The sequence below is a fragment of the Pieris napi genome, chromosome 21 (assembly GCF_905475465.1).
Source record: "Pieris napi chromosome 21, ilPieNapi1.2, whole genome shotgun sequence".
Lineage (NCBI taxonomy): Eukaryota > Metazoa > Arthropoda > Insecta > Lepidoptera > Pieridae > Pieris > Pieris napi.
In genome coordinates, this window is record NC_062254.1 from 2,927,424 (window position 1) to 3,504,139 (window position 576,716).

Below are 576,716 nucleotides of genomic sequence, written 5' to 3' on the forward strand. Positions count from 1 at the left end.
CAATTTATTAATGCTAACAAAAAAATTATACATGAAAGTTACGATATTTCAAACCTATATTTTTATTACTCGATTTTCAGCTGCGAAGTGTTTGAACCCCGACTAGAGAGCATCTTCTCTGGGAATTTAAACTTGTACCTACCTGAGGAGATCTGCATGCACCAAAAAACTACGACCTGTAAAAAAAAAATTTAAAAAATTTAAGTTACTTGCAATTCTTTTGCAAGTAACTTAAATTTTATATATTAAAGAAACATAAATCTGAAATAGCGTAATTTTTTAAATAATTAAGGACAATCGCAGCGATCGAATAAGTTACATTTCAAAACATATTCCCATTTGAAATATTGCTTTGGATTTACAAAAAGTTTCTTATTTAATTTTTCGGCGGATATTAGATTAAGATAAATATAGCAAGCAATTATTACCTTTCGTGAATAATGAGAACAAAACATCTTGTTCCTGGTGAATACGGAATCGAGGATGTGGTGGCCCTCATCTAACTATGTTACATCTTAGACTTAAAGGTTGTGTATATAGTAAGATATACTATCGAATGCTAGTACAAAATAGAGATAAAGACGTATAGACCACAAGCCCATGAACAAAAAATACCTGTGAAATGACCCAACCTGAATTACGCTTAGAAGGCTGTTACTATATTTGAAAATAGCTCTGAGCACTATGCCGTCATTTCTGAGCGGTACATGTGAGTACGTGAGTGAATGGACTTTCTCAGGTACAATGGGGGAATTTCGACTAATTATTAATGTACGGCTTTGTTATAAGTGTATAGATGATTAAAAATAAATGTCGAAAAACCTAGTGCCGTACAAAAGTGATGGTGCCGGAAGTCGGTGCAAATTTTTAATTCGACGACAGTTGCAGAAGCAATATAGGTCATTTATTACTGTACGGCATTTGTGTGATTCCTTTTGGACACATATACAGATACTTTACCCGTAAACGCCGTACATATTCCCAGCGGAGCGGTCGAAAGCCAAGGGTCGCAACATATGTCGGAGTAGCATAAAGGTGATGATGATATGAAACAACATAAAATTAAATGATCTTGAGAGTACTTCACAAATAGATAACATTTTCCAGCATGCCGTACATTTTTTGTGGACACTTAGGTGTATGGGGTAAATTACTTTCCTCAGAAAAGAGTCATTTTCCGGTGACTTTTATCTGTACGGCAATAACACAGGTTATTAATACTTTAGACAATCTTCAATAAAAGATAAATGCCGTACACTTTCGATAGTCCGCTACCACCGCCTACCAATACAGGGCGTCCCAAAGTTATGGGAAATGAAGGGAAAGTACCTTAAATATCGTTGATAGGGTATTTTACTAAAAGAAGACTTTATGTTATTTTTAAAAGTTATTAATTCAGCATTCAAAGATTTTTTAAAAATTACTTGCCTCGTCTGGGAATCGAACCGACTTAAATGTAAAAAAAACACCCCTACTTTTATGATGCCAATCGAAAGAATGGCCAAAAACTAATAACTCTTCTTAAGTAACATAGTATTTTAAAAGAAAGTAACAGCGTGAATATATCTTTTTAATCAAATTAAAAACATTATCTATCGTATTCGGCCTAAAAAAATCCCCTACGAGTCTGTTACTTTAGAAAAGTTATTAGGTTTTGGCCATTCTTTCGATTGGCATCATAAAAGTAGGGGTGTTTTTTTTTAAATTTAAGCCGGTTCGATTTCCAGACGAGGCAAGTAGTTTTTAAAAAATCTTTGAATGCAGAATTACTAACTTTTAAAATTAACATAAAGTCTTCTTTTAGTAAAATACCCTATCTGCGATATTTAAGGTACTTTCCCTTCATGTCTCATAACTTTGGGACGCCCTGTATTATATTTTTATTTTTGTTAAAAATAATTTTTCTTTACCTCTCTCTGCTGGTACGATAAGGCTGTAAATATACTTTACAGCCTTATGGTAGTATACTCAGATATGTACAGTTATTAATGACCTTAAGGGACACCTCAAACGTCGTCGAAGTTTTTATCAGCTGTAAAGAATAATCTGGAGTAAAATGTACGGCATCTAGTTTTTTTTGTTTATTTATATTTGTTACATATAAAATAACAATAATCTTTGAAAATATTACTCCCCATATTACTCTAGGAGCATTTGAAAAGTCATCTAAATTTCGGCAAATTTCATATATTTTTTATCATAATATTTTTATTTGTTACCATTTATAATGAACGGCTATAATGTACAACGGTAATATTTAGTAACATTATGTAAAAAAACAAGTTGCCGTACATTATTCTCTGATCTTACAGCAGTAAGAACTTGGTAAATCCTGAAATTTCGATAAATATTTAATTACACAAATATTAACTATAATATTTGGACGGCATAATTATAAAACATTATTGTCCGTGTTAAATAATATTTTGAACATGTTGCCGTACATTTTACAATGACCTTAGGGTATATGGGTGTAGGGGTAGGGTACCGACCCTTGGCTTTCGACCGCTCCGCTGGAAATATGTACGGCGTTTACGGGTAAAGTATCTGTATATGTGTCCAAAAGGAATCACACAAATGCCGTACAGTAATAAATGACCTATATTGCTTCTGCAACTATCGTCGAATTAAAAATTTGCACCGACTTCCGGTACCATCACTTTAGTACGGCATTAGGTTTTTCGACATTTATTTTTAATCATCTATACACTTATAACAAAGCCGTACATTAATAATTAGTCGAAATTCCCCCATTGTACCTGAGAAAGTCCATTCACTCACGTACTCACATGTACCGCTCAGAAATGACGGCATAGTGCTCAGAGCTATTTTCAGATATAGTAACAGCCTTCTAAGCGTAATTCAGGTTGGGTCATTTCACAGGTATTTTTTGTTCATGGGCTTGTGGTCTAGTAGGGTGTAAATGGGTGGTCTTACTTCTATGAATGGAAGACCGAAGGAAGAGTGAAGAAGATGGAAGACTTCTTAAGGCCACGTTGAGTTTTTGCGCACAAGCAACCTGTGATTGCGGAAACTGAGTTTATCACCACCATGATGAGTTAAAATTTAGTTTTCAATAATGAGGCCAGGTTAATCCGAATAAGCAGATGAACTGTTTCTTTACTAAATAGTCACGACACGGTCAGTTTAGTTTAATATGCTTCTTTTCTGATTTTGTAAAACAGCAATGTAACAAATAAAAGAATGACGTCAGAACCCACAAACCTGTAGCTGTTGTGGCGTTCAGAGTTACTAATAAATTCAACACTGGCAGGCAATAGGGGCACACGATTTTAAGTTAAGAAGAATAAAAGAATTAGTACCGTCATATAAATCAATATTTTCCTCGAAAAACTTACTGTATAGCTTTAACAGGAACAGGAACCTTATATTAATAACAATGATGTCCGGCCATTTTCACGGAGTATAACTTTGTACGTTAGCTATATCTATATAAGACGAATTTGATTTTCAACTTCATAGTTCACAGCGAACCAGGCACCTGAAGTGATTATGTGTTGTTGATTCATAGTGAAAATCAGTGAACATGTCTTGGATTTTGTGTGTTAGTGTTTTGTGTGTATGTGCGTTAGCCAGGACTCAAATTATACCTTCGAAGGCTAGAGCTAGCGATGGAGAGTTTAATAATGTTAATACGGATGGATCCTTTGATTTTGGGTATGTTCTGCTTTGATACAGATATCAGACCACGATTCGAAAATCTATTATTATTTTATCTATCCATATTATTATTAAAAATCTAGTATTATTATTTCACCAGTCTATTATTATTGCGACTCGTTTAAAAATACTTAACGCAAAATTTAATTTGATTCAAGTTGTCTGATGTCTACGCAAACGATTTTCGCTTAATTTTGAATATAAAATGAATAATTAAAGCAGACTATCCTTACTGAAGTAAATTTCGCTTCTATCTTTTAGTTAAATATAAATATTTATATAGAGTCAAAGATATTACAGTCTATTGTCGTTAATATTAGATTAACAGTTATGCGTATTTTACTCATAAATTTTGAATGTATATTCATCAGATACGTAAACAAAGACCGAGGGTCCAGCTATCATTTAGCGAAAGGCAACGCCAATGGTGTCGTGGGAGGAAGATTTGGTGCCAGAGAACCGGGCACTGAAGAGGTTAAAGAAACAATCTATACCGCTGGGCCAAGAGGGTAAGTGTCACACACACACACTTTAGCTCTATTTTAACCTTTTCTGTCGTTATCACTCTTGAATTAACTATGACTACTTATTTAAAAAACGAACATGTATGTAATTGTAATTTTAGCGATATTCTCAAAAGCATACAATCTGCTACAAGCCAAGAGGCTGATTGCAGATTGGTGAAGATGAAAAAAAATAGTGATATTCTCAATATCACATTTTCAAAAATTTTGGACCACTGTAGGACTTTTAACTCATGAATTGAATTAAGTTAAATAAATGATGTAATAACATCGTGTTTGAATACGATAAGGACGTTATTTTAATACTATAAGGTTGATTTAAGGAAATAAGTAATAATTTATTTTATAATACTTTAGTTTTCGAGCAAAAGGACCGAATGTACATCGTAAAATAGACCTGGACCAACGCCCCAGAGGTCCTATTGGGAACAAAGATGACCCTTATTTTGACCCAAATGAAGATCCAAGTTATTCATTTAAAATTGACACCAGAACATACACTAAGAATGAAAATGCTGATAGCAGAGGCGATGTTAAAGGTAAATTCTTTATTGTATTATAAGCAACTGAAAGATACATCAAAACAATAATAATAATTAATTCCAATTAAACAACACAGATCTATTTTAGATAGTAAGTACAACTTAAAGATTAATTTTAGTACAACAGCAAAACATAATAAATTAAAAATGATTAACAACCCACGCGAACACTTGTTGCAAAAGCAAACAATGTACGCACAAAATATAGGTAAATTGTATTTAAATGTTTACGAAGACACAAAAATCAAACACACTAAAGGCAGCTCTGTATTTATCGATTAAAGAAACAGATGCAATCTGAGGTCATTATTTTGCAGCGCCTGTATTATTATTTCCATTTATTCGACAAACAGATCGCACAATATTATGTACTCGGCGGGTGCTAGTTGCAAGTTATTTTACAAACCCTTGTTATCAATAAGAAATGTAAATTTATAAATTATCTTTGCAGGGCATTATTCATTCGTTGACGACATTGGAGAACGTCACGACGTCTCATACATAGCTGGTAGAGACACTGGTTTTCATGTTTCCTCAGCATTTCCCGATTCTCCTAGAGGCATCGGTGCCCCCTTCCATAGGGCTCCATTGGTTCGTAATGAGAAAAATCCTAGAGGCAAGACTGCTGTCCAACGGGGCTTAGATGGTTCTTACAGGTACGGTAAAAATATACACGTTTATTATGTTATAATTTGGTATAAATATTATAGTAGTTTTGTTAATGTACCAGGGAATACTTGTCAGTTATGACTTACTTGACTTAATGTCCACCGTGAGTCTCCATCGCGGTCGGTCTTGAGGCTCGTATTTTACCTCGCTCCAAGTCTTTCCGGCTCTCTTTGCCTCGTCAGCGACTGTACGGCGCCAGGTTTGCTTGGGAGGCCACGCTTCCGCTTTCCTTGCGGGTTCCAATCAAGCGCCTGCTTGGGAATATGATTGGGATCGCTTCATCACTTGTCAGTTATGACCCACAAAATATATTAAACTCGCGGCCCCGACACCCGACAGACATTGTCCTTCATGACTTTTCAAGCGATTTGGATATTAAACAAAGTATGAAAGTACCTGCTGCAGCTCCATCTGCCGGGATGATTTCTGAATCTAAACCATCCAAGGCTCCACACAAATGCTTAAACGCAGTCCGTTTATATATTACATTAAGATATCTACTTAATATTATATCTCATGTTGACAAATAAATAAACGAGTTCATAAAATTCTAGATTCATTTCCGCTGGACCAGACCAGAGACGAACAGAAACCAGTGACTCCCGTGGTAACGTTCGAGGGTCGTACACATTTTTGGATGATAAAGGAGTTCAAAGGTATTTATTGTTCCTAATAATATTTATAGTGCTGTTTACACTCATATTTTATTAATCTATAGAACCTATTGTGAAAATTCTTTTACCAAGGATTTGAGAACCAGATTTGATTTTGACTAACTTAAATGAAATTGTCGCGTGAGCGACTACTACATTGTTATATTAATTTGTTCGTTGTGATATGTTGGAATAATATGAGGAGGGGGCTCTGCTGAAAAATCTTCAACAAAAATCAAATTTTCGTCACATTTATAAGTAAAATACATGTAGTAACGCAACAATAATCCCACGAAATCTAGTTTTTAATCCGCCCAAAAATATTGAGTCATCTATTTCTTTCCAATTATTCTTATTTTTCATTTTTTTATTTACTTTTTCATACACAAATCTTAACTACACTGTTAACTTTTACTATTATAATTACACTCTTTTTGTTTTTTGCGTCTGCGGCGCAAACTTTTGTGGTCTCTGGCAGAATGGCCAGCGCTGTGAAACACGTCTGCTCGACAGCATAATGCTGAGCCAGGGCCAGTTAGAACCACAACGCTCACACATTACACACTTAAAATGTACCTTGTAATGTGTGTAATGTGTTCTTTAAAAATCTTTAATGTGTTCCTATGTGTGTGTTTCGTTAGTAATAAATGTTATGTCTATGTCTATGTCTAATATCTAGTCGTAAACTAGGAAAAAGGTACTTCAAATCTCAATTTATAAAACCAGCTTACTATTTAATTGCGTTAACAGGACAGTCCACTACATAGCTGGCCCCGGTATAGGATACCGGATTGTGAAGAACAGCAATGACCCATTTATTCCATCGTACTTCCCAACGTTACCAAGCCAATACGATCCGGATTTTAATGACGTCACTTCTGTTGGAGCCTCCGTAGCACCAGCAGGATTTGTACCGAACGATGAAGGAACTGATGATGTCTTTAAAGGTGAGGGGTTAAGAGATACAGTTATTCATGTCCGGTATTTAAAGGTCTCCAAACCTTTTTTCGATTTTGATGAAGTAAACAAAAAAACGGCAATAAAACTATTTACTTGAACTTTAACTGTTTTAAGTGTTATGAACTATAATTCTAAATAACCCTAGCTGAATTCAATGTTCTACGTATTTTGATAGATAAAAGAGAAAAAATCTTATAAATAACTTGAAAAATGTTATAAATTTCAGGCCCTGATGGTACAGCTGCTTCTGGTCACGTGAAACCTCCACCATTTCCAACATCAGATGATAGACCAGATCCATCCACTTCTGACATCAGTAGTTCTGAAAATACTGACAGTGGCACAAATAGTTTCGGCCAGGCCCCACCATTTAACCCAGAAACTGATAACCAAGACTTAAGCTACGTGGATGAAGAATCAACGAGTTTTGCAGGCCCTAAACCAACCAAAGGAACAGGTGATGCATAGCACGGATAGCAAATGGTTGACGTTGATGATCTTGCTAGAAATAATGCATCAGTCTTATAAGCGAGCGTTCTTTTAGTAAGGAAAGAACTTTTATATCTAAGCAAGATCACAATTTTCAATCGAATTGCACTGGAGAAAGCTTGGAATTACTTTTTTTGCTTGCAATAAATTATTGTTCACAACCAAACTGGTTTTTATTACACCACCAAACGGCACAGCACAGTGTAAGCGCACAAAGAACTTAGTAACAATTACCACTTGCAGGCAAACCTTGGCGTCCAAGCAGCAAACCTTTTAGGCCGACGAAGAAGCCTTACGTACCTCTAAAACCTTCTCAAGTGCCATTTAATAATGAAGATGAAATCAACAGTGGTGAAAAAAGTAAACCACAGTTTGCTGTAGGATTCAATATTCATAGTAAGCCTGGTACAACGATTATTAGGAATACTGGGCAGGATTATTTTGGTATTCCACCCGGTGTTTCAGTTCGTGCTCACGTTCAAAGTATCGATCTTTACCCGTTCGGTTCAAAGCCTTTATCGCCTTCAGAAGCTTTAGAACATGATACATTAGTATGAGCCTTGATTGTTCGTTGTAGTTAATAAAACCTTTTTGGAGAGTTTTCTGAAAAATTTATTTGAACTCGACTGTTAACAAAATGCAAAATAGTAACAAGGAGTTTGGATGTTTATCTATTGTGTTATCATATTTTTACAGCCCTATAGTCTATCTAATAAATTTGAATTATTTAGCTAAGTTTACAGAATAACAGCTTTATGCTAGGTTCTTATTTTCTATAACAAATGGGTAACAATATTGCCAAGTTTATTAGATAGACATTTATTTATAACAGTTTTATAAGAATATTTATAAATAGGAAGGATAATTTGGCAATTTTAGTGAATAAACAGGAAAGTTAGTACTAATTACCATTAGGCCTACAATATGAAATTATGCAAGAATGAACAGTGTCTAAATATAAGAGTAAAATATAGTTTAAAATTTATAAACAAGTTTCATTTCACTTAGGCTAACGTGCTAAAATAAACGCGTTTTAAAACAGCATTAAAACGATTATCCATAAATATATTTTAAAAAATTGCCGTAAAAGTATGCCGTCGTTGCAAAAATACACGTAACAAGTTTTAAATTTGCGATACACATAAATTTTTGGTGACGTGACAAAATATTTTTTTTTATAATTACAAGGTTTTCAACCAGTCTATGGTGTACTAAAGTAGGTCAATATCTAAGGCGTCAGTGCGATAGATAACTAAAACTATGCCTATAACTGTCGTAATAGAAAAATTTCATAACGTTCTGTATGTAACTCTTAATAAACTTTATGGATGTATTCGGAACTAAACGGTAGCACGAACAGGCCTCGTTTGAATATAATACGTATACTGTATTTTATGCTGACTGTATACGTACGCCCGCAGCTGTCAACAACGTATGACGTTTAGGTAAACTCATTCTAAAGTTTGTGCTAAGTAATGCTTCTCTCCATACAACTAACGATTAAATGTTACGGACCAAATTACCGCGTTTTAGTAATTATTTTTGATTAACAATCAACCCTTAAGACCTTTATAACAAAGGCCCGTTGTTTGCGTATATTTAAACGTATACGTCAAGTGCCAATGGATTCTGTTTGAGAATAAACATCTTATTTTTTTTTTAAACTATGTCACCATAGACTATAGTAGAACAACGATGTTTTCAAAGTTCATTCTGTTGTGCACTCGTTTGTGATTTCGCGCGATTTTAATAATTAAACTAATTGTAATAAAATCAGAAGCTTTGCTCTGCCTTAACAATATCTAATATAAAGTGTATATTTGAAAATATGAAGCAATTCTTAATATAGAAAGATCTAAAAGGCCAAAGAGCAAATCACAATATAAAGCTTATTTAGAATATGAAAGTGCTGGTACTAGTATGTAATATTTACAAATTTAGATATATTACTTATAGTTTTCTTACATAATAATATAGTAATAGGACAGAATACTTAAAATATAACAAAATTTTCCTTCATAGATTAATTTCAAAGCTTTGTAAAGAGAAAAATCACAACGATTGAATTTGAATATAAAGTTTTTAATAATACATATTTTATGAAACAAACAACCGTACAGAGTCGTTCATTAAAATCACCGTCACCATTACCCCGTACCTATTCATAAATGTCAAATATCATTTACTCACAAAAATTGGAATATATTTAAATTCTTCATATTAAGTTTCAAGACGATAACTGTCAAACTATTGTGACGTAAGTGCTGTCAATACAACAAAATGTAATAATTTAGGACTGCAGCGACCCACGACGCGACGGTTATATTTCCGCACTCTTAGTAATAATTTAATGAACAACTCTGAGTAGAACTCGGTCTTAAATAATCTCTTTAAAAAGTTTTAATAATAGAATTGATAGTAAATATTACAATAGTGCTTCTAAAGTTACTTGATATATACTTAGTATACCTATCTATTTAACCTAACCATTTTAGCAAATAAGGTATAAATATTGAAGCAATATGAATTAAGCCTGAAAATCTATTATTCACATTAATTTTCACAGCCTTCATTAAATCCTACGGCTTTAACTCTATACTAATATTATAAGCCAATATACACGAGTAAAATACGCTAAGAATTAGAGAACAGATAACAGGGTTAAGAATAGAATGTGTTAAAATTACTTGTATCATGTCCTATAGGCACATCTATGGTCTAGAAAGTGAGAGCCATTTTTGACTATCCAAACCATAAATTCAAATTTGGAATCTGTGGTGTCAAAGAGTGGGCTAAAGACAAGCGTTTCCGCTTGTTCCGCTAGATTAGGCGCATGACAGATGACATCTCATTCCGAACTTGGAATTCTGTGGTCTTTATATAGATATAAAAGCAAATGATTATACGTTCGTCTCGCGTTAACTAAGTTTAAATTATCATTAAAGGTAAGTACCGAAGTCTTTTATTATATGAAGCTAAAAATAAGGCATTAGAACTTAAGACAAAAAAAATGAAATAAAGTTGAATATGCAAAAAACTAGTGAAATAAAAAATAAAAAACTTATAAAACTTTAATAAAACCAAAAATCAGTACACAATCTTCAATAGGATACCCATACACAATATAAAATTTAAATAATCATAAGCACCATACATTTGTGCGAATTTGTCTTTTAAATATAGCCACAAACTCATCTGACCATGTCGTTGAAATCAAATTAATTCCATAGAGAAATGACAACGCCATCTAGTCAGAAAAGTTGGCAGTTCTATATTAAAAACGTTGTCTATGTTAAAATGTTGTTTAAAAATTACATTTAAAAGAAACTTAACAACATTTTAATGATTTATAACGTGTTTTTTTAAACAAATGATTGAAAGATTAGTTTTTAATAAAATAATAAAATCGAAAAATGGGCAAGTAATCATAGGAACAGTCTATTTAAAAGTTCATTATATTTGAGTTTTTATGTTTAGGACCTCGATTCTTGTAATTTAACTTCGATAGGATTGCGGTTGTCAAAGTCCGGTCAATGAAATTTGATACGTATATCATCCAAATAAAGTTCGTTTTCGCTAACAATGTACGAGTTTTACACACACAAGTACACTTAAGTCACACGGACATATAAACCTTATTCCCTATGTGATTAAGATCAAAATCTTCTATCCTTCACATCCGTTTACAGTTAAATTACAAGAATCTAGGCACAGAATGACTTCTTTTTAAGACTAGATTATAACTTAAATGATTAATAGTAACTTATTCTGAGCTTTTTTCTTTAACTAATAAATTATTTAAAAAATAACATTTATTTTAATAATAATAATAATGTGAATAAATTTTGGCGCGGATTAAAGTATCAGATCTGTTAAAACAAATATAGAAAAAATATGAGCACACTTATTAATACTAGTTAATACGTATTTTGTAAATATAATATTCTGTGACATAAGTTAATATAAGACTCAGTTTAGTTAAGGGGTAAAATAGCGATTTTATTTATTAACTTAGGCGCAACGTACTGTGGCGCGCATTGCGCTAACTCAAAATGATAATACACTTGACAGCTGACATTGGCAGATGACTTGCTTTGCTTACTTGACAAATGTCAATTAGTTACTTGATATTTTTATCGAATTCGTAGAAATTTATTGTTTATGATCATCTCAAAGATATTTTCTTCCTTTCTTAACAACCTCTTTCGGTAAAATTTTAATGAACAATGCTATTACTTGAAATGTGACATGACACAGAGAGTTAGCGAAATGGCGCCGAGCAGATATCAAATTTAATTAACAATTAAATATACTTTTTAATAATATATTATAAATTAACCACAATATAATGGTACTTTTGTGCAAGATTATTATAGGTACAGCGTATAAGGGATTATATAATGTTTTAAGCATTTTTTAATATTATTAGGCTGTCAATAACTAAAATTGTAACAACCATTTTGTTATTTTTTAAAGTCAAATAACCTAAAGCTAAAATTCACAGTAGCATCTCTATGATGTCATCATGTAATTACATTAGTATTTCCTGATTGAGATTTTAATAACTTAGGTCCGTATTCTAATTCAAATCCCCAGCCACTACTATCTCGTCTCATTAGAATACGAGCCTAAGACTGATATTTTGCTTATTCTGTGCGAATTAAAGTTAATCACATGTTAGTTACATAATTTGTTAGAATTTCACTACAAAACTTAGCTCGTCAATTAAATTTTTAAGACAGTTCAGTAGGCAAGATTTTTATATTATTTTATACATAGGAGCTTTCAAAACGTTTCTATCTCTGTCTGTGCCATATATAAATGAAAGAGACAGCTATATTTTTTACATCGAGCCTCTGTTTATAAAACTAAATTGTTAATGGCGAGCCTCTTTCAAAAACTATTTCAACAATGTATTAACAGCAAAAATTATCTAAAATGTCGTCGAAATGTTTACTGAGTCATACAGTTAAAGACAAATGCACGCCATGTTGGCAATGGACTATAGGAGTTTAATATAATTAGATCTTAATGTGATTTTTATTTATAAATGATTCGTTCGTTTTAATCGTGACAAATTAAAAATGTTTATTTTCAATATATCGCGATAACTATATAATATTCACTATCTATACACATATTTAAAAAAAATATTTTTATATTTCGCACTAAGGATATTCAATAATAATATTTAACAACTGGTTTGAATTGAATTTTCTTATCGGATGGTCCATTTATCGAGACACAGTAAACATTTCGAATAACAAACACTTAATCTATACGCATCAATGGACGCGTTGTACGCTTTTATTACGTCATTTTGATTTTCTTTGAGGTCTCCTCTATCATGTCTTTGATTTTGGTGAGAGGCGATCGTTTGGCTCCCTCCACTTTTAAGTGTTCCGGTAAGTGGATGTTTAAGGGGTCACGTAGCTTGGCTAGGTCCTTTTGGAGTTTGTCAATCTGAAGTAAAAAATACTTTGTTAGTTTCGCGTATGAAAATGTGAATCAAAGACCTATAAGACTTAATGTTTTTACACGCTATTTGCAACGGTTTAATTGACTGTCCTGACTTATTGTCGCTTTTACTATTTCACACCCCTTTTTCATACAACACAAGGCAAAATTCCTCGGTCTAATACAAACTATTTACGTACGTAGATATACCTTCAGATTATAACACAAATTACCAGCACATAGATATATTAAATGTAACTAAAAAATTTTTGAAAAAATAATTTAAAAAACTCTGGTATCTTTTATTAATAATGGCTTTGTTATTCTACCGTTATATTAAATATATATTATAATTATCAATGAATCTTAGAACTTAGATTTTATTATAAATATATACTTTTTTATATTTTTTGTATAAATAGGTTTATGTTTGAATGTGTATTCCGTTTATGACTTTTGTCTATAACGTAATTATTTAAATAACTTGAAGGTTATCTTTGTTCCAAAATATTAAACAGAATCAATCCTGAAAAGAATTGTACCGCAACAGCTTCATCATCGGACGTCGAGGCAGAATAGGAAGTTCCATCCGTATCACCTCAACGTCCGTCGTTCCACAACTGAGCGTTTTAAGTCAATTTGCGCACCACCACTATGTGAAACTAGAACTGAAGTTTTTCTAAACCAATTCGACTTTCAAGAGTTTACAAATTCTGAAAAGGCTGCCAACGCACAGAAACAGCATTGCGAGTGTCCATGGCCTACCCGTTTGCCCTTTATTCTATAAAAATACACAAATCCAAAAGCATTAAGGGAACTATAATGCGCACGCATTTAGAGTTGAACAACACGGACTATACGTTCATGATTTAAGGAATGGCGCACACGGCTGTCAGGCTAAAAGGCGCAGGGTGAGTGCGACCGTCCAAAGAAAAGATTCAAGCCTAAACTGCTTAAAAAAGTAACAGAGAAAGAGACAGAACACAAACCTTGTTACTACACATTTAAATATAAACGCAATTTATTGCACATTAATTGAAATTGAATAATAGAAAAGTAATAAAAACTACTGCGAGCTGTCGAAAGAAAATCTTACCTCATCCTTAAGATGATTATATTGGTTAATATCGAGACCAATCTTTTTCGCCTTCTTGTGCAGAGTAATGAGGTGCTGTCTGTCTTTTACATCTGGCAAGACATATTCCTGTAAAAACATTTTATTATTTTGTGTAGTATTCAGTAGTATCTGTAAAATATAGTTGGCAATTTAAAGGAGTGGTGGAGTTTCTTGCCGGTTCTTATCCGTTCTACGACCTTGATTTGGGACCTGTCATTAATGTAAATTTTAAATCATATGCCTGTTACGCGTACTAAAATCGGGTTCCTATAACACTTACTATTTCAAAATTGATATGTAGATCCCCTATCCTACCCGATACGATCCCCTACTGCTTTCAAGCGCCTTTTAAAATCGTTGTAACTGTTTTGTCTTTTGTGTATGGACTATAAATTGCTGTGTTAACTTTTAGTTAATTAAATCATTAAATAAATGATTTTGTTTGTTTGTTTGCTATACGTAGGCTTAGATTTCCTTTGATTCCCAGCGTCATATTTCTCGGTCTAGAATCTACGTTAAAGTTAACAATTAGCGGCCCAAGAATTTTAAGGTAACGAGACCTCAAACAAAATTTAATAATTAAGCTGACTTACCTGTTTAGTTAGCACGAAGTATGCATAGGCAGCCATTGCAGTGCCATAAGTTACGAAGTAGGTCACAGGTTCCATGATGTCCCAAGAGTATTCCCACCAGGTCAATCGGGCTAGGACTCCAAACTGAACTCCCATAAGACCTAGGCCTACCCATGTTAGTAAGGAAGTCTTTCGTGTCGTCTCTACTTCTAGGGACATCCGTTTCTGTAATAGATTATATAGATAGATAGATTTTAAAGAACATGGCGCTCATGAATTTTTCAATGAAGACTTCAGAACTCGTCAAAGGCTTAAAAAAACGACGGTGTGTATCAAGCACAGAAAGGAAATACCTAATTGCACAATGTAGATAAAATAGTTTCAGAATTATGAAATAATAACTTATGTAAAAATATCAAAAACGAACACTTCATTTACATTACAGGAAAACCTGTGAATAGCGAAAACACTCAAATGTTGGATAAATAAAACTTCTTCATCTTATCAGATTAAAATTCATGCATTCGTATCATAAAATTTATCATCTAATTACCAACGGAATGAATACTTTATAACACGTGCTGATGAATATCATGGAAACTGCGCGCGGCTGTAAAGCAGTCGGAAAATAATGAAATATAAGTCTTTCTACCAACTTTGATTTTGTTCCCTTTGGAGTAGAGACTCTTTGGCCGTGGGGTCAAGTGCACAGGCGCTAATTAAAGATTAAGGTTGGCGCCTGGTAGATAGTTCCGGTGAACCCAGAGCTGGTGCTTTCCTTGCTCAACGAATAAATATCGCAATACAGCGAGGAAATGTTGCCAGCATGAACGGTACTGCCACATGGACCAAACTTTTTAAATTTGTTTTAAATTTCTAATTATTATTACTATGTATGTTAAGAATATTGAATGTTCTGTATATTTATGTGATGAAAATAAATACCTTAGTTAAGATATTCTTAAAAATATATACGACGTACGTAAGACGTAATACTTGAACGCTCCCTTGGGACTAAATTTGGGTGAGGGAATATTTACGTACTTCACAGACTATATAGCGCTATATAACAAGAGACTAGATATTTTTAAACAAACCTCTTCTAGCGGTTGCAATTCCATGGACAGCTTCTCAAGTTGCGATCTTAACTCTCTCTCTTTCTTAATCTGGTGCTCACGAACGTTTAATGCTTCGTATAATTGGTTCACGAGATTCCTGACGTCACTTAAACGTGTTATCTCCTCAGCACTAAGTCGTTCCTGGAAAATTATTCAATAAAATGAATAACTTATTTATTATTTTAATTATAAATCAATTTTATTACCTTATATACTGAATATAAAAATATATAAGTTTTTGTATGTCTACAGACTTGAGCCAAATGACATGACAACATACTTTATTTGAAATTTCAAATCTTCTGAACCATATACAACAAAACCCCGGTTCAAGATGAAAGGAGTTTTCTGTGGTTGAAATTTAACTACTGTTCGCTTTAAATTAAGCCTTGCCAAATTTTAACAGCTACTGTGGGAAACGACTCAAATAATCTCTAAAGAACCAACTTAAGCAGCGATAGGATTTCAAAAAACCATTTTCAAATTGTATGACCGCTATTGCATCGCTCTCGAAGGCAACTATATTTAATAACCTAATCAAATTATATATTTTCTATATTAGCTACGAACTTTTCAGCCCACCTATTAGCCTATTATTACACAACACAAGTCCCTTTATCCATACGAGTACATTAATTATAACTATAGTTCTAGCATTGTCTACTAAGAGCAGTATTGGCATGTTGCCAATCATAAATAACGAACCAAGTTGGGAAACTATTTTATTAGAACAATAGCTTTTTGAGTGCAAGTGCTATTGACTTTCATTAAAAAAGAAAATTCGTAAAATACGGCTTTACCGCCTCCATGACATATGGGAAGTTTTTCAATTCCATTTGCAGCAATTAGTTTGAGTAACATAGCGGATCTAGAATTCCAATTAAAGTAAAAACTTGTCAACCAACTACGTAACTAAGTAGAGAGACAATAACTTGTGTATACGGTACTTTATACATTATCTAAAAATCATAGCTATTCACTAATAATATAAATAAAAATTTTGTGATAGTCCAAGACTCCCGTGACCCATAGAGGATCTCTGGATTACAAAACTATTAAAATGGCCTTAGGTGCTATTGTTGACTATAAAATCTATAATTTAAAACCAATGTAAATGATAATTTAACTAAGCATAATAATAATTACACTTTATTTACATAAGCGGTCTTACTGATAAAAGCGATATCTTCCAGACGTAAAAAAATCAATCATAAAAAGACAGATTTATCAAACTGTGACACTCATTGTCGGACGGAACGAGGCGTTTACTGAGACATATTTTTTTATTAAATTCTTGTGTACCCTCAAAAAACATTCCTGTATACATAATTGTTGGTTATTATTAAAGTCTCGATTCAATATAAAATCCAAATGAATGAATTCCAGAGCGTGATCCCGTGTGAAACGCGACTTAATAAAATTTTACGAGATTTTTCACGTTCCACACGCGCCTTTACTAACAAAATTTTAATTAAGGTGCCTGGTTAAGCTGTATGCCTTTATTGAAATTCAAACCAAATATTCTTTTCGAATTTCTATAAAGCGTACAAATACGAATTTATTAAAATAAAAACTGGAGTGCTTTTCATCATGTGTAGTCAAGGAGATAATCAGTTAACAGATAACTATTTGATATTATAATTAGGGTGATATTATAATATCATATAAAAAAAAAATTCACTTAAGAAACATAAATGATAGGTTTTAGGAAGAAATCACTAAGAAATTGTTTACCGTAACAATTTCTTAGTGATTTCTTAAGTAAGTAAATTTGTAAAACATATAATGAAAAACGTCGAGTCCATTTTCGAATTGCAAATCATTGAAACACTGATCTAGAGCAATGTTACCAAACTAACGCCATCTATTGTCGCGAACTATATATCGCAAATATGTTCTAGTACATAGCCACAAAATATTATAAGATCATTTTAAAGCGTCTAGGACCCAAAAATTGCTGGCGTATTTAGCGGCCTGGAAACGTGAAAAGTAATACCGTGCTAATGTTACCATGGTTAGGTTATATCCATAAAGAATGGTAACCATGGCAACAAATCCTGTTCTAACTTTAACCCTCTTATAATCTACTAGTAAGACACACTACACTTTATAAGATTCAGGGTCTGTTTCACAATGTATGGATAAAGTACCAAATAGCTATGCAACACATAAATTATTTGGAAGATAATTTGTGCTATTTGACATTCATCGAACTCATAGCTTATGATGGACTTTATGTGACGAATAGCGCTATCTGACAGTCGTGAAACGCAACAATAGTGTTTGTCCTACCAATAAGTAATAAATAGCTAATTTGGAACTTATGTAGAACTTATCCGTACATTGTGAAACAGACCCTCAGTCTGCTAGACAGTCTGCGATATTTGTTTTAAAATAAGTGTTGTTCGATGATTTGCTATTTTAAAAGAGTACCTAGACTTTTTTACGCCGCCTTTTTCTCTCGGCCTACACCCTCTATTTCTTTAATGACGTGGAATAATTGATACCGGTTTCTTATATTCCATAATAAACATATTTTATTATTTTATAAGATCTATACAATTCACCATTATACATGTTAAGAATGAAGTTACTGAAGTGCCACGAAATTTTCAGTATGCTTCATTCACCGTTATTTGCAAAACGCTAACACTGCTCATTGACTGTTAGACCTTAATAAATCCCGTTTAATAAAGGAACCCACGGTCTTTTCAACTGAAACAATTATTCTGCCTTCCATAATACCTCATTAAACAACCGAGCCCATTAAAACGCCTAACGAACAGTTTCACGCTTTACAAAAGATTCTAACACATTTCTTTTAAAACATTCACGCGAGGTTTCGCTTTGCCATATCTTCATTTCAACTGAATAAACCTTACTGATTTCATTTGACATTTATGTTTTTTGTTGGTTAGATATGTTATATTGCATATTACGATTTTTTATAAAAAAAAACTTGTTCGAAAGCCAAAATTCTTGTTCAAATCACAATAACGAAATCCCGTGTAGCATTTTACATCATATCACTAATAAAGGAAATTTAACGAATTTTTCCAACTTTGATAATTTAGAATAACAAAATATCCTTCAGTAATTTCGCTCAGAAACATAACATTTTTTTTTGTACATACATACAGTATCAAGGATGATTTATTTATTAATAATGTTTTTGTATAATGTAACAACGACTGCCATCAAGTCCATTTTATTGTTATTGATGCCCTTAAGAATTTCAATAACATGTATCATAATACTAATTTTAAGCATAATTCTAGGTGCTTAAATACTATATGGATATATTAGCTCTGTGATCCAAAACCGGCACTTATCCAAATGACTAATTTAATTTGTATTATCAATTGGCATTGAGTAGGTAAAGCAACTATAATATAGTTTACACAATGATATAGAATTTTTTTTTTTTTTTCAGAAATATGCCGACACTCAACTTGTACTAATTTACTCACATACTAAAACAAAGTTAAATTATGCCATTACCATAAACTTAAACAAATGAATAAACATACATCTAAATCCTTTTATAATGATGAATATATCTTTTGAATATTCAAGCGAAATTAATGAATACGCTTAATTAACTAAAAGGATCGAAAAATTCCCGTAACCTAATTACGTAATTAGCTCATTTACTCAAATACTTGCGTCACGAAATCTACGTTAACTACCAAAGAAAAATTACGTTAATATTTCATACTCATTTACATGCATTTGAGTTCGAAAAATATAATTTCTTTGGTAATTAGGTCAAATTTTGTAATAATCATTATATTGATATACCTACAAGCAACTAATGCAGCTATGAATCTAACCTCATAATATATAGTTACTAGATGACGCGGCAGTTACACAGTTACAAGGTTAATAATATCGTGTTAACTTTAGTTAAACTTAATTTAGGATTTCATTAAGGTAATAACTTTAAACCACCTTTTTTTGCAAATACAGAAATGTTTTATTTCGTTGGTATTAGAGGTTTGGATGCCAAAAACCGCCATATAGCTCCCTTTCGTGACATATTATATTATATATTATATAATATTATATATTTGATGGACTTTGACTTTCTTATTTCGTCAACGTCAACATGCTGTTTTCATTCATAAAATTAATTACTGTTATTCGATAACTTATCCGATATTTTATTACTTATTCTGCTATTCGCAGGGGAGAAGAATCCACCAAAAAAGAGATAACTAACATCGGTCCAGCCGATCTTGAGTTATAAATTTATAAGTGTTATAAATTTAGATGTCTTTATTTGGGATCTGGTTTAAGCTCCTTTACATAAAAATTACAATATGACAATCACTGACAGTAACTCATATTATAGTATCGTATTATACTTTGCAACTAACGATTATATATTATTTTTTAATTTAGTATGTAACATAAATTAGTGAGATTCTTATAAGTATAATACAATCGAAAAGATTTTTGTTAATAATTGAAAAATTCAATCATAAAAAAATTCAGTTGCTCGTCCACATCTTTCGGTGACCACTTGACATGTCCAGTTATTATAATTGGGATTAGGAAAGAAGCACCAAGAGACAGACAGTCTGAGAGAACAATAACTTAAATAAATAATAATAAATTCGCGTTTATATGCGTTGAAGTTGCTTAACATGTATTCACGAAATCAAAGACAATATTCGTTTGATTTATGAAAGGCCGGCCGCCCATGGCCAGTAACACATCAATTAACACCAGAAGAGACAGTCCCAGTTTTGTATTAAAGTATGTTTTAATTAAACTCGTGAACATATAGAAAAGCAAAGTACCAAGAGTCTATCAGCTCAATATGTAAATCTTGAGCGAAGATCAATTGAGGATCGTCGTTAATTTCCGGCACGACTGGAGTAGACAAACTTTTGATTAGAATCGAAACTAGTTTCCGTTCCATAAACAATAGACTCTTTAATACTCTCCACCAACATAATAGGTTAAACGCTAACGAACATAGAATTTATGTTATTTTTTTTTTTGAAATTCGAATGTGATAAATTCAATTCAAATTCAAAAATCATTTATTCACGTAGGCAACACAATGTACACTTGTGATTCGTCATTAAAGAAATACATATTAATGCTTCTAATTTTACATTTACTGCCAGTTCTCAAATCAAGGGCGTAGAACGGAAGAGAAGAACTGGCAATAAACTCTCCGCCACTCTTTTTAATCGCCATGTTTTTTGTTTTTTACACAACGAATACGATAATAAGTAATAACGTAGTTAAATAACGATAGTAAGCTATTAAAGTAAAAATTTCGATGGAACGGAGTATCCTAACAATTCAAGTGTTTAAATAAACGAAAACACTAAAGTAGCGTAAATGACAATGGCCATACAGCCAAAAACACCGTGTGTTAACAAAAATAATTAAGAAAACAGAAATCTGAGGATAGAACCAAGGCTTGTAGCCACTGTTTTTAAATATAGAATAAAACAAAATATATTTAAACAACCTATACTAATATTATAAAGACATAATATAAGTAATAAGTAGTTCTAGGGGGTAATCTCTGAGAATTATTTTACCAATAGAACCACATTTGAGCCAACCAAAAATGAAAATACTTTCACGTCAACGTTTACGGGTCACGATTGCACGCTACTAAATAAAATATAACCCAAGGAAGTTGAAAGAAAACAAATACAAATGTTTCATAACATACTATCCCGGCCTCTTATATTTCTGTCGATTACGATCGTTAAGACTTCGTTAATGAACTATGCGACACAAATAGGAATTTGAACCCTGAGATTAAAGCTTTAGCATATTAGCATTAAGCTTCTCACTTCGGAGGCCAAGGCGGAGTGAGTGAATATGTTTTTTTAGAGTGTAGGGACTCGCAAATCAGCGGGCCCCCCCCTTAATGGAAATACTGTTGAAGAAGTGGCTACGCCAGTTCCTCTCTCGAATTCCGTAAACAACGAGATAAGTACGCAAAGCATGTAAGCATAAAGTTTAGCAACACTAGCGTCGAAGAGTTTTGTAGAATATTGAAATACTGGGACATAATAAAATAATATTTAATATTTCGTATATTATTCAATTATTAATTAATATTAATAATAATAATTATTATTATTTATTATTTTATTCATTCAATTTAATAACTAGGTATGTTTGATAACCTTTTAACTAAGTAACAATAAGTCTTTGTGAAAAAGTATTGCTAAATTTCTTTGAAAAAAATAATTAAAACTTCTTTATTTGTTTAAAAGGTACTACAAAGGTCTTATGGTCATTCAAAATTCTTGGCATAGCTGCTAACTTCACGCATATTCTATTTCTTTTTTCTTGTAGATTGTCTTATTCCCATCTCGCTCGGGCACGCTCAGCGCCCGGCTATAATCACACTGATAATTTTGTGTCACGGGTGCGCGCGCATCGTAAAATTATATCATAACGCGCCTAAAGAAGTATAACTTCAAAAACCGTTTATAACGAATAATCTTACCTGAGGTGGGCTCTTGACATAATACTCGGTATCGTTGATGACTATTCTAAAGTCGTTCTCCAATAGAGCCTCCACCGTGTCGCTTGATGCGATGCGCACACGTTCATCAGCTGCTATCGCTACAGCCCGCTCGACACCACGATCTTCTGCCTTTAACTGTAAAATAAATAAATTAAACAGTCTTAGTTTAAAGGGATTGTTTATATCAAAACTCGACATTTGTTGTGATTTTTTTGTATTTGTGGAACTAAGAATAACTTCATGCTACTTATTAGCAGAAAGTCTTGTTTTCTACAAATTAAGGCATCGATTTTGATGATACTTAGACTATTTCCTATATTAGACCAGTGCCGATAATTTTTGAAACCAAAAAAAAATTACAGTAGGATGAAACCCATTAAAAAAGCAGGGGAATATGATCAAAATGAAAGGAAAAATAAATTACGGTCGATCTGAGGTCGGGAAGGGGTAGGGGGGGGGGGGGGAGGTTTAAGGGTAAAAAACGGTTTATCTCGATTTCCGGCAAAACTAAAAGTCCTATCGAAGAAAGTTAAATGGCAAAGTTGTAGGTAATAAAAAGATCTAAAACTTTTGCATTCACACATTTTTCACATAACCTCAAAATTGGTGTGAAAAATTCAAAAAACCAAGTTTTTGGTTTTTTATTTTTATCTTTTACAAAAATTTATTTTTTTAAACGAAATTTGGTGAAAACTTACCTATATATGTCCCAAATATACTGTAATTTATTTGATTAAAAATATTTATTTTTTCACCTTATTTGGAATTAAAATCGAAAAAACACCCTAATTTTCAATCGAAAATTCTCACGTATAAATATAAATATATTATATAACACGTATTCAATTAAGAGAAATATAGCGCATACAAAAATTCTTATATGAACCGCCAATTTAGCATCAGAAATACTGAATTGAACTGATACTGAACGAAATGAAGTACAAATACAAATTTCAAATGCATTATATTAAGTTCTCGTTCCTATGAATGCCATTTAGCTTTATTATATGATAAAGCAAACGTTAATTAAAATGTATGAAATGATATGACAAAGGCATTTCCGTAAACCTAAAGGTTAAATAAATGGATTTACAATATTTAAGTGAACTGAAATTGTTGAAAAGTGAAAAAAAATTGTTTCTCGCAAACAATAATTTTAAAATACTAACATGTGTGCATACATATAAATAATAATCGAAAAGTATCTACATAGATCTAAACAGGATACAATCTCGACGGAACTGATTTGAAGTTATAAATATAAAAAATTTAAAACGGATAGATAATCTTATGTTACACGCGATTATATTTTTATAATAAAACAGTTTACGTTAACATAAAAAAAAAAAACATTTTATTTGAATAAAGTTTTGGTTCCAATATTTAATAATAATAATAAGTAATTTAATGATTATTATATTTAAGTTTAAATATATTTTAAACATTATCCAACACGAATGTGGAAATGCAAGATTAATTCTGGTTACTTCATAACGCTTTCGGTTCGCGGTTTAAGATGAAACGTTAAATTGAAACAAATTTAGTTTGGTTATCCGCAAATAGACGTACTATGCGGGTAAGGTAAATACTACTAAGCCACCCTTTAGCACCACAGAAATAAGACTTACAAATATTCCGTCAACATTGAACAATTAAAGCCTGTGAAAGCGATGACACGTAATTAAATTCGGTAATGTGACTCGTACAATCCGATAATTTTTGTTTATCAAATTCCATGATAAATTCCCCGTACTCAATATAATTTCGATCCAAATAATGCAGAGAATTTGATAAAGTATCGCTGTTTAATGAAATTGTTATCCATATTTGAGGAATACACTGGCATATACAGGTTGGACAAAAAGTCGTGGATCAAACGCAAATAGGGTATAGATGAGGTCATCAGCAAAAAATTGTTCTACGGGAGGTCAGAAAGATATTAGAGCGACTCATGGCCATGTGTCGTCAGGCCAGGGCCCTTTTCAGAATCCCTATTAAATGTGCCAAAACTTGTAATACAGGGTCACTTTTCCGTAGATTTTTTTTTCACAGTGGGGTCCGAAGTAAAGAAAAAATTATGATTTGAAAAAAAATTATATCGTATAACTTAATATTATCTTCAATACACTCAATAAACAACTAAAAATAGTATATCTAACGCAAGTACTCTTCAGTGCCAATCTAGTGGATATTATGAAAAATATACAGGTGTAGATATTTTCGAATTTGAATAAGAATTAGTAAAAAAAGTCAATTTTTGACTTTATTTTGACTATTTTAAAAGAGTAAGTGTGGAGTTTCTTGCCCATTCTTCTCCACACGAAACTACCTTTTGGAAGGGGCAACTAGAATCATCTTTATATTTTATTTGACCTTCAAATGTGCCATTTTAGGTGGTCTAATTGAAACAAATTATTTGACTTGACTTGCATTTAATGTCTATCTATTTATTGTCTAGGTATCGTGTTATATGACCAGCACATTGCCATTATTGTTTCAAAGCTTGTGATAGGGCATCTATTGCTTTAATTTTTTTATAATATATTAACTTTTGACTTTACTGTACTTAGTTAAATAACCCATAATCACCACAGCCACTGTTGGTTATTTCAAAAGTGTTTCTCAATTCATCCAAGTTTTCTTACCGAAGTGTAAAACATTGACCAACCGGCATATTCAAGACCCAAATCAACGTGTGTCAGAGACAAGCTGATCATTCATTTTTCTTAAGATATAATCAATAGCCTTCTATTTGACAGAAGTATAGTTTATACAGGGTTTGTTCAACTCACCTGTTCCAATAAATCTCCAACGGTTTGTGACACCGGCCGCAACGTGAAGCGGCATTTCTCACGACGCGACGGCAGAGGAACAGTAATTACTGGCAAACCACGACGATACGTCACCGACACCTCTGCAAAATAAGGTTTAATATTATTAATTAAAACAAAACTAGGTGTCATCTATAAACAGTAGATATTTACGACGCTTGATCCTTTTGAAGTTATACTTCTTTAGGCGCGTTATGAAAAATTGATGAGTGTGAAATTTTACGATGCGCGCGCACCGTGACACAAAATTAACAGAATGAAGTTGCCCACGGAAGATGCTACGGCATTGGACATAATTTTAAAACAACATTCGAATAATAATAGAATTTATGTCACACTTAATGTAAGAGAATAATAATAAATATTTAATTTTTCAAATGTAAACTGAACTTTATTGACTATAATGACTCCTTTTCCAGTCTTTGATTATTTAATTGTAATTAATTATAAGCATGCAAAAACTATTTTTAATAATGCCAAAAATAATGCTTTTTTTTAAGGCATGACTAAGGACCTATGTCCTCCAGGTGGGGTAGAGTGCAACCGGCGTAGAAAGCCAGCCTGGTCGGATTTTTTTAATACAACAGATGGGAAATTGGCAGGAGTCCGGCCGGTAGTATTGCGAAAAAGGTGTCCTATTTATATATAGCGAATGTTTCTTGTACAAATTCAACCAAATTTATATATACCGTGGTAAAAGTGAATTAAGAAAATTGCTTTTTACAATTTTGTTTATGTAACAGGAGGCAAACAGCCAGGAGGCTCAATTGATGTTAAGTGATACCGCCGCCCATGGACAATCTCAAAGCCAGCGGCTTTTGAAGAATTAGAACGCTCTTTTCTTGATGGGCTCTAAGTCGAATTGGTACTTTAGATATTGGTCTCCCAGTTGCCCCCAAAACACGAATGGAGCAGGTCTGTGCGAATGGTGCGCTGGTGTACCCTAAGTGAGCCTTGGCTTTCGAAATATAAGTATAATAATAAATGAATAAAACTGTATGTAGTCAATAAAATTATCTCGATGGTTCGTGCTGCAGGGTACGATAACATTCAAATGTCTCGTACCACTCACGAATACTTAAAATACAATATATAGTACTTGTTAACGGGTCGTCCTATTGATCGCAAGTTCATATAAAGCTGAAGAATTTATTTACATCCTAAATTCTTAGGATGTACCGATTCGAATTGAACTTGTATTCCACAGTCTATTTATTGAATTTTAAAACAAAAGAATAAACGCAGGTAAAATTGAAATGACAACATACTATAATTATTCAAACATTAAATTTTTGAAGATATACTTCAAAAATTTAATGTTTGGCGCGTTAGGGAAAAATGATGAGAGTAAATTTTTACAATGCGCGCGCACACCGTCACAAAAAACCGACACCCTGAAGTTAGCTATAGTCAACATTTAAGTTTTTTCTACAAACGTAGAATAATTTTTTTTTATCTTGTTACGTCAAAGAAGTATAACTTCTAACGCGTGTACATAAGTACACACACTTTTTTTTTAAGATTAAAAAACGTAACGTAGAACTTTTTAATCTTCTTGTTCTTATTTATTACAGTCAATAGTCTTTCATACGAGCTAGCACAAGCTAGTCAATTAACATTATGGCAAAGAAATGATTCTATTAGCGAGGTGGTCGTGGACTGATTGCTCTCACCTACTTAACTAGTCGACTGTTCAGTGCTAAGCAAAGTATCACTCATGTTACCTATAAAGGGCTTATCGAGTATATAACACTTCTTTTATATAATTGTAACTCCAAATAATAAGGGTCATTGACCTGCATGTACAATTGGAATTGTATAATCTATTAATGCTCCCAAGGGCGTTTGCTAAGTTGCGTATGTGTTCACAAATTTATCGGAAAGTAAAACTCATCTAATAATTTGTTTTATTTTAATCAGGAATAAATTCTTAGCAAAGAGTCTAAGTCCAAGTTTCAGCAAAATTGATATATCGTCGCATTTTGGAGTGGACATATTGTGTAGGTACATAGATAATAAATAATATCTTAAATTTTTTATTTTAGTTGAAAAGTATTAGAGTCCGTTTAATTTATTTTTTAATTAACACGTGAAAAGTGGACTAATTCACGGTCTGGCTTAGATTAAAAAATGTAATCTAAAGCTTTGAATTAAAAAATACTTTCTTTAAAATATTGTGAAACTTATTAAAATAAAGACAATATAATTATGAGTTAAACTATTTACACTTTGTTCACATCCTTCAAAACAAAATTAAATGACAAAATTACAAATAATAATTTGTACGTTAAACCTGTTTCTACCGTGATCGTTTGATTTCGTCCGTGTTCGAGTTCCATGTTTACGGAGGGCAAATCAAGAGGGCTCGCAAATGCGTTGCCGGCCTTTAAAAACTAATTAAATTTTTCTTATTTTAATGTCTATTTCTTTTTTGACGTTCATAAGTGTACATTGTGTTACCTACATGAATAAATGATTTTTGACGTTGACTTTTGGAACTTGAATTTCAGTTTTTCATAATGTTTTGACAATTTACTTAGTGTGTTTCGTTAACAATTTCCTAGTGATTCCTTCTTAAAATGAATGATTTAAGTTTCTTTAGTGAACAATTAAATGTTTTTGATATTAAAAAATTATGTTATGGCATAAGAACTTTAGAAGGGGCAAGACACAAAAAAGGTTGGGAAACACTAATGTAGCGCAACTAATTCTAAGATTATCTTGAAAACCTATTTGTCTCTCAAATTATTTCATTCTCTTTGATTACAAAGCACAAAAGGGATTTTCTACAGCTTACTTCAAACGACGTTCTTAGACGTCTCGCTTCAAATCTCACTACAAAGAAACAGAGCGTTCGTTAAAAAGGCTCCACTGGTGGTTGCTTTGCAAATGTAAGCCTCTGCTTAAAGATGAAACGCAGAAATTCTTTGAATACGTTTATTATTATATTTATGACGCTTAAATAAAAAAAAATCAGTGGCACTACAACCTTTTTAGGCCTCAGATTTCTGAATCTGTTTCATGATCATTTGTAAATCGAATAGGCATAGATCAGCCTTTTTTGGTTCTAAAGCAAGCCGGTTTCCTGACGATGTTTTCCTTCATCGTTCGAGCGAATGTTAAATGCGCACATAAAAAGAAAGTACATTGGTTTACAGCCGGAGATCGAAACTACGACCTCAGGGATGAGAGCATCATATTTTCTCTCTTTAATTGCTTTTAAATAGGCAAGTAGTGCACCGCTCATCTTTGATTTCTATACTATAGTATAGTATTTCGACTCTGAATCCTACACTAAGACTACCGATAATCTCAAGATGTTTTCCATCACCATTGTACGAACACATTTCATTGTACGATTGTATTGTACTAAGGTTGACAATCACACGGCCTACCACATTATTTATCATTAATTGTTTATCAATATAGAATTTTTGTTAGCAGTAGGATTACGAAATAAATAAATATAAAATTGCGTGACATGACGGCAATTCCAACTTAATCACAATAATCACACCGTTATCTCCTACGCATACTTCACTTTCAAGTAATTTCACGAATTCTTCGACTGATATCAATATAGCTTGCATCTAAATAATAAATTTATGCTAATAACATCAATTATCTTGTTTGTTGCGTGAAAGTGTAGATGTTTGGCACTTTCCCGTAAAAAAATTATGATGTAAGAAGAAAGTTCATGCGCCTGCGACGATGCGTGGATGCGTTTAAGTATTGATAGTAGCCCTCCTACTCCATCATAAACAATAAAAAAATCAGTAACGTCAAAACTTTTTTTACACGCTTTATATTAGCTTCACCTGTATGTATGTATGTATGTATGTATGTATGTAACCGACTCCTTCGGACTCGATTTTGACCCACTTTTAACGGACAGATTTAATTCAAACTTTGCGCACCTGTCAAAGATAGATGACAATGCAATAATCCGAAAAAAAAATTAAAAAAAAAAATTTAACTAAAAAATAAATAATAGTTAAAAAACACGCTTAAGCTTAAGTTAAATACTGTGCTTTAAGCACAGTATTTTTTGTTCATTACCATTTTCAGCCTAAATTAGGAATTATTTTTCACTTTTTAGTTTGATGTGCTTTAAAACCGTGTTTTTTAGTTTTTTTTAACTATTATTTATTAGGTCTGAGCCTCAGATATCTGTATCATAGTATTTTGTCAATCTAATAGGCAAGTAGATGATCAGCCTCCTATGCTTGACACACGCCTTCGACTTTTTGTGTTTGAGGCAAGCCGGTTTCCTCACGATGTTTTCCTTCACGGTTCGAGCGAATGTTTAACTACTCCGCCTTCTTCATAGCCGACTTAAAAATATACATAACTCCTCCATATATTACTTACTTTTTAAGTGAGTTATTTTTTATTTTAAGCTTCATATATTTGCTATTATTTGTATGGATTCATTTTTTTTTTGTAGACCACTTTCCAAGCAAATTGAATACAGAAATCTGGAAATATATCGTCACTGATTATTAGTTTAAAATAAACGTAGAAACGTTAATGTCAGTAATTTTATCCGGTATTAATATCTAGCTGGATCTGGACAATCACTAATCTTGACTATTATATGGCAAAAGGCTTTAACAATAATTTGAAGAACTGGTTATAATATTGAAAGACATATTCTTGTTTTAGATAGTCCATTTATCGGAACAAAAACTTTATACCAGAAAATTATGCTCATGTTAACATAAATCAAGTTACCATAGTCTAATTTAAAAAAAAAACTAATTATAATACAAAATAATAGGTATTATTCAAAAAAACTCCTCGGGCCAATTCAACCCTCTCCCACTTCTCTCTTCGCTATGATCGCGCACGCCAAACAAAAAATACTAATTAACAAGTACACGTTTCTGTTTAAACAATAAATAATTCTTTATCGACAAATCGTCTTGTAGAAATGTAAATAAATGCATACTTTTCACAATTCATTAGTAAATTTTACATATAACAACGACCATGTTATAAATCGGCAAAACGAATATTTTAAAAGCACGCAAATAAAATGTTCAACGATGACATCGAGTAAATTAACACACACTATCACGCTATTATTCAAATACTTTTTATTTGAAAATCTCTAATATTTACATAATATAAAACATAGTGTTTCTTCGTCTTTTGAACTATGTAACTATTAATCGTTCATCAATAGATATATAGTGATTTGAGAACGTTTATCGGTATAATCAATTAATAAAAGCACTTTTTGGATATTTTTTTTAATAAAGACTAATAAAATTAAACAACTGTATGTTTATAGCACATGCTCAAACTCAAACTCAAAATATTTCTCAAAATTTCGCTTGTTGATAATATATAGGTGTTTATAATCTATGAAACGCAAAAGCTATGTCACATTTTTAAATTAACAAGTCTGGAATGAAACTTTATTAACGCGAGTTTAAACAAAAAGCGCCGTGTAACACGATTATAAAACTTTTCATATTCATGTCACTGCGCTGTGGCACAAATTACATTTTAATGAGACAAAAACGTTTATCGTATAAAATCACAAAGAGCAGGCAGACGTAATTAAAAACATTTTCATATTTCTTTTATTTTCAGATTCCACCTCCTGACTGAAGGTTATCTGTTAATAACTTGAATTCGCTCGCTTCGTTACGCCCATTGTTATTTTTATTAAATCAACTACTAATTGTGACATTGACAATCAAACTCATAAAGAGATGTTCTTTAATAAAAAAATAACATGTCGCAAAGTATTGTTTTCGCGCTTAGTGTTGACAGTTGACAGTTGACACATGACATACCACAACACAAGTGAGTATACGCATTCTGTACCTTAACAAGGAATCTGTTTTTAAACAAAAAAATGTATTCAATAATGCTAATTACTTAAACAATTGACAGTCAAATATATCAACGAATAAAATAAATAAATCAGTGGTAGATTTCCGTCCTATCTGTTTCATGATCATTTGTCAATATAAAATTCTAGTAGGTGATCACCCTTATGTCTCTGATACTCGCCATCGACTTTTTGGGTCTATGGCAAGCCGGTTACCTCACGATGTTTTCGTTCACCGTTCAAGCGAATGTTGCGCACCTAGAAAGAAATTCAATTAGTGCACAGCTGAGGATCGAACCTACGACCTCAGGGATGAGAGTCGCACGCTGAAGCCACTAGGCCAACACTGCTTTTGGTATCAATATCAACGAATAATTACTATAAATATTAATAAATAATAGTAATGTTTTCATAATCAGCTAAACGCTAATTTAACGCTACTATATGACCAACTGAATACACAAATTGTTTAATTACTACTAATTCCCAGAACTACATCGACTTAATTGCAATTTAGGAGCAACAAAGCAATTCCAAGCGTGTATTATGTCAATTAACTGGGGATGTTTTAGCTTTCAAATGTACTTGAAGCATCAAAAAGTTAAAGATAAAAAGGAACCAACTAGAGCAGTGATTCCCAAAGTGGTTTATATCGACCCCTAGGGGTCTATGACAACCTGCAAGACGTCATCGAAAAAAAATTTGGGGGTCCATGAAATAAGAATGGGGGTCCACGATAGTGGATCTCAACACATACACTGATAGTACCTATTTATTTACATCATACTATCTTATATTATCAAAACATATTACATTATATTGACTTATTGGTTATGTTATTTTATTTATAGTTTATTTAATGCTACGTATATTTTACATAACAGATACAAAATTTTATTTTGAGTAGTTTTAATTTAAATTCAATTAATAAATGTATAAATTAACATGTGTTTTTACTTTAAGTTTTTAAAACTAAACTTCACTACAGTTAGAAATTTACAGGAAATTAATATCAGGTAAGTAGGGGTCTACCCAACACTGAAAAACATGGCAAGGGGTCTACGACACAAAAAAGTTTGGGGAACTCTGAACTAGAGTCTGGCTAGTGAAAGAAATACAGGCAAATATAGGCAAATTTCAGTGACCCAGGTAAGGGCAATCCAGCCTTACCGTTTTAGTAAGTGATAGAGGGTTGAGAATCTCGTCTTAATAACCCTTGGCACTAAACTCATGTCGGTCCAAACCTCTCACGACTTACAACGGCTTAGTCGACTTGCTTTGAATATGTTAAGGTATTAGTTGGATTACGTTACTAGAGACAATTAATGATTTAATACGTTTTGGACATAGAAAATAGTTCTTTACGTAATTCTTTGTAAGTAAGATTCGTGTCTCTTTTTATCTCAGGGTTAATATGTTTTTACAGAAAGAGACAAAAAGTAGTTTAAAGATTATACATTAGGAACGTGTATCGCAGTTTGAAAATAAAATAGAAAATTTTCGTATGCTTTCAGTGAATATTATTTTATATATTTTACATTTCAGAAATGTAATATTAGAAACATCTGTCAAGGTCGATAAGAGCGAATAAATATAAATTGGAAAGCAACTCGGCGAATAGAAAATTATTGAAATTTTCCGAGAACCTTATTGTACGGGGATTATGGGGGAATTTCTTCGAAGAAAGATGTAATTATATTCGCTGGAAAATTTCTTAACCAACTACAAAAAAGTCAATGGTTTTTTTTTATATTCATTTTGTATTAAATTGTAATACCATATACCAAAATACTTTTACACGAAAATAGTAATTATATGTAACGTAAAAATTTCTAGTTATAATGAAACTACATATTATTCTTAAACGTGATTTTCTCCTTAACTACTCCTTACAAAAACTTATCCTTTTTTGCCACCGGTGTTAAAAAAAGTAAACTTATATCTTTTTAGTTTGGAAAATAAATTATAATCTCGTGCGAGAAAAATGTCTGTCAAATGACATAACGACGGTCGTACGGTTGGAGTTGAATTAAGTTGATGAATGAGCCTTAGGCCTTACTCAGCGAATTTATGATTACTCTGAATTTAAACGAAGGGGATCGAAAATATAGACGAAGTAATGATAAATAACCAAAACCAAAACCGAAGTAATGATTACAAAGGGTACATTTCTGCATAATAATTTTTAAGTATGTAGAAATTATTTTCAAGTATTATTTATCTACCGGAATGTTAACAAAAGCTCAAGATTAAAAACTATGAATAAACCTGCCTTTCTACGAAGGTATGCCTCTGACAATTCATTCTTTCAATAGTTTTTTTAAGTGCGCCTTCTGCGCCTACTACCCCGGAACAATGATAGTTTCGTCGGTGATCCCACCCTGTGTCTCTAGCTTATACGCTATATGCGATGGCTACTAACAGATGAGTGGTTGAACTTTGTTTTTATAAGAACGGGCAGGAGGCTCATCTGATGTTAAGTGATACCGCCGCCCATGGACACTCAAAGCCAGTGGGCTCGCGAGTGCGTAGCCAGCCTTTTAAAAATTGAAACGCTCTTTTCTTGAAGGACCTTAAGTCGAATTGCTTTGGAATATTGCTTTGGTACTGTAATATTACGAATAAATTCAAATCAAAGGTTCATAAAGTCTATTATATTCCATTTCATATATATTACAGATCTATTTATTTATTTATAATTAACTATACACAACTTAACATTTGATTACCAATCCCAATTTAAAAATAAATAATTCATTAAAAACACTATAGTTTCTTCTTCAACTTCAGAACAACAATTTATTTTCTTTAGACAAAGAGTTTTCTTTGATCACAAAGATTCTTTCCGGCATAGTTTAGTCCATATTGAATTTAACTTGAATTTACAATTCCACCTCTGATTAATTAAAATGCGGACTTTCCGATTGACTGAAAACATTTTTTTATGTTACATGAGGCAGACGGGCAGGAGACTCACCTGATGTTAAGTGATACCACCGCCCATGGACACTCGCACTGCCACAAGGCTCGCAAACGCCGGCATTTAAAGAATTGGTACGCTGTTTTCTTGAAGGACCCTAAGTTGAATTGGTTCGGAAATACTTCAGTGGGCAGCTGGTTCCAAATAGTAGTGGTGCGCGGAAGAAATTGCCTTAAGAATCGCTCAGTTGTGGAACGACGGACGTCAAGGTGATACGGATGGTATTTTGTATTCTGCCTTGATAAAAGACTGTTGCTATGTTCGTTTAGAATTAGTACTGAAATAACCCTTCGTTATCAATTAATACCCTTAAATAATTTTTTGGTGGGATGATTTAAATCTAACTACTTAAATATCTAAAAACCTTTACTTGGTTTTTTTTATCTAGACAAAACAATTTTTTTAATCAACTTACGCTAACAAATTATAAATTATCCTTCGAACGAGACATGATTTTACACAGACAAAGTTGTACCTTTCCGGCCGGCATGTTTTTATTGGAATTGTAATTATTATACAATTAGGAGCTTTTTTCCACAGTTTCTTCAGGGTAATAAGACCTCAGTAACATAAATATTATCAAAACGACGCAGCACGTTTGGGAAAAACTTACCTACATATTTCTGTCACCCGAAAGGGATGATTAAAGTTGGGTGGTTCTCGGGTCTTGTACGATGAGGAATGCTTTTAATATAATGTACTGAATGTGAGAGTAATATAAATAGCAATGGAGGGTAAATTTGTTTACACTAAACCTTTAGGTACTTATACAATTTTTTAAATTAATTTCGATTAGGATTTTCTTAATAGGTCACCCACAACTGACCGTTTAAACATAGAGTATATCTATTATTTAACTTAACAAAAAAATAATCTATGCTTAAAAGGCCGGCAACACACTTGCGTATCTTCTGTCAGTATGTTGATGTATGTTCTATATAAATTGTTATGCTTAATATTAGAACGTTCGAGATTATTAAAGAAATATATTTGTTGAGCTTATAAGCTCCAGTTAACAAGAATGAAAATCCTGCAACAAATCAGTAGAATAACAATGCAGCCATTCAATTTCTGATACCGATTCAATAAAATCAAATGTATTTTATTGACTGAACATTGTTATTTTGCTTCGTTATATAAAGAGCATAGAAAAATATAACGAAAAATTTTATAACTAGAAATACCAGTCAATTTAAACGTAATATTTTTATTACTATTTTAAATAGCCAACTGCTCATCATCATCAAGAAAGCAAAGATGTTTCGATAAACATAAGAAAAGCTAATTTATCACAATCAGCGCGAGCATTATAAAATAAAATCTGTTACCGTTTCTTTCTCTCATTTGCCATTTTCTGTAAGAGCGAAAGTAATGACTATATGGTATCCGGGGCAAATCTACGGTGCGAGACGAAATGCGCAATTCTTTCACTAATTGAGATTTGTAGTGTTAAAGTAATTTGTGCAAAGCGCGCATTGCGGACGAAACTTGTGACATGGTATACTAAATCGATATAGTATTTTTATCATACTGCTACTTGTACTTCGCAATTTTGATTCCTACTAGAAAGTAGTTTTCAAAAATTAGGAATAACATTAGAATTAGAAATCGCATAGTTTTTCTACAAAAATACTAACTGATACGACATACATTTTTAAACAAAACACAACTATAATAACATTTTATGCTTACCAAGCAATTACTGTAACACTAGGAATCATACCCTTTATCCGGTTTAAAGGCGTGGCTAAACCACGAATGCTTGGTAATCAAATTCTAAATGTTTTTCACAATTACAGATAATATTACTTTCACAGATACACGTGCAAACATTTCAAAACATTGTATACGTATCAATTATTTATGCGAAACTTTCAGGCGTTTAATACCTTAAAAGCTCCTCTTATCTTTTGTATTCATTAAGAGGAAATATAAAGCTCTGGGATTGTTTACCAAGCAATTTTATAAACTGAGTGAGTCAATCAAGCGCGGTGGTTTTATTTTTCAAGATATCCTTGTTATTAATATTGTCTTTTATTTCCGCTTATATCAATAAAAATATAACGTTGAAAGTCAATTATGCCGGCATTATATACAGCGTATCATAGTATCATAAGAGGAAGGGAAAAGACGGCTAGTAGAGGAGGCTTGTGCATTTATGCATGCATAAAAATACTAAGTTACAAGTTACTTAACTAATAGCATATCTAATAACTTTTTTATTATTATTAATTATAAGACAGGTTATTAGAAATTTAATTCAGTTTTAAGACATTTAAAGGCAAACCATAACTATTGTATGATAAGGAATTTACAATTTAACCGTAACCCGTACACTTCCCACGAACCCATAGACGATATATACATAGTAATATAAATAAAACGTTTTTTGTAAAAAAGCTGACACAAATTTAGTTGAAAATGAAGTTGGGAAAACCACTTTGTAATAACAAAAAATTGCCGCAGCGTAAAGATTATATATGGATAAGAGATTTACCCAATATTATATGGGGTCGCCGAAAAACAAGATTTTATAAGAAATAAAATGTTATAAGTAATATGTAGATTTAGTGAGTAATTTAATGAGTAGATAAGATTAAGTGAAGTAAGAATACAGTTTAACTGTAAAGCAGATAAGAGTTTTATTTTATGTTATTTTACTATGTGGATAAGCGATTCTATATTGCACCAAAGTCATTTTACAATACAATTATTGTTTTTATACATTAAATATATAACACAGAAATCGTGACGTCAGCGATAGACAGCTACTGCTCAAAGACCACGATGAAAAGCCCCCGAAACGTGGCGCAGTTTTTTTAAGAGTATATCATAGCAAATATTTGAGTAGGCCTCTAAAAATCGAATGTGCCACCAAACATTACGATTAAAAAGGCGGAACATCATTTACTTAACGTAGAAATGGCAAAATATATTCAGAATAATTGTGTAACCTTATTCAAATAGTGTGCCGAGTCAAGTAGTGCCAAGCACTTCATTTGCAATGTTTTCCAGTTGTAATTATCTAGCATGAATAATTTATAATGGCTAGAACAAGTAACTAAAACTTTTAACTGGCGAACTTCCCTAATATGATAAAATCCTGAGAATAATATTAGTACGCAGTATGATCTTGATTTAAATAGAAATAATTAACCAGGTAACAAACGAAAGTGCGTAAAAGTAACGTACTACATTGAATGTTTTTTCACAAAATAAAAGATTAGTTTAATAAAATGCCTTTAAGTATTTTAACTTCTTAGGTACGAGATAGTAATTAACAATTCTTACTCATCCAGAATAGACAAATTCTGATAATCCTGATCTCCAAATAGTTTTAGCATCAATGAAATTGCCCCCAATTAAATCGAACGTCATCGCTATGCTCGCACCAATTAACACAAGTGGGAGTGCGCACGCGACGGTACGCTTCACATAGCCGTCCGGCCGAGTAACGCACAGATGCTTAGCCGTAGTTAGCTGAGATCCGGTAGTGTCAGTGACTGTGTGTGACTTATGGGGTAAGATGGGCGCTGGACATAGTGCTGAAGGGGACGGTGGTCCCTATGCGAGTGACCCGCCCTCTAATGCGAGGAAAAAGGGACACAGCAAACGTAGAAGGTATGTGATGACAAGAGAAATTAATAGAAAAATATTTCAACTAGATTCTTATAGCTATTTAAAAAAAATTGATCTTAAAAATTAATTTTAGAAAACGGTATTAATACCTTGTTAGTTGAAAGTTGAAATTTAAAGGCTTAAAATGCGAAACTTTCTTTTATTTTAAGGCAGCTATTTCACAATGTATGAGATACGGTATGTGAGTAAATTGTTGAAACAAAGTTGAAATAGAGTATTGCTTTTACATTCTCAGTTTAACTTTGCACAGCAATAGCCAATTATTTACTGTACCAAAATGTATTTTGGTGGTTATTACATTATTAAAAATCGCAACTTATTATTATAATTCACTTACTTCATAAAGCTAAGAGAAGTTCATTAAATTTAATGACGGTAGTAAATAGCACAAAATAATAGCGTTATTATGAAAAGGAAAAGGGCGCTACGAATCTCGTAGTGTTTTGTAGGCCGTAGCCACTCGTAGAGCTACACAAGGGCTGTTCACAAAAGGCTTTTGAAAAGATCAAACTAAGCTGTTAAAAACTTAAGTGCAGACTTTTCTGAAATATTTCCACATTTCACAGATTTATATACACAAATAATTATTTAAATGATTATTTTTAAACTAAATCACAGTTAAATTCACATAATATGCAAAGGCGATGAAGCGTAATTTTTCGCGCGTTTTATTACTCATATTTAAAAGTTAAATGGACATTTACACAGAACTTTGTTAGAACTGCTACTTAAGTTGCTCGTGAATCGATTTAGCTGTCTCTTTTTAAGCTGTGTAAACCCAATTTAACTGAAAGAGACAGAACAGACTATATTGGATAAGAAAGATTTATGAATAAGGGGAGATGTATTCTACGGCATGAGTAAAATGACGTACAGTTTATTCCGCGATTTCTTAAAGCGACAATTAAGACCGTTAATTACCAGCAGTGTGGAAGAGCAATTTGTGAAATTGTTAAGTTTTTATAAGATCACTTTTAACGATATAATTCCTGGCTTTCTCCGTCAGTTTGTTTTCACGGTGCGCTATGGTACGAAGAAATGTTAATTACAATATACTGTTATCAATCAAGCATTCATTGAAGAATAATTAAGTGTTCTCGGTTGAATGTTACGGGTATTGAGTGTTGTTAGTTTTTGTGTAGGAATTATAACGAGGCGTCAAAGATTATGTAATCCGATGTTATAAAATTCTAAATTCAAAAATCATTTAATCATATAGGTAACACATTGTACACTTATGATCGTCAAATAAAAAAAATGTATATGAAATGCTTCTACCTTTTCATTTACTGCCAGTGCTCAAATCAAGGGCGTAGAACGGAAGAGAAGAACTGGAAATAAACTCTCTTCCAAGTTTTTGGTTTCACGAAATTTTTGTAAGGAGCTGCAACTATTACACCATGTGCCACCAGTGTATTTCTTTATTGACGTTCATAAGTGTACATTGGGTTATCTAAATGAATAAATGATTTTGAATTTTTGCACTGTCCCATAAGAAATACGTGACAAATACGAAAATTATTGATCAGAAAAAAATCATTAATTTTTATTTTATTTGTCTTTTCTATTTTTCTTCGTGAATAATTTTAATCAAACTTATATACCTATACCTATGTAAGCAGGCAAAATGTCCGACAATTCTATAATTTTAAATTAAAATTAAAATATATAAATTAATAATTAAATAAGTGTATATGAGTAAGAAACTTTACAAAAAAGTTTTTCGTTTATTGACTTGGAAAACATCAACCATATAAAATAACCAAACCTCTAAATCCATTACAAAAAGGTTTTACTATGCCCACGGGAAGCATTCAAATGAAAAACTCTTCAAAATGTTTTTCGATGTGTTCGAAAATAAATTGGACGAGATTTTAACGGACAGGTCAACTTTTAAATTTGGTCATGCCATTTTGACAAACGCTATTGCCTAGTCTTTTGAAAAATACCTCGTGCAGTCTAGCCGATCTCTATTCTGATTGAACCCTTTATTTAAAAATAAAAACCTGATATATATTATTATTTGTTTATATTTTTATAGGGGGCAAACGGGCAGGAGACTCACCTGATATAAGTAATACCCATGGATATTCTCGATGAGGGCTCGCGAATGCTTTGCCGGCTTTTTAAGAAAAATATTGTTCCCGATATTGTTGTTAGTAATTAAAAACAAAATTAAAATAAAGTAGTAGGATTAGACAGACAAAAACAGTATTTACAAAGTTATTGTCGACGCGCCTAATTCGGGACCGATTTTTTGATTATACGAAATTTATTTTACTTTACGCTTCTATATATCGCCATAATTATACATATATATATCTCAAAAACACTTTATAATTCGAACTGTCAAATGGCCAATTGTTAGAAAAAAACCTTAGCACGCAAAGTACTATCTACTGCCCTTTAAAAGTTTATAATAAAATGTGTTCATTATATACTATTAAGGTAGCAGCTATAGTTACAAATATCATCTATAGTCAGAAGTTCCATTAAATAGGATACATTCATCGCATTTTAACGGCAGATTCAATCTTTCTGGGCAAATCCGAAACAATTTCTGATTTGCCCTAAATCGAAAAAGGAACTTAGATAATACGCTGACAGAGTTAAACACTAAGCCACAATGGCCTTCTTTACCAAAGAATACATATCTTATACCAAAATAAATAAAATAAATATTCATATCTATGCTTTACCACTAAGCAATTTCTTGTGAAACGCCGCATTTTAATAACACAAGTTTTATCATAAACCCTGTTACAGCTGTTACCAACTGCACTTATTGCAGTCCTTGGAAGTTTTCGAAAGTATTATACAAAACGTATTTCGGCTAACATCGTCAAAACAGAAAACTTTTCAACGTATAATGTCGCTTGTATGAAGATCTTTTTAACCACTCAACGGATATTTAACTCGTGTTTATAGAGTAACTTTGTTCCGCCTTAGAAGTTATAAATGAGCAGATTTTATATTTTATTAAGTTAATTTTTTTATTAGTATAATAATATAATTAATAAGTAATATAAAAAAAACATGTGTTTTGACACGCGTTAGAAGTTATACTTCTTTGGCGTAAAAAAACTACGTTTATATATAAAACGACACTGACAATAGAAAAAAGGTATTTAATACATTGAAAGTTTGATTATAACGCATTATCTAGTTAAATACAGTTTATTTAAACATCAAAAAAAAAATATTTCTACATAATTAAAGAAATTGATTTTTTTTATTTTAATGTTAACTATGCTAACTTCAGGGTGTCGGCGTTTTGTGACGGCGTGCGCGTATCCGTTTTTTGTGACGGTGTTCGCGCGCATTATAAAAATTTACTCTTATCATTTTTCCCTAACGCGCCAAAAGAAGTTAGCATTGCTGTTCGCGGGCTGCCTCGTTTTGCTCTTCTGATTGAGAAGCACGAAGTCGAGCCATACTAATGAGGCGCTCTTCACGTGCAATTTCTTGATCTCCTTCGGTCCTTTCATTCGCAATGTTTCGTAGCCGTAATCCTAGTTGCATTACGGCTTTGCCGGGAAATCGTTCGGAATGTCGGGAAGGGATTCGATCGTCATTATACTACATTACTAATACGACTTTCTATTATACTTATATATATATATGAATGATGGAGAAATAACGTTACTAACACCTGCAAGTTAAAACACAAAAGAAAACAATTGGCAAATCGAATAAACCACAAGTATTATTGGTTTTAAACTGTTGAGTCTTTGATGTGGTTAATACTACACTTTGACACCATCACACAACACAGCCAAATTAGGTATCACTAATAAGTTAAGTGTTTTGAATAATAATAATTTGTAATCTTTGTTTGCTTTAGAAAAATTTTAACCTTTTTGTAGTTAAATATTATGTAATTCTGGCTATATTTTTAGTGTAACTGTTTGCTATTAAATATAATTTTTGTTATTGTCGAATTACGAAATACATTAATATGAACTCTGCGACATATGACAATGATAGCTGACAGTTATGCCATTACTCATAGAAACGCTATAGAAAACACAAAAGGAACAAACAAATGATCACAGATAAAGAAAACATGAGACATCTAAAAGGTTGTGTGGCCATACACAGTACTAAAAAATCGCTCTCCGCCGGACGCGCACAAAATGCCTAGTTAAATAATACAACTTTAAACTTTTACTGGAGGAATGAAAGTGTTTTTGCATTCTATTATTAGAATACTGTATGAGCAATTTCCGTTTTTATTTAGGTTTAGTTTTAATATTGCAGTTTTATTTTTGTGAGTTATTTTTGTGTTCTAATGTAATTGATGTGTATGTCTAAAGTTTATAATATCATTTCAGCTTGTATATTGTTTAAAAACTTATTTATAAAGAAAATCATATAATCTATGCGTGGAATAATGACGTTTTGTTAAAATGATGTAAATAGTAAATACTATTTGGCGTATTGTATTTTAATAAAAAAAATTATACCGTTATGTAACTGTACTTTATTGAAGTGAAACTTCTTTATCGGGGTTGGAAAAAAATTTTGTGTAACATTTTTTCGTTACGCGTCACATTTTTCCGTTACGCGCCATCTTTTTCTTGTCCCTCCCACGGTTGATCCGAAGAGATTCGAAGCCATTAGTAACAAAAATATATAATAACGATAACAATGATAGTAATACAGTAGAACCTCGATAACGTAAACCTCGGTAACATAAAAACCTCTGTTACTTCAAAAAATACTATGTTCCCTTCCCATCAGAGCCCAAAACCTCTATAACTTAAAAGACGCAACCTCTATAACGTAAATAAATAATCTCTGTATAGGCCCTCAGTAACTAAAAGAAATGTTTCCACAACCTCTATAACATAAAATTGTTTGTGAATGAGTCATTTTATAAGAGTGTCAAAACAAATGGTTTCGGTATTTATTGCTTACACGTGTTTACTAATGTATTGTTAACGTAAACAATACATTACCTATTGTTTGCTTTATCTAAATTCTTCAAAGCTTTGCGGCGGTTAGCTTTGTGACAACGACTTACTTGCATCATAAGTTAATGTGTTAATGTATTCTCCTCTCTATTTGTCATTGAAAATCAAATCGATTTAGAAACAGTGAATTTTTTACAACAAAAGAAAATCACAGATTTTTTAAGTAGACTAAACCTTTAGTTGTTGTTTTATTTTTATGTAATGTAAGTAATGTGAATAAATATGATTACATATTTAATTTTCCATCCTTCTGATGCATTCAAGTAAAAATGGGAGGAAGGGTACATAGAAACGTGTACATACCTCTATATTAACCTTTACCTGACATAGAACCTTGATAACTTAAAACCTCTATAACATAAAATATTTTGTGTTTCCCTTGGACTTTATCTTATCGAGGTTCTACTGTACTAATAATTATATTACAATTAATGAAATTCTGTAATAATCTTAGTACTACATAGTAGTACAGTAATAAGTTAAAATGAAATAATTGTATTTGTATTCATGTCTATGATAATAAAAGCCTTTTGTTAAACTTTATCTAATTTAACTTTATTTAACCAATTTCTGTAAAGTTGCATATAGTAGATCATTTTTCGAAAAATAAGGTCATAAAGAAGTTTCACTTCTTACGTGTCTACACCTAGACGCACACATTTTTGTTTTTGATAGTTACTGTATCGACGATTTTAATTCAAACCATTTTGAGGTTAATCTCGACACAGAGTAACCCGAGACACGGGTTCCATGAAAATATATTTTCAGGAAGTTTTTTCTGTACACGTTTTGCATACTAAATCCTGTATTATGCTTTTAAAAATCTTGGGGAACATTTTAATTTAAAAAGTCAGTTTTTATTATAATGAAACAATGCTTTGGAATTCTTTGAGATTTTTTGTTGTTAAATATTTATGACGCCATCGAACTTAACTTAATGTAAAGAGTTTTAACATGTTAGTGTTCTAATAAGTAACTTTAAAAAAATTCGCTTGATATTTAATCAATGATTATAAAGTAATTTCCTTCTTCAACATGTCTAGGTTTTCTAAGAAGGTTCTAATAGTTATTGTAGGAATTTAAATATTAATATAAAACGATTAAACAATCTTTATTTTAAAAATCTAAATTCATATTTCACTTTTTATAAGTATTAAGATTATTGTTAAAATTCAAATATCATTACTGTGGCCGATTCATTTCAAACCTTATTAACATTACTTTTGGGTGTATTTTGTCTTGTCGATGTAAATATAAATATGTATTGCACACGGTAAAGTGTTGTGCATCTCCAAGTAACTAGAGCGTGGTTTAACTGGACAATACTAGCCGTTATCAAAGAAAATTAGCCAGATACTTACGCTCATGCGCATTATATCTGATCTTAGACTTAGTAAGAAATAATGCCTATCTAAATACGAAATATGAGATAGCTATATAATAATATATATGTATTAGAAGCACACATTAAACAAAACTAACGCATATTTAATAAATACGTAAAACATATCTATAGAATCAATATAAATATGAACTTAGGTCACAAATCCTGATCGAATAAAAAAACAACCTTCAAATATATACCTATTTATTTAACTCGCTGAAATTTAAACCATACACAAAAATTTAACTGTATCTAGCTTTTTAAACAAATCCTATTCTAGCTAATAAAAATTTTTAATCACTTTTCCAAACATCTATCATTGTAACTAACACCTAAATCACGCTAATTCTGATTAAATCTATAAATCACATATCGCTTCACAATCAAATTTTCCAGTGATTACAACGCCCAGCGCACGTGGTCACCCGACCGTGACCGCTAGCGTTTCACCGCACCATTTTTCTACTGAGACACATACGTAGCTAAATCGCTTCATGCTCACTTGACGTTACATTTTTAAAAGAATTCAGACTATTTATTACCTACCTATATACTTTTTAATATCTTAGAAATATAGGATATATTTCTTTATGTATATGAGCTAGGTAGCATAGCATATAATGGTGAAAGGATTATTGAAATCGGCGGCAAGTTTTTGAGTTTATTCATTACCAAACAAAAATACAAATCTTTATAACTTTAGATAGTCTAGTACGGGGAAATTGCAGCCTGCGTTTGTTCCGTGTATTAACATTGTGCGTATGTTCTATTTTAGTAAACTTATCACTATTTTTGTATACATACATAATATTTTCATAAATATATTGCGAGGGAAAGGTAAGTATATTAATTTCCTTGAATTTATCTCTAAGAGATTCCCTACATTTTAAATTATAGATTGCACGAATAGCCCTCTTCTGCAGGATGAAAATAGTTTCGACATCAGCAGCATGACCCCATAATAATAAGCCATAAGTCATTAAGCTATGAAAGTAACTAAAATAAACAAGTCTAGCTGTATCGACATCAGTTAGTGAGCGAATTTTTTTAACCGCGTAGGCTGCAGAACTAAGTCTCTTCGCTAATCCGTTAATATGAGGGGACCACTGAAGTTTTGAATCCATGGTGATTCCGAGAAATACAGTTGTATCATCCTCATTTCCTCACCGTTTATAATTGGTCTAGTATCCATAACCCTTGCATTTTTTGCACAAAATTTAATGCATTTTGTCTTTTTTGCATTAAGTAGAAGGTTATTCATACTAAACCAATGGACAATCGAAGACAGAGCATTGTTCACATCGTCAAAATTTGTCATTTGTCGTTTGATTTTAAAAATCAAGGACGTGTCATCAGCAAAACTATCTGATGTTTTCTTTCTACCATGAAACCGACCGATGGCTGGCCATACGTCATACTCGTGAACGGGTGCTACTTGTGGTGACTGGTCGTACTTGAATTCGTGTATGCGGTGATGTTAGTTATTTCAACTATGTATTGCGTGTTGTTCCCACGAGAATGTAAGTGCGCGCTCCTATTTCACCATACCTCCTGCTGATAGAGAACAAATCTTTGTTTTTAATTTATTTTATAATGATTAGTTACTTAAGATGTCATGTGGAAGATGGTGTAATGGTTGCAGCTCCTTACAAACGTTGTGTAAAACAAAAAAATTGGCGATTAAAAAGAGCGGCAGAGAGTTTATTGCCAGTTCTTCTCTTCCGTTCAACGCCCTTGATTTGAGATCTGGCAGTAAATGTAAAATTAGAAGCATTTCATTTTTTTTTGGACCTTCATAAGTGTACATTGTGTTACCTATATGAATAAATGATTATGAATTTTGAAAGCCACCATCAGGTGATTGACAACTGCTGCCTAAAGTATTCAAAGACCCCCAACCGCAGGTTTTGAGGTACTCGATTCCATAGCTCATTTTCAAAAGTAAATTATAGCTAAATAATACAAGAAATAGAAATACTTAAATAAATTACATTATTATAAAAAGCCATTACAACACATATACGCAAAGAATATTTCCAGTATTCTTTCTAAACATTCGCAATGTACATAATGATTTCAAAAACTATAAAACTGCTCATGTAATCAACAGCAATGAACTTGCAGAACAGAAGATTTCCCTGACCTTCTTAATAATAAGTCTAGACGTCTGGGAAACACTTTATGAAAAATGTAATCTGTCGGCATACAAGTCTCGCTATTCAACTAGACACTTTATCTGTGAATAAACTAGAAACATTATACTGAAATTCTTTTTAGAAAGATAGCAACAAAAGCATTCGTTCTAAATGTAATAAATAAATAAAAATGTGTTTATTAATTATAACAATGCATTATTGTGTAAGATTTGGGAAACCTTTTAAGTAAAAAATACTTGTGTCATGGTTCCCAGCTCTTCCATAACAAACTTAAAAGTTAATTATATAACAATGGAATGGTACATTTGATATATTATATTGTTTGGAATAAATTAAATTTCCACAAATCTACGTTGTTACTATATTTAGTAGTAGGTTTCTAATTTTTTTGACGCTCATAAGTGTACTTGTTTACCTATATGAATAAAGATATTTTGAGTTTGAGTTTGAATCATCAATTAATATTCTATACCTTCAAACCAAAATACGACAACCACAAAATATGTCATAACCAAAATAAGTATTTCACTACAATTAAAAGAATACGGAATAGGGGGGATCCCTATAACGCGGTAGACCCGGACTGCGTTATAGGAAATCGGGTTACAGGAGTATTCTCGTTAAACCGTTTTTCGAACAATTAAAAACTAGGAACCCAAATTAAGTAAAGTTATTTAGTTTAATTTTATAACAACACAATTTAAATAAGACTCTGTCAAGTCATTATAAATTATACTTAAATATAACTTGAGAAATCTCCGCGTTATAGGTAGAGGAATACAGCGTTATATCGGACGCGGCGATCGCGTTATACGAATACGCGTTATATGGGAGATTACTGTACTACTACTTATAAAAGAAAACTTGCTTTATATCTATTTGCAATGCAATCTGAATCATTGTTAGACTCAAAGGAACTACGAGTAAATATAACCGAAAAGAAAGTCCTTTTACGAGAACATCTAAGAGACATTTATGAATGGGTGTTATGTGATAGGGAAAAGCTTTTGTTATAAAAGCCTACTGTGATAATGGAAGGATTTTATACAATGCGTAAGTTATAGTCAAGGTAGTACTTTCGTAGATTTGACATGACAAATTATTTTTAACAATACAAAATAGACGCTCATAATCATAATATGTTTAACAATAAAAATCCAGTGGCAAAATCCTAAATGAATCTTGGCCTCATATTGCACCCGTTTCTTCAATCATTTTCTTTTTATATACCTTCATTACACATGTCACCAATTATTAATTGCGCACATACCTATAAAGAAAATACCATTGATGCACCGAAGTGGTTCAAACGACTTCACACTGACCCGACGCCAACATTGATCTAACAGCAAAATCAATGTTTACTACATAATATGGTTTCACTGTGATTACCTTTAACAAGCTACTAAATAAGTACAGGCCATCGTCGTATTGGTTAGAAGGTATAGGGCGAAGCTACGATTTATCGCTATAATTGGAGGCCAAAGTAAAACACTAAGCTTTTAATCCCCGCCTCACGTACAAAAGAAACAGAATTGTCTGAAGTCGAGAGTCACGTATGTATCGTATAATTGACACTTTCACGTCCTGAACGATATAACGAATACAAGGAATCTTCGTTGAAAGCAGAAACTATTACGTCGGAGTATAAAGCCATCTTTCGCCTTAGTTTTCCTATGTCAAAAATCTTTTTATTTTGTTAGTTTTGCTCATATCAGACTCATAGACGACGCTGGCCAGAATTTACGAGGAAATCTTCGTCCATTTTTGCGACATCTTTAATTTTTCAATAAAATACTATAGATTAAGGTACTATATATATATTTTTTTATATAACATTTGGTTCTGCACTTCTCGCACGCATCCTGTTTCTTTTTTTTTTAGTTTTTCTCATTAACTAGGGTTGCCTGGAAGAGATCGCTTATTAGCGATAAGGCCGCCCATTGCATCCCTTATAATTTTTTTGTATTGTCTTTCATTCTTTTTTTTTGCAACGAAGTGTAAATAAATAAATAAAATAAAAAATATATTATCATAACAAAATACGTAATGTATATGTCACTCGTATATCGTATATTCATTTCTTTTTTAATATTATTACAAACAAGCTAAATACAGAAGTACCAGGCAAACATACTATTTAAGGAGTTATGATAATCTCATATCTATCACAAGTGGACACATTAGGGTCAAGGACGTAGTCACATGAGTTCAATTAGAAAAGCATTAGCACTCAGCTATGAAAACAGCGAACTTTGATTGATTCTATTGTTTAGTTTTAAGGGTTTATTTAGTACGTTATCAAAACGTGTTGGTTTCCAAGTATTAAGGAATAAAGTATTAATTCCGATCACCGCTTTGCAAAAAAAATTGCCTAATGCGGAATTGTCCTCAAAGTAGTAGAGTAGTACAACGAAGGAAACTGGCTATCCTGAAACTAGCTACTGAAGGCACTAAATGTTTAACGTTTTAAAAGGCCGCATAATGCCATTTAGCTGTCAAACCATTTGTCTAAAATTAATAAAAGCAATTTTTGACATAATAATATTAATAATTTGCAAGAATATGGTACAAAAATGTGTAAGGTGGTACCAATCGTAAGTTCGCATATTCTGCCACACATAATGGCGCGCAAATTTTTCTTTAAAGAAATTTTACTTATTAGTCATATGAATTGGTCAATTCTTATATAACTTGTATTGTACGTATCATATCATATGTTAAATTTATATCAACTACAGTATCTCACGCAAATAATAATTTATTTAATAATATATTTGTTATCAAATTACACACCAAGTCGAATTTTTAAAGACTAGTCGGAAGATCTTTTAATTCTTTTGGTAAATTATTGTAAACCTTAATTGCCATACAAAAGCTGTTTTTCCTAAACAATTCCACATTGATTTTTGGCACAGCCAATTTCTCCCCATGTCTACTTCGACAGATATTCATTCCGGTTGACTTTGAATACACGAATAAGGACATTTCTAAAATATACACACATTGATTGGCAGTAGTATCTTGTTATTTATAAAAAATTGGCTAAAGAACTTTTCTATTAAAATGTTCGCTTATTAGCGTTAAAATCGTGACTAAACAAGGAAATTATATCTACTTGTAATTCGTCATGACAACTGCGTCTGCGTGTTAATTTAATCAATTGAATTATGTAAACTTCTGTAATTTTTAAAATACGAACAATATTTATGTTAGAAACTGTATGAGCCTTGTGTTACAGCCTTTATTAATATATGTATAGATGTAGATATCTATATGTATTTTAACACAAAACTATCAATAATTATAGAGGGTTTTTCTACAACCACACTTAAAAGAGTAAAAATTCGATAACAGTTGTTTGGGACTTCAAATCATGAAATCTTATTAATTTCTAATAATAATAATACTTTATTGATATGATATGATATATGATTTTGTTCGCATACTTTACTGGCAGTCTGGCAATGGCGTAGTTTTGTCTTAGAAAATTTGGTGAAATTACTAAGAACTAGTACAAATAAAAATACGCTTGCCCCCCCGCTCGGTCTAATATAATGAGACTATATAGCTTTTAGAGGCCAATGTAACTCTTGAAAAAGTAATTAGATGGTTTCAAAGCCACAAATGGAAAAGTAGTATCCATGATGCAACGTGTACCCATATAACAGGCGATTGTATGTTGTTCATGCCTCAACATAGTCAATTGTTTTCAAGCTAACTTTAACATAGCACTTATGTCTGAATACAAGACATATTATAACATTGGATTTATTGTCTGAAAATTACATTATATTGGTACAATAGTATCTTTAGCACGAAGTTCACGATAGTTTCGTCATGTATTCAACAATTTCAGATATTGACATTTCGAACACTTCGAATTCAAAGTCAAAGTCAAAAATCATTTATTTATATAGCACAATGTATTGTCACACATCACAAATTTCACGAAAACTACAATTCGATGTTCTGCCTCCGTTCAGTTCAATAGAGGAACTTTTCTATACAAAAATCTATCGTTACAATTATAAAATATTAAAGATACATCTTAAAACTAATAACAAGACTACACTAGAAAGACTATATAGAATTGAATTAATTATCATACAAACTTTATCTTTTCAGCTGTTGAAAATTTCTGTTTCCACAACTAGAAACATTTCAATTAACCACAGAAGTTGAGTATGTATACCATTAATATTTACATATGTATGTGAATACTACAGCAGATATTTACAAAGGTGAGCCACAAATACATTTATAATATTTCCAAATAATTTGACTTAAAATTCTTATGAACGAACGTAATTCAAGCGAACTCTTACACAGTACACGTCAAACAACAGAGAAAAATTATTACCAACTTAACGCAACTAACATTGTCAGTTTAGACAACTTGGAAATATAAATGTCTTCACATTTAGTAAAGTTACAACACTTAGAAAACTTACTTAGAGTTTAAGTTTATTTTGAACAGCTACAAACAAAGAGGGAATCTTAAGTTAATGAAACACAGTATGTAAGTTATAGAAGCACACACATGTGCTGTATACTCAATATAAGTGGGTAATTATTTGCCAACGCAATTAGGAAAGATTTTTTTGAATTAAAATAATAATATTTTTTGTTATGGCAGGCAAATAGGTTGCGAAAGAGGCATGATTTCCCCGGAGCATGTTGCTAACTTTTAAGCGTTATCTGGCAACATTGAGTATGACAAACATAAACCGATAAGAAAGGTAGTTTAATATAATTATTTTTAATTAAACGTTCGTGATGTTTTTAGGCAATAGAAAGACGCTCTTTAAGTTGTTGTTTTTATTGATTTATTTGGGATAAAAGTTTGAAGTAGTAGTAATTAGTAAGTAGAAGTTTCTCGTTACGGAAGCTAAGACACATGTTGAGTAGCAGAGCCAGCGGAAGGATTGTGTACGATGAAAGTTATTTATTCTTTAATATTGATAGCCAAGGTGATAACTGTTAATAGGGAGAGCCTCGGCTTGTAGAAACAAACAGACAATACCTTACTTCAATTAATTTATGTTATAAAAAGCTCCTCAATTGGGGTAGGAAAACGGTTAAATGTAGTTATGAATTTAATATTTTTAATTATATAAAATTTGCTCATATGGACTGTCAAAATTATAAAATTTATGTTATACATACATCATGGGGACTATCAGTATCTTTATATAAGTATGAATTTTAACTTAATCACATTATTGCTGTTTTTATTAAATAATAATTTAATATGTAAATAATCTCATTATAAATTTAAAGTCATAGATTACAAACAAGGTTTATGTGACTAAGTTTCATTATGTGCTGTCCTGTAATCCTGTAAGAAAAATAAAGAGAGAGAATAGAATATAAAAATCTAATATTTCAAATTCTCGTGTCACAATGTTCGTTCCCATACTCCTCCGAAACGGCTCGACCGATTTTTAAGAAATTTGTTATGCATATTTAGTAAGTCTGAGAATCGGACAACATCTACTTTTCATACCCCTAAATAAATGTTAAGGGTGGTCCCACCTCTCAATTTTTATTTTTTAGACAAAACTTCTTGTTTTTATTTTTTTATGATACAAAACACAAATACATACAACCCTTAATTGTCACCCCTCTACGATTAACCCTTATTTTTTATTATAGTAGATAGTTATTTTTATTGAACTAAAAAAATGTTTCCTAGAAATAAAATACATTGCCAAACGGCGTTTGCCGGGTCAGCTAGTATTATTATATAATGTTTCCTTCATATGGAATAAGAAAGAAACGGGTATAGCAATGTAGCATTGCTTTAAACATTTTGCTTTCAAGCAGAACCAATCCATCGTAGTACTAAAGTAGTCTATATCACCCACTTCCATACAAATAATAGATAAGGTCCAAACTTTCAAACATTTCTTTATCATCAAAACATACCTTCAAACGTATATAACGCCTTATCAAAAAATATAAAAAGCCACAAAGAGGCAATGCTCGTACGTCAATAAGCGGTAAGTATGTCATTATTGTGATAGCAAAAGGGTGTCGTCGTTAGGTGATAAGGGCAGTCTTTATATCCCAACTGAGACCTAAATCGTATATGAGCACACAAAAGTAGAAGAGAATAAAAGAATGCCAATATCTAGACAAAATATTAACTAAACATTTAGAAACTAAACCTAGGAACCTTAATATGTAACCAATGGCCCAAAAACTCTTCGGCCTCTTCAGATTTCTGTATGTCGACATCTATTTTTGAAGTGAAACTTCTTTGAAAGCTGCATCTTCACTGACATAAGCTTTTAAATTTAAAGAATAGGGTTTCCTAATGAAAATGCAATAATATAATCCAAGGTGTGTAAAAATAATCCATAAAAATCTGTCATCGCGTGCGAAACCGCGGGGCATTGCTAGTCAACTATAAAGTCCTTTTTATAGAAAGTCGAGAGATACTCCATAAATCTATAACTTCGCATAGCAAAAACCATCGCAACTTCAATATTGACTTAGCGGTTCCACGGTTTCAACATCAGTGCTGTGATAAAGAAAACGAAATCCCTTACAAAAACGTCCGGGAGACTATTTGAAATTATATAGTAGGGACATATATTATTCATAGTAACAATTTCATTTGTAGTTATTGGGTACAAGGGCATGTATGTAGATTTAAAGCTCGGTCTGTAGCGACTACAATAGGACTTTAGTACGCATAATATAGAACCCTTCCGTCCTTTTCTCATGCATATCATTGTACATAAAAATTATAGGTTTTGTAAAAAAAGTAAAAAACCCTTAGATTTCTGTATCTGTTTTGAGATCATTTGCTTTTTCTAATGCCGACGACTCTTTGTGTCTAAACCGGTTTGCTGGTGATGTTTTTCTTCACCATTCAAGGGCAGTGTTAACAGCGCACACAGTTTTGCACAGCTGGGGATCGAAGCTACAACCTCACGAATAAGAATAACACTCTGAAGCCAACAGACTAACATTGCAGATTCTCCTTGCTGAATTGCGGTTATATTGACCAAAATCTCTCTTGGAGGGCAAAAGTACTTAATAACAACGTCATCGCCTGTTACGACTATCGGTTTTACGACTAAATATGAGTAGTCCCTTAGATGTCGTTATACAATGCAATACACAATTCTTGTAATTGAATTTTAACAATTCAATTGCTCAGCAAAAACAGCATTCCATTTTTAAAAAAAAATATTGATGCGTCGTCTATCCAAATAAAATAAATATCCTATAGCTCAATTAGGTACAGTAGTACCTAATTTATTTTATAACTTTAAATGGCCTTAAAAGTCCTTTTTTCCGTTTCATGACAAAATTTATTTCAATAAATTATCCAGTGTATATCTCCGCATTCTAAAATAAGGTTGAAAACTCTGTCATAGATTTCTTCGTACAAGCATGAGAGACCTGCTGTGGACAGTTTGATTTCGGTATTGTACTCTTGATTGGATTTCTGGTCACAAAATTCGATTCAATTCTGTGTTCCATCTGCGCAAATGAAGTTTGCGGATTCAATGTCGATTTTCATTCTTATATATGTTACATTTTTCTTTTATTTAGTCGCGTTCTTCATTATTAAAGGTCGTGTTGGTATCTTCCTATATTCCCTCCTGTGTTTGGCAAGCTTTAACGCCTGTTAAGACGTTAAGGAAATTGATTACTGTGAGAGCCTTCTTATCGTTAGCCCAGCGAGTAGGGCGTAGTAGTAGAAATCAGCACGTAAGCAGGTAAACGAAAATGTAATACTTATACACAACGACTTTTAATCCTACTTCAATATAAAATAGGCGGCGGAGTTTTGGACATTTCAAGAGACTTTTCAGTTAATATCCTAAAAATTACCGGTTTTATTACAACCTAATCTATTCGCAAATCCAATTTGACGCCTCGGTCATGCAGATCGGCCAAGGACAGTGGAACTTTGCTAGAACATACACAAAAAATACATATCGAATCAATAACCTCCTCAGGTTTTTGAAGTCTTAGAAGGTGTAATAATGTTTTTCTTAAAAAAATACCAAATTGATAATATGGTAGTTAAATATACAGCCGCTAGTCCCCACACTAAAAATGTGTTGTGGGTAGATACTCTTGCGTGGTCCATATTATAATAAAATGTAAAATTAAATCTGTTCTTATTATTTATTTAATAAAAAACTTATAAACAAAACGTTTTTATGTATACATTCTTTGTTTTTAAACTATGCAAACAACGACAAATATTTTTATTTCACACGAGAAATAACTCGTTACTCTAATTAGAAATTATCTCGGAAGACAATTTTCCTTAACAAGAGTATGAATAATTGAATGAATATTCATAGGATCTTACGCCCGAGTAAAGCTGAAGTGCTATTTAAACGTAAATATTACGGTATTATTTAAAGTGAGCAGTGTTGGCCTAGTGGCTTCAGCATGCGACTCTCATACCTGATGTAGGTTCGATCCTTGGCTGTGCACCAATGTACTTTCTTTCTATGTGCGTATTTAACATTTGCTCGAACGGTGAAGGGAAACAACGTGAGGAAACCGAAATGTCTTAGAACGAAAATGTCGACGGCGTGTGTCAGGCACAGGAGGCTGATTTCTTGCCTATTAGATTCAAAAATAATCATGAAACAGATTCAGAAATCTGAGGCCAAGACCTAAAGAGGTTGTAGCGCCACTGATTTTTTTTATTATTAAAAGTTATAATAGCTGCAGTTTTCCGCTTTCTCAACCCTGAAGTTGTCTGTTCGAACCCCGGCTGTGAACTTAAATTTATTTTTATGACGCAAATAGCCCGCCACAGCTTTGTATGGGAAATAATTGTGTAAACAAATTCTCCATGCTGCTTACATCAATCAAGTCTGCTTTTAACAGTTATATTACGAACTGTAATAGTGAGACATGATATCACTTCTTTATAAATCATTTCATCGTTAAGCAAAAGTTTTTATTTTTTATTGATGAAAGCTTATCAACGCTCGGTACACTGATCCATTGGTAAAAGAACCACAACATGCAAGTTTTAATGTGACAAGCACTTATATACAAACATGACATACACGAAGAGATAATACAAATATTTAACAAAACAAAATTACAAAAATTAAACGAACATCGATTTTAAACTGTGACGGCAGCAACTATGGATATCAAGACCTAGCTCGTTTATCAGAATGTTCAATCTGGTAATCGGTGAGCTTTGACCGTATCGCATTCTTCGAAAAGGAGGGACAAATATAATTGACATATTAAAAAAGAAAATTCAATAAATCGACCCTAATAACAAAAGTCAACTTAAAAAAAAACAGTAAATAACTGCGACTTCTGATCGCCAAAGGCAATTAATATTTGTCATTTCCCGTTTCCACGCGAAATGGGTTGTGAATATTTATTTTCTAAATTTCCTTTTACAACAAACTTATCTATCTAATCAGTAGAAATGAGAATAAATTTGTGATTAAATTAATCGAATCTTTTTCTATCAATTTTTTTATTTATTTTTCTGGGATAGAATCTCATGTCCAATACTTGGGATAACCGTTTCATTTACCAGTTTACGAGTATTGACGCTCGATTAAGTCACTTTCAAGGTATTGAGAATTTGATATTCATAAAAGAATATTCATGTTTCTTTGTAGACTTCCATTAGTCTTCAATGATGCAAATGCGATAATTAAAACCTTTACTGACGAATAACTTACGTTTTGCTCTTGGGATTTCAACAAAATTTGTAGCGGCAAGTTGGAATAGCATTGCATAATTCATTTTTAAGTAATATTTTGCTAAGTTTAAGGTGTTTACGCTATAATTACTAAAATGATAGATAAGAAACAGTTATATAATAGTCATTTAATCTGCTTATATAACAAATGTATTTGTTGTATCTTCTAATACTACGATACTAAATTTAAATACATATAGTACAAAAAATACATTAGACATCGTTATTCAAATATAGATCTTAATTTATATAGATTTTAAGTCGAATTTCGTAACTGTCAAACATAGGCTTATCAGTTAACCCAATTCCGGAAGCACATTTGGCGTTTCCGCAATACGCATTGCAGACGCACAGCATCGCGGGTGTACTCAAGAGTAAAATGTTACGCCAAAGTAATTCTTAAATAACAGTTATTTTCTCTTTTCCTTTGCAGAATTGTATAGCGCTTAAGCCCTTATTGAGGCAGCATTTTATAAAAAATGTTTTAGGATTATAACTCGTTGATCTAATTGCGTATTTATAAAAAACTGTACTAGTTTTTTTTAAGACCTTCTTCAGAGGTCAATCTCTCGCCTAGAAAATCGCTTATAAATGATAAGGCTATTTTTACATTTATAACCGTTGCTATTACATATTTTTTACGTTTATTGTTTACATAAACTTATTTAAATTTATCGTTCCCTATATTTACTATCGAATAAACTAAGTATCCCTGCGTGTAAGTTTAATAAATAAATTAACCCATTATTTTCCTATAATTATATTTTCACTAACAATATCATAATTCACAATGTCCACAACGTATTTGCCAAAAGCTGAACTGTGATTGTAATATGGATGGCCCAACTCATGGATCACGCGATAATAATTTTATTTTTATTATACGGAGGAACTTATGAGCAAAATTACGATCAATTTTGCTCATTGCGTATGAAATAATAACTTTAAGCGGAGAACTGCCGCGGCATAGGGAAGTTCAGTTGTGATAAATAATAGATTGGCACGTAGGTAATAAATAAATAGAATGATGAATTAAACAGACAAAGAAGGACGCTGCACAGAATAAATTAAAAAAAAAATTGTTTTAAAAAATTTGTGTCAACCTCGCGGTCAAATATTTATTTCTTTAACAAATTGGAAATAAATATAGCCTGTTGCTCAGGGATAACGAGTCCAAATAAAATCGGTCCAGTATTTGAGTTTATTCGTAGCAAACATTAGAAGATGCAAGAAAATATTTATAATAGTACTAGCTGACCCGACAAACGTTTTGCCATGTATATTATTTCTAGGAAACATTTTTTTAGTTCAATATAAATAACTATCTTCTATAATAAAAATTGGGGTTGATCGAAGAAGGGTGAAAATTAACGGTTGTATGTATGCTGTACCATAAAAAAAAAACAAAAAAAGTTGTCCCAAAAATAAAAATAAAATTTAGGGGTGGACCACCGGACCACCCTTAACATTTAGGGGGATGAAAATAGATGTTGTCTGATTCGCATAGCTAACCGATATCCACATTAAATTTTACGAAAATTCTTCGACTTATGTATCGCTGCTATAAGTTCTACCCAGAATTGGTAAACTTCATACTCTGTTATTCCGAAACTTTTAATATTGCGAAGGAAACTGGGGCATGACACGTATCGTATGCCATGAAAAATAATTTGGCATTGTAATAACGCATTCAGTTGATACAATATTGCCAAGAGAGGACTAGATTACGAAGTATGTCAACACAAGTTGGAAGCTCATAAATATGAGTTCTATATTTGATCTTTTTAAAAGTCGTAAGGAGAGACGATGTTTAGCAGGCTTTTTTTTTACCTAACACAAAAAATTCACAAAATAATCAAGTTAATATTTCTTACTTGTACTTGTACTTTCGAAAGCTTTCTTGTCCCTTTGTCTCCTTATGTCGTGACCCGTAAACCTTAAATGTAGTTAAAATATATTGTTTTCCATATAATGTCAGTCTTTATCTTATTATAACGAATACGTGTAATTTAGAGAAATCCGTAAAAAACATGGCTTTGAAGCGTCATTGAGTAAAATAACTTGTGAATTGATGGTGCAAAAAATATTGATTGTCATAAGTCAGTCACATGAAACAACAGTCATTAGTTATGTGTCTTAAACTATTTAATGATAATAACAGTTTTATCATAAAAAAATTGAATTTGATTTTGATTAAAATATCAACACGTCAAATCTTGACGTTTGCTTACGTGACATGGGTTATAGTGACCGGTGCTACGCCCTATTGCCTAGAGAAGCGTTTTGCTGGTTGTAATTATATATGTTTATTTTCAAAGCCGTATTAACATAATAAAACTTAACATTTCGTATAGGTTACTAATAAAAAAATCTGAAATTATTTTTAAAATCTTGTTAAATAATCTAATATGAAGTTCATTTGCGCAGTTAGAAACTGACATTATTATTTAAGACAAAACTATCGAAGTTTATACTAAATGTACTGCCTTCCAACCTTCCTGCATTCGAATCCCTTGCGAGAAGAACTTAGAAACCAGCTCAGAACATTTCAAACGTAATGGAATTACCTAATTAGAATTAAGTATCAATACAAATAATCGAAGCAAAACTCTTTAGTCCAACAAAAAGAGCGGAATTTCCGCATTATGTTAATGCGGTGTCAGGTTGCCACCCCGTGATTTATGTAAAGTAAAAGCAATTAAAAGTGAAAACTCAACGTTACGCTAACGGCCCTTTCCAGAAGAGTGACTTCAGTGAAACTGACTTGTTAACTTCACACAAAAAACTAAATTTATACAACCTACAACACTTATTATTTCTTACGAACATAGATACACAAACAACAAAAATATTATTATAAAACTATTACACAAATACATGATTTATATTAAAAAAACAGGAAACCTTTTGCTATCCATTAATCTTTTCTAAGTACATTTTTATATCATAGTAATCATACGCTTCACAAATAGATCTCTCTCCGGTGATAATGTATACTCTCAAATATCAAAAGAACTCCCGGAAATTGCAACCCTTAAAAGGTATTTTGGCCAACCTGTGATGATAACGCGTGGCTCCAAAATTTGAGATAGATGTAATATGTACGAGTATAAGTATCGTATAAGGTATAAAAACGTTTACTTATCTCTGTTTGTAGTAATGTTTTCATTTGTTTTTAGTATTGATTGTATTTTTACTCTTTACTTTATAAGAAATTTAAAGAAATTTGCATTGTGGTGTAGCCCTGTAAATAATTAAAAAACTTAATTACGTCAGCTATTACACTGTTTTAATAAGTCTCTTTTTACAGCTAAACACACAGCTTGATAGAAAGTGACAGTACAAAGAAGATATTAAGATTTTAAAAGATCTTATACAGTAATTGGTACTTAACATGTTTACGAGTCTAGTTTAATTAAAAATTATTTATAATTTTATATTAGCTGGTCTAATACACTTCTGTAATCTCAATTTCTAATTAAAAAATACATGAACTACCTATTAATTAAAATTTCTATATTTTGATAATACCACTTCTTTTTATAGTTACTAGCTCACATACAATATTATTTTCATTCCTTCTGTTAAAGACAAACTGAAGTGTTATAGATTATGAGTACGTTTCTATATATTATTTCAAACTTCTGAATAATTTCCCATTGAGCCAAATGACTTTAAATAATTCGATTAAGTTTATAAGACTACATCCGATACATACGATAAAGCAATTTTAAGATTAAGCTTTTATTAAACAAACGTAACGTTTCAACACACAAAATTCAGAAAAGCAAGTCATTAAAAATAATTATCTTTGTCTTAAAGTTTACCGACTACAATAATGAACTAGACTACAAGTCTACAGAACAAGCAGGAAACTTAGACGAACAAATTCTTTCAAACTAAAGAAATGCTTCATTAAATCACGTACTTGCAACTTGCTAACACTTTTTGAAGGCTATATAGGTATTTAATCCCTATGAGATTTTATTATTCAGCGTGTGACTCTTAGGCTTAGTTCATATGGCCGCGCGGTACAAGATCAATATGTCACCGTAAAATTGTAAAAACCGTTAGATTGTAATCTGTCTCGCGAGATTGTAAACTGTCGAAAGATTGTGAACCTCAACGAACTGCTTACAAATTAACGTATTATTATTCGGTAGTTATATGAAATTGTTGGGAAGTAAAATTAATCTGTAATTGACCAAAGAAGTTTGAATGATAACTAAGTTAGTGTAGGGTAGGGCGGGGCTAGTTGAGCAATTTTTCACTTGCTTGGATATAGCTCCTCAATGATAAGTCTCAATGAGTTGTGTCCTGATGGATTAGTAATTTATCCCTTAACAAAAGTGTCCATAGTATTTTTTTGTAACAAGTCCAATATAATAGCTACAGATGTTTAAATGCAGAAAGTCAAGTATGCTCAATGTACCCCATAGGTGGGGTAAGTTGAGCAAGGGTATGGGGCAAGTTGAGCACTAAGAATGTCTAGGCCAAACCATGGGTTCTATGTTAACTTGAGATGAAGTAAAATATGTGTTAGACAGTCAGCTTTTTATTTATAGACTTTTATTGACAGAACAACAAAACTTAAAGAAATTTTCTTTGTATAATTACCCGAAACTAGAATCAACAAAACATGAGCATCCATATCTATCCATTACTTCCGATAATTTCTAAAAAAGATTACCAAGGCTGGTGGGTTCGGGTTTTTGTATTTTTTTGTTTTATAAACATCATCAACCATTATTTTCCGGCCATCTTATTTGCAATTCAGCTGGGTGGAATTTCAATGCCAAATTTAGCAGCACACTCTTAGGCAAGGCGATGGTCGTCTTTTGGAGAAAAATACCATTTGTAGCAAGTAAATTTTCAAACAATCCTCCTGTGAGGGAGGATATACTTCCCTCGGTGTTGTATAGCCCATAAATGAACCATCACCTTCATTTAATTTATTTAAAAGTCAACCCATACCGAATTCTTTAGCGGCGGTATTCACACTTTTTCCCTCATCGTGGACAGCCTTTGCAGCATTATTTAAGTATTCAGTAGTGTAAGAACATCTCCTCCTCTTGTAAGCATCCAAACAAAAATAAAAGATTCATTACTCATCAGTTGTTTAAGTCGTGGAGTTAGTTGAGCTATAGTTGCTCAACTTACCCCAACCCGGAATTTTAAAAGAATAGTGGGATTGTAAAAAAATGCCTAGAATTAGACCCAAATCCTATTTACAAATCAAAAATACAATAATCTTCTGGAAGATTAACACTGTCCTGATTGAAAACAGAGAACATTAGACAAAGACAGACGAAAACTTGCGATAAACAATGTTTTTACTTTTTGGTCACAAAATAAACAAAACGCCGTGATACTTCACTCACTCGTCGAGCTGCCACTAGCTATCGTGCGATGATTACCCCTCCTACGACTCCTTCTTTTCGCTATTTGATACTTCCGCGTAAGGTGAATAGTTTCCGAGATATTTCGATTGCCCAACTTGCCCCTATGCTCAACTACCCCCGCTCTACCCTAGTACAATCTACCGAATAATAATACGTTAAATTGTAAGCAGTACGCTGAGGTTCACAATCTTTCGACAGTTTATAATCTCGCGAGATAGATTACAATCTAACGGTGTTTACAATTTTACGTTAACAAATATAAACGGTAATTATCGTCTACATTACCGCGCGGTACCGCACGCCAACGCGCGGCACGCTCCGACCCGCGCGCAAGATCTTGAACCGCGCGCTTCCACGCGGCCGCGCGCGGCACAAGTTTTGCAAACCTGTATCGACGAAATCGAGAAAAGAGATGCAATTTGGAATCTCAATTCTAAAGATTATTCAAATAAAACATGATTTACTTTTAAGGAAGAGGCATTAAAAAATAAATATTTCTATTAAAAGAATACAATATTCCCTTCTACTATAATTTAACCAAACAAGAATAAGCTTTAACCCACGCTTATGAATAAATAGTTGAAATGATTTCCAACTTGTTGATAACGTCAAAACTTTTTGCAATATTTCGAGTCGATTCGGGATTTATGAAAATTCCATTTTCATTTGAAATATTCGCTTTAAATGTTTATCTGACCTCGTTCTTTTCAAATAAGAGGAAATGTTAAAAAAACAAACTACAAAAATAAAACATATTTAAAGCTCGGAGTTTTAAAAGTTTGTGTAACCACAAAAGGTTTATTACGAAATAAATATTGTATCGAAACAGGCTTTTTAAATCCCCTTTATTTTAAGTACACTGATAACAATATCTTACTATTAATCAATATATGGAAAAATATTATTTGTTTTACATTTAAATTAAGTTCAAAAGAATGTTAAATTCTGTCAACTGATTGGCTACTCAACGTGCTCTTTGAAGCTCTCAACTTACACTTGCATCAAGATTATATGTACATTGAAACGAGACAACTTAATAGTACATACTTATTTAGGTTTCACCAATAAATTTCAGAGCGAAGATTATGACTAAATAAAGAAAATGTTTCGTTGATGTTTTTATGACTAAATTCATTATTTAAGGTTCAATTTTTAGCAAGAAACATATCTATTAACGCAAGACAGACTTTATTAACGTCACAGTATAATAAAATAGTGCACTTGTAATATGACTTTATAGAAAATACTTCAAGATGTTATTATTATTAGTTAATTTTATTCAAAACCTCAGCTAATCATTCAATCTCATTAATATAAGAAACTAAAGTGAAACTTGGCAAGTGTTATCTTAGTACAAGAATCTGTGGCGCGCCGTGAATCTTCACAAGTTGCAGAGAGCTTTATATAGTTGGAGAACAGATGCAAATTATGTTCTTGTTCAAGATTTATATCTAGTTTATCATTTGATTTACTATTACAGTATATGTATACATATATGACGTAAATTTTACGGAGACTATTTCAAACACGTAAATAAATAATATACTTATAAGATTAAAATGTATACGAATAGAGTTAACTATAATAAAGGATCATCTCATAACATTGCTGTGCCTAAACCAAGGTCCTTATTGTAATAATATTTAATATTGTCTTTGATTGACATAACCTTTACACATTTAAAGAAAAAACTTTTTTTACCGGATTAAAGTTATAGTTTAATAAGTATAAGTTTCCACGGTCACCATGACCCAAACGCTGTAAAGCACGCGAAACGTCGTATAAATTTGAAATTATGTTAAATAATTGTAAAGTTATAATAATACATAAATTTAATCCGGTAAAAAAAGTTTTTTTTTTCTGTAATAATATATTATTGACCTGGAAAATATGAACATAAGGAATGCAAAAAGATTTGGCTTTGACACGTTTTTAAAACCAATTATATTGTTATTATAGATTTATCGACAATCAATAACGCTTTTATAGTAATTATATTTTTTTAATCACTGAAACAGACTAAGTCTCTGGTTTTATGAGAGGGTCAGGATAGGACCTGTTTTGGTCTCTCAAAAAGTTCCAAAACTCGCAATTAATTGTCGTCAGGTGTATCTGTCCGAACAGTTCAGTCATTATGTCGTTTCCACTTTTCCAGTAGACATTTATGAAGAGTTCACTGAATATCATTTATTTATGTAACTCAATGTAACTAAACTACCTAAAAAACATGAATGGTTCTCAATTTAAATTTACTGCCAGTTCTTAAATCAAGGTCGTAGAATGTACAAGAAGAACTATTACTCCGTAACTCTCTCAACTCGCTAAGGTTCTACAAAATGTTTATAAGCACCTTAATTAGATCGTGCTCCTCCTCACATATTTAAACAGTTGATCATGTTTAACCTTTATCAGCAAGACACGGTAAAATAGGAGCATGTAGAATTAAGGTGTAAGGAGCAATCTTAAATTTATAACACGACACCAACTGATAAATATAACTGATAATACATTGCCTATAGGTACTTTGATTTTTCATTCCGTAGAATTCTGACATTTAATGAGTGTTGCTACTAAAAAAAATTGACCCATTGGAGGTCAATAAAATTAAAAAGATACGTATTTTTTTATGTTTTACCTACAAAAAGGAAAATCTAAATATTAACTTACTCAAGTGACCTAATACAAAAATAACAAATATTTCAATATCATAACAATATATCGAATTAACTTTAATTATTTTATTTCATTCGTTAGCTGGCATCACTGCCTACTATTTCCAGGTTTAGTGAACCTTTTAAAAAAAATAAAATGTTATCTTAACTTGTGCGTTTTTTTACTGTTTGTGATGAAAAGGGACGTAATTGTCAACCGCCGTAAAACCACTTTCAATGTGAAGCACGGCACTTAATAAAATGGATATATTCACTAACAAATAAAAGGTCTCTGTTCAGACTCGTATTAAAATTGAAAAATGTGCCCGGCCAAAAAGGTTTGTTATCTCTACCATGTCAAAAAATGATAGCTGTCAGAATTCTACTCTTTATAGTTTATTATTAAAACAAATGAATAGAAACAAACGAACAATCGCAAAGTCAATGTCCGTATGTATCATTCGTCGTTTAGTATAGCATGCTATACTCACACGCGATGTGTTTTATAAAGTTTTAATTTCAGTGATTAGATTATTTATTTTACATTAATATACATATATGACTATACACGTTGTGTTGCTTATTTTCTATTGACATATCCAATCGTTTAATAATTGTCCGGTCAATATAGACATTTGAAATAACGAAATTCCCGTAGAGCCAAATTTTGGTGTAGAGCTGGGATTAACCAACAAATAAAATTTAAAAAATCCACATCTGTCCTATGTCTGCTACAAGTTTTTCGGGGTCAAAGGTCAAAATTTGAGGATTTTTTAATTTTTCCGAAAACGGTAAGTTTTATCAAAGAAAGTTAAGGGCCTGATTATGTGTATATATGGGCATACATGGGCGAATATAGAGATTAATAACATCAAATTTCGAAAATCAATCTGAAATATGGTTTCCACTAGCATTGTGTAATAGCGCCATCTTATATTTAAATTAAATAAAAGTAGAAAATAGAAAATAAAATCTTGATATTTGTGGACCCACTCGTTATGGCCTGTCAGAAGCAGCTACAATTTCGTTGGTAATACCGAATAACCGTATTTCCTCAATAGTTCGGATATCCTTATTTCAAAGCGGTAAAGCGTTTGCTATTCGACATTATTAAAGGGCTTAGTATGCTTATAACACCACAGTAGATTAACTAGATATTATATACTGTCTTATTCATAAGCTTGAATTAACTAGCGACTATGAACAAAACATATTTTCAAAGTATTTATAATTTAATAGTGTTATGTATTAATCATACTAGCAATAATCTGTGGATTCAATTGTCTTTGTAGCATATATAAGTAAATAAAATAAAAATTCCTTTAATTCCCTACTAAAATACACAATAATGAATGATTAATACATACATTTTGTTGTTTATACATATAATGGTACGATATAATAACTTATTACGTTCAATAATTTTATTAGAAACACAGGTATACGCCTCCTATATATACGAGTATACCAATTTCCCTTACACACCCCACCTTTGTTTCCAATTTTGTAGGCGAAACATTGTTTCAATGATTTGACTCGTTTGGTTAATCTTCCACCTTTCGCCTAGGGGAGCGTTCAAGTATTACGTAACGAATTTTGGGGGGAGAGTCCTTTTATAAAACGTTACGGTGCGGGCGGGGATTGAATTACGCGTTATTGTTAATATTATTTTCGACTTTCCAGTACTTTACACCACATAATGGTAACTTTTAGAGTCACAACGTTTTACTATACTTGGGTACAGAAAAACGTCACGGCGCGTTACATGGGGGGGGGGGTCAACAATCTATAAAATTTCGTGACGTAATACTTAAACTCTCCCTAGCACCGTTCCATAGCATTTACAGATTATGGTAAAATTACTTTCGTTAAAGTCTGGTCATATATACAATAAGCTTTTGATAATACTATTTTATTTTATTACTAAAGTAGAATCCTACTGTATTGCAATAATTAATTACTTACTTAGAAGTAAAAAAAACAATAAATATGAGTTACAAGTATAATAAAGAGAGTATAATAAAGTATATAAATAAGACAATATAGACTTCCAAAACATATATAAGTGATATCAGGTCTCGTATCTATAAAGCATGTATCATGACAGTCACGTGCGATATTAAATAAGTTCGAAAACTTATAACTATCAGCAGTATCGGGAAGTCTTAATCTCGCTAAAATGCAGTAAGTTCCAAATTTCCAACTGGATAGCTTGGGATAAAATCTCAGAACATAATATCGTTACCAAGAGACACAGTTTATATAGCTTTTTATAAACAGCGACTTGTTACTTCATAAAAGTTCTTCAAAACAATTATTTTCATCTAATTCCTAATCAAAACTCCGCATAACAAAATTCTCCTTGTAGAGAGATTCAAATGACACGCCAAACCTCGGGTTGTTTTCCACGGACTAACAAACTTTTAATATCACAATTAAATAAATCGTCAGACTTGTCACATGACATGTCTAGAAGAAATATTATTATTTCTTTACATATATATTATATTATATAATACGTAACTTTGATACAGTTTCATGTCCGTAGCACTGAAGTTTGAGATTTTACAGTTTCTAACGTTATGGGTAACTCCTAGATTTGGTTTTGTTTTTGCTTTGAACACTTATTTAATTCCGTTTAGTACTGCAGGACGAAGGGGCGCTGAACCAGAATTTAAGTGTACAAACTGTTCTTTTTTATCGAGCACGATTAGTTCATAACCCGAAACTATATGCACCTGATAGAAAGCGTTTAAAAGAGTGTAGCGTAACGTCACTCTCGCGCTTTTTTATAGTAAACCATTATGAACACTCTATAATTAATGGAGACATTTATGAGACTATAAAGCCCAAAAAAGAAGTAGAAGACGCAAAAGCGAATTGTAATAAATTTAAATTTAATATCGTTCACCGCACTTCTTCTGAAGAAATACTTTTTGCAAATGCAGACATGAAAGATTCATCGAGGTCATTGCAAAGCTTTCCTTAGCAAAGGTTTCCTTATTTAAACTGAAAAGTTACTTTTAGTATGAACAAACAATTCCTGAAAATATTTCTAAAAGCGCTGTAATAGTTGTGAAAATCTTTTACATCTTTTAAATTGTTTTTTTACATAATAATAGGTATAATGTTTTTGATATATTTTTAAAAATAATTATTTTTGATTATTAAAATTATTAAAAAGAAAAACAAAACGAATTTTAAAAAGTTTGGTCCCTGTGGTGTGGCCTTATTTCCTCGCTGTATTGCGATACTTATTCGTTGAGCCAGGAAAGAACCAGCTCTGGGGTCACCATTACTATTTACTTTGTAGGTTAAGAAAATAGTAAATACTGTATACTTGATTGTAAATATGAAATATATATAACAATACATTTATTGATATATTCTTGATTGCCAACACAATTTAATCAAAATGTGGTAGTTTGGAATATGTTTTAAAATTGGTCATTTGTTCTCTCATATTTATCCTAATTATAGTAAACTGATTATGATTGGTAACATAGAAGGCAAAAGATCACGCGGCCGTTCACCAACCAGGTGGACCGATTATGTGAAAGACTCATCGTTCTGAAAACTGTACACTGTAATAAGAGGCGCTGGACAGAAGCCAGTGGAATCAGATATTCCGTTCCAGATGTTTTCTTGTTGGTCATGCTCAGACATGAACTACCGACCCAAAAGGGAGACATCCTAATTATAAATCACGATTTAATCAAATTTTCTTACCGAACAACGTACTCATGTAGTAGGTACCCATGTTAATCAAAAAGAAAAATTATATAGCGATATTTTAAAAAAGGTTCTCCGTTTTTTAGCGTAGGTATTTATACTCGTCGAGTGCTTCGGATATACAAAAAGCTCGCAAATACATTTTCAATATGAAAGCTTGTACAAACTAAAAAAACCTCTTTAAAAAAGCAGTAACCGCAATCATGAATACGGATTTAAAATAATAAATTTATTTATTTCGCTACTCGTTAGAGGAAACATATACGGCCTATCATGCGGCCATCATATCAGCGTACAGCAAGTACTTTTTAAATATAGCTTACACTTTTCTGTCTGAAAAAGTTTCAAATGAATTAGCAATATTCTTCTATTAACAATTTTACGCGTGTTACGGCTAAAGATTAAATTTATCCCATTTTTTGAAAGGTAGAACAGGTGTGTCAAATAAAACCTTCCTGTATCGATGGAATTTACGCCGGAATCTATAAAATCGCGATAGAAAGCCTTTTTATCGCACGTTGTAAAACGGATAACGCTGTAAACTCGCAACATAACACGTCTTTATGTCACTGAGAAAATAAACCTAAATGATTAAAACATTTAACACAAGTAATGTTTGTATTATTACTTCCACTCCTTGTTGCAAATACATTTCTGTGCCCTTACTTCAAACTCAAAATAACTTTATTTATATAGGTAACCAAGTACACTTATGAACGTTATCAGAAAAGATGCTAATCGATTCTAAATTTACTGCCAGTTCGCAAGTAGCGTAGAGCGAGCGAGTAGAGTGGCGGAGAGTTTCTTGTCAGAAACTCTCCGCCACTCATTTTAATCACCAAGTTTTGATTCAAACCAATCGTTTGTAAAGCAGCGCAACCATAAATATTTGAACTGGCGCAAATCAATCCCAAGGATTAAGATCATTTAAATAAATTTCCAACTTTCAGTAACAAATAATAAATGATACCGATCCCAACGTTTTTGATATGCTTCTTTCAATATGAGCGCTGATGTCGCAACCTCGTAATCGCGTGGAACAAGAACTGATTGGAAGTTACTGAGTAAGCGTTTTGATTCTTGGATAACAAGCGCCAAAGTGCCTAGGCGGTTTCCTAGAAACCGTGACGGGTGTCATGTTTGATTTCCGCTCAAGCCGCAGATTAATAATCAAAGTTCTCTCTCGTGTAAGTCCCATGTTAATTCTCTTATATCAGATACAATGAACTTTGTAAGGTGCTACTTGTGCAAGGCTTATGAAGTAGGTACCTAACTATCTGTTTAAGCTAGTCAATACTCTACTAAAAGATGATTTTATTCAAATAATATAATAATAATACTTTCGCTATTTAAAACATCCGGATTTTGGACTCAGGCGAGTTCGACTGGGTCTACCACAACTGTCTTAGTGTCAAGTGGCCCGGAACCGCAGGTCGTGATTGAGCTCTATATCGGATATAAGGCCGGGTTGAACGCCCCGAAAGCCCATCTTAAGTGGGCTGAAGTGTTTTTGTGGGGTCTCGCTACCCATCTGAGTAGCAGAGGGCTTTAAGGGTAGACCCAGCCCCACAGGCACCGCGGCATCAATGGCGCGGTCCTGCATAAGCGCATTTTCCCCTCATTAAAAACAAGGGTCTACACAACTATTTGGCTCTAACTTTAACTATACGTCTGCAATTAATTTGTTTTCCTTAAATTCGAGAAGTTTGATTCGAGGTTTGAAACGCGACAAACTCAAAATCTACTGTACGAATTCTTGTATTTTGACCAATACATAATACAATGCACTCTGCATTATATGCTAATATTATTTAGAAAGGTTAAGGCGAATTACGAAAGCCACAGCCGAAGGTTTAAAAAATTTCAAACACTAATTTAATTAAAATAAAAAACTACAATTAATTAATACACAGCAAACGTCTCCAGATTCCATAATATACGGCTACGTAATGTAGTAATATAACTAATCGTTTATTTTTCAATACTTCACTATTGTTTAATTAAATTTAAGCAGTTGGTTTAAAACAAATTTTCATTTTCATTTTAGTACAAATGAATGGTTGATTGGGTAATGAACGATAACTAACGGGTGCAACGATGGTCCAATCATGCATTTCCACTAATTAACATATCCGTGTTAATTGCTAACTCGACACACTTTACGCATGCACACTTATTACAGGTAAAACATCTTTAGTCCTAGGAATACTTTATAATCTCCGATAAACTCAAATAAGATTGTGTGGAGCTAGTTTTGAGAGACTTTTAAAAGACTTCAATAATACAAATATACAATAATCTTGTATTTTCTTTTATATGGATTTAAAAAAAATCCTGATAATAATAATTATACATTTTCTTATCTATTATTTTTCTTTACAGAAGAGTGGTCTTCTGTAACATCATTCCTTATTTTAATAAGATTGTGTAGGAATTCGGTTAAATTTTGTTAAGTCTCTAATCTCTGTAATCAGATGCCGCTTTGTTGTGAGTCATTTCACATAATATAGTAATAGTATTACCCAATTTCGCAGAGATATATATATTCTGTTATAATTCGTTACTAGTTACTAGTCACTGTAATTATTTATATGTATATTGTATATCTTTATATAATATTAGTTATTCAACACGAGTTAAGACTGTGCAATTAGTATTTAAATTCCTTTTCTTTTGTAGAAACAATGAATCATGAACTGATGTATCATTTTAAAAAAAAGTAAGTGTTTGTTATTAATCCTATCCATTTAAAACTTAGTTCAATTTTGTTTGTATTTCATTCAGCAAATATGTAAAGTAACTCGGTTTATTTCAAATTCGTAAGTTTGTTAACAATATTAACAGAATAATTGATTAAAATATTTAAAGAATTCTTGGAACAACAAAAAGCTTTTGACACAGTTAACTTAAGCTTCGAATGAAAAATAGCATAATGGAAGCGCCAGTTACAATTTGCATATTCAAGTGCTCCTCTATGAAATTAAACGGTTGTTCTATAGAAATGAGAGCTTAATCCTTTATGTACATTAATTAGTAAATAAAATCCGTGTAACGTTTATAAGAGTTAAATTCAGTCTAAGGATCTTAAACTACTCAATGAAGATCGACGTTTTGCCCCAAAATTTGACATATGTTTGTGACAGACATCGGTTGTCCTTAAATTAAACGAAAAATGCGCAGTATAATAATAATTCTTTATTTTCTCCCATATAACATATGAAACAAACAGTACGATTACAATTAAGAAGGTATTGGGAGACTGGTTTCCAAGCTAGGTAAGGATCTGTGATATGGATAACCAGGCTTCCATTCCACGTTCCATAATGACGTTAAAGAGTGTCATTTTCAAGCCTGAAGTTAATAGTTATACCAATAAATTTATCTTTCTCCTTCCACGATTTAGACTTCCTCGTACATAACGAACGTACGAAAGTTGTGAGAAAACCAACATATCTTCTAAATTATCAAGGAAATGTATATTAAAAAGGTACCATATTCATAAAGCGATCGAAATTGAATGAACATATGACACTCTTTCAAAACCAGGCTCCAGAAGATAAACCACTCCTTATATGGAAATTGTATTCGTTTTTACAACAAACTCCCAAGGGAAATTAGAGAATTATCACTAAATAAATTCAAAGCCCTCGTTAAACGTAAATTAATCAATGTTTTTTTTATAAATTTGACGAATCTTAAATGAACCCAATCCTTGGGATTGATTTGCTCCAGTTCAAACAATTTGTATGACTCAATACTTGGCGATTAAAGAGTGGCGGAAAGTTTCTTGCCAGTTCTTCTTACCCGCTCAACGCCCTTGACTTATGATCTGGTAGTAAATGTAAATTTATTATTTTTGACGTTCATAAGTGTACTCGTTTACCTATATGAATAAAGATATTTTGAGTTAAGAGTTTGATTTTGAAAATAAATGCAGGAGGCTCACCTGATGTTAAGTGATGGCCCATGGACATTCTCAATGCCAGAAGTCTCGCGAGTGCGTTGCCGGCCTTTTAAGAATTGGTACGCTCTTTTCTTACAGGACCCTAAGTCGAATTGGTTCAGAAATACAGCAGTGGGCAGCTGGTTCCACAAAGTGGTGGTGCGTGGCAAAAACTGTGTGTTGTGGAACGGCTTAAAAGAGTTTCCAAATCTTACACATTGAAATGAATACAGACATTTTCATTTATTTATGCCATAAAATCACAAAAATACACTAAGTATCTCTGGTATTTCTATTTGTCAAAAGGTTTGATTTAGTGTAACGCGACGGTAACGCATGGCCGACTCATCTTATTTATTGAGCGAGAGTTTTCATTAACGCGTTTTAATCGACTGTTTAATTGAAATATTAATTCAGGCAATTATAAATCCCAAATTTATTCAGTACACGTTCATTAAGAACCACGTTTATAAAACGAAATTATTCCACTAAACGGACTTTATATGGTCCTGGTTTTTTTTATGGAACAGGGGGTAAACGGACAGGAGGCTCACCTGATGGTAAGTGATACCGCCGCCCATGGACACTCTCAATGCCAGAGGGCTCGCGAGTGCGTTGCCGGCCTTTTAAGAATTGGTACGCTCTTTTTTTCTTTTCTCAGTGCTACTAATTTTTCTATTCGCTTAAAAAAATATGTTTATTATGGAATATAAGATACAAGTATCACGTTCCACGTCATTAAATTTGAATCGGTAGACATCCCTACTCATCGGCAAAGAAGACAGAGGGTGTAGGCCGAGAGAAAAAGCAGGAGTAAAAAAACTCTCGGTCAATTTACTCACTCTTAAAGTAGATGAATCTATTCATGTGCGTTTGCATTTCGAATCTACTATAAATTTCTATAAAAGATATGTTTTATTTGTGGAATAGACCGCCCGTTGCCCTCCTTATTATTTAGTTCTTGCATCAAAGAGTAAATATATGTCATACCACGTGTCGTAAATTAATCATGCGTTTTAATAAACAATAAGTTTTTAATATGGGCCTGGAGGATTATATTTATAGTACTTTAACATCATACACCATAAGACGTAGAGGCAAGAGTTTGTCTCTGAAGAGTTAAAGTTAAGAGTTCTTGTGTAAACTCATAAATCGCGACTCACGAAGGGTCCAAAGTACTTTGTAAGAGATAACTACAAAGCCTCGTAAACCTTTATATGACAAATAGAATTTAATAGGACGGAATAAAACAAACAAAAGAGTAATACCTTCCAAAGGACACTCTTAAAAGACTTTGAACAAGCATTCACTGTGATTTAAGAAATTATAAAAAAAACCAATGGCGCTACAACCTTCCAGTTCTGGACCTCAGATATCTGTATCTGTTTCGTAATCATTTGTTTTTCTAATAGGCCAATAAATCAGCCGTTTGAGCCTATTACTACCGACTATTTAGGTGGGACCAGGGATCAAACCTAGGACCTTAGCTGAAGCCACGTGGCTTCAGCTAAGGTCCTGATTTATATATCCTGATATTAATAATCATAAATTTTTCTTTATAGAAGAGTGGTATTTTGTAAACATCGACCGAATTAGAGAAGGCAAATACTCCTTGTTGTATTTAAATTGTTTATCTATTGTTATAATGAAAAGGGGAATGGAACGTCATTTCACTCAAACAAGGTCTCTTTATCCTCGTATGGAAGAGAGAGTCACCCCTCGCTGCACGACCACGGAGCGAAAGGTAGACGTAATCTATTAGGAAAAACTTTCGAAGGCACGCCATGGGACGTGACCTAAACGCACAAAACTGCTATTTACCACCCTGCTATATATATTTAATTCACTGCTTTTGCGTAATTGACAACTAAAACAACAACTGAACTGTTGGACAACAAAACAAACTGTATCTTCAGTTCAAAGCGATTGTGTTTTGTTTCAGGTAATTTGTATAAAACACAAATAAAAGAATTCAACAATAGGTAGATTTACACTTACAAGTGTAAACAGAAGAAGGCTGCCCACATTAACAAATACGAACAAAATACATAAAGAACAAATCAGATACATGCTCAGTATCATGAATTACATCCTGAATACGATTTTTTTCACCCATCTAATGAGATGCTTATTGATTGAACGTAATAATTCAAGAACGTTTTATTGTTGCAGGTACACTTCCGCACCTTGACCTTATATAGCTAAACGGCTCATTACGTTGGCGACGCACGCGATTTTTAAACAACTTGCTGTTTACTATCACGAACCTGATAAAAACGTGTTTTAAATTTACACATCTATAATAAATAAATCGTATTTAAACTCACCAATATAATTCAATATTTGATTATATATATTTTAACTTAGCTATATTAATAGTCGAATTATTATAAAAACAAACCAGCCGGAAGCCGGATCAAGCTGCCAGTAAGTCATACATATATAATTACCAAAGTGTATGAATCCCGAAATATGCAACATACACATGTCCAATACAGTATTATGCCTGCTATCTTTGGGTTTTGTTGATAATATTTCTGGGTAAAATTATTTATATGAGTCATGTCATTATCCGAGACATATTCGCGTGTTACATCTGAGGTGTTGAAGATTTATTAAGAAACTTTATCAATAAAGGTAAGATGGTGACGATGGCTCCAGATATTTATAATACATATCACGGCGTCGTTAAAAATAAATCAGTGGCGCTACAACCTCGTTAGGTCTGGGCCTCAGATTTCTGAATCTGTTTCATGAACATTTATTAAATCTAATCGGAAAGTAGGTGATCAGCCTCCTGTGCCTGACACACGCCGCCGACTTCTTGGGTCTATAAGACTTGTCGGTTTCCTCACGATGTTATGATGACAAGCCTACGACCTCAGGGATGAGTCACACTCTGAAGCCACTAGGCCAACACTGACGGCGTCGTTACTGAAGAATAAATAAGACGACCATATAACTTCTGAATTCATGACTTACGTAAACTAATGCGGTTGCCAAACTTACGCAGTTTTGATGAAAAATTGTAGTTGTACTGAGAAACTTTGAACGTTATAAAGTATTTTCAAAATAGCTTTTATTTATATAGATTTTAATTTGCCTTTAGAAACATATGACCCAATTTGCCTTTAGAAAGCAGTGTTGGTCTAGTGGCTTCAGCAGGCGACTCTCATCTATCAGGTTGTAGGTTCTATCCTCAGCTGTGCACCAATACACTTCCATTCTATGTGCGCATTTAACATTCGCTCCGACGGTGAAGGAAAGAACTACTTGCCAATTAGATTGACAAATAATCATGAAAGAGATACAAAAATCTGAGGCCCAGACCTAAAAAGGTTATAGCGTCACTGATTTTTTTAAAAACATATTGTTCAATTAATAACACAACTTTCTAAGCGGCTACATAATGTCGTTATAATTAAAAATCTAACTGCCTTATTTATATATTTTTGCGTCCAAATCACTTCAGTACAAATGTTTTCAATTTGTACTGAAGTCTTCTTCTTCTTTCTCGTTTATTCAAAACATATAAACTGTGATTATGTTATGTGTATATAGAAATATATATAGACGTGTGTCCATATATTCCCCAACTGAGCACCACCACTATGTTGAACTGGTTGCTTACTAAAGTATTTTCGAACCAATTCGACTAGAAACCTTCAAGAAAAGAGCGTACCAATTCTTAAAATGCCGGCAACGCACTTGCGAGTCTTCTGGCAAAGCTAGTGTTAAGTGATAATTTAACATCAGATGAACCTCCTGTCCATTTGCCTCCTGTTACATTAAAAACAATTATTTTCAATATAACAAACAATAAAAAAAAACTCGTAAAAAATTAAATAATATTTAAAAAGAACGTTATAAAATATTAATGTTATTTAAGTTACAAACAAATAACTATAATGTATGTATTCTATTTCAAATGTTGCAACAAAGACTAATTTCAACTTTATAATGCACTCTGCACTGCAGTGGAGAGAGAAATAAAAAAATATTTTAAGAATTTAATATGTTATACGCGAGTGAAACAAAATTGTAGAAAGCAATTTTCTAAATTTCAGTTTCACCACGGTATATATAAATATGGTTGAATTTGTACAAGGACCATTCGATATTTATGAATAGGACACCTTTTTCGCAATTCTTATGACGGCGTCGCCCTTCTGCCCGCGACGTGTATAGACCATAATTCCTCGAAAAAGTTTCCGATACATTTTCCAACACATGTTCCTGAGATAGACGTGACTCAACAACAAAAGGCCGGCAACACACTCGCAAGCCCTCTGGAATTGAGTGCCTAGGGGCGGCGGTATCACTTAGCATTAGGTAAGCCTCCTGCCCATTTGCCCCCTGTTCTATATAAAAAAAACAACACTTCAGTTTAATATTAGTATAGACTACTAAAAACCTCTTAGCGGTTAGTTGATACTATATTCCCAATGTGAAAACGTACCTATGAAAAATCTATGAAGTATAATTTAATAAGGCACTTACTTGTGTATTGGGAAATACACATGCATTCCACAATTTGCTTATAGACAATTAAAAAAATAATAGGAAATTTATATTGCTATTTAGGTTAAACTGGTTAAATAAATAACGCGGTATAAAATTAAATATAATAATATCCCGTAATTAAATGTTTCAATAATACGAGATACGTGAAATTTCCTCCCTTCTAAAACTGAGTTATAAATGTAGGCCTGAGGGCAAGGACTCAACATTTAATTACGCAGATAAACTCGTATCGATCATGGAAACAACTTAATCGCTCGAGGCAATGTTTGCTGAGTTCCTATATCTCAAAGTAGATTTTACAGAAATTGTGTCCATACAAATTATTCATATATTCCTTAACATGATAGGTAGTATGTTTGTCCAAATATTAATACTTTTAGGTTTCGAACTTTTATTTGGAGTGAGTAAGTAAGTAAATAGTTTATAAGTGAAACAGTTTGATAATTACTTTGATAATTATGTATATCATATCGCAAGGCAGTGTTAATCTGAAAATTGGGACAATTTTATAAAATTTTGGAAATAAACTCTATTCATATAACCACATTGTACTTGTATTGCTATCATGCTTACGATGAAGTCAAACCATTTTTTTAAAGTAAGTTAACGAGTAATGCGTTTATAAGCTAATAACACAGATAGCAGCGCAAGTCATATATTTCATTAGAAGTTTCGTTTGTCACGGCAAAACCTTATCAATTGACACTGCACATTCTGATCGGTCCGATTGAACCAAAACAAATAGCGTTGTAAAATGACAATTAATTTAGACCTCTCGTTTCGGAGGGCAAAACACATATTGAGTCACAGACCCAGATACTACGTTTCATGAATCGGAGGTGCCAAAAACACTTAATCTACTGTTTCTCAAAAAACTTAAACATTTACCACATATGTATGTTGTTTCAAAAATACATATTTCAGCAAAAAATTTAAGTTTAATTCATCATATATTGCAACCAACACAAATCACATGAACAAAATAAAAGAACATACAACGCCATTCATCACGTCCACAGCATAATATATTTAAATTGATCACTCCCAAGAAGAAAAATGATCAGATAAACACACTCGATCTACCCCACATCCCTTGAGATTGAACCTGATGTTTTAGCTATATTTCACTCTGTTCACTAACGTTTTCCACCCTTTAATCAAAACCGAGCTAAATCGTAACAAAACACGGTCATTAAGGAAAAAGATCCCCAAATTTCAGACTAATCGCGCCAATTACTCGGTGTGAATTTTCAAAAGAAATTCTGTCTTTGAGATGTCTACCAGTTGATAATTGCTATAAAAATAATGACTATAAAATTTATCTTAGTAAGGGGACGTTCAAGTATTACGTAAGCACTATAGGTGGGAGGCGTGGGGTCTTTGATTTTCTGATTTGGTGATTACGTCAACAGTAATTATTTACTTTTTTACACATATTACCTACACATTGTCTATGCTTGAAAACCCAATGCATTTTCGAGAGTTTATGTACTATTATTTTTGAGAGCTTTGCTTACTTTTTCTGACGAGAGGAAGGGGGGGGGGATAAATTGCAGTAAATCTGCTTACGTAACACTTCAACGGCCCCTAAGCCCAATTCTAGATATCTACACCCTCTAACGTAATACAACAACATACAACGTTCGTGGCGGATGGAGATTTTTTTTAAGACAATTCACACCCATTGACCTAGTCCCATGCTAAGCTGGTGAAGCTTGTGTTATGGGTAATAGGCAACGGATATACATACATATTATAGATAGATAGACATATAAATACATATTTAAACACCCAAGACGTAAGCACAACACCAAATGCTCATCACATCTATGTTCGTCTCAGCCGCGGATCGAACCCGGGACCCATGGATTCGCAGTCAGGGGTACTAACCACTAGACCAATGAGTCACATTTATGTTTGTGGCTTTTATATAGTCTCTAAATAGGCCTCGTGACGTATAACCACTGATTTAATTAAAATATTAAACATAAATTGCAAAGTTAATATTTGAAAAGATCCTTAACACCTTGCCCATTGCGGAAAAACTCTCGGAAAAACACCTGCAAACAAGACGTAATCATTGCTAATAGACATTTGGCGCCTAAGAAAACTGTCGACCATTTTCACATTTCCCTTAAAAATGGCTGGTATAATTTTATAATAAAGTATGGAGGCTTGGCCGCAATTTGTACGAAGTGAATTTTCAGGAAAATGTTTTAAGCTCGACTGCAACGTCAATTTATGAGCTTCACAAAGCTTATAAATATATCTGCGCATTATGAAAGTTGACGTTTTTCTATAAAAATCGACAAGTCGTAGCAATTACAAATAGTTTTCTGCATATAGAACACGGGGCGTGGAGAGACGGTCTGTTGAAGTTTATATTATCTATACATATAAAAACACAATCGAAATCTCAGAATATAAATAGAATGTCTTTTTTTTTGTATGTTTGTTATGTGTATGTTTGTGAATAAGGTAATAAAGCATAAATAAATAAATGTCGCCATCTCACCCACACAAAAATCTTACAGGATTTCAGCTTTTAACAGAGAAAATCAAAACACAATTGCGCCTTCTACAAACTTAACAGCAAATACGACTCCAATCGCCAAGTTCAAAAATAATCTTCTTTTTCCAACGAAATGTATGTGTACATAATGTATATGTATTATGTGTGTACTTATATTGTCGCCCAGGTACTTTATATACAAAGCTGGAACATCACATACAACTCCAAAGACCTTCAGGAAATAAAAACCCGACTCTTAGACAACATAGCTATGAAGAGATATTTCTCTTCTGTCTTCTCTTACTGTCAAATTATGTTTACGCTGTGATGAAAAGAGACAGAGGAGTAAAAATATGTAAGTTACAAAATTGAACGTAAGCAAATTTAATTTCCTGATATCATATAATCTGAGGTTCCAATTTGGTGTTAGCTGTCGGATTACGGCTTAAAATATTTAATAACGAATCTCTTGACAGGTCTATATCCAATTTAGCCACATATTATATGTAAATGACGACCCAATACCGGGATTTGATAGAAGTCAAATGATTAGCACATACTATGTTATGATTTAAAAATAATTTAAAACAACTATTATTGTCCTAATCCTTGTATCTTTCTTATTTATTATAGCTACCAGTATGTTTGTCGTTTTCCGGATTTATACATTTTTTTCATGTTTTGTTTTGCTTTGTTTTGTATCATATTTTTTAGCAGTGAGACTTTGTGGATACACCCAGTGGGCTTATTTTATGTTTAATTTTGTTTTTTTAATTATTCTATAGAGATATCTGTTTTGTTTCCCAAATAAATAAACAAAGAATGGATAACTATAAATTACTTTTTGTTCCCAATATTTAATCTAAGTAATTCAAATCTATACGAATTTGCTCTATTATTATCTTTGACTAATTAATTCTACATAGACGAACTCTCGCTTCAGTACTCAATATTTTAAACATATTCATGAATTACGTGACGTGTCAAGTAAATTATGTTAATACTAACAACTCGCTTAGAATTGCACATATAACTATAGTTATAATATTTTCCCCTTGGAATAATAACTAAAGTAGTTCCGCACATATTTCATAGTTGTATACCACAGTCAATGCGGACAACCTCAATGAAAGGACCTTTCTCATAAATCAATCCATTCCAATAAATTCTCGCTTGATTTCAGACTCAGCTGTCATATATCGCCATGATTGTAAAAAATACCCTAAAAAAACATTTTAAAGATATATTTAATAAAAATATATCATATTTAAAGTTTAAATTGCACCAAACGAATTTCAATTGTCTTTTAATAAGCGTATTTTAATTAAGAAGATTAAATAAATTCAGGCTCACGTATTTTGTACAAAATGCTTAATAATGTTAAAAATTAATTTTTTTGTCTTAGGTCCATATAAGATCCATCGAACTTAAATCAGGTAACAAGAGTTGTCAAACCTTTTTTTTTTAAGATTGACGTAATATTTCATACCGCTCAATATGACATGGTGACTTCGGTTTCTAAGAGTTACTGACGAGATACGAATTAGAGTTTCAAAATAGATAAAATAGACATACATCATCGCAATCTTTTCCAGATATAAAATATATTTATATTAAAAATATTATATTAAAATTATATTTTAATTAAAAATTTAAATAGAGAAACACTCGCCATTCATTGTTTTCTTAATTAATAACGAGTTTCGCCAGCCCAATGCATGCATGCAATTCTTTCATTAACAAATATATTATTAATGAAATTTTTAATTATTTTATTTAAGCATGTTTTTCTCAACAACTCCGCTTATTCCCTAGTTTTAAATTTAGTCTCCGTTTAAATTAGAAAAATGCGAAACAAAAGTTTTCTACGGCACTTGCAAACTATTGTCTTCTTTTTAAGTAAGCAAGGGTTGTTAGATTAGGTTAGATCTTAAAGTTTCTGCGCTAATAATAGACAACCTCGAAGACGAGACTAGCAATTAAAAGAAGCTGCTATAATTAGCATTCATTAAAGGCCGAACTGAATATAACATACCCATAAACTTTATCCTTCTTAGGCAATTCGTTTAAGAACTCCGCCATTAAGTTGTGGAATAGGCTGCCCGACTCCATACGATAGCCTACATACCTAACATCTTTTAAAACACTTCTACATGAACATTTCTTAACCATATCCTATTCTGCTCTATCGTGACTTACGTCTATTTCTTGTTCTTAAGTTTTTTTTTCAACGCAATTCATGAATCCGTGAGTTTAGCTTTTTAGTTTTTAATTTATTTTATTAATATTATTTTAGATTAAGGTTGATAACTTGCACTTGCACTTTACCCATCATATTTCTTTTTTTTTTTGGTACTAGGGTTGCCTGGAGGAGATGGCTTAGCGATAAGGCCGTTGCCTCCCTTATAATTTTTATTACTATGTATTTTTTATTAATATAAATGTAACGAAGTGTAAATAAATAAATCACCCTCGATTACTCTCATTACTTTCCGTAAATATTAACCACAGTTCACTTCACGCTATAAAACACTAGTTTCCGGTCACGACACGAAATATGACAATTTAATAACATACAATCCCGTTGGCCTTGGCTTAGATTATCGTATCTGTAGAAATTTCAATTCTTAGTACATGGCTTAAGAGATTTATGTACGTACGTATAAGTGATAAAAAATTTGAAACTACCTCCCATCCGGAACTTCCGGATTTTGTGATTGGCAATTTTTTGTTATTTATAAAACAATACTATAATATTTCAGTCAATTTGAAGGCTAAGCGTGCCTCCGGTTTTACATTTTGGGTGAAAACCGTACAAAAACCCGTTTGGTTGTGATCATAGAATTCATACACACACGACCTAAACGATAAGACGTGCCGTATTTTGCGAATGAGATCGTCCGATCGATTGACAATATTCGTATGATTCTATGACTTTAATCCCACTAAACCCGGTCGTTTACCTAGCTAGCAGAAATCGTATGTTATATTGTTACCCATAAAAAATTAATCATATTGCAGTGTAATCTACTCATCTCTGACTTTTAAACATCGTAATTACAATTTGACACAACAAAAGAAGTACTTCAGATATAAGAGTGATTAGACAATTTTTAATAAATTTTTGTAGATAATAAGTAAATTGCAAATATATATACCAGATACTGTTGCATACAACTTACACTCACTAACTCACTCAGTCACTAATTATTTTAGCTGTTTGACCCAAAATATGTATTAGGCGAAAATTTAATTTAAAATACACTATAGGCGTTAACTAAGTACCATTTCCCAGGATATTATACTAATGAAGAACCGGTTTGGTTATTTGAATGTCAAGATGACACAGGTATCTAATTATAAACGTCAATTATTTAAACAATGTTTAAGCTTAACTACGACATTAATAAGAAAAAACGATACCTATTTGAGTACATTTATGAAAATATTTATCTCGAGTAACCGAAAAACTCACATACAAATTATTACTTTCCACAGACCATTTCAATATTGCACGTAAATCCGACTTCTCATACATTTTGATTTAAATATGCGTGAAAAGAAACGCCTGGCACGGCCTAACATTCATTTGCAATGAAAGCCTGAATTCATACGAGCCTCACTGAATTTAAAATTGCGTTTGAGGGAATGCGAATTCAAATTTCTGTGTAATTAAAGTCACTACTTTGTGATACAATTCTATGTGAAATTTTTAGGTTTCCTCTCATTACTAACTTGCTGGTATACGTTCCAGCAATGTCGACATTTTACCAGCTACAGACTTACTACAATATTTCATTGTACACGACTTTTCTGAAAAAAAAATCGTTCTTTGTACAAAAGTTTATTTTATACGTTTATTTTTAAAAACTCATGGAAAATAGTTTTTATGTCCACACGTGCCGCACTGGAGTGATAAAGAACGATCTTGAAAAACTTAACCGTCATCACGAGAGTTAAATATGATGCTGATGCATTTTATGTGTACGCACAGCTTTAAAATATCTCTATAGGTCTCCTTGGTAAACGTTTTCATGTCATATACTCGTATATTTTTTCGTCTAATTACGATGTAAAATATCGAAATCTTATACTTTGTAGTCAAATTTGTGATTTCATTTTTATTCTATACACAAGTTGGTGATTCTTCTGTCTCACATGAGTCGATTCTTGGGTTTGAAACATCCCGGTTTCCGATGTTGGCCATTACTGTGTGCAAAAGCTGATCTACGCTATGCTCCCGCTGCTACTCCTATGAGTTTTAATTTCGCAGATACAATGAAAAGACCAGACTTTACCCTGGTCATGCATTAGAGTCACTACACCTCTAAAAATCTGCATGTCTAATTACCCATCAATAGTTAACTTATCAACAAATTCTCAGAATACGTCCTTTCTAAAACCATAATTATATTTTAGTCTCACAAAGCTTCATTTAAAGTTAAGATCAAGTTATCTTACTTCAAGTCGAGCCGCAATTAAAACGGACTTTATCTCTAAGAAATATGAAACTAGTCTGAAGAGCGAGTTAATTAAATCGAGAACTCATCATCTTCAAATTCTAGACTTAATTATTATCTATATAATTTCAAAATTTCGAATTTCAATGAATATATGATAACTAGCGGCAAACGTTGTTTTGCCATGTAATTTTATTTCTAGGAAAACATTTTTTTATTTCAATAAAATAACTATCTACAAAAAAATAAAACATTTAACATTAAGGAGGATGAAAAATAGATTTTGTAAGATTCGCAGACCTAACCGACATGCACACAAAATTCCACGAAAATCGGTCAAGCCATTTCGAATGAGTATAATTACAAACACCGTGACACGAGAATTTTATATATTAGAGATAAACTAAGGATCAGTAGCCTACTAGACTCGTGGGTCTGAATCACGGCAATGCTCCAATGGAACTTCCCAACTATGTGTTCAATTAATACGTAATGCGGTAAAGAAAAACATAGCGAGGGAATTGGCATGTCAAAGACCCAATCAACGGCGTGTGTCAGCCACAGAAATCTGATCTTGCAAATAAATTATATATGGAGAATATAAGGCAGAAAGTGTAATTAAGAAATAAAATACATCACATACAGTTTGGTTATATTAAAGGAATGTTAATACGATGAACGCTCTTCACTGTATAGAGCAGCCTTGCGATTCAGTAACTTACTTTACGAACTCACACAGCGGTTTTCGCAGCGGCGGTCAGGCGAAAAGTGAGTTACAGAATCGCAAGGCAGTGTTCTATCACTTTTTGAGTTTATCGAGAAATATAGCAAAAAAAAATTATAATGCTAGGTGATCTACTTTAATGGAGAATCTCGTATTTTTTCGTAAACATTAAAATTAACTATTTAGTTTTATTTCTAGTAATTATCTGTCATCAGCTAAAATTTAAAAACCGTGGATTTCACGCTCATCATTCCTTGTTGGGCTTCTCTGATATCTTACCTGAAAATAAAAAAATACACGTATTAAAAAACATCACATTTAACAGCTACTATTTTCTTTTCTTAGGATTATTTAAGACATTTATTTCAAATCACTATCTAAACGGACTACAAAAAAGATCTGAAAATGCTTTCGTCCTAACTTTAATTCTTATATTACTCTTGTTCTTACTAATTGGACATTAAATTCGTCTGAGTTGCTACATTCTTTAGATATTAAGTTAGCTACGATTGTTTTTGAATCTCAAAGGACGCTAGACTGGCCATAATAAGGGGAATGCTTATCCAGACTATAGGACACGGTAGTGAATGTTGCGTGTGGCAGAGAAAGAATGACAGTAGAATAAATTCCATGGAGATGAGAGCTATAAGATGTGGTGTAAAATTGCGTGATAGTGTGAGTTAAAAGAAGATGTAGTGACAAGCATAGGGAAGGGAATGCTTAGGTGGTTTGGTCATGTAGAACAGAGGAATGAGAAGCGGTTAACAAGTAGGAGATACAAGGCAACCGTGGATGGTGAAGAGGGGTTGTTTAGGCCTTGCCGTACATACTTGGATCAAAAGTGGGAGGGTCAAGTTAAATGTACCCATACCCGATAAGCTTTCATGGTTTATTTCATGAAAGTAGATGAAGAGAGCTATAGCAACCAACCGTGGTGACCCTCTCTTTGGGAAAGATTTAAATAAAAGTTGTTGATTCTACAAAAGCTAGTCGATGGAAAATATGTTTAAAAAATTTCAATACTGTAATATACTCGTAAATCCTTTCACGAGATAAGTTTCATCATTTTAGCTTCAGCTTACATTGAAAACTTCAAGCTAGCTTTCGAGAAAAATTGCTACATCAATATTCACATCAACATACGTAAACTTTGACTATACGTCCAACTTATACGTACTTATACGTATATTTTTAATCCAATACCTATATAAAAAAGAATAACAACATCAACGAAAGTCACACGTCACTCGCTAAGTCTCAACTCTCGATCTTACTCAAGCAAAACATGCCGGTTTTTTCACGATCTTATTTCAGTTTTTATAGTAGGCTATAGGAAAACCGCAAGGGTCAAACTATACGAAATACGAAAATTGCTTACCATTTACCGCATTGCTCCTAAAGACTCTTGGGAAACAGAGATAGGCGTGTTAGCCTTTTATTTGACGTAGCAAGACCCCAAAGGACGTTCGTATACAACTAATTTTTACCATTTTAATTAAGCTTAGATTGATAATTATTTAATTCATGTTTTAGGTTTTGTGTGTCACGTGTTATTAGTTGCATTAAAGATGGATATGAAATATGATCGATAACAAGGTTAAGGCATATTTATTCTTTTGTTTTATTTCTTACATAATCAGATATTAGAAAAAAAAAGTAATTTTACGCCATAATGTCCCTCGTACGTCTTTGAGAGATCGTTTCTAGAACTTACTTACTTTTCTTACAACTTTATTTTAAATGATCAATATAAATATTACACGAAATTATTAAATTACTTACATAACTCGACATTACAAATAAAATTAAACTTATAAACATAAACTAATAAAATAATATACATTGAAATAAATAACGAAACTTAACATAAACTAAAATATATTATCATTAAAAGGAGTCCCTTTAGGCAAGGTTCCGAAGATACTGGCAGCGTTCCCCCTTTGAATTGCTAGACTAATTCTTTGTCCGAGGTAGCTGCCAGATCTTACTTTATTTTTATTTATTATCACGTAAAACATTTTCGTTTGAATTTGTATAACCCAAGTTTTAAGTTCATTTGCGCCTTGTTAGCAACGTTGTATGTTGCCAACAAACTAAACCGAGTTGCATTACATCATATTAAATGTCTGACCCGTCTCTATCAAGTACTAAAGTACTAACTTGTATAATTTGGGGACTAAAACCGCAATTAAGACACAAATTAAATTACGCCCGTAGTTATTGGAAACCTCCCAAGCAGGAAAAGTCAAAATCTTAGTTCGTTTCAATCACAGGCCTTTTATCAAACTCAACGCTTATTATCAAACACGCGATTTCGTCACGTACGCACAGAGAAATGTAGAAAACAATACTATTATTTATTTCTTAGTAAATTATAATTAAACATTGGCTAATGGTACGTGTGTTCTATTGTTTTTCGGTTTATTTGTTATCAATAATTTATATGACGCAATAAGAGAATATCTCCTCAACACACATTTTTTTAGAGTAAAATTACAACACAGTATCAATTCAATTTCAAAAATTCTTCATTTTGTTGCACATAAATGTATAGTGCTACATATCCAGTGTAATACATTATTTCTTGGAATGTAACAAACCTTTCACAAGACACGTTTTTAAAACCGTTTTGCTTTTTTGAACTTATAAAATAAATAAAACTGAAGTTATAATGTTTCGAAAGGTTTTAACAAACTAAAATTAACAATCAGGTAAATTACCCGGTAACTATGCAATCTTTAGATGAGATTTGCATTTTTGACAAATAGTTTAATTGTTTTCAGTTTCTATTTTTATGTTTTTTTTATTATTGTTGTTTGTATTACAGTTTTTGTATTTGATTTCGCTAGTCGTGTTCGCATGTTGTAGGTAAGGCACGGCATATTTTTATTTGATCAAACAAATTGTGTTTGTTATATCATGGCGTTTGTGCTTATTTTGTAGTCCAAAAAAAAGATACTTATTTAGCACAAGTAACATGTCAGCCATAAAAATATTTTTTTGTTAAATATGGAGAAGAAATGGGCAGAATCTGAATGAATAGTATCTAAGAATCGTTAAAACACTTTTCTTGAAGAACCCTACATCGTATTGGTTCAGAAATACCGCGTCTGGCTGGTTCCACATACTGGTGGTGCGCGACAGAAAGTGCCTCAGGAATCGCTTGATAGAACATTATTTAAAAAACTTTCATCTTTATATGCAAGACTATACAGGGACATTAAAACCCGTTAACTAAGAAATCTATTATCAATACAAAAATTATTATAACAGGCCAAATATTGTAAATTAAACATAAATTACCATGAAATTAAATAATTTTCGTTAACAAACATTTATGATCTGTGTCAAGATCTATTTCGCACAATAGACACGTAGACGTATTAAATTAAATCCGAAAACCGAATAAACTTAATGAAAGTCGATTAAAAGCGAAATGAATACTCCGTTCGAGCATTTTTAAAGCAACAACAATGAGCGTATTGAAGTCTAATAGAAACGTGACTTGCGAATCATGAAACCTACTTTTTCAATGGAGGACGCGAGACTTTGTATTTTTTATATTACCAACGATTCGAAACGTTCAGAAATAAAAATACATTTCTTTACACACAACTAAGCAACGATATTCCTACATATTACTTGTAAACGCTCAATTTTACTGTTGAACATGATCCTTCTAAGCATATCTTTTGTGCTTCTTTCTGTGTATATATTATATATTCTACCTATGTATTCTGAGACTGGCCATCAAATTGAGAGATCCATAAAGGAGTGCGCAACTCTCTATTATATTACTTTCATAGACGATGGAACGGATGTATCTAACACATGATGTCGGGAAATCATGCGCAGCACATCTTCATCGTAAGCGCCAAGGTGCAAAATTATGACATTTAGACTTTGAAAAAAATCTTTATTTAAAATTCATATGAAACCCAAAAGTACTAGCTATATTATAAAACGAAATATCACTACAAAACAAATTCACGGCCTTGTTCTTGAAGGGCTGCTAAATTAGCTAATTTACTGTCTATTGTCTAAGCTTATTTCTCGCACCGATGGTGTCCTTGTCGTAATTACCACTTTATGTCAACAATCACTTTCCATTATATCTTTCAGACACAGATTTCGTATAGAAATTAAATGGGTCGTATATTTAGCTGGATTTTATTAGTACATACGCAATATATTATGTACATCTTGTGTTACTACATTGTAATATGAACTAACATATACTGAATATACTAGTGCCGTCATGCGATTTCAACTTTTATATATATAGCTAGTATACCTTTTCTCAATAAATCAACGATACACTATTTATTTATTGTCAAGAGAGCAATGTTGGCCTAGTAGTTTGGATGAGACTGTCACATATGAAGTCGTAGGTTCGATGTCCGAATAACTGAGTTATCTTTTTATGTGCGCATTTAACACTCGCTTGTATGGTGAAGTAAAACATCGTGCGGGTGGTGGAGGAGCACGCCATAGACCCAAAAATTATAACGAAACAGATACAGAAATCAAGTTGGCGATAGATGGCTGTAGCTAGATTTTTTTATATTTTGTCATGGTACCTAACAGTTGTCAGTGTTTAGACAGTTTTTTTTTCTCACTCGTTCACTTTTCATACTATGATATTCAAAACCTTTTATTTAATACAACCCTGGTTCTTACAATATCGAACGAAATCCAATTTGGTGCAATCGTTCAAAAGTTATGCGCTAAGATGGCGATAAATTTTTATTTATATGAAAATTTGATAAAGTTCTTTGAAGCCTCGTAAAATGTATGTCATTTATTATAGAGCAAGCAAAGTGTTTGGTAAATGGAGGCACTAGCTAAAATCGATCATTTCATTTAACTGTGTATTTATTTCTGTAACTTAGCTATAACATGAAAAGGAAATCTTTCGGTTTTCCTTATTTACGTAAATTACATACAGCTCAAGGTTTTTCAAAGAAAGGTGAACGAGAAAAGTAAAAAAGCCTCGACTTAACCGCTTTATAATTGAAAAGTCGAAGGTTCTGGTCGATTTATCAATTTGGACATATACAATTATATTTTGCATATCGGACACCGCATTACTAAAAAGAATAACTACTTTTACTTAACTTACTAAAAAGGTAGCAAATGTCACAATAACAATAAATAAATTTAAGTGGAAATAGGCACATATCAAGAGGAACAGAAAAGTGGAAGAAGAAAGTATTAAACTGCTGCCCAAGGTATAAGGTACGCAAAAGAGGAAGACAATTTAGAAGGTGGATAGACCAGATTAAGGAAACAGCAGAGAGCAGACAAAAATGGCGGGATTTAGAAAGAGTGAGATCATAGACCTAATGTATTTAAATGTAAAGTATTTAAAATAAAAGTAAAATATTATATTATTATCACCGCTCCGTGTCAAAAATTTGGCTAACTCCGAGGCTCAATGGTTAACGCACTTCGCGTATTCGATAGACCTTGGAAACGAACATTAGCACTGTATATTACTTTGTTTAGTTAGTCCTTTATATCATACAAAGTAATCAGTATTAGAATGGCTTCACGTAATCTGTTTTTGTCATGTATATAGCATATTGTTCTTAAATCATCATGACATAAGCATTGTATCTCAATACCAATAATATTTGACGAGCGTGTAGCGCGTGACCGAAGCCATCTTTACGTGATATATATATGGACCATAAATTATAAACTATATATTACAACGCCTACAATATTTTATAGTCAATTGCATCTGGTAACAAAACCGCTGTACCAAATCTTAATTAAATTATTCCCTTGTGTGTAACTGTAACGATCGGAGTAATAGATTGACTATAACAAGTCTTCTACAGCCTTTCCTTAAACTAATTAACTACTTTAACTATAATATATATATAGTCAAAATCTGTTATAACGAAATCTATATATTTGGTCGTAAAAACCGATAGTCGTAACAGCCAATGACTTTGTTATTAAGTACCTAATACAATAGAATTCAGCCGGGACCGTTGATTTTGATCAATATAACCGGTATGTTATTCTAAACGATGTCGTTGTAAACGGTTTTGAATGTAATTATTATAATTAATCTAAAATTTAATTTTAAAGGGTTCTTAGTAAGCCGTGTTGGCCTAGTGGCTTCAGCGTGCGACTCTAATACCTGAGGTCGTAGGTTCTATCCCCGGCTGTGCACCAATGGACTTTCTTTCTATGTGCGCATTTAACATTTTCTCGAACGGTGAAGGAAAACATCGTGAGGAAACCGACATGCCTTAGATCCAAAAAGTCGACGGCGTGTATCAGGCACTGGGGGCTGATCTCCTACTTGCCTATTAGATTTAAAAATGATCATGAAACAGATACAGATCTGAGGCCAAGACCTAAAGTTTTTTAAGTCTAGAGAGACCAGTCGTTTAAGTCTGTTTCTCTGATAATAATTTCTAGTGGGGTTTCAGCGTCAGCTAGGTTTCCGATGATAAAATAATGGTTTTTGATTGAAAAGCATAATACTCATCACCTATAAGCCTACATAATTAAGAGCAAAAAATATAAATGTATAACATTTGATATTATTCAGAGAGTCTGATGTTTCGTCAAATCAAACGACTTAATAAAACCAATATACTCTACCTCTCCAACGCCGCCATGAACACGGGACAGTGTCTATATTGACAAAACTCGAAAACCAATTCGATACATCAACTAGAGACACTGTCAACACTGTATTTATTCAACTCGAATCAATAACAAATTGCAATCGAATAACTTGATGATCAATCTCTCATTATTTAACATTTCGAAAATTCTACCTTAAATTATAAACCATTCAATTTAAATGCAAGCTCGTTATCTGCAACGGAAAATGTACGATTTTTAATGAGATATGCAATACTTACGAGCACATATTAAATTAAAAACTATTTAAATTTGGTCTTGTTTGCGGTTAACTATGTGGACTTTAATTAAACATAATGTTCTACCGAATAGCTTTTTACTTCAAGGATTTTTACGCATAATCACGTGCGAAATGTATATAACAATAAAGTAGAAGATGAAGATGGAGCCTTTACGAAATGTAGCCAACCAGAAAGAGCAAGTTCGTTCACGGTTCGATGTAGCCCTGAATATGCGTCAAAGATGCTATGAAGCGGGTAACGGGCAACTCCCGCTCAGATAGATAGATAGATAAACAAACTCCACGAGGAATAGCTAAGAATTTTTATTTTATATTATACTTATTCATATGATGACATCAATGATAACTAAACATACAGTATACATCGCGTTGAATCAATTATCACTATCATTGTAAAAATAATTTTCTCTTCCACACTTCCATACAAGCACTAGAATATGAACAAAAAAATAAAAATATCGTCCGAACAAGTATCTATAGAGCGTGAAAAGCCGTTAGTTCCATTTCCAGCCAAGTGCACGCCAGCGCCAGTCGCACGTGATGCGCCTGCGCATACTCCGCTAACAGACGACAACCTCTCATAACTTATACGATAACCAAACAAAACGCGCGTACAGTGAAGTGTTTGTGAAGTGCTACAGCATCAGGATGTTCGTCAAGGTAACCCTGCACTTGACTTTATAAATTGTGAGATTATCACCATTGTTTTTATAACTATAGTGTTTTTTGTATAGAAAGGGTTATATGGGTTTTAGTTAGGTTAGTACTAAACAATAAAGTTAATCACGAAATTATATAATAACATGTATTTCATAAGGCTGTCCCTGTTAAATTTGAAAAATAACTTCCATAGATAGTTTATAAAAAAAACCTTTTCACATTAACTTAATAAATAACTGTACAAAACAGTTACAATTGAAAAAATTTCAACAAAATGTAATACAATTTATGTTCATGTGCAACTTTCCGACACAGAGTTTGCAAGTGAATTAAGTTAGATAAATTTTAAATGCGCTTGGTCAAAGGGCGTTGACCAAAACCATTTCTATGGATGTTTAAAAGCATATGGGTCCCGCATCGTATTTTACATAGACAACAATGTAGACTCATTCATATGAGTTATAATGTGAACTAGTATTTACGTTTTGGTTTGATAATAGCGTTCTCTTACGAATGTGCCCTTTTACAATTTTAACTAAATAAAATAAACCAATGCCGCTACAATCTTTTTAGGTCTGGGCCTCAGATTTCTGTATCTCTTTCATGAACATTTGTTAATTGCCTTGCCTATAATATAATAGGCAAGTAGGTGATCACAATTTTAACTAAGCTATAATTATACCAAATCTGCTTTGACTTGATCATAGTTGTAACTTCTATTCGTGTCACCTCACATATAGTGTTATTTAGAACCCCCTTAAAAAAATTTAGGCAAACCAAATTGTGTAGACACAGTATAAGGTCGATAGAGCATCCCAAATCTGCATTTAAAATTTAATACTTTACATTTAATTGTTGATAAAAATTTAACCTAAAAAAATAAAATAATTATTTAATTTACATTCATCCCTGTATCTGTTTTATTTCAAATCGATTACATGTAGCAGTCGATATGCAGATTTTCTCAAACACGCAAAACAATTTTCCGTAACAACTTCAGTTGTGTTTGCTCTTTCCGTGACATGATAGAGTTTTTCTCGAACAAAGATATGTTATCAAAACTGATAACACGACCCAAAACAGCTCTGACTTTCTTTTTACGATACATATATTTCAAAATCTCATATTTCTTTTACAAGTATTTCTTTATAGCCATAAATTTCTACCTGGACCTGTCTTTGAAAGGAAAAATAATAAGTAGTATTGTATAATTTAGTTATTAAACAACACAAGAAAGCTTTGAATATTCCAATGGCGTGGTTGTTACTTACTTACTCACGTCTAAACTGAATTAATTATAATAAATGAATATAGGATAACTAATTAATATTTTCTTGTAATACTCTTATTCTCACATGAGATAAATGTCCCACACCTAAAAACATACTTTAAAGTTAACCTTGAATAACAGGAAATCCAAAAAATCACGTACTTATACTTAAACAATACTTAGATGCGCAAAACATAACCAACGATAATCACACGCAAGGTCGCTGTATTGTTAGAAATTGTTCTCACAGTAAGAAGTATGGCTGAATCAAGTAAACAAGTTTTTACATGACCCCAGAATTAATAATTTTACAATTCTAGGACTTTCTAATTGATTAAATTAAAGTCTTTTAACGGTTTTAATCTCCATTAGTAATAATATTGAGTTATAAAGGGATTCTTCAAACCTTTGTTAGCACGTAAGCCTTCTGGAGGACCAGGCTACTAGTATCTGGAACCAAGCAATCTACATCTTGAACTACATTTCCAGTACGAAGGCTTTATAGACAGACATTCTTTTTTTAAAGAAAAAAAGTCCAAACCATTTTTTTTTAGAACAAGCAAACGGACAGGAGGCTCATCTGATGTTAGACACTCTCAAAGCCAGAGGACTCGTGAGTGCGTTGCCGGCCCTTTAGATCGTACAGTTATCGTTTTAATGGTAGTTGGCGAACTGTTTTAAAATGTCCGGGTATCAATACAATACTTAAATGAATTTTAGAATCGGTTTTTCTTGTTACCACGAGAAAGTGATTTTTACTTAAACTCATGAACTACGTTAGCATATTATAAATTCAAAAAATAAGTTTATACCTATTGTCCTAAAGAATATATTATGATAATTACCATTTTACATTTTCTTTAGTCAACTTCAAATGAACTATTACACAAAATATGTACCCTCTTGTTCACTGAACAAATAATTTGTACTGTATTCAGACTACGTACAGTAGGTAATATGAGGTAATTCAAGTATATTACAATTTACAAGCCAAACACGTCCGAAGACATGGAGTGCAGTAAATTTTACAGAACCGATAGAGAAAGTACCATTTATTACGATAAAGAGGCTGGTTTATTGAACTATATTTAATTAAATGGCAACTAATTCGTTCTGACTTTAATGATGCCATGAATATTCAATTTCAAGTAGAATATAAAACAATATTTATTGGAAGACATTTTACAATATCAAGGCCCGAAGCTTAAATAAACGCTAAATATCACTTCTTTGTCATTGTCTTAAATGTTAGTTATTTTATTCTCTAAAACTAATTAATTATTTACGTTGTATATCTCGTGGATGTATTGTTATAAATAAATGAATTCTTCATAAAAACAAAGTATAAGAAAGTTTCATTGATTTTCATTTATAAAGAGATTGTATAAATAACTTTTGAATACAATAAATGATACAAGCATTGTACGTACATGAATTTTAATAATCTATAACTTACTTACAATTAAATATTAAATGTATTAAACCATTTTATTTTATTTTTAAAAAAATGTAAAGAAAATACACAACACTGCATAGTATAGAAACTATTGAAATACCAATATTTAAAATAAGTCTGCAAGTTTTCCTGTCACGACGCTTATATCGCTATTTTTATTTAATATTTCTTTTTAAATGTATATTTATATCCTCATCGGAAGCATTCGGCACTTACATTACTTACTTACTAGTATTTACATACATATAGGTAAGATATAAATAGTTGCATCTGTCGTAGATTAGTTAAAAAAAATTGGCCTTGGAACATAACAAAACTTAGCGCTAAATCACCTGCATCATACACTTTCACATCACACACAGCACAGCCGAATTAAGTATTTCGTATTTAATCATTTTTATCGATTTCTTCCTTTCGTGAATATTTGAATATTTGAAATTTCTTTTAAATGCATAATAAATACAATTACGTATTCCATCTTTGGCTTTATGTTAAGTTTATTTATATAAATAAAACAACATCCTCATTTTGAATTCATTAAACTTTAAATTGTAATTCGAAAATTTTGGCCTTATTATATTAAATACATACATTATCAATATTACTCTGTATTCCGAAATGATTGAAATTCACTGTTTTATTACTATCCTGTTAAAATGCAAATAAAGTTTATCGATACTTTCTTGTCAGACTTCGCGTGGAATTAGGATATAAAGATCCGCATATTTTAGACGGTAACTTTCTTTTCCGATAATTCAGAATATACATCTTTCATTTGTTAACTTATACGTTGTGCTAGTTTACGTTTATCATATCAAAGTAAATAATCTATCGCTTCGTCTATATAGTTCTTATGTTAAACGTAAGTGCATGTATTACATGTATAAAGTAGAAGAAGAGAGAAAGAGATTTGATGCAATACCGTGTAGACATAAACAATCATCATATTAAGCATTTAAAAAAAAAGTAATATCAAGTTTCCGGTCTCTTCTATGAAAAACAAAGAACAGCTTCAAGTTAACATTCATTTGTTTTTGTCTACTCACATGCAGACTGATTTAGTTTTTGTAAATAAGGGGTTGTTTATTTTTTCCAAGATATATTCGAAACGGCAACATTTCAAGATTTGAAAGTGACAACTCCGAGGTAATTGCATTTAATGAACCAGTACGTGACCAACTAGACGATTACAGTACTCACGGCTTTAAAAGTAGGTTAAAATATATTACCCTAAACAAAACACGAGGTAAATAATGCAATGGTCGTTATATCATTTTAATCTACGTACATAAAACTTATAATGGCGTAGGTCAAAAAGGCAAGGCCGATTACGAATGTGTCCTTAATATTACATGTCTGTCGACATATCCGTAAAAGTACCAGGCAACGCACTTGCAAGCCCTCTAGCAATTTTAGTGTCTATGGTCGGTGGTGTCACTTAACATCACGTGAGCGAGCCTCCTGTCCCTTTGCACCCTGTTACATAAAAAAGTACCTATTCAATATAAATAAAAGGACCCTTCAAGTATTACGTAAGCACTATATCTTTGATTTTCTTTTTTACACATATTACCTACACATTGTCTATGCTTGAAAACGCAATGCATTTTCGAAGACTCCTACAAAAAATAAATACGTTTATGTACTATTATGGCCTATGGGGAACGGGGGAGGGGGATAAATTTCAGTAAAACTGCTTACGTAATACTTGAACGGCATTATAATTATTAATTATTATTTAAGATTCTATCGTAGTTATAAACGTTGCATAGAACACAGACGCACGCACAGTACTACCTTCTCCCAGAACCAATATTGTTCCGCGCGCTCTTTACAGAATCTGATTAAACTTGATGCTAACAATGTGTACTCCTCTACTGCTTCATTTAAGAATTAATTAACTTAGAACGTACTTTTCTTAGACCTTTTTGTAATTAGTTAGTATATGTATTATTAGTATTTACATCGTCGTCTTACTTCTTAATAGTGTCAACCTTAAGGATGTGCTGCCATGTTTGTATATAATTATTATTTTATTTATACTCTAACTTTATATCTTATTTCTTCCTTTTGTTTCGATTATTCAGATGTATTTTTGTTTTTTCTTAATAAATAAATAGTTCCAATGAATAACTGATCTAATATATTACTTCCACTAACAGCCTATTCTTCAGATTTTGATTTGTGATATCGTAGCCCCTAATTGAGAAATTCAGGCTTCTATGCCAACCAACCCAATGTGTTCATGTTCATGAATTAGCCAGGTCTTAATCAACTGATGAAGCCAATTAATCCTTAAATACCTCCGACACTGCTTAAACCAAAAACAAAGAAAAGGCGACACACTTTACTTATAACGTTAAAAGGAACGTAGATATATAGCTCTCTTAACATTGAAAATTTAAACCTGCGTGACATCATTAAGGATTCATGATACCGTATCACTTATCAGCGTTATAACATAAACTACGAAACGTGTCGTCAAAATAAACAAGAGCTATAAAACTACGGTATAAAGTTACATCAGCCTTCAAATCAACTCTAGATAATCTATTATTACAACTTTGTGCGAATTTAACAATGTTGTTCATATATCTATGTTTTTCACAATTATTCTTCATATAAACAAATAGTACATTTTTATAGAAGGCCTAAATTCTGCCAAACTTCCCATTAGGGTATTTCCCACCATTTTGCTTTGTCATAAAATTACTACACACTAGCTTATCTCAAAACAAATCAATGTAAGAACAAAGCGACAGGAACTACGGTTCGTACGCCAAAATCCCAACACTAAATCCTAAAGCGCTTCGTAATCCAATACCTATTACGTTAATTGGCAGACATTTTCACAACTAATTAGCATAATTTCATGAATTTACCTTGTTTAGTTAATTACAAATGATGTCATTAATACTTTTATACGCTAGTCACATATATCACTTAAACAGTGAAGATATATGTTTACGCTAATTATCGTAAAGAATGTTTACCGTCTAATGAGGAGCGTGTAGTATCTTTGTCTTAACAAAAAAGTAAACATACTTTCTTTAGAAGCGCGTAAGGTTTATAGTACGTATACATTAGTTAGTTGGTAACACGAAGCGGGACTCACGTAAAGCTGACAGTCCTGCGCCAAATCTGACAATATCCTCGTCGGACTCAGTAGTTCTACGGTATGTTATGTAAGAGCCAGTACATTAGTACACATGTGTACTAAATTAATTCCCGCGTTAACCAGTATAACAATGACCAATCTGGTTTTACATTGATCTGGAGAACTTCTATTTAGATCACAAGTATTCCAAAAAACCTCTAAATTAAACGCTGCATATATATAATCTTTGGTCCACCGATACAGACTCGGAGAGAACGTAAATAGTTAATATGACTCATGGTCCATTGACATGATTTCTTCCTTTCGTAAATGTGAACCTTTTAAATAAATAAATACGACTACGTATTCCATCTTTGGCTATATGCTTAGTGTAATTATTTTTCGTTGTAAATAAATATCTTTTTGAATTCAAAAAATCTTTAAATTGTAATTAGAAAATTTTCGCCTTTATTATATTAAACACCAGCCATAATTTATTAATCTATATTTCGAAATAAGTATGTTCAAAAATATCACTGTTTTATTACTATCCTGTTGAAATGTCCACCGACACAGACTCGGAGAGAACGTAAATAGTTAATATGACTCATGCTCCATTTGCAAAGATCTATTAATTTCAACATCTCAGCAATACTTAAGATTTCATATGTCTAATTAAAATAATCATTTGCAATCGGATATAGCACTTATCCAGTCAAATTACGACAGCAGTGCACGGTGTGAAAGTATGCAATGACCACCTTACAACATTTATCTGTAACATTTCGTTTATATAAGATGTATTTGTGTCATTTTATATAACTGGGCTCATGTGACAAATTGTAATTCAAAACAAATGATATCTTGTGTTGCAAAATATTAATAAAAATAAGACTTCCGTGGTTCGTGGTTTAAATTTACCGTGTAGCCAACGAAAGTTCGGTATTAGCTGCCATTGTCATTTTGATGTAATTTTGTCATTTTTATAAATATTCGCCTTCCCGGCTTGAATCTTTAGACCATCCCGCCATTTTTCGTAAAAATATTTTCTCATTATAAATATCCCGATGTAAATTAAGATTAAAAAACTTGTTTATCGAGAAACAAGAAAATATTTGTTTACATTAGTCAATATGAAGAAATATAAGTGGCTTTATAAATACTATAGACTGCGAAACAGTGAACGGGTATTTAGATCAAACAGTGCATTATCGGTAATTTCTCAACGATTTACGCTTCATTTCTTCGTCTAATACAAGTCTATTACATGGAGACGCTGTCTGAGATTGTGGAAATTTACCAGATAGATAGTATATTTCACTATTTCAATTATATAGTATTTTCATTTGATTATACCATAATACCGAATAACTTGACCATAAAGATACGAATAACAATAACCAATTTATCAACACGTTTGTGAATGAATTATATATGGCTTATATTCATAGTTTTATTTTACAGTTTTATTACACATTTATTTTATGAAAATCTACGGTCAGAATCTGTCGACCTCGTTAGAAAAATCTTGCCTACCCTAGTTTCTTGCCAAAACAATAAGAAGTATTTAAAGTATAGGATTGTATTCAGATACCTAATAGAAATAAATAAGTAAAGAATTATATATAAAGAAGGTTCTCGATAGGACCTTTAAAGCTCAATTATAGTACTGGGCACTGGCAGTTACATTAAGTGGGAAAACTTTTATACCTGAATGAACAGCAGCATGATGATGAATCCTTCATACATTTGATTAAGGAAGCTAATTACTAGCAATACTTAGTCACATCTAAGTACCAATAGCTCATCAATGGCTTTCGTGCTAGTAGACCACCTACCTTGTGACCTTAAATATACTCCGTTACGATAAGAGCAACCTTCACGATCACAAAACTTAATTTAATTACAACTGAAAATCAAGAGTTCGCTGACATAAGTGAGAGCGATACTATCGATTAAATATTCACAACAAAGGCCTTTCATAGCCTGTGAATTAAATTATATCTGCCCTGTCTGAAAATTAATTTATGATATATTAATATAACGACTGTGAAAGTTTTTTAATACAATAAATTTATAGACTTAACTAAATGTTTTAGGTTAAGGGAGCGTTCAAGTATTACGTTACGAATTTTGGGGGGGAGGGGGTCCTTTTGTAAAACGTTACGATGCGGGGCGGGGATTGAATTACGCGTTATTTTTAATATTATTTTCGACTTTCCAGTACTTTACACCACATAATGGTAACTTTTAGGTATTAAGAGTCACTAGGTGGTCATAAAATATTTTACTATACTTGGGTACAGAAAAACGTTACGGCGCGTTACATGGGGGGGGGGTGTCAATAATATTCAAAAATTGCGTGACGTAATACTTGAACGCTCCCTAAGATTCAGAGTCAAGAGCGCAAATTATGACACCACAAGTATGTCAACATTCTATTTGTCTTTGAGAGACTGTAGTCATACAGCTATCTGAATCCTAACCTTAGTTCTCAATGGCTAGACGAGGCCGTGATAATAGCCAGCAAATATTTAGTTTATGTATCAATCTAAGCTATATGCATAAGAGATGAGAAGACACACGACACATTACACTGATTAATAAAAATATTTACATTTATCTCTCATCGTCATCCACAAGACAAGACAGCCCTTAATAAAGCCATTGTAGAATTGAAGGAAGCTATAAAGAATGTTAATGACTTAACAATGCAAGCAAAGTTGGAGTCTCTAACCGCTACTAAGGCCAGCAACTATTCGCTCTGGAAAATCACCCGTTCTTGTAGCCAACCTAACAAATCAAAAGCCCCAATTAAAAAGGAAAACGGCTGGGCCAGAACGAGCCAGGACAAAGCGGACTTGTTTGCGAACTATCTAACAAGCTCCTTTAAACCTAATGTAACACTGGACAACTCATCAGATGAATATGTTGACCAAGTTCTAAATCAAGACCTTCAAATGGATCATCCCCCTAGACCTGTGTCGCCTGCAGAAGTCATAAAAACTATCAAATGCCTGGACAGTAAAAAGGCACCAGGTTACGACCTGATAACTAAAGAAGTATTGATGGAACTACCGAGAAAGGCTATGATCTTCATCACTATACTCTTCAATGCTATGTTACGAATAGGCTACTTCCCAGTTGCGTGGAAAATCTCAGAAATCATCATGATTTATAAGGCTGGCAAACTGATGACCGAAAAAACATCCTACCGACCAATCAGTCTGTTGCCTACTCTTTCCAAGGTATTGGAAAAGACAATACTTCGTAGAATTGTGCCAAGCCTTGTGGAGCGCAAAGTAATACCAGATCATCAATTCGGCTTCAGACAATACCATGGCACAGTGGAACAAGCTCACAGAGTATGTGACGCCATAAGAAAGTCCTTAGAACAAAGGGAATACTGCTCATCAGCATTTCTGGATATCCAACAAGCATTTGACAAGGTCTGGCACAAAGGCCTGCTATGTAAGATCAAGCAGAATATTTCCCACTCTTACTTTCCAATATTCAAATCTTACCTAGAGGATCGCATATTTTATGTAAAAGAAGGTGACGCCACTTCGGAATTTCAAAACATTGATGCCGGGGTACCACAAGGATCTGTTCTCGGCCCCATGCTCTACACGTTGTACACTGCTGACCTGCCGCTATTGCCAGGAATAACCACAGCAACATTTGCAGACGACACCGCTATATTAGCAAGCAATAAAGACCCAGGACTTGCATCAGAGGACTTGCAGAGAGGCCTTGACAAAGTTAACGAATGGCTGCAAAAATGGAAAATAAAAGCTAGTGCCGCGAAGTCAGTACACGTGACCTTCACCCTTAGAAGAGGAGACTGCCCACCTGTAAAGTTGGACCAATGTATTCTGCCCCACAGCGACCATGTAAGATATCTTGGCTTACACATTGATCGTGGATTAACGTGGAGGCACCACATCAAATGTAAAAAGCAGGAGCTACAGCTAAAGTACAACAGCCTTTACTGGATGCTAGGTAGAAACTCAAGACTTTCTCTAGATAACAAACTTCTTATATATAAAGTCATCCTTAAGCCCATTTGGACATATGGCCTCCAACTATGGGGCAGCGCAAGTGATACCAACATAAACATACTCCAGCGACAACAGAACAAGATCCTAAGAGCAGTTGCAAAAGTACCCTGGTACATTACAAACAAAGAAGTTCACGAGCACCTCAACATAAGAACAATCAAAGAAGAAATCCGGAGACTGGCAGCTAAGTACAAAGAGCGGCTAAGCTGTCACCCGAATACACTTGCTCGCCAACTCACCATTAGACAGTATGTGAGTCGACTAAAACGTCACCATATTCTAGAGCTAGAAGACCGGCAGTAGCTCTAGACAGAAGATGAGTAGATGCTTCCAATGGGAAGTCACTCCACATGACAGCACCACAGAAAAAAATTTGCTCATAGCCTTGGGGCTGATTGCAAATAACCGAAAAAAAAAAAAAAAAAAAAAAAAAACATTTATCTCTCTCAATACAGCTAAGTAAAATTTAGGTATAAAGTATAGAATTTTAAATACTATTAAACATTTGAATAAATAAAACTATTAAGTAACCTGACACATTTTTAAAGAATCCTTCTTTCAATACCTATACGATGAAACTATATTTCAAAAGTCATATTATAATATTAGATTGACCTATTTCTATGCTTAGTATTAGAAACGTTTGTGATAAGCGCTAATTGAGATAGGGCATGCTTGCTCTTGCGTTAAATAGGCAGTTTATCGTATGCAGCCGGCGCTGGAAGCCATGAAATGTTATTAGGTACACCTGTATATAGTCACCAAAATTGTATACTATGGTGACTTTATCCGTATGCCGTATGGTATCACACCATAGTATATAGACGGCAAAAAAGCGTATTAAATAAGACTTTGCTTGAGCAAGTTCCATTTGTATATAAATTATATATGATTTGATATAACTCCTAATTAATAAGTTGTTAGAATTATAAGTTTAATTAAATAATTTTTGTTTTGATAAAGATTTCGTTCAAACTAAATAATTATTGTTTGTGACCATTTTATAGGGTATGTGGGAAAATAAAATGAATAACCAGAAACAATTAAACATTGAAACAATTACCATTTTTTATTTCATTCAACTTTTAAATAAGTTTTAATAAAACCTTTGATCGGATAATACAAGCTCAACGAATGTGTTTTAGTCTTTTAAATTTGGTTTCCTCATTCTGTGGTGATAGTTGCAGCAGCCATAAACGTTGGTTTTTCCGTACCGTCAAAACTTGTTTATACTTCTCGATCAACAATTTAAATTAATTTGAACTTTTAGCTAACCAATGAAGCTTCAAAAATAATGCATAGCAAAAGGTAACTCGGCTTGCGATGTGATAATTAACAGTACTTTTAACCAATTACGTGTAACCTTGTATAGATCACGCTTTCGCAAAATATCCATGTAATTTATTTACATACGTGATCTTGGCATTTAATCGTTTAAATATTCTTTATACATATTTCACTTAGCTTAAAAATTTTGCAATTTTGCATGGACACAAATATAAGATTGAATTTAGTTAATTATACCATTTTTTCTGATCATGATGTAAAAACGCACACATATTTTAATACGTAATAGCAACATTTTTGTAGATTTTTAATTTAAAAATTATCAATTTGTATTTAAAGCTATGCATTATCTATTAAATGTTACATTCATAAAATAATCTCATTAAAAATAGTATATACTATGTATATAGAAGAATTGTTTGTTTCTGAAACTGCATAACCTAATCCTAATGGAGTATAAAATCGCTACTCGCGTCTTCTGCCTCGTGATCCTCGTAATTGATTTCCTACGCTTGGACCTATCAATTGCGCCAAGTTGCGTTTCTTCTAAAAAGAGTTTCCTTTACGTCGCCAACGCACTTGTATGAATTCTTCACCCAACATGCTCTTTTGTTTTATTAATTTCAGTCAATTAAACATATGTCCGAGCATGACTAGCATTATTCTAGATCTATCCAGAACATTCCTATGCTAAGATATTTTGGCGGTTTATAAAAACACCTAACCTTCACACTTCAACCTTAACACCGTTGTTAATTTAAGCGACAATCACTTCGAGTTCATTGATGCGGGCGATCAATTTTTACGGTTCAACGCTGTAATTAAATATAAAGATTAAGTTTGTTGTTGTTAAAATTAAATCTAGAAAAAATATTCTTTTAAAGTCCAAAAGTATTTAATTTATATTTATATGTACGCATTCTTTATTAGCCATAGAGTATCAGTGGTTCTACCTCCGTACTAACCTAAGCATTATTTGTAATAATAATAATTTATTTATTGCAAGAATATGGTACAAAATGTTAAGGTGATACAATCGTAAATCGTTCGCATATTCTGCCACAGACGATGGCGCGCAAATTTGTCTTAAGGTAATTTTAGTTATTATATTGTATTTCATTGTACTGTAGTATTGTGTACATAAAGATTCACATTCACATGTCCCATACGAAGCTTATACATTGGGACCTTTCTATAAAAGCAATACCAACTTCCAATTGAAGCAATAACAAAATATCAACTATTGTTGATATATTTAACAAAACCACTCCATTTTGTTCTTTACTACGGTACCTTTGGTGAACTTTTGATTATGTTCCCGCCTTTAAAATTGCGTTTGAACAACGCAATCATATTAGCTTTATATAAGCTAAACAACATAAAACAAGCTAATCGCTCAAACATGAATTAAACCCTTAAAATTGCACATCGCAAAATTGCTAGTTAAATTTTCGTACACCTAGAATTACTACCCATTTCTACTCTGAGTATTAGAAAATACATAGCTATATAATTTTCTGTATAGCGCAAATCATAATATTTAACAAGTACGCTCGATTGCTAAATACACATTTCGTTATTTATCTTATCTGAGTTCTAAACGCAGCACTTGTAATTTTAAATTATTTACTAAAGAGGAGTGTATTCTTGAATTTCAAGTAGGTATCTCAATCCTAAAAACTATTAAATATTTAAACTAATATTAATATCAAAAAGATTAATTAACAAGCAATACGTGTTTGAGAGATATTTTATTTATGGTAGTCAAACACGACAAAATCTTTACGCTTATAAAATAATAATAGTCTTCCATTTGTGAAGTAATTAAGTTTCACATATTTTGCACTTTACAATTTTTGTACTTCTCTTTTTTTTAAAAAAGATCGCTTATCGGAGATAAATCCGCATTTTGTGTAAAAAATAAACGAGTAATCTGCTGCTGTTTCAATATTATACTTTTAATAACTTTCAAAGTATTTAACTTAATTTATATATCGGGGCCATGAAGTCCAATTTATAAAGCTAAAGCATCAAAGAAACATACAATGCCAAAACACATTCAAACTCCAGTGGGAATATATATTTTGAATTTAACTTGAAGCTAATTGCTAGTTAACCAACGATTCATCTATTGGATATTATACAGCCCAGCTCAGGTGATATTGACCAAGCAATAAATCCTCGCATAATGTCCACTTCAAACATGATCATTAATCTACAACGCTCCTGTATTTTGTCAATTAGCCTCACTCAATACGACCGATTATCTGGTGTATGCGGGTAGGAGTTTTTAACATAAGGAATATTGATAGCGGGACCGAATGAAATTAATTACAAACAAATAAATACATATTTTAGTTAAAATTATTTTCGAGTTGACTACTTAAGGTTTAAAATAATAATCTTTCTATTTTTCATAAAATACAATAAAATCTTACTTATCTTAGGACGAGCCATGATATTTCTATATCATAAATTTCTACTTCCAATTGTTTCCTACATTCGTACTAATTAGGTAAATCTTTTGCAAAATACAGCCTAAATTCTCCTTAATTACCTCGGTACTTGTTAGCAATATTAGGATGAAATTCAAATAGAATTCGTGAACAATGTACATACATATAATAATGTCGAAGCTATTAAAGTTGCTTTGAAAGGTGTTTTTGTTGAGAGGGAATAGGCATTTATATATTTTTTTAAGTATTTGTTGTACTGTTTGGCAACTACCTAATAAAACATGTTTTTAATCCGAATCGAATAGAGTCACCTTACTGCGGTCTACCATGGCTTTTTCCTTTTAAAGCGAAATCGTTTACTGTAAAGAAGACAAACTCTTTCTTATATCATTAAACTTATTATCTATTACTTGTTGTTAGGATAAATCTGGTATCTTGCCCAGCCCATAGCGCAGACGTCTCGATTGAATACGGTTATTTCGGCATACAAAGTGCGCTTTATCGATTTATTGAAAGGTCCGCGAGCACAGATGATAACTGGAGTGTCACGGCACAGTAATAGATTAAAGAAGACCGCAAATGCAATGCCGATGAAATCACGTACACGCAGACAATATTTCATTAAATTATGGCCTCATCATCATTACGTTGCTTTCATTTTTAGTTTGTCGGATTGAAATATGAGAAAAACGTTTCGCACCGCCGTGAACGCGTATTTAATATTTATTATTCCTAATAAAGGAGTGTCTTTGCGGGTGATCTCTCTTAGATGTTTGTGATTTCGTTACAAATTCTGTACATGGTAATATAACTTGTAATGGTAATATTACAAGTTATATTACCATGTACAGATTTTGTAAAGAAAGTTTGCGTGTTGTTCCCACAAGTGCTCCTATTTCACCAGGCCTCCGGCTGATAGAGGACAAATCTTTGTATTTAATTTATTTTATTAATATTTATTACTTAAGGTGTCATGTGGAACATGGTGTAATGGTTGCAGCTCCTTACAAACGTTGTGTAAAACAAAAAACTTGGCGATTAAAAAGAGTGGCGGAGAGTTTATTGCCAGTTCCTCTATTCCGTCCTACGCCCTTGATTTGAGAAAATGTAAAATTTGGCAGTAAATGTAAAATTAGAAGCATTTAATGTTTATTTCTTTTTGTGTACAATGTACATTGTTGTTACCTATATGGCTAAATGATTTTTGACTTACTTGACTTGATTAACAAGAAATAATACAATTATATCGATGCAGATCACATAACCGTTGAGAATAAGTAGGTATCTCCATTCTTCATTTTGTAAACCATCGCTGACTGAGGCCTTAAAGAATTGTCGGAAGAAATCGACAGGTAGGTAGAATAAAGAAAATGATCAATCAAATGTGTCTCTTCCATGCTCCAATATTGGGTTACGTGACTTTACGTCTACGTTTTTTCCATAGATCAATTAATGGTAATTGTACTTTGTGACTGTTCAGTGCATATACATGTCCGTATCAAATATATAATTTCATTTATTCCGTTTTTCTCTACATAAAAACCTTCCTCAGAGTTCAAGGAAAAACCGTACTAGAAACCGTCTTCGAGTTTTGCGCTTAGCAACATATTCCATTTTTATTTCGAGAGATGTTTTAAAAAGTTTTACCAAAAAGTTACACGAAGATTTGAACAAATATTTGTCATTTTTTTAAATAAAAAAACTCTATATCTGCCAATTTAAATATACTGTGTGAATATGCTAATTCTATTGATACCGCAGTGAGTCAGGTGGCACGCGGATTGCATTTTTCGCTGTGAAAATGCTCGATAAAAATTCAAATATTTTTACATATTTATTTTGAACAAAATTCATCTCACTTAAGCCTAAATTAAATATAAAAGAAATAAACCATGCTTAGCCTCTCCAGGTAAAATTTATTATTTGTAATGTGTTTTTACCGAAAATTATATTTTTAGTTCTTGGCTTCATTTGTTAAATAATGTATTATTTACATAATCTTCTATTTCTATATCAGCTACTTTATTCTTAGGTATAAATTGACCAACCAATAAATCTTAACACATGTGGTTAACCGCAAACACTATCACTAGTTTTCATCGCCATATGCGTATTGTCTCCCGTAGTTAGAAAGTTACCAAACATTTAAATTTCGAATCTCTGTTTTAATAGGCTTACAAACTACCGAAATCAAAGATAATAAAGTTAGTTGAAAAATACAACATATTTTTAAACACTGACAATAAATTACAGGCAATGTTTAAACAGGTGATCTTTGCGCGTTTCGTTTTTAATAGAATCAGACTGTTCATTTCTGCTATTTCAATTCACGAGTAGTTCATTAAGAGTAAAGATTTAAATATTTCCCCGTATCTAGTCTCAAGCTACAATCATTAGTATAAATAAACAGATATTTAATTTTAGTAGCTGACTTGAACCAATTATGGATTTCACTGTAGATTTGAATTTATTTTTTATTTTGAATAGCCGAATACCGAACACTAAACAAAAATATATTTTTACGTTTAACTTCACTTCAAAAATACTTCGCAAAATTTAGTTAATTAGTTGTTCAAGCCCCACGCGATTTAAAATAGGAACAGATCCAGGTCAAACTATATTTTAAACCAAAACTTACGTTGATCTATTTTAACGTTGCTGTGAAATAATTCGAGCATATTTTTCTTGTAATTTACTTAAACGTAACTTCGTAGGTTTTATGAATAAATCTTTGTAAATATCAATACTTACACGATTACTTTACACTATACTAGTGCGTGTAAGTGTACCGCCTCTGTCTCTTAACACACTAAGATGACAGTTTGGAACTCTTAGATTCCATGTTGAACAATTGTTAGGAGATTCTATGAAGCACATTGACTGCCTTGTTGGATGTGCTTTTATTTAAGATCATCATTCATTAAGATCATTATCATTAAGATCATTATCAGTAAGATTATTATCATAGCACTGATTTCGTATGTATAAGTACAGTACGGCGATACTCGATTAATGATTGATTTAATTGTTAGTTTTCTCAAGAATCTTTAAAACAAAATATAAGACGAAAACGCGATACGGGGGCTATTTTACTTATTTTTAACTCAGTTCTTCCTACACATTTATTCATCTCTTTCTGTATAATTGTGTTATTACATAATTTAGTTCTTTTGTCAAAATAGGCTTTTTATATCCAATTTAATTGATAAGCATAATTATAAAATCACAATTAATATAAACACTAGAATTAATAGAATTTTTAATTAATTAAGTAGCAAACTACTTTTTCAAGACATGAAGAATATAATACATTCATAATTCAGTGGAACCGTTGCTCTGAACATCATGGAATATAGTTCCAAGCTAATGAATTGCAAATTGTCGGTAATAGATGTAATTTGTTTTAAGATACTTTCCTACAATATGGTAAAACCTATTATGTATTTAAAAAAAATGTATGTAATTTCTAAACGGTCATTGTCGTCGAGTTATTTCAGATCGGCGAAAAAATAACCTTGCATCACCTTGAACGTTGTCGTGTTTACGATGTGACTCTAGTACAAAAATAATTTTAAAAATTTCACTGGTCTAACATCAACCAGTTTTATTATACAGACTTTAGAACGATGCCAACATTTTTAATCTTCATTCATCTTAAAAAGATATATTTTTAATTTCGTGGCACGTTGCGGGGGTACTCGAAACAGCGAGGCTGATTTTCAGATTTGTATGTATTGCTAGTAGACCGGGAGATAGTTACACAAAATTTTAGGCTGGTAAAAATCGTTTGGCAAAAAAAAAATGCTGATTTTCGGCGGCATGGCAGCCATTTGGAACTGTCCGAAAAGTATGGCATGGTGATTTTCGTAAATAGCTGCACGACGATGATTAACTGTGCAAAAATTTGCCTGGTACAAAGGGTTGATTTTTTTTTAAATTATCGCATTCGCGTCAGTATCGCGGGCTGTAAGTCACACCGGAGAAGTATGGCATGACACTACCGCCAATTATTTTTTAAGGACTATGGGAAAATATTAGAATTTTTGTGGATCAAATCGTTTGACACTCGTAATTAATCCAACTGACGGCCACGAGATTGGGCCGCCGCGGCCGGTACCAGCGCCATGACCATCATTTTTCTTTTTTTAATTGCGTAATAAGACCGCTGAAAAACGGCCATACTGGTACAAATGCCCAATATTTTGTGTCACTATCTCCCGGTCTATAGGTGAACACGTACAGTATATTTTTTACCGGTAGGTAATTAGGTGTCTATTTCTCCAGGTTTTGGACCTGGGCATTTTTTTTTAGGGGTTAGGAGGTCTGTCAAAGCAAACACGCAATGTGCCTATCCCATTAGTCTCAAACAGTATAGTCATCATCATTTTTATCAGCATCCGTAATATAAACATTTTGAAAATTTTATCCTGTTTGATTCCAATATAGTTATTTCTAGAATGATCAAATATTAAAATATCTTTCCTGTTTCCGGAAGGCTTCTCGTACATTGTGACAAACCTATTAAATATTAAAACGCTTACCCGCATGCGCCTACATTTCTCAGTAATTTATAAGTCCTGCATATAAAAAGCCAGTGCTCAATGATGTGAATGATTTGTCGAAAATAATGTTTAAAAAGGGGAAAAGATATAGGTAAAAGTAGGTACGTATTATTTATATCAGGTTTCTTATGAGTTCTTTGAGTAATACTATTTTGATTATTTCATACTAATATAACATTTTATAACATACAATTATTGTCGTAGACCTCCACTACATTTTAAATCAAGTCCGTTGAAAATAAAAAAAAATACTAGATAAGTCGATGTCTGCCAACTTATCTAGTATTTTTTATTTAATTGTGAGATTTAAAAATCCCGTCACAGTTTAGATTTATCAGTGAAAAAAACATTTTAATACTTATTCAAAGTAAATGGTATAACAGTATACTCGGTAAGGAGGATAATATAAATTGATTACCATTAGGTACATCCCTTTATGGGTCTTGGCGAGAGATCGCATTTGTTTGTTTAATCATATTTCTTGTCTAGACAAGTAGGTGCAGCCTTCAGTGCTTGACACGCGTCGTCGTTTATTTGCTACATAACTGTCAGTGTTGTTTCCGAACCAATTCGAATTAGGGTCCTTGAAGAAAAGAGCGTACCAATTCTTAAAAGGCCGACAATGGACTTGAGAGCCTTCTGGTCTTAGGCGGCGGCGGTATCACTTAACATCAGATAAGCTTTCCCGTTTGTTATATAAAGAGGCTGATAGATAAAAATAAATTTGTTTCGGATGTAAATTATAGACTATTAGAATTGTCTTAATTCTCTTATTTAATTTTAACAGTACCTAACTACATAAAATGAGAACGTTATAAGCAGCTTAATACTTCAATATATTATGGTATTAAATAAATTACATCGTATAAACATAGCCACGTTTATGGCCTCTCTAACATATTGAAGGGCGCTATATTTCATGTAAACGCTTTGAAACTGAAGTATGTGTATTGTGTACGCTCGGGCGAAAGTTGTCAACTAGCATTAATTAGCTCAGCCCGTGCCAATAGTCATTAATTTAAATCGATTGTCATTTGTATTACAAGATGTTATGTTGTGTCAAAAAAAGATTATTATAACATACTTTTCTATTGTTTTTTCTAAAAAACTTGTTTAATTATCTTTCGCTCTCTATATACGGTATTTGCAGTAGTATCTGGAGGAATGTCATACGAATTACTACTACTTACTAAATGCTCTTCTCAAATGTAACATTGAAGTATAATAATATTCTTGTTTTTTTTTTTATTAAATCGGGCGCAAATTTAACGCTTAAATAGATAAACAACACTTGTTCATATCAATGTCGCTCACAAAGCTTTGGCGCAGCGCCAAAGTCGACACTCAAGCGAAAAGCGGCTATAGAAAGCCAATGACGTTGAGAACAGACTTTAACAAAAATGTTGAAAATTGCTTGACAATATTTATCAATATTTACTGAACTCGTTTCATTATAGCCGACTTTAGTTAGAACCAATCTTTTGCAAACAAATTTATCTGTTTACCATAGTTGTACCATAATCTAATCAAACACGTTCTCCATTTCAGACACTCGGTGGACTCGGTCGCGTCGTATTCTAGCCAGAATCACGTTGACCGAATAAGGACTCAGAATTTCTCAGCGGCTTCTTGTCAAGACGATAGCGACTTCGGATCGATAAAGACAAGCCTCTTTAGAAGATCATCTTCCAATTTAGAATATCCGATTAAACGCCCCGACAGCGCCACTTCAAATACAAGCTCCACAAGAAGCCGTCTTCGAGAACTTGTAGAAAGGAAATCGAGTCAGGACGAACACAAATCCGCCGCAAATACAGTCGCTGACATACAATACTTTGAGAATCCTACGGAAACTCTTGAATTTGATAGCCCACGAAACTCCCTAGAGTCGAAGAAAAAGAACGACGAAAGGCCAAAGAAAAGGAGGTTATCTAAATGTAAAGAGAGCGATAAAAATAAAAAACAGGAAAAGTATCAGAGTAAATTGGCCGATTACTATAAGTTACCAGTCCAATTACCTCAAGACGAGTTTTATCAGCACTTGACCCGGTCAAAAGCGGCTGAGGAGTTTTTACACAAGCATTTATCGAATTCCGACACAGAGTTTAGCGGAAGCTACGGCAGATTGTGCAAACATAGAGATCTTGAGGGCTCTAATTTACGTCGCAGTAGAAGTTTAGCTGTTATTAGGGAAGAAACGTTTACGGACCTCCAAATTCAGAATCACGTTAAGAATAAAAGATCTCAGCTAATCCCTCGCGCCCGATTATTTGATAAACCTTGCTTCAAAGACAGGTAAGACATAATAAAGTTTTTTTAAATGAAAATAAGTTTCATACAAAATGTGACCCGGGGATTATTCCCAAAAATAAATTAAAATATGCTATTTTACAAACGTTGATTTTATCATTCTTTTAGACAATAAATTCGGATAAAAAAATATACTAACGCTAGTCTCTTAATTTTCAGATTATCTGGTCGAGCAAAATATCACACTAAGGAAGAGGTATTAGAAGGGATATACATCGATAGCACTGTATCGTGTTTTGCTGATATTAATCGACAACAACAGGAAGAGCCAACTAGTCTTCCAAAGACTAATGATAACCATTCTCAAAAAGAAAACTCACCGTGTAATGAAAGCATTCGTTCTAAATCAGCGAATGGTAGCTGGGCAAACCTAACTGAAGATACGAAACAAATTAATCTTTCAGAAGATAGCATTGGCCACTCTCGAAATCCAAGCGAAATCGACAGCTTAGATTCAAATTACGTCAGAAAACACTACAACTTTGAGGCGCACCGAAAGAGCTATAAAGAAGGATCTCCTGATACCGAAGGTTCTTTGGTTTCTCCATCTTGTAAAGATCTCTACATAGCAACTGATGAACACGATAGTGGTCCTGAGTATAGAGCAAACTCAAAGACACCTAATCTATTAACTGAAGCACAAATATCAACTTCCCACAATAATAAAGAAACAGAAAATTGCAACGTTGAGGACCACGTTACGTACGACATTATATCTGTAAAGAGTAAAACGGGCGAAATAAGTGACAATCACGCTAATGTTTATATAAACTTAAGCGAAGATAAAAATGAAGAGACCCAATCAATAATTTCAGAAAACGACGGCACCGTATCAAGCCCACCAGATAGTATTACGTCGTATATATCTATATCTATAGAGTCGTCTACGGATAAATCACACAAGTTAGAATACTTGACTCACTCTTTAGCCGAAAAAATCGACGAGTATTGTGATTCTCAATACCAAGACCACATTTCTCAGAAATCGCGAACGGTGGACGCCGAAAGTCAACGGCCAGATAGCGATCCCATATATACAGCTGTTCAGAAGAAGAAAACATTCGCTGATATAAGGAAAGAGTCATTTGCAAAAACACAGAAACCATCTCTTGAAAATAATAACAACAACAATTCTACTGAAATCTACGTAAGCCGAACCTATATTGATACAGAAACATACGATAAAAAACAGGCATCTGCATCAAAAAATATTACAACAGAACCATTTGTTACAACTTTATTAGAAAATCAATACTATTCATTACCGGATATTAATATAAGTAAATGTCTAAGAAAATCTGAAAGAATAGATGCCCAACTAAGAGAGGAAGACCCAGAAGACAACACATGTGAAAATACATATGAAGTGGCCCAAACTCATTTTCAACAAATACTAAACTGCAAAAATAGTGAAAACTACGGGCAATTAAATAAAACTCTTGCAGCACCACTCAACAAAAATAATTCTCACAATACTAGCATTTATTTGCCAGAGTATACGGAGCCTCAAATCTTACAAAATTGTACAAAAATTGAAGACGACTTAAAGTCAATAATCACTATAACAAGTTCTAATCCCGATGACTTCTATACAGACAACCAACAAAACGAAAGAGAAATAAACGAAATCGAAGGTACTATAAGGAATACTAAGTTAATATCGAAAAGTGAAAGCTTAAAACTCTCCTCAAACACTGCATGTAGACCAGAAGTTAAGATATTAAAATCTTATTCTAACGATAATATTCATAACGGCAGGCCAAAAGGAAAAACCAACATCAAAAAACATTATTCTCTGAGGCAGCGAGATCCTGTTGATACAGTAAATATACCAAGCCCGGAAACTGTTGTCAAAAGCTTACAAAATACACAAAGGGTATTTTCAAAGCCTTCATTTGCCGAAGAGCTACGTAATCACTCCCTAATATCAAGAGTGCAATCTTTTAAATCATCAAAAGACTCAAATATTGACATCATACCTTTAAGTGGTCACCAAACTCTTATAATTGATCCTCCTTTGCAACAAAACGCTGACGCAAAAGAAGACAATAAATCTCCAAAGCATTTTGAGGGTGAATTTAGCGCTAAAGCTGAAAGCTTAGTTAAACCGATTTGCGTTAAAGAAACCCAAAATACAATCAAAGAAAGTGAGCTAGTGTATAAAGAACCAGACAATATTAATTTAAGAGATTCATTTATAACAATAAAATTAAACAAAGTAGTAAAGAAAAACTTACAAAAACTTAAATCTGACACATGTGATTTAAATTCACTATCGTCAAAAAATAAACCCCCCTCAAAACTTATAATAAAAGATCATAAAAATTATTCCCTTACTCGAAAATTTGATACCAATAAAATCATGACTCGCCCACAAATACTGCAAGTAGTTGATTCAAAAAATACAAAAATAAAAGATCAGATGCAATCAACGTCATGTGAAAGGTTAGATCACAAACCAAATTCAGGCACAAAATGTATTGACAACCAGGATACTATGGATTCCACAAAGGTGGTAAAAGGTGAGACCCAAGTGAAAGAAAGATTGGATGACGCTATTAAAACAGACATTGAATATCAGGAAAAAATTAATTCAGTCAAAAGTTATTGGTCGAAATTAATAGACAAAACTCCAGTAGACAACTTAAATAAACCTGAAAGAGAAGAATATATAAATAATGAACCAGATAATGATGTTGAAGACACAAAGCAACAGGATAAAGATGACAATGTTGTACCAGAAATTTCGGTTGGAAAAATAATACAATCATTAGAAAATGTTAAAATTGTTGACAGTATAAAAAAAATAAGTCAAACAAAGTTACAGCTATGGAAAGATGATACGGAGAAAGTTAAAAGTGATTCAGAAATAGAAGAACCACCAGTTGAGAAAATTGTAAAAGACAATAATTCTCAGCAATTTTATCCAATACCAAAATCAGAACAAAATAATACAAAGAGCGATTTAAGCTCCTATCGCAATACTCCAGAAATCGAAATTGTGGAATTAAGTAGTGAGGATAATCTAAACGAAAAGACACAGGCTACTTTAATAAAAGCTAAAGGATACGAGAAAGGTTGTGACGATTTTGACCATGTTCGTTATAAGGTAATGAAATCTGAACTATTTAAAAATAGTATGATAGCAAATTACAAAAAAGAGGCGCAGTTTGATGGCTTACTTCAGTACTTACAGGACTATAGTTTTCAAGAGTTATTGACCAATAATAATATTGTTATAATTGAACCAGTGCGAACCAAAGTAGAACCAACTCCTCGTAAAGAAAGAAATATTGATACATGTAAAATACACGCCTCATACTTAAAGAAAAGCGACGGTTCATTGCAGGCGGAAAAGTCTAAAAATGCAGTGAGAAGACACTTTTTTTATCACCCTATTAGGGTAAATAAAGAAATTATCGAAGAAGAATTACCTAATCCTGATACTGTAAAAAAAGTAAGGAATCTATTCGAAGATACATTAAAGATGAAAAGTCCGATGACCCATGACCCACCATTGGTAGATGAGAAAATTGGACTGACGCGGCGTTCAACGTCGTATAGAAACTTAAGTGAAGAAATAAAGACGAATAAAAACGTAGGGAGAAAGAAAGTTATACGTCAATTAACCATAGACACTAATTTAGGTCATAAAAAATGGGATAATGCGAGTCTTTCAAGTGGAGTATCTAGCGGCGATTTGAGCTCAAATAATGATTACGATGCTGAAGCACTTAGCCCTTATTCAAATAAAAATATAAAGGACAATATATACAGTTCTAGCGACGAATATTTGTGCGATTCTGCTACCCAAGATTTTTGCTGTGAGAGCCAGTATGTTAGCCCAGACATTCTCAAAAAAATTCGCGAATGTGGGACTTCAGTAACGTACTATGGGGGTAAAGTATTGAATTCTAAGACTGGTTCAAACGTAAGCCCGATGACAAAAGCAATTATGGACGAGATAAAAAGTTTACAACGAAATTGTAGCGCGGATTGTTATTCGTGTCAAACAAAATGTAAAGGAGATAAATGTGCATGCTTAGTTGCAGATAAACACAAGCAAATACCAGAAAAACCGATATCCCAGGCGGCAGATAATAAAAATGTCATATGTCAAGAACAGCCAACACCCACAGACACTTTTCCAGGTTTTAAATTCAAACTGGTTAAATCTAATAGCTGTAGCAGCCGATTAGAACTAACCGGCACCGAAGAAAGCAAAAACTTAAGATTTCGATTTAGAAAACCAAAGTTAATCGGCGATCCCCCACTTTCGCAAGATGAAGAAAACTCGGTTAAAAATAGGATTTGTCGTTTAGAAAGTTACAATAAAGGACAGATAAAGACGCCCATAAAATTTAAACAAGAGAAAAGGATAAGTGACATGGAAAAAACAGAAATTAAAGGTACTATAACCGAAAATTGGTCTAGTATTTGTGAAAGTAAAAAACAAAATATAGAAACAAAATCTGCCATTGAAAACTCAAAGACAGAGCTGCAAGACAAAATTATAAGCGATAACAGTTTTGAAAAGAAGTTTTATTACGTTAATGAACATTTACAACATAATAAGATGGTAAATACTGGAAAATTTGGAGAAATGGTATTTGAGGAGTTTGAGGTATTAGAAAATTGTTACGACAGTTTAAATAGCAATAAATCTTATAAGTAAGCTTATTAGCGCTATGATTATTATTAAGCATTCGCTTTATTATATCAGAATGAAGTTGTGATCTGCTTTCTAAGATTACTATTTATTGCTTGTAAATGTAGATATACGTTACATAAATTGTTATTCCTAACGTAATTTACTCGCTTTGTGTAATTAATAAAATAATTTTATGTTATAAGTATAAAATATACATTAATATATTTCTAACTATAAGTCCATTTCGGTGAAGGTTATAGCCTTATAACATAATTCAAAATAATAAATCGAATTATAAATAAGTTAATGTGTTTATAATTAATTCCTTACCGTCAAGTTTTTCTTCGATCTTTGTGGGTGACGATTTTGATCCATGAACGCAAACGCTTGTAAAGAAAGTGCGTCGAGTGGGCCGCCATCTCCAACACCACGATTCCTTTAACAAAAAAATTAAAATATTTAGGTGGTCTCCCTTGTATGAAAAAACTTAAACGAATTACGACGTGTTCTACTTTATGGTTTTAGTTAAGCTAAAAAATAAGGAACACGGTATTTTACTTTAATCTTTCTAATTCTTAAATCGTGAGCGTGAATATAGTTTTCTTTTTCTTTCAACACGATCGCCGTAGAACCCAGTCATAAATTTGCAACAAATAAATAAGTTGGCCTTACGTAGTTATTATGAATTCTTTCTCGTTTAAGTCATTGTACCCTTTATAAAACTGATGGATGTTCTGAATTTTTAACGAAAAGGCGAGCAAAATTTTAATCACTTATGAGACATGTTCACTGTATCAATAGAGTGATTCATGATCAGACATTCAACTTGTGAATTAGTATTGGCATGAGTTCAACATTGACGCAGAGACTAATATTTTAATAAAACTCGAATTGACAGAGCCATCATAATATGTAATTTATAAATTATAACGCATCATAAATTTTCAACGAAGCCACTGACCGCTCACTCTTCTAGGTTAAACTCAAAATACAAAATTGCTGTCATTGCACTTTGTTTTTCTATTTATAGTAACTGGATTCAAATTATAAAACTTTTAAATATGTAACTTTGCATATAGTAAAACCAATTTTCTTACAAAAACTTTGAAGATTTGTTGTATGTGGTGGTAAATCGGTTCCCCATATTACTCCTAAAACACTAACGCAGTAGCCTTAAACCACCTATTCAAATAATACAAATGCAGAAGTTTACAGTCTTATGGTATCAGTATAGAGTATTGATCAATTAATTCTTGTACTGGAAGAATATTAGTAAACTATAATTTTGAATTCATTTACCATGAAAACTGTTTATATAAGTTTTTAGGAACTTACCAGATTTTCACCTACAATTTTATTTAACATATGAAATATGTTTCTGTTATTTAAAAAAATATTGCTAATAATATTTAAAGATTAATCTATTCACACACAAATCAGAATATATTTTTAGTTTCCATATAATACTCTTGTTGTCTCTAGTTAGAATGCTTCTTATAGGATTTGTTTCTTTAATACTCATTAGTAATTAAATCAAATATATGTATGACAATTAAATTTAAACCGAAACATGATTGATAACTTATCTAAATTAAATTGATGTTTTCTATTAAATTGACAAAAGCATATAGTATATATTTCAGTATTATATACGATATACACGTCTTATTAATATTGTTAACATAAATCACCATTATTTCTAAAAATAAATAAATGTGTTCAATGTAATTTAATCCAAATAATAAATATAATGAAGTGTTAATAAATAATTTGGAGTCAGCTGATAATAATAAAGAATCTTCCTATGAATAAACAAATTATTAAAACTTTTTTCTCAGTCAATACCAAACTCGAGAATTTTGCTTCTTAATTATTATTTTTTTTTACTTTTGTCGCCTACGACTACTTTAAGATAATATTTGACATCAGTTAAAAATAAATTATTTGTTGTTCACGTGCAACTAATAAACGTTTCAAAAATGAAATACCTGTATGAAAATGAACTAATTTACTACACAAAAAGCATGTAACACTTACTTTATTATCCAACAAATCCCTAAATATTGGTGATAAACACAAACCACGATTTATTTCTAATTTTGATAAGAGTCGGCACCTAGAAACACACACCGTCGACGCCATCTTTTACACTACATAAAAACATGACGTATCACGTAGCCGAAGCCGATAGGCGGTTGCCGGTAGGTGAACCCTTGTACTTCGTTACTACTATCACTCCTATGAGCTTGTATTGTAGGTATATTTTCGTATGTAATGCCTACCGTCCAATATCAAAGATTTTAACATTTAAGATATTTTATATGTCATAATTGATAAAGAATGAATAAAATAAATATAGCAATATTTATTTCTTTATATTTTATGTTTTAGTAGCTTTCAATTTATTTTTTCAACATAGTCAGATTTCCTTTGGACTTATTTATGGATAGTTTGTTTATATATTCTAATTAATTAAAACTATTACTAGATACTTTATAGGCAAAGTTGGACTCAATCAGTGACCGTGGACACAAACTAGGAAGACAACCGTGAATTTAAATAACGCGCCTTTTGGCTAGTGCCATAGAGTACAACCCTAAAATAGCTTATATAATATAGATGTTCGTAAAAGACTATACGCGTTCACAGATATTTTAATCAACGTTTAACGTAGATAAACAAATATAAATATACTTACTTTTGAAATAATGATTTGTTTATCTTATGCGACAGTACGTTTTTATTAAATCTACTTTATTGGTTGTTTGTTATAGTTTATAATATCACAGACATATTCTGGTATCAGATAATATAAGAGATTACCTAAAATACCCTCTAGTAAAATATGACATCATACAAACGCTTGTTATTAAAAAACGGGTGCGTGTACTTATGTACGCGCGTAAGAAGTTTCTATAATTTCTTTGGCATTATTAAAAATAGTTTTTCATTGCATGCAAATAATTAATTAAAATTAAATAATCAAAGACTGGAAAAGGAGTCATTATAGTCAATAAAGTTCAGTTTACAGTTAAAAATTAAATAAATAAATATTTATTATTATTCTCTTACATTAAGTGTAACATAAATTCTATTATTATTCGAATGTTGTTTTTAAATTATGTCCAATGCCGAAGCATCTTCCGTGGGCAACTTCATTCTGTTAATTTTGTGTCACGGTGCGCGCGCATCGTAAAATTTCACTCTCATCAATTTTTCATAACGCGCCTAAAGTATAACTTCAAAAAAAAGTGCGTGCGTACAAAGTAGGTACACATGTCAGAAATGAAACTTCTTTGGCAAAGACTTGAATCTTTAAGTCTTGTTCATATTTATACAAATCTAAAACTTTAGATTTCCGATACTTAGAGGGAGGGAAAAAATAGATATGTTAGGAACTTAATTAATTCAATTGTCATTAAAATATTAAGAGTATAGAAAATTAATACAAATTATTAATATATTTTTGTTTTAAACCATTCCAAAATATCAAAAATGCACAACGTTAATATTCAAGTCTCACTTCTGGCGGCACTCCCGGAGTGCAACCCGTCGTTTTTTTTGTTTTTAATTATTATTATTTGCAAAATACACAAAACGCACGAGTTCCGCGCGAAAACGTAGGTAAACGTTATATTTAAATATTCATCACATAGTTTATAATAAGGATAGACTCTTTAAACCATAAATTACTGTCATTTATTTAATAAACTAAATGAGCGGCAAACAGTAAAAAATAGGATTGTATTTGTAAAATAATTTAAGCGATAACAATCAAATTCGCTACTTGTTAGCCAATATCTCAAAATCACCTAGTACACTTATTACTTTATTAGGATGGCCCATAGTTCCCGAAATCTATCTCAAACTTTTGAATCTTAAAACGTCCGAATTAAACAAAAATATAAGTAACCCGAACCCCTTACAAATGTATGCTAACTTCAAGCATTATATTATATTGTTATATTCAATTTTGTAAGTCTGTGTTTTCTCGCCCATACAATCTTAACAACAAAAAAAAAGATCTTTGTGTCAAAAACATATTTTTGACATTGATAATACACTGTTTTACAACTGCTGTAACTTCAAAGACAAAGTTTGTTTTAATTTTTCGTTCCGGATGATATTGCTGTTTCGGCGTAAAAATTAAAACTAATTTGTAGGATATATTTTGTTGTAAGAACAAAAAGATATAATGGCAGTTCCGGATTATAAACTAAGCACAGTCCTTTCCGGGCACTCCATGGACGTACGATGTGTTTCTGCAACTAAAGATTATTGCATATTATCGGCTTCACGGGATAGAACAGCTAAGTTGTGGCATCCAGAAGGGTAAGACTGGTTTCGTACATGATACGGCTGCTTATTTTCATACAACTTATGGAAAATATATTTTTACAGCGTAAAAAGCTATGTCAATGTAGTAACTTACAAGGGGCACAGTAATTTTGTTTCCTGTGTTTGCTGGCTTCCACCGTGTGAAGCGTTTCCTGAAGGATTGGTAATAACTGGAAGCAATGATAACACGATTCTAGGTTATAATCTACTAGATGGAGCAGTTCAGATTAATTTAAAGGGCCATGATAATGCTGTTTGCAGTGTCACACCGGGTCGAGATTCAGGAATTTTATTAAGGTATTTAGTTCACGCTATAATTATTTGTTTTGAAGAATTTTTTTATTTTTTACTTTTAATGTAAAAATTTCATGTCACAGTTCTAGTTGGGATAGTACTGGAAGAGTATGGAACATTAATTCTCCTCAAATGGCTCCCATTGTGTTGAAGGGTCACCAAGCAGCAGTGTGGTCACTTGTGGAACTAGCTAATGGCACATATGCTACAGCATCAGCTGATAAAAGTATCAAGTTATGGAGGAAGGATGGTGGCTTATTAAGCACATTAACAGGTGATATATTACAAATATCAAATATAAATACTACTTCTTATTATGACTAATATCTTTGCCAAAATACAGTGTAAACTCCATGTCATTTAACATGAATCTCTCTAATTAGAGTTGTTCATTAAGAAGATAATTTTCCATCCAACAATATATACAGAACTTTTACACATGTTATTAATATTGTGTTTATCATTTATAGGAAGTTATGTGATTTTGCAGGTCACACTGACTGTGTTCGTAGTTTGGCTGTGTCCAGTAATGAGACTTTTCTCAGCTGCGCAAATGATGCTTCAATAAAATTATGGACAAATAAGGGTGAATGTCTTAACACTTATTATGGCCATACTAACTACATATACAGGTAAAAAACTTTATCATATTTAAAATGTCAAGATTTTTATGTATAAAATAAGTATAGTTTTAGACAATTAATATAAAAGATCATTAAATAATTTGTCTTTTCTGTTAAAGGCAAGGCTTTGAAAAAAATACTATATTAATTATATGATACATACACAACATACTATACTGGTGGTTGTTTGTTTTCATAGCAATATTCAAAGATATGTTTGACTGTCTGAAGAAACCTAGATATAGCACACTAAAATGTACAGCCTTAAAACTCTAATTAAATATCTAAGAAACATAATTTTTTATGTAAAATGTAACTGTTTTCAGCATTAGTATATATCCAGGTGTGGAACATAGTTTTGCTAGTTGTGGTGAGGATGGCAGTGTTCGAATATGGGCCCGAGGTGATTGTATTAGAGAATTAAGACTGCCTGTCCAATCTGTATGGAGTGTAGTTTGTTTGGAAAATGGTGATATTGTTACTGGTAAGTTTAGATAATTACAAGCTTTGCAGTTAAACATGGCTTCTAAACTTAAGGTTTGTTGTCTGAGAATTTTTTTCTGGTGATGCAATTTGCAAAGTCTAATTCTATCTCTAATTTAATTTAACAAATATTTCTTATTTATAATTAGGTCTTCACCTTCTAAAGCTTAATTTTTTTTTATTATCAAATCTTACCTCAAATCCCCTTACTACTATTCCTGTTTAAGCCGTATGAGAAAGCTTTTAAATTTTTTAGGTTCAAGTGATGGTCTTGTAAGGGTGTTCACAAAAGACCCTTCACGGTTTGCTGATGAAGCTACATTAAAACTGTTTGACGAAGAAGTGGAGAAAATGCTCCTTTCCTCCCAACAGGACTTTGGTGGATTTAAACTCTCCGAGTATGTTTATTTCTTGTGTATGATTTAAAAATAAAAAAATGGGTTTAAAAAATAAATACTCTACTTAGAAACTTTATCAGAAAACTAAGCAAAATGGTCTTATATCTGAGATTGAGTAAATAATAGTATTTATTGCAAATAATATATAGAATTGTCTCTGCCTAGTTATATTTAATATTTCTTAGATGAATTAGGTTAAAATTATAGTTACAATATATTGTTAAATAAATATATATATATTTAAAGAGCTATTAAATTCAGACGAGACGAGTATGGAGACAGAAGTATGGAGAAAAAATCTTCTAGTGTTACAGCCTATGCCAATCTTAGGCCAAGACTAAGATCTCTGCGTGGGTTTCATGATCTTTTATTTTTCTTCTTAATAAGTTTGTGATCAACCTTACACTCCATACACTGCTTGCACATGTAGATTTTTGGCCCGAGGCATGAATTTCATTCAACATACTAGCTATTGTTAATTGTGCACATAGAAAATTCTATTTGTGCACAGCCCTAATTCATATGCAGGAGATAAGGGGTGCCTGCTCAAACTACTACGCCAACACTGCATTAAGAATGGGATATCAGACTCAGAAATTGGCATGAAACAATTTTTGTAGATAAACACAAAAATTTCAGATTACCAGGCCCTGAAGCTCTCTTGGATCCCGGTAAATCAGACGGTCAGACAAAATTGGTAAGACGAGGAACCAATGTCAAATGCTACTCTTGGAGTGCTACGGAGAACACTTGGAATGAGATTGGAGATGTCATGGGAGCTAAGCCGGCCAGCGAGGGGAAGACTATGTACCAAGGGAAGGTAGTACTAATTTTCTAGTCTCTATTGTAAGTTCTTCCTGTATGTAGTGGATTATCTTGGCTCAAGAAAGGCAAAGGATCGACGCCTTTGAGATGGAGGCAAATGCTAAGCGCACCAATACATTGATCCTGACCCAACTCCGTATACGGATACCTGTCTACCATATGAAGACAGCAAAATATGTTTTTTCTCCCATACAATGCGCAGAGGCGATGAGAAAATGGAGAAAGTGATCTTGGTTGGGACCGATCAAGTGAAAGACTCATCATCCTTCAAACTATACTGTCATAAGAGAGGCGCTGAAAAGAAATTGGTGGAAATAGATTGTCCGCTCATGATGCTTTCCGCTTGACGCTCAGACAATAGCTGCTGACTAAAGAGAGAGAGTTGAGGAGCAGTGGAGCCTACTTATATAGTCTATAACAACATCCTAAATATACAAATCTAACAGGAGTTAAGATGCATTTATAACATAAAGAAAATAGTATAATTTTAATAAATTTTAATGGAAGTAAGGGAAGCAAAATTGCGGGCATTAATTTATTACTAAATCAAGTGATTCAGTCCAAACATAATTTTGTTAAGTTTTAATGTGGGCTAAAGAAAAAATACTCACAATGTGTTTTAGACTTAGGTTTTATAAATTCAATAAAAAACATGGTTTGTTATATTTAGTTATTTTTATCAATATCATTATTTTTCAGGAATATGACTTTGTATTCAGCGTGGATATTAAAGATGGCGCGCCTGCACTCAAGTTGCCTTTTAACAAGACTGAAGATCCTTGGGTCGCTGCACAAAGTTTCATACATAAGTGAGTTTCTATGAAAAAATTACCGAAATTTAAAAAAGATGGTATAAGTTTCATATATCAAGTGCCTGAGGTGGTAAATTTTTGGGGTTTACATATTCCGGTTTTCTCATGTTATCTCTAGAGTTCAGTTCACAGACGAACATATGAACGCAAGACCTCAGGGTTGATGCTTACCTACTGCTGGATTCAAATAGGAAATATTAAAAGTTTTGTAATTCTCGGACCTTGTTTTTAACTGAAATAGATAATTTTTATTTTCTCTAATTTTTATGTTATAATAATTATGTATATAATATTTTTTAATACTTTCGCTTCATACTTTATGAAAAAAGTATATATTGCCATTAATAATGTGAGCGATATGGAAGCTTTAATTTTTAACTGACTTCATGTTTCAATTGGTAGAATAAGATATGACCTTTTTAAGCTAAGCAGGTGTATTAATTTCGTAAGTATGTATGTTTGTAAGTTCATGTTAAAATAACTGCATTATGAAGCTGAATCAAATTGGTTCAGTAATTTTAGAGATCTATCCATTACATAATATTTTAAAAAAATTGTTTATTATCGAATATAAGATACAGGTATCACTTATATATATTTATATCCATCCATTTCTGGTGGGGTTAAGTTAATCATAGATTTATATTTCCAGAAATGATCTTCCGCAAGTGTACTTAGAGCAAGTAGCAAACTTCATAATATCAAATGCCAAATTAGACTCCATACCGGCTCCTACTAATAATGGGTAAGTTTATTAAAAAAAAAACTTATTTATATTCTGTATCTGACCTTGTCTTCCACGGTCCGCTTCACAAGATATTTTCTTTTGCGAAAAGCGAACTGAGGAATCGACTCCCAGTGGGAGATAAGATCTCCATCTCTTTAAAAAAAGGGTATACTCGTCCTTCAAAGGCCGACAACACACCCACTAAAATGGGTGGCGATGACTGCTATAAAAAATAATCTGTTTCATGATTTTTTTTGTGGGAAAAACATGCCATTAAACGCAGAAATATTAAAGTATGGAAAAATAAATCCAGTGGAGCAACCTACGCTATATATTGGCTACAAATCTAATGTAGCAAGTGATCGGCCTTCTGTGCCTGACATTCTAGAGGTCTAAGGGAATATCTTCCTCACTATGTGTTCCTTCACCGTACGAACGAGCGTTTGATGTACATAAAATACGTCCATGTGTGCACAGCCGTGATTCCAACCGTGACTCTTGAGAGGCTCACGCCAACCACTATACTCTGATTTTTCATTCTGTAGAATTCTGACATTTCATAAGTGTTGCTCCTAAAAAAGTTCTCCGCCGAAAAAGGGACAAATTTGACCCATTTGAGGGCAATAAAAATAAAAATGTGTGCGTGTACTAGGTGTACACACGTAAGAAGTGAAACTTCTTTATGACCTTATTTTTCGAAAAATGATCTACTATATGCAACTTTACAGAAATTGGTTAAATAAAGTTAAATTAGATAAAGTTTAACAAAAGGCTTTTATTATCATAGACATGAATACAAATACAATTATTTCATTTTAACTTATTACTGTACTACTATGTAGTACTAAGATTATTACAGAATTTCATTAATTGTAATAGAATTATTAGTATTACTATCATTGTTATCGTTATTATATATTTTTGTAACTAATGGCTTCGAATCTCTTCGGATCAACCGTAACCTGCTACAAAATTTCTCCCATACGTCGATAAAGAAGTTTCACTTCAAAAGATGGCGCGTAACCGAAAAATGTGACGCGTAACGAAAAAATGTTACACTAAATTTTTTTCCAACCCCGATAAAGAAGTTTCACTTCAAAAATGCTATGCATTTTTGTTTTACCTACAAAATATTTACTTACTCAAGTGACCTAATACAAAAATAACAAATATTTCAACATCACGAACAATATATCGAATTAACTTTAATTACTTTATTTAATTCTTTAGCTGGCATCACTACCTACTCATTCCAGGTTTAGTAAACCTAAAAAAATAAAATGTTATCTTTACTTGTGCGTTTTTTACTGTGTGTAATGAAAAGGGACGTAATTATCAGTCGCCGTAAAATGTGGAGCACCGCACTTAATAATATATGAATACATTTACTAACAAATAAAATATGTTTAGACTCGTATTGAAATTGAAAAACGTGCCCGGCCAAAAAGGTTTGTCATCTCTGACATGTCAAAACATTGTAGCTGTCAGAATTCTACGGAATTAAAAATCAGCACATAGGTCAACTTTAGACTAGGCTTTGATGGTTGGAACGAAATGATGATTCAAAAAAATAAAAAACCCTTTTCAGTTATGCAGACCCATTCACGGGGGAGTCCCGGTACGTCCCAGGGTCCACGGTCCCTGGTCTTCCGCCACCGTCATCATCCGACCCCTTCACCGGATCCGGGGCTTATACGACGGCCAGTGCATCCATAACGTCTACAGACAAACCGCTGATACCACACGACTCTTATATCAGGTAATTAAAAAAAAAAAGAGAAAAGCCTGGAAGAGGTCACTTAAATGATAAGGCTGTTTGTTTGTAAATTAAAAAAAAATTACAATCAAAAACATATGTGTGTACTTATGTACAAGCGTTAGAAGTTATACTTCTCTGGCGTAACATGATAAAAATCTTTTCAAAAAATTTATTCTACGTTTGTAGAAAAAACTACACTAACAATAGAAAAAGCGTATTTAATACATTGAAAGTTTTATTATAACGCATTATCTAGTTTAATAAAGTTTATTTCAATATCACAAAAAACTTATTTCTACATAGTTAAAGAAATGGAAATTTTTTTAAAATGTTGACTATGCACCTCAGGGTGTCGGTTTTTTGTGACGGTGTGCGCGCGCATCGTTAAAATTTACTCTCATCATTTTTCCCTAACGCGCCAAAAGAAATATAACTTCAAAAATCATGAAGGAAATAGTATTTATTAGACACATTAACCATTATTTGTATCTGTGCTGGCTTTGCTCAGCTGAACATTTGTTTTATTATATATATTGTATATATGTTCTTTAGGGATAATTAGTAGTAGAGTTATTTTACTCCATAACGATTTTAAAGTCAAATAGCCTTATTGCAAATGCCAATTTTTGCCTTTTTTCATAAACCCAATTAATTAGTGACTCTGTTAACCTTTTGATTGTATTTAAAATTTTTATTTATTATTATTGTTATTTTTTCTTTAGATTTTTCTTTATTTTAGTTATAGTAACGTGTTATTTTGATTTTTTTCTTTTTTGTTATGAATTTTTGCATTTCTTGTACTCTACCCTCTGTAGGTGTTTTTTTACATTGTGCCACTTTAGGGTTGCCTGGAAGAAATCGCTTGTTAGCGATTAGGCCGCCCGATGCCTTATAACTTTTGTAACCTGCTTTTTTATTTTTGTTATGTGTATGTTTTTGAATGAGGTAATAAAATATTCTCTAACCACGGTTACTGTTAAAATAAAATGTTATTTAAATGTTTAAAAAATTCGCTTATTATTATTTATGATTATTTGATTAAATCAAATAATTATCTCTTTCCAGATTTGACCAAGGCAATTTAAAAGCGATTTACGATAAATTAAAGGAATTCAATAGTAAGGTCGGGGATAGTCTCAGCACATTCTCTGAAGCTCAACTAGAAGACGTCGTCAAGTTAGGAGAAGTGGTAAGGCATGAAGTGACCTATATTCTTTGTGTACAGCTTGCCAGCCAGCAGACTGTGAAATGTGTGTTTAAATTTATATGTGTTATCTATCATGAGTATCTGTATAGTATATGTAGTGTATGTAGCAAGCTACATTAGATATATGGATACTAAATATATGAGAGGGTGAGATGTAAGAACCTAACAACCCTACGGATTCCTTAGCCCTACAAACATACCTTAACACATAAATAGTGAATATGAAAAAAGGTACGGAAAGTATGCACCAAGAGACCTAAGGTCAGACTGAGTCCAAAAGTTCAAGGTGGTGGGATTATCATAAAGCTATCAGATCTGATCTGATCAAGGAGGCTTCACTACATTGAGAGGAAGCGAGAAATGAATGAGACAGAGCAATATTCAAATACACATTCACACATAAATAATATTATTATTGTGAAAAATTCTAGTTCTAATGGGAAACTTACCATGTTTGGAAGCTAATAAAATTAAAAATCAAAAACTTTTTTTTTTAGAATTGTACATACAATCCTGAAACTATAACTTCGTTAAAGAAAATGCTGGAGTGGCCAAAAGGTATAGATGTTTTTTTATTATATTTCATTAAATTGAGCATTGTTGGCGTAGTGGCTGAAAGGCCGGCAACGCGCTTGCGAAGTTTCTGGCAATGTGAGTGTTCATGGGCGGCGGTATCACTTAACATTAGATGAGCATCCTGCCCGTTTACATTAAAAAAACAGTGGCTTCAGAGTGCGTCTCTCATCCCTGAGGTCACGGGTTCGATCCCCGGCTGTGGCTTTCTATGTGTGCATTTAACATTCGCTCGAACGGTAAAGGATAACATCATGAGGAAACCGACATGTCTCCGACCCAAAAAGTCGACGGCGTGTGTCAGGCACAGGAGGCTGATCACCTACTTTCCTATTAGATTGACAAATTATCAGGAAAGAGATTCAGAAATCTGAGGCCCAGACCTAAATGGTTGTAGCGCCACTGGTTTTTGTTATACAAAATGTGTATTATAGTGCTTCATATTCAAAAGAATATCTTGAAATACTAATTTTTTTTTTCAGAAATTCTGTTCCCCGTATTGGATGTGACCAGACTAGCTGTCAGAAACAAAGATATAAACGGGGTCATGTTTGATACTATGTATGGACCAACATTTGTTAAATACCTTTTGTCATTATTATCTCCGGGTAAGTTCATAAACAAATCATTTGAAACTTTTAGTATTTATTTAAAAAGAACAGATAAGAAAACACAAAAACCTATCATGAAATGCAAATTTTTCCTACAAAAAAAAACACCGATAATTTAGAATTTCTTAACTAAAGACCTGTATTTATCTGCTTATAAGTTCTGGAACATTACTCCTATTTTAAAGGACCTAAAGAAAGGAGTTAATATTAGAGTACCTAATGATTTATTAAGTTACGTGTGTTAAATTTTGTAAGTGGATGTTTGTCAACAAAATTCTCGGAAACACGACATATTGAGATGTTTGCTATTAACGATGGCCTGGAAGAAAGACATTTTGGTTACATTGGCTTAAATTTGGTACATGCCCCCCTCTCCCCACACACACTAATTTACAGGCACGCACACATACCGTGTTGACATAGGAAGGGCGTGGTTTTGTTGACTCAAATATCCATTAATTACTTTCTGGGACGTTTCGACTGATCTATAAATATTTGTTGTATCAAATAAATGTTCATTTTTTATATTCCAACGTAAAGAACCTTTTTTATCAAATTCCATCTCATATTTATAAAATTAATAATATTTCAGATAATATAGCAGCGAACCAAATGTTGGCCATGCGTGTACTAGTGAACGCATTCAGTGATCTTCCTGGCGAAATGTTGGTGCTCGCTGCCAGAGAGAGCGTCGTGCATTCGATCATCTGTCTCCCTCAATTGAGTAGCGGCGCCCAGGTGAGGAAGCGAGACGGATATACTTTTGTAACAGCTGCTTCAGTCATTTTATTTCATATATTGACATTAATATTACGAAATGTTGAGAATTATACGCCAGCGAAATTTTTTACACATTTAAAAATCATACCAAATATTCTTAGCATGTTTTTAAAGTGTTTACTAATTACTTAATACAAACTACATATTTACGTAACTCAGTCATATTTCGTACACCTTCAGATTATAACACAAATTACCAGCAAATAGATATTTAATGTAACTAAAAATATTATAAAAAACTCTGGCTCTGTTATTTCTCTTTTATATTAAATATATTATAATGATATATGTATATATATTTATAAGTAGGTAAAAATTGGTAACTATGTTTTATGTTTATCTTTAAATGTGTATTCGGTTTTTGGCTTTTGTGTATTATGTAATTGTTTACATATTGTATAATAAGCAACTAACTATAGGAATACTGATAAACAAATAAACTATTAAGTCTGTTTGACACTAAGGCTATTTAAATTCATACACTATTTAACATAAAAAATATATATTTAGCGTACACGTTTTAGGGTTCATGTGATTAAAAACTGTACTCATCCATATCTTACACAATATATTCTTAGTCGATTTTAAATTCGAATCCCTGTGCAAGAACACGTTAAGTTTAACGCTAGCAACGTGCGTTCGATTATCTGTCTCCCTCAACAGCAGCGTCCATGCGTGGAAGGGAGATGCATATAGTTTTGTTATAGCTGCTTTAGTTTTTCAGACTAATTGAATCTTGTATTGAGAAATAACAATACGCATTATTACAGATCGCGGCAGCATCTTTACTTCTTAACCTATCAGTGGCACTCGGTCAACAAACGGATACTGTAGAACTGGTGGACTGTATAATACATCTGCTTAATAGAATTGCTGATAAGGAGGCTTATTTCAGGTATGTTAACTTTGGTGTCCAATATTTGCTTACTATGGCGCGAAACATACAGAAAAGGCGTAAGGTGAAGGTGCGGCGCAGGCGCAGAGCCGGCGTGGAACAGATAAGGCACGGATGCGACTTAAATTATATCAAAGAGGCGAAGAGACGGCACAAAGAGTCATTACGCAGGCTGACTTTATCGTGATAGCATGTCTTCCTCTTCAGATGACGAAGATGCGCTCGCTTTGCTGCAACTCATTGATGTGCAGAGACACCGAAGATATTGGTGACGTGCCTGTGCCACGCCCCTTGAGTATAAATAACAAAGTGCCGCTTACGTACATTTTGGATTGACCTTACGCCTTTTCTGTGTGTTTCGCGCCTAAGAATGATATGTCCAATCAGATAATTATTAGTCATATAAAAACATTTAAGTTACGATGTTTCTATAGTTTATTAGGGCTTTTACTAATTACTATTTTTATAAACATGAAAACCTTATTTTTCTAATCATTAATATGATTTTTAATTATTTTAAATGTTATATCTCTTAAATTTAATATATAACTTTACTACTCATAATTAAAGAATTGAAGCTTTAACAACACTATAAGGGCATAGGATATTTTAAATACTTGCATAGTTTATTTAGTATTAAAACAAAACACTAAACCTTGTTTCTCTCTTTCTGTCAAATTATGTTGACCCTGCAATGAAAAAGGAGGTATCATACCTTTAATTTTTTCAGAGGTATAGTTGCTCTGGGAACACTTTTGGCTGAATCTCCAAACAAAGTGATGATTCAATCTAAGATCGTCTCAAACTCGACTCTACACAACAGAATGAAAACTGATAGTACGGCAGATCCTAACAATAAAATCAATATTTGCTCACAACAAATGCTGAGAATGTTATGAAAATATATGTAATTCATTAATGGTTTTTTTTTAAATTAGAATCACAGAAATTTTTATTGGTTTTTGTGTTATCCAAATTAACCGTAGCCTTATATTTGAATTGTAACCATGACTTTAGGCAAACAACATAGTTTTAGCAAGACTGTTTCATTATCACTTCCAATTATAATTGTAATGATTATTTTTTGCACAAAAATATTGGTCATGGCAACCCTTAGCTTTTATTTGCCTTAAATAATTTTTAAACGTAATTTGTTAGAATTAAAGGCCGGATTAAGCATCCAAAAGCTTCATTATTGGGTGGATTATGCCATTACAAATATTTCTTTTCTTTTACTTGATACAGAAAATCAGTAAATACATTTTTAGTGATAGATATCTATTTATCATAGAGTAAATTAATGAAAAATATAACAAATATGCATAACTACTAACTATTTATGTTATTACAGTAGCTTCGTAGTATTCATTTTGATTTATTTATTTTAGTACATTTAACATTATAATCTGGTCAACTTCAAGATTTTATTACTACAAAAGTTTGATTATACTTGTTTGTGAACTGATTTGTATTGGTATGTATTTTGAGTCTTGCTTTAAACAGTCTTTAAGTTTCAATTTCTTTATCTGCATATGTTTATGTAAAACTGAATAGTTGTTAAATACTCTACTCGGGTTATAGAAACTGTACACCATTTAAGATCTTTAAATTAAAGTTTAATTGCCTTGCCTTAGTTGATTTAAAATCATACTGTATAATGGTGGAATGGGTCTCATATTTTAACATATTAATATATTAAAAACAATACATTTGGAATGTAAAAAAGCAATATTGAATAATGATTTATTTCATAAATGAATTTTATACATATCGTTTTTTATTTATCACAATTTTATTCAGTATAATATATTCTTAACCTATAAGTAATTAAATAAAAAAATAGAACATATTTACAGTAATCATATGTCTGCTCCATTGTATATAAAACTAAAGGTATACGAAGATACAGAAAGTTAGTTTTGGTTGAAGTATGCCACTTCAATGACATGAGTAATTTATTGATAAACGAGTGTTGTGACAAATTAAATATATAAACGATCAATGAAAAAGCTAATGATTTTACTTTTTCTTTTTCAATTCTTCAAAACGTCTGTTCAGATCTTCGAAATCAATCTCATCCGGTGCATTAGGCTCATTTGAAGCATTGGAGTTAGAACTATGAGGAACCGAGGGTAGAATAAGATCTGACGGAACTGAGGGTAGTTCCGGAAGTTCCGGGAAATAGTTTGCTGGCGGTTTGGTCCTTGGTTGGGGCTGTGGAGGATTACTTGAACTTGGGACGTTTGGAGGCTGCAAAAAATTTATCATTATGAAGAAAAATGTTCTGTTTTATGTTATGAATGTAATACACGAAAACGTTTTATTCTAGTATGTATTGCATATAAAAGATAATTATTAAACTGGTCAGTGAGACAGTGAATCTATTGCGATATCGACCTTATAATTGGGCACTTTATGGCTCTGTTTCATGAAACAACAACATACATGAAACAACATATTGTAATAAATGTTTCACCATAGCCTTAATGAGGATCCAATAGTTTTAAACTTAATTGTTTGAAGTAAAGAAAAAGTCGTTAAAATTATTAATCTGAAACTTGTTTCATTCATATTTAAATACTGCATGACAAGCAACATGGGACTTTAGTAAGTCATACTTTCTAGTACTTTGTCTAAAATAATGATTCTAAAAAATAGCAACACATTGCCTAAATCAAACAATAAAACAAGCACTTAAATCAAAACTGTTATGCATTATAATCAATAATATTGTGTAGTGTATTAAAATGTATTACCAAGGAGTGATCTATGCTGTCATAAGCTGGTGGAAGATTGCTCATTTCCTCCTGAAAGGAAATATAGAGTGAAATCTACAACTCAAAAGTCATAAATGTGTCTTCAAAAGAACTAAAACCAGATTCATTTTTGTTATCACATATAACATTTTTGATGATGTAAATTATTTTAGAATTTTCTAGGAATTATGCTGTGTCAGTTAAAAATACTATTTATAGAAATCATAATACTTTTATGACAGACTTAGTCAAAAACTATTTATTTATACAATATACATATGACTATTGATTTTGGTAAACATTTTAGATAAAATATCTTGTGTTTTAGATGTAAATTATATCAAAATATTATAATAGTTAATTAGCAGTGAGAGTAATTGATTGTTAAAAGGCATTGCTCTGTGTTAGGCATATTATTAAATAAAAACAAGCGATGAATAAAAGTGATTCTCTAGTAACTATAAGTGGTACCCTACTTTACCAAGCAACTAATCATTATAATACAAAATACTACTAAGATAATGTTGTGTATGATTAAACAAAATAAATTTAGATTCATGATAAAAAGTAAACTAATTAGGAAAAAAACTAGAATATTTATCTATAACATCATACCTGTATAAAGGAGTTGTCTAAAGTCTTGGAGTCGACACCAGGGGGGACTTTGTATGACATTGGCTTGCTGGGTCCACCATAATTAGACGGAGTTGCAACAAAACCACCAACCTTTCCACCAGATGGCATCTACAATTATTATGTTTTTATGAAATGTCAAACATCATTTTTCCTAATCATACAGATTAGGAAAAATGATGTTTGACATCATTGCTATACAAGCAGGAAAATGTATCAGATTATAAGCACTCATAGCATGACATTTTTTAAAGATAACCATGAAAATGAAATGTACAGAAATCTTAAATGTATTCAATGTAATTAAAATAAATTTAGATTTGTTTCATCTTTAGGCCAGGACAATTTATTTAAATTTTCAAAGGATCTTTTAACACACCTTTATATGAACACCTTGTATGGCTATAAATACTCATTTCTTAAGCCTACAAGTCCCTAAACACTTGCATTAATTTTAATATATTGCATCGCAGTATAAGACATAAGCTTGCTAATTGAACATTTATTTTAAAAAATACTGCTTCCTTATTTATTAAAAATTATTAAAAAGAGTGGCAGAGTGTTTCTTTCCAGTTATTCTCTATTTAACACTCAATACACTTGTTTTCCCAATATGATTAAATAAATTTTGATTTGATAAAAAACAGCAATTCATTAATCTAGGCTCTTAATGAAAATGTAAATATGAAAGAAGGAAAAAATATATCAGGTTAAACTACAATGTGAAGCTATACAAACTTTTCCAACAATTATTAATACTTACAGATGGATAATTAAAGGGAGTTACAGTAGGTGGTGGAAGATTAGGCATTTGTGGCATTGATGGTGCCTGGGGATATCCAATGAACCCTGGTGGATTAGGGGGTCCATTAATGTCTATCAACATTGCATCTCTAGCTGAAATTATAAAGATTTACAATTATTCTGAGTAGTTCTTAACTAATATCACTCTTTCGAATACTTTTATTACATGACAGTATGACTAATTAAGATGATAAGGTATAATAAAACATTTCAAAACTTTGTTTTAAGTTTCAAAAAAACTGTTTTTCTTTATAATTTATTAATTTGTTTACCACTAGTCCCCCTTATAAAAATTAATAATTGAATGGCTTGTTAGTTTAGATGAGCATAATAAAAAAATAAGCAAACCTTCTTCTTCTCTCATAACTTGCTCGTCAGGTGTGTACTCAACATTAAAATTGTTTGCAATTTCTATAAGATACTTTTCAACAAGTATCTTAGGTGGGCTTTGAACAGACAACTTGTGTCTCAGTTTCTCGCTAATAGAATTCACACTCTCACTACGACAGGCTTCTGCATATACCTTTCCATATTTAGCCGTCAATAAGTCAGATATGACTTTGAGCTCCTGCACATCTGTATGCATTCTTGGTGCAACCCAAATTAGGCTCGATATTGCCTCAGCTAGGCCTTCGTCCAAGTCTTTCATCTGGGTTATAAGACCAAATCTTGCTAGGATCAGATCACAATACATTTCAACTATTTCCATTGCCTCCACCATATAATCTTCCCTGTATTTCAGAAAAATATTACTAAATAAGCAAATAAATGAATTAAAAAAATATATTTTTCTGGTAAGCACACTTGCAGGAAAAATTGTCCTCATAAAATAAATATGTATGTGTATAGAAAACTAACCGAATTATGTGTTCTACGCGAATCTTAGCTCGTTCTGGTTTTCCTGCCGCAATATACTCTGCTATTTCTTTACGTGCCTTCTGAGCTAACTCCGTTTTCTTCTTTTCCAACAATTTCAACCGATTAACTGAGAGTCGTAGATGAGTCTTTAATTTGCTATAGTTTGGGTTTGTTGAAAACATTTTTACAACTAAGAATTGCACAACTTGAGGATAAAATCAGGTACCTACGAAAATGAAGGACGAGGATTAGAAAACTCGATAGGAATACGTTATGTATGTAATAAATAATAGCAAATTAATAATTATTACTCGCCTAATTATTTTTATTTGTTATTATTTTATGAATCACTATTCAAATTTCAAGTCCACAGATAATCGCTATATGAGTTGGCATGACACTTGGCAGTTGGCACTTAGCACACCACAGAACGGAAAACTAATTCTATTACAAACAATAATACCCTACGGTTTGTAGTAGGTTTACTTTTTCGTTCGGTGGTGACTGGCTTTCAGCTATTGTAGTAGGGGTCACAACTGCTGCAAAATTCTTTTGGTCTAACAGAGTTCAAAAAAATTACACGTCAGATGGTAAACCTCATTCGGTGTTTTGAAGTCGGTTAAAAACCAAGTTGAATATTGGTGTTACTTGTGAACTTAGGGTGGATATTTTGTTTAAATTTCCTATTACTTTATGGAAACAAATTTGTTAAATAGCTTATCATTCTAATCTTAGATTTCGAGCGTTACATCCCTGTCTCATCAGCTATCACTTATCTAAATAACTGCTATTCCTGTGTTTAATCCAGCGCAGTTTTTAATTCCGGGAAATGAGTCTGTCTCTACCCAATGTAACAGGAGATTCTAACAGATAGGGATTCACTTTAGCCCTTATATCGCAATGATAAACAAATACAAAGTACAATATAGTACGTAAAAAAAACAAAATAACGTTTATTAATTTTAATACATTTACTTACAATAATTATCTGGTTCTAATTTCGTTTCGTATTCTAAACACTGTACTAGCTATCAAAATATACATTTTAAAGAAAACAACAGTTTTCTAAACAACTAAGAAGACATTTGAACTATTAATTATGGCACAATTTATATTGTATCAAAATATGAAGTTTATTATTCTTTAATTCGTAGTTCATTGAGATTCTACTTACATACATTAAGTGCAACTTTTAATATGCATTAAATAAATATCACATACTTAGGAGCGTTAAAATATTAAACTTCACAACAATTATGAATAATTTTGGTGCTATATGTTATATGAAAGTGAAACACAAACACCTTTAAAAAGGTTACAACATTAGAATAATATATGGAACGATGCGTATACATTATGACTTTTCAGCAAAAATAAGTTTTTCTAGATGTTTACAATTGAGCAAATTATTGGCATATATTGTGATTTCCCGAATAGAATATATTTACATCAAGCCTCCATGAAATATTATTTCTTATGTCTCTGGACGAACGGTCTTAATTCGAGTATAATGTTATAATGAGCGTGAACTGGATCAGCGGTTATTGTCACATTTAAATATTTGATTAATAATACTGCAAGTTCTCAGGTAGAAAATAATACTTCAAAATGTTATTTTTAAATATAAATCTACGTTTCAGTCGTTTAGTAAATTAACTGTTATTTTCCCTGCCTTATTATCATAATCTTCGTGTAAAACCACTGTGGTCGCACTAATATTTGATGGACTGTGGGAGTGTGTAATATTTGTTCGATTACTATCTGCTAGATGCTCCAATTCATGACTTTCTAAATTAGGAACTCCCGAACAAACGGAACTGACCCTAGATACGGAATTTTTCTCATCGGCAACAGCTTCTTTGGAAGACCCGCGCCCAAACACTTGGAGGAGCGAGCAAAGAAAGAATGTTGCATAAATCCAACTGACAGACATTATTAAAGCTAGAAACATCCCAATTTGAGAGTATGGTAGAAGATTTGAGCGTAATAGAAATATACCAGCAAGGCCAGTTGTAAAAGCGGCTGCAGCTGTTGGACCTGACGAAGTACATAATGCATTTTTAACCCTTGCAGATTTAGTACCACTTGTATTAGTATAACTCAGAGCATAATGTAAACTGAAATCAACGGCTAACCCAGCCGAGGTCGATATAGAGACACTTTCCAGAATATTCAATTTCCAACCACTTAGTACTAAAATTGCTATAGTTACTGTGGATGAAAAAATCATTGCCGCAAGGGCACATATACTAACAACAAAACTAAAAGTAGACGGTATTAAGACTATGAACCCCAAAGCGGCCGACAGCATTAACGCCATAATAGTGCCACTTGCCAGCGTCTTCTGTAAATCATAAAACTGTAGATCCGAAACAAACCAACCATTTTTCATACCTGGTGGTGCAGATATTAATTCATATTGCGTCCAATTTTCTACTTGCTCGTAAAAATTATGCATATCGGTATACGACATTGAATATGGTACAACACTTTCAAATTCAACAACAAAAGCGGCAACCACAGGGGGATTGGCACTTCTAAGAAATTTGGGTCCGGCAACACCGGGTATAAAAATTTCACGTGGAGTTTGATATAGAGACTCCATAGCTTTAATAATACAGTAATCAAATACATCTTTTGTGTAAGGAAATGGCGACGATTCACAACAAGGGGTCCGATTCATTTTATCAATAACATCGATACAACGTCTACTCATATACATCTTAAAGCTTTCAATAAAGCAATTTGGTAATAAAGGGCCAGGAGTGGGTTGGTAAAAGGGCTGGGACTTTAAGTTTCTGCAAAATTGAGATAGCCATACTTGAGATTGGGGGTTTGATATACTAAAACTCTCGTCAAAAATTAACTTTCCCTTCGAGGCAGGATCCATATGATTTCCATTGTCTATTGCTTCTATACCCCAAATCCATCGTAGTGGCATTTTCATCCCACTACCTACATCTCTACCAAAATTTTCGAAAATAAATCTATCGCTATACTCAAAGTCATACATTTCAAATGGGTGTGATGATTGGAAAAGTTGAAATGTTTTTGTATCTGGAAGTTGAAGTCCTGGATAATAAAATACAACAACAATACTGCAAACTCCTACAGCCCCAAGAATAAGTGCCAATCCTACATATAATCTCATGATACAAGTTGTGATAAACCTATTCAATATAACTTTGATATCTTCTCCAATGCTAATTAATGCGTTATTAAATGCACCTAAAAAGAAACAACTAGATATACACATTTTAACATCTAATATAAAAACTGAAGCTGGGAGCCATGTCATCATTAAAAAGAAATTTACTAGCACTGTGGTACCAGCAAAAACACTAAAACAATTTATTGCTGGTATGTAACTCACATATGAGGCAAAAAATGCAACAGCTGTTGTTAAAGTTGTTATAAAAATTGCAATAACTGTATGTTTAAGAGTTTCTTCAAGAATTTGTACTAGTATGGTTTCACCAGCACTTGAAACATTTTTAATATCAGTCAGACCATTTTCTTGAATTATTATATTATCCTTAATGAGTCTTTTACTAACCATTGTCCAAACTTTTACATAAATAAATGCATCATCAGCTCCAATTCCTATCACAACTACTATAACTAATAAATTCATAAATGGAAAAAAATCTAAGGAAAATATATAAACATACAAAAAATAAGCAACACCAAGAGAATATCCAATGGCAATGAATAACAATACTGCTAGTAATAATGACTTTGTGTAGATCCAAACACCAATAAGAACAAAGAAGCCACCTAAAGCTATTAACCAAGCATCTTGAATAAGCCAGAGATCAAATAGGGCATTTCTTAGTCCAAAATCCATAGCAGGTATAATGAGACCATCACATGATAAATTTGAACTCTGAAGAAGTTCATAATATGGCAATATTGTACTGCTTGTTGGCAAAGGTAGAAAAAGCATACTATTTTTAACAAAAGAATTTGAAATATTTTGAGGTGCGAATGCATCAAAATCTACAAGATAAAATAATAAATTGTACACTGCATCATACTGAGTGCAATATTTTGGTACTCTACAAATATTCATTTTGCAAGAAGCCATTAAAGTAAAGTTATGAAAGTAACCTGCACATTTCCTAATAATATCTATGGTAGTGTCAACATCTTGTTTAGTTATATTTTCACAAGTGCTTTTACCAGAAATTAAGGCAATGTAATTTGGAATACTCCACATAGGGCAACATAAATCTTCAGATTGCATTGATCTCTGGCAAAGATCAAAATAAACCTTCCCTCCCAGTTGGACTAACTTACTTTGTAATTTGCAAACATTTTGTACATTTTCGAAGGTCAATAATGAAGAACCATCTATGGTTTTAACAACTAAATGGGCATAATCAACTACTGGTGCTCCACAAATGCCAGACGCATAATTATGGTGTCTGTAATCTTTAGGTGTAAATTCCATCTCTTTTAAAGATTTCCATTGCTTCCATGTATGATTTCTAAGAAATGCTGTGTCTTCATCCTCATATGAAATATTTTTCCCAAAACTCCAATGAACATGGTTTACAGAAATATTAGTTTCAGATTTATATGAGGTCTTGGCAAAGGCAGTGTTATTATTGAGCTTTTTCTTATTTTTACGACCTTTCTTATGACCATGGCTTAATTTATATTTTCCTTTAACTTTTAATACTTTACTAAAAGTAAGATTCATTCGTATTTGGTCTTCTATTTCTTTAGGATTTACTGCAAGTCTTCGAGATGGTCTTGTTTCATCAATAAGATTTTCCCACGCTATGAACCGATTTGCTAATCCCGTTCCACGCGTCTCAAAACCAATAATGGGGTCAGAAAACGAAGGTAGATCACGGCAAACCAAGGGTATAATTGTAAGAACGGTTGAAACTGTGGCGACACCAAAAATAATGAAATAAGAGTATCGCACTATAAACCTGGCGTACGCAGACAACATTTTTATTTCTTGATATTCTTGGCTTCATATTTGATTGTTACTTCATCTTCTCCTTCCTGGTGTCACTATTTAATTACATTAATCCTATATTTTAATGTTTGTGTGAGGTACCATTTAAGTTACATTTTTGAGGAAAACATTTAGTTTCGGTAATTCATAGATAAACGTCGCAATATCATTGGATGTCTGTTGAACACAATAAGCTTTCTTCACTTTACTACATTTAACATTTTCACATCTGAACAATAAATTTGTTTTTGAATTAAGCAAATTTTAAATATTTTGGTTTTGTAACTTGTTTTTGGGTGTTGTAACTTGTAACTGGTACAATGTACATTGTGCCCTATGACAATCTTGTCAATGTAAGTAATGACAATTTGTATTTTGTCAGCTGATCCATATCAAATCATAGATTTAGCTGCGTTTGTCGATTTGATAGATTTTGCCATGTGCAAATTCCAATTTCCAAGTGTATTTTAAAAGAAGTGTTTCTGTTTAACAACTACCTTATAGATATGTAGTTCAATATGACCTAATTGATTGATAAAACTTGAAAACGTGTAAGTTGTAACTGTTTGACTGTTGTTTCTAAATTACATAGTCAACGTATTTTAAACAGTCCTCTGTTACTGAGAGTAGGAATGCACCCAATGCATCCCGTTATCGATATTTAGCTAGCTGCTCACGCCTCACGCGGAATCGTTTATCGTGACCTTCATTAGCACTCTTACTCCTGATCAGTCGCAACGAGTAAAGGTTGTTGTTATTCTATAAGTATAAGATTTTTGATGTTATACTTCTCTTAGCGTAATGAAGTATAAATAAATAAGATCTAAGTTAATTTTAACAAAACTCTTTCTTATTGCCTTATTTACGATTGTACTTGACACACTATAAAATAATCCCATAATATATTGTATGGAATAAATCAATCAAAAACTAATAAGTTCTATAGAATGCAGCAGAGACTATAGCTGAATGTATACAAATTTTTGTAGCTGGTAAGTTTAATTTTGTCTATGACATCTTGTGATCACAAGACTCCTTCGTTTTTGAGTTTTCTGTCAAGGCAGGAATTGGAGAAAAAAAGGCCTTCCCATTCGGGATTATTAGGTTCAGTATCTCCAATTGACCAAAAATATATCTCAAAATGAGATACTTCATGACTTACCTGTTTGTGCTGCTGGTGGCGATCATCATACCCATATTTTCTATGTACTATCTTCTCAATGGAAAGGGTGAGCAAATAAGTCTTGGTTGGTTCCTGGAAAACACGTCCCCGTACATGTGGGCGACATTGGGCATTGCCTTTGCAGTGTCTTTCTCCGTGGTTGGCGCTGCGATGGGAATTCACACTACAGGAGTTAGCATAGTGGGTGGTGGTGTCAAAGCCCCCAGGATTAAAACCAAGAACTTGATTTCCGTCATCTTCTGCGAGGCCGTGGCTATCTATGGACTGATTACTGCTATCGTATTGTCGGGAATGTTGGAGAAATACACAGAACCCTTAATTGATATTACCATCAAACAACAAAACTGGATGGCTGGATATGTTATGTTTGGTGCTGGTCTGGCTGTAGGTTTGGTAAACCTCTTCTGTGGTATTGCTGTTGGTATAGTGGGCTCAGGAGCCGCCCTAGCTGATGCAGCAAATGCAGCTCTTTTTGTGAAGATTCTTATTGTTGAAATTTTTGGATCAGCTATTGGTCTATTTGGCCTGATCGTCGGCATATACATGACATCAAAGGTCAAAATGGGTAACCAGTAATTTGGCAGAAAGCAGTAACTTATGTGTGAGTAAAATTTATATTTATTATGTTAAGAAAGTTGTGAGCAGAGTGTAAGCTTAGTGGATAGTGTGCTATACTCAAACCTAAGGTTGTGCTTTGAAACTTTAGCTATGCACCAATGTGCTGTTCTAAAAAAGCAAGGAAATATGTAGTAAGAAAAACTTTAAATTAATAAAGCAAACAGTAAAATTTATTGTGTAGTTGAAAATCTGGTATTGTTTTATAAATAATTAGTGAATTGTAAGTTCAAATTTAATATTTTTTTCAAATTAAATTCACTAAGTGAGTTTAACAATTGTCTTAAATTATTTGGATTTTTAAAACTTTAAAAATATTCTTGTTAGAATGTCTTCTTTTAGATTAAATTTTAACTTGATTTTTTTAATATTATTGCTAATAATTATGAAAAATAAAATATATTTCTTTTTATTTTCAGCAGCCAAGCACTGGACCTAAATGGAGTTTCAGCAAGCGGACACCTTCTCTACAGTGCTTAAAGCTATATTTATTTATATAAGAAGCTACTTAAGCTTGAATTATAAAATAAGTGTTGGACTTCTGATAATGTTTTATTGATGTGAAACTTATAATGTATTTAATTTTAAATAATCTTGGTGACCATTGTTTGTCAAATATTTGGTCTTAGCATATTATGAAATATAGTTTTTCATTATTAGACTTCTAATTCTCACATTATGGAGATTTTTATGAACAATATGTTTAGCTGAGGCCTTATATTTTAGTGAACAGGTCGTAACTGTATTGGAGTGTTTCTAGCCAACTTAATAACATATAGTATTTCTTTATTAAAACCACCAGAGTGCAATGTTGAAATGACTAGATATACAGTAAACTTTCACCATGTATATTACATTTTAATTTAATTTTTTACAATAATTCACATTTTGTAAATTAAAGCACAAATGCTGTTGTATCTAATCATTTTAAAGCTTAAACATTCCATGAAATCTTACTACAATTATGGAAGCTTGGTTCGGTTAATATTTAATCTGTATATAATATTGCTGACTCAATATTTATTAGACTCAAGGCTGGTGGCAATCAAAAAACATATTGCCAATGTCATTATATTATGTTTCTGCAATCCCTCTCAATATATTATTTTACAAATCTGTTCTATATAACTTCCAGACATTGTAAATATTAGTTTGCTTTCTTGTACTTTAAATAAAATCTAATTTATTGTAAAATATTCACAAATAAGAGGTGTCGACATGAATGCCGTGCGATTGAAATAAATCGACTTGCGAGCTCAAAACATTTTGAGTATAAAAACGAAAAAGTATTATGTCAGTTGAAGAACCATTTACTGATGTTTAAGTTACACATATTTGTGCAAATGTAGATATTATGTATGTTGATGAATAAATAGCTAAAAGTTAACCTATTGTGTTATTTTACCTATCTTCAACAAGGTTAGATAAGGCAGTTTAATATTAAAATCACGAGCTTGTTACGAGACAAATATCTTAGCACGATAAAACGTGAAGATGTCGATGTGACAAATATTATCTTAATTTACTTGGTTTGTTGCAAGATCTTTGAAATACATAATTTTTACAGTTAGTAATACTACGAGTGTACATTATTATTGTTAAGAGGTATATTATATGTAAAAGGTATCAGTGTTTCGTTATCTTACATTAAAGTTTATGGTGGGCAATAGGAAAATAACATCTTGTGTCTTGTAGACGCGTGTTTTAAACGCGTCAGGCAAAGAAACGAGCACGACACGTGATCCTTGACCTTAGGCTAGTAACGTTTTCTTGACCAAAGCATCTACGATTTACGAATCAAGTGTTTTGTCCTTCTATATCTATTTTTATTTTTTATTTAATATAGACTTTTTTTTTGAAAAAATAATTTCTGTATATAATGTCTCTGTTGTCTCGATGTCGTTTAAATTTGATCGATTATTGAGATTTACCATCAGGAACCACGTATAGAGCAGTCACGAACACTCTGCGGGTATCGGTGTTACAACGTGGCGTTACCAGTGCACAGACAGCACCAGAACTGGGAAAATGTTCTTGCCGACAATTCTCACCGCTACGTTGCACGCCATGGTGGGATTAAAGTGATGTAAACATCACCATCATCACTATCTTTAACGGCGGCATATGTTTGTTAAATTCAAATTATACCTACTTTGAACAGTTTAGTACTAAATGCAATTTTTGGACTGGCTGACTGGATCAAGAAATTAACACTTAAATTAAGTATGACAAGGTCCTAGGTGCGCTTCTCGGCAAACTAATAATTTTAGGATTAAGAGAGTGAAGGTAAATCACCAATTGGTCTTTTAAAAATTCAATGTATAAAGAGTGTAGTGGACATTATCTCAGTAGGTATGGAGGAATGTTACTGGTTTACACGGGTATCATTTAACTATAAAAGATAGTGTTAGTTCGAACGATAGCTGAAATTGTATAAATCTTGTAATAGAAAGTCATGATTGGAGTGGAGACCTCAAGGAGCGCTCCATGTGCGTATTTGAAACTAAACTCCAACAAACCTGCATTGTTAGGATACAATAAGTATAGTAAACTGTACCAAATTTAATTATATTGTATTTTCTTTTTACAAGGCATTTTGTTTTGTGAACTGTGGAATCGATTCCCGGTGGGGGTCTTCCGTCAGAGAAACGACCTCCAAATGTTTTAAAAGCGAGTGTAATGGGGCGTTCCCACGGAGCGTTAATCACGACAGTCAACTACGATAGTCAACTGTCGTTCGTGACACTCACGAAAGTGTGAATTGATGAAACGTTCACATGGTTGGGGGATTTCGTGCCGTTCACGCTTCGTGTTTCGACTTAGTCATTATCGAAACATCGATATATAAATCTCTATTACGGTATTCCTCCAAACTTGGATCATATAACACCTTTTCCATAGAATATAACTCCAAAAAACGCGTAGTTTCACTGTCGTTAAACTTAATTCCACGTTGTTGTGACGACATCTTGGCTTCACGAACGGTATATCACGACTGAAAATCAAACACGTTTGATCTATCCACGCTTGTGTCGTGCGCCGTTCCTCACGAAAGCAAGTTTAACGCCTATGCGTTCACACAGAAGTGTATTTCACGAAAGCGTGGTTGACTGTCGTGATTAACGCCTCGTGGGAACGCCGCATAATCCTCCCTCAAAAGCCGGCAACGCACCCACTAAGAATGGGTGTCTATGGGCTGCGAAGACTGCCCTTTTTGGTCGTCCCGCAAGCTCTTTGGCCCCCCTATTATTTATAAAAAAAAATTTATAGCGACACCTATAATATATAACCCCCTACAGAAATGTATGCCCGTATCGTATGTATGTCAGTAACCTTGTGGAAAAAATATTTTATTTGTGATTTGACTATATAAATATCGTCTGATTTTGACTTGATTTTCGGCTTCTAACATTATCGGCGATTTAAATGTTTATATAACCAACTTAGTTATAGGGTTATATTATAAAAAAAAGACACCACAATTTTACAATATATTTTTAATTTTATAAAATGGAATGTGTTTACAGTATCACTATTACCTACTATTATTATAACTCCTGATTTAAGTGTACATTAATAATATCCTTTTCATTATGCTATGAAGCTAAAAATGATAAAACGTCGAATGAGCTACATTCATAAATTAAAAGCATATTATAAAAATGTATATTTATCAATTCATTATTTTTATACTTTTTTATTGAGCAATTTAATTGTGAATATAATATTGAATCCATTCCAACTAACCCGAAAAACAACATACATACCCATACATATTTATGGACTTTTACTAAATGCAGGATTATTAAAAAAAATATCTTCAGTCGAAAGTTATTTGACTGCAAGGCCACGTAAAACTTTATATATTTTCGGATTTCAATATTATATATGAACAAAACAAAGATCTACATTTTATATTGTAAAATTAATCTGATTCTTCATCTTTAATAATTTTGTTTAATTTAACTTTCACTTTTAATGATAACATAATTTACAGCAACTTTTAAATCCATAAATTTTAGCATCTCTGAGATAAGTTGGCAATACTGAACCAAAAAAAAACCATAGAGTGCACACTCAATCATTATGGCAAAATATTTATCCTACATAAATAAAGCTTTTCAATAATTGCCTACTTAATTAATTCCTAGAATGCAATGCGTTAACATAAGTATTTACAAAATAGGTGGACTCTTCGTAAAACATTAAAAATGCACACAACACGCTCATCAATAGATATTTACACCAAGAGTATTTTTATTATGTTTGCATATTAATTTTGTCTTACTCTAAACTAGGACAAATTAGCTACAAACTTTATTAACTATGTGAAGTAGCGTTTCAATATTGAATCATAGACAAGGGGCATAGAGTAGATTCTTAATGCACCTTAAATGAACTGTCAGATTGAGAGAATTTAAATATTTAAGAAATTCAAAAAAGCCAAAGATATAATTTTTGATTATAAACTAACTAAAAAAGCTTCGTTGTTTACTTACCACGTTGCTTGCATGCAATTTTGATGTAGTCTCTCATTACCCGCTGACATCACAACCTTAGGATTGCGCGGTACAAAAACTCAACATTAAAGTCGGGATCGCTATCGCTATTGCGAGTTACAGAATACGAGTGCTTGTTTTAGAAAGTTCTAAGTATTTTGCTTTTTACATTTCACTGCGATCTTAAAGTTTGATGTAAGTTGTATGCTTTGTATCTTATCTTTTGGTGTTATACAAAAATATCTTATTTATACATTTTATATTAATATTATTTACACGACACACTGACTTTGGGATTTATATTGAGTTAAACCATCTTCCTATTTCTAAGAGCAGTGGAACTGATAAAACGCACATTTCACTTTTAATTTTCATTTATAAATATAATGAATTTACTTTTGTATTTAAGTTGTCAAGAATACATTTTTACCAGCTCCACAATTCCCTTTGACATTAATTTCTTATACATTAGAATTATTCTCTATTAAAGCATAGACAAAACTAAAATACTCTAGCAATATGGCAGTGCCTGTGGGTATCAGGGACAGTCTTTACAAAAATAAGAGCTATCTTAAATGTTATACACAGTAAAAATAAATTACTAAACTAATTGAGATTCATTGGAAATCTTGTACTATTGTTCTAAACCCTTGTTTCTGTGTCATCTTCAGTAGTAGATTTCCTGTTAAATACAAATGATTTGTTAAATATATCTTCATAGAAATAATTGCCAATAATGGATTAAAATTAGTCTATTAAACCTTTTTTACCTAGCTAGATGTTTATGGTTTGTTAAATTAATTTTCTATAATTTTAAAATTACTTTATCATCTATAAATATTAATGAACAAAATATATACCATAGACATATAGTCTCCATCAAATCTGTTAAGTTAGTCCTGACATTATAAACATCAATAAGTAATATACAGTGCCACATACTTTTTTTGGACGGTAAGAGCGTCGCTATGGATATTAGTATTGCCAGTAAATAATAATTAACCATTATAGGGGAATAATATGAAGTCATGCAGGCATAATTTATTGAAATGTCTTCATAAAACAATGTGTAATAGTATCAAGAAAATACAGTTCTAGTCTTAAATAAATGTGACACAAACTTAGGAACACCTGATATGATAGGTTTTGTTACTTGTACTAAAATCTTTGCCATTGTAATTAATAATGCAAGGAATAAAAATAAATACATTATATGTAGTTGGAATTTTTATTATATGTTGGTAGATAGTAAAATTATTTATTGTTACCAAGAAATTTCAGAAAATAAACAATGTCAGTCTGACATTTCCAAAATGGCGACGGTAGTAACAATTTCAGGCACCGCACCGGTTAAGTAAAGTACGTGGCACTGTAGATATATTTTAAGTAATGTAATCAGATTATTAAATATAAATCTATTAAAACATGCAAGTTGTCTTTTTAACACATGCATACAATAAAATAAATATTACCTCCTCCCTATGTTGATGATTTTGCGTGCAGCAACACCAGTTAGCAAAGCAAAAGATGATTTACAATGAGTGTTTCTCATATAACCGCCACCATCTAATGACAATTTTATTTTACTTGTTTCAAAAACAATAAACTAAAAATAATATGTTTATTGACATCTTTTAAGCTCAACTTTATATAATCTTTTGTGAAAACAAAATTTGATCAATGTGAAATAATTTTTAAAATGTTTGGTGACTAAAGAATATCAATGTTCAAACCAGGTGGATAGTTTTTAATATGATATAGAATTTTTTTAAACAGACTGTGATATAAATATTTGAATATGTCATGTCTAATTTTACATAAGTCAAAAGAAGTATAGATTTCAAAGGTTTCGGGTTCGTTTAATGACTTGTGTTTGGTTAATAGAACCTAGTTTACCTTGAAATTGTTAATAATATAGAAGTTTTATTGATTTGGAAGACGAATATTTAAAAATAAAACTAATTTTTAAATAAAGTTTCGATATTGTAACTCCAGGTAGTGTTAAAAAATTCAAATATAATACATGCATAATATAATTTTTAAAATATCTATAATTACTCACTCGCTGGTTTCACCCATACTTGCTAACGGTGCCCCCATTTGTTGCTGTCCATCTGCTAGAAATGATAAAGAAAATGAAGACACTTATGTATTTAAAAGTTAGGCGTTACTCGTTAGCCTGTAAGCGGAAGGTAAGATACAGATCCTTTCCTGGCTAAAAGATGCTAAACGTTTCAAATAGCTAAATAAATAAAAAAATAAAATGTCTTTACTACAACAAATATTTATAGATCAGCTGTCGGAGCTTTCCAGAGGCTAATCATATTCGTGTTGGGAAACTTCGCTCTTCTTACGTGAACATAATGAACCTCCTATGTGAACGTTTCTGAATGTTCATCAAATGTTTCCTCCTTATAACTGTCCATTATTGAGTATAATACAGAATGTGAAATAAACTATCTGGCTTAAGTTAATAGGGTCGTTATATGAACTGAATTTGAATATTTAAAATAAGACAATGAACTATTTTTGGTCCTTCAGACCGGAATAGTTTTAAAACAATCATGTTCTTATGTTGTTACTCCTGTATTGGAGATTGATATACGAGAATTATAATCTTTTACCTTTTTTGATATAGAACCTGAGGTTATAGAAATACTTCTAAATCTACTTTTATAATTTAAGCGAATTTATATATTACTATAAACACTAAAAATAATAGTTCTACTGAAAAATTGCAAATTATAATGGAAAGCAGTTACCTGCGCTATCACTACTAGGAGCTTGTGATGAGTGGGTGATCCCACGCAACGTTATGTGGTCTTCTTCGGCTAAAGCAAAGCAAAACATTTACTAAATACTCGGATAAGAAAGAAGATTGCCCAAGTTACTGAAATTTTATTACTTTCAGCTAAAAATTTTAAACTATGCTATTTCTTTTGAATTAATATAGCAATTATATTATTATTTTTTTATTAGGGCCATAATAGATTTTTAGGCAATCTCCATTTCTTTTTTGTGATAAAAGTCACACAGTGAACATAAAAATTGTGAATTGACACAAAAAACACTATATACCAAAATTTTGACGCATTTAAAAAAAAAATTGGTTGTCTGTAAAGTCGATACGATAGTTTAACTTGACAACGTCATAACAAAACATTGATAAAATGATTGCATACTTAAGTCTTCGAGTGGAAGAGAGATAGATGCGGCGCAAGCGTACAATGAGCGTAACGGGACAATGAGTCATGCTTTTTCGTTCATCGATTTATTAGACGTTGTCACATCAAAAATAATATTTTAGTAACTTTATAACGCAACAAATACAAACACAAATAGTTACCGAGAATTCAAAGTAAATAACATACCTGTATATGGAAAATGGTATTTATCGTGTGTATGCTTCTCCGAACCGTCGGACATTCGTTCCGTATATTCTCCATAATGCCCCTCTATTTTCCTTTGATAGTCGTTTTTAAGCATCGTGGCTATCCCAGAATCCCGAAAATCCCTTTGGTAGCCATCGTGTTCCCGGGATGTCACCCCCGATTCGCGGAAATCCCGGGAGCCATATGTGTCCGCGTTTAAGTATTTCGTGGGACTGTAACCGTAGTCTGAGGTACGGGAGGAAAGGTAGGTTTTAGAGCCGTAGGGGTTAGTGGGAAGGCGATACATGGTGGGGGATATGGGGTATGTGGGGTCATATGGCATTTGTTTGTCAGTATCGGTCGGTAGAACTCCATACATAAGTTCGTCTTCCATGGTTCCGTATCTGAAAATGTTGATTTATTTATTTATAAAAGCTTTTCAACGCTTGGCACACTGATACATTGGTACAAGAAAAAAAAAATACAAGATTTAATGTGACAAGCACTTATAGGCAAACATAAAAAAACCATGAAGGCAAAAAGAAATACATCGATTCATAATTAATAGAAATTAAAGATTTGATTTCAAACTTGGCTAAAACGCGTTCATCTAAAAGGAAAGACAAATGAAATGATGGGATGTCTGGGGTATCAAGAGGGTACACGGAATTTAAATTTAGTTAATAGGTTGGACCATCAACCTGATTCTTAAATATCTTGAATGGAAGAAAAATATATAAAAACTTCGCTGCTCAAGTTTTTAATGAAAATAAAATCGGTTTACTGACGATAGTTGAACGTGACAACGTCACGAATCGCTCACTCAAGTAGGAGAGAGACAGATGTCGAACGCTGAAGAGTGCGGAGTCCGATTGTGCCTCTCTGTCGCTTCGCGCTCTCGCTTGCACTTCAAGCCTTAAATGGAACGCCTCAGAGCGAGGTAACGCCGCATGAGTCATGTTTTTCGTGCGTGCAGCCGGCTCCATGGAATTATAAGACGTTGTCACGTCAAAAAGCAATTTCACTATTTTGATTCCAACTTGATTAATATGGTCCAAATTATTTTTGAACTGATATGGAGTTTAAATTTACTTTTTAAAATTCATCAACATGGATTGTTTCCAGAATTTTTGGGAAAATTAAACAAAAATCACGCAATTACAGGTATAATTTTCGCATACCTATTATCCAAAGGCAATCTCGAAGCGTCGACGCTGGCAACATATGTGTCGTGTACATTCTCTAGTATTGACGGTTTCATCCGATGCCTGCTTAGGTGATATACGTCAGATGTAAGATCCGGGTTAGGCAACGGGTTCGGAGATGGGGAAGCCTGGTCATCCGACCCCGTTTCTTGGGACCAGCGACCTTCCGGCCGATTTGTTTCTGCAAATTATTAATAGATAACGCGCTAAATATGCTGGAATAAATTGAAAAATTATTTCGTTTTGGTAGCCCGTAGAAGCGAAAACTTTATTAAATGAAGGAGGCATGAAGTTGAAAAGTTCATTTTTAAGGATGTTTAAATCAAGGTTACAAACATATCGTTAGGTAAGTTTTTATATAAGAGACTTACACGTTGTTTTCTGATGCAGCCGCCCATGGGCAATTACGGTATCAGAAGACTTGCAAGCTTAGTTAACATTGTACTATTGTAATATTTTATAATACACTAGCAGATACGGCCAAGCGTTGCTGTGGCTAAGATTTTTGTTATATTACATAGTAGTAAACTATTCAAGGGGTAGGAGAACACCAGTCATGGACCCCACCATGCATTTTTGGTGGTTATGCCATTAAATTGTAGCTTATGTGAAACGTTGGTACTTTCAACACAGCGCCATCTGTTAGAACTGTGACTATCAAATAATAAACAAATATTTTTCAATAAAATAATATTGAGTATAAATTGAGATGTAAGCTATCCTATCTTTTAAGTTGGATTAAACTACACACGGTGTGCAAATTTGATTGATATCGGTTTGGTAGTTTAGGAGTCCATAGCGGACAAACAACGTGACACGTAATTTATATATTTTAAGATTTGAATACTTATTGGGTAACGCGTGGTTAGTTTCTTAGTAAAGTGCGTTTTTTTCTTAACTCTTTTAAAGAAAATCATTGCCCGTCATTTTCTACTTGAGAGGCTGTTTAGTAATGCAACCGCCCATGGGCAATTACGGTATCAGACTTGCGAATGTGTTAGCAATTTTCTAAAATTCGGCTTTTGCTTAGTGGTAAACTTCTCTAAAACATAGGGTAACACTCAAAAGGCCGTACGTACCCTCTCTTATATGCGAAGGCCAACGAGGTGGAACACCTAAAGGAGCGCCCTCTGTGATGTTTGGTAAGTAACTTCCGCCTGTACTGCTGCCTCTGTCCCCTGGACATTTTGAATTTTAAAACACTTTAATATATTAAAAAAAAGCTGTGAGGTGACGTTTTTAGATAATGTTTTTATATCGAAGTTTTCGAGGCGTCATAACTGTCAAATCTGACATCTACCTTTAGGTATTCCCAAAAAGGCGGAACATTATATATACCAACATTAGCGGATTTGTCACTACAATGATACGATTAAAGGTGACCATGCAGGTTGCAAAAAAATACTGACTAGAGCAGTATTGGCTTCAGCGTGCGACTCCCATACCTGACGTCGTAGGTTCGATACCCGGCTGTGCACCAATGGACTTTCTTTCTCTGTGCGCATTTAACATTTGCTCGAACGGTAAAGGAAAACATCATGAGGAAACCTACATGTCTTAGACTCCAAAAGTCGATGGCGTGTGTCAGAAGGCTGATCACTTACTTGCCTATTAGAATCTGAGGCCAAGACCTAAAGAGATTGTAGCGTCACTGGTTTATTTATTATATTTAAAAAAATACTAACTGTTAACAGATGGTGGATGATCCGATCTTCTAGTACTAGTTTCATCATCATCAGAGGAATGACTGGAGGCAAGATCCAGACTCCTGGCACTACCCTCGCTCTCACTGTCCGTGGCTTCCGTGCCATCCCCTGTCTCCCCTGTTGTTTCGTTATCTGTGGTTGGTTTGCGACGCCGGCGACGATCATCTAATTATGATATTTTATGTAAAATTATTAACAATATTATTCTTATTATACTAGCTGACCCGACAAACGTTGTTTTGCCATGTTATTTCTAAGAAACATTTTTTTAGTTCAGTAAAAATAATATGCTATAATAAAAATAGGGGTTGATCGTAGAGGGGTGAAAATTAAGGGTTGTAAGTATTTTTGTATGTTGTATCATAAACAAAAAATACAAAAAATAAAAATAAAACTTTTTGGGGTGGACTTGAGGGTTTGAAATATAGATACTAGCCGATTCTCAGAAATCGGTAAAGCCGTTTCGGAGGAGTATGGAAACAAACATTGTGACACGAGAATTTTATATATTAGATGTTAGGGAATGCTTGGATTATCAGCAAATGTTCTGATCGAAAAAATTTAAAAAATTGAGAGCTCTTACCATCTTTCCTTTTATGTAGCGAGGAGTCGAACCCTCTCAAATAAGCTGGCATGTCACTAGCACTCGTATTGTAGTTGGACGTGGATGTACTGGTATGGCGGAGTTGACCGTCGCTTCTATAAATAATAAAAAAAAACTTTTTGATATGATTATTTTTCAATGTATTTTTTTGTTTGAAAAATTTTTTTTTCATGGACACTCACATTGCCAGAAAGCTTGCAAGTGTGTTGCCGGCCTATTAAGAATTGGTACGCTCTTTTCTAAAATTTACGTAGAATACGGCTAAGTTCTATAAATACATTGACACTTGCTCACACGGTGAACATCATTAGAGAACCAAAAATCTCATATCACCTGTAAGGACTTGAGCTGGTCTTCGTGGTAGACCTTGAGGTGGTGGATGAAGCAGAGATACCAATATTCCGAAGTTGGCGACCTTCCGTTCCGCTGTGGTAGGCCAATGATGACCTGAATATTTATTTAGGAGTAAAAATATGCTAAAAAGTATACACTACTTATAATTAATTAACAACTTAATTTTTTTTACTGTCACAGATTAAACACTACACGGAATTAAACATTTATTATTATAATACTTCAGTGATAGTTTGAATTAATTTTATTATTTTGATAGGAAAATATAACCATTTTTTTTATTATACTAAAAAAAAACTTACTACTTACTTAACTTCTTTTTTACTTTTAGTATATGAAAAATTACCTATTTGTCTGCGATAAATTCTGGGCACTGGTGCTTATTATAACAGAAGTATCGGCTAAGGGCACCTTCTTTCCGAGACATCTTAGAATTGTTCTGAAAAATTTCATTATGTGACCACTTTGTCCTCCTTACAAATAAGTAAGTACATACATATATTTACATTAATTAAGAAAAGCAACAGTCTGTACAATAGTTTCCTATCTATTTTAAGATGCATATGTTAACGTAAAATTGTAAAAACCGTTAGATTGTAATCTATCTCGCGAGATTATAAACTGTCGAAAGATTGTGAACCTCAGCGTACTGCTTACAATTTAACGTATTATTATTCGGTAGATTGTAATCTATCGAAGTGAAACCGTCAAATTGTGAAACGGCCATTTTCTACTTTTCTATTGGTTATAAGAGATGTGACATTCTCGTTTTCTATTGGTTATTAGTAATATGACATTTTTTCTGCTACGTCATAATAGTTCGAAAGTAATCTTGATACTATATTGATTTACTTGACATTTAGCCATAAGTGCATGCTAACAAATACTACTACCAACATTTGAAATGAAAATTTACTATGGAAATAATATAACGATTTATTATTATTATTACATCAAACTACGCGTCATGACATGTGTTCTTGCAGATTTTATTGGAAAATCTGAATAAAATTATAATTAAAAATCTTACCTTTTAAGATTATCCCGTACTCGAATATTAAATGCGATGTATCCGAGGGAAGCAGCAGCCGCGTGCAAAGCCACTGCCCCAGCCAGGATGGAGCTGAGCAGATTCCGCCTGTCACCTGCCTCACTGCCCAGGATGAGCCCACTTGCCCATGCCAGGCAGACTAGTGGCAGGCAGATAATGCTCACGGCTAGTAACATCCTGGAACAATATTGATTCTATAGGTTTTTAACGTTACTGAAATAAGAAGTATATATAAAAAGAATTAGAAAATATAAAGAATAATCTTTAGAAGAACAATTAAAGAATAAAAGGTGATAGGTTTTTTTTAAAGTTCGTATACAAAAGATTGATCCTATCGAGTATGTCATAAAAGTATACTTTTATGACATACTCGATAGGATCAATCTTCAGCATCAAAGCAGCAGCTTTTCTTAATAATATTAAAAAAGAAATTTCAAAGCATTATTCTATCTTTACAAATATTTAAATCGGAGTTGTTATATGTTTGCAATTGATAAATCTAAAATGTTTTGCAATGGTTAAAATGTACGTAGGTATATACGTACATATACGTTAGTAGTGCCACGAACAACATATTGTCATTTGTACTCGTAAATAAGTCGTAAATTTGTTCGAAATGGTGGACAGAAAAACTATATTTAAAATAAATAATAAAAATACCTAATCGAAATAAAAAGAAATGTCAGCAAGTAATAGTATTTAAAAACAAACATTTACTATAATTACGCGATTCCATAGAAAATAGGTTTTAATTATGTGTGACTCTGAAACAACTATTAACCTAATGTTAATTTAGGCAGTTGATTGAATAATTATGATGAATAAGGCTTTCACGTATATTTCGTACGTGTATGTATGTCCATTAATTAGTCGGTAAATAAGTCATATCAGTGATCCTTTTCCATTTAAATGAGGTATAATCCAAATAAAAACACGAGATTGCTTAAAATCGGTTCAGTAGTTTTTCAGATATATAGGTAGAAATCGGTTTAATTTTTATGAATCCTTACCTCAAATTCCCGAATCCAATAACATGGTCCCGCACAGTGAAGGCAGCTCTCGTGGCGCCCGCGAGTAGTACAACGGCCGCTAGTGCGTACGCGCCCGCTGGTATCACCACCCACCACACCACTGCCTCGTGACAACTCACCCAGCAGCTAAACAATTGGAACATATGAATGGTAGCGTCAATGAGCTATTTACCTATTTGACAAGATTTTAAAATCTATTTAAAATTAATTTGTTAATTACTATAGAATCTGTACAAATTGTTACAAATACAAATAAAAAAATCATAATTTTAAAAACCCGCCAAAATGCTTCATTCAAGATGGCGTAACACCAGTCCCTATAACCTACCATACCTGTACAGTGTACACGTAAAATAAAGTAATAAGTAAGTAAAAATAAGTTTTAAAGGAATGTTTTATATATATAGTTAAGTCAAAGGAAATACTTCAGAACTAATACAAAATAATAAAAATATTTTTATAATATCTTAAAGTCTGTACGGTAAGAGAATTGTAGCAGTTATACGAACTATTACAATTCTTATTACGCAACGCGTCATTTAATTTATTAATTAGTTTAAGTAGTCATTAGATACAAATCTTAAACAAAAGACTATTTACTTACAATAGCGAATTCCCATACTGCTGCTGATGATGGGCAGCGGCCAACGCTAAGGCGACGGCGGGTGCTGCGTACGCAACGGCGAGATGGGCCGCGATAGGTCCGTGATTGACGTCCCGTACTTCGCGTACGAGTCTGCGTACTTGCCACGCGTCGCACGCGCTCCACGCGAGCGCGGACACCCACCAATAGTGGAGGGACATTGCTATTACTTTGCATGCGAACTGAAATGTTCGATACAATTATTTAGTATGACTTAGTAAAAGAAATTGCATTATACAGTATAAAGGTTCAGGTAAAGATTGACTCCGTCAGATAGAGCAGTGTTGGCCTAGTGGCTTCAGTATGTGGCTCTCATCCTGAGGTCGTAGCTTCGATCACTGGCTGTGCACCAATGGACTTTCTGTATATGTGCGCATTTAACATTCGCTCGAACGATGAAGGAATCATCGTGAGGAAATCGACATGTCTTAGACCCAAAAAGTCGACCGCGTGTGTCAGGCACTCGAGGCTGATCACCTACTTGTCTATTAGATTTAAAAATGATCATGAAACAGATTCAGAAATCTGAGGCCCAGACCTAAAAGGTTGCCACTGATTTAAAAAAAAAATGGTTTTCGTCGGCGCATAATAGTAAGATTCTTTAGTTCTTAGTCTAACAATTGAGGTTTTAAACAAATTTTGTGTATATTCTGTTCAACCAATGAATTGAAATGAATTATATTGTAATAAATTGGAATTAAAATATTTACTTAAATTATTGTTTTGTTTGTCATGGACGGGTATTTAGAAGCGCTATATCACGTTCGACATATAACTTGCATCATATATGTATATATGTACCAAATATTAATCAATACATTTTGAACTGAAATCAATTAAAAAACTCACCTCATTCTGAACCAAGGAATTCCTTGCTTTCAAAGCGATTAAATACAGAAGCTCCGCCATGAACACACAGAAAATAAGGTGTTTATGAATGGAGTTTGACACGGTCGCCGCACCACCGCGCATGAGCGATAAAGCTGCCCATGTGCAAAGGAGTAATGGGAGGGATATACTGAATCCCGTGTATGAAGTAACCGATTCAAGAAGAGATGGTTCTGGGATAAACTGAAAAAAAAATTGACGATAAAAATGTTTGCTGTCATTTTCTGTCAAAATGTGTTCACGCTGTGATGATAAGAGACAGATGGAGTAATTTTATAAATAGAAACAACATATTTTTAACAATTTTGAAGAAGAAATAAATTGAATACGTAATTTTGTATATGTTTTTGGAGCATTGTATTAATTACTAGCGTTTAGTACACGGCTGGATATTTATTTTGTAAAATATGTATTAAGACGTATGGTACGGTTTTTTTGCAAATATTGATGTCCTTTATAAAACTGCAGTGGATCACTTTGCTCTATTGTCATTGATTTTTGGCATTTTTTCACACCTTGGGTTACATTATCGATCTTTTATGTATCATGTTTATGAGTGATAATGTAGGATTTGGTGAAAGTATTTTTTAATCGGTCCAATCGTTTTGGAGCTCATTCAATGTAAAAAAAAAATTCTTATTGGAATAGATGTTCATTCTTCAAGAGTTTTTAGTACAGTAAGAATAATAAAACCAAAATATTATTCTTTTAAACAAACCTCTATATCCACTTCATCCACCAAAATAGCGAAGGTAGAAAGATGGTTGCAAGTGCAGTTGATGAGAAGAGGGTCATTGGAGTATGGAGACCAGTTATAGTCAATTTCTGTATGACATCCCACGCGGGACCACTCACCTGACCTGTTATAAGCAATAATATTTATCAAAATACCTAAAGAGCCTTCAGTATATTTATCTGTAACCTTCTATTAAAATTAAACATAGATAATTAACTAAAAAGTAAATAGTGTTTTTAAAAATACGTTATTTACTTTGTACAAGCGTTTATCTAAAACAAAATTTCGTTAATTTAAAAATTGTTGTCTATATTTTTCAAAATCTGTATTTAAATTGCTCGAGCCATTTTGGAAGATTGCAGCCAAAAACAGGGTGACACAAGATTTTATATATATAGATATACTATCATTATACACATTCTGCTATAATCAACTATACATTCCTAGACGTTAGGTGCACAGAAATTCAAGCAATCACACGCTTACACAATAAATTAAAACAAACTATTCGAGATATATTTTTTTATACACATTGGCCAAACGGGCAGGAGGCTCACTTGATGTTAAGTGATACCACCGCCTATAGACATACGGCCAGAAGGCTCGCAAATGTGCTGCCGGCCTTTTAAGAATTGGAACGCTCTTTTCTCGAAGAAAGAAAACGAAACTTTTTCATTGATATATTATGGTTGTATCACTCATTGAAGCACCAATCTAACGAACACTACTTATTTCAGTTTGGTTTATGCTATTTCAATATTTTTGGTGATTCCTTTCGTCAGTACTATTTGTAATTTTATTACATCGTACTGTATTCTACTGCTATAATCATAAAATCTCTTCAACAAATCAACGCCTTGAAAACGTACTATTTAAAAACGCAGTTTGAAAATATATAAAGCTAATAAAAAAGAAACATACCCTCTTGCCATAGACCAATGAACGCACTGCGGATTTGTCCTCGAGCCAAACGTCTCTCTGCTGATATCAAGCCACAATTGCAATCGTATCGGCTTCTTCAGTCTTATCCCATTCAAACTTTTATAAACCAACTTTCTTCCCATACTCATATTTCCCGTCTCCACGGTCAAAGCTAAGGCTTTCGGTTGTTCCAGCTTTTCTGCCATAATATTTTCTTCTTGCGTTTCTGCGTAATTATCCTGTTTTTTAAACGCTGGCTGGATGACTATTGGTCCGTGAGTGTCTTGTATGGAGTTATCTGGATTCCATGGGTTTTTGTCGTTTTGATTTTGGGGATTGCCTTTATTTACGTACGCGATACCTAGATGATATTTTAGTTAGAAGACGGATAAAGCTTTTCTGACCTAAACTTTACGTACTAGAGGAGTTAGGATCTTTAAAATATGTAATATGAACGGCAAGTGTTTTGTTTATATGTGTGTCAAATTAAATCTATCTATCTATATCTATATATATAAATGAATTGCTGTTCGTTAGTCTCGCTAAAATTCGAGAACGGCTGGACCGATTTGGCTAATTTTGGTCTTGAATTATTTGTGGAAGTCCAGAGATATAAGTAAAGAATACTAAAAACTACTACAAGTTTCCAATAAAATCTGTGTATTAGGTGCCTTCAGAAATGTGTGTTTCATGGCTGTAGTTTGAGGTTGTCTTTGTTCTGTTTTATAAATGTTGTATTACGTTTTGACACAAATATATGTAGGTGATAAGTTCACGAGCTCATCTAGTACATAATAAAAATTACGTGTATGTTTTAAAAATGGTATTTTTTTTTAAATAAAAACAAATGGTAAATATATTTAGACTTACCATCAAGATCTTCCATAGTATTAGCCGAATCCTCAACATCCTTAGCTTCCTTCATCCAAACATATTCTGGGACGAATAAGGAAACTTGAAGTATGGGAGACCCGACGGTGATGTTAACTCCCCAACGCCGACTCACGGACTCATCCATACGGAGAGGCATCAGCTGAGAGGAGTTCCTCGAGTATTGGAGGTAGGAGAACACTGCGCGAGATTCCATTGTGTCTAAATTATCTGAGAAAGTTAAATGAGGTATTTGTATACAATTGTCTTTTCTATGAGCAGAATATCATCTACTATATAAAAATAAGTCGGGTTTTCCTTCCTGACGCTATAACTCCAGAACGCACGAACCGATTTCCACGGTTTTGCATTCGTTGGAAAGGTCTCGCGCCCCGTGAGGTTTATAGCGAAGAAAGAGAAGAAAATTTTAACAGAAAAGCGGGATCACCAAACGTAATGTTACATAAAACGAAGCCATCTGGTGGCGAAACGGAGTTCGCCGAGTTTGCTAGTACTGTATAAATAAGGAAATTCGAAATCTTCCTAATTTTTCTTCATTCGATTAATATCTAAAGGCTAGGCTGATGACAGACGCATTGAAAAACTTATAATAATACTAGCAGACCGGCCAAGCGTTGCTGTAGCTAAGGTTTTAGTTATATTACATAGTAGTAACCTATTCAAGAGAAATGGTAAGAGAACACCAGTCATGGGGACCACCATGCTTTTTTGGTGGTAATGCCATTAAATTGTAGCTTATTTGAAACGTTGGTACTTTCAACACAGCGCCATCTGTTAGAATTGTGACTATCAAATAATAAACAAATAATTTGCAATAAAATTACATTCCGGGTATAAATTGAGATGTAAGCTATCCTATCTTTTAAGTTGGATCAAACTACACACGGTGTGCAAATTTGATTGAAATCGGTTCGGTAGTTTAGGAGGCCATAGCGGACAAACAACGTGACACGTAATTTATATATATTAAGATTTATTTAACCACATTACAGAATACAATTACGTGTTGGGTAGTACATTGACGCATTTTTCCCGAAGAGAGAAGCAGAGATCACGGATCACCACTTGTCGTGACATACATCGCTTCACCTAGTTTTATGACATTCACCATGATAGTGGATTAGGTCCAGATATGACAGCCTACCTGACCCAACCCCACTATCAACGGTTATCTTGGATATCCTACTCGTAAGCTTCTGATTCAACCTTTTTAAATGACCAATCCACGTAAGTATTCCCTTTCGTACGTCCACTTTTATACTTAGTATATTTATATAAAAGGTTGTCAACGCTCGGCACAGATACATTGGTACGTAAGAAAAATAAAATACAAGATTTAGAGCTATTACGCACTGTCGACTTGTCGCCGTCGACTCGGTCGCCTCGGCGACCAAAACATAGGCAACTAGGCAGGAGACCAAGCCGAGCGACAGTATTCCAAGTACATTCGTATATATACGTCCAGTCGTTACGACAGTTGCTCGCAGTGCGAATGCTTCCATTTGAAGCCGTGCTCCTATTGGTCGCCAGCGACCGACAGTCGCTTGTGTGTCGCCACGACGCGGCGAGTCGCCCAGTCGCTTGGGCGACCGACGACCAAGTGCGTAGACATCTATTTAAACTGTAGAAACTCACAGTCGCCAGCGACCGAGTCGCCGGCGACAAGTCGACAGTGCGTAATAGCTCTTAATGTGACAAGCACTTATAGGCAAACATAACAAACACGAAACGAAAAAAAATACATCGATTCATAAACTATAGAAACAAAAGGAAAATTGATTATAGATTAATAATTTCTCCCCTCATACTTTGACTATGATGGGAGCAACTATGGATATCAAGACCTAGCTCGTTTATCAGAATGCTCCATCTGGATAACGGTGAGTTTTGTTCAAAACGCGTTCATCTGAGAGGATATGGGATAGGACAAATAGGATGATGGGATTGCTGGGGTGTGTAGTGTACATGGAATTTAAATTTAATTAAAAGGTAAGGAATCAATCTGATTTTAAAATATCTTAAACGCAAAAAACAATATTATAATTTATTTCAGGTTTCAAATATACCTTGAACATTGTTAATCCCAATCAAATCCAGCGGCAACAGAACTCTTGAGAACTTGTCGAATTTATTCTTGCTCTTGACGTAGTTATTGTACTTCGGGAAGGACACCGTGGGGCTGCTGGGTTTCTTGCTCTTTGACTTATTGATGCCGTAATAGCCCATTGTTTGTATGGGAGAGTGTACGAATGATGATGTATCGGGAAGAACTACTCTCTCCGTGGTATACCCCTCAATGATTCGGCTAAGTTGTGTTGGCTCGAAGCCATATATTGATTCGGCTGTTACTATATCTACGCCGATAGCTATAATAGAATATATTCGAAATATATAATCGATTAAATTATCTGATGGTAGGTTATTAATGAACATTATAGGGTGCTGAATTGGGAAGCAACTCTAACGTAATTCGGAAAGCGCTTGACAAATCTTGAAACCAGACTAGACTTTCAGGTATTAGAATACGGGGAAGCTTTCGTTTATATGTAGAACTTAAATGGCTTAAGTAAATATTACTGTGGCGTCATTGTACATATGTTACATAGTTAGTATACATGTGCAGTTCAGTAGTTCAGTTACAAATAAACCACCATAAAAACCCCTATTTCAGTCGCCACCCTTCTAACTCACTATAAAATAAACACATATATAAATTTATGTAAACATCACAATATTGTCTTGCATTGCCAAATAACCCCAAATGTATGTATACAGATGAAATAGTTTAAATTTATTTCTGAACTTACTAGAATATTATCTGATCCCGACGTAGAGTCGAGACTTAATCATAAAGTGGAGGTTTTGTGCCTGAAAAGCTCGTGTTATGGACGTTAGTTCGAAGGAATCAGAAGTATAGGGAAGGAATAGTTTTAAGAGCTAACTTTTTTCTATATAAATATTGATTTGGCAATGCAAGACAATATTGTGATGTTGAGATGGTATATAGATAGATAGTATAGTTATATGTATATACAGTTAAGTCTGTTATAACAACATCGAAGGGACTACTCATATTTGGTCGTAAAAACCGATAGTCGTAACAGCCGATGACGTTATTAAGTACCTAATACAATAGAATTCAGCCGGGACCTTTGATTTTGGTCAATATAACCGGTATGTTGTTCTAAACGATGTCGTCGTAAACGGTTTTGACTGTATATATAGATAGATAGATAAACAAATTCTTACCCATATCACTGGTAACAATCTCAAAGGGGCTAGTATAGGTGTCGTGTTGACTCTCAGCCAGGACTGATATATATTTATCGAATTGTTGCACCAAATGTTCTGCGCCCTTTCCTGTCAAATCGCTGATGCGTCGCCACTCTTTTTGATAGTTTAGGTCCAAGATTGTGTTTGACGATTTTATTATGTTCTGAAAATTTTCATAACTTCAAACTTATAGGCATTACGTTAAGGCATTTAAAATTTTTGCTCAAATGTAAACCCTTTTGAATTTTGTTAATGGAAGAACTTGGTTACTATGATAATAAGAACGATATACATAAAAACATACATGAATCCTTTCTATAAAAAAATACTAGCATTAATTACAAAATACCACGAGTGCGATAGAGTCATTATAATAGCTATTTCGGACCACTGTCCTAATAAAAAAAACCTCCCTTTTTCATACACTTATGTTTTTTTTTAACAAGCAATTTTTGTGGCCCTGGGTAAGTTATGTTTGGAGGAGGTTGTTGTAGATATGTTCAAATATATGTGAAAATTTGTTTGAAACTGGATGTCAACGAACTTAAATTGTTCAAAATATGAGCTTATAACTAACACAAAACTAGGGATAGTGGGGTTGCGACGCTATCAAAATGAGTGTGGAAAAATCTAAAGGGCTCATTTTGGCGTGTGTGCGATGATTGCTTACATTTTGTTTACGCTTCTAATTATTAACATTTTCATATATATTTTAATATAAATACTAGTCACTAAAAATAATATAGTTGCAGGCAAATATATGAAGAAAAAACTCACCCGAACGTAATCTTTATCCTGACTATGCGTTAGGTTCAATCCGCCTTGTCTCAACTCGTATTGTACAAGCTCTAACAAAATCCCTTCAGCCACTAAAATATCAGCGCCATACAGATGTTGCGTGTTCGTGCACGCCGCAGAAAGGTCTTCGGCCAAACGTACACCAACGAACGTGTTCATTGTAAGTTCGCCTGTTTCTATTTTGTGAAGCTGAAAAGGGTAATTTAAAAACTAATTTAAAACAAACAAATTTAAATCTTAATTAACTATTAATTACTTAAGATGTCATGTAATGGTGTAATGGTTGCAGCTCCTTACAAACGTTGTGTAAAACAAAAAACTTGGCGATTAAAGAGTGGCGGAAAGTTTTTGCCAGTTCTTCTTGCCCGCTCTACGCCTTTGACTTGCGAACTTTTGTTGATGTTCATAAATGTACGTGGTTATCTATATGAATAAAGTTATTTTGAGTTTGAGTTTGTTTATATTCGAGTTAAATGACTCAAAAATTTAACTCAAATATTTTTTTATTATTTCTTTTCTATTTATTATAAATTATGATACTGTATATGAGATATAGTATTGTATATTTAAAGACTCACCTGCTTCCTCAACTGATAGAACGTAGAAGTGGTACAATTAAACATATCCGGTTCCTGCCATGGTATCACTTGGGTCTCATCGCACATACGGGTCGCTTTACCACTTGACCCTGAGAAATTAATTACTATATATTACAATAATACCAATACAATAAAATCTTATACATTGCTTTATGATAAACTTACTTTAACTTAAATAAATAAAACTCACAAATTGAGAACTTCGACCGCGCGTTAACTTTTTATCTATGTTTAGAGTTTTCATTTATTTCTCTCGGAAGAAATTAAAAAGTTTAACGTTGGTCTAGTGGTTACCCCTAAATGCGAATCCATGGGTCCCGGGTTCGATCCCCGGCTGAGACGAACATCGATCGAGCATTTGGTGTTGTGCTTAGGTCTTGGGTGTTTAAATATGTATTTATATGTCTATCTATATATAATATATATGTATATCCGTTGCCTAGTACCCATAACACAAGCTTCACCAGCTTAGCATGGGACTAGGTCAATTGGTGTGAATTGTCTTTAAAAAAATCATTTCATCTCATTCTCCACAAAAACCCTCAAATGTGGAACGACGGACGTCGAGGTGAAGCGGGTGGAGAAACAAAACGTGTATCATCGGACGTGTACAATCGTAAAAATAATAGTTAATTAATAATGCGTATTAATCATACCTGAAGGACAGTCGGTGATAGCTTCAATGCCAAATTTGGTTCGTGGCCACCAAACTCCGGCCGCAAAGGATTTCGGACATCCGTCGTAAACAACTGGAAATTATTAAATTTATATGCCATGTACAAATATAATTGTTTTGGCGTTACTTATTAAAAAAAAAAAAATTAAATGTGCATTTGTTGTAAGTTTAACTTTTTAGGTTTGTTATGGAAGACACAGGCATCTTTTAGTCAAAAGTGGGGTTTCAGTTAAAACTTATAAAATTTTACTCACAAAGTAACTTTTATTTTAATTTGTAAAGTAATACTACGCTTATTTAGATACAGCCACATTCGTATACAAAAAGCTGTCTTAAAATCTCACATTAACCTTTATTTAAAATTAACCATACAATATGGTTAATTAAATTAATTAAGAATTATACACCTAGAATATCATCAGAGTATAATGACAATTTACTATTATTATATTTATATAATTGGAGGTTATAACCTTAGCTGAAATATACTTGATTTATCTCCATCTTTTTTCTAAGAAAATTGTGTACACAATACAATGAAATTGATAAACAAATATCCTATTCTAGTGACGTTTTGAAGTGGATTAAAGAAAGTTTACCTTTGCATCCAGTATTGGGCGTGACCTCGGCATATATATTTGCGCAGGAGTCGCAAGCTCTGCCAATAACGCCACTCCGGCAGTTGCACTGCCCCGTGAGACTGGCGCAGGAACTGTTCACTGAACCGGCTGCGTAGCACTGGCAAGGGATGCAGTCCTCTGAACCTTCGGGTTTGTAGTGGTTCTCCTACAAAAATTAAAAGGTATAAAGTTTATAATTAATTCAAAGATATGTCTCACAATCAAAGTGAGAAATTTTAATACTGTTTACAAGACGTAAGATTCGTTGATTTTGTAATTGCATAATTAAACAGATAATTAAAAATCATACAATAATTTCATATAGTATTATTTAAATAGAAATTAATATTTTAAGTAAACTATTGAAAATTTTAGTAAACATCACATTGAAACGATTACTAGACTTCAGAATATTAATCTATACTAATAAATACCAGCATATACTATATATTTAAACCAACAAATACCGAGATTTATATATTTCTACTCATTTTTTTCATACCTTACAATGGCAGACCCCAGTCTTAGTGGCACAGTAAGGGTGGAGGCCCCTCGAAGCGTCGCAGTCGCAAGGCCCACAGGCTTTCACTCCCCACCAGCCCCCCGGACACTGTTCTTCTGTGTTCTCTTCTACGCATTCTCCTTCTAGAAGATATTTTAAAAAATATTTGCAATTTTGCATAAAGTATGTGTGTCCAACTTTCTCTTAACTTTTTGAAGTGAAACTTCTTTAGGCACATGAGGGTAATTTATTTACGGATGACACGCAATAATAATAATATTAGCGTCACGAAGATGTGCAGCGCTTTTGTCGAAGAAAAGGGAGAGAGTGAGAAAGGGCGAACGTAGCATGAAGCAAATAGCCATGGAGCGCGAGTAGGGAGCAAGCAAGTTCGAAAGATACAGAGAGAGAGAGAGTGATAGAGTGAATGTCGCATCACGCACAGTGCCATGGAGCTAGAGATGGAAGAGAGCTATAGTGAGACGATTGAGAGAGAGAGTAAGGGAGATCGAGAAAAATACACGCTGTTGGTAGATGTATTCGGTTAGAATTTACATATTAGAACTTTAGACGGCAATTCTGTCACATAACGTCGTGTGCAGTAAACGCAGATTTTTTATTTATTTATATTATCATTAGCACGTATACAGTGTGTAAACAGTGTGAATATAGATATCCAAACACATGGAGTGATCATTTACTGGTACATGATCATCTATTAGTAATAATTAATTTACAAAGAAGTTTCACTTCTGACATGATTGTGTACTTTATACGCACTCGCTTTTTTTTAACAGAGTGTGTGTAATATAAATAAAAAAAAAATTTAAAAACATTTAAAAAAACTTTGGTGGCCGTTATACGATCTTGATTTGAGAACTGGCAGTAAATGTAAATTTAGAAGCATTAATTTTTTTCTGTTAATAAGTTACCTACATGAATAAATTATATTTTGATTTTATTAAGTCTAGCATGATAGCACTAACTAGCAACTTTTTAAACTTGCTTCTGAATCATGTCCAAAAAACTTACCATTCATAGAATACCCGACATGGCAGTTGCAGGAGTACCCCTTCTTGCTGTCATCCGGTACGCAAGTGGCGTGTTCGCCGCACGGCTGAAGTTCGCACGCGGCCACGCACGAGGGTCCGAAGCGACCGCGATCGCATTCGCATTCCGTCGTGTCCCATGACGATACGCATTTACTCTGAATAATTAATAATAATTATTTTATTTTTAACCATGGTTTCAGGTGCTACATGAAATTGTCTGTCAACTAACAAATCGTCATGATCGTAGAACAATGTCGGATTTGAAAAAAATTCAAAATCCACTTTTTATCATATTTGGATACTACATTGACTAAGTACGGCTACATTTAAAAAAAAACTATGTGACGTAAAGTGACGGAACGAAAAAACTACGTGATAGACGCTGATGGAAGAATTTTTCTAGAAAACTGTGTAATTTAATGTTATTATTTTAATTTTGTTTTAAAACAAACCCTTTTGTTTGGTTGTATGCCAATTTTCATAATTACAGAATATGAATTAAAAAAGTTATGACAAAAAAAACAAACATGTATTATGTTGAAATAATGTCCTGTAAAGCTATATGTCAGATCCGTCACTATTCTACGACTATGACGAAATGTTAAGACTTTTGTAAAGTTTAAAAAATAGTTTCATTATATCATCATACTTACATATGGCGGACATATAGACAACAAACAGTCAGCCCTAGACTGACAGCCGTCACGGACGTTTTCTCTCACTGTTGGGCGATTGAGGAGAGATTGAGCAGTTCCTACGCGTACATCCTGAAAATTTAATCATTCTAAAGATACATAGTACAATACTCCCAGAAATGAGAATACAGATAAGCGACTTAAAATAAACCGAAAAAGGTTAAATTTGAAAAAAAAATACCCAATAACATTAGTTAATCAGGATGTGAAAATATATTTTATATGTATGATAAATACAACTACCCTCAAAAATATTGATAGTTATCCCTCATAACCACATTTGATTTTGCATGTTTTGCGAAAACAGTTCTTGATAATTAATTAATTTAATCAAAATGAAAAAGATTTAATGCGGTATCTGAACCAAAATAAATATAAAAATGTAAAACACTATTTGAGGGTAGCAGTTAAAACTATTTTATACCTGTATACATCCTTCAAAATATCCAACATCCGACGACAATATCCCAGCTGTAGTATCAGGTCCACCGATCAGAATTTTTCCAATATACTGTCCTTGAATCTTGTTGGCAAGCATAGGTAATAGAGCGTTTCTGAGTCCGTAATCTATGTTCACAGATATGTCTGTTCCCATCCATTTAATCTCTATTCTGTGCCAGTTGCCATCAGCTAATGTTGTTGACGGAAGGAACATTGTGTCACCATTATATGAATAGTGCAAAAGGCCGGATTTCAGCTGAAATAAAGATTTTTTTTAATGTATATGTCACCGTAAAATTGTAAAAACCGTTAGATTGTAATCTATCTCGCGAGATTGTAAACTGTCGAAAGATTGTCAACTCAACATACTGCTTGCAATTTAACGTATTATTATTCGGTAGTTATATGAAATTGTTGGGAAGTAAAATTAATCTGTAATTGACCAAAGAAGTTTGAATGATAACTAAGTTAGTGTAGTACAATCTACCGAATACCGATAACCGATAGATTACAATCTAACGGTTTTTACAATTTTACGTTAACATATATATATTTTTACGCGTGTTTAAGGGTATTTTATATTGTAATTGTATTATTCTTCTCTAATTTAATTTTGATTTTGAATCTCCAGAGATTTATCTGATCTGGCTTAAGTGGTTAGGCAATTTTGGAAGGTTTTTTCGATAGATAAATAAGTTCTCTGATATTGTGTTTTTTTTTAATTTAACTGTAGGATACTACTAGTGCAATAATATTTAATTTAAATTTTCATAAGTGTTCACGAAATTACTTACTTGTGGTTTTGTTAGTCAATTAGTTACTATTTAAATGTAATATTATAATAATGAAGTTAATTTTTGTGCGATCTAATTTGATTTTTGGTAAGTTTTTATCATACAATATATTATGATACTTTACTAGACCACAATAATGCCAGTTGACTTCATAAAAAAAAAATATAATAAGCAATGTAAAAATATAAATTTGACGTGTTTCATAGTAATTAAAAATTATCTTTAATGAATTGTGTAGTTATTATTTATAAGTGTAAGACAATACTAGAAATCAAATAATAAAATAAAAACTAATAATACAAAACTCACGGTAACAAGTATGGTGCTGTTCTGTCCAACTTGTATGGACATGAGGAAGGCATCGTGTTGTCTCGTTCTTATTGAAAGTGCATTGAGCCAAGGCAGTTGTATCGGCCGCAAGAGAGGATTGAAGGAGAGCATTCCATCTCCACTGAAGCGCCAAGGTGGAGCAGTTGCTGGAGGGAAATATTTTTTTACAAAACCTTGTTTTTAAATATTTCTCAAAAGATTTAATCAGCGAACATAGTTAATGCGAGCGAGTGTGAAGGAATATGTCTAATATATTAATGTTATTTATTATATATCTTTTCTTTGTTATTTTAAAGAATTAATTTGTTTAACTTGGTTTAATATGTAACTATAAGTGTGTTTGATTATTGTGATTTTTTGGGTACACCTTCCTACTGTAACACAGTTTTTTTAAACGAATACAAATGACCCTTTGTACTATTTTTATCATATTGTTAATCTTTGTCAAAATTATTTGTTATTTATTCAATATTTAAAAATATCTAAATTTGTATAAAGCGGTCTGTACATTAATTGGTATATGGTGCGAATAAATTTGTTGATTTATTAAGATTATTTTTCCGACCCAAATATCGGCCAATAGAATTGCACCATTCGACGTCACGTGGTACAACCTACATGGTATTACACTGAAAATTTTTTGTGAAAATTTTCTCTGGTCGTTGCTTCAAGAAAAGTATTAAGTAGTTGTTTTATTCATTATGAAATTCTTATTTGTTAACTGTACATTTCGTCTCATGGTGAAATTGTATTGGCCGACATTTGGGTCGGAAAAATAATCCCCCGAATACCACACGAGCTTCAAAATTATCGGATATTTCCCGATAGGTTCCCTGCAAACAAATATAGTCGTCATGACGACTATATTAATTGTTTGCAACGAACCTATCGGGAAATATCCGATAATTTTGAAGCTCTTGTATTATAAGTGAGAAATTCGTATTGGCTAGTACAGACCTGAATAATTTAAAACCTTTTAAAAGTTGAAATTATACAAACTTCTTATATGGCTTCAATACATATAAACCACTATTATATGTTAATTACCTATAATTGGGTATTCTCGAAAGTAATAACATATTACTAAAGTTAAATTAGCTAAAAAAAGTAACAGTTGGTTAAGAGACCAACTTTTTAACATTTTCGATATATAAGTTAGTATAACCTGAATATATCTTACATTCAGCACATTCCTTGCCAGTAAATCCTTCGGGACACTTGCAAAGGAAGGTGTCCCACAAATCCTGACATTCCGCGTCGTTGTAACATGGCGCACTGCTGCATTGAGACCTTTTCTCGGGACATCCTGCTAGCGTACCATTGTCTGCTACGTAACTATAACAAAAGTACATAAACCCTAAATTATAGTCAACTGTAGAGTTAGGGATTCGACCTGAAGTCGTGCGTTTATATTATATCTTCTAATATAAAATTCTCGTGTCACAATGTTCGTTCCCATACTCCTTTTAAACGGCTCGATCGATTCTTATGAATTTTTTTATGCATATTCAGTAAGTCTGAGAATCGGACAACATCTATTTTTCGTCCCCCAAAATTTTTATTTTGTAGAAATTTTTTTTTGTTTTTATTTATCCCCTCTACGATCAACCCCTATTTTTATTGAACTAAAAAAAATGTTTTCTAGAAATAATATACGTACATGGCAAAACGTTTGCCAGTCGGCTTTATATAGATTTTTTAAGGGATGTGCTGGCCTGAAGGGTCTAGAGAGTTCAGCTCGGGCTGTTCTGGCGTGCGTAGTTTGGTTATTTCAGTAGGCTTTTCTTGGCATTCGTCATGACAACACTTGCCTCAAGGGCAAAGCTCACTATTTTATTTGAATTATTTTGAGAAAAAATAAAATACAAAAATTTATGAGTCGGTGGAACAGATTTTTGTCACAATTTTTCCCTCCACCGAAGCGAAGATTCTTGGGTAACTAGGTAAATATAAAATAAAATAAGAAACAAATAAAGAAAAGAACAGCGAAGTACGAAGTAAAGACCTCGCTTTCCCCAGTAAAGGTTTAGCCTAATCTATACAAACTTTGTCGTGCGATAAGATCTAACCGGTGATAGGATCAAAAGTTAGTAATCGATTTATATTTATCTATATTACTTATAAGTATATCTTGCTTGTGTGGTGCTCAATTTGTTTAGTCAACCAGATTTGTGAGTAAAAATCGACGGACGTAAGATATTAAAAGCTATTTACTTTCAGATTTTTTTAAAATAAAACACAAATATATGTTTGTCCCATGTTACGGTACTTCATACATAATTCATATTTAAAACCTGTTCCTATATTTCGGGATCAGTAAATACTATAAGTATGTACGCTAAAATTTACATGGTCTAAAAATTGAGTGAAATGGAACACCCAAACCACCCTAGGAAGTCAATAGTGTCATGATCAATTAATTTTACCTGTTCAAATCGATGAACTTATGATCAATGTACAGATCTGATATACATCCGACGTAGTCCTTGTTTTTAACTTGAAAACTGCTCGGGATATTTGGGAGTCCTCCAATCTGCAGTGGTCCAGTGAGATCTAGAAATCTGGGAATGAAAACACTGCACAGTTTATTTTCTACATCACATACAATAAATTCATAATATTAATTTAAGATACACATCATACGTTAAGGGGAGCCATAGCTTAATAGATGACATAGAATATAAACGTAGCTGGAATGTGAGAATGTAAAACTAAACTTTGCGATCTGTTATCTGTCATCTGTCACTTGTCACATGTCATGTCACGTGTCAACGCATTTTGGACTAAGTTAGACTTTTGTTTTACATTGGAGGTCGTCAAGGTTATAAGGGTTCCCCCTTCCGTCGTTCGGAGCATTATTAAAGACAGTTTTTTCTGAGCACCACCACCATGTAGCCACCAGCTACTCACTGAAGTATTTCCGAACCAATTCGACTTAGGGTCCTTCAAGAAAAGAGTGTACCATCAGGCCTCCTGAATGAGCATAATGCATGAAATTCATGTTTCTCTTCCCTTTGAAACAATTATTTTCATTTTCTACTAGATCTACTACTATCTAGAACTTTGTCTCTCTCCCTCTAAGTCTTACCGTCTTGTGTGAGAATAAATACACTTAGATATATAATAATACACAAAAAATACATAAATTAGGTAATTAGATATATAAAATGTTTACCTGTGACAAGTCTCAGTGGGCATATCGCAGCGAGGCGGCAATATCTTTCTCGTGAAGTTGGCGCACGCGTACTTAATTCCGAAGTCGCCCGCTCCGGCCAAAGATAACGCTTTGTCACAGTTGTCTAAGATCAACGTTGCCGTCTATGGACAATTTATTACCAAGTTATCCAAATGCGACAATATGCTATGAAGATTAAAAAGTATTTACAGCCCAAACATATTTTAAGTTATTTGTAAATTATATAACTTTCACACTTTTTGCAGTTCTACATAAATCTTGTTTTATCACTTATTTTATTAGATTGGTTTTATTTATATAAATTAATTGACTAATTTACCAACATGTAACACAAATCTGTCAAACGAAAAACCGTAAAAAAATTATCACAATACTTAAAATCACCAAGTTTACAATAGATGGCGCTAATATTGCAATTTTTAATCACTATTTCTAATAGTTATCTGTGAACCCGTATGACAGTTTTCCGTTGGCGGCAGGTAAAACTCTTTAACGTCTAAATGTCTATTAACATTAATTCTAATAAAGCCAGCATATATTGGGACCTTAAAACTGGATTTAATTATTATTCAAACAGAAAGTCAGGAAAAGAACTCACCCTATTATAATATTCGACTTCCACACTATGCCACACCCCATCAGCAACATCTCCTTCAACGGTGACTTCGCTCCTCCCCCCTCCAAGAGCAAAGGAGAATCTCAACCCTGGACCCCCCCTACCCGCGCCTGAACTGATCACTTCCAACGCCACGAAGTCATGGCGCTCGTTGTATCTCCCGTTGTATAGTAATAGACCTGATGTCGCTTGAGTTGCAAAGCTGAAAGGTTATTTAGAATATAGTATTGTGTATGGATATCGCGAAACAGGTATATGCCACCAAAATCAGTGCGTGCGTACAAAGTATACAGCAATCTAATTTTTAAGTCTTGTTCATATTTATACAAATCTAAAACTTAGATTTCCGAGACTTAGAGGGATGTGATGAATTATCATCACATCCCTCTAAGTCTTTAATTTAATTATTTCTTCGATAGTAAAAAAACGTGGCATTTTAATTTACCATTCGTCATTTAAGATTTCAATAAATTATTTTGCATAAAATATAAAATACTAATATTTCATAAATTTTATACGAAAAATAGATTTTCCATAAGGTAATTAATTCGCCCTTCTCTCAATAAATCTTAATCGCTCTCACCCTTTTCTTCGACAAAAACGCTGCACATCTTCGTGACGCTATAATTGCGTTTCATCCGTAAAAAAATTAGGACCGCCTAAAGAAGTTTCACATAAAAAGTGAGATCCAAGTCGGTTATTTTATTCAGTCCCTACTTGAACGGATTAGCGGCGAGTTTCCTGCCAATTCTTGGTAATACGACGTATTCCAGTTCGGAGGTGATAGAGGTGACTATTTGCGATAATTAAAACACCCATATGCTTACAAAAGTGAAGCATTTTTGAGTTATCATATTATTTAGCTTTTTTAAAAAAAACTCTACTCACTCTAACTTCAAATGAAAGCGGTGTCTCTTCTTCAAGCCGGGAAATGTCAAAAAGGAAGTTGCAGGAAAGCTCCTGGCTTTCAGCTCGCACATGGATGTGGTGTATGCTGCGTCGATAGTGCAGCCCTGGCACAGAATGCCTCCTTCTCTTCTTGCCACGCATTGGGACCCACTCCGGCATATGGAGCCGTCGCCATTGAAGTCGCAGGTCGCATTTGTTAAGACCGTTTCGCAGTTTACACCTGGATTATATGAGATGTTTTATTATTTTTATATTTGCTTTTAAAATAAACTTGGAAGATAAAACATGAAACGATAAAATTGGAATCAACTGTCATTTTACTTTTTTGTTATGAAACGGGCACAGAGCCTCACTTGATAAGTAATACCGCTGCCTATAGACACTCAAATTGCCAGAGGGCTCGCAAGTGCGTTGCCGGCCTTTTAATAATTGGTTCGCTTTTTTCTTGAAGGACCATAAGTCGAGGAATGGAATCAGATCGAAGACTGTTGTCGTCATATTTTCAACATAATATTATTCAACTAACTACTGTTTAAGATATACAGGTCATATTAAAATTATATTTTATAAATAGTATAATATAAATATACGGTGTTTATTAATCACTGTCAAAACCTTGACATTACATAGATCTATGGTTCGAATGCCAGGATAAAAAAATGATTTATCAGCCTTTAATTATTAATTATTAATCATTAATACCTGGGCGTATAAGCCCACAGACTATAACATTGAGTTTTCTTTTTGCGCACCACCACTATGTGCCCACTGAAGCCGGATTATTTCTTATCGAATTATTAATATTTCCGAACCAATTCGACTTAAGGTCCTTCAAGAAAAGAGCGTAACAATTATTAAAAGGACGGCAACGCATGTGCCACTTTTGGCAGTGTGAGTGTCCATTGGCGGTATCACTTAACATCAGAAAAGCCTCCTGCCTGTTTGCCCCCTAAATTAAACGCAAAAATGTCTATTTTATTTACCTGTAAATCCAGCTGAACAGACACAAGTATATCCACTCTCCCTTCTAATACAAGTGCCGTTGTTGATGCACGGTGATGAGTAGCAGAGATCTACTTCCGTGTCACACATGTAATGGTCACGAGAGCCTAAAATATAACCTATGTATTAACACAAAAGATTCATAAGAAAGGTGATCAATCTGTACCAGACCTAGCCTGTAATTATAATAAAATATAAAAATGAATCGCAAAATGTGTTGGTAAGCGCATAACTCAACAACGCCTGGACCAATTTGGCCAATTCTTTTTTTATAATATTCCTTGAAGTACGAGGATGGTTCTTACGGAGAAAAAATTAAAAAAATCGAGTGAAAAAGTCTAAAAACAACACTTTCCTATATTCCCATACAAAATATTCGTAATAATACTTAAATGTCAATTTGAACTTTAATACCATACCATAAAGTTCAAGTGTTAGTGGAGGGGTTCCGGGAAGGTAAATTTTTATTTTTTGAAATAATGTATTTGTTGCCTTATCAACTTTCTTTTTTTATCTTACTAGCTAGACCGGTGTCCCGAATAGCAGAATAAGTATTTAAAAAAAAAAATAATCGACTGTTAGGCGGTACGATGTTCGCCAGGCCAGCTAGTAATAAATAAAAACCAATTAAAAGAGTGACGCAGAAGGGACAGACTCTCAGACTGAAGATACTCTCTTCTCGTCCGTTCTACCCCCGTTTAAGAACTGGCAGGCATATTGTCTATTGAAAAAACGTATTCAAAAACGTATATTAAGAAAGAAAAAAATATTCATAAACATAAAGAAAACAGTAATTTTATTAAAAAATAAGCCTAATATAAGTGTTAATTTCCTCATTTTTAGATTACAGAGAATAGGATATATACACATAATTTAATAACAAAAAATAATTTTAATTAAAAAAAAAACAGATTTCAATAGACATATTATACCTGTAAAACCTCTTGGGCATTGACACGTGAAGGTGGTCACAGGATATATTGGTCTGAAGAGGACCGAGTCGCTGTAGATGAAACCCGACGCGTTCCCAAACTTCAGTACGGTGAGACACTCTTCGAAGTTCAGACATGGCTCGTGGACGCACACGTTATCGTCAAACGGTAGGACCTACATTATTTTACAGGATTGTCATAATTACAATTTTCTTTACAGAGTTGTGTAAATAATACTTTGACCCTATTACAATTTTCTTTACAGAATTGTGTAAAAAATACTTTGACCCTATTACAATTTTGTTTACAGAATTGTGTAAAAAATACTTTGACCCTATTACAATTTTGTTTACAGAATTGTGTAAAAAATACTTTGACCCTATTACAATTTTGTTTACAGAATTGTGTAAAAAATACTTTGACCCTATTACAATTTTCTTTACAGAATTGTGTAAATAATACTTTGTTCTTATTTCCAATCTTCATACCCAACTTAAGTAACTTTCAAAAGCATACGAATGAAAGGAAAAGTCTTATTATCTGGTTCGTTTCTTTCGTAAGTATACGCAAAATCGGACAGTTACCTCGATAGTACTAATTAAATTTTAGCCGAGTTCAAAGAAGGTTAACATTTCGACCTGTGTTATTTTTAATTTAATATTAAAACATAAGCAAAAAACATGAAAAATCAGAGACCATCCTAAATCAGTACATCAATATCGGATCAGTATTTTTTACGCATTTCTGGACAAAATTTATCTAAATATTAAACACATTATTTAATATGTACCTGTACAGTTGCAAGCCTGGCCAACGTGGTCCTATGTAAGTAGACTCGTTCGCGCAAATGCGTAGGTGTGTAGTACGTCGACGTACCGACTTCGGCGTCTGGACGTACCGCTGATAGTGATACGTTCAAAATGTTGCCAGATACGTCTGTATCATCCTATAATATGATAACAAAAGTTATATACGAACATTGTATGGTAACACTATCAATTCCCAAATAAAAATAAATCAGTGGCGCTACAACCTCTTTAGGTCTTGGCCTTAGATTTGAATCTGTTTCATGATTATTTTAAAATCTAATAGGCAAGTATTAGCCTCCAGTGCCTGACGCTCGCCGTCGACTTTTTGGGTCTAAGACATGTCGGTTTCCTCGCGATGTTTTACTTCACCGTTTCGAGCAAATGTTAAATGCGCACATAGAAAGAAATCCATTGGTGCACAGCCGGGGATCGAACCTACGACCTCAAGTAGGAGATGCCCAAAGCAAGTAAAAATATATTTTAGCCGATTTGACGTCGAACCTACTGGATTATTTATTTATTAACAAACTAACAGATACATAACTTTAATAGGAATAGACAAGACTACAGACTACTAATAATTATAACAAAAAAAGAAAAGTATAACAAAACCCGACCCGAACTTATAGTCTATGGATTACCTGAATGCTAAAAATATAGATGTTTTCCTTGGGGCACGGAATAATAGCCGCTAAGCCATCAATGAAGAACCCGAGTAGAGGCGAGAGGAATCTTTCAGCCGTCATGTCGTTTAAACGCACTGTTATTGAGTTGAAAAGCATGTCTTCAGTTATCAGTCGAACTAGGAGTTGCATTACTGCCTTTACTTCATTAACGCCGTCTAAAAATCATTAATTAAATAATAAATATAAAGTGTGTTCGAGAATAATTTATATATTTTGTTTAGTAAAAATACGTATATTTTGTTTGCAGTAAAAAAAGCTCATTTTAATAAACCTGTAGATTTGTTAAATGTATTTTTTTCAAATAATCTTACATAGGTGTTTGAACACCTAAAACTAATAATTATTTACAACATACATACATTAACCCTCAGTTTCAAAAACGTTTAAACCCCACATATATTAATGGTAGCTAATCATACAGATGCTAGTCCCCACACTAGGGACATCTCAGTGTTGTGGGTGTGTTTATATATTTTAATGACTGTATAACAATAAATGATTTTTATATAAAAAATAATTAGTTAACTATAAGTAAAAAAATACCTGTAACAGATATTTCCATAGTGGCCAGCTTTTGAACATTTGTATTGAGTTGAGGTGATAGGTTCATGGAACCCGTCGTCTCGTTTATGAGAACCAGGTTGGCGTTGTTCCCAGACAGAATTCTATATTGCAGCTGTAAAAAATAGGTTTGTACTAAAAAATGTATGAATCCAAATAAAAACTTTTAAAATAAATATGTCTTATCTACTAAACTACTGGACCGATTTAGATGAATCGTAGACTGTTTCCTAAGTTGCAATATCAGGTATATTTTATTATCTCTAATATATAGAAGTTAGCACACGTTCTTGACATACAAGAAACGGTATAAGTGATAGATAACCTTCATTTTTCAAAGTCAGTTAAATATAGATTTCTTTCGTTTTTTAAGCATGAATCGAACCTATTTCTGAATTTAATTTAATTTTAATAAGTATATACTAAACATTTGCGGAAATACATAATGAAATATCGGAAAGAGTCTGCATTTGATAAGACAAAAATATTTTTTTTAGAAATCGAACCCAAGACTCTTTTCGTCAATACAAGACTTAATTACTAAGCTCACCTTATCAGCTACATCAGCGTCATACGCCGGAACTCTTCCAAACGGTCCCACGGGAAAACAATCTTTGTAATTATTGAAGATAACTTGGAAGTCCTTCATCATAGGAGCATTATCGTTGACATCGGTGACCAGAATTTCCACTCTCACGTCATTCCAAAGAGGTGGACTTGCAGCCCTAATTACTAGCTCGTATTTCTTTCGCGGACTCTCGTAGTCAAGGTCCACCATTGACACGAGTTCAGCTTTCTCTGAACCCTGACGAGTTTCCAGGGAAAAGCTGTTGGAATCGTCTCCACCTAAAATTTGTTTATTTGTATATAAAAAAAAAATTAGCCCTTTTAAGATTGGCCTCAGATGACTGTAGTGAAACAGTGGTTTCATCATCATTTCTAATAATTATTAACTATATCTAATATATATAATTTAAAACTATATCTCCTAAAATGCTCCGCTGTATACTGTCAGATTTTTTAAAGTCGTCATGTTAGTTTATATGTCGCAGTAAAGTAGTTAAATCAGAGTGTTAATTGAAACACTAAACAGTTAATTAAAGATCCATATTCAATCAAGTCGCTAGCGTTTTGATTTAAATAAAATAGCGTCGAAAACGTTTAACTATCTGTCTGACCGAAAGCCAGCGTGTTGATTAATAATGTAAAACAAATGAAAATATGTATATAAATATATTTTTTTTAACCAAAGTGTGAAATGCGTCTTGTTGTCTAGGAACATTTAGGAAACTCGTTAAACGTTTCGTTCAGTCACTTGTCTGACGGAACTTTAGCGACTTGATTGAATATCGATCTTTAATTAAATGTCTAGAGAATCAATTAACTCTCTGATTTAACTACTTTACTGCGACATATATATTGCAAACAAAATTCTAAACTTTTTTTTATATACGGGGAACAAACGGGCTGGATGTGTTGCCGGATCTTTAGATAAATTATACCTTTAATAGAATAGTGGACAACAGCATTGGCTCCTTCATCAGGGTCTCGTGCGTATATTTCTCCTATTGTAGTCCCGATCGGACTGTTCTCGGGGATATAGTAGGTGAGGCAATCACTTTCGAACACTGGAGGTGAGTCATTGATGTCTTCTATCTTTATGTGGACTATTACCTGGTAAATATCTCTTATATTAAATATTTATTAGACAGGAGTTGTAATAATTAAATACGTAATACGGAGTTGCTCCGTTAAAACAACCAGTCGGAACAAGGAATTTCTTGGGCAACATCAGATTTTTGGTTGGCTTTTTCCTTTCTTAAATTTAATTATAAAGAATGATGAAGTGGCTCTTCATTTACCATGATTAAACTATCCCACCGCTTTAACCCTTAGTATTTTTTTTTGTACGTTTAGTTTTTTTTATAGAACAGATAAATTTTATAGACCTGATGTTAAGTGATACCCATGGACACTCATAATGCCGGAGGGATCGCGAGTGCGTTGCCGGCCTTTTAAGAATCGGTACACTCTATAATTTATGTTTAATAATAACAATACGTCCTTGTGTATAGAAGATTTTAGATATGAAAAAACAGGTGTATTTAGTCAAATCGTTATTTAGTGACGCTTAATAATTAGCAGATAAGTTTTGTAGTCTTACATGGCGTACATGACGCGGGTAACGGGTTCGATGTATGTTAAAATTGTTTTACCCCATGCTCCAAAGATACAGTATTTTTTATGTCAAAATACATATAAAAAAAGCACTTATGTCTTGGAATTGTAAAATAAATTTTCATGAATTTCGAATTGTTCTTGCCAGTTCTTGATTTGGGAAGTAATTGTAAATTTAGACCGTCAATTATTTTTAGTTATCAATATGCAACAATTTTTTTTTATTTATAAATTAATACGATAATACGAGAGCGAAAAAAATAATTAACAACTGTTTGACATTAGATGCCCAAAGAAAAAAAAACATATTTACCGTAGAACTCTGCGGCGGCGTTCCCCCATCAATGGCCAATGCCTTCAAGTCATACGTGGCCACAGATTCCCGGTCCAAGGCCTTATTGGTCCGGATGACCCCAGAGGCTGGGTCTATGACAAACGAACCCTCCTCCCGATCGCGCGTTTCTAATTCATAATGCACTCGGCCATTTAGGCCCACATCAGCATCTGTTGCGCCCACTTGAGTCACAGAAGTCCCTGGAGATTGAAGTCATAGAAAAGGTTTATATTGGTGAAGAAATAGATATTTTTTTTTAACTTAAATTCTACTTTGTCTTAAGACATTAATTAAACTTAAATCTAGTTCCAAAATCATTTACCAACATTCTTTTTGTTAACTTCATAACAGCGTTCAAAACAATTGTGCGAAGCGATTTTGAGTATTTATATTTACGGTGTTTTTTTTTTTTTTTTTTTTATAGAACAGGAGGTAAACAGATAGGAAGCTCGCTTGGTGTTAAGTGATACCGCATATGGACATTCTCAATGCCAGAGGGCTCGCAAGTGCGTTGCCGGCCTTTTCAGAATTGCTACGCTCTTTTCTTGAAGGACCCAAAAAGTCAAATTACTTCAGTGGGCCTTAAAAAAAAGTTATGTAACGACGGACGTGACATGGATTCCCTTAGTTAAGATTTTAAAAGTCGTACTCATAGTCATTAAAATATATTTAATGCTCAATGTATATAGAAAATAGCATGTTTTTTACCTTAGCCAATACAAGATTAGATAGCCAAGAAATGATTTTTTATTATTTTTGGAGTTAAATTTAAGGTAGGTATTATAAAAAATTAAAACCAATAAAAATAGTAATTTAAGATAATTCTGAAAAGAGGATCTTTTAAATTTTTTAGTTGTAAAGCTATTTATAATTTCGTAAATTATGCACTATTTTGGGACACAAAACTTACCGACTAACGCATCCTCCATTATAGTAGCTGTGTAAAGTTGTTGCTTAAACACCGGTTCGTTATCATTAACGTCCACTACAGATATCTCAACATCCGTCGTATCAGATAAGGCTGGGACGCCACCATCACGGGCAGTCACTGTTAGTAAATAGCCTGAAAAAGGTTTTAAATATTTATAAAATTTTAAAGAATTCTTTCAGAATTTGAATTAAAAAATCTCAACTTTTTAGTTTTCTTAAAATATATTTAACAATATAATCTCTGGGCAAGGGCCCCTTCGGTGACTCAGAACTCGGAAGAAGGTGGTACGAACCAACCTCTATCATTTTTATAGAAACGGACAAGACTTCAATTTTTACGCTATATGAGTTATGAACTAAACCAGTGATGGGCAAACTTTTTTAATAGCGGACCACAAAGTTTAAGAAATTCTAGAGGGCCAAAATTATAGAATAAATACATTGTGTTAGACATTATAAGTAGAATCTACTATTCCTTCTAGACCGTCAAAACGTTATAATAACGGGCTATATAGTATCTATGTCGATGGAACCTCGGCGAACCGAATTAAATTCTTTCGCGGGTCGTCCTTTGCCCATCACTGCACTTAACCGTTTTAGGTGAAGGCCATTTTAATTAAGTATTACATTTTAAATAACATTTGGGTTTACTCTAAGCTATACCAAAGTCCAGACGATTATTTGCAATATAATTATACTGAAATATATATGTATATATATATAATATCCTTCTATAAAAACAAAACAATAGAAGCTTAAAAATACTTACCGCTCATAGTCTCTCTATCCAAAAGTTTGTTTGTAGTGATCGCTCCGGTTTGAGGGTTAATCAGAAACTCTTGCTCATGATGAGCTACAGCCTCATTGGATATCTCAGATGTGAGGGTGTATGTAATCTGTGCATTGACACCTACATCGCTGTCTGTGGCTGATACCACTAGCACTGTGGTACCTATGGGCGCATCTTCAAATACCTATAAAGAATGTTGGTTCTTTAAATGTTTTTGTACTGCAGAAAGAGAATCATCCTGGGATTTCAGACTTAAATACTAAATCACCCTTTTTTTATTGTTTCTGTTACGTCATTATATTTCTGACAGTAATCTTGATACTTAATATATAAACTGTTTATGAATAAATGACGTTCGTATAACCGCCACACTGGTTCTCTTTCCACATAGAAAATTCAAATAAAACTCTTTTGATGGACCGGAACGTCTCCCTGGAATCTGTTCTATAGTATATTAGAAAGAGAAAAGATATGTGTTGTGTATATTTGTAACGAATTAACTCAACTCTAGTGGATCAGTTTTAAAAAGTTATTTCCCCATTAGAATAATCTCTTATTTTCATAAATCACGCAAATTAATTCAAGGAAATTCCACTAGTTGTATTGGTAACTAGCGAATATTACAAATACCAACTTTGTACTAATACGCAATATTGCCGACAGAAATAGGTTCCAAATTGTATCAAATAGTTAGCAGTCTGTTACTGAGCACGATTCCTATTATTGATGTAACTTTAGTATTGTGATTGCTTTACATGCTCATCCAAATCACGGGGGTGTATGAAAATTACCACGAACTTGCAAGTGGCTGATTTACAAATTTTCTGAGGCTGAGAAGTTTGTGCCGCCCTCGTCAATTGTCATGTCCTAGGTTATTTTTACAATCCAACAATTTCGTTGCATTTGCACGTAAAATAATTTTTGGGTTTGGCACAAAATTATACCCAAACCATCCAGTTCGCTCCAACTAGTAGTAGGACTGACATGTATAAGTTGATAGGGGGAAGAGGGAAGAAGAAATACATTTTCAGCATTACCTTTTCACTTATAAATGTGCGGGAGGATTACTGGTTGGGGAGCGAACTAGCGGTTTTACTCTAGAATATTATGCAACTACACGCAATGTACAATGAAAAGTAAGAGGTGAAAGTTTGTTGCATACTTCTGTCTGTAAAACACCAGAAAACGCCAATTCTGTTTGATTTCTATTAGGTTGCAAAAATCGCAGCCAAAATTTGCCGCCCTAATTTCCAGCCTGCTGGTAAATCCGCCACTGTAACTTGCCCTAAGCTACCATTACCATTAAAAAAGTTCTTAGTAAATTGGAAAATATTTTTAATTAAGAGAAGAAATGTGACCTGTGTCAGACACAGACGGCAGAAATGTGTTCCCATGTTGCTCTTTTAGGAAGAGGTCCTATGAACACAGTCATATCGGACGTGGCTATAACCATTTGTGTAATATAAATGTATGTATCTGTGTTGTAAGAAATAAAAAAAATGGTTATTTTTTAATACGCAAAAATTTTTTATTCAAAAAAAAAAATATTATTAATATTATTCTACTCCCCGGCCATTGTGTCCAGGGACTTTTTCTATCTCTAAAATTTACAATAAAACATGATACATTATATACGCCACGACTACATTGGTAATATTTTTATTTACAATATTCATGGGCGAGCCCCGTTCTTTCAGATCTGTTTGCCGTCTTTATATATTTAACAATTTTTTCGCAGAACCGTTACAGGCACGATGCGAATATAGGGCAATGTAGAAGAACATGTATATATACATTGTATTTGTGTTGTAAGAAAAAAAAAAAGGGTGCGTGTACTTATGTACGCGCGTAAGAAGTTATACTTCTTTGGCATTATTAAAAATAGTTTTTGATTGCATGCAAATAATTAATTACAATTAAATAATCAAAGACTGGAAAAGGAGTCATTAAAGTCAATAAAGTTCAGTTTACATTTGAAAAATTAATTAAATAAATATTTATTATTATTCTCTTACATTAAACAAATAAAACACTATTTATCTTTAAAACATTTTTATTTCATTATACTATTTATTTTTAAGTGACTGTCTTCATCAGACTTTCGGTTTGTAATTTTAAATTAATCATTACTTGGTTGTGCATCTACGAGGCTTCTCCAAAACTAAAACTACTACTTGCTTTCTGCAACAAATAAGAGAATATTAATTTAAGCTCTGTCCATGCAAAACTTAAATTTTTTTATAATTCATATTATAAATTTTTTAACACATTTATATTAATATAATTATATAAATGTGTTAATAATATAATTTGTAGCACATGCTACAGACCTGGATAGCAACTTTCTTTTATTCTATTTAGAGATAGAGATAATTTAAATATAATACCGGTGTCTTCCTTGTAGGTTTCTTTGGAGTTGTTTGGGGATTCGTGTTGTTCAGTTCGACATGATTTTCTTTAACCTTTCTTTAATCCTACAAAATAATGAAATTGTTAAGTTATGTTGTCACTGTTGTGCACACCTTTGTTTGGCTTTTTTAGTATTCAAGTTATGTCAAAACTGATTTATTACCTTGTCATTGTTGGCTTTTGGGATATCAATTGTTTCCAAAATGATTTTATTTGTAATATCCTAAAATATATAAATAACATCTATTAATTTAAGTATCATGGTGAGTGGTTCGCACTCAGGTATTAAGGTGTATTATACCCACTGTCCATTATAAGTGGGAATGGGCTCACTTCTGGCTGGACAGAGTTTCGGTACTACAAGTGCAACATGGATGTTTTGAGGTATTACAATATCTCTAACTACCTGTAGGGGAATAAAGTACTGTTGTGAGCATATGCCTATGCTTGAAAGGTTGAACCTTGAACATTACCATACATCATTTTTATAATTAACATTCCTACCTCGACACCATCACAATCAAATTCATTGAAATCTACTTCAAACCGTTGCGGTATCATCTCTGCCATATCCATTGTGTCTCGAGAAGGTGATGGTGGCTTTGTTCCACCTCCAGTTTTAGATGTTTCACGGCGATAAGATGACAACTCTTTTTTTGTATTCAATTTAGTGCACTTCCACTGATTCATCAATTGTTTTTTGTCTCTTGTCCTTATATTTGCTAGATTAAATCTGAAAAATTACATGTTTTGATTAAATAATGTGGTCATTTTTTTGAGATGCAGGTACTTATTAAAATGTTTACTTCTCTGTTATATCGCTCCAAGCCTTCATTTTCTCCTTATTAGTATTCATGCTTAAATCTTTGTTCTCAATTATTGATATATAGAATATTTCTAAAACGTTGCTGTAACAAACGCAATAAACATAAGCAATGAATAATGGTTCATGTTTCAGTTTTAATCAACAATAATACTCGATAATACCTACGGATAGTTAACCTCAATTGTATTGAAGCACTCAGGAAGGTTGGCACAGTTTTTTCACAAATATTTTATCATATTAATTAGTTTTGATTTAGATATTAAATTTAAATCACTTCTGATTATAATTCAGACGCACATATAAAATTCGCACTTGTATAATGAAAATAACTAGATACATAGATAATCTTTTATTTTAAACAATAATTCAAACTCCTATATTTGTTTAAAAGGTAAATGTCAATGTCAGATGTCAATTGTCATGGATATTCAAAATTCTTGTTAAGCTGCTAAGCTAAGAAATAGAATATGCGTGAAGTTAGCTTATATTCTATTTCTTTTGTAGATTGCGCACGCTATAATCACACTCCGAATTTTGTGTCATAGGTGCGCGCGCATCGTAAAATTTCACTCTCATCAAATTTTCATAACGCGCCTAAAGAAGTATAACTTCAAAAATTTTAATACCCAAAAAAATTATATTGTTTAAAATCTCTTACCGAAGCAGAATATGGAGCATTTTCAAAAACCGGTGCATAATTATTCGCGTCAGTTATATTAATATTGACCATGGATGTGTCCGATCTTCCACCAGAATCTGTGGCCGTAACTGTGAGGACATATCGCCTCTCCTGTTTGAAGTCCAGCGGCTGAGCCACAGTTATGAGTCCGCGGCCATTTTGTGATGTTATAGAGAAACGGCCACGGGTATTACCGCCGGTGATTTCATAGTGAAGCCTGGAATTGTAAAATAAATATACATATAGTTTTAGTTTTGTGGTTAAGCTATTCTAAGCCCTAAGGGTCAGATTCAGAAACGAAACGAGAAGAAGCTTCTAGACTGTTCAAACTTTACATAAGTCGGGTTTGTACCTTTCTATGATAAAAAACTACTTAGATGAGTTTCGTTACAACCGTTTCGAATTGTTATGAACAATTCGTGTTTGATTCGATATATTATATAAAATGTAGTTAATTTGTAGATTTTATACGTATAATGTAGATATAATAGATCCCTATTCCTTATATTACAAAAACTGCAGTACTTAGTTATTATTCCTGACCGATTCTTTATATTAAATATTTGACATAATATCTTCGTGCTATGCCCACTGTATATAACTTTTTTTAATCAATCGTAATTTATTAAAATTGTTTTTTTTTTTCAAAGATTCCTATGACATCATCAAATAGCAAACCTGTTTAATTGCATAATCATGACTTCATCAAAAGCAGTTTATTCAATAAGAAGTCGTAGTGCAACCAAAGCTGTTGGAAGTTGTTTGATATATCAAATCAAACACTAATTGTTCTTTAGAATTGTAAAGGGTTGATACTAAACTCATCTAGTTTTTTTGCCATAGAAAGGTACAAACCCGAATTGCGCAAAGTTTGAAAAGTCTAGCTTCTTTATATCTAGACACTTTACTAATTAGTAGCTTGTATACCGGGGGATGCGCGGTAGGGGCGTGAAGGAGGCGCAAATATGTTTACCAAGGTATTATTGTCCTTTCTTTTCTTTCTCAGCGCTAATAGCTAAATTTCATTTTTTTTTTCATTTAAAATCTTACTTTATCAAAAAAAAGTGTATTAGGTACTAAGGGTTGTTGCTTAAGGCCCTATCCCAGCACGAATTGCTGTGTCAGTGTCTCGGGGTGGACTGCGGTGCGCAGAGAGGCGCGTGGCGTCGGCCCGTAATAACAATTAGTTATGTAAAACATTAAATTAATGTAATTTTATAATTTTTTTTCTAAAATGGATTACTTGGCTTGCGATTAAATATATCGTATAAATTTCAAAATTATGTTCTATATACATTTTCTAAAATAAATTCAAAGTGTTAAAAATTGGCTACGTTTGGATTTTTTTTCTATCGAGCGAAGTTATTTAAATCGTGTATCGATCTTTCAAAATGGATACATAAACTACTCAACTCCACCATATATTTTTTCCATTCGCCCTACTTCAAGAAACGATGACGAAAAATGGAAAGAAACAATGTACTTTTTTGGAGTTTAGCGATAGGACAGGTCCTTAATCGTTTGCTGTATAAATTCAAAATTTCCTATACTCCGGTTGTATAACTTGAAAAGGTTGTATTTAATCAAAACATTAATTAGAATAGAAATACATTTAAATTAATTTACCTATTATCTTCATCGGCATCTGTAGCTGTGACCGTGACGACGGGAGTTCCAGGCGGTTCATCTTCGGCCAGTTCCACGTCATACTGCGCTGGAGAGAAGACCGGGTCGTTGTCGTTCACGTCTTGAACCACAACGACTACGGAGGCTGTGGCGGATCGGGGAGGAGTTCCGTTGTCTGTGGCTGTTACCTGTGTATAGTATTAGAAGTAGTTTATATTTTAGTTTTAAGCTATTGCATAGATTTTATCGCGGGCTTTGAGCGCGGCGACCGAATCAAGGAATTCCGTAACGAAAATAACCTAACACACGATGACGTAATATAGGTGCGGCCAAAACGTGTTAGAGCGGGACAGAACGCATACTGCGTATTCACATCTCTCTGAAGAGATCGGTGACGCGGCCGGTACGCGTTAGAGTGTGACATACTATATAGGCGTGTTAGTCTGAGTCTGGTAGAGTGGTAGATTGAATTAATATCAAAGAAAAAAATACTGCATAAATAAAAAATAAATAAATAATTATAGTTGCATAAGTTGATAAAAAATGCTATGCAATTAGCTTTACTGCGGCAGTCCCCGAGTGCCACACGTTGTTTTTTTATTGGGTGAGTCGTTTTGTTACGCGTAGGTCACTTTGATTAATTACATTTTTCACTCAGATCGTACGAGTTATTTACTTAGTTTGAAAGTTTTTATTGTTATTTTGTTTTTTATAAAGTTATTTATAAATATATTTTCCAGCTCTTAAAAGGCCGGCAACGCACTCGCGAGCCCTCTGGCATTGAGAGTGTCCATTGGCGGTGGTATCACTTAACATCGGGTGAGCCTCCTGCCCGTTTGCCCCCTGTTCTTTAAAAAAATGCTATAAAAGCAAATATTTTTTTTTACATAAACAAAAGTGAAGGAGAATAAAGTGTTTTTTTCTTTGAAACGTGTATTTTAACAAAGGGCTAATTGAAGCCAACGCGCGCACATAAAACTTCTGAGCATTTGGAACTAAAGTATGGTTATTATTTTTTTCTTCACAGTGGTTGCCTGGAAGAGATCGCTCAAAAGCGATAGGGCTGCCACTTGCAGTTTCATTTAATTATGTCAATTGTATTATGTTTCTGCAAGTGTTAATAAATAAATAAATAGTGCTAGCCATAAGTACAACGGACTTATGCGCGTCTAAGTGCGGTCATCACATCCAAGTTATAAACTAACGGTAAATTTTTCAATGCACTATAAACCTTAATTAGTTAAAAAATATTCCGTCACGTTTATACTAGTAAAGTAATAGAATTATGAGTTTTAAGTACCTGTAGTTGATACTTCGATTGCACCTCTCTATCCAATGAACTCGATGTGTAGACCCAACCAGACCTTGGGTCTATGGTAATTGGAAGTCCAGCGTTGCCATTATACTCCTTATCGCTTAACGTATACGTTAATTCGGCGTTCACACCTTCATCTGCGTCGTATGCTTGTACCTGATAATATATTTTGTTATGTACTATATTAAAATAACGTGTGTACGGTTTCTTTACGTTATTACGACTAAGGTCTAAAAATGCTTAAAAATAAATCAGTGGCGCTACATCCTTTTTATTTGTTAATCTAATAGGCAAGTAGGTTATCAGCCTCCTGACGCACGCCGTCGACTTTTTGGGTCTAAGGCAAGCCGGTTTCCTCACGATGTTATCCTTCACCGTTCGAGCAAATGTTAAATGCGCACATATAAAGAAAGTCCATTGGTACACATCCGGGGATCCAATCTACGACCTCAGGGATGAGAGTCGCACACTGAAGCCACTAGGCCAACACTGTTTATTTAGTTTAACCAAAACTTACTCTAACAATGCTGTATCCAACCGGGACATTCTCACTGACAGACTCTTGGAAAAGAGATGTATAGAACCTTGGAGAATTGTCGTTGACATCTTTTACGTTAACTAAAAGCTGGGTCGTGTTTGATCGTGAGGGACTCCCGCCATCTGAAAAATATCAAATTGAATATAAAAATCTGAATTAGTCCGATTCAGATCTACATAATTCAATAAAACATCCATATTTTTTAACAAATTTAAAATACAAATTTATTTCTTGTACAAGTTGTATAATCTATATCCAAATTTCTTTTTAATCAACTTCAAAAACGTACAGATAAACGTAATTCCCCCCTTTTTTCGTAAAATGTCCTACATTACATTCTTATACAGATACTAATATAACGTTATGTAAACAATCTAAGGTAATATTATAGTTTTAATTCAAGTAAATTTGTAAAAAATTCAATTTACAAATTAAAAACACACCTTGGGCTCGTATCACCAGTCGATAGCTCCTGACTTGTTCGTAGTCGAGCGGCTTTACCAGAGACACGTCCCCACTCAAGCTGTCAATTGAAAATTGCATCTGTGTGTTCCCGCCAATTATCGCGTACCGTATAGCTGCATTGGCGCCAATATCCGCGTCCTTTGCTCTGTGGACACATTTGTAATCTATCAAGTGTCAAAGCTTTGTTTCGTTATTGGAGGAAATTCAATCAAGATTCAAGATTGAAATTTTTGCCTTTATTTCGTTTTATTTGGGTTTAAATACAAAAAAATTATAAAATGTTTAATGCAACCTCGCAATTTGACTTTTTTTTTTAAATATTCTAATTAGTATAAAGCATATTATTATTTTTAAGATATATCCGTAGTTTTGAAAATTTAAATTACCTAGTGATTTAAAACTCGACATATCACATCATTATATTAAGACCTTATAGAGTTTTTAATAGAAGCAATTTCAGTGTATTAAAATAATATACCAGCTAAAACAATTTCCTATTTCTTAATTTTCAAGACACCGTCCGATTTCCCCTTTCAGGAAGTCTCACTTAGACAGCTGTCATAACATTAGATTATTGTTATCTTCATTGTTTATGGTTAAAATTAATGACTGAAATAAATGGTTTTTCTTCAACTTATACTCTATAAACTTAAGTTTTGAAATTCATTTCAAATCTATCGTTTTCATAGTTCCTAAACATATACAAATTATAATATGTTCAAGTTTAAAGTAAGCAAAAGAATTTAGTTGATCTCTACTATACACACTTTAAGAGAAATTTAAATATATAATAAATTCATTTCGTAGTGTATACAGAACAAAAGACTCAATATTGTCTTTGGTCGCGTATGCACAGATGACAGAGGCGTATATAAACGCAACGCAAAGATATATGTACATACACGCGAATACCGGATAAAGACTTTTTATATAAATAAATAAAATGAATGAGAATGACAATTGATGCGAAGGAAATCTAATATGGGAAAATGTTAAATGTAATCTCCGAGCATTGCGAAATCCATATTAATTTGCCATATAGATGTAGTAATCTACAAACATATTTCTTACGGCAAGCATAATTCACTTTGAACTGGAGGGGAAATACAATATCCGTAAATAAGGAATCGCTGTAGACTTATAAATTCGCAAAGGCCGCGGGTGTTCCGACGTCTGCCGTCGGAGATTCCAATATAAATAATTTTCTATTTGTGTTTTATTTCCCAGAAAGTAGCTCTTTCAAAGATAAGTGGATAAATCTGGATCGCTTTGAAAAAAATACCGGCTTTATCAATCTGACATTTCAATGTTTTATGAATGTTAAATATTATTAAAGGAGATATTTTAAATTAAAATAGCATTAATTATAGAAAAAAATGACGGAGACTAATAAAATCCAAACATTACAAATTTTTTATGTTCTCTTATTTGTAAGCTGTTTTACTTGCTTGGATTTTGTTAAAAGGAGAAAATTTTGTGTCTGTTCTTTGACTGTATTACTACGTAAGTGACTAACGCCTCAATTATTGTTTCATCGAAAATCGAACCAGGAACGTTATGTGTTGTCATATTACTCACGAGAAGGGCATGGAAAAAATCTTACCATAGTACTACACTTAATTCTAATTATATATAATTAAACAAAATATATAATATATTGGATAAATTGAGGTACTTACTTTATTTTAGCGATTATTGGGTTATCTGCAACACTGATATCTTCTTCTACAGTAACTGTGTAAGTTTTCTCGCTAAACTGCGGGTAATTGTCATTGTCATCTAAAACGTTGACGTGTATTGTGGCGCTGAAATTGAGAATTTATTTGTAAGAAAGTAAGGTCTTAAAACTAACAATCGAATTGCAACTATCTTTTTTTGTTTAGGTGCATATTCAACATTAACTTAATTATTATTTTCACCGATCAATCTCCATCATGCCTTCTCCATCTACACGACACTGGCGACGTACCTTGTGCCCAGTTGGCACAAATAAAAGCCATTAAAAAAAAGTAAGGGATTAATGAAGTTCACAAGTGCTTTGTACGTTTCTTTAAATTAGCTATGGAGGTAAGACACTTGGAAGTATATTCGCCTACTAAGCTTTTTTAATTACCAGAAAATCTAAGATTTTTAATAAAAATAATACAGACTCTACTCGTACAGATAATCACATTGCATGTATCACGACCCGATATTTCTATAACAATCATTTTAATAATGCTTTGTCATTCTCAACATAATAGGCTTTATACCACAATTAAAATTAAAAAAACAAAACGAGAAAAAACGTATTAATAATTTATAAAAAAATCAATTAAAAAAAAATCCACAAATTAATTTATTTATTTTATACGTCAGTCACGTGACACAAATCGGTCACAGATTAGTCAAATCGATGATGCTTGTAAATTATACGTCTTCGTCAGTTTAATCCTTATACAGTCTTGGAGTTTAATATCGTGAGAGACTGCTTACATCGAAAAATAATATACCTATGTGTTCTTAAAGAATGATAATTAACTCGTAAAAATATTGAAGGTTTATACGTGTTTACAGGAACTCCATGTCATAGAGACTGGGCGACGCCATCTTGTCTAGAGGAGCGCTCTGATTTGTTTTTGATATTATGAATGTTAACTCGATTTTTTAAAAGCAATCTTAAGATAACAGTTTGTATAGATTCTACTGTCACTAATAAATAATCTAAAAAGGTTTTAACCTTGCCAAATATCCTATTCCGATTGATAAAAGATACTCAGTATAGAAAATAGTTACTAACGTGCTGGAGAGCCTATCAGACACAGGGCTGGCTTGATCAGTAGCCTTCACAATTACAGTATATCTTGACATTTTCTCTCTATCCAGGGAAGCTCGAGTCAGCAACGCACCACTTCGCCCATCCACTCGGAACACATCTTGGCTGTCTAATACTTCTTTACTGTCTATGGATTCGTTGTTTTCCGGGTCTAGAAGATCAGCTGTTACCGAATCTATTGAGTATTCCACCTGAAATAAGTATATTGTAAATATCTCGATTTGAAAATCATTTCATCATAATAAAGAAATTCAGAGTGACCGGTTTCACATTGTTGGAATTGGATATTATTTGTGTCTGCCTAATTTGTATGTTTGGCCACAAGTTTTTGAGGATATGATTGAAACACTTAACAGTCCAAGTTTAATCAAAAACATTTGTACAAACTTTTCAGATATCAGTTTTTTTATTGCCCTTTAAATTTTATAGACAGTAGCGGTACTCTGTATAACACAAAATCGATGTCTAATTCTAAGAACCGATTTAAATAATTATGACAATCTAACGACAAAACTTAATTTAAACTAATTCTCGCGCTGATGTCGCAAACACACATGGTATTATAACTTAATAATGAAATTGAAATTAAAATGAATTTGTTATTGAAGTTACGGGGTAAGCCTGCTCACTAAGTAGACAGTAAGTAAGTATTTATTTACGCGTAATTTAAACAAATAACTTTTAAACGTCATTGATTTCAGTATTGTATCTGTGCCGTAATAGTACAGTATTCGTAGACTATAGACTTATCGTTGCCATCTGTCAAAGTACTTAGTTTGCCCTGGATATAACTCGTACAGTCAAACTTAGCTACAAGAGATACTAACTTTACAATAAGTTTGCATAGACATTCTAATTTGAATGATTATAACACAGATTATACAATATTGTAGCCATGAAGTTTAAATGCACGTAGACAATTAAAAATGTATTTTTTTTATACAGAATGGGACATTATATGAAAACAACGTTAACTTTAATGTATCGTAGCGTATGGTAAGATTTTAATATCAGCAAATAAAACCGTATATATATTTTATTAGAATCGACGAAAGAATTGCGTCGGCTTGCAAAGGCTACTTGTCCATAAATATTTACCCCATACCCACGGACGCGAAATGTTTCACTCTTTCTATGTTTTTTTATCTTTTTTTAAACTTTTTGCATTTGTCGATCTCTCTAACCGAGTGTTAAAATTTATGTGGCATTATTAGCCGAGCAATAAGATACCATATTTGTTACCAAAAACGTTCGCGGTACTTCTTTTTTTAATAAAAAACATGGGCCCGGCCCTTTATACATTGTTACGCTCTTCTATTAAAGGACCCTAATGCCCTAACCCAATAATCAATCCACAATCTCAGATTGCAAACAATCTGAGATCAGACCGTGACAGTCGATCGATCTCCTATCTGCATCCCAATAACCAAACCCTACGAAGACAATGCATTTTTGGCGACGAATAAAATGCTCTTTTTCGTTCCATTTTACCGAGTTTTCACTAATATTTGATAATCAATGTAAACCAAATAAAGTAAATAAAACCGTACAAATAACATTAAAATATACATGTGTATGTTTAAAACATAACAAACAGTTTTTTTAATTATTTGAAATCGAGCTTTCGTCAACTGTCATTTTCATACAATGGTCTATCCACAGACACCGATACGACCTCCCATGGATAGCTTGTATCGACAGATGGCTATTACAATCCGTCGATTGGTTATTGGCACACTTGTTACAACATTTGAATTAAGCTTGCTATCTCAGATGGTGGGTTATGGATTGAGATAGGTTATTGGGTTCGGGCGTACGTCGAATTCGTTTTGGAAATCCGGGCAACTTAACCCACATAGTGGAATTAACTTAGTACACGGTAAATGTGTTAAAAACCCTAATTAATATATGAATACAGTTTATTTAATTTTAATGCGGGCAATACACAAATACTGCAAATAAAATTATCGTTATGCTTACAATTGTATTAAAACCACATCTCAGAATAATTTTATTACACAGTGCAATTATTTGCGATTCATTAATGTAATTAATAATGCCATCGAAATGTGTGTTGTACAATGTTTTATACTAATTAATTGCTTTGTAGCCAATACGGATAAATAGTTCTTTTCCAAGTAATACTTAAATTAACTCTGTGATTTATGTATAAAAATCTATGTATGTATTGTATTTTATTGGCAAAAAAAACCAAATATTTTAATTGTCAACAAGGCCGGCCATGCGGTTTGTCTCTAACTCTGAATAGTTAAGCTTCTAAATAATATGAAAATGTGTGAAGATTACAGAACAAAAATTAAATAAAGCCTAATAAGCATTTCATTAGTTTGTGTACGTGTGTCTACGACGTCCAAAGGCGTGAAGGCCTCCTTCAATTCTTCCTCTTGTCTTTTAAAGTGAAACTTTTATTACATCAAACTTTTTCGACTGTGTGTTGCATGTCGCGTGACGGTCGGCCGCGGAGTAGGGATAAAGTGAAAGGCGCTCGTCATAGCAGCCAAGGCCAATATGGCGGCGCCTATAGTTCGCAGCAGCTGACCGTGTAGTTTTTTTTATTTTTTTTATTCTTAATCCATCTGCAATCAGCCTGACCGTGTAGTGTATAGACTATTATTTAATATGTGTATATAATGTAAATAATTGTTAAGTATTATGTATGTTGTACTCTCTAACACACAGAGTTCAATAAAAATATTAGTTGGAGACTTGGTCTACTTTTATTATTTCCCATTACCATTCCAACTTTCCAAAAATAAAATTAAGATTGATAAAGCGATTTTTATACCCTTAATGGAATATTATTCCAAATTTTTTTAATTAAATGTCTATAATGTGACAAAAAGTTTCACTTCTACCGTGGTTTCATAAAACCACACAATCCTTTTTTCTTACGTTACAGGAGGCAGACGGGCAGGAGGCTCATCTGATGTTAAGTGATACCGCCGCCCATGGACACTTGCACTGCCAGAAGGCTCACAAGCGCAGCCGGCCTTTTAAGAATTGGTACGCTGTTTTTTCTTGTCTCTCAACTTTGCCACTATTTTTCAACCTTCCCCCGCAATCTCTTTTATTTCCTCTTCCCAGGTTTCTGGTTATTAATATAATCAATTTTAGAGAATAGACGGGAGTGGCCAGCGTAGAACAGCTGATGCGCTTGGCGAAAAATAAGGAGTATGACGAGCTGACCGTCAATCTCTAGTAGTGGAGAGGCACTTCAAGAAAAAGACGGTTTCTGGTGAGCGTCCTCTATTTTTTCTACCCAGTGGGCTACCCAAGTAACCATCCTTATTCCTTTTTGACCCATTTGTCATCAGAAACGCATGCAACGTACAAAAACTTACCGTGTAATAAATAGTTTCCTTAAACTTACCTCGGAGTTTTTGCCAATATCTTGATCAGTGGCTTTTAGAGTAAGAACTGTGGTACCGGGGCTAGCACCTTCCCTAACGGAAGCTTCATATTGCTGCATTTCAAACACAGGAGAATGGTCGTTGCAATCCAACACATTAATCTAAAACATTTTATTAATGGGACAAAGATGTAATTAGGTCTATTTAATGTATTTAATTTATAAAATAATAATGTAGTAATTAATTAAATTTATATCATTATAATTATATTGCCGTAAAATTTTACTTTAATCTTCTATTAAACGATAACAAATAAATTTATGTATAAACCTTCTCGGAACTCGGAACAATTTCGATGAAGATTTTTGTGTTTAAGTGGATTCGAGTATCGTTTAGATTTTCAATTAAATTATTCTTTTTTATTTAAAACGTGTATATATAAGACAAAATCTGTCGGGTCTAGTCTCTCCAGAATACATAAAGATATTTGTTATCATTTGAGAATATAAGATTAAATTAAATTTGTGCGGCAATAAAGTTATTATTTTAAAACTTAAGTTGTATCAACCCGTCTTTTAAAGGACACGAAGTTGCTAATGAGTTTGCAGTCTTGACTGTTGTGTCAATATTTTTTGACGTGACAACGTCTTATAATTCGATGGAGCCGGCTGCACGCACGAAAAAACATGACTCATGCGGCGTTACCTCGCTCTGAGGCGTTCCATTTAAGGCTTGAAGTGCAAGCGAGAGCGCGAAGCGACAGAGAGGCACAATCGGACTCCGCGCTCTTCAGCGTTCGACATCTGTCTCTCTCCTACTTGAGTGAGCGATTCGTGACGTTGTCACGTTCAATTATCGTCAGTAAATCGACTTTACAGACAACCGATTTTTTTATATATATCATTATGATTATCTTTACACGTACCTGTAAAGTGGTAGTACCACTTCTCGGTGGGAACGTGTCGTCTTGCGCGACCACTCTGAAATAGTGGACGTCCAGCCTCTCGCGGTCAAGTCTTGCTTGAGTGGTAACCACACCAGTTCTCGTATCCACAGCGAACATTCCCGCTGACCGTGAGTCCAGAAGACTGGACATCGAGTATGTAACTGGACTATTTTCTGGATCACTGCAATGTTTTATATAATGAAGAAAAATGTATTCAAATTAAAGCTGTAAATGTGGAAACAAGGAATAAAATAGGTTATTTGATTAAAACACAAAAGAAATATAAACACAATCACTTTAATCAAAAATGGGCCTAACTCAACGTTAAGTTCCTGTCACCACTCACCAGCAACACTGATTTTCAGTGGACCCTATAGATAGATAGCTGTTACGCCAAGATAGTATATCTTGGAGTGACAGCTATATACACTGAATAAAACAAAAATTAGCAATTTATTTAAAAACAGAATAAAAAATAATGAAATACAAACAAGCTAAATTTCCAACCCAGCCGAGTGACATTCCAAAAGATAACTTTTACATTTAAAAGACGTTATGTCTTAGATGTTCCGGAGTGGGGGGATTTTAAATTTGTTAAACTGAAAGTCTTTGTTTTTATTTATGTTATTATTATTAATTACTTAAAATGTCATGTGGAACATGGTGTAATGGTTGCAGCTCCTTACAAACGTTGTGTAAAAAAAAAAAAAACATGGCGATTAAAAAGAGTGGCGGAGAGTTTATTGCCAGTTCTTCCCTTCCGTTCTACGCCCTTGATTTGAGAACTGGCAGTAAATGTAAAATTAGAAGCATTAATATTTATTTCTTTAATGACGAATCACAAGTGTACATTGTGTTACCAACGCGAATAAATGATTTTTGAATTTGAATTTGAAGTTAGTTTAAATTTGTTCAGATGGTTTTTTTATTGCAAGTACAATTACTGTCATTTATAGAAGCAATATGTGTAATATAATTGACATAAACAAGATTCAAAACTCAAATAGTTTTCTTTAAAAGTATAACAAAGTGTCGATCGATTCTTAGTTGTTCTTCACGCTTATGATTCTATAGTGTTTTTAGTAAGACCTATAAAAAAATAATAGCGCTGGATGTTATTAAGTCTGACCACTTTATATTGTATACGTTCGTAGTATATAAAGATCACTGACCGCGTCGAATATTTTCGTGGAAATTGTAGCCAAACAACCAGAGAAAACAACAACAACGAATCAGAATAATTTTCAAGTTCAATTCACATGACTTCTATTTCCGGAAAATGACAATAAACAGGAAATATAAAACGTTTCATAAGTCATAACTTGAAAGCAAGTATGAAATGAATTTTACGAGACACGATAAAAGAATTCTCTTACATTATTACAATACTTGGAAAGTAGCAAAGCCTTTGTTGAAACGTCGAATACGCCATATTGAGGATCAAATATATCGTAATAGGAACTTTCTGAACATTTATCTACGAGAAGTTTATTTGCACTGCGTTTAAATTGAGCTGCAGTTGTTCGTTTGAAAATATCGGTAGCAATTTGGAACTTTTAAACACTTTAAAGTTTTTCGTTTTGATCAGATTTTATTCGCTTTTTGGATTTGTAGAGCCTGTTTTCATGATTTAATTTTCAAAGATACTTAGAGATTCTTTTTACACGCTTCACCTGTATGTATGTATGTATGTAACCGACTCCTTCGGACTCGATTTTGACCCACTTTAAACGGACAGATTTTATTGCGCACCTGTCAAAGATCGATGACAAAGCAATAATCCGAAAAAAAAAATGTGCCATATTTTTCGTCTATCGAGCAACCCACGCTTTTTCACAATAATACCAGTATTTTTTGTTCATTACCATTTTCAGCCTAAATTAGGAATTATTTTTCCCTTTTTAGTTTGATGTGCTTTAAAAGCGTGTTTTTTAGTTTTTTTAAACTATTATTTATTTTTTGATATATACTATAACAATTATTGTTTTCTGTATTTAGGCAAAAATATAGTACCTTAATTTTAAGTGTGTACGTACGGTATTACAGTAACTTTGTTATATAGAACAGGGGACAAACGGGCACCTGATGTTAAGTGATACAGCCGCCCATGGACATTCACACTGCCAGAAGACTCGCAAGTGCGTTCCGGCTATTTAAGAATTGGTACGCTCTCCTCTAAAAAGACCTTAGGTAGAATTGGCTCAGAAATACTTCAGTGGGTAGCTTCAACGTAGAGGTGGTACGCGGCTAAAACTGCCTTAAAAATCTGCTTAGTTGAAGCTTGTCTAAATTGACATTTCTGCTGCAATTACATCTTACAAATATTCTATGTTGCAAGCTATGTTAGGCGTTAAATTACCTACAAGTTGCCACACCCGTTTCTAATTACATGAGCCAAGATTACACCGTCAAGAAAATCAAGTCTTAAATTGAGGATATGAAGCGAATTGCTCGATCTTTGTCTATTAGATACAACCGCTAAATCTCATTAGGTATATGGAGTTTATTCTCTCATTAATTCTGGTATTAAGTAATATTATAAATTAAATAGATTTAATCCTCCCATATATATGATAGTTATTATTTTTAAAAAGTTAAAATAAATAAATCAGTCAACAACCTCTTTAGGTCTGGGCCTCAGATTTCTGAATCTGTTTCATGATCATTTATCTAATAGGCAAGTAGGTGATCAACCTCCAGTGCCTGACACGCCGTCGACTTTTTGTGTCTAAGACATGTCGGTTTCCTCACGATGTTTTCCTTCACCGTTCGAGCAAATGTTAAATGCGCACATAGACTTCTGTCTATGTGCGCATGTACTGGCTGTGTACCAATCGACTTTCTAGTCGATTGGTACACAGCCTATCGAACCTACGACCTCAGGTATGAGAGTCGCACGCTGAAGCCACTAGACCAACACTGCTCTAAATAAAAGCATATGTTTAAATTATATTAAATTAAAAAATATATATAGTAGGATTTTACAGACTTATCACGTGACTCACAATCGATTTAAAATCTGGTTTATTATAATTTATCAGAATATTGAAAAACTTAATTTAATATGATGACCAGTAAATGCAACGTTGATTTTATAATGCGATTAGCATAACAATAACTAGGTCATGATTATTAGATAAAATGTGTTAGATCACTCTGTTTACAAAAGGCCTCGTCAGCATTGTAAATTGAGATATTTTAGCGTTATAACGCGCCGCCATTGTCCGCGGTTGACATTGTTTCCGGAACGCATAAAATAGATGACTTCATAAAAGCCCAACGAGCCAGCTTAAAGTCAATTAAAGCGGCAGTTGGTTTATGATCAGAAGGTGTTATTTCCGTGGCATTCATGATTCATTGGGTAGGGTAATGGTGTCTGATGCGTTGGTTAACTGTCGCATTAATGAGGATATCCAACAATATTGTTTAGTTTGAAGCAGACAAATCTAATATAAAATTATCGTGTCACAATGATCGTTCCCATACTCCTCCGAAACGACCGATTCTTATGAAATTTTTTATGCATATTCAGTTAGTCTGAGAATCGGACAACATCTATATTTCATCTCCCTAAATGTTAAGGGTGGTCCCACCCCAAATTTTTTATTTTTTAAACAAAACTTTTTATTTTTTTATGCAAGCAAACGAAAATACATACATTATTACCCTTAATTGTCACTCCATTACGACCAACCTCTATTTTTTATTATAGTAGATAGTTATTTTTATTGAACTAAAAAAAAATTGTACGTGTACTTATGTACGCGCGTAAGAAGTTATACTTCTTTGGCTTACTTTATTTATTTTAAATATTAAATAATTCATAATAAATATGTAGCGTTAATAATTTAACAATATTTAATATTTAGTATATTTTTCAATTATTAATTAATGTTAATAATAATTACTATTTATTATTTTATTATATTATTAATTCAATTTAATAACTAGGTATGTTTCATAACCTTTTAACTAAGTAACAATAGGTCTTTGTGAAAAAGCATTGCTAAATTTATTTGAAAAAATAATTAAAACTCCTTTATTTCTTTAAAAGGTACTACAAATGTCATTATGGTCATTCAAAATTCTTGGCATAGCTGGTAACGTCACGCATATTCTATTTATTTTTACTTGTAGATTGTCTTATTCTCATCTCGCTCGCGCACGCTCGGCACCCATACTGACAATTTTGTGTGACGGTGCGCGCGCATCGAAAATTTCACTCTCATAAATTTTTCATAACGCGCCTAAAGAAGTATAACTTCAAAAATGTTTCCTAGAAATAATATACATGGCAAAACAACGTTTGCCGGGTCAGCTAGTATTAGTATAAAACAGAAACATCTTACCGTGCGCGAACAGTTGTAACGATGACACCAGGAGGTTGTTCTTCAGCTACAGAAGCTACATAAAGCGCCTGCTCAAAGTATGGAGATTGATTTCTCAATTCTCTTTTCACTCTTCTAGCTATGTCCGTATCGTTTAACTCCTGATGATGATACACGATCTTGAGTCTATGATCCGAATCAACTATGTTCGTTTGATCACAATTGAATGTGAATAGAATGGACACTTTCCACATCGGTTCTAGTATACACACATCATCAATGGCAACCAAGTCACCTTGACTACTCTCTATTACAAATCTGGGGTCACTAACATCTAGAAATTGCACTTTACACATTTTTTGAACCGTCCGAGGCAAGAATGCCGTCAATGAGTTCACGAACTGCGATTTCTTTAAGCATATGCCCTGCCACCTATCTGTTGTTGGTATCGAGAAGCTTGCATATGTCTCCGTTATCCACTGCTTAGCCTCCGCAATTTTAACATCGATGGCCATGTCGAAAGGTACTAATAGAGAACGTTTCTTCCTACTTCTATTTCTAGCGACATAATCTTCGAACATCGCACTTGACCATGGATACGCAGTAGATAGAACACTAAATTGACTAGATCTCATTTCATCTTCCTCTAATAACCGCCAGTCTATACTCTCTTGATATATAACATTTCTCTTATCTCTAAAGTGATCATCTTCATACTGCATAGCAGAATCGCTTTGATCGTAGACGCGATCGAAGTCGATGTCGTACAAATCAGCATGACGTCTGCTGCAATCTTCGCCTATAACTAGAATTCTTATAGGTAAGCTGTAGTAGTCTATGTCTCTAATCCGTTCGGATGTAGAGTCCACGTAGAACGTGAAAAGGTTGGGGTAAAGGACGCCATCACATCGTAGCCGTTTACGCAACGTGACCAGGCCGTTGGTTCTATTGACTCGGAGGATATGATGGACGAAGTTAGCAGTGCGGTGGACGTCGATGGAGTATGCTCGTTCAGAACCGAGTTTGTAGACCGCCGCATCTAGTACTGTGTAGCCGGGCGGTGCTGTGTCTGGGACCAGAATGAGGTAGGCGCCCGCCACTGACAGCAGGCACGCGGCCAGCACAGCGTGCGCCCACCACGCCATGTTGGGGCTTGTTCACCTGCAACACCTGCGCCTCGTTCGCCGGTATGTTTGTTGGTCCATCTGTAACCAAATACATTCATTAAATCTATATATCGACGCCTCCTACGCATAAAGTCGGAACACATTTTTTGAGTAAAATTGTTTTTTTGTGCCATTAGAACACTATTAAACAGCAGTACACAATCCTGAAAACCAAATTTTAATATCTTCTATAAATAATGAGTTTTTGAATTGATAATAGTCGTAACATTTGAACGCTCCCGCGCAAATCGTCGCGCTTATAGTTCCGACGATGCGCTCCGATCTATTGGACCTCAGCCGGCCAAACAGAGCGCAGTACCGACGTCGTATGACACGAACTAGCATGCACAAAGTCTCTCCAATTTAAATGTTGAAAATAATATTGTTGTGTTGTTTTTGTTTACTTTTGTTCGTTAGGACGTGTGCAATTATAAATTAGTGAAATGAGCAACCTACGTTCGTCTCAGATTTTGAAATTAGTGTTAGATAAACCCAATCCAAACAGCGAAGTAATGACGGCCGACGAAAATTTTGGAAATGGTAAGTTTTACTCTATTTTCTTACATTATTATATAATTCACTTGTTTATATGTGAGATACCATCATACGAATAAATTATATTAATAAGTGTTAGTGTTTAATAGACCTCGACAAAAAAATGTAGTCCCGGTGCATAACGTCGGAAGGTCTATGTTACGACTATATACGTCGGATTCAGTCGCTAGCAGTGGTCAGTTAAGACTTTATACTACGCAAAAAATTTATTCTAGGAGTCGTAACTTACACTTACGACCATACGCGTGGTTGTAGTATAAAGATAAATAAACGTATAAAGACGGATCACAGACATAAGACTTTATGCTTTGTTATATAATGAAGATACGATTATCTGCTATTCAATTGTAGCTAAAATATCACTAAAATTGAACTTTTAATTCTATTTATAACTGCTTATGTATTTTTCTCTAGGTTTTTAACTAATTGGACTTCAATATTTTCAGAATAACCGGTGCCACTTGAAGCTGAAGACCAGTGGAATCTGTACAAGTATTATTAAGTATTCACGAGGTAACGTCTAATACGGAAGCAAAATCGTCACTGTCGTCTGCTATGCCAAATGAAAAAACTATAAGATGTATGGATTCAGAGCTATGTGCTGAAGAGTTTTGTGCTGATATAATAGAACCTTCTTTAACACCAATGCCCTCCCCGAATAACGATTTTTTCGAGTACAGTGTGGCCACTTCAACTCCGTTATTTAGAAACTCATCTATTTGTGATGATAATAATTATGGTTCAACTAGTAGTGTTAGTAGAGGCAATACACCACAGCTTAGTAACGCTTCGAGTCAGGATTCTTCTGTATGTTCGTCAAATGAAAGTACACCGTCAGGCAGAGTTGGAAGAAAGCGTCACCGTCGCCGTGATGAGGGGAAAGACGTAAAAAGAAAATGTTTAAAAAATTTAGGGAAAGCCTATTTAAGAAGAAATGGAGTTCAAAGAGATGGAAAGATTTTGAAACAACCATGTCCGACTACTTGCTTTTACAAAATTTAATGCACAAGAACGGGAGCGTATATTTTGTTATTTTTGGAAAATTGGAGATCACTGTCGGCAATGGGATTACATCGTCAATCATACCGAAGTAGGCGACACTAAGTATCCTTCTACTTCTAGACGTAAGAAATCCATTAAGTATTGCTTGCCTCTTATTGAACCAAACTCTGACTTACCTATTAGAGTGTTTGTCTGCAAAACGATGTTCCTAAACACACTTTCTGTAGGGGAGAGAACTGTTCAAACAGCATTGGCAAAATGGAGTTCAGGTGGTGGATCTGTTTCTCCTGATCGGCGTGGTGGTACCAGAACTGTTATTATTGACGACGAAATGAAACAGAGTGTTTTAAGGCATGTCAAAACGTTCCAGCCTATTGAATCTCATTATGTGCGTAAGGACACTACTAAAATTTACTTAGAGAGTGACCTAACATTTACAAAAAAGTTTTCATTATACAATGAGTAGTGTACAAAATAGTTACGGCGTGTTTTGATTTCCAAAAAATTGTAAACTGTCCCCATGGCAATGTCGGTTTATTTTATTATAAAAGAAAATTGTCAATTTATAATTTTACTGTATTTGATCTAGCTAGTCAAGAAGGTCCGAGATTAATGGCAAACATGGAGCGTGTGAAGTAGCAAGTTGCTTGTCTAAATTTATTGAAACTAAAGTTAGTCAAGGTGCCAAAGATTTCAGGTTTTGGTCCGATAACTGTGCCGGCCAAAATAGATACCGTATTGTGTTTGCATGTTATACCTATGTAGCAAAAAAGTATTGTATAACGATAGTTCATAGGTTTTTAGAGCGCGGACACACACAAAATGAAGCCGACTCAGTTCATGCTTTGATTGAGAGAAATGCAAAAAATAAACTTATATATACTCCTGCACAGTGGTTTTCACGGAAAATAACATTATGAGTTTAATAACAAAAAAAAAATATTCATCAAGAAGGAAAAATAATAATTTATTACATACAGAAATTTTAGGTCCATGTTACTCTGATCATTTACCTATTACATTAGCAAAGTTTAATGATTTATTAAGTCTTTGTCAAGGACGTATAATACCTCAAGAGTACCATAGTTTTTATCAACAGTTGTCACACAGCGGCAATGTTGCAGAACAGAACAGTAGTGATTCCTCTGAATAACCTAATTGACGGTTATCACTGCTATTCTATCATAAATCTAAAGTTCTATTATGTATAAGATGATTCAATATCTAATTTAAAGTAATTTTCATTTTATTTTGAAGATTTAAATATTTTTTGTTTCCTTTAACTTGATTTATCAGTCTTATTTTTAATTTTTATTTGTAGTAATTTTTTATTTCATTAATCTATCTGTGCTCCAAAGACTCACTGGCCAGTTTTAATTTTATTAGTGAAGCTATTTTTTTTTTTATTAAACGTTTATTATACTGTTCATGGTAATGAGAGAAGACTGCATTATGTTCCTATACTTATAGATATTTTAATAAAGCTAGTTTTAGCCTACACTTTTTGTTGTTTTTATTCATGAAGTACCACCACCACATACCTTTTCGAGATACCTATATGGCAGTTTACACGTAGCATAATGTCGTAATTCAAACATACGACTTAATTCGCGTTGTTTATAACAACCTGATTAAAAGCATAAAGTCGTAACAATAAGATACGACGTTTCTCTAGTGAGTATAAGGTCGTATGTAACTAAAATTAGTAATTTTGCATAAATATAATTTTTTATAGCATCCAGCTTTGAGAGCAATGTTTTGTAACTAATAATTAATCGCATAGTGCAAAAATATCGATTAAAAATGTTTAACAAATTAAGTTTATCATTAACGTACACAAAAATTGCTCTCCTGAAAAAATGCTTTTTTTGCCTTACGACTTTATGCGTAGGAGGCGTCGATATATAAAAATGAAACCCGTTTTCCGTTGTCACGACATAACATGAAAACGGCTTGACCGATTTGTCAATTTTTTTATAATTCTCCTTGAAGTACGAGGATGGGTCTTACGGAGAGAAAAACTAAAAAAATTGAGTGAAAAAGTCTAAAAACAACACTTTTCTATATTCCCATACAAAATATTCGTAATAATATTTAAAGGCAATTTGAACTTTAATACCATATCATAAAGTTCAAGTGTTAGTGGAGGGGTCCCGGGAAGGTAAATTTTTATTTTTTGACATAATGTATTTGTTTTATTATCAACTTTGTTTTTTTTATCTTACTAGCAAGACCGGTGTCCCGAATAGCAGAATAAGTATTTAAAAAAAAATGAATCGACTGTTAGGCAGTACGATGTTCGCCAGGCCAGCTAGTATTATATATAAATATAGTGATAAGTTTACTAGAATAGAACATACGCACAATGTTAATACTCGGAACAAACGCATGCTGCAATTTCCCCGTACTAGACTATCTAAATTTAGTAACTCTTTTTTGGGAAAAGGGATACTCTTCTTTAATAAAATCCCAGAGGCTCTTTTATCTCTGCCTTTTAATAAATTTAAGAAATGTATTAAAGAAAAGCTGTTTCAAAAGGCTTACTATTATCTAGATGATGAAAGGGCTTGGGACTAGTGCTAGACAGGCTACTTCTAAGTAATTTGCGATATTTGTTTTAAATAAGTGTTGTTTGATGATTTGCTTTTTTAAAAGAGTACCGAGAGTTTTTGGCGCCGGCTTTTTCTCTCAGCCTAGACCCTCTGTCTTCTTTGCCGATGAGTAGGGATGCCTCCAGTTTCAATTTTAATGACGTGGAATAAGTGATACCTGTATCTTATGTTTCATAATAAACATATTTTATATTATTTTTATTTTTATCATACATTCTTGATTATACTAGCACATAACACTTCGTATATTAATAGGAATTTTTGAATTAAAGACAAACAAAAATGAGTTTGAGATTAAACATAATTTTATGAGTTTAATATAAAATACAAATATAAACACCGACAGAGATATTTACATTTCATCCCAAATCTTAGATTAATTACGGTTTATTACGAGCTTAAATCCTTATAAGCTGCAAAATAAGCAGTAATAACAATTTCAACGTGTAATTTCGTCTTAGCGGTGAATTGTAGGATTAGCAAACCTAGCAAAACATGGCACTTTGTTCGTTTGATATAACGTTTGAATAATTCGGGAACGCGAAAATCGAGTTTAGCGATAAATAACTGTGATTAATCAGTTAAGCGGCGTTAATTACCACATGAACGTTTAACAGTTTGTGGATAGTTTTTGGACGCAATTCTACCTGATTTTATACCATTATATAATAGTAAAAAAAAATTGTTACACCTAATGCGTTCTTTTATCCCAATTAACACTTGGTACCATGAAGGGAAACATCGTGAAGAAACCTTCATGTATTAAAAAAGAGGAGATCTACTTATAAGAAAAATTTAGGCTTAATATTACTCGTAATATTAATGATGTGTCTATTAAATTATTTGAGGTGTTTTTCATGTATTAGACGTGACTTTTAAATACATGATACAACAGGATGAACGAATTAGAGGAATCACTAGACTATAACTACTTTCATTCATCTGATACTACAGAACCGCTATTATAACAATAACACATACTACATCGATTTACTTATGACAGAAAAAAATTAATCACAGTGTGATTATATACCTACTCTGTGTAAGTTAATATAATAGAGTCTGGCTAACGAAAAAGCGCGGCAAACTTTAAAAAAATTAGTATGGTATCCCTAAAAGTTTGATATATTTTGTGGATTAAACTTACTTGATACTTGATTTTATTTTAATATTTTTTACATACATAGTAACTGTATTTCTCTGAAATTAAATACTATACGTATTTAGTCTTTTACTATTAATGCTTAAAATGACTAGCATTGCATGGAAAACTAAAACTATATTTAATACTAGTGGACCCGACAGGCGTTGTCCTGCATGATATTTCAAGCAATTAGTAAAGCAAAGTATGAAAATACCGACTGCAGCGCCCTCTGGCGGGCTGATTTGTGAATCTAAACCATTTCCAGATCCCCTTGAACACACACAAAAAATTTCATAAAAATCGGTCCAGTCGTTTGAGAGAAGTTCAGTGACATACACACTCACAGAAGAATTATATATATAAAGATAAAACACAACTTTATTCGGAATAATCAAATCCTGCGAAAGAAACGAAACATTCTATCAAATTAAACAAAGTTTAGGCTAACTACCTGTTAACTATTCGGAAAAAATATATAATAGCAATAAAAAATGAGTTATTGCATGAAGTATCAAGACAATAAATCATACTAACCTAAGAAATTCAATGACATTCTGTATTGCCATCCGAAAGTTTTCCAATAATTCAATTATCTTCTTTCATTAGCCAGACTATAGGATTAAGATAAAGTTATAAGAGAGTTTAAATTAAGGCGAACAAAATCGTGCAATATAAGTTTTTTTTCTATAGATAATAAACAATAGAGTACTTCAAAATCAGACAAGTTGCAGAAATCAGCTAGTATGCTACGTCTTAATTGCCGTTCTCACATAGCGAATAAAATCGTGCAATATAAGTTTTTTTTTCTATAGATAATAAAATAGAGTACTTCAAAATCAGACAAGTTGCAGAAATCAACTAGTATGCTACGTCTTAATTGCCGTTCTCACAGAGCGAATAAAATCGTGCAATATAAGTTTTTTTTTCTATAGATAATAAACAATAGAGTACTTCAAAATCAGACAAGTTGCAGAAATCAGCTAGTATGCTACGTCTTAATTGCCGTTCTCACATAGCGAATAAAATCGTGCAATATAAGTTTTTTTTCTATAGATAATAAACAATAGAGTACTTAAAAATCAGACAAGTTGCAGAAATCAACTAGTATGCTACGTCTTAATTGCCGTTCTCACATAGCGAATAAAATCGTGCAATATAAGTTTTTTTTTCTATAGATAATAAACCATAGAGTACTTCAAAATCAGACAAGTTGCAGAAATCAACTAGTATGCTACGTCTTAATTGCCGTTCTCACATAGCGAATAAAATCGTGCAATATAAGTTTTTTTTTCTATAGATAATAAACCATAGAGTACTTCAAAATCAGACAAGTTGCAGAAATCAGCTAGTATGCTATGTCTTAATTGCCGTTCTCACATAGCGAATACTTCAGCGCAAAGCAGATTGAAGTGCATCGTTAACGGATGAAAAGTTCCTTTGTTGAAATAAAAACATCAGAATGATCTATTTCAATTGTAAAACCTAAAAATAGGGTTCGGAATTGAGTTGGAAATAAAACCAACTATCTAACTGAAGAGTTCGCCTCGGAAACTATTGTAGGGTAGCCATAATATTAAGAATTTTTGGATAATTAAATATTATTTTACAACCGTTACGAACAGTATACCACAACCTACTTTTTATAATTAGCAAATATATATGGTATCTTTGGTGGAATCGGTTTCCGCACTTAGACTCTCACTAGGTCCGTTGTGCGTAAAGTCCTGGCTAACTAAGCCTGCATAGCTCCTTCCAGAAGCACAGAAGTCTCCTGGGCACTTCATAGGCTACCTGATGGCGCAAATTCTTACAGGGCACGGAGCCTACATAGGTTTAAAATTAGGACAAGCCCAACATGTGCCTGCAGTAATGAAGATCAAACAGTTGAACATGTGCTTCTACAATGCACTAGACCGTAACGGCCTACAGGACATGTTAATAAAGCACAGACCGTGCCTGGAACGGTTCTGCGAAATAATTATTAAATATATAAAGGCGGCAAACATTACTGAAAGACCGGGTCTCGCGAGGAATTCCGCCCTGGCTCGCACATAATAATTGTAAATAAAAATAGTACCGATGTAGCCGGGGCGTATTTCGCGAGACGCGTAACCCACCATTAGTGAACTAGTTTATTGTAATTAATATAATGTTTTTTTTGTAAAAATTTTATAGATCGAAAAAGTTAATATTGATAATTTAATAAAACTTCCTAGTTTTACTGAAATCGTTAATTTCTTGGGTGTTGCTAAATGTGTGTCTGCAAATAACTATTTATTTTTACTATCACGCCTTTTTTCTGAAGGGGTAGGCAGAAACCACGTTACTTACAAATATTTTATCATTGTATATCTATATATATAAGGTTGGTTAATTAAAGGCTTAAAAAATAGTCGAGAATGATAGAGGAGGCTGGGGCACCCGTTCTAATACATTTAAAATTTATCATTCATTCCCAGCCCAAAAAACATAGCTCATAGTTTTAAAAAACTCCCAAAGGCCATTACGAAATTGGCATTTTCATATCCACCCTAACGCTAATGGCGCTATCTATTAAACGTGTCAGGAATTGCCGATTCGATTGCCATCCAAGCCGTTCCAGTCATTTGACATTTATTTATACGACGTCAATATAGAAACGATATCCTAAATGATCACTGTTACTACAGACAGAAAAAGAGATAAATATTAATCCACCTAATCACACATTTGTTGAATCTTTTCCTCACGAGATGGCGCTGATTCATATTGTTGAAATTGCTTTTGGTGGAATTTATATGCGTTTTCCAAACTAATGCTTTTATGTTTGTCATCTATTCTGTACAATTGTATTTACTAACCACAAGTTTACAATTCATACAAACTTTAAATATCAAGTGTAAAAATAAGATTGAGTGTTGAATAAGCTAAAGAATTATATGATTCCGATTTTATATGTCCATCAGTATGATTATCTGTGGTTTTGGCTTAACCGCAATCTTAATTTATAATCCAAGAATATTATTTTTTTATCTCTGGCGTGTTTATATTATCTTTACTTAACCGTAAACATCTGAATACTATTTAACATAGGTTACGAACTTAATATTTGGTTACTAGACTAACAATATTTCCAAAGTACAAAAATAAAATGAACATATTTGTGTATTACATTGAACTTCTTGACACCACGTGCCTATAGTCGTATTTTTAATTAGACGAAGCCAACTGACAGTAGCTAATGTCACTTTGTAAAATAATGTTGCCATATTTAAAGTAATAGTGATGCGTTCAGATCTTGTTCAATCAGATGAATGAACAATGAGTGTGAATAGTCAATCATTTCAAACAATAAAAGAATATTATTTCTATTTCAAAATTGTATAAAAGTGCTCTGATATAAGTTAGGTACTAGTACTATGTAACTACAATCAGTTATTTGACGTCTTATTGCAAAGCGCGGCGCGGCGACTAGTGCCATCACCGATCATTAATTCAGGGGTTTTTACTTTGTCACAACACTATTTTTATTTAATTAAAAACTGACAACACCGTAAACGTCAGTTGATATCGTCTAATTAAAAATTCGACTATAGTGTAAGATCAAGTGTTACTGCACGTTAGTCTTAAGTGCTAAACAGTGGTAAAAATAGAACACAAGAACAGACTGTCTTCCCCTTAATAGAGACTGTAAGTATTGACACTTTCTTATGTTAAATATCCTTATTAGTAAATTCGGTTCGGGAATCATTGCCTTGTATAATATGTATAATATTTTGTAATTGTCGTAAATATAACAGGTTAATATATATATATATTATTAGTAAACACAAAATATTAGAACGTGTAGGTACTTTGGACTTTTAAAATCTACTGAGGTTAGGTTAGTAACAAGTCCGTTCCGCACGAAGTCTCGAAATAAAAGTGAGTCAACGCCGGTGTTGCCACGCTTTATATAGGTTTCTGCTACAAGATGGCGTTAGTCCGCTAACAATATAATATATTTAATAATTTTTCTATAATATAAAAATTACCTTTCAATTTGGACGCACTGTGTTTTACTTGTCTCTCTTCATCTGTAATAATAGAAACGTTATATTAGTATTGTTGAACTTTTTAACAGAATCGAACTTACATCAATAAATTCCAATGAAAAACCTTAATGATAGGAAATCGTAAAGTCTATTCTATTCTCTATGTTATATCAATAAAAAATTACAAAACGTTTTACCTACATCACAGTATTACGAAAATCGGTAAAAAAAATTCTTCGGGTAACATTATTCAAGCGCAAGTAAGTCTCCTAATCTACTTGAACTGGACAATTTTTCCTAGAAGAAAATCGAATGAAGATTCGAGGCACGCACGCCATTTTACAATGCGGACTTCACAAATGCGTATGCGGTCACATTTGTAAGATTTGACGTGAACCCTTGATGAATAGGGGTCTGAGAGCCCGTCAGACTGAACGCTCGTTTATCTAATGCAGTACGTGTTACATTTATTCTCATCTGTCTTTAAGCTGGATATTCGCTATCAACAATTCACCTCACAGATTACGTTAACAAAGTTGTAAATATTTGCATATGTATTTATACATTTACAGCTAAACTTTATTTGATATAACGTAACAATTATACAATAACTAAACTAAAGCATTAACATTAAGTAAGTATTGTTAGTATATATGTAACTCTTTAAATAAAATATACTATGTTACCGCTTATAGTACAGGACCCTGATTCATTCTGCAGATACCTAAAAATATATTCGCTTTACATGTAATACATTTTTGTACTTAATTAATTTGCTGATATAAATTGCAACTATATGTTTTTAATAAATTTTATGTAATTTTAAAGGATTTGATGTAATTAATTCTTTGCATACATTGCTAGTTATCGAGTGGGATCTTAGGGTGAGATCTATAGTGCGCACTTGGACTTTGCTCAGACTTTACTTACGAAAAACACTAAGGTTAAACTATGATTTAGTATATTTATAGACATTTTAACGGTGAGATTAAGCTAAGCTCAAGCTAAGACAGAAATTGATGTTTCATTTCATGCAATACCTTCTTTATTATCCTTTAAAAAAGTAAAGAATGCTTGTAGTTAAGTCTGAGCAAAGTCTAAGTGCGCACTATAGATCTCACCCTTAGACCCGTATTCTAGAACTTTAATCAAACTAAAATCTAGTTTCGAGAGATATCAATTAATTTATTTATATGAAGTTTCGCACATTGACAGCAATTACGATGAAAGTGAGTTGTGACACGAATTAGAATATGGACCTTAGTCCATTAGGGTAGTATATGTAAGTTCGCGTTTGTTAGAAACAAAACAAAATTTTCGTTTTAAAACGTTTGTCATTTTATATTCCGTTGAAAGTAGGATTATGTTTTGGTCCACAGCGACATGAATATTAAAACAAAATCATAAAATTTACAATAAATAATGATTATACCATATTTGAATCAGCTTTAACAAGACGTAATAAATTTAACGACACTTTAAACTCAACATTATAATCTGAAGTTAAATCCGACAGCTTGTTGATTATGATTTAAAAAGCCCACAACTTATAGTATTACCATAAATTAAACTAGTTTTATAGGACTTTAATGTCTATATTACCTGACTTATTTACAACGACAATTAAAAAAAATATTAAACCTGGCAATGATTTCTATATTAAATTTTAAAGATAAGTTATACTATACGCTAAACCAGCTTAATCGATAAAACTTTAAAGACCTTTTTTTTTAAATAAATTTCTCTTACTGAGACATCATGGAACATTACTTTATTACGTAAGACTAAATAATAATTACAATAAAACCGGATTTAATTATAAGGATATTTAACATAAGAAAGTTTCCAATAACATTTCTTAGAGTCTCTACTAAAGGCAAGACACTTTGTTCTTATGTTCTATTTTTTCACTTAACACAGTTAAGCACTAACACTAATTCAGATGGTTTTATCCATTTCATTTTGCTCACTAAGACCCGTGATGTCAAGAAGTTGAACATAATATTCAAATACATATGTTCATTTTATTAAAGAGTCTGTTAGGTTTGTACTTTTGAAATATTATTAGTCTTCTAACCAAATATTAAATTCGTTGTGTCATTTTCCAAATATCATTCCTTTCACCTATACGAAATACTATTAAGATGTCTACGCTTAAGTTAAGATAATACGTCATAACACGAGTTATGTAACCTTACATTAGTTAAGTTACATATACATATATATATATATGTATTATAGTTAATAATTAAAAGCGTAAACAAAATGTAAGGAACCATCGCAGACATGAAGCCAATATGAGCCCTTTAGTTTTTGCCACTCTCATAAATTGTAAATGTAACATTCTCGTTTCCGGTAATGTCCAATAACATAAGTGACACTTAGATTTACGAACTCTTCAATAAGGGTCTGTTTCACAATGTACGGATAAGTTCTACATAAGTTCCAAATTAGCTATTTATTACTTACTAGCTGAACTGGCTAACTTCGTTCCGCCCTACAACCTTATAATATCGTTGTTATTTTCATTTAACTTATTTTAGGATTACATTAATGTTAAGTATTACATTAATACAACTTTTTTCTAAATACAGAAATGTTTTATTGCTTGCCATTGCAAAAGAAGAATGGCAGTTTTATACATTAGGCATCTTCTCTCTAGCGTCTTTCTGATATCCAACATCTTTTGATCAGGATCAAAGCATGGTTATGCATCTCCTCATTCACGTCAAGATCGGAATTTCTTGAACTGACACGAATTCGACGTAAAATAATGCGTAGTTTTGTCAACAGATGGCACCATATGGTTTTTGCATTCGTAAAATTAATTAATTTATTTATTGTTATTCGATTACTTATCCGATATTTTATTGCTTATTCTGCTATTCGGGACGGAAACAAATCCAACAAATCAAAAACCATGGCAATCGGTCCAGCCGTTCTCGAGTTATAAGTGTTGTAACAAACACGACTTTCTTTTATATATATAGATTGGTAGGATAAACACTATTGTTGCGTTTCACGACTGTCAGATAGCGCTATTCGTCACATAAAGTCCATCATAAGTTATGAGTCCGATGAATGTCAAATAGCACAATTTATCTTCCAAATAATTTATGTGTTGCATAGCTATTTGGTACTTTATCCATACATTGTGAAACAGACCCTAAGTCAAGTATTAAGTTAAGTTATTCGCTAATCTAGCGTCGCAACCCCACTACCCCGAATGTTATCTTAGTTTTTAGCTCATGTTTTAAACAATTAAAACCAGTTGTTACCCAGCTTCAAACAAAGTGTTTCATTTGTCATATATCTGAACATGTCCATACAACAGCCGCCACCGAACTTAATTCACGGAAGAGGTAAAAAAAAATTGATTATGAATGAAGACTGCGGTTAAGCCAAACCACAGATAATCAGTCTGATGGATATTTAAAAAGCTCGGTTAGTTTGTTTTGTCTATGATACGTGTTCTCAAAAGAGGTTTTGTTTTTATCTATGGTTAGATAATTCACCGTGAAGATTGACGTGTAAAAAATAAAGTAGTTTTTTTCTGGATATCTCTTTTATTTACATTTTAGGTAATATCTCTTTTTTATCTGATTGCGCATTTCCTTCCTATAAAACCTATGGCCATACCATAGGTTTTATTTCTTGTTTCAATACACAGGAAATAAAAAAAATAGAAAGTTATGAGATTTTTATATTTTTAATATTCTAAAAACTATATTTTAACCTAACTATTGCAAACGGATGGCATTCGTAAGTTTTCTACTTTAATGACGTCATCGACATTTAAACATTTTCGGGAAAGCATCAATTTATATTTCATTGCAACCAAATTAAAATAGGCCATAGTTTAAACAAAGGTAACTAACTAATAACTTTTGAACAAAGGCTGGTGTTTTACAGTATTAAATAATAAATACTAAAGCAATTTACTAAGTTTCTACGGCGGCACATTTAGCATTCCCATTGCGGGTTAGTCAGCAATCATAGGACAGCGACCTCTACCGATCAATACATCAATACTATTTAACTTTTTAAAACTGTATGTGTTTACTTATTACCCCGCTAAAGACACATTTGTTATCACTTAATAGTTAGGGCGGGCTTCACAAATAATTATTCTTCGCAGTCAAAAAGCTTTGTGAATGGATATAAATGTAAGGTAACTTATTTTTAAAATCTGTGAATGTTAGTTGTGTAGTGAAATGTTAATTGAAGATTTATGAATATGTTTAATGTTTTTATTAAGTTTTACTATCAAAATACGTTACAAAAAAAGTGCAGTTTTACTAATACTTTTATGTTCATAAGTTCTTTATCTCAATAAAAAAAAACGTATATTATGGAATATAAGATACAGGTATCACTTATTCCACGTCATTAAATTTGAATAGGTAGACATCCCTACTCATCGGCAAAGAAGACCGAGGGTTTAGACCGAGAGAAAAAGCCGACGTAAAAAACTCTCGGTACTCTTTTAAAATAGCAAATCATCAAACAACACTTATTTTAAAACAAATATCGCAAATTAGGTAGCATGTCTAGCACTAGTCCCAGGCCCTTTTAACTAGATAATCGTTAACTTTATAGTAAGCCTTTTTACAGAGCTTTTCTTTAATACATTTCTTAAATTTATTAAAAGGCAGAGATAAAAGAGCACGTCATTGAGTTAGTGCGTATGAGCTCTAGGCTATGTTCAAAAATATCATGTCCACAGACAGTAAATTATGTGCCCCACCGTTTGAGACTATAGATACACAATAAATGTAAAAATATGACAAACATAAAGTGCACTGACATTACAAACACTGCATTTTAATGTGTTTGTTCTAAGTGTTAGGTAAGCGAAAGGAAATAGTTCTTAACACCTGTATCGGAGTGTACGTTGACAAATTACAAGCTTCAAACATTGTATTGACATAATAAAGTTAACAATTTTATAGGTACTTAACAGTACTTTGTTCTCAACAGCCGGTCGCTATGAAACAAGTTGCTTATTTAAGTATGCGAGGATTTTATGTAATTTTCATGAATATAAGTTAGTAAAAACAGAACTCGCGTCATAATTGACTAGTGTTATTAGAGTGTATTTAAATGGTCTTTTATCAAATTTCTTAAGTGGTGTGTATGTGTTATCAACACATGTCTTATACTTTTTTAATTAAGTTTATGTTTTATTTTAATTGGTAATATTTTGTTTTGTTCAGTGTGTATAGCTGTCACTCTAAGATAGTATGGGGCCCCTGAAATTCAGTGTTACAGCAACTTAAAGAGTTGGCAACTTTTAATTTAAGTGATTGTGTTTGTATTTCCTTTTTTTATACACGTGTGTTTTAATCAAATAAATTACTGTATTATTTTCATTTTTTTTTTGAAGTGACACTTCTTTGGGCGCATGAGGGTAAATTATTACCCTGATACGGAACGTCACGAAGGTCGTTCGGCATTTTTGTCGAAAGGGAGAGAGCGATTGAGAGTGAGTGAGAAGGGTGAATTATTTACCTTATAGAAATTCTATTTTTAAAATTTCGTAAAGAGAATTTATGAAATATTATGAAGGATTATTTTGGAATAAAATTTTTCTTCACCCTGCAAAGAGCATTAGCGCGCATTAACACAGCTCTAAGTAGCAAAATATATTTAGTCACAATACAGATTCCAAATTAGATTCACTATACAAGGGCCTAAAATAGAAAAATTTCGCTGTTTTCGAGGCTTTGTAGGCTCCTAGAATGAATGTCACAGGTGTAAACTGTAAACGGCAGTACAAAAAAGCAAGTGTAATAACCGAGAGAGCTTCGTTATTTCGTAGACGGCACACGTCTGAATGGGCCTTCGTGTCGGATATCTAGCCAAAGAGCTGGGGTGGATGGGAAACTTGTTTTAAATACGCCGATTTAGTACTGGAGCTAAATCGGAGGATCAAGGGGTGCGGTTCGAATGAGTGTAACATGAAAAGTAGGGCTTAAAACTCAACAGTATACTGTGGATTATATACGCAATTCAACGCGTAAAAATTTCAAATATATTATCTGTGTTAACTGCAATATAAATGATGATTACATACTAGGTACTTACAAAACCATATATTATTATATTACCTATGTGTTATGTGACACACAGTTATATCTTTTAAATAAAACACTGTTTTGACCGGATTGAAGTTATGTATTATTATAAATTTACAACTATTTAACATAATTTTAAATTTATCCGACGTTTCGCGTGCTTTACAGCGTGGTCACGGTGACTGAATACAAAAGCACGCTATAAAGCACGCGAAACGTCGGATAAATTTAAAATTATGTTAAATAGTTGTAAATTTATAATAATACATAACTTCAATCCGGTCAAAACAGTGTTTTATTTAAATGAATAAAAGTTATGTCAATCAAAGACAATACAGTTATATCTGCGTAATATTATATCGCCTGTACTATTTATAGACCAAATTGAGGAGACAGCAGGTGGTACATGGCAGAGTGGCACAGTGCAGACAAAAATGGCGGGATTTGGAATGAGATATATATAATGGAAATATAAATCTATTGAAATGTATGATGTCTGAAATAAAAGGCTTTGATTATTTGATTATTATTATTATGTACTATTTAACCAAATTGATTTTTTATACTAAATAATCGTTTTTTAGTTTCCAAATAACAAATAATAGTTATAGTACTATATATTTACTATAATATGAATTTAATCAGTTATATCGAATTCAATTTTCATTTGAAATATCCTTTCCTGTTTCTGGCTCTGTTGTATGCTCTCAAGTACAGGTATCTATATAAATTATGCTTATTCAGCTCCTGGGCAAAGTATTACCTCCTTAATTAAGAGGGACGTTAAGTGGTCTGGATCTCACAATGGGCCATCCCCGCCTGCGCAGGGGCGCTTATTGTTCCCGGATCGTTTTTCGTAAACTCATGTGGAAATTGTGAAAACTTCAGATCATTAAACGGGGATTTGAGGATTCATTTGAAGGATTTCGGTAATTAATTGCGCGAATTTGAATGGAATTTATCTTTTAATGTCGTATTTATTTATGTAAAGAGTGGTTAAAGTAAATAACGTTTTGGAAAGAGAATATATATATATATATATATATATGTCGGAGCAATGTCGCTGGTATCAGCTGCCGTTTTCGTTATTTAATAACTTCAAAGTCAAATTAGTTCAACTCAGTTAAGATCTACTATTTAACAGACTATATTTTGATAGTCTGTAGTAATGTAATAGTCTTTATTACCTATGTTGAAGCAATGGTGTTAGTGTCAGCTGCCATTGACACTGTCATTTAATAACGTCAAAGTCAAATTAGTGCAAAACCGTTAATACGAAAGGTTTATTTCGAAACGACTATTGGTCAATAACTATAATGACTCCATAGTCTATATATTATTATTAAAGTTATTAAATAATGAAAATGGCAGTTGATACCAGCGCCATTGCTCCCACATATATATTTAGTCTATGTAACTTTCAAATAAGTTTAATAATTAATATGCTATATTTATTAGATATCTATAACATGTAATTAGCAACAATATTAATAAAATTAAACTTATAAACATAAACTAATAATAATAAAATAATATACATTGAAATAAATAACGAAACTTAACATAAACTAAAATATATCATTAAAAGGAGTCCCTTTAGGCAAGGTAAAATAATTTTTTACTTTCAAATTAATGTAAAAGAAAAAAATTTAACAAAATAATTCCTTTTTAATTGAGATCCTTAGAGAATTAAAACCATATTGTATGAAAATTTACTTTATTAAAAAGCGTGAAACTTGTAAAATATGGCAAATATGTCTACGTCATAGTCCATTAGTGAACACGGAACTTCACTTCATCTCCTTTTTATGTTAGAAAAGTTGAAAATACTCTTATAGAAAGCAAATCGCCGTATCAAACTAGTTAATCAATAAATTTGTACGGTAATTATAAGGTTTTTAATAAAATTAATAATTTTAGATAGAGATAGTAACAACGTAGTTCGGGCTTAGTTGCTATGTTAAGGCCGATTTACATTATATTAGTGTTTAGGAGAGTGCTTTAGTACAACTTGAAAGGCAAGTTCTTTAGCGTAGCGTTTACTAAAGCAAGTAGCGTTTACATGTTTCAACTAAAGTACTATCCTAAAGCACTCTCCTAAACACTAAGATAATGTAAATCGGCCTTTAGTAAATAAAAAGGAACACAAATCTCCTATTGTGGGACATGGACCAAAGTTTTAAGAAATGCGTGATCTTTGTGGACAACAGATTTAGGATTCTATTGGTGCTATGCCTTTTCTGAATGATGGAATTAAATCCATCAGTTCGGGTCTCAACAAACATGACTTCAGAATCTTGGCCAGCCCAATAGCAGCCTACGTGTTCTAATACTGAAAACGGAGCATGCAATAATGTAATTTGTTGAATATTTTATTTATTTAGTACTTATACAATCAGATTCATTGTTATTAAGAAGACAACAACGGCTATCAAGCGATTCCATTCAGGCAACCCATGAACAAATATTAAGGGTAAGTGGAACGTACTCTACTGTACGAAGTGCTAGCGTTTAAAACATTATCTCCAAAAGACCTATCAAAATAATACTTTAATTATAGAATTGATTTTACCTATACATTTTCTATTTGCATTAATATAGGTATGATATTTTCAGAAAATTCATATGACAGAGCCATTATTGGGTTACAATCTACGGTTACAATTGAAAGAGGTTCCCACTATTCACCTGGGTAGAGTGAGCGTTATATCAACGAAGATTCAATACAATCTTTTGTGCTGTCGAGAATAATGGTGCAGCGCGTACCGAATACGACCGGATACTTTTACCTCCCCTATTTAATGGTATATTTTACCTATATTCTTGCTTGCTTGGCTCATATAATTGTGCATTTCGTTTAGGATCTTCGCCATTAAGTTGTGGAATACGACATCCGTCTCTATACACATGTATATAGTCATGATTGGCTGATATATGTGATTTCTAGTACAATTACTGCATAAAACACACACATATGTATCTGTATATATACTTATAGACGAAAAATTGCAATGTCTACAATAACACTGTTAAAAGAGAAACGGACAAAATATTCTTTATTTCGGACTGAAGCAGTCCATAATAAAAATAAATCGTTTTATAGTGAGGGGTACCGGGTTCGATTCCCGGTTCGAGGGCAAGTTTTAATTTAATTTAAATTTGTTCTCGGCCTTTGGGCGGGTTGTGCGGTACCGGGCGAGAGTGCCTAAAAACCGTACATGAAGGACATGGTCGAATTTCTAAGACAAAAAGCACGAATTATAAATATCTTATACTTGACGCTGGCTACTGCACATACCGTGCCAGAGCCATTAAAAAAAATTGATTTAGGAAGTAACTGACTCAAATAAACTTCTTTAATTGTTATAAATTGGCTTCACAACAACAATCTTTCAGCATTGGAAGCTTTATTCTATAGTGGCAACTGCCATCAATATACGTTTCCACATAATGTAAAGAGAAAGCTAACAAAAATCATGGTGGCGGTAAGTCGAAACTGAATTAATTACGATTTACTACATGGCTTTAAAAGCCCAAATTCCCTTTTGAATCCAAGCTCAAAGGGATCCGTAGTTGTACCGATCCTATTCAATGCATTGTCTAGTTCTGAATGACGCAATTTTGGCGCCAACCAAGTTACAACCGTAGCTGCTACACTAATTGGGGACAAATTTTGGAAATAATGAGTAGACTGTAGGTAGGTTGTTGTATTAACACAACAAATCCTTAAGAAATTTATATTTATAATGGAGCTTTGAAAAAAGACCAAGAATACAGTTACAACTGAGCGTTTTCTAAGGTAGTTTTTGCCGCGCACCACCACTATGTGGAACCAGCTGCCCAGCTGAAGTATTTCCGAACCAATTCTACTTAGAGTCCTTCAAGAAAAGAGCGTACCTATTCTCGAAAGGCCGGCACCGCACTTGCGAGCCTTCTGGCAATGTGAGTGTCCATGGGCGCTGGTATCATTTAACATCAGGTGAGCATCCTGCCCCTTTGCCTTCTATTACGTATACATTAAAAAAAGTCTACTGGTAAAAATACTTCTTTCTTTTAATAGACTGATAATCTTTAAGATACCGATAGACAGATTATTGAAACAGTGAGTTCAATCAATTTGGATTTACGTAAAATTAAGAACTTGTTTGGATTTCAATTTTCAGTAGAAAACATAATAAAAATATATGAAGTCCTTCCACAGAAGTAGAACACAATAAGACAATGCAAAAGCATACTGGGGATTATTTGAATAATTATTTTTAATGAGATCCTGGCGTCTTTTGTGTGGGCATAACAGAATAGTCGAAATGTAGATAAAGAATTTCATAATATTTAAGCACCGTCCACAGTTTATATATAAGTTCTAAGTTTCATTACACAAAATCAAAATGACGACCTCTGGTGTTGTTTTAAATAAAAGAAGGGCGGGATCAATTGAGCTTCAGGGGACAGCACGCACTATATGGTTTAATTAGATTATAACGTCTTTCGTTATAACAAAAAACTCTCTATAACGTAAATATGAGTCAAATTTATTTGGTTTAACCCAATAAAAAATAAATCAGTGGCGCTACAACCTCTTTCGGTCAGGGCCTCAGATTTCTGAATATGTTTCATGATCATTCAATCTAATAGGCAGGTAGGTGATCAGTCTCCAGTGCCTGACACACGCCGTCGACTTTTTGGGTCTAACACATGTCGGTTTCCTGACGATGTTTCCCTTCACCGTTCGAGCGAATGTTAAATGCTCACATAGAAAGAAAGTCCATTGGTGCACAGCCGGGGATCGAACCTACGACCTCAGGGATGAGAGTTGCACGCTGAAGCCACTAAGCCAACACTGCTGTAATACCCATTGCCCATACATTAAATCTTGCCTCCCTATAACGAAACCTCTCTAAAACGAATAAATTGCTCGGTCCCTTGAAATTCGTTATAAAGAATTTACACAGTATTTATTACGGGATAATCTTAATAAAGAAATACATAATAATAAATACACAGAAGGTAAACAACTTGAGAAATACGAAACGTATAAAATAACTTGTAAATGTCGTATTTTTTATAAATCCAAGTTCTTAAGAAAAGCAACATTGCAAACTCTATTCAAAGATCCTTTTATGAATGCCGAGATCCACTTGAGCCACGTTCCTCGTATCGAAGGCTCTCCTCGAGTCAAGATCTCGAGAGCTCAAACCCTATATATTTACATACAGGTGGTAACCTGACCTAGTATTCTGAATGGTCTTTGTAGTGGGCAAAAGCAACAAGATTTTGTGTTTACGGTACTGAGAGGCAATTAGCATAGACGTAATTCATTTATTTTATACAATGCAATATGAAGAAGAACGCGCTATTAAGGTGGTAAATTTCTTTGTTGTAATATTTTTATTTATATTGGCAATGAACAAATCGAACAAATTCGACTATCCCAAAGGAATATCAGGACAGACACAAATCATTATAGATTAAGATATAAGATCAGTCTGCGCCTGGCACTAAAAAAAAAAACATTAAAAAATCTACAAAAATAAGCCACAAACGCGATACAAAAAAAGACAAGAAACTTGAAGGATGGAACAGTATTTAATTTTTTTAATAACTAAATAGTTTTCTTAAAGAATAACTGAAAATCAACGAGGCACAACTAAATTTATTTATTATACTATTATGGGGTAATAAAAGTGTACGACAATAATACAAATTTATCGTGCCCTGGATACTCAATACCATGGTAAAGGTGCTTACCGAAACTTTTTAGGTTATTTTTACGGCTTCTGTAAGAGTATACTTAGTTCATGGAACGTAATAACATTAAGGTTACTAATAGCTGCGCGTTCCTTTTTTGAAATTGTTACTTCCTGTCACAAACTTCCGTTTTGTAATATTTATACAGACTAAAGCATCGTGTTGTTGTTGACAAAGCGCGTGTCAGCGTGTGTTTTTCTGGGCTGTCAACTGTTTAATACAAAAATACCTTTCAACTATTACTTAGGCTTTAATATATTAGTCCAGATCACGTGTCAATAACATTGGAAGTATAACCATTTCCAAAAATCATTACGTCGCAGGCGACTTTGAGATTTAGTTATATCTATGGATGCGCCTTAGACAATAGAAGATTAATGAAATAAGTTATCTTCAAAATTTTGTGGCACAATATTTGTTTATTCATCACTTAGCTAAGAAAACGTAAACATTATCTGCAATTTTCAGGAAGATTAATAGCTAGAAAGTTAAATTTGGAGTTGAAACACAAATTAGTGCCTCGTGCAAGCGCATTTAACCTAATTAGGCAAATTCAAAATATACAACACTTGTTTGCTTCATACTTAAGATGAACTACGAACGTTTTGTAAATTCAAGTAAACCATTTTTAATTATGGTATATACTATACGCAAGAAAATAAATTATTAAATTTACTATAATAAATAAATTACGAGTAAAATTGCGAGCCAAATACCTACGTAACTTCTTTCTGTAATAAAATTTAAATAAAGTACAAATTGTTTATATCTTAATATATATAAATTACGTGTCACGTTGTTTGTCCGCTATGGACTTCTAAACTACCGAACCGATTTCAATCAAATTTGCACACCGTGTTGTGTTTGATCTAACTTAAAAGATAGGATAGCTTACATCTCAATTTATACCCGCAATATTATTTTATTGCAAAATATTTGTTTATTATTTAATAGTCTCAATTCTAACAGATGGCGCTGTGTTGAAAGTACCAACGTTTCACATAAGCTACAATTAAAAGGCATAACCACCAAAAAAGCATGGCGGTCCCCATGGCTGGTGTTCTCCTACCGTTTGCCTTGAATAGTTTGCTACTATGTAATATAACAAAAACCTTAGCCACAGCAACGCTTGGCCGGTCTGCTAGTATATTTATATATTGTACTATATCAACTGTACATCAAGTCTTAGTTTAAGCTATAACATTTTTTGCAGTAAGAAACAATTTAGTTTTTCTTTAGATCTTTTTATTTATAAAGTAAAAAAATATAAAAAACCCTAACCATAACTGTTATTGTTCTTAAGTTTTATTTATCCGCATCCTAAAGGCACTTATATCGTTGTTTTCCCATAAAAATTCTCGTTTATCATCATGAAATAACGATTTGCGCTGGGAAGCGATCTTAGAATTTGAGGTACAAACGTCGGTAAGTATATTGCGTATGTACATAATCAATACATTAAGACATTATTTTTGATTTAGAAAGAATCAAGGTAACAGCTGGGGATGATTAGTGCACCCAGTAGAACAACTTCACTTATTTTTGTGGCGTATAGCGCTTAGTACGTGTTCATTTGTCACGTTCAGAGAGTGCTTCGTCTTCAACAAATAACAAACGTCAACTGTCATATGTCAAATGTCAATTTCAAGTTCCTATGAAATTTACTTAATACTGAAAAATTAATTAACATCATGACAATTTGATTATTTTTATTTTTATAAAACCTTAGATTTAAGTAGCTACGATTAATTTGTCACATTGCGAGTGCTTTATAATAATAATAAATAATAGAGCCTTAGTTTTATTTCCAATCATAACAAAAACAAATTACACAACTTAGATTATTTTACATTTTTATACATTTTTTTTTTCTTTTGCTTGTTGTTCTATATTCTAGCTTCCTTCAGTACCGTCGATCGGAACCCCTTCACGGGTAAAGGCCACGTCCAGCTTTTTCCAACTGACTCTGTCTATGGCTCTCTTTCTCCACCTTTTTTTGGGCGACCTCTTCTCCATCTTACTCGTGGTCCTTTCCATACAGTTGTCTTTAAGGTCTACCTATTATCGGTGTATCTTGCTATATGCCCCGCCCATTGCTTTATACTCTCTTTTTAATCGGCAGCTCATGTCAGAGCGTCGTGGTCAGCAAGAAAGCGCCTGGAGCGGACCATCTGTTTCCACCGGCTTCGGTCCAGCGCGTCTCTTATAACAGTGTATAGTTTTGAGGACGATGAGTCTTTTATTTGATCGGTCCATCTGGTTGGTGAACGGCCACGTGATCTTTTGCCCTCTGTGTTACCAACCACGATCAGTTTCTCCAAGGTCACATCGCTTCTGCGCTTCTATACTACGTCAATCTTAATACAATAGCATAACAAGTTCGTAAGCTTCACCACAGCGTCACTGCAACTTGATTAGTGCATCATTAAATTGAGAATCTCCTTACTAGCTACTTGGTTTAAAATACTCATATGTTATATATATATTTTTTATTTTTTTTTCGTGGGGAAATGCGTTACGCATACCCTCCCGCGGCACGGTTGACCTTGGTGGGGAAGGGTTATGTGGGACTCGCACAACAGTGCATACCCACTAAAACCCCACGGCGCCACCAGCAATCGTCCGGGGCAGGACACGGTAACAGCGTAGCCTTGTCTGCATCCAGCCACGCGATCAATATGTTATATATGTACTATCTATGTCTATGAGTGTAAGTGTCCATTTTTCGTGGAGGCTTGACGGATTGCTCCCGGGATTATCCCTGGACACAGTACCGGGGCTCATAGGGCGGAACAGATTTATGGATGTCACTTTGTATCAACCCAATGAAAGGGAAAATAATTTTAGCTATATTTTCACCCTGAATAGAATAAAATATTTGGACTATAAATATAAGTTAATGTTTGCTTTATCCCATAGAGACCTTCTGAAATATTGTTCTGATTTGTCTTTTAAAAGTGTTGGTTTAAATCATTTATTAATTCCTTTCTATTTCGCGCAGATTCTTATAGAGTCTGGCTAACGAAAGTAGATACTAGATTTTTTTGCAAACTTTTTATATGACAACACTAAAGTTAGTACGGTTAAAATGTCTTGATATTTTTTTATTTTAAATAAGTACATATTAGTTTTAGTTACTTTAGATAATGTTATTGTTCTTTTACAGATAGTCTTGAGATTATTAGCCAACGGTTATGAATTTAAGAAAAACAAAATGAACGTTCATTATTTTGTTTTATTATCCGACCCATTGGTGCCGACGATATAGTGAGGATATTTAGAACCATAGATATTAAGAACACTACCGATCTTTGGGGTATTTCTGTAAAAATAATTAGTAGCATAATTGATGTAATTGCTCCCCATCTAGCTATAATTTTCAACAATTGTATTAAAAGTGGCGAGTTTCCGGATCTAATGAAACATAGTAAAGTCATTCCATTATTTAAAGCAGGTAGTATGTCCGACCCCAGTAACTTTAGACCAATTTCCGTACTACCTACTTGTAGTAAAATATTTGAAAAAATTATATTAAATCAACTGGTAAGTCATTTTAACGTAAACAAATTATTACATAATAATCAGTTCGGTTTTACCAAGGGTCGCTCGACAGCCGATGCCGGTGTTGAGTTATATAGATATATAATTAAGGCTTGGGAGGAGTCGCATGACGCTTTAGGTGTTTTCTGCGACTTATCCAAAGCATTTGATTGTGTCCAACACGAGACCTTAATCGGGAAACTCCGCCATTATGGCATCAAGAATACCGCACTGAATCTTCTGACTTCCTATTTACACGGAAGAACTCAGAAGGTTGAAGTGAATGGTAAGAGGTCCTCTGGGTCGGCAGTAGATATGGGGGTACCACAGGGCTCAATTCTTGGCCCTTTCCTCTTTCTTGTTTATATAAATGATCTACCTTTCATGGTAGAGAGAAAACATCAGATAGTTTTGTTTGCTGATGACACGTCCTTGATTTTTAAAATCAAACGACAAATAACAAATTTTGACGATGTGAACAATGCTCTGTCTTCGATTGTCCATTGGTTTAGTATGAATAACCTTCTACTTAATGCAAAAAAGACAAAATGCATTAAATTTTGTGCAAAAAATTCAAGGATTATGGATACTAGACCAATTATAAACGGTGAGGATTTGAATCTGGATGATACAACTGTATTTCTCGGAATCACCATGGATTCAAAACTTCAGTGGTCCCCTCATATTAACGGATTGGCGAAGAGACTTAGTTCTGCAGCCTACGCGGTTAAAAAAATTCGCTCTCTAACTGATGTCGATACAGCTAGACTTGTTTATTTTAGTTACTTTCATAGCTTAATGACTTATGGCTTATTATTATGGGGTCATGCTGCTGATGTCGAAACTATTTTCATCCTGCAGAAGAGGGCTATTCGTGCAATCTATAATTTAAAATGTAGGGAATCTCTTAGAGATAAATTCAAGGAAATTAATATACTTACCTTTCCCTCGCAATATATTTATGAAAATATTATGTATGTATACAAAAATAGTGATAAGTTTACTAGAATAGAACATACGCACAATGTTAATACACGGAACAAACGCAGGCTGCAATTTCCCCGTACTAGACTATCTAAAGTTAGTAATTCTTTTTTGGGGAAAGGGATACTCTTCTTTAATAAAATCCCAGAAGCTCTTTTATCACTGCCTTTCAATAAATTTAAGAAATGTATTAAAGAAAAGCTGTGTAAAAAGGCTTACTATAAAGTCAACGATTATCTAATTGATAAAAGGGCCTGGGACTAGTGCTAGACAGGCTACTTCTAATTAATTTGCGATATTTGTTATAAATAAGTTTTGTTTGATGATTTGCTGTTTTAAAAGAGTACCGAGAGTTTTTTACGCCGGCTTTTTCTCTCGGCCTACACCCTCTGTCTTCTTTGCCGATGAGTAGGGATGCCTTCAAATTTAATGACGTGGAATAAGTGATACATGTATCTTACGTTCCATAATAAACATATTTTTATTTTATTTTTTATTAATTGAACGATATTATATAGCTGCATGGAGACATCGCTTTTTGCGTATCATTGCAATGAAATGATGAATCGAAACGTGCAGAAGGCAAGCCAATAATCTACTTAGATGAAACTTATGTCCACAAAACCTATAAGCCTAAAAATTGCAAGCATCCACTAGTAAAATAAAAATGAATGTCAAAGTATCAAAGTGAGTTGTTCCAACTTTCCTTTTTACTTTAGGGCTGCCATGCTGATATTTTTTAAATTTGCTTTTTCAGTATCAACTTTCATTAACCAGACTCTAACAAACTTACAAAAAGGATAACAATTAAAAAAAGTTGTAACTAATAAACTTAGTATATAGTGTTTGAAATTATTAATAAAACTACTGACAAAGTTTTAATGAAAGCCTGCAAAATGGAGCCGAAAACGCAGAAAACTTTGCATCGTGTTTCGTCATTACAGCAGAGACACAAGTTTTCACTTACTAACTAGTTTCACTATTTGAAATTCTCTGTACGCCAATTATGTAAGTTCAAGAAGTTAATAGATATGGCGAAACCGTACTTTACAATAAAAAATTATGACTATCTGTTTACATCTGAATTACTAATGTATCGATGTTATAAGACAAAGTATTGGCTCGCTGTAGGATTGAAAGCTTGGGCTGTTTGGCGAGTATAGCTCTGCCTGAAAGGTTTTTACCCATGCACATGACACAAACGACAGTTAGTTATAGATAGGCATTTGGACATACGGGATTCAACTATGGGGTTCGGCGTGTGACTCTTACATAAGTATCATACAGACGGTCCAAAATTACATCTTGAAACAAATATCAAACTGTCCGTGGTTTAAAAAAACATCGGAGATTCATGAGCACCTCAAAATCAGGACTGTTAAAGAGGAGGTCAAGACCTGGAGTATGAAATACAGAAAAAGGCTAGAAATGCATCCTAATAAGCTTGCCACGCAACTAACCATACCGGACCTAATAAATAGGCTTAAAAGGCGACAAATCGTAAGTCTTGATAGACACGGTTGAAAGAGAGGAGCAGTCTCGATGGAGATTTTGCTCTGAACGCCTAACAGCTCACAACACATCTGCTCATAGTCTAGCTGACTGATTGCAAGATAAAAACTTTTAAAAAAAGTTATAGATAGGCAATTCAAGCTTAATTAAGAGGCTCATCTGATGATAAATGATACCGCCGCCCATGGACACCCACAGTGCCAGAAGGCTTGCAGTTGCCAGCCCTTTAAGAATTGATACGCTCTTTTATTGAAGGACCCTAAGTCGAATTGGTTCGGAAATACTTCAGTGGGGAGCTCGTTCCACATAGTGGTGGTGCGCGGCAAAAACGCTGAAGCCACTAGGCCAACACTGCTCAATCAAAAAGTCCAACTCCTCTAAATATTCAGATTATATACCTACGATCAAAAACCGAAAGCAAAACTAAATAAAGCACTTAACGGTTGACTGGTATTTAGCGAATTAATTCTTTTTAGAAATTATTCAATTGAAAAATTAATCTGAAAGCTTTCCAACTGAAATAAGTAGGGAGTTCCGCGTCGTTCAAATGCACTTTGACGATGTTTTAAAATCATTCGTTGAAATGTAATGCAGCTAATATTGTAACCTTTTGAAGTCCACATAGTGTATATTTGAAATAATATTTTATTGGAGCAGAGTACTATATAAGAAATAATATTTAGCTAAAACGTATACTAGGCGGTTTAAAACTGATTTTCAAAGAATGAACGTAGATATCTGTATGAAATTTAAATAATTAAGAAAGGTAATTAGATAATTTAGACCGTATCGCTCAAGTCTATGTTCTAATATATATGCAAAAAACTCGGTTTTGTATCGCGCAGCTAGGACATACAACGACCGATATTTTAGACTTGGTTAAGCTATCACGGAATATGCTTAAAAGGAGTATTAAGAATATTTATAATGCATAATCACCTGCATCGTGAGCACACTCTGACGTACGTACCCTCAATTTTACTGATGCCACAGCCAAATTGGGTATAACTTAGTTAAATGTATTGAATAGTTTTTTTTTCCTTTACAAATATTAAACCTTTTGTACATATTATGTATTTCATCTTTGGCTATAGCTCTAGTACAAATATTTTTGAAGTGAAACTTGGCGTTGGAATAAAATTTACCGTCACATGTTTCGGTTACGCATCATATGTTTCGGTTACGCGCATCTTTTTCTTGTCCCTACCACGGTCGATTCGAACTGATTCGAAGCCATTGATAACAATAATATATAATAACGATAACAATGATAGTAATAATTCTATTACAATTAATGAAATTATGTAATAATCTTAGTAGTAATAAGGTAAAATTAAATAATTGTATTATTTGTATTCATGTCTATGATAATAAAAGCCTTTGTTAAACTTTATCTAATTTAACTTTATTTAACCAATTTCTGTAAAGTTGCTCTGTATAGTAGATAATTTTTCGAAAAATAAGGTCATAAAGAAGTTTCACTTCTTCGTGTGTACCTAAACTAGTACACGCGCACCCTTTTTTCATATATAACATTTATGTTAGCTGTAGGATTACGAAATAAATATATATTAAGTACTATATGCCATCCTTCATAATATTTCCAGTTTAAAAGGACGTTTAAACACATAATACAGAAACCCTTCTAAGAGGATTAATACTTTTCCGGAACCGCACATAAAATGAAATGAAGTCTGCATCTTTCAAACCGCAAAGGGCTCATAACGAAAGCCTATCAAATCCCAGGGGATAATATTAACTCCGCCACTTTGTAAGATGCATGTTCAAGTTTATTAAAAGCTCCAAAAATACACGCGAGCCCTTCCAATACTTTACTATATTGAATTCATATTGAATGAAATAAGGTTTTGAATAGATTGAAATGGGTTGAAATTTGAAAACCAATTTTGTTATAAAACCGGTTGGGTTTTAGTTACACGCAATCTTTTCTTTTATTTAAGATTGCCTGTATTTTGGCTTTCTTTTTACATATTGAGAATTCATTGGTGTTTTTTAAGGATAAAAAAGTCGGTGACCGATGCAAGGAATGTGCTGGTCCAAAATGTTTTGTAGTCTTATGAAGAAATAAATCAGTCTAATTGCACTTTAGTAGTGTAGATAGTACTCTTTCGTCGCTTTCTGTTTTATGGTATTTACAGTATGATGAAAAGAGATGGATGTATACTTTAGTTAAAACGGTGAAATTATTCTGATTTAGTTTTTTATGAAAAAAAGCGTTTTTAGCCTCATCATAATTTAGCGAACCCCTAGGGCCCATATTAAGGGCGTGTGAAGGTGAGGTGTTTTTAGTGGGTGGGGTCTCGCTACCTCTCTAGACCCAGTAGACCCAGCCCCACAGTCCCCGCATCAGCTCGACATCCTTGAAGCGGGCCTGCGTAAGCGCATTTTCACCTCATTAAAAAAAAAGCCTCATCATAATTAGATTGAATATCTGTTAGTAACAGAATTAGGAATTGCACAAGAGATAAATACCTTAAGAAATATTCTAGGTAGCTGAAATGGGCCCTGCATATGGCAGGTTGAAAAACATATGGGCCAAACTCAAACTCAAAACTCATTTATTCATATAGGTAACACAATGTAGTGTACATGAACGTCAAAAACGAAATATACATTAAATGCTTCTAATTTTACATTTACTGCCAGTTCTCAAATCAAGGGCGTAGAACGGAAGAGAAGAACTGGCAATAAACTCTCTTCCACTCTTTTTTTCCCCACTATCTTCGTAACTGAATGAATTTAGTGGGGCCAAATCACATATACCAGGTAGACAGGCAAAGACATGACGGATACATTTGCACGGAGATATGTCCCAGGATGGGTGAAGATAGCAAGGCATAAGACGAAATGCGGCTACTGAATTATAGTTGTTAGTGTATTTGGAATAAAGAGTTTTTTTAAGAATTAATTTGTATTTAGATAGCTGCAGGTAACCGAGGTACACGACCTTTCGTTCACAGACTATATAAAATTACACAATAAATATTCTTGTAACTATTGTACTTATATCGCAAATTCTCAACACTCACGACGGTCATCAAAAATTCATTAAGCAAGAATGCGAATTGCAAGAAAGCATTCCGCAATTACGATTACCAAGGTGAGTTATTGCAAAACATTTTTGTACTGAACATACTCTTATTCATCAAAATAATTCAGATTATACACTCAATAACTAAGGTATTCGTCTCTTTCCCTCACATTTTGTTTATAATGTGATGAAACGAGACAGATGATTACTGTAGTTAAAACAGTGCATAGACTATTTTTTTTATTACTAATTTGCGTTTTTTACAAATTACTATACAATTGGTAACTAAGCCATAATTCTAGTAAACTTTGTATTTTGTAATGTATACTCGGGGACTGGTTAAATAAAGTCTTACAAGACCATTTGCAAAATAAATTAAATATTTATTTGAAATGAAATGCCACATATACATAGACTAATTTACTATCTAAAACATTTAACGAAATATTACTATTTGAAAATGAAAACACCTTACAAAAACCGACTTCAAACGAGTTTAGAATTCAACGTTACGTTTTTTTTGTCTTGTGTCCAGGCATAACTCCTTTCTCCTCCAAAAGTTATCGTAATAATATGATATTTAATTTAAGTCTCTTGTATAAATACAAAAATATCAGTAGCACTACAACCTTTTAAAGTCTGGCCCTATTTCTGTATCTATTTCATGGTCATTTGTTAACTAGGTGATCAGCCTTTTGTGCCTGACGCAAGCCGACTTTTTGGGTCTAAGACATTTCGGTTACCTCACGATGTATTCCTTCACCGTTCGAACGAATGTTAATTGCGCACATAGAAAGAAAGTCCACTGGTGCACAGCCGGGGATCGAATCTATGACCTCAGGAATGAGAGTCGCATGTTGAAGCCACTAGGCCAACACTGCTCAATACTGCCAGAAATATTGTTATTTATACTTTAAAGCGTAATTTTCAGTTTGGTTATATTTTTGTTACATATGTAAACATGTTATAAAAAAAATATGATACAAATTATCTGCCGTATTTTACGTTTTAAAGTATTAGCAGCTGTTAATTCATAAATCTGCTAAGACTTAAGCATTAATAACATAAGTAAGCCTATTAGTTAAATGCCGTGAACAAATATCTTAGGGTTGGATCGGGTTTAACCGGAAATATGGAGAAGGGAGACCGCATCCGGAGCGTATTAAGTACAAACTGGATCTTGTTCCATTATTCTGGTAATGCTAATAAGTAAAATTCAAAGACTTGTGTTCAGAAGCGACATACACAACATATTAGTATTTTATATGCGGATATATTTAGTTGCACACTTATGAATTCAAACATGCATTATGTAAAATTAGTTATAAAAAGGTTTAGGTTTTGTTATATTTATTTTTATGTATATTATTAAGTTTTCTATTGTGTTAGTATTGAGTTACTGTAAAATAGGAAATAAACAAAAAAATAAATATTATCTACATTGCCATGGACAAAATTCTCGTTTTAAGTTTTATTAACAGATACATGTTGCAAGATTTTTATAAACTCATATGAAAACCACCGAATTCACAAGTGCGAAGGTTATCGGTGTAATTTAAAAAAAAAAACAGTGGCGCTACAACCTCTTTAGGTCTGGGCTTCAGATTTCTGAATCTGTGTGTAGGTGATCAGGCTTCTGTGCCTGACACACGCCGTCGACTTTTTGGTTCTAAGACATGTCGGTTTGCTCACGATGTTTTCCTTCACCGTTCGAGAGAATGTTAAATATGTGCAATGCAAAGAAAGCCCATTGGTGCACAGCCGGGGATCGAACCTACGACCTCAGGGATGAGAGTCGCACGCTGAAGCCACTAGGCCAACACTGCTCAATAGGTGTGATATACTCACAAAAATATCTTTACTTATAAGCCGTTCCTTTGGGTGTTTGTGAACTAAATGTATAATCATTCTACCGGGAATCGATTCTTATACAAATCACACGAAATACCGTAACTACTAACTAGGTACTTTATAATTCTAAATCAAAAATGTCATAAAGGCATTCTAGCCTTATTTAAGTTATGATTCCTAATACAATTAATACATTTTAATTACTTCCATTTAACGCATACACGACAACAAAATTTCAGGTTGAAATAAGGAAAAACCCATACAAACTGGGGTTTTCCGCCCTTATCTTGATCTTGCCACTATACGTACAAGGCATACAACAAGTAATCGTTAATATTGTATTTGATCATTGTAACTAAAGTACACTTTGATTAAATCACTATTTATTTATTTATTTCGTAACAGCTAACAAAAATTATATATAATAACAAATAATTATACTAAAGATATAGACAATGATAGAATTCGTAATATTCACAAAAAAGTTCAACGTTTACAAAAGGGAAAAACAATAAAAATTATTCAATACATTTAACTTTTTTTTGTGTTGTTACAGGAGGCAGACGGGCAGGAGGCTCACCTGATGTTAAGTGATACCGCCGCCCATAGACACTTGCACTGCCAGAAGGCTCGCAAGCGCAGCCGGCCTTTTAACAATTGGTACGCTCTTTTCTTGAAGGACCCTAATGCGGCGTTCCCACGAGGCGTTAATCACGACAGTCAACCACGCTTTCGTGAAATACACTTCTGTGTGAACGCATAGGCGTTAAACTTGCTTTCGTGAGGAACGGCGCACGACACAAGCGTGGATAGATCAAACGTGTTTGATTTTCAGTCGTGATATACCGTTCGTGAAGCCAAGATGTCGTCACAACAACGTGGAATTAAGTTTAACGACAGTGAAACTACGCGTTTTTTGGAGTTATATTCTATGGAAAAGGTGTTATATGATCCAAGTTTGGAGGAATACCGTGATAGAGATTTATATATCGATGTTTCGATAATGACTAAGTCGAAACACGAAGCGTGAACGGCACGAAATCCCCCAACCATGTGAACGTTTCATCAATTCACACTTTCGTGAGTGTCACGAACGACAGTTGACTAGCGTAGTTGACTGTCGTGATTAACGCTCCGTGGGAACGCCCCATAAGGGTCTGTTTCACAATGTCCGGATAAGTTCCACATAAGTTCCAAATAAGCTATTTATTACTTATTGGTAGGATAAACACTATTGTTGCGTTTCACGACTGTCAGATAGCGCTATTCGTCACATAAAGTCCATCATAAGTTATAAGTCCGATGAAGTGGCAAATAGCACAATTTATCTGAAACATAAGTGTGTTTGACTGATGTCAGACAAGAAAACGTTGTGATTCAATAATATGATGGAAGTTTTTGAAACTCTTGAAGATGAGTTTGATGAATACTTTGATCGCATCACAACACCGCGCAGGAATCCTGTATTTCAGAATAGAACTAACTATATGGAGACATTGGACGAAACGGACTTTAGGACACGGTTCAGACTTACTAAAGAAGCCGTGATGTTTGTTTATTCAATGATCGAAGAAACAATTTCTGCCCCTACAGAAAGGTAAGTACCTACATACCTACATACAACCCGCAATGATTGGTTAAGCTACCTACGATTTTCTATTGTGTCTGGTTTTCCGGGGCTAGACAAAATAAGTAGGAATAGGAACCTATTTACCTAACCAACGAATTCGTTATGTACCAAATCTAATCTGTTTCAGAAATCATGTTAATGCCGATTACTCGTCTACTATTGACTTTGAGATATTATGCAACAGGAAGTTTTCTCACAGTAGTCGGTGATTTCTCTGGTGTCAGCAAAGGAGCAGCACATGACCAAACAATTTTCAACAATTCATTCCTAAAACAAAGACTGATAAATGGAGAATTTGGAAACCTGGAATTTGGAATTTGATTGTTGGTGATAAAGGCTATGAAAATACTTCATACCTACTAACTCCACTCCAAAACCCCAGGACTCCAGCAGAACATCTTTATAACGAATCTCAAATACGAAGCAGGAATGTGGTGGAAAGGACATATTATGGTGTTTGGAAAAATGGGGAACCATTTTGTCAAAAAAGGTTTTGCTTCATGTATCTCGTGTACAAGCCGTGATAGTGGCATGTGCAGTGTTGCACAATATTGCTATTGATATGCGAGATGAACATTTTGAACTACTGCAACAAGTAGATGAACCAGCTGATGATATTGATCAAAGCGCAATTGACATCTAATCTTATAAGTGATTATTTTGCTTTATTACTATAATATTTTATAAACTACAAAATTTTTTAGATATATTAAATAAAAATTCAATGCTTTTATTTAAATAAAAATACAAATTTTTATTACAATATGTATTGTTAAGAGGTTGTAATTATTACGAGGATGTCCTCGCTCCAGGCACAAAATCTATTATTTTTCTAATTTATTTAACAATATATTTTTTTCTATGACCCATAATTCTCTTTTATGCTCTCTTTCTTCCTCTTCAAATGCCCATTGCTTTCTCTTATTTAGAAACTCTTCCTCCAGAATCTTCTTTTGCAGATCCGCAATCTCTAATTTTGAATCAGCAACTTTTTCGAATGGCCTTTTCATCTTCGGAGTAGCTGAAAATAGATTGATTGGTTAGCCGTGTGGTGGCAGCAAAGACGAGTAGTACCACCCAATATTTGCTTGTGGGTGTCGATGAAAGTGACTTAGGGATTATCCGCGAGTTTTAGATATAGCGTGGTGACTATAGGCAAAACCTAATAATGAAATAAATCTACTTTAATACAAATAACTTACATAAAGCGGGATGTTTTTTGGAACGTAGAGATTTTGGCTTCCAGTTGGTCCACTTCTCAATTGCCAATTTTTTGGGCGTAGCACTACCACATTCACCTGAAGTCAAACATAAAATTTAAAGTCCGACTAACTTACCAACAACTCTGAGGCATAACAATTAGAAGCATTACTTACTTATTTTTCTTTTTGGAGGTTGCTCCTCATCAGAATCTTCCTTCTGTGTACAAACGTCTGCCTCAACTGAATGGATAGATTCTCTTTCTAAAATTATATCATATACGTATGTAATATTGTTTCATTTGTGAGAGAAAATAAAGTAATTTGTATTGTATATCTTACCAATGCGATCGGAGTCAAATTGACTTTCAATTCCTTCGACAGACAACAATATCATGTCTTTGACTTTTTCCTCGATAGGGGTAAGAGGAGTAGCAGCAATAGGGCCACCTCCTGTACGATATGTTTCAGCATGTATCAAGGCAGACTTTTTTCTTGTAGCCCTCTTTAAGCCTTCATATTTAGCTTTTAAAGTTTTAGCGCTGCGAAAGTTTACCCCACTTGTGCTATTAAACAGCGCCTCTAGCGTCTTCCAGCACTGCTCTTTCTCCTGCCAGGTGACTGAATCACTTTTTTTATTTTCTAATATATTTTTATGGTCAGCTACAAGCGAAGTTAGAAGCTCAACTTCTTCCCGGCTGAAATTGACGCTTCTTTCACGTTTTTGCGTAGACATTTTTTTAAGTTAAAGAATCAACCTCGAATCACAAAAACAACGGAAAGGTCAAGCCGAACTAAAATATGTACTAAAATACTCAATAACCTAACAAACAAAAATACCATGTGAAAATGACAGCCCGTTTCATTACAAGTAATATTAAATGACCAACAAAAAGGTTAAGGTTCTATGTTTTTCTATAGAATTTTGTAACTTTATTTGTTCGTAACAAAAAAACGGAACATACGAATTTGGTGTTGCTACCACAATCTTCTTTATGTGTCGGATAGTTATGTGCCGGATAAAATATGATTGTGAAACGCAAAGTTTCTTATTCGGAACTTTTATCTTCCAAATAATTTATGTGTTGCATAGCTATTTGGTACTTTATCCATACATTGTGAAACAGACCCTAAGTCGAATAGGTTCGGTAAAACTGCCCTAAGAAACGCTCAGTTGTGGCACGACGGACGTCGAGGTGATACGGATGGTATTTTGTATTCCACCTTGAAGTATAATGTGTATGTATTTCCCTAAACCTTTTGCTTCTAATTGAATGCTTTAAGGCGTAGAGCTAAGCTAAAAGCTAGTATAGAGATTAACACTACATCCGCTAAAGCAGAGCTTTGTTACTGACGGCTTACGTAACATGACGTCACGTGACATCCGGATTAGGTACGTTTGTAGTCTGTAGTCTGTAGTCTATACCCTGCAGTATTACGAAGTAAAGCTAGTAATCGCACAATTTGCTAATAGTCGCAACTTGTAATTGTTACCTCATTCATAAACTTCAAATGTTTAATAGATATAGAATGTTAATGCTGTCATTTTCATCTTTCAAGCTTCTGATAGAATTTTATCATGAAATGTTATTTACTGATGAATTCTAAATAATAATGAGGAACAGGTATTGATTAAGATTTTATTTATTTTAGAAGCTTAACAACAGAACAAGATCCTAAGAGCAATTTCAAAGTACCATAGTACATAACCAACGACGAAGTTCACTAACAAGTTGAAATGCGAACAATCAAAGAGGAAATCCGGAGACTGGCAGCTAAATACAAAGAGCGTTCAATCTGTCACCCGAACGAACTGGCTTGCCATCTCACCATAGAACAGTTTGTGAGATGAGTAAAACGTCACCATATGGTGACGAGAGTTATAGTTAGAAGACCGGCTAGCTTTAGGCAGTAGATGAGTAGATGCTTCCAATGGGAAACCACTCCACACGACAGCACCACAGACCAGATATGCTCATAGCCTTAGGGCTAATTGCAAATGAACGCAGAAAAAAAGTTTTAAGAAGCTAATTCTTCTCTCATTATCATTACATATAGGATACTTAGTTATTAAAAATTCGGCCGACCATACATAAAAAAACAACAAATATATCATTATTTATGGGCAGCTTTGTTTATATTTCGAATACTAAAACTATTTCGTACGTCTAATTAAAATCTATATTATTTTGTAAATAATTGTACAATTTTATCGTTACTGTAATAAGACGGCAGACCAGTATAATACTATAGAGTATAGAGTATAGACACAAGATCTGTGACGCGTTGACAATACGACAAGAGGGGGTCTGGATAGTTGTGTGTTTCTGAAAAAGATGCGTCTGATTTAAAGAGTTTCGGAGCTTTCGTTACATTGAACTTTTGAATTCTTTAGCAGACGTTATTATTATTTATGTACATAGATCAGATTATATTAGGTCCTTACATTTCGAATTGGCGTTTTGTATGGGAGAAACAAAAAGGAGATTTTTTAAATATAATATATTTAATTAAGCAAAGTATGTACCATTGCTATCTATACACTTTTGTCATCTTATAGATAGTTCATTGATCCTTTTACAAATAAAAACATTCTAACAGGAACAAATCAATCATAGATAACAAACGTACATACTTTGATTAATTAAATACATTCTATTTAAATAATCTACTTTTTATTCCTCCCATACAAAACGCCAATTTCATATGTAAGGACCTATTATTATCGTAGGTAAGTTCTAAATAAGCAGCAGCAGTGTTGGGTTAGTGGCTTCAGCGTGCGACTTCCATCCCTGAGGTCGTAGGTTCGATCCCCGGCTGTGCACCAATGGACTTTCTATGTGCGCATTTAACATTCGGTCGAACGGTGAAGAAAAACATCGTGAGGAAACCGGCCCACAAAGACGACGGCGTGTCTCAGGAACAGGAGTTTGATCATCTACTTGCCTATTAAAGTGACAAATGATCATGAAACAGATACAGAAATCTGAGGCCCAGACCTAAAAAGGTTGTAGCGCCACTGATTTATTTAATAAGTCATAAATAAACGTGCAATTACAATATTTTACTAAAATCTACCGCCTCAACATTCCTATACAAATATAGTACGTATATATATCCGACAAATCTCAATTACGATGAGACACGTAACACAGGGGACATTAATAGTTTATTGGTAAACTTGTCTGTTTGTTTCATTAGAGGGTTGTGTAAGGGTGTATATACCTTTATATACCTATATAAAGTAAGACAGAAATAAATATTGAATTAGATTTTTCTATACTCCAGTATAAACACGTATATATCCCTATTTATATTAGCGTAAATACAACTTGCAATATGGATTTTTTAACAAAAGTATATTTGTGCAAATAATTGCGATTTTAATTAGGGTTATTGAATTGGTAGCCTCGGCTGGTATGGAACTTTTCATTGTAGCTATTACAGCCGGGTTAGATGGTAAAAAACTTTATTAGCGAGACCGCCTATATCTCCGTAAACATTGATTCTTATAGGAAAATTGGACAAAAGGCTCAAAAAACTGGTGTGGATTTCTGACCCCATTTGGTTTTTTTTTTTTAAAGACAATTCACACCAATTGACCTAGTCCCATGCTAAGCTGGTGAAGCTTGTGTTATGCGTACTAGGCAACGGATATACATACATATTATAGATAGATATACATATGAATACATATTTAAACACCCAAGACCTAAGAACAACACCAAATGCTCATCACATCGATGTTCGCCTCAGCCGGGGATCGAACCCGGGACCCATGGATTCGCAGTCAGGGGTACTAACCACTAGACCAATGAGTCGTCAAATTGGTTCGGAAATGTTTCCCGTAATGCTAAACTTAATTGTATAAGAAAGTACATGAAAATACTGAGGTGATAAAATTACATGTGTAAGTTTACAAGTTGTTAAGTTACTTGGTTAAGTTTGAATTTCCCAGAATGGCCGTTGATTATATTGGAACCGTCAAACATACATTCATTTTTCGTGCTTATTAAAATCATTGTTATAAGTTTTCCTTGTATATCTTAATTTCAGTGTTTATATTTTCAAGTGTTTATACCTATTATTTGTTCTGTTTATTTTAGTTTTCTACTGTTACTTTTATGTTTATTTCTATCTCTGAAGCTTAAAGCGACTTATATAATTATAACTGGATTTTTTATTGAATGAATAAATATCCTAACAACCAAGCAATTAACGTTTTAAAGCAACTGAGCGTTTTTAAGCCCCACCGTGCACCGCCACGATGTGGAACCAGCTGCCCACTGAAGTATTTCCGAAACAATTCGACTTAGGGTCCTTCAAGAAAAGAGCGTATCAATTCTTAAAAGACCGGCAACACTCGTGAGCCCTCTGGCCTTGATAGTGTCCATGGGCGGCGGTATCACTTAACATCAGGTGAGCCTTTTGTCCTCTGTTCTATAAAAAAATATATGTCTTCATAACAATTCAGTCACATTACTCAAAAAGGTTATAATAATTTTAAGAAATTCTAAAAATATCCCTTTTTAGATCCCTATCTTCTAAATTCAAGTTCCATAGATAACGTATTGCAGACCTGCCGTTATGTAAATTGTACCCAGACAGTTTACATAAAATATCTGACATTATGGGATGGCGCGCCGAACTTATCACTTTATTGCGTTGTAAACAGCGTTAGTGCTTCGCAAATTTAACACCAGCTCAAACATTTAATGGACAGTTTGTTATTGATATTCAGTTGTTTTATTATTCGGTAGTTAATTCTAAGTTTCGGAAAACTTTCAAATCGTTTATCACATTTCGCTATGGTTTTCGTTTGAATTTATAATCTGTATTATTTATGAAAGGTTAGGGATGAACATTGTCCTGAAATGGAGAAGTATTTCAGCATTTTTGGTCTAGTGGTTAGTATCACTGACTGCGAATCCATGGGTCCTGGGTTCGATCCCCGGCTGAGACAAACATCGATGTGATGAGCATTTGGTGTTGTGCTTAGGTCTTGGGTGTTTAAATATGTATTTATATGTCTATCTATCTATAATATGTATGTATATCCGTTGCCTAGTCCCCATAACACAAGCTTCACCAGCTTAACATGGGACTAGGTCAATTGGTGTGAATTGTCCAATAATAAAAAATATAAAAAAATTCGGTACTTGGAAATATTTTCATACAAAATAAATAACGAATGTCTATCTTTTATACTGGTTTTCTTACTTATTGAATCTACACTAATGAACAAAATACAGATCTTAACCTAAGATAGGTTTGAATATGAGTTGATGCTGTAACAAGGAAAAATATTTATGAAATATTAGTTTTAAATATTGCCCTCAAATGGGAAAACATTTTTATATTTTTCAGTACTTGGTAATAATTGCTTACTTATCGCATCTTTAGTAATAAGGTGAACAGTTACAACGTAACAAAAAAAAACCTTAATAATTTGTTCTATCACTATATTATGCTTTTATAAGACAACAGGTCAGATAACTTCTCAATCCTTTATACTGACTCGAACCATTAAAAATATTTTCATATTAATTAAGCAAACATACCTTGTAGGGATTTCCAAATATAACCTCACTGACTCACAGTATACTATTCCCTAATCATGTGGTAATTCAAGACGTCTATATTACACGTAACATGATACACAAAGTGAACGTCAGTTTGAAGATGTCAATTAGGTAATTTGGGTCTTAGCCATTTATTAGCATATCCTGCTGTTAGAGCCCGCATATTATATGGGAAGGTATTCGTCAATTGACCCTTAAAAGGATTCGCTGGTACCTGTTTGGGAAACTTGTACCTACTTGGGGCTTCTTGTTTATGACCAATCTATTATTAGCTTATGTCTTGCGAATTGGTGCGTAATTTTTTTGTTTATGGTCCCAAAATATGAGTTATTTATATATTTTTACACAATCTATATATTTCGATATACACTTTAGTTCATGTACAGATATTACTATACGGTTGAAAAAATTAGTGACAAAAATAATCTTGTTAAATAACTCATTTAAATTATTACGTTAATTAAAATTGTATAAATCACTACATAGTATAAAACAAAGTCGCTTTCTCTGTCCCTATTTCCCTTTGTATGCTTAAATCTTTGAAACTACACAACGGATTTTGATGCGGTTTTTTTTAATAGATAGAGTGATTCAAGAGGAAGGTTTATATGAATAATAACATCCATTAAATAGTGGAGAAGTACTGTTATTTTTGAGGTTTCTAATGTGATGTCGTAAATAATTACAATTTTTCCGCTTACATTGCAAACGCAGGCTGAACCCTACGAGTTTTATCAAAATAATGTACTAAGTATTGTACACATTGAAAAGGTCTACAGAAAAGTCCGTGATGGTATATGTCTATCTCTTAGGGATAACCCACAATAACTTTTTTTTGTCATTTACTTTTTACGCCAAAAATAATGGCTAATTTTCGAAGCGATTTTAACCAATACAGCATTAATCCTTAACCAATTAAATACCTTGAATACATTGTTCATTTAATATAGATCTATATGGCCCTTTACACCGTATGATTTAAGTGAATATTTTCGAAGATATTACAGATTTAAAAATTGCGGGACGTAGCGTTTGCGGCGGTACCGGCCGGCCGCACAGTTTTTCTGTAGTGTATTTAGTATCAGCATTGCACCCGTGCGAAGCCGGGGCGGGTCGCTAGTGTATTTATAAATTAATTGAGCGAATTTTTTAAACGTTATTAGTCAACTTTAAAACGGCTTCAAAAACGCATGGTGAAGGCGTTTGCTGTAAAGAAATCAATATCACATTTAATTGTCTTATTACCTAACGTGAAATAAGAAACCTTATTAGTTTATTTGACGTTGGTTTATAATGACAGCGGAAGGGTGGCTGTACCAGTCCAAAGCAAACGTGGCGTCCGCGTCATACAGTTGCAGATGAGGCAAAGAGAGTCTGAAAGACTTGGAGCGAGGACTTAAAATACGAGGCTCAAGACCAAAGTCGATGGAGACTCACAGTAGACGCCCTGTCCCATCTAGGGGTTTTAGAACATTAAGTCATTAGTTTTTTAAGTTTTAATAATATATTAGTACATTTCCTTTTTGTCGATTGAACTTTTACGTTAATAGCCACAGACAATATACCATAACTCTGAATTAAGATAAAACGTTGAAATCAATTTATGTGAACTTCCTTATTAAGTATATTTCGCTCGATAAAAATGCAAATGCTTCATGTACCCTTACGTTTATAGCTGGGCGTATGTCATTCCGTTTGCTTACCGAAGTCTGTGTATACCAATTTGCATGAAATTGGATTAAAGCCTGTACTATTCTTATATTTTTAATTTACAGTTGATTTTATATTAAGTATAAGTGTATACTTAAGAAAACAGTGCAACTTAGCTCTCAATTGTATAGTGAACTTATTAAAACACGTTCGTACAGGATTTAACTGCTAATGCCGCTCAGTAATAAAATTGTTTGAACGAATGATTTTATGTGTGCGGATAATCGAAGTCTAAAAGCAAAAACTTCTTGCGAGAAAACTTAAGTTACCGAATAGTAACTTTATTCTAAATTTATGATATCGTTAGTAATTCTATTGATATCGTAAATTGTAAGCATTGATAAAATTCATAAAATCATCAATCGAATTGCACTCTCTAAATTAAAACACACTTTCGTCTATTGTCTTTAATTAAAACGGTAACCAATACGAAATTATTTTAAAATTAAGGAAAAGAGTCTTACGAACCAAAAAAAGGGTGCGTGTACTTATGTACGCGCGTAAGAATACATACTTCTTTGGCTTTCTTTATTTAAAAAAAATATAAATTATTAATATTTAACGTAAACAATTTAATAATATTTAATATTTGGTATATTATTCAATTATGAATTAATATTAATAACAATTATTATTATTATTATTTATTACTTTATTATATTATTAATTCAATTTCATAACTTGGTATGTTTCATAACCTTTTAACTAAGTACCAATAGGTCTTTGTGAAAAAGCATTGCTAAATTTCTTTGATAAAATAATTAAAACTACTTTATTTGTTTAAAAGGTAAATGACATTATGGTCATTCAAAATTCTTGGCATAGCTGCTAACTTCACACATATTCTATTTCTTTTTACTTGTAGATTGTCTTAGTCCCATCTCGCTCGCGCACGCTATAATCACACTGACAACTTTGTGTCTCAGGTGCGCGCGCATCGTAAAATTTCCCTCTCATCAATTTTTCATAACGCGCCTAAAGAAGTATAACTTCAAAAATTAACAATTACTCCACAGATTATTAAATGAAACATTTCTAACAGTTGATTCTAATCAGCGTTAGAAATAATATCGAAATGTCAGCGACGAACAGAAGAGCACTTTTTGTTTTCTTTTTCTATGAGGGCAATACAAGCTAGGAAATAGCTAGGACCTTCTTAATGAACGATTGCGGAAGTCCTTTAACCTTAGACAAGTCGTCGTAAGACTTACAAATCAAGTGAAGACTCAAAGTGTAGACTCAAATGGCTGTGAATTTTAATATAAGACTCCTGTAGAAACGGAGCGGTTTTTGTTTTCTTTTTCTTTCGAGACGGTATTGAAATCCTTCCTTTAATTTGCAATATCGCTTTGTAAATAGCTTATACTTGGCGCATAGTGTATACTTATGAGTGCCTTTGAAGTAAAATTATTTGCAGTAAAAAGAAAATTCAACGTAACTAAAGAATTCAATATAAATGTTATAAAAACTTTTTATGTTTTATTCAATTTTTAATACAGTTGTAGCTTAAATACTCATTTGTGTTTTTGTTTACTCGGTGAACGCATCCTGATCCTGTATGTGATTCCAAATCAATATTTTTTTTTTCTGGCTCCGGTTTGTGCATTAGCCAGCGTTAAGTATGACATTTTTATCATTGGTGCTTTTTGCCGTAGAAATTCGATCATGTCCTCCATGTACGGTTTAGGCACTCGCCCGGTACCGCACAACCCTTTCAAAAGCCGAGAACAAATTTAAATTAAATTAAAACTTGCCCTCGAACCGGGAATCGAACCCGGTACCCCTCACCTAGCTGCCACTTAATAAGACCGCTAGGCTATGAGGCCCCCATCAATAAATTTCACATTGAATTGTGAGCTGATTTTGTTCTTGTAAATATCGAGATAACGTAGATTCTTTTTTTATATAACAGGAGGCAAACGGGCAGGAGGCTCATCTAATATTAAGTAATACCGGCCCATGGACAATCATTGGCAGAAGGCTCGCAATGCGTTGCCGGCCTTTTCAGAATTAGTACGCTCTTATGTTGAAGAAAAAATCTTGTGTTACATTAAACCTTTTATGTATCGCATAATCATATTATTTTATAGAAATATATTCGTATAATAATTGTAATATAAAGTCTTTAGAACCCTTAAGGTCTGTTTCACAATGTACGGATAAGTTCTACATATGTTCTAAATAAGCTATTTATTACTTATTGGTAGGATAAACACTATTGTTGCGTTTCACGACTGTCAGATAGCGCTTTCGTCACATAAAGTCCATCATAAGTTATGAGTCCGATGAATGTCATAAAGCACAATTTATCTTCCAAATAATTTATGTGTTGCAAAGCTATTTGGTACTTTATCCATACATTGTGAAACAGACCCTAAATTGTGTACACCATTATCGACACATTAGTTAAAAATCTACATTCTTCAGTACTTTTTCCGTCTCGAAATAATTGTCATTTTATGGGAATAAATAGCATATGATACCTAAAGATATTGTAGCCATTGTAATGGCGAAAGGATTTTTTAAATGGATTTTGTGTTTATGCGTAACACAAATCCTTTTAAATATCGTATTATTAATAATAAGTAATAATAATTTCTAAATAGATTAATATGTTAATAATGGATTTAACTTTCCATCCTATAGTTAATTCATTTAAGAATTTGATCCTTCTGATTATAACCCAATTTTTAGTTAATAGTGTTATTACCGTCATCTTATAAATAATATTCATGGAGCCACATTGCTTACCTGAAACGAGAAAAAAAGTAATTAATAGAAAATCATGAATAAATAAAGAAAGTCTAAATTAAAATTGTTACCAATGAAAGCGTCCTGAATAAACAGGGCAGGTTTGATGTTAGCTAATTATTGAGCCATGAAACTGAATACAAACCAGGTACTGTCGGTGAAAACGACGAATATAAAAGCTTTATAAAAGCTACTAACTTCAAAACTTTAAAATAACGTGTGTATTTTGAAAATCGACCGGATTTCATAAATTCTAATTAGTTCTTGAGGTTAGCAATAACTTTAAGTGTAACATACTATAGAACATGTAATAACCCTATACAGTTTTACTTTTAAGAGGTAATGATAAATATTATATTGAACTAATTAGACTAACTATTAAAGTAATTAGACATAGACATATCAGTAACGAAACACACACATACTAATAATAATAATAAAGAAAAGTAAAAATAATTATAAAAAAAGGAATAAGGTACATTTTAAGTGTGTGCATTTCGCCCGAAGCATAATGCTTTTCATACAATTTATTTATTTAAAAATGACACAATTCTATGGTACCCTATCAGACAGACACTGGCCCCTACACTAGGATCCTTATTGTGTGGGTGACCGGATAATATATGTATATTTATTTATAACTTGGTCAATTTTATTCTTCTATCGATAAATCCACGATAGAGAGAGAGAGCGATAATATTATACTGACATAATTTTCTATACTACAATTATTTAACTACACAGTACACTTATGAACGCATATAACAAAATTGGAAGGTTCTAAATTGCAGTTTCCAAATCAAGGGAGTAGACCGGGCGAGATGAACTGACAAGAAACTCCCAGCCACTCTTTTCGCCAAGTTACAATAACAATTTCTTTGTCAAAACAAGGAAACTGTAAAGAACTGCAACCATGACAGTCCCTTATATTATATTTATTTATAGTAAGGTAAATATTTATTATAACCTTAAAAATTTGAATCTCTGACCAGTGTTGGCCTAGTGGCTTCAGCGTGCGACTCTCATACCTGAGGTCGTAGGTTCAATCCCCGGCTGTGCACCAATGGACTTTCTTTCCATGTGCGCATTTAACATTTGCTCGAACGATGAAGGAAAACATCGTGAGGAAACCGACATGTCTTAGACCCAAAAAAGTCGACGGCGTGTGTCAGGCACTGAAGGCTGATCACCTACTTGCCTATTAGATTTAAAAATGATCATGAAACAGATTCAGAAATCTGAGGCCAAGAACTAAAGAGGTTGTAGCCCCTCTGATTTATTTAAATTTGAATCTCAAGCAAATAATTTTACTTAAACTTACTATAACATCACAATCTAACCTACTCTCAAACATAGTTAATAATCACTAACCAACGGCTCGGAAAGCTGTTATGCAAGTAAATGGTGTCTAGTGGCAGGTTCATATCGATTTCAGGCCAAGTGGGTTGGTGTAATTTGTTTGTATGACTCGTATATGCAGCCACAAACTAACCACACTGCACTATGCAACATATACCTTGATAGGATGTTCCCTCATCGCCCTTCATCTTTATGTTTCATTATATGATTTGTGAGAGGTCGGTTGATATATATCTACTGTATGCATGTATTAAAGTTATAATATTATGCTGTCCATGCCCAACCATAGACGTTCTTTTGTTTTTGTTTTGTTTACTAACTAATAATACCATAGCAACTAAAACCAAAGTAAAACCTATTGTTGCTAACTTATTTAATCAAATATAGATTTATGATTTGTGTCACTTTCAAGTGTTTTTCACCCCTAAATTACATGTTATTTTGTTTGTTTTAACGTAAATAAAATATGTTTAGTAACAGAAAGGATTAACTTTCAAACGAAATATATATTCCGTTTAAAACGGAAATACACTTTTTGATTAAATATTACCTGCATTAATAACACAATTTCGTTAATAAAGTTAGAATTGTGAATTTTGTCATCGCCTGTACCGAAATAGTTAATTGAGCGTTAAACACGTTCAACTGACCAAAACTACCAGCGATGATTGCTCGCTGCCAGTCGCTACACATAGATACTCAAATTACACAATTCACGAATGATTTATCGATAGATCAGACTTATATAATAAAAAACAGTTTTTACCTGCTCGAACCTCTATCCCTCAGGCGTCGCTCTATTTTAGTAACCATCCTGATGACTGACAAGGGGATTGGCTAGAATACTATTTTAATCACCGACTAACCAAGTGCACAGACGCTATTTAAAGATATAATTTGCCGGTGAGATAGTACCAGTGATCCCAGAGCTGGTGCTTTCTTCGCTCAACGAAGAACTATTGCCAGGAATATTCGAAGAAATGGTGCCAGAATTAAAAGTACACTGCCACAGGGACCGAACTTAAGAATTTTTTATTTATCAACTTTTAATTATTATTATTATTACTAAATAGGTTGAGGATATTGTAAATACTGTATATTTGTGTATTGGAAATAAATATAAATAGTCTCTGACTTACGTTGACCTGTCAGTGTCGACATCTACCGTAACCGCTATGCGAGAGATTTAATTTGGTCAACGTTTTAAATCATTACAAAAACCATCGTTTCCAACATATATTATTTATAATAATGTTTTACAGCTTCATTAGGGATATACTGTAGTAACGCCTCGAGGCTGAAACTATTTTGATCATGTTTACCGATATTTATTACGCGTTTTTTTGGTAATTCCTTCCAGTGTAGGAGGAGAAATCAATCCTTTATTTTAAATAATATTTTTACAACAATAATTAACATATTGCTTGCTTGACAATACGAATGTATTTACCACGCGGAATACAATGTAAAGGAAACCGCAAAAGGCAAGGGACAATTCTTAATTAAAGTAACGAGTTAATTTGTGCTTTTCCTAAACAGAACACATTTAATAAGGAATTACGGAAGGTTTCTTTTATTGTAATATAAAGGATCTACTAGACGTTTTGTTTGTTGACTTTCAAACTAGGTCCGTTCTTGTAAATATAATGTATGTTAGTGTGAAGTTTTACACCGTGATATTATTATTACAAACCTATTTGAATTACGTGGCCATTCACAACCAGATCGATCAAGTGAAAGAATCATCGCCCTCAAAACTATACACTGTTATAAGAGAGGCGTTGAAAGCGGTTGAAACAGATTGTTCACCCGAAGGGCCTCATAGCCAAACGGTCTTTGTATGTGGCCGTGGTGGGTGTGGGGTACCGGGTTCGATTCCCGGTTCCCTCGAACCGGGAATCGAACCCGGTAAATTTATATTTATTCTCGGCCTTTGGTAGGGTTGTACGGTACCGGGCGAGTGCTTAAACCGTACATGGCGGGCACGGTTGAGTTTCTATAGTGTGCAGTGGGCACCCAACTATAGAGATTCCTGTGTAGGTTTAGAACGTAGCAATACGCTCTAGGCCGAGAGTGGCAATTACAAGTGGTTAAGTAATTCAACATTCCTTTTGTGTCTATTGAAAGGAGAGACGGTTAGCACTCCCCTTGACAAGGATGGAACACATAAAATGGTTAAGGCACAACTTGACCACATTTTTACCCAGCCCCACAGTCCCCGCGTCAAGCTCGACATCCTTGATGCGGGCCTGCGTAAGCGCATTTTCACCTCGTATAAAAAAAAAAAAGATTGTTGACCCCAGATCTATCCTTGCTGACCACGACGCTCAGATATGAGCTACCCACTGAAGAGAGAGAGATTTGAACTACGCTGTATGATGCGCTGGTAGTCCGTATCTCTCTAAAGGTATAGATAGCGATTGTGATCCCGACTTCAATAGTTACTTCTTCTTCGACTTCAGCGCTTTGGACATTGAACTGTATCGAAATTGCATACTCAAAGTTCTATGGCAAAGATATATGCTATATCACTACACGTAAATCAATTTAGTTTTAAACCATCTAAGTCTGAACTTTTCTATACTATTTATATGCTAGAATGTCAAAATATTATTCTCCATAAACCATTGTTTAGATATACGTAACATAATCTTATAATATCGCTTTGTTTATAAAATTAATTATATTTAAATTGACGTAAGCTCGATATTAAATCGGTAAGAGGATAATGAAATGTAATATTTCATGCCCAAAGTAAATTTCTATACAGGCTTTGTTCCCCTAATTACACAGGGTTGCGCAGGAGGCAGTTACTTGCATATTTTAATGCCTTTATCAACTTCCTCATGTTGCGAACTCTGTGGGGTTTCCTTGTAAGTTATAATATCCTATTACTTTAAACGTACCGTTTAAGTTATAATAAGTGTCAAGGCGTATACCGGGGCTGCGGGAAGCAGATTTCAGACTTGTATTGAGAATTATGTAATGCAATGTTACAGGTATATATTAAATACTTTTTTTAATTGATAAAAGTTGCTATATACAATTTTTAATGTGACAAGCACTTGTAGGCAAACATGACATATACGAAGAGGTAATACAAATATTAAACAAACCAATTAAAATTACAAAGAAAAACGAAAACCGATTTTAAAATACAGCCCTGCGATTCTGTAACACACTTTTCGAACTTCACGACTGATTTGAGAGCGACCGCCGATGCGAAAACCGCTCTGTGAGTTCGAAAAGTGAGTTACAGAATCGCAGGGCTGCAGTTTTTAAGACACACTATAATCACGATAAGATAATAAAACCAGTGAATTGGTAATATATTATTATGTATAAACAGCCTTACTTATTTATGAATAGACTAACCAAATATTAATATATTAATTAAAATGAAATAGGTAAATTATTTCGCGTACGCCTTTTACATAGGCCTTCCCTAACTGTTTCCTGACGCAAACTCAATATGGTCCCAGCTTGGTACGAATATCGTCGTCCAGACCTTGTCATCAGTCGTCCCTCGGGTACCAGAGAGTCACTCACTTGCTCCATTTGTTGGAGCCGCAAAACGCATTAAATCTACATATATTATCTTTATTTGAAGTAGTAAAAACCAAATAGAAAGTATTTTTATAGCTTTTTAAACATAGATACAATGAGTCATATTACCCGACAGGAATAAATTGCCGCGTTCTTCAATTTATTTTTCGTTTTTAACTTCGACCATTCTAAAGAGAGCATTCTTTTAAAATTCTAATACAAACTCAGCCAAAATTTCATCTGTGTCGGCTGTTACGGGAGTACAGGGCTACCAAAAATATATTCGGCTACATTAAATTAATATAAGAAAGCTTATATGCAGTACAACATAGCTATATAAGAGCAGTGTTGTCTTAGTTGTTTTAGCGTACGCCTTTCATCCCTGAGGTCGGAAGTTCGATGCAGAAATGACATATAGGCAATTACTAATTAATTTAGATTAATTAGTGGGTAATTACAATTATTAATTTGAAGGGAATCAATGTAAGAAAACCGGCATACTTTGTCTAAAGCATGCCGGGTTGAGTCTTCAAAAGAGGGTGTTTCAGGCACAGATGGTTGATAACCTTTAAAAAATCATAAGGAAACAGATACATGTTTTTTATAAGCATTACAATTACGTATACAACAGCGAAAAATATAATAGTTTTCCTTAAATACGGTTGTTTTGGAATGCCGATCAAAGGTCGGTCGAAGTTGAAGCGGCCCGTTTGTATGTAAAGTTTTTATTTCTATTGTTTTTGTATTTAGTGTAAATAATTTAATATACATATTTTATATTATTATTGTAAAATAGAGACCTGACTTATAAACGCAAAGCCTACGCCTAAGAAATATGAAACTTTGCTTATAATATAAACTTAACTAAATTTTTTTTGGCAACTTCACGATAAAGAAGCAATGAAAAGTTTGGATTATAATAAACAAATATGTACTGTAGTGTTTTTAAAGGTAATTTATTCTACATAGCGAATTGATATTAAAAAATATGAAGTTTTATTACTTAGCTTTCTATCATTAAAATAAATTATAAAGACTGAATTTGAGAGTCTGCTTCTGCATTTATCACAAGAAGTGCTCTGAAGAATTGTTCAGACAAACAATACCTGCTGCCGAATTCCATCATCAGACGATACGGCTTTCAAGAGCTTACCATTCCCTGAAAGGTCGCCAACATACCCGCTAGCCCCGGACCTTGCATGTGTCCATGGGAGGGGGTTATCACTTTATTTAAATTGACCTCCTCGTTTGCCTCCTGTCCCATAAAAAACCTGAACATATATTTGAACAACAAAATACATCTAAATATTCTAACATGGCAACCCTAATAAGAGATAACCGGTGTATTTCATACATTTTCACGTTTCCCTCTCGCATAATGAAGGCAACATTTTGAAGTCACATGTGCCATTTTGCCGCTCGATTCGGCGCATAAGTGAAATAACTTAATACGGGCAGTACGATAACCGTTTTTGAATTCGAATTTCGAACCTATAATGAAAATCGGAAGGTATCCATAAAGCTGATGTCTGCTTAGTCAAATCGATTATACTGAGGTCGTAGGTTCGATCACCGGCTGTGCTGTGCTTTTCTATGTGTGCATTTAAAATTCGCTCGAACGTTGAAGGACAACATCGTGAGGAAATTGACATGTCTTAGACCCAAAAAGTCGACAGCGTGTAGCAGGCACTAGAGGCTGATCACCTACTTGCCTATTAAAAAAACGACGGGTTGCACGTTGTTGTTGCACACCCGACTTTTATAATATTATATTTTAATTAATCTTAGATTCTAAAACGTAATCCAGTTGAATAAATCTGTTACATTACAATCCTTCTATCTCCACATTTACTTTTTCCAAGGGACCAATTCGGTTTGAATACAAATTTAGTCTAACTTTTTCTTTTACGATCCCAATCTTCAGTACAGTTGAGTTAGCCAAATGAAATTGCAATGCGTAGCAATTTCATCTAATTAAACCGTAAGCACTTCAGTTAGACTTAATGATCTAATGTATGCGTCACTTTGGTTGGATTATACAAGTATTATATTTCTCCTATATATACAGGAAGACTATTATGTACACAGGTGGAGATTTGTTTAATCTTACTGTTTGGAATACTAGTAAATGCCAATTTTTTTTAAACAGACATCAAACGCGCAGAAGGCTCCGCTGCCGAAATGCTCACATTGCCAGGGGGCTGACATGCACGTTGCCGGCCTTTGTAAGATTTGGTACGCTCTTTTCTCGAAGGATCCTAAGTCGAATTAGGTCGAAAATAATTCAGAGGGCAGCTGGTTCCACTAGTGGAACACTCTCCAAGGTAAATACGGTAGAAGATGCAGAGAGACCCCACATTTCTTTCTTTTTAACGGTAAAGCATGTAGCCGCTCGGAATACGGTCAAGTGGAGGAAGCTGGTAAGGGGGAGCTCGCGTCCAGAGGGGATAACAGTACTGTGGGATCGAATTATTATTTGTTACATATATCTCTACTTAATAGTTTAACACTAGAATTTGTTTATTTGGCTCAGGATTTTCGAATTAAATTTGTGTTGGATAGTCCATTGACAAGACTAAAAAATAGACGGCTAGTATGTAACACGAATCCAACAATAATTAAACAAGTTAAATGCAAATAGTACGACGCAACCAAAACGCTATTCAGTATCGGTGTCAGTGTAAGACAGCGAAATGATATCATATTATTAGATTGTTACTCGTGATAGCGTCAACAACAAAAACTAATTACTAATAATTAGGTTACTAATATTATCTGTTGATATCAATTAACGAACATAAGTTTGAGATTCCTATAATAATTATTCTATTTGCGTTAACCATTATAATTAATATGAATTTGATAACTTAATAATATATTTTAATAATGTGATAAAATAATGTAAGAATTGACTCGTATAAATGTAACTTCTATGTAAAATTCATATTAAGACAAATTTGCACGCCATTATGTGTGGCAGAATGTACCATATTTTTACAAAAAAATATTTTAAAATAAATAATAGTTTAAAAAAACTAAAAAACACGCTTTTAAAGCACATCAAACTAAAAAGTGAAAAATAATTCCTAATTTAGGCTGAAAATGGTAATGAACAAAAAATACTGGTTTTATTGTGAAAAAGCGTGGGTTGCTCGATAGACGAAAAATAAAGCACAGACCGCCAGTTTCTTAGTTTTTTTAAACTATTATTTATTTTTTATTTTGTAGTTTAATTTTTTTAATTTTTTTTCGGATTATTGCATTGTCATCGATCTTTGATAGGTGCGCAAAGTTTGAATTAAATCTGTCCGTTAAAAGTGGGTCAAAATCGAGTCCGAAGGAGTCGGTTACATACATACAGGTGAAGCTAATATAAAGCGTGTAAAAATATTTGTGTAAATTCGTTACTTTACGATTTTACTTTTTTGGTATAGAAACATCATAAATCAAGGGACATTCACACTTGGTAACATCCAAATTTACGGCGAAAGTTGTATGAACACGTAATGTAAAAATCCTTCAATTAAGTAAGCCGAGATGTTCAGACAAAACTTTGTTGATTTAGCGGTTTTCTTCAAGTTTCAAAGTTTATACAAGCTGAAGCTTAATATGATTTTAAGATCGTATTTTGTTAATTTCATACTGTTCGCACGTGAAAATGAAAAATAATTACAATCTATATAAATAAATATGTTACTAAGAGCAAAACTTGAAGACGGCTAGATGAATTCGTGTATTTTTTGTAAATTTATTCTTTGCACTCAGGAAGGTTTATACAAAGAATAAAATTACAACACTTAAAACCCAGTTTTTATTCAGGAAAACTGAACAGTCTCTATGGGGTAGCATAGAAAAGTGTTTAATTTGTTGATATGTAGCTACTAAAAAGGGTAGATTAAGTAAAATAATCATATTAGGGCGAAACGAAGTTCGCGGGGGCAGCTAGTGATAATAATATTAATCTAGTGGCGTTTCAGCTCTGTATGGGTTATTTGTTATTTTTTATCATAGCTCCAACTTAGTAGGTTCTGTTTTTTGACATATGTTCATCGATTCTTATATAATCGATTTTTCTATCTAAGACAGTTTCTTCACACCGTACGAGAAAACATTTATTGTTCACATAAGATGAATCCATTGGTGCATAGCCAGGGATCTAACACACACTCACAGCGTTGACAGTCGCTTGCTCCAACCACTAGACCAACACTGCTGACAATCTAGTATTATTTAAAGAATTTATATTAACTTTTATTTTATTTATTTATGTTACTAATCTACGCGACGCTTGTGGTGCGAGAACCTTATATATTCACATTTTTGGATACTTATTTAGTTTTTCTTGTTAAGGAATTTCGCGAGAGGCGTAGCCACTTTTCCAAAAATATTTCGAATAGTCATAGGCGAGTACCGTCTCGCGAGTAATTTCTCTCTTCATTTTACAACATACAATGCAAAAGTTTTTGTATTTTTTTAATCGTTAATCGCGCATGACTATTATCAGATAAACTTATTAAGAGACACTTTATATTTATTATATACACGTAACACAGTTTATTCGTAACCAGTTTTGAAGTAACAAAACAATTTCCTACGCATTTTTGTAATACTTTGTCCAACATACATAATATTCAAACAAATAGAACCTAACCCCGAGTAATATGCGATTACTGCCCAAAGGAGCAAGCTATATAAAGGGTCCGCAGATAACATATCTTTTTAGTACTGTTATATCGATTACAGGAAAATGCTACCTTTTCGTGCTAGTAATAAAAAGATTATTGAGACATTCACATACCATTTAGAGTTGATTTTTTATTAGTACAAAAAGGTGAAATATTTAAACGTAATGTTAATAAGCATTTTATATCTATTGAAATATATGCTCTATGGGGCCGTTCAAGTATTACGTAAGCACTATGTCTTTGATTTTCTTATTTGGTGATCACGTCAACAGTAATTATTTACTTTTTTACACATATTAATTACCACATTGTCTATGCTTGAAAACGAAATGCATTATAGAGGATTTCTACAAAAAAATAATACGTTTATGTACTATTATTTTTGAGAGCTTTGCTTACTTTGGCTGGCAAGAGGGTGGGGGGGGGGGGGGGATAAATTGCAGTAAATCTGCTTACGTAATACTTGAACGGCCCCTATATATAAAATATATTTTAGAAAAATCATTATTTATGTTTGTCCTGCTGCTGATAAGAAATTGATAGGATAACATAACAAGTACTGATTTTGTCAACCGTTATGAATCAAGCATTCAAAAACATGGTTAAAGATAATAAATGGGAATATAATGCCTTAGAAAACACAAGTACAAAATCAAACAGTATTAAAACTATAAATTACCTTACCGTAATAATACGCTCTAACCAAAGTAATAAACAAATAAACAGTTATAACAAAACCAAGATTACAATAATGACTGCGAATCCAGACCATAGTCGTGACCGCTCTGAACCGGTTTCGCGAAGGAAATTGCTACTTTCATACAACGTAAAGCAATGGCAAGAAAACGATTGATTGAAATAAAGAAATCCAATACACTTTATAGAAAACTAGTTTTAAAGGGTTTTAAAGTTCTACGTATACGGTAGAAGTGTTTATAGAGACCATATTTTAATCTTCTCCTTATAAATATTATACCTTATATACAGGCTTATATTATATCTAGGGTAAGATTTAGAGTAGAGACTTTTTTTACTCTTGGTCCGTGGGGTCTTAGCGCTATAAGGCTTTTTAAGGAAAAGCAAAAAGCTTAGTCGACATCGCAGGAGACCGAAGAGCTGGCAGCTACCTCGGACAAAGAATTAGTCCAGCTATTCAAAGGGGAAACGCTGCCAGTATCTTCGGAACTTTGAATAAAGGGACTCCTTTTAATAATATATTTGAAGGTTGTAATATATTGTTTTTTGTTACATTAATTTATGTTATGTGTTTATATAGGATTACATTTTATACGTTAATTATATTAGGTTAAATTAGTTATTGTTTGAAATAAATTTTTAGCATGCATATTATGGTAGTTAAAAAAAGCAGCTTTTTTGTTTTACTATAAAATATGTTAAGGATCCAATGGAAATTACAAATTCCCTCAAATACATTCTGTTGAGACATGAGTGGAAAAGGGTCAAGCATATTAATCGGATGTCAACCCGACCTCAGCGTGAAATACTGTCGATTTCCCTGAAGATATATTTTACATATTACAATTTACATACGTACTTATTTCTTATATATTATGTAACATTTATTTTTCCTGGTATTCTAATCAGGGAGCAAAACAAAACACAATCGCTCACTTCGTTTATATGTGATTGGTCGAAGGGAGAGTCGAAACGTGTCGCGTGTCTGTTGTTTGGATTAGAGATCATTTACTAAAGGTTTCGGATTTCATACCCAATACTTATCCATAGATAGTAGAGTTACATTAGATAGGAACATAGTTGTTTTGCCTTTAGAGATTTCGGTATTTCAATTAGCTCGTTAAACATGAAATACTCTTATAAAATTAAGCTCGGAGGCAAAAACACGCCCAGCACGTTGTCCTTGAATATGGATTTGTATTCGTTAGCACGTGCGGTGAATGAATAATGTATGACATCCTAAAACAAAATGTAATTTTCGATATGTAAAGCCCTAGGTGTCCACAACAAAGGGAAACCCTTTATTTAGAGTAGCCATGTTGGTAATTTTAAATTAAGAACGATTTTAGATTCTTATATAGGATTTTTTAAGTTATACTTTTTTTGGCGCGTTAGGGAAAAATGTTGAGTAAATTTTTACGATGCGCGCGCTCACCGTCACAAAAAACCGACACCCTGAAGATAGCTATAGTCAACATTTTTGATTTTTTGAAGTTATACTTCTTTTGGCGCGTTAGGGAAAAATGATGAGAGTACAATTTTTCTATAGTTAGTGTAGTTTTTTGTACAAACGTAGAATAAGGCAAAATAAAAAAAAAATTGAAAAGATTTTTATCTTCTTACGCCAAAGAAGTACAACTTCTAACGCGTGTACACACACGTTTTTTTAGTGTTGTTTACGACCGATTTCCAGGCTGAGAATGTAAAGACGAAACTGTTGGTTTCATTGTGTTTGGATTTACAGACATAATATCACGTAGCGTGTCAACGTAGTCTACGTTATCTATGATGCCAACAATACACTATATATACAATGACACTCATATGGAACGCATCGTCATTTTGTCTTTAGTTTTTGATTCTCACCCTTATGGTTACTATGGCATTTAAAGCATTACTGATACAGTATTATTCTAAATGTTAGTATACAATACGGACTCGCCTACTCGTGGTCCACAGAAGGAAACAGATCACGTGGCCGTTCACCAACCAGAAAGACCGATCAAGTGAAAGACTCATCGTCCAAAACTATACACTGTCATAAGAGAGGCGCCGGACAGAAACCGGTGGAAACAGATTATCCGCTCCAGAATCAAGAACAAACTAACAAGAACTTTTTTTTTTTTAAATAGAGCGCATCGTGCAATCAGTCTTCTGACTATGAGCAGATGAGTTGTAGGATGGTTTGCGGGTGGAGATATTCCTCATTAGGAATATCTACCATAATAATATTAGCTCAGTCAATGCTGCTGAGCTCCAAGGTTCTTCGTCTTTTGAGTCGGTTTATATACTCTGGTAGGGTGAGTTGAACAGCTAGGTGGTTAGGATGATATTCCAGCCTAGTCTTGTACTTCTGAGCGTATACTTTTCTACTACTACTACTAACTAACAAGAATTTAATGTAAAAGTGATACATATTCGTGTATCCACAATATTTATTTAGCTACGTTTTCCTAAAAAACACTTTCATAAAAAGAATATTCATTTATCCGCGAATCAGCTCCATTTTCATGGAGACAATATAGCGTGGATTAAAATACATTTCGCGCTCGGATTAATTTAAAAAGGCATACGTTATTTATGCTCTTTTCTGCTTATATGGATTAGGAATGCCACGTTTTTACATTCACAGGAGATTTTCGCGTATGATTAAAAACGTTTCAGATGGTTTGCGTTATCTTAGAGGATTTTTACAATTGCAGAATATTGCCTATATTTATAATAAAATGCTTTTGGTGTTTATTTGTTGCTCAGCAAAGAATCTAAGTTTTGAGTTATGAGTTTTATAACGCGATTAGGTCAAATATATCAATTTTGGCACGTCATCTTATCTCAATTCGATAAAGCTAACTTTTTGGGTTCGCAAGATTTTACAGAATTTTTCCCTTGTTCTAGGAATACTACAAATACTATTCGCAATGATGGATTTAATATAGCATAGATAAGCAAAATATAGAAAAAGAAAATAAAAAGACATTTTTTATTAGTTTCATGTACACAGTAATTGTCAAATATTTAAGGGATTGTACACAGTAGAATGTTGTATTATTTATTATTATAATTTTTTTTTTTTTTATGTAATAGATGGCAAACGGGCAGGAGGCTCACCTGATGTTAAGTGATACCTCCGCCCATGGACACTCACAATGCCAGAAGGTTCGCAAGTGCGTTGCCGGCCTTTCAAGAATTGGTACGCTCTTTTCTTGAAGGACCCTAAGTCGAATTGGTTCGGAAATACTTCTGTGGGCAGCTGGTTCCACATAGTGGTGGTGCGCGGCAAAAACTGCCTTAGAAAACGCTCTGTTGTGGAACGACGGACGTCGAGGTGATACGGATGGTATTTTGTATTTTGCCTTGACGTCCGATGATGAAACTCAGCTGCAGGTATTAGACCGAACAACTCCTCTGAACACTCTCCATGGTAAATGCGGTAGAAGATGCAGAGAGATCCTACATCTCTACGCAACGCCAAGGGATCAAGCCGCACGGAAAGTGACTGGTCGTTGACGATTCGAACCGCTCTTCGTTGAATACGGTCAAGTGGAAGGAGCTGGTACTGGGGAGCTCCCGCCCAGAGGTGAGAGCAGTACTCCATGTGGGGCCGAATTTGCGCTTTATATAGTTGCAAGCGGTGGCCCGGAGTGAAGTACCGTCTCGCCTTGCTGAGCACACCAAGCTTTTTGGAGGCTAATTTAGCCTTTCCTTCCAGATGACCGCGAAACTAAACGTTATTCGATATGTCAACGCCCAGTATTCCGATGCTAGCTGAGGCTTTAAGGCGAGTGTCTTCGAAGAGGGGAGTAGCGACAAAGGGAGTTTTTTTAGCGGAAAACGCGCATACTTGTGTCTTCTTGGGGTTAAATTGGACTAGATTTAGTCTACCCCAGTCCGAGACTCCACGTAGAAGAGTTTCGACTTCAGACGCAAGTTGGTTCCGGTACTCATCGACAACAGCCCGAGAAATACCTGCCCGGCCAGTGTAAAAAGTATCCCCAGTGCTGTCGTCCGCATAGCAATGAATGTTGCTAAGCTGCAACATATCATTGATATGCAGAATAAACAGGGTCGGGGATAGGACACAGCCTTGTGGGACACCAGCATTCACAGGTTTCAGGTCGGAGCATGCTCCGACGATGACGACTTTGATGCTTCGATCAGCGAGAAAGCTGGAAATCCAGTTGCATAATTTCTCAGGGAGCCCATAGGCTGGAAGCTTCGAGAGCAATGCTCTGTGCCACACCCGATCGAAGGCTTTCGCTAAGTCCAAACTTACCGCCAGCGCTTCCCTCTTGGACTCAATTGCGTCTGCCCACCTATGTGTAAGGTATACAAGGAGGCCACCAGCCGAGCGACCACGACGAAAACCGTAGGTACTGGGATTACCTGTACTTTCAAAAATAATAAACTCTATAAAGTAGTATATCGCAGACCACTACTTTAAGTATTCGCAACGTCGAATTATGTATATGTACTAAAAAGTTATATACTGTAAAGAATTTTAAAATGTGTAAAACCCTTCTTGAATTTTGTATTTGTCTTTGTATAGCAATAAAATGCCTTCTCCATTTTGATATCATTTGTCGCAGGGCGTAATTTGAATTATGACAGCCCTACATAAAATCCATATAACATCACCCATGGGAGGCGGGAATTCAGTTTTCATTCCGATAAGTAAGGGGTACATTACTTTCATCTCGTTAGGCATTTTAATGATTGGTCCAGTTCAGTAATTATTTTCATACCTATGTTGAAATATATCGGTGAACTTTAGTTCATATAATACTGTAGTATGAACTAAAAATAAATCAGTACCATAATACATAATACATTTAATTTGAAAAGAAGAATTTCCTAAGACCATATTTTCTTTAGCACTAAACTGAACTATAGATTTCAGCTAGCTGAAGTCTGGATTTGACTTGAATACTTCAAAAATTAGCGTACGCATTCATAGCCCCCTAACAGTGCCCATGGGCGGTATCATTTAATATCAGATAAGCCTCCTGCCCGTTTCCCTGTTCTTTAATAAATAGTTTTTAGTTCTATCACTTACCTATGAGATGCAGTATCATTTATTTATTAGGTTTTGAGAATGTAGCTTTAAGGTTCTTCAAAAACTATTTTAATTATTTCGACGGAAAAAAAATTGGAGTGAGATTCAGAAAAAAACGAATTTCGTCTCGCGTAGGTCAAAATCCTATATATTATTATTATTAACGTTTACGGGAGTCCGACTTAGCACGAAATCTCTCTAGTTTCTAAATCTTACACTTAGCCGAAAGTACCAACTTTCACTTAACTTAAAAATTAAATTATACCGCTACTTTAGGTAGAGGTTTTAAATAAGTGATAAATATTTTACGACTTAAAATGCAAGTCTTAAAATATACACTTGTTTCATCTACATTTCAAAAATAACGCGTAAAGTTGTGTAATAAAGATTATTTTTGTATGCATAAATGTTTTTCCCGCTACCGATTGAGATACTTTGCATTTACACGGAGTATCTCTAATCTGATCAAGACTTAAACCATTAAGTACTTAATTATAAAAGCTCTTGTTCAAAATTGCTTTAAATAAAATTGCCTTTTTACAGTCTTCATTAACGTATCGTACGAAGACCAATCAACAATACCAGTTTGTAAATGTATAAAGGAGCATTTAAACAGGAAATTACACGAGTTTTTATACAACATTTTAATAAAAAAACCAGTGGCGTTACAACCACAGCCTTGCGATTCTGTAACTCACTTTTCGAACTCAAACAATAAACTACAAGCTCCCTCCTTATCAGAATGCCAAATTGTAAAATGACCGCTTTACGACTGATTTAAGCGCGACCGCCGCTGCGTAAACCGCCGTGTGAGTTCGAAAAGTGAGTTACAGAATCGCAAGGCTGATCTTGGCCTCACACTTCTGTATCTGTTTTACACTTTTCTAAAACATGCCTATGGGTCTAAGTCATGTTTCCTTACGATGTTCTCCTTCACTGTACGAGCAGGTGATAAATACACAAATAGATGGAAAAGTCCATTGGTGCACAGCCGGGGTTCGAACCTAGGACCTCAGGCCAACTGTGAATATGAAGAACAAGCGAAAGTTTGGTAGGTTCGAGGTTCGAGGTTGCCGAGGCATACCACTGGAAAGGGAATTTCTGATTCGTAATTACGATTTGTTGACTACAATATTTGAAATGCTACCAGACCGACACGACCTATAAAGCAGAGAAAAAGTACGTGCTTATATTTTTTTATACAGTGGAAAGTGAAACAATAGAACACAAGAATAGAGTGTCTTCTATAGCGTTCTTCTTCTTCTTAGTGTGTTATTGGACACTTTCTTATGTTAAATATAAGTAAATTTAGTTAGACTTAAAAAATTTTTTTTAAATATAATAGGTGGTGGGGGGGGCAAACGAACTTGCGGGACGACCAAAAGGGCAGTCTTCGCAGCCCATAGACACATATTTAGTGGGTGCGTTGCCGGCATTTGAGGGAGGAGTACACTCGATTTTTAAAATTTGGGTGGTCTTATCTCTGAGGGAAGACCTACACCGGGAGTCGATTCCACAGTTCGCTACTTCGCAAAAGAAAAGTACCTACTAAATTACCTATTAGTTTTAAGTAAGATCGTTATCTTCCATGATATCTCAGAAAAGACAAATTTAAAAAAAAAATTAAGACTCCTCTTTTAGTTTCTCTTACCGTCACATTACCTTACATTTTTTGTGATAAATGTGACAGCTCTACTACACTTCATAGTTATGATACAAGCAAATTACCAGTCATTCAAGTATTCCTTAACATAATAGGCCATATACTAATTATATCGAAAAATAGTCACAGAAGAAACTATTTATTTTTTAATTTAATAAATGTACTTACAACTAATGTAAACAATACTCAGTAGCTATAAACATCCCGACACCGGATATTCTTCAAACACACTCGCAGTGCCCCCTAGGGATCCGGATTATCCTCACTATCTTTATCCGTCCAAATGACTTAAGAACAGGCCATGAAAATAGCGGACAATTATGGACATATTTTTATCTGCATCATTGACGAATGGAAGTCCTTGCCGTCTGTATATTCGGCCCATGCCATTAGCAAACGTGATTTATCACAGCCTGAATTTCCCATGAAGTATCTTGGCATGACTCTAAGATGCCAAAAACAAACACAGACACAGCGCACGCTTGTAATAACTGTTAGCTGCACTCTCAATTACATGCACACACACACCCATTCACACATACTAAATGTCTTATAAGACTTGTGTTTATTTAGTTGTAACACTAAACCTACTTTTTCTTACAAAACTGTTTTAAACATGTAGCACTGACGAATTGATACCTTACACACTTGTAAGTGTGTAAGGGGTAAACCCACAACACAGGGACTCCCTATGTGGGGACTAGCCATAGATGAACGTGAACGTTAATCTCACAACCTATTTGTCATGAATAAAGTTTTTATTATTATTTATTTAAAGAAAACACTTTTTTACCGGATTGAAGTTATGTATTATTATAAATTTACAATTATTTTAAATAAAAATTTAACCGACGTTTCGCGTGCTTTACAGCGTGCGTGGTCACGGTGACTGAAGACAAAAGGTGTTGAATGACAAAAAGTATCACAGCTGTAGAAAAAGTTGTATTATCTGTCTTTATTTCCCCGGAGTTGGTATCGACTAAAAGATGGAGGATTTTGGCAGAAATGGTTTACGGTGTCCTCTATTTTCGCGGATTATTATTTATTTATTTAGTAGAATGAAGACAAACGCTAGGCTAAGTTGAATAAAAAAAGATAGCGATGGATTGAAAGAGATACTTTGATATTAACTTATCCGTAAACATACTATATTTTAAATATAATATAATAAGACCCTGACCTAAAAATAAAATTCAAATGAAATTAAATTTCACTTACAATTTAAAATTGTAGTATTTATAAAATATATATTTACAACATTTAACAAAGAATTATAAAATGTTTTGTCACGTGAGTAACGAGAGTATTACCCATGACAGATTATTCAACAGCTACACTGTAACCTGACAGGTTTTATGAATTTAAAACTAAGTATTACAGGTAATAAGATCTAATCGCTATCACGAATTAAAACGCCTATTTCAAAGCCTTTTCTTATTGATTAATTACATATCAGCTAACAGCTTCGCATTAGTAAGAGGAGATTTGATAAGGCGCCGATGTTTGTATCGCTCCAACGGTGCAGAAAATCCTTTGCAGGTTTTTATTGGATGAAAGACTTAAATGAATTTAGCAGGTTTGTAACAAGGGGCAAGGCTCTGATGTTAATGCCCCGTATTCATGGGAAACATTTCTTGAGCAACAAAGTTGAATCAACGTGTTGCGGAGTTGCTGTCAACATGTTGCTGGCAACACTGCGTGTTGCAGAGTTGACAGCATCATGTTGACAAGCTCTCGCCCGACAAGCGTAAACATCAGTTTAGCGACAATTGTTGACGTGTGTGGACGAGTTTGCAACAGTTTATAAACATGGCAGTAGTGTGGAGCAATGATAAAATAATGCAATTAATAGAATTATTTCAATCAAAACCATTATTATGGGATTGTTCTATAAAACAATACAAAGATAGAAACAAAAAGAACGATGCATTCGAAGAAATTTCTCAAGTCCTAAATATACCCAAAAAAGACGTAGAAACTAAAATACATGTACTGCGTACTCAATTTACTAGAGAGAAAAAAAAGATGTCGGCAAAAAAAACTACAGGCAGCGGCGCAATAGAAAAATGTAAATGGATTTATTACGAGCCATTGGAATTTTTGTTATGTGGTGCAACTACTTCTGGTGAAACGGATACTATGAATAAAACAGTAAGTTGTTTTTGTATATAATTGTTTTATACTATTGTCTGTAAAATTATTACAATTACACTACATTATTTTGCCATGGAACTCTTCCCTCTGGAGTTATAAAGTAATCGGCAAACTGTTCTCTAATACAAAGAGCTGATTGTGATGCAGGCCTGCCCCGTCTTTGCAAATCAATCATAGGAAACGAACTTAGTTCCCTTCGCCAAGAACCTTCTAATAGGTTACCTTCAGAGTCTTCAAAATCAAAAGTTTGTGGAGGTGTATATATGGATCTGGAAACTGAGTTACGTCTTAAGAAGTTATGTAAATATACACAAGCAATTACCACGAGTTCACAATTGGCTGGTTTTAACGGAATAGGTTTAGTGAATACACGGAACACCACACATAAAATGCCAAAAACATTTTCTATAATCCTCCTAGCTCTTGATAGTCTGTAATTGAATATACGCTTTTTGTTCCCACGTTCATGAATGCCAGGATATGGTTTCATGATGTTCTCCGTTAGCGCGAAAGCACTGTCACCTACAATTACATACGGCATTTCTGTTCCGCCTTGTGTTATTGGTTCAGGCCGTGGCAGTTTAAGTGAGTTTTCTAACAATGCATTATAAAACGGTGTTTCTTGAAATATTCCACTGTCGGACGACCGACCCTTAGCTCCATAATTTGCGTAAATAAAGTTGTAATTGCCATCTGCAATTGCCATAAGTACCATGCTGAACTGATTTTTATAATTGTAGTATTCACTTCCAGAATTATTTGGCGCCACAATCATAACGTGTTTCCCATCAATGGCCCCAATGCAATGTGGAAAATTCCATCGTATTTCGAATTCACGACTTATTTGTTTCCATTCTTGTTCCGAACTTGGAACCTAAAAAATAAATAAATATATAATAAGATAATAATTTACAGGTAGATGAAAACAATGCACTTGAAAGTGGTATGGAGTCAGAGCCATCTCAATCACCAAGGCCGAATGCTACAACATCTACATCTTCGAGGAAAAGAAATAAGACAGATGAATCAAATGAAATATTAGAGGTTTTGAAAAGTGCTAAAAAAAAGATGGATGAAAGGGAGAAGAAGGATCCATTTGATATATATGGTGAATATATTGCTGCTGAATTAAGAAGTGTTAAAGATGACCAAGCCGTGACACAGGCAAAGTACCATATTAATAATATACTGTATGAATTAAAAATGGGACGATATAATACATATGGATATCAAACGGCATCTTCTCATCCATCATCAACACCAAATAATGTTCAGGAAACTGAAATAAGGGAAATTGAGAGACACGAAACAAATAGACTAGATGCATTACGAGACGAAACAGAAGATTCGGCTATACTAAACTTAGTTAACTATCTCAGTGATGAATCAACGCAATAGCATACACTGTTTTTTTTTTTGTGTTTTTTAATTAATAAAATACTTGATTACACAAATAGTGTTCTTGTACCTTGACATATCCTGCTAGTGAGTTAATTAGTTCTTGACATACATCTGGTATAATTTTGCTAATCAATTGTTTTGATACTCTGAATGTGTATGAAAGAGAACTGTATGAATCTCCAGTTGCAAGATACCGTAATGTAATAGCCAGCCTCGTTTGAGGTGAAACTGGCTGACGAATATTTGTTTCCCTTTTGGCTATTGATGGACCAATCATTTCTAGAAGATGTTCGAAATCACTTTTCGACATTCTCGTAAAGTTACAAAATGATCCATCTGTCATTCTGAGGTCACTCATCAAATTTTCTCTTTGCAAAAGATAATTTCGAATCCACCATCTTTTTCTCTTTTTTTTATTAGAGATTCTATACATCTGATACAGAGAACACAACAACACTACCTCCTCGGGCAACATTTTAACGCAGACTGGCGTGTGGACAACCTGTATTGATTTAAACATAGTTGCTAGCAACATTCTCGCCGCTCACCAACAATGTTTAGCAACTGTTGCTAAACAAATGTTTACCATGAATACGGGGCATAAGTGATACCGCCGACCATAAACATTCACATTGCCAGAGGGCTCGCAAATGCGTTGCCGGCCTTTTAGGAGTTCGTACGCTCATTTCTTAATGGATTCTAAGTCGAATTGGTTGGTGGGCAGCTGGTTCTACATAGTGGTGGTTTTCGGTCAAAACTGCCTTAAGAAACGCTCAGTTGTGAAACGGACGTCGATGTGATACGTTTGGTATTTTGTATTCTGCCTTGGCCGGATGATGAAACTCAGCTGCAACCAAACTCTCTGTCTCAAGCTCAGCAATCCGAATAATTACAAAAAAGCCTTCACGTATTAATGTCTTTGAAACTAGGTTTTATTATTTCTATTCGACGAAGTGTATGGGTATTATTATGGTATTATGGTATTATTATTAATTGCAATTAAAACAACATATTTTTATCATAACTCAAATTTGTAGCTCAAAATAATAGCAAAATGTGCTCATATAAACCGTTGAAAATAAAGTCTCAAGAAAAATGCTCGCTTTAAATTTCCCTAAAGTTACAGCACCCTTGCTTCCGGTCTTTTAGATAAGTGTATCAAGAAAGCAAAGGCGAAACTAAATAAGATTCAATTTCGACTTAAGGTTACGAGATGTTTTCTTAATACTTTTAAAAAAGAGCAAATAAATACGAAATTTCGCGTCTGTACTTGTTACGTCAAATTTCGTAAACTTCACAACAACAACTTTTTTATTATGTATGGAAGAATTACAATAAATAAACCCGAATTAATTTAATTATTTACATAACTCGACGTTTCGAGAGCCTTTCCTTTTTTTTTAATTCATAAAAGCTTGCCAACGTTCGGCAAACTGATACATTGGTAAAAGAACCACAATATACAATTTTTAATCTGACAAGCACTTAAAGACAAACATGAAATACACGGAGAGATAATACAAATATTAAACAAAACAATTAATAATAATAATCAGTGGCGCTACAACCTCTTTAGGTCTTGGCCTCAGATTTCTTCATGATCATTTTTAAATTTAATAGGTGATCAGCCTCTCGTGCCTGACACACGCTGTCGACTTTTTGGATCTTAGACATGTCGGTTTCCTCACGATGTTTTCGTTCACCGTTCGAGCAAATGTTTGAATGTTTAAAGAACTTTATTTCTCATTACAAAAATTATTTTATTTACATGAGAAATTTAATATTAAGTATATACGAAACAAATACATACAAAATATATACAAATGTTAAATGCGCATATACAAAGAAAGTCTATTGGTGCACAGCCGGGGATCGAACCTACGACCTCAGGTATGAGAGTCGCACGCTGAAGCCACTAGGCCAACACACAAACAAAACAATTAAATTTCTAAAACTAAACGACAATCGATTTTAAAGTGTCAGGGGATGTGATATCCAGACCTACAGTTCAACATCCAGTTGACAACCTATTTAGTAGTCTCGATTGCGCGTCGTCTTACTATGGCCCATAACTATACTTTTAACTTCTAAGTTAAAATGTTTTTCGGTAAATAAAAACACATCGAACTGTTAATCTCCTTTGGCTTTTCAAAAGGAACTTTCAAGTCGAGAATACCGTAGCATACAAAAGTGTAAGTGAAATTAACATAACAGTGATTATAAACTATTTGTTACATACTGTTTTAATGACATGAACCGTACTTGTTTAACGGACCAAACCGTTTCACTCTCGACATCACACTCTTGATTACTTTACAATTTTATTTTATAACTAGCTGGCCTGGCGAACCGCCTAAAAGTCGATTCTTTATTTTTTTTAAATACTTATTCTGCTATTCGGGACACCGGTCTAGCTAGTAAGATAAAAAAAAAGAAAGTTGATAAGACAACAAATACATTATGTCAAAAAACTAAAATTTAGCTTCCCGGAACCCCTCCACTAACACTTGAACTTTATGCTATAGTATTAAAGTTCAAATTGACTTTTAAGTATTATTACGAATATTTTGTATGGGAATATAGAAAAGTGTTGTTTTTAGACTTTTTCACTCAATTTTTTTAAATTTTTCTCCGTAAGAACCATCCTCGTACTTCAAGGTATATTATTTAAAAAAAACAGACAAATCGGTCAAGCCGTTTTCATGTTATGTCGTGACAACGGAAAACGGGTTTCATTTTTATATATATAGATTTGATTTGAATGTGAACAATGTACAACAATAATTAAAAAATATACTTTTCATATATTATGTAAGTACTACACTACTATATAAAATAATAGTATATTACATTAATTAAGCAAGGTAAAAATAACATTCTTTGAATCTAAACCTAAAAACACTAAAAAATACCTATAATATAATTACCAAAATATATAATTAAAAGAAGTCCCTTTGGGCAAGGTTCAGAAGATACTGACAGCATTCCCCCTTTAAATAACTAGACTAATTCTTTGTCCGAGGTAACAGATACAACTATGTTCGTATGTTATGTATAAAGAGAGAAATGAAAAATTATAAGATAGTGTCGCATGGCCTGCCTGCATCGTCACGCACATCGCCATAAGTTTTAGAAGATTAACAAATTTAATATGCAGACTTGCTATGTACGGTGAAAGAAATAAAAAGCCTTTTGATACAGTATTACTATGTTTTACTGAAGTACTCATTCATCTCTCTGTCAAAAGACACAGATAACACTGCTTTAAGACACTACTTTAGCTAAAAAAGCTTTATAAAACCATATTTAATTCTTTCTTAGTAATAGGTTTTAAGTTTGATAGTAATTATTTACATAACCAACTACGTATTCGCGTATCGGACAGAACCACTTCAATTTCAGTGTGTCAGAGACAAATGCACTTGAATCTTCCATTTTCGACGTCATTACGAGCTATTAATTATTGGAACCGTTTACTAACCTCCGTAAAAACATTTATGATTTTGTTCAACAAAGTTTTGGAATATTAATATATTAAAAATAAACGGCTCAAGTATAAGAGGTGTTCCTCCAACTTTGATTCCTTTATAATAGAGACTCTTGAGACTCTGAGCGTGGGGTTCAAGTGCACAAGCGCTAATTAAAGATTTAAGTTGGCGCCTGGTGGATAGTATCGGTGACCTGAGCTGGTACTTTCCTCGTTCAAGTAAGTATCGCAATACAACGAGGAAATACTGTCAGCAAAGTAAACCACGGGGACCAAATTTTTACGACCATTTTATGATTGGTCTATATCAGTACAGAAAATAAATTTAATTTATTATCTTAATAATATAGATTTAATATAAATTGTTTATCTATCAATAATTTATAAATATCATTCGAGTTAACAAAGTATACTAAACTGTTGAGAAATTCAATATCACTGTTATTGGTTTCAAAACTTGTTTGTTCTCAAAAACAATTTTAATAATTGTTAAACATACTTGATTAGAACATGTTTTGTAAGCAAGTTTTTATATATGCGAGAAAAGAAAATTGTATCTGAAATCTTTGTAGGAATTTGCGAACAGGAGAAGTGGGAAGAGTTACCATGGTTAGCAACGCGAGAGGGGGAAAATAAGTCTGGAGTGCCTTCTAGATAGATTTTCTAGCAATATAATTCCTGTGTCTATTTCTGTTAATCGTTTGTTTGATTTAAATAAATCTTCTAAGAGCTTAGAAAATTTAATGGATCTCTTATTGAATTCTGAAACATTTATACATAAATGTGTTGAATTTAATATACCTACTCGATTCGATATATGAAAACATTATTACTTCTTTAATTTGTCAGTTTTAAAAATAATAAATAATAGTACATTTACTTTTTACGCATCTGGGTAATCTATGGTAAATTAAAACTAAAATACTCCTTATATCAAATTGTCATAAGAAGATTACGTTCTCAAAAAAGTTTAAAATATCCAATTTATAGGCATTTAATTACATCGGCACGCTAAGCTTGCGCGTTTATCTTAATGTGTTTACAGTTACAAAGCTGGTTTTTCAACTTAATAATAGACCAACCGTTTCATATCTTTATATGGAAACTACTTCATAAATGTATTAAAACCTTTTTGATATGTCGACAACCAGTAGTTGTGAAATTTCAACGATCGCTTAATAATATAGAGACCGGTTATCGATTCCAAATTTAAAATTATTACAGGCTTTTAGTAGCCGGCAGTGGTGCACTTAACATGATCTGTCTTCTAAATAACGACCACCACGTACTTTTGGTTTTCTTCAGTATTAAAGTCACATTATTTAGACCAATATCGTGTTACAGATTATATGAACTTAATGTATGATTTTCTGCAAGTAATACATTGAATACAAAAGGAATATTAAGTTCACGGAATTGCAATACCCAAGTTTACAATTTGCTTTGATTTGTTTGTATATTTAAGAATCTTGATATATTTTTAGTTTACAGAAAATACATTTCAGAACGCACGCATAAATATTGAACAACCAATATACATGTCAATACTTTTTCATTACTCACTTTACGTTTTTAAAATCTAAAATATGCCACTATCTGAATATTGTGGATATATCTTGTTGATTCAAAACCTTTTTACGTTCATTAATTTTACGAGATTTACCGTATCAACGGAATGAACATTAAATGTTTGACAGTTACGAAACACAAACTATTTCTGTTTTTATTTTTATTTTAGCCAGTCGTTCTCGAGTAATAAGCGTTCGATTAAACCCGACTTTGTTTTATATTAATGATTGGTAGGTTAGTAAAAAGTACTTTTAGCTTTTTTTAGTAAGATCATCGATCTCTTCAAAATGAGATCGCCAAAGAAATTGTAAAGTTTTTCATTGAAGCTTTTTTCGTAATCATTTCTTTTAAACAAATTGCATGAACAATAACGGTATTTTGTAGATAAGGTGAACGAATAGTTTAAGTAGTAAATCGTGCATTCGAATCCGGCTGTATTAGCATAAAATCGTTAATTGTTATGGCTATACTATTGGGTACGTTTTACACGTTTATTGGACCGATTTAATAGTTATTTTGTTCAATATTGTACGACTAAGAACGGTCGAAATCTTAAAAGGTCAATTTTCTCTTCACCTCAAGAAAATTGTTTTGGACACTTGTTTCTTAGTATTGTCTTTTATTGACATAACTTTTTGACATAGAAAAACACTTTTTTAACGGATTTGAAGTTATGTTTTTACAATTATTTTACATAATTTTAAATTTAACCGACGTTTAGCGTGCTTTACAGCGTTCGTGGTCACGGTGACTGAAGACAAAAGGTGTTGAATGTCAAAAAGTATCGCAGCTGTAGAAAAAGTTGTGTTATCTGTAATAATTATTTCCCCGGAGTTGGTATCGACCGATATATTATAATTGTAAATTTATAATAAAACATGACTTCAAATCCGTTAAAAAAGTGTTTTTCACTTGTTTCTTACCTACTCTCACATACGGCTACCAAACGAGGACTTACAATACAAAAATAAGAAGAAAAAAAAAATTGGTTGTTTGTAAAGTAGGTTTACGATCGAGATGTTTACGTGATAACGTCTTATTGGTGATATAAGTTTTAGGGAAGTAAGGAATTAATGAAGATAACAATTTTTTCAAATTTTAAATTACATCTATCGTTTTATTCACACTTTTGATGATAAATTTCGGGTGTAAAATGACAAGTTTACTTATTCGACTATGATATACATTTTTCTTCATACATTCACGGAATGACTGGCAGCGCTCGAGATGAGACGGGAGATCGGTCCGTCTCTCTCTCGTTATACCTGCGATCGCGCTCGTGAGTTTTTGGTGTGACACAAGTTTCTGAACATGTCACCCGACTAAAACGATTTTAAAGACGTTATCACGTCAAAAAGCGAAAAAGTAAGGCGAAGAACAAAAGTGATAGACGCCTTTATCGACGCTACATTATGCCCTAAAACAGAAGTGGCGATGGGCATATAGCAAGATACACTTGCACACAACACTCAGACTTACGCTAAAAATAATGATACTATAATACAGGTGAAAAATTAATATTTAAATTGCTAGATTAAAGATAACCTTGGCATCAACCTGCGTTATGTCCTTGAACCGGCAACAATGGATTTGGAAATCAGTGAACTTAACCGGTTTTTTAATTACAAAATACCATGGTAAATGCTTACGTGAGCGATTTGATAAGAGGTGAGTAATGTTTTTGGTCACGTTTTTAGGAGCTTTAGTTACAAAAAAAGTATAAACTATTATTTAAATACTCTATTTTTTGAAGGACCATAGGTTCGGAAATACAACTATGTGGATCTGGTTCTACATAGTGGTGGTGCGCGGCCTGACTAAAAAACTGCCTTTAAAAACGCTTAGTTGTGGAACGGCAGACGTTGAGGTGATACGAGATACTATAGTGCAGGTATTCAAGATTCTCTTCTTTTCTTCGTTTAATTATCTTCTTTCACGGACCGCCTCCCATGTTTAGTTGCCGCAACCTGGTGGCTATAAACGTAAGGTCCTAAAGTTCGATTGCTGGCCGGCCCACCTTAAATTTCACCCAATAATTTTACTACCTATAAAATTATTCTAGGCTTAAAAATTGAGTTAAAAATTAAAAACAACAACGTAAAAACAGTTCCGGTCTAGACCAACAAATAACATCCGATCAATAAAAACATTTCACAAATAACAAGAACTTGCATACAGAGTTAATGAGAAAAATAATTTGTTCCGTCGAGAAAATACTTGTTCATTAAATTTTCAAGTTTGTGCAAATTTCGAGGCATAAGCGGCTTGCCAGGAAAATGTTTTCACATAACGGTGAGGCCGCACTGCTAATGCGCGGATTTTAATCGCGCGAAGTTGTGGTGAAAGACGCAACTAAATTTTTGAACTACCGACATAGATAGAATCTGAATTAGGATATTAAATGGATTATAGTATGTCAATTAAATGTAATAATGCAGAAATTAGATATTAACATAAGCCGGTCGGTCCAAATAAAATTATACGATAAAACTAGGAACACTGAAAAACATAACAAAGACCAGTCTGCATATGTATTAGGAAGATCATCTAATAAAATATTAAATTTATAACACACAAATATAGAGTATTTACAATATTTATAATAATATCTTTAAATATGGATAAATAGAAAACTAAAACAAATTTAAAAAGATTGGTCCCTGTGGCAGTGTACCTTTAATGCTGGCATTTCCTTGCTGTATTTCGATACTTATTCGTTGAATGAGGAAAGCACCACCTCTTAGGTCACCGGTACTATCTACCAGGTGCGAACATAAGTCCTTAACTAAGCGCCTGTGCACTTGAACCCCACGGCACAAAAGTCTTTATTCCAAAGGGAGCAAAATTCAAGTTGGAGGTAAGACTCTTATACTTGAGCCGTAAATTATTTTGCGCCTGCTCTGCGGTCGCGCCAGATTTTGTACTTGAGCAAGGGAGGTGAGACGGTGAAAACGTGTCAACACACGTCGCATCCCAGACCAAATTCCGTCCCATCCTTCAAGGGATCAAAGATATCCCAGCTTGCCATCGTCCCTAGCGATGCCTGTTGGCTCCAAACTGGCTTGAATATTGACGGAGACAGCGGCGTATGATCAGTATTATTATAAAGTTTTAAATGTTATTTAGATTAAGAGTTTCTTTTCAAACATTATCAAAGCTCTTTTGCATAGATATTCATACACTAAAAGGTTACTTTTTCGTTGGCGTTCCGGAATCTCGCGCGTGTGCGCGTGTAAAAACCACTGTGCGGCCATATTCTATCTCCGGACCTATGAGACAGACTGTGTATCTCAACTATAACTTTATGAACAATTACAGGAACTCTGTTACAAACTTGCATAAAATGTGGGAGCTTTGCCGCAAGTTTTATTAGCTTCGAGTACATAGAACATTTAAGTTTTCTTTTCATATGTACCTTACATACGTACCTTTTCGACGTTTTCTTAGGTGAAGATAATAATTTTATATATGTGGAACAATATATTAAAACAAAAGAAAGATAGATTCTCCTATTGCTTCGGATAACATTTTAATGAATCGCTTTACCGGATGACCGTGAGTGAGAATGAGTGGCGCTACAATCTTTAAGGTCCGGCCCCAGATTTCTGTAGTTGTTTCGTCATCATATATGTTTCTTAATAGAGGTTAACAGCGTTCTGTGCCTGTCTCATATTGGTCTAATGCCGCTTACCTCACGATTTTTTTCCTTCACAGTACAAGCGAGGTAAATGCACACTTAGAAAGACCATTGTTGCACAGCCGGCATCGAACTTACAACCTTAGATATTAGAGTCACATTTTAAAACCACGGCCACCACTTAATTTGTCGATTTAGTGTTGACAGTGCAATTTTATTTTCAATGTTAGTTCTAAACTGACTTTTGACCCCTGAACCTGCTTATTAGCCATGCGATGCCTCGAGAAAGTTTAACTATTTCAACTGATGACAAAGAGAAATTTAATAAGTGAAACTTAATATTATGTATCAAGACGCACAAATATTTAATACATTACCATCCAGTTTAAAGCAAATAAAACCTTTTTACAAATTTAAAAAAACCTTAAAAAGTACATAGGTATAATTAACAGCATACTTATAAAATAAAAAAAATAAAAAAGTTCGATATAAATTAATGGAATAAATATGTATTTACAAATCATCAAAAAGACCCTTCTAGCATTTATTAATGTCTGTGAACGAGCGTCTAAGAAATTATTAAAAATTAACTATGTGACTAATAAATTATTAGAAATTATTCATTAGTAATGCCTGTTGTAATATCGATGCGACCTACCTGCGCTTTTGTAAAAAATATTTTACATATTGTTAGCAACTAATATTTTTATTTTATATAGCTTATTTTCAAATAATTTCATAACCTGTACATAACTAACCTACTCTAAATTTTCTCGCTAGTGAATGTAATTAAAACCCCTTCTTATCTCAAAAATCACTTTAAATTCTTAGGTCCTTCTAACTATATGTTACGCTCTTCTAATAGATGTTTATTGGAAATTCCTTCTCACACTTCATCCTTCTTAGGCAATTCATTCACGATCTCCGCCATTAAGTTGTGGAATACGCTGCCCGACTCCGTACGATTGGCTACCTCTCTATCATCTTTTAAAACTCTTCTGCATAAACATTTCTTAACCTTATCCTATCCTGATCAATCGTGACTTGTATAAATCTTATGTTTCCTTTTTCATCACTATTTGCTGTCCATGTATTTGTAAGATTAGCTTTTAAGTTTTTAGTCTGTTGTAAATATTTTTTTTTTTTTTTTTGTATTACTTTAGATTAAGGTACTATGTATATATATATATATATTTATATAACATTTGTTTCTGCACTTCTCGCACGAATCATGTTTCTTTTTTTAGTTTTTTCTTTAACTAGGGTTGCCTGGAAGAGATCGCTTTTAGCGATAAGGCCGCCCGTTGCATCCCTTATAATTTTTTTTGTATTGTGTTTGATTTATTGTTTTTTTGCAACGAAGTGTTAATAAATAAATAAATAAATAAATAAATAATTCTATGAGACTTAAAATATCTTTGAACCGAAGTGGAGCATTTTATACATAGAAGCATAAAGTTAAACCGAAACCTATCTATTTGATAAAAGGTATTTATTATTCATAGACTATAAAATAAAGCTAAACAAAACAAATCGATATTATTTTTTATAATAGGCCTGTTAAATAAAAAATAATTTATCGACACCGTGTCTTATAAAACCATTTAAAAAACTTAGCAACATGTTTATCCAGTGGGTTGTGAAATATCCCATTATTGTTTGACGGGAACTGGCAGGTGACGAGGGTGAACTTTTTATAAATTCCAATTATTTTCACCGGATTTATAACCTCATAAATCTGGTATTATGATAAAAATAATAAAAACCATTTTAATTTATATTTCAATCAAATTATCTTGTGTAAGATTATAATACATTCCTTAGACTTTCTTACAAATAAAACATTTATTCTACATGGACAGAAGTATGAAAACAATTAAAATAATTTTGTTTATAGAACAGGGGGCAAACGGGCAGGATGAGGAGGAGGCTCACCTGATAAAAAAAAAAAAAATATGTTTATTATGGAATATAAGATACAGGTGTCACTTATTCCACGTCATTAAATCTGAATAGGTAGACATCTCTACTCATCGGCAAAGAAGACAGAGGGTGTAGGCCGAGAGAAAAAGCCGGCGTAAAAAACTCTCGGTAGGTACTCTAGCAAATGATCAAACAATACTGAACTGATGTTAAGTGATACCGCCGCCCATGGACACTCTTACACGCATCGCGAGTGCGATGCCGGCCTATTAGGAATTCGTACGCTCTTTTCTTGAAGGACCTTAAGTTGAATTGGTTGGAAATACTTCAGTGGGCAGCTGGTTCCACATAGCGGTGGTGCGAGGCAAAAATTGCCATGCCTCTTCATGAGGGAGATGCGCTAAGCTACTCCTCTTCATCGCCAAATAACAATGATGGAAACGCCGCAACAGCGAACCAGATAGAGCGTAAAAGTTCATTGATTTACTTATTATTTATTAATTATAAATATATTTACAAAGAGAGAAAGGACGGACGGTAACATGTCTCCGGCGAGTTCACGTATACCATGAAGTCAATTTCCAATCAACAAAAGCGGTGCTAGTGGCTTAAGCGTGCGACCCTCATCCTTAAGGACATGCGTTCGAATCACGGCTGTACCAATTACATTTTATTTCTACGTATATGTGCGCAATTAACTTTTGCTCCTACGGTTTAGGAAAACATCGACAGGAAACCGGCATGCCTCAATCCCAAATATCAATGACATGTGTCAGACACAGAAAGCAATAGAGACTTGTTTATAAAAAATTATCCAGATACGGATGCAATCTGAAACCAAGACCCATTTTACCGCCACCGCCACTGTATTGCTATTTCACCATTTGCTTTTGTACAAACAATAGAATCACCTACATCACCTCCAGTAGTGTCGAAAGCGAATAGTCAAAGTCAAATCATTTATTTCAATTAGACCATCTAAAATGGCACTTTTGAACGAAATAAAAAAGGACAAAAAAGTGCGTGCGTACAAAGTACACATGTCAGAGGTAAAACTTCTTTGGCAAAGTAATTTTTAAGTCTTGTTCCTATTTAAACAAATCTAATCTAATTTATAAAATAACTAAGTTAAAGTTAAGAGTTTTAAACTCTCTCTCTCAATCTTACTCACTATAGCTCTCTCCCACCTGTCGCTCCATGGTACTGTGTGTGATGCGACGTTTGCTCTATCTAACTCTCTCTCTCTCCCGATCTTTCTTACTTGCTACTCTCGCTCCATGGCTATTTGCTTTATGCTACGTTCGCCCTTTCTCACTCTCTCTCAATCGGTATCAATCGCTCTCTCGACAAAAACGCTGCACATCTCCGTGACGCCAATATTATTCATTCGTTTCATCCGTGAAAAATTTACCCTCATGCGCCTAAAGAAGTTTCACCTCAACAATAGATCTACCTTGATTTAGCCGGACGACAGCATCTATAACTTTATTATCTAATATTCATATAAAAATATTCGGTCCCAACTTTCCAGTCAGGGAGACGCTGAAGTGGGATCTTCGCACCGCAAGTTAACCGTGTCAAGAGTTTCTGCCTGTCAACGCTTGGAAATTTGCTAGGAAAACTTTTAGATAGGAGTAAACACAGTATGATAACAATTTATAACACTTAATCGGAACTGTCAGTATTGTCCTGATTTATGAATAATTCGGTTATAATATACGACTTAATAAGATTATTTATATCGTTAGAACAGACGATTACGAGAATATCAATAGATTTAGTTAAACGAACGATTAAAAAAATTACAGACGCAAAAGTTAACAAGCCCCACGATCTTAATTTTGGATCGCATCTCGATCGAAGTAGAATGAAACTTTTTTATATTTATTTATTTATAACTGTTAAAACAACATTTATGCTTAAAACATACAAAAAAAGCCCCGTTAAGAGTGTAATACACATATTTTCATTAATGTTAGCAATTAAATTGTAAGGGTGACAAAGCCTATTTTAGGAGCACCAAAGTACAATTGACTCATGTATTCGCTTAGATGTTTTAAATAAAGGAATTTATATATTAATATCAAAAATATACAGCGAGGAATGCTGCCATTAAAGGGACCAAACTTTTTAAATTTGCTTTAGTTTTCTATTAATCTATTATTATTATTACTTTGAAGGTTTAAAATATTGTAAGTACGTACTCTATTTTTGTGTGTATACAAAATAAATGTTGATCCGTAGATCTACATCAAAATTTTTAAACTACTAAACAAAAATAAATGAAAACCTTATTAATCTTATGAAAGCATTTTTTTCGTAATAAACTAATTATTTTTCAGGTTCACTTTAGAAATTTATGCCTTTAATTAAAATTAAATACTGACCTATTTCGTAACCGTAATGGCACTGAACTAATTATATCTAATAGCATTACTTTTCATGAACTTTTCTGTACAATTAGTTAGATATTTTATAATTAAGTAAATATATATACAGTAATTACTTGAATTAAACACATTTTGACAACATAGAGGCCAGAGAAGTAGAAGTTGTATTCGTGTTAAACAGGTTATATTATCTAAAACAGGCGAATATATGCAACAAGTGCCTTATACATTATTGAACACTAACGTAATTTTATTTTGATTGTATTATTTTCTTATGGAACCGTCTCTTCGTCAGTAAAACTTTGTCAGATAAAATTTTGCCTCAATATTTTCGACTTCTGTGTTATGTAGAAATTACTACAAAACAGGCGACTTCAAACGTAGTTCGAAAGGTTAGGCTACGCAAATGTACTATGTGTATGGTCAGAGATTGTTTTGAGGTTATCACGACTAAATTTCAACCACTATTTCCTGTCTCTTTCGACCATGACTGCTGTAAAGTATTGAGAACGTCAAGCAAATAATTTAATAAATGTGCGTAAAATAAATGGAGTCGAAAATAATATCTATTTTACTAAAGCTTTAATTCATTTAATATCGTTTAATAATTATTTTAAAAGCGTTTTTATCTCTGTCATTTGCAAATCGTTTGTGGTTCGTCATTTAATAAATTATTCAGTGGTAACTGCATCGTAGTTAAATTGTCTCCGTAACTATGAAATTCAGGGCTGCTACTGTGTGGAAATATGTTCTAAAGGTATAATTCTCATACTATTGATAATTCAGTACTCATCATGATTCTGCATTAGTTTAAAGACTGCGTTTCACACAATAAGATAATAATGGTTACAGTTAGTTGTAGTTTAACCGATAAATACAAATTAAACTTATTTAATAATTAGGATTTTTTGATGACTACATTTTTTCCACAAACCGAAGTGCCACAAAGAATGGTTTGGTGGCCGTTTTTACACAATTTTATATTAAATTACATTATCTTAGATTTTGCGCTATGGTATTAAGAATCACCTGCATCGTGAGTACACCCCACATACACACCATCACACAACACAGCCAAATTAGGTATTACTTAGTTAAATGTATCTATTGAATAAGTTTTATTGTTTTTTTTTCCTTTTGTTAATGTTTGAAACTTTTTGTATATAATCTTTGTTAACTGTAGAATTACGAATTACAATTTCTCAGGACACATCACTATCTATAAAAAATGTCGCGACAGCATGTCTCTATCTTTTATAGTTACGTAACAATAAGCGTCCTTTTATTAAACATTTTTTATTAAAATACCACTGGTAGAAAAGGCTCTTTATTCGTACCTAGGTATTTATCCTTATCAAAATAATTACCAACGTTTCACATAAGCTACAATTTAATGGCATAACCACCAAAAAAGCATGGTAGATTGGTGTTCTTCTGCCTTTTCTCTTGAATAGTTGACTACTACTGTTTACTACATCAATTGTATTCGAGCATAAAAAATTTAAACTAGCAAGTAAAAATTAAACACAAGCAAACAGTTAAAAACTTAAACCCCATTAAGAGCGTAATACACATATTTTCATTAATGTTAGCAATTAAATTGTAAGGGTAACATAGCCTATTTTCAGGAACATCAAAAGTACAATTGACTCATGTATTCGCTTATATGTTTTAAATAAAGGAATATATATTAATATTAAAAATATACTGCGAGGAATGCTGCCACCATTAAAGGGACCAAACTTTTTAAATTTGCTTTTGTGTTCTATTAATCTATTATTATTACTATGTATCTATTATTATACTATTACTATGTAGATTTAAAATATTGTAAGTACGTACTCTATTTTTGTGCGGTATACAAAAGAAATGTTGATCTGCAGACCTACATCGAAATTTTTGAACTACTAAACAAAAATAAATGAAAACATTAATCTTATGAAAGCAATTTTTTCGAAATAAATTAATTATTTTTCAGATCCACTTTAGAAATTTATGCCTTTAATTAAAATTAAATACTGACCTATTTCGTAACCGTAATGGCACTGAACTAATTATATCTAATAGCATTACTTTTCATGAACTTTTCTGTACAATTATTTAGATATTTTATAATTAAGTAAATATATATACAGTAATTACTTGAATAAAACACATTTTGACAACATAGAGGCCAGAGAAGTAGAAGTTGTATTCGTGTTAAACAGGTTATATTATCTAAAACAGGCGAATATATGCAACAAGTGCCTTATACATTATTGAACACTAACGTAATTTTATTTTGATTGTATTATTTTCTTATGGAACCGTCTCTTCGTCAGTAAAACTTTGTCAGATAAAATTTTGCCTCAATACTTTCGACTTCTGTGTTATGTAGAAATTACTACAAAACAGGCGACTTCAAACGTAGTTCGAAAGGTTAGGCTACGCAAATGTACTATGTATGGTCAGAGATTATTTTGAGGTTATCACGACTAAATTTCAAACACTATTTCCTGTCTCTTTCGACCATGACTGCTGTAAAGCATTCAGAACGTCAAGCAAATAATGTAATAAATGTGCGTAAATTAAATGGAGTCGGAAATAATATCTATTTTACTAAAGCTTTAATTCATTTAATATCGTTTTATAATTATTTTAAAAGCGTTTTTATCTCTGTCATTTGCAAATCGTTTGTGGTTCGTCATTTAATAAATTATTCAGTGGTAACTGCATCGTAGTTAAATTGTCTCCGTAACTATGAAATTCAGGGCTGCTACTGTGTGGAAATATGTTCCACAAACCGAAGTGCCACAAAGAATGGTTTGGTAGCCGTTTTTACACAATTTTATATTAAATTACATTATCTTAGATTTTGCGCTATGGTATTAAGAATCACCTGCATCGTGAGTACACCCCACATACACACCATCACACAACACAGCCAAATTAGGTATTACGTAGTTAATTTATTGAATAAGTTTGATTGATTTTTTTCCTTTTGTAAATGTTTGAAACTTTTTGTATATAATCTTTGTTAGCTGTAGAATTACGAAATAAAATAATAAAATCTGAGCTCGCCTTGATATTCTCTTAACATGAAGAAAGTCACATGTGTCAGTCGTAAGGATAAGGAGAAAATTCGTATTTGAACAATAAGAGAAGTTAGACTGATAATATAATAACTATTACTTTGTTTTAAAATAGTACACAATACGTACAAACACTCACAAAGAAACAATAAAATTGACAAAAATTTTAAAATAAAATGCGTCTAGCATAACCCAAGCGAAACAAGAAAGTAAATGGATTGGCGATCGGCCAAGTTAAAATATTAAACGATAATAAATATCTTAAATGTTAAAATATAAATAATAAACCCTCACCATAAGTTAGAAAATCAGTAATATGTATTTCGAACAACTCTAATAAATACTAATACAGTAGAACCTCGATAAGATAAAGTCCAAGGGAAACACAAAATATTTTATGTTATAGAGGTTTTAAGTTATCAAGGTTCTATGTCAGGTAAAGGCTAATATAGAGGTATGTACATGTTTCTATGTACCCTTCCTCCCATTTTTACTTGAATGCATCAGAAGGATGGAAAATTAAATTTGTAATCATATTTATTCACATTACTTACATTACATAAAAATAAAACAACAACTAAAGGTTTAGTCTACTTAAAAAAATCTGTGATTTTCTTTTGTTTTAAAAAATTTACTGTTTCTAAATCGATTTGATTTTCAATGACAAATAGAGAGGAGAATACATTAACACATTAACTTATGATGCAAGTAAGTCGTTGTCACAAAGCTAACCACCGCAAAGCTTTGAAGAATTTAGATAAAGCAAACAATAGGTAATGTATTGTTTACGTTAACAATACATTAGTAAACACGTGCAAGCAATAAATACCGAAACCATTTGTTTTGACACTCTTATAAAATGACTCTTCACAAACAATTTTATGTTATAGAGGTTGTGGAAACATTTCTTTTAGTTACTGAGGGCCTATACAGAGATTATTTATTTACGTTATAGAGGTTCCGTATTTTAAGTTATAGAGGTTTTGGGCTCTGATGGGAAGGGAACATAGTATTTTTTGAAGTACCTAACAGAGGTTTTTATGTTACCGAGGTTTACGTTATCGAGGTTCTACTGTAATATTTTTTTACATAATGGTTGATGGTTGATGAGCTGTCATGATAAACGAAATACAAAAATGACTTTGCCGCAAGAAAAAATGTATATTAGACATTTTGTATATAAAACGTAAAACTCAAAATAAATTTGAACGTATCGCATACAGATTTATATTAAATTTATTATGGAATTACCTATTTAAAAAATTATGTACTCTGTGCCTTATGATTTGGCCCGTTATAATCTAGAGGACCAACGATATGACAATTGATACTGTTAAAGATTATGTGCTGATATTTAATCGCTTAAAATCTAGTAAGCGACAACCCTATGGTATTAAGTGTGAGTTGCGACAATGGTATTTATTTGAACATTTGTATTCAAGTAGAGTTTGTATGCAGACAGGGAGAGTGCAAGGAATTCTGTTGACTCCCGAATTCCATTTTATATTCCTGTGACGCAACATGCAATTTTACTTTCCCGTTGCGAACTTTCTTCCGTGTTTATTTGACGACTTAATGCTCGTGTAGACATGAAAATTTATTAAATTTCTCCCATTGATTTCATCATTTATTACTTGGTACTTCGTATGTTCTTAAATAAGTAAGTTTTATAGAACAGTGGCAAATATGCGACAGGCTCAAGATATTAAGATATCTCCGCCCATAACCAGCTTCTAGCAGAAGGCTCGTGAATGTTGACGGCTTTTTAAGAATGATTACGATCTTTTCTTCAATCGCCATCATCGATTCTACAACTACAGGGAATGTGAATTATTTATAGTATTTAATTATCAACATTAATTATTAATAAATTTATTATACGGTGAGCATAACACAAATCAGCTTTTTGGGAAGAACACGAAATTATTTTAAAGTAAAGAGTGAAATGATAGCCATTAATCGCGTTTTGATCCGATAAACTGTATTTTTATAATCCTTAAATTTATTTAATGAGTGAAGCTAAAATGATATTATTTTGGTATAATTACGCAATCTTTATTGTTTAAAACAGTTAAACGTTTTAAAACAAAATTTATAAACGAACAAATGTAGCAAATATAAAAGGATTTCGGCTGATTAGTCCCGCTTCAGATTCTGGACCCTTTGCTACATTGTGTATTGTCGCAACATTAGGCAATTTGCACCGTAAATTTATTTTATTTACCCTTATAAATTGGTTGATATTTCGTTAATGACAACACTTTTCGTTATTCTACTTTTGCAATATAAGGAAGTGCTCCAATTTATCAGTTTTTTCAAGGCAGTGTATGGGCTGGTTTTCATAAATGATTAGCCGAAGATTGACATTTATGAAGTACTAACTGACCGGGCGAACTTCGTACCGTCTAACAGTCAATGAATGTCGTGTTAGAGATTAGTTAAAAATAATGTATGATTTTATTAAAGTAATACAATGAATACAAAACAAATATGAAGTTCACTACTATCACAGAATTGCAATACTCAACAGTACAAGGTGCCTTGATTTGTTTTTATAAGTAGCTTATATTTTCACCAGTTTATAAAAAATAAATTTCTGAACCCACGCATAAATATTTGACTACCAATATGTATGTCATCAGACACTACATTTTTTTAATCTAAAATATGACATTATCCGAATAACCTTTGTTTAAATACGTTCTTTAATCTAAGGAGAGTTTAGCGTGTCGACTGAATGAACATAAAATGTTTGACAGTTACGAAATTCATGAATTTTGTATTTGAATTTCGTATTTTTTCCAATATTTTAAAGACAACAAATCAAGAACGCTGAAAATCTGTGAAAAACGTGATTGGTTATCACAAAATAGTTATCTAATCTATCTAAATCTAATGAACACAACGCAAAAAATTGACCCTTTGTAATGTAGTTTTATTTCTGGCGAGAATAAATGATTCGATAGTCTAGATAACATTGAAGTTACGTAGTTAAGTTAAAACTTACGCAGGTGTGAGATACATAATCTTCATAAAACATAATTTAATTATAGACGTAGGTACACCTGTCCAAAGACAAGTTTTAATTGATATGAAGACCATAACCGAATAACATTATTACAAAGACAGAACAAAACTGTATTGCTCCTGGATCATATAAATATATCTCTGCATACCTATATATGTATAGAAAAAAACAACGGCGCTACAACCTTTTTAAGGTCTGCCCCTAAGATTTCGTTATCTCTTTCGATGTCATTGATTATTTTCTATAGACAAGAAAAAAACAAAGAAACCTAGATCAGTAGGTGCCTGACATAAAGAACACTGTCGTTTCGGGTCTAAGATATTCCGGTTTCCTCACAATGTTTTCTTTCACCGTACGAGCGAGTCTAAAATCCGCACATGGACAAAAACTACATTGGTGTTGGTGCTCGAACCTGCGCTCTCAGGAATGAGAGTCGCACCCTAAAGCCACTAGGCCAACACTGCTATATATAGAAATTTAATTCGTTAATAAGACATGATAATGTGATAAAAAAGAGAAATCTCCATACAATTAAAAGCTTATACAACTTGAAAGTTTAAAAATCCCTTTTGGATAAAGAAATCTATATAAACATTTTCGGTCTAGATTTAAAATAATTTAACATTTATCGCACTTTTTCACCAAATTTGTTTCGATATCAATCGATTTGGGATTCCATTTTTTTTTTAAATTTAAATTTATCGCCGAACAGTTGACGCTGACATAATCGAAGTCATTCAAGTTCATATGCTTTATCCGTTCATAGTATCTGTTAAATATTTATATCGTCGCCGGGAAGGTTGCGCTCTGTTGCATGGGAATCGTGAGGTGGGAACCTTTCTTGAACTTTAATTACTTTTATGAGGTCAATAAGACTCGTTAGCAACTTGTAAATCGTACTGGGGGTTAGTTTTCCCTTACGTATGACATTTTTTGAAAGCATGAACACTATGATTGCAATTTAGAGAATATAAATTAACAATTAATTGCTTTTTGTAAAGGAGCTGTTCTAGTATTACGTAAGCAGAGTTACAGCAATTAATTTTTAATTTTAATAATATTTTTTTTTATAATAAACCCAGTTCAATAAAGAGGTTATTTGTTATATATATCTAAGCTGTATGTGTGATATTGTTGTAATAGTGTTTGTTCCTCTTTACGGACAACGCGTTTTGGCGTTTTTTTTTAGAAATCTTACTGATATCAAGATTGAGCATTCTGATAAACGAGATAGATCTGGATATACATAGTTGCTTTCCTCACTATTTGAAATCAATTTTTCAAATTTATTTTTATGGTTTAAATCTATTATCTCTCCGTGTTTGCCTATAAGTGCTTGTCACATTAAGTATTGTAATTTATTTGCCTTGTACAAATGTATTAGTGTAAATAAATGTTCGAGTATTATGATTTATAAAGGCTTTCGGGCACATGCGCATTTCATGATAAATTCACGCATTTCAGTAAATAATGTTGACAAGTGTTTTCAAGTCGCTTTAATTCTTATAACTTTTAATGCATATTTTTTTACGGTATTTTTTTAGACGGTAGTAGTACTGTTATAAGCTGGTTTTACAGTTCTCTGAATATCTGGCGTTATGGTACAACTTGCATTTCCAACATATTTCTTTACATTGAAAATATTAAGTACTTATCTAGATTAATAAGTTACAAAATGCTTTACAACTTTTTTTTTAATGGCTTTTATTTGTGCCAACCGGGCACAAGGTACTTCGCCAGTGTCGTGTAGATGAAGAAGGCACGAAGGAGACTTTACAACTTTATAACTTGTATGTAAATATAAAGGTTTCAGATCAGAGAGATTATAAGAGATCAAGTCAAGTGACATAAGTTAGAATTAAGCAATAACGTATATTGGGATGTCACCATAACTTCAGTGTTGTCAATACTTTTGTAGTGTTTAAATATTAAGGAGATTGGTCACGTTATTTATTTGATTTTAATAATTACATTTTAAATTATAAAATTTAATGATTAGAGCATTTAGTAGTTTTATAAAATACAAGTTAATAAAATCATACTTCCTGCGGGATACCTAACAATTTGAACATTTTGAGGATAGTTAAAAATTTTGCCGTTTCAAAAGTTGACGGCCCTCAATATAACTGTCACCAAAGCAAAACACGACTGAGAGAAAAACCTTTAAATTGTGAAGAAGGCGGAAAGTAATAGTAAAAAGTAGAGACTCTACATTTTATTAAAAAGACGGTAATTAAGAACATGACGGTAAAAAGACGGTACCGTATAAAACCTTATACAGACACTTGTTAATCCAAAAAGATAAAATTCCAGCTTTTTGCTAACTCTAACTGTAATTGTCGCTAATGAGGCTGGACCACAATATACTAGCGTTTACCGTGTCTTTGTAGCTTTAAATGCGGTTCCAATCACTCGATTTCCAGCGAAAACATATTTTCAGGTACACAAGAGGAAGTGGTTTTTGACTGACTTTATTTGAATTCGATATTTAAACTATTTACAACAGTGTTTTCCTCGCCCCACAGGTTGGCAATTTGATTATTAAGGCGGGAAATTCGAAAATGGACTCAGCTTTTCATTATATGTCTTGAAAATTTAAATATTGTGTTTCGTCAACGATTTCCTAGTGATTTCTTAAGTGAACGATTCAATTTTTAATATTAAAAATTATGCATGTTACTAAATGGGCCTAAGAATTTTATAAAGGCTAAGGTGGGGAAGATTTACCGTCTCCTTGCAGCCGCACTACGCAAGTTGTATGACGACACGCGAATGCAGTAGGAAACTCGCGCGCATGTTTCAAATTCCATAACTCAGACGCTAATTGACGCAGCCAAATACTGTTTCTCACGGTTAATTATTTTTTATGATAAATACGGAGAATGTGAGAGCATTCTTCATTGCAATAAAATAGAAATGAAGCCGGTCCAAGTGTATTTTTTTTATATAAAATGGGCAAACGGGCAGGAGGCTCACCTCGTGAGATAGAAACTCGCATTGCCAGAGCGCTCGCAAATGCGATGCTAGCCTTTTAAGAATTGTTTCATGGAATGCAATGCTTATTGCTATAGATAGCTATACAATTATATTATTAAATTTTATTTCAAATTTCATCACATACTTACTATTCAATTATTCATATAAACTGGTAAAGTAAACCCCCCTATAACGCGATATCCCTATAACGCGTTTTGGTATAACGCGATTTCAGTTCCCCATATAACGCGGAGATTTCACAAGTTATATTTAGTGTAAAATTTATAATGATTTGTCAAGACCATAATTTAGTTTTACGTAACTTTGCACCTGTTTCAATTGTGTTAGTTTATGAATTGTTAAAAAAAACTATTTTACGAGAAAACTCCTACAACGCGATTACCTATAACGCGGTCCGGGTCTATTGCGTTATAGGGGGGATTACTGTACTAACAAAATTAGTTATGTACAATTCTAAATCCATTCACATAATGCTAGCAAACATACAAAAACTTTTCCCAATATGTGGTTTCTGAAACGTACAAACAAATTAAAACTATTTTGTTGGAATTGGCAGTAAAGTGGCGGCGTATTTGAACCTATTCAAAACTACCAAAACCAAACTAAATCGCAAATTATATACGAGATTTTTTTTTTATATCACTATCAGAACCTCACTAAATCAAGCTTGTTTACACACACACGCTCACAAATACACACCCACACTCTACGCATTCACTCTGTATATATTATTGTTTAGTCTGTAATCTTTTAATTGGCGTTTTCATTTAAAAATTATTTTGTAGTTAAATCAGTTGGACACTGGCACACTTTTGTGTCTCTTTCACTGTCCTCTCAGACGCAATACGACGCGCCACCAGAGGCCAATTTTATTAATTAAAAAATAAATCAGTGACGCTACAACCGTTTTAGGTCTGGGCCTCGCATTTCTGTATGTTTCATGATCATTTGTACATCTAATAGACGAGTGGATGATCAGCCGTCGACTTTTTGGGTCTAAGGCAAGCCGGTTTCCTCACGATGTTTTCCTTCACCGTTCGAGCGAATGTTATACGCGCAGATAGACAAATAGTACAAAGGTGCATAGCCGGGGATCAAATCTACGACCTCAGGGATGAGAGTCGCACGCTGAAACCACTAAGCCAACGCTGCTCAATTTTTTAAATTAGAAGTCAATAATAATAATAACACTAAACAATTTCAAAAATCTTATTATGCGTAATCTGTGTTCTAGGAATTCATCGAACAAATTATAAATCAATTTATATTCTAAGCATAAAAACACGAAGCTGTTGGTGGTATTTTTTTTAACAAAATTACCAGAAATTGCTCTAAATCTATTGGTTCTAAATATAATATATTTTTAATCACTGTCAAACTTATCGTGACTGTCAGAGGGCACCAGAACTTGAAGCCGATCCCCTATCTATATTAAAATTCAGTTTAAAAAGACTTCTGTCAAATTCAATGACACGTTCTAGGTAACTGTGGGTAGACTAGTGTGCTTGGCCGATATATAGTATTCCAAAACAATTTTTGTGGTCTTATGTAAAGCAGTTTGCTCTGGAGTGGCTATAGAGTGCTCGTCGCACGGATGCGCATCAAAGGAAAACGTGAAGAAACGCTATTATTTGGCCCGAAAATTGACCACCAACTTGCCCATTAAGAAATTGTTACGAAACACACAAAACTGATATGAGCTATAGGATATTTTCTTTTCTAATATAATTTTAATATGTTATGCCCACTGAAAGTGGCTTTATATAAGCGTAATATGTATACTACAACATATAAAGGTAATATATTGAAATCGTACTAGCGTTGACCCTTGAGAAGTTCCTCGAAAGTTTTTAAAAACGTTCGCAAAAATGGAACTTCAATTTTCAGCTATTTACCTAATCCACGCCTCGGTATCTTACGAGGAAATTCTTGAGCAAATAAAGTTGAATAGCTGAGTCATAGCGAAACGTATCCAAGTTTAAAAGGAGTCCATGTTTAAACTGACAATAGAGTGTAGAAGTATGCTTTTCGTCAATAAGAACGAAACAGTACGTAATTTTTGAAGTTATACTTCTTAATAACGCGCCAAGCGTTATGGAAAAATGATGAGTAAATTTTTACTGACCTGAAGTTAGCTATAGCCAACATTTTAGTTTTTTCTATTGTTAGTGTCGCTTTTTCTACAAACATAGAATAACATTTTTATCTTTTAACTGCAATATTAAAACAAAAAAGTTTAATCTGAATTTTAAATTATAAACCTGACCTGTTTCGCTGCTTTATATTCCGCTGTTGCTAAATTAAGAACGTTTGAGACTTAAAAGCTATTAACAACTATACAAACTACAGGTTAAGACGCTTGTCTTGGATTAGGATTTTGCAAAGACGTAATGCCAGACGTAAGACTTTACATCAATGAACAATGAGGATATTGATATTTGCCACCTCACCAAGGAAAATGTGACAAAGTATTTGAAGAGGCGGGAAGACTCTAATTTTGTTAAAGCACTAATTTGAAATATTAAGTATTATTTGTTGTTTCAAATGTTAAATTTCAGTTTTATTTAGTTTTTTAATGATATTTTTGTCTATAAATGTACTTACCTGTTTTCTGTTTCATATATATATTGTATATATATATATATATATATATATGTAATCTGTTTTGGCTTTCTGTATTGTCTAAGAGTTTTGTTTTACGTTAATTAAATAAAAATAATATTTACGTATAATTAAATAAATAAACAATTAGAACTTAGGAATATTTTATCCTCTTCGACATTTCTCGTGTGATTGGATTTTATTGATGCTTAGTGTATAATAAACCAAGCTTCTCTCGTATCCGTAGAACTAAATAAGGAGTTAACTAAGTTTCAAAGTAAAGTTTTCTCCCAGACGTCCGATAATAAAAATCCTATATGTTCTATTAAGACAACATCACGAATTTATTTACAACTGTGTATACAAAAAAGTTTCGTAAAGATCAAAGAGTGGAATTTAACTAAATGTTAAAAACAAAAAGATTTGCTAAATTCTTCTTCTAAAAATTTCGTTCTTATTTTAATTCGCCTGGATAAAACACCAATAAATACTGCCTAAAAGCCTAAATTAGTTTATTAATGTTATGTCACGTTTAATATTAATTTGACTGAAATATTGTGGACTCACTCAATGCCTATTAGAGGTTAAAATATTTAAACTAGTTAACATGAGGTGATTTTTGTTACAATCATTTTTCTCAGACTTCTAGAAAAATACTAAATTGATAGGTGTTATGTTGGAATTGGTGTCACATTTATTTTTATTAACCTTATAAAAAAGGTGTATAGAAGAAATAGAAGCATCGAGAATGAAAGCCATATTATATAGAGTCAGTTGGAAAAAGCTGGAGGAGCCTTTCCCCGTGAAGGGGTTCCGATCGACGATACTAAAGGAAGCTAGGATATAGGATTACAAGATAAATAAAAGAATGTATAAAATTATTAAATATTATAAAATCGACGCTGTATATTATTATTTATTTGTCATGATTGGAAATTAAACGGGCTTTTTATTGTTTTATTATTAGTTAATTTTTATGTTTTAGGTAATTTAATTGTAGTTTAATGTATTATCTGTTCAAAGTTATTTACGTCAGTTATTTTGTAAATTAGCTGACGGTAAGTCATGATCTCAATATCCTGTCATGTCCACAGACTAAAACCTCCTGAGTGTAACTTAGGGCTGAACATATAATAAAATATTCGTAAAACAATACTGAATGTTAAACATTAAAAACCTCTTACGAAATAATTAATGAAAAATCTTTTATTGTGCTTTATTTAATCCTCATAAGTTAAAGTTAGCTTTCATTACATTAATTCGACTATTATGTTAGTATAGAAATATGTAAATAAAATAGATATGATATCTCTATTTTTTACTAATATTATAAATATATATAGGGGGGGTCTATTTTCTTATTTGGTGAATACGTCAACATTAGTAATTATTTACTTTTTTACACATATTACCCACACGTTGTCTATGCTTGAAAACGAAATGCATTTTCAAGGATTCCTACTGCTTACTTTTCCTGACAACAGGAGGGGGTAAATTGCAGTAAATCTGCTTACGTTATACTTGAATGGCCCCTTTGATTATTTGTTGAAAGATTCAAACTGATTTTTTGTATTGAATAGCCCATAACAATACGAAGTAATTGAAATAATGGGTTAAACCGAAGGGCACAGCTAGTTTGATAAGTCCCTAGCAGTGCTTTGATTTCCCTACTTTTACTCATATAACGCTGAAGAATTTGATGACATCACGATGTTACTGAAATAACAGATGACACCGCAGGGCACAGCTAGTTTGATATAATTGTGGCAATAAGTTTTATTATGCCAGAAATTTGAGAGTATTAAAAGAAAGTTTATATTCGCTAACATATCATTAACAGTTATAATCAGTGGTAGGTCGTACAAAAAGTATTACCCTGTGTACAAACTGTACGGTGAAGCAGGCATCACACTAGTGTTTCAAAGCAAGAGACCATTAAACAAACCTTATTTATTTTATATTTCGAATGCGGGAATATCCTGCCGAACTGCTTTTAAATTTTCCTAGATCTAAAACAGTCTTGAAATGAAATTTCAAAAGTCACAGCCCTACCAACCAAGGCTACGAGACATTTCAAATGCGACACACGTATTGGTATGCGCTATACGTTGTTCCAGGTTGTTCAATCACTATGCACCATTGTAATTATATTACCTGCGTATATGTAGTATCCAGCAGACATACAATTATATTTAATACTTAGGGGCACAACGGACCACTGAGCATGACTGCCAAACGTTAATTTCAATTACAAGAGTTTTACAAATATTCTGTATTGCCAGTTATTTGGCCCGTTCTTTTTTCTTTGACGTTAATAAATTTATATTATTTATTATAATAATTGTATTATTTCATTTGGTCAGCTATCAGTCATTAAAATTATGTTTTATTGGCCTAATGAAAGTACCTAACAACCAAAACCTTGCAGTTAATAAAATTCAAAATTCAAAAATCTTTTAATCATATATATAGGTAACACATTGTACACTTAGGACTCGTCAGTAAAGAAATAAATATTAATGCTTAATTTTACATTCAGTGCCAGTTCTCAAATCTTAATTTTGTATAAATTACGTGTCACGTTGTTTGTCCGCTATGGACTCCTAACCGATTTCAATCAAATTTGCACACCGTGTGGAGTTCGATCTAACTTAAAAGATAGGATAGCTTACATCTCAATTTATACCCGCAAAATTATTTTATTGCAAAATATTTGTTTATTATTTGATAGTCACAATTCCAACAGATGGCGCTTTGTTGAAAGTACCAACGTTTCAAATAAGCTACAATTTAATGGCATAACCACCAAAAAAGCATGGTGGTCCCCATGACTGCTGTTCGCCTACCGTTTCCCATAAATAGGTTACTACTATGTAATATAACTAAAACCTTAGCCACAGCAACGCTTGGCCGGTCTACTAGTATAATATAAATTCTTAACAAAAATTATAACCGAAATAAAATTCACTGATAATAATATTAAATAATAAAAGCTTCGCTAACATTTAGTACGTAATTTTAGATATTTATTTTTTTATTATCGAATTTTTATAGCACACTAGTTACCTGCAGCCAGTTCTTCAGATTGTCTTCCAACATAGTTATAGCCCTAATAACATTTTCTATTTGTATTGATTGACCTTATGTAAGAGAATTAAATATATAAAGTGTCTATTCGTTTATTAACACATAAACCTAGCTCATCCACACACGAGAGGTCTGTTATAAATGGCCACCAGTCCAGCAACAAATTTAATAAAATTAATGATTGTTTTATTGAACTGGTGACAAACGATTCCACATGTTTAACGCCGGTGATCAATCACAGTGGCACGCTTGGCTGCCTTTGAATGCTCGCAATTAGGCGCCATGTGGCCAAACAAGTAACAGCCCCTATATATCATACTTTACATCTATTACACTTCTAACGGGAAAGAGGAAATATCTTTACGAAAATATATAATACAGCTGACACATTTCATGAACGAAAATACCTGTACTGTTTAAATTGAAGGAATCGATTTAAACGCGATTTAACATTATTTAATCAAACTCAAACTCAAAATAAATATATTCATATAGGTAAACAAGTACACTTATGAACGTAAGAAAAGAAGTTAAATTAATTGTATTTATTTTGAGTCACACAAATTCTTTGAACTGGAGCAAATCAATCCCAAGGATTAGGATCATTTAAATTTTCGTCAAATTTATAAAAAGATTTATTGATTTATTTACGTTTAACGAGGGCTTTGAATTTATTTAGTGATAAGTCTCCAATTTCGCTTGGGAATTTGTTGTAAAAACGAATACAATTTCCATATAAGGAGTGGTTTATCTACTGACGAGTTAAAAAAAACATTCATGGTTCTATGAGTATATTTAATAGCTTTATCGGTTTGGCTTCAGTTTTGGCCAAAACTCACCGATATTCAGATTGAGCATTCTAATTAACGAGCTAGGAGTGGATATCCGTTGCTTCCTGCTATTTGAAAATTTTTGAATCTGTTTTTCTTCTTTTCTTAGCCATAAACTTGTTTATTTTCTCTATCTGTGCCGAGAGTTAGCAAGCTTTTGTAAATAAAATAACACATTAATTTGATGTTTATGTCTGCAAACAAAGTAAAAACTGAAGATTATATTTTGTCCTGCTATTAGCAACCCTACATAATAATGTTTCTTATACATGTATACTCTGTGGACGTGTGACAATTGTCTTTGGTACCTGGTTTGTAATTTGATTATGGAAGCTTGGGGGTTTACAATATTTAAACAAAACGAACTAGCGTTTTGCTTATCTAAAGAAGCGTCTAAAATGTTTTGAAAATATTAAATCATCAATTGTTTAATTAAATAATTTTAATATACGGTATTTTAAATGGTTTACAAAAGCCATTACTGATATTCGTTAATAGCATGCAAAACCATTAACTTTCCGATCATTTATAAACTTGACGTATCTCAACGTTTTAGGTATTTTAATTTAAGGGTGGTGCTGACCCCATACAGGGCTGTCAATTTCTGCGCTTGTTTTTATAACGCTATATTATTTTGTAAATTATCTTCTAATTATCTTCTTTTACTTGGGCGCACGAACAATACATACTCAACACTGACAATTAAGAACATAGAATATATGTCGAATTGATAAGGATAATAATCCTTCGGGTTATTTAAGTCGGTCAGAGATATTGTGATAATTTTTATCGTAGAATACAATAATTCGACTTAGGGTCCTTCAAGAAACGAGCGTACCAATTCTTGAAAGGCCGGCAACGCACTTGCGAGCCTTCTGGCAGTGTGAGTGTCCATGGGCGGTATCACTTAACATCAGGTGAGCCTCCTGCCCGTTTGCCTTATATTACATAAAAAATACATTAAAAAAAACAAAAAAAAAAACAATTAATAACAATTATTCATTTTTAGATGGGTACGTGTCACAATCTGTTTAAATGTTGATATATATACAAATTATACAAAAGAATGTACAAATATAAACACAATAAAATAATAACTTTCTGACATGAAAACCTCTTTGTGTCTCTTGTGTATGTCAATGTGTCTTTTCCTTAATAAAATTTTCATAATTTGTCAAGAAATGTTCTTATATTTATATCCTTTCAGGAAATTAAGTTAGCCTTAAATTACTTCTTAGTCTTAAGTTAGGCAAATAATGTTAAACAAATTGTAGAGGAGTAAGTCCAATTCATCCGTGAGCAGATGTCCAGGTCAACGAGATATGGAATCACATACAGGTTTCGTTTTCCCGCTAGGAACTTGACATTTTAAATTCATAGGGGGCGCGTAATACTATTAAATATTTGGCAGCCCTAACCCTCCGTATTAAACAGTGACTCATGCTAACTCACGATATGGAGCCGTAGACACGTATTTTACTGGAAACCACGCGTTCTCTTTATTCCATTTTTAGCCAGCAGCTAAGTGTTAGGGCTGTTTTGTATTTTTGACAGCTAAAGGGTTAACTTACCGTAGCCGGTAGAGCTTTGTTCTGAAAAGAGAAATGCTTAATTAATATTTATTCCACGAGGGTAAGATTCTGTTTAGAGGGGAAGTGGGCTAGGATAGGGATAGTCTGACTACTAGTTTTGAATAGGTGCAAATAGGCATATTTTTTTTTTAAATTACACAACATGTATTTTTTTTTATATAATAGGGGGGCAAACGAGCTTGCGGGACGACCAAAAAGGGCAGTCTGCGCAGCCCATAGACACCCATGTTTAGTGGGTGCGTTGCCGGCCTTTGAGGGAGGAGTAGATTCGCTTTTTGAACATTTGGAGGTCGTATCTCTGAGGGAAGACCCCCATAACACAAATACAGAATTAAAATACATTTGAAACAAAAGAAAACGCTATGTTCATTTGTTTGGTTCGCGCTACTCCTAGGAACAACTGCGTTTTATTTGATAGATTGTTTATCGAGCTATATATAACATGCTACTACCAATAAAAGCGAAACATTTTTTTGTAAAACAAAAACTACCTATTATTATTATAAGCTATAACTACAATAATATATTATCCTAATATTAAATACAGGAAGAATAACCTGCAAATTTCCCATATAAAACTGTGTTCACTTGGCTTAGGCCCGTGTGGAACAGTGTACCAGGATCATGAATCGATCCTGAGCTAATGAAACCAGATAATAAAAGGTATTTTATTTCAAAACATTAATTATCTATGCAACACTTTTCATTCTTTGATAGCTGCCATTTTTACGGCTCCCGCCATTTTAACATAAAATTACCGAAAGCGAATTCGAAATTTGAAAATTATTGATTTGAATACTTGCGTGTCACGTGTTTAACCACAGTTAGTCACGGTTAATACTCAACAACAACAGTTCATTGTAACTAGAACCATCTGTCTTATAAGAACATAAATTTGGTTATTAGTTGTGTGTATTCAAAGAGTCTTCAAATTTACCCTCCCTGAATACTTAGTACCCTTTAATCATATATGGTAAACCTTTTTTGTTGTTAAAAAATAAACCCTTAATTAATGTATGTTATATACGATTTAAAAAAAATACTAAATAAATATAAAAACTTAGAATGACCATGTTATGTCTGAAAACAAAATATAGTAGTTTTTTCAAATGTGTTTCTAGAACGAATATGTTTTACTATACAAAAAGCTCTTTTTAACGTTTTTATGGTAATTAAACTGGCTTAATATGATAAAAAAATACATAAAAAACGTAAAAATGTGTCAAAAACTTGGAACATAGACAGCACAAATTTAAATCCTTTACTATCAAATATTGTAATAAATTCATGACGAATATTTAAGTAACCAAAGGTTACTGCTGTCACAAACTACATAACGCTGTAATCTAGGATTAAAACATTATTTATGCATAGTTGAGATCAACCCCATGTACACTGAAGTAGTCATATGCGTTATATAAAATATTTAAAAGTGCCCTTCAGTCGAGGGTTTAAGTTAAATTACATCTGAGTTGCAATTAACAAAAAATTTTATAAAAATTGTATATTTTCCTTTTTTAAGTAAATGTATAAAAATGAATAAAATATATAAATTAATTAACCATTCCTAAGAAATCCATTCAGAGCAGGGTTGGCCTAGTGGCTTCAGCATGCGACTCTCTTACCTGAGGTCGTAGGTTCGATCCCCGGCTGTGCACCAATGGACTTTCTTTCTATGTGCGTATTTAACAGTCGCTCGAACGGTAAAGGTAAACATCGTGAGGAAACCGACATGTCTTAGAGCCAAAAAGTCGACGGCGTGTGTCAGGCACAGGAGGCTGATCTTCTACATGCCTATTAGATTGAAAAATGATCATGAAACAGATTCAGAAATCTGAGGCCCAGACCTAAAGAGGTTGTAGCGCCACTGATTTTAAGCAATCCATTCTGTCGCTAACATCGCAATAAAGAAAAAAATCAACGTAAAAATTACTAGTTCTAAAAATGCCTTATAAGAATAAGCTCTAAATGACACGCAATCATCTAAACCTATATTAATAAGAAAAATAATATAAATCACCGTAAAAATGTTTTTATTTTACGTGAAAACAAAAAACATATCCGAAAAGCTCGCTCTTGTAAAGTTGTTCCGACGCGAGACAAAATTATGTTCCAAGTTAAGGGAGAACACAATATTTATTACCAGTATGTAAATGAATCGAACTATATTTTTTCCTATTTTTCTCGTAGTATTCAAATGTCTTTTGAAATTTACATTAAAGGGTAAACTAATATTATAAGCTTGCTTCCTATTCCTATATAAGGAAGCTCCATAGACTACATATTTTAGTACTAAAGCTCACTTAATGTTTAGAGATACCATCGCTCATAGACAACTAATACGAGACACCGCGAACAAAGTGGAGCACTAAACATATTATACAATTACAGACTCACTGGTGTATTATTATTTTCAAGTTCTATTTGGCAAATTCAATTCAAATTATTAAATAAAAGGGCAACTTGCTTTCTAGCGATCTCTTCCAGGCATCATTCTTAATCTGATATATGATATTGAATTTAGGATAAATTAAAACTGTTTTTACGTCATCGTTCCTGCGACTACTACACATTTAAAGAAATCTTTTGAGACTGATATAAATGCATATTTATTACTTTATTGATCAAGATTAGAGTCTCGGTGAGTTTATGCGCGTTATTTTTGTTAAATAAATTTAAAGCTTTATCTTGCATAAAGCAGGCCGGTGTCACTTTTAAGGTTCGTAGAGAAAGGATTACAAAACTTTTACACAGAACTTCTGTGAATATTTATAAGGTTAGTTTCGAAGCTCTTCAAGAAGTTGTAAAGCTGTCAACTTATGATCGTTTAGCGGGAAATTTCTGTAGAAAACTATAAACTCTTGTAAAATATCCTCATTTTCAAGACGTCTCTGCGCTTTGTAGATGAGATTATTCAGGACTTTAGTATGATAGTTTTCTGAAAAATTCCGGATAGTGATTTTTAAAGTTCGTTTTCATATATTACACATGCTTGTAATTTGTTAAAGACATTACAGTAAATTAAATAGACTTGTATATAGAAAAGATGGAGGGTTCTGGCAGCCATCTTTTAGTCGATACCAACTCCGGGGAAATAAATACAGATAATACAACTTTTTCTACAGCTGTGATACTTTTTGACATTCAACACCTTTTGTCTTCAGTCACCGTGACCACTTACGCTGTAAAGCACGCGAAACGTCGGTTAAATTTAAAATTATGTAAAATAATTGTAAATTTATAATAAAACATCATCAAACAAATCCGTTAAAAAAGTGTTTTCGTAGTTTTCTACGTCTAAAAGTTATGTCAATAAAAGACAATACTAGACCTGTATATGTTTCACAGAGTGTTACTAATATGTTAAATCCCTATTTGTAAATTAGTTTGACTTTAATTAGTTATTAGTCTTAACTTAAGTGAGATTGTAATGTTCTACGTCTCAGTGTTTCTTTAATAAAAAACAATGTATCTTACTATTGGCTAAGATTTCGCATGCACATTTATGTTTAACTTTAAAATGGATAAGTGATAGGTTTCGTTGATTTCGTAAGTATAATTTAAAGATTACTGATGTATTTCGCATTGTTAAAAAATTGCCATCTAAAGACCAAACTCGCGTTAATATACAATAGGGAAGTTTTATGTAAATGTATACTACTTGTGTTTGCCATAAACGAGTGCCAAGTCACAAATTTTATTAACGTTATCCTCCACAATTTAATAAAGGAAACCTTACAACATTCTAATTGCGTTGTCTGTATATACTGTGCGAATGTGTGAGTCCATCGACCCGCGATCGGAATGCAAGTCTGTGGATCGCTCGGACAGTGGAGTGCTTCGGAAGTTTATCTGTGGTTTATCAAGTACTTTGGGAACAAGACTACAATTTGTGTTCTTTGTTAGGCTATTTTTGCTAGAATTTCGCTATAGAGCATTCTTTGTGGTTGTTTTTTGAGACTATTAATGTGTGTAATATATCTCGAATTTCCTTAAAAAGCTCCAATCACGGCGATGACGTCATACCCTGTAGCGAGCTAACAAAGTTATTCGGTCTTTGGGGTAATCAATGGTCGAGGACCCTTAAAAGTCCTTAGAATATCATCATCTAAAACATGATTGTAGTGATACTCGCGTACAGCACGATATTCTTATATTAATAATATAAATCTTCTACAAATTTTTCAGCTCAAATAAAATTACATAAGTAGTCAAATATAACAAATGTTTATCTGTGTAGTTCTGTAATATTTAATCTATTCAACAGATCTAACAATGTAAAATATCATGATGTAACCTTGTAAAAGGGTTTTTAAACTTATCAGATACTGACAGACTCGTAAGACAGACGCGGCAAAACTATCCAAGCTTAAAATCAGTTTAATTCAGTAAATACACCTCTTTAGGTTAGTGGAAAATCATTTCCTGGAACTGATTACATGTCTAAAGCCCTGCCATACAATTAAGTGTAAATAAACTATTGATCTTTATCACTAAAAATTAATGGTAAAAATCGCACTTCGATTTATAAGTGAAGAACACTTATTCATAATGAACCAACGATGAAATGTAATATTAGCAAAGCATTGTGAATACGCATTTAGGGGACTGCACTAAGGGGACGCATCCCCAACAAAAGATGCCTAGCAACGCGTTTGTATCGATTCCAAGTCTGACGTTTTAACAATCATGGTCACGATAATTTGTTTGGGTGTGGGGAACGTACGACCCCTTTTAAGTCTTAAAGCAAGACTTAGAGTCGTAACTTAATATTCTTGTATGTCAAAAACGTATTGGATTTTGTCATACAGGACATAGTTAGCGTCTCGTCCCTGAATCTTATTAAAAATATATGTAACAGACCGGCCAAGCGTTGCTGTGGCTAAGGTTTTTGTTATATTACATAGTAGCAAACTATTCAAAGGAAACGGTAGGAGAACACCAGTCATAGGGACCACCATGCATGTACCACCATGTTGGTACTTTCAACACAGCGCCATCTGTTAGAATTGTGACTATCAAATAATAAACAAATATTTTGCAATAAAATAATATTGCGTGTATAAATTGAGATGTAAGCTATCCTATCTTTTAAGTTAGATCAAACTGCACACGGTGTGCAAATTTGATTGATATCGGTTCAGTACTTTAGGAGTCCATAGCGGACAAACAACGTGACACGTAATTTATATATATTAAGATTGTGGACAAATAACTGTCATAAAAGGACCTATTTAATTTTTTACTATCGTGAGCTCGTTTCATTAATGGCTTTTCTTTATATTTGTAACACACGACAAGGTTTGGGTCTACTCACGTTCTTGGCAATGTTTCTTGCGCTTGAAGTAATAAAAAGCGGGTCAAATGGCTTATTCCGTGGTACATGGTACGTGTTTAAAACAGTTTTAAAAAGTAAAAAAAATTATAATAATAAATTTAGGGTTACAAATTAAGTAATTGACGCTGATTATTTGATAAAATTTAAAATTAGATAAAATGTTTAGGGTAAGTTACTGAACAGCCACCTATGCCTACCAAGCCATAAGAAGTATTATTCCACTGTAGAAGTATTGAAGGTTTGAAATATAGATGAAATTAAAGTTGTCATAGACAGTCGTTGTCTATGGTGAAACAAATTAAGGCGCGATTCGTTTGATTGTGATTGGTCAACAATATGTCTAATTAAATCTGAGACACGTGACATGTCCACTCCTAATGAAACCTTTAAATTTTCGTAGTATTTTATTACTAACGTACTTATTTATGAACTGGGATGAGAAAAAGCATCGAACTACTCTTTATTCAATACATCCCCAACTACTTGTGGTTACTGTGGTACAAAACAATATGGTTCCGCTGATTATCCAATTGCCAAGGTCAATCGGATCGCTCTAATGATAGTATGTGGGCAGTCACGGTCATACTATATAAAGCAATTCCAGTAAATAGTTGCAGTGTTACGATGGCTTCCATTACTGTGGTTTTGTTCGTTGCTTTTCTGGCTTGGAGCAATGCTGAGCAGAGCGATCGTGAGTCTTTTGTAAATATTTGTTTAAATTGCACTGCGAACAAGCCTTTAGCATTCATAGGTTATTGGTTAAAGCATAGATATATTCTATAATCTTTATTATTTTGGGCTGGAAGGAATTGTTGATTCTTGGAGGCTTTGGAAAGTCATGTTGTCTTCGTTACGAGATTTTAAATCCGATATTTTGTAATCATTAAAACTAATCAAATTTTATATCGGTATTGTTCTCGTCTAGTATTTTTACATACATATCTGTTTAAGGGCCGATTTACATTATCTTAGTGTTTAGGAGAGTGCTTTAGGATAGTACTTTAGTTGAAACATGTAAACGCTACTTGCTTTAGTAAACGCTACGCTAAAGAACTTGCCTTTCAAGTTGTACTAAAGCACTCTCCTAAACACTAAGATAATGTAAATCGGCCATAAGTAGCAGTATTTTGTAAGTAGTATGATGAGTAACAAACGAGACAAAAATATGGAAGTTATCTTCAAGAGAATTTGTAATGACTGTATTTTTTATAGTTACATTAAAATTTACGCATCTCAAACGCGTAATAATGATATTAGCGGCCGTTCATATTTTATTTAAATTACAAACAACATAGTTACTATGTTAAAGGAATTATTGACGAAAATTTCTTTTTAAATTGGAAAATCAAACCCGATTCGAATAATTATTAATATTTAGAATAGCGCTGATGTCCTATTTATTATACATAATATTATTACGCTTGAAAGCATGAAGATGCGGTAGATTAGTAGTACATTCACAGTAGGGTAAGTAAATCTTCACGATCTTGATGATGAAGATGTTGATAGTACACCACAACCACAAGTAATTGAAAGAGAACCTTTTTGACTTGACTAACGACAGTTTAATGAGGAATAATATAATTTAATGTGTCTTCGTGGCCATTTTACATAAATCGAATAGAATTATAGGACAGCTGGCGATGTTTTTGTTACTTAAGTTGTTTGATAATATTTAAATATTTTTTAAATATTATTATTTATTATTATATATATATATATACTACCCCTTGGCTTGTTTCTTGTATTTTATACAATTTCATAGAAAAGTATTGAACTTCTAAATGCATTATATATACTAATTAATGTTGTCCCCTTGTCCAACTTTTTGTAATTTATCTTATAGATCCAACATAAATTACAAAATATTTTTTTAATATTTTTTTTATTTTTTTTTAAAGAATAATATAAAAAAATTATGATATATACGTAACATTACAAAACCACTGTGGTTTGTATTAATTTAACATATCATGATTTAACTAAAAACGTAACTAGCTTAAAATTAATTATTAAGCTAGTTACGTTTTTGCGTTTTTCTAATAAGAGAATTAATTCATTATTAATAATAAGTTTTAATAGACTGTCATGTCAGGTAAGATTTAATGTAAAATCAGCGAAATGTAGGACAAAAATACGTTTTAAATTTGACATCTATTTTGCAAAACTTTTAACTAACATATCTATATATAAATATATAGATAGATCTAGTTATAACCATCTAATATTCATCTTGTGCAGAACACACTCCAAGCCGGTAAATCAGCTTTGCATATTTAAGGGAAAACTAGTTTGCAAATGATACGAAATTCCTTGAAGAACTACTTTTTCTTGTAATTTATTTTGATAGTTCTACTAAGGTGGGTGGACCATGGAAGGCCATGCTCCCTTGAAGGCCAAGTACTAAAAAATCATAGTTATAGTCATGTGATGACAAATTCCTTCCATTTACACAAAGCTCCATCAAACCCAAGGACACAGACGCGGTGACGAGTCGCTCGCGTTGCTATTTTGTCAGTGCGGTCCCTCACTACGTAGACTTCGGTCATCGATGTTAAAATTGTAATTTGCGCGCTCAGCAAAAGATAAGTTTTTATATGAATATCCCATTATTATCATATTCTTTTTACTGTAAATTGTCATATATGGATTTTTTTATAATACTAAAGAAAAAAATATTAATTTTACTTTGGTTTCAGTTAAAATATCGATAGTGTTCCTATAAAAGCCGGTGGTTCCTTATAAAGCCAATCAAAAATTTGACGGTTGGCCTTGCTAGGGTACATGGGTCTCACTAGGAACATTTACGAACTATGAAAATATGAACACTTCGTTTTTAGTTAGAAATACGTACCGGGAGTAAGAAAAAAATGAAATGTACAAGTAAGCGACGACAAAAAAAGAAAAACATCAATAAAAATGATTCCAAAGAACTGCTGAAAAGAAAAGCAGAAGGTGAAGAAAGAAAATGGTACTGTCACGCATGTGGCGAGTGTAAAATCGAAGACATGAGGCAATGTAGCGAATGTCAAAAGTGGTATCACGAGGAGTGTATTGGTCTCACTAAAAAGGATCTCTCATTTTTATGTTCAGATTGTGATTAAAATAAATTATTATCCTTTATGTTTATAAGTTTATTTCCAAAGCGCGCGATATCGTGAAGTCCACGAGGGCGGAGCTGCGGTTGAAAAACTAGTTTTATCATAATTTCATTTTTTAATCTTAGGAATGGTTGATTTTAAATATTCCTGACTTCAAGACTGACTATGTACCATTTTAAGTTCGTAATAATTAGAGTACTTAGTCTGTAAAAAAGGCTGTCATAAATGATAATTGTTAGTTTGGCCTTCTTAGGAACATTTTGGCCTTACAAAGAACGGACCCATTAGAAGGCCATTATAGGTAAAAAAAAAATTATATAATTTCATTGCAAAACGAATTGGTAACTCATTTGTTATCGAAATAATAGTCATTACTATAATTTTTGAATAATATCCATTAATAAGTTCTTAGTTATACGATAATGTTCAAGGAATGTTCGTTGAGTTTATTAAACAAGATTATAATATGTTAAGCATTTAATTTTTCGTTTAAGTGAAAGAGCTTTTTATGTAGTTTTAGTAAAAGCGGATATTTTGATTATTACAATTCTAGTTTTAAGTTGAACGGCTGATTTAAAATATTGGCCTTGTATGGAGCACTGTTCCTTGCAAGGCCGTTTACAAGAGCTTTATAAAAGTTAAGTTTAAGAAATAGTGATAACGTCTACAATAAAAAAAAACAATTTATATGTTGCACAATAAAACAAAGTGTTAGTTAATAATTTGTTTCTTTTATTTATCTAGTAAATTAATGAATAAAAACTGTTTATTCGTTACAGTGGCCTTCTATGGTCCACCCACCTTATGTCGTAAATTCGTTAGTAAGTTGCAATAAATCAATTTTACTTAAAATAAGTCGTTTGTGAAATTAGCCTTTAAATATAAGCGTAATTGATTTTTTTGTTACATTAAAATGAAAACAAATAACAAAAAGTAATAGGGATGCCACAGGCGGCCTTATCGCTAACAAGCGATCTCTTCCAGGCAACCCTAGTAAGGAATAACGAAATAAAATAAATGCTAAGGGTAAAGCGCAAGGCATAACAAACTTAATGCAAAATAAAACAATTAATAAATTAACTAAAGCTAAGCTAATCTACGGTTCGTGAATTACAATTTTATATAAAAGAATAAGAAAATACATGAATTAGAAATACAAAAAGAATTAAGATATAATTTTTTCTAACAATAAAGTTCACAAAAGACTTTATATGAATTTAACAATATAGCCTATACAATAATCATGGCTAATAAGTATAATATTATGTTGACTTAACTTAATACTTAAAGTAATATAATGTTTGTTAAGTGTTCTTTAATGTTTGGGCATTTCGTGTGTGCACTTAAATTCACTACACTACACTAGTTTTAGTAACTTAAAAGATTTAGTTTTCTTAACGTCTTCCTGTTGTATCAAGCAGTCGGATTGCCTCATCATACATGTGGTTAAATAAATAAATAAACAAAAGTTTTAATTCATCCCAATTAAACGAAAATTTAACTTAATATTTTGGGAACTACTACTTTCCGTGCGGCTTGATAGCGTTGCGTAGAGATGAGATGATGGGGTCTCTCTGCATCTTCTACCGCATTTACCATGCAGAGAGTTCAGAGGAGTTGTTCGGACTAATACCTGCAGCTGAGATTCATTATTGTACGTCAAGGCATATAAAATACCATCCGTATCAACTCGACGTCCGTTGTTCCACAACTGAGCGTTTTTCAGGCAGTTTTTGCCGCGCACCACCACTACGTGGAACGCTGAACTGAGGTATTTCCGAACAAATTCGACTTAAGGTCCTTCTAGAAAAGAGCGTATCGATTCTTGAAAGGCCGGCAACGCACTTGCGAGCCTTCTGGCAATGTAAGTGTCCATGGGCGGGCAGTACCAGTCAACATCAAGTGAGCCTTTTGCCCGTTTGCCTCCTATTACATAAGAAAAAACTAAATATTCTAACCGTACCTACTCTCATGTATGGGTTCAAAGATCCCAACTGCTTGATCGATGTAAAAGCTCTACTGAGGCAATAAATAAGGCGATTTTCGTTTCCCTAGTAAAATATATCCCCACGAAACTTTAGGGCGAATACCTCTATATTTTAACAGGGCTCTCTGAACCAAAGTTCCAGTCAGACTTCATGCGTCCTTTGAAGTAATTAGTTCTGTAAATTGTACTTATGTACATTACGCACATGACGTATAGCCAATTAAATTTCTGATAAAATAATAATTGTTTCGAGTTAAAAGGCAAAGGATTATTTTTAGAATTACTTATAAAAGCCTCAACCAAAAATTTTTACTAAATTATAATTGGAGCCAATCATTTATCCAAAATATATGTAAAACTTATATTAACGTCCGAACCGCAATAAAATAATTTCAAATTAACACGACTATTGATATTGAAACTATCTTTTTACATTCATTGGATTAATCTTTATTTTCATATGAAAGGACCTAATATATTCAATTGACCTCTACTGAATTTAATCCCAAAACCAATTTATTTTAGACCTGAATTTTTCGATCTACCTGAGTTCTGAACCAAACATTGAGGTCATACCCTCGGGCTTACATTAAACATTTATTTAGTCCTATCCGTACTCACTAAAATTATCCCTAATAACAATTTCGTAATTATAGTTACCTAATGCAAGGCACTTGCTATGAATTTTAATGCACGATAAATATCTGATTTAAACAAGCATTGCTTTGTGGTACACATTATATGATAGAAAGAAGTTGGTATAAACCAAACATAATATATACGAACAAGGTAAATGAAATTGATACTCTACAAATTTCATTGAGACCCATTGAATGCACAATACATTAAAATTATCTTAAATCGATCAGTATTCCTATCTCATCATTACCTATAAATTAGAAAGAGATAGAATAAAAAAAAACCAATAGCCAGAAGCCAGTCCCATCCATCTTAAGGTCCGACGGAAACCTGTTTACTCAGAGCTGATGGTCACATAATTGGTTCAAAATTTTAAAATCAAATTGGACTCTATGTGTATGTAATACAGTTCATTATGTTAAGAAAAACTGCATTGTTTGTAATTATCGATTAAAAATAAAGGAACGTGTAGGATCGTAATAATAGTGGGGATGGAATGTTTTAATAAACGGGCGGCGGTAATGACAGAATGATAACGCAATGATTTTAAAGAAATTATATCGATTTTTTTAAGCTCAGCTAATGTTAGAATGATAATACCATCGCCCAAAATCTCTTGGTCTATGATAGTATGAATCAATATTGTATTTATCGTGTACTATAAATTTAAATGAAATTCATTTAACTGAAGAATGAATTTTATTATAGAACTAGCTGGCCTGGCTAACATCGTACCGCCTAACAGTCGATTCTTGTTTTTTTTTAAATACTTATTCTGCTATTCGGGACATCGGTCTAGCAAGTAAGATAAAAAAAAAAAGTTGATAATACAACAAATACATTATATCAAAAAATAAAAATTTACCTTCCCGGAACCCCTCCACTAACACTTGAACTTTATAATATGGTATTAAAGTTCAAATTGTCTTTAAAGTATTATTACGAATATTCTGTATGGGAATATAGAAAAGTGTTGTTTTTAGACTTTTTCACTCAATTTTTTTAATTTTTCTCTTCGTAAGAACCATCCTCGTACTTCAAAGAATATTATAAAAAAAGAATTGGCCAAATCGGTCAAGCCGTTTTCATGTTATGTCGTGACAACGGAAAACGGGTTTCATTTTTATATATATAGACTAGTGGACCCGACAGACGTTGTCCTGCATGATATTTCAAGCAATTAGTAAAGCAAAGTATGAAAGTACCGACTGCAGCGCCATCTGGCGGGCTGATTTGTGAATCTAAACCATTCCCAGATCCCCTTGAACACACACAAAAAATTTCATCAATAGCGGTCCAGTCGTTTGAGAGAAGTTCAGTGACATACACACTCACAGAGGTTCGAGTAGTTCATTTTATCTATTTCTTTACCTCTGAGGTTTTAATTCCGGATAAGCGAGTTTCTATGGAGTGCTCCATAGAAACTATCCCATATGTTGGTAACTACTGAATAGGTAGGCTAAGTGAAAAAACATTAAGGCGAAACAAAGTCCTCGGGGTCGGCTTTAAATGTGAAATTTGGGTTTCCGTTAAATATGAATTAGATTAAAATAATTTTAATAAAAAACTTTTTTGACCGGATTGAAGTTATGTATTATTATAAATTTACAACTATTTAACATAATTTTAAATTTATCCGACGTTTCGCGTGCGTGGTCACGGTGACTGAAGACAAAAGGTGTTGTATGTCAAAAAGTATCACAGCTGTAGAAAAAGTTGCATTATCTGTATTTATTTCCCCGGAGTTGGTATCGACTAAAATTTATTTAGTCGATACCAACTCCTACATATTACTTATAATAATTCATAACTTCAATCCGGTCAAAAAAGTTTTTTATTTAAATGTGTAAAAGTTATGTCAATCAAAGACAATACTAGATTTAAATAATTTCAAGACTACGAGAAATGTTCAAATTAAAATCGATAATTTTTATTTTCGTACAGTCAAAAATACTCATCGCCTGCTTTGTGTATTCCAGAATTAGCTTTTATTGGATAAATTGTTTCAAATAGAAAACGATCGTACCCACTTTAAATAAAATCGCTCAAAGCCAGAGGCGGCAAAACCTCCATCATAGCTACACGAAACTATAATTTCAAGTTATTTCGAACGCATAAATTAATACCCGACTTGTATATTATTAAAATAATCGTTCAACGTTTAGACCCAAAATTAATAGTCGACCAGGTAAAATGTTAAAACCATTCTTTGTTATCTCGTAAACCTCAGCGAGATTTTTTTAGCAGGCGAAGTGAAAAATACAAGCCTTCGTTAGATAGCATATCTATGCTTACTTATTATTCCATACAAACGTATTCCTCGATTTCCGGACATAGTTTCGCCTGCCACTTAATTTTCACTGCGACCCTTTGTAAAGCATAATTACCGTAATAGAAAACAGAAGCAGGAACATACATCGTTCGAAATTCGAATAGTGAAGTACAATTAGTATGGTCCATACCATACTAATTGTACTGCGTTACTGCGTTACGTTACGGAGTGGCGTTGTGGCGTAAACTGATCGTGGCGCTTTAACCCTTGGCCTGAGATGTATCTGTTTCGTAGTCATTTGTTTTTTTTAATAGCAAGGAGGAGAGCAGCCTTCTGTGCCTGATACGCGCAGTGTTTTTCTTAGCGTATTTGTTAAATGCGCACATAGACAAAAAGCATTGGTGCACAGCCAAAGGGTTCAACCATGACATCAGGGAACTATCATAAAATTCGTGCCTCTAATACATTTCTTTTTATTAGTTCAATACGCCAAAATGTCAAGACAAGTCCAAAGTTGTAAACGTAATAATTATATTAAGACATTTGGTAATTCTCTTATTGTTGGTTCAAACCTATAGTATAAGTTTTAACTCTTAAATAAAATGTAGAAACTCCATATTTAGGATTCAGAAAGGTACACTTGTTAATAGTTATTAGAACAGACAGCCCCTAGGATTCGGACTCAAAGCCTTGGGAGATTGGCAGTAACTAGATTACTCTCAAATATTTAGACGATGAATATTAAGATTCAGCTGTACTACTATTAATATTGCTTTTAACGGAGAAATCTACGTTCCAGAGTTGAAAGCAATTAATTGAAAAAGGCTTTATTTACAGAAACTTAAATACACATTTCTCTCTTTGAAAGGCAGCCGGGGAAAGCGTACTGGCTTCAGCGTGCGACTCTCATCCCCGAGGTCGTAGGATCGATCAACGGCTGTGCACCAATGGACTTTCTTTCTATGTGCGCATTTAACATTCGCTCGAACAGTGAAGGAAAACATCGTGAGAGAACCGGCTTGCTTTGACCCAAAAAGTCGACGGTGTGTTTCAGGCACAGGAGACTGATCACCTACTTGCCTATTAGATTGACAAATAATCATGAAACAGATACAGAAATCTGAGGCCCAGCATATAACAGGGCAGAGACATTTAAATACTTTAGTTGAAACAGTCCAATATGATTTGTTTTATGAATAGATTTTTTTAACTACATGGCCCATATAACATCGGAGTATATTTAAGTTACATTGATTACGTAATTTGATTAAAAAGTTAGTTGAAATAGATTTCTCTTATTTCTCTTAAATATCTGTGTTCTGAATTCAATCTTTAAAAAATCATCTTTTAAATCTCTTCTACAATATAAACATTTCTTAACCATATCCTATCCTGCTTAATCATCACTTTTCTAATTCTTGTATTTCTTATTCTTTTGTTTGCATCGCAATTCATGAATCCGTGGGATTAGCTTTTTAATTTTTTTTATTATTTAAGGTTTTAAGGTTGGTGATTCTATAAATTTCATTTTTATAAGATTTGGTCATGCACTTTCTGTATTTTACCCATCATATTTCTTTTTTTTTAGTTTTTTTTCTTACTAGGGTTGTCTGGAAGAGATCGCTTATTAGCTATAAGGCCGCCCGTTGCATCCCTTATATGTTTTTATGTACTATGTTATTTGTTTTATATAAATGTAACGAAGTGTAAATAAATTAATAAAATAAATACCTAAAGAGCAATATACATCAAAACAATGCGCGTAAGCAGTTTCAGTAAAAACTTTGCGCTACATTTATAATATGGTATCTACAATTTGACTGTGAAATATTAAGGCGAATAATCAACTAAACCCGTTGTAGCTATAAATTGTAAATTTTAATCCGTTTATCTTGCAAGCCCATTGTCCTTTATGTGATACGAGGTCCAAGCGCGATTTGGTTCGGATTAGAGAAAGGTTTTAGGGTCCGGGGCCCCGTTGGACGTACTTGGAAACTTAAGGACTTGTAACATTATATTTTTGTGTTAAACAGACGAAAATAGAAACCTTTTTTAACTTAAATTTTCGTAACTTTTGTCGTCCTATACATCGCTTTTCAGAAGGTCAGTCCATTTTGTTATCCATCTTTTATCCCGCGTTCTAGATACCTGCCTTTTTGCATTTAAGATGCGTCATTGGAATTTTTTGATATTCAGATAATTCCCAGATATTCCCTGGGAAATAAAATTGTTTCAGGTCTCAATGCGCCTCTGGTGAATATTCAAAATGTGTTAGAGATTTAGCATTTCCCTGCAAAATGTATCGTAACGTGTGCCAAATGTGTTAATGGCCCGTAACATTCGGTATGTATTTATTATATACTAGCCGTTTCGCGCCCGCTTTGCTGGACGAATTAAAATAAATTTTATGTTTCATTATTTTATTTTTTTTCATATTTTTATTATTCTTCTTTTTAACTTCCCGCTAAGAAAATTGAAATATTTCGAAAATCGAGTTTTTAACAGATGTTGACGTTTAGAGGTTCTAGGAAGCCTCCCCGAATGTTTCCGCGGTGAAGTCCGTATGGATAAATTTTCATAAAAGTAAAACAGCAATAAAAAAATGAAGGAACGTTGGAATTTAATAAATAAATAGGAAAAATTTCGCATCGAATGGTGGTAGTTTCATGTCGATACGATCAGTGGTTTAGGCGTGATTGAGCCTCAAACGAAGACCATTTTCATTATATATATATAGATTACTTTATGTTCAGCGAGCAGTGCTGGCCTAGTGGCTTCAGCGACTCTCATCCCTGAGGTTGTAGGTTCGATCCCCGGCTGTGCACCAATGGACTTTCTTTCTATCTGCGCATTTAACACTTGCTCGTACGGTGAAGGAAAACATCGTGGGGAAAGCGACATGTCTTAGACCCAAACAGTCGACGGCGTGTGTCAGGCTCAGCATTATGCTGAGGAGCAGAGCAGTCATAAATGTGTTATAATTATAGCTTTATTTCGGTCTATTTTAATCGAAATTAGTCAAAATTATATCACATTCATGTTAAGCGTAGCCTATGATTACATCAAAGTACGAACTGCGTATCGGCGTTCGAGGGATATTCGTGGTTACATGTCAAGCATATTAGCCGTATAACGCCAACGCCGGAAAGCCTTAACGCAACAATTGATTTTAAACTTTAACCCATTGTATTAAGATAGAAATCAGTTTGTGTAGGTTAGTATCCGACAACACAGTTGCAATTAACACCGCATGTTTTGTTTTCGTCGTTACGCTGTCTACAATTCTGTTATGTATCGAACAATGTGAAAAGCTTCAAGAACATTCTATACGCTAACAAAGCCCTTTTATATGTAGTGTGTGTATTAATGAATTAGTTATACAAAAAAGACTAATTTCACTGTTAAAAAAAATAATCATATTTCTCATATTAGAGTAAATCTAGATTTTTTATGTGGGTGACAGTTTTATAAAACAACTAGCTGACCCGGCAAACGTTGTTTTGCCGTATTATTTCTATGAAAAAAAATTTTAGTTCAATAAAGTTCAATATCTACTATGTATAATAAAAGGGGTTGACCGTAGAGGGGTTATATAAAAAATAAAAACAATTTTTTTTGTCAAAAAATAAAAATGTAGGGGACCACCCTTAACATTTAGGGGGATGAAAAATAGATGTTGTCCGATTCTCAGACTTGCTTATTCTGCAAAAAAAATTCATAAGAAACGGTCAAGCCGTTTCAGAGAGAACGGACATTGTGACACGAGAATTTTATATATTAGATTTAAAAATAATCTTTGTAAAAATGAAAATTGATTGCATTGTTACATAATCCCGAAGGAAAACTTATTTAAAAATTCAGTCTGTTTTATACTTTAAACAAAGGTGTCTGCATTGAATAAACAGAGACAATAAATGCAGGCACGTGATCAAATGTAAACCCTTGTGGTGTTTTTAATCTAAAATCCATTAACAAATAGCAAACACGATCGAAGGGAGTACACATAACATAGTTACAAGAACCAGTACAAAACTTATAAATTCATTTTATTATCACGATTATTTTTCCGACCCAAATATCGGCCAATAGAATTGCACCATTCGACGTCACGTGGTACAACCTACATGGTATTATATATATATACTGATAATTTTTTGTGAAAATTTTCTCTGGTCGTTGCTTCAAGAAAAGTATTAAGTAGTTGTTTTATTCATTATGAAATTCTTATTTGTTAACTGTACATTTCGTCTCATGGTGCAATTCTATTGGCCGACATTTGGGTCGAAAAAATAATCCCCCGAATACCACACGAGCTTCAAAATTATCGGGCATTTCCCGATAGGTTCGTTGCAAACAAATATAGTCGTCATGACGACTGGTATTATAACTGAATATACAATAAATTTTATGTGGAATTTTCCTCGTCCTTCAGGTTTTTCATCGGTTTAAAAGTAATCAATTACTATTTATCGGTGAGTTCGGGAATAAAACTAGACTCATTTCTGGGTTTCAATGTATTCTTTTGTGAATAAAATAGGTTATGATCAAATTGAAAGATACGTTGAAGCAAGTACAGCTTATTTCTTTTACTAGAACGTAGGATTTAAATATTAAAGCCATATGGTACAAATTTTAATTCGGTCTACAGTGTGTAGTACGAAAGGCTCCTTTAACTCTATCCACTTATCATATCACGGGCCACTCTATAGTCGCCTAGGCCTTGCGACCTTATTTCTGTGTCTTACAATGTATCTTTTTGTGAACATAAAAATTTTTGTGCTACTAGGTTATGATTAAAAAAAGGGTGCGTGTACTTATGTACGCGCGTAAGAAGTTTTACTTCTTTTGCATTATTAAAAATAGTTTATGATTGCATGCAAATAATTAATTACAATTAAATAATCAAAGACTGGAAAAGGAGTCATTTTCGACTTTAGTCGATAAAGTTCAGTTTACATTTGAAAAATTAAATAAATTAATATTTATTAATATTTTATTACATTAAGTGTAACATAAATTCTATTATTATTCGAATGTTGTTTTTAAATTACGTCCAATGCCGTAGCATCTTCCGTGGGCAACTTCGTTCTGTTAATTTTGTGTCACGGTGCGCGCGCATCGTAAAATGTCACTCTCATCAATTTTTCATAACGCGCCTAAAGAAGTATTACTTAAAAAAAAGGCATAGTTATTTTAAAGGTTTTCGGGGTAACTTATTTGGATGAAAGTACATCTACTTTCTGTTAGTAGAACGTATGGACATAAGTAAATATTAAAGCCTTTTTATTATAAAATTTGTTTTAAATACAAAACAAAATATCTTGTCTATTATGTGTCCTGGGACACGCCCTTTAGCTCTCTGTACTAATTTAAATCCCAACTCTAGAGTAGCCTGGGCCACGCAGTCTTCTCATGTGATTTAGCTATATTTAAATTTAGTTTAAAGATAATTAACAAGACGGAAAGCGCATACTGTCTAGAGACGTTCCTTGTAATTACCGTTGCCGAAAACATTTTGCTATCTACTTAACTCATACAGCCCCCGTCAGAATGCTGGAAGCTTCCCCCCTTGCTCTCGCAGCTTGAAAGTTTTCTCGACATTTCTCCGGAGAGCGACCTATTTGTGAGCGTATAGTGACAGTACATACTGTTATTTAAAAACGTGCTTAGATTACTGCTAGATTTTTTCGCTTATATTCTTTGTGTGCAGCAGTGTTGGCCTAGTGGCTTCAGCGTGCGACTCCCATATCTGAGGTCGTAGGTTCAATCCCCGGTTGTGCACCAATGGACTTTCGTTCTATGTGCGCATTTAACATTTGCTCGAACGGTGAAGGAAAACATCGTGAGGAAATCGATATGTCTTAGACCCAAAAAGTCGACGGCGTGTGTCTGGCACTGGAGGTTGATTACCTACTTGCCGATTAGATTTAAAAATGATTATGAAACAGATTCAGAAATCTGAGACCAAGACCTAAAGAGGTTGTAGAACCACTGATTTATTTATTTTTTATTCTTTTTGTGTATTTATATAATATTGTTTAATAAAATTTGGCGTAGATATCCTGTAAATAATTAAATATCTATCTATACAGTCACGCCCTTTCCCAAAGGAGTAGGCAGAAACCCTGGTTCAATGCATGATACGTTTCATCCACTTTCATTTACCATGCATGCTCGTAGGTTATGTTTATTTTATCCTGTCCCTAATAAAATAAATGGGTATATAATTCGGAGCCGACACCCTTGAAAAAATATTCTATTTGCTCCAATCTGCAAGACTACATAGAAACTATATCAAATTTATTTAAATTTAAAAGTTATAATTAAAAATTTAACACAAATTATAAATACAACTTTCAACTTCAGGTGCTCCAGACGAGAATTTCAACAATTTTCCATCACATATTTGAAACGTAATTTATGAAATCACATCAAGGGCGTGACCCGCGTGTTAATTGGGTACAGATTTCGCCTTTTCAACGGCCAAACTGCTCACAATCACGTACGGATGATAATATTTCTGATTAATGGCGACCATTTGCAAGATTTATTGATATTGAGATATCGATCTACTTTGCACTGTTTTGGAAGACCAAAAGAACTGGTTTTCTACTATGATTTATGTTATGAAAGTAGCACTGGTTTTAGCTTGATAAAGCCATTTAATTCAAAATTCCATTTCAAATGTAGTACGCCTCGTAAGAGTTTAACAAACAATAATAATTGGTCAGTTGCAAATTGCAATCATGTTCAAATATCTTCTTTCTCTCTATTCTTTTTTCCCTTTTTTACGGTTTTGACAACGTAACTTTTCTTTGGTATTTTTTAGTTGTTTGGATAAAGTCATAAACTTGAAAACTTTAATAAGTTAATTTTTAGTCTCGTTTATATAATCCTAATCAAACAAGAGCAATAAAGATAAAGTATATAATTAATCCAACGACGTTTATAAGGGCAGTCACATTTTGCATGCTAAACCTTTGATTCAAATGTTTTAAAACAAAAGACAATCGTTACAGAAAATGCGAATTGGAAGATTCCATTAACAAACTTTTTACAAGCTTCAGTAGTAAAAAGATAAATTGCACTTCCTTTTTGCGTTCGTTACGCGCGTTTCGATAGGTCAACGCTCTGTGATCAGCCAGAGACAAAAACCTTGCCTGGAACGTATGCGCAAGCCTTTTGCATCCGACTAGTTTTTCCGATGTACGTTTTACAACGGTTGTGGAGTAAGAATAATGATCTACAGATCTAGTAAAGAATGTTCAATGCTAGGTAAAGTTTTTCACGCTTGGTCCCAGGAATGCCATTTGTCATAAGAAGGAAATCGTGTAAAATGTTATTACTTTAAGAATGTTTATTTAAAATATTCTTTAGGCTTTTTAATTAAAAATTGATGAGAGTGAAATTTTACGATGCGCGCGCACCGTGACACAAAATTAACAGAATGAAGTTGCCCACGGACATTGGACATAATTTAAAAACAACATTCGAATAATAATAGAATTTATGTTACACTTAATGTAAGAGAATAATAATAAATATTTATTTATTTAATTTTTCAAATGTAAACTGAACTTTATTGACTATAATGACTCCTTTTCCAGTCTTTGATTATTTAATTGTAATTAATTATTTGCATGCAATCAAAAACTATTTTTAATAATGCCAAAGAAGTATAACTTCTTACGCGCGTACATAAGTACACGCACCCTTTTTTTTGTAACTGGCACACCTTCTCTACCTCTGCGATTAAGGAGCGTGTTATAAGGCTAGTAAACATAGACGTTCATACAGAATGTTTGTTACTTTTTACGCAAAAGCAAAAGTCGAGGGCTTGTAAAAAGGGGCATTGGGCATGACTTCGGTAATATATTTCAAAAAAAACACGTGATTTTTAACGGAATTATTTCCCGGGAATCCTATTCGAACGAAGTGAATACTGCATAAACAATTCCAAAGAGCGATAGCTTGTGATTATACAAAGCATATCTTAAAGCGTGTTCCAGAAAAATTGGGGATAAAATTAAAATAATAGGCGGGAAATTACATTATTCATTTGACATTACAATTTGGAAGTCGCCATCTTGAACATAAGAACTGTTTTAAAAAGAATCAGGAGTGTACTTGAATGCGAAATCTCATTTAATATTCATAGGACCGAGTTGAAATGTCGGGGATAATTATTTTGGCACAAGTTTTGCCATTAAATAACCCACTATGCTTGTAATATTCTGCGGTAACAAAGTCGGGTTTTTAAACGAATTAAAAAACTGTGGATTTATGGTTTTTGTATGTGGACAAAACTAAATCGCTCCCAATGTAATCCTTGGATAAATTTCAGGATATTAAAGGAAATATCTCATGATAAATGTGATCAATGGACTTTACTGATAAGCGTAACGTTAAAATTTATTGATTAATTCAAATAGGTTATGATAAATGAATTCATATTAGGTTAAAACCTTAAATATAATCTAGAACTTTTAAACAATCGACTCGACTTATTTGAAACCAAACCAACCAAATTGACTTAAGGTTCTTCACGTAAAGAGCGTACCAATCCTTTAAAGGCCGGCAACGTACTTGCGAGCCTTCTAGCAATGTACCTAACTGTCTATGGGCGGCGGTTTTTTTTATTTAATAGAAGGCAATGGGCAGGAGGATCATCTGATGTTAAGTGATATGGACACTAACATTGCCAGAAGGCTCGCAAGTGCGTTGACGGCCTTTCAAGAATTGGTACGCTGTTTTTAAAGGACTCTAAGTCGAATTGGTTCAGTGTCATAACATCCGATAAGCCTGCCCCGTTTGTTATTAAAATAATAATAATAAAGATTTTTGCTACAACTTTATTTTATATAGGAATCGACTACTTATATTTCACTCATCTAAGTAATATACAATATTATTATCAAACTATAAGATGTAGAAATGTCTGCCTACCAGAATAAGATACCAGGCGATTACATTGTACTGAAATTGAGAATAGCAAAACATAGGTAAGATAAGTATTATTTATCCTTTACAAGTATGAAACTGTATGTAAAAGTTGGCAGAACGACTCCGTGAATCACCAAATCGATTTGTCGTAAACAAACTTGGCGCGTAAATCTAAGCACTTTTACGGGCTAATGGTCACGTATTTGCGGATAATCCGTTTCGTTGACATGCCGAGCTTACGCAAGTTTTGCTGTTTGCAACTTACATAACATATTGTATTTAAAATCTTATTTTCCAACTCACTTATTTATAACTTAAATAACAATATTGATCTATTTATAGTATGTATAATTGTATAGTCATAAAAGGACCCGTATTACCGCAAGGTACGAGCCAAGGCTGTACAGTGTACATTTTGCTCACTCAGGCTTTCTTAAGGCCGATTTACATTATCTTAGTGTTTAGGAGAGTGCTTTAGTACAACTTGAAAGGCAAGTTCTTTAGCGTAGCGTTTACTAAAGCAAGTAGCGTTTACATGTTTCAACTAAAGTACTATCCTAAAGCACTCTCCTAAACACTAAGATAATGTAAATCGGCCTTTAGTTTTATAAGCGTGGCGATTACCTAAATCGTCGGCGTTACGCCCCGAGAGTATTGCCAGACGTAGGCACTCTCTGCAACAGTTGCATTGGTTTCATAGCAGTTATTATTTCAAGAGTCAAATTAAGTTAAAATATAAATTGATTATAAAGATTTTATATTCTAAACTAAACTAGGTCTTAAGTCTAAACTTTTAATCATACATGCTTTTAAGCAATAGCTGTTAATAATATACCTTTATACATGAAACCGACGCGAACACGAAGGACATAAAAGTTTTACGAACGAACGTAATTTACACGGCGATCGTAAAGAGGCGCGCAAACCGCCGCCATGTTGAATTTGTTCAAAACAACATTTTGGCGGGAAACCATTTACTCTATGCCCGATGTAGACTTAAAATGGCGAGTGGCAAATAATGATTTCTGCTATTACACGGAATTACACATTTTTTAATTAGTATATCTTATGATTATTTGAAAAAACAAATGTATTTTTATGGATAATATTATATGTACAGCTAAATTTGTATGTATGAGTAACTAGAAAGACTATATGAATATAACCAAAAAACTTGTAATTATAATTTGGTGGACCCTTATTAGCGGTTTCCTTATGAAAATTATTACAAACATTACCCAGCGTTTTAAGTATTAATTAAAATTAATTTAGTAAGTAAATAATTTAATAAAAAATAAATATAGCTATACTCCTGTTGATTAAATCGTATCAAAGTTCTTCAACTTCCGAGAAGTTGGGCTTTTAACCATAATTCAAGTAAGTTTTAAAATTAACAACTCCTTCAACTTTACAATATAATAATATAGAAACTATTTTAAGCAATATTATAAAAGTTTGTATAAAAAAACGATTTTCTCTATGGTAATTTTTAAGTTTTTAATTTCGAACCCGACATCAACCCTTGAATACTAACCGAAATTCGATAGGTCAAAAACTTATTAGATAGTCCCAAATACCCCAGATCAATAGAGTGCATGTTCTGTACAGAGGGTCTGTACCTACGTGCAAGGGTCCTCCCCTCTGAGTCATAAAGAGGGTGGCAGCTAGGGTTGACACATCTGTAGTTTGGTTTACAAATAACTAATAATAATTTGGGTATATCTATTACTTTGAACAATATATGAATTATCAATGCAAAAAAACAATCAATAAATTGTAGATGTAATTTTTTTATTATTTAATATAATATAATATTATAGGAAGAAGTTATTACGTTATTATAGTAAGACTTATTACTTTTAAGAATTAACAACTAATATACTAGTCTAGTATATAAAAATTAAACGAAAAAAATATAAATTAATTTAATCTTGACAACCCTAGTGATGGCCCTCACTTTTGAGGGTTTGGTCGATACCGCTCTCTTTTGTTTTCGCACACTGAACACATTGCGTCTCATTCCCTTTAAATTCATTTATTTGTAGCATTTTAAAGATATTTTACCGAAGGAAAATACTATCGGCTTCTCTAACTAGTTCTAGGTTTAGTTCTTAGTTTAGGTTTTCAGATTCTGATAGTCGCCATTATTAATTAACGTAAAAATATATAGGAGTTACTCCCATCAATTAAAGTATGAAGATAAGGGTACTGTTACTGCAGTTGTAGCGTAGTTTGAAACGTATGTCAAGTAATAAAAAATACTTTTGATTAACGAACAATTTTATTAATTTTTACCCAGTACACATCGTGCAACAGATAACGGCTCTACAAACTTCCATTGCAAATATACAGGGACTCCAAACGACAACAGCTAATAGAAATGTCATAACTTCTGCAAATTGCTTCCAAACGTTAAGAAAAGAAAGACAGTGCGGGTAGAACGAAGGCCACCTATTAAATATCCACATAAACCTCTTCTTTCTTAAAGAACTTAAATATAGGTTGCAATTAGAGTCAACCTGGTTTTTGGGTTTGGGTTTCTTCCTTTTGCGTAAATGCTTCTTTGGATTTTTATCAGCTATGTGCAATATATAATTTGTCGTAGCGTTTTGTTCTAATAGTTTCTTGGTTTTTTCTAATGATCCCATATTTGAAATGCGCATACCAATTCTCCTGGTCGTTGCACCTACGTTGCTGTCACTATAAGCATCTTTGAATGCCTTGCCAATCAAACTGGGATCCTTTGCCATGGCCTTCATAGAATGCCAAGTATGTGTCGGGTGTCTGCCACATCTATATACTATTCGAAGTATATCAGAAACACCCGAGAAACCTAATTTTGCCACATCAAACACTGATCCTGCAACCAATAATGCATCATTTTTAGTACCTCGGATCGATTCTTCCATACGTTGGTCAGCTCTACGTCGCTTTTTCCGCCTCTCTGAATCTTCTTTTCGATGCTGGGCTGATAGTAGCCTATGTATGTTAAAAAAATCTTCTTTATCACGTTCTTTTCTCTTTTCATATTCTTCTTGGCATACACAAGAAGCTGGACCTTCAGCTATAGCTTCCATCATAGCGGTTTGTTCAGCACAAATAGGACTTCCACAGAAACATGGCATCATCTCTTTTTTCTTTGTAGGTAGTTTCTTTACACGTTTTACGTCTTCAGCACAAACTTTACTTCCACAAACACAAATGGGTTCATCTTTACGCTTATTTTTTCGAGATTTTTTAGCCTCTTTTTTGATATTGTCTTTCATCTTGCCTTTCTTTCCTTTTTTGGCAAGACATAGACAACACGTACAAAATTTATCATGTGTCTTTTCTTTCTTTCCTTTGGTTTGTAATCTTGTCACCTTTTCTGTAACTTCTTCTTTATTAATAATACTCATGCCATCTGCTTCTAGATAAACATTAAATAATGGTTTTAATTCTTTAGATTTCATTTCTTTCTTTCCTATTAAAGCAGTTAGTGCGTTTTCTTTTTGTTTAGAAGACCATTGCTTAATTTTTTGCATGCAAGAATCAATCTTAGCTAAGCAGATATGACCTATTCCACCTTTAACACATTGACCACAATATGGGCATGGTCCATCCTTCTTAACAACCATTTCTTCTTTTGGTATCTCGGAAAGTTTCACTCTTTTGACCTTATTACTGGACTCTTTACTTTTATGTTTTGTTTCATTTATATTTGTTGAGATCCTATTTTTATTTTTTAGTAAACATTGACATCCAAATTTTAAATTTTTGCCCTTAGCATCACCAGCTTCAAACTGATTTCCAACTATATGGATATTGTTATTTATGTCTTTCGATTTTTTAGTATTACTTCTTTTGGACAGCATTAGACTTTTTGATGTTCGTATTTTAGGTATACTTTGTAATACTTTTGCACGACGATCACTATATGAACTTCTTATGTCATCACTTCGTGCCTGCCGTTGACGGTGTTTTAGCCCTTGTGTTGTTTCGTCCTTGTATTTCCTTTGGTGCATTTGTGCTGGACTAATAGTGCAAGAACAAGGTTTAGTTGACACATTAATTGGATGTGCACTTTGTTTTTTTGTAAGTCTTTTTTTACTTGTCCATGTTATTCGCTTCTTGTTTGATTTGGTCTTGATATTATTTTCTATCAGCAAGGTTTCGCTATATTTTTTATTAAATTTTTTGGGCTTATATGACAAAATAGTTTGCATTTCATTGTGTTTTGGGTGCGTATCCTGAGAATTTATTTTAACGTTTTTACAGACACCTTGTATATTCACGCACTTCATTTGAGAAAATGTTTCTTTTATAGGATTTTCTTTATATTTCTTGACCACTGCTCTTCGTACTTCAAATGTTTGTGGATATGGCACATTTTTTTGCAGTTTTAATGTGCAAAAACATCTTTTTAATTTATTTGTTGTATTAGAACCTTTGCTGTCAACGCTATTTTTATATGCTTGAGACTCAGTATTACGAGCATCAGATCTTATAGATGGTACAACCTTGTCAGCAAATCGTTTTCTAATTACGTTAGAGTCAACATGTTTATTTATTAGTGGTTTTGACCTTGTATATATTTTATTTTCTTTTGACTTAAGTTCTCTTATCTCTACCGGAGAAGGCGATGAAAATTCTTTGTAGAACTCTATGTTAAAAGACATATTTGACCCAAATTTCACTCCTTGTCTATTTTCTTTTTTTAAATAATTAGTAAACCGCGGTATTTCAACAATACCTTGTTCATTTTCGTGAGTTGGTAGTTTTTTAATCATATAAGACTGAGTTTTCTGGCTCTTTTTTTGCTTTGGGAAATGTTTTACTTCCACCGACTGGTGCATTCTCCTTCTTTCTTTCGTTCCAATTCCTTGGTTACGTACCTTTAATTTTTCAAGTTTTCTTGCACAATCATAGGGGTCACATTGATTTGGGATACACATAAAAGGTGGGCATTCATAAGGAGATAACATGTTGTATGATACATTAGTGTGCGTCGTTTTATATTGAGTTTGCAGTTGTTCTCTTTGGCGAGGTATGTTTTGATTATTATTTTCAGCTGCAACATTTTGTAGTTGTAAAGTACAAAAACACCTTTTGAGCATGGGGTCTGTTATAGTACTACTTGATTTCGTTTGTGAGTGAGCCAATTGAGAGGCATTATATTTCCCAACTCTGATTGATGTTCCTTGTCCCTTCCCAATCTTTGGGGATTTTTTGTTATTCCCTGTAGACTTTTGAACTTTGTTTACTTTTGTAGTACGACTTTGCGATCGATTAATAACATCTTTTGTTTTACTATGGTATGGTGTATCACCGTTAGCACCTGATTTACCTTTAAAAAACTCTATATCGAAACTAAACGAAGACCCTATTCGCACGCTTTGTTTATGCTGTGGTTTATTATCTGAAGCACGTTTATGTTTAGCAACTTTTTTGGCACTCGAGGATTTGCTCTTGATACCGTGTACTCGATGAGTATGGCCACTGTTGGTTTTTAACATTGGCGCCAATATAGCTCGAGAAATATTTTTGGTTCTTGAAGTAGGTGTAAATGTTGATTTGGAAGTATATTTTAATTTCATGGGATCCGCTGCGTTTTCGCGTAACAGTCGTTTCCTTATGCGTTTTTCACATTCGTATGGATCACAGTCTCCAGGTGTACAAGTATTTGGCTCACATTCATAAGGTTCTAATTTATATAATTTATTTCTGGGCTTATGCGGATTTTTACTTAGTTTCACTTGAGGTGATTTAGGCACTTTACGTGTATTTAGTTTTAATGTGCAAAAGCACTTCTTTATAAAAGTGCCCACAGCAGAAGCGGTGGATTTGGTTGGTTCAACATATTTTGTAACAGATTCTTTAGTGGGCCACTGATTTCCAGTTTGTATTTCCTTTTCTTTAACGATTTGACTCTTATCATTACCAGTCATGTTTTTTCTGAGAGACAATGTACAAAAACATCGTTGCAAATTGGAAATAACTTCAGATTTAATCGATTTTGAATTTGCTAAAGTCTGTGATTGATTAGTTGAGTGGGGTTTGCCTTCCTGAATAAATTTCTGTTTTAGTGTTTTTTGTGATATTTGCATGGGTTTCATATGGATTTCGGTATCACTCACTGTACGATGCGACACATTGCTACGTTTAACTCCTTTGCTGAATTTGCTTTTGCGTAGCGTTTTTGTATTTTCAAGGGTCTGTTTCGACTTCAATGACTTTTTAATACTTGGATGCCGAAATTGGAGTTTTGTATGTTTTTTTCGAACAGATGTGCTTTGAGTATCTCCAATAGTTTTTTTATCGATACCAATTTCTGAACTTTTAATATTTCTTTTTTTTATTCGCTCTAAACATACGTATGGATCACATTTCCCAGGTATACAAAAGTTTGGTTCACATTCATAGGGAAGCAGATTCGGATTAGCTATCATATTGACATTTATTTCTTGATTTAATCGCTTTTTAAATAATTTTTCGCATTCAAATGGATCGCAGTTGAAAGGAATGCAAACACCAGGTTCACATTCATTAGGATCTAGCTTTCTTTTATCCGTCATAGTCATTACACTTCGATATACTTTTTTCTCAATTTTATTCGATTCTGTTGCAGCGTTTTGTTGGTTACGCAACTGCAATGTACAAAAGCACCGCTTTAAAAACGGCTTTACCATTGTTGCCATATTTTTATGTGGCGATTGCACTGTTTGTAACACCTTAGTTTGTGACTTAAGAAATGCAGTGCTTATTTTTTTACCTTTATGTTTTGTTTCTTTAGACTTTGTTTGTATGGGTCTTTGTTTAGATCTCTTTGTATGAACTTTATCTGCTTTATTTGTTTTTTGGGCATGTGTAGTGTCCTTGTAAAAATCTATATTAAAACTGAAAGTTGATCCGATTTTTACAGCTTGCCGGTTAGTATTGACTGATGTTTTGTTTAATTTACGATTACCAGCCGATGTGACGCGTCGGATTGGCTGAATTTTAGATTTTATTTCTTTCACTTTGACCGCACGAGATTTTAATTTTTTCTTAGGCCTAATAGTATTGGAGGAAGCGGCAGTACTTGTTGTTATTGTTGCCATACCCGTTTCTTTCAAATTCCTCCTATTTATTCGAGCTAAACATTCATATGGATTACATTCACCTGGTATGCAAATGCCTGGTTCGCACTCATATGGTAACAAATGTTGATCACGTATAAAGCCTTTTGTATTTTGTCCTCTGCTTTCAGTTAAAATGCCAGTTTGTTGGTGAGGCATAGTTTGGATTTGACCGATTGATGTTTTTACCTTGCTTTTCTTATGTAATTTTAAAGTACAAAAACATCTATTCATATCCTGCGCGTTGGTTTCATTATGTTTGGTCTCTGTTTTAACTTGAGCAACGTTTTCTCGACTGTCATGCTTTGTATAATTTGTTTTATTCTTGTATTTTGCAGATTTGGTTTTAAGCGTGCCTTTTGATTTCGCCCCTGAACGACTAGTTGAAATATTTACCTTACTCTTTTTTAAGCTTTTAGGCTTATCACGTCTAGGGCGATTTTTATTAAACTCCACATCGAAACTGAAACTGGATCCAATTCGAACGGATTGTTTAGCTCCCTTTACTTTCGTAACGTTGGGAGGTGATTGTCTGTAATGTTCTTTAGTCTTATGCTGAGACTTCAATTCTGCACTTGTAAAATGCGACTGGGAAGAATTTTTCTGGGTTTGGCTACTTGACATGGAAATGGGCTTGGAATCGGTGCTAGATAATTTAGAATAACCTTTCACCAATCGCTTCATAATTAGCTTTTGACATTGATAAGGATCACATTCGCCTGGGATACACACTCCAGGTTCACATTCGTAGGGTTCAAGTTTTCTAAATTTACTGTCATTTTGCATATTCATTGTATAGAAACAACGCTTTAAATATTTGCTTAATCCATATACTGTGAGACTCTCCATTTTTTTAATATAAGAACTACTTGGAGCGGCTGATATTTGCTGTAAGTTGTTTTTAGAATCCTTTAAAGATTTTTTGATCAATTTCACGTCCAAGCTTAAACTTGAAGTAATTTCTAAAGACTGTTTTGTGGAATATTTTTTACATGGTAAAAGGCGCAATATACTCTGTTTTCCTGAAACATCATCATAAAAATCCTGCATTTTCTTTAAATTAATTGACGAATTTTGTTGTTTTAGTAGTAAAGCTGTATTGACGGTATACGTTGTATTTGCATGAAGTAATTTCTTTCTTTTATTAAGATCGTTCTTTTGCTTTTTATATAAATTAAGAGTACAAAAACACCTTTTTAGCATTGGTCCAACAAGAGAGGACTTTTCGGCTTTTCTTACTTTTTCTATCTGTGTGTCGACATGTCCAACCTTTTTTTCTATTTCTACACCTCTTTCTTTAACTTTTTTTCTTGTACTGAAATTAACCAGATTTGTCGATGGTTTTAAATCCTTTTCAATATCTTTTTTACCATAGCTTTTAGAGAACTCAACGTTGAAACTAAATGTTGAGCCTATATTCACAACTTGTTTTGCGTTACTATCTAAGGCGATGCTACCAATGTTTGGTTTGCCCATTTTTCTGTCACCAATTTTACTTTTAACTAATATCTTGCGCCCCTTTGTGCTTGGCTTGAATTGAACAAATGCAGCTTTAGATTTATTTTTAGTATAACTGTATGTCGACTTATTTTCTGGACTAATCGTACCTAAACTAACTTCTCTCGTATTATGGCGTTTTTTAATTCTTTCTAGGCATTCATATGGATTACACTCTCCTGGGATACACGTACCAGGTGTACATTCGTATGGCAGTAGATGTGATAAAAATTGAAGATTTTTTGTTTCAGTAGATGTATTTCGAGTTTTAAAATTACCTGAATAATCTGTTTCTGTACCTGTTGTTGATGTTCTACGTTTAAAATTTCTTTCTTTACGATTTACATCCCTTTTGAGATATATAGGATTTTTATCTCGAACAAGTTGTTTAGTCTTTGGTTTAATAGAGAATGTATTTAATTCTTGCCAATTCTCAATTCCGTTCTGATGAGGTATATTAGATTTTTTTTGAAATTCTATGTTAAAACTAAATGTCGAACCGATACGAACAATATTACCATTACTTAGCTTGGGTTTACGATTAGCCTTTCTTGCTCGAAATTTCAGTTTTTCCTTATCCATGACATCTTTACGTCGAGGTATTATTGCTGATTGAACTTGCTTTGCTTTGGATGATTTTGATTTAGTTGTAACACTTGACGTTGACTTAGTTTTACGTGAACTTGTGTACGATTGTTTGGAGCGTGTGGCTAATCTCTTTTGGATGAGTTTTAAACAATTTCCTGGATCGCAGATACCGGGAATACATATAGAGGGATCGCATTCAAAAGGTAATAAAGAATTTTTATTGTTTTGTCTGTCTGCTAAAGCTACGTTCGAGCATTCACACTGTACAGATTCTGATTTTTGCAAAGCCGTCTGACGATGTTTCTGTATATGTTTAAGTTTCTTCGCTAATTCACGTTTTAGTAATTTTAAACTTGATTGAGACCTGTTTTTATCGTTTTTATGCATTGATTTTTGTTTTCTCGAACTATTTAGGGTTAAACCTGAAGATTGATTGTTATTTTTGCCGTAATTAGGAGAAGAGCTCTGAATATAGGAACGAGGGTTTTCTTTGAAAAATTCGACATTAAAACTAAAAGAAGATCCTATTCTTACAACTTGACGAGGGATTGCTTCTCGTTCGGAAGAAGGTTTTACTCTTAAGTGTTTTTTAAGCAATTTGGTTTCTTTACCCTGCGCTTGAGTTTTGGCAAGTTTTTCTTTATTTTGAAGTTTTTTAATGCTTAAAGCTGGTTTTATTTCAAGTTTCTTTGTATTGTGTTTTGGTATATTCTGTTGCAATTTCGAAGCCTTTTTCCTAGATCTAGTTTGTATCCTTACATTAGATGAGTTTGAAGATATAGCATTATTTTCCTCACGCCGTTTACTTTTTGAAACATGGGTTTTACTTTTATCACGTCTACCACGTCGTCTGTCTTTTACAGTTCTTTTCAATTTAAGTTTTTTTAAGCATTGCTTCGGATCACATGTACCTTGAATACATGGCTCTTCGCAGGTCCAGTCCTTTAATTCTTCTTTCCTACTTAAATCTTCTTTAAATTTGACAATAGAATCTTTCCGTATTTTATGCGCTAATTGAGTGTGTTGCTCTGGTGACAAAACGTTTAGTTTTTTCTTTGGTTTCTTTTTAAAAATTAGTTTTTCAAGACTGCCTTTTACATTTGTATTCATATTATTTTTTATTTGTTTTAGTTTATTTATTGAGTTTCTTGCCCGAACATCAACAATTTCTCCCTTTTCTAAAATTTTATTTTTAATTCTTGTTTGAGATGCTTTTATTTTTTCATAGGACGTTCGGCCTGCGTCCTTCAAAATTGTTACTTTCCGATTTTCCAAAAAGTAAAAATCGTCCTCTGGTAACTTTTTCTTAGGTTTTAACTGATTTTTAATGTTTTTTACTTTTTCTAATGATTCCTTTGCACGAATAGCTAATGAATCTTGTAGCATCGTCTTAGAGTCTTTAATCTTTTGCAAACCATCCGTGATTATGTTTTTAATCTTCGTTTTAGACTCAACAATATTTAAAGAGGGTTTTCGTGGTCGCGGTTGAATTTCTTCATCAATATTAAGTGACGATTCTATATTATTATCCAAATTGGCATTTTTATTACTAAATCCTAAGTACTCAAAGGTGCAAGTGCAAGGATCAGATTTAATGTGTTTGGGCAAAAACCGGATTCCTCTCCTTTTTTTCATATTATATCTTAGTCCTTCCCTTTCATAACGGTCACGCGCATGCTTACGGTGATGCAATTTCCGCGACTGTATATTTTGATGAAGATGACTTTTAGATGAACAACTGCAGCAGCTACAACACTCACTTAAATTCGGTGTCTTCAAAGCAGCACCTTTATCTACAAGGTTTACAATTTCTAATATAGCACTATTCTTTTGAAGCTCATTAGAGGAGGTTTTCTGTTTGAAATCAGCATTTTTCTGTAGACTCGATGTACTGTCAGATACCAATTGGGCTCTGATGTCATCGTACACCGCTCTTGTTCGGACCAATTTGTCTAACAACTTTTTTTCTCTTAAGGGTACATACTTTCCATAGTAAAGACGATCGATTTTAGACTGTTTAAGGATTAACCGTTGCAGCGAAGGTCTATCTGATTCGCTTCTATAAAGACACGATGTGCATGAACAAGAATCACTGGTGTTGTGCGATTTTCGTGGAGGCTTCATAATTTGTCGTTTACTAACGAGCTTCTTCATAGATTACAACACAATGTGACTGTATATATTTCATCACACATAATTTAACATAACATCCACTTGTCCAAAAATTTGCACACCTGTAATGCGATAGATACTCTTATTTTACATTTTATGCCAAAAAAACTTTTTCATAGAACACGGGGCAAACGGGCAGAAGGCTCACCTTAAGTGATACCGCCGCCCATGAACACTCTCAATGAAAGAGGGCTCGCAAGTGCGTTGCCGACCTTTTTAAAAATTAGTACGCTCTTTGAAGGATCCTAAGTCGAATTCTAAGTATTCAATATACAATATATTGAATATCAATTAAAGCTTAGGAAAATGACTGTAATAGGAGTATATTTGAGTACGTAAGTATTTACTAGACCGCGCGCAGACTCAAAGTATTGGTATAATAACAATAACTAAAAAAATTAAAAGTGCCAAATGATGATGCGAGACTAATTCAAGTAGACTCGAATAATTTTAATTACTCTGTGTGAACAAAAGCACTCATATATCTTTTCATTACAGCTGAAATACAATTTGAGAAATAGAGATGAAAAAATTATATTTAAATAGTTCAAACTGTGATTAAGTAGTAGAAATATGTTAGGCCTGGGGTTTAATTATTTAAAAATAATTATAATTGTGTGTTAAATACTTAAACTATGAATATACATATAATACATATTTACTCACTGGACAAAACGAAGACGACAAAACTTAAAACACAGTTCAGATTACATTTTCGTCATCTTTTTCCGAAAAATACATTATAAAACAGCACACATCGACTCTTATAAATTTCTCTTAACATTTATAAAACTATGTAGCATTTATCGGAACATTATATTTCTATTGACAACCAAAGATTTGAAAACTTTGATCTGAAATATCTGTCAGCGATTCCATTTTTAAATACCTGCACATAGGTTTCACTTTTCTAGCAAAATATAGAGTAAATATTCTTTCACAAATGTTAAGGCTGGTTTTTTTTAGGGGCCTCATAGCCTAGCGGTCTTATTAAGTGAGGATATGGTACCGGGTTCGATTCCCGGTTCGAGGGCAAGTTTTAATTTAATTTTGTTCTCGGCCTTTGGGAGGGTTGTGCGGTACCGGGCGAGTGCCTAAACCGTACATGGAGGACACGGTCGAATTTCTAAAGACAAGCACGAATTATAAAAAATCCTATACTTGACGCTGGCTAATGCACAAATCGTGCCAGAGCCATTAAAAAAAAGGCTGGTTTTCTGAAGTATTGCTCAATTTAAGTGGCTTTCCTATTAAATGAATACAATTAGGCACGGATTAAACTTTTACCAATAGTACAATTATAGGAAAAATATAATTAAAATCAAATACCTAATCTATAAAACCGCAATCAGTCAAATCGGTAAGGGATTTCTGTCAGACAATTTTCTATTATATATTATCTGTATTATTTATAATCTTTATTCAACAATCTTCTATCCAACTCGTAACAATTATACATAGTTTCACCAAAATATACAGATCCCACAAAGATTCGTTGATATTTTCATTACAATCAATAGTTTCGTATTGATAGACAAATTTACGCCGCGGCACGATATATTATAAATTACATATATGTATTCTTACTAGCTGATCCGGCAAACGTCGTTTTGCCATGTATATCATTTATAATAAAAAATAGGGGTTGATCGTAGAGGTTAGGGAAAATTAGGGGTTGTATGTATTTTTAATGCTGTATTATAAAAAAGAATTTTAAAAAAAATTAGGGGTGGACTACACTTAACATTTAGGGGGATGAAAAATAAATGTTGTCCGATTCTCAGACATACCCAATATGCACACAAAATTTCATGAGAATCGGTCAAGCCGTTTCGGAGGAGTTTAACTACAAACACCGCGACACGAGAATTTTATATATTAGATAAAATTACCAACGGCTACTTTGATGAAAATATACCCAGAATAACCCATATTATAATAATAAACTTTATTCATAATGAAAGAAGAAAATAAATATATAAAGATGAAGGATTTGTATTATTGTCCATTTTAAAATAATTAACACAAAAACTACTGAAACGATTTTAAAGAATGAAAATAAATGTCGAGACGTGTGAAGCGGCTTCATTCCGCCAGTATCCTATATAAAACTACTTGAATTACTTTATTTAGCGATATTGCTGTCCATTAGTAGTAATAAAGGGGGCAGAGTAAGTTAGAATGGTAAAGGAAATACCTTAACCAGTATCGAACAACGTAGAAAAAACGTAGCTCTACTAGCAAGATACTACAAAATAATTAAATAGTTTACACTTTGTCAAAAACAAATAGTATCTAGTGAGATCACGCACATTTTAAAGCATAAAATGCATCCATAACTCAGGAATTTTTCGGTTTCGATTGCCGGTGAAACGGTGTTGTTTTGGCAAAAATATTGAATATACTTTCTTGGCCATGTCTCATACAGAAAGGGTTAAAGATGTTAAAATATTACGGTAAGTTGAGAGCAGTATAGAGCCTTCATACTACCTAATAGTTAGTGTTGTACCTATACCTGTTGTGTTAGAATTATTAACAAGATACAGAAACCTACTTACAACGAATTTAATATGAAAGTTTAGTTTAAGTACCCAGACCTTCAAATATTTGTATATCTCTTTTCCCTTGTCAATCAAGATGAAGAAAGTTGTTAGTTTTTATTCATCAGAGGTTAGTGACTTGAGTTCGAGACACCTGCGTGACAGGTTGCAAGTTTAAGGCTTTACAAAATACTAATAAACTTACTTGACTCTTTATAATCGTCCTCCGAAACAAAATCAAGTTCACTTTATCACAACACAACACTAAAATGTTACCAACCACATTCACAAAAAAGTGAAATAAGTTATTCCGCGAGTTTCAAACAATTACTCCGCCTCACGCATGTCACCTCCAACTCACATTCAAAACCAAACTAAACTTTAACGGGCCAATCGCCAACGGCCCCAACGGGACGCCAAAGTAAAGCGAGCAAACGTGGGAACTTTAAGCACGCGGCATGGCAGGGGGTGACCTCTATCGGGTGTTTGTGTCCTCTATGTTCTACAATGTAATGCTAGATGACGCTTTCGTCTATTTACTAATACGTTGATGATGTAAGTTCTATAGTAATCTTATAGATGTCGTCAAAGCAAAAAGGGGATTTTAATAATATGTACTTTAATTGATATTGAAATATTTTTTAAGTATGTATATTAAATATTATATATTTTTTAAAACATGAAACGTATAGTGTATATCCATATGTAACTCTTGGAAGGATTATTCACGAAAGTATAATTATTGAGGGCTTTGAATTATGATTATTCCTGCTATTCACTTAAAAATCTTTTGCCCATGTTTAATATAATCATTCAACATGTTTTAGAGCTCTTTCGCGGAGCTAAACTGAGATAGCTAAAGAATCTCAACTGTTGAGTTTCCTAAAATATTTTATTGTTTAACTTATTATTAGTTTATATGTATGAACAGCCTTATAATATTTATTTCTTATAGAAATTTATATTATAAATAAAAATAATAATCATTTTTATTTATTTATTTTCATCAAAACCAAACCAAGTCAGAATCATAACAAAATATATTATAATATGTATATATGTTATTCTTTAAATATTTGCTATAAGTAACACAGGTGATTTTTAAAACCCAGATTAACAACATTAAAAATATATTTTAAATAAATAGATAATTTTAGAAAAAATCTAATTGGACCCTACACAAAAATTTCAAAATGTCTTATTGTGTCATGTTAAATTACTTTTCATTTCGTTTAGAAGTATTAAAATAGTAATTGTACAAAGGGTCACAATAAAAATCAAAACATGCAAAAGAGACATGTAAACATTAGCATTTATTATACGATATGATTATAAAAAATAATTAACCATTGTTGGTTGCGTTAACATTTTATAGTTCTATTTTTATTCTTAAACATAAAAATTACAATTAACTTGTTTCACTTTCACTTTCGGATTCAGAACTACTACTTGATGGCCACATTGATCTAGTATCTTTTTCATTTGACACATCTTGAAGATATTTATTCTGAGCTTCTAAGACACTTTTACTATCAGTACATGCTGCATATGCATCTAATGCTTCAGAATTTAATTCTAAAAATGAATGTCCCCATGAGAATTTTGATAAATAAAACTTCGCCTCTTTTTTATGACCAGTTATAAACATAGCTGCCGCTAATGCTTCTACACAACTTAGCTGATATGGTTTCCCATAGTTAATAGGGTTTGCAGCTACTAAAAATGGCAGTAAGCGAGGATGTGGTGATTTCATTCGATTAAACGGGGTTTCATCTATTTTAGCCCATGAACAATCAATTACTGCTAACCCAAACTTTGAGATTATTTCTTTGTCATTAGGACTAACACATTGTGTACCTACTGGGGACAAAACGAGTCCTTGAAATCTTTGACCTAATTTAAGGTTTTTTATAAGGTTATGTCGTAAGAGTTTTCGACCGGAACATTTTTTTGGGTCGCAATGATTTAAATCCCACATACTGACAGTAAATTCTGCCTCCGTACCTTCATCACTTGAATTCTTGGAATCATCATCGCTATCTTCCGAAGAGTCGATAGTTAATTCTTGTATTGATTCTGCGTAGTCTCTTGGAACGTGATGGTTAGATCTTTTACCTCGCACAAACTTCTTGCCTGGCGCCATGTTAAGTTAATCACTTTTTCAAATGTTATTGGTTGTTAACGGAGATACTTTTGATCTAGAATATAAAATATTTTTACTAATTGTAAACCAAAAACTAAACGACTTGTATAACAATTGTTTATTGTTGTGGATTATTTAGAATGTAAATTATGACAAAGGACAATGTCAGCTGTCGTCTGTCAGTCACATTCAGCTGTAAAGTATTATATTATTGAGAGAGACACTGCGCTGACATTCGCCACAATCTCAATACAGTCTGTTACTAAGAACAAACAAAGGTATATTAAAAAAATAAAAATTATAGAAGTTATTGAATTTTAAAAATTAATAAAATAATATTTAATTATCAGATTATTTTAGGAGCCATATATGTTTTAGGAAGTTATAAGTATATACGTCTACTGGCAGTTAGTAAAAAAAATAGTAGACTTACAATGGTCTGTCAGTAATTTTTGTACATAGTATGTCCAAAACTGTCTTCTTGCTTAATTAGTTTTTTCTGATATTTTATATTTTTTGTGAGCACGTAAAAATAATTCAAAATTGATTTTACAAGAGGGCGAATGAGCAGCGCCTCTATGGCGGGTAAGCGTAAACGATTCTTAAAAAGCAAACAGTCTTATATTAATATTTCAAAGAACATAATAGTTAATAACATATTATCCTCAGGTGCCGCAATTATTCTATATAGATTATTATTTATATATAACATGTCTGAGAGAAAGATCTAGAAATAGTTCATCTTCCATACGTATTTACTATTTTTTATTCTTTTGCAGCAATTTCTCTATACGGCCATTTTGTAATGCATTCGGTCTCGTACCGATAACTTACTTTAGAATATAAAGTGATAGCGCAGTTAAGTTCGTCTTGGTAAAGGAAGTTTTTAATTTTCCTTTATTATTCAAGATACCTACGTAATACTGACTCACCTTTAACCATACATGGATGAAGGTTAAAACTGTCACCTATATGTTATAGTCTCATCTAGATTTTAGACGCTTAATTTGTCCTAGTTTAGTGAAATTACGGATACAAATCGTGTACAGGATTTGATTAATAGGTAGGTTGGTTTTTTCATATTTCAGAAATCATTATTTATTAAAAGGACGTAATTTTCTTTTCCAGTTGATTGACTGTAACTACTTATGCTAATAATTGTTTATGTATGCCCTTTGTTAGCTATGTATAAAGTACCGAAAGTACCTCCCATTGGGATAGATACATATTTGCGTCTGTTTCATTTATTTTAAGTGAAAAATTTATCTGCCAGCGGATAAGTCGTTGTCGTCAGTTTAAGGGATGAACTATAACTATAAACTAAAACTTTTCTTTAAAAACGTTATCTGTAGCTAATCTATATCAGCCTTTGTTATAGTCATTTTGTATGAATCAATTCTAATGAATGTATGAATAGCTAAGGTGGATTACCATCAGTTCAAACTGTAACTTTTTGTTCGTATCTAGTGATTATAAAAATCGATATTCCATATACACATGAAACATTATTGTAACAGTTGTTATAGGGCATAGACGGCTTTTAAGTTTAATTTTAAAAGGTGAGTTCGGACACGGTTATCCATGTCGGTTACGACTGTTTTTAATTCCATATTACAGTTTTCTGACTTGTTTAACCGGAAGCTATAGGCTGTAGTAAAAATATTTTTTTTGTAAAATAAACTTTTCAGACATTCTAGAAGACAGTTTATTTTCACAAATTTTTAATTAACGCGAGGTTTCAAGTTTTAAACTATTACGGACTCTACCTACAGTACCGTGCCAGGCAGAAATCTTTGTATTAAGAAGCTTGAATCTATAAGCCCGTTTCGACTGAAACGATTTATTTATGACTCGCGACATTTCAAAACTGCTGTGCGCAAGCCTCTACTTTAGAAAAATATTTTTAAAAAGCCCTTTTCTTATATTATAATAGAGTTGCCAACGATTTTGACTCGTTCTTTGTTTTTCTCGTTGCGTATGGGAATCATCCGGGCATTAAACGTAAATGAAAACGTCGTCATAGTCGTGGAATAGTGACGGATCTGACAAATAGTAAATTTTACAGGGCAGCCATTTCAAAATAATATAATCATGTTAGTTTTTGTCATAACTACTTTAATTCATATTCTGTTATTATGAAAATTGGCATACAACCAAATAAAAGGGTTTGTTTTGAAACAAAATAAAATAATAACATTAAATTACACAGTTTTCTAGAAAAATCACATTTCTATCAACTTCACCGACTGATTGATTTGAAATTTAAAACACATGGATTCTTTTCGTGTAGCTGTCACCGTAAAATTGTAAACACCGTTAGATTGTAATATATCTCGCGAGATTATAAACTGTCGAAAGATTGTGAACCTCAACGAACTGCTTACAATTTAAGGTATTATTATTCGGTAGTTATATGAAATTGTTGGGAAGTAAAATTAATCTGTAATTGACCAAAGAAGTTTGAATGATAACTAAGTTAGTGTAGTACAATCTACCGAATAATAATACGTTAAATTGTAAGAAGAACGCTGAGGTTCACAATCTTTCGACAGTTTATAATCTCGCGAGATAGATTACAATCTAACGGTGTTTACAATTTTACGTTAACATAGCCGTAATATTTAGTCAATGTAGTATCCAAATATGATAAAAAGTGGTTTTTTTTCAAATCCGTCATTGTTCTACGATCATGACGACATATTCATGGGACCTAAAACATGTTAGTACGAGATCCCGCTGCAGGATTGGTGCGCTCATCGACTATTTGTTTAAAACCAAATTTTTATGTTTATTTATAATTAAGAGAATATATATTTACTAGGGTGCCTATCAAAATTTGGCCGCCATTATTTTTAATTAAATTATTTTTAATTGATTTTTGGTAAAGAATTTCGTTCATTTATTATTTAAATAAAATAACGTCTACATCACGGTAATTAATATGAAGATTCTAAAAAATCACGGGTGCCGTTGCGCACATGGCCGCACCTCTTTGGCAGCCAGGTGTAAACAGGTATGATTTCGATAAATTTATACGTTTATAACCTATTTTTATTAATTATATGTCAAATTGAAGCTATTTTTTTTCTATTAATTATCATATAAAGTTTCTTAATTAAATCTGGCCGCAAATAAGGGCTACTGGCTGTTAAAGATAATAAATATTTAAGGTAGAGTGAAAGAGAGTTAGCGCGTAACATCATTTGTCAGACGAGGACAGCGTCGAACGTTATAGAGATTACGTTACGTTAATAGAGACGACTTATAAAAAATATGTAATTTTTTTCAAAATGACAAATTTAAAAATTGCAACAAAAAATTAATGTTGATTTGATATATCGACGGTCTAGTTAGCAATTTATTGAACATTTTGATGAAGCAATAATCCAATTACAAATTATTTGAATGATTCAAACTTAAATATTATATCTCTATTAGATATTAATGATATTAAATGGTTTTTTAAAATGATAATAAATTTTGAAGTCATTGTTTTTTTCGTACAAATAAAAGATTCTCTAAAATGGAGTTAGATAATTTGCTAATTAGAACGTCGATATTTAATATTATTTTAAAAAATAAAAAAATAAAACCAAGGTGACTTAAGTAAAAGAATTTTTTATTGCGAAAGTATTATTTAAAAAAATTATTAGATTTTGTTCAAGTAATTAATTGTCTGTTACATATTAATTAAACATTTAAGCAAATTAAAAACTTAAAAAATTAATCTTATAGTTCTTATATTTCCGTAACTCTTATTTAAAAATCTGAATCATCGGAGCTTTCTGTTGTACTATAATCGGAGCTATCACTTTTTGACGCATGCGCAATGGCTTAAAAGCGTCGCACAGCCGACAATCGCTGTCCTCGTCTGACAAATGATGTTACGCGCTAACTCTCTTTTACTCTACCTTAAATATTTATTATCTTTAACAGCCAGTAGCTCTTATTTGCGGCCAGATTTAACTAAGCAACTTTATATGATAATTAATAGAAAAAAAATAGCTTCAATTTGACATATAATTAATAAAAATAGGTTATAAACGTATAAATTTATCGAAATCATACCTGTTTACACCTGGCTGCCAAAGAGGTGCGGCCATGTGCGCAACGGCACCCGTGATTTTTTAGAATCTTCATATTAATTACCGTGATGTAGACGTTATTTTATTTAAATAATAAATGAACGAAATTTTTTACCAAAAATCAATTAAAAATAATTTAATTAAAAATAATGGCGGCCAAATTTTGATAGGCACCCTAGTAAATATATATTCTCTTAATTATAAATAAACATAAAAATTTGGTTTTAAACAAATAGTCGATGAGCGCAGCAATCCTGCAGCGGGATCTTAGACCATGTGTAAATTTACCTATATATTAAACATATTATTGGAAATACCCCTTAAAATAGAAGTACAAAAAGTTTAATACAAATTTACTGCTAAATACTGCTAAAAGCATATAAAAGTCTTTTTCCAATGGAAACTCGGTATAAACTGTGACTTACAAGCGAAAGGCCCCATCACTGGCTTTATAAGTTATATGGTGTATATAATATAACCATAGTGTGCGTGTGTGCGAGACCGACAATGGTCACAATAACTGTGATGACATCATACCCCCTGAAAAGCGTTAACGAAGAATTTCCAACCGTTATATACTACTCGACATGACCCACCCACTGATGTCTTCGGGCCAGTCAGTTCTTCCTCCAAAAATCGTTTCTCAAACAATGATAGGTAATAATAATAATAATTTATTTAAGCAGACAATCATAAGCCTATGTTTATTATTGCTAGCTACAATTTTCTCCTAAATATCTACTATATAAAAATAAGTCGGGTTTTCCTTCCTGACGCTATAACTCCAGAACGCACGAACCGATTTCCACGGTTTTGCATTCGTTGGAAACGTCTCGGGTTCCGTGAGTTTTATAGCAAAGAAAATTCAGGAAAAATTTCAACAGAAAAGCGGGATCACCAAACGAAATGTTACATAAAACGAAGCCATCTGGTGGCGAAACGGAGTTCGCCGAGTTTGCTAGTATTAGTATGTTATTGTGACATCCTATAATCATTTATAATTCGTATTATATATTTGACGCGGCACCTATATCCTAGATAGATACTATCTAGTATATACCTAATCACGGCTATTTATACTCAATTGTTTCTGTCACGCTTCACATGCACAGAGCCATACCTTGATAAACTGATTTGTCATTCAATTGCCGAGTTAGATGTTGGTATTGTCTTTGGGTAATTGTCATTGGAATACAAAAAAGCTAGGTAAAATCTTGTTTCGCTTGTTATTAGAAGAGACTGTTCCTAGACTGTTTATTTATTTATTTCGTAATCCTACAGCTATCAAAAATTATATATAATAAGAAACAATTACACAAAACATCTAGCCAAAGATAGAATACGTGTAATATTTACAAAATGGAAAAAACAATCAAAATTATTAAACATTATTCACTGTTTTATATATATTGTTTTAGGTGTTAAAAAGTGTTTGATATGATAAGCTTCAGAATTTTCTGGCAGTTTGATTTATTATACAAATAAGATTTGAAGTTTAATTTCGTTGTTAATAAAGAAATTGTTCGATAAAATTGCCTAAAGTAACATTACGTTTTATTTTTTATTTTCTGTGGCAATGACGTTTATAAAATATTCGGAAATACGTTAAAAACTATATAAAGTCTTAAACTGTGTGTTTCTTTACAGCTTGCTTCAACTACGAGAATTCGCCGAAACAAACAAATAAAGGCGACAAGAAGGATAATAATCTGAATATTATGGACGCTGGTAAGTGATTTAATTATTATTAATATTTATTTATTAACACTTCGTTGCATATACATTAATATAGTACAATTGACATAATTAAATAAAAAGGAGAGCAACTGGCGGCCTTATCGCTTTCGAGCGATCTCTTCCAGGCAACTACTGTGATAAAAAAATAAAAAAAAGTATTAAATTACATAAGATAGGCAAGAAGTGCAAAAATACATGTATTACATTTAGTTGTTTAGAAAAAGAAACTAAACAGGAACAAAAAACAAACTAAACTAATAAAGAATACATGAAAAAAATAATAATAATAAAAAGTGCACATGAATCAGTATAATTTAGTTTCAGAATTTAAATTAAGATCTATATATATTATATATAGATATGAGAAATCATATTAAAAGCTTACAACGGTGTACGTTCGCTTTTTAAATTACGGTTATAATTAATTCGATAAGATTTAGCACCGTCGCTTTTCGATTTGCTTTTAAATATTTTATTTTTGCTTTCAAATCACACGTTTAAATCATGACAATCAAACACTTATGAAAATATGTTAGAAAAAGTATATACACGTGTGAATATGACGTGAGAACTTAAGAAGGCGCTGCCCCAACCAAGTCCTGAACATATTTGAAAACAATATCTCACTACGGGTCATTCAAACAAATACTTAGAGATGGTTTATAAAAATAGACTAATAAAAGAAAAGGTATGGAAATTGTTAAATTGACGAATTTATGCCGAAGCCTCTGAAATCGTGTGTGTATCTGTAGCTTTAATCCCGACCCGTTACTGGGTTAGTAAACAGTAAACACAGTAGATATTGATACCGTTAAAATTTCTCTGCTGTTGATAAGATTGAAAAGTATGCGGGTAGACCAGATATTTCAATGTGGGTAAAAAATTTTATTCGCGCGTAACGCTGATCCTAAGTGAGCATATGAAGTTCATAGATATCTCATATCAGTGACCTAACTGTATTGAGGAATTCCATTAAGGAATTTAAAAAATATAATCGGTAAAAATACTCTCGGGGCAGGGGGTTATGTGGGAGTCGGGACTCGCAATCTTTGCATACCCACTAAAACCCCACTGCGCCGTCAATACTAACTCTAGACGGAAATTAGCATTTGCTTAGCATTAACTAACTTTGTCTCTCTCTCTCTTATTTGTCGGCATCGTTCTTTTTCAATTGTAGTAAAAACCCAAGGTCGGCGATATTGAATAAAGCTATTCGAGAAATGGGCTTCATATTATTAAACTAAACGAACGCCTATATCTTTGTAAATTATAGATTTAAGTGGGTATAAAACAAACTAACCGTGTGTGTAAATAGCATCGAAAGGAGTGTTCTATGTCTGAAATTTAAAGATAGACTAAAACTGGAAGAAATAAAAGACATGACGATGTTTAGACAATTTACTTCTAGTACAAGATTGAAATGGAAATGGGAATTATGAGAGAAGACAAAGAAAGCGACGGAATGGCATCCTCGCTATAACAAAAGAAAATGAGTAAGACAAATTGGTTATAGACAGTTGGGAAGATGATATACGTATATAAGAAGAGCAGCTGGCCCTATGTGGCTACGTAAAGCTAGACACCGAGAAGAGCGGAAGCTCTTAGAGCTCTTGCCTAAAGACAAGATCTCTAACAGAAATTAACCGGCTTGCCGATTAATTATTAGTGTTTAAGTACTTCACATTTTTATTTACTAGGATAAGTATTTTTCAGCAATAAAGGCTATTATTATTATTATATTTGATGTTGGTAGTTAAGGTGATTTTAAAACAATGTAGCTTAAGGTATAATTAAGTCGTAAATCCTACTGTCATTTGTGAAACAATTAAAACAGTGATCCAAGTTTATCAGTATCACATACTCATACGATCGATACGTTAGCTTGGTCTAGAAATATAATTATACCAACTACAGTAGGCTACACTAGCATAGATAATTACACCTACTGTTGAACTATCCGTACTAGTATTGTAATTAATTATTTTGATTAATTACATTGAAAAGGCGTTGAAGTAGGTTTTAGATATACTTAGCTTACACTATAGTAATACTGAGTAATACTAAGTATAATAAGACCGAAATAAGACTGATTTCTTTTGAAATTCTATTTTTAAATTAAATAAGGCTTAGTCACGAGAGCAGTGTTGGCTCCAACGCGTGACTCTCATCCCGGATGTGCTTTCTGTGCTTATTTAACGTTAGCACGAACGGTGAAGGAAAACATCGTGAGGAAACCGACTTGCCTTAGACCCAAAAAGTTGATGTTGTGTGTGTGATAGGAGGCTGATCATCTATATGCCTATTAGATTGACAAATGATCATGAAACAGATACAGAAATCTGTGGCCCAGACTCTTTTTTTAGGCTTAATCACACAATTAAATCTTCCATATAAGTTTTTGGTAACTAAATGGTAATTCTCTCAACTTTTATCTTCTAATTAGGCTACTGTTCTATGCAAAAGTCCATCCCGCACTTAATAAGGTAGTACCTTTACCTTATTAAGTGCGGGATGGATAAATATTTGTAAATAATACTCTATAAGCAAGGGTGACTAATGTATAGAAAGCAAACAGTGTGAAAGGGCTAGCGTACGTCGTAAAATAGCTTTCGTGTAATATTCCAATACATTTCGACACGCGACCGTCACGATCCCTTTTTTACACCCTTATTATGTCCAGGTAATAACAATAAATCAAAACCTAAACATTTAAGTGTCGTTAATTATAATATCTCCCCCCCCCCACTTCACTTTTTTTAAACATGTAAGACCAGTTGCAACCGATGCCTTTTCGAACCAATTCGACTTAGGGTCAAGAAGAGCGTACCAATACTTGAAAGGCCGGAAACGCACTTGCGAGCCCTCTGGCAATGTGGGTGTCGATAGGCTTAACATCAGATGACCTCCCTGCTCGTTTGCCTCCTGTTTTTGTTCTTTACAATTATTACAAATAGGTTTTATCTATTTGCGGTGCAAATACGTGTCATGAAACATTTAAGTGAACATTTCTATGGGATTGTGTTATTGAGTCACTTGACCTGAAGCAAGGTCGATCGATAGTGGAGCTTCAAGTGACAATAGATACAAGAACTTTTAATCATTGAATTATTTTCTTTTGAGCTTTAAGGCGATGATCAAAGCTGTGAAGAGAAAAAACTAATTATTTTCTAAAGCAAATAAACCGTTTCAAATAATAAACTCTATTGTGCGATATAATCTATGGCTCGAAATGAGAATTACGTTTTGTTAATTTAATTTATTTCGGCGAAGGACGTTAGTTTCGTTTTCGTCCCTGAACCTTTAACAAAACAACTTGACCTACTTAATTTAGTAAAAGTGTTCGTCACGATAATTATTTTAACATATTCGATTATACTAGTGTCTTCAACTGACTTTGACTTGAAGACAATGCGGCACCGGGAATAATACTAAACAAAACAAAGGCTCGAATCCAATGTCTAAAAACTTGTCGAGTAAATAAAATATTAGTACTTATTCTCATGAACTAACATTTATTTCACTCAATTTTATGAGATTTTTCTATTTTTCGAAGCGTAGTAAACCCTTATCACTTCACTGTCCTTTTCTAGATTAAATATTATAAATAATTGTAAATTTTCAATAAACGCATCATTTAATTAATTAAGACAAAAGACAGTATTATCTTTTGATTTTCCTATTTATACATAATTAAATATTTATAGCAGGAATATAATGTTCTTTAGTCTTTGAAAATACGTTTTAAATATTTTAATCGATTTAAAAGCTGATATCAGTTTAACAATGATGAGCTTTTTTTTTAATTTAATATCTTTAAATTTCCCGAAAGCTTTTTCATATCGAAACAAAAAAATTCATTTCACGTGTTCATCTTAGCAGTGCAAATGTGCTCAAGATTTTGATCAGTAATTTTTACAATTTGGGTCTACGCAACTCTATATATTATTACGTATATGTTTCAATAAATTATTTTTTCTGTTAGAAGTTATTTAATATGTTTATCAAAATTTATGAGTACGAATAAAACATTTTACAACGCGAAATAAATGTGCTATTGGGTTGGGTTTTTAATTAATGTTATTAGTTACACCCAATGAACTAGTTTCCTATGGGAAATACAGTAACCAACAAGGCGTGCTGTAATTGGTTCGAACGCGAAGTTTGATGCTTCAGTAAGTAAGCGCCTTGGAAACTATGAAGTCGCTTACAGAATTTCAGTGGTGTTCGCGTATTTAATGCTAAATTAAAATGTTTCGCGGAAAGCACAACCGCTCCAATAGTAAGTTATAGCTTTAAATATACACTTTTTCAGGATATTTTAAGGTGTTTAAAAGCAATGGATTTTGTAATTTAAATTTTTATAGTGACATATTGTGATTTTGAAAATCAAAAGATTAGTATTCTAGAAGGATTAAAATAATATTTGAAAGACATATTTTATCTACTTTAAATACCAGAAGCGATAAAAGTATCTATTTTCATTTAGGAATCAATTTATTACTACCAAATGTGCATTTGAAATAAGTTATCAATTTTTATTGTAGTTATGGTTCATTATTTTGACTATAATGGCTTACACATAAGATATATGTACTGCGGCGGGCTTTTTTGTAAGACTATTTAATATAAACATTTCCATCATGCATTACATATGTGTAACTCTAGCGGTTTTGGCAGCACGCGACAGAAGAGCTCGCAGATGGTAGCTTTTTTCCTACTTACTTGATATTTTGGACAATTCACACAATATCTTCATAAATTGAAGCCTATATGTTATTCTGATGTTATTCAGTAGTTTTTACGAGAAAGAGTAACAAACATCCATCCATACTTACAAACTTTCGCGTTTATAATAGTTTTAGTAGGATAACTCATTTATAACTAAAATAGTCAGAGAAGTTAAACAGTTTCCTATTTTTATTAATTTGGTGCCAGAAAATTAGTACTAAATATTTAGGTATTTAGAATTTTACCGATTTAAGTAGTTACTTATTCAGTAGACAGATATCGATTAAATTTATTAGCGTTAACCTCAATACCTGAAAGTTATGTCAGAGGACGTTTGAAGAGACAACCTAATGGGGCATAACACAATTTTGTGTCTTTTTCGATAATAATTTTAAAATATGACTTTGACGTCTGTCAAACCTATTTCTTTACAATTTTTCAGTGCACTTCACATATACACACACACATATTGGTCTATGTTTTTCTTTTTATTCAATTGGTTTTAAGTGTTTATTTCTCTATTTCACATAGCTTATTTCAGCGCTATAACTATACATATTATAATTTTTGTTAGCAGCTTTTTAAGCGTTTAGATTGTTAGACATATTATCAGTCTAGGAATTAATGTAAGTGTGCTTAGTGTTATAGAATATTACATTTATCACATATTAGCAATCAGAAAATACTAGACTTAATAAAATAATAATATTACACCTTATTCTAAAATGTTCAGAGTTGACAGTTGTGACCTGGAACAAGAAATTCAGATGTTCAGGTCGCATCTGAAATGTTTCTTTGAAAATTTGTGTTATTTGTGAAACGTATTAATATGAAGGAGGGTGTAGTGAGAGCTGCAGGAAACTGCTGCTTCTTGCTTATAAATATTTAAAGAATATTGTCGGATAAGTGACATGGCCTGCTACTCGTGTATCCCGCAGGACCAAGAAATATTGTAGACTTTAATATATTCCTGATAGGCCAGGGGATCTCTTGGGAAACATAAATAACATAAATATATATATATATATTGTTTTGTAGTTTATCGGTATGTTTCATGTTCATAAAAAATATTTTTGCAGTAGCAATGCACCGACCGCAGTCTGCTTCATCACGTCAAGATGAAGAGCTAATGCAGAAGAGTACAAGAGCTCTTTCCTCAACTACTGACCCTCTAGAGAAGTTGAGGCTGATGTGCCTGTCACGTGGTGCTGTCGGCATTCTGGGCCTGGGAAGGTAAAATTTCTTTTAACTCTACTGCTGAAGAATAATATTGTGCAAGAAAGATTATATATATCCCGGTCTTAGTGTTTTTTTAATTGGAATCTCGTTAAGGGCCTTTAAAGCTCAGCTCGGGCTATTTTGGTGACCGTAGCTCGACAGAACTGGCGTTTTTCCGCGACTAGGGCAAGGGCGTCTCCTACGAGACTCGAACCTCAGCTAAGGCCGTCGCGTGGTGGTCAATCGCATGTAGGGACGGAAGCTCACTGAAGCGAAGTACTAACCAAAGGCGGTATTTTATTCTAATCTGATTTTTGACTTTGATTCTGTCCGGAAGGGGTTAATAATTGATGCTTTTACGCATGGGTTGGGATGATGTTTAGCCTTGCCGAAGTGGTGTGTTGACGCCAACCTCATCCATTGGGCTATGGTAGGGAGCTCCAGGTCTTGGTGTGATCGACATTTCTCACGTAGTTGGGGGCGCACCAGTTCCGAAGTTCTGCGCGCGAAGACTACGCTAGAGTAGATTATGCACGTATACAAGCCTTGTACAAAGTCACCTCATGTCTAAGGGACATGTGACTCCTTTTGTTCAGTAGGAAATAGAGGCGAGAGAAAACAAGAGGCCATCTTACAAACGGCGGGTATGTGCTTACGGAAGTATATGCCGCTGTTGAGCGTGATTCCCAGATATTTGACGGACCTTTGCCATGTTATGCTCGTGCAGGGTTACCTCTTATTTGCAGTGGGGTTGCCATTGCCAAGAGAACTGCGACGCTCTTCTCGGGATTTATTTGGAAGCTCCATTTCCGAAACCATTCGCCTAGCGACGTGCTTGCGTTTTGGAGTCAGTCCACGATGACACCTCTGTGGGTGGTATAGATAGCGGAGTCATCGGCATAGAGGGCTAGCTCTACATTGGGAGCTCTAGGGATGTCGCCGGTGATCAGTGCGACCAGGAGGGGCACGTATACTGAACCTTGAGGGACTCCGGCCCTAATGGGTCGAGGGGACGAATAAATCTCAGGTTCAAATTGAGAATATATATGATATGCTTGTAACGACACCTAGAAGCTACGGTACAGCAATGACACCCAATGTATGACACCCTGAAGAAGGATATATGCAACATCGATCTTAGACCTTGACTTTAGATCCTCTTTGGAGCAATAGAACAATACCCCTCCTTCCTTCCAGGCTTTATAGCATGCAATGACCGAATGAACGAAAGTAAAGTACAGCTGGTTAAGTCAAGAAATTATCGTATTTAACCTCTTTTTATCTCTTTGACAAATAGACGAATGGTTTGTTAAAATAGTGTAGTAACACTATTGACATGTATGAATTTGCAAAGGACTGTTGTAGAAATTACCATCCGTATCACTATGTGGAACCAGTTGCCCACTGAAGTATTTCCGAGCCAATTCGACTTAGTGTCGTTCTAGAAAAGAGCGTACCAATTCTTAAAAGGCCGGCATCGTAGTTGCAATAGGCAATGAGAGTGCCTATGGGCGGCGGTTTCACATAACATCAGGTGAGCCTCCTTCCCGTTTGCCTCCTATTACATAAAAAAAAAAAACATCAGATGAACCCCCTGCCCGCTTGCCTCCTGTTATATAATACAAAATATTTCCAACCTTTATTAAAGAATTACTTGTAACATATTTTCTAAATTTAGAGTATTCCGTCGTATGGACGATGATGGCAGCAAGCAGTTGAATAAAGATGAATTTATCAACGGTATCAGAAAGTCGGGTGTTGAATTATCAAACGAGGTAGGTGCTAATAGATCATATCTAATACTATATTTTCATCTTCTTTATATTAAAATGGTAAAAGCTATTGAAAATTATGACTATAGAAGATTTCTATTGTTATGTAAAGATAACGTAGTGTTTGAAATAACACTATTCTGGTTAATTGAAATTACGGAGAGAATATAGTGTTTTCAATATTAAAAAATAATAATAAACAGATTGCAGAGTTATGGGCACATTCTGGTAATACAAGAAGAACGGGCGTAATATGTAGTTCTGAGAAAACGTTGGCAAGAGATTCGTATTTGCTACAAGTTACAAGTACACGAGAATATCTCACTACTAAATTTTTGCCTATACTTGTCTTAACTAAACTGGCAATATACAAAGCCATTAAAAAATGTAAGATGTTATTGTCATGTTTTAAAAGGTTGCCATGGTATCAGCCAGGGTTACATCCACATTTTATAATCAGGCTTAGTATGCAAATTATTTGGTTTTCGTTCGATATATACACGCCTTAGTCACCTATTATTTACGCAGGATGCAGAGGAATTATTCGAGCGATTCGATACGGACAAGAGTGGTTCTGTCAGCTTGGACGAGTTTCTCATGAAAATAAGGGTTGGTAAATGTTTTTATTATATGATAATGTAAGACAAAATCGCCTGCACAAATCTATTGATTATTCCAGCGTTGCTTTACATTATGACCTTGATGTTTAGTATGTTATTATTATCACATATCATATAGGTACAAGACGAGTGTGGAGGGTGTGGTTGAGACTGCTAGACCTTTTTGTACGTTGCATTACATTATTGAGTTTTCTTAACGCGCGCGTTATTTCAAAAATATTATGTAGTACCACACATTTTGTATTGCGACAGTGTGTAGCGTACAATTGGTAGCGCCGGTCGTATTTCCCGCGCGCTATAAAATATTAGCTACTGATTATGTTTAATTTCCTTAACCGCAACATATGCAACACCTAAAAGTACTTACGTTAGCGGTTATTAGAAGGATTATATTACTCTTGATTTTTGAATGACGTTGAAAATAATCGGCCTTACTACGGAGAGCCAATTCCACTATACTTCTAAGCGAACAAGAAAGAGATTTGTCAGTGTTTGTCTCCTACTTTTGTGAAGTCGTGAAATTATATAAAAATAATTCTTAATATTTTATTGTAGTCGTAATATTTGGAGTCGGGTTCTTGAAAGTCCTTTTATAATAAGGGTATACACACAAAAATCATAACTACGTGATTTAATCTATGGTTATCAATACACATTACAATATAAGTACATACAAAATACATTCTAATTACGGGACTATTTATTCGAATACTAAATACAGTTAGTCTTCGGTTAATTAATTTGTTGTGAGCAGTGTTGGCCTAGTGGCTTCAGTGTGCGACTCTCATCCCTGAGGTCGTAGGTTCGATCCCCGGCTGTGCACCAATGGACTTTCTTTCTATGTGCGCATTTAACATTCGCTCGAACGGTAAAGGAAGACATCGTGAGGAAACCGAAATGTCTTAGACCCAAAAAGTCGACGGCGTGTGGAAGGCACTGGAGGCTGATCACCTACTTGCCTATTCAATTGAAAAATGATCATGAGACAGATTTAGAAATCTAGGCAGACCTAAAGAGGTTGTAGCGCCACTGATTTTTTTTTTAAATTAATTTCTTAACGTTTGCAGCCGCCGATGTCAGAATCCCGCCGAGCTATTATTGAGCAAGCATTTAAGAAACTGGACAAGTCTGGTGACGGATTGATCACGGTTGCCGATATTCGCAATGTTTATTCTGTGAATTCACATCCAAGGTAGTGATTTTACGGTTTTAACTAGGTATAAATAATAAATGTATCATTATAATTAATTATCAATTTATTTTTCGTGAGTTTGGCGTAGTAGGTATTTGGATTCGTTTCTCGCACACACAAACACAAACGCACACGCAGAAATGTGCCATTCGTTGTTATATCAACTTTTTCCAAGCAAAATTACTTTATCAAATTAATGTTTGAAATATTTTAATGTTATGAAGACATGCTGACACAGAAAGAGGAATATAAATTTAAAAATAAATTTTTTACTACATTTTAGATATATGAGCGGGGAAGAGACAGCTGATCAAGTTTTGACCAAGTTCCTCGGTAATTTTGAAACTGAAGGCACCGCGGATGGCAGAGTGAGTTTTATAATTTGTTTTTAATGTCAAAAGCAAAGGTTTGGAAGTCATACTATGTTTTAAAGTCTACCTTCGACACATTTAAGGGTGCGTCCACATCTGGCGAATGTGCAGCTTGCGAGTCGTTTGCGAGCTGCGCGCGTGCAGTCACGGCAATGGTTATGTGCGCCTCTTTAGCGCAACTCATGTAAGGCTCGTATAAGGCGCGCGCGCGGCGCGCGTATTACGCGCACTCAATTCGACGTGGGTTCCGCCCACGTCGAATTGAGTGCGCCGCGCTCAGACGCGAGCCGAGAGCGCCCGCGCGCTGATTTCGTACGGCGCTTAGGTTGCGCGCGGACGCGGACGGCGCGGCGCAGGAGCGGCGCTCGAACAAAAATGCACGCGCGCAGCTCGGAAAACTGCTCGCGAGATGCACTTTCGCGGCATATTCGCCAGATGTGGACGCACCTTTAGATATATAACCATAAATTGATTACAATATTTTGAGTGGTTTTCGAGTGGTGTACCTACAGCAAATCCTGTATATATGTGTACTCGCGTATATATAAGACATTATTTATTTATAGAATATCACGCATATTCTATTAAACGGGAATTCAATGTCTTTTTGTATATTCTTCTATTTCTGCCGTTGTACGATTTATTGTTGTTTCAGGTAACGCTTGAAGAGTTTATGAACTACTACAGTGCTATCGGCGTCTCTATTGATAACGATTGCTATTTTGACCTCATGATGCGTCAAGCTTACAAGTTGTAAGCTTTTCTCTTTCCTTTTATACTGTTATGATAGAGAGAAATTCAAACCTATACGTATAAAGCTTAATATTTGTAATGTGTGTAGTAATATATAACAGTGATTTTTTTCGTAAGTTGTTTTAATTTATACCAATGGTTAATAATTTGTTTGACATTCGCGGTTTGAATTTTTAAATCGATGATTTTTATACCGTAATAAAATTCGAGTTTGTAGCTTACAAATTTGTTTATAGATACGTATAGATGTATACATTTTATAAGCACCTTTCGTAATAAGTTAACTAATAACAATTGTATTTTATTAAATTATGTTTGTGTGATAACTTCAATAAAGATTTTAATTTTAAATTTGTTTTTTAATATTTTTATACGTAACTTGGTAATTGGAACCTGTTTTATTATTATGAATGGTTGCAATTCAGCGTGCAAACACATTAGAAACCATGTACTAAACTGATTTAAAATTACTTTTGTCATATGTTTGCCGAATAAATACATAAACATATCCTATATGTATTTAACATAAGAGCAAGGACTATCGAGCGTAGACAATATTGTTGTGGAGAAATAAGTAAGTCTTGATATTTTTATTTTGAGCCAATGAGATATGGTGTAAGAATGGAATCGCGTTGCATCACTAAATAGTATAAAACAAAGTCGCTTTCTCCGTCCCTATATCCCTATGTATGCTTAAATCTTTAAAACTACGCAATGGATTTTGTTGCGGTTTTTTTAATAGAAAATGATAACTATAAAAATAAATGATTGAAGAGGAAGGTTTATATGTATAATAACATCCATTAAATACTGGAGAAATAAAGTTATTTTTGAGGTTTCTAATATGATGTCGAAAATAGATACAATTTTTCCGCGTACATTGCAAACGCAGGCTGATTTATCAAAATATCCAAATTTAACGCGTGCGGGCCACGGGCAATAATGAATATATCAAAACTACTGGATCGATTTTAATAATTTTTTCAGTGACATAGGCTATATATTTTATACCCGTGCGAAGCCGGGCGGGTCATAATTTTTATATAAATGCCAAATAAATGAAAAATTTTGCAATGTTTGATAGCTTCCCCTCAGTCGGAAAAGGCAGGTTGATCTCATGAACTACGAGTTCAATTTACATTTATCTTTGGATAGTTTACCGAGTAAAAATTTACTTACACGTTTTAATTTACAAGTTAATTTAACCCAAGACGGATTTCGAGATTGAGTTTTTATTTAGATTAATATAAATCATCAAAGTAGTCTAAAGTACGTCTGTAGTTTACTGCCTTTCTTACGGTAGTCATCATCATCAATCATGGATATATGACTCGAACACAAACGGAAAAATAACAACCTGTCAACAAGGAATGGAACGTAGTGTACTCAATTTAAAACTATAGGACAAGAATATAAGTACAGCCCTGCGATTCTGTAACTCACTTCACGAAGTCACACAGCGGTTTTCGCATCGGCGGTCTCTCTCAAATCAGTCGTGAAGCAGTCATTTTATGATTTGGCATTCTGATAAACAATAAAGTACAAGCTCCCACCTTTTCAGAATGCCAAATCATAAAATGACTGCTTCACGACTGATTTGAGAGCGACTGCCGATGCGAAAACCGCTGTGTGAGTTCGTGAAGTCAGTTACAGAATCGCAGGGCAGAAATAAGAAACAAAACAAAAGTTATTGATGCACTATCCCAATGCAAAAAACATGGAAATGGGCGGGCCATACCGCTCTCATAAAAGCAGATGGACAAAGTGGAGAGGGCCACCAGGAAAAAGAAAGAGAGATCGCCCTCTTTCACTGCGGGCTGATAGGCTTTAGGAAGTTGGTGGAGAAGATTGGGAGAAAAATGCTCAAGACAGAAAGAGAGAGAAATTGAGCCAATTGGAGGAAGGCTACACTCTTAAGAGGTCCTTGATTGAATTATTATTATTATTAATTATTAAGTCTATAGTTACAGTTTACGTTAGGCAAAAGATAAATTCTGTGGCTTTAGCTGTGGTTTCCGTTTTATTAGTACTAAGAAAGTTACATTATCTAAGCATTACCGTTATCTATAATCTATGGTTCTGTTTATAGTCGACGGCTTCTCAATGCTTGTCATCATTTGTATTATTTCCTAGCGATTTTGTTATCAATCATTTTACACATGAATCTATACGTAAAAACTAATAAAAATAAAATGATAAATTAAAACTACGAGTAGGTTTCACGTAAGTTGTTATTCTCATTTCACAAGTAATGTTTTGTAACGGTTTTAAGTATAATCTTGATTTACACTTAATTATTATTCATAATTCTTATATGGACAGAAATTTTCCCGAAAAATCATAGTATCCGGGGGATTCTGAACTTTTAAATAGGTATACTTTACGTATAGAAACGCTGCTATGCCATGCCAAGATTAATTCCTGCTGGCTTCCGGCTATAGAATTCCGTATTATAAAAATCCCTAAATTGGATTAGTTGTCGCCCCTACCCGGCAGGAGATAATAAGTTCCCTTTCTGGGAAAGGTCATACACTCCATGTATAAAGCTTCTGCCACGGATCTGGCGGATCACGTAGATTGTAGGCTCATAGGATCTTGAACTATTGTATGAGTGATTCATTATGTTTTTAGGCTTTTGGTTATAGGGCTAATTTTAGTTTTAATACTAATATAGAAATAATAAATCACGAATTTTTATCAAACTCTTATTTACTTGAGTAACCTTTCCCTCGTGATTGTTATTTTCAACTCTTGGTGATTTGAAATTTATCTCTAGTCCCTTGAGTTTCAAACTATCAAGAGTCGACTGTATTTAAATTGTAATATGTTTTATACACTAGCCAACCAAATACTGTCTATATATATTTAATTGCCTTATCATATTTTTTTGTTTAGAAATTTCAAGATGTGTCGCACGGTCCACGCAGTCTTACAAACCGTAATATGCGGTATCCAAATGCTCGTTCGTGTCTTTATGACCATCATATTAATGATAGAGAACTTGATACGGATGATCCTGCAGACACTGTACAACTTCATATCATTTCTGCTTCAAATGATTTCGTTGATACCAATATGTGCAGTGTTCATGTTGACAGCGAGACTCAAATGTTTCATGTGCGGGGGAGGAGGACCGTGCCCAGTCAACAGAGGAGGCGCCTGCGATTGTATCATGTCTGCTTTAGCTATCATCATCCTGTTCTTCATCTTCCGGGCCACCGGAGTCCTTGACAAAATCTTCTATAGTATAGGCTATATAAAGACAAAGAGTACAGAACTTAGATTCGTTCCTACCCCCGGAGATATAACTGAATGTTCACGAAATGATACAGATTACACTGATACAGATGAAATAACAGATGCTCCATGGCTGACTATGGAATCCACGGTTTTTTATGATGTAGTTACTATAGCTACATCCACAGTCGAAGTAAAGCCACTGGAAGAAGATGTAAATGATATACCTGAACCGAAGCCCCAACCGGAAACACCAACGCCAACAAATTACTATCTTATGATCAAAAAATTGATGCGAGCCCAGACACCTACAATGAGCAAAAATTGGACTACCATTATATCCTATATTGAAGAATGAGCTTGCTTTGGAATTTTATGTTTGTGATAATTTACCCTATTTTGTCTCCATAATTAAAACCTAAGGCATAAAGTACGTCTATTTGCTACACCCTTTCCTCATTGATAGCTTTATCTAGCTAATCTGTTAATTATAAAAAAAGGGTGCGTGTACTTATGTACGCGCGTAAGAAGTTATACTTCTTTGGCATTATTAAAAATCGTTTTTGATTGCATGCAAATAATTAATTACAATTAAATAATCAAAGACTGGAAAAGGAGTCAATACAGTTCAGTTTACATTCGAAAAATTAAATAAATATTTATTATTATTCTATTAAATTGTGTAACATAAATTCTATTATCATTCGAATGTTGTTTTTAAATTATGTCCAATGCCGTAGCATGTTAATTTTACTGTTAATTTTGTGTCACGGTGCGCGCGCATCGTAAAATTTCACTTTCATAAATTTTTCATAACGCGCCTAAAGAAGTATACTTAACTTCAAAAAAATGTCGCAGTCTTTATTTGCAACATATAAGATTTCTACTGGAAACATTGTCTACATATAAATTTAAATGATCATAGTGCTACTTTTACAGAATTAAACGAATCAAATGTCTTTTCACTAAATAAATTAAATATAATGGTAGGGGAGCCCAAGAGGGGATTTCGGGATTTACTAAAGCGCGGCAGATTAATATATAGGGGGATACCTTGTACCCGGTTAAGTACCTCCACAAAATATGAGGCCCATATATAAGGCCGCCCGTGAAGGAGACAGGATCAGATTAGTAAAAAAAAATTGACCATCAGAAATTCCCGAGCGCGTCAGATTAAGGTAGGGTGAGTTAATTACATCCTAAAAAGTGTATATTCCACTAATCTGACAATTTGAGAGTGACGGAAAAAAAGGGGAGGGCAACAAAGTTGTAAAAAAAACCGTCATCTCGACATTCTCGAGCGTAGCTAATTTTTTTTTTATTTTGAAGGAAATAATTCAAGAATAATGAAAAATATATAATCTGACGATTTCCGCAAGCCGAAATAATAAAAAAAACGTCGATAAAGTTAAATGCGTGCAGCTGCGTGATGCCTACATTTCCTTTAACCGATCGGAATCTACTAAACGGCGTTCTAAATATTTCCCTCAAAATTACATTTCCTGTGAATTTGAACCGATTCGGACCGATAGATTTTGAGAAATTTTGAAAAATCTTAAAAAAATAAGAAATATTTTTTTTTAAAGTGGTTTCTTTATTGATCAACTTCAAAAACTAATCCGCCTTTGAGCTTGAAAAACCACGTCGATCGCCACCAAGCTCGTCAAAAGCGGTTGATTAGTTCGAGAGATATCGTGAACGAAAGAAACCCGAAAAAGTGTTTTTTCGGGATTACTCCGAAATTTATGGTTCTATCAATTAAAATTACTTATGATGATGATAAAACTGCGTCGAATACCGCCAACCGCGTGAAAATTGTTTGATCCATTCAAAAGTTATTGCGGTTTGAAAATTCCAAAAATAGTGTTCTATGAAAATTCTATCAGACTTTCGAGCTGGGAGAGCTCAAATGCATAGACATGTTATTTCTTTGAACTCAGCGAGCTCAAAATATCAATTTTAAGCGCCCAGGAATGGAAGTAGCGGGAAGTTGCAGGAATGGCCCTTTCGGTGAACCGTTTTTCTAAATTTTTTTTGTCAGATCAGGCGAATCCCTCTAGATAATCGTCAGATTATGAGACAGTACGTTTAGAACATAAAGATGAACCACATATATCTTAATCTGACGCGCTTGAGTATTTCAAAATTGCGATTTTTTTTTGCATATTATGAAAATGGCCGTGGGTTTGCGTCACATCGAAATCGTCAGATTAATGAATGAGAGCTTTTTTTTGGTGCACTTAACACTCCCTTAGAAAATCTGACGCGCTCGATAATTTTTTTTTTTTTTTCATTTTCAACCCTTAAATACAACCACCCGCATCATGCAAACGATCAGATTAACATACGTACATTATTAAAAATACGTAGGGCATAGATGCTATCAATATCTGACGCGCTCGAGGATGTCCATGCAACAGTTTTTTTTACATATTTAACTATCTATAGCCGCTTCCCCCACCGATGAAAAGGAATTTATCATATAACATTTTTTTCTTCTTTTTATCTAAGCTTTGCATTCCAAAAGGTCTCTACGACGCTCGAGTAAATCCCCATTTAGCATCGTGGGCTCCCCTACCATAAAGGAACTTGGGCTAAATATCAAACGTAGAATGAGATAAAATAATATGTAGATAAAAGATATCTAAGCATACTCTTTGGAAAACGTTTTAAGAAACACCAGATTGACAATGTCTTGTTTCATTCAGTGCATTTTAGCATATATGTTACGGATTTAAAAAATGTAAAAAATAATGAAAATTAGAAAGTAAAAAAGAAAGTGAAAAAAATTGAAAAATATGGAATAATAAAAAATATAACAAAAAAATAGGATGTGCTATACTATATACATGCCAATAGTCTGTACACTGCAGATGATATCAAGAGTTATTATTGCATGTTTGTTCGCGGTTGAGGACTTGATTCGTATGTGCATTCACACGGTACATAGCTACATATCCATAGTTTTGCAGTGTTGTTCTTTACTCCCAATGTGCTTGGCCTTCTGTTGTATAAAACAGTGTTACACATCAGGAATCTGCTCTGCTGGATGTTCGCCGAGATCTAGTTCAATCATTTGTGGATACGGGGCCATGGTATTCCTCATTCTTTTGGTTGTTCTCCTCATATTCTATTTCACAGATTGGTTTGAGAATTTCTTCGTAAATGTCGGCATTAACCCGTGTACTTTATTTCGTAAATTTAAATCCGACGCTTGCCAGCTCATTCACGGCGTCGCGTTGAACCGATCATACTCTGATGACGTTATGAATACGACAATCAAACATAATATTACAGAACGCACAATTAAGATATATCTAGATAAATATAGAGAAATGCAATCTGAAGACGATGATTACTTCTATGATAGCACCAGAACTTCAATACAGGAGTTAGTGAACGAAATCAAGATTCTCAACAAATCTGAATGTATTGAGAGAGTAACTCCGAAATTTCGAAAGCCTAAATCAACTCACACTTTACCTGTGATTGAAAATTCTACAAAAAATGATTTATATAATGATATAAATCTCCTTGATTATCATGCTAGCGTTTTAATGAAGAAGCTTAAACGATATAGAGTTCTAGAAAGAGCTCTTAGCAAGGAACTACATTTTAATAGAACTTCATAACTCCACATCCACCCATTCCACTGATTAGAAGTTAGATGTTATGTCCAAAATAAAAAAAAATGAAATTGTTGTTTCTAATAAAATTTAAGACATGATAAAAGTGTTTTATTAAAAATTATGATAATCTGTTTATTTACACTAAAACAATGTATTATTTATTTTTTACTATTCACTGTCTTAAATAAGGTTAATCATTGTATTGAGAGTAAATCCCATCTTAAGAGTAAGTGCCTCATCCATTTCCTTTCAATGTTGTCTGTTATTGGTTTGGTGCAGCGCTTTCTATGAAAAAAGCTTAGGTACTAAGCATAAAGGGAAAATAAATAGTATAAATTGCCAATCAAATTGTTGAGGTGGGCAGGTGGCACAGGCATACTCACAGACAAACAGTGAACTCTACGAACGACACTCTGGGACGGTCACTAGTTTGGGAAAAGGACTGTGCTAGGGCTGATCACGTAGATATCGCCGGATAATAAATAAAAGCCACGATTTAATATCTTCATAAACACAGACCGATTACTGGCGTCTGTACTCTTAAACATTTAAATTCTTGTTTATTTATTGAATCTAACACCTCTGGATTCTAGGGCACCCGTTGTTTCGGGGCATCATCGAAGGCAAGGGAGCGACTGCATACCATAGAATGCATTGAATGCACAATGTTCTTTGACTGACAGTTTCTGTTAAAATTAGTGCTAAAATAATTTCAATATTACGTTTGACATTGCAATATGTCATTTACTTTATTTTTAGGACCTAGATGTAGGTTAGGTTAATTTTAATATACATTATTTTAATGAGTTCATTCTTTAAATAGTCAATCTTTATTAACAAGAACCTCCGTCACCTTTATAAGAGTATGAGAACGAAGTCCTATGAAATTAAATGTTGCTGGGTAGGTAGACGATAGTATAATGGACAGAATTTCATCACAATGTTATAAAATATCGTCGAAGTTAAATGGAAAAGTAAAGAAAAAAGTAAATATGAAGAACCCTGATGAGTATCAAATGTTCCAAGAATCTAATATAGCTGAAATCAAGCACGTTGTTGAAAGCGAGAGAAAAGACGCTCCATCCCAAAATTCAGACGAATTAAGTAAAACTGTCTTTAAAAGTATTAGTAATATTCGTGTGAATGTCAATTGTAAAACAGACCACAAATCACATAATTTGACTAAGAAAGCAAGTAAAAATATAACAGAAAAGTACGCGAGATTCTATAGAAAACATAATAAATATGCAAAAACTAGAAATAGGACCTTTTACAGTATCAGTTCCCTTTATTCATCTGAGACAAAGAAAAGCAGCATCAATTTATTTTATTCCAACAAAAAGAAGGAAGTGAACAAAGCAATCTTTTATAGGGACATATGTATAACTGGAGAAAAAATTGCGCTATGGAGAAAACTTAAAAAGAAAATTTCTTCATTAACGTCAACAGTTAAAGAAGACAAATTTAATACGGATAGTTTTTCGAAACAACAAAGTCAAATAAATAGAAAATATAAAGAATCTGACACGTGTGGTTCTAATAAAACAAAATTTAAACCATTTTTACAAAGATTTTGGAATTTTTATTGTAAATGCGATGAGGCAAAAAATACAAAATGTAAAAATGTACCAGTGATACAGTTTCCTGACTTACCTGAACATTGTTTATATAAAAAATGTAGTTGCCTTAAGCAAAGAAGTGATCAGTGTATTTTTAAATCACGATATTCTTGTGATATCAAAAGTTCAAATCACATTGTGAAATCCAGTAAAACAGAAATTGGCATATCTTGTGGAGAACCCAATATTGTGGCTACTAGAGAAGTATGTTGTGATACAAATAGTGCTAGATTTGATACTTACACGGAAATGTCTGAACATATTTTACTTAATAATTCCACCCAATATATTGAACAGGAGATTGAAATGAAATCGCACGAACAAATTATAATAGAAAAGAGATGTGCTAGTACTCAAGACGACATACAAGTTGAATGTGGAGATCAAAATCGAGAAACAAATGAAAGATATAAATTTAATCTTAAAGATTGCTTAAAAAATTGTCTTTCCACGCAATTTACAAATAATGGGAATAACATTTGTGATAAGGGTAAAAGTCTTATTAAAAAATTAAACAGAAAGTATATAGACAGTATGAAATGTAAGCCCCAAAAGAAACATTACACGAGAAAAACACAGACTTGTCTGAATAATAGAAAAGCAATGAAATCCGGAACTGACGATAAAAAGATTTTATTTCGGAATTTAGAAAAATCTATTGGAATTCAGTGTTCGACCAGTAATGCGAAATGCCAAACTTTAGAAAAATACCAGCGTACAAGAAAAGTAGCTGTTAAGACTACAGTACGCAATAAATCTTGTATGTTTAAATTACCATTGCCTGGAATATCTACCAAGAAAACTCAATGTGTTCAGCAACCGCCAATTTGTAAACTACAAAAACAATATAAAAAACATTCCTGTTCTAAAATGAAGAAACCAACGTGTAAATTATATACTCCGAAAAGATGCAAGTGTAATAAAAACTCTGTCGTAATAAAATCGTGCGAAAAAAAGCATAACATTTCAGTACAGACTCAATGCCCTGGAGTAAAGGTGCCAATTAGGGATGGAAACAATTCGTACAAGGAAAAATTTTGGAAACATCGGATTAGCAAGACATCAGATCATACTATGGTAGCTTTAAAAAAAATCAAAAACTCAAAGGAAAATACTCTATGTCAAAAAAGTTGTTCTCGGAAACTAATGTGCAAGATAGCTTGTCATTCTACTGGTATACAATGCTGCCCGCCTAAACCTACAATTTGTACTTGCACTAAAGATTTGTACTTTTCAAAATCATGCAATAATATTTTGAGTCGAAAGCGGCCAACATGTTCAATTGGAACTCAAGAAAATCAAAGGCATATACTGCAAAATCTACATAAAATTAAAAATAATTGCTCACTGTTTAATTTAAAGAAATCTAAAAATTTAGAACCTTGTCAATGTATTCAATCACTTATGTTTATTAATGAGGCCTATAGAAATTATCACATTAACCCCGCGATGGTTTCACAGTTAAAACAATGTAAAAAAAATTGTTTGTTTTGCAAACAGGATTGTAAAGATTTGATTTACTCAAAAATGAGAAGAGCGTTAATTGCAGAACTCAAAAAGAAATATGTTAATCGAAGTATCCAGTGTAAAGTAAAACCATGTGAAAATTGTAAATGGAAACACAAAGTTTGTTCTATTACTCCATGCAGTAAATACTGTCCAGTTTCTACATGTAGGCACTATTGCTCTGGCTATTGTAATCCTTGCTATACGCTACCTAGCACCTTTACTTGTAGACCAATTCTGAGTAAAAACGCAAGTAAATGCAAAAAACGTGCAAAGAAATGTACAAACAAAGGATTATCATCTAAGACACATTGCGAAAGATCAACTATACACAAAATCTGTTGTCACGTCAGAAAGTTCTTCCGATTGTCAATTATCGATAAAGAAAGTGGCTGCAGACATAAATGCAGACGTAAATGTGGTAGAAGATCAAAAATTCAAGATGATCCCAATAAAATATTTTTGAAAACTATTAGAAAACCACGCTACACACGGATATATAGACTGTGTCCGTGGGCCTATCCAGAGTGTCTCAAGTGTTTAGATATTTGGAAACAAAATATTCAAATTATCCTCGTTATTATTGCTTGGATTTTGTGGTGTCCATGTATTATTCTTATGGAATCGTTTAGACTTTTCTGTTGCTACCTTTGCTACAAATAAACTATTTTTAATTTATTGTTATTTAGTTAAGACACTGTATATATCGTGATATTGAACTTTGCCTCCATTTCAGGTTCTTAATATGCTTACTAATTGCCAGAATATATAATAACTACTATTGCCTCTTTCATATCTTAGCAACAAATGCTACTTTAGAAGAATTCAAATAGTATAGGATCATAAAAGAAGTAATAAAATGTTATCTACCACTGTATATTAAAAGAACAATATTAACTTACAATAGTTACTGAGTACATACAACACAGCATAAAAACGCACGCACTACTTCCATACACATTATACACGGAGTCCAACACAGTAATGCTGCTAAATATAATAATAAATGAAAGAAATTTTTAAAAAACGATAAAAGACCTAAACACTGTGGATAAAAGAATGGGCATATATGATATATCCATAAGCAAGGATGTTTTCTCAAAGTCATCAGGAGTGTGTGACGGCAACTATAAACAGCTTGTTGGTGTCGTTTTCTTATACGTTTCTGTCTTCTTCTCTTCTTTCTCTCGTACATTTGACGTTCTTCTGGAGTTTGCCCTTTACTAGTAAACATTTCAAATAAAGCGGAATCTTCCATATGGTCAGACAATACATCTATCAAGTGTGAATCTTGTACCATTGACGAAATTTTAGTATCCCTTGCTCTCCAGCTATTAACAAGCCAATGCTTAAACATTTTACAGGAACCAATTGGATCTTTGAGTCTATGCTTCGTGTAAATATAACAATGAATTGGATCAGTAATAATGGTTAACACAGCAGTTATAAGTCCTCTAAGAGTCTGTAAATTTAAATTAACTACACCTATTACAAAGGCGGCTAAACAATTTAAGTGATGTTCTTCTTTATTATGTAGCCTATTTATTTCTTGCTTCCTTTTCATTATTTCCTTTTTTTTCTGTTTTTCTTGTTTTAGTAACATCTTTTCTCTTTTTCTTGAATCCTTTGATATGTGTTGCTCTTTTTGTTTCATCTTTTTGGACATCGCTTTATTTGTTTCTTCGGCAAATGACCTGTTACCTTTTCCTAATTTTAATTTCCTTACGGATTTAATTAACTGTATTCCTTTTCTTCGTATTTGTAAATTTCTATTTTTAATGACTTTCTCTGTATTCTTTGGCTTGCGTTCTAAAAATAAATACATTTTCATACGCTATGTAATATAATATATAAATTAGTTACTTAGATATTCTAACTTACTTGGTTCTGAAACTTTAGGGCTTTTAATATGTTTAGAAGGCGGCTCATTTCGAACATTTCGACGTGGCGCACCTAGCCACCGTTTACTTTGAGGTTCAGTACGTTTTTGCCCTTTATTATCGTCTGAAACATAAATCCAATTTCCTAAACTACTATATATTCTTGAACATATAAAACAAAGCCTGGATCTCTTAGGTTTTGTCATTGCAGTTTGATTAACTTCTGCTGTTTTACGCTTAGTCACTGCAGGCTTCACTTTAGTAGCTGGTTGAGCCTTTGCTGCTGGCTTATTTATGCGCTTATCAGCAATCTCTTCGTTGTTTATATCCCCTCGGTTTTTTTTACACCAGTTTTCTAGGCTACTGCATATTTTTGTACATATGTAAAATTTCGATTTCTTTGACTCATCTTTAGGTTGACAAGTCTTTTTATTACATTCATGTAGTACAGGCGATATTTTTTTACTTAAGCATTTGCAGTTCAATATTCTATCCTTGTTAGCTGTTGCTCTGCATATTCCTGTTGGACACATGTCAGAGTAGGATGCCTTCCTCAAAACATCATGAATTTCTCCAGTATTCAAGACGTTCATATGATTATTATCTAAAACCATTTCAAATACTGGTTTGTCAAGTACTTTTGGTGTTAATTTTCGGACAATGTTTGTGGTTTTCTTTAATTTTCCCTCGGAGGTTTTAACATCACATGTCGTATCACAGCATTCTATAAGAGCTGTTTTTGCGCAGTGACAATTAAATTTATCATATTTTCCATGTCTGGCAGCTTCACATACACCCCCTTCGCATGTTTCACCTATGCCATATCGCTTTGCTTTTTCTAATCGCGATGGACAGACGCATTTATCATTCTTGCCGACCGTACCAAAAGTCTTAACCTTTGTTTTAATTTCATTAGGGTTTAAAACTTGTAAGCTCGATGAATCTACTCTGATTGCAAACATTGGCTTTTTATTAACGACTATAGATTGTTGAGAAATATTTTGGCCTTTATTAAATATTGAAGAGATCGCTTCTAAGCATGTTCTTGGCAGATTGCAAATTCTATAAATATTACATGACTTATCAGTACATGTCGTTGTCTTTCGCCTATGTTTTTTAACCCTTTTGCACTTACAATTGTGTTTCTTACCAGCTTCTATATTTTCCTTACAGGGTCCTTTATGACATATTTTCTTATTTTCAGCGTACAGCTTTGGTTTTACAAATAACTCATCTTCTTTATTGTGTTTTTTTTTATCTTTATTCTTGTGCAATTTCTTTTTCCGTGAAATTTTATAAGATCCTTTGTTTTTAAATAATCGTGAACGAACTTTTTTATCCTTCTTGGTGTTGCTTTTTTTCGCAGTATCATGAATTCTATATTGGTCTTCTAAGTCGTTAGTTATGGGACCTTTGTTATCCCATACCACAGTGGTATCCTGATTATCGTAGAGATCAACAATCGATTTCCAAGTTTTTGGCCTGCATTTACAAATATTTTGCTTATTTTTACGAGAAGGTGGGCTTTTTTTCGCAGTATCATGAATTCTATATTGGTCTTCTAAGTCGTTAGTTATGGAACCTTTGTTATCCCATACCACACTGGTATCCTGATTATCGTAGAGATCAACAATCGATTTCCAAGTTTTTGGCCTGCATTTACAAATATTTTGCTTATTTTTACGAGAAGGTGGGCTTTTATCAACCGTAGTGCCGGTCGTGCTAATGTCGTATGGAGGGGGTGAAAAACTTATATCTTGAAATATAGGAGAAATTTGAGTACCTTTACGTTTTAAATCTCGTTGATTACGCACAGTTGTGCGATAGCAATAAAAATCATATTGGCGCTTTCGAGTCATAGTTAAAGTTAGTATATCATTTTTAATAGAAAATTATTTTGCATCTGAATTAAGATGCTAGCTGGCTTTATTTAATTATAATCATCATTACATAAAAGGTTTATGTTGAAAAACACAAAAATTTATCTAAAAATTTAAAATTCATTGGTTTCACGCAAAATTTGACAATGTCTTTGATAGACAAATTAATTTATTTATTAGCCGGATTCTTTGATAGACAGCTTTTTTGTAGATGCCACGCCATCGGAAAAACTAGAGTAATTGTTCATTTTATGAAATGTTTAATTTTTGTATTGATTCTACCAAAAAAATAATTATAATCTTTTGTAATAATTTAACTTTTTTATTCGCTTCGTAATGTTTTGATCAAAAAATAAAAACTTTAATATTAAATTTAGATTTAAAAAAAATCACTATATAAAAGAAACAATACTTACTCAAATGTTCATAACAATAAAATAAATTCAAATTAAAAACAGGTTTCTTGCATCGGCTACCTATTATACATCAATGTTTAGATGGGCTTAGTTATACCAAAGCCGTAACGTAGTCTTATACGCGCAATATATTATTAAAAAATTTATGTTGTGTGAAGGAGGCAAATAAAAACAAGAGAACGGGTCTCGCAAAGCAAGCCGGCTCGCCCATGAATATAAAAAATATTACCGATGTAGCGGGGCACGTGGTGTACGGGGCACGTGGTGTACGGGGCACGTGGTGTACGGGGCACGTGGTGTACGGGGCACGTGGTGTACGGGGCGGGGCGTATCTCGCGAGACGCGGAACTCGAAGTATGATTTTTTTCTAAGTATCTTTTTGTAACGATATAAGAGATGGATAAAGTCCCTGGACAAAATGGCACGGTGGTAGAACGAAAAAAAAGGAACTTGTATTTTTGTGTGCTGCCCTCGTCCCTAGTTCCTGCGGCTCTTCGCTCTTTAATCTATCCCTGTATCCCACTCCGTTTATTATTTTATTCATCGTCGGGAGATATGCTTCTCTCCGCCTTATGCGGCCTTTTAACCTATCTGTCATCACTTTATGATCCGTACCACTCCAAACTATACATAGAAAATTTGAGATCAAGATTAAGTATACAAAATTTAACTGATAATAATAATACACAACATCAAACTCAAAATAAACTAAAATATTCCTGCGTCAGCTGCTATACAAATTATTATACGAACTCCTACTAATAGTTGTCTTTCCCAGATATTAATAATTCTTTTACTTAAATCTAAATTAAACTTGTTGATTTGTTTCACAATCATATTTTTACCAACTTAATTTAAAGATGGAAGAGATATTGTTTTATTTATATTTTCTTATTTTTCATCGTCTAAACGGTTTTTAAATAAATAAATATATATCTATGGTACGTTGAGTAGAAAAAAAATGATGCTGTTAACTTGTTATCTTGTAAATAGCTATGGTGATTTTAGGTACTTTTTTTTATGGCTCTGGCATGGTTTGTGCATTAGCCAGCGTCAAGTATAAGATTTTTTTTTATATAATTCGAGCTTGCCTTAGAACTTCGACCGTGTCCTCTATGTATGGTTTAGGCACTTGCCCGGTACCGCACAACCCTCCCAAAGGCCGAGAAAAAATTAAAATTAAATTAAAACTTGCCCTCGAACAGGGAATCGAAGCCGGTACCCCTCACCTAGCTGCCACTTAATAAGGCCGCTAGGCTAAGAGGTCCCTAATTTTAGGTAATTATGTTGCTTTCCTAGTGCCATATAATATTTTATTTAATATTAAAAAGAAAATGCCAAAGGTTTTCTTATCACTTTGGCAATGCTCAATGCGCCCTGTCATGTTTTACTTGACAGCAACGTTGTCATCATTGTCGTTTGACAGTGACACATACCACATATTTTAGCTTTTCAAATTTCAATTATAAAATCAGTTGAATTCGGAATTTCGATCGATCGTCAGTGCCATTGTCTGTTGAACGGTTCCCTGTACTTTGTGTTATTATTAATTATTATATATATTGAGAAAGGTTTAACTAAAAGTTAAAAGCAACGCCCTTTGTCATCTCAATTTATTACCTTGGTATTTAGTAGTGCTTAAAAACGAAACCGGTTTAATTTGTTTTGAAATTTCTACGAGTGTTATATCATAATTGAACAAACTTACTACTTAGCTAATACTTAATAATGTTTGTCAACTATTTTTCAATTTTTTTAATACTTGGTAAGTTTGTTTTAAATATTTCTTTAATATTTTACACTTTAAAGTAATTTATTATTAAATATATTTTAATAAAAACTACCCACTTCTTACTAGATAGTGCAAAAATCAACGAATATGATCCAAGTGATTATTCAAATATCTGAATTTATATTGATTTATACTGTTTGATTTACATAACTAAACAATGACAATAGGGAATAATACACTTGTATTAAAGCATATGTAAGATTAATAAAGTATAAAGTAATATTTGCAATTAAATATCTTGAATTATATTGAAAGTAATAAAAGAAATACTATAGTGAAAGTAAAAAAAAATGCAAAGACTAATTCTTTAAATATGTAGAAATCATTTTAATATTTTATAGATTTTGATTTAAATGTCTTAGGTTTGGCATCATGTCAGTCAACTGAAACCTCTATTGGTGATGCTTTTAATGCCTTACCACCGGAATTGCAAGGTAAAGTTGATCAAAAACAAATTGAAGCCATCCAAAACAAGTCAACGGAGCTGTTTAAAGAGAAATGTGAAAAGAATGGTGGACCACAAGCTTATGAAAATGCTGAGGTGAGTCTTTTGTATTTATAATAAAGTTTACATACCAACCATTTTGGGTCCGGCTGTAATGTGTACTTCTTAACCCAATGAGGGGTTATGAGATAGATAGATATTAATACCTCACTGAATTATAGGCACACTATAAGAAAGTTGCTATAATGTTGACTACTTATATAATTCTTAGTTTTTAATCTATGAAAATCTTCAGTACTTGTAGTAGTAATAGTACCTAGTATTTTTTTTATACATAATTTTGTTGTTATTTGAATATGCAATCTAAGAAAAATATCTATTATTATCTGTTAACATCAATAAAATTTTATAAAAGTGGTAATTAAAACATAACAAAGGAAAACACTACTATAATAGTTACTTTCAAGCTAATAAATTCAGATTTAAAAAGAATGACAATTGAAAGATAGAATTACAAATATTTTTCTTTGTTATTATTTGAAGGCAAAGATCAAGTTGTTGCATGTATAATTACTACATTAAAATGGTGTTTAAAAATAATGTGACTTCAAACCGGTATTTACGTTTTTTCTTGGTTTTTGCCTGCTTAATTTGTTAATGAACTTTGGCTTCATGTATTATAATATATAAATGTACATTATATACAGTGTTATATCTACATAATATTAAATCAAACTTAAACTTTCATGTAAAATGTGTGACTTTTAACTGGATTCTGTTACGTTATTAGACTTGAGAAATCCTACGTGGGTTTGTGGTTAACTCGCGTGAATTAATCGAAAGGTGCTCTACGATAAAATAATAATTATTGTAAAATATAAGTTGTAGACGGTTGATAAAAATCGATGAAACGTGTAGTAAAGCTTTGAGCTTTATGATCGTATAAATAAACGAAAACGCCGTAACGTTTCAAAAGTAACACTACCAAATTAAAAAGACTTATTATTAAAATTTTACAATAACTGTCTGGAAGAACTTCTTTTGATTAGACGTGTTTTTAGTTTCATACGAAACTGTTCCAACATTCGATGTCTCCATATACACGCGATGAAAAAAATCTGCGGTAGGTACGCTGGTAAATATTCGTAACGTTATATATCAATGGTATTAGTCAACGCAGGGGAAGGCCTGATGACCGGTGAGTGACGGTTATTGAAAAATTACACCGGCAGTTCATTGCAGGTAAATGATACACATATGGGCTTATCAAATTTAATATATTATAAAAGGTCTGATGGAGTCACGAATCGAAGTCGTGCGGTTAAGTTTACGATTTCATGTAAATTGATTTATTAACAGTTGAATCTGATGTTACGTAATAGATTTATGATTTTGAGTATTTCTTCCTGAATTCTGAGACCATTTAATTTCTGTCAGGTGTTACTAGATAGGACAAAGAAGCGGAGTACCACTTAATAGCTTGCTATTAGTGCTCTTGAGCAATCTGACGCAAGTATTATGCGTAAAAGCATTTTCTGATGATAAAATTTACGACCATTGGTTCAGATTTGTAAAGAATATGAGTCGCACTTTATCCTGATATTGAATTGCTAGAATATCTTGTCTATGTACTTAATAATTCTAATGTTACGTTATGTGTCATAATGTGGGATTCTTTAGTTTCACGTTTCAAATACGAAATTGCTGTTATTCAGACTTCTGATATCTGACTCAGGATGTACTTTGAAGTACTAAATAATATTGATTACTTATAGCTTAGTGAGTGAAAAATTTAATCGTTAATCTATGATAGAGGTTCATTTATTATAAAATTGTTCCTCAAAATATACCGGTGATTCCAACACCAATATCACCTGTGCATATAGTACCTACATACATGGACATGTTTAAATAGTTATAACTTTTATTACACAGTCTGACTCTGAACCCTGGCATTTGGATTTTCTTTAACACTCGCTTGTAAAGTGTAGAAAAACATCGTAAAAAAACCGGTAATGTGTCAGGCACAGAAGGCTGATCACCTAGGCTATTAGAAAAAACAAATGAACACGAAACAGATACATACATCTGAGGCCTATACCATACAACGTTTCTGGTATTTAAATACATTTTAAAACACAACACTGTACTGTGTACATTATGTATAAAATAAATTGTAGTTAAAACAATGAGTATTTGTTCTTGTTCTTGAAAATAGTTTAAAAACAATCCATTAATTATCCAACTCACAGTGATGAAAGAGTTCTTTGAAAACCATCAAAATCTCGAGTGACGACTGATTTATTGCTGGGAATAGTTTAACTTATCGCCTTTGACAGCGTATGGTAACATTATCTTAACTGTTACGACTTATGGTTTTTTCTATCAATGAAAACGACTGTCAATATAGTCCATTGAAATGTTACAATGTGAGGGCCAAACTGAACGTTTGTTAGAGGACGCAATTTTATTTATGGGACGTGTATGACAAGCTTAAACACAAGTTTGTGGATAAAAAGTCGTATAGACATAATTGTAGGCAAAGCGATTTGTACGTCGTGTAAATATGTCTTTACAAATTATTTGTAAGACGCACAGTTTAGGAGATATAGCCAAAAACGTGTTTTCACTTTTCCAAGATGGCGGCCGGGGTACAAGGGCGCCAACCCTACGAACTTGGGTTTAAGCTTGTATTGACCCCCCCCCCGTACATGTCCCATAAATAAAATTGATGTTCAGCCCATGTAATATTTCAATGGACTAATGGGCGATTTGACAAGTAAAGTTATTTACTAGTTACTATGGAACCTGTTTATTTTTCTAATTCTATGAAGTACTGTAAGGCTTTGACATAAAATATTCATAATATTAATAACCCGCCAAAATTTCTCCATGTAATGGCGTCGCACAAGTCCCTATGAGGTACCGTGACGCACGTAAACGTACGGTTTTTGGTGCGTTAATTGTCATTCATTCAACGTCAAACTTTAATTGTTTGCACTACAAAAAATATATTTCTTGTCGATGTTCTTAATATTTCTTATGTTACGTTATGTGTCGTAACGTGGGATTCTTTAGCATTTCACTACACTATTATAATAAGTATGTATAAATTATGTTTACATTCGTGCCCATTATTATCATTTTATTTTTAGTCGTGTTACTCATATTTTAATTTAAAATAAATCTTATCTGCAAAACAATTTTAGAACACTTCTATAATTATAACTTGTATATATATATATTTTTTCATATCTGGTATTTGTTGTGTCTGTCATGTTTCCCTAAAGATAAATAAATAAGCATGTCTTTGTCGTTTGTTTTAATCTGTGACCGTTTCGTGTCACGTGACTGACGTATAAAAATGATTTTGTATAATAATGGATATTTTGATAAATTAATGAATATTAACGCATAATTCAAAAGTCAAAAATCATTTATTCATATAGGTAACACAATGTACACTTATGAACTTAAAAAAAGAAATATACATTAAATGCTTCTAATTTTACATTTACTGCCAGCTCAAAGGGCGTAGAACGGAAGGGAAGAACTGGCAATAAACTCTCCGCCACCTTTTTTTAATCGCCAAGTTTTTTGTTTTACACAACGTTTATAAGGGAGCTGCAACGGTTACACCATGTTCAACATGATATCTTAAGTAACAAAGTACCTAGTCTACAATGTTAAAATCCATGTTTTGTTCAAATTACTCTCAAATATATTTCTACATATCTTAATATATATAAATTACGCGTCACGTTGTTTGTCCGCTATGGATTCCTAAACTACTTAACCGATTTCAATCAAATTAGCGCACCGTGTGCAGTTTGATCTAACTTAAAAGATAGGATAGCTTATATCTTAATTTATACCCGCAATATTATTTTATTGCAAATTATTTGTTTATTATTTGACAGTCACAATTCTAACAGATGGCGCTGTGTTGAAAGTACCAACGTTCCACATAAGCTACAATTTAATGGCATTACCACCAACAAAAGCATGGTGGTCCCCATGACTGGTGTTCTCCTACCGTTTCCCATGAATAGGTTACTACTATGTAATATAACTAAAACCTTAGTCAGAGCAACGCTTGGCCGGTCTGCTAGAATTACATATTTTTTAATCACAATCACCTACTAGTTAACGCTTATGGTGATCCTGGCGTTCCTTTATTCCCGTCCCAGGGAAATAATAATCGTTTCGTGTTAACATACTACATATAAGTTTCCAATCTTAATATATATATTTCTTGTGTGCGTGTGTATGTGACTGAACTCCTCCTAAACGACTGGACCGATTTTGATGAAATTTTTTGTGTGTGTTCAAGGGGATCTGGGAATGGTTTAGATTCACAAATCAGCCCGCCAGATGTTAAGGGTAGTCCACCCCTAATTTTTATTATTTTATTTATAGATAAAATTTTATTTTTTATTTTTTTTATGTTACAGAATTAAAAAATACATACAACCCCTAATTTTCAACCCTCTACGATCAACCCCTATTTTTTTATTATAAATGATATACATGGCAAAACGACGTTTGCCGGATCGGCTAGTTTACCTATATTTTTAAATGGTAATAATGTAAGTAATCTATGCAAATTGGACTTTAGACGGTCACAGTTCAATGTTATAGCTTGTACCGACTAAGTGTTTATAAGACCTATTAAAATGTAAACATCCTGCTTAGACCAATTGTTACTACTAACTATTATTATTATAACTATATAGTGGCTGTTATATATACGTATAATACAAAAACCTTGGCGATTAAAAAGAGTGGCGGAGAATTTATTGCCAGTTCTTCTCTTCCGTTCTACGCCTTCATTTGAGAAGTGGCAGTAAATGTAAAATTAGAAGTATTTCATATATTCTATTTTTTTTTGACGTACATAAGTGTACATTGTTATTTATATGAATAAATGATGTTGACTTTGACTTTAACCCTAAACTGGATTCGATTCCTCGCGAAATCTTTTGTGTTTTGTTTTTTTTTATATATGTATTTGTATTTATTAAGTTACATTGTATTTAAGTGTGAGTATCGTACAAGGTTTCACAAAAATTTATTTCGCGATATCTCCCTTAAATTGATATACGAAACGAAATAATATTCAAATCTGTTTTGCCGACAACTAATTATCGAGTATCATAAATAACATATTCGGCAAAATAACCTCCGTTTATGTCGGTAATGCGACTCCGCCAAAAAACGAGTGCGTTGCGTGATTTGTAATACAATGTTATTCAACTCTTATGCCTTCTAGTCTACTAGTACTTAAATATTGACCTTGAAGACTTGCGGTTCATATTTCTGCTATTTGATCGCTATTTACCTTTAATTTATTCGTCTTTTGGCTGTTAAGATATATTTTGATGTGATACTAGCGTCGATCCGCAGTTTTACACACCTAAATTCGGTCATTGCGTTACAAAGATAACATTTTTACAGGGAAAGAACTAGAAATAATGGAAATTTCACTCCATGGAAACATTCTTTTGTTTAAAAAGAAACATTTTTGAAAATCCTATAAACGTATTGCCTTTTTTTCCGGGGTAGAAATGCATTTGCGTATCTCATGCCCCTGAAGGGGTATATGGGACTTGACTAAAACCACCTCGGGTAGTTTCTACGTGGCTGTGTTAGGGAGGGTCTGGGGTAGAAACGAATTATCTAGAATGCGAAAATCTCTAAGAAATATGGTGAAACAAAAACTGCGAAATATATTTTTAAAAAATCAGTGGCGCTACAACCTCTTTAGGTCTTGGCCTCAGATTTCTGAATCTGTTTCATGATCATTTTTAAATCTAATAGCCAATCAGGCTGTGCCTGACACACGACGTCGTCTTTTTGGGTCTAAGACATGTCGGTTTCCTCACGATGTTTTCCTTCACCGTTCGAGCAAATGTTAAATGCGCACATAGAAAGAAAGTCCATTGGTGCACAGCCGAGGATCGAACCTACGACCTCAGGTATGAGAGTCGCACGCTGAAGCCACTAGGCCAACACTGCTCTGCAAAATATATTTAAGTATTTTAATTCTTAATATTTTTGGATACACAATTCCATTCAAATAATCTATAATGGTTCGTAATTTTGCATTACATGCTTACGCGCAATAGAAACTATAACTGAATAATAATAATCAAAGATTAAAAATTATCAGTGAAAGTGTCTAAGGGATACGGGACTGCTTGTTGCGGTTGTGAAATCTATTTATATAGATTTCATTCGTTATTAAATTAACGTGGAAAAAAATATTGGTTGTTTGTAAAGTAGGTTTACGATCGAGATGTTTACGTGATAACGTCTTATTGGTGATATAAGTTTTTGGGAAGTAAGGAATTAATGAAGATAACAATTTTTTCAAATTTTAAATTACATCTATCGTTTTATTCACACTTTTGATGATAAATTTCGGGTGTAAAATGACAAGTTTACTTATTCGACTATGATATACATTTTTCTTCATACATTCACGGAATGACTGGCAGCGCTCGAGATGAGACGGGAGATCGGTCCGTCTCTCTCTCGTTATACCTGCGATCGCGCTCGTGAGGTTTTGGTGTGACACAAGTTTCTGAACATGTCACCCGACTAAAACAATTTTAAAGATGTTATCACGTCAAAAATAGTATTTATATTTAAACTCGGTTTTCAAGGATTTTTTACGTTGCCCTGAACTATGCATTATCTATTCATGAAACCCTGCAGAGCCTAAAAATGTACTGGTATTTTGTATTCTACTCATTTATTGTCCACCTATTTCCATTAATAAAAGTAGTCGGTTCTGTAAGTGACTTCAAATAGTATCAATTTCACAATTTTTTTGTAGTATGGTCTATTTAGATTTCCGAGAGCGTGCTAAATCGTGAATGTTTGTCCACAGATCTCAGAAATGAAAAGTAATACCGAATTTATTAACGTTTTTAAAGTATATAAAAACGTGTCCTTGAACATAGGCCAACTCTAAGAGCTTCCACTCCTCTCGGTGTCCAGCTTTTCGGGGCCACATAAGGCCAGCTGTTCTACTTCTATCATCTTCCCACCTTTTTATTTGTCTTCCTTGTTTTGTTAGTCATAGCGAGGAAGCCATTCCGTCGCTTTTTTCGTTCATTGATATGTGTCTTGTCTCATAATGTGTCCTGTCCATTTCCATCTTAGTTTTTTCTAGAAGTAACAGCATTCCTAAACTTTGTCATGTCTTTTATTTCTTCCAGTTTTACTCTATCTTTCATTTTCCTAAAACACTCCTTTCGATACTTTTTTGACATACTCCTAATTTGTTTTCTTGTTTGTCAGTGAGTGACCAGGTTTCACATGCGTTAGAAATTAACCGGCTTGCCGATTAGTTATTAGTTTTTATAGTACTTCACATTTTTATGTACTAGGTAATGTATTGTACAGCAATAATGTCTAATTTTTTTTTTTATGTAATAGAAGGCAAACGGACAGGAGGCTCACCTGATGTTAAGTGATACCGCCGCCCATGGACACTCACAATGCCAGAAGGCTCGCAAGTACGTTGCCGGCCTTTCAAGAATTGGTACGCTCTTTTCTTGAAGGACCCTAAGTCGAATTGGTTCGGAAATACTTCTGTGGGCAGCTGGTTCCACTTAGTGGTGGTGCGCGGCAAAAACTGCCTTAAAACGCAACGCTATATTGTTATTTAGAAAAATAGGAGACAGTCCAAGATTTATCAAAATCGGTTCAGTTTTTAAAACATGGGCATTTCTGATACGTTTATAAAAATAATGTTGATAGGTCGATCAGATTTCTTTCAAACGACTTAATATAACTGTTTTTTTTGTTAATTTTTGGCATCATTAAGCGACACCCAATAGCCCTGACGTGCGACCATCTGGTAATTCGAAAGGGGAAAGAACTTTAAGGGTCACTTTACCGGTTTTTTATGCCGTTCATTGATTCACTTAACCATCTGCCTTTAAGCCGAAGAGCTCTAAAAATCAGTGATTCGGACGAGGAAACATGTTAAAAGACATACAGACAAATGTAACAAAATATTGTAAACCTATTTAAGAGTAAGTGTGTAGTTTCTTGCCCATTCTTCTCCACACGAAACTACCTTTTGGAAGGGGCAACTAGAATCTTCTTTGTATTTTTTTTTGATGTTCAAAAGTGCAATTTTAGGTGGTCTAATTGAAATAAATGATTTGACTTTGACCTTGTTAGTTGAAAGATGTTATTTTGAGGAAAATTACAAACGTAAAAATATTCATTGTCGTGTCATAGAGAGACTTCCGGCACTAGCATGTTAATGACAAAGTAACACTAGGACAGCGAATCTTGAATTCGCGTCATGGGTGGTAGGGGGTCTTAATTTGTACCAATAAGATAGAAAGAAATAAAAAACTTTATTATACATACAGAATATAAAGTAAAGCGCAATGGCCTCCACACTAGGATTCCCTGTGTTGTGGGCAGCCAGTCTCTTCCTTTTGACATGTAAATTATACATATATAATAATATATACACAAGTTGCGTGTTTATGTATCCCGACAAAAAAGGCCAGAAGGAGTACACATACTAACGGATCCGGATGATCCAATCACAGTAGCTAACAATAAAATAAAAAATAATAATAGACAAAAACAGATTTGGGTCGATGTTCCAAGCCGAGGTCCGAGTCTCACAGGAGACGCCCTCGCGGTGGTTGGGGGAAAAAGGCCCATTCAGGCCGAGCTGAGCTGTAAAGGCCCTTAAGGCCAACAGCGAGATTCCATTCATAAAAAAAAAATTATGTAACAGGGTGTTTACAGAACCTGCAGCACAAAAGCTGGAGGTTCTGAAGTTCGCTGGAGGGTGGTCATGACATCTCCTGGGTCCGCCGTTGCCTCATAGATATTACCAAGTATACCAGTATGTGGTTAAGATTGTCTACTACACCGTGGTCACTAGGTCGTGCGTTTGAAACACGTGTTCTTGTTTTGCTTATCAAATAATATTTTGAAGCCAGGATGTCTGTCAGAACTTAAACAAATCTATGGCGTGTGTCAGATACATATGACTGATCCCATACTTACGGTGAATCCATTCCTTTATAGTAAACGATTTTTATTAGTATAATATAAATATTACACGTAGTTTACAAAGTAGTAATTATAAATGATAAATGTAAATTGCAATATTTAAAATAATATAAATTAATTTTAACCTTGAACATAAGGTTATTTTAAATACGTCAAGAAATAGATTTTCCTCTAGTCTCTCATGTAATCACAAATAAATAACTCCTAGGAAGCCTTATTAATATGACACTCCATACATGACATTTCGTAGAATTAGACACTTTTATAAATATTTTAAAAATAAGTTAGTATTTGCAATAAATTTATTCTGTACCTTTACATACTTACAGTAATACCTTATTGTCGGTTGATACCTGTATCATGTATAATAATGATAGTAATTAACTATTTATTTTAGAAAATCATAATTTAACTTGATTGTATTTTCTTTATTTACGCTTTATTACATTTTCATAGAAAGAAAGGAATCGATTAATTAATGAACAGATATTCATTAAACGGATGTTATGATATCGTCAACGATAAGATTTTGATAACGTTTCTTCAATTAGGTTATTCATTGTTATTAAGGTCAAATATTTGGTACTTTATATTTTATCTAATTGAAAAATTTACAGTTTTAAAATATAGATCTAAATTGTAAAGTATATCACATGCTTTCACTCGTCGACGCATAAGTTTTATTTATTTACTACCCTTTGGAAATATACAAATATTATTACAACCAAATATAGCTATGTGATGTGTGTCAGCGTGCGACTCTCGTGAGGTCGTAGCTTCGACCAGCAATGGAATTTTCGCATGTGCAAATTTAACACTCGTACGCAGGAAATCATCGTAAGGAAACCGGCATGCCTAAGACCCAAAGTCTACGGCGTGTGTCTTGGACAGAAAGAACTTGCTTATTAGAAACGTTTTAAACGTAGCGCCACTGTGTTTTTAAATATTGGGGTGTGCTTATGATGCAGGTGATTTAACCTGCATCATAAGCACACCCCACATACACACCCGCACGTACAATGTACATACTCTCAATTTCACACAATCACACAACACAGCCGAATTAGGATAGTTAAATGTATTGAATTATTTTTATTGATTTTTTCCTTTTGTAAATGATGAACCTTTTTCTATATGACTGATCCTATATATATTTATGTTTTCCATCTTTAGCTATATCTTAAGAATAATTGTGTTAATTTATATATTATTTACGATTACAAAATAAATAAATAAAGAATTAACTCAATACAAACTACAATATTTAAAAGAAAGGCATAACAAAACTTTTTAAACGAAAATCTCGCAGATTTCCCTTGCTCCGATTGTATCAGTTTTAAATGAATTTAGTACTAGAACGCCTGACCCAAATAGCTACAAAGCGAAATACCGATCTCTCAAGTGTCAAGCAACCTAGGTTTGGTAAAGCTTTGTGCATATTTAACGAAGTTCATAGAAAATATAATTAATTCTTTACTTGGTATATATGTCAACGTAAAATTGTAAAAACCGTTAGATTGTAATCTATCTCGCGAGATTGTAAACTGTCGAAAGATTGTGAACCTCAACGAACTGCTTACAAATTAACGTATTATTATTCGGTAGTTATATGAAATTGTTGGGAAGTAAAATTAATCTGTAATTGACCAAAGAAGTTTGAATGATAACTAAGTTAGTGTAGTACAATCTACCGAATAATAATATGTTAAATTGTAAGCAGTACGCTGAGGTTCACAATCTTTCGACAGTATATAATCTCGCGAGATAGATTACAATCTAACGGTGTTTACAATTCTACGTTAACATATATACCTATAGCGAAGTTCCGGAGGCAAGGTTTTAGGAATAATATGACTTTGCACGAGTTATGTTCGGTGGCGGTTGTTGTAGATATGTTCATATATATGTTAAATGAAATACTTTGTTTGTTACCCAGCTAACAGCTCAGTTTAAAGCTGGGTAACAGCTCATTTAAAATATGAGCTTATAACTAACATAAAATTAGTGATATTGGGGTTGCGACGTTAAGGGTTCTTAAATAAGTGACACTTCAATATAAGTGTCGACATATTAGACCTATTTGGAAACGAGGATGTGATATCACAATTTATGAGTGTGGGAAAAACTAAAGGGCTCATTTAGGCTTCAAGTGTGCGATGATAAAACATAAATAATTTATAATCTTCTTAATATATATAAATTACGTGTCACGTTGTTTGTCCGCTATGGACTCCTAAACTACCGAACCGATATTAACCAAAACCACCGTGTGTAGTTTGATCCAACTTAAAAGATAGGATAGCTTACATCTCAATTTATACCCGCAATATTATTTTATTGCAAAACATTTTGTTTATTATTTGATAGTGACAATTTTAACAGATGGCGCTGTGTTGAAAGTACCAACGTTTCACATAAGCTACAATTTAATGGCATAACCACCAAAAATGCATGGTGATTCCCATGACTGGTGTTCTTCTACCGTTTCCCTTCAATAGTTTACGACTGTGTAATTTAACAAAAACCTGAGCCACAGCAACGCTTGGCCGAGTCTGCTAGTATATTTATAAAAATTTCTGGGTAGTCTTGTTGATTAGGAGTTTAATAATAAATTGGAATTTAAAGAAACCCACATGTCCTATAAATAAGAGATAATATATTTTAATGGAAACGATAAGATTTCAATTAATGGAATATCATCATATTAGTGGAATTTTATAGATTACTAGCTGATCCGGCAAACGTCGTTTTGCCATGTTTATCATTTATAATAAAAAATATGGGTTGATCGTAGAGGGGTGAAAATTAGGGGTTGTATGTATTAATGCTGTATCATAAAAAAATAAAAACAGAAAAAAATATCAAAAAATAAAAAAATATTTCGGGGTGGACTAGCCTTAACATTTAGGGGGATGAAAAATAGATGTCCGATTCTCAGTAATACACAATATGCACACAAAATTTCATGAGAATCGGTCGAGCCGTTTCGGAGGAGTTTAACCACAAACACCGCGACACGAGAATTTTAAATATTACATTGACTGCATTCAGGCACTAATACCCAGTGAAAATTATTCAGTTCACTCAAAATTGTCGTAACTTTATGTGTTATGTAGTTTTACACATCTTGCGCTCAAATCTAACTAATTTTTTAGGTTTTTTTCTCACAGTGGTTGTCTGGAAGAGATCGCTCAAAAGCGATAAGGCTGCCTACCTTTTTATTTAATTATTTAAATTGTACTGTATTTCTGTATTACTGCAACAAAGTGTATCTTTAAAATATATGTATATATATTTTCAGTCGGCATTAAAAAGCTTCCGAGGTTGTATTTCCGCTCTGGTTGACCCCAGCAAGCTACAGCAAGAAATCGAAGAAGCCAAACCTCAGGGACAAGTTGATGAGGTATTCAAAAAGTAAGTAATATGATAGCAATAAAGTTGTGTGTATCTTCTTGTAACGTTGTATTTTCCCGCGAATTAAATATTGAGATTTATTGTCATTAAGAACGGGGAAAATGGGTAGGAGACTCACCTGATGTTCAGTGATTCCGCCGCCCACGGACACTCAATGCCAGAAGGTTGGCAAGTGCGTTTCCAGCCTTTTAAGAATTAGTACGCCCTGGTTCTTGAAGGACCCAAATTGAATTGGTTCGGATGTTTTTTTTGTTTTTTATGTAACAGGAGGCAAACGGGCAGCAGGCTCACCCGATGTTAAGTGATACTACCGCCCATGGGCTAGAAGAATTGCAAGTGCGTTGCCGGCCTTTAAAGAGTTGGTACTCTCTTTTCTAAGTCGACCCTAAGTTGAATTGGTTCGGAAATACTTCAGTGGGCAGCCGGTTACACATAGTGATGGTGCTCGGCAATAACTTCCTTAAGAAACACTCAGTTGTGGAATGGTAGCCGTCGAGGTGATACGGGTGGAATTTCGTATTCTGACTTGACGTCCGTTGATGAAACTGTCAATATTATTAGTTACGTATAGTTACCTAACTCATTAATAGTTTAAATTTCAAAATAATTAATTGAAGTCACCGAATGCCATGAGAACATTGTTTAAAGTTTAAACTATATTTACGCAACCCATTTCAAGTTCAAACACCCTATGCCTTTTGTAACGCACAGAAAACTTAGCCATTTGCATTCCGAACAATCTAAGTTGTTATAAGTCTTTACAAGGAGATGCTATCTTCGGGTATTTAAAAAAGACAGTAGTCTCCCGCGTCCTCCTTTACACGCCGCCAACGCATCATCTAAGAAAATGGGTCCATGAGTTGCGGTAACCGCCTTTTGTGGCAGTCCCGTAGACTCGTTTTCCCGTATAAAAACTTTGTCTTCTTATTCTAAATTAAAACATCCCCCTTCAGGTACTGCGACAAAACACCGTCGTTCAGAGTCTGCTTCAGCAACCTGACAGATGCGGTAAAGCCTTGTCTTGCCGAAGAAGAGCAGCAGAGTATGAAGACTGTTCACAATATTACCGAACAACTTGCAGATTTTATTTGTTTCAAGGAAGGCGATCGCATTGCACGTAAGTTTTTATGTACAATCTAGAATAAGATTAAATACACGATTAGGCTACAGTCTTTTGTTTTCTATGATGATTTTTGATAGATGGAATAGTAATGCTTATTAAGGAGTATTTTGTAATGTAAATAATCAAGTATTGTTAACATACGGTAGTATGTTGGGTGTGACAGAGAAAGAATGAGAGTCGAATAAATGCCGTGGAAATGAGAGGGTTAAGATATATGTACATATGTGTTTTGTAACATTGCGTGATAGGATAAGTAATAGTGAGATACGTGAGTAGTGTTGTCTTAAAAGAGGATGTAGTGACAAGGATACGAAATATAATGCTTAGATGTTTGGTCATGTGGAACGCAGGAATGAGAAGCGGTTAACAAGTAGGACATACAAGGCAACCGGGAGTAGTGAAATCGGGTTGGATAGGCCTTTTTGTACCTGGGCCAAATCCAGGAGGTACTTAAGAGGAGAAAAGTTGAAGTACGGACGAGCATGCGTGGTGAATGTCATGTCACCGTCAATATTAAAATGGAAAATCTAATTTAGGTACTGTCTGTATGTGGTGATATCAATCAATGGCGTAGTGCGGGCAAGAACTGTCAAATTTGGTTACAAAAAAATTGTAAGCATTACGCACTGCTTCACTTGACATATTAAAACAAAATGCCATTGATAGGAAGGCAAAATCAAAGTGCCTTTAAATAATACAACAAAGGTAAAAGGAACACACAAATCTGACGTTCTAAGGACTTTGAACTGTTGACATACATTTGTCATATAATCGACGAGGTCACTAATGTCATATCTTATCTGTGAAGTACTGTATTGTCTCCAAACTAGGAGTTACCTATATGCTATAAGTCTGATGCAGTATTAACCAAATCTTGGGATTACACGTGCGTTCCACTTATCAATAGATTTTTTTGCGCAACGTCTTTAACACAAACTCGTATATGGAAAATAACGTTGGAAATATACGTCGTTGTCAATATTGAGTCACAAACGGTGATCACTTAGGGTCAGATTCAGAATCGAGACTTATTTCGGACGTAGCAGACGTCCTCGTTGAATCTTGACCTTAGCTCTAAGTAATAACGTCAAATCCAACACATTTTTGACATGTCTCACTTAGCGTTTCTTAATTCTGAATCGCTACTAAGGGTCTGTTTCACAATGTATGGATAAAGTTCCAAATAGCTATGCAACACATAAATTATTTGTAAGATAAATTGTGCTATTTGACATTCATCGGACTTATGATGGACTTTATGTGACGAATAGCGCTATCTGACAGTCGTGAAACGCAACAATTGTGTTTATCCTACCAATTAATAATAAATAGCTAATTTGGAACTTATGTAGAACTTATCCGTACATTGTGAAACAGACCCTAATTGTCTTAGAAAAAGTTATTTCCATATAGATAGCGCCAATCGTTTAATGTTTATTTAAACTAATGCTCATTCTGTTCTGCAGAGATCGTTCAAAAGGAAATGCGAAAATCTATTGTTGGTAAGGGATGCGTGAGAGGCATTTTCATTAAGAAGTTTTTGGATTTTTTTATATGCATATGTGGTTGAACAAACATCGTTTTAGATAATAAAGTGGGCTTTATTTCACGAAATGGAAACAATTTTTTGGATGTATTTAACAGGGTAAATTATTTTATATGCACACTGTACAGTGAATGTTTATTTATGTACTAAAAACATAAAATACATATTAAAAAACGTTTCAAATATAAATAAAGACAATTTTTTCAAAAAAACAAACTCGGTAAAAAGGGCCGTTATGTTACGTGTGAAATGAATGAATCAGAGTTAGATCCAAACAATTATTACGCAGGGATTCGAAGCCAGGGCCTCTGACTGTTTTATAACATGAAGGGCACAAGATAGATAAGTGATTTAGCCTATGATTTGGTTAGTCTATAATTAACGATTGACCTTTGGTCACGGAACACGGACATGATATTGTCATTACAATTAGTTTTTGCTTGTGGTATGGTAAAATAATATGTATGTATGTAGGTAATGGTAAATACTTTATCCTATATTTGTTTCAGAACTTAAATAACTTTGTGAGAGTCTTAATTTGTTGTTTTATTGTGAACTTTCAAATAGGCTTGTTTAAGGTTTTGAGCTCTCGAAGAAAAGGTTTGTCTTTGATTGACATAACCTGACCTAACCGGATTAAAGTTATGTATTTTTATAAATTTACAATTATTTAATGGTCACGGTGACACCACGCACGCTGTAAAGCACGCGAAACGTCGGATAAATTTAAAATTATGTTTATAAAAAAAACATAACTTTAATCCGGTTAAAAAGTTTTTTCTTTAGAAGAAAAGGTTCTTAAGTCTGAAAAAGCGCTTTTCTGGCATTTATTACACACTTTATAAGCGGTATTTTCCAGTAACTTAATACGGAAAAATAATCAAAATTATGGAAAGTGCAAGTAATGTTTATTAACAAATCAATTTGCTTTGTTTATAAATCTTTATATTAGATTTCTTGACCTTGTTAAAAATTTAATTAGTTTCCATGCGCTACTCGTAAACATTTAAATTAAAATCACGACGTGACGACAAAAATTTAAAATAGTTTGTATGAAAATTTATAAAGAATATACTTTAAAATCCTTGAATTTATTCGACCTAACCTTCATTCATTACCTTGTTAAGTGAATGATGAATATTTATGAATCTTATTTCTTTTATCATCGTCTGGTTACATCAAGTGCGTCATATCAAAAGTAAACGTACTATACAAGATCCTGCAAATTGACAGTTATTAATCTATAGGCATACATTAATAATGATAATAATAATTCGATTTCCATATAAGGTATGAAGGAATTTAATAAGGGCGCTTATAGCATGTGCGGCTAAACAATTTTATACATTTTTGGTATGTAAAGTGGTGGTCAAAGCGCATCGTATTAACTATTTGTGATACAGAATTCGACCAAAGTCCACAAATTATTTTACTGGTTTAAGGATAGGTTATTTTGTTTTGTGCTGTGCACCAATGGACTTTCTGTCTATGTGCGCATTTCACATTCGCTCGAACGGTGTAGGAAAACATCGGGAGGAAACCGCTTGCTTAGACCCAAAAAGTCGACGTCGTGTGTCATTCACAGAAGGCTGATCACCTACTTGCCGTTTAGATTGACAAATGATGATGAAACAGATACAGTAATCTTAGGCCCAAACCTAAAAAGATTGTAGCGCCACTGGAGTTACTTAAAAATATTAATACATAGTTTTTAGTAAGTAGTTATAAAGGTATTTGAAATTATTGTGTATATAGCCTGCAGCGTTTTGGTGGTAGATTTCGTGGGTCTCGCCGGATAAAATAATAAATTAAAATAATACTAATTTATTTATACGCCGAACCGACAGATTTTTCGAAATTATTTGGTTTAATATTTGTAGATTTAGTAATAACGTAAAAGGTTCGTATTATAACATATTTAATATTAAGTTTTTTGGAAATATATATTTACTAGCAATGCCCCGCGGTTTAACTCGCGTCTCATGGTAGTGGAAAGTCTACTAAGTCGGAATATAGATATGTTTTTGTTATCCTAAAAGTTTTATTTTACTAATTTTTCTTAGTTTTTTTATTACTTCCTTTCTGATAATTTGATACACACTTTCATAATCTAATCTATATACAGATTTTACTTTTCAACTATATATATCTAATACATTTTTAAATTCGTAACATTTATAAATTTAAAAAACAAAAACATACATTAGTAAATTTAAAAACAGGTACTGAAAAATTCTTGATTTCAAGGATTAATTTTTTTTATCAGTCAGGAATTTTTTCCTTGATTATTAAAAATAGTTAAAAAAAAAATTAAAAACTTTCTTCTAAATGGGTCCAGTAGTTTTTGTGTAAAACATTACATTTATTTAACAACAACACCCACCCTTACAGATTACTCCAATGCAATTAAGGGAGCGTTTAAGTATTACGTCACGCAATTTTTGGAGATTATTGACCCAAGTATAGTAAACGTTTCGTGACCACCTAGTGACTCTTTATACCTAAAAGTTACCAATAAAGTGTAAAAGTACTGGAAAGTCGAAAATAATATTAACAATAACGACTTAATTCAATCCCCGCCCCGCATCGTAACGTTGTACCAAAGGACCCCCCCTCCCCCCAAAATTCGTTACGTAATATTTATACTTGAACGCTCCCTAACACATAAAAAAATTATTATAAAATTATAAATTATTATACACATAAAAAAAACAACACATCATTAAACAGATATCGATACTAACTATAAGACTAACTATTTGTTACAGTGTAGTAGTTTGTACTAGGAACTGACATTAAGCAAACCTTTTGTCAGTTCACTCAACGGACAAATAAATTCAGTTCGTAAATTATTTATAATTATAGCCCCCTTTTATAATATGTAATAAGTATCAGATGGGTAAATTTGACGCCTTTAATATTAAAGTTTAATAAAATTATTTACGATTGGAAAAACGTTTCTATAGTTTTTGGTTTTGGCACCTGGCACAATTTGGATTTGGCACTATATAAATCGTTTTCATTTGGTTGGTTTTCATAAACGTTATTAAAGAATCCATTGACATTATCAGAATTGTTGCGGTAGAATTTTTCTTTTGTTTTCCAACTAAAAATTTCTAGACTTTTAGTTCATACCATACAATGTGTCTTTCCATAGCGACAAAATAGCTCTGTATTAATAAATATTTTCAGTATTCATCGCTGAAAATGGACCCGAGTGCATCCAAGAGAAGCAGGAAGAATTGCAAGCCTGCTTTAACAGTACCATCGGCTCGGTGAACGTCGGAGAAGGAAACTTCACAGCTAACAGCATACCTGCTATTACTTTTGGGGTAATTATTTAATCCAGCAACGCTACTCTGTCATATTGATTTTTATAATAAAATTTGACTGTGTCGCTTGGAATTATGATACGAAAATTTATAATATACTAGCTGACCGGGCAAACGTCGTTTTGCCATGTATATCATGTATAATAAAAAAATAGGGATTGATCGTAGAGGGGTGAAAGGTAGAGGTTGTATGTATATTTTAATGCTGTATCATAAAAAACAGAAAAAAATATCTAAAAATAAATAAAAAAATATTGAGATGTGGACTACCCTTAACATTTAGGGGGATGAAAAACAGATGTTGTACGATTCTCAGACATACCTAATAAGCACACAAAATTTCATGAGAATCGGTCGAGCCGTTTCGGAGGAGTATGGCAACGAAAACTGTGACACGAGAATTTTATATATTAGATATTGCGTTTTGAAGTTACAGGGTAAGCCTGGTAGAGCCTAGAGGTTTAGAGACCAAAATAGATAATTATCATGAGTAAATCACATTTAATGGTTTACACATGATGGTTCGATTCCCGGTGAAGTAAAATTTTCTCAGGCTCCATTCCATGTCATCTCATGATAAGGGCTAAACGATGATCCATTTTATTTACAAATGTTATGTACTCAATCTGCAATGAATAAAAATCATTACATTACCATAAATTGCGTTAATATTTGTTAATACTGATAAAAGATAATAGCATTTTTATGTTATCTTAATGAATGATTTGGCTTACATTAGCCTAATCAGATAAATTATTTGATTTATCACGATTGTTTTGGCCTAAATACAACATAGTAAACGGAAAAATACATACACTTTCTCATTATTCGGTAGCCAATAGGTTTTGTGATTATAGAGAGATCTCATACGATATTGGTCATGGCTTGACTTGTCTGGCTAACCACAAGTCCTGACAAAAGACAAACAAAATATATATTTAAAACAATGCAGTAAAGTATCCTTTGCGCCATTTGCCAAAAGCAAACAGAGACACACTCTAAAGAAGTAACCTTAATCCTCCCAAGACTTATGTCCCACCAAAACTATGTAACATACATAAGTTTTAATAATCAAGAATTGAATTGTTCCCTTGATTAGCCTTTATTGCTGACACCCAGTACAATGTAATAACAATTATTTAAGTTACATAAAAAAACACTGAATTCTAACACATAAATAAAACTTAATCTAGTACATCATATGACCCGTTTTTGGTAATCAGCGTGTCCTGTGACACGTAGGCCTCTTCCAGCTGTTTCCATTCTTTTCTGTTATTAGCTCTTCTTGTCCAAGTTGTGCCTCCTATTATCTTAATATCGTCAGCCCATCTCTTGCTCGGTCTTCCTCTTTTCCTTTTTCCATCACGTGGTTGCCATTCTGTAATTATTTTTGTCTATTTCAACCTGCTATCTCTCGTCATGTGCCCAGTCCAGCGCCATTTCAACGTTCCCTTAAGGAACTTAAATGATAGGGTATAGGAAGAAACTACTTGGAAAATATTAACAAAATACAGAAACTAAATTTTCAAAACATATAATGAAAATATAATGACATTCAAATTTCAAATAATTTGAATAAAATTTCGTATAGCGTCTCTTAACAATCAAATAGCCGAAGGAAAACACGTAGAGAAATACTGTTCTGAAAGAAAACCTTTTCAAGCTAATTGGGACTAGACAATAGACATGTGTTTTGTTTTGTTGCTTATATCTTAATAACTTTTTCAGCAAAAGGAATGCCAACAATTAACGGAACTCCAAAAGTGTGTCGTTAAGGCTCTTGGAGGTTGTCCATCACCAACTTCAGCTAACATCATTGATTCCCTCTTCAAGTTTGCTCTCAAAGCTACCCCATGCAAGGACTTTATTGTAAGTATTAAATTCGATACGAAATAGTTCACAATTTTTTTATTTCAAATTTAAACTATGATATTTAGGAAGGACTTAGCGGGAACTTTTATATGTCAAAATTTTTGACATAAGCAGTCTTGGCGCTACGTCTCGTTCCCGTAAATCTCGCCCACGTCATTATAAGACTATGCTATGTCAGCTATGCTATATATACCTTCTTATATAAACTAAAATGTATTAAAAATAAGTTATTCAAAACCTATTTACAATTTCATTATCATTGAAATTGTTTAATAATACGATTATTGTTTTTGAATAGCGCAGGGATGCGGCTAAAAAGAGACACGGATCAGTAAGTTATGGTTTTTCGATTTTGTTTTTAAACGTTGCAGGCATTTGGGTGTGTTGTTGGGCGTTTTCGTTATTACAGAAGCTTAAAGGCACGGAAGTCTAGTTGTAAACTGCGCAGAAGGTTTTTTTTAGGCAGGAAGCACCAGATATACCGCCCATAGACACTTAATGCCAGATTCGCGACTGCGTTGTCGGATAAAGTTTTAAATGGTTGTGGGATGTCTCAGGTTTCTAGTTTATGTGTGTTTGTTATTTGAGGTGTCAGGTGGAAAAACTGTGTTTTCGTTGCTTGAGGATGGATTTATTCATACAACATTGCAACTTAAATGAATGTCGATAAATTACCTATTTTACGACTCATAGGAATACTTAAAACTTCCGCTAACATAATGAACATGTTTAAAAGAAGGAGAACTTTGTTAAAACTGCTACTAGTTTATACAATGTCCGAGTACTTATGCTCGTAGTAATTGATGATATGTAATATTGCTCTTTCCTTTTGTCCACCGCTAATCTGACGTGCCGGTATCTATGTATATGCTAATCATAATTTCGGGTTATTTTTCATTCAATTTGTTTTAATCATTCCATTGTTGTGTGTGTTATGTATTTTGTACTTAGAATAAAGCAATCAGTTTCTTGTCGGTCATGTGTAGTACTAATGCAGTTGGTCACAGGTAAAAGTTTAAAACAATACTAAGTCTCATAATTCATAGACAAGTTTAAGTGGGAAATATCATTTCCATCTGTCAAATTGGCAAAGAATTTTGACATATCGTCACTGTAGAATGATAATCTCGCATGTCCAGAGAACCAAACATTACAGTTTCGTCTAATCGTCAATATTCGTTAAAATATTATTATGTGTTTTTGTCCTTAGTTTTAGATGGTAAAGTACTTATTTATTAATAACATAAATAAGTCCTTACTTCACGATTATACCAGTTAAATGACATAAGAGTCTAAGAATAAAAAATAAATGGTTTTTGATACCTGAAGTCGACCCCGTGTGAACTTTAAGGAACTTTAACTTTGAAGGAATATTTTGTGATGAAAGATTCCTTAGTCCCAAAAAGTATATGCGTATGTCAGACATAAAAGCCTAATCACCTAGTTACCTATTAGACAAAAAATATACACAAGTCTGAGGGTCAGACTTTAGAAGGTTGTACTGTTCTTTATATAAAAAATAATTAATTTTATATATTTCAGAAGGAAGAGAAGAAGGGAAACTCCGCTCATCGCTTCGCAGTCAGCAGTTTTGTATTAAGTGCTTTAGTTCTTAAAGCTATGTTCTAAAACGTCAATTCTGCTTAAATTGCGCTTAAAGCTTTAGTATTATATATTACACTCGATGAATCGGTCTTTAGAAAGAGATGCTGAACTATCTCTGTCGCACAAACTATTTCGAATTCGTTATTCAAATTAGCTTCGTTATGATTGTTTTAAATGCGCTTTAGAAAAAGCAACGTCGTAATGGCAGCTGTACACACTCGCTTATACGAGTGTATACGTAAAGTTTTTAATTGAATTTTTTGTTTTATAGTTTTAATAGATAAGAAACAGTCGAACAGGTAGATTAAAAACAAAATGTTTCAGCGCATATTTAATTTCTGGTATAAGAGCTATGATTTAAATGGTATACGTAAACCGTCTAAATCAGGTATTTTTTGTATTGTCGCTCAAAGTGCCCATGTCAGTGATTTTTAGTTTTAAGTAACGCACAAATGGTGACAATAGAAGATTTATCTTAACATTGAATCATTTAAAAAATAGGCAAAGTAAAAAATATAATAAAGTTATTAATATCAGACAAGATTACATTTGACTTATAAAAATTTATAGACACTTGGCCCGTATTCTAAACTATCTTGATCTTTAATTCATAGAATGTTATTGAAAGTAGCTTCGATAGATAGATACTTGAACGCTGTTAAAAATGCCAAATTTAGAAAAAATCTTTAAATAAATACTTAGTAGTTCTCTTTTTAATTCAAGTTTTTTTTCGAATACGGCGTTATTTATCAGGCCATATACATTCCAATGTTACCTTCTAGAAGTAGATTAAGCTTACTGTAGACTTAGGCTTAAAGGGTCAAAATCAAAGTCGAGAGTTAACCCAAACTTTTGTATGTCAAATTCCATGTATTTGACAAAGTCATACTTAGCGCTAACTCTGGACTCTGAGTCTTACCTAAAGTGTAGCAGTATTTTTGTAATTTAGTAATAGATGCGAAACGGCCAATTACGTGCCAACCTGAGAAATATTTTTATCGACTTTTATGTGATTGTTATTAAATTTCATAATTGCTGTACAATTTAAACCATACGTACTTTCAAAGTAATTTACGTGCGCTCCAAATCTTTATAACGCTAATACTATGTGTCGTTTGATTTTCATTGGATATACTGTTGACCAATCACAATCAAGCTACGTAGTTTCGTTTTTTAAATTAAATTCAAGATGGCGGCTTATGTTCTGTAGTGTTCCTAACACTGAATTATCTACGTTCGTTTCTACAACTGTTTAAAAAAGTTTAACTGAATGCTTCTAAGTTTGAACTAAAGATATCAAATAACTGAATAGATTACTAAAGATCGGCGACCGTTTTAAAAAGCAAAACTCTGTTGTCATGGTTACAAAGTTATTCCATATAAAATGGTAACCATGGCAACATGAGTAATGAGAGGCGGGTAATGTTTCTTATTACAAGCAGGTCTTGAGTGTTATAACAGAATTGGACATTATTATTGAGTTAGTAAGATTTATTATTGCGTGCAAAGTAAGTGCCAATAGATCTCCCTTTAGGCCACTATCAGTATTGAAATGTCGGTTGTAAAGAAGTCCCCTCTATATATCTATATATATATATAATGAAAATGGTCTTCGTTTGAGGCTCAATCACGCCTAAACCACTGATCGTATCGACATGAAACTACCACCATTCGATGCGAAATTTTTTTTATTTTTCGAATTCTAACGTTCCTTCATTTTTTTATTGCTGTTTTACTTTTATGAAAATTTATCCATACGGACTTCACCGCGGAAACATTCGGGGAGGCTTCCTAGAACCTCTAAACGTCAACATCTGTTAAAAACTCGATTTTCGAAATATTTCAATTTTCTTAGCGGGAAGTTAAAAAGAAGAATAATAAAAATATGAAAAAAAATAAAATAATGAAACATAAAATTTATTTTAATTTGTCCAGCAAAGCGGGCGCGAAACGGCTAGTTACTATAATATTAAGATACGCCTGTAAAATGTTTAAAACGCACAAAATTGATTTTATATCAATTAATAACTTAAACGCCGTCTTCGTGTTGTACAATTTAAATTTCGAACGTGAAACAAAAGACGAATTTCACTTGATTTTGATTGGTCAAACCGTATTCACCTATTAATCCAAAAACGTCTTCTTTTGGGAGCGTTCAAGTATTACGTAACGAATCTTGGGGGGGGGGTCCTTTTGTAAAACGTTACGATGCGGGGATTAAATTACGCGTTATTGTTAATATTTTTTTCGACTTACACCACATATGTAATAGTAACTAAAGAGTCACTAGGTGGTCACGAAACGTTTTACTATACTTGGGTACAGTACTGTACTTGGGTACTGAAAAACGTTACGGCGAGTTACATGGGGGGGAGGTCAATAATCTCCAAAAATTGCGTTACGTAATACTTGAACGCTCCCTTTATACATTTAACATACACCTTAGTCTTACATATCGTCGTAGATCATATCTAATTGCCAAAAAATCCTTCCATTCATCGCTAATGTGATTAAATCTTATTGTTTAATAATATCGTAGAAACTACGATTCGACCGTTATCGTTCGCTTTAGAATATAGTTAAAATGGCATTTTATGGTCGCTATTTTTCGGCAGCTTATTAAAATATATTTTTATATTAAAATCGTGTTGCTATATTTTTATATGTAATGTATACTTTGTAGTAGTATTTTCATTTTTGGCAGCTCCATTATACGTGTTTTGTTTGTTCTGATTAAGGTCTTTGATTAAGGTAATGAAAAGCAACTTCTGTTATTGTAAATTATTCCGTTTTTACGTTCCAGGTATTTCAATATTTTTTTAATTTTTATATAACTTTACTTAGGAATTGGTGTTAAGCTTTTGTGAACATGGTGTAGCTGAATTAAAGTTTAAATTGTGATTACGTGTTTTATTTAATCTGAATTGGATTTCCCTATTCTAGCCTTCCCTTCCAAAACAAAACGTTCCCTTCAGATCACGAAACTGAACCTGAAATGAAAGAAATGTACGAAAAATACAACTGTTACCATTTTTATTTAAACTTAACATTCAGTCTACAATGGTTTTTCTAAAATTTACCCGAAAGTACCTATTTCACCAGAATATTTATACACAGCTAAATAAAACGGCAAGTTTTTTAAAATGAAATTTTATTGTTTTTTTTTTAGTATTAGTATGATGTTATATCTCCTATTAGTTTTTCTGAAACAATAAATACAATTAATAAAAAAAATTTGTTTAAATTCTGTTTTGGAATGCTCGTTGGTGGTATTCATACATAAAAAACGTGGTGTTAATTGGACGCATTTCTCACCTTGCAAGGAGAGCCGTTCTTCATATATCTGAATAAGGACTCGGCCATGTTGCCAGGTGTGGGAGAAGTGCACTCCTCAAGAGCCTTCACGATGCACGATGTTAAGCTGTCAAACTTAGCGCATTGTTCCTGAAATGAGCGATAGATGGCGTTGTTAGCAAGAAATACGATTCTCGACGCATGTAGGTACTGTTACTTAGAACGTTAGAAACTTGAGCGTGTTTTTTGTACGTCTATATATTATTATTTATTTATTTGTTCAGATAAAATAATCCATCATTATATTAGTATAAACTTACGGACTAGTGTTAGTATATTATTATTAAAGATACTGTTCCGACAGCCTCGACTCAACAGAGATCTTGTTTTAATGCTCGTACAGAGAAAACATCCCGTAAGACTCAAGACTCCTATGTCAAAGTTGCCTTCGCATAGAAACGACTATTCAAGTTGCTGTATTTAGAATAGCCCAGCGCTCTACGAATACAAGTAAAGAGGTTTTCATACATCAATAGTCAGTTTCTTGACGGCTTCGACGCCGGTGATGCCTTCCTTCGCCTTTTCAGCACACCCGCGGATGGCACTAGTCTTCTCTTGGAAACATTGGGGACCCTCTTCAGCGATGAACACTGGAATTATAATAATATAGTTGTGTTTTGTTTTCATTTTGAAGTGTGTATAATTTTTTACCGCTTCCGTCCTAGAGGTCCTAGATTCGCTGGCGTTTTTATTCTACGAGTAGTCTATTTATAACATATTATATCTATTGGGAGTTATAGACTACCGACGCAGGAATGTCAAACAAAAGTGGCGTGGATGCTATCGTTACGTATAAATTAAAAATTTAACGTTACGATTTCTATACAAATCCCATTTTTGTCGATATGCCCAATACCCTAGAATTTCTTCGGTTTCTGCTTCCGGTTTTTGTTTTATTGTTATAAAAATCTAATATTGAATGTAAGTATGTATTATACAGTCGACTTTAATATTGGGTTGTGACATAAACGAGGTCTTAACCCTACAATAAATAAAACATATAATCACAGTAACTAAGATAGAAGCAATAAAAATTAATTTAACCAAATTAATTTAAAAAAAGTTAATACTCTAGAAGGCTGCATAACCTGGCCCTTCTGGTGACGTTCATGGTTGTGACGTTCTTGCAAACAGAAATACAAGAAATCCACTCAAAACAGTTTTACTGTTTAGAAGTTACAATCGACAAAAACGTTTACAGAGATTATACTACTTTTTATATAAATAATGTCTAGTGACCTGAGTCTAATAATACTGTATTAAATAAGTAAGTTGTAAAGATACTTACACGCGATCCTATCACCATCCTTATGGCAGACAAAGTCAATAAGTTGTGATGTAGCGTTCTTTCCAGTGCCGATGTTTTCGCGGATACTGCTATCCAGACATGGAGACACGCCGTCAATCAGTGTGCTGATGCAGGTTTTCAGCTCTGGAGACTTTGCGCAGTATCTGATGAAATTAATATTAATTATAATTTGTTACAAAATTCAAAGTCGTTTATTTATTTTGGTAACACAATGTACACTTATGAACGTCAATAATGAAATACATATTTAATGCTTCTAATTTTACATTTACTGCCAGTTCTCAAATCATAACGTAGAACGGAAGGTAAGAACTGGCAATAAATTCTCCACCACTCTTTTTAACCGCTAAGTTTTTTGTTTTACAAAATGTTTGTAAGGACCTGCAATACTACTTTTATATTTTTACAATATTTTCCTTATAAAAGGTTCACAAAGTTCGTTTCCATACTCCTCCGAAATGGCCCGACCGATTCTTATGATATTTTTTATGCATATTCAGTGAGTCTGAGAATCGGTTACTATATATATTTCAAACTCCTAAGGAGTGTCCACCCCAAAAAAAAATATGTTTCCTAGAAATAATATACATGGCAAAACAAACGTTAGCCATGTAAAATTGTATGGTTTTATAGACAATTTCGAAACATGGATAATAAATAGGAAAAACTACATTCTTCGTATAAGATCACTCTTCGTTCTAAAGGTACTTACTTCTTAAAGACCTCATCAAGAGCGCCGTTGGGTTTGGCTTCTTCTATTTCCTTCTTAATGGTTTCCAAGTTGAATAAACCCTTGACACAGTCAATAAAAGTGTGCACGGTTGTCTAAAATCAAGGAACTTTGTCATTATCACTTTAATTTATCATTTAAGGTCAACGGCCAGTGATATGTGTGCTTACTTTGTTACTTTTATCAAGAATTGTTTTTATAACTATCTCAACCTTACAGAAGTGTCCTCCGAATGTATTTCCATATTTTTTAAAGTTATACTTCTTTTGGCGCGTTAGGAAAAATGATGAGAGTAAATTTTTACGATGTGCGCGCACACCGTCACAAAAAACCGACACCCTGAATATCTGTTCAAACGTCGGTAAAACAGTCTGTATATATATTTAGATATTCAATGTATTATATATATATTATTATAGTTGAATAAGTATTACGGCTACATTAAAAAAAAATCAACATGATTATATTATTTTGAAATGGCTGCCCTGTAAAGTTTACTATTTGTCAGATCCGTCACTATTCTACGACTATGACGATTTGTAACAAAAATACATACTGTGATTTCGTCGACTTTTCCTTCAGCGCCATTCCTTTTACACGTATCGGCAATTACTTGTTTGACTTGGTTGCGCTGTTCCTCAGTGATCTGGTATTCGGCGAACACACCTAAAATCATTAACATTTATATTAATGGCGATGACGATTTAATTATTCTTAAGTCTACGTTAAAATAACTATATTTGAACTAGGTTTTCATATGTTCCGGATTCTTTGTGATGTAGGTTTTACAGAGATACATGTTTTATCTGGCCATAACTATCTATTTAATATTTATTAGAACACGATATGAGGTGATACACAATCACGAACCAAACAACTTAAAAGGCTTATTTGAGTACATGTATGTGTGACAACATATAATATATGTGTTTCAGTTAACACTATGGCAATCAAGACTCAATAAAAGAAACAGAGGTAGGCAATTTAATAGGTGGGCCGATGAAAATGGCCGGAAAGACCAAGACCTGGACGAGATTGGTATACAATATGGAAAAATGGCTTAGGCCTTCGCCAGTAGGCACATACAATCGGTTATCGTAGATTAAGAAAAACTATAATGTATGTATTTTGTATTTCTGATATAAGTATAAATGAGTGGTTGATTGACATCCGCGTAGGTACTGATTCCCTAGTTTCAGTAGCCACTGAATCGCTCCACATAATAGCACCATCTTTCATATGACATTTATTTATTTAAATTATTAATCATTACGAAACAAAAGCATTATCTTAATTCCATGCGCGTGTATCAATACGACCCTTTAACCCATTATCTTTATCAAACAAAATAATAATTACTTTAACTATGATATTTACATTTCACTAATTAACGAAGTAAAATGTTATTGTGATATAAGTAAACAAGTTTACATGTTCATTTGATTTCGACTTTGTAGAATGCAGGCACATCGCATTTATATTAAACGAATCTTGCGTCAGCGACTCCCATTAAAGTACACGAAATCTCGAATTAAAAATAAAATGTGTGTCGCGTTTATTTTTATTTTAGTTTTATTTTAAAGCGCTTCTTTGTACTCACGCTGATGAAATCCGCTTTTTACATAATATTTTTTTAATACATTGTCTTTTTATCATGGAACATTACGATCTAGCCTATCTTAAGACTAATAAGTAATTTAAGTCTAATCTAATTTACTAAAAATGATATTTAATAATCAATAGCACTAATTACAGTCTCTATAATGGGGAAGACATATTGTTCTTGTGTTCTATTATCGATTTAAATGACACAATAATAATGCGCTTCTTGTACTTTACCCTCTTTAGGTGTTTATTTTTTATTGTTCCATATTAGGGTTGCCTGGAAGAAATCGCTTGTTAGCGATAAGGTCGCCCGTTGCCTTATATATTATGTAACCTGCTTTTTAGATTTTTTTTTATATGTATGTTTTTGTATAAGGTAAAGTATAAATAAATAAATATTAATCAGTAGTCAAACGCGACAAACGGAAGACATTCATAGCGCTATGCCTTGTCTGTAGATTTTACCGTAAAAGTAGGTAAAACTGTTTAAACTATGCAGATTTACATATATTGTTATTATGCTATGAGATTCTCAGCGCCTTAAAAGCACAAACCAGTATGTAATTTAATTTCTGTTTTCCTCATCTGATCTTTATTAGATTCTAATGGTGAGTATTAAAAATAACATAATATGTAATAATAATATACGAATTAAGATGACAATAATTTAATAAAATCTTTTTTATTCAAAACTATTCCCGCTTATCCACTTGAACATAAAGTATCGTAAATTTGTGTCTCCAGTCCAAGCTCATGATGAAATATTCAGACACACGTCATGTATACAAGTATCTTAACAGTTCTTACCAATCCGACGGTTGTATTAAAAAATGGAAATGTGGTTGGGCAAGTGGTAATTACGTAAAATTTAACGATACATATATGTATATACAACGTCTCTTTTTTTATTTAAAGGATATCAGTGCCAATATACATATTAAAGTAAAAGTACAAGGAAAACGTTAATAATTCAGAAACCCATTTTTTCGTACAAACAAATTTAGGTAAAATGAGTCCATAAATTTAACACCCTTGCAAATTTATTCATACTAGACATCGGTAAAAAACGACAGCGCCTCGCACTGGCGTGCTAGTTCGGTAGGATCAAAAGAATACTTTAGGTATCGGGACGTTAATATTATAGCTAAGTTCACTTGTGTCAAAATATAGAAATATCGATTTTGTGAATTCCCTCTGCAAACATATAAAAATGTCTCGTCGTCTCCGAAAGGACGGTATATTTAGCACAACGTATTTGTTAAGGTGGTGCTATATATTCTTTCTACCCCTAGATACAACAAACACAAATCGTTTCCACCGTTAAAAAGCCGTGAAACAAATAAAGTGAGTTCTTGCTTACTAATAATTCCCCGAAACGAACAATGTGGCAGACAAGCTGTAATTTTTTCAAGGTATTTCAATTTTTTTCAATTTTTTTAAGAGCCTACCACCAACGCGAAATAAATACGGTTGTGGGGAACCTATGATCTACTACTAATAGTATGACTTTTGTTCGTCAAAAGTGGATATTCACATATAGGAGTTATAGTTAAAGTATCGTTTCTGAATCTCACCCTAAGTTGGTGCCAAGAACATGAGTGATACAATGTAAAAATTAGCCTAATAATAGTGAGTGAGTGCCGGAGTAAATTGGTAAATGGCCTGCACAGGAAGCAGGGGTCTAACATGCACAGAACGAAGTGTCGTCAATGCACCTACTAATTCATAACGATATACTTTGACACTTATTTTAAAAAACGTTTTTTTTTTGTCTTATTTAGTTTATGGTGTCTAATTGTCTTTGGTTTACGAGCTTTACACATTTAAAAAAAGGCCTTATAGATGAGAATTATGTAACGATAAATTCACGTAAATCCGTTAAGATTTTAAATCGCGTTATTAGCTTAATTCTAGAAATCAGTATTACGCACTATTTTAAAATATAAACAAATATAAATAATATACACATTTTATGTGTAGGTTACTTGTATATAACCGACTCCTTCGGACTCGATTTTGACCCACTTTTAACGGACAGATTTAATTCAAACTTTGCGCACCTGTCAAAGATGGCAATGCAATAATCCGTAAAAAAAATTAAAAAAATTAAACTAAAAAATAAATAATTGTTAAAAAAAACTAAAAAAACACGCTTTTAAAGCACATCAAACTAAAAAGTGAAAATTAATTCCTTATTTAGGCTGAAATTTTTTTAGTTTTTTTAAACTATTATTTATTAATACTTACTTAATACAAGTATTTTTTAAATTAAAACTTACCGACAGCCAATAAGGCAAAGATGAACACTTTAAAAGCCATGTTGAACGACGTTTGATCCGAGCCAAGTTACAGCAAGACTGAAGTAGTGACATCGGACTCCACAATTTATTGGCATCCACCATTGACTCAGTGAATGACCTATCCTCATGCACACGATAATATGTCGAACATGCTTATCATTCATATTGCACGACTCTTATGTATAGTTTAAAATTTAAATATAAAATTCAGCCAGGAATAACTAGATTAAGTACTTGAAACTATATGGTGTAAATATAAAAGAATCATACGTATTATTTATGTTAAGTAACAGTTAGCTTTTAAGAATTACTTTCTCGAACGAACTTACGTATATATATTTATACCTTTTTGTTTGATCGAACATTTTTATGTTCATTCAAAAGTATCGCTTTATATCATTGTTGAAAGTTTAATTTATTTCGTAATCTTATAGCTAACATCAATTATTTATAACAAAAAAAAACAATTATACTAAAGATATTGCCAAAGATGGAATACATAATATAAACCAAAATGTTCAAACATTTACAAAAGAAAAAAAACTGTAAGAATTATTAAACACATTTAAGGACCTATCCGGTCGCCAAACTTCAAAAAAGTTAGTAACTACATTGTTTCATTTCATTTTTTGTCATCGTTTCTTGAAGTAGGGCGAATGAAAAAATATATGGTGGAGTTGAGTAGTTTATGTATCCATTTTGAAAGATCGATACACGATTTAAATAACTCTAAATTATTTAAATAACGCTCGATAGAAAAAAAATCCAAACACAGGCAATTTATGACACTTTGAATTCAGTTTATGACGAAAATTTAAATAGAACATGATTTTGAAATTTACACGATATATTTTATCGCAAGCCGATCTATTTCAGAAAAAAAATTGATAAAATTACATTAATTTAATGTTTTACATAACTAATTGTTATTACGGCGCGCCTCAGTGCTCCAGCTCTCCACTGCGCCCCGCAGTCCGTGCTGGGATAGGGCCTTAACTAAGTAATACCTAATACTCCTTTTAGGCATATTTCGTGATAGCTTAAACACGTCATGGCTTCGATAGTGGTCGTTGTCTGTCCGGGCTGCGCGATAGAAGACGGAGTTTCATGCGTGCTGATGTGAGAAACGTTAGAAAATACTAAACTTAAAATCTAAGGAGGCGATTTATTTAAATATTAATAAAACTCACGATCTTAATACCCAGTTTAAATTAAATAAAACGTACTCGATGTTTTTATTAATTTATCACAATAATTATTCCTAAGTATGAATTTATTAACAAATATTTATGTTAAATGGCAAACTAAGATTTTTTATTAATTGATCGTCATTAAAAAATAACAACGTCATGACGGTAGAATCTATAAATTATTCAGTTCCAGCTTCTTTAAATGGTTGCGATTTTATATGGTTCTAACTCCTTTACATAAAGATACTTAATGCGAGTTTTAATAATTATGTCATAATATACAAAGACTTTGTTGCGTACGTAAGTACTTCACGGTGACAACATACTTTGGAGAGATTTGTAAGAGTTTAACGGCTGGGTGTCACAATGCTTGAGCATGGATTTTGTTAACCCGACAAAAAGTAAAAATATATGATATCCACCAGTTTCTTTTATTGATTGATGGAAGTCAATATTGACTCTTCCGTCACATCCCACTATTTAAATACGACATCTGATTGAAAAAAAGATACAGAATACTTGATACAGAATTGTTTATATATATGTAGTAAGTAAAAATCGTCCATAAACCTGAAATGTTACGTTTCAGAATAAGATCAAGAAGAAATACTATTTATTTAGCTCTAAAAGAAGTAGGATAAAAAAAACGACGGGTTGCACTCCGGGAGTGCCGGCAGAAGTGAAAACTTGAATATTAACGTTGTGCATTTTTGATATTTTGGAATGGTTAGGGAATAATTTTGCACGAATTGCTTTAATTATCAGTATAAAAGTACTATCATTTATGTTTATTATTAATATAAACCACAGCGGTTTGCTAATGTAACTTGTTATGATTGTATTATATATTTTTTGTAAAATAAAGAAATTAAAAAAAAAAAGTGGTAGAATACAATATTTATATATTGCGCTGTCGTACACATACATGACAATTTATATTACATTAAATACGCCGCCCCAGCTGTCTACTCTCCATCCGTCTTACGAAACCTACACAAAATAATTAAAATTGGTATTAAATAATTCAATTTGGAAAATTCACTATTTTTTAAGTTGCCATTTTTTATTCGCGTCAGTCTGACCAAATCGTTAATAATAAAGCTTTAGACGTTTCACAAAATTAAACCTTGATGTATTGACTTAAGATCCAAGTCGACATGCATCAATGTATCTGAGGAAAGAGACAAATGAATTAAAACCGTAACTATATAGCACGAAGGATCATAATCCTTTGAAAAAACATCCGTCTTACGAATTTGTCCTGACGCGAGTTTAACATTTTATACCCATTCCAAAAAGAGTACAACGCCGCTAAAGAAGTTTTCAATTCAAAAATCCATAAATAAGTGTAATTATTACAAAATTTGAAGTCTAGCAACTGCCATATCTTTGATACTGAATATCCTTTATGTAATCAGAATTTAACTCGCAGAATCGCGATCACGTGGAAGCTGCGGATACACTAAAAGAACCAAACACAGACTGTCTAAGCACTACAACTTTAACCTATAATTAATCTTTTGTTTAACTGTAAGAAAGCCAATTTGTTGAATATTCATTCCAGTCCACCTTTATGAGGTTTTTAACCTTCTGATGCTCTCTACAAAAGCGTATAGCTTTCATACATTAAAATATAAAAGATAAGTAATGACAGTAGATAGCGGTGCATTTGGTGTGGGGCGGGATAATGACCCAATTGACCCAATTGACTTGCCTATAAAAGAAATGCAGTTGTAACAGAATAGCTCCCTACAAATGTGCAGTATCAAACTTAACAAGTGTATTGTCAAGACGTATTGGCGGATGACCCCAAGCGTTATATTTCGCGATAGTGATAGCTCATTATCAAGGTTATAAATTGTGGATGACTTGGTTTAAGATTAACAAAAGTTATAAACTATTATATTATGGAGTCTGTTACGCCTTTTTAAATCTAAGGCAATATTAAGTAATTTGTTTGAAGTTCTGTAACGATAGATAGTATATTTCAGCGCCTGTTTCTTTGAATTATAGATAGAGCTGCAGACTTTTGTGTCGGGTACATGTCGTCGATTTTATATATCAATTACCTTTTAACATACATAAACATACGGTAGTCACACTTAGCGCTAAGTCTCGCTTTCAAATAACCCTAATAGACCAGTCATTATAGACATTCGAAATCGAAAATTTGATAATAATTCCAAAAGTTTTCAAACTTCGGTCAAGTGAATGGTACATTGGGACGACAATAAATCTCATTTTGCAACCTTGTCCGCAGTCCGGAACATTGTTAAAATTGCAATTAAATTAATTTTTGCGTGAAAAAAATTCCAAAAGTTCTGCAAACTTGGGGAAGTTTTCGATATAATATTTCATATCACGTATAAAATTTGCAACCAACCTAAGTGTACGGAACATTTTTTGTTATTTATTTTATTTTCGATATATCTGTCAAATTTGCAGAACTTTTGGAACGTTTTCCTTCAGTTTAATAAAGAAAAACATTAATTTTTAATAACAAAAAATGTTCCGTACACTTAAATTGGTTGCAAATTTAACACGTGATGTAAAATAATATATTTAACACCACTCCAACTTTGCAGAACTTTTGGAATTTTGGTCTCAAGAACTGAGCAAATTATCATTTTATGCATTTTTAACAATGTTCCGGACCGCAGAGCAGGTTGCAAAATTTGATAGTTTGTTTTAATACCACTCCCGACCTTACATCAAAATTTGAAAACTTTTGGAATTATAATGAATTAATTGTCTTGACTGACTGGACTATAAGACATGCCGGTTCCCTGACAATTTCTGTTACTGTACCAACAAGAGTAAACATAAAAACTAAATCCATTACGCGGGGTTCCAACGTGCGATATCCGAGTGCACTAGGTTAACCACAGCCCAGTAACAAATAAATGTCTTAATTGCAAAATTTGAAGCTTAATAATCGATGCATGCACGATGAAATATGAAAAAAAAGGGTGCGTGTACTTATGTACGCGCGTAAGAAGTTCTACTTCTTTGGCATTATTAAAATAGTTTTTGATTGCATGCATATAATTAGTTACAATTAAATAATTAATCAAAGACTGGAAAAGGAGTCATTAAAGTCAATAAAGTTCAGTTGACAGTGAACAGAGGCGGCGTGCGTGCCAACATGCGCCACTAACTTCTTTCTGTTAATTTTGTGTCACGGTGCGCGCGCATCGCAAAATTTCACTCTCATCAATTTTTCATAACGCGCCTGAAGAAGTATAACTTCAAAAATGTGGTCTGTTTTTAATTTATCCAAGATATCTGTATATAGGTTAGTAACAATTTCGACTTAAAAACCATGGAGTAGCAAGGTGCAACCTTTTTGCATAAGCTATATTATCTCGTTTAAACTAACTCTGAATTTTCAAACGGGGAAATTAAATGTGTTAATGAACGACATTGTACAGCGGAAAACAGACTACTTAGACTAATTTCTACCAATTGACATATCCTGTATCGATGATAATGTACTTTTATCAACGTATTATTGGTATAAGTACAGTCGGCATCGCATTTCTGTATTTTACATCAAAATGTATTTGTCGTAAATATAGATCTTTATGACTCTTCAAATGCTATTTATTATCGCATCTGTGGGCATACAGGGTGTATAATAAAAAATAAGTCTGCTTAAATTAAAATGGTTACAGTATATGGTAGTATTGCCTACACAGGAAAGCTAGAATTTTAGGAAAAATTACTATGAAACAGGCCCAGAAAATTAGCTTGAGTTGAATTAGCACACTATAATGATTGTGGGTATGTATGATCACTTGCCCAAGTGATTTTAAATTAAATATAATAAAAACACATATTATTTAAAACTTTATTAATAATAGAAATAAACGTAAAAAATATTTTACTTAAAATTTCGCTCCTAAATATACAAATCTGGCAAGAATAACTTGGCGCGAGGTAAACTAATTTGACAGATGACAATTTACAAAGTTTTTAGTCTTTGAAGCGGCGTTCAGTGTTCAGTTAAACAAACAACAATTTAAAAAACTTATATTATTTTCAATGTAGCTTTGAAGAAAATTTAGTTTTACCTTAGTTTCAGCGTTGGGGTCCTAGCCCAAGTTATACTTGACAGCCTGTAATGTAAGTAAAATCGTGCTTAAACCCCTAAGTATGTACGTTTCAGAATATGAATAGCAGCTACAACCGTAAGAAACTGAACTTATTTAGCTCTAAAGGAATTAGAGTAAAAAATCCATAAATTAGTGTAAATATTACAAAAATGGATATCTAACAACTACGGAGATCTAAATATAATAGAATTTTGTTCCATAAATAATTTCATAATAAAGTAAAGCCCGCTTAATACGCTGTATGGCCTGAAGATATCTATGCCGTCAAAAAAAAAACATTCTTTACATGCGTCAAACAAGATCTATTTAAATTTAAAAAAAAACGAAGAACTGCCAAATATTACAGTAATTATACAAAAACGTGTTGGATTGTGTTGTTATTAGAAATTTGATTTATATATATTTAGTAATTTTAAAATACGGCTCTTACGTCATGACAGACTTGTTCTATTGTTTCTTGCTTTCGCCGCGCTAAAAATAATTGTAGAGACTTAATACAATTTTTCGTAATATTACGTCAGCTGTTTAAGGTAAAATGTCATTATTGTCGCTAACACGTTTTTTCGCGCCCTTATAAAATCGTATTAAACGGGATTTACATACTTAATTCAACATTGAAATTGTTTTAAATATCTATAATATTGTACTTTTCACTTCCTTATAAGCAAAGTGCATCATCAAACATACAATTGAGAACTTTCGTTAGACGGCGCCACTAAGAAGTATAGACAAAACGTTCCTTCAAACTAATACTTAAATACGTATTCATTACGAATATTTTAATACAACGAAAGAAAATTCACGATTGTACTATTTAATCAGAAAAGAGAAGTTAATGCAAATGAATATAAGACTAGAAGCGTAGGATAAGTTTTGCGCCATAATTAACAATATCGTACAAAATTATTATGATTCGAGTTTTTTTTATTTAATTTTAGTTATTACATACAACTGGCCATTTTTAAAAAGCTATAGTTGTTTAAAAAATATAAAACGACAAGTTGCCATACTAAAATAATTCATAATGATTACATCTGTAAAAAAACATTATTATGTTGTCCCCAACCCACATATACAATATTTGAGGTTATTAAATTAAACATGATGAATTTTGTTAATACCTATTTTCAAAGAAATTACGAAAGTACAAGAACTTCAAGAGCTATTAAAGGTGTATGGTAATATGTAAAAAAATATTTGAACATGTTTATCGAGTACTTGGTACTTATGTCATCCTTTAATAATATTTATTGCATACATTGAAGTATTTGTGTCATCTTTCGACATATGACTTTGACTTTTTATTATTATTTTTTCTCACTAAATTCCCTTTGTATAGTTAAATAAAATAAAATCAATTTTGTATGAAAAATTTCAGTTGTAAACTTAAAGAGGGTATTTGTAACCTAAACACAAATAAATATCGTTCGTATTGTAAAGTTAAATTACAGGTTACAATATCCTATGAGCAAAACCAGGGATCAATATTCAAAATACAATCGTAGTTTCTACGAAGCGTAGGTGTTTTTAAAACATTTTTAAAAATGTTTTGCCTATAAGCACTCGAATTTCATGTTCTGTACTTTTATATCTATTTTATGTTTAGTATATAATTTTACTAGGTGGCGCTGTACTATTGGCACTCATTGCTTGCTCAAGAGTGTCGAGTCGTCTATACGCATGACCTCGGCTATTTCTTCTGCGATTCGTTTGACGTCCTTCTACAATGAGACCCAAAATCTAAAAAAAAACAAATAAAATATCATATCTATGCATGTATGTAACTTAGCACTAAGTTTTGTTTCAGAATCTTCAGAATTAACGTAGTTAGACTTAAACAAACTAGAGGGCGTCAAAATCAAAAACTATAATCCCTTTTAGATTTGTGAAAAACAGATAGTGAAAAAGTGTATATATGTATCAGTATTTTGCTAATACTACAATAAATCCCTTTGAAAAATTACTTGCTTACATACATTTTTATGTATTTAGTATTCATAAATACTAATAACAGGTTTTTATTTTTTTTATCAAAATGTGAAAGACTTGAATATTCTTGAAATTCTTAAATCAACCCTGTGATTCCAAATTAATAAAAAAATAATAAGTTTAATGAAAATAAAAATATGTTATAAAAGTTCTTACCAGTTTTGTAAGTCTGCTCTTGTTATGATATAGAATATAAAGGAGAACCACGAAAACAATGCTTGTCAGGAAGAATGGAAAGAAGTGGTCATCCTCCTCCGACATAGTGTCTTGTATTGCATTGGGATACACTTCTGTAATTAATAATAATAATAAACAAGAGAATAAAAACAGAGCTGTTTCGCGCTTCCCGCTCTACGCCCTTGACTTGCGAACTGGTAGTTAATGTAAATTTGGAATCAATTTAACATCTTTTCTGGTGACGTTCATAAGTGTACTAGGTTACATCTTTATATATATAATTCTTCTGTGAGTGTGTATGTCACTGAACTTCTCTCAAACGACTGGACCGATTTTGATGAAATTTTTTGTGTGTGTTCAAGGGGATCTGGGAATGATTTAGATTCACAAATCAGCCCGCCAGATGGCGCTGCAGTCGGTACTTTCATACTTTGCTTTACTAATTGCTTGAAATATCATGCAGACAACGTCTGTCGGGTCCACTAGTATATGAATAAAGTTATTTAGAGTTTGAGTTTATCTGCACTGGTGAGGTGACAAATTTGCTTTCCTATATTATTACTAAGATGTGTTTCATTAAAATGCAATAGTTTCATTTATACTTCATCATTAATAAACTGATTATTTTTTTTATTTATAAGTTCTAAAACAATGAGTACTCATAAAATAATACAAGGAAATATTACATCACAAACTTACACACATACACATCAGTTATATTAGAACATAAAGCAAGGGAAAAAATTAAAAAGCAACCACAAAATAAAATAAATATTAATAATTAAAACTTAAACCTCATTAAAACCGTGATAAACAAGGTTACAGTAAGTTGGAAGAGTGTTGTGAAACATAATATTAATATTTACACCAATGTTCGCCTGAGAAAACAAAGCCTTTAAAATCAAAGGAAGCAGCAATTGTTATAATATAATAGCATTTACATAAACATTTTATTGGGACTATAGTAATATTGCACAAAGGCATTTATTTCAAGGTTTTTTAGCCAGCTGTTTAAATAGTACAGTTTTAATGTTATACATTTAACATAATTGATAATTATCATTATAATTTATCACAAACTATATCAGTTTTTTTTTAGTTCTTTATCTGATTGAAAGATAACAATTTATTAGATACAATATATAGTTTAAAAAAATTGAAGCAAAGCAAGAGACTAAATTGATAGATAAATAATATAATCAATTTGATTTTATCAAAGTTTTATTCAAATGTGTTGTCCTCTCAAAGGCCTTTAAACAATTAATATTTTTATACTAGTTAAAATTGTATCTCTAAATGTCACTAGTATTATTTACTATAACATATATTTATCAAAAAACTGATTTATATCATAAGTTAAAAATAACATTAATACTGCTCTATGGCTCAAATAGAGATTATATTTAGTTCATTCATGTCATAAGGAGAAATTATTTTATAGCTAAAGTCGCATCTAAGTTTTAGTCATTCTATTATTTTAAATAAATACTGACTTTACATAAGCTGAATAAAGATGAATAAAATGCATTTACCTCTTTGGGGGATATCCATAAATGATGTGTGTGGTAATTTATTGATACTAGAATTCTCCTTTAAGGGCTTTTCGATTTTTGGCTCCAGTTCATTTCCGTCATTAATATTGTCTGCATCTGATAGTGGATCGTCATCTGAATCTAAAAACCAAAAAAAATTGTCACAAAGTTCCTTAACAGGAGTATGCCTTACATGCTGAAGTATCCAATTTTCTGAACATAGTGTTTAGATTCCACACTTAGGGCTAGGTGGGACGTTGGAAAATAATAATGCATTTTTAAATCTGTTTTACTGATAATATTTCTTAATGACCATGGGTTACCTTCACTTGTTCAATGTGATGTATGCTAGTACAAATGAATTATTAATACTTTTTAGAGAGATGATAAGTTTGGTTTTTAAATAATAAGATTCCTTCTTAAAAAATGTAAAGCAATGTTTCTATTTATAATCGACCCATTTGCTAAGAAATATAATTAATAAGATGGTACTTTATGACTTCCAATTATCAATTATAATAAGTTGTGTAATGAACTCTTACCAAGGTCATTTCCAAAATCATTGTTTGTATCATCCAAATCCTGTTCAAGATTAGCTTTTGGATTATCAGCCACTGGTTTAAAATCATTTTCTTTCTCAATATCTTTAATTTCCTTATCAACATCAACTTTTAATGTTTCTTCTATGTTTGTGGGTTTTTTGTTGGATATTAAGTTTGATTGTGCTATATCATTTATCTCACTTGGCTCCTTTTCTTCCACTTTTGTTGTTGATATATTAGCTACTGGTTGACTCTTTTTAGTTGTATCTTGCTTTATTACATCAGTTAGTATAGGAATTTCCTGCTTAGTAGATTTTTCAGACAAATCCTTATGTTGTTGTGACTCATTATTTAAAATTTGTGAAATAGGAGCATTGTTTGTTGTTATAGCTTCTTCAGACTTAGTTTCAGGTAAAACATCTAGGTTAGGGGGTTCGTTGGTACTAACTTCTGCTATAGACTTTTTTTGTAGCGTTAGCAAATCTGTACCCCATTTAAAATATTTACAGAAAAAGTTTGAATCTTCACTAAATGTATCATGAATACTACACACTCTAACACAAACCACTTTTGTTTTGAATAATGTGTCCAAAATAGCTTTGTACTGTGGTGTAATAGATTTCCATTCTTTTGCATCTTCACATAATGTTAGTACATTGTAAGTAAGATTTATTTTGTTGGTGTAATTTAATTTTAGATCCATTTCTGATCGACCAAATGCTGTACATAATTGACTGTTTATTTCATAAAATATTAAACAATCCAGATTTACATGATTTTCTCCTGGCGTAGTTTTGCAGTATTCCAACTGACTTTTAATTAATTCGGCCAAGAATGAGTTTTCGCAACTCTTAGCTAAACTAAATAAATCTTTTGTTATGTTAGCGTTTTGTATTTGTGTCGTGTTCTTTTCGACAGGTAATGCCAAGGCAAGGCATAGTAATTGCAATAACAGTAAAAAGTATTTGGCCATTCTCTCTACACAATTATCACCGTGAAAACTTATACATATGTTACTGTAACAGTATGGAATAAGTAAAAAACCTGTTTCGGTTTACCACTTTTTGCTTGCGGTTAGATTTTAAAAAAAATACAAAGTTGGTATGTAACACTTTAACATGAATTACTAAATATCATATTATAGTATATTTTGGATTTTATAGCTTTGAGAGTTAAGAGTTGAAACTTCAGACTTAAGGTTGACTATTGATAATTAAACCTAATCGTACTATCTCGTCACTTGGCTGACGTCCGTGAAAATGTCCACTGTCAACTATCAATCGCGATAGTATAGACTATAGTCCTTTTCATGAAAGAAGTCCCCCAGACGCGGCGCTGCAATCGCATGACGTAATGTTGCCATTTATGAGTAAAAAATTTACCTATTTTATTTACACTTAGCAGATGTATAGGTCTACCAGGATCTGATGGCAAAAAGGGAAAAAAGAAATTGACGCTAGCAATACTGGGGAAATTGGAGTAAAACGTTTTGATACTTTTTTCCCCTTAAAGCGGCTGATTGTATGTGATACATGCAAATATACAAATTTATCCAATGATCAAGGATAAGTTTTGAAAATTTTACTGTGACGAATTTGGGGTTTGAAATTTAGATGAAAACTCCAATTATTCTGTTCATGAGTTTATTAATTAATTATAGGCTATTAGAACTTGAAAATGGTTCCAAATACTTCACATCCATAAAAAAGTCTTCATATGAAGAGGAAGACGCAGTATTTAAGATAAACCTATCCTCCTGCATCTCAATTAACTGTTCTTGTTCTATGAACTGATTTTCAATTTTTATTAGATGTTCACAAGATTTTCGCCATTCATCGATCCCTACTTGAGAGTAAGCTTCTTAAATCTCTTCTCTGTTAAAAATTTTATGTTACTTGCAGGTATAGTAACGTTTTTACCCGCAAGTGTTTGTTTCATTATTCCCCAGATTAATTCTATGGGGTTTAACGTACAATGATATGGTGGGAGCCTCAAGACATCGTGGCCGTGTGATTTAAAAATCTCATCTATCTGATATTTAGTTTTTTTTTCAATTCTAAATCAAAACCACCTAAATAAATACGGCTAAATACGCCTCTGTTAGATCTGCCCTCGGCAACAATTCGTCTTATGGTAGTATTAGAAACCCCTGAAATAAACCAAAGTTTATATAATTACATAATATAATACACACGAAAATCCAATAAACCAAAGTATCAAGACGTATCATTCCTACTAACCAGTCAACACTTGCATATAGCTCAATATCGATGATTGTGCATGTTTTGCACCTTGTTGATCAAGTATTCTTTGATAAACATTAAAAACAATACTTCTTGCTTGCGATCGAAGAGGTTTCTTCGACATTTTCACCACTTTTTAAAGGAAATTTGAAGCCAAAACAAAAACAATTCCTCGAAATTTCAGTTGACAACTGAATTTTTTTTTTGTTGCCATATGAAAATCGCTAATTTTTAAATTTTTTTTTTGCCATCAGATTCTGGTAGACCTATAATTTATCAAATAATATTATTTTCTGGATACTTCGATGAAACAATATTTCTGTTATGTAAAAAGTATATTTTTATTTACTTATATTAGTGCTGTTCTACCTACTTGCAGGGAAAAGATGAGAAAATAGGGTAAAGAAAAGCAATACAATTTTTTATTCAGTTTTATTGCATAATTGGGTTACAAATTTTTTCGAAGTACACGCCGCTGTTATACCTTCGTTTGTAATTCTTGTTTAACAGTTTTCTCTGACACACCTGCAATTAAATTATGAACAATTAAAAATAATAATAACTTTAAGTTTATAATGCTTATGTAATATGTAATATATGTTTTAATTTCAGTTACCTAGTTTCATTACGTTATGTATTTGTTCAATTTTGTCGCAAAAACGAATTTATATCATAAAAGTCCCATCAATACAGCAAAAAATTATTAAATGGCAACTCTAAAAAGTACCTGTTATGGCGGCAACTCTCTTCCGAACATTGTTTAGCGATATTAAACCTTGATTCTTATGTTCCGCTTCACAGAACTCTTTCACCTTTAATATCATTTCTCGAGCCGAACTTTTTACAACTTTCGGCATTGTAATCAATCTTTAAAATGCACTAAGCTAGTTAAAAATTCACAAAAATCTACCACAACAAACGAACTTGATAATATCGACGAATGACAACATTGCCGACCTGTCAAATTTAGTTCCAAAAATCACCGCGGGACTTCTTTCATGAAAAGCACTATAATATAATATAATCTTATAAAACAATCTCCACAGAGCAAGTCGGACCGAATGAGGGGTAACAGAGAGGAGTGGAACTGGGAACACCGGAAATGCGGCGATAGGCGCTCGGTCGTGACAGACGCGGGAGTTTTTTGTTTTTTATTGCGTTGTGTAAAATATGTTCTTCTAGTTGCGTATAATTTTCATTGTGGTATTTTAGTTAATTAAAAATTGTTTTGTAAGGAATAAAACTTCCTAGGTTGAGTGTTTTGTTACTTTTAATATTTATCGTGTGTGATTTCTAAGAATAATATATAAATCAGTATATTATTTCTCTTATAGTAAAATGGTGTGTGCATGTTCATAATGGGATTTATAAAAAAAACACGCTGTCATTTTAATTTGCTTGGTGCAAAGCTACAGCTTTTTTTTATCAGAATTATTTCACACTGATGCTTTAATTCTATCAAAATCACTTCGGGGATCATCTACAGATGGCGCTGTATCAAAGTAGTTACTGCCTCTTAGAGAAATGTAGTAGAAAGATATTATGTACTTATAAAATGTGTTTTATATACATATAATGCTAATTTAAACAGGTACAAAATATTAAGAGCTATATAATATTATACTTTTTAATAAATAAAACTTCTATAACTTAAACGATGTGGGGTTTGCAAGCCGGGTTTAATGGTTTGACTGCAGAACTGGAGATCAGTATATTTTTTTGTATTATTTCTCGTACTGAATATTTTATAATTATATTATCATAGTCTATATTTTGTATTAATTAGGTGAAAAGAAGGAACTCCCAAACTAGTTGAAAGTCATAGTTATAGTTTATAGATTCGATGTGTTAGGGATAAAAGCTATTCATTTGTGCTTCTCAACAGAGCATAGAAGCTGTATGAACTCTTCACGATCTGTAAAAAAAAAAAAATTATTCTTACATATGCGTGTCGTACGTACCTACCTACCCAACAGTTATGTACCTTGGTGTTACTATACACAGGAAATTTTTTATGTTGCTATATTATCAAGAGGAAGTAATTATAATTAAAAAATCCATTATCTTGTCTACCTTACTACTTGTTACCGAAAAATAGAATATTGTCGTGATAAAATACTATTACTTACACTTATAATAAAATATAACTAAGGACAAGAAAACCATCGACAAATTTACCCGCCTTTTTCCATAGTACGATGGCGAGCCAAAATATTTTAAAAATAAAACGTAATCACTAGCGTCTAAAAGTCTGATTGGAGAAAAAACCGCTGGCCTTGCGGTTATTCAAACTAATATAATCCTCATTTGCACCGTATCGTTAAACATAACGTAAATTAATTATTGTCGAACTCTAAAGACGTAACAGTGTCAATTGTCAACTTAACTTAAAACTACTGCACTACTTCGAACTCACAACGGTTCTCTTCCGGACTATTTGTTTATTAATAAAAGTCACCTGTGTAAGTGGAGATTTGTAGGTATATTTAGTTTTAAAAAAATTGGTAGTTTTTTATTTCAGCTAATCAAAGTAGCCCTAAATAGCCTAGCCCAAAATATCTATACAATTTTGGAATTTTTTCAATGATAGCAGTTTGTTAATCCTTTAAGAAGTTTGTCGATTGGGAGGGGATGTAGTCGCGAAAATTTTAAAAATTGTATAAATTTTGAAAAAGTAGAAGTCAGATAAATCACTTTTACAAAAGCTGTAACTTTTGTAGCTTTGCAATGGTCTACGAGTATTATGAAGTGTAAGCTTGTGCATTGTCGAAGGGAAGTATTGGGGAAGAGCAGTTTATCAGTATATGTTGAATGGCGAGCTTCTCCATTATTGTTTGAAATAATTATTCGTATCAAACTACACAATCGAACTTATGTTTTTTTTTCAAATTTACTAAAAACGGAATAGCCTTATTTTCTATTCTATAGTTTTAAACCTAAAAGTAATATATACGCTTTACTTTTGAATTGGTTTAAGCTAAAAACAAATGTTTATTCTATAGTTGCCATATACTGCCTGGCACGGCTACGCACCGTTTGACATAAATATAGTAGAACTGGAAGTAGGATGTTTTTACTGTGTTATAGGAGACTTGTAGATTGGAGGAATTCAGGTCATTGGAGAGCAAACAACCTCAATGGCGAGAGAACGTAAAGGTATTTTCTACCGCGGCTAATAAATGGACTACCCAGTCAGGGGGCTTAGTCAAGATGCCCTAACAGTAGTGTATGTAGAAAGTCGAAAACTAAATTTGTATGAAAATGACAGTTCGTGTCAAATTTTTTTTGAATGCCTAACGTTAGCTAACATAGAAAATAAGTTGAAACCTACTTTTGCATTTGTCGCGTTCCCAAAGAAGACTGCTATGGTTAATATAAACCACATTGTTTTTCTAATGTAACATATTATCATAATTTTGTAAAATAAATAAAAAAGTGAAAAATAAGATAATAAGCAATTAAGAAATAATTTATAATAAAGCAAAAAAAAAATTCGTACAAGACATTTCTTTAATAGTTTTCGCAAAAGTAGCAGCATCAAAAAAATAACAACCTGTTACCCTCTCAACTCGGGGAAAATGTGCTTTTTAGTGAAACAAGTATTAAAATCTTTTCTCTGTCTATTGGTTAAGATATATAACGATAAAATATATGAAATTATAAAATTTAAACTTACCGAAACGAAAGTGTCGTTTGAAAGGGGTACTATACGTCCGGCCATTACTCGTATAGGCCGTTTAATTCTCTCCATAAAAATAATTAATTCTTTACGATTTTTAACTGGTATGTCAAGCCAATTCATAGAGTATGCATCGTCTGTGAGTTCTATACTCTAAAAAAGTAGTAAAGTATAGAAAATTAATATTGTGTAACCAAGACTGTGGTCAATAGAACACATACTTTTGTTTAGTGTGTATCGAATAATGGGTGAAGCTGTTACTCCAAGATAGTATTAGCCTCCCAAAATTAGTGTTGCTGGTAACAGCTACTGAAAGCTGAGTTGGGCCCACTTTCGATTGAAGTGATTGTGTTTTGTATTTCTATTTTTAAGCTTTAATCAATATAATTATTCTTCAATAATTTTGTTTCTTTCCTTTCTATATTATATTACTAGAATCTTAAAATATTTATATTTTCTCTTATTTTTTTAGCGTTTGGAAAGAATATACACTTTTACGTACTTTTTTTTTTTTCAAAAATTTAAATAATATCAAGGCTTAGTGTGCCCACGGTCACGGTTTAACTGTTACAATTTGAAATAAATATAAAATTTTGCCTTGTATAAACATTTTTTTTTCAAATGTAACTTTTTTTTAAATAATGCGCAACTCTTCCTTGGTTCAGGAAAAACTGCGACGGTTAGCTGATTCATACTGGAAAATGTGAAAAAAAACACATATTGAGGTAATACGAAGGATCCGAATTCTGTTTCAACGTCAACTGGTTTTTTTTATGTGATAGGAGGCAAATGAGCAGGAGGCTCACCTGATATTAAGTGATATCGCCGCCCATGGACATTCACATTGGTAGAAGGCTCGCAAGTGCGTTGATTTAACTCAACTGATAATAAGAGGCGATAGAAGGTATTTTAATTAAACTTACCGCTTGAGTAACTTCACTTCCAAAATAACAATAAATGAATAATTCAAATAGCATACATATTATATAGGTCACCATTGAAAAGCCTTCTGTAGATACAATTTCTATCTGTAAGTATATTTATTAGGTAAGATGGATACATTTAACATAAGCGCTACCTCTGTTTTATAAGTACAAAGTACTCACGTCAACCAATCGATAAACAGAGGTACAAATAATCCAACCGCCAATCAAGAACTGATACGCTAAAACGCTACCGAAGATATTTTCTATATTTTTTGTAAACCTGCAAAAATTTATCGAAATAATATCGTATTATTTAAATTAATTGTTAGGAAAGTTAAATTATATTAAGTATAATCCCTTTATTATTCCGAGATAAGCAATAATTAGGTATAATTTTAAAGAATTCTGTTTTTTTGTTTAGTTCATCTTGACTGTAAAATGTTAAAAATAAGTTTATCGATTAGATTTAATCAAGTATAATAATATTTTACCTTATTTCTATGTGTGTATTGTCTACATCGTTCTTTTATTAACGATTTTTAGATGTAGTAATTTATTTAGGAATAATTAGATTAGATTTTTGTTATGGTAATATAATATATTTATATTTTAAGCTCTACAATTTGTAGTTGGCAACATTGCTTTGCAAATTGTAGCATTTAGAGCCTCAAGTGGGTCTACATAGACTGACAGTCTAACTCGCAGGGTTTAGCTGTAATACCAATGTCTTGTCTTCTACGGTAATGTGATTTAAAATATTCTGTAGAACATGTAACTTGCTATTCACAATATACACAAATTTTTTTTGGAGTGAAATTTAATAGTAGGTAAATCAATTATCATACTATATTTAAAAATAAAAAATTTTCTCCTCCAACTTAAATATCAAGTACATAAAAAAGTTCTTTGACAAAATAAAGCAAGTCAAAATTTTACGATTAAAATCAGCGTAATAAAACGCATTTTAGGCGCCAAAACCAAACAAATCGCGCATGCGCTAAGTCGGGACATTTCACAGATAGCTAAAAAGTGAAATTAAAACTTTTTCGTAATGTCATATATATAACATGTTTTGATGTTTTCGAATTTAAATTAATTAATTATAAATGGATCAGTTGATCATTATCAGATTTTAGAGAATAGTCGCAAATTTTATTTTCCAATAATACATTTTGAATAATTTGAAGGTATATTTTGCATTTAATTATATTTAATTTTCTAACCTTACGATTTCCTCATGGTGCCTCAGTATACTTTTAAAACGCTGATGCAGTAATGCGGAGACATTATCTGATGTATTGCCATTGTCTTCCTTGCATTCATCAACGATAGTAGAAAGATTGTAACTGTAATTAGTCGTATTATCGCAGTATACTAAAGCTACTTAATTAAACAAATATAAATAATACTTATGTATTATATTAACATTATTTTCTGGGAATCGTCGTTAAGGCTAAACACTATACTTTAAGCGTATCCTTAACTACAAATGTAGCTGTACAAAGTTATTACTTTTATAATATATTTTGAAAATTTGATTTACTTAAATGCCTAGTAACAAAATATATAATCGTGTGGCGCCACAACACTGTATGGTCTTGTGTCAGAAAGCCTATTACTTTAATTTTTATAGACAAGTAAATCAGTCTTTCCTTGACACATATAGTTAATTTTTGAGCAAGTCTTTGTAGCGACACCTACAATCCGAGGCAACAATCACTGCGATGACGTCACACACTGAAACACGACTTGTCAACATTGGCCACCGGGACCTTCTGGCTGGTTAGTTAGTCAGTTAGGATGTTGTTCAAGGATCCTACCATTGGGTTGGAGGAAAATCTCAACATCCTTCTTACACATGTTATTTTCGCACATAAAATAGAAAATCTTACCCAGCCAGGGACAAGTAGCCAGCGACAAAGAGAGACGCACGTTTAAAACACTACACTGCTATTAAAGGAAGCTTAACGCCGCATTAAGCCATAAAACACCTTTTAACTTTAGAATGGGAGTACGGTGAATTTATTACTAAAATACTATTAATGTAAACGAATAATTAAAAACCCAGATTTAAAAATTTATACCCCAGTATATGTAGTTGAGTCTTGGCTTGTGCCAAAAGCGTTGATACCATTGCATCCATTGTTGTGTTACCAATTGCAAGCCAGGTTGTGGTAATCCAAGAATAAACTGCGGTTATATAGAAACTGAAATCATAATGTGTTTTACGTACCTTCATAGTATAAACAAGTATAAATTCCGTCACACATTAAAATTCATCGGGTTTTTTTATAAAATAGAGGGCAAACGGGCAGGCCTGACCGTTATTGCGCAGGAGTAAAAAATAAGGTACCTGAGGGGGGCTAGCGGAATGAAGAGCGTCGATTGGCTCTCCAGTCGCATTTTGTCCCCCGCGCGACAGTACACATGCGCAGCAATCCCCTCCACGTATCGGCCAGCGCTAGACTTACGTGCCGCTGGTTATAAGTGATACCGCCCATGGATACTCAATATCAGAAGGCTCGCGAGTGCGATACCGGTCTTTTTAGATTTCTTTTAATAATAATAAAAACTTTATTTATTACAAAAAGGTTGTGTGGTACTCTCTTTTCTTGAAGGTCCCTAAGTCAAATTGTTTCAGAAATACTTTCATCAATTGAATGATTTCAAAAAACGTTATTATTTTAGTCAATTTCAAGTGTATTAAACAATTATTTTATACAAGCGGAACAACAATAACATTAATTATAATTTTCTATAAAAGTCTAAAGGTCAAATATATGTATAGATAAATATCGAGTACTTATTTGGCTCAATCTGTAAATAGGCTCCTATAGGCTCAATATAATTTGCAGCATTCCATTGCTTAAAGATTTAAAACTACCCGCATTTCTATAAATAACTGATACTAGCGGAACCGACAGACGTCCTGCATGATATTTCAAGCGATTAGGATATTAAACAAAGTAGAAAAGTATTGACTGCAGCGCCATCTGCCGGGCTGATATGTAAATCTAAACTAGGGCTCCACCCAAACGCATACAAAAAAATATTCAAATCGGTCCAGTCGTTTAAGAGGAGTTCAGTGACATACACACGTACAGTAGAATTATATATATGTAAGCCATGCTATCTTTTAAGTTAGATCAAACTGCACACGGTGTGCAAATTTGATTGCAATCGGTTAAGTAATTTAGGCGTCCATAGCGGACAAACGACGTGACGCGTAATATCATATCGTTCGCATAGTCTGTAAGGATAATGTATGTATTTCTGTAAATAAATAAACTTACTATGGGTCCTGGTTTTCATCGAAAGGCAGCCAAATTGTGAAATCCAATTGAATTCCCTTGATATGTAAGTAAATTGGATAGACAAACCATAAAAAGCAGGTGGCGACGGCCAACCCATTGTTGCAGAATAGCAGTAATTTTGCAACACGGATCGTTTTTAGTAAGTAATAATTATGTTCCTTCTTCCCTTGATTATATGAGGGTCCTAATAACAAATATTTGCTCTTGTACAATCCCACATTTATAAAAGTATACGCTTCAATAGTTAAAACAAGTCACGATTATTGAAGTGAAACTTCTTTAGACGCATGAGGGTAAAATTTTTACGCATGCGTCACGAAGATGTGCAGCGGTTTTGTTGAAGAAAAGGGAGAGTGAGATTGAGACCTATGAGAGAGAGTAAGAAGGGCGAATTACCTTATAGAAATTATATTTTTAAAATTAAAATTACTTAAAGAGAATTTATTAAATATTAGTATTTTATGCAAAATAATTTATTAAAATCTCAAATGACGAATTGTAAATTATAATGCCACGTGTTTTTAGTATCGAAAGAATAGATTAAAAAAAATATAATTTGTATTAATGTATGACACATAATATTTTAAGGACAATTAAATTCATAAAATTCCTAACATATCTTCCTTTTCCCCTCACTCTAAAAAGTTTTAGATTTGTATAAATATGAACAAGACTTAAAAATAAGTTTGTCAAAGAAGTTTCACTTCTGACATGTGTACTTTGTACTCACGCATCTTTTATACGTAGGTAAATGTAATGAATTTGTAAAACACAAATTACTTACATATTTGATATTATAGTAAGTAAAACGCGAGGTCGCGCTGGAGCGTTTTTAAAAGATATATTTCCTTATGCCGGTTACAATAGTGATTGGGATTGAGAGAGCTGAGATTTAGAGTCAGCAGTAGGTACGTACAATACGTGAGAGTACCTACTCGTGGATGTTTCTCATTAGAGATTATGAAATGTATCTTGTGAGTTGTTACTGTGTAACTAGTATACTAAAAAGTCCGTAACAGAAGTAAATATTTAAAAAAATGAGATAACGTTAATTAAATTACAATTTACTAACGTTAGATGTTTTATAATTTAAAAAATAAATACATAATTTTTATTAGAGCGCGCAGATATTATTATACGTTTCAATCTGACGCCATGATGGCTACACAAACATCAGCCGTGGTATAATTCTGAATTCAAAAATAATTAATGTTTATCATACACACACTCGCCAACTTGTCCAAACACTTTGGTGATTTTTTTTATTTAAGCACTAGTTCACTTATACTATATTTTATAACAAGGGGTTCGAAATGTAATTAGCCAACTGAATTGTGCAACTTGTTATCCTAATCAAAGTGGTTTCATTAATGTGCATTACTATAATACCTTTCATGGTATCTAGAAGATCTTCGATATCATTTTGTTGAGCCCATAATAGAATTTGTTTGTAAATAGCATCAGTGTGAGTTAAAAATAAAAACATTGTCCCCATCACATGCCCTAGATTCTCCCTGACCTGAGTAATAAAAAACAAATTAAAGTTTAAAGAAACGTGTTCTAACATTAAACGTATTTAATAGGCCATTAAAGCAAATCGATTGTCAAATATGATGTTACGGATTGACGCAATTTGCGCCAATTTACCAAACAATAAGTTTAATTATTACGGCATTCTACGGGATAAATAAATACTTAAGTTAATTCCATGATTAAATGATTATTAAATAAATCAATATTATTAAATTCAAGATAAATAAAAAACAACAAAATAGTTTCAAACACAGTCAAATAACTATAGTTTATTATTTGCTAATGAGTTAAGTAATTTTGGACGTAAACGTTTGTGTTACGTCCTATACTTGAAGCTTAGTGTGAAAACTACATTAATGTAATAGACTGGTAACAATAACCAACATATACATATATTATAGATCAGACATTATTCTATTGACAAAATTATCTAAAAGTCTCATAAGAATAATAATTTAAAACCGTATTGTACTCGTAAATACCTCATAAACCTTCAAAGCCTGCTGCATCGTATAAACCAACATCAACGAAAGCACAAAACCCATGTAAAACCTATGTAATGATCTATAGATCGACCCCGACCGCAAATCAATTTGATAATATCCAGCTAAACGCAAATTTAAGAAGTGCGCCTCCACGCTTTTGTATGATAATTTCATTTCCATTGTCTGTTAGCAATTACCCAAACGTAGTAAGTTTACTGGAAAGCCGTCAATACAATAGATGCGAGATTTAATTTTGCCGATTTCAGCAACCGACTGTGGGAACTGACCAACGTTACAAGGTGTAATGTAACATGTTACACGGCGAGCATTCGTGCAGTCAGTACGTCGCGAGCAACGAGCCGCTCGTTGCTCGCTTTGAGTGCTCCAATCCGGCTGTCGGTTTTTTGGCAAATCATTTGAGTGTTACGTGGTTCGGTCAGTACGCTCTTATATCTATCTATAATTTGTACCCTTTTTATGTACACTTGGTCCAATTAAATTCACGAGTTGTTCAAAATCGATCGGAGACATTCGTACAAAGTTTTTATACTGTCCAGTAATCATTTGGTTTTTTAAAATTGCTATCAATGACAAACCACCACATACGCCTCTGTTTTTAAATAAGTTTGATGTCCAGTAACGTTTTTCTTCTACTTAATTTGGATAAAACAATAATTAAGTAGAATCAAAGATACCACGGTGTCCTCGCTGTCAGCCATCTCGTGAACAATGGCGGCGAAAGCGGAGCACATAGTTTTGATGTTACGCCGATTTTAAAACACAGCGTAACATGCTCGATGCGTTACACGCTCGATGCAAATGCTTTACCTCGTAACTTTGGTCAGTTCCCACCTTTAGGCTAATGAAATTCTACAAACATATTTTTGTTGTCAATCAATGAACAAAGCGGGTAATTAAATTGCATCGTTGCGAATATTAAATATCTAGGAGCGAGCAACATTATAATTATCTCGCTAATTATTTCAGATTGTTTTGCTTATTAGCGTAATGATACTAAATTGTTCTTTACCAAGCGTATACTTTACCGGGTAACGATGGACGCGATAATAAAATTAAATGAAATTCTGTATTCAAAACATGGATTCAAGATTAAGGTAATATGAACTACTTTAAATAAGTGTTAATATATTATACTGGGTGTCAGCATTGAAGGATTAATAATAATAGTATGAACTAAGACTGCCTTCGCGGCGTTATGGCGAACCTAAGAATGTTCGACAGCAAAGGAATATTTTTCTCCAAGCTACGAATACGCTATTTGCATTAAAAAAGCAATGGTAATACTAAAAAAAACTGTGTTTTTCCCATTCCCCATTCAGCAACGACGGATAAGAACAATTTTTTTACATCATGGACATGGATCTAGCCTAATTTAAGACTAATAAGTAATTAAAGTCTAACCTAATTTATAAATAAGGATATTTAATATAAGAAAGTGTCCAATAACACTACTTACACCCTTTATTAAGACACTCTGGTTCTAGTGTTCTATTTTTACACTTACCACTGTTAAGCACTTAAGCCTAACATGCACTAACACTAACATGGTTTTGTCCTTTTCCATCCGCTGGTGATGTCAAAAGTTGAATAGCTTCGATATTCATGAGATGGTGGAGGCTGTGTTTGTGGGCTCTAGCAATCTTTATAATTACTCTGGCGATGTTCTCTACATTTAAACAATTAATAATAATACAACAAAGCTTGAAGTAACTTTACACCTGTGCAGAGTGGGTACGTTTTAGGTTATAAGATCGATTTGCGTCGAATGAATTGATATTTTTTATAAGGCATTGATATTGAGTGTTCTGGCCCCGACTGCCGTTTTCCGGGATCCATAATCAGACTTTTATCAAAGCAAAAGTTTTATATCTCTTTTTCGGACATGCTTTGTAGTTAGTACCAAGAAATTAACGATTCATCAACCTGATTAAAACAATTATGTAATATGTTCTTGTCACAACTGCAACTGTTTCATAACGAAAATAAAATTTATTTAGACGGAGTTTAATTTTTCTTTAAAGCACATAAAATGTTATTTATGAGAGAAAAATCTGTGTGAAATAATTACAGTGAATGTTCGGGCTTGCTCACTTAAACATTTTATGGTAACAAGAGTCCTTTAGAGCGATATTTCTTCTACATTATTGCTCTCGAGTTAAATTAACATAAACGTCTTGCAAGAATTATGTAAACATTTATAAATTTTTCTTTTACATATTAAAATTGGACAAAGAGAATATGAAATTCAAACGAGTTATATTTCGTGCTTAGTTTTTCTTATTTTTGCCCTGCGATTCTGTTACTCACATTTCGAACTCACACAGCGGTTTTCGCATCGGCGGTCGCTCTCAAATCAGTCGGGAAGCAGTCATTTTATGATTTGGCATTCTGATAAACAATAAACTACAAGCTCCCACCTCTTCATAAAGTGAGTTACAGAATCGCAAGGCTGGTCTTAGCGTCAGACTATATACGTACGCCAGTCTTGCTTAATTGTAGCGACTACAATCTACGGTCACAATCACTGCGTTAAGAAAGTTATTTCAAACGTGGTCGAGAACGAGGATATATAAAACTTCTCCGCCTTGCAAATGAGGCTTTTGGATAGCCAGTCAGTGGTTAGACTTGTCGAGGATTCTTTCTTAAGAGGAAACGAACACCAGCCCTCCTCTACGTATAAATGAATTAACAACAGACCATTTATTTTGTAGTGAAACGTCTTTAGGCGCATGAGGGTAAAGTTTTTACGGATCTAACGCAATAATAATATTATTAGCGTCACGAAGATGTGTAGTGTTTTTGTCGAAGAAAAGGGAGAGAGCGATTGAGACCGATTGAGAGAGAGTGAGAAGGGAATTACCAAATAGAAATTCTATTTTTAAAATTAAAATTTCGTAAAGAGAATTTATGAAATATTAGTCTTTTATATTTAAGCTAAATAATTTATTGAAATCTCAAATGACGAATCGTAAATTAAAATGCCACGTGTTTTTATTATCGAAGAAAAAAAACTTTGTATTAATTTTCGACACTTTTAATATTTTAATGACAATTAAATTCCTAACATATCTTCCTTTTTCCCGCCCTCTAAGTCTCGGAAATCTAATGTTTTAGATTTGTATAAATATGAACAAGACTTAAAAAATAGTTTGCCAACGAAGTTTCACTTTTGACATGTATGTGTACTTTGTACGCACGTACTTTTTTTATAGAACAGGGAGCAAACGGGCAGGAGGCTCACCTGATGTTAAGTGATCTGTGATACCGCCGCCGCCCATGGACACTCTTAATGCCAGAAGGCTCTCGAGTGCGTTGCCGGCCTTTTAAGGTACGCTCTTTTCTTGAAGGACCCTAAGTCGAATTGGTTCAGAAATACTTCAGTGGGCAGCTGGTTCCACAAACTGGTGGTGCGCGGCAAAAACTGCCTTGAAAAACGTTGTGCTCAGTTGTGTTACATAATAGTAACGTTCCTCCTCTCTCGTCTAGTTCAGTAGAAGGTGATTCACACTCCGTTGATACTTGTAGCATCAGAAAAGCGAGACAAAGAGTCTAAGCCGGCGTGAGAATGTGGTGTATGGGAAGTAATAGAAATTGTTATTTGTAACGAACGAAATTTGTAAAATTGTTATTGAATAAATATACTTTGACAAAAAGCGATCGTCTTTGCTAACTAATATTGTATCTATATTATATTTAAATAGTGCACCTACTACCGACAGTTTCGAGTTCTGAATTAATGAAATTCGATTTGAACAAAAACTTGATTCCTCGTTGGATTAGTGTTGCAAGATATATTGAAATAATCATTTAAGTCGCTAATACGATGTCATCAGACTTATACTTAAATCTATGTCAGATTTAAGTATGTACTTATTTAATAGAAAATACATAATTCTTGTAGTTTGTTTTTGTTTATTTTATTAATATTTTTTGTGTATTTTAGATTAAGGTTATATAATTTTTTTATATAACATTTGGTTATGCACTTCTTGCACTTTATTCATCATATTTCTTTCTTTTTTAGTTTTTCCCTTACTAGGGTTGCCTGGAAGAGATCCCTTGTTAGCGATAAGGCCGCCCGTTGCATACCTTATAATTTGTATGTATTGTGTTATTTGTGTTTTTTTAATGCAACGAAGTGTGAATAAATAAATATAAGCTACAAAACGGGATTATTACTTGACGCCGCTGCCTTGCCTCCTGATGATATTGAAACAATTTTTCGAGCAAACAGAGGTTTGACCTGATGGCGCTTATTAGAGCCTTGGAGGATGGGTCGTGCTTTGGTATGAGATGCTATTGGGGTTGTCCACCGAAGTAGCATTACCGTTAGCCACGTCACACCTCTGCTCGACGAGCACATCGCTGACGTGGAAAATCATAAACGGCAAAATAGTAGAGTCTTTCTTCCAACTTTAACTAAGTCCCTTTGGTGTCTGGTGGACACAGGACAGTATCGATGACCCTAGAGCTGGTGCTCTTTTCTTTCAGCGCATAAGCATCACAATACAGCTAGGAAATGCTACCATTAGTGATAAACTACCACATCACTAATCTTTTTATTTATTTTAAGTCAAGAATAAACAAAAGGTAGTTCCCCCAGTACTTGTACCGGGAATTTGTTGTTCAAGATGAGATAAGAGAAAACAATAGTGACATTTATTTTGTGATTTATTAATTCTTAAGACACCGTGGTTAGAACACCATTGTTAACGTTGCGTGAACACAGGTAATGGGCCGCATTTACAGCGTACGTGCCTCGACATTCATTAAACCGGCTAATTAAACCTGCCAGCGAGATTCCGACGAATGCCTACCTCGATGACACGCTGGTAAAAGAAAATAGGGTATGACAGGTTGAATAATGTAAAGGTAACTTAAAAAATGTTACCGTCATATCCTCTAAGGCTGGACCTTTCCAGTCTAGACTTAATTACTTACTCGTAGTTAATATTTTGTCATGTACTTGTATAAACAAAAATGAATGGGGTGATATAAATAATATTTCAAAGAAACGTCACTTGTCATAGGCGAAACATAAAAAAGACGAACACTCTGACACATTTAAATTAAGAACACATGGATTTTGGAAACAGTATATTTGTGACCTTTTGTGTATCTGTGAAAGTTCTTTAAAGTTTTATTCGCTTGTCATATAATAAATATAAAAACCGTGACTCATAGGGTTATTAGCATATACATTTTCTTAAAAATATATGTATTGTATATATAGTAACACCTAAATTCTACGGGTACAATCACTGCTACGCCTTCTTACCGTAAAACTCGCTATCGAAATAATTCCAGTCGCTTAAAATATCTATAGCTTCTTGACCTGTGCTACTGAGTCCTTTAGGCAGGCCAGTGAGTGGTTAGACGGGTCGAGTATCCTTTAGGTTGGAGGAGCAGAACACCATCTTCCTTCACATACATATAAAACAACAATTGTATGAGCTTATGCTTCAGTGCTGTCGTTGGACGCTGACAATTTTAATTCCCTTTGCTTACGGATACAGACATGAAACATATTTTCTTATCAGATTTGTGTTACTAGCTTTTAATATTTATTATAATATATAATTAAATTATAAACATTTTTATGAAACATGTTCTGAAGAATTTTGCTACAATTTGCTACGAATGTGCAATAGTTACTCATTTGACTCGTTTGGTTGTTTACGAATAGTTACGAATTGACTCGAACAACTGCCCGAAGTGGGATGGTCGAGTCGGAGTAGGGAATAGATTATAAAAGAGGTTGTAACACATCAGTGAAGTGAATTATAGTGAATCAAGTCATCATTGGAGAGTTTAATTTCCTACCCTAAGAACTAGATCAACTAGGAAACAACTAAAAGTGCCATGGGAATACCTTATAATTTTGTTATATGGGTGACACCGCTCTCTTCATAATTCTTTTGAGAAAATTTAAGTAGAACGCTTGGCATTTCTTGTTCAAACGGCGAGTTTAATTTAGGAATCGTGTTGCTTAATGTTTTTAGAAATATTAATGTAATGTCCTTAAAAACACTTTGAATTTATTCGGGAATATTTTTGAGCAACCTAATTAGTTTTATTTCTAAAGGCTTTTAATATCTTTTAGCTTACATTACAGTTGAAATGATATCATAATAAGTAAATATTTACATAACTCTACATTATAACAGCTGCGGCCACTCATAGTCTATGTGTGGCCACATACACACCGACATAATTATGTGTATGTGCGTGTGCTTGAGGCAGAAAGAAAAAGATCACGAAATTCCACACAAATCACCTCTACGTCAGTCGTTCCACAGCGTTTTTAAGGCAAGCCACACCAGATGCCTACTGAAGTATTTCCGAACCGAATCGACTCAGGGTCTTTCAAGAAAAGAGCGTACCAATTCTTATAAGACCAGCAACACACTCGTCACTTACGGTATCACTCAACATTAGGTGAGCCTTATCCCGTTCTATAAAAATACGGATTTATTTAACATATATATATTCATCAATATTATTTTAGCATCTCAATATATATAGTCTTAATCAAATATTATATTTATTATTTCGTTATCCGCTTTAGTGAAAAGAAAAAGGGTGCGTGTACTTATGTTATACTTCTTTGGCATTATTAAAAATAGTTTTTGATTGCATGCAAATAATTAATTACAATTAAATAATCAAAGACTGGAAAAGGAGTCATTATAGTCAATAAAGTTCAGTTTACATTTGAAAAATTAAATAAATAAATATTTATTTTTATTCTCTTACATTAAGTGTAACATAAATTATATTATTATTCGAATGTTGTTTTTAAATTATGTCCAATGCCGTAGCATCTTCCGTGGGCAACTTCATTCTGTTAATTTTGTGTCACGGTGCGCGCGCATCGTAAAATTTCACTCTCATCAATTTTTCATAACGCGCCTAAAGAAGTATAACTTCAAAAAATCTTGAAATCTATGCTTTGTATTAGCTTATTAAATTTCACGTAAACTTCCTTATAAATCATAAACAAGCCATAAAGGTATTTCTAGAAGCATTGAGTACAAAGAGGTTTTACCTAAATCATAACAATTTCCATTTGCAAGTGGCAAAGCCCGAATGCCTTTAATTTAAGGCCAACGAATGAAAGGCAGTGCTTTGTTTAGATACATTTGATCCTTCAGGGATGCGGTGCCTTTCATTATCCCTGTTGCAATAATGGAAACTGGTTTATGTGCCCGTGACAGGTTTCACATTCCTGTACTAACAAAAATCTTATATATTTGTTTTAATGATAAAACCTTAATATAAATACGAATTTCATTATTTGAATAGCGATTTAATGGCTTACAAAACTCGTAGAGAAAACATAACAGGTCAAAAATTACATAAATCAATAAAAAAATTGAGCAAATAAATTTTTATTAAGAAATGCAGTGTTTTAATTTTCTTTATACTTTATAAATTTTCGAAGTCTAGACATGGATATATCATTTATTACTAACGAATTTCACAAAATAATTATAATGATCAAAAAGGAAAATAACAAAATATTATGGAAAAAAGGAGTAACGTAGATTTTAAGTGTGTAATGTGTGTGTGTGTTATGGTTGTGGCTGGCCCTGTCTTACCATTATGCTGTGGAGCAGCATAATGCTCGTAATTTCTTTCTCTGAGGCGCAGATTTCTGCGACTTTCGTTAATATTCAATATTTATTTGTATTTGAGGCCCCTCGAAAGTTTACTGAGCTACAAGAGCAAAACTATTGTTTCGCTGCGAACCTAGGACTCTTCGCTATGAGTGCTTTACTTTGTGCGTATATTCAAGTAAAGTACAGCCTTGCGATTCTGTAACTCATTTTTCGAACTCACACAGTGGTTTTTTCAGCGGTGGTCGCGCTCAAAGCAGTCGTGAAGCAGTCATTTTATGATTTGGCATTCTGATAAGGTCCCTCCTTGTAGTTTATTGTTTAGTAACTGTGTGAGAAAAGTGAGTTACAGTATCGCAGGGCAGTACTCTTACCCGCTCTACGCCCTTGACTTGCGAACTGGTAGTAAATGTAAATTTATGATTAATTTAACTTGACGATTCAAAAGTGTACTTGGTTACCCACTTGAATAAAGATATTTTGAGTTTGAGTTTGAAAACATATAGTAAATAAAACTGGGAAATTAAAGGGAAGTAAATCTCCGTATTTCTATTTCAAGTCCAGCTAATTTATAAAATTTAGCTTTGTATTTAATTTCAAGTATTTGCACAGTAGATTAAAAATCTTTTATTGTTTATATAATCCTGTGTTGTTCTATTTGACAAGATACTCAAAAAGGGACTAGTTGCAAATAAGAGCGAGTCAGCCCACATTCTCCTGGCTGTTTACTTCATAAATAGTAAAATCATGACTCATGAAATAAAAGATAAAAATTACAAAGCGAGATGGCAGCGAACAATTTTGTTTATTTTTCGTTGCTGGGTAGAGTTTAGTAACAAAAATACAAACTTTGAGATACTGAACATTTGTGTGAACTGTAAAATCAAAATTAAATTAACGCTTTCCAGTTTAAATAAAGGTTTAAGATATTTATTTTTGATTGTAAAATATTACAATATTCACTTACATGAGAAAATAACCAACTAGTAAGGCCCACAAGGGGCTATATAGCAATTGATGATGATGATGTTATAAATAAAAGTATTAAAATAATACATTAAAGGGCCGGAAATAAAAACTATTACAAAATTAAATAATAATAACGGAATTTTATTTATAATAAAGGACTTAAAAACTGTCTTAAGCTCACGTCTTACATATATAATATATACTAGCAGACCGGCCAAGCGTTGCTGTGGCTAAAGTTTTTGTTATATTACATAGTAGTAAACTATTCAAGGGAAACGGTAGGAGAACCCCAGTCATGGGGACCACCATGCTTTATTGGTGGTTACGCCATTAAATTATAGCAACAGCGCCATCTGTTAGAATTGTGACTATCAAATAATAAACAAATATTTTGCAATAAAATAATATTGCGGGTATAAATTAAGATGTAAGCTATCCTATCTTTTAAGTTAGATCAAACCTCACACGGTGTGCAAATTTGATTTAAATCGGTTCAGTACTTTAGGAGTCCATAGCGGACAAACAAATCTATCTATATCTTCCAGTTTAAATTATGAAGACGATGAAAATAATAAAACAAAATTGTTGTAACCTCACGTAATATTACAAGTTATAAGTTATGGAATTCAATTTCTGTTTTCACAAAAAAAGCTCCACTTAGCTCTTTCTCTACCTTTCTTTCAACTAGATACATTTCTGTTGTTTTTTAATTCATTAATAATACGCTCATTCCTAAAGAAATTTATAAAGTATTATGATTCCTGTGTCCAACTGTTTGAATTGTTTATTTTGTAATTTTCACTTCTTGTGCTCACAAGGCCGTCCCTATTATTTAATTACTGTCCCTATTATTTGTACTGATTTATGCAACTAAGTGCTAAATAAATATAAAAATTGTTACAAATAAATTCTATAAGATATTTTTTATCATAAATTGGTTTTAAATTATCTGCATTTGCGGTTACGCATAGATTTAGGGCAAACAAATTGTAAATTGGACTGAATTGTCCGAACAACGCGGTTAATAATTTTGCCAATGATTAAATGAGAGTGCTAAATAATGCCGTGTTATTTCGTGTGTTGTGCACTGACTGCTGACATAAACCACTCGATATGGCTTGAATAGTTGATAGCACTTTATGTATAGACGCTGCGGTATTTGCTTTGAGCTCGATTTCAAATTAGCTTTAAACAGTCTAGTTAATTTGGTTCACGTGTTAAATAGTTTTGGAAAATCTTTCGGCAGTGTTTTGTTTCGAATTCGGTTCTTGTTTCTTTTCATTATTAATTTGAGTATTACAACTGTTTAATTTTTACACAATTGTTTTTATATTCAAATTTCAAAGCCTTTATTTCAATTGTATTATTTTCCATATGTATATAAAAAAGTTGTTTAAGAAGGTTTTGTTGCACAACCGTTCTCTTGTACATCTTGCCTTTGTGGCACAAAGGCCTCCTCCAACTGTTTCCAGTGCTATAGTGCTTCCTATACCTGGCAATTCTTTGCCTCAGAGGACCGGTGGCTTTTTTAAAGTCTTCCTCACCTCCGCTTGGTGTTGTAGCGAGGTGTCCATTGAGTGACTTTTTTCGACCATTTTGCTCTCTGGCCTCTGAGCAGGTGTCCTGTCCATCTCCATTTAAGCCTTTTGGCTGTGATCATTGCATCTTCCCAGTTGGTGATCCTTCGGAGATCTGCAGCTCTTTTCCTATCATTCCTTGTGTAACCCAGTATGCTCCTTTCCATACTTCTCTGGCATGTCGTGACTTGTGACTTGCTTAGTGGTCCAAGTTTCGCAGCCGTTCGTTAGGATAAGTAAGATACAGGTGTTGAAGATGCTCCTTTTGATCCTTAGTGGGTACTCTTTATTGTGGGTATTGTTTTAAAACACATCCTAAAGAAAAAAGAAATAGAATTGATAATAAGGAATTGTTTTTACATACATATCTTATTTTATTGAGTATAACAGTACATATTTGTTACTTTATATGCCTAAGGGTAAACTTTAGAAATTAGGCAGCGCTAATTCTGACCTCCGTACGTCAACGATATACGACTCGGGTCGTCCTACGCACTCCAGTGATATACGGGAGGCAGTTTCTGAATCTCCCGAAAATGGCTAACTATATGTAGAAATAACATATAATTTCCTTCCATTGTTTTGTAAAAGTTTTCTTATAGGCCTTACTCTTTTGAAATGTTGTTTTTCTGCATTTCCCTCCCGAAGATCCCGCATACAATCCCGGAGCATGCTCTGCTGCCAGAGTGGAGTTTGTGAATGCGAAATAGTTTAGTTTAGTAGTTTAAGGTAGCATGTAAGTTAGTATGTATATTATCAAAACTAGTATGTAAAAAAACTTGATAAATTAAGTACTTAGGTTTTTATTCCAGAAAAGCAAACAGTTTCAATGGTGTAGTATAGAAAAAAAATATTTATTTATTTATTACAGAAATACATACATTATCCTTACAGACTATGCCAATAGGATAATGTCGAGAAACATTAAATGTTTCATTTGGTGGAATGTACTCGTAGCTACTAAAACGAAGGCTAAGCAAAAATAATATTAAGGGAAACGATGTTCGCGGAGGCAGCTAGTAGAATATAAAATGAACTATTTGTTACACTTCGATTCCTATCCGCAGATTAGTCAGTCGTAGCTCGAGTATGGAAGAAAGTCTTCAGTGAGCCATTACGGACTTGAGCGGGCTCAAACAATTCAAACAAAATTCTACACTCACACCACCCCGTCACACACCCACATCCACATGCACACACACTATCACACCCCAGTAAAAAAGTAGTAGGAAGAGCGAATTTTATCAACACAATTGATTACTTTTTGGGAAGCCTTCGCAACCGATTTGTTGTAATAAAGACATTTTTATTTATTCAGAAATGAGCTTTTATTTAATAAAGTACTGGTCATAAATACGAATAGTCGAATAATCATTGTAGCGATGATTAGGAGAGGTCATTAATTAGCAACCATCAGTCAAGCTAAGCCCGGCACGCGACAGCGTCCGGCAACTTATCTAAATAAGATCTGTGACGCCAGCGCGTGATGGATCTTGACATTTGACATAACACGTACCTACGCTTTACAGAGAGTGTAGCATTTACACTTTAATATTTTAAAATAAGAACATTCATCAACAAAATGGCGTCTCATTGCATTAACTCTACATTTTAAATTTATCTAAAAACACATTGTTACGTATTATAGTTAGGTATTATTATAAATTTATAATTATTTAACATAATTTTAAATTTAACCGACGTTTCGCGTGCTTTACAGCATTTAGTTTTTATTTATTGTAAATTTATAATAATACATAACTTTAATCCGGTTAAAAAGTTTTTTCTTTAAATGTGTAAAGGCTATGTCAATAAAAGACAATACTACATTGTTACGTAATCAGCAGGTTTCGAATCTTACATTAAAAAAGCGAATGCCCAAAATTTCTGTTATCCTTTGTCACCACCTCACGGAAAACCTACTTTTGCTATATTAAATAAAATCCTGTAAGAAATCGCTTGTTGCCTTATAACTTATGTAACCTGCTTTTTTATTTTATTTTTTTAAATGTATGTTTTTGTATAAGGTACTAAAGTGTAAATAAATAAATGAAATAATAGACCTACTAATGTAGGGACAACTTAAAAATCCATAACCGACGAACAAGCATGTCATGAAAGTCGATAAATAGAGAGAGGCATGTCAAAAGCGTAGAAACTCTCCCGACCCTTGGGAGCCGCCCTTAAGGCCGATTTACATTATCTTAGGGTTTAGGAGAGTGCTTTAGGAATTAGGATAGTACTTTAGTTGAAACATGTAAACGCTACTTGCTTTAGTAAACGCTACGCTAAAGAACTTGCCTTTCAAGTTGTACTAAAGCACTCTCCTAAACACTAAGATAATGTAAATCGGCCTTTACAATAAGCGATTACAATTATAAATTAAATAATAATTGTATAAAGTTGGCATACCTGAAAGTGTCGTTACACAATGTCGTGTTACGTTTTATAATTACGTGTTAAAGGTTCTATTAGAAAATACCTTACGTAACCTGTCTGATAGTTATTTTTAGATATTTTTTATAATCCTACGCCTAAGAGCGGCTAAGTCTTGTGATATATTTTTATTTGTTGGCTTAAAGGTATCAATTTCACCCACACATTATGTCTATTCGTGTAGATATTAATTTATCAATTCACCAAAACTTTTACTTACGTATCTCATACGAGTGTATATTTAAGTGTAATATTTATAAAAATAAAAATCCAGTTTTTAAGTATTTATTTAATTGTTCTTAGAAACTAAAAGCTGTTTAGTAAGCTCTCATGAGTGAGTAAAAGAAACATATTGACTAAAATCTGCGACTTCTACAGTGGTTTGTCAAATATGTATGTGTACTTTTTTACACAGAACACATCTCGTATACCAATTTTTCAGACATTAAATTCATTTTAGGGGGCCTCGGCGGTCTTATTAAGTGGAAGCTAGGTGAGGGGTACCGGGTTCGATTCCCGGTTCGAGGGCAAGTTTTAATTTAATTTAAATTTGTTCTCGGCCTTTGGGAGGGTTGTGCGGTACCGGGCGAGTGCCTAAACCGTACATGGAGGACATCATCGAATTTCTAAGGCAAAAAGCACGAATGATAAAAATCGACGCTGGCTAATGCACAAACCGTGCAAGAGCCATAAAAAAAATCATTTTTAACAAAATCATATTAATACCTTTTATCCAGATCGACTTAGGTACACACATAAACATAGATCATAATATTAAACTAGATTAGAAGGTAAAAAAAAACTATTCTAATATTGGGATCTTGCTTTCTACAGATCTGTTTGCCAGTCAACAAAGGAATCCTCCAACCTTTTCCATTCGTGTCTTTCTTGGGCCATTCTTTTCCACATCACTCCTGCCACTTTTCTGATGTCGTCTTCCCATCTTTTTTGTGGTCTTCCTCTACTCCATTTGAATTCCCTAGGGTACCATCGTGTCACAATTATCACTATTTGTCTTTTCCTCTTATCATTGTTGTGCCTGGAACATCAAATATATAAAGTTTAATTAAACTCGATTTATATGCGCTAACAATTTTCAGTGAATAAAACAATAAATATATTATTCCACAATGTATAAATGATTTTCAAATTAAATTGTATTTCGCGAAAATGCTCCCTTCAGCAATAACTTTTAGCCTACACTGTTTTAAAATTAACTGGTACTGAGTAATAATAAATAGTCACGATAAGTTCCGAGAATTGTTTGTAGTTCCACGAGTTATATCTAAGTGTTTAAATTTTCAGGTGATATAAGGAGTGACCTTATCTAAGCGAGCATTAGCGCTTTAGACTTATGTTTATGTTGTGGGTCGATTGTAAAATTGATCACTTCACGATTTGGCTGGGCAGTGGCCCAGTGACGACAGCGTGCGAGTATAATCCCTGAGCTAGTTGGTTCATGGACTTTCTATGTGTGTATTTCGGTGTTAGTCATATGATAAGGAAGCCGGCGTGGCGTGGACCCTAAAGGTTGATGGCGGGGTATTGACTTTTTACAGGGGAAAATGAGCTCATCTGATACCGTTATGATAGTGTTATGGACACTCTCAATGTCAGAGGGCATTGCCGGCCTTTTAAGAATTACTACGCTGTTTCTCGAAGGACCCTTAGTAGAATTGGTTCGGAAATACTTCAGTGGGCTGCTGGTTCCACATAGTGGCGGTGCGCGGCAAAAATTGCCTAAAAACGCAACGTAGAACGACGAAAGTCAAGGTGATACGGGAAACTGTCACCACCACCACCCACTTGCCTATTAGAAAAAAACAAATGCTACAGAAATGGCTCTAGCCCAAAAATTTTGTAGGATTTTTTCATGCTTTGGCTATAATTCGTTACATTATTCGTTAAATTTTCAGTTAGTTTTGTATTGACGCTAAGAAACTTAAAAACATAGATACAATGATATTTTAAAAGGCTGAGTATTTGTGGTATTTTTTTGTATGACGTGAATGATGTCCTGAAGTACATTACACTTAATTGAAGATATGATTAGCCACATGATGAAATAATCAATTCTGCGATATGCCTACGACATTTATAACACGTAGGTCTTTTGAACGGGTAGATAAAATTTAATAAAATGTAATTATTATGTACACTGTAAAGAAAATTGAGATTAAACGTGACTACCAGTCTGTGTATTATAATAAGGGCACATCATATTAACTGGATGGACACTTGGTAGTTACATACACCCATATCTCTTACGTCAAAATAAGTGATATATCTACTATAAAGTTAAAAGTAAATCGGTAAATCTTGATGATAAACTATAGTTTTTGTAATAGTAAGTAAAAATCCAGAAAACAAATCGAAATAATTGATTTTAAACTATGTTTTCAGTAATGGAAATCTTATTCATAGTATTGATATAAATTTTGCTTTCCTAACACATTTAAAAAAAAAATATTTCATCTTTCTAGTCAATACCAACTCCGGGTAAATAATTACAGATAATGCAACTTTTTTCTACAGCTGTGATACTTTTTAACATCCGACACCTTTTGTCTTCAGTCACCGTGACCATGCACGATGTAAAGCACGCGAAACGTCGGTTAAATTTAAAATTATATTAAATAATTGTAAATTTATAATAATACATAACTTCCGGTAAAAAAAAATTTTTCTTTAAAAATTTCATCTTGACTGCATAAATGTCTCCAACGACAAGCTTAACGACTGTCCATTATTTCTCCAATTTAAATTTAAATTTATCAAAAACTAAATTCATGTTGCAAAAACCTTTCAAAAATCAGTTGATATGAAGCGTCCTCAGTTGGTAATTCGCAATAACATAGCGCTAATGACCCAGCATTCACAAGGGAGAATTCTCAGCTAACTGCGACATTAAGACCTTCTTATTTGGCTATTTCACTTCGTTATGGGACCTTTGTGGGATTTGCAGAAAAGTATACAATTCACACGAGCCGTAAAGTTCAGTTTTCGGTATTGCAAAGCTCGGAGGCAATCTAATATTTATTTATCACTATAATTTGAAAAGGTTTCTTGTATTGTAACTTTTTGTAAATAAATTGGTTCTTGTTATATTTTATAACAAAATAGTTTCATATGTTTATTATGTTCAACGTGTTTTTAGCTTCTATTCTATGTAAAAAGGGTTATCCGATACGATAACTTATCGTAAATTTCGATTTCATAGTTAACACGACGACTCATTGGTCTAGTGGTTAGTACCCCTGACTGCTAATACATGGGTCCCGGGTTCGATCCCCGGCTGAGGCGAACATCGATGTGATGAGCATTTGGTGTTGTTCTTAGGTCTTGGGTGTTTAAATATGTATTTATATGTATATCTATCTATAATATGTATGTATATCCGTTGCCTAGTACCCATAACACAAGCTTATGGGTACTAGGCAACGGGGACTAGGTCAATTGGTGTGAATTGTCTTTAAAACAAAAAACAAAAACAAAACAATCATAATCATGTTAAGGTTCTTATATTTTTTTTAATTTTATTTTGTACGACGAAGAAATGTATCTGAAAAACCTCTACGAAACGGTTTAAAATGACCTTTCTTCGGGTTTATATTAATTCTGAAATGTTATCTTTTTATCACTAAAAACAACCTCTCATTAGATGTCACAAATTGACATTGAGCTGTCAGACGTCAGATGTCAGCGGTGACGTGGCAAAATTAACTAAAAACTTCTTCACTATATAGGGCCATGTTAAGTTTTCTTTGCACATATAAATGAATATTAAAGGCGCAAAATAAAATAGCCACTCAGCAATAATAAATTGTATTTCCATTCAAAATTATAACCCAAAATAAATTCTATTGGGACTCATTTTAAGCGATATCATAATTTTATAATAAAATTTCCATCCAATCACGTTAATTATGAATACATAAAATGCATATTACGAGTTAATCGCACGGATTTTAATCATAGATGCAACCTGCACTCGGTCCTTGATTTTAATCTCGATGCGCTTTTGCGCGTCCCTTTTTTGGCATAATTTATTCGCGTAAATAATACAAGCTGCTTAGCAAATATTTGATGTTTAATAATTATATGATTCAAGGAGAAATTTTTATCTGAGTCGCAGTTATAGCTACAGTTTTTTAAAGCCCCGCCTAGGGCGAGAATTTCTGGCGCCTTGGGGTTTGAGTGGGTATACACTAACATAACCCTCCCAAACAGTCCCTTTGTGATGCGTAAAGCATTTCCCCACAATAAAACAGTTTTTGACGTGACAACGTCTTGTAATTCGATGGAGCCGGCTGCACGCACGAAAAACATGATTCATGCGGCGTTACCTCGCGGCGAGGCGTTACCTCTGAGGCGTTCCATTTAAGGCTTGAAGTGCAAGCGAGAACGCGGAACGAGCGACAAAGAGGCACAAAAAATTGAATTTATGCGTACAAATAAATGTAACTTGATCAATTCAATTGTGATTTCCATTTACTTCCTTGTCTATATCCATACAAAATATCTATCAAACAAAAAAAATAAAATTTTCTTTTGAAAAAAATGCAACCATTTCATCAGTATTTTCGTATGACGTTGTCACGTTCAACTATCGTCAGTAAACCGACTTTACAGACAACCGATTTTTTTTTACCAAATCTGTTCATTTTATTATTTCCGCCCATCTATTTAAATATCTGCGCGTTAATCGTATTTACAACGAAAAGCAAGTTCTATTACAGCTGGAATTGAGCCTTGGCTCTCTGAATTGAAAAGGAACCTACTTTACTTAATTACGCCTTTACCTGAACAAAGTTAGTACTTATTTTTTCCATTTACGTTTTTGTTTGCTTAGTTTCTCATTTGAAATAACCTAGTTAAATACGAGATTAACTTAATTAATGCTATTCATATTTATTAAATATCTGCTTTTCTAAGTTTCGTGTATTGTAGTGGATTTGTAAAAAAGTGAATCTTTGCATCACTCTTGTTTATTACGAAGATTTTTTAACGTCAAAATTAATAGCAGTATTTTTTTTGTTTTACAAACTACATTATTCATAAATATTAATTCGGTCGTATTACACCATTTCAAACAGCAGTTATCTTATAGTATTGTCTTTGATTAACATTACCTTTACACATTTAAAGAAAAAACTTTTTAACCGGATTAAAATTATGTGTTATTATAAATATATTATAATAATACATAACTCCAGTTAAAAAGTTTTTTCTTTAAGCAGTTATCTCTCTTTTCATCTCAGTGGTATTACAAATTGAACTAAAGAGACAAAATAGTACATGCTCAAGTAGCAATGACACTGATACACTTTTTATGAATACGAAGGTATTTCATTAACCACATTACTATTTTTAACCATGTGAATACAGAATATATTATGAGACAGGCCTTCAAACTTCATCAAAGACGTAGATTAGAAAACGCACCACCGCTGTCAAGGGATCATCCGAACTTTATACGATTGTATTGGCTGGCATCTGTATTGTATATTACTACTCAAATCCCGTACAAACATGCTCATACCTCATGTTTTTGGCATATGTTTAGTTGCCAATACGCCCACGCAGCTTACGATAAATCTTAAAATAAATCGTTAGTATTACATTATATATCAGAGCAGTGTTGGCCTAGTCGCTTCAGCTACTCTCATCCCTGAGGTCGTAGGTTCGATCCCCGGCTGCGCGCACCAATGGACTTTCCTTCTATGTGCGCATTTAACAATCGCTCGAACGTTGAAGGAAAACATCCTGAGGAAACCGACATGTCTTAGACCCAAAAAGTCGACGGCGTGTGTCAGGCACTGGAGGCTGATCACCCACTTGCCTATGAGATCGAAAAATGATCATGAAACAGATTTAGAAATCTTAGGCCCAGACCTAAAGAGGTTGTAGCGCCACTGATTTAATTTTTTTTGAATTACATTATCTATTTATTTAAAAAAGTGTATATTACATCAAAATAACGATAAAAATATTTAGCACCCCACACAGCCAAGCACAGCATGCTTTTTACTAAATTAGAGAATTCTTACAAACTATAAATATGTGTTAAAAATATTAATGACAACTTATTGCAAAATTTTGATAAGTTTCACAGAGCTATACTGATATAATAAGTGTCTTCGATCTAACGTATTGTTCGCGCTAACAACTTTTAAAGGCCGGCAACGCACCCACTAAAAATGGGTGTCTATGGGCTGCGAAGACTGCCCTTTTTGGTCGTCCCGCAAGCTCGTTTGACCCCCTATTATATAAAATAAAAAAAATAACTGTACAGAAAAAATATTTTTTGTCTACGAATCACAATCCTTAGGGGTGCTAAACAAAAAATTTGTTTATAAAGCAAATATTACAAAATATGTCACCCAGACAGGAATAGCGTTCCTGGCATACAATTAAGGTTGATATATTTAATGAATGGAACCGACACTACGGCCCCGTCCGACATGGATTCAATTACATGGAAGTGTGCAGTGCCGTTGCCCGTAGTGGTGTAGGGCGGGCGCCTGCGGCTTCCTGCACCCGTGCCATAGCACTTAGAGCTATGGCAGCTCAATCTAGATTTAATGTATACGGCGAGATCCGATTTTCACATTTAGTATCGTCAATAAATTGTATCGATGCATTTTCTTAACTTCAAATGGAAATTATTGACTGACTTTGGAGAAACTACTTAGGGTATCCCTAACCAATTATGGGACCATACCAATCTTGGGAAGAATCTTTTTTCTTTCGCAAGTACTTTCGGTTGGTTGGTATCTAGATAGGCCCAATCAGTACATACGCTTTGATTGGTACGCGAAGCCATTGAAATCAAAAAACACCCCAATTTCAATAGAGAAGACGGCCTAAAATTGTCAAACACCTGGGATCCAATAATTTCCAAATTAAAATCTCAAGATAAACAATCCGCGAAAATAGAGGACACCGTGAGCCATTTCTGCCAAAACCCTACATCTTTTAGTCGATACCAAATCCGGGGAAATAAATAACCTGTTTTTTTGTTATGTTTTTGATTAAGGTAATAAAGTATAAATAAATAAATAAAGATATTAACCATTTGAGAATAACATTTCCACTATACATATGCGTAACTCTAGCGGTTTTAGCACCGCACGCCAGAATAGCTCGCAGATGGTGGATTTTTTCCTACTTACTTGATATTTTGGACAATTCATACAATATCTTTATAAATTATAGCCAATGTGTTATTCTGATGTTTGATCTATATTATTGTAAAGTTTCATAACAATCCATTCCGTAGTTATTAAGTGACAGGGTAACAAACACCCATCAATAATGACAAATTTTCGAGTTTATAATATTAGTAGGATTTTCAAAACCGAAACTTAAAAAAGTGTTAACTAATTTAATGAAAATATTACGTGGATACTTGCTGCTACTATCAGCAAACATTGAATATAGTTGACAAAATTTTCAAACAAACTATTTAACAAGGAGAAACTATTAGCATCTTATTCAATTTCTAAAGCATATATAACAGGATTAAAGATCTCCCAAGCGTTACTTCCTCGAGAACTAATTTCGGAAACCGACGCACGCCAAATTTGTTAGTTCTGAGATCCTACGGTATTCCCTTAAGTAATACATACATTAGATTACTTAATTGGCAAGTTTGAAATAGTAGTGTAACAAGGTAGCCAGAGCGTTGTATGTAGTGTGGACTGCCAGTCTAGCTCCTTGAAGAACCTCAATATCTTCCTGGGCACTTCATAGAGCGCTCCGAGAATTTCTGTTCGTTGGGATGCCACAACCACGCTTTCCAGAACTACGTGGGTGACTGATTCCACTGCGCTGAAACAGATTACTAATTAAGCTATTAATAAACCAGGACTAAACAGGAGACACTACAGATTAAAATATGTTAATTTAACGCTTTTTAGCTGTGTGTGTTGTGTTAAGAGCAGTGTCGGCCTAGTGGCGTCAGCGTGCGACTCTTATACCTGAAGTCGTAGGTTCGACCCCCGGCTGTGCACCAATGGACTTTCTTTCTATCTGAGCATTTAACATTTTCTCGAACGGTGAAGGAAAACATCGTGAGGAAACCGACATGTCTTAGACCCAAAAAGTCGACGGCGTGTGTCTGGCATAGGAGGCTGATCACCTTCTTGCCTATTAGATTAAAAAAAAATGATTATGAAACTGATTCAGAAATCTTAGGCCAAGACCCAAAGAGGTTTTAATTTTTATTTTTTTTAGTTGTGTAAAAGTATATATTACTTTATATTAAGGTGTAAAGACGGACCGCCAAGATTATTATGTTGTTACAATACGACAGTTAAGTAACTACAATAAAAATAGATTTCTAATAACTTTAAAAATTTAATAATTAAATTGTCATGAATAAAGATTTTTTAAATTTATTTTTGCATACAAGTTTAAATCGAATTTTTTCTTAAAACATGAACAGACTTGCATAAACGAGGCACGTGACAAATTCCACTGCGACGGTTATCAAAATCAAAGACATGAGGAGTTTGAGATGTAAGCTCCAGGGCGCATAACATGACATCAAATATGAAAACATCATGGCCTTACCGCAGAATTGATAATTTCACGAAATGTTTTTTAAATATAACTATCAATATAATTTACAAGGTCAGGCATTTTACTTAATAAAGAAAATACGCGTCAGGATCTAAAGAAACATTAGAGGGAATTAAGTGAAGACTTGACAAAAAATATCTAAAACCAGATGAATATACAAAAACGACAAAGTGTAGTTTTACCTCGCTATGTCTTAAACGACATTAAGATGGAAATTTCATGCAGTAACTAATTCTACCAAATCGACTTAGGGTCCTTCTAGAAAAGAGCGTACCAATTCTTAAAAGGCCGGCAACAGACTCGCGAGCCCTCCGGCTATTTTCCGTTCTATTTAAAAAAAAACTAATTCTACAATCGGGCCACATCATTCCCTAAGATCAACAATCTATAGGCCTAATGCATGTTGATAAATTAATAATGTAATAATTCGTGATACGAAAAGCCATAACTAAAATCTATGCGGAGGCTTTTAGCGTATTAATCGCTTTGTTTTATAACAAAAGATGAAGGTTAGTCAAGGTCCTTTGTTTGTTAATGCAACGTCATACCGTTTTCTTGAAGTTTATTATCACTAAGACTAGGTCGGAATCCATTTGCCTTACTATCAATTTTGCTAAGCGCACCATTGTTCTTGTTTACCTGGAGTTGTTTCTGTTTGTGTTGAAAGTATTAATTCCTTGGTAAATAAGTCAAAATCATCATAATATGTTTGTATTTTTTAAAATCTGGCCAAAGGGGCCGTGCTACTTGCACGTACGTAATAATAATACGTAAGCATTATTTCTTTGATTTTCTTATTTGGTAATTACGTCAACAGTAATTATCATTTACCTACTTTTTTACACATATTGGCACACATTGTCTATGCTTGGAAACGAAGTGCATTATCGAGGATTCCTACAAAAAATTATTACGTTTATGTACTATTTTTGAGAGCTTTGCTTACTTTTGTTGAAAAGAAGGGGGGGGGGGGGGATAAACTGCAGTAAATCAGCTTGCGTAGTATTTGAACGCCCCCAAACCAGGTGTCGAGCCAAACTGTAGAAAAGGTATACAACAATGTGTTTATTAATTATAACAATGCATTACTATGTGTAAGATTTGGGAAGGCTTTTAAGTAAAAAAAACCTGTGCCTGGGTTCCCAGCTCTTCAATAACAAGCTCTTTAGGATTTATACCTTTAGGTATATTACCCTAAACCTAAAAACTCATACTCAAGTGGAACCACGAATACATAGTTATGCTTGCCTATGAGGGCAGACAGAATTCTTTGGCGTCTATTATAGATATATTTATGCCTAATCATGTCGCATAATATAAACATTAGCATACCCGGAAAAAGTTTTGACTTCTAAACTGTGGTGACGTTTATATCGTTACGGTATGAATAATATCAGTATGCAACTATGTAAATTCGTCTGCTTTTTTATAGGATATTCTTAATGACCTTTCCAGAGCTAATCCCAATAACAGATAATGACAACCAAGACTACAAGCCTGCATAGACTAAATACGCAGGTAATTAAGAATGATCTCCTTGCACTTCCGGTTGAACAAGTAAAGAATTTAAAAATGGAACGTATTCACTGAGCAATTTCTACCTGATTTCTTTAATGAACTTAAAGCATTCAAGTAGAGTGTTTTACCCATCGATCAAAGTCGGTAAGTACCATCAAGTGTTAATTGTTTTCTGTGTCCAACAATTAAGCCTGGGGCTACACCACTCCTCAGACCGACGGCAATTTCCGTTCAACGACGCCTGTTAACAACACCTGTGTTCGCTTTAAATATACAAAGTTGAAAACATAGGGGAAATAAAATGTGTAGCAATGTGCTTTGAAACAGTTTCTGGAATTAAAATCTCGTAGCCAATGAACAATATTACAGATATTTCAAGTAGATTTTGCTAGGCTTTTATTAATTCATCTAAATTTAAGGAATAGGTATACGTATAATATAATAGTAATATTTCTTTCCAAACGATTTCAAACATTATGAAAATCTTACAAATATTTGTAATTTTTTCCTTTCCTGTTTTAAACTGTGTAATAATCACAGAGTTTAAAGCCGAAAGGCCAAAAACAATCCAGTACGTTAATAAAAATAATATTAATAATAAACACTTTATTTACATCACAATAACCCAAAATAGGAGAGAAATAGGATTCAATCTTATTAAATCTTATTGATCTTTAATGAAGACAAAAAAGCAGTTTTTTCAGTACCCAAACAACTACTAAAAATACTCACTAAACATAAAATAAAATACGTAAATGTATATATTAAAAAAATTGAAGTTCCTTTACTATGTTAAGCATAATTTTTATATGAGGCCGATTTGACAAATTTATTCAACGTGGAATTGGGGCGTGACACGATCGCTTGATGCGCACTTGTATCACAGCTTGAAGCGAGGCTTTTAATGTCACCGTGTTTAAATAATGCCACTTTAAAAAAAAAAATTATATTCCATTCAATTTTTGCACTTTTGACATTGAATTCAAACATTTAAATGTAAAAAGTCTGTAAAGCTTTTCATTGGATTGTTAAAAAATTTCTGATTTCAAAGGGTAGATTTAATGCAATTGCTTTAGCTTATTAGGTATATACTACAACTTTCTTACAGTTTTATATACATTTGCTGGTTATTATAGAATTATATAATTAGCTATGAATATCGGGGATAGTTTATTTAGCTTTTTGATAGTTGATTTATGACTATTCAAAGTCAAATTTAAGTAAAATTAGTTACCGAGAAATATTTGGATTAAGTGTATGTTACACTTACTCGCTAACCGCACCTTTGCCGTTGTCGCACGAGGCAACATTAGTTATAATTTGCATACATTCTTCTTTCCTTTTTATTGAAGTGAAACTTCTTTATCGGGGTTGGAAAAAAATTTAGTGTAACATTTTTCGGTTACGCGTCACATGTTTCGGTTACGCGACACATGTTTCGGTTACGCGTTACATTTGACCGTTACGCGCGTCTTTTTCTCGTCCCTACCACGGTTGATTCGAAGAGATTCTAAACCATTAATAACAAAAATGTATAATAACTATAACAATGATACTAAAAATTATATTATAATTTATGAAATTCTGTAATAATCTTAGTGGTAATAAGGTAAAATGAAATAATTGTATTATTTGTATTCAAGTCTGTGATATTAAAAGCCTTTTGTTAAACTTTATCTAATTTAACTTTATTTAACCAATTTCTGTAAAGTTAGTTGCATATAGATAATTTTTCGAAAAATAAGGTCATAAAGAAGTTTCACTTCTAACGTGTGTACACTAGTACACGCACATATTTTTTATTTTTTCTTATGTTTGACCGCCTCTCTAGCAGTGTTTGACAGCCTCAACAGATCATTATAATCATTACAAAATATTATCACATACAGGTCAACATGATAACGTCCTTTTTTGAAGTCTATTATAAATTTAAAGACCACGATTTAATGCACGCTAGTTGTAAGTTTATAGTATTGTCTTTTATTAACATAACTTTTACACACACTTATACATAATTACATAATTAAAATTATGTAATTATAAGTTATAGTAGAACAGCTTCAATCCGTTAAAAAAGTGTTTTCTTTAAAAGATGTAAGTTCATTTGACAGTAGGAAGTCTGTAAAGTCCCACGTAGTTTGTCCATCAATCAGGCAATGTCTTAAGTGGGGTGTCCATTTATGGGAATGCCTCAAAGCTCCCTTGGGATAACGGACATAACCTACTTAGCTGACGTCTGTTTGAGAGGTTTTTACGATATATTTGGATCACTCGCGTCTTAATTTTTTGGGTAACAGCTAACTATGCGATAATTGCTTGTTTGAAGCGATTATACTAAATAAACCTTCGTCAAGGTAGCCAGTTTTTCCAGGAATAAGTATTTATAAAAATATCATAGTAATCATTATTACGTCGCAGGCCCATCCTTTATGTTTTAGTAGTAGTGCTTGTGTGGAAAGGACCAAGGGACAGAAGGAGAAGAGGGTGCCCGGAAAAAGGTGGATAGAAGAAATAGAAGCGGTAGCATAAAGCGAATGGAGAAACAAAGCCATAGACAGAGTCAGATTTAAAAAGCTGGAGGAGGCCTTTACCCGTGAAGGGGTTCCGATCGACGGTACTGAAGGTAGCTAAGATATAGGATAACAATATAAAAATAATTTATAAAAGCTGTATTTTATAATTTTTTTTGTCATGAATGGAAATTAAACAGGCTTTATTATTAGTAGTGTAAGATCATGCGCTCTGAACTTGTCTGTAAGTAGGAGTTAAAAAAAACTTTCACAATTAAACTCAGTAACTTCGATTTTAACCAAGTAGTTTCAAGAAAACCTCTCCCGAAAAACTACCGCCGAAATTGAGATTAAATAAAATATATTCACGACACAATAATACCTATTACTTCCGTATATTGAAAAGGTAAAAACGTGGTTAATAATAAAACATATCCGGATCATATCGAATCAATATTTATATTATTATTCCATTTCCGTTGTGAAAATAAGGAAAGGCTGTAAAATTTTCTCGGATATTGCTCAACGGATCGGCTATCTGCATTTTACAAAGGGTACGATGATCGGTCAAGCTACAGTATGCAAAATGTAGAAAAATATAGTGAAACTGTCGTAAATTATACTTTATTGCAATAAAACTTTGTACACATATATTAATGTGAATTTGTTACAATAGATGGCGCCAATGGCGAGCTAACTCAATATTATATTTATTAAATGAAATGAAACTTCTAATGCGACTTCCAAAAAGGTTGCGTTAAACGTTTAACGCTACCATAGAAAGAGATCGCACGCGCATTGCACGTAGGTTACCTGTTATGGCCGATTTACATTATCTTAGTGTTTAGGAGAGTGCTTTAGTACAACTTGAAAGGCAAGTTCTTTAGCGTAGCGTTTACTAAAGCAAGTAGCGTTTACATGTTTCAACTAAAGTACTATCCTAAAGCACTCTCCTAAACACTAAGATATTGTAAATCGGCCTTTACAGGCCAGCGCGAGCGTTACAACTGACTACTGAGTAGCGTCCAATATTCCAACACCAGGGAGAGAGAAAGAAATATACACAAAGGTAGAAAGTAGGCGAGAGAAAGAGAGTGAGTTGATCCCAAGCACATGCGCGTATTGTTCTTGCTATGCAAGTAAACAGTGCTAGCGTCGTAAAATTAACTGAAATACGTACTTGTTGTTCTATTTTAATATATATAATATTTCACTTACTTTTTTTTTAGTTTGATTTGATATACATATAATTTAATAGGGTAGTATTTTTTATTTTCAAATTTAGTGGATAATAATTGTAAAAAAATGGTGAAAATAATTCCACGGACAATGCGACGGATTTAAGGTTATTTCAAGGTACGTCTCATGTGAATATCAATTGAGATGCAATCAATTTTGAATAGTAAGCAATGATAATAAAGTTTGTTTATTCTTTTATTCATTTCCACATTACGAAGTTTCACTTCTTCCGCGCGGAGGGACTCCACGCACTATTTTTTTGTTCAAATCATACATTGTTTATTTTTTCCTGTCTAAATGAAAAGGTTGACAACACGTTTCTCGTAAATGGAAGTTAGTACGCCTATAAGCGATTGTCATTAACCCTTGCCCTTATCCTGTAAAAAAAGAAATAAAAGCAATTTTTTTGATGAGTGTAGCCATTCAAATAATTTCAATGCCATGTATAGCAATTGTTGTATAGAACATCACACTTGAAAGATCCCATTAAAAAATCTAAGTTAAAGAATCTTCAGAACATATTATGATGTGATACGAAGTTGAGTTACTGCCTTAGTATATAATCTTATGGAACTCGTGCACTTTATTTTCTTACTTTGTCCTGGACACAGCTATCAGTCGCTTTACATTGTTTATTCAACAGATGCGATGCGATAGACGTGTTAAATATATCGGGACTTTGTTGCGAGAGATAAAACTTTGCGATCACTTGTGATAAAAATTCCATTTTCAAATATGCATGTTAATTTTTCAATCGGCTGTTCGCAGCGAGTTAAGAGGAATTTGCACGGTAACTCACGATTTCCGTTTATAGTTTGGCGTTCTACTTTTGAAGCGTAGTTTGTAAAGTGTTTTGCAGTTAGCGTATAAAACAAAACGTATGCGATGTGCGGCGGCGAAACGCAAACACGATCGAAACTTGGACGAGGAGTGATGTAATGAACAACAATCCACCTCTGGAAGGCCCTGTGTAATTTTAAGAACAAACAAAGCTACGTAACTGAGCTCACGAATGCAACAAACAATGTTCCGACGCTAAACTAACTCGTGTCCTTTATAAATACATTCATCTTTGATTTTATATTTTATATCGAATAATCGTATTTGGGTCTTACATATCACTTAGAGAACGAAAAACATTCTTAATCACTATTGAGATTTATAAAGTAAAAGGAAAAGAGAGTAGGAAAATTCATACACAATAATATTATTATACTTTTGCGAACTCTACATAAGTCGATTGAGATTCGTTCCGCAATTTCAAGAACCATGATTGTAATATCGAATCCACGATCAAACTTTGTGCAGCGATTTTTGATATTGTTTGGGATTTATATAATAAATTAATTTTGTATATTTTCCTTTAAAATTATAGTGCACATTTATATCATTATACAAATTTGTATTTGAACTACACGCTTTAACATGATATTATTATACTAAGATTAGACCTAATATGTTAATGGATTAATGGACGTGCTCGAAGCTATGTTCGATCCCCGGCGACATAAAAATTTGGCTGGGTTGGCACAAACTGTTATAATTTGTTATAATGTTAATACAGTATAAACTCTTTATAACGAATTTCAAGGGGCCGAGCATTTTCTGTCGTTATAGGAAGTGATTACAAAAAAAAAACAAATTTAACCAATGACAATAATTTCTAATTTTATTACTATCAATAGGTAAACTATTCGAAATACATAACGCTTTTATTTTACTGGCTATCTTGACAGTTTCAAAGTTTGTTTACGACTGATAATACACGATAGGTGACGGTGGTCCGTTTAGTAACTGAGGCCAAAACAGGCAATGTAATGTAAGAATAATGGCACACGTGTTAATGCAATTAACAATAACAAAGACGAGACGGCTGTTCATGACCTCAAGTGCCTTTTTAGAAATTTCGGCACCTCAAAAGCTTTAGTTTTGTAACCTGATAATAAAAACAATTACACTTAAGAATTTTGTTGATGGCTTAATATAAAAATATTACTTCGTTATAGAAAATGGCTGTTAGGTAATAAAGAGTGAATTAATGTGTGGGTTTTGTGTTAAACCAAACAAATGTAGTTACATTATAACCAAACAAGTAGTTACTTTTTAGGGTAAAGAGACTTAATCGTTATAACGAATGACGTTATAAAGAGTTTACGCTGCATGTTAATTTAATAAAATCTTTGCAAGAAATCAGTAAAATTAAAATTGAATCAAATCTTCTAGCTAACCACTGTAAGCAAAAATATACATAAAGGCAATGAAAAGTGTTATATATAGTGTTACCATTGAAATAATAATATTTCCACCAGTTTGAAATGAGAAAGTTTAATCATAAATAAAACATTATATCAAGGCCGTTCCACAGATAGATGTTTGCACAAAAATCACAGGCTCAAAAAAGCAATACCACCCCGATGAGTTCGGATCAAGTGAAGCGTTATCAAGCTCAGTTAATCTTGTCTTCTGTATTATTGAATAAATTTTCCGTTTAGACTTTTCCCGTTTTGTATGAAGCCAATGTATTGGAAGAATATAGCGATGATTTCGTATTTTGTTCTTCCGTGGATTAATCGAATGTTAAAGTTCATACCACAATGAATTTTATGTTTGATTTCCGGATGAATTTACTTTTTATATATGGAACAACTCGGGAAATTTGAATTTAGTTCCACTTAAGTAATTACAATAAAAATTAAACAAGCGTAAAATGACGTCTATCTAATAACATGACGTCTTTCGATAGAACAGACTTTTGTGCTCCTTTGGTTACCCTTGCCCAATGGGTTTTTTTTATTTAATAGGTGGCTCACCTGACGTTAAGTGATGCCGTCGTACTGCCCCTCGGAAATACTTCAATGGGCAGCTGATTCCACATAGTGGTGGTGTGCAGCAAAAATACCTTAAGAAACGCTCAGTTGTGAAACGACGGACGTCGAGCCTTGACGTCCGATGATGAAATACAGCGGCAGGTATCTGCAGGAGCGTACACTTTATCATTTTGCTTATTGTAGTGTTCTTCAAACGTGATTTTTTTTTAATCTGTAAAGCGCTTTTCATCTGCGTATCACGACAGAAGGCGTTTTGATCGATCTACTCTATTTAGTTGTAAATATTGATTTAGGGAATATCCTGTAATTTGATAATTAATAAAACATGTGAAAAAGTTTTTAAAATAAAATAGGTGTTTCAAATTCAAAACTTGTAATCAAAAACTTGAAAAAAAAAAATTATTAATTAAAGTTAACAGGTGTTTTCAAATATATACCTAATAATAATTATTGATAAATTTTAGATAAACGAAGATAGTGGTCAACAGACGAAATGGAAGACCTTGGGACATGAGTGCCTTTTTTCTAGAGGCTCTCAAGACGGGCAATGACGTTATACAGGCACGCCGTGCTAAATTACTATTACTATTTGTATGAAAATATTCTCATTGTTACGTAAACGTCTCGAAGCTATCAATCAAATTTCACAGCCATTTAGCAGGAAATACCAAATAAAAAAAAAGTAAAAAGCAAGTCAAGTACCTTGTCCCATTGGACTAGATATTGCTCGTATTATGCACACAAAATTGTTTAACATACAATGCCATTCACATGCAATAAATACATATAATATATATACTAAATGACCTTTTATTTCTTCAGCTTCTGTTATTTTTTGTTTATACACAAGTAGGTTATGAATGTTTAGGTCTAACCCTCAGATTCAGAATAGAGAGTTACAATAAATATTATCCGAAAACTTGCCAAATTTTTAAAGACGTTTTCTAACTGTGAGAGATGCGAATTGCGCAAAAGAATTGTCGAAACAGCCAGGGTTAGAACGCACGACCTCAGAGAGAACCGCATCTACCAGGATCTTATATACCTTTAATGAAATGTCTGAGATATATGAGAGAGAATATTCAATTACAATTAAACATTTAGTATTTGCACTGAAATGCTATCACAAAGGCCATCAGGAAACCATTATGTATTGTAGTGGAAGGAATATTACTGTTGCATTAACTTGCATTGAAACGCAGATGTGCTAGGAGGGACATAAAAGTAATGAGGGTGCCATCTGAATAATTATATGTATTAATTACGTTTGTTTACGCAGGAAATTGATATAATTATTTAATGAATCATTAAATTTTGGGCCTATTTCAAAGTGTATGTTCTCTTTAGAAAGCAATCCTATGTGTGATCGCTGAGATATTCAACTTTTGAGACACGAAAGACTCTATTAAATTTTGGTAGATGTTTTATAAAATAATACAAATACAAAATCTCGTCCTCTATTTTATAAAAATCTCAAGGTAAACAATCCGCGAAAATAGAGGACACCGTGAGCCATTTCTGCCAAAACCCTCCATCTTTATAACACAATTTTTTCTACAGCTGTGATACTTTTTGACATTCAACACCTTTTGTCTTCAGTCACCGTGACCACGCACAATGTAAAGCACGCGAAACGTCGGTTAAATTCAAAATAATTGTAAATTTATAATAAAACATAACTTCAAATCCGTTAAAAAAGTGTTTTTCTATATCAATAGATATTAAGCGTTAAGTTACGATTTTAATTTTTGAATCAAGTATATAGATTAACATTCGCTCGAATGGTGAAAGAAAACATCGTGAGGAAACCGACATGTCTTAGACCCAAAAAGTCGACGGCGTGTGTAAGACACCGTAGGCTGATCACCTACTTGCCTATTAGATTGAATAATGATCATGAGACACGATCTGTTGCCCAAACCTAAAGAGGTTGTTGCGCCACAGATTTTTTTTAATTATCACATATAGATAGCAGTTTAGATGACTAAAATTGGTTACCCAGTTGTAAATATATACATAAATGTGTCCACATCGTATCCCTAACTTTAATAATACCTACTAATAGACCACAAGCCCATGAACAAAAAATACCTGTGAAATGACCCAACCTGAATTACGCTTAGAAGGCTGTTACTATATCTGAAAATAGCTCTGAGCACTATGCCGTCATTTCTGAGCGGTACATGTGAGTACGTGAGTGAATGGACTTTCTCAAGTACAATGGGGGAATTTCGACTAATTATTAATGTACGGCTTTGTTATAAGTGTATAGATGATTAAAAATAAATGTCGAAAAACCTAGTGCCGTACAAAAGTGATGGTGCCGGAAGTCGGTGCAAATTTTTAATTCGACGACAGTTGCAGAAGCAATATAGGTCATTTATTACTGTACGGCATTTGTGTGATTCCTTTTGGACACATATACAGATACTTTACCCGTAAACGTAAATTCTTTCGATTGGCATCATAAAAGTAGGGGTGTTTTTTTTTTAATTTAAGCCGGTTCGATTTCCAGACCAGGCAAATAGTTTTAAAAAAATCTTTGAATGCAGAATTACTAACTTTTAAAAATAACATAAAGTCTTCTTTTAGTAAAATACCCTATCTGCGATATTTAAGGTTTCCCTTCATGTCTCATAACTTTGGGACGCCCTGTATTATATTTTAATTTTTGTTAAAAATATTTTTCCTTTACCTCTCTCTGCTGGTACGATAAGGCTGTAAATATACTTTACAGCCTTATGGTAGTATACTTAGATATGTACAGGTATTAATGACCTTAAGGGACACCTCAAACGTCGTCGAAGTTTTTATCAGCTGTAAAGAATAATCTGGAGTAAAATGTACGGCATCTGTTTTTTTTTGTTTATTTATATTTGTTACATATAAAATAACAATAATCTTTAAAAATATTACTCCCCATATTACTCTAGGAGCATTTGAAAAGTCATCTAAATTTCGGAAATTTCATATATTTTTGATCACAATATTTTTATTTGTTACCATTTATAATGAACGGCTATAATGTACAACGGTAATATTTAGTAACATTATGTAAAAAAACAAGTTGCCGTACATTATTCTCTGATCTTACAGCAGTAAGAACTTGATAAATCCTGAAATTTCGATAAATATTTAATTACACAAATATTAACTATAATATTTGGACGGCATAATTATAAAACATTATTGTCCGTGTTAAATAATATTTTGAACATGTTGCCGTACATTTTACAATGAACTTAGGGTATATGGGTGTAGGGGTAGGGTTCCGACCCTTGGCTTTCGACCGCTCCGCTGGAAATATGTACGGCGTTTACGGGTAAAGTATCTGTATATGTGTCCAAAAGGAATCACACAAATGCCGTACAGTAATAAATGACCTATATTGCTTCTGCAACTGTCGTCGAATTAAAAATTTGCACCGACTTCCGGCACCATCACTTTTGTACGGCACTAGGTTTTTCGACATTTATTTTTAATCATCTATACACTTATAACAAAGCCGTACATTAATAATTAGTCGAAATTCCCCCATTGTACCTGAGAAAGTCCATTCACTCACGTACTCACATGTACCGCTCAGAAATGACGGCATAGTGCTCAGAGCTATTTTCAGATATAGTAACAGCCTTCTAACCGTTATTCAGGTTGGGTCATTTCACAGGTATTTTTTGTTCATGGGCTTGTGGTCTATAACTGACGTGAGACTGATCTTAAATTAAATTCTGAAATTAAATTATAATAATTCATGTGCACTTTTTATTATTATTTTCATGTATCCTTTATTACTTTAGTTTGTTTTTTGTTTCTGTTTAATTTCTTTTTCTGAACAACTATATGTAATACATGTATTTTTGCACTCCTTGCCTACCTTATGTAATTTAATACTTTTTTTTTCTTTTCTCACAGTGGTTGCCTGGAAGAGATCGCTCGAAAGCGATAAGGCCGCCAGTTGCTTGCTTTTTATTTAATTATGTCAATTGTACTATATTAATGTATATGCAACGAAGTGTTAATAAATTAATAAATAAATCGAAACGCGGTTGAAAGTAAAATAAATCTAAATTCTATTATCATCGACGTGCAAACTTTTAACGGAAGCACTCGGGAAAATATAAAACTATCATTGCTTCCTGCAAAAACAAGAGAACAATTTCGAATCGCGAGTTTGAAAGGTAAAACTAGGTTTAGAATTTTTATTGTACTTTTATGCGTCAATCGAAACAGCTTGCGAAACAAAGAACGCTGACCTGCGAATGTTTTTGAACTTTTACGCTAGATGGAGTTAGCGTCTCTGTTTGGGTGGTTTATTTCACTGAATTTAATTTTTAGGTCAACACAATTTCCCATATAGAACTCTATATTATATATTTCCATAGGGACTCGTAAGATAGATACAGATATCGGCAAACATTTTGAACAAATGTCCTTGCCTGCGCAAATGCGATTTTTAAGTATCACTGGGCGGCGGAAGAATCACGTGTCGATCGCGTTATTGGCAAACCAGTTGACCAGTTTACCCCCACTTCCTTGTTTAATGCTCAAGAAGTTTGCCGGTATCTGTAAGTATTTTATGATTTACGCTTTCTTTATCCTTTTTTCATTATACTGTGGTATTCTCAATACTGAGAAATCTAACGATCTGTAAAGGATTGTTTCTATTAAGTAATACTGCTTGCATCAGAATAACAGGAATTGTTATGATAAATCCTTATCGTGGAACACAATGCAGTCCATCACAATAGGTTGCGATACTTGTTCTTCGAAAACCATTTATGTATTTAATAAATTCTCAGTTATAATTTTTTAAACTGAAATTCGGTGTATTGTATAATAGTTCGAACTCCGGCTTGACAATATAGATGATTGACACACATGACATGACAATAGATGTGTTTTGTTTTATGTGCACTATTAATGGTGCGTTCCACTAAGCGTTCACAACGCTCACGCTCACGACCGCTGATTTCCCCATTCCACTTGATTGTGAATGTTACTGTCGTTAACTCAAGTGGAATGGATTATGGAGCGTTTCGGGCGTTCATGTAAATATTACAAATGTCAAGTTTGAAAATAGTAGAATTTTAAGGTGGTTAGGTAAACAATAAGTTTTGATATTTATTACGAGCAGCTTCAGCTTCAGAAACGATAGCTTCTGCAACAATTTCTCTTTCTGAATCAAATAATGTGATTTTTCTTGTCGCCATCTTTAAGCTTTGAATATAATAATATTATTATTTGTCATATTTCAAAAACAATTTCAAAAATTGCGCCAAATTATTCTCAACGATCACAACGACCCACCTCTTTAGATGGGTCGTTGTGAGCGTAGCGTGAGCATTAGTCATGACGTCATGAGTGACGTTTTCGCCGTGACCACAACGACCGCGGTCGGTATGTGGAATGGCTAAAGGAGCATTTTGATCGTCGTGAGCGCTTAGTGGAACGCACCATAAGACTTGCAAGGACTGTTCGAGAGAGACTATTCTAGGCCCAATTTGTATCAACAAAACTACATAACTAAGGCACAGACGACTGTTAAAGATAAAAATAACAATTAAATTAAATTTGAGTTATTTTTATAGCGACAGGAGTAGATCTGTTATGTTGCCTTTTTGCATGGCATTGTTAGATTTAAGATAGTGTTCCTGAGGTCGTAGGTTCGATACCCGGCTGTGTACCAGTATATTTTCTTTCTATGTGCGCATTTAACATTCGCTCGAACGGTGAAGGAAAACATCGAGAGGAAACCGACTTGCCTTAAAACCAAAAAGTCGACGGCGCTTGTCAGGCACAGGATGATCACGTATCACAGATTATATTGACAAATGATAATGAAACAGATACAGAATCTGAGGCCCAGACCTAAAACAAGGCTAATACAGATAGTTGTAACAAAAAATGCTTACATATGATAAATATATAATGAGTAAAATTAATATACAAACACTGTAACAATGAAAATCATAATTAGGTTACTCAAATAACATACTGCAACATACGCTAGCTACATTTCTGTCCTACATAATGTATATATGCCTAAAATGAAACGTTTACTTTATTGTTTGAGCTATTTTACATAATAACAGGTAGTGGCTCGTAGGCGTCCAATTACAATTCAATATACGAAATCCACCAGTTAACAAAAAGCGAAACGAAAGTTATCTTAGGTCTGTAACCTAAGCTTTAAACAATTAACAATCAAACTTAAACAACCTTACTTTGAATAACTACTTACTGATATTTTCCTGGCAATTTGATTGTTTATTATTTAATTTAAATACTGATAACTATGCGCGTTCTAATAAATTATACTGTTCTATAGAAATAAACTCAAATATTGATTGATAGTAATATTTGTAAACATTTTAGTGGTGACCGTTCTTAGGTGAGCCATTTCGAATATTTTGTAAACTTAATTTACTGTTAAATGACGATCCTCTATTCAATCATAGAATTTTTTTACGATATTTTTTTTTAAATATCAGGGATTTATATGGACAAACGGACGTAAAAATAGAATGGAGGTGTCTTGGTGGCAAAAAGTTGTTTACATAGATTTTTTTTTGTAAAATGAAAACCTCAACCCTATAACTTCTCTCATGAGATCTAAATAAACAATAAAATATACAGTATTTACAACCTACATAATAAGAAGAATAATTAAAATTGATAAATAGAAAAACAAAAATAAAAAGTTTGGTCCCTGTGGCAGTGTATTTAACGCTGGCAGTATTTCCTCGCTGTATTGCGATACCTATTCGTTAAGCGAGGAAACACCAGCTCTGGGTTCACCGGTACTATCTACCAGGCGCAAACTTCAATCATTAATTAGCGCCAGTGCGCTTAAACCGAAGAGTCTCTACTCCAAAGGGAACAAAATCGAAGTTGGAGGAATGACTTATATCTGAGCCGTTCATTATTTTTTGCCTGCTCTGTGGCCACGCCGGTTTTATGCTTGTCCGAGGCAGGTAAGACGGGGCTAACGTGTCTACACAAGTAGCATCCCATGCCAAAGCCCGTCCCCTCCAAGCCGAATCCTCCAAGGGATCAAAGACATCTCATCCAATGGGATGAGATGGCAATGGCCATCGTCTCTATAAGTTTTTTTTTAATTATAATCATAACATAAAAGTAAGAAAGAACATAGATTTTTATCCTAATACACAAACGACCATACAACAAAAGCACTTGCAACAGGTGTAAATGAAAAGTTCCATGGAAAACTTTTCCCACATTCACGTCTCTTCAGACAATATTGTTTGTTCAACAAAAACTCGCTCTAAGCTTAATTTTAATATATATTCACCTAAAAAGGACATACCTTAAAAATACTACGTTAAAATCATATAATAATATATTAAGAATGTAATTTTTATAGTAAGATAAGTTTAGCTTGGAATGGAATGTATTTATTCTATGTGTGCAATTAGTTCACACACTATCACTTATGCGGTCCCAAAATTTAAATCGTTTTTTGGTAGACGGTTCATTACTTACATGATAACACTCTTATAATATCCGACTAGCAACCCGCCCTGGATTCGCACGGGCAACCTTAAAACATAAATAATAATCAATAATAGCCGTGGACTTGAATATAATATAAAATTTAGACATAATATGTCGCTGTCTACTCTGTAGGTATTATCAAGCTCTACAAGATTTCTCGAGAACTCAATCATATAAATCGTTAAGGCTGCGTTGGTAAATAATGTTTTCGTTCGACCGATGTTCTTTGTTAATACCACGAAAAACTATTTTTCGAGTTATTATAGACAACTCACTATTGTATTGTATTATCATAACAATAATGTGAATAATAATAAACACCTACCCGCACTAGAAAGTTTAATATCGTTACACCAGTATATTTAAGACCCAAGAATGTTTCAGGCACTGATCATCTCCTTTCAGGAGGCTGATCATCTCCTTGTTTATAAACATATGACAGAAATAGATGCAATCTGAGTCCAAGTTGTGAGTCTGAGGTACTTTTTTAGTGGATTCTTCTTCGCTCCGAATAGCAGAATAAGTAATAAAATATCGGGTAAGTTATCGATAATCGAATAATTTTACGAATGCAAACAGCATGTCGTGCCATCTGTCGACAAAATTACGCATATAAAAGAAATCTACCACTTTGTTCTTGCGGATAACAAAACAAAAATGTTGTATATCAGATAGTGCTTTAACATGCAGTATCGCAATATTGGCGCTAGAGAGAAGAGGATATTAGATATTTCTGTATTTGCAAAACTTTTTTATTACCTTATATATTAAATGAAATCATCCCCAGAGTTAGTATCAACTTAAAGATGGAGAAATAAATACAGATAACACAACTTTTTCTACAGCTGTGATACTTTTTGATATTCAACACCTTTTGTCTTCAGTCACCGTGACCACGCACGCTGTAAAGCACGCGAAACGTCGGTTAAATTTAAAATTATGTAAAATAATTGTTAATAATAAAACATAACTTCAAATCCGTTAAAAAGTGTTTTTCTATGTCTAAAAGTTATGTCAGTAAAAGACAATACTATCCTAAATTAAGTTTAACTAAAGTTAACACGATATTATTAGACTGTTAGGCGGAACGAAGTTCGCCGCGTCCGCTAATAAGTAATAAAAATACTAAATATATCGATCATCTAAAGTTGGACTAAACGGTGAAAATTTACGTAACTATAGGCATTAATTATATTATTGGCTCAGCTACTTCTGACAGCGATAACACAACGTAAATCAAATGCTTTGCATAATTCTCCGTGTAATCTGGAAATCTTCAACTAATGGCCCCTGCATATGCTATAAATAGCTTACAGTACTTCCTATAATTACATTCGAGCTGGAACGATTTGAGCTTGTAAAACAAGCTACAAATACGCAAACTGTATGAGTTTCACAAAGTAAGCTGCGTGTAAAAATCACATTGGTTGCCTGGAAGAGATCGCTCGAAAGCGATAAGGCCGCCAGTTGCCCTCCTTTTCATTTAATTATGTCAATAGTATTATATTTGTGTATGCAACGAAGTTTAAATAAATAAAAATCTTTCCTATTTAAAATCAATAACAAACGTTTAGGTAGACTCGTTTATTTTCTACATAAGATTTTTAAATAAAGCCCAAAGCGCGGTATGATTTCAAATAAATAAATATGTAGTGGGTTCTACGTAATGACTATAGTATCAGCTGCTTGTTTCTGGTACGATTGTTTTATTAAAAGCTTCAGTGATTTCCACGCGTATTAAATTCGGAACTTCTATCTCCAAAAGACCTGTCATTAACAATTGTTGACTAACATGTTCACGGAGAGGGTTTACACAATAATCTCAATCTAAATGCACTTACTCTATTAAACGTTCACTAAATAATAAAGGAAAATAGTACGCTGGCATTGCAGCAGAACATAATCTTAATATATATAAATTACGTGTCACGTTGTTTGTCCGCTATGGACTCCTAAACTACTGAACCGATTTTAATCAAATTTGCACACCGTGTGCGGTTTGATCTAACTTAAAAGATAGGATAGCTTACATCTCAATTTATACCCGCAATATTATTTTATTGTAAATTATTTGTTAATTATTTGATAGTCACAATTCTAACAGATGGCGCTGTGTTGAAAGTGCCAACGTTTCACATAAGCTACAATTTAATGGCATTACCACCAAAAAAGCATGGTGCTCCCCATGACTGGTGTTCTCCTACCGTTTCCCTTGAATAGTTTACTACTATGTAATATAACAAAAACCTTAGCCACAGCAACGCTTGGCCGGTCTGCTAGTACTCTATATTATAGAAAATCATTTATAAATGTGTATCGAAGCATGCATTCTTTAAATGTGAGAAATTTAAAATAACTGGACCGCTCCGATCAAGATTTAAAAAAGGAACGCCGGCAAACTTGAAGTTAATGGCCGATGCATCGAAATACTCGTAAAAATCTACGTAAAAATGCAGGAATTTTCGAGTACTAATAAAAATAAAAGGTTTAAAAATCCAATTTGAGGTCAATTTGAAATCTGGACGGAGTAGAGGCGGTAGTAAATGAAAGTTCGTAGTCGTTTTTCTGCGGTCTGTGCACACGTTCGGCCTCTCTAAGGCTAATCATCGAGATTGGTTTTCTAACACGATCGAGTACTTTGACCCTTGAAATTCGACTGTCCCAAATCCCGGTCCCCTTTATTTTTGTTATTAATTACGTGAAATGAGGCTTTCTTGTTTGTTTCTCTATAATAATAATAAATCATTTGTTTGCAAGAAAGTGGTACATTTATCTATATATATAAAAATGAAACCCGTTTCCCGTTGTCACGACATAACATGAAAACGGCTTGACCGATTTGTCCAATTCTTTTTTTATAATATTCTTTGAAGTACAAGGATGGTTCTTACGGAGAGAAAAATTAAAAAAATTGAGTGAAAAAGTCTAAAAACAACACTTTTCTATATTCCCATACATAATATTCGTAATAATACTTAAAAGTCAATTTGAACTTTAATACCATATTATAAAGTTCAAGTGTTAGTGGAAGGGTTCCGGGATGGTAAATTTTTATTTTTTGACATAATGTATTTGTTGTCTTACCAACTTTCTTTTTTTATTTTAGCTAGACCGGTGTCCCGAATAGCAGAATAAGTATTTAAAAAAAATAAAGAATCGACTGTTAGGCGGTACGATGTTCGCCAGGCCAGCTAGTCAATTATAAAAATCCGCACATTCACCCACACAAAAATAGACATGCAAGTGTCACATTAATTTTTATTAGGTCATATTACGTAATAAGAACATATTATGTCATAAGTCAAGCTATTTATAATTAATTGCTGTCAAACTTTTGGGCCAAATACTCGCCCACGCTATAAAATCACATTGACATTAAAAATTTAATCACCTTCCCCTTGAAAGCATTACACGGCAGTGATCTATAACTTCTAAATATCTATTATCTAGTATCTCTACGTATATACTATAACATATATAAATTTTGGTTGCATTATTTGTAGCATGAACGCATGTTTTATAGGCATCACAAAAATCCCGGAAGTACCAACTTCACGACAACAGATGGAGTTTAGATAGCATAAACACTTAATATAATGTTCTTAGTTATCTGTCAACTTGAACTGACCACGCCTATAAAGCACTCAAAATATGTAATGTAATAATAAATCTGTGGTTATTTGAATTTGGAATAATCTGTTCAAATGACGAATACTCTGAAATTTCTGTTCCAAATTTAAAAAAATATGTCAGTAATGAAATTTTTTTCCTTGAATGACAAACATTTATTTACATATTTTAAAGATAAATGTAGTTAGATATAAATAAGATTCAACAAAACACATTACATAGAAGCACTCATATTTAACTTAAATGCGTATTCCTGTTCAGATAACGCTTGAACGTGACGTATTCTACTCAAAACACACGTAGACAATTAACCTTCAACTTGCTCTGTGATACATGTTCTCACAAAAATCGGAAAACTCTAAATAAAACCTTTTTACCTGAGTGCTTCTACACTATATAACATCCATTCTTATCGCTCTAATAGGGTTCTTGTATTTTGATTTTTGAAATCTGTGATTTTTGAATGTGTGATTTTTGACATGTGTGACTTTAAATTTAACATTGCTTGATTTTGCTTGATAGTGCAGTGGTCAGCCTTGCGATTCTGTAACTCACTTTTCGAACTCACACAGCGGTGGTATTCTGATAAACAATAAACTACAAGCTCCGTCCTTAGCAGAATGCCAAATCATAAAATGGCTGCTTCACGACTCATTTGAGCGCGACCGCCGCTGCGAAAACCGCTGTGTGAGTTCGAAAAGTAAGTTACAGAATAGCAAGGCTGAACTTCAGTCTATTATTTGTAAAAGGTGCGTACGTACCTAAATACACGGCCACTGGTCGTGCAATACTGAGTCTTGGCATTTCATTTAAAGGAAAATGTCTTTAATCAATATAGACATGTAGGTTAGTCGTTTGACAGATTTCTCTCGATGTTTTCCTTCACTCTTGGGGTCAGTGTTTAAGGAACATATAGAATGCGCCGGATTTACTCTCGGCTTACACCCTCTGTCTTCTTTGCCGATGAGTAGGGATGTATACCATTTCAAATTATTTACGTGGAATAAGTGATCATATCAACATTATCTGTCCACATCGTATCCCTACTAACCGACGTCAGATTGATCTTAAATAAAATTATAATGATTCATGTGCACTTTTTATTAATATATACGTAATATTTTTTTTCATGTATAATTTATTAGTTTGTTTTTTATTCCTGTTTAGTTTCTTTTTCTTAACAACTATATGTAATACATGTATTTTTGCACTTCTTGCCTACCTTATGTAATTGAATACAATTTTTTTTCTTTTCTCACAGTGGTTGCCAGAAAGAGATCCCTCGAAAGCGATAAGTCCGCCAGATGCCTTTCCTTTAGGTGTAATAATGTTAAATTTTTATATTATAAAGTAACAAAGTGTGAATAAAATAAATAAATCAAATACCTGTATCTTATGTTCCATAATAAAGATATATTTTTTTTTTATGAAAAAAATCATAGGTGCCGGGAACTAACATATACAAGGTCGAGAGTCGCACAACGCCAACTCTGGCAAAAACATTTAGAAATTCTTAAAATGTATTAAGGGGAAAAATTCTAATTTCCGAAAATGGCGTATCATAACTCTTAGGGATGTCTAATTAGGGACATTGGGCTCTGTAAGAAAACTTATGAAAGCCATGTGTCATGATGTAACTAGCTAAAGCGTCCCCTTTTATCCCAAGAAAAATTCCAAGCATTCGGGGATTATTTTTTTAATTTCACATTTTAGGAAACTAATCTATCATACCTGAATCTAATAAAGTTTTACTGTAGGAACTATAATAATCATTATATTCATAATATGAACTACTATGACATACTATTTAATAATAATATGGTATAAAGTAGAATAATACTGAAACAAATTTCCAGTGAAATTTTTATTCATTCTTTTGCGGGATGAGCAAGTTGCTAAGAAAATTTCATATCGGTTGAATATTTGTATTAGAGTATTACAAATGTATGTCATAATTAAAATTCTATGCTATCAGTACCGGTACCGCCACTTTAATATTATGGCAACGTTCGAAATGATTTTAATATACAAAATTTGTTATTACGACATCGAAGGGACTAGGTACTCTTATTTGGTCGTAAAAACCGATAGTCGTAACAGCCGATGACGTTGTTATTTAGTACTTTATACAATAGAATGCAGCCGGAATGATTTTGGTCAATATAAACGGTATGTTGTTCTAAACGATTTCACCGTAAACGGTTTTGACTGTATTCTATATATGTATTATAATTTATATTCAATATATTCTATTTCGGTGACCCAATCTATCATTATGTTGCTGGAAAATTAATGCCATATGGAATTCATGGAGATCTTTTCCGTTGGATGATGTTTGTCAAAATCATCTTAGGGTCTGATTCGAGTGCCACAGAGTCAAGCTATGTACATACTTGCTACTTTTAAAGTGTTTAAAAGAAAAAAAAGCCTTTAATGCTAATTATGATGAATAGCTTACATACAAATGTGCCTAAATTATAATATTTACTTAATGACATGTAAATATCCTTATTATATGACATTATGAAAATTAATATGACATTTGCATACCTATTCTTATATGGTTGATTGTGCGGATGTTTATAATTAATCGTTCTAAATATACCACTTTCTTTGGAAATAAACGATTTATTTATTTATCATCGGTAAACAGTTATTTATTTATTTACAGCTTGTCCATCGACAAAGGACTCCTCGTATCCAATCTGGGCGTTCTTTAGTGGTTACTTTTTATTAATTTACTTTTACATTTTCCATAACTTGCAAGAGTTCTCTACCCCTTCGAATCCACATTGGACCCGCTACCTTTTTTTATATCGTCCTCACATCTTCTTATCTGCCTACTTCTCTTTCTTTACCAGCTTCACCTTCGGTTTTTCTCCACTTTTATTTTTCAGTAACTTTTCTCTTCTTTTTTCTTTCCATACTGTTTTGACAATTTTGGACACCCGTACAACAAATATGCCAAAATACACATATTGTGAACCTTCTCTTTTCTTTAGTTGTCATTTTTTAAATATATAATGTAAATGAGTGTTGTGGTTTGTTCACAAAAATCCAACAAAGAAGTCAGGATCGCTAACGCTATTGCGAGCGACGGGGTACCGGCGCAAACGTTGGAAAGGAACAGAAAAATGACCTACTACAAAGGAAAGCGAGCTTTCCCATACAACATAGTGAGGTTCACTTTACTACGTTCAGGTGCTCAGCAAGGAAAATGTAGGGTTGAAATTAAAATTGAAAAATACAGTTGAAAAAGTAATGGAGTATGGTGCGTCGAAATTTTTATTAACTTCAGCTCCGAGTTGGATTAAGGGTTCTCGTGTTACGGGAATATTAACTGAGTAAATACTAACCGTAAGTTAAATTTACATACAGTTAAAAATAGATATTTGTCTTTACAATTTCGTAAAATGAACAACTATTAAAAACAGAAGAAGATGTGGACGAGTATAACATAGATGTATAATGTATATCTATATATATAAAAATGCTATGTTGGTTTTTGTACGCTTCAAAAACTCTTAAAGTTCTGCACCGATCGAGCTGAAATTTTAACATGATATATTATGCGTAGCAAGGATCTATCTATTTTTAACATTTTTTGACGTGACAACGTCTTATAATTCGATGGTGCCGGCTGCACGCTTGAAAAACATGACTCATGCGGCGTTACCTCGCTCTGAGGCGTTACCTCGCTCTGAGGCGTTCCATTTAAAATTGACATAATTGTATTTATGCGTACAAATAAATGTAACTTGATCAATTCAATTGTAATTTCCATTTACCTCCTTCTCTATATCCATACAAAATACCTATCAAACAAATAATTTTTTTTTTTTTGAAAAATGCAACCATCCCATCAATATTTTTTTATGACGTTGTCACGTTCAACTATCGTCAGTAAACCGGCTTTACAGACAACCGATTTTTTTTTTGTTTTATTTATTTGTTCATAATTTTTTTCCACAAGTATTGCAAAATTAAACTTATATGAAATGTTTTCTTTGTTTTGTTTCTCATTTCTCAACCATTCAATCACAATGTGTTACAGCGAATCGTAGCAGGATCAGCTAGTAATATATGTTTCTTTAAAAACTAAGTTTTTATTCATTTGTATTTGAATATTTCGATAATATGTACTGTTAAATCTTTTAATAATTGCATATACATTTTTATAAGTGTTGCGAGAAAAACGACCTGCACTCTTTTAACAATGTAGACCATGGTGTCCAAGGCTACTTACTCCAAAGCTACAGGGACTTATGGGGAGTACATAATATGGACACTCCTAAGCGGAGACTGATGGCATTGCGTTGTGATTCAGGGTCCAAAAGGGTGCCAGTGTTTGGTGATGGATAAGCATTAAGCCAATGACAGGCTTCCCTAGACCCCACAGCCTTGGGGTCTGTAATTAAAGTGTGCGCTAATAAGTTTATCTTTTAATAGGAACTTATGTGAGAAACATCCCATTTTTTGAAGTTATACTTCTTTTGGCGTGTTGGGAAAAATGATGAGAGTAACTTTTTACGATGCGCGCGCACACCGTCACAAAAAACCGACACCCGCACTCCGTCACAAAAAACCGCCACCTCGAATATCTGTTCAAACGTCGGTAAAACTGTCGTAATTGGCGCTTGCTCTGTTTTATCGACAAGTTGCATTGTCTGTCATGTCGAAGAGGGAAACGTCCCTCTAAAGTGCTCGGAGAAAATTATTACGCCAAAGAAGTATAATTTATAACGCGTACGTACAGAAATACACACACGTTTTTTATACTTCTTAAATTATATGTTCAATTAAAAATTGCTTATAACTCTTTAATAATATTAAAGACAACACAAAATAACGTCCTCCTAAAGGCGGTTATTAGAAAGTCACTGAAAATTGTCAACAGGCTAAAGAATTGCCAAAGCAGCAACAAAAACAAAAATTCTCTCGTATAGGGACGACTTAATAAGACCCTCAGTAATATCACAGTTGGAATAATATTACAATAGCCAAAATCGGTCGAACGCCTATCTAAGCCGCTCACTCGCCAGTATTTGTAACAATTGGGAAAAACTCCATTCAGTAAATCTCTTTTATCCGATATCATAGAGGCAGGATATGATTACAGTGAATATTCGAGTAGTTTTGAATGACGGAAAGGTCAGTCGTATTGAGCAAGGCAATTGATCGGGGCGACGTGCAACTCGCCTGTGAATGCCTTTTGTGACTCAACATCTGTAGAATTTGCTCTTACACAGCGAATTTTTAAATGTAGAACGTTTATGACACTGATATTTTAAGCTGTTGAAACTTGATGTGCTTTAGTATGCGTTGTATTGTGTTAAATTAATACTTCATTTCGAAATAAATGTTTAACTGATTTTAATAACAGTAATTGTATTGATAAAATTTTGTTTGAATCAAAGCTTTATAGTGCAAATCTCTATTTTTTTGTCTCAGTTTTTTTTGGAATATAATTTATTTTTCGTGGGGTGCGTTACGCATGTACCGCGGCACGGTTGCCTGATGGTGAAGGGTTATGTGGGACACACTGCTGTGCATACCCACGACCAGCCACGCGATCAGGGAGCGTTCAAGTATTACGCAAATAATTTTTTTCTTTTGTAAAACGTTACGATGCGGGGCGGGGATTGAATTACGCATTATTGTTAATATTAGTTCGTACACAATTGGGTACAGAAAAACGTTACGGCGCGTTACTCGGGGTGGGGGGGGGGGGGGGGGGGGTTCAATAATCTCAAAAAATTGATAATACTTGAATACTCCCTTAGCTGTTAAACTCACGGTCCTCTACGGCCAGGAATGGACCTTGGCAAAGCAAGGGCCATTCACATCGGCCAATTCGCCCTGTTTTATTAAGCTGGGGGAGGCCGGGAACAATGCTTGCAGGGATGCGTCAGCATACTTTCTTTTGGACGCATGGACCCCTGTTCCACCTCTGAATCGTCTGCGATTTCTTATTATCACGCTGCTATGCTAAATTAAGAAGTATTTCTTATCTATTTAGTTTAATAACACACAAATATAGAGTATTTAAAATATTCTTACCTACATAGTATTTATTTATTTATTCAGAAGATTCACAGCACAATACAGAAATAGATGTCTATATATATAACATTATGGGCCAATTACAAATCTTCTTTTTTTTATAACAAGAAGGTAAACATGCCAAATATTTTTAGTTTGTAATACAAAAAAGAAAAAAAAAACAGAATCTAAATCTCCATGCATTTCATTCATTACGGTTGAAATTTGTGTTAAAGCTTTCCTTGCTGTCACCACACTCTCAGCGAACATATCAATCACTATTAAAAATGGATAAATGTTATAGATAAACCATCTAATAATATAGATATCTAATATTATCTAATATTATAGATAAAGATCTAGTAAACGGATAGATAGATATTACGCCATTTTTTCGGTAAATACACGAAAATTCAGTTTAAGTTACATATGAAACTATAATAGTGGTCCAATGACAGGAAATGATCGACACATACGAACTCATTTAAGCCAACGGACTGTTGTTGATTACGTGACATAAGCTAATCGAGAAATTTAGACTTATTTACCAAATAAGTACTGAGCAGCATTTTCCTAAAAATTATGTTAACTTATAAGTCATACCTTATCAAATATAATGATATAAAAAAAAATGTGCTAAGCCGAGGAACTTTTAACTATACTATATACTAATTTCGTATGACATGTATAGGTTTATATATAATCTTAACAATACTTATTACACTGCCTTGTACAAAGCAATTTTAAAATGCAACTTGAACATCGCTTATATATCAAAGCTATTGTACTGGTTAGTTAATTCATAACCATTTAAAGTGAAGTCACGTAGCCGAACTGAATTAGATTTTCGTCGAGTCAATTTTCATAAGATCGCAAACGAAGCATCGCCCCCAACTCCGTAGTGGTATTTTCCACGCGTGGCGTGATATTACATTATTAGCGGAGAACATGCATTGCATTTTAAACAAGGCTTTTTAACCGCCTAATAAACCTTTTTATTAATACAATGTTTAGATGTCTACACTTATTAAGAGTTTGTTATTAGGCAGTAACACTAGTAAACAGATTTTGAAGATTTTGACTTCAGTACAAAGCTACATTGACGAATAAATAAATATAGTTAAAAAAAAACTGAAAAACACGCTTTTAAAGCACATCAAACTAAAAAGAGCGCCCCACGCTTTTTCACAATAATACCAGTATTGTTTGTTCATTACCATTTTCAGCCTAAATTAAGAATTATTTTTCACTTTTTAGTCCTAGCAGCAATACGAGTTGTCTCAATTTAACCGTATTGCTTTGTGGACTTAAAAAAAAATTTCATTGTTTTTTCGAGATAAACCTATGAAGTTATTATATTGTCGCTGATTCTTTATAAGTGTACAAAGTTTGAATTAAATCTGTCCGTTTAAAGTGGGTCAAAATCGAGTCCGAAGGAGTCGATTACATACATACATACAGGTGAAGCTAATATAAAGCGTGTAAAAAGTAGTTAGACATTGGATATTATAAAGTTTCTGCATTTTTTGAGAGGTACATATAATGGACCTCATTTTCAGTGTATATAATGTTTAATGCATTTAACAATTCGTTTGGTTGAGCAGCTTGTGTGTTTAGGCCTATTTGGATTTAAGAAAAATTAAAACATTTATTTAAAATAAATTCCGTGAAGCATTTATACTTCCATATAATTTATAAGGAAGTGAAAATTATGTTAACTATTAAGTATGTGTTTTGTATTACAATACTATGTACTATTTAGAAATGATATACACTTTCAAAAATAATAACTCACCACCTCACGTATTTTAGTTAAAGTTCATCGCAATTATATAATCAACTCCTGTCAATGCTATTATAAACACGCGCGACACGTTGGGAATGTTCCTAATTCTAAATTCAAAATAGTTGAAATATTTTTCTCCTTTTTCTTTTTTTAAACATCGAACCAGACTGTATTGCACAAAGTCGATTATATCAAACAATAAAATCCACAATAAACAATCGAAACAGTAAAACTGCCTCTTGAGATGTCGAAGTCATAAAAATTGTTCGAAATGTTACAATCACTATCATTCAATCGTTGCGGACGTATCCTGGAGTATAAAAACTCAAGTAAAACTCAATTTTATACAGCAGGATCTCATCCAATTTTGCATTCAATCTACGACCACGAAAATTGCGCCTTGAGATGACCCGCCACATTCAAGTAAAGCGATGACCTAATCCGTTTTATTTGATTCGGGTTCCTGATTTGACGTTGCCAACATCCAGAGATGATTGGTTGCACGTAGAATTTTTAGAGGTTTTTATTACTTGACTGTGTGTGTTTTCAAATTTTTCATATGTTTTTATTTGGGTTTGTGGTGTCATAATACGTGTGTTACACTGTTAACATAATTTATTTGATAAATAAGTCTGATATACGATTAGCTTATATCGTGTAATTAACTACGACCCGTTGGGTTAATTGCGAGTATGTTTCGATTATTTCCAATTCTAGAACACCGGCGGACCTCTGTTATAGTTTTATTTAAAGCTTTTATTAAATTTTCAAGTATTTAGTAAAAAAATAGTTAACACTTAGTTAACTGTTGTCTTTTTATCCATTTTTAATTGTGTAATTATTACTATGTCGGTTAAGAATATTTTAAATACTGTTTATTTGTGTGTTATTAAACTAAGGACAACTACTAAAGAAAGATTCTTAACAATAAGATCTTCATTTATCGTATAATTTAATCCACGACTGGTACCAGGATAAGAAAGATTAATGCAATAGACTTCCACATCAACATCCATTAATTGATAAACATTTGATATTGTTGTAGATTTTCAAATATTCCCGCCATCTATTAGTGGGAAGGTGGTACGAATCATATTTTTTAAATTACAGAAAGCACCAAAACCACTAACGGGTTTAACCTTGGTGCCTATATATTCATATGGTAACTTATGAACGCCAGTAAATTATTTATTTTAAATATACATATCCTGCTAGTTTCCTTCAAGGGCGCAGAACGGACAGAAGAACTGTCAATAAACTTTTCGTTATTATACGTTCAAGGTTTGTAAGAAGCTAAAACTATCAATGTTTATAGCACTCACGTAATCCAAAGATTTTAGTTAGCATTAACGGTTCTCGAATTAATTAGAGTTTTAAACTTTAATAGAGTTGTAAAATTTAATATTTGTTTCAGTGCATTATGTATTCCATACAAAATTAGATTGATTATAATGTGTTTAACTAATTAATTCGATGTTCAGTATGAATTCTAATTAACGGTTGCAATTGTTTCAAAATTGAAATGATTTCATCATTTCTAGTTAATATTTATTAAAGCTATGCTATGATTGTTTTGGTGAGGATAGCATAGGTTCATAGTTTTGATTCCAAAAATATAACATGGCAAGAAGGATTAGAAATATTTTTGGAATGTTGTCACAGAATATATATACATAATTTTCCTAAATATTTTATCGCTCATAATCGTTAATTTAAGTAACCCCCGAGAACCTTGGAGCTCCATCGGAGTAGGTCCATGGCAAGGGTGTTCCAAATGTTAGGTCAAACATATATTTGGTACTATTTTAAGAATATATAACATAGCTAATCAAGAGCTAAACTTAAAACCTAATCATGAGAGATAACAAATTTCAATCACATCAGCTTTCTAATATACCGCATAACATGTCTATTCATTTAGGAGCTACCATACAACGGACTGACACGATATTGCTCTGTTTGCGTGGGGTAAAACAGATGCAGAAATCTTGCCCTTTTAAGTTAGACTTGGAGCACACAAGTAAATATAGTTCCATTATATTCTGTCTCAATCAAGTAAGTGGTATAAGTTTCCGTTTTGCATTTAAACTTATCTTTGAGACGCAGTGTAGCTGAAATATGCTTTGATTCCCCTAATTTCACGACCCGTTGAATTAACTTAAAACTCTCCAGAACAAAGAAAAGTAAGGAAAACTAATTAATGCGTATCGCAAACATGGATTAGGTAAGGTCTTTGGTCGAATTTTTGTACATAATGTAAGGTCCTTATTTTTCATAAAACATCGTTACCCTATATAGACAGTGCAGTATTGGCCTAGTAGATTCAGTGTGCGACTCTCATCCCAATGATTTGATCCCTGTCTGTGCACCAAACCGCTCGAACGGTGAAGGAAAACATCGTGAGGAAACCGGCTTACCTTACACCCAAAAAGTCGACGGCGTGTGTCAGGCACAGGCTGATCACCTACTTGCCTACCAGATTAACAAATGATCAAGAAACAGATACAGAAATCTGAGGCCCAGAACTAAAAAGGTTGTAATGCCACGGATTTTGTTTTATATAGGCGAGAACTTTTTCCGAGTTTAGATAAGTAGGAATAATTTTTTTTAATAATTTAAGATTAGTACATAAGTTAGTTTATATATTATCATTATTTTTTGGCATATATTCTGTAAATTAATAAACAAAATGCTTTACAGTACATAGAACTTTAATTTTAAATTATTTAATATAATAGTATGTTAATCATACTGGAAGTTTTTTTTACCTTATATAACGTATCTACTATTTTCTGAATTAAATTAAAATGATGGTATCCTCATTATTGTTAATAGCAGACTCATTAATTAATATACTTTAATTAAATGGTTATTAATTATTGTTTATAAAGCACAATTTATATAACAAGACATTAAAGCTGTCTCAAATGGCTGTCTAAAAGTTTTCAGCAGTAAAAAGCTTTTGTAACCGAGAGAATGACTCGTGGTTTATAATGACCATTAAACTTTTGCCCATTAAAACATATTTTCTTGATAAACATGTTAATAGAGTACGCGCGATTCTAATAACAGTATGCAGATAATATTTACTTTATAATAAGGTGGATTACTCTGAATTTCTTTTCAGGTTAATTGTGTTGTGAACTGCGCTCAATATTTGCTACACTAAGGGTATCTTTTCCTACTAAAACATCCGTAGATTAAGGTAAGGTTCAGAGTCGAAACTTAGCGATCAGTAAGACTTTCATATATTAAACTAGCTGGTGCCTGCAACATCAACAGGATTAGTATTTTTAAATTTGGAACAACCACGTCTGCCTTGTCAGCAGTTGGTCAATGTTCAAGGGAAATTGTACTAGAGGTGAAAACTCATTACGGATTCCTGCGTGACCAAATTTCTCATTTATTCCGTGTTAATATAGTGGATATTATCGCACGGAAAACACCTATTGTCTACGAATGACATTAGCGACGACAATTGATAATAAAACAAAGGGACACAATATGCACCTAAAGAAATATTATCAAACATTTTCGCAATAAACCTCACCTCGTGTGACAAATGCTATCATAAAGATATATTATAAGCTTAGCGGGGAATTTCGTTTGATGTATAGTAAAATATTTAGCTTATTTCTTACGTAAGCAGTTTAAAGGAGTGTAGGAAAAAAGCTTAGAGAAAAGCTACTCTATAAAATGGATTTTACTTTTAATAATGTATGGTTTTAACCGAGTCGGTAGCCGTTGTTAATATAGAATCTTAGTTTTTATTCTAGGAAATATTATTTTTTGGATTGGAGGGTGTTTTAAGTACCCACACCCAACTGGTGTTTTTTTGTTTCTTGTTCGTTTTGTTACGACCTAACTAACAAAGCAACTAAGCCCGAATAGATGCTAACATTAATTAAAACTACATATGGGTACAATTTGAAATAAATAATTTATTAGTATAATGAACGCATTGCAGATATTCCTTACACAATTGTACAGAGATTGGTCTTAAATACTTAATAATAGGTTTTTACGTTACCATTAGGATAATCTAATTTCCAGGCGGACAAAGTCGCGTGCAACTACTATTAGACGCATTGTGTCTGCCTCTTCCTACACTTGGCGTAATGAGATTACACTTTGTAATCAACTGAAAGACTACGTACGTACGAGTACGGGCAGCACGTATTAAAGACACGCGCGGCTCTTAAATCTATCATACAAGTCGTAATTCTTACGTAGACTTTACATAAAATCCGTATAGAAAAGGATTCTAAATGAGAATTCTTTGTTCATTAGTGTTAACTTACAGGCGAGTGAATGCTACCTTTAGAGCATGGACTTTTCTTATGCGCTCACCCAACAAGATACTGACAAAGGCCGAACACTTGCTTATACACAAAAATTATTAGTACAGTCCCACATACTTTTCTTGGCCGGTAAGAGCGTCGCTGTCATGGATATTAGTATTGCCAGTAAATAAAAATTAACCATTATAAGGGGAATAATGCATGCTAGTCTAGTCGACAAGTTGAAAATGGAACAAAATAGAGATACTACTCTTAAAATTATGTGCGATAGCTCATTGGATCCGGAATGACGTCTAGAAAAATGTGCTAAAAGCGTGTATTAGCACATAAAAAATTGCAAAAGTTATAGACCATTAAAGATGAAAAAATAATGGCATTTAGTTTTTTGCCAATATTTAATAAACTATTAATATTTAAGAAATTTCAAATAAAGATTCTGAAAGAAGAGGAAATTTCTAATAAAAAACTCCTGACTCCCAGAACTCTATCTCCATTATTTATAATGTTAATTTAACGCTGAAAATAGGTCTGCGGTTGACATTTTTAGGATTCGCGCGTGGCGACAAAAGCGACTACGGCACATTAATTAATTTATTTAAGGTATTGAATATTTTTTTTTAAATCTGAAAAAATTATGGTGTGTTCTGAACACTATAATTAATTTATTCCCGTTGAAAATTTTACTTAAAGTTAATTTTTCAACAAGTTAAATAATTGTTAACTAACGAAATTTTCTCGAACGACCGTCTTAATTGTAAGTGAAAAAAAATGTTTAAATAATGGTCGTAAAAATATTTCGCTTCGTAGAGCCTTTCTTACATACATACTTAACAAGATCGTGCCATAAAAGTTAAAAAAATATTTATACTTTGTTTACAACAATTTTTTTACTTAAACAAAAACTTAAAAATCCATGTAATGATGTTAAAAAAAATTTTTTTTTTCTAAATCATCATATAATCGTTTTTTTATTAATACAAGATATTTATTGATTTGCAAAAAAAAAATTCCCGCCATTTGTTGATAAATTTTTTTTAAACAAATTGATTAAATCAATATTTTTAAAAAAAAATTTAACACAACTTTATTACATTAAAAATTTTATGATTTTAAAAAAAAAAAATTTTCCTTAATAACAATTTTTAATTGTTTACAATCGTTTTTTTTTAATTTTCTATTGTTTAAATAATTGGTTAAGAAATTTTTTTTTTCCTAAAAATCATAATTGACAGTCTTCTATAAAGTAACAGAAAAAATTTTTTTTTTAATCAACAATTCTATTGTTTATTAACTTACCAATTTGTTATAAACAAATATTCAACTTTTGTTTATTTTTTTCTAAAACTTCTAAAATTAACAAAAACAACCATAATATATAACAAAGTATAGAAAAAATTTATTTTAATTTTAAATAAAAGTAATATTCATGATAATCAAAAAATTTACAAAAAAATGTTTTCTATACTTTGTTATATATATGGTTGTTTTTGTTAATTTTAGAAATTTTAGAAAAAAAATAAACAAAAGTTGAATATTTGTTTATAACAAATTGGTAAGTTAATAAACAATAGAATTTTGATTAAAAAATTTTTTTTTAATCTTTATTTGAAATTTCTTAAATATTAATAGTTTATTAAATATTGGCAAAAAACTAAATGCCATTATTTTTTCATCTTTAATGGTCTATAACTTTTGCAATTTTTTATGTGCTAATACACGCTTTTAGCACATTTTTCTAGACGTCATTCCGGATCCAATGAGCTATCGCACATAATTTTAAGAGTAGTATCTCTATTTTGTTCCATTTTCAACTTGTCGACTAGACTATGCAGGCTAACTTAATAATTTATAAAACAATGAAAAAAAAACAATGTAAACTAGTATTAGACCAGTGCAGATAGCCTTTAAAAAAAGGGGATGACGGGTCTGGGCGTTACTGCATACGATTTTTTGCATTTTCTGAGAAGATTTACTATGGTAATATATATATATATTTTTACCATAGGAAAGTAAAGATTTCAACGAACTGAAAGCACACCAACTTTTTGAAAAAAGCAGAAATTTTGACGTCAGAATTTTCGATTGAAAATTAGGGTGTGTTTTCGATATTATTTCAAAATAAGGTGAAAAAATAAATATTTTTAATCAAATAAATTACAGTATATTTGGGACATAATAAGGTAAGTTTTCACCAAATTTCGTAGAAAAAAATTTTTTTTTTAAAAAGATATAAATAAAAAACCAAAAACTTGGTTTTTTGAATTATTCACCTAAATTTTGAGGTTATGTGAAAAAATTTCAAATACAAAAGTTGTAGATCTTTTTATGACCTACAACTTTTCCATTTAACTTTTTTCCATAGGACTTGTAGTTTTGCCGGAAATCGAGATAAACCGTTTCTTACCCTTAAAACTCCCCCCCCCCCCCTCTTCCCTTCCCGACCTCAGATCGACCGTAATTTATTTTTCCTTTCATTTTGATCATATTCCCCTGCTTTTCTAATGGGTTTCATCCTACTGTAATTTTTTTTGGTTTCAAAAATTATCGACCCTGGTCTATATATAGAAAATACAGTTCTAGGCTTAAGCAACAGAAACTAGGGAACAACTGATATGATAGGTTTTGTTACCTGTGCTAATTAAAACTTTGCCATTGTAATTAATAATGTAAGGAATAAAAATAAATACATTTGTTAGTACCTCTGACTGCGAATCCATGGGTCCCGGGTTCGATCCCCGGCTGCGACGAACATCGATGTGATGAGCATTTGGTGTTGTGCTTAGGTCTTGGGTGTTTATATATGTATTTATGTCTATCTATCTATAATATGTATGTATATCCGTTGCCGTAGTACCCATAACACAAGCTTCACCAGCTTAGTATGGGACTAGGTCAATTGGTGTGAATTGTCAAAAAAAAAAAAATACAGCCACCGGCCAAGAAAAGTATGTGGCACTGTAAAAGATGTTTCTATGTAAGGCCCATCTGACGAACAGTAATCGAAACTCATTAAGGGTTGTAATGGATATATATATATATATATATATCCATAGGATAGAGATTATTATACAACGCGCGAATTAGTCTTAGGCACAAAGTACTCGTGGTAAATACAATTCTCATGCCAAGCAAATTGGCGCGTGCAAAACGAGCAGTAAACTAAACCTTTGAAATCTTTAAGACTAAGACTAAGGAGATTTAATGAGGAAGTGGTTTCAGGTCAATAGAAGGCACCAATTTGCATTTTATCGGGGTGTGGACAGGTCGCGTGAGTCGCCTCGAATTAACATAAGAATTGTTCGGGTTTTGTTAAGATTTTGATTTTGCTATTTTAATCGCAAATTTGATATCCTTTGTCTATTGATATTAAATATTATTAAAGAATCAACTGTCTTAGGATTCACTGTGCTTATATTTCATTAATTTGGGTTGTATGGATAATATTATAGCTGATAAGGCTGTTTTTAAATTGTATTTATTGCAGGAATCTTGTTAGATAATATTTTTTTATTTAAATAAGGGGGCGTCGATAAATTACGTGAGGTGTTTAAGGGGGGGAGGGGGTCGAGTCAAATCTCATTTAATCTTACGTTGGAGAGAGGGGGGGTCTCGGCAAATATCACGCCTTTTTTTTTTCTGACAAAAAATTTTTTTTAAGAAAAACGGTTGACCCTAAAGGCCATCTCTGCAACTTCCCGCTAACTCCATACCTAAACGCTCAACCTTTCACTTATTTTGTTTTTGAGCTTTTCGAGCTCAATAGTACGAATTCTGTGTTATTTTGAGTACTCCGAGCTCAAAAAGATAGCTTCTTACGCGTTTACACAAGAAACCCACATTTTGAAAAATCTCACGTGAGATTGGGGGATGGGGGAGGGGGTTGAAAAAAATCTCACGACATCTCACCAGGGGGGGAGGGAGGTATAGAAAATTTAAAAAAACAGAAAATAATAATAAAAGCCTTTATTCAGACAAAAAGTTTTACATAATTTTAAACTTATACTATTATCACTAGTGAGTCGGTGACACCGACAACCCATCTGTTTGCCCAACTTTGGCAAAGGCCTCCTCCATTTCTTTCCACTCTGCTCTGTTCTGAGCTTTCCTTGTCCATATTTTCCCAGTTACGGATTTTATTTCGTCTTCATACCTTCGAAAATGTCTACCTCGTTTTCTATTCTTATTTCTTGGGTACCGTATATGATCATTTTGTTCCACTTTTCTATAAAGATAGAAACACCTTAAACGAAGTAAAATTAGGTCAAACTAGAGCCATTTGTCGCAATAATTTCAATGAAAAACGTCCAAGAAATACCTCGGCCGATGGGCAGCTTTGTCAACGTGTCACAAGCCATTTTTATAGTTGCATGATCCTTGGCAGTTTCCTGTCCACCGAAATTTAGGGTCTATAAAATTGATGAACAATGTTTTAATACCTCAACAGTTCCCTCGATTCCGAGTGACGTGTTAATAGTTTCTTTTTCATTAGGAAATTTTATTTTTGCCGTCATAAAACACATAATTTATCGAGGCGAAAAGCTTTGAGGCCCGGCGGTTGCCAAGCCAGTGTTTTCGTAAGCTGCAACGCACGAATAGTTCGTTCTGCGGTACAAAGGAGTTGATATAGTTTCTGAAAGTCAATTTAGTCAAAAAACCATTTAGCGAGGGCGCGAGTGCAGAAGAAACAATATTTGCAGCGGAGGCTATATTCGAAGCTCGCTTATTGGAATTTGCGGTTGGCTGAAAGAAATTGACGCTAAGCTCGGTGCTTTAAGCTTCATGGATAGAAATAGTGTTTTATGTATATCCATGTAGTCTGTTTAATACATTGTTTTTGTACATAGGCAAGTATGAACTGATTTTGATATGAGTCACACTTCAAATTGAATTCAAACGGACGACTTGTGACATACATTTTGACAAAGCCGGTGTTCGAACACACGACCACAGGGTTAAGATATGCTCGTTTTAATTATTGTTCGAACTACCCTAGTTAAAACCAAGTCAAATATGGATACATAATTCGCCCCAAATTCCCCTTACTTATAACACATAAACAAATCCGTAACACGGGTTTTGTTATAACAGTGATCTCTTCAACATAATTTAACAAAGGGACAGTGGGTAATTTAGTTAAAGTATTTTTTTATAAATAAGGGGAATTATTACTTAATTTGAAAGACTAATTCGATTTTTGAATTAAGACGTACTTTATAACATCGCACCTGAAAGTAATAAAAATAAATTAATAGATGTAGAAAGCGGTAAATCAAATCATACAATCCTACCATTAAATTGTGCCAATATTTTACAAAAGTGCTCGCTTTAGTTCGATTATCTGCTACTTTCTTATAACAAATGGTTACGCTTAAGCAAAAATCCATTTTCTGACCCACAGATAATAAGAATTCATAGACCTATAATAATATAGAGTGACACGCGATTCGCGATCCCCTGACTTCATTTGCATCTAATTGTATAAGGTTACCGGTCCGTCTATTAGCATTCAAAATATATCTTCAAATCTTGAAGCTTTGATAATATTTAAACGGTTTTATTAGACGGTTTAAGCATTTACTTATTTTGTACAAAACATTTATTGTATCTAAAACTATATTATTGTAAATTGTTTATCGTGAACACATGGAATTTTTTTTTTGTGGTAACCAGCTACTGAACTTATTTTAATCCGCGTTTTATAATAAGTATGGACTGATATTTCTGAATCTGTTACATAGGTTATTTTTCTTTAGAGCTTTCTATGCCCGAAAGATGGAATTTGTAACAAGACAGCGATTTTCCCATGATGACTTGCTTGCATATATGGAAAGAAAGATCGATAAGAACATAGCTAAGGTTCGAAGTCGCGACTTGAGAGTTGAGATTCGTAATATTATCAATTAGAATAGCTATGCTGTTTATATTCCGCAAATTAAACAGATAAGTATATTTCAAACATGTTATTTTTATTTGAGAAATGTCTCATTATTCTCACTGAGATGGCGTCACCAATAATGATGATGTATGTTTCAGAATGCCGATTCAGGGATTATAACAAATCTTATAATATGAAATAACATTTTACATTTGTAAAGTTACTAAAATAATACAAAAAAAATGCAAATTTGCTCTCCAGCAACATTTATTAAAAAACCAAAGAAGTGTAAAGAGAAATCGGTTAATTTCGCTATGTCGACTTCTTTTCGACTGCCGCCCGTTTTGCTACTGTAAGCAAATTTTAATAATGCTCATTGCGGTCCCTCGCTACTTTGCACCATTTGAAATTCTTTAAGTGAACCAATTCTATAAGAAGATTTATTTTTAAGATACGCTGATATTTTAGCTTATCTTTTGTAGATTACAACGGAATAATCTAATTTGAAATATTCAAATGGCCTATAGTAAAACATTTTTTTTAAATAAGCCATCGACTCAAAGTCGACTAAGGGTTAAAGCCTTCATTTAGGAAAATATAGTAAATTCATTTTAGATCAAATCGCAAAATAAAAAGTGTACGTCTTTAGTCGAGATTAATTTTAAGGATTAGTTAAATATCACTACTGGAAAGGACCAATTATTCATAATTAATTGGGGTAAATCGTTCATTTGTAAATTAAGAGCATGGATTAAACTATCAATTCTACCCTCAATCAGTCTTTCAATCAAAAAAATCATTTAAAAGTGTCATTCATATCAAAACAATACAGTCATACAAAAGTTTATTTCAAAACGTGTTTTTTTTATATTTGTGAATTTAAGTTGTCCTTATTGATTTGTATTTGTTGTTTTAAATGCTGTCTTTAATTTAAAATTCCACCGCACAAAATGCATTTTATAAGACCGTGTAGAGAAACATAAATATCTTAAAATTGCAAATATTTTCTGCTTTCTTGGAGCACAAAGACGTTAAAACATAAGTAACAGCTCCAGACTTAGCCAAAAAATATAACATTGCATATTCACAGCACGTTTAGGGATAAAAAATTACAAGTTTTAGGTTATATGAGGCTTGTGCAATCTAAGCATGCAAATACTGATACCTAATGCGTACAAAGTTTTAAACCGTTATCGAACTGATCAACTTAAATCGCTGTTGTCTTTCCAAGAGTAGTGTTGGCCTAGTGGCTTCGGCGTGCGACTCTCATCCCTGAGGTCGTAGGTTCGATCCCCGGCTGTGCACCAATGGACTTTCTTTCTATGTGCGAAAACATCGTGAGGAAACCGACATGTCTTAGACCATAAACTCGACGGCGTGTCGTGGCTGTGTGTGTCAGGCACAGGAAGCTGATCCTCTCCATGCCTATTACATTGAAATCTGAGTCCCAGACCTAAAGAGGTTGTAGCGCCACTGATTTTTTATTGACTTTCCAACAAAGCTTTGGAAGCTTTGGGGTTTGAATATTGGGGAAAAACTCTCAAAGATACAAAGGTGCTTTTTATTTTAGACTCCATATATTTATTCCTGGGAAGTTTGTAAGGTATACGATTTGCCAGGAAGATTTAAGTTTTATGGACGCATTGAACTGGTTTAGAATAACCATACGGATTTTATTTACAAATCATTCAATATTTCCTTGTAAGTTTAATAATCATTCAATATTAGTCGTCGAAACCCAGAAAAATATGTTATATATGCATAGGTAGTATACATATAAATGTTTATTCATATCGACAGTTATTGGTTACATTTAAAAATAACAAGTCGATTTTACTAACGGTTCTGTGCTGATACAATCTAAATTGTATCTATGTATTAGCGTCGCGGGCTATTATCAATAAAAGGGAAAATGTGTCGTGTACGCTATCTCTGTACGTATAAAATCGTAATGGAGATTATTATGTGTTTAATAGATTTTATGGTGACTGTTAACGTATAGTGTGTATAGCGTTAGCGTTTAAGTGAACTATGGGATTCCATATTCAAAATTTATTTTTCTTAAAGCAATAGAATCTAGAAGTAACTAGATTTTTAAATTTAGAACGTTTGGAATTTTTTTTTATAATCTGTTCAGTTGTAAATGGACAGTTCTTGTCAGTTTAAAAAAAGGTATTTTGTTTATCTAAATATCAGAATACGGCGGTAATATAACTTTTAAAACAAGATATTATTTATTTATTTACACTTTGTTGCTTTATGATATAAAAATGTAACAAAATTACATGTAAAGGAAAGGCAACTGGCGGCCTTATCGCTTTCGACCGATTTCTTCCAGGCAACCACTGTGAGAAAAGAAAAAATATGTATTAAATTACATAAGGTAGGCGTGAAGTTATACTACATATATATTACTTAAGATACATATAGTGTCAAACTTTAGCATAAACCAAAAAACGCAATCATGAGAGGATATTAAGTGAAAACTATTCGGATTCAGATGGTTTCCATTCCGTCTAACTGTAAAGATTATTTTTTTGGGATGGTAGGGTAATAAGCACGTAGGGTAATTAGTGTCCATAGACACCAGCCTCCTGGAGGGTATGTTTGCGTTTACGGATGTAGATTTTGGTAATACCTGTAGTGGCAGCTGGTTCCATGTAGTGAACTACTGGACCAATTATAACGTTTAAATATTATTTGTTCTAAGCTCTTTAGATTTCACTTATTCCCTTAACTAACGACTAAATATTTGTTTATGTTTGTGGCGTAATTTTCAGCACACGAAATGCAAGAAATCCCAAAAGCGCTGAATGTTGTGCAAATGTTTATTGTTTGATTTTCCCACCCTTACAAGTATGAAGCGGATGTTTAAGTTATTTTAAGCTTTAGTTTTGATTTATGAGGGTTTCACTCAAATATTGTTAAATTATTTAAGTTTTTATTATATTCTTACATAGTCGACGTTACTAAATGAGTACATTAAAAATAACAATGGCTAATAAAAAAAAGGATTGTGTGGTTTTATGAAACCACGGTAAAAGTGAAACTTAAAGACATTTAACTAAAAAAATTTTGGAATAATATTCCATTAAGGGTATAAAAATCGCTTTATCAATCTTAATTTTATACTTGGAAAATTTGAATGATAATGGGAAATAATAAAAGTAGACTAAGTCTCCAACTAATATTTTTATTGAACTCTGTGTCTTAGAGAGTACGACATACATAATACTTAACAATTATTTAGATTATAAACACATATTAAATAATAGTCTATACACTACACGGTCAGCTGCTGCTAACTATAGACGCCGCCATATTGTCATAAGTCATAATTTGTAAATCGCGGCAACTTTCAAGAGTGGAACGAAAAGTTAAGCAACTGTCACCCGCACCATGCCACAGCGCACATACTATAAAAACCAATAGAACCTCATTCTTTAAGTCACTAAAAACTTAGACGCGTACTCGCGTCTGTTACTAGAAGTTATCAGCGATATTTGTTGAATACAACGTCTCTATGGCTACTGCGAGCTATAGAAGTCCTGTGGTATATCTCAAGTCAGTGTTCCCGGTGATTTGTTCGCCGCATCCTGTTTATTCATGCAGTTCGTGGACGATTACCTCCTCGCGCTGCTCATGAATATATTTGAATAATTTCCAACTCAGGTGTAAATGATGCAAGTTTCTGCATTTAAAAACTCTTATAATCACTTTTTACCTGAAGTTCATAATCAGCTTTTTCAGGTTTGTTGCTGGTGCTTGGTAATTAAGGACATTATTATATTTCACATTTATATGACTGTTGCCTTAAGGAGTAAGCGGAGAACTGGCAGAGCTCTTTTGCTTAGGCAAGCGTCGCAAGTCTAGCACTACAATCTTTTAGGTTTGGGCACCTTCTGTACACACACACACATAACATACCGTTGACTTTTTGGGTCTATGGCATTCCCTCACAATATTTTCCATCAACATACGAGTGAGTCATGCGAGACAGAAAGTAATAATAAACCTACGACCTTGGGGATGAGAGTCACACGCTAATGCCACTACGCCAACATTGTTCCTGTAATGGCATAGTGTGTGTGTGATCATTAACTGAATTAAAAAAAAACCAAAGGAGCTCAAACTTATCAGTAATAGGTAGCAAGCTAATACTAAAATTATTAAGGTGCAATGAGATCGAAATATCCCGTCAAACACAGTCCATAGAGAATAGATACGTTGACGTGTGAGTTGTGATGGATCATTCAACTGAGTGCCTGATTTTAATCTTCTGTCAGCTTTCAACTAAATTAACCTTTCAGTCAAAAAACTCGCATCACTGCATGATTAGAAAATACGGATAAATATATGATCGTATCAGGTGTATAATTTTCATATGGTTTTTAGGTCAGCCCTGCGATTCTATAACTCACTTTTCGAACTCACACAGCGGTTTTCGAATCGGCGGTCGCTCTGAAATCAGTCAAGAAGCAGTCATTTTATGATTTGGCATTCTAATAAACAATAAACTACAAGCTCCCACCTTTTCAGAATGCCAAATCATAAAATGACTGCTTCACGACTGATTTCAGAGCGACCGCCGATGCGAAAACCGCTGTGTGAGTTCGAAAAGTGAGTTACAGAATCGCAGGGCAGAAAGCAAATAATATGAAATAGTTGTACAACTGTTTAATATACTTATCTTCATTAGATCTGTTTAAAAATGTTATTGTTTGTAATAATATTTAATTAATACGTTAATTCAAATTTAAACGAAGTTGCTAATAGAGCAAGACAATATTATTTGCAACTGTAACCAATTTTATATATAACCATATAGTAATTCAAGTTTTGATTTGTTCCGATTCGATATGCACAGAAATATCATTTGCCTTTAAACTTAATTATGTGACTGACGCAGAAATGTACTGACACATGTATCAGTGGGGAGTTAGGACAAACAAACAATTAACACCACATCAAAATAATTCTCACGTTCACTTAAATCTATATACAATTTTAATGAGTCAAACAAAACGTCTAGTCAGTTAAAATTCTAAATTCAAAATAAATAATTGTATTAAATACGTTTCGAAGGGTTTATATTTGCTTTTCTATGTGCCATACTCGCGTAGACTATATAATAATTTGTTCAAAAGCAATATTCAAAGTAATGTATTTCATAACGTTTTTGAGACGCGTAATTAAGCGGTTAATGAAATGGATGTTGGTCACAGCTTGTGGTCGCGATCAAACAGCAAACAAGAGAGATTGGTTAATTAGTATTATGCTTTGATGAAACTATATTATAAAATTATGAACTTTAAACTTCCCAGAGTATATTTTGTAGGTAAAAGGTATGTTTTTATAGGAAGTCTATTAGCATTTTTGTGAGTGGTGTAAAACCCAATAAGAGAAGAAAGGTCATACATAGTCCCGTCCTACCAGGAAACTCACAGGGAGGCAGGGAGAAAATCTAAAATATTTTATACTGGTCATATTCAGGGCAGGTATAGTCGGTTTAAATTAGTACTATGATGTGATCTCCTCAGATTTGCAAATGGATATCTTCTCACGTCTTATGCTATTATGTATGTTTAGTAGCAACGTATTCGGTGGCTAGCCGTCACCTAATGATTTGGCGTGGTTTTAATTGGTTGATGGTAAGTCTAGGTTTTATTGACGACATCTAGATATCATGGTATCAAGGCCGGCAACGCACTTGCGAGCCCTCTGGCAATGTGAGTGTCCATTACATTAAAAAAAAACATTCCGCATCTTTAGATGCAGCTCGTACTGTTATATCATAGCCTTGCACCCTATCTGGCTGACACACTAGTATCTTCTGTCTAGTCAGCATTTCCCACCGAGAGGTGAAACAATAATTAAAATACGAAGCTAGTTCGGTATCATCTTTCGTCGCGGAAACACATTTATTGGTTTTCATTTTATTCTGTTCTTATAATTAATTAATATTCAAATAAAAGTTCAATTGATTGTATCGTGAAATCATTTTTCTTTTTTTAAAAACCCAATCACTGGGATACTTCTAACAGTACACATACGATACATAAATTAAGCATACTAAAGATCATTCAGCACAAATGATATTCCTGCAGTAAACTTAATAAATATTAACCACAATTTCAACCTCTATATTGGACATAAAGCCTTGCATTACTAAAGTTGAAGCCTATTTTAATGCGATTTAAGCTCTATTTTATGCGTAAACCGTTCAATGGATTTTGGATACACGTTAGCGATAACTGACAACGAGAAATGAATTTATGCTGGTGATGCACGATTGGCCGATCGATGCTTCGACGTCCGTCAAATTCAAAACCTGAATATGCAACGGTGCATTTTAAAATTAAATTACGTTGTTATTATACGTTTAATATAAATAGCGTTTGGCTAATATATTGTGAGTAGATTTTGTTTATATTAAGTGTTAATTTACTGTACCTTATGTTTTGTTAAACAATGTCTAATGCGTTGCTGTTGCTATCTTTATCTTAAAAGAGATTTTTGTCTCTGTTTAACATTTCATAAAGCCCTGACAATGTTTAAAATCTGTTTTTTTTTATGTAATAGGAGGCTAACGGGCAGGAGGCTCATCTGATGTTAAGTGATACCGCCGCCCATGGACACTCACACTGCCAGAAGGCTCGGAAGTGCGTTGCCGGCCTTTCAAGAATTGGTACGCTCTTTTCTTGATGGACCCTAAGTCGAATTGGTTCGGAAATACTTCAATGGGCAGCAGGTTGAACATAGTGGTGGTGCGCGGCAAAAACTGCATTAGAAAACGCTCAGTTATGGAACGACGGACGTCGAGGTGATACGGATAGTATTATATTATTTCTTAAGTATAATATATAAGTATATATAATAAGTTTTGAGAATACAATTTCTTAAAACAACATCACAAACATCTTATAGTGTGGTACAAAACACATGTTGATATGATACTGAATATAATATTTCTTATGTGATAATTAGCCGTATATTAATGATAACATCATAGGAAGAAGATAATGATATAGCGTATCGATATACCTCACAAAAGGCCAAATGAGTGGGAGGTTTACTTGATATGTAAGTGATGCCTCCGCTCATTAATCAACGATGCGTCGTCGATTTTTTTTTACTTCGACAAATAAGATTTTACCTTTTGCTACGAGGCGTAGCATATTAGCACCTTTGTAGTAGTATTTATTTTTTTACTATAATCGTTATAATATTCGCCTTGATGTCGGTTTCTGTCTAACTCTAAATTTAGACATTGAAAAAGCTTTTAACAAACTTATCGATTCCGAGAATCTGTTTGTGATATTTGAATATAATATTTTTTTGTTGTAATTAAAGGGGAATAATAAAACAAGAATTTAATAGATAAATAAGTCAATTCATTGTCCTTGTTCTTAGATTTATTAACGAATTTTATGTTTATAGTTTTCTTATGTACAAAAATAAATAAAAATGCTATTACATCCGCAAGAAAGTACCGATTTCTTTTCTGTTATTTAACTTGTTAATATTTCCTGAATAGGTCTCAGTCACCAACTTTTTTCTGTATTAACTTTTAAAGCAAAATATGAATAAATGTTTATAAAAAGCCACTTTAGTCGAGTATGTAATACTATAAAGAAAAGCATTGAAACTTACAAGTGTTTTATTTAATATGTAAAAAGAACAGAATATTATTAAATAAAAAATAAACTTGTTTAGCTAATTTTATCGGAACAGTCAATAGTTATTTGAACCGAGAATAATACGAAAGACTTCAAACGTTTCAGCCCTAAATACAATGTTTAATGACAAGTAGTAATAGTATTAAAATAATAGAACATATTTTTAATCAAATATATGTCGTAGCAATGCCATTACTATCAGATAAGCTTTGTGTTATATAATGACAATATATCATACAGCTTATAAATATATATAGATCTAGCTATATTGGCAATCGAACAAACTTCTAGTACGGGTTTTGAACTGATTTAACTTTGACGTTGCTAATGAGCTCTGACATATAATGACAACGGCAGCTGACAGTATCACCTGATCTGACATATATATTAGAAAGATCTATGGTTGAATTTAAACACGTATTCAAGCTTAAACATAGGTTTGTAAATTCATAATAAAGAAGGAAGAACCTATTGTGATATTTTACAATCTCATTATAGCGGTTGTTTTAAAGTAATAATTCTAAACAAACGTCTAAAGAAATATATATAAATCAGTGGCACTTCAGCCTGACACACGCCGTCGACTTTTTGGGTCTAAGGCAAATCGGTTTCCTTCAGCGTTCGAGCGAATGTAAAATGTGCACATAGAAATTCAATTGGTGGACAGCCCGGGAACGAACCTACGATCTCAGGAGGCGCACCCACCCACTAGGCAAGCCACTAGGCCAATACTGCTCTCAAACAAACGTCTAAAAAAATATATTTTGGATATAACTAACTAGTGCAATGTGCAGTGACGCGTAAATGGTTACATGTTTAAGTAGGTACCCGCTCGTGTAACCGACACGCAACATTCAACCCGACAGGACATGTCACCCCGGGATTTATTGCAGCATTTACTTGCACGTCATATGTAACCGCTTGCGATACATTTTAATATAATTATTTATCAGCAATACTGTCGATTTAACTGATATTTACGTAATTATGTGTTGGTCGTTATATTATGTTCTGTAATACTGATGATTATTACTTATCTACTAATCTTTGTAATAGATAAATGTTTGGAAGAATTAAATTTAGAGAAGAATTATATTGAAGACTATGCGTGTTGTTTCCACGAGAACTAATGTCGGAAAAGATGCTTGCGTCTTAGCTATGACCGAACGTATGCCTGGCCCAGACATAAACACCTTACATAGAATGCTCACAAAGCTGTCGATTTAGCTGATATTACGTAATTATGTGTTGGTTGCTATTTTATGTTCTGTAATACTGATGATAATTTCTTATCTACTAATAATCGAAATAGATAAATAATGTTGGACGAACAAAATTGAGAGAAGCACTATATTGATGACTAATATCGGAAAAGATGATTGCGTCTTAGCTATGACCGAACGTATGCCTGGCCCAGACATAAACACCTTACATAGAATGCCCACAAAGCTGTCGATTTAGCTGATATTTACGTAATTATGTGTTGGTTGCTATTTTATGTTCTGTAATGCTGATGATTATTTTTTACCAACTAATATTCGAAATAGATAAATAATGTTGGACGAACAAAATTGAGAGAAGCATTATATTGATGGCTAATATCGGAAAAGATGATTGCGTCTTAGCTATGACCGAACGTATGCCTGGCCCAGACATAAACACCTTACATAGAATGCCCACAAAGCTGTCGATTTAGCTGATATTTACGTAATTATGTGTTGGTTGCTATTTTATGTTCTGTAATGCTGATGATTATTTTTTACCTACTAATATTCGAAATAGATAAATAATGTTGGACGAACAAAATTGAGAGAAGCATTATATTGATGGCTAATATCGGAAAAGATGATTGCGTCTTAGCTATGACTGGACGTATGCCTAGCCCAGACAGAAACCCCTTACATAGAATGCCCACAAAGCTGTCGATTTAGCTGATATTTACGTAATTATGTGTTGGTTGCTATTTTATGTTCTGTAATACTGATGATTATTTCTTATCTACTAATAATCGAAATAAATAAATAATGTTGGACGAACAAAATTGAGAGAAGCATTATATTGATGCCTAATATCGGAAAAGATGATTGCGTCTTAGCTATGACTGGACTGCCTAGCCCAGTCAAAAACCCCTTATATAGAATGCCCTTAATCCCCCTTGACCTTTATAAATGCTTGAGTGTGGTAAAACAATTTTTCGGTTATGAGAATTCAAACAATATTAACAGTGTAATTATAGTTTACACATACGTTAATTAACATACAACGTTATTATAAATACATGACGGCTTTGCTCAGTAAAATCGATGACCTCGTAAAAGGCAGTTAATATTCAATCAGTTTAAAAGTAAACATGATAGCTACTCGATTTTGCAAACACAGTATCAGGGGCATAAAAATCGCTCTTTTTAATGAAAGCTAAAAGCGGCGCTTGTTGGCGTACTGTCCCGAGGGATCAACTCCTTTATACGTGCGACAAATTTACACGGACCAATCTAATTCGACCGTCGCTGTGACTCGGTTTGTTATTCAATGCGGTTAAATTTCTGAATAACCTTAATTTGATTATTATAAGAAAAACGGTCGATAAAACCAATAACTATAGAAACGTGTCGAAGCTATTACTACGAGAACTAGGTACTTATGAAATTTACGAAATTTCGTTAGTTTATATATTGGTTGGGAACTCACACTCAAATATTTTTATGATAACTCTAGCTGGCCTGGCGAACATCGTACCGCCTAACAATTCTTTATTTTTTTTTAATACTTATTCTACTATTCGGGACACCGGTCTAGCTAGTAAGATAAAAAAAAGAAAGTTGATAAGACAACAAATACATTACTACGTCAAAAAATAAAATTTACCTTCCCGGAACCCCTCCACTAACACTTGAACTTTATGATATGGTATTTAAGTTCAAATTGACTTTTAAGTATTATGACGAATATTTTATATGGAAATATAGAAAAGTGTTGTTTTTTTGAATTTTTCACTCTTAATTTTTTAAATTTTTCTCTCCGTAAGAACCATCCTCTACTCGTACTTCAAGGGTTATTATAAAAAAAGAATTGGCCAAATTGGTCCAGGTGTTGTTGAGTTATGCGCTTACCAACACATTTTGCGATTCATTTTTATATTATAGATTTATTTCTTTAATATCAAATGTTAGACAAATAACAGTCTACTGACATGTCAGGTTGGGCTTAGAACATGCTGGTATCTTCTCTATGTTTACGAGAAAATGTTGCGCTTAGAAAGACTTTAGTACATTGGTGCCAGCCCATATTTAAATGCATCTTGCATCAGAGTTAAGAATTGTATCTTACACTAGGCCCACACTGCAAATATGTATATAATAAACAGTAACAGAAAAAACCATATCAAACCAGCTGCCCGTTGGGATATTGCTGAACCTTGTATTGGTTTGGCTCATCCAATGATTTCGCATCTGCCATTGGATTGACCCTAGCAGCAGCTGCAGCAGCAGCATACCAGAGCAGTGCTGGCCTAGTGGCTTCAATCCAGGTTCCATCCCCAACATTTGGTGCAAACCAATGGACTTTCTTTCTATGTGACATTTAACATTCGCTCGAACGGTGAAAAAAACATCGTGAGGAAACCGGCTTGCCTTCGACCCAAAAAGTCGACGGCGTGTGTCAGGACAGGACAGGTCACTGGAGGCTGATCACCTACTAGCCTATTAGATTGAAAAATTATCATGTAACAGATTTAGAAATCTGAGGCCCAGACCTAAACAGGTTGTAGCGCTACTGTTCTATTTACCGTCATGTAGCATCATCTCTGACAGTCCTTAGTTCTGTAAGACCCTACATACAATGTGGTTTAGATGATTGTAATTGTTTTCTTACCTCTTCAATGTGCCACAACTTCCCAAATAATATTTAACATCGTGACTTTGATATGACACAATTTGTTGTGAAATTAATTTCAATAGTTCAATATTAAATTTAAACCCTTATCAATGATGACTGAAACTTGGCCCCAATGCCCCGAGGCAAGCGAACTCTTGAAATCTTGTATTTATTGAATTGTTGCTTTGTTTGCAGCGTACACACTTATATAATACTTAATAACTTATACACAATGTGTATTAATGTTTGATCTCCTAAGTAGGGCACGATATCATTCTTGTCTCAGACTGATCACAATTGTTTTAAAGTAATCAAAGCATCAAGTTTTATCAAAAATATAAATTCACGTTAACGATATTTTAATTAAAGTATTAGCGATTACGTAAGCAAAACACGGTATAATATCGTTCTATTTTTAAATTCAGTTCTGTTCTATTTTAAAATACAGTTCTGTTTTTGAAAATGCGACAAAGGTGACAAATATAAAAATGGCCGCCTTCATACACTATTAAGTTGCGCTCTAGTGTGTAATGAGAGAACGATTTGCCTCGGCATTTCCTTCGCGAGACGAGACGCGAATTGAGCGGATGTTGCAGCCGCGAACATAATATTATGCAATCTTATCGTGCGAGCTCTTCGTAATAGCCTCTTGGATAAATGAAGTAGGCATATGCCAAGAAATATTGCATATGCGTTTGCATACAGAAAGACAGCGCAGCGAAAATTTATTAAAGCTATAACTTACTAGTGTTAGGCTAGCGACAAATTTTTCTATACTTGACGTGCTTAGAACAAATATAATTTTCTATGTGTGATATTAACACGTTTTTGTACGATAAAGAAACACAGCGCAAGAATTAGGTTTATTAGATCCCAAAATCAACATTACCTGCTTAAGTTACTCATAAAACCAGGATTTTAATATGGAAATAGAAGATACATCATTATAAATAAAGTAAAAAATCATTTAAAATCATTATGTTACACTTATGACTCATCAGTAAAGAAATACATATTAATGCTTCTAATTTTACATTTACTGCCAGTTCTCAGTAAAACAACCAAATTTTATGAATAAAAAGGCGTGATTCAATATTAATTATCATAATACAGAAGAATTTTATTATTAATTTAATAATAGCCTAAAGCTATGCCTAAAGGTCACATTTGTTGCAGGGGCATTGTAATCGCGTCGGCGAATTCATTTGAACGCCTGATAAGGAAAGCAATTCTGTTATCGCCACGAATCAGGGTTTCGTTTTTAACCGAATATGAACAATAGGGAAGCCGTTTACCCCGAGGCTTGACCCAAGATACTGTAGAAATATCAATTCATATTGAAAATATTGTCTATATATTTTCTTAATATTTAATGTATCTATATATATATAATGAAAATGGTCTTCGTTTGAGGCTCAATCACGCCTAAACCACTGATCGTATCGACATGAAACTACCACCATTCGATGCGAAATTTTTCCTAGATGGTTTATGGCTATTTATTTATTAAATTCCACCGTTCCTTCATTTTTTTATTGCTGTTTTACTTTTATGAAAATTTATCCATATGGACTTCACCGCGGAAACATTCGGGGAGGCTTCCTAGAACCTCTAAACGTCAACATCTGTTAAAAACTCGATTTTCGAAATATTTCAATTTTCTTAGCGGGAAGTTAAAAAGAAGAATAATAAAAATATGAAATAAAATAAAATAATGAAACATAAAATTTATTTTAATTCGTCCAGCAAAGCGGGCGCGAAACGGCTAGTCTTAATACATATGTATTTTCGTCATTATTATATATTTTTAGTCATTATGTATATATATAAATTACGTCAAGTTGTGTATCTGCTATGGACTCCTAAACTACCAACCGATATCAATTAAATTTGCACACCGTGTGTAGTTTGATCCAACTAAAAAGATAGGATAGCTTACATCTCAATTTATACCCACAATATTATTTTATTGCAAAATATTGTTTATTATTTGATAGTCACAATTTTAACAATGGCGCTGTGTTGAAAGTAGCAACGTTTCATATAAACTAATTTAATGGCATAACCACCAAAAAAGCATGGTAGTCCCAATGATTGGTGTTCTTCTACCGTTTCCCTTGAATAGTTTGCGACTATGTAATATAACAAAAACCTTAGCTACAGCAACGCTTGGCCGGTCTGCTAGTAATTATACATTTCGTAATATGTGGAATTACTATGCCCCAGCTAAGCGGTGAAATCAAGCCGTATGGGGCACAAATGGAATACAAACACAAATTTTACAATCAAACAAAACTATTACTTTATACTATGGATAAAAAATGTACAAAATATTTTTATAAAGAGATTTTAATGAGGCGTCTTAAAAGGGTATGTCGAAACAAAACACGCAAGATTTAGTCCGGAAAATACCTATCTTTCGGGTAAAATAATTCGGACAGCAAAACGTTTCGTTTCCTTTTTGTGGTCGTAATTATATTAACATAGTGGATTACCTGGGAGAAGGGTGGGCTAATCAACTCGCTTTACTAGTAACCTTTTTACTTGGTGTGCCTTGAATTCTCGGTTTTCTTTTAACAAACCTTTGACTTTAAAAATAGAATTGTTAAATATCTGTGGTAAATTTTTAATATAGATACTCTTTTTATAGTAAATTATGTATTTGACTATTGACAAATATTTCAAGGAAAATAATTCCTTTTTTAAAAACAGATGCAATCTTTTATGTTGTCATTATTAAGACAAGAATTATTCGAAATTTAAACAAAAACAAATCATGTGTATTTACTTCGTGTTTTTTTTTAAGACAATTGTCTCTTTAATTGTAAAGATACTGTTTCAACTAAGTAACTTTTTATTAATTTATTTATAGAATTTATTTAATAATATTTATAGAATAAATCAACCAAATTAAGCTTATTAAGTTAATTGACTCTTAGTGGCTTAGTTGCATATAACCCATGTTAGGCCAGCTTCTCGTTAAACGATAATTTAAGCAAAGTAGAAAAAACAAAACAGTGGCGCTGCAAGATTTGAGTCCTGGGCTTCAATTCTGTATCTGTGTCGGTATCTTTTGTTTTTTCTTATAGGCAAGTAGTTGATCTCTTTCGCGTTTTGATGGGTATAAGGCATTGCTGGTTTCCTCACAATATTTTGCGTGGCCTGACAAATAAGTTTTAAACACAGACAGAAACAAACAAACAACCTCAGGGATGAGAGTCACGCGATGGAGCGATGAAGCCACTAGGCCAACTCTGCTCTAGGCAAATTAAATAAATAAATCAGTGGCGCTACAACCTCTTTAAGTTTAAGCCTCAGATTTCTGAATCTGTTTCATGATCATTTTTCAATCTAATAGGCAAGTAGGTGATCAACATTCAGTGCCTGACACACGCCTTCGACTTTTTGGGTCTAAGACATGTCGGTTTCCTCACGATGTTTTCCTTTACCGTTCGAGCAAATGTTAAATGCGCACATAGAAAGAAAGTCCATTGGTGCATAGCCGGGGATCGAACCTACGACCTCAGGTATGAGAGTCGCACGCTGAAGCCACTAGGTCAACGCTGCTAGGCAAATAAACCAGAAATAAAACAAACATACAAAATTGTTTCCTCCCTTACCCATTATTGTAACAATTGTTTATGCACGTGATGAGTTGAAACAGAGCCACCAAGTAAATTTACCTTTTGTGAACTTAATTTTACTTATGTAGGGAACTAAATTAATTGGAACACAGTGTGACAACTCGCATTGTACGTAACTGTACCAAGTAACATGGTTAGGCGAGAATTTCGATCACACACAGTAATTAAACGCAAACAAACCGTGTCCAGAGGCGATCGAGATAGTTCGGTTTATTTTTGATATCACATCGTAATTAAAAATCGATTGAATATATTCCAATACATCCATTATTTTGCTATGCAAAATGAACATTAATAGATATTAAATTGATCAGTTCTATAAACATTTTGTTTTCAACGTTCCATTTTCAAAGTTTTGAATATCGAATTCGGACAGAGTATTCATAGTTTAACTGTGTTCACTGTTGATTATTATTCACTTTTTTGAATCGAAAAATTCTACTTAGTGTTTTCCATATTTCCGTTCCGATTCCTTTTTTTCTATTTATTTTTTTCTTATCCCTGGGGTCTCTGATTCGATTCCGGCTGTACACCAATTTATTTATGTGCGCATTTAACATTCGCGCGTACAATGTAGGAAAATATCGTTAGGCACAGAAGGTTGATTACCTTGCCTATTAGTAAATAATCACGGAGCACACAAATCTGAGGCTTAGTCCTAAAAGGTTTAAGCGCCATTGATATGTATTATTCCGTGTATACCGTACGTTTTCCTTTATAGAATGTGTAGAACATAAGATGATTACTGTGTGGGAGAATATTAAAGCAATAACGCAGTCCGGAAAGATAATTAAATAAGTATTTGGCAAGCGAATGTGGGAACATTCCTATTGTCATCGTCCAGCTTATTACACTTTACTGCAACAATTACAGCATTGTGACACTACCTTTATCGAAATAACCTAATAAGCCGTCAGCAACTGGTCTATTAGAGGTTATTCGACTGTATATGGGATTATTATTTCAATATTAATAAGAATAAAATACATATATCGTTATACTATAATAGTATATACTGAGGGTAGTCTTCTCTTCTCTTCTTCTTTTAGAGGGTCTTTTACTACTACGTCAATATTTGTATACTACCTGTAATATATGGATCTCAAACTTGGGCGCCCACTAAAGCGCAGCATACAAAGTTACAGGTATGTCAAAGATCGATGGAAACATGTATTATAGGAAAGAGAAGAATAGACAAAATAAATAATACAGCTTTAAAAAAACAACTAACGTAACAGTTACAATAAAAATAAATAAACTGTAGTGGAAATGGGCGGTGAATATGGCAAGAGGAACAGAAAAGTAGAGCAAAGAGTACTAAACTGGTGCCCAAGGTACAGCAAACCAAAAAGAGGAAGACAACTTAGAAGGTGGGTAGACCAAATTAAAGAAGCAGCAGTTGGTACATGGCAGATAGTGGCACAGTTCAGAGAGGAATAGCGGGATTTGGAGGAGGCCTTTGGCAAAAAATGGCATATGCATACCTAAAGGAAGATTGAAATAGAAACGTGTTTAAATTTAAAATCTGAATTAAAGGGCTATTATTATTATTATGATAAACTGAGGACCTCCATGGGTTAGTGGTCACAGATTTAACACAAATGCGCTCTTCTTAAAAGGTGAAAGTTCTATTCCTGACGGATATAAATTCCAATATGTCGTTACTTAAACGGCACAGTGTGAGGTACGTATAATATTGTACAAATTTTCATCATAAGAGAAAATTATATATCAGACTACAACTGGATCAAAATGACCATGCAGTTATTTAGTATTGAAACTTTTTAAAAAATTGTATCGTTATATATTAAGATTGACAAAAATAGTTCCTGAGCTTTGACACCAAAAATAAAACACCTAACCTCTGTTTAGACATTTATTTATAGAATGTGTGTATATTTTTTATATCACATTCAGCGGCGTTACAACTCATGGTTTGGGCCTCAAATTTCTGTATCTGTTTCTCGATCATTATTCTTAATAGGCGTACGTAAAACGTTTTTATTTTTTGGGTCTAAGGGAGCGTTCAAGTATTACGTAACGAATTTTGGGAGGGGGGGGGGGGCTCATTTTGTAAAACTTTACGATGCGGGGCGGGGATTGAATTACACGTTATTGTTAATATTATTTTCGACTACCACATAATAGTAACTGAAGAGTCACTAGGTGGTCACGAAACGTTTTACTATTGTGTATTGGGTACAGTACTGTACTTGGGTACTGAAAAACGTTACGGCGAGTTACATGGGGGAGGGGGGGTCAATAATCTCCAAAAATTGCGTTACGTAATACTTGAACGCTTCTTAAGGCAATCCTTACAATGATTTTCATCGTAACGTGTTTAATGCACACATAGACAAAGAAGTCCCCTGGTGAGCCTCCAGGGTTCGAATCTACGACCTTAGCGAATTACGCACACTAATGGCTCAGACTTCAGTATATACTAATAAGTTTTTTATAAATGTCTGGATGAATAAACGTGTAATGGCAATCGAAACATCAATAAAATAAACATCCAAACGATTTTTAAATAAAACATTCTAACGAAATTAATAATCCTGCCTCATCTTTCGGGTACTTTGTCCCTTCAGCAGGTTTTGCGTTCTTTTGATTATTTTCCTTTACGTCCGTAATTAAACCTCTCATGTGTCCTGTCAAAGACTTTTATAGAAACATGTAAAAGAAACGAATTTTATTTTTAACATTCTAAAAATAACTTTCGTTTCTTAATTAGACATAACATTTATTACATACGAAAACACACACACATAAACACACAAAATAACAATACTCAAAGAAAAAATAAAATAAGACATAATCCTTAACATTAATAACTCCATAATCCAGTTTGTAGTAGACACGGATCAATATTTTAAGGGGCTATTGAGATAGAAATATGTGTAAATGCCTTATAAATTAAACTTAGACTTATAAGTCTTATAAAACCTGAGCAGTGTTGGCCTAGTGGCTTCAGAATGCGACTCTCATCCCTGAGGTCGTAGGTTCAATCCCCGGCTGTGCACCAATGGAGTTTATTTCTATGTACGGATTTAACATTCGAACGGTGAAGGAAAATATCGTGAGGAAACCGACATGTCTTAGACCCAAAAAGTCGACGGCGTGTGTCAGTAAGGCTGATCACTTGCTCATAAGATTAACAAATTATCATGAAACAGATACAGAAATCTGAGTTCCAGACCTAAAAAGGTTGTAGCACCATTGATTTTATAAAACTTGTACTACAATTTTTTGTCACGTTTCAAAATGCCCGTCTGCATTAATTTACTAAATAATTAATTTTAATTTAAGTTGGCGCCTAGTAGATAGTACCGGTGACCTCAGAGCTGGTGCTTTCCTGGCTCAACGCAAGTATCGCAATACAGCGAGGGAATGCTGCCAGCGTTAAAGGTACACTGCCACAGGGACCAAACTTTTTAAATTTGTTTTGATTTTCATTTTAATAATTTTTAATAATTAATATTATTACTTTGTAGGTCCAGAAAATTGTAAATACTGTACATTTGATTGTAAATAAAATTTAATTAAAACTTAATAATTCTATATAATATTATTGAGTCTATTCAATTCCAAATAAAATTTTAAAAGCTATAAAATAGTTCAAAAGTGCAATACCTATACTTTAATTAACCAAACGTCGAGTAATAAAAGCTTTCCGCTGCCGCATTAGATACTCGATGCATTCCATATCAGATGAAATTTGTGTAGCCAGTTAGCTAGACTGTAATAATATCATAAGAGCTAAAGGCTCATCTGGAAAACAGGTTTCCCGCTAGCATATTCGGTAACACACTTTAAAAGTTGCGTCATGAGTTTTAAGCGGAATTACAAAATTCTCTCCTATGCATTAGTAAAAATTGAGAACCTAATGGCATCGATACGCATTACTCGGAGAATCGGAATTCGAACCATGAGCGGTAAATATATAGTGGTCGGAGTGACTGAAAAGTGTTTTGAAGTTATATTGAAGTTATACTTCTTTAGGCGCGTTATGAAAAATTGATGAGAGTTAAATTTTACGATGCGCGCGCACCGTTACACAAAATTATCAGTATGAAGTTAGTTCTGGGTGGCATGAAAATCGATAATAACTATGTTCAAGTTGTATATTCTAGTATTTTATATTTTATAGTATTTACTAATAATAAGTTTATTGATTAATTTTAATATTTATCGTTAATCACTACTGCATTTTAGCTATTTTTTTTCCAGTCGACAAATAAGTTCTAACGCGTGTACATAAGTACACACACTCTTTTTTTAAATATATCCATACTTCTCAATAATTTACTTTGGAGTTCTGTTGGATAAATTATAAATACTTTTACTAGATGCGACTAATTTAACATAATATATAATAATTTACGTATTTCTTTATTATTGAGTATTAATACCATGTATAGCAGAACATTTCTTTATTATTGAGAATAAATACCATCTATAGAATAACATTTCTTTATTATTGAGTATAAATAATATTTATAGTAGAACATTTCTTTATTATTGAGTATAAATAATATCTATAGTAGAACATTTCTTTATAATTGAGTATAAATAATATCTATGGTAGAACATTTATTTATTAATGAGTAAGAATAGTTTTAATGTTTTTTTTTTCGTACTATGTACTAGAAATAGATTATACTTAACTGATAATCTCATAAAATCAGCAAGAGTACACATAGTCTATCTTTGTACACATTCACTGCTTTTGTACAAACATCAAACATATTCGAAATACAAAAAGTCCTTGTATAAACGAGCCTAAAAAGCAACCCTTCAGCTATCTCAGTAAACTAATATGTACTGAGTAGATGAATTAGACGAGTCACTGATAACAGTGCCGCCGCGGGCCCGTCCGACCCGAGACAAAGAGCGGTTTGTTTCTGCGTAACAAAAGAGCGACGTAAACAACATGTTTCTTTCCAAATTAAAATGAAGCCCGTATATTTTTTGTGGGAGTCAACTAGGAGCATGCATACGCTTTGGGCGTTGGATTTTTACAAGGTCTCCTTTTAATATCAAGATGTATAATGAAAAATCAAATTTTCTTTATCACAACACACAATGGCGGTACAATAAATTGTAAATAGAATTTCTTTGTAGGGTTTTGTGTATGTGTAACAATTTAAATCGAATCGACTTTATTTACCAAAGGGGCAATGAACTGGAGTCCTACAATGACTTGGATTATAATAATTTATTTAATATTTAACAGTTTCAATAAACAATTATTAAATTTAATAATTCTTCTAATGATGAACAAAATTATTGTTAGTTACAGGGTGGTTGAAAAATTACTGTCGAAAACTGACTTGTTTTCATTGCATTCATATTGTATAACCCAAAATATAAGGGTATGTAGAACCTATAAGTTCCTATAAGGCAGATGGTGATTACCATCTATCTCTTTTCATTATACAAAGAACATAATTTGACAGAGAGAGACGAAAGAATACTTTAGTTAGGAGAGTGGTTTAAAACTGATATAGTTTTTATGAATAGCGCTCTCTCTACTTCGCAAATTTTTAACCTGTTCCTTTCTTGCACATTCCAAGTAACAAATTTATTAGACAATTTATTTATTGAACTAAATATTTACCGTTCAATATACCAATAAATTACTCACAAACACGTTTATTATACTATAATATAACACGGTAGTAGTTTTTAAAATAATACCAATATAAAGAAATGAATATGAAATGACGCTATAAAAACACCTTAAATTGAATATGTTCTAGTTTCTGATAATAAAAGAAACTTTGAAAACCCTCAATCATCAGTATCATTCAAAAATATAGTTATTAACTTCCCAAAACATTTGTTCAAGGATCGTCGGATAACAAGCAACAAACTCGCGAAAGTCCGATTGAAGTGGAAATATTCATTGAATTATTGTTAGAATTGAATTTAAAGCAAACAGGAGAAAATACTTCGCTTGACCGCACCTTCTCGGCAATACGGCAGCTGCCGAGACCAGTCTTCACAAACAATCAGAATTCAGAACTACGAATCGCTTCAACTCATAACAAACTAAGAGCAAACATAATACATAGTAAGGGAATGTAAGTTATATTGTTTCAATGTAAATATGATGTTAAGAGAAGTGTCGAAAGCAATGAGCAAATGCAATGAGGCTTGGGTTTCTGGGATCCGTCTACACCATAGACACTAGTCTAGCTGACCCAGCGAACTTTGTACCGCCTAACAGTCAATGAATGTCGTGGTACGGATTTTATCTAATATAAAAAATTCTCGTGTCGCGGTGTTTGTAGTTAAACTTCTCCGAAACGGCTTGAACGATTCTCATGAAATTTTGTGTGCATATTGGTTATGTCTGAGAATCGGACAACATCTATTTTTCATCTTCCTAAATGTTAAGGGCAGTACCACCCCTAAATTATTATTTTTTTAATTTTTTTATGAGACAGCATTAAATATACATACAACCCCTAATTTTCATTATAAATGATTTACATGGCAAAACGACGTTTGCCACTTCAGCTAGTGATTTTATAAAAGTAATACGATGAACACAAATAAATGTTATGTTTACTACTATCACCGAATTGCAATTCTCAACATTATAACGTGCCTTGATTTGTTTGTATACTTAAGTAGTTTGTTATTTTCCTTAGTTTACACAAAATAAATTCCTAAAAGTATAAATATTTGATAACCAATAAATATGCCAACCTTTTTCATTACTGACATTATTCTACATTTTTAAAACCGACCGACAGTATTCGAGTATTGTGAATATGTCTTGTCGATTAGAACGCTTTATCCAAATAGGTTCTTTAAGTTGTGAGAACAGTTTACCGTTGATTTTGACGGGATGAACATCAAATGTTTGACAGTTACAAAACGTATGAACTTTTGTATTAATTTTGAAGTGAAAACTTCTTTAGCGGCGTTGTACACTTTTTTTGGAATGGGTGAAAAAATGTTAAACTCGCGTCAGGACACGTGACCTGATCAAAAATTCGTAAGACGGATGGAGAGTATGCTGCAGTATGCAGCTGGCGCGGCGTATTTACTGTAATATAAATTGTCATGTTTGTGTACGATAGCGCAATAAATAAACATTGTATTCTACCACATAAATGATAGTACTTTTATACTGATAATTATAGCAATTCGTGCAAAATTATTCCCTAACCATTCCAAAATATCAAAAATGCACAACGTTCATTTTCAAGTTTTCACTTCTGCCGGCACTCCCGGAGTGCAACCCGTCGTTTTTTTTATAGAAACGCGATTTTCTTTTATAAATAAGAGAAGAAGATATTAAGTCATAGAATATTTGTATTAAGTTCTGCATACCACAATTTTCATAGTTTCTATATATTTGAACATATATTCAGCTATATCCTAAAACATGGACTACAGATAGTACATATTAGCATTTTGATTTTTTCTATTTTAAAATGGTATTCAATAATCACGGTTCATTAGTCCACATTTAGACACATAGCCGAAAATAAAAATTAATTTTAACAAGAACGCCTGTATGCTTTTCTTGATTTGAAACAAATAATTACAAAATTCATTCAAAACCTTAATAAATTAAATAATAAATCGTAATTATTTATAAAAAATATTGATCTAAATTATTACTTATCAAATGAAATGATAATACAGAGCAAAAGATAAAAATAAAATCTATACTTTAAACAGTCAAACGTCAAATATTAAACTCTTTCCGAGTCGAGTAATAAATATTTCATATGAAATTTGATTTCTATTATATGTAATGATAGATTAAAAAATTCCTCCTATCTTGTTGACTTTTACACGGATCTAATTAGTTTAACTATTGATATGTAGGCTCATATATCAGACTCTGATTATAATATATTCAATCCACGACACATATTTCTAGAAATTACATACAAATACCACCTGCCCACCGAAATATTCCCGAACCAATTTTACGTAGGGTCCTTCAAGAATACAGCGTACCAATTCTCAAAAGGCCGGCAGCGCGCTTGCTAGCATTCTGGCAGTGTGAGTGTCACTTAACATTAGATGAGCTTAAAAAAAATGGCTATTAATTTTTTAATCATCTGTTTCATCTAACAAGCATGTTTCAACCTGGTATGCTAGTACCATTGAGTTACTCTGAGATGGATGGCGGAGTAAAAAGGTTCTTGAGTATTGAAGGAATTAATTATTATAACTCTCCTAAAATACGTCACAGTCGTATTAGACACACGACGTAATTTTAAGCACAATATTAATAAAAACATGTAACGTGGTGTAAGGACAACTTAATTTCAACTTAAAAGTTTAGATGTAGTATTTTTATTAATAATTTTGTTCGTTCGAGAAAAATTTTTAAGCATATTTCAGTTTATTTAATTTTTTTAAATAAATCAATCTCCAGCTTCGCAAAATTGTATAGCTCTACTATTAATATTAGAGCAGTGTTGGCTTCAGCGTGCGTCTCTCATCCCTGAGGTCGTAGGCTCGATCCCCGGCTAAGCACCATGTACTTTCTTTCCATGTGCGCATTTAACATTCGTTCGTAATTCATAACATTCGGTCAAAAAATCCACGGCGTGTGTCAGGCACTGGTGGCTGATCACCTACTTGCCTATTAAATTTAAAAATGATCATGAAACAGATTCAGAAAGCTGAGGCCCAAACCTATAGAGGTTGTAGCGCCACTGATATATTTTATTATACTATTAATATTACTACTGATTAAGAAAACGATTCACTATATTAGCCGGCCGGCAACGCACTCGCGATCCCTCTGGTATTGAGAGTGTCCATGGGCGGCGGTATCACTTAACATCAGGTGAGCTTCCTGCCCCTATCCTATAAAAAAAAATATTTCATCGCTAAACTACAGAAAACTCTTCAATTCTATACGAAATATTTTCGCTATAAAACAATATTTTATTTTATTTATTAATTGACTATTGTTTTCGTAAACAAAATTCGTTACATGTTTGCAATGTACATTAGTTAAATCAAAGTTTAACCACATTCGGCATCCAGGGAATTCTTATGATTGGCGCATGTGCACCATTTATGACTATTACCGGACTGTTTCCATTACTAAGCGATAACAGCGCTTTCAATTAAATCAAACAATTATAATATTTTATGTAACTATCATCATTGTATGAAAGTATGACACCCAATATTGGCCTAATATATTAACTAAAGTGTCGCTGTGGAATTTCTTTCGCGCAGCGCTTTCTCTTTGATGAGTTAGCAGCGGTGTTCGCTAAACACAGTCGGTTCTACGATCTTCGTAGCGCTACACGTAGTGCTTCTACGCGGAGCGTTCTACGAACTTACGGCGTGTAGCGTTTAACAAAAATGATAATGGACTTTGAATACAAAAAGTGCGATGTGAACTAATGATGTTGTTGGGAAAAGTTTTATTCTATGTAAATTTTGGACTTGTCTTCCATGTTGTGATTTGTTTTAAGGATACTGTTGGTAAGCATCCTTTATGTAAAAGCCTAGAATTAAAATAGCATTAATCAATATTTAAAAGTTTTAAAAGGACTAGAGCTTTTGATCTGTGGCTAAAGTTTTTACCTTTTCGAAGTAAAAACTTACTTTGTATACAAAGTTTGAGCGTATTTTTGCATGACTTTTTGATGTATGCCTTACTCTCTTGAGGTTAAAAACGTGATAAATATTCAAGCGTCTTACTTTTGCAATGTTAAAATTATTTTACAGAATAAATGTTTATATCGCCAAACATCTATGGTCAAATATAAGTACCAAAAATATGATTGTTATTAAATAATTATCAGTATGTAATTAAATGTAATATGAGATCAGTACAAAATAATTTTAATTATTGTCATCTGACGAAGCAGAATTCAATTCATCATTGTATTAAATTTTCATCAAAAATAGGTTATTTTATTATATTCATCTTTCTGTATGTATTGTTCACTAGTAGTTTCATTAAAATATTTTTAATTTATCTATTTATATAAATATATGTATGTTTAAAATTAGTGTTACTTTTATTTTTCTTTCCACGTGTTTTTTGTTTTCATTTTGAAATTATTTTTATTAAAATGGGTAAGAATAATGTTATATTTCAATAAATTTGTAAATAGTGGTAAGTTAAACAAATAGAAAACAAATAAAAGTGTCTTCGGCTAAAAAAAGACTGATCATATTTTCATAAAATTTCTTGTCCTTTTACCAAAATTCTTTAACGCTCAAATGAAAAGCGGCAGACCTTATTAATAATTCTTTTTAGTATATCATAGTTACGAAAACATGAAAGAAAATATTCGAGATTTTTCTAGAACATAGAGACGACTTTGTGTAAGATTCAAATTACTTATTAATTCAATTGAGCTAGATGTAATACATATAATGTAATGTTCAATGTTATTTCACTTGTAAAGAGCCTTTAGATAAATTAACGTAACATGTTATAGTATCGTCTTAATGCATTTATCAAGCTGCAGTAAGCAGTAATTTTCGCTACAACGTACGTCAAGGAACACGGCACACAGTAAATGTATTACAGGCAAACTCATTTGCGCAAAGCATTTAACTTCGAACTATTAAAACAACATAATAATCGAGACGTTTTAATTAAGAATTTTAACAGGAACATAAACCTTATACCTTTGAATATTAGCAGTGAAGGTACAAGAAAGTACACTTATACCTTCCAGTGGTCAATAATGCGATAATCTTTGATTTCAGCAATATTCCAAAATGTTTCCATCCCTTTTTGTCAGCTATATATCAGAATATATTGAAACTAATCAAGTATTTTAAATATATTAATATAATAGTCCCACTAAGGACATTAATGTATGTGCGATCTTATCCCTATATGACTAGGTTTGACTGGAAGACAACGTTTATTAGCGACTAGTAGACTCGGCCAAGCGTTGCTGTGGCTAAGATTTTTTTTATATCACATAGTAGTAAACTATTCAAGAGAAAAGGCAAGAGAACACCAACCCACCATGCTTTTTTGGTTCTTATGCCATTAAATTGTAACTTATGTGAAACGTTGGTAATTATTTTGATAAGGATACCTATAGTAGTAATACCTAGGTACGAAAGAGCCTTTTCTAGCGGTGATATTTTAATAAAAAAAAAATTAATAAAAGGACGCTTATTGTGACGTAACTATAAAAGATAGAGACATGCTGTCGCGACAATTTTATATATAGTGATGTGTCCTAAAAAATTGTTATCATTTTGTTCTATCATTAATAGTTTTCGCAGCGCACACGATTGAAGGAAGTTTTTGTTTATTTTTTTACACCTTGGGTTAGATTATTCAAGTTTTAGTAAGCATCCCTATTTTTTTTTTAAATGAAACATAGCCTGTGTCATGTCACTCGGGATTAGTGTAGCTTGCCAACGGTGAAAGAATTTTTGAAATCGGTCCAGTAGTTTCTGAGCCTATTCATTTCAAACAAACAAAAAATCAAACCTTTCCTCTTTATAATATTAGTATAGATAAGCAAGTGTACTGTTTTTTTTTACATTTTTGCAATTAAGTGTGAATAAATAGAAAAATGTAATGAATCAAGATTATAAATAATTAAGATATAATCTTCTCATTTCTTAAGTAATTATCATCACATTATGAAGTAGAATTATTAATTTCATCAACAGATATAAACGCTTATTTAAAACAATATTTGTATTACATTTATAGCCGTTAAAATTTTATCCATTAAAAGGTTTTTGTGAGTTTTCTGAATAGCTACATCCTACATTTTACTACTAAAAAGTATTTATTTTCCGCTGACACGTTCGTCGTTCATTCATACCGACACTTAAACTCAGAAAATGTTAGATCTAAATCAAGTTCTCAATACCATTTTAGACAATGTCTATTAATAAATAATATGACCGGGGGGCTGGGGGGGGGGGGGGGACTCATGTAATCAGTACGTACATAAAACTTGGCTTTTATTGATATGTGTCTTACAAAAACTGCTTTTATATTGGTCATTCTCAGGATTTGAACCAGTTACCCTAAGACCAGTCGTTCATGCTAAAAGAGTGAATAAATTATGTAGTTAAAATTGCATTTTGTTTAAATACATACCCCAAATTATGAAAACTGCTTGAATCAATCAAGACTATCATAGCGTATAGTTAGTGTTGTATGTTACTTGAAGATCAAAGCCGGCTTAGTAGAGACAAGACGCCTCTTACATACAGCCAATTTGGAGAAACCTCTCACTAAAAACATACTCAATTAATCAAGTTAAGCTGATTGGTTCCTTATGAGTAGCAATTTAATTCCATATATGAAAGAGCCTGTATGTTTTTCTTCATTTTCTTCATTAGCAAAGGACTGATATAGAACGTAATTTAAGTAACATTTGTGGCAATACAATTAATTTAATTCCAGCGATAACTAAGACAGATCTAAATAAGAAGAATAAATAAAAAAAATACTAATTTTATTATAGAAATACTAGACGATGAAATAATAATGAATATATAAACTTGCAAACGAAATGTGTTGCAATAAACATAAAATAAAATTGCTATGTGGAACATATAATACAATTAAACTGGCAACATTTCTTCTCAACAAGGCAACTATCCTTTAACGATTTAGCAGTTGTCAAGTAGAACAGATTTGAAAGTCTCTTTCACCTAAATTTACTTATTTTCCTTATTTCCTATTTTTACAATAGGAAACTAAACTAAAACATAATATAAACATAACAAGTAAAAACTTAAAACCTAAACCATTTTATAACTAACCGGTCTGCTTCGCACTGTTGCTATTATAGAAACAAATATAGGGTATGGTACTAAAAATTTATTCTCATTTGACGACTCATTGGTCTAGTGGTTAGTACCCCTGACTGCGAATCCATGGGTCCCGGGTTCGATCCCCGGCTGAGGCGAACATCGATGTGATGAGCATTTGGTGTTGTTCTTAGGTCTTGGGTGTTTAAATATGTATTTATATGTATATCTATCTATAATATGTATGTATATCCGTTGCCTAGTACCCATAACACAAGCTTCACCAGCAGCATGGGACTAGGTCCATTGGTGTGAATTGTCTTTATAAAAAAAAAAAATTGGTTTATTCGTTACACATATTTATTTTATTATAATATTATTTTATATAGAGAAATCAGTGTTACGCGGTGAGCATGCTGAATGACTTAGAGTAAATTTATCTTACATGAACATTCTGTATAGACTGCTAGTCCAAGCCCGCTTTTTAATAAAAACTTTTAATATGTTTATAAGTACTAATTTTCCGTATGCTTTAGGGCATACACAAATAAATAGCTTTAATGGTCTTCAAAAAGCCACTCAGGAAAACTTGCAGTCTAATTAGCGTTCGTTAGCTGCATTAAACAACGTGCGTTATTCAAAATCTGAGAGATGTTGCATGAAATCTTTTAAAAAGGTTTCAAATTCTATTTAAGCACTCACTCAGAGATTCTGATCTCATTGAAGATGTATTCAATACAAAAATAGATTTCTAAACGTGAACTTAAAGCTAATTGAACTTAATATCGGGTTTTTAACATTTATCCTAACCTAATTAATTTTATTATTTATTAAAGGCGAAATACAAAGGTACATCTTTCGAATAGCGTAACTAGCCTAATATCTAGGTTTCATACAAATTAGCTCTGTAGAATTCAGTCCGTCGTATAAATAGGTCCACATTATATTTGAAAAGGATAATTGGTATATATTTTTAACTAATCTTGATTTCGTTTTCATATTTGAATGTAATCTGCATTTATAATGCATGCAGTGTTAGGTATTTAGGAGTAATTTAGTACCTTATTGTAAGCAATATTTTGATTTATTTCTATAAGCTATAAATAAATACTCACTGTATAAAATAAAACTTATTTAACGAATATAAACGCGGATTTATAATGACCTGATAAGCACTACATTAATTTATCTAAAGAATGTAAAAAAGTCGCATATAGATTCGTTAAAATAACTTATATCTTATACAGTGAGTATTTATTTTTAAGAGTTATTGGAGATATTTTGAATAAGGCATGCCCCAGTTTTCTCACGACGTTTTCCGTCACCATCCGAGCGAGTGTTAAATGGGCACACACAGAGAAAGTTCATTGGTGCACAGCCAGGGATCGAACCTACTACCTCAGGGATGAGAGTCGCACGCTGTAGCCACTACTACACTGCTGATTTTAATAAATATAACACCAAACATTTAATCGACAGACTTGTTTTAACCATTAATTTTATTAACTAAATATAAATAGGAGTACTAAATTGGGTTAACCATTAGGATATTAATTAAGTCTTAAGACTAGCGTGGGGAATATTGAAGAAAACAACTTGGTTCGAAACAAAGGAGGTTTGTTTATTTTGTTTCAATTATTCAATTATATCTGATAATAAACAGCTGATACAACAACAAAGTATTTAGCTTTATTTATATGAAACCAAAATTACATTACAGTAAACTGAGAAAATTATTTTTATATTATTTTTGTAGTAAAGCTTAGGTTCCATTAATGAAAATAATAAAAAAAATGATAATCAAAATATAATTAATAGAATAAATTTCATCCCCATCACCTTGGTGGTTGGAAATCTTCCACCGTCCATTTGACAAGACATTTCTTTTGCGAACTAGTGTCGCGGTGGGGATCCGACCTTCAATTGTTTAAAAAAGAGTAAACTTGTTGAGCTTGTATTTATTTAATGATAAATTTAATGATATTTGTATTTCGCAACAATACTAGGTTATAAAATTGATAACGTTGACAACGCATTATAGAATAGTTATTATTTCGTAAAATCTCGGCTTTTGACTTGCTCGGTAAAGCTATTACATAATTTTTTTCAACTTTATTTATTTTTTTTATTTAATGCAATATGCAATTATAATTATTTATTTATGCAGTATTTTTTTCTTTGATATTCATTCAAGTTTTTTCTTTAATAAATTAATTTAATCTACCACTCTACCAGACTCAGACTAACTCGCCTATATAGTCTGTCTCACTCTAACGCGCACCGGCTGTACCGATCTCGTCAGAGAGATGTGAATACGCAGTATGCGTTCTGTCCCGCTCTAACGCGTATTGGCCGCACCTACGTCATCGTGTGTTAGGTTTTTACGTTACGGAATTTCTTGATTCGGTCGCCGCGTTCAAAGCCCGCGATAAAATCTATGCAATATTAAAAGTCACTTATCACCGCGCTACTGATGTTGGATGTCACGTTTGAATTAATAAAAAATGTGTGCGTGTACTAGGTGTACACATGTAAGAAGTGAAACTTCTTTATGACCTTATTTTACGAAAAATGATCTACTATATGCAACTTTACAGAAATTGGTTAAATAAAGTTAAATTAGATAAAGTTTAAGAAAAGGCTTTTATTATCATAGACATGAATACAAATACAATTATTTCATTTTAACTTATTACTGTACTACTATGTAGTACTAAGATTATTACAGAATTTCATTAATTGTAATAGAATTATTAGTATTACTATCATTGTTATCGTTATTATATATTTTTGTTACTAATGGCTTCGAATCTCTTCGGATCAACCGTGGTAGGTAATGTGTGTAAATTTTTTTCCAACGCCGATAAAGAAGTTTGACTTCAAAAAGCAACATGGCGCGTAACCTGCAACAAATTTTCTCCCATACGTCGATAAAGAAGTTTCACTTCAAAAGATGGCGCGTAACGGAAAAATGTGACGCGTAACGAAAAAATTTTACACTAAATTTTATTCCAACCCCGATAAAGAAGTTTCACTTCAAAAACAAATCTATTACAGAATATTCTTTTAATTGAGAAATAACGAATACATCTTGGTTCACGTTCCCGTCATTAGATTAAGAACGTCTGAACTTCATTTATCTCGGCTTGTTCCTTGGACGATAACGTTTGGAAACACGGCACCAAAGTTCTGAAACAGAGAGGCAACTCCGGAAAGTTGTCGAATCACGGCGATCGTTCACAAATTTGTTAGGTACTTGTTTTAAAATAATCTTAACATAACATCTTATCTTTTGAGTTGTAAAGTTTTGAATTTATTCATAAATTATTTTAAAGGTCATGTTATTTTCTAGGATTTAATCTCCATCACAGTACACACATATATACATACACATACATATAGTTTCTTATACTAGCTGTATTCTATGTAAGGCAAATAGTTTCTTTTCAAGTAATGAAACATTACAATAATTTTTCAATTATGCTTAATATAGTAGTACTTTCAATGTCGATACAACCTTCGAGGTCTGAGCCTCAGATTTCTGTATAGAAATGTGCCTGACACTCGTCCCGTCGACTTTTTGGCTAAGACTTGCTGGTTTCCTCAACATGTTTTCATTCACCCTACGACTGTGTGTAAAATGCACTCGAAGACATTGGTGCACAGCCGGGGATCTAACCTACAACCTCACGCCACTAAAGCCACTGCTTAATTTACCTAGAAAAAAACTGGTTTCAATAATATAAAATACACTTAATGATCAGAAGAAATTTCCTTCCGTTCAGCCTTAATGGCCATCATACATTTTATAGATATAGTTTTACAATAAATTTATTTATTAATTAATATACAAGGTAAAACTGAATAGAATACTTAATACTTATTGTATTCAGTGATTAAAGCCTAAAACCTAGATTACTTAGCGAAAAAGCAATTTGTACCATAGACTACGCCAGCTTTAATCTTCTTTGATGGTTTTGTATACATCTTTATAACCAATGACGATCTGTCTTCTAAGACATTTATACAAAGCGGGTCCACACATACAAGTGTAGTGTGAGGTACTTGTACTGTACCATGACGATATTTAACTATTACGACACAACTTCATATCTTAAAGGACTATTCAAAAAATCAAAAATCATTTAATCATGTAGGTAACACAATGTACACTTATGATCGTCAAAAAAAGAAATATACATTAAATGCTTCTAATTTTACATTAACTGCCAGTTCTCACATCAAGGGCGTAGAACGAAAGAGAAGAACTGGCAATAAACTCTCCGCCACTCTTTTTAATCGCCAAGTTTTTGTTTTACACAACGTTTGTAAGGAGCTGCAACCATTACACCATGTTCCACATGACATCTTAATTAAAAAAATAAATTTAAAAAAAAGATTTGTCCTCTATCAGCAGGAGGCATGGTGAAATAGGAGCACGCACTTACATTCTCGTGGGAACAACACGCAAATACATATTCGTAACAACTAACTAACATGGTGATGGCATTAAGATTAATTATTATTTATCTAAAAGGTTCCAAAGTGACTACGAAATTTAATGTGCGACTTGACATGCGTTTGCGCGCTCCAGATCATTCCGGCTTTCTTCGCTTCTGTAATGATGCTTCGTTGCCAAGTAGTGTTTGAGCGGTGACGTTTCCTTTTGTCTTGGTGATTCCAGTCGAGAGCTGGCAATGTGATTCTGCATCCATGAAGTGTTTTCGATTAGATACTTACTAAATAATATAATAATAATAATTCTTTATTTCTCCCATATAACATTTGAAACAAACAGTACGATTACAATTAAGAAGGTATTGGGAGACTGGTTACCAAGCTAGGTAAGAACCTGTGATAACAATAACCAGGCTTCCATTCCACAGCAAAGTCATGCTGAGTAGGCAACAAAATTTAAAGTTTCTAAAAAAATTAAAAAACAACTAATCAAAACAATCAACTAGATTCCTACAGAAATAGAGTTGTATGGGTGTACACTGCACATGTGTGTGTGTTTCTGTATGAGTTAGTGTGTGTGTATGCGTGAGTAAGTGTGTGTATGTGAGTGAATATTTGGGAGGGTGTGTGTGTGGGTTGATATCAGGCACACGATAATAATAAATCTGAAGGCCTATTTGCTTAACTGTGTACATTTTTCAACCTTAACAAAATAGCATAATTAACTATCAATGAACGACACTGAGAACCTATATATTACATTATTATTTAATATTTTACCATGTAAATTTATTTCTATCCATTTTCAAAGAATAAGCATCAAAAATAGGAGTATTCGAAATTCCACTTATGCCTCACAAAAGTCATAGTAATAATAAAAAATAATATATAATAATAAAAGCCCTTTATTCGCTGCCTTTTTAACTTATATACTATTCTTATAAAACAGCAGTATTCTTATATCTAATTTACATAGCGAAAATAATAAATTAATTAGCAACCACTTTGGTCAGGTTGTCTGTCAATTGTTTCCACGTCTCTCTATCCTTGGCAGACCTTCTCCAACCTTTTGGTAGATCGTCCTCCCATCTTTTGATTTGACCTCCTCGTTTTCTTTCCCGTTCCTCGGAAACCACTCTATTACCTATATTATCCTTATTCCATTTGTCTTTGTTAGTCCTCATTATCTGTTCAGTCCAGTTCCATTTAGTTTTCTAATTTTTTATGACACGTCACTGAAAAGTCATCGTAAATAACATTGACGTAATGCAACAAAAAGGCTGCTGTGTTACTGCTCATGTTAATATAATCAAACTCAGTAATAGGAGAAATTAAACGGTGATAACTAAATAAGCGACACTGTTTTGAGCACAAAATTACCCCCAAGCCGTTTGAAACTTCTACTCCGTTATGAGCTTTTAAGCTGTCATCTTTGACTTCTGCTTTAGTAATTCATCAGGGTTGATCCGTTAAATTTATTAGATACATAAGTTTCTTGACACATAATTGTTCGAACATACGAATTGCATTTGATTTAGAAAACTGCACAAATTAGATTATTGGAGGGTTTTAATAATTCGATTATTAAACCCTCCAATAATAAATCAACAACAAAATAATGAAGAAAACATTGGGTAGAGTGGCCATAGAAAGGCCAGAATGGAGAAGATTGGAGGAGGCCTTTGCCACCTGGCAAACGGACACACAAAAGTGGAACAAAAGAACAATCTACGAAAAATAAAGAAAAAAAAATACTGTCATGTCCGAAACGAGGCTATAATAATAAAATAACAAATTAGATGCCTTCTATCTGTAAAATCGTATTGATAAACTTGACGAGACTATCATATCATAAACATCAAATAATTATTTCTTGAGAAATCTTTTGATTGAAATGATGTTTTACCTCTGAACCATTGAACCATCGCCTGAAAGCTTTAACTTGTTCACTGTAAATAGATAGTGTTTTACGTCAGCATAATTCACCCCGAAGTCACGAAAGTTTTAGACATACCTTTGTATTTACTTATTATTTCATACTTTCTTTCAAACTACTAGGATTTTAAAGATGGAGTGTTTATTTGATTAGTTTTTCAGTCCGATCTTCTGGCAAGTAGTATAATAAAAATATCTTGACACAACTATTTTATTTTTAACCTAATGACGATAGACTTATTACAAATAACAAATATTAATATTTCATTTAATAAACATATACTATTAAATACTGTTAAATTGGGCGGTCTTATTGCCCATAAGCGTAAGCCAAAATAGGATTATAAATGCATAAACAAAAGTGTTTATTTGACTTTAGGCTTGTACATAAGACGGATACCTAAATTTATATAAAAGACACAATGTTCGAATAGCGTGACAATAATTAATTATACTAATATAAATGTAATAAATCAATAGACACCGCACCGCGTGCCATTTAATTTTATCAAAAGGCTAAACTGTCACGTAATACTAGACCCATCGTTAATTGAAATCTCAAATAAAATCCTGGCTTTAATTATAATTTGTATGTATATGAGCCTGTTACTTAACATGAAAGATGGATGGAAGACAAAACATGATTGATTAATTCATTACAACTGTATCGAAAAACTCTTGCACAAAAAAAAACCTTTTGTTATATAAGTTGTCTTCTAAATTAATATTATAAAGATACAAGATTTATATTTTTGTGTATTTAGTGCGGATAAAAGTAAAAATACTTGTCCGATGACAAAATTATTTCACTTTGTTATTGCCAAAGTTAAAAAAAATGCAAGACTAGGGCAAATTTATATTTAAACTAGCAGACCGGCCAAGCGTTGCTGTGGCTAAGGTTTTTTTATATTACATAGTTGTAAACTATTCAAGGGAAACGGTAGGAGAACTTATGTGAAACGTTGCTACTTTTAACACAGCGCCATCTGTTAGAATTGTATAAAATAATAAATAAATATTTGCAATAAAATAATATTGCGGATATAAAAGGAGACGTAAGCTATCCTATCTTTTAAGTTAGATCAAACTGCACGCGGTGTGCAAATTTGATTGATATCGGTTCGGTAGTTTAGGAGTCCATAGCGGACAAACAACGTGACACGTAATTTAGGTATATATATTAAGATTACACTCCTACTATAAAGAAAAAAAATTTATTAAACAATATATAGGACGTATGAATGGCTAAAATAGTTAATTTTCATTGTTCATACGAAATACAAAGCGCAGGTGTACCAGTATCATTGTAGGATCAACTTAAAGCCTTATATTATTTACAAAGTTTCAAGCGCATTTGTTTAAAGGGAGATATAAAAGCTATAATGTGTCAGTAAATTAATTCAAATTACATATTGATAGGTTTAGTTATTCCGCGCACCATCACTATGTGGAAACCGCTACCCACTGAAGTATTTCCGAACCAATTCGTCTTAGGGTCCTTCAAGAAAAGAGCATATCAATTCTTAAAAGGCTGGGAACGCAGTTGCGAGCCTCCTGGCAATCTTAGTATCCCCGTGAGTTCTATCACTTAACATCAGGTGAGCTTCTGGCCCGTTTCCCCCCTGTTCTATAAAAAAGAGCAGTGGCAGATTAAGCAAGTGACTCTCAACCCTGAGTTCGTGCCTTAGAATTACGATTGTGCACAAATTTCCTTTTCTATGTCCTCGACTAACACTTACCTATACTGTAAGGAAACTATGCTCAATCGACGAAATAAAAATATCAAAGAATCGGGTAAAATCTAAGATCCATATAGGGTTCTAGCGCCACGGGCATATTATTATAATTTGTAGCTCTGGATTCTGCTCATGGTCCTAGGGCCTTGAGACTTTAGGCATTTAATGGGTCTCCTTACAGGAAGTTGCGTGCTCTTCTTGTATTTTTATTAATATTAATACACGTTGATAAGCTACGCATCAATGCTCTAATGCTTCATGATCCTCGTTAGAAAAAGGGTCGTTCAAGTATTACGTAAGCAATATGGGGGGGGGGGGGGGGGGTCTCTGATTTTCTTATTTGGTGATTACGTCAACAGTAATTATTTACGTTTTTACACATATCACCCACACATTGTGTATGCTTCAAAACAACATGCATTTTCGAGGATTCCTACAAATTAATACTTTATGTACTATTATTTTTGAGCTTCTGCTTACGTACCTTTCTAAATATACATCAATAATACCAGCACCTTGACTCAGACCACAAATAAATAACAACTTTGATGAATTCGTATTTTGTAAAATACGCAGTAATTTATTATTATAAAACTTATTTTACGAAGCAGTGCAATAAATTCTACTTACTATCCTGTTTGTGGTATTTAAAGCTCAAAATTAAGCTGGCAATGATGAAGTGCATTTTAAACATCATCCCGCTTTGAATGTAATGTGTTACAAAATGAACAAATTACACATATCCGTAATATTACTAAAGCCACATGAAATTAAAATCATCTTTAAAATCTTATTTAATTACAGTGTAAACTGTTTATAATGAATTTTAAGGGACCGAGCTATTTTATTCGTTATAGAGAGTCTTCGTTATATGGAAAGTATGAAAAAAAAAAACTTGATTACACTTCAAACCAACTTTACAATAATTTATATATATAATAGATAGGTGAAAATGGTGGGTTTAGTTACTGAGACCAAAATTTCCTACATGCAATGTAATCTATGAATAATGGCACACGTGTTAATGCAATTAACAATAACAAAGGCGAGACGGCTGTTTATGACCTCATGTCTTTCTTAGAAATTTCGGCACCTCAAAAGGTTAGTTTTGTAAGTTGATTATAAAAACAATTACACTTAAGTATGTTGTAGATGTCTAAATATGAAAATATTTATTCGTAATAGAGAGCGGCTATTGCGTTATAAAGAGTAAATTAATGTATGTGTTTTGTGTTAAACCAAACCAATTAAAGTGTTTTTTTACGTTATAGAAAGAGTTTCGTTATAAAGATATAGACTGTAATACTTTTTGATTTGTTAATTTTTAACATTCTCTTAAATTGGTAAAGACAAGGTCTTAATTACCGTGGTGCCTGTGCGAGCTTTGAGAAATTTCTACCAGCTTGAACCTGTGAACCCGTAGGTCTCCGTCTGTTACCTTAGACTTCTTGGTATTTCGTATTCATTTGTATGTTCACAACTTATATGGCAAGTGTAAGAGGTGGAATCATAGGGTTGTTAGGTTCACAGTTTCATCCTCTCATTTATTTAGTCGTAAGTACAGTATCACTCAATACTGTTAGTACTGCTGTTCTGGCATAAATAAAGAACAATAATTCACTAAAAACATCATTGTGCTTCCTGCCTTGCGATTCTGTAACTCACTCTCAAACTCACACAGCGGTTTTCACAGCGGCGGTCGCGCTCAAATCAGTCGTGAAGCAGTCATTTTATGATTTGGCATTCTGATAAGGAGGAAGCTTGAATCACAACGCAGTTGCTGTGTGTGAACCTATACTAAACAATATTTATAAAAACCTTTACATGAATATAAAATAATTACAAAAAAATTTGAAAGTTTATGAATAGTATCGGTTGTTAAACAAAATAAAAGTAATACAAGTTGAATATTAGTAACAACGGAATAAGCTGATTGCGTTACACGCTCGTAGAAACAAAACACTACTCGGGAGTGAACATACTAAAGGATAGAGCAGCAAAATTAAATTATATAAAGCTGCTCTAGACTGTTGTCTAAATTAAATTTGTTAAAAGCGCTATCATGCTTTCATTGTTAAAGTTGTATTAAAGTGATCCATTTAAAAGTGCAAGTGAAAGAACCGAAGTCGATAACAATGTTACGATAGTAATTTAGTCCAATTAGAGACATGGTCCTTCTGCCTTGCGATTCTGTAACTCACTTTTCAAACTCACACAGCGGTTTTCGCATCGGCGGCATTTTATGATTTGGCATTCTGACTGAAACAATAAACTACAACCTTTTCAGAGTGCCAAATCATAAAATGACTGCTTCACGACTGATTTGAGAGCGACCGCCGATGCGAAAACCGCTGTGTGAGTTCGAAAAGTGAGTTACAGAATCGCAGGGCTGAAATAAAATGTTATGGCCGTAAAGGCTTATTTTTATTTTTACATTTAAGGTACAGAAACAGACATCAGATTGGTTGAATACATACAGTTATTACACACTAAACATTATTTGTAAACCTGAAGTCCAATTAGATCTGTACACAGCATTTTAGTGGAATCTTCAGTGCTGGTTTACCAAATACTAACAATTACATACAGTATATAATATGTACATATTATATTGAACTTAATGACAAAAAAAAAATATAGAAAGATTTAATGCCAAAAAAAAATTTAAGTTTTTCTGGTTGGGGCTGAGAGTGGTCGTATTTTATATTTGTTTTTTTCTAATTGTACGGTTGAAGTTTGCATACTTCGGTAAGCAGATTCCAATAATGAATTTAGTAGTTATTCTACTATCATTTTGCATATAGATATGATATTTTAGTAGCAAGTAATTTTCAACTAGCTTTCGTACATTGACCGCGTTTAAATGTTATTTTAAGTGCAAAACATTATTGTCTATTTCTGTAAAATCGCTGTGAAGAAAATAGAACACTTTCTGCGCCTACTTTAGTTGAAACGGACTTATTTAGCTTTTATGAAGAGGTGACAAAGAACCAAAAATAATATTCATCCACCGTAAGGCATATTACATATTTCACATGACTACCTTTCCTTTTGCGTATTACACAATTCATTTCCTTTACGCTTTAATAAAGAGATATAGGCAAGTAATATAAGTCCGATATATCTATCTTTATTGTATTTGTTTACATAGACGCTATAGAGAAAAAACGTTCATTATCGGCTCACGCAGACAAATAAAACAAAATAGCTCCCCAGAGCCCGCTCAGTTGGATATTGCGTCCCACAAGCAAATTTGCTCGAGGCTGTATAAATGCTTAGGACTGTACGTGTGAGAATACAACCCGACAAACATTATGTTTGTACTTTGTACAAATATATGGAGGGAGATAAAATGAACCTAGTTATAGCGAGTGACCCTAAGGCACGCGTAGGGTCGTTACTTTAAACGTAGTCCAATGGAATAATATTATCTCTTGGTCGGTTGAGGCCAGTGTTTACGTAGTTAGGCATATAATAATCCAGTTATTTACAATTTATTTCACTAATCAATAATTAATATTACATTTAAAAACTACTGAGGTTTGTAATAAAACAGCAGCAGATTTGTCTGGAAACAAATGCATTGACATGACAGGCAGTCCCTTGTGGTTTCAGCACAGAGGAATCAGTCACGTGGTCCTGTAATGCGTGGCAGTGGCTGTTCAACGAGTTATCCTTGGAGCAGTGTGGTCGCTCAGTGAAGTCTGCGAAATGCCCAGGAAAGTTCTGGACGACTGAACTTCTGAAAGGAGCTAGAATGGCTTAATTAGCCCTGTAACTTAACGCATAACAGAACTTATGGGCGCCTAAATGCGGAAACTGAGTCCATACTACACTACACTTCTACTACCATTGTACCTGACGTGCGAGTATTAATATTGTACATAGAAAAATCAAATAGTACACGGATTTCAATGCGTCGTACGTTCAGTTATGAGCATCGCACGTTCCATCTACTACAAGGCCAAACTGCTGTATGGACAGGTTAACAATTGAATACCATTCGATGATTGCTACCTTTTCCTTTCGTATTTCAAAACTATGTTTGGAACCAAAACACATTACCTATATTATATTATAATTATATTGATAATTGATAAACATAACTTGTTTTACGCAACAATTGCAAAATTTATTACATTATTAACATAATTCCTTTCGAGTATTTTTCAGCGATCATGATAAGCGAGACATTGTCAGATCTAGTCAAAAGAGATTTAATATCATACGAATCTATTGAAACATTGTCTTATTAACACCATCTTTTCTTGTAAACTTAAGTGGTTTTTTGTGTTGCGTTTATAGTCTACTGTAAAATCTAAGGTCTAATGTAAATTTACAATTAATTTAACTTCTTTCTGACAATTCATAAGTGTACTTGTTTACCTACTTGAATAAAGATATTTTGAGTTTGAGTTTAACAATTTTAAATAAAAAAGTTTAAGGTTGTTTAATGTTCAATTAGTTACTACATATACATTTTATGAGTATCTATTGAATATAACAAGCCCATATATAAATCTCTTAAATCAGTACAAGCTTCTTTTGTTGCTGTGTTTGCTGTAGTATTACTAGACACTAGTCTCTCTTCTAACGCATCAAGAGCTGTATGAACTAGCCATTGTGTCGATAATTAATTATGGGTGCTTGTGTCATTACCAATTCCACCAATGCACAAGGAGGCGTTCTGGAAGTAAAAATTGCTCTGCTTGCTCTATAGATACACAGGCATTTAAGATTATTTTTATATCAGCACAGTTAATAAACTTACATCTTTTCCAATTACAGCAACACAGACCGCCATTTCCTAACAATAACAAATATATTTTATACTTATATATAAATATATTTATGATAAAATAACTTGAGGTTCCACACATACAACCTTCTTGTTTAAATTAAAAATTCGAAGAGTAATGGAAGTTTAAAAAAGTGTCTGCTTTACAACGATATACTCCAATTCATTTTTGAAGAAAAAAAATAAACTTATGCCTTTAAAGTAACATTTCTGAACAAAATAATATGATTTATTCATTTAGCTTGTATTGTATGAGTATTCAAAAAACGAAATCAGGACGTTTCATCATCGACTAATTTCAGTTTTTTTTTATCTACTGTCATAAAAAGTAATATACCTCGATTAAATTCTTAATAAGTCACTTTAGACTAAGAATGAATCGATTATTAAAACTAGTTGCCTTTTATATAAAACATTTAATGAGTTGCATCCCCTGAAGGAGGGAACATTCATTAAAAAATGCAATTTATCAAACCCACTAACCTGTATGTTCACTGGTTTGGAATTTACTTTTCTTCACAGTTAAAGAACTTTGTGGGAACAATAGAATTATATTGAAGGCAACAGAAAGTTTCCGCTTTTTTCTTTCAAGCATAATTAATCGAGTTACTTCAAAGAAGTTGTATACCTTAATTACTTTATTATTATACAATTTTTGTCAGCACAGACTACTTATTATGGGGCTGCTTTCTTCAGTAGCCTTGGTCTAGTGGTTAATATGTTCGAGTGCAGTTCTTGGGTTTTAATCCGGGAATTACATTCACTTAGCGAGAAAATTTAGAGTAAGTTAGTTATGTATATCGTGTTATAAAATTATTTGAAAATACACTATATAAAATAAAAATATCAGTTTCTAACAATATGTACCATATTTGTTACAAAAGTGCAGGTAGGTCGCATCGATGTTACAACTTAGTTAATTTGTGTCTGATATTTGTGATTATATGTGAAATACATATAACATATGTACATATAAATCCAGAAATTAGTACAAATATATTAGGTAAGGATAGTACAAACTATAATCCTTTGATAAACTTAAATAAGTGAGAAGAAAAGCAAAGGAAAATATAAAATTAACATGTTTGTTTTCGTTTTAGTATTTTATACGAAAATCATTTCTGAATGGCGGTTGTTAATTTATCCCATAATTAACAAACCTAAAGTAGAAGCCATTCATTCTGACCCAAAGTTTACTTTGCCCTTGTTAATTAAAATCTTTAATTTATCCTCACTACTGGCAATTATAATTAAATACATACATTATAAAGTCGTGATCATTGTTAATTTTATCTTTAATTCAAATGTTAGAGAATTATTGCCTTTGAAATCCTCGATCAGCGCAGCAACCCTGTAACTACCAATAGCTATAGCGATGTATTTCTTTTTACAGAGTACCGAACGCTTGCTATAAATCATACATTGTAATTGTTAATTGAAAGTAATATTTTTTTTAGTTTCTTTAAAATATTATATATGTCACCGTAAAATTGTAAACACCGTTAGATTTTAATCTATCTCGCGAGATTATAAACTGTCGAAAGATTGTGAACCTCAGCGTACTGCTTACAATTTAACGTATTATTATTCGGTAGTTTGTAATCTATCGAAGTGAAACCGTCAAATTGTGAAACGGATCGCACATCGCGCGCTGATTGGTTGAACGGAATATGCCCCGCGCAACCATATATAAATAAAATTTTAAAATTATCTTGAAAAATTAATGAAATTTTCTTTCATTTCATTTCCGACACTAACTTAGTTATCATTAAAACTTCTTTGGTCAATCACAGATTAATTTTACTTCCCAATAATTTCATATAACTAATTCTAAAGCTGTGAGTTACCTTCAACACGACATCAACCAATCAGCGCGCGAGGTGCGATCCGTTTCACAATTTGACGGTTTCACTTCGATAGATTACAATCTACCGAATAATAATACGTTAAATTGTAAGCAGTACGCTGAGGTTCACAATCTTTCGGCAGTTTACAATCTCGCGAGATAGATTACAATCTAACGGTTTTTACAATTTAACGTTAACAGATACATACCATATTAGGGAAACGAATCAGCTGCTTTAATTTTTTCAATATTATAACAATATTATTTTTATTGATTTTGATTGTTTTTTTAATAATTGTTTACATCAAGTAAATTAGTTTCTCAATTTAAAATTTAAATTGTTATTTGAACTGAAATAATAGTAAAAAAATATTAAATTAAAAGCGGGGCTTGAGATGAAGCGTTTTCAACGAAAGCTGTGAGTGTTTTGCATGTCATGTTTTATTTTTCAAGGTAGCTCTTAGAAAAAATTTCATTTTACTTGAATTAAATTAAATTGGTCTTATATTTATTAAATAGGTTAATTACATTAAGTAGGTTATTTAAACTAGATCATCTCAATCATCGACAAAGATCGTTCCTGAAAATTTTTGCTTTTGCATTAAAAAATATAATTTTGCATTACTTTTTTCCAAAGCTTATTGACGTCAAGTGATTATTTGATATTTTACAAATAAAAAATATTACACTAAAACTCACTAGAAATAGGGCATATAAAAACTTGGACACTGTAGGATAAAACTAAAAATATTGGAAACAATAATTTGAATAGGTTGATTCTTAGTATGTTTTTTTTTCTTGCTTTATTGTGATATTTATACGCTGTGCATTACAAACGTCAGCTCTAGGATTAGGGGCTTAAGACAAAATCAGTTTTCGACTACTACTAACGCTAAACGATTGTATTAGAATAGTCACGTGAAAAAAAGTGATTTTGTCTAAAGTCCTTGTTAAGTGGACAGTACTGACATTCGTTTGGCATTTGTGGGTCATGTCTGTCGACAAGTGATTTTGTCTCAAGACCCAGTACCGTCTTTAAGGACGTACTTAATTTTTTTAACGCAAATGCCTCTATTATTATCTCAGAATCATCTTCTAAAGTTGAGAACGTGCCAAAGAGGAATGGAAAGAAGGATGGTGGAACACTGAGACATCGAAAAAGAGCAGAAGAGATAAGATCGGCGACCAAAGTAGAGGACATTATAAAGAAAATAAGGCAATTGAAATGGCGCTGACCCGGGCACATGACGAAAGATAGAAGTTTGAAATGGACAAAAATAATTACAGAACGACAACCACGCGATGAAAAGGAAGACAGCAATAAATAAAATGTAAAAATAAAATGCCTCAACGTTCTATAAGAAACCTAGCGTTCATAAAACATTTTTTAATTTTTCCTTCTCCTCCTATATTCTTGTTTAGTTAAACAAGACCCTGATGTTTAGAGCATTACCGTATTACTCAGCCTTGTTACCCGTATTACCGCTCTCATCCTCCACAATTAGTACACAAATAGCGAAAAGCACTTAGCATCATGGTACCAATTATAAAATCTACGAACTATAGTCGGTGCTTGCTTTAAAATAAATTGAGGCAACATATTCCAATCTCGCCCAATTAGGCACGCGTGTTGCATGGATAAAATCAGCAGTTTAATCAGTTGTATTAAGTGTATTGTAACAGTAAATAAAATTTATTAATCGTATTTGCAGTAAGCTTCAATAATGAAGCGTAATAATTTCAAGATCCAATTGGCTTATTTTGTATAAACGATTTCAAAATGGCGAATATGAATGATAAAATGTCGAGATGCTTATTGTTTTTACGTCAACTTTAAAACTTTTCATTGTGAAAATAGTATCAAGTATTTTTATTCAGAAAGTAACATTTGGATGAGAATGGTACTTTTCCATGCAAGTGAATGTGCCCATATTATGATTTGTTATTTTTTCGATATATATAATTATTGAATAATCAAAATTATAAATAATATTCTGAACTAAAATGTTCTAACAATTTCAAATTGCACAGATAATCATGGAATGCACAGGTTACAAGATTAAATTCATTTAAGTTTATTTTGTAAATGTCTTTGTCAACTTGACAGTTGTCAGAAAAACTATTTCTAGGTCGATTTGTAGTCGATTATAGAATGATATGAATACGAAGAATTCTATGTATAGTCCTTTTCATGAAAGAAGTCCCCCAGACGCGGCGCTGCAATCGCATAACGTAATGTTGCCATTTATGAGTAAAAGATTTACCTATTTTATTTACATTTAGCAGATGTAATTTATCAAATATTATTTTCTGCATACTTCGATGAAACAATATTTCTGTTATGTAAAAAGTATATTTTTATTTACTTATATTAGCGGTGTTCTACCTACTTACAGGGAAAAGATGAGAAAATAGGGTAAAGAAAAGCAATACAATTTTTTATTCAGAGTTTTATTGCATAATTGTTGGGTTACAATTTTTTTCGAAGTACACGCCGCATTATACCTTCGTTTGTAATTCTTGTTACAGTTTTCTCTGACACACCTGCAATTAAATTATGAACAATTAAAAATAATAGTAACTTTAAGTTTATAATGCTTATGTAATATGTAATAAGTATATGTTTTAATTTCAGTTACCTAGTTTTATCACGTTATGTATTTATTCAATTTTGTCGCAAAAACGAATTTATATCATAAAAGTCCCATCAATACAGCAAAAAATTATTAAATGGCAACTCTAAAAAGTACCCGTTATGGCGCCAACTCTGTTCCGAACATTGTTTAGTGGTATTAAAACACCTTGATTCTTATGTTCCGCTTCACAGAACTCTTTCACCTTTATATCATTTCTCAAGCCGAACTTTTTACAACTTTTGGCATTGTAATCAATCTTTAAAATGCACTAAGCTAGTTAAAAATTCACAAAATCTACCACAACAAACGAACTTGGTAACATCGACGAATGACAACATTGCCGACCTGTCAAATTTAGTTCCAAAAATCACCGCGGGACTTCTTTCATGAAAAGCACTATAATGCTAAATCTTTAATGTTACCATCACTATAGTCCTTTTCATGAAAGAAGTCCCCCAGACGCGGCGCTGCAATCGCATGACGTAATGTTGCCATTTATGAGTAAAAAATTTACCTATTTTATTTACATTTAGCAGATGTAATTTATCAAATAATACTATTTTCTGCATACTTCGATGAAACAATATTTATGTTATGTAAAAATTATATTATTATTTACTTATATTAGCGATGTTCTACCTACTTACAGGGAAACGATGAGAAAATAGGGTAAAGAAAAGCAATACAATTTTTTATTCAGAGTTTTAATGCATAATTGTTGGGTTACAATTTTTTTCGAAATACACGCCGCTGTTATACCTTCGTTTGTAATTCTTGTTACAGTTTTCTTTGACACACCTGCAATTAAATTATGAACAGTTAAAAATAATAGTAACTTTAAGTTTACGATGAAATTATATAGTGTCATCACGTTATGTATTAGTTCAAATTTGTCGCAAAAACGAATTTATATCATAAAAGTCCCATCAATACAGCAAAAAATTATTAAATGGCAACTCTAAAAAGTACCCGTTATGGCGGCAACTCTCTTCCGAACATTGTTTAGTGGTATGAAAACACCTTGATTCTTATGTTCCGCTTCACAGAACTCTTTCACCTTTAATATCATTTCTCGAGCCGAACTTTTTACAACTTTTGGCATTGTAATCAATCTTCAAAATGCACTAAGCTAGTTAAAAATTCACAAAAATCTACCACAACAAACGAACTTTATAACATCGACGAATGACAACATTGCCGACCTGTCAAATTTAGTTCCAAAAATCACCGCGGGACTTCTTTCATGAAAAGCACTATACATAAACTACTACTACTAAATCGTGAGTGACGGTCATGGAAACTAATAATAAGATTTAGACAACTGTCAAAAGTGTCAAATGACAACTTATTTTCGTGTTGATAAATATAATGACGTAACATAAAACAATAATGATGTAAATATTACAAAAAAGGTAGTTTAGCACTGCTGTGTAATTTAGACCTCAAATCCCACGATGGTTCTTTGTCCACAGACTACACGATCGCGCTTGGTCCTTCATTAGTCTGTGGTTTTAAAATTTACATTTGTTGTTAAGTTAAAAAATGTATTCTTAGTTTTCTACTAGTGTTTTAACGTCCGATACAAGAATATAGATTAAGTTGTTGACTTTGTTTGCAGAAATACCTCGATTTGAAGACAGTCTCAACAACCTCACCGTATCTTTGGGAAGGGAAGCAGTTTTTACGTGTGTTGTCAATGACCTTGGTTCTTATCGGGTAAGTATTGTAAATAACTTCCCTCGGTTCTATTTACTATTGGTATCCGTGATGGTTACGATCAAATTGCAGTGACAGTCTTGTGATGTTTTTATTTTCGACGGTAATAACAGTTAATATTTGTACATTATGCGATCGTTGAACGTTAGATTGTTTGGAAACTTACAAATAGCAAATAAATGCCACGCAAATCTTTAATATATGAAAACCAACTTTACACACGACATGACTTTTATCTCTATCTTTTTAACACAATAAAACGATTAAAATTCATTCAATCTCAGCACTACATAGGTACGTAGATATATAACAACCCATTGTTTAGTTGAAAATATTTATCACGCTCTCCATCGATGCATTTGTCCGGAGATTTTATAAAGCGTCAACAAAATTCCATTGAAATGCCATTAAATATAGATTCCAATTTCAAAATTATTTTACATGGAATTTCAGTAAAAACAAGTGAAACCCAGTTTTAATTGTTGATGAAATTTTCATAACAATTTTTGCGCCGATAAATATTTTCGACCAAAACTATTTTGATTACTCGCGTTTTTATTATAACGTAACGAATATTTTATTTTATTATATTTTGTAATACAATCAAAGGATTGTAAAGACTATCAAATATTATTATACATACGCTTTTTCGTAAAATCAAGTCTTTATTACTTATACCTTATATTACTAATATGATAATAATAGTTAGTTTCTTTATACTTGTGACCCGCGATGGGAGTTAAAAGACACGACAGCAAAGGTCTTCTGTGCTGTCTAATTATTTTCGTTATGAAACGTAGTTAAGCGAATAATAAATCAATGTAAATTATCTTACAACTTACAGAATAAATCAAGTCAAATTAACTTGTACAAGCCAAGGCTGTACCTTTTGCCCACTCAGGTTTTCTTAGATTTATAAGCGCGGTGATTAAAAGCTGAGAGCTAAGTCGGCCGCCGACACTCTTTAAGTGTCATTACCCGAAGACATATCATGTTATTACTATTACCGTATTAATATATTCTTTGTTTTACTCGAATGATAATAATACATCCCCAAGGGAGTCGGTACCAAATAAGTTTAAGGAATCAAATGTTTTCTGGTCAACATATTATTAAAATATAAACTATTTTAAAACAAATGACTCACCTATATAATACTCGAAACAGATGAAATCTAAGCTTACGACCAACCAGGCGATAAACCACTCCTTATATGGAAATTGTATTCGTTTTTACAACAAACTTCCAAGCGAAATTAGAGAGTTATCACTGAATAAATTCAAAACTCTCGTTAAACGAAAATGAATCAATAAAGCTTTTTTATAAATTTGGCGATTATTTAAATGATCCTAATCCTTGGGATTGATTTGCATCAGTTCAAATATTTATGCCTGCTATGACTCAAAATTTGGCGATTTAAAAGAGTGTCGGAGAGTTTCTTGCCAGATCTCCTTGCCCGCTCTACGCCCTTGACTTGCGAACTAGTAGTAAATGTAAATTAAGAATAAATTTAACATCTCTGTTGATGTTCATAAGTGTACTTGGTTACCTATATGAATAAAGTAAGCTTGAGTTTGAATTTTATTTCACATTAAAACACCCCCTGACCCAGGAACTAAACATAAATATGTGGTACTGTCAAAACGCTAATATGACGCGGACTTAAAAATGTAATGAAATACCATATTAGACGTTATTTCATATCTAACGTAACGTAACGTAACGTGCGTAACGTAACGTAAAAGCCAGTAACGTATTACAATAGCCATATTGTCAATTTCGGTTACAGGTGGCGTGGTTACGCGTGGACACGCAGACGATCCTGACAATTGCCACGCACGTGATAACAAAGAACCACAGAATAGCGGTGAACCACAGCGACAGGCGCGTTTGGTTTCTGCATATCCACGACGTACGACAGTCAGATCGGGGCTGGTATATGTGTCAACTCAACACGGATCCCATGAAGAGTCAGACCGCGTATCTCGATGTTGTCGGTTAGTATAATCGATTTTTATAACAACCCATCATGATTTGCTTCAAAGTTACTAGGGTATAAAGAAACCGCATATCTTGAAGCGTTGGTATGCAGTGCATGCCTCGTCTTTTTGTTTTGTTTACTAACCAATACTGACATAGCAACTAAGACAGAATTGTTACTAACTCTAATTAAAACTACATGGATAAAATAAAGCAATTATTATTATTACTAGTTGAAATGCCAAGGCTTTATAAATATTTTTATTGCTTCATGAAATTAATTATTTTGGAAATATAAAAAAGCGCATTCTGTTAATCAAAAGCTAAGATTTTAAGAACTTTATACTTACAAAGACGATAACAATTTACAGAAAAGAAATTTCATATTTGACGAAGAATACAAATTACATCAAGAATATTAAATAATATAATTAATCTAGGTATAATGTGTGTGCCAATAATATACTAGATAGCACGCTCGCCGTTTTTGACGAGGGGATACCCGTTTTCGTTTGGTGTCTGTAATGCAAATGCTTTTATAAATATTATTTATAATTCTTATACAAATAAATCGCTTTTCAGCGCAATTTTCAGTTATTTATGTGCATGGGTAATGATTGACGGGTTGATCAGCTTATATAATATATAGCCGAAAAAGACGTAGTAAAATTCCCGTTAGAGTGCTAAAACCATTAAAACGTCCGTTGTATTGAATATTGTAATACGCGTAACAATTCTTGTTTCGCCGGAAATCAAACTTGAGCACTCTGGGATAGATACCACGTGCACCGACTAAGATTTTCAACACTATGTATAGACTTATTAGTTAAGTATCGGTCACTTGGAGTAAATTCCATAATAAATACTCCTTATCTTTTATGTATGAACGCTTACAGTGCTTGCCATATATTATATCGGCATAATATAGGGCCTAATATATCACGTCGGCTCCCGAACATGATCCCGGTTAGTAACAAATAGTGCTGTGCGTATATGACCCTAAAAGCCTTACTTTTGACCGCACACAAAGTAGTTATACAAACATTATAAGTTCATTTTGCCAATTTTAAGGCGAAGGTAAACTCAGGTTAGATTAATTTACTTGAAAAGAATTTGAATTAGCTTTCTTACATTAATTAGGATATTGCTAACACATGATCTTTAGATCAAAGAAACGATGTATATAGGAAAGAAAGGAATAGATAAAATAAAGAAGAATCATCTTTAAGAAGAATGACACAAATACTATATAAATATATAAACTAAAGTGGAAATGCGCATGGCACGGCAAGAAGAACAGAAACGTGGAGCAAGAAAGCATTAAACTGGTACTCAAGTCACAAAAGAGAAGGACAGTTTAGAAGGTGGTACAAGACAGAGAGTGGCACAGTGCAGACAGAAATGGCGGGATTTGGAATGGCCTTTGCCAGAAACGAGCACACATAACTAGGGAATGAGATGATAGAAATATAAATGTAAAGTATCTGAAATAAAAGGCTTTTATTATTATTAATATACTTTAGCAGCAGTGTCGGCCAAGCGTGCTACTCCTTGTCGTATGTTCGAATCATGAATGTGTACTAATATATATATATATATATATATATATATTTATATACTAGACTTTTCCTTCTATGTGTACTTAAAGTGAAAAAATCGTCAGTGTATATCTGCTGCAGGCTGCAGTAGTAAGTACCGTTTTGCCGAATAAGAATTATATATTAAGAAACAGAGACAAAAAACCTCCAGTACCAAAGGTTTGTTGCGCCTGTGTTTATTATATAATTAAACTAATTAAAACCTATACGTGTGATAAGATATCTGTTATTGCCAAAAAAGTAATTCTGCGTTTAATAAAAAATCTAAAGACCGCTTTAAAACAATATCAGGGATTACGAATAAACACAATTTAAAGATGAATACGAAATAAAATAATGTCCGGCCATTTCAACACTTTATTGACACAATAAACAATTTCCCAATTGTAATAAAATCAAATAAACAATATTAATAAAGCGGTAAAGGCCTATTTAACTATAAATTTTGTTAAGCCACCGCTTTAATACAATCGTTATTCGCACTTCATTCCCACATGTTTAAATTATTTTTAATCCCCTTGGGTGAGCGCTCGACGTAACTCTAACCTATTTCAATTTCCATGAAGGAATACTGACAGACTTTTCGATATCCGACTATCGGAACACATTTTCAGTTTACGGTTTCAATTCGCTGTTTAATTCTTCTCGACTTGCTGTAATTCTGCATTAGTTTAATAATAAATAATCTATACTTCTTCTCTCACATATACATACAAGGTTATTATGATTAAACTAAGATGATAACATTAGGAAGTGTATGTGAGAGACTGGTCTCTGTAACAGGAGACCTGAGTGACAGATAGCCAGCCTCTCCACCACCGGACCGGAACACGTACAATCAGGTCATTGTCATAAGATACAATAGAAGAAAATAAGTAAGTGCTCAAAGAAAACATTGCAAACGGAGTCGTAAAAATAAATTTGGTGTGTGTTTGTGTGTGTGAGCGTGTGTGATTATTTTCAACTTCTTTTGTTCTTCCTTTCAGTTCGTTCCGAAAAACATAATAATTAATTTTGTAAAATATTGCTTACATGTATATTAAGATATAAGCTCAGAGGAAATATAACACTTAGAATATAAGCGAGCTAACGGCAAATCTTCAATTATCCTAATTATTTTTGAAGTGAAACTTCTTTAGGCGCATGAGGGTAAAAATGTTACGGATGAAACGTAATAATAATATTAGCCTCACAAGATGTGCAGCGTTTTTGTCGAAGAATGGGAGAGAGCGATTGAGACCGATTGAGAAAGAGAGTGAGAGGGTCGAATTACCTTATAGAAATTCTATTTTTAAACTTAAAATTTCGTAAAGAGAATTTATGAAATATTAGTGTTTTATATTTTACGCAAAATAAAATCTCAAATGACGAATTATAAATTAAAATGGCACGTGTTTTTATTATCGAAGAAAAAAATTAAATTTAGAATTTGTATTCATTTTTCGACACTATTTTTTATTTATTTTATTTTTTTATTTTTACATTTAAGGAACAGAAACAGAAAACAGATTGGTGAAATACATATAGTTATTACACACTAAGCAACATTTGTAAACCTGAATTTCCAATTATATCTGTACACAGCATTTTAGTGGAATCTTCAGTGCTGGTTTACTAAATATTAACAATTAAATACAGTTTATAATATGTACATATATTTAACTTAATGACAAAAAAAAAAAAATTGAAAAATTTAATGACAAAAAAGAAAATAAAGTTATTCTGGTTGCAAGTCTGCACCGCGAATAATCCTTCTAAATTCAAAACTACTATTGTGAAAAATATCAACATGTGAACACACAGAATTATAATACTTGCACATTCTAGCGAGCGGACCATTCTGGGATACATTGTTATTACTTGTGGGTATCATAAATAGTTGTGGCTTACGCACAGAACGCGTCGGCACCTTGATGTAAAGTTCATTCAAAAGATAGCTGTCAAGTGAGCCATTTGCTATTTTATGCAAAGTACACAGGTCGCTCATCCATCTTCTCTTTTCAAGACTTACAATCTGAAAGTGGGCAAGACGCTGGTCATATTGCTTTAATTTGCGCCTAAGACCATACTTCGAGTATAAAGCTCTAACAAACCGCCTTTGAATAGATTCTAATCTATCTGTATGAACTTTGTATATCGGGGCCCATACAGCTAAACAGTACTCAACCATGGTTCTCACGAGAGAGCTGTATAAGACAATCAAGGAGTCGGCTCGCCTGAACGGTTTAGCGGTTCTAAGAATAAAGGACAACATCCGGTTAGCTCTACTACAGATATGATCATAATGAGGTCGAAATGACATAACAGAGTCAAATATTACTCCCAAGTCTCGAACCACCTCAACTCTATTCACAAGAATACCCTTAACATTATAGTTATACTGGATAGGGTTCCTACTTTTTGTAAATGTTATAACCTGGCACTTCTTAATATTCAGAGCCATAGAGTTTTCATCGCACCAAGCAGATATAGTATTAATATCCGATTGAAGGGTCACACAATCTCTTTCATCAGATATACGTCTGAAGACTTTTATGTCATCTGCGTATGCCAAACATTCACTACTAATTTTGCTTAGCAAGTCATTCACAAATAACAAAAACAATAAAGGACCCAACTTTGACCCCTGGGGCACGCCCGATGTTACTAAAAATGGCACAGATTCATATCCACAAAGAGCAACGAGTTGTGTGCGGTTCAACAGGTAAGAAGTTAACCATCTATATAAGTTCCCATGGATTCCCACATGTTGAGCCTTCACAAGCAATACAAAATGGTCCACTCTATCAAAAGCTTTTGAAAAATCGGTATATATAGCGTCCACCTGCTTTTTATTATTGAACGAGGAACATAAATAAGTAGTATAGCATAATAGATTAGAGTTGGTTGACCTTCCAGTAACAAATCCATGTTGTCGTGGGCTTAATATATGTTTGAGATGGTTATACATATGGGTATATATGAAACCCTCGAATATCTTAGCAAATAAGTTTAGAATACAGATAGGTCTATAATTCAAAACATCACCCTTGTCTCCAGATTTATACACTGGTGTAACTTTAGCTATCTTCCATAGTCTAGGAAATACTCCCTCATGCAAAGATTTCTCAAATATAATCAATAACGGTGTGACAAGAGCAGGAGCGCAAAAACGAACAAAGATAGGTGGGATACCGTCAAAGCCAGCACCCTTAGAGAGATCGACATTTTGTAACTTTTTTAACAGTTCCTCTCTAGTTATTTGTAAATTACCGATAGAGTAGTTTGATGATGTTTTGTTTGTGAAGTTAGGAGAGTAATTATTTGTGGTATTGGAAGAGTAAATTGATGAGAAATGACTAGCAAACAGGTTTACAATATCTTCACCGGTAGTACCGATTTTGTCTTGATAACACATCTGACTAGGAATATTATTGGTGATACGTTTAGATTTTGTGTAGCGCCAAAAAGCTTTTATGTTGAGTTTAACATCCTCTTCAATTTGCTCTATATATGTTTTGAAGCACCTCTGGGTAACTTCCTTGGCTCTAGTTCTAAGAATAGAGAACTCATCATAATCCCTGGGGTTTCCAAATCGCTTAAATCTAGTATGAGCTTTGTTTTTAGATGTAAGCAATTTAATTAAATTTTTGGAGAACCATTGAGGATATTTATTATTTGGACCATTAGACTTTGGAGTATATTTTTCTATGATTGAATGTATATTGTTGTAAAATAACAAAACAAATTCGTCACATCCCATATTCAATGCAAATTCTGTCCAATCAATTTTCAATATATCATTTTTGCAGCTTTCATAATCAGTTTTACGAAAACATAGTTTTTTAAGCGATGTGTTCTGTATCAATGTAGAAGGAGTAGTTTGAAGTATCAGTTCAAATGTCGGATGGTTCTCATCTACACGACTTATGTGTAGAGTAGGTGTAATAGTAAATAAGTCTGGACAGTCAGTTATAACTAGATCTAGTATTCGATCCTTATAGTTCTTATTAAAATTAAGTTGTCGCAATGTAGTAAGATCGAATAGGTCACATAAAGCTTTTGATTTTTCACAGTAATAGTTCAGAGGACAGCCAGTTTCAGTTACACACCCCACCTCCATGATCCTTACCATACCGTTGACAAAATCCAGGATCACGATCCCTACGTACCACACAATATCTGTCATCAAATAGTTCAGAGGAAAAAACATCGGCATCAAGCCAAGTCTCACATAAACATATTATATCAAAGTTATTACATAATACATTATTGTAAATATCAACAGTCTTGCTCTTCATACCTCTTATGTTTTGATAATAGATTGAAAGAGACATTTTAGCTATAAAGTATTTATGCAATTATTATTACCCGTTAAGGTACTTGAGTATGCACTGATGGTATTAATTTATTAGAGCAAGGCTATCGGTATTCTTAATCAATATATACTTAGAATCAATAGTTTTTCTAACAAATATACGTCCATTTTTTACCCAAGTAAATTTTAATGACAATTAAATTCATTAAATTCCTAACATATCTTCCTTTTTCCCTCCCTCTAAGTCTCGGAAATCTAATTTGTATAAATATGAACAAGACTTAAAAATTAGTTTGCCAAAGAAGTATCACTTCTTACATATTGTGTACTTTGTACGCACGCACTTTTTTTTACCTTAACTAAGAAAAGATTCTCTCAGTTCTTAAAGTAATTACGTACAGGCATTGATGCATAGCATCAAACCATTATTATAACCTTTATTTTTTTATTAGATTGTTTGAAGCAACTCAATCAATTACGAAACAAAATTCTTCTTTGTTATAGAAAATACAATGTTAATATTCATACCAATATTGAAGTTTTAGAGCTTTTAGTGATGGCAGTAATATTTTATGAGATGCCTCGTTCCGTCAGCGAAGTGATCACAAAAATATACAATATACAACTTTGTCTTAAATATATTACACTCGAATGAAACGAGTATAAGGTATTGAATAAAGAATTCATATAAATCCGCATGTGGATTACCTATTGCACTATTAGTTTTCAATGTAGGAAAATCGGCATTTTACTTGTCTATATGAAAATTTATCAATAAAGCAGACAAAGAAATGAGTTCATGAAATTTAATATTAAACTTAATCAAAAGTAAAAAAAAAGTAAAAAGTAACACTGAAAATGTTTAGAAAATGAAAAACGGCTTATTGTAGAAAGTTGCCAATACTTTTATTGTTTTCCGAAGTAATCTCCGTTCCTTTCTACACACCGTCGCATTCGATGGAACCTTCCTTAGGGGTCTCTTCTATGGCATTTTAGAACGCATCCTATCATAGCTTTGTCGTTCTGTTTTCTCGCGTTAGGTTCATATTCACGTGTAACAAGAGTTTTAGATTTGCCGCCAATTCACAAAAACAAATGACAAATGAATGCAATATACTACATTAGGTTACTAGAGTTCTAAAATTGAAATTCAAAATTTTTTTCATAAGCAATGTTTCTAACTGGCCAGTTCTAAACATTTTCAATGTTACCCACGTATTAGACCTTTCGTATTCTGTAAACGTTAATTATCAAATTCACTTACATATCAACTTGTACGTATTCGTCAAAAGCAAAGGAGGGTGACGTGAGTTCGGGCGGAATTCCCTCCGAAATTCAGTTACGGAATCGTAGGGCTTGTCAATATCAATCATTGAATGATTTGATTGATAAAAAAAATTGACAGAAAGAAACGAGTACTTTAAAACAATGAAGTACCTATTAGAATATGTTTTAGTTGTTTTGTTTTTTTATAATTGTTATAAATACTCAGGGTGTGGCGTAATGAATGGATAATATGTGGTATGATAATAAGGGTACCTACGAAAAGTGTAGTGTTCCTAGATAATAAAATCAGTGGCGCTACAACCTCTTTAGGATCTAGGATCTTTAGGATCTCTAGGAAAAAATCTGGGCCTCAGATTTTTTAATCTGTTTCATGATCATTTTTAAATCTAATAGGCAAGTAGGTGATCAGCCTTCCAGTGCCTGACACACGCCGTCGTCTTTTTGGGTCTAAGACATGTCGGTTTCCTCACGATGTTTTCCTTCACCGTTCGAGCAAATGTTAAATGCGCACATAGAAAGAAAGTCCGAACCTACGACCTCAGGTATGAGAGCCGCACGCTGAAGCCACTAGGCCAACACTGCTTTAACAAATGATCATGAAACAGATACATTTTCTGAGGTCCACTGATTTATTTTATTATTAATATGTTACGAAATTACGTAATTTTGTTTTAACCAACAACCGTATTGCGACATGTTAATAACTTTTATTTTAACGAAAGACTTCAAACATATTAAAATTGAATTGCAAAGGTTACGTAATATCAATCATTATTTTAGTGTAGGCAGATGATAATGATGTCTTAACTCTTCGTCTACAATAATAAACCAAATAATACAATACACTTTAGCGTTGAAAATATAAATGAGTTTCGAGAATCGCTCCAATACTATGAATCCAAATTAAAGCCTTATAGTTTGTATTAAACAATATCCAAGCTACTAACATTCATTATAAATCAGGTTTCATTTTAATGGTATTCATATAATATATAAAATAGTGTGTTTATTTATTGATATTTTTATTTTAAAACAAACAGCTATCCGAGATTTGGACTATGGGCCATCAAGGGAAAAGTACCTTAAATAAGTAGATAGCATATTTTGCTGAAGTAAGACTGTATTTTATTTTAAAAAGCAAGTATTACTGCATTCAATGATTTTCCAAAAATGTGTTAAAAATGAAGGGGCACGCTTTGTGTTAGTTCAATAATCGTTTACTGTCTACACGCGAGCGGGGGTTGATCAGGTGCTATTTACAGATACTGTCTACGATGAGGTCATAGGTTCGATCCCCGACTTTGCACCAATGGATATTCTACGTCTGACTCTGTGAGCATCTGAAACTCGCTCCCACGGTGAAGAATCTTGAGGAAACCGGCAGCAACAAAAGGCTCATCACCTATTTGTCTATGGAGTAAAATAATTAAAGAAACGTATGCAATCTGAGGCCAAGACATGAGATAGGGTTGTAGCGCTACTGGATTGTATCATTTTTACTATAACATAATATTTTTATATAGTATATATTTTTTAATTAGTTTTCATACGTAAATCTAGAATTGAATTGTTATAATACTCTTCATCACGGCGAAAATTTGACAGAAAGTAAGGAATCTTGAAGGTCGCTCTTGGTATTCTACTTAAACACCGACCTATCAAGGATTATTACGCGAAATTTTCATTTTGGTCTCTGAAAAACGTTTTTTGACCTATTATTATTCCTTTCTGTGGCAGTACAATCATAATAAAACTACGAAAATATTGCAAATCGAAACTGCGTTAATGCGTAATGCGTCAGAAACTGTACAACTATGTCAGAATACGTAAATTAATTAATTTTTAATTGTAGTTATTGTAGGTGAGACGCGTGAATATATACGAATAAATGTATATTTTTAATTAATTATAAAAAATCATTATCTTTCGTGACTTGTTTAAGTTATAGAAACGGTAGCTAAGAAATATTGCAAAGTTATTTTAAATAATAAAGTGTTTCTTACTGCAATAAATGAATGACCTCGTGCAACGATGTCGGTAGAGTCAAAGCACAAATTCATATTTTTCTAATAACTGAAATAATACTTGACTTAAGTTTATTATATGAGTTACAAACAGATTATTGTACCTAAAAAGTAAAGTATAAAGTAGTTATAGTTACCCAATTTTCAGTATATGTCTGTGATAAGGTCTACAAAACATGATCGTCAAACAATTTCATTTTTACTGCTTCTTTTCTGCTATTACGGCCAACTTGATGTCGTATTCCTTAAATGGAATGTTTACTTTAATACATAATCGTTCCGTGGCCTATTTGATATCTTGAAAATACAATTCTCATTTCTTTCAGATATAGAGACTGGTTAAAATTTTTAGATATTTATTAGTTTCTGCCAAGTTGTCCTAGACCGTGAAGGAAAAAAACATAAGTTATAATTAAAATATCGTAATGAAATGGATTTTGTTGTCAAATGAGGGTAGTTCTTGGTTATTAGGTGCTATTATTTATTAACACTTCGTTGCAAGTATATAGAAATATAGTACAGTTAAAATTATTAAATAAAAAGCAGGGCTTTATCGCTTTCGAGCGATCTCATCCAGGCAACCACTAAAAAAAAATTATATAAGACTATTAATAAGTGGGTAGTCGCAAGATAATTTAACGGACTCAAAATAATGTATAATTAATATATCTATAAAGACATAACGTTATTTATATTTAATGGTTTAAAAATATATTACAGTTAGATGTTGTCTATTTTTTTACTCACTCCGTCGTTGATTTTATTTGTCCGATAAGGTTGAGACGTGTTCCTACTTTATACCTATCCCTTTAACATTGTAAACCAATGATTAAGCTTCGTTTATTATTTTTTTATCTTTGATTTATTAGTTTTACTTTTTCTAAAGTAATCGTATTATATAATTGTAATGAATGTCGACGCTTCGCAGGACGGAGAAATCGCCACCAATTTGTGTTCTACCGTAACATACATTTTTGTATTTTTTTTAATAAATAAAATCACTTATTAATCGCATAAAGTTTTGAAATTCAATCCAATAAAAACAGCATCTATTCTCAATAACATTTCGTCTATTTATATTCCCGCGAATGCGAAAATGCGAAGACAATAAATTTCATAAATAAGTAACATGCAACATTTACTTTGACAGTTCCACCAGACATCCTGGACTATCCGACGAGCAGTGACCAGGTGGCAAGGGAAGGAGCAAACGTTTCACTTCGGTGTGCCGCCCACGGAGTCCCCACCCCCACAGTCGTGTGGAGGAAGGAGGCAGGAGACTTGCTGCCCACCGCCAACTTCAGCGACGCGCAAAGTGAGGAAATTTTCTATTATTCCACAAAACTATTGTGCCTTTAACTGTTTCATATTTCTACAAATGTAATTGAAAAATAAATTAAAGGCGGACGATAAAACAATAACTAATTAAAGACACCAAACGGTTTAATAATGTTCAAAGTAATATGCTCGTATCTGATATAATTTGTACTATTTTTGTTTTAGTTTTTAAATTGTTATTACTGTACTTGATAAGCAATTACTAAAAAGTTTGAACGAATGTTTAGGTATAACTATTCACGATAAATATATAAAAGTAGGGAACCGAAATGCCGTATACTTGTTACACATTTATTTATTTAAGCCTTTATTGCTGACACCCAGTACAATGTAATAACAATTATTTAAGTTACATAAGAAACACTTAATTCTAATACATAAATAAAACTTAATCTAATACGTCACTTGAAGCGTTTTAGGTAGTCAGCGTGTCCTGTGACACATAGGCCTCTTCCAGCTGTTTCCATTCTTTTGTTATATTAGCTCTTCTTGTTCAAGTTGTGTCTCCTATTCTCTTTATATCGTCTGCCCATCTCTTGCTCTGTGGGCCACCCAGTGGTGAGTCTCTTGCCAATTGTTACACATGGGGTAAAATAAAACAATAGAACCAAAGCGTAGTACAAATTTTATTCAGAGATTTTTTTAACCCTATTTATTGTTTTAATTGTATTATCATCACATGCTATTCCTAAACAGTCCCATAGCCTACCTTTTTAAAGCCTTTTTCTATTATTTTTTCGGTCGTTTAGTCCAAAATTATGATAAATCATTGGTAATGAAAAACACAAAGGTAGTGTTAACGTGACAAAGCCATAAAAATATCCCGCCGTTATTCAAAACAAAAAGAGAAATCTGCGTAAAAGCGCAGTAACTTTTACGAATTACCCTTTAAAAAATAAAGCATTGAGGCACACAGTATATTTTATAGCCAGAAACAGAAAGTGTGATTTCTGATAAAAATAATTTGCGCAATAAACACCAAGTTTAATATTTAAGACTTTAAACACCAAATGAGTTCAGGTACTTTTTGGTTTATCGTAAAAGCTTTTTTAAGTCGAAGAACAAAATTAGTGGTACCTTTTTTGATCTTATATAAGTAAATCAGTAATATAAGATTATTTCAGGGTTGTCAACACACTGTAGTGTAATTATATTTTAAATATGCGATCAAGATACGAAAACTTTTAAAACATAACATTTTCGAATGTTAAAACTTAAGACTGATTAACATTAGTATTGTCTTAAAAACTCGAAGACTAAATGCATTATACATTTAGTTAAACAGATTTTATGAGTAAAGTATCTAATTATTTATTGCAACGTATACTTATTATCGCAACTATACCTAATAAGATGCACTTAAAATCATAAAATAAAAAAAACTGTGGCGCTACAACCTCTCTAGGTCTTGGCCTCCGATTTCTGAATCTGTTTTATGATCATTTTTCAATCTAATAGGCAAGTAGGTGATCACTGATCAGCCTCCAGTGCCAGACACACGCCGTCGACTTTTTCGGTCTAAGACATGTCGTTTTCTTGACAATGTTTTCCTTCACCGTTCGAGCAAATGTTAAATACGCACATAGAAAGAAAGTCCATTGGTCCAAAGCCGGGGATCGAAGTCGCACTCTGAAGCCACTAGGCCAACACTGCTCAAAAATTGCTCTGAGAATTCACTTGCTTCATACATAATAATAAACACTAAAGTTATAAGGTCCTTAGCCAAGCCAAAAGAAGGTATTTAATTTGGATTCATGAAAGTAACTGTTTCACCTTGGTAGTTACAAAATGCTAACCCCTAGGGTTAGAGGACTTCACATACGCCAGGTTAGAATTTAAATAACTTAAATCTTGCGTCGTACAGGAAAGATCTCCTCCGTAGAGACACATAAGATGAATGTTTCCGTCTCAACGTATTTTATTTATTTTTTACGTTAAAATACACTAAATGGCATTGTAAATCTTAAATTTAGTATTTAAAAATTATATGAAGGTATATAGTATAGATCGGAATCTATAATAATAATAAATCGTTTATTTGCAACGAATGTGGTATGCAAATGTCATATTAATTATGATTGTTATAATGAAAAGAATAGTTAAGTTATTTACAATTGTTGTCAAAACTTATGGTCTAAATACTATCCCATGCTATAAAAACCTTAAACACACTTATCAGTAAAATTTGAATAAAATTATACTAACATTTTATTTTAAGTAAGTTTCAACACGACAAGTTTTATATCAGTTTTAATTGTTTGATTAATATTTGTGTATTTATAGATATGCTGATGTATTTAAAGTAAATGTAGGAAATCTCTTAAATAGGTCGGATTTAATTAAAAATTGATTACAATGTATTTTTTTTACTCTGGTATTAGAGCACTGTTCGATGAGTGGTATAATCATGCGACTCTCATCCCTTTGGTTGTACATTCGAACCTCATCTATGTACACATTTAAATCTCGCTCATACGGTAAAGGAAAACATCGTGAGGAAACCGACATACCTTAGACCCAAAAAGTCGAAGGCGTGTATCAGGCACAGAAGGCTCACGTACTCGTCTATTAGAAAAACAAATGAAATAGATACAGAAATCTAAGGTCCAGTCCTAAATGGATGTGGTGCTACTGGTTTTGTTTCTCAATACTCTGTAAGGATCTTGAGTTCCGATTAGTAACTGTTGGTAATATGTTTGTGTCTTAGGATAAGATACAGAGTCGAAACTCACAAAGTAATGACTGCCGACTCAAAAACTTATTATATTTGGTTCTTTTAGCCCTAAGAGTTACCAGTTTCGATATTTTCCTCCACCTATAAGAAAAAATTCCTATAAGAAACTACACTACACGAACCACATCAGTGAAACAATACTCTGGGAAAAATAATTATTTAATTGAAAATTAATCGAAACTTTTCAATCCATGTTTTTACAGTTAATTTAGAGCTTTAGTCAAGTTTACAGTACATGATACTGTCTAGAAACACAAAAGTATGTTTCTGTCATAAAGTTTCCGTGGGTGAATGATAAATATTCTTAGATATTGCTACAATAATTTAATACCAACGTTTGAATTTAACGATACTAAGCCGATTTCCTCTGCCTGAATTTTGCTTCGTATCGATCGTGTACTTATGCAGATAATGGATAAATTATTACAGTCCTAACATAACGATCACATACATATCTGTGTCTGTTTATTATGTACTAAGATGTGACACTGTGACTGCCTAATACAATTATTATTGCGCCGGGAATCACATCGAACACATCTTAATTATATTGAACTTGGCTAATAGCCATAAAAATAGTTACTAACATAGCAACAGATCATGGTAGTATGTGTTCCTAATTTCACCCCATTATACAAAATAAAAGTACGTACGTACAAAGTACACGTGTCAGAAGTGAAACTTCTTTAGCTAACTAATGTTTAACTCTTGTTCAACTACAAATCTAAAACTTTAGATTTCCGAGACTTAGAGGGAGGGAAAAAGGAAGATATGTTAGGAATTTAATTAAAATTAAAATATTAAGAGTCGAAAATTAATAGAAATCATAAATTTAATTTTTTAAATTTTGTTCTTCGATATATAATAAATGCACGTGGCATTTTAATTTTCAATTCGTTATTTAAGATTTTAATAAATTGTATATTGAGATTTCATAAAATATAAATTAGTACTATTTAATAAATTCTCTTTACAAAATTTTAATTTTAAAAATACAATTTCTATTACGTAATTCACCCTTCTCACTCTCTCTCAATCGCTCTCTCCTTTTCGACAAAAACGCTGCACATCTTCGTGACGTTCCGTAAAAATATTACCCCCATGCGCCTAAACAAGTTTCACTTCAAAAAAACGTTTCTTAAGAGTTGTCTACATATTTCCCTGTAGATTTCCTGATTCCTGAGACATTTTTCAGACACATCTGTGAGTGGCGCCGTATTGCACCTGGTGAAGGTATCAAGACTGCATATGGGGGCATATCTTTGCATCGCAAGCAATGGAGTCCCGCCCTCCGTGAGCAAGCGAGTCATGCTTGTCGTGCACTGTGAGTTACCACGCGATCCTTCAACTTACTGCCACTGATAAATGTCCCAACAATTTGTTCTCTTATCGCTGGAAAGTTTATACACAATTCTCGGTATTTTGATATTGTTAAATGCTAACACTTGCCTACGCTTTGAAGCTGCGGAAACATCAAAGTTTGATATTATTTTAGTTGTTTGTAATTCGAAGGCTAACACACATCTGCGTCTGATTCATGGATTATTCAAGGTAACCAGCCCTTTCCATAGGCCCTTAGAAAGGATTCTATCTATTCTATTCTTTACATCCTGCATGTGTAAATGGAAATGGTAGGAGTTAAAGAATCAAATTTTTGTATACGCTATGTAAGCCTTGGAGACGGTATAATGACTCCGTAATAATTTATTTTATAACAGCCCTGCGATTCTGTAACTCACTTTTCGAACTCACACAGCGGTTTTCGCATCGGCGGTCGCTCTCAAATCAGTCGTGAAGCAGTCATTTTATGATTTGGCATTCTGAAAAGATGGGAGCTTGTAGTTTATTGTTTATTAGAATGCCAAATCATAAAATTATTGCTTCACGACTGATTTCAGAGCGACCGCCGATGCGAAAACCGCTGTGTGAGTTCGAAAAGTGAGTTACAGAATCGCAGGGCAGGTGTCTCAAAAGAAAGTTTACATTTATTTAGCGTTATGTGAAAATGTTAGACGACTTCTAGGTGCCTGAACTTCAAAACTTTCCGGGCTATATCCAAAGAACATAGTTCCAGCAGGACGGAGCAACGTCACACACGTCCAATACGTCTCTACTACGAGATTTCTCATTCGATTTGATCTCCAGGAGAGGTGACATAAATTGGCCTCCACGCAGTCCTGATTTAACCCCTATGGACTTTTTCTTATGGGGCTATCTTAAATCTAAAGTCTACGTCTTCTCTGGCGCAATTTTTAATCGATACAATATGAACTTTTGAGACACCCTGTAGAAGACACCCTTTTAGAATTGTGATGTAAATAGAACATTTTTATTAGGTCATTAAAATTGTTCCCAAAGCAGTTAACTGAACAGCGAATTGATACTTGTTTTGATTTATTGCAGTTCCGCCAATAATGACAATACAAAACCAATTAGTAGGGGCTAAGGAAAGCGATACTGTATATTTAGACTGCCATTCCGAAGCATTCCCGAGGTCTATAAACTATTGGACGATTAACGATCAAATAATATCACAGAGTAAGTATCTATAGTCAACTAGGTTATGGCCGAATATCGTTTGTATTCTAAAATATGACACAACATTCCTGTGTATATGATCTGCCTTTTCTAGCATTCTTTAGTGCGAAACAATTATACTGTTTCGATAATCGAGTACGTCCAGCTTAAGCTTAAAACAAAGCCACGGATTTTTTGTACCGACAGTAATTACTAATCGACTCATATATCATTTACGTAGATTTGTGTAATACTTTTCTTATACCTAGGAAGAGTCTGATCACCCACACAATAATATCTGAGGAGACTGGCGTCTGTAATATTATGCAATAATAGTATAAGGTTTACTTAATAAAGTTTTTTATATGGCAGTAGTTCTATAATATATGAAACACGAGATTATTAAACGTTTAATTGTGAATGGACGCATGTTAACGCATGTCTACTAGAGATGGAGTTGACCAATCATAATCCAACGCGATTTACATTCTCAATCCTTCTGGTGTTACTGATTAGTAAAGTAATATCTATATCTGATGATAAAAAATATATAGAATAAGAAGTATGTCTATGGTATTGTCATGTCACAGGTCTCATAAATTAACAACGTCAAAGTTCAATCAGAATAAAACTCAATTTGCCAATATTAATAGATTTACAAATTAACGAGTATTTGATAGTCAATAGTAAAAGTGATTTCATAGTCATTATTTTTATTGAAAATAATAAAAGTTAATAAAGTAGTAGGGGTTGATTAGACTTTGACGTTATTGTTTGAGCTCTATGACACATAATGACATTGGCAGCTGACAGTAATGCCATTACACAAGTAGTATGTCCTATATTTTTATCTATACATTTATCATTTAGATTTATATGTAGTAAATCATAAGTTTAGTTTAAATGGCACCCACTCATAGGTAATTAACAGCGAAATAAAGCTATCTAAAAATAATAAATTGAAGTTGTTTTGTTTCTCCCTTTCAATTAGTGTTAGTTGTAGACAAATTGTGTTTAATTAATATATTGTCACAGGGGAATTACATATTAGATTTTAGAATCTCTTTGTAACCAGCAGTGTTATATTATTGGCGTACCCTTGAGGCGAGCGTTTATAACACGGAATTGTTATAATTTTTTATATACCCAATATAACCTATAACAAGAAAAACTTGTGAAAACAAGTATGATCAAAGAAACAGCTATATAAATCTAAAACCCATACTAAGAGTCGAGACTTAGCACTAAGTATAACTCCTATATGTCAAAACATTCAATGTTTTCTTGACTTGATTCAAAATGAAAGACATTTTGAATCTGTAGGGTACGCGTGGCATAGATTATATCTATTAAATATGACTTAGTGTTGTGTGTGTGTGTCCCTCTTATTGAGCAAGATTGTTGTTACTAATACCACATCAAATTATACTTTGTTGTAGCTGACAAGAGGTTCGAAATTACGGCCGTAGAGAGGGGCTATGAAGTGGACATGAAATTAAAAATTAAGAAAGTTGGCAGAAACACTTTCGGAACGTACAGCTGTATTTCAAAAAACTCGCTTGGAGACACCGATGGAACGATTAAATTATATTGTAAGTTACTTTATTATATACTAACTGTCACGATGTTACATAGCATAAAACTTATTTCGGTTAATAGACTTAAATGCATAAATAATAATATGGTATCGCGGACTTATTTTGTAGATTTGTCTATAAAACTTTTCTCTATCGTCAATAGTTCCGCGATTTAGAAATGTGTATTTTCTGCACACCTTTTTTAAAAATTCAATGGCTTATGTTCATCAGGGATAACATAGGGTTCTAATGGTGAAAGAATTTTTTAAATCAGTACTTTAGTTTTGGAGCCTAATCAATGCAAACAATCTTAATAATAATAGTATAAATATTATATGAGTGAATTAAACAAAGTTAAACAACTATTAGGTGATATTACCTAATCCGCATTATAATATAAGTAAATCACTAATTATAAAGAAATTTATAATTTGTACTTATTTTTTTTTGTCTATTATTTTTGCAAGTAAAATAATAGTTAAAAATATTATGGTTAACGTAATTAATTTATTTAGAATTTGTTTGTAATTTACTCTAAAGAAAATTGTATTTGTGATATTTATAAAAAATATTATGGTTAACGTAATTAATTAATTTAGAATTTGTTTGTAATTTACTCTAAAGAAAATTGTATTTGTGATATTTATCAAAACAAAATACAATTTTGTCTAATTGGAGTGCCTTATTTACAACAATTATTGTTCGATTTTCTTGTTTGCGTACAGTCTGCATAATTCAAGGTTTGACACGATTCCTAAATTAGGTGAAAAATTATAAATGCATTTTAAGATAGACAAATATCACAAGAGATTGAAAAGTTTATCAACTATCAGATTTGTACTAAGTAAATAAAAATCAGGAAGGAATCATAACATTTTTCAAGACTATATACCAATATCCTAAAACTTAAACTTAAATTAATATTTTAACATCCATTCTTTAATCTAGTGAGTTGAGCGAGGGATTATTTAAAATTAAACCACATACATAGTTTATAAATACTGAAGTATTTTTGATAAAAACAACCTTTACCCTTTGTTATCAAGATGTATTTGAGCTATTTAAATATTCAAAATAATAATATATTTTAATTACCTGACCAACCCCATATAAACCACGTTTAGTCAATGCAAAAGCCGTGTAAGCGACGTTTTTGATATGCAAACTAGTAGAGTAAATTTTCTAAAATAATATCAGTAAAATCGTGATAGTCTAGTTTTAGCTTGCCTATATTCTAAATCAGTTAAAATGGAATCCAATATTATACTAATTTAGGTTAATTCATCCATATTGAACCGTATCTAGTGATAATGTTAGAATCTAAATCGATTGTTTCTTTTGAGTGTAATTGATTGTTTCTATTGGTTATCTTTAGACCAATCATAGACATACAGTACGTCCGTTTAAAGTCTGTAGGATTTTAGGTCGAAGCAGTGATAAATTACCTTTGTTGTTGACAATTGACAACACTTATGTCATTGTAGTTTGACAGTTTATATCTTGGGGCTTAGTCAAGATGCCTTAACAGTAGTGTATGTAGAAAGTCGAAAACTAATTTTCTATGAAAATTTGTCGACACGAACTGTCATGTTAATACAAATGTAGTTTTCGACTTTCTACTAAACCAAGACTAAGCCCCCTTGATACTTAAAATTATTTTTTGTGACTAATTAAAATGACGCGTGACACGAATGACGTTTAACCGCTACTGTGTTTCTTTTTCCGCACAGACTAACAAATAACAATCAACGGCACCATGTTGTTGTCACCGTAAAATTGTAAAAACCGTTAGATTGTAATCTATCTCGCGAGATTGTAAACTGTCGAAAGATTGTCAACTCAACATACTGCTTGCAATTTAACGTATTATTATTCGGTAGTTATATGAAATTGTTGGGAAGTAAAATTAATCTGTAATTGACCAAAGAAGTTTGAATGATAACTAAGTTAGTGTAGTACAATCTACCGAATACCGATAACCGATAACCGATAGATTACAATCTAACGGTTTTTACAATTTTACGTTAACATTGTCACTCGTTTTGCATTATCAAATTTCAAACCTCATGTATGCTCTTCAGAGAATATAATTTTAATAGTAGTACATAATTAGTAAATCGTATTTTTCAATTTGTACCTAATTCATTTCCATTACCGTATGTGATACGAATAATTCTTACACGATAAGACATATAAGGAGAAAAAATGTGGTTCTAAGAAACTTAAATTGGTATTTGATTCGTATTAAGGGTGCACGCATACAAACTTTGTAACAAATGAGTTTGATTATACAAGGATGTCAATAGCACGCAATTCTTTTAATAATTCAGTTTACATAGATTTTAACTTGGAAATAATTTCATGTGTAATTATTTAACATACACACTTAATACAAAATATATAAAGAGCTCGTCTAAACCTAAGTTCAACAATACCAAGACATTATTAAGACAAAATGTTTTTCTTACTATGAGATATTACTGTCGAGATAACAAATTTAAAAATGTACTGTAAAGACTTAAGCTATACGTAAAATAAAATTGTTAATTAATAGAAAAATAACGACACAATTTTGTATAGAAACAACGTAGGCGTATTTGAATTCAAACATGAACCGCTAGTATCTGTAAAACGTGTACCTACTAAGCTATATATATGTGGATAGTATCGAGTTTGTACTTTCAAACTGTCAAAAGCTTAATGTATCGTATTGACGTATATATATACGAATACTTGACAAAACTATCGTAAAGTTTGTGCCTCTGGGATTCTAGGTATTTCCAATCAGACAGCCCCGCCTTTAACAAACTCCAATATGAACAATATATTTGTTTGTTTAAATACGCTACGTCTATTTATTGAAGCAGTGATAAATATTTTTTTACAGCTCTCTCGGGAAAGTTTGAAGAGATGCAGTACAATGATGTAGATTTTGAGGAGACTCCAGATGTTAGCGAATTAGAAGCGTTGAAACGAAGTGACGGAGTTAGAAATGATGTTCATGTGCTATTAATATTAGCTCTTCTAGTCATATCATAATGCTATTTGTATATTATACAATAAATTGTTACATTAAACTTTTTGATGATGTATTTTTTGTTATCCCATTCAGCGAGAAATAACTGTAAATGCTTCATGAAGTTAGTTTACAACTAGTCTGGCCATAAATACTGTTACATAAAAACTTTTCTTTTTTGAACTTTTTAATTATTTTGAATTTGGAACACGTATATTATTATAAAAACTTCTTTAGATTTTCCGCCATTTCACATTTTTCGTGTTCATTATCAAATTACAATATGGAATGGGGTGTCATTCCAGACACTTCAAAAGCTTGGTATCAGCCGTATGTACGTATAACGTACTATCAATAAAAAAATCACAGCCATGCTTGAGAGAAGGTAAGAGTCCAAGAGTATTTTGTCACATTTATTGATTTGTAAAGCGAATTGTTACCGAGGTACCACTCCTATTAGAGTTTATAGTAAGGCACTTGAAGGTTAGAGTACCGTAAAAATAGCTAACCGATGACCCCTATATTAAAACTTTAATGTGTCCAAATCCTAGTCAATAGTTAATGTCCGTAATTTTATAAGTGTTTCAAAACTTTAGCTTAAGGAATTTTATCAAGAATTCTAAGCGCTTTTGAACGTATCGGTGAAACTAAGTTTAATCCATATAAGCTTAGGAAAGTGATAAGAGGACTTTCAATTTAATACTTTTAGTGCATTCACGCCATTTTATACTGTTTTCTTCTGTATTAAAAAAATCTAAATTCAATAGTAGCAAATTATATTGTCAGTGTTCATATTGGTTCTATAAGTCTTGATTTCTGGCTGATTCATTTTGAACTATATTCAAGATAATAAATCATGAAAAAAAACTTTAGAGGTGTCAAGGGACACCCGGATGGAACGAAATTCCTTTCGATTAATTTATATGTTAATTGGTATCGTAACAGTATGATAGATTTTATCGACACCAATCTTACGACGAAAAAAAAAAGCCAACATCACAAGGTGTTCTTAGGCGGTCACCCATCCAAGTACTGACCTCGCCCGACGTTGCTTAACTTCGGTGATCGGACGAGAACCGGTGTATTACAATAGCAAATAGCAAAAAAGTGTCGTGACAACTTTTCGTAAGAATTTTTTCCGTCTAGCCCCCTTTCACAACGCGCGATAAGAAACTTCGTTCCAAAACATATGCTGAATTTTAACATAACTTAGCGTGTAGTCTTGACGACTCTGAAAATAATTCTAAGAGAAAGAAAACCATGATTAATTTATTTATTTGGTAAAACTGTCAAAAATATAACTAATGTATATACACCAAGCATTTTACAGGTCAGAGGTACACAGAAGATGTCATTTATTTCATATAAAAACTATTATTAGGAAAACAAATAACAAGACACACCATCTACTGGTATATGAAGCAATCAATCACATGCCTTAATTAGCACCGGGAGTGTGTAACTCCTAGACATAGCGATTGCGATCATTACGGATATTATATGGAACCAGCTGCCCACTGGGTTATTTCGGAACCAGTAGAACAAGAAAGGCGATCCTTCAAGAAAAGAGGCAATTCTCAAAAGGCCGGCAACGCACTCGCGAGCCCTCTGGCATTGAGACTGTCCATGGGTTATAACTTAACATCAGGTGAGCCTCCTGCCCGCATGCCTCATGTTCTATAAAAAAAATATTGAAAGAACTATCAAAAATGTATATTGGTATTGATATACATGTCACCGTAAAATTGTAAACACCGTTAGATTGTAATATATCTCGCGAGATTGTAAACTGTCGAAAGATTGTGAACCTCAACGAACTGCTTACAAATTAACGTATTATTATTCGGTAGTTATATGAAATTATTGGGAAGTAAAATTAATCTGTAATTGACCAAAGAAGTTTGAATGATAACTAAGTTAGTGTAGTACAATCTACCGAATAATAATACGTTAAATTGTCAGCAGTACGCTGAGGTTCACAATCTTTCGACAGTTTATAATCTCGCGAGATAGATTACAATCTAACGGTGTTTACAATTTTACGTTAACATACATATACACAGTTTCGGGGCCGAGGCCGCAATTCATAAAGGGGTATAGCACCTGTACAATACTTACCGGATTTCAACTCATAGATAAAACTGTATAAAAGGAATCAGTATAAGTAATTTAAAATTAAAATAAATCTAGCAACTAGCTGTATTAAGTGTTTAAAAACCTCTTATTTCGCAGTGAAACTTTAATGGGCCGCTTTACTTGTGCAAATTACCTTAACGTTTAATTTCTTAACAAACACTTCATCCTCACTTACCTTTGTCTACTTTTATATTTAACTTTTAAAACAACCTGAAAGTTTCGGTGGTGCTCCTCCCTTAATGATGTGTTAAAACGAAAAGTTTTAATGATATTTTATGATACATTTTGGTAAAGTTTTAATTAGAAATTGTCATAAATTGTCTATAAATATCGTCTAAGTAATTCTTTAGATTCTGTTTTTATAAGCTAAGTATTTCTTCTTCTATCATAAAGTTTTATCAGAAATGTATGTCCCCGAAGCCACAAAAATCAACAGGATATCTATTGGTAACTTGACACCCATGAAATTTTATATTTTTTTTCACTTCTACGAGTATAAGTGAATATTGCAAATTTCTGAGGGACAGTATTCACAGGGCCTGATTAACCCTTAGGCTAATTAGGCTGCAGCCTAGGGCGCGACGATCTAGGGGGGCGCGAGCGCACTGAAATCGTGTCTTCGCTAGCATCACCTCCTGCATATTTCAACTAGACCGAGACAAAACACTAAATAAACTGTGAACTGGATCTACAAGCAGATGGCAAATTTTAGTAAAGATGGTACTAAAAATTTGTCAAAAACTCGAAAAGAAATCAAAGTAAAGAGATCAAAATATGTTGTGCCTTTGGAACTCTGTGCTGGTAAAGTTTCAAATCGTTAGTAGGTACACAGCTACAAGCAAGTTCTGATGATTTATCTGACGTTGTTACTCTTTATGAGACATTGCTTATCTTAATACGTTGCGTGACGAAAAAGAGTTTAAAAATTTTAAATCAGAGGCAATCAAGAGATGCGAAGTGGCCACATACAAAAATCATAATACAGAAAACACAACGTTTGGTTTCTTATGGTAACTGTATGAACTAGACAACAGTGGATTTATTAGAAGTAAAGCAAAGGACTTAAAACAACTAACTAAATGATTTAGGAGAAACCTTTGCAGAAGAATGCGTCCATTTGGCAAAGTTTTTAAAATCTGACACCAAGGCCTATATTTCTGCCAGAACCCCAAAGGGTCTGTTGCAGTTAATAAAAAGTTGTAATATTTCAGATATGCTCCCGAATATGGAGATAATATTAAGATTTTTTTGACAATGAGTGACCAACTGCAGCGGCGAAAGGTCTTTTTCAGCACTTAAAAGAGTAAAAAGTTACTTGCGCTCCACACTCCGCCGTCGGAAAAGTGACTTTTTACATGCTATTAAATTTGGAAAAATTGTGGAAAATTTTGATAACGCCAAAGCAAGAAAAATGCCTTTTGTATAAGCAAATAATAATTTAGTACTTCATTTTTTTAACAGTTGACAAAATATTTCACTTATTTGATACCTCTCGTCTTTTTTAAAGACAACAACAGAAGTGTAAATATTTTAAAAATAACTTAAAGTCGAAGCAACATCACACACTAGATGACCACGTCTATGGTTAATAGCCACAACAACTAAGTTGTCCATAGAAACTAAGCCAATAGGAGTAATATGGCCAAATACGACATTGGTTTGGTTTCCAACTTGGAAGCCTGTCATGATTTTGGTCGTATAATTTGTGAGGCCGGTCAGCTACGGTCAGCGTTAAATGTTTACAAGTCGTGCAAATGATAGGACAGCGTTTGTTTCGCTAGCAGATCTGTAATTTTTTATAGATAGTATGAACCATGCTAAAATTTTCACACTAGTAAACAAAGTCAAAACTAATATAATATAAGTAGGTACTACTTTTTAGACCGGCCATAATACACCTGTCACCTGGCGGGGGCGCATCCTGATAAAATAGCCTAGAGCGGTCAGAACTCTTAATCAGTCTCTGAGTATTCAAGAACCTGGTAAATCTGACAACTCTGCGTTATTCACGGTACGACGGCTACCAAAAGAACGTGCTATGATAACTAAATATTATATTTAAATAAAAATTACAAATTAAATATTATTTATTATATTATTAACGCTAAATATTACATAAACGTAGACTTGTGTTTTTTATACAAGATACTGACGTGAAAGGAACGCGTGATGCGGCAACCTTGTTTGTATTAACAGATACAGGTATTTTAAGTGAAAGAAACCATAATCAAATCTACTTTTTGTTATCAAATTAACAAATCTATAGAGCTTGGTGTAGCGGCATTTACATTCTACGGTTGCAATCTCAGGCCAGCCACTAAGGATATACACAAATTCTCGACTTGAGTCACTGGAGCACACATCTCTCCTCCACATTAGTATTAATTTAAACCGCTATTGTTGGCCAAGACGGCTGCGTATATGCATAATAAAATTAACTTGATTTCTTATTACGATATTCGATTTTAATATAGTTTTTTAATGTGGAACTTTTTGCTCCTCAGCATAATGCTGAGCCAGGGCCAATTACAACCACAGTACACACACATTGCACACTAGAAGCGAACCAAATGACAAAAGGGAATTTTTAATTTTTATTGTTTTTGATGTGTTATTTTATTTTTTTCTTCAAGTATTGTTATTTTGTGTGTTTATGTGTGGGTGTTTTCGTTTGTAATAAATGTTATGTTATGTAATGGGATTTACCTTTTAAAATTATGACCGCAAAAATTTGGTACTGTAAAATTTTGTTCGATTTTCAATCTGATCGTCACATTATGTACCTACAGATATCACTGTTTAGACGCGGCCATAAAACATGTGACAATAACCTCGCTGGGAACAAGACACACGTCCGTTTCCAAAAAGAGTAACGTGGGACCATTTTAATAAATATTGTTTCAAAGAGCCGGCGGCCGTTATATATCACGTCCGAGCTCCGATCTATATTTCATGTTTGTTCGGGCAAGGCCTAACACCTGCGCTACACTTCGCAAAGGTGAATCCGCGAATCTAAATTTATCAAGAGACGTTCAAAGGCAATGTGACAACTGTCTTCCAAGGGCTCACTCAGGGACTTTCAAACTTATATGATTACACTTTGATTATACTTATATATAAGGTATTGTTTACGTTAATATAAACACTTTATTGATAAAAATTAAGAGAAAGCATACTGCTAAAAGCAATTACTGATAATGTAATTTTAAATGTATGTCAAACTGTAAAAGGATTCTTAAAAAATAAATAAAGCCTTTATTGACAATCTTGTACGAGTTACATTTTATCTTATTTCTACTTAGTTATTAACGAAATTTAGTTAAAGTAAATGTAATAATGTAATATTATAAAAGGATTCTTAAGGTCTTTTTAATAAGAGAATATTTAAAAAAAACATATATTATACATACATAAAAAGAGTGGCGGAAAGTTTCTTGCCAGTTCTTCTTCCCTTCTTGACTTGCGAACTGGTAGTAAATGTAAATTAAGAATTAATTTAACACCTTTTATATTGACGTTCATAAGTGTACTTGGTTACATAATATATGAATAAAGTTAGTTTGAATTTCAGTATATGTTAGATAAGTTAGCATAGTAGGTAAGTTATACGAGTATTCTTAAATATTGTGTTCTATCATTACGATATTCACTTAAACGCAAAACTTTAAAATATGTATATGTTTAGGATAGCTTCTAAACAATCTCTTATATTACTGTAACTGATATCTTGGCAACGTGGTCAGCAGGTTAGGACCTAGATTGGATTATATTCATTTAACAATAAGACCATTTCTTACAATTTAAAAAAATCCTACACACAATAATTTATAATGTTCTCTACAAAGCGCTGGCTGCGGATTGTCTAATTGAATACGAATTGTCCATAAATCAAATTGAAATAAATCCGAGGTACCTTAATAGGTAACATTCGAGGTTTTTTGTCTCAGATATTAAGAGTTATTAAGTAGGCTTTTATATTCTATAATAGATTATTCTAAAAATAAAAATGTGTGCGTGTACTAGGTGTACACACGTAAGAAGTGAAACATAAAGAATATGACCATATTTTTACAAAAATGATCTACTATATGCAACTTTACAGAAATTGGTTAAATAAAGTTAAATTAGATAAAGTTTAACAAAAGGCTTTTATTAACATAGACATGAATACAAATACAATTATTTCATTATAACTTATTACTGTACTACTATGTAGTACTAAGATTATTACAGAATTTCATTAATTGTAATAGAATTATTAGTATTACTATCATTGTTATCGTTATTATATATTTTTATTACTAATGGCTTCGAATCTCTTCGGATCAACCGTGGTAGGGACAAGAAAAAGATGGCGCGTAACCGAAAAATGTGACAAATGTGTGTAATTTTTTTTCCAACGCCGATAAAGAAGTTTGACTTCAAAAAGCAACATGGCGCGTAACCTGCTACAAAATTTCTCCCATACGTCGATAAAGAAGTTTCACTTCAAAAGATGGCGCGTAACGGAAAAATGTGACGCGTAACGAAAAAATTTTACACTAAATTTTTTTCCAACCCCGATAAAGACTTTCACTTCAAAAATTTAAAGTATGAAAGTTACGTTTTAAATAAAAGTAGTGAAATAAAGTGCAAGGTAAAACCTACACAAAATAGCGCTCGTATATATTACAAGCTCGTGGTTAATAAATAGGTATTTCGCTAACTTGTCGTATTTATGGTCTGGCTTATGTAATTGGGTCGGAGTAGTGGTAATAAACTTTAATTTTAATCCGATTTCAAGATGCTCTCTATCTAAAAGTTTTGGAAGTTGCAGTAACGAAATTAATTTAAATGCAGCTTTGATGTTTATTTATAGATATTGCATTCAAATAAACATTAGGTCCTTACATATGAAATTGGCGTTTGTATGTGAGGAACAAAAAGTAGTTTTTTTTTTTGTTATTTAATTTATCAAAGTATGTACCATTATTATCTATGCAGTTTTGCCATCTTATACTTAATGGATCCCTTTACTAAAAAAACAATTCGGGCGGGAATCAATAAAATCTTTGAAGGCGGTTTCGACTGCCCCATCAGAGTTGATTTTTTTTCCTTACAAGAAGTTGTCCAAATTTTGACAAAAATTGTAATCTGTTTGAGCAAGGTCCGGGGAGTACGGTGGATGTCTTAGACATTCCAATTGAAGATCCTCTAATTTGGTAGCAGTCTGTTGTGCAGTGTGTGGTTTAGCGTTGTCGTGAAGCAGCAGTAGCCTAGAGCGATTAACGAGCCTTGGTTGCTTAACAGCAAGCCTTCCTATCACGGTTTGCAGTTGCTGACAATAGACATCTGCCGTAATTGTCTGGCCAGATTTAAGTAAGTTATAGTGAACGACCCCAGCAATAACCCACCAATGACCAAACGCTCACAAGTAACTTTTCCGGAGTCAATTATCCCTTGGGGCACGATTTAGGTGGCTCGGCTGGGATCAGCCATTGCGTTGAGCGCCTTAGATTATCGTACAGGATTTTTATTTGATTTAAAATCCCTTCATTATTGTGCCGGTTGAGTAATGTAACGCAGCAGTCGACGCGCGTTGGTCGATTTTCTTCACTCAATTCGTGAGGTACCTTTCAAGCTTTTTCACCTTGCCAATTTGCTTCAAGTGGATTAATACAGTTTTATCACTAACACCGCAGCCTGTGGCTATCTCAGACGTTGTTTGCGATGGATCCGCTTCCACAATAGCCTGCAATTCTTCGTTATCAACTTTGGTCTCCAGCCGTCCACAGGGCTTGTTCTGCAGGTCGATATTTCCAGAACGAAATCGTTGGAACCAAAATCGCACTGTGTTTTCTTTTGCAACACCGCCGCCATACACATCATTAATCCTTCAAGCCGTTTCTGCAGCACTAGTTCCACGGTGGAACTGTACTAATAAATAATGCGATATTTCATGTTTTTCATTTTATAAATAGAATGACGCAAAGAAAACAAATTAAAACAGGAAAATGAATTGAATGAATTGTTTACAGAAAACAAATGCACAAGTAAATAGCTGTAAAAATAGAATTTGGAATTCTTAACCAAAGAGGTTTGAGGACTATTTGAGGTCAAAGTGTACCAGTACGACAAAACACCAATTTCATATGTAACCCAATATCTTCGCTGAACAATCGATTAAAAGTATGCCATTTTATCAACGATCTATTTAATATTTATAATTATTCTGTACATAAATGCAACAAGCTCAAGTGATACATATGCAGCGAATGACGACGTACCCCAAGGTCTTGACCTCACAACCTGGTGGCAAGAGGAAACCCGGAGTCCCAGGCTGCGTAGGTGGGATGGAGTTGTCAAGGACCTTAAAAACATTAGTGTTCGAAGTGGGGTGCAAGAAGCATGAAATAGATTTTGATACAAATATGTGTCTGTAATCTGTATGTTATATATTATCTTGATTCTGACCAGTAATTCTTCTAACAACACAAGCGTTAACATGTATTTTGTTCAATTTATCCTAGAAAAACCAACACGGTCCAGTGAATTATTTGGAACAAAAATCCCACAATAGAGACTTAATTGAGCTCAAACAAATGTAACGAACGCGTTTACCTCGCTCCACGAATTCTGACGAATATTCGAGTATAATTCGTAAGAAGTCGAAAATAAAGATATATACAATATGGTCTTTGCGTGAATAGTTACGTACGTAATAATGAATAGTAAAAAAGTAAAATAAAATATGTTTATTATGGAACATAAGATACATGTATCACTTATTCCACGTCATTAAATTTGAATTTGTAAGCATCCCTACTCATCGGCAAAGAAGACAGAGGGTGTAGGCTGAGAGAAAAAGCCGGCGTAAGAAAACTCTCGGTACTCTTTTAAAATAGCAAATCATCAAACAACACTTATTTTAAAATAAATGTTTCTCAAGCTTGTCGTACCGAACTATGGCTACACTTGATTAAATAATATGAATCTATAAAATTTACGGCAAATATATAATTTAGAACTCCCGTTTCAATTATGTAAATCGATTGAATCGCATAGCCGTTTATTAAACTTATATATTAGTTTGCTTACATTAATATAAAACAAATAAGGTACCTATATGCGACTTTCGACTGAGGGTCGTTCGAATCCTAGCTTCGCCAAAGGATATTTTATTCTATGTCCGCAAAGATTTCCTCCCACAGTAAAAGAATACATCATGAGGAACAAACGAGTTTCAGGTACAGAAGGCTAATTGACCAAAAGGTTTTTTTATGGAATAGGAGGCATACGATGGGTCACTTTCAATAAAGTAATAACCGCCGTCCATAGACACCTGCAACGCCAGGGCCAAGCGTGTTGTTGACTTTTCAGGGAATGGCACACTCTTTTCTTGATGAATGAAATAGACATAGATGCCTGATGCAGGCCCCACGAAAGTTACGGACATAGTTTATCACTAAATGGTTGCAAAGGCACAAACAACGATGGTAAAGAAATTCGAACTTCGTCTCAGAATAAACTGAAATGGTCACCTGATATCAATCAATCTTAAGTGCCGTCGACAAATGGGTGATTTTAATTATTGTTTTCGATCAAACTGCGATAACTTCTAAACTCGTTAACAGCACGATTTCAATTTAACCTGGTCGCAGTGTAAAAATTGGGCCAGTCAAGGTTGAAGCTATTTCAGTGTGATACAAAATAAAGAAGTAGCGACCTATTTTGAATATAAATTAATATAGAAAATAATTTATAGAGTGCATCGTGCTATCAGTCTTCTGACTATGAGCAGATGAGTTGTAGGATGATTTGCGGGTGGATATATTCCTTATTAGGAATATCTACCATAATAATATTAGCTCAGTCAGTACTCCTAGTTTAGTTCTAGTAATTAAACAAGTTATTCGCTAAAATGTTTTTTTATACAAGCCTAAATCCTATTTGTAGGGACAAACGAGCCTACGGGCCGCCTAAAAAGGGCAGCCCATGGTCACCCATTTTAGTGGGTGCGTTGCCGGCCTTTGAGAGAGATGTATGCCTTTTTTAAATTATTGGAGGTCAGATCTCACTGGGAGTAGACAGTTCGCAAAATATCCTGTGATATCAAGATCGCAAAATATCAAGGATCATCTTGAAATTACAAAAATTTTCACTGTTAATAAGAAGAATATTTATCAAAATTTATTTATATTTACAGTGAACATTTTATTTAAAACTAGCTGACCCGGCTAACTTCGTTCCGCCTTAATAATAATATCGTTGTTACTTTAGTTAAACTTATTTTAGGATTCCATTAAGGTGATAACTTTTTTTGCAAATAGAGAAATGTTTTATTGCTTGCCATTGCAAAAGAAGAATGGCAGTTTTACACATAAGGCCTCTTCTCTCTATCGCCAATATTGCGATACTGCATGTTAAAGCACTTTCTGCTTTACAACATTTTTTGATGAGGTAACACATGTTTTCGATCAAGATCAAAGCCTGGTTATGCATCTCCTCATTTACCTCAAGTTCGGAATTTCTTGAAGTGACACTAATTCGACGTAAAATGATGCGTAGTTTTGTCAACAAATGTCACCACATGCCGAGTGCATTCGTAAAATTAATTAATTAATTTATTGTTATTCGATAACTTATCCGATATTTTATTAGTTATTCTGCTATTCGGAGTGGAGAAAAATCCATCAAAAAAGACATACCGATGTTAGGTCCAGCCGATCTCGAGTTATAAGTGTTGTAACAAACACGACTTTCTTTTATATATATAGATATATCTGAGTTTGAATGACGCAGCATATATTACTAATACTATAACTAATACCATATCTAAGACATCCCATTTATTAAGAAAAGCTTGAGACAAGTTTATTACTAATAAGACGATAGAATTTTTATGAAATACAGTATATTTTTATAATTTTAAACATCCATAAAATCCTTAACATTATGAGTATTAATTTAAATTACTTTAATAAAATTCCCAAATGTAACAATTTATCCAATATTATTAACCTCTCACACTGAATGAAATTATGTCCAACACGCACGAACGTTTTAGGTCTGAAACTGAGTCTGCTAACATAAAATTACAGCTATTACTACTACCACGCAATAGTAATGAATTAGTAAGAACATTAAATATTGCTTTTAGAATTGGACATACTGTTAGGGTAGATATGCTCATTGTATTAATAAATACATTTTTATTTTAGATGACAAAATAGCATCGTTGTTACGCTAGTAGTTACTCAGAACAAATACAAGGAGTATTGTGGACGACAATGTAGGTACTCTTGCGTACATATTTCATTGAGTTAATTCAAGTTTCAAAAATCACGCGCGACTCTCATTCCTAAGGTCGTAGGTTCGATCCCCGGCTGTGCACCAATGGACTTTCTTTCTATGTGCCCATTTAACATTCACTCGAACGGTGAAGGAAAACTTCGTGAGGAAACCGGCTTGCCTTAGACCCAAAAAGTCGAGGGCACAGAAGGCTGATCACCTACTTGCTTATTAGATTTTCTCATTGACCATTGCTCTGGTAACCAAATATAGCTAGCTATACTAATACCTATAGTAAAACTTCACAGTCACTGTACAAAATAATAACAGGAACAAAACATAGTATTATCCACTATAACATGCTTTAGATCCACGTCACCAATGGTTGCTCCATGATGCTCGAAAAAGAAACACATCGAAGAATTCGTGATCTTTTATGCTTAAACAATGTGTGTCAGGCATAGAACATTGATCACCGCTTATGAATCAATTAATTTCTATTTATATCACACCCATGGAAACTACTTAAACATTTAACAATTTCTAACTTCTAAAGTAACTTTTTCAAAGCTTTGTAATTCGTTTCCATTCCGGATATGTAAGTACGTCATATGTGCAACACCTAAAACCATTACAATTCACCGAGAGTGGGCTTGCGGGAACATAAACGGATTTGCAAATGCCGTTTACGTGAACCAACATTACATCCCCCTCATAAATGCTCGCTTTAACTGTTTTGTGAATTAATTTCACCTAAACAATTATAGATCTTAATTGAAGTCTGTTTTACAGCTTGATATGAAAGGATACAAAGAATGTTAAGAAAGGAAGTACATAGCATAGCTTTTCCAGCTGGGTTTCAGTAGAAATATTGCAATTACAACTCAGGCATTCAAATATCGTCCAGGCAACACACTTGTCTATAGATGCAGCCTTGCGATTCTGTAACTCACTTTCGAACTCACATAGCGGTTTTCGCAGCGGCGGTCGCGCTCAAATCAGTCGTGAAGCAGTCATTTTACGATTTGGCATTCTGATAAGGAGCTTGTAGTTTATTGTTTCGAAAAGTGAGTTACAGAATCGCAAGGCAGGTGTCCCTGATGAGTGAGGTCTCCAAGTGTTCGTTTGCGCCACGTATTAAAACCTTGTATATGTTACTGTAAAAGCTCGAACTGCAGTAAATCCTAAGATATTCCAGTAAAACCTAAGATCTACCAATTCCTAATGGTAAATGTCCCAAAAGGTTTGCGATTCGAACTCTTACCACCATTCCGTTGGTAAATCTTAGGATTTACATTAACGGCACGGTAAATGTTGAAAAACAAAAAAATTCACCTGCAGATCATCAGGATTACTTTGTAATTCTAAATGCCACAATAGCAATCCGTGATGTAACAAGTGAAATGTTTTTTTAGGTACCTTATGTAGGTGAGATATTCAGAGATATACGTTATGTGTTTTTTTTTTTCAAAATAATTTAAGTAAGTTGGTATTAGTTTTTACTTATTTCTATCATATGATACCTTTATAATACTATGTACCTGTTTTGTCTAATAGGTCATTAAAGTAAATAATTAAGAATTACTCATTGTTTTATTCCTAAAACCAACATCTAGCAGCTGACAGTGGTAAAACCTAGCATATACTGAATTCGAATGGTAAAGCTCGAAAAAATCGTCGTATTTTCAGAAATACTTACATTTACCAACTCATGTCGGTAAATCCTAAGACTAACACTTAAATCTTAAGATTAACCGTAGTTCGAGCTTTTACAGTAACATAATATATATTAAATACAAAAAACTAAATTGAGTCTTAACAAATAAAAGTTACGCGTATCGAAATGGCTTTGCGTTATCACTAGGCGTGTTATTAGGCGAACTTCCGCAGGCATAATTATAGTACATACGAAACGAAGTTGAGTTATTAAGGCGCTATATCACGACCATGTGTACAAAACGGGTGTAATAAACATTACAAGAAATATAGCAGAATATTTATGTAGAGCAATTTAGATATACATCACACTTTATAACTTACAAGTAGCTGCGTTTAGTTTTCTAAAGAAAGTGAATTACGTAGATTGTTCAATTTACATATTCTTAATACATAAAATCGTTTGTGATTATTTGAATGCGATTGGTAGGTAACGCGACAGACATAATGAAAGTTTGATAGATAATTGAGCTTTTTGAATTCACTTTTTAGTCATAGATATCAGTTCACTTTGGGATATTATAGGCTTTATAAAGTGCCACACTTAATATGTTATTGAAAAGCTTTTCGCATACATTTATAATCATTAAACCAGTCAAACCTTAAATTTTTCTTTGGTTCAATGGTTTCAGAATAAAATTATTTTTTTGGGTATTAAAGTCTGGGACGAATTACTGTACCGTTAATGAAATATAAAAAATACCTTGCCAGTTGATGCTATCTGATTTAAAATCCCATAATTCTAGCTTATATTGGCAAGTTAATTGGAGGGTGAAATATTTTTTCCCTTTAATTGAACAAATCCTCTTAAAGACGTCCTCCAAAGGATGTTTTTATTTCCATTTCGTTATCGGTAAGAATAGGTAGGTAATAATCAATTATGCGGAAAAGCCTACGCAGATATCGTACCTTTATATTAATTATTATTAAACTTTTTTCGATATTAATTTTTTAGATTTTCGAATCTTAACAATGAGGTCGTGTTACAGGAAACAAATATCTGCTCATGTGGTGAGAAAATGTTTGAGACCAATATCAACGGCTTATGTCAGGCACATAAGGAACACGTCCTTGTCTATAAAGGAATTTATACAAAAATCTGAGGCGCTTTTTCTATATCTAGGAACTAATGAAAGGCTATTTTAAATAATATATATTTTAAGACATTGGTATTTAAATAACATTTAAATTTACACACTTAATAGTTAAGTTTCGTCTTTGGGAGCGTTCAAGTATTACGTAAGGAATTTGAGGGGGGGGGTCCTTTTGTAAAACATTACGATGCGGGGCGGGGAGTGAATTACGCGATATTGTTAATATTATTTTCGACTTTCCAGTACTTTACACCACATAATGGTAACTTTTATCATAAAGAGTCACTAGGTGGTAACGAAATGTTTTACTATACTTGGGTACAGAAAAACGTTACGGCGCGTTACATGGGAGGGGGGGGGGGGTCTATAATCTCCAAAAATTGCGTTACGTAATACTTGAACGCTCCCTTTATATTATCAAAATGAAAATATTAATGAGGGACAAATACTTATTGTTTATGATGAAAAATACGTTATTAGAACAAAGTAAAGGTTCTATGTTCAAATCATTAAAATTTTGTTGGCCGTTATTAGGGCATAGAGTTAGTCGTTGTGACATGTGGTAAATGACATCCGTATTCTACAACAATGACAGCTGTCAAACGTTTCAGTATTTTCTAACTTCTATGTTCAGTTATGCAATTTATGTAATATGACGTCACATAGCCCGTGTCAACTTTATTATATTTTAGAAGCAAGATTTATCAAAGAGTTTCTCGTATAATTTTGTGTTTTAGTTGCGTTTTAGCTTTTTCTTGCAACTTTCCCACGTCATGTTTTAGCGGCAAGTTTTAAATTAATTAAAAAAAAACATTATTTACATTTATTTATATACTAACACTTCGTTGCAGAAACATAATACAATTGACATAATTAAATGAAAAGGAGGTCAACTCGCAGCCTTATCGAGCGATCTCTTCCAGGCAACTACAGTAAAAAAGGTAAAAAAATAATAATAATAAATTAGGTAAGGTAAGCAAGAAGTGCAAAAATACATAATACATATAGTTCTTTAGACAAAACTAAAAGAGGAACAAATAACTAAACTAAAAAGGAACACATGAAAATGAAAAAGTGCACATGAATCACGATATTTTTGGATCAGTCTCACATCAATTAGTACAAAAGTTTAGGATACAAGGGGACAGGTAAGGTTTGTACAGATTTATTGAAACTGTTTAATCAAGTTACAAAATGTAGTAAATATGATAAATTAAGCTTTACAATTTTATTATTAAAATACACATTATTGTTCATCCAATTGTTTAGTTAAAAGTCCATTAGCATGCTGTTAATGATTCCGGTAACCCGATCAAAAGTGGGGCAATTAAAATAGCACTAGTATTCTCGATGATACTGGAGAATATAAGAGTAGTAGTAAGACAGTGTTCGTGTAATGCTTATTACCCTTGCGATTCTCAATGATTTTGCGGTTTCGAAGCCCGTCTGATTTTACGCAATTTATACTTAGCTACCAAAGACGTTTGTTCACCTTTTTAAGTAAAGTAATCAATTAAATAAATGCTGATGTGGAGAGGGGGAGCCTACACCGTTTGGAGGTCACAAGACTTAAGAATAATTCATACCCGTTCACTCCAAGATACGCCATTTTCATATGAAAACTTTAAAAGGTCCTTTCTAAGGGCATTGCAGATGCAATGGCATTCAGAGTACTCCAAAGGCCAATAAAATAGGCGTCAAGAGAGATACGTGCTTTAAGATAAGACGACTTTTACGTGATACGTGTGCATTTAGCCTTAGCGAGAATTAAACAGGAAAGAAATGTATGTGTGTGTGTTTTTCACATTGTTCAATGTTAGAAAAGTATGGAATGACCATTGAGAAGATCTTAGTCGGCTATGAGCCCTTGAATATTGAATATGTGAGAATTTCTCGTAGTATTACTAGATTTGTTTGAAGCACAAAAGAGTAGTCGTAGTTTATGAAACTATTGATTTTTTCTAATAACCAGACGGGCGCTTATTTGCATCTTAATTCCTGGAAGGTAAGATACAGGCTATGGTGTCTGTTTACTCTTCATGAGGGGCGTTATATTCCATAGACTATGAAATTCTCTAGCAAATATTTGTAATATAAACTCCTTTGTACAAACTTCGTACATCTGAGGTGTGTTAAAATAAACATTATTATAATATTTGATAATCAACATCTATATGAATATATAAAAACATTGCTCTTATCAAATCAGGATATAATATTCTTTATAATAAGATCTATTCCACAATTGACTAGTATGTAGTTTCTGTTACATTGTTTTGTTAGATGGCGCGTACTTTCTGTGGTCTATGACAATGTATTACAATTATGCTTTGAATGGACCCAGGTGACATTTCCTAACAAGCTCGCGACCGCGCTCAAAACAATAATTGAAGAGGATAAGGAAGCCGGAAATACTGGAACAAAATTTAAAAAATCTAGCCAATATCTATGTGACTGTACGCCTTCTGCTGAACGTAGACTACTACTATAAAATCATGGACAGTGCGCGAATTACGAAGAAAATGAAATATCCAATACTTGTAAACATAACCCCACCCAATACGGCCCCACATAGACTACCACCCTACCATACTGTTCTCTCCTCTAGGCGGCTCGAATCATCGACGGCCAATCCCTATCAGGCTGGATTCCTTGGCGTTGTCTAGAGATGTGGGGTCACTTTGAATGTTCTATCGTATTTACCACGGAGAGTATTCACATTTGTTCGGATCTGCAGCTGAGTTTCATCATCGGACTTCGAGGCAGAATGAGAAAATCCACCTGTATCACCTCGAAGTTCCACAACTGTTTTTAAAGGCAGCTTTTGCCGCGCACCACCACTATGTGGAAACAGCTGCCCACTGAAGTATTTCCGAACCAATACGACTTAGGGTCCTTCAATAAAAGAGCGTACCACTTCTTAAAAGTCTGGCGACGCACTCGCGAGCCCTCCGGCATTGGGAGTCTCCATGGGCGGATCCTGTTCTATAAAAAAAAACATACTCGATTTCACAGTAAGTATCGACTTTTTTACTAAATGTAAAATTAATGTTTACCAAAAGACTAATTAATACAATTACGATAATACACGAATGTTTCCACTAATAGTTTTTGAGATATCAAAAAAGTTTGAGCCGAACAAATGTTTGTTTTATATTCGGATATCCGCCCGCATACGAAGCTGTAAAGTAAATACTCTCTCGACCTACAAAGTTTGCTGCCGTCTATTCACCCGTCAATTCAACTATGAGAAGTGCAGTATTTTTCACGTGAAAATTGTATGATCAGTTTTTAGAATTCTGCATTCTTATTTTTATAATAATTATATGCAATTTGCATTAATTTAAATAAACAGCAGTCTTACAGAGTTAAATAACATAAAAAAATAAATCAATGGCGCTACAACCTCTAGGCCTCAGATTTCTGAATCTGTTTCATGATCATTTTTAAATCTAATAGGCAAGTAGGTGATCAGCCTCCAGTGCCAGACACACGCCGTCGACTTTTTGGGTCTAAGACATGTCGGTTTCCTCACGATGTTTTCCTTCACCGTTCGAGCAAATGTTAAATGCGCATATAGAAAGAAAGTCTATTCAGGTATGAGAGTCGCACGCTGAAGCCACTAGGCCAACAATGTTAAATGACTAAATAATTCATTGATATAGTTTCAAAACTAATTTTACACATTTCAACAAATTATACGATTATTCAAATCGATTTTTTTAATTTATATTTTTGTTCTATAAATAACACAATTATCGCCATGAAAATTGAAGTATTTCTGTGGCTAAACATAATTTCATCGCAATTATTATAGAGATTAGAATCATTTGATTGAAATATCAACATACACAAATTAAATATAAGTATATTATGTACATTAAGGACAATAAGGATCGTCATGCTCGCTTAAATGTCTTTGCTTGTGGCGGCGTCCATGCGTCGGGTTGTCTTTCTCCCTAAAATTTGGCGAGGGGGCCAATGACTGGCCATGCGTCATGATCGTGAACGGGTGCTACTTGTGGTGACTAGTCGTAATTGAATTCGTGTATGCGGTGATATTGGTTATTTCGACTATGTGTTTGCGTGTTGTTCCCACGAGAATGTAAGTGCGTGCTCCTATTTCACCATGCCTCCTGCTGCTATCAGCAGTCCTCTATAGGACAAATCTTTGTTTTTAATTTATGTTATTATTATTAATTACTTAAAATGTCACGTGGGACATGGTGTAATGGTTGCAGCTCCTTAGAAACATTTTGTAAAACAAAAAAAATGGCGATTAAAAAGAGTGGCGGAGAGTTTATTGCCAGTTCTTCTCTCCCGTTCTACGCCCTTGATTTGAGAACTGGCAGTCAATGTAAAGTTAGAAGCATTAATATGTACTGACGAGTCATAAGTGTAAGATATGTTACCTAAATGATTTTTTACTTTACTTTATACTAATTATTTCTTACTGTTTCCTGTATAGTGATTAACTAAACCATTATTTGAAAAATAAAAGCTGGGATTAACCCTATTTTAATACTGATTTATTTACTTACCTAATAGTCTTAATAAATAGGTTCCTAATAATATTGTATTATTATTCATCGTCTTGAAATTATTGAATTATTATTATAACAATAACGATTTTGAATTTAAACATCACAGCAAAATTTAAATAAATAAGGTTATGCATACACAAAATATCTAGGTCATATTAAAGATGAACAAGTCTTTTTACTTAAATCACTATCTTTATTGCTACGTGTGAAGGCTGTAAAATTTTAACCTCATTCTTAATGAACGAAAGACTAACAGAGACACTGCAATATATCTGGTATTTAATAAAAACTTCTTAAACGTAAATAAAAATAATTACCGTGCATTAACATTGTTAATCAAAACAATTGATAGTCAATTCTAAGCGTCCTAAAGAACTATAGGCACTTGTGGTGTCACGTGACCGTAATGTAGGAACAAAACATAAGAAACAAAATTATTTGAGACTTAATATAGGTTAAACTTAGTTTTAGTAATTAAAGTTCGATTCAATCTATTTGTCATTACTGTTATCTTTAATTTACGCATATAAAGGAAACCAAAATGACACATATAAATATATATATCCTAGCTGACCCGGCAAACGTTCGTTTTGCCATGTATATTATTTCTAGGAAATATTTTTTTAGTTCAATAAAAATAACTACCTACAATAATAAAAAATAGGGGTTGATCGTTGAGGGGTGACAATTAGGAATTGTATGTATTTGTGTATGTTGTATCATAAAAAAATAAAAACAACATATTTTTTTCAAAAAAATAAAAAAAAATTGAGATGGACACCCCCTCCCCTATCACTTAGGGGTTTGAAAGATAGATAGTAGCCGATTCTCAGACTTACTGAATATGCATAAAAAAATTCATAAGAATCGGTGGAGCCGTATCGGAGGGGCATGGGAACGTACATTGTGACACGAGAATTTTATATATGTAGAGATATATAAACTTATTCTGTTATATAAATAAAAAAAACTGTCACCGCGTTTTGTAAAAACTACAATGGTCATTAAAACAAACATAAAAACAAAACATACGATACTCTTTCGTTCCGTGGAATAATATATATGTCTGGTATATATGTCGAGTCTAGTATCTATCGCAAAACGTTTGGTGTTTATCTTCCCGTATCCAATCAGGCGAGTAAGAGCAATAAACGGTGTATCACGTCCGTACGTGTCCTCTCCGTGACAAAATACTCCTTGTTCGCTTCTGGCTTACCAAAGCGCATCCTACATAAGCCAGGCAAATGCCAAGAATATAATCGTGAAATAATAAACATCGCTCTGTGAGAATTAAAAATGATATAAGTAAATCTTACGAATCTTTTGCTTGAAAATATGTTAGGATTTTAATGAATTTAATTGTCATGAAAATATTAAAAGTTGCAATAATTAATACAAATTATAAATTTAATTGTTTTAATTTATTTCTTTCATAATAAAAACACGTGACATTTTAATTTACAATTCGTCATTTGAGATTTCAATAAATTATTTTGCATAAAATATAAAATACTAAAATTTCATAAATTCTCTTTGCGAAATTTTAATTTTAAAATAGAATTTCTATAAGGTAATTCGCCCTTCTTACTCTCTCTCAATCGGTCTCAATCGCTTTCTCCCTTTTCTTCTACAAAAACGCTGCACATCTTCGTGACGTTCCATAAAAATTTCACCCTCATGCGCCTAAAGAAGTTTCACTTCAAAAATATTCTTTAAATATAAAAGACACGAGACTGATGAAAATTTGAATATCAATTGGAGACGACAATATGGCCAAAAGTCTTTGTATGTGTAATTTTGAAATAATATTAAATATTGACATAGTCTTGTATAAAACCATACAAAATAGAGATATATTGTAATGAAAACATCGTTCAGCGAAGTCGATTAGGCGAGGATCAATGTTTATTCACGCATAGTGTTGCCAATCAAAGAGTGCGATACTGCCGTCGAAGCAATAAACTGCCCATCACGTTCGTACAGCCTTCGTGACAAAGTATAGTCGCTACTCTATCACAACGATTAGTTGGACCACAGAGCAGACATTATGGTATATATAGGATGGCCTTTTTGTGTTACTATGCAATCAATAACTAAGAATGATAAACAACGAAATTGTTTCATCATAAATTGAGGAAGGGATTGTGAAAATATTGAAATGGACGAAGTATTATTTAAATTAAAGCTACTATAACTGTGTTACACCACAACTGCATTAAAAAAAACAAAACAAAAATCGAGTCAATTGACCGTCAGTTTTTATTGTAGCTTTGGTTAATAATTGAGATTCCTTATACTACTTTTAAGAATCTTAATCGCTTTATTTAATTGTTTCATAGTTTGAAATCTTCACTTAACTAATAAAAATACGATCATTGTTACGACCAATCAGAGCCAACAAACGCCATCTTGACTTTTGACAATGTCTTGGAACAGTACTGATTGAGTATTCAGTGGAGCATTGTGATGCTGAGAGATTAGACAGTGTCAGGTCTGGTATATTGTGATAAAATCTTCTCACTTGTACCTTGAACCCGCTTCTCATTATAATTTAAGCTAAAGTATTATTTGTAATGTTAAAAGGAATCAAAGTAGATTAAATAATTATTCATGTCTTTTCATTCATGTATATGATGCCCACTAAACCTGGTAATGAAGTTGGAGTGACAATATTTCTCCGACATATATTGATTATACAATATACGTTAAAACTTTAATTCATTATATATAAACAGCATGTACTAAACATTATGCCTTTTGACATATCCGTATATTTTCTACATTTGACAAGCCAATTTTTATTACTCTATGTCACTATTACTGGAACGAGCATGGCACGCCTGGTGCACTCTCTGATCGACGAATTTAGATTTATCACACTCTTTGTGTTTACTTCACCCCATTACGTGCCATATGATACAGCTCGAAATACTGGTCTGGTTGGCTTTGAAAAAGATGAGAACAGATAGGCAGATAAAAAATACGGCATTCATGGAACTTCCAATACAAGCCTATTATGAAACTGTACGCTTTATTTTATTGATACGTAATATAATCCTACGTTGCAGATCAGTGTTGGCCTAGTGGCTTCGGCGACTCTCATCCCTAAGGTTTGAACCACCGCTGTACACTAATAGTATTGGTGCGCATTTAAACTCTCGCTCTTACGATGAAGGAAAGCATCGTGAGGAAACCGGCAGGCCTTAGAAACAAAAAGTTGACGGCGTGTGAGACAGAAAGCGATGACCACCTACTAGCGTATTTAAAAAGCAAAAGATCACAAAACAAATATACTCGTAGAGGTCTGAGTCCCAGACCAAAGGGTTCTAGCACAAATTTTTTCTATACCGTATAAGTACGACAGTTTTACACATGTTTAGTTTTTTGGTCCTATATAATTTGTCTTAGTAACCATATGTTTTATATATTTTCACTTCTTTACCTTATCTAATTTAATATATTTTTATTCACAGTGGTTGCCTGGAAGAGATCGCTCGAAAGCGATATGGCCGCCAGTTGCCTTTTAATTTGATTATGCTCAATTTTTATTATATTAATGCTACGAAGTGTTAACAAAAAATAATGTAGATTTCTAGAATATTCTGTATATTTAACGATTTTTGCTGAGCCCTCTCTGTAAGCTGATAAGAAACGTAGTCTGTTAAGAAACGTAGAAGTATGCAACAATGTAGCACGCAAATCAGGTACAGAAACAAGCCAATTATTATTATTACTCTTGTAACTATATTCGATACTGATTTCCGATATTGGAAAAGTGCTATAAACACAAATGTACACCCACTACGATCCTCAAGGACTTGTTGACCCTAACATTGACGTTGCCCCTATAAAATATCAATAAACTTTTATTTTATTAGGCAGCGATACGATTCTGAATGTCTACATCAGAGGGATATGAGGGTTAGGAACGATAAAGACTTATTTTATAACAAATAAAAATCAACACTAAATCGACTGGAATATCCGTTGTCTTGCTTTAATATTCAATTAAAAAATTAATTAACTCAAAATGAAACACATAAATACCTAATTGATAATTAAATCGTAATTCTCCCTTCTCACTCTCTCTCAATCGGTCTCAATCGCTCTCACCCTTTGCTTCGACAAAAACGCTGCACATAACGACGTGACGTTCCGTAAACATTTTACCCTCCTGCGCCTAAAGAAGTTTAACTTCAAAAATATTCTTTAAAAATAAAAGACACGAGACTGATGACACTTTGAATATCAATTGGAGACTTAGGGAGCGTATTACGTAACGCAATTTTTGGAGATTATTGACCCTCCTCCCCCATGTAACTCGCCGTAACTTTTTCAGTAGCCAAGTACAGTACTGTACCCAAGTATAGTAAAACGTTTCGTGACCACCTAGTGACTCTTCAGTTACTATTATGTGGTGTAAGTCGAAAATAATATTAACAATAACGTGTAATTCAATCCCCGCCCCGCATCGTAACGTTTTACAAAATGACACACACCCCTCCGAAAAATTCGTTACGTAATACTTGAACGCTCCCTTAACAATATGGCCAAAACTCTTTGTACGTATTATTTTAAAAGAATATTAATATAGACAAAGTCTTTTATAAGGCCCTACAAAATAGAGATATATTGTAATTAAAATAAAACAAATAAAAATCAACACTAAACCGACTGGATCCGTGGCCTTACTTAAATTTTCAATTATAAAATTGCTAAATTAATTAATTTAGTCAATATGAAACACTTAATTAATAATTAAATCGCTGATTATATCGCATAAATGAATCTCTTAATATTAAATAAAGCATAAATTATCACTTCATTTACACATATAAATCATAAATGCGATATTTATTAAGTATAGCAATTAAGAGGCACGGTGTTACGTATAAAATTTATCGCTGGTGATTAACATTTATAACTTTGAAATAGGACTTAACATAGTTGCATAAGTATAAAATTAAGTGAGCGTGTAATTTGAATAAGACGTGTAGCAGAAGTAATGGTAATGGTGGTCAGGAAAACAGGAAGCGGAAAAACAGTACGAGGCAGTATTTACGAGCAGTACGTCCGTTCAGTAGGCTTCATTAACACACGCGCTGCTTAAAACGCCTTTGTATTCTCCAACTTATAAGGTTGCTAGCTGATCCGGCAAACGTCGATTCGCCATGTATATAATTTATAATAAAAAAATAGGGGTTAATCGTAGAGGGGTGAAAGTTAGGGGTTGTATGTATTTTTTAATGCTGTATCATAAAAAAATAGAAATTAAAAATTTTGTCTAAAAAATAAAAATTTAGGGGTGGACTACCCTTAACATCTGGCGGGCTGATTTGTGAATCTAAACCATTCCCAGATCCCCTTGAAGACACACAAAAAATTTCATCAAAATTGGTCCAGTCGTTTAGGAGGAGTTCAGTCACAAACACACGCACACAAGAAATATATATATTAAGATATTGTCCGTACAATTAAGATACTACTGTCATTTGTTATTACAGAAACACAGAATTCCAATTTTAAATGTTTCTATAGACCAATGTACTGGAGGACGGAACGTCTGATTAGTGATCGTATTTCTATATTATACAATGATATAAATAATACAAATAATCTTAAGCTAAACGAAAAGAAGACAAAATATATTAAATTTATAACTACACAATATGTAAAAAGTAGTAATTCTCAAATAATAATTAAAGATGAGGAAATAGACTTTGTTGATAATGAGGTGTTCTTGGAAATTACATTAGATAGTAAACCCCAATGGGGCCTACACATAGAAGGTCTTTCGATAGGCGATCTTACGGATAAGAATACAGCAAAGCTCGTATATTTCAGCTATTTTCATAGTACCATGTCATATAGTGTTATTTTGTAGGGTAATGCAGCTGACATTCAATCGATATTTGTAGTGCAAAAGCGGGCTATCAGAGCGATCTGTGGGTTGTAGAAACGAAACAAAAAAAAACTTGGCGATTAAAAAGAGTGCGGAGACTTTATTGCCGGTTCTTCTCTTCCGTTCTACGCCCTGGATTTGAGAACTGGCAGTAAATATTTCTTTTTTGACGTTCATAAGTGTACATTGTGTTATTTATATGAATAAATTATTTTTGACTTTTGACTTTTATTGTAATTGGTCAACAGTGTCTCGCCATACATAACAAAGCGTCATGAATATTTGTTTTTTATATAATTGTATCCTACTCCCCTTAAAATGTTTCAAACAAAAGAAGGCTTGTAGTGTGTCGTCAGTTTCCACATTTTTGTAATTGGAATTATTTCATAGAAAATAATAATAGAAAAAATATCTGGATAATAATAGAGTTTGATAAGATTGAAAAGTGAATTATGAAATTAAGACTGAATGACTAAAAATGTTAACTTAAATATTAAATTAAATTTAAATATCTCTC

General features: G+C 33.0%; 19 protein-coding genes and 1 non-coding gene across 45 annotated transcripts; 9 read left to right on the top strand and 11 right to left on the bottom strand.

The window, feature by feature from the left end:
• Window positions 1-3,489: 3,489 nt before the first annotated feature.
• LOC125060547 lies at window positions 3,490-8,978 on the top strand. Its single transcript, XM_047665511.1, has 8 exons — window positions 3,490-3,678; window positions 4,053-4,190; window positions 4,563-4,744; window positions 5,199-5,403; window positions 5,971-6,072; window positions 6,820-7,016; window positions 7,256-7,486; window positions 7,762-8,978. Exons 1-8 carry the CDS (start codon window positions 3,548-3,550, stop codon window positions 8,073-8,075), a joined length of 1,500 nt encoding a protein of 499 aa, XP_047521467.1. The 5' UTR covers window positions 3,490-3,547; the 3' UTR covers window positions 8,076-8,978.
• A 3,657-nt stretch (window positions 8,979-12,635) lies between these two features.
• LOC125060548 (calcium uniporter protein, mitochondrial) lies at window positions 12,636-118,686 on the bottom strand. The gene is made up of 8 exons (XM_047665512.1): window positions 118,531-118,686; window positions 116,824-116,929; window positions 25,086-25,207; window positions 22,273-22,428; window positions 15,762-15,923; window positions 14,686-14,889; window positions 14,072-14,179; window positions 12,636-12,981 (listed from the first exon to the last, which is right to left on the bottom strand). The coding sequence occupies exons 1-8, from the start codon at window positions 118,633-118,635 to the stop codon at window positions 12,829-12,831; spliced, it is 1,116 nt and encodes a 371-aa protein (XP_047521468.1). The 5' UTR covers window positions 118,636-118,686; the 3' UTR covers window positions 12,636-12,828.
• On the top strand, window positions 37,382-116,795 carry LOC125060546. Its single transcript, XM_047665510.1, has 3 exons — window positions 37,382-37,570; window positions 111,081-111,827; window positions 112,002-116,795. The coding sequence occupies exons 1-3, from the start codon at window positions 37,476-37,478 to the stop codon at window positions 116,515-116,517; spliced, it is 5,358 nt and encodes a 1,785-aa protein (XP_047521466.1). The 5' UTR covers window positions 37,382-37,475; the 3' UTR covers window positions 116,518-116,795.
• Window positions 118,687-120,559: 1,873 nt separating the features above from the next.
• Window positions 120,560-132,586, top strand: LOC125060394 (phospholipase A-2-activating protein). The gene is made up of 16 exons (XM_047665277.1): window positions 120,560-120,825; window positions 120,895-121,128; window positions 121,209-121,399; window positions 121,616-121,757; window positions 122,075-122,232; window positions 122,488-122,629; window positions 123,269-123,449; window positions 124,154-124,263; window positions 124,919-125,011; window positions 126,582-126,752; window positions 127,818-127,941; window positions 128,457-128,517; window positions 129,015-129,140; window positions 129,736-129,881; window positions 130,694-130,818; window positions 131,549-132,586. The coding sequence occupies exons 1-16, from the start codon at window positions 120,689-120,691 to the stop codon at window positions 131,715-131,717; spliced, it is 2,310 nt and encodes a 769-aa protein (XP_047521233.1). The 5' UTR covers window positions 120,560-120,688; the 3' UTR covers window positions 131,718-132,586.
• LOC125060395 (IST1 homolog) lies at window positions 132,528-136,310 on the bottom strand. Of its 3 annotated transcripts, XM_047665278.1 has the most exons (7): window positions 136,185-136,310; window positions 135,870-136,095; window positions 135,360-135,742; window positions 134,971-135,104; window positions 134,190-134,318; window positions 133,575-133,625; window positions 132,528-133,068 (listed from the first exon to the last, which is right to left on the bottom strand). In XM_047665278.1, exons 2-7 carry the CDS (start codon window positions 136,049-136,051, stop codon window positions 132,838-132,840), a joined length of 1,110 nt encoding a protein of 369 aa, XP_047521234.1. In that variant the 5' UTR covers window positions 136,052-136,095; window positions 136,185-136,310; the 3' UTR covers window positions 132,528-132,837. The 3 variants fall into 3 exon arrangements, with proteins under 3 accessions (XP_047521234.1, XP_047521236.1, XP_047521235.1); XM_047665280.1 differs by lacking the exon at window positions 133,575-133,625; XM_047665279.1 differs by lacking the exon at window positions 136,185-136,310 and having other exon boundaries at window positions 135,870-136,176.
• A 506-nt stretch (window positions 136,311-136,816) lies between these two features.
• Window positions 136,817-141,186, bottom strand: LOC125060393 (protein dispatched). The gene has a single exon (XM_047665276.1). It carries the CDS (start codon window positions 140,830-140,832, stop codon window positions 137,506-137,508), a length of 3,327 nt encoding a protein of 1,108 aa, XP_047521232.1. The 5' UTR covers window positions 140,833-141,186; the 3' UTR covers window positions 136,817-137,505.
• Window positions 141,187-141,840: 654 nt separating this feature from the next.
• LOC125060396 (V-type proton ATPase 21 kDa proteolipid subunit c'') lies at window positions 141,841-144,026 on the top strand. 2 transcript variants are annotated; one of them, XM_047665281.1, is made up of 2 exons: window positions 141,841-142,625; window positions 143,059-144,026. In XM_047665281.1, exon 1 carries the CDS (start codon window positions 141,983-141,985, stop codon window positions 142,598-142,600), a length of 618 nt encoding a protein of 205 aa, XP_047521237.1. In that variant the 5' UTR covers window positions 141,841-141,982; the 3' UTR covers window positions 142,601-142,625; window positions 143,059-144,026. The 2 variants fall into 2 exon arrangements, with proteins under 2 accessions (XP_047521237.1, XP_047521238.1); XM_047665282.1 differs by having other exon boundaries at window positions 143,062-144,026.
• A 2,093-nt stretch (window positions 144,027-146,119) lies between these two features.
• Window positions 146,120-336,041, bottom strand: LOC125060323 (protocadherin-like wing polarity protein stan). 11 transcript variants are annotated; one of them, XR_007118829.1, is made up of 57 exons: window positions 335,857-336,041; window positions 299,457-299,477; window positions 213,073-213,114; window positions 202,602-203,785; window positions 198,232-198,433; window positions 197,327-197,467; window positions 193,900-194,126; window positions 192,800-192,925; window positions 191,099-191,265; window positions 190,635-190,777; window positions 190,103-190,273; window positions 188,803-188,990; window positions 187,156-187,393; window positions 183,242-183,446; window positions 182,453-182,605; window positions 181,522-181,742; window positions 180,533-180,704; window positions 179,581-179,876; window positions 179,013-179,145; window positions 178,425-178,624; window positions 177,765-177,920; window positions 176,975-177,149; window positions 176,024-176,149; window positions 175,020-175,260; window positions 174,114-174,333; window positions 173,495-173,637; window positions 172,746-172,895; window positions 171,500-171,654; window positions 170,299-170,465; window positions 169,179-169,451; window positions 168,713-168,826; window positions 168,040-168,214; window positions 167,008-167,150; window positions 166,485-166,671; window positions 165,866-165,958; window positions 165,189-165,298; window positions 164,590-164,799; window positions 163,789-163,975; window positions 162,606-162,905; window positions 160,519-160,749; window positions 159,649-160,009; window positions 158,710-158,851; window positions 157,953-158,174; window positions 157,065-157,285; window positions 156,440-156,586; window positions 155,409-155,606; window positions 154,725-154,817; window positions 154,358-154,471; window positions 154,004-154,119; window positions 153,400-153,585; window positions 152,794-152,892; window positions 151,691-151,895; window positions 150,510-150,913; window positions 149,901-149,969; window positions 149,201-149,252; window positions 148,611-148,704; window positions 146,120-147,820 (listed from the first exon to the last, which is right to left on the bottom strand). XR_007118829.1 is itself a non-coding variant. In XM_047665187.1 (57 exons), exons 4-57 carry the CDS (start codon window positions 203,723-203,725, stop codon window positions 147,806-147,808), a joined length of 10,314 nt encoding a protein of 3,437 aa, XP_047521143.1. In that variant the 5' UTR covers window positions 203,726-203,785; window positions 213,073-213,114; window positions 299,457-299,477; window positions 335,857-336,041; the 3' UTR covers window positions 146,120-147,805. The 11 variants fall into 11 exon arrangements, 8 of the variants coding, with proteins under 8 accessions (XP_047521143.1, XP_047521142.1, XP_047521145.1 ...); XR_007118828.1 differs by having other exon boundaries at window positions 149,201-149,255; XM_047665187.1 differs by having other exon boundaries at window positions 148,611-148,617.
• Window positions 252,181-252,270, top strand: LOC125060553. The gene has a single exon (XR_007118881.1). It is a non-coding gene; the product is annotated as a U6atac minor spliceosomal RNA (small nuclear RNA).
• On the top strand, window positions 267,520-269,337 carry LOC125060326. Its single transcript, XM_047665192.1, has 2 exons — window positions 267,520-267,861; window positions 268,780-269,337. The coding sequence occupies exons 1-2, from the start codon at window positions 267,520-267,522 to the stop codon at window positions 269,260-269,262; spliced, it is 825 nt and encodes a 274-aa protein (XP_047521148.1). The 3' UTR covers window positions 269,263-269,337.
• LOC125060325 (protein ANTAGONIST OF LIKE HETEROCHROMATIN PROTEIN 1-like) lies at window positions 267,859-269,800 on the bottom strand. The gene is made up of 2 exons (XM_047665191.1): window positions 269,333-269,800; window positions 267,859-268,738 (listed from the first exon to the last, which is right to left on the bottom strand). The coding sequence occupies exons 1-2, from the start codon at window positions 269,798-269,800 to the stop codon at window positions 267,917-267,919; spliced, it is 1,290 nt and encodes a 429-aa protein (XP_047521147.1). The 3' UTR covers window positions 267,859-267,916.
• On the top strand, window positions 305,414-354,621 carry LOC125060328 (calcyphosin-like protein). Of its 10 annotated transcripts, none has more exons than XM_047665193.1 (8): window positions 305,414-305,506; window positions 343,527-343,607; window positions 349,424-349,577; window positions 351,241-351,337; window positions 351,863-351,943; window positions 353,022-353,146; window positions 353,430-353,514; window positions 354,173-354,621. In XM_047665193.1, exons 1-8 carry the CDS (start codon window positions 305,440-305,442, stop codon window positions 354,272-354,274), a joined length of 792 nt encoding a protein of 263 aa, XP_047521149.1. In that variant the 5' UTR covers window positions 305,414-305,439; the 3' UTR covers window positions 354,275-354,621. The 10 variants fall into 10 exon arrangements, with proteins under 10 accessions (XP_047521149.1, XP_047521150.1, XP_047521152.1 ...); XM_047665194.1 differs by having other exon boundaries at window positions 349,427-349,577; XM_047665196.1 differs by lacking the exon at window positions 305,414-305,506 and adding an exon at window positions 338,240-338,379 and having other exon boundaries at window positions 349,427-349,577.
• On the bottom strand, window positions 323,873-333,959 carry LOC125060324. The gene is made up of 2 exons (XM_047665190.1): window positions 333,778-333,959; window positions 323,873-333,173 (listed from the first exon to the last, which is right to left on the bottom strand). The coding sequence occupies exon 2, from the start codon at window positions 333,091-333,093 to the stop codon at window positions 324,049-324,051; it is 9,045 nt and encodes a 3,014-aa protein (XP_047521146.1). The 5' UTR covers window positions 333,094-333,173; window positions 333,778-333,959; the 3' UTR covers window positions 323,873-324,048.
• LOC125060329 (18S rRNA aminocarboxypropyltransferase) lies at window positions 336,946-337,946 on the bottom strand. The gene has a single exon (XM_047665204.1). It carries the CDS (start codon window positions 337,792-337,794, stop codon window positions 337,060-337,062), a length of 735 nt encoding a protein of 244 aa, XP_047521160.1. The 5' UTR covers window positions 337,795-337,946; the 3' UTR covers window positions 336,946-337,059.
• Window positions 354,622-365,116: 10,495 nt separating the features above from the next.
• LOC125060101 lies at window positions 365,117-368,158 on the bottom strand. Its single transcript, XM_047664815.1, has 2 exons — window positions 366,143-368,158; window positions 365,117-366,070 (listed from the first exon to the last, which is right to left on the bottom strand). The coding sequence occupies exons 1-2, from the start codon at window positions 367,998-368,000 to the stop codon at window positions 365,169-365,171; spliced, it is 2,760 nt and encodes a 919-aa protein (XP_047520771.1). The 5' UTR covers window positions 368,001-368,158; the 3' UTR covers window positions 365,117-365,168.
• Window positions 368,159-369,907: 1,749 nt separating this feature from the next.
• On the top strand, window positions 369,908-392,876 carry LOC125060261 (27 kDa glycoprotein-like). 3 transcript variants are annotated; one of them, XM_047665062.1, is made up of 9 exons: window positions 369,908-370,202; window positions 370,592-370,770; window positions 383,033-383,145; window positions 384,099-384,262; window positions 385,735-385,770; window positions 389,007-389,146; window positions 390,875-391,015; window positions 391,317-391,349; window positions 392,561-392,876. In XM_047665062.1, exons 1-9 carry the CDS (start codon window positions 370,166-370,168, stop codon window positions 392,645-392,647), a joined length of 930 nt encoding a protein of 309 aa, XP_047521018.1. In that variant the 5' UTR covers window positions 369,908-370,165; the 3' UTR covers window positions 392,648-392,876. The 3 variants fall into 3 exon arrangements, with proteins under 3 accessions (XP_047521018.1, XP_047521019.1, XP_047521020.1); XM_047665063.1 differs by lacking the exon at window positions 391,317-391,349 and having other exon boundaries at window positions 369,909-370,202; XM_047665064.1 differs by lacking the exon at window positions 385,735-385,770 and having other exon boundaries at window positions 369,910-370,202.
• Window positions 392,877-395,518: 2,642 nt separating this feature from the next.
• Window positions 395,519-402,037, bottom strand: LOC125060288 (27 kDa hemolymph protein-like). 2 transcript variants are annotated; one of them, XM_047665108.1, is made up of 7 exons: window positions 401,901-402,037; window positions 398,573-398,682; window positions 397,999-398,111; window positions 397,266-397,429; window positions 396,446-396,567; window positions 395,939-396,067; window positions 395,519-395,613 (listed from the first exon to the last, which is right to left on the bottom strand). In XM_047665108.1, exons 1-7 carry the CDS (start codon window positions 401,938-401,940, stop codon window positions 395,563-395,565), a joined length of 729 nt encoding a protein of 242 aa, XP_047521064.1. In that variant the 5' UTR covers window positions 401,941-402,037; the 3' UTR covers window positions 395,519-395,562. The 2 variants fall into 2 exon arrangements, with proteins under 2 accessions (XP_047521064.1, XP_047521065.1); XM_047665109.1 differs by lacking the exon at window positions 395,519-395,613 and adding an exon at window positions 395,640-395,826.
• Window positions 402,038-406,947: 4,910 nt separating this feature from the next.
• Window positions 406,948-412,494, bottom strand: LOC125060266 (trans-Golgi network integral membrane protein 2-like). The gene is made up of 4 exons (XM_047665076.1): window positions 411,467-412,494; window positions 410,925-411,065; window positions 409,372-409,505; window positions 406,948-408,966 (listed from the first exon to the last, which is right to left on the bottom strand). Exons 1-4 carry the CDS (start codon window positions 412,437-412,439, stop codon window positions 408,829-408,831), a joined length of 1,386 nt encoding a protein of 461 aa, XP_047521032.1. The 5' UTR covers window positions 412,440-412,494; the 3' UTR covers window positions 406,948-408,828.
• A 2,691-nt stretch (window positions 412,495-415,185) lies between these two features.
• On the bottom strand, window positions 415,186-423,826 carry LOC125060520 (odorant receptor 46a-like). The gene is made up of 9 exons (XM_047665486.1): window positions 423,644-423,826; window positions 423,018-423,147; window positions 421,608-421,812; window positions 420,399-420,521; window positions 419,538-419,660; window positions 418,495-418,594; window positions 418,312-418,416; window positions 417,386-417,541; window positions 415,186-415,624 (listed from the first exon to the last, which is right to left on the bottom strand). Exons 1-9 carry the CDS (start codon window positions 423,824-423,826, stop codon window positions 415,571-415,573), a joined length of 1,179 nt encoding a protein of 392 aa, XP_047521442.1. The 3' UTR covers window positions 415,186-415,570.
• An 82,752-nt stretch (window positions 423,827-506,578) lies between these two features.
• On the top strand, window positions 506,579-551,609 carry LOC125060461 (lachesin-like). The gene is made up of 8 exons (XM_047665367.1): window positions 506,579-506,774; window positions 529,072-529,169; window positions 530,959-531,166; window positions 541,506-541,670; window positions 545,623-545,751; window positions 546,831-546,965; window positions 548,384-548,536; window positions 551,409-551,609. The coding sequence occupies exons 1-8, from the start codon at window positions 506,693-506,695 to the stop codon at window positions 551,558-551,560; spliced, it is 1,122 nt and encodes a 373-aa protein (XP_047521323.1). The 5' UTR covers window positions 506,579-506,692; the 3' UTR covers window positions 551,561-551,609.
• The last annotated feature ends 25,107 nt before the right edge of the window (window positions 551,610-576,716 follow it).

What these genes read in the sequence shown, in the direction of transcription:
- LOC125060547 (XM_047665511.1), top strand. Translation starts at nt 3,548, where the DNA reads ATGTCTTGGATTTTGTGTGTTAGTGTTTTGTGTGTATGTGCGTTAGCC. An exon ending in GATGGATCCTTTGATTTTGG is followed by an intron (nt 3,679 to 4,052) that starts GTATGTTCTGCT and finishes TATATTCATCAG; the next exon opens with ATACGTAAACAAAGACCGAG. An exon ending in TAGCAGAGGCGATGTTAAAG is followed by an intron (nt 4,745 to 5,198) that starts GTAAATTCTTTA and finishes TTATCTTTGCAG; the next exon opens with GGCATTATTCATTCGTTGAC.
- LOC125060546 (XM_047665510.1), top strand. Translation starts at nt 37,476, where the DNA reads ATGGGCGCTGGACATAGTGCTGAAGGGGACGGTGGTCCCTATGCGAGT. An exon ending in GGACACAGCAAACGTAGAAG is followed by an intron (nt 37,571 to 111,080) that starts GTATGTGATGAC and finishes TCTCCATTTCAG; the next exon opens with ACACTCGGTGGACTCGGTCG. An exon ending in AAACCTTGCTTCAAAGACAG is followed by an intron (nt 111,828 to 112,001) that starts GTAAGACATAAT and finishes CTTAATTTTCAG; the next exon opens with ATTATCTGGTCGAGCAAAAT.
- LOC125060548 (XM_047665512.1), bottom strand. Translation starts at nt 118,635, where the DNA reads ATGGCGTCGACGGTGTGTGTTTCTAGGTGCCGACTCTTATCAAAATTA. An exon ending in GATCGAAGAAAAACTTGACG is followed by an intron (nt 25,208 to 116,823) that starts GTAAGGAATTAA and finishes CTTATTTTGCAG; the next exon opens with AGGTGTCGGTGACGTATCGT. An exon ending in TTGGAGATTTATTGGAACAG is followed by an intron (nt 22,429 to 25,085) that starts GTGAGTTGAACA and finishes TTTATTTTACAG; the next exon opens with TTAAAGGCAGAAGATCGTGG.
- LOC125060394 (XM_047665277.1), top strand. Translation starts at nt 120,689, where the DNA reads ATGGCAGTTCCGGATTATAAACTAAGCACAGTCCTTTCCGGGCACTCC. An exon ending in CATACTAACTACATATACAG is followed by an intron (nt 121,758 to 122,074) that starts GTAAAAAACTTT and finishes AACTGTTTTCAG; the next exon opens with CATTAGTATATATCCAGGTG. An exon ending in AATGCTGGAGTGGCCAAAAG is followed by an intron (nt 128,518 to 129,014) that starts GTATAGATGTTT and finishes TTTTTTTTTCAG; the next exon opens with AAATTCTGTTCCCCGTATTG.
- LOC125060395 (XM_047665278.1), bottom strand. Translation starts at nt 136,051, where the DNA reads ATGTTTTCAACAAACCCAAACTATAGCAAATTAAAGACTCATCTACGA. An exon ending in AGTTATGAGAGAAGAAGAAG is followed by an intron (nt 135,105 to 135,359) that starts GTTTGCTTATTT and finishes TTATAATTTCAG; the next exon opens with CTAGAGATGCAATGTTGATA. An exon ending in TAGACAACTCCTTTATACAG is followed by an intron (nt 133,626 to 134,189) that starts GTATGATGTTAT and finishes ATTTCCTTTCAG; the next exon opens with GAGGAAATGAGCAATCTTCC.
- LOC125060393 (XM_047665276.1), bottom strand. Translation starts at nt 140,832, where the DNA reads ATGTTGTCTGCGTACGCCAGGTTTATAGTGCGATACTCTTATTTCATT.
- LOC125060396 (XM_047665281.1), top strand. Translation starts at nt 141,983, where the DNA reads ATGAGATACTTCATGACTTACCTGTTTGTGCTGCTGGTGGCGATCATC.
- LOC125060323 (XM_047665182.1), bottom strand. Translation starts at nt 203,725, where the DNA reads ATGGCGTGGTGGGCGCACGCTGTGCTGGCCGCGTGCCTGCTGTCAGTG. An exon ending in TCTATATTTTTAGCATTCAG is followed by an intron (nt 177,921 to 178,424) that starts GTAATCCATAGA and finishes ATCATATTATAG; the next exon opens with GATGATACAGACGTATCTGG. An exon ending in CTGTTCAGCTGGATTTACAG is followed by an intron (nt 175,261 to 176,023) that starts GTAAATAAAATA and finishes CATATAATCCAG; the next exon opens with GTGTAAACTGCGAAACGGTC.
- LOC125060326 (XM_047665192.1), top strand. Translation starts at nt 267,520, where the DNA reads ATGGCAGTAGTGTGGAGCAATGATAAAATAATGCAATTAATAGAATTA. An exon ending in CGGATACTATGAATAAAACA is followed by an intron (nt 267,862 to 268,779) that starts GTAAGTTGTTTT and finishes AATAATTTACAG; the next exon opens with GTAGATGAAAACAATGCACT.
- LOC125060325 (XM_047665191.1), bottom strand. Translation starts at nt 269,800, where the DNA reads ATGTTGCTAGCAACTATGTTTAAATCAATACAGGTTGTCCACACGCCA. An exon ending in CACTAGCAGGATATGTCAAG is followed by an intron (nt 268,739 to 269,332) that starts GTACAAGAACAC and finishes TTTATTTTTTAG; the next exon opens with GTTCCAAGTTCGGAACAAGA.
- LOC125060328 (XM_047665193.1), top strand. Translation starts at nt 305,440, where the DNA reads ATGGCTTCCATTACTGTGGTTTTGTTCGTTGCTTTTCTGGCTTGGAGC. An exon ending in CAATGCTGAGCAGAGCGATC is followed by an intron (nt 305,507 to 343,526) that starts GTGAGTCTTTTG and finishes GTTTCTTTACAG; the next exon opens with CTTGCTTCAACTACGAGAAT. An exon ending in GGCATTCTGGGCCTGGGAAG is followed by an intron (nt 349,578 to 351,240) that starts GTAAAATTTCTT and finishes TTCTAAATTTAG; the next exon opens with AGTATTCCGTCGTATGGACG.
- LOC125060324 (XM_047665190.1), bottom strand. Translation starts at nt 333,093, where the DNA reads ATGAAGAAGCTCGTTAGTAAACGACAAATTATGAAGCCTCCACGAAAA.
- LOC125060329 (XM_047665204.1), bottom strand. Translation starts at nt 337,794, where the DNA reads ATGGCGCCAGGCAAGAAGTTTGTGCGAGGTAAAAGATCTAACCATCAC.
- LOC125060101 (XM_047664815.1), bottom strand. Translation starts at nt 368,000, where the DNA reads ATGACTCGAAAGCGCCAATATGATTTTTATTGCTATCGCACAACTGTG. An exon ending in CCCTAAAGTTTCAGAACCAA is followed by an intron (nt 366,071 to 366,142) that starts GTAAGTTAGAAT and finishes ATTTATTTTTAG; the next exon opens with AACGCAAGCCAAAGAATACA.
- LOC125060261 (XM_047665062.1), top strand. Translation starts at nt 370,166, where the DNA reads ATGTTTGTCAACTATTTTTCAATTTTTTTAATACTTG. An exon ending in AAGCTTATGAAAATGCTGAG is followed by an intron (nt 370,771 to 383,032) that starts GTGAGTCTTTTG and finishes ATATATTTTCAG; the next exon opens with TCGGCATTAAAAAGCTTCCG. An exon ending in AATGCGAAAATCTATTGTTG is followed by an intron (nt 385,771 to 389,006) that starts GTAAGGGATGCG and finishes AAATATTTTCAG; the next exon opens with TATTCATCGCTGAAAATGGA.
- LOC125060288 (XM_047665108.1), bottom strand. Translation starts at nt 401,940, where the DNA reads ATGGCTTTTAAAGTGTTCATCTTTGCCTTATTGGCTGTCG. An exon ending in GAAAAGTCGACGAAATCACA is followed by an intron (nt 398,112 to 398,572) that starts GTATGTATTTTT and finishes CCTTGATTTTAG; the next exon opens with ACAACCGTGCACACTTTTAT. An exon ending in GGATGGTGATAGGATCGCGT is followed by an intron (nt 396,568 to 397,265) that starts GTAAGTATCTTT and finishes TTATAATTCCAG; the next exon opens with TGTTCATCGCTGAAGAGGGT.
- LOC125060266 (XM_047665076.1), bottom strand. Translation starts at nt 412,439, where the DNA reads ATGGCCAAATACTTTTTACTGTTATTGCAATTACTATGCCTTGCCTTG. An exon ending in TATGGATATCCCCCAAAGAG is followed by an intron (nt 409,506 to 410,924) that starts GTAAATGCATTT and finishes TATTAATTACAG; the next exon opens with AAGTGTATCCCAATGCAATA. An exon ending in AGAGCAGACTTACAAAACTG is followed by an intron (nt 408,967 to 409,371) that starts GTAAGAACTTTT and finishes GTTTTTTTTTAG; the next exon opens with ATTTTGGGTCTCATTGTAGA.
- LOC125060520 (XM_047665486.1), bottom strand. Translation starts at nt 423,826, where the DNA reads ATGGAAATGAAATTATCATACAAAAGCGTGGAGGCGCACTTCTTAAAT. An exon ending in CACCATGAGGAAATCGTAAG is followed by an intron (nt 418,595 to 419,537) that starts GTTAGAAAATTA and finishes AAATTTTTGCAG; the next exon opens with GTTTACAAAAAATATAGAAA. An exon ending in CAAACGACACTTTCGTTTCG is followed by an intron (nt 415,625 to 417,385) that starts GTAAGTTTAAAT and finishes TTTTTTTTACAG; the next exon opens with ATCGTGAAGAGTTCATACAG.
- LOC125060461 (XM_047665367.1), top strand. Translation starts at nt 506,693, where the DNA reads ATGATGTTGTTGGGAAAAGTTTTATTCTATGTAAATTTTGGACTTGTC. An exon ending in ATGACCTTGGTTCTTATCGG is followed by an intron (nt 529,170 to 530,958) that starts GTAAGTATTGTA and finishes TTTCGGTTACAG; the next exon opens with GTGGCGTGGTTACGCGTGGA. An exon ending in TGGAACGATTAAATTATATT is followed by an intron (nt 548,537 to 551,408) that starts GTAAGTTACTTT and finishes ATTTTTTTACAG; the next exon opens with CTCTCTCGGGAAAGTTTGAA.